Genomic DNA, 576716 nt, shown 5'->3' with positions numbered 1-576716 from the left:
AAAGAAGATATACAGACTGCTGACAACACATGAAAGAATGCTCAACATCATTAATCATTAGAGAAATGCAAATCAAAACTACAATGAGATATCATCTCACGCCAGTCAGAATGTCCATCATCAAAAATCTAGAAACAATTACTGTTGGAGAGGGTGTGGAGAAAAGGGAACACTCTTGCACTGCTGGTGGGAATGTGAATTGGTACAGCCACTATGTAGAACAGTATGGAGGTTCCTTAAAAAACTACAAATGGAACTACCATATCACCCAGCAATTCCACTACTGGGCATATTCCCTGGGAGAACCATAATTCAAAAAGAGTCATGTACCAAAATGTTCATTGCAGCTCTATTTACAATAGCCCGGAGATGGAAACAACCTAAGTGTCCATCAATGGATGAATGGATAAAGAAGATGTGGCACATATATACAATGGAATATTACTCAGCCATAAAATGAAACAAAATTGAGTTATTTGTAGTGAGGTGGATGGACCTAGAGTCTGTCATACAGAGTGAAGTAAGTCAGAAAGAGAAAAACAAATATCATATGCTAACACATATATATGGAATTTAAGAAAAGAAATGTCATGAAGAACCTAGGGGTAAGACAGGAATAAAGACACAGACCTACTAGAGAATGGACTTGAGGATATGGGGAGCGGGAAGGGTAAGCTGTGACAGGGCGAGAGAGAGGCATGGACATATATACACTACCAAACGTAAAATAGATAGCTAGTGGGAAGCAGCCGCATAGCACAGGGAGATCAGCTTGGTGCTTTGTGATCACCTAGAGGGGTGGGATAGGGAGGGTGGAAGGGAGGGAGACGCAAGAGGGAAGAGATATGGGAACATATGTATATGTATAACTGATTCACTTTGTTATAAAGCAGAAACTAACACACCATTGTAAAGCAATTATACTCCAATAAAGATGTAAAAAAAAAATCCTTTTGTATATCCCCATAATTTTCACATTAGAGGTAAATTTCTTCGCTTGAACACAAACTCTTCATGACCAGGAACCTACCTACTGTAACTTCTCCTATCACTCCTTCCCATGCTTCTTCCCCTTAGTCCACATCTATGGATTTAAAATGCTTTAAACATATATACTGTTTCAGACCCTCCTCCATTCAAATGCCTTTTTTTCTTTCTGTTTTCAAGCTAATTCTTACTTACCCTTTCAAAACTCAACTCAAAGGCAGCCTACTTCTGAAATCATAGCATTTATCCCACAGGACTATAGTACAAGCACACACTTCATTATATTGCATTTCTCAGCTATTACAATTTTTTTTTATAAATTGAAGGTTTCTGGCAACCCTGCATCTAGCAAGTTTATCAGTACCATTTTTCCAACAACACATGCTCACTTCGCATCTCTGGGTCATATTTTGATAATTCTCACAATATTTCAAACTTTTTCATTTTTGTCATATTTGTTATGGTGATTTGTGATCAGTGATCTTTGATGTTACTTTGTCATTGCTTTGGAACACCATGAACCCTGCCCATATAAGATGGAGAGCTTAATCAATAAATACTGTATTTGTCCTGATTACTCCACTGACTAGATGTTCCCTTTAGTCTCTCCCTCTCCTCAGGCCTCTCTATTTCCTGAGACACAACAATATTGAAATTAGGCCAATTGACAACCCTACAATGGCTTCTAAATGTTCAGATGAAAGGCAGAGTCACATGTCTCTCACTTTAAATCAAGAGCTAAAAATTATTAACCTTAGTGAGGAAAGCACGTCCAAAGCCAAGTTAGGCCAAACGCTAGATCTCTTGCACCAAACAGCCAAATGTGAATGCAAAGGACATGTTCTTGAAAGAAATTTAAAATGCTACTTCAATGAACACACGAATGATAAGAGAGTGAAACAGCCTTATTGCTAATACAAAGAAAGTTTTAGTGGTCTAGATAGAAGATCAAACCAGCCTCAATGTGCCTGTGAGCCAAAGCCTAATCCAGAACAAGGCCCTAACTCTCTTCAATTCTATGAAGGCTGAGAGACGTGAGGAAGCTGCAGAAGAAAATTTTGAAGGTAGCAGAGGTTGGTTTATGAGGTTTAAGGAAAGAAGGTGCCTCCATAACATAAAAGTGCAAGATGAAGCAACAAGTGCTGATATAGAAGCTGCAGCAAGTTATGCAGAAGATACAACTAAAATAATGAATAAAGGTGGTTACACTAAACAATAGACTTTCAATGCAGACAACAGTTTCCTATTGGAGAAAGATGCCATTTAGGACTTTCATAGCTATAGAGGAGAAGTTAATGCCTGACAAAAGCTTCAAAGGACAGGCTGACTCTCTTGGTAGGGGCTAATGCAACTGGTGACTTTCAGTTGAAGCCAGTGCTCATTTACCATTCTGAAAACCCTATGGCCCTTAAGAATTATGCTAAATCTACCTGTGCTTTACAAATGGAACAAAGAAGCCTGGACGACAGCACATTTGTTTACAACATGGTTTTCTGAATATTTTATGCCTTCTGTTGAGACCTACTGCTCAGAAAAAAAAAAAAAGAGAGATTCCCTTCAAAATATTACTGCTCATTGACAATGCACCTAGTCAAACAAGAGCTCCAATGAAGATGTACAATGAGATTCATGTTTTCATGCCTGCTAACACAACATCCATTCTGCACCCCGTGGATCAAGGAATAATTTCCACTTTCAAGTTTTATTATTTAAGAAACCCATTTCATAAATGTGATTCCCTTGGGAATCTTGTTAAAATGCACATTTTGAATCAGTAGATCTGGGGTGGGGCATGAGATTTTGCATTTCTACCAGCAGCAGATGCTGCTGCTCTTTATCAGCAAGACCTTTGAGCTGCAAGACCTAGATACAACCAGATTATCTACTCTTAAATCCTTCTAAGTACTACATTTGAAGTCACAACAAAAAATAAAAGCAGAACTTCAAGGAATTATATGTTGCATATTGGACACTTCTAAATGACAATGACAGACAGGAGAATTATAATTTAGTCAATCATTATAGCAAAATAAATATTTACTGTTTTTATATGGAAATCACCAAAGTATAAAAATAGATTATTCTTGTCTTCAATAGATTTTCTTATTAAAATAAACACATTTCATAAGGTTATAGCTCCCATAAATAGTGATTCCTCTGATGGATCTGGGCAAACTGAACTAAAAACCTCTAGAAAGGGTTTAAAATTCTAGATGCCATTAAGAACATTCATGATTCATGGAAAGAGGTCAAAATATCAACATTAACAGGAGTTTGGAAGAAGTTGATTACTACAAACTTCATGGATGACTCTGAGGGGTTCAAAACTTCAGTGGGGGAAGTAACTAGATATGGTAGAAATAGGAAGAGAACTAGAATTAGAAGTGGAGCCTGAAGACAGTAATTTACTGTTGCCATCTCATGATAAAACTTTCATGGATGAGAAGTTGGCTTTTATGGAGGAACAAAGAAAGTGGTTTCTTGAGATGGAATCTACTCCTGGTGAAGATGCTGTGAAGATTGTTAAAATAACAACAAAGGATGTAGAATATTACACAAACTTAGTTGACACAGCAGCAGCAGGGTTTGAGAGAACTGACTCCGATTTTGAAAGAACTTCTACTGAGCAGCGTAAAGTGCTATCAAACAGCCTTGCATGCTACAGAGAAATCCTTCATGAATGAAGAGACCATCGATGTGGCAAGACCTCCTTGCTGTCTATTCAAGAGACTGCCTCAGCCACCTATCTTCAGCAACCACCACCCTGATCAGTCAGCAGCATCAACATTGAGGCAAAAACTTTCACCAGCAAAAAGATTATGATTTGTTGAAGGCTCAGATGATGGTTAGCATGTTTTAGTAATACAGTATTTTTTAAATTAAGGTATGTATTTTGTTTTTTAGACAAAATACTATTTCACACTTAATAGACTACAGTATAGTGTGAACATAACTTTTATAGGCACTAGGAAACCAAAATATTTGTGTGACTTTCTTTACTGTAATATTCACCTAATTGCAGTGGTCTGGGACCAAACTCACAACATCTCCAACATATGCCTGTAGCTGACTCACAAATCTGTCTCCCCCATTAGACTGTAAATTCCTTCAGGCCTCAACCATATCTGTCTCACTTATCTTACCAGTGTCTAGAACAGTGCCTGGAAAATGTATTCTTCAATACAGAGCTGGTGAATGAATTGTTGAAAGAAGGGATATAATACATGTGTCACCTTTGGCAAAATTCTTAGACTTTGCAAGGCATTCTCCACACCAGGCAAACATTCATGAAAAATGTATGTGACAGTTTAGGCCAAGTTTCTTCCTCCTAAGAAGATAACATTTAAGGGATACGAGAAGAATCTTTATGAAGATTTTAGAAAGGGTAGAGAAAGAAAGAAAATTTTAATTTATACATATGAAGTCCAGAAATTTTAATATAACAGCTCAAAAGGGGAACATGAGCACAAAAAGATAATAAGGCAGAATATTTTTTAAAATAATCTTTATGTATATTCCTTCCCTCGGTCACAGAAACACAATATAACACTCAAGAGAATCAGAAGCTTCAAGGAGAAAAGTATGAAAAATGCAAATCACTACTTTATTAGATTAAAAAAACTGTTCCCTAGAGAAAACTCATCATCCCATGCATGAAAAAATGGTGGAGTGGAAGTTTCTGAGCTCTCAGAGCAAGTTTTAGAACTCACCAAGGAGCACTGGCCATAACATTTACTTCCTAGTGATAAGTGGAACCTCTAGAACATCTTCAGAAAAATCATCAGCCCAAGTACATTTTACAGTAGCAGAGCTGGTTCTCTATCTACCTTTATTTAGGTAGATAAAGCAGTATCAAGACTATAGTCACTACTTCAAGAGTGGTTCAGGAAACAGGTACCTTCCACAACAGCAAAGTCATAGTATTCCCTTTCATTAAATACCTGATTATTTTAATTGATGTGTAACAATGTAAAGACAACTAAATTACTTTCACTTTAAAATATTCACTCACCAAATGGATAAAGGGACTGCATATGAATGAAGCCATTTCTATGTAAATTATAAGTGCATCATTTCAATCCAAAAACAGCATTTTTTTTACATCTTTATTGGAGTATAATTGCTTTACAATGGTGTGTTAGTTTCTGCTTTATAACAAAGTGAATCAGTTATACATATACATATGTTCCCATATCTCTTCCCCCTTGCATCTCCCTCCCTCCCACCCTCCCTATCCCACCCCCCCAGGCGGTCACGAAGCACTGGTCACGAAGCACCGAGCTGATCTCCCTGTGCTATGCGGCTGCTTCCCACTAGCTATCTACCTTACGATTGGTAGTGTATATGTGTCCATGCCTCTCCCTCACCTTGTCACAGCCCACCCTTCCCGCTCCCCATATCCTCAAGTCCATTCTCTAGTAGGTCTGTGTCTTTATTCCTGTCTTACCCCTAGGTTCTTCATGACATTTTTTTTCCTTAAATTCCATATATATGTGCTAGCATATGGTATTTGTCTTTCTCTTTCTGACTTACTTCACTCTGTATGACAGACTCTAGGTCTATCCACTTCATTACAAATAGTTCAATTTCATTTCTTTTTATGGCTGAGTAATATTCCATTGTATATATGTGCCACATCTTCTTTATCCATTTATCCGTTGATGGACACTTAGGTTGTTTCCATCTCCAGGCTATTATAAATAGAGCTGCAATGAACATTTTGCAACAAAAAGAATAAAATATCTAGGCACAAACCTACCTAAGGAGACAAAAGACCTGTATGTAGAAAATTATAAGACACTGACGAATGAAATTAAAGATGATACAAAAACAGCATTTTAAGTTATCAAATAATAAACATTGAACAGAAAGAGAATACTGTTATGCTGAAGTCATTCTATGTCCTAGAAGTTAATGATTATCCCCAGTGATCACTAGTAAGTTAAGTTCAATAGTACTAAAATCCAACAGAGAAGTGAATTTCACTATAATTAGGTGGCAGGAACAGGAATCAATACTTCACATTCAATGTTAACCATACAGGGGTATATAGGAAGTCTGTACCTTCTGCTCAGTTTTGCTTTGAACTTAAAACTGGTCTAAAATATAAAGCCTATTTAAGAAAAGTTAACTATCAAGTTTTATTTTATCAAGATGTTATTTTGTGGTGTGAATAAAATGTTATTCAACAATGCAAACAAATCCATAGGATGGTTAAACTATTTATAATAATTCAATCCTATCTCTCCCATTTGAGGTCTTCAGATGCTTACATTCTACTTTAAACTACAAAACCTTCCAAAACTGCCTTTTCTGAGAATATTTCCTATCTATAGATCAGTACACCTTCATTTTCAAACAAGCATGCCACAAAATCAACAAAACAAACAAATGGCTGGGCCACAGAGCTGGCACATACATAGATTTCTTCCAGTGCTGCTCACTATTTAAAACATATGGCAACTCTATATCAGAATGAAAAATGGACACATGGTCCACAGTGGTAAAGTTCCCCAAAGCCTTTCTCAGTGAATCCTGTTGTGGCATGAAAATATCAGGTAATTTGCTTACCATCTTATGGGTAGACTCATATTGTTCCTCTTTGATAGAGAGATGTGTATATATGCATATGTGTCTGTATGTGTGTGAGTGTGTGTCTGGAAGAAAGGGTACAAGTACCTACTACATAATCAAAATAAATTCACACTAGTGGGGAAACTTGAAGTATCTACTCTGGATTATTTTGTGGGACTTGGAATGTAATGGGTGACTATGAACTCTCCTGGGTGTTATCCTTTTCCAAGTAACTGAGACAAGGAGAAATAAACTGCTGGGGGAATCAGGGTAGGACTAGGTTCTGGTGTGAAATCAGTCCCTATGGTTAGGAGAGGAGGTTACTTCAAAGGTGTTCAGAGAAAAGGCACTCTCACTTAGAAAGAACTTAATACACAGGAGCAACAGAGAAGGGCATCCTCTGAAAGACTGAATGGCTGTGATGGTCCTCTCTTGACTATGGAAAAGTCCTGTCTATAAAATAGTTTCCATTGCCCACCATCTACACTGGAATTCAACATAGTTCCCCAAATCTTTGATTAAAGTATTATAAGCTCATAGAGCTTTATGTGATGCTGATGTGGAGCATCAAGAGCTTGTCTTTCTAAGGGACCCTTCACTGAGGCAGCAGCAACTACTGAAGGGACTGTGCCTAGATGTGCCAGAATGGGACGAGTAGGGAAGGAAGAGGTGGCCAACCTAGGAATCGGAAGCAGCATGGAAGGGCACCTGACACAAATGAGCAACAGTCTGCTGCCACTTCAGGTCACAATGAGACCCTCCACTTACTCATCCTTTGGCCACAGGAAGTATTAAAATACTGCAAAGCCAAGGTGCAATTTTCAGCTCAGATTCTGACAAGAAAGAGATTATTTGAATGGAAAGAGAGCAGAATAAAGTCCTGCTGTTGTCCCTGCCCTCCAGGAAGAACACAGCTGGCTCTGAGAACACAGATATAAGACAGAGCATTGAGGTTAGAAAGAGAGCAGCAGGGCCAGGTAGGCCAACCAAAGCTACTCCTCTGAGAACAAGCAAAGCAGTCAGCCAGGATTTTCAGAGCAGATTAGAGAGAAATGTGGCATTTTGTGGAAATCAGTAAGTAAAGATTTTGTATTTAAGGAGACATGGAGTAAAATAAGGGATAAAGTAGTAAACAGTAAACCTGATACAAGCATACAGCCATGGTAGAGACTGTATTTTCCAGTTGCCACCAATCTCCATTTTTGTATAGAATAGAACCCCAGTTCAAGCTAAAAGACAGCATTTCCTAGCCTCTGTTAGAGCAAGCAGTTGCCATGTGACTACTTCTGAAAAATAAGATGTAAACAGAAATGTTGAGTGGGACTCCAGGAAAGCCTGACTAAGTGTAGCTGCCTCCTTTGGAAGGAAATTCCTGGTTATCATTCCTTTTCTCCCACCTTCTTCCTGTGGTCTGTAACTGGGACACAATGACTAGAGCATCAAAAACCTTCTTAGACTATGAGGTGGCCTTGAGGTTGGAGACACATGCTAGACACACGGAGAAGCAGAAATTAAGAAAAAAGCCTGAGTCCCTAGTGACTATGGGAACATCAAATCCACCCTGTACTATCTACCTCTGGATTCATTTTCATTAAAAAAAATAATAATAAACAATTATGTTATTTAAGTAACTGTTAGTTTAGGTGTTCTGTACTATTCAACTACACCTAATCCTGAACTATATCACAACAATCCCAGCACAGAACCTGTATGACATTAATGCCAGAAGTGAACACCATTGGAAATAGTTGAGGAAAAGAAGAGCACAGACCAGAAAAAAGATGTTAACTTGAGTATATATTGTTGTTGGTGAGAAATACCTAAATATAGAATTCAGAGGCATCGTAATTTATACATAAGATAAATGTATACAGTTTTATTTCAGAACATTGGTTCAGTCATTCTCAACAAATCTTTTTGTCATCTTCATAAAGTTTAGAGAGAAACTCCCCAGTATTTAAAGGAACTGGGACACTGCCTGTCTAACACTATCAAGTGTGTAGTACCCATTACAAGAAAAACAGACCAGCAGCCTTCCTTACACTACACTAATGCTGACAGACTTATTCCTAAGTGTGATACAAGTTACTCAAGTGCCATAGGAAACAATACAACATATAAAGCATGATCTCTTCCCTTAACCTGCTTGCTTACGTTTCATAATGATATATTGGGCATATACTATTCAGGATCCTATATTAGACACAAGAGATGGAGAGGGTAATAAGACAGGTGCCCTGCCCTCAAGGAACTTACAGTTTAGAATGGGACAAAGAACAAGGAAACAGTGTCATAAAGGGAAGGGTCTTAGCTTTCACAGGAGGGAAATGGATTCAACCAGAAGAATAGGAAAACACTTCCCATAAAGCATTAGAAAAGTGCACTTTAGAAAAATGTACTTTAGCTCTCCGGGCAAAGATAAGTAAAGGTATTGTGGAGAATACCCAGGCAGGGGAAGTCATGTGTAAATGTGGGAAGATTTGAGAGAGCAAGGTACATTGAGGATGTAACGGGTTTGTTGAATGTGCTGCTTTTGATGGAACACAAACAGGAAACTTTTATCGTTCTTCTATCACTGAGTTTAATGCACTTCTTTGGATTTTTTCTCAAATGCCAGCCCCTTAATACCACCCTGGGCCAACCTGATAGCTTTCCAGTCACTTTCAGCTCTAAAAATAGTTTTAATTTCAGGTATTAAAAATTCCAGAGCCATATAAATCAAAACTTCAGTCCCACCTAAATGATATCCACACACTGACTGTGTCAACATTTCTCTCTCTAACACCAACTTCTCCCTTGCAACTGCCTGCCATGATATCTGCACTTGGATGTCTCAAAGCAGCCTGCTCCCAACCTGTTCCTCCTATAGCAGAACACTTCCCAGTTAATAAGAGTTTCATCCTTTAGTTGCTCACGCCAAAGATCACACTAGTCTGCCCTGCCTCTCATACCCCATATCTAATCCTCAGCAAATGTGGTTGTCTTGGTTGGTTAGCAAACATTTCTCATCTCTTCCACTCTTAACCCTCTCCCCCTCCCAATATGTCCTTTTTCTGTAGCACATATTACCTTCTATACATTTAACTTATTTTTATCGTTTTAATTTGATCATTTCTCTTCCTCTATTAGGTTATAAGGTCCATAAAGACAAAGATCATTCTTTTTTTGTTCACTGTTGTATTCCCTGTGCCTAGAAAAGTGGCAGGTACACAATAAATTCTCAATAAATATTTATTGAAGGAATGAGTTAAGCATACTTTCTCTCCTCTCCCCAGCTTAAGCCCCCAGACCTGTGGTGGGTAGGGAGCTTGGTCTATTTCTTCACTCTTCCTGCTCTATCTCCTCTCCATCCCTCCAAGCTTCCCCAACATAGGGAATAAGGGGAGAAAGGATTAGAAGACAGATGGCAGAGGTTTTCATATTTGGCAGGCATGCTTGTAGTTCTCTCTTGGCTGACCCCAGCTGGATATCAGGCCCTGCATTATGGAGAGCGTTCAAATGCTGGTTGCTTCATGAGATGCTTGGAAGTTCTCTAGAGACCATCCCTGGCCTCTGCAGGGTCCTGTGCACTGCATTTGTTCCAAACAGACACATACTCCACAGATCTTTGGCAAACCCTCCAAACTCCTGCTGCTGGAGGTACACTTTCATGCAGAACATATAGCAGGCTTCTCTTCACCCCTGCAGGAGTTCAGTGCTCCCTCTATAACATCCACTTGGCATATGGGAAACTCCCATATTCTTGCTCTGACAAATGCTTCTTCTACCAGTTGTTGCCTTGTCTTCTTCACATTAGTACTCCAGTCAGCTTCCTGACTTCAAATTCACCAGGGGAAGGCAATCACAAGGCTCCGTGTTCATATGTTTCAAATCCCTAGGGGAGAATTCTTCCAAGAATTCTCTCAACTCTCTGCTCCAGTATATACCAGAGTCCAAGCTAGCAATACACAGTACAGTAAACATACAACAAGAGATATGAATTCCCCTCTTTCAGACAACTCCAGCATCTGTAAGTGATACTTTTGATGACTCCTCATGCGTTTTGGGGAAGTGGATGAAATCCCTCGGATTTCCATGGTGAGAGGAAGGGAAATACCATAGCACCATCACCACTAGTAATTCTCCTACTTTCCAATAAACTGTCTTTTGCATTTCTAATTTTCTTTTGTATAGGTTGGATGTGGGTGACAGAAAATGATAAGTCACAAACTTACATTATTATGTTTTAGGCTGTTCTATAGAAATGTCTAGCAGCTCTCTTTAGAAGTTGTAAATACCTATTGCCTACTGCCCTTAACTTTGAGGCTTTAGCAGAAATTCTAAGACAAAAGGAAAAGTCCCATTCCACATTCATCAACATAGTCAATATCTGTGTTCATCTCAGTATGGGAGGAAATTAGAGTGGACAGTGGAAAGAGTTCCCAGATATAAAGCTAGATAACTAAGTAGGTGTTAGATCATAAAATATTTCGTATGCCATGGTAGGAAATTTGGACTTGAAAAGTATTTCAGAACCAATGAAAAATTTTAAGCAGGAAAGTGATAAGGTCATATTTGTATTTTAGCAAATATATTTTTGGCTGCATGAGGGAGAATGGATTAAATGTGAACAATGCTGGAATCCAACCAGCTGTGGAAAGTTGTAGCAGTAATCCAGGCAAGAGGTGATCGAACCTTGAGCTAAGGAAAGACGTCAAAAAGTGGCAGAGAACAGAGATATTGAGATGGCACAGAACTTCACATTTACTGTTGAGGAATCAGATGAAAGAGTCACACATGGTGTCCAGTTTGTGCTTAAACACCTCTTTGTATGGTGTTCTATCACTCACCATGATAGAAATCCCGGATGAGGAACAGATTTGGTGTGAAACATGATGAATTCAAACTATTAATTCTAAGAACATTAGCAATACGAGGTAGTAAATGACATAGCAAAGAAATGGCACAGTCCCCAGTGCCACAGAAGTTCAGAGGAAAGGAGAACTGGTTCAGTGTCAGGGGGAAAGGGTTGGTGATAAATGGGCATCTCTCTCTCTCTCTTTTTTTTCTTTTCTTTTTAGAATTGAGCACCTTTTGTGTTCCAGGTGATTAACATATATTCATTTAATTTAGTCCATTTAAGAACTCTATGGAAGGTAAGTTGTTATCTGCCACTAGTGTGATGAGAAATCTGAATGTTGAAGACCAGGAGAAAACCTCTGGCTGAATCTGGGTAGGATCATATTGACTTTATATATCAAATAGAACTTTTAGGGAAAAGTAATATTTAAAAATCATTTGTAGGGCTTCCCTGGTGGCGCAGTGGTTGAGGGTCCGCCTGCTGATGCAGGGCACGCGGGTTCGTGCCCCAGTCCGGGAAGATCCCACATGCTGCGGAGCAGCTGGGCCCGTGAGCCATGGCCGCTGAGCCTGTGCTCCGCAACGGGAGAGGCCACAGCAGTGAGAGGCCCGCGTACCGCAAAAAAAAAAAAAAAAAAATCATTTGTAAATCTGAAATTATGACCTATAAAATCTCTGAAATGTTTTTACCAGAGAATGGTACAAAGAAGGCAATATTACTTCTTCTCCAAAACCAGTCATTCTTTTTGACTTCTATATAAAGCACACTAACCTATAAAGCATTAACTTTTTAAAAATACAACCAATATAAAAATCAGAATATGGCACTAACTATGAGCAGAGATATTTTATTCCCTTTTCCCTGTGAAGTTTTCATAAATTCAACTAATAATAAAAATTAAAAGGACTCCTGTTGGCTATATCCAGCGCCTTATAATGAATGCTTTTTCACATTGCTGAACAATGCTTTCAATGGCAATCCAGATTATCCCATGGAAATGGAATAATGAGGAAGGCAGCGGAAGTCTATTACTTGTATCCAAAAAAAAAAAGAAGTATCAGATACGATACTGATACAGTAACCCCGGTAAATCCAACTGTTTGAGACAATCAATTTCTAAATTGGCTACCAGACTCAGCTAGGATTAAGAATTTGTTGACAATACAAGTTTTTAATGTTTTTTATCTAAAGTTCCCTGCAGGGTATTCTTGCTAATGGAGCTAATCAAACTTGTTAGGCCACAATGACAACTACGTTTAGACAGCACTGTGTTTTGCTTGCAGCCTCCATTTTATGTAAGCTGAGTGAAAATATAAAGTTAGGGGAAGACCAGTTGGACAAATACCACAATATATTCAGTATATCTGCTTTCATTTTTTTATATATTGATTTTCTTGCTAAATAAACTTAGCCAATGCACTCACTTCACCACATCTTTCCAATTGGAAAAATATAGGTAATTAATGCTAGTATGTGATATTTCACAAGAATTAAAAATTCTGTTTAAAATATTCCAAAATTTCTAGAAGGAACTTTTATCAAGAGAGCATGTATCAGTAGAAAGAAAGAAAGTTACGTCTTCCAATTGTTGTTAAAGACAATTGCTGTTAAAGAACAGGTCTTATATGACAGTTCAAAATGTACTCAAATCCAAATATAATAAAAACAACAACAAAGTAATAAAAACAATGGGAAGTGATTATTCTATTTCAGAAGGTAAATAAGTATATTAGATAGAGCTTCATCTTCCTTGTTTTTGTGCCTTACAGAAAGGTCTCTCCTAAGCTAAGGTACTTTCAAGGAATAAGGCTATCATCCAAAGTCTAAAGTTGGTATATAAAAAAACTTGTAGTTCCGAGAAGAGAATTATTTACACAGTCGAGCATCCAAAAAGAAGTTATATCCAGCCTCTCTGCTCTGTATTTCTTCTCTCTGAGCTAATGTACATGTACAGATGTATATTCTCCTTCTTTTTACTTTTCTGATGCTGTTTACATAAAGCCATCTATTGTTTTAAATGAGTTTATACATTATATCCCTTGTTATTTTCTGGGATGTCAAAAAGTGGACTTGGGACTCACCCTATATGGAAAGTGAGAGAAGGAGAAGAAACAAGTTTTTTATCTAAGCAAGTCCCCTGACTGAAATGGGGAAAACCAAGGGAGGAACAGTTTTGTTGGTGACATGAGAAATCTATTGATGGAGATTTATATTATTTTGATTTCCCACTGTTAATGACAATATTCAATTAAGATGCATATGTGCATATATTATACATGTGTGTAGGGGCTTTTCTGGTTATATAGAATACATTTCTATAACTAAATTGTAGGTTCACAGTGCATTAGAAATATATTAAGGCTTTTGAGACATGATGCCAAGTTGACTTCTAGAAATAATATAATTACAGTTCTACCAAAAATGTATAAGAATGTCCATTTTCTTGTATCAGAACTCCTGGAATAAATCACAGGTATTGAGATATTCTTTCTTCAATGAAATTTTTTAAAAAAGAACATCCATTTTCTAAAACCATGCACCCCTACCTATTATGATTTTAAATCTTTATCAATTCATGGATTCAAAATGAAATTTTATTGTTTACTTGGTGTTTCTTTGATCACTATAGAGACTGAATATTTTACCCATGTTTTTAATCAAATTGTAATTTTTTTGTGTTTGTACATACATGAATTATTAGTTCATATCTTTAGCATTTTTATAGTGATATGGTATTGTTCTGTTAAATTATATGCTATCTTCATATACTTAAGATAATAATGAGTTATTCACCTCTGCCCCCCCCACAAAAAAAAAAGGTGAGATGATTATATGTGGGTATACCCATGTCTGAAAAATATATATATTAAGTTCTTCTTTCCATATATTCATCTTTTATGTAAGTATCTTCTAAACTACTTCTAATCAATAAAAATATTTTCCAAGGAACAAATTCCATGTAAAGAATTTCTTAAAGTGCTGAAGAGGTAACCTCATAGATATTGACACAAATATTTACAAATGAGGAAACGTGAAAAGCTATTAATATCTTTAAAATCACACAGCTAGTGAGTAACAGAGCCTATGCTTTTATCATTATTGGAAACAAGGACGAAATCCTTGGAAATTATAATTCATCTAAAGAGAGTTAACATTCCCAATTTTCCTACAGAACTGAAATAATTTATTCACTCTAATGTCTCACCTAGAGAAGTTCACATTGTTTAAGTCTGACATCCACACTTGTTAAAAGCAGCCCCTAAAGAGGTCTTAATTTGTGAGTTTTTAGAACAAGAGGCTACATGTGTAAATGATTTAAATATGGGAACGATTTTCAACCTGGCATCCATTTTTGAAATTACAGTATAAAGAAGCATATGTGCCAACTGTTCCTGTTAAAACAAGAGAACATAAAATAGGAATATATCCTTTAAATGCTGAGAAATCTGGCAAAGATTCTAGTGAGTCATAGACAATTGGGTGTGAATATTGCCAGTGATTCATAAATTGTAAAGGCTTGGGAGTATACTGCCAGATGGACAAAATAAGTAAAAAGAAGCAAAACTGGCAAGACTATAAGTGATAACCACATTCAGGAGATGGAATCCTGCCCCAGAATTAAGGATTGCTATATAGTACTCATAAATTTTGGAGGAATCATCTGTCGAGATATATACCATAGGAGAAATTACATCAGCTAGAATTTGGGAGGAGGCACTAAAACACATGGAATAACTAAAGGTTAAAAAGAAAATTCTCACGAAACAAAGACTGTGTAAGAATATCTCTCAAGAAAATATTTTTCACTGTACAAGTCAATGGTGCCCAAGCACTTTCTTTAAAAAGAAACAAGCAACTGAAAAAAAAGGATTCATAAGCTACTGCTGTTTTAGAAGCACAACATAAACATAAGAGCGCTGGGTTTATTTTAATGAGCTACTTTTATGTACTGGGCAATTGAGTTAAATGGATACCAGTGGAAAAACTTGAAACTTCCAAATTTCAATATAACAACTTGTAGTGGTTCTAAGTAAGATCAAACATAACTTACTAAAAGAAGCCAAGAAATGCAAAAGGTTTTTCAAGGACAATATCTAACGCCATAAATGGTTCTCAATCTAAAGAATACATCACAGAAATCAACAATAATGAAATAGTAAATTTTTTAAACTTTGGGGAAGAAATTATTATTCTCAATATTATCCTGAGGGACAAAATTAATTTATGGAATAATAAGTTTTCTTATTTTTGTATATACTATCACAAACTGCTAGATTTAAGGGCATTTTCGTAACAAACAAAATGTCCAGTTAAAAAAACCATATGCTCTCACTTCTTTACATTAGAAAATTAGTTCCTTGAAGGCAGAGGTTCTTTTCGCCTCTGCATTCCCATGTAGCTAGGACAGTTTCTTACACAGGTGGCACTCACTTACTGTTTATTAAATAGGTAATTGAATCCTTTCCAATAAAGGGAATGATTTTATACCATCTAGAAAGATATTCTGATAGCTACACTAGCTCAATTTCATAAAGCATTTTCATAAACACAGTTCAGTTTTCACTAAAATATGGCATATCACTCAAAATTCATCTCTAATACAGGATTTTATTTACTGGTAACATCTAGTAAGGACTTCCTTGTACCAAGCATTCTTGTAGGTTCTGGGAAATTAGAAATGAAAATGAAATTAGAAATAAAAAACTTAGAGGGAGTTTAGGCAACTCCTGCTTCCCAAGCTCACATTACAGTGTGGACAACAAAAATAGTTATAACAAGAAGAAAAAAAAGAAGAAAGACAAGATGGAGGAGGAGGAAGAAGAGAAACATTTACTGTTCCAAACAGTGCTCTCAATGTGTTAACTCATTTAACCTTTGAAATAATCCCATGAGATAGGTTACCACGATAATTCCATTTTACAGATGAACAAGCTGAGCAGCAGAGTTTAAGCAACTCACCCAAAAGTTAATATAGTAAAATTAAATCCAAAGTTGTCTACTTCCAGAGGCCAAGTGCTTAACTATTCTGCTATGTTGCTTCACAAACACCTAAACAGAGAATTATAAGAGTATAGTAAGTGCAAAGAGGAACTGGATACTAAAAGCATGAAAAAAGTACCCTAACCTTAACAGAAGCATCAAGGAAGGTCTCCTAGGGAACAGGATATTTGTGCTTAGCTTTGAAAAGTGCATCAGGTTTGCCAGACAGAGGATGGGGAAAGAGGGATGCAGGTTGTGACACATAATAGAAAAGGCAAGGCTTCAGCCAGTTTATTAAAGAGAAAATGAAGACAACTTCTCTCTTTTTCCTTACCATCCACAAATACATACAAATATCATATTCCCTCTAATTCAGGCACTATCAGTTGTAAAGTGCATCTAGATTTTTCACTATAAAATGTAGAAAAGATGTGCATCTTTGCATCAATGACACACACACAACATGAAGGCCTCAGCTGACAATGAAACTTCACAGAAATATTGGAGCCTCCTGCCCTTGCAATCTAGCTGTTGGGTTCCAGCTTCATGGACACCAAGAAATATTTTAGTGGAAAGCTTATTGTGTTTCATTTGCATGTTTTGCTTACTTAACTGTACTCACCCTTGCTTAAAACTGATGTAAATTTATAAAAGTATCTGCCATATAAGATTTTTTAATAGAAATAAAGATAGAATGAAGAATTGTTAAAGGTAGAAAACAAATTTGGATCTGAGATTGTTAACGCTTGATCCAGTAAGGGAAACCCAATTTGTTACTCAAAAGACAGTTTTCCTTACATGAAAACAAACAGTAACTGTGAAGAAGCAAAATTATTTCTCCCCTACTAGGCCCTGGGAAGAGTTTCTCCCCTGAATTCTTATAAAGAATACATTTCAATAGAAAGAAAATTCTGAATGTTATTTCTCAAAACATCTTTCAGGGCAGACTAATGGTATACTACCAACTGCAATTTAGTTAAAGCAATTCAAGAAAGGGATAAAACAATTCACTCTAAAATACAGATCTCTCTGAAATCTAATTCAAGGATAAACTTTTATATTTTTAATTTTTTTACTGAAGTATAGTTGACTTACAATGTTGTGTTAGTCTGAGGTGTACAGCAAAGTGATTCAGTTATACAAACATATATATTTCTCTTCAGATTCTTTTCCTTTATAGATTATTACAAAATACTGAGTATAGTTCACTGTGCTATAAAGTAGGTCCTCGTTGGTTATCTATTTTATATATAGTAGTGTGTGTATGCTAATCCCAAACTCCCAATTTATTCCTCCTCCTCACCTTTCCCCTTTGGTAACCATACATTTGTTTTCTATGTCCATGGGTCTATTTCTGTTTTGTATATAAGTTCATTTGTATCATTTTTTTTAGTTTCCACATAAAAACAATACCATGTATTTGTCTTTCTCTGTCTGGTTTACTTCACTTAGTATGATAATTTCTAGGGATAAATTTTCATGTCTAAAATAGGGAATGGATGGATTGCATATCACTCATGTAATCCTTAGGCTAAGAAGATGGCTAATATCAACTTCCAAAAAGCATTGCATGGCATTAAAATCAAGATAATACTCTCTGACAAATACTTGGACTACAGCTATTATATTTTTCCAATCAGCTCACCCAGCTGAAAGCTTAATACAATTCCATGAATATGGCGAAGCTTAATCACAATGTATATATAAGTAAGGGTGCTCTTAGAAATATTTAACCACTAATAGTATAGCATAAGACACCAATAGTGTGGAATATGTCACAGTAGTCCCCCTACTAAGCCAAATCTTTTTTTTAATTGAAGTATAATTGACTTATTATATTAGTTTCAGGTGTACAGCATACTAATTTGATATTCGTATAGATTATACACCATACAAAGTTTATTCCCTGTGCTGCACATTACATCTTTGTAACTTATTTATTTTATACCTGGTAATTTGTACCTCTTAATCCCCTTCACCTATCTTGACCCTCCCTCAATCCCTCTCCCCTTTGGTAACCACTAGTTTGTTCTCTGTACCTGTGTCTATTTGTTTTTTTAATATTTATTCATGTTTTATTTTTAGATCTTGCATATAAGTGAAAGCATACAGTATTTATCTTTCTCTGCCTGACTTATTTCACTGAGCATAATAGTTTCCAAGTCCATCCATGTTGTAGCAAATGGCAAATTTTCATTTTTTATGGTTGAGTAATATTCCATTGCATATATACCATATTTTCTTTAGTCATCTCTTGGTGTACACATAGGTTGTTTTCATATCTTGGCTATTTCAAATAATGTTGCTATGAACATTGGGTGTATATATCTTTTTAAGATAGCATTTTTGTATTCTTCTGGTAAATACCCAGGAGTGGAATGGCTGGAACGAATGGTAGTTCTGTTTTTCATTTTTTGAAGAACCTCCACAGTGTTTTCTATAGTGGCTGTACCAATTTATATTCCCACCAACAGTGCACAAGTGTTCTCTTTTCTCTACGTCCTTGACAACACCTGTTGTTTCTTTGTTGTTGTTGTTAATAGCCATTCTGACTGGTATGAGGTGGTACCTCATTGTGGTTTTGATTTTCATTTACCTGATGATTAGTGATGTTCAGAATCTTTTCACATGCCTATTGGCCATCTGTATGTCTTCTTTGGAGAAATGCCTATTCTGCCCATTTTTAAATTGTGTTGCTTGTTTTATTTATATTAAGTATGAGATCTTTATATATTTTCGATATCAACCCTTATCAGACCTATAATTTACAAACATTTTCTCTCATTCAGTAGGTTGCCTTTTCATCTTGTTGATGGTTTCCTTCACTGTGCAAAAGCTTTTTAGTTTGATGTAGTCCCATTTCTTTATCTTTGCTTTTGTTTCCCTTGCCTAAGGAGACAGATTCAAAAAAATATTACTAAGACCAATGTCAAAAGTGTACTACCTATGTTTTCTTCTAGGAGTTTTGTGATTTCAGGTCTTACATTTAAGTCTTTAATCCATTTTGAGTTTATTTTTGTATATGGTGTGAGAAAATGTTCTAGTTTTATTCTTTTACAAGTAGCATTCCAATTTCCCAACACCATTTATTGAAGAGACTGTCATTTCCCCATTGTATATCCTTGCTTTCTTTGTTGTAGATTAATTGACCATAAGTGTGTGGGTTTATTTCTGGACTGTCCATTCTGTTCCATTGATCTGTGTGTGTCTGTTTTTGTGCCAGTACCATGCTGTTTTGATTACTGTAACTTTGTACTATAGTCTGAAATCAGGGAGCAGGACACCTCCAGCTTTGTTATTTTTTCTCAAGATTGCTTTGAATATTCAGAGTCTTTTGTGATTACACACAAATTTTAGGGTTTTTTTTTCATTCTGTGAAAAATGTTTAAATCTTAACCCTTAAATTCATAGATTATGGGTAGTTATAGAGACTCCTGAGATGAGGGGCTGTGGTGACTGGGGCAGCTGGGGCAGCAGCAGGCATTCAGAGGGCTTGGAGGCAGCAGCTATATTCTGTCATATACAGAAGCTACCAGTATTTTAACAACTACCACAGCTGTACCAGCATATGCTGCTGAATTTCAGTAACTAGTATTAGTAAATTCCACTTTTGAAGGAATTGAGTTCAGATAACAAAAAATTATAACAATCACAAACAATGGATTAAAATTGTTTTTTTTTTCGCTGCAGTATTTCCTGCAGCAATTCCAATCATTTTGTGACTCCTCTGCTTCTCCCTATTTATGTAAAATTATTCTGATACTCCTTATTCTATCTCTTGCTTACCCTTAAAATAATATTTTAAAGGATATTAAAAAGAAATCATTTAAGACTATGTTGTATCCAGAAAAGGAGATACAGGCAAGAGCATAGTCATCTTGAGATTTAGCTGTGTTTTAAGCTATGGATAGGCAGGTTTAGCAGAGGCTCAGAAGAGAAGTGCTAGTGAGGTGTTTCAAGCTCAATTGATAATCTGGAAGACACACAGAAGTGGAAGGTATTAGAAAACCAAGGAAAAAAAGTTAAAAAATTAAACATTGACTCAGTGATCTGTGGAAAGATATCAAGCAGATTAATATACATGTAATTTTACTTTCAGAAAGAAAAAATAGGTCAAAATAAATAAATGATGATGCATTTGATTGATATGGTTGGGTTTAAGTCCATTATCTCGATATTCCTTTTCCATTTGTTCTTTCTGTTTTGTTTCTTTTTCCTCCCTTTCCTGTTTTCTTTTGGATGAAGAAAGTATAGTTTGCTATTCCATTTTATCTCCTCTCTTGGTTTTTTTAGCTTTACTTTTTTGTTATTTAATTGATTGCTTTAGAGATTACAATATTAATTTTTAACTTATTAGAACCTTGTACCTCTTCCTGTGAAATGAAAGAAAATTTCAATGATAAATTTCCATTTACCCCAGTTAAATATGAGCAAAAGATTTGTACAGTCACCTCACAAAAGAATTTATATTAATAGACAATAGAGACATGAGTATATGTTCAGCAGTATTAATTATAGAGAAATGCAAATTAAAAGCACAGTGAGACATAACCACACACCCACTAGAATGGGGAGAAAAATTAAAAATTGACAGTGTCAAATGTTGACCAGGATGTGGAGCACCCAGAGCTCTCATACATTGCTTGTGGATATATAAATATAAAATGGACAATAATTTTGGAAAACAGTTTAGCAGTTTCTTGTAAAGTTAAATATATTCCCAAGCTATGACCCAGTAATTCCATTTCTAAGTATTTACCAATAGAATAAAAACGTATGTCCACAAAAAGACTTGTACAAGACTGCTTTCAGCAGTTTTATTTATAATTGTACAAACCTAAAATGGTCTTTATCTTGACAAAAGTGTTGTTACAGTGGAGTATGCATTTATCAGATTCATTGAATTTATAATGTGCATTTCAATGAAAGTAAACATATTTTATTTTAAAAATAAAAATATTAACTGATAAAAAGAACAATAACTTTAAAAGTTCAGTACATTTATTCCTCCCACTTAGAAGTGAGTCATGCTGAACTCCAGAACAAATATTTATTAAATGCTATAATTACATCATTTTTTGATATGGAGATTCTCTGTGTATCCCAGAGTTCAACTACATTTACTTTCTCTGATCCAAATCACTAAGTGGTATCTCTGTTCTGAATTATATAAATGAATTCAAACGTAGTCAAAACTCTCAAGTCAATTTGTAACTACACCAAAAAACTACAGCATGAGAAACTATATAACTGAACATGAACTGAATATTAAACTAGAGAAGTGGCCTTCACAATTCATTGCAAATAAAAATAATACTCAATCCTGAATTCCTATGAGGAAATAAAGTGTCTCTTAGTCATTGTTTATTTAATTTGCAATGTGAAAAAATAAAATCATGACAGCAATCTTAACAATGTTTTTACACTTGAGCAATAATTAAATAATAACCTTTGATGTCCACTAAGATAATGTGTCACCTTGCATATTCTCTAATTACAAAACCCTGTATAAGGCAAGAGGCATTAATAGTCTCCTCTGCCATTGCTGCCAATTCTCCCAGCACCACCAGGGCTCTGGGATTCTGTTGTGAGCATCTTGGCAAATGTGATTTGTAAGAACAGTAACATAATCTTTCTACTTTGATAGTGCAATCATGATCAGGAGCAGTGGTTTCCTGCTAATAGTGATACTTTCCTAGCCTGGACATCTTGCTAGCACATTTATTTGTCCTGGCTTGTTGATATTTCTACCACATCTTTAACATAAAGTAGTGATGAAAGATGTCTTTTCTTTTAATAAGCAGAGGAATAACAAATAGGCTCTATTACAACTTTTTAAATCCTTAAGCTATTTATGTTGTAGAAAGTAGTCTCGAGTCACCTCTTCATGGTCCTGTTGCAAGAGCATAATTGATTCCACTTAGGAAATGCTTTATGTCTGATGAACACAAAACGAAAATATTCCTTGTAATCATAAAGCCTATGTCTTTAAATAATAACAAAAGGTCTCCAAAAAGCTAATATTAATAGAAAGTATCGCACATTCTCAGAAGATGTCAGTGAAATGGAATGTCACCTAAGAAGACCAGCAACTCCCAGAAAAGACTCCCAAGGTGGTTGTTATCCACTGTAAGTTCATTGTAGGCATAAACTGTGCAGGAGAGATACCTAAATTTGTGAACACAAATGAGAATAATAGAGTTCTCAGGAGTAGACAACATTAACTAAACTCTCAGATACTAGAATGACAATTTGACCAAATCAGAAGCTTTTTCCCTATAAACAAGCTACATAAGAATACAAATTATCATAAATTTGCATAGATTCAGAACAAGGCGAGTTAGTTGATAAGATACAGCACTCAATGAAAGGACAGGCTTGCCACCATTATTTCTTCACAACTTCATTTAACATGTATTTATTGGGTGACTACTGTGTGCCAGTAAACAAGAAATGCAGTGTTCCTGTTCTCATGGAGTTTATCTTGAGAGACACATATCTACTTGGCCAAGAAATTCTCACCACTGGATAGTGTTTATATGGACACTGTCAACATTGGCTCTTCTGAGTATTCCCCATCAGTGCCTCCAAGGCCCATCACTGTCACACATTCTCCAAACTGACCATGAAATAATTGGTGATGTTTCCTCTCCCCAAATGTAATCTCATTCCCCTACTTTCTCCTATAAATGACTCCGTCCAGTTCACCTTTGCTGGTGTTTTAGTTGTTCCCTTACTCGTTGGCCACATATTTACTCTTACAGATAATAACATCTATTATATTTGGACGTGATTAGTTTAACTCTTAGTAGACAATCGAAATTTTCGAGTTCTTGGAAGATACTTCATTGGGTTCCCCTAACCTGACACCAGGAATAAAGTTCAGTTTTCTACACTATATAAATTAACCATATACTTGTGCTTTGTCATCATCTCTATCAATGTTCACAAATATTAGACTACAGTTTCCATTTTATTAAAAACAAAAGAGCAGGGATTGTCTTTTCAGGGATTAAACTACATACCACTTGCCACAGTTTGGTGACAAAACTACATACCACCTTCATTTCTTGGATGATAACTGCATTCTGAATTTTTTCTCTGTGTGCCTGCGAGTTCGCAGCAGGAGGCTGAATATCACTGAATCTAAAAACGGTTTCCATGTAAGGGGCCTATAGCATGCATGGAGAGTCTTGAAGTCATCTCTTCTTGAATAATATTACTTGGTTATAGCTGGAAACTTCCATGTGCTACTTACAAAATTGTGTTCATATGGGCAGGCATTTATATTGTGCACCCTAATCACTATGGCTGGTTTGATGGCTCAGCTGACAGAGGTAATATACCTATAATCAAAGTCTGATTGAACTACCCCTCACTGCCTTCACAGCAGCTCTCTGCACTGATTCTTCATTTCCCCTTCAAAAGAGGGTATTTGCCACTTGTTTTGATATGATCTTGAAAGTCTGGCTATTTTCTAAGAGATCAGGAGTAGAGATTTGAATTATCCTTTTGATAGTAAATGACAGAACCAGTCTTAACAATATGAAAGAGCTTTTCTGCTGAAAGAAATTGTCCTTTATCTCCATGTTTGAAAAATTAATGTTTCTTACTCCAAGTCTGGTTCTTAAGCAAGTTCAAGGAATTGACACTGGAAAGTAAGATGGTACAGGGCAGTTGTTTTCATCTGTGATCGGAAATACTTTAGGGGGGCTCTTAGAGTCTTCCTAGCAGTGGGAAGGGAGGAATTAGTGGATTTCACGGGGTCTGGCTCCAGCCCCCAATCCCACCTATGTCCCCACTCTAACCAGAGCAGCATTGCCTTCAGTAGCACGTTTATCTTGAACAGAATGAAGTTAAGCTTCAAGGACCCTCACTTGCACAGACCTTTCCAAGTCCCCTAGCGATGTGTTCACATGGTTGAATGTTCTGTAAAACTTGCAAAAGTAAAAAACAAACAGACACAATTAGTTAAGGCCACTAACTCTTTTCATTCTAATTTCCCTTGATATTATATGGCACTGGAGTGGTCACAGGCATTTTGGGGGATGAAGTTAAAGAGAAATTTGAAGACAGATTTTGTTGGGGGTGGCGCGGGATATATTATGAGCATCACAGTCATGCCTGTGTATGGCTGAGTTATTGCTAGCTACCCCAGTGCAGGGATGGCTTCCAGGATCCTCCCATCATTCACTGTGCCAACTCACCTAGCATCGTGACACAAAGGTGTAGGGCCAGAGGTAGTATAGTGATGTGGACATGTCTTATGGAAGGCACCAAGGTTTGAAATGTAAGAAGCAGGAAATTAGTTTGTATAAAATTTCTTCAATCATCAGACATATAAAAGCATAAGTAAACTTTTCAGTTCTCATGTATGTTTAGTCTGTAGTACAAGCTTTACACTTGTAGAGACAGGGAGGAGAAAGACAATAGATAGATAGATAGATAGATAGATAGATAGATAGATAGATAGATAGATAGATAGATAGATATAGATAGATAGATAGAAAATCAGATATGGATACTTCTCTATAAAATAAAGCATGAAAGGACAATAGGGTTGAACTTTTAAATAGGATGGTCGGGAAAATGAGGTACCATTCAATCCACTATTTCAAAAAAATAATATGGAGTACGCCAAGTGTCAGTATTTACTAAGCGCCTACTATGGGTTAGGCAGTTGACACAGTTGTGAACTACATACAAATAATCCCTGCTCTAATGAAGCTTCCAGAATAGAGGATAATACAGCCAGGAAATAAGCAATTGCAACATGGTGTGCACTATGCACTATGATGGGGGGACAATTTAAGGAGCCCCTTACCTGACTTAGAGGGTGGTGAAATTCTTCCTCATAAAAAAAAAACTTTTATGCCAAAATCTAAAAGATAAGTAGGAGTTCAAAAGTGAGGTGAAGGGGAGGGAGGAGACTGCTCCAAGTATGAAGAACAAGATGCAAATGGCCAGAGGCTGGAGAGTATATATCTTGTGCAGGGAATTTAAAACGGTTTAGTAAAAAGCATAAGACAGGGGCTTCCCTGGTGGTGCAGTGGTTGAGAGTCCACCTGCCGATACAGGGGACGTGGTTTCATGCCCCGGTCCGGGAAGATCCCACAGGCCGCAGAGCGGCTGGGCCAGTGAGCCATGGCCGCTGAGCCCGCACGTCGGAGCCTGTGCTCCACAACGGGAGAGGCCACAACAACAACAAAAAAAGCATAAGACAAAAAATGTTTCTAAACACATAGAAAGAAATGTAGACTCCATTCATCAAAGATTCCTTAACCACAGAAAAGATTTTGGACTTCCAAAGAATTTTCAGCAGGGATAGACAAAGCTATAATCATAAGTATTTCCTTTTTTTAAAAAAAACTATTCTATCATCATGTGTAAGAAAGAGTATAAGAATGCAATATTGGGGGGAAAGAAATCAGCAAATAACTTATGGCTATTATCCTGGGGAAAAAATAATTATGGCCAAAAGTTGGGAAGTGGCAGTGAAATTCTTAGAATTGGATAAATTTGTAAGATATTTAGGAAATAGAATCAATGGTGACTACTTGAAGCAAGAGGGTAAATAGGGAGTAGTAAAGCACAATGTCCAGATTTCTAGCTTGAGTAACTGGTTGATACCTGCTGTGTCCGGAATTCTGTTCCCCTCCCCAAAAATTTATATGTTGAAGTTCTAACCCCTAGTACTCAGAAAGTGCTGTATTTAGAGATAAGGCCTTCAAAGAGGCAATTAAGTCAAAATGAGGTCATTAGTGTGAGCCCTAATCCAGTATGACAGGTGTCCTCATAAGAAGAAGAGATTAGGACACAGTCACACAGAAGGAAGACTATGTGAAGACAAAGGGAGAAGGTGGCCACCTACAAGCCAATGTGAGGCCTCAGACGAATCAACCCTGCTGACACCTTGATCTCCAACTTCTAGTCTCCACAACTGTAAGAAAATAAACTTTTGTGGCTTAATACACCCTGTCTGTGATGCTTTGTTATGAGCAGCCCTACCAAACTAATACAGTCCCCTTCATTGAGAAAGGGAATACACAACAGGAGAAGCAAGTTTGGGGTAGAGGAAATGATGTAGTCTTTGTGGAGAAATTGAATTTTAAGAATCTGTGAGACATCAGGGTGAACTTGTCTACAATGCTATTGGCACCTCTACAGAGACAAAATTGAAACAACTGATGACATACTTCCATTGTGCAGAATACTCTTGATTCTCATGAAAAACAGCTTCTTGTGAAGACTAGCTCACAAGATTACAAACCACACAAGAAAATAAGTCTCTTTGAAGTAGTCGCCTAAAGCAATGGTGGAATGTGCACTCAAAAACTGAATATAGTAATCTATAAAAGAGAAAAGTAGAAGCCATGAGGTAACAACAGAAAGGTAGGAAAAAAAACAGATTTGAAAAACACTTTTTATGCTAGAAGCAAAAGTTAGAGTCATCAAACTAAAAAATTCAATGGATAGGTTGAAGAGTTGACTAGAAATAGCTGGAAAAAAATTAATGAATTGGAATGGATTGAAAGTAATTACCCAAAATACAAAACAGAGGTAAAACAGATGGCAAATATGACAGACTATTTAAGTGGCATGGATGATAGAATGAGTAGCTCCAAGATATGTATGACAGAAATTTCCACTGAAATGAGGATAAAGAATATACATATAACAGAATCACTTTGCTGTATACCTGAAACATTGTACATCAACTACACTTCAATAAAAATGAAAATAAAAAATAGAGGATAAAGAATGGCAAAAAATTATATTTAAAAAAACTGAAAATTGTCCTGAATTAAATAAAGACATGAGTTATTCTCAGACTGAAGAAGCACAACAAGTTCCAAACAGGATAAACAAATATAGATCTCCATCTAATGGAATGCAAGCTATCAAAACAAAGAGAACATTTTACAAAATATCTGAGAGAAAATACAAATTATCTACAAAAGCACAACTATATTGATAGCAAACCATAAGCACTAATACTTGCCAGAAGACAATTTCAAAGTGCTGAGGAAAAATTACTGTCTACCTCTATTCAGCTAAACGATCATTCACAGGTAACAGTGAAATTAAAACATTTTCCTGCACAATAAGTCTTAAATATTTGTCACTCACAGACCTTTGCTGAAATAACTACCAAGTAAGTAACTCAGCAATAAGAAAACTGAATCAAGAAGGCAGGCTTGGGATGCAAGAACCAAGACTAAATAAAGATATTACTTAATCTGATGGAAATTTAAATAAATATTAATTGTTAAAATAATAATAATTATCACTGATTATGGTGGGTCAGAGAACAAGATGCAACTAAAATACACAACAACAATAGCACTGAAGCTGAAAGATGGAAGTTCAGAGTTAAAGCAATTAATTTCTTTATATTGTTTGGAAGAAGGATAGAGCTCTTGACTCAATTTTAATTTGTTACATGTAAATGTTATAAAGTAATAATCACTAAAATAAAATAACTTGAATGTATAAATTTCCAAACCAGTTAAGTCAGGAAAAAGGTTTCATCTGTAGAAGATGTAAGTAGCCTCTAACCTGGGTTCTACAACTAACTTAGGCCAGTTCCCTCTGATATTGCCCATTGTACAGCCCCAAGAAACAGCCCTAGACTGTTGCATTCAACCAACAACCTCAAATCTTATTTTAATCAATGCTTTTTGATAACCTACACAAAAACAGGTAAAGATAAAATGAGAAAAAATGTTTTTACTTTCTTTTCATTAATGAAAGCCCTGAAGCCCTGAAGTTTCTCACTAGAAGTTTACATTCATAAAATATTTACAGAATACCTAACCTATCAAAATACTTATTCATAACTAAATTATATTCTGTTGATAAAAATTTTAATCAAAAGTATACATGAGGGCTTCCCTGGTGGCGCAGTGGTTGAGAATCTGCCTGCCAATGCAGTGGACACGGGTTCGAGCCCTGGTCTGGGAAGATCCCACATGCCGCGGAGCAACTAAGCCCGTGTGCCACAGCTACTGAGCCTGCGCGTCTGGAGCCTGTGCTCCGCAACAAGAGAAGGCTGCAACAGTGACAGGCCCGCGCACCGCGATGAAGAGTGGCCCCCCACTCGCCGCAACTAGATAAAGCCCTCGCACAGAAACGAAGACCCAACACAGCCAAAAATAAATTAATTTATTAATTTTTTAAAAAGTATACATGAAATTATTAAAGAAAAACTGTCAAAGGTATAATTATCATGAATTTATTTCAAATATATAATATATTAATCATAAATTGTGTACATCAGAGTTGGTGGTGGTTAGACTTATGCTGTTACATTATACATGTCCCACCACCATTGTTACTTAAATATCTGAAGAATATTGTGATTAATCATTTTCTCTGATAATCACAAAAATATACAGTAGAGATTAAACCATAAGGCAAGGAACTTATCTTTAGTTTTCTTCAAAATGTTGCAAAAGCCTTTCTTTAAAATTCAATGGTGTCTATATGTCCCACAATGTCTTATTTGCTATAATTTTCCCAAGCAGCCTAGTGGGGTCTCATGCAAACACAGCTCATATAGTTTATAATTTACTGATGTGCATGTGTCTGTGTGTGTATCTGTGGTGTGTGTCTATCCAGACATTCCTGCAGTAGATGTACTAAGCTCTTTTCACATTAAACTAATAGAAAAAAGTGATGAACATAAGCAAAGATTAATTATAGACCAAACAGCATGATAAAAATCAGAATTTTCCATTAAAAATAAAAATTATTCAGTAGATATTGTTGGAAAAACTAGATATCCACATGCAAAAAAAAAATAAAGTTGAATGCTAACCTTACACCCTATACAAAAATTAACTCAAAATGAATCAAAGACCCAAAAATAATAAATAAAATTATAAAACTCTAAGAGGAAAATCATGGGGAAAACCTTCATAGCGTTACATATAACAATGCTTTCTTGCAGATAACATCAAAGGCACAGGTAACAAAAGAAAAAATAGATAAATGGACTACATCAAAATTATAAACTTGGGACTTTCCTGGTGATGCAGTGGTTAAGGATCCGCCTGCCAATGCAGGGGACACTGGTTCAATCCCTGGTCCAGGAACATCCCACATGCCGCAGAGCAACTAAGCCCATGCACCACAACTACTGAGCCTGCACTCTAGAGCTCACAAGCCACAACTACTGAGCCCGCATGCCACAACTACTGATTCTCGTGCGCCTAGAGCCCTGCTCCACCACAAGAGAAGCCACCGCAATAAGAAGGCTGTGTGCAGCAACAAAGACCCAATGCAGCCAAAAATAAATAAGTTAATTTTAAATATATATATATTAAAAAGTTACCATTAAAAAAATAATTATAAACTTTTGTGCACCAAAAGACACTATCAACAGAGTAAACAGGCAGCCAACAGAATTGCAGAAAATATTTGCAAATCAGATAGCTGATAAGAGATTAGTATCCAAAATATATGAAGAATTCCTACAACTTAACAACAAAAGACAAACGATTCAAAAATAGGCAAAGGACTTAAATATTTTTCCAAAGAAGATATGCAAATGGACAATAAGTATATGAAAAAAATGTTTAATATCACTAATTTTTAGGGAAATGCAAATCAAAACCAAAATGAGGTATCATACCCATTTGGATAGCCATTATCCAAAAAACAAGAAAAGTGGGGGGAAGAAAAAGAAATAAAAGCAAGTGTTGGCAAGGATGTGCAGAAATTGGAAACTTTTGCATTTCTGGTAGGAATGTAAAATGGTGCAGCTGCTGTGGCAAATGATATGGTTATTCCTCAAAAAGTTGAAAATAGAATTATGATATGATCCAGCAATTCACTTCTGGGTATATACCAAAAGAACTGAAAGCAGAGACTCAAATAGATATTTGTACACCCATGTTCATAGCAGAATTATTCAGAATAGCCAAAATATGGAAGCAATCCTAGTGTTCATGGAAAGATAAATGGATAAACAAAATGTGGTATATACATACAATAGAATACTACTCAGCCTTAAGAAGGAAGGAAATTCTGACACATGCTATAATATGGATGGACCTTGAGGACGTTAACGCTAAATTAAATAAGCCACTCATAAAAGAACAAATATTATGTGATTCCACTTATATGAGGTACCTAAAATAGTCAAATCCATAAAGACAGAAAGTAAAATGGTGGTTGTCAGGAGCTGAGGGGAGGCAGAAATAGGGAGTTAGTGTATAACGGGTACAGAGTTTCAGTTGGGAAAGACGAAAAAGTTCGGAAAATGGATGGTGGCAATTGTTGCACAACTATGTGAATGTACTTAATGCCACAGAATTGTACACTTAAACATGGTTAAAATGGTAAATTTCATGTTACATATAATTGAGTCACAATTTTAAAAATAAAAAATAAATTTTAACCTATACCAAAAACATAACTGTATCATTCATAACATTAAGTTACAGATGCTCATTTTTGCTTTCATATTGATAATACTAGGGCTATAGCAATGGACAAATCTATTCCTCCATTCCCCTGGACTTAAACTCTGTGAATTATGAAATAGTCCTAATCTGAAAAGCTGTTTGAAATAAGGGAGGCTTAAATTTGCAATCCCAGGATGCATTCTCCCAATGGAAGTTTGCATTGGTCCTTCGAAGTTTTAAAATCCTGCATACTATTCACCACCTCATTATATATATATATTCTATTGGTCTCTTTTTCCCAAAATTGAACAATCTCATCTCTATTGGATAAAGAATTCTCCTTCTTCTAAAAAATTACCTTATCAGCAGTTGCAGCCTCTCTCTTCACTTTGATGTTGTGCAGATCCAAATGGGCCTGGAACCTATAGAACTAGCCATAGCTTTCAGCAATAATCTCATTACCCTCATTTTCACCATGCTTGGATTTTAGTTCTTCCAAAAAACTCCTAGACATCTTCTGAATGCACATTATGCTAGTAAACATTCAACTTTGATCCTCTAGCTTCTCAATCAAAGATTTTCAATTTTGTCAATCAGTTTTCCTATTATCATTGCACAGGCCCACCCAACATTTTTCTCAAAAACAGATGACCAATTCTTATTCTTTCTGTTTCTGCTGTGAAATAATTCATCCTATATGGTATATTTATATGCAATGTTTACCTTTTATTTTTGCCACTTTCAATTTTACCATTTATCCCTCGTCTTATAAGCACATACACAGCCAATATGACAAACTTAAATGCCAGCTAAGTACAGGCATTTAAAATAAATAGGCTACATATAAAAGGGTTTACTGGGGTTTACAGCAAAATTGAAAAGTGCCTGTTCACCTAAAAGAACACAAACTGAACAAAAAATAAAAATAAAAGCACTGAGTTGGCAAAATAAAATGGTTTGCTGTCCAAGGGACACCAATTTATGACTAACGCCTTACAGTAACCAACAACACATAGCCAACACTAAAAAGACTATAGAACGCTATTAAATACTGTGTGTTGATGGAGAGCAGAACTAAAATAATTTGCTCTGGAAAACAGCTCTGTACATATCTGTGAAAGTTCTAAACTGACTATAAGTAAAGGATCATTGGAATAGCATTAATACCACAACGAAAACAAAATTTAAAACTATATTGTTTGGACTTTCCTGGTGGCGCAGTGGTTGAGAGTCCGCCTGCCAATGCAGGGGACAAGGGTTCGTGCCCCAGTCCATGAAGATCCCACATGCCGTGGAGCGGCTGGGCCCGTGAGCCATGGCCGCTGAGCCTGCGCGTCCGGAGCCTGTGCTCCGCAACAGGAGAAGCCACAACAGTGAGAGGCCCGCGTACCGAAAAAAAAAAAAAAAAACATATATATATATAGTTGGTAACTGCAGGAAGGTGGTGAAGATTTTGTAGACTCAGCAATATTTTTATATTTCTTAGCCTAACTTTATTCTAAATTAGATAACATATTTGTCTAGACATGTATTTTCTCATGGTCTTTGACTTTAGAGAAGAAAACAAATTTGGCTCATTTAAGGGCTAGAAGTCCTTGGAGATTTACGTTTTATAAAACATTACAAGGAAAATAAGAAATTTATATATTGCAGTTGCAAGCAACCACTAAGTTGAAATCCTTCACAATGTTCCAGGTTAAAATTACAAAATCTACTTCTAAAGGGAAAATAATTAAAAGTGGGTTAATACTTCATTGTAGTTAAGAGGTTCTCCATGCTGTTTCACTAATAAAATGAAACCATTGACTTGATACCAAAAAAAAACTGCTTTCCAGAGTGTAGTTAAATGCAAATTTGCCATCTGCCTTGCAGAGTTGGTGAGCAATAGGTTGAACACGTTGAGAAAACCTTGTTTTAAAAGGTACATAAGGTGATCTTGTAAATGAGGAAGCAGTGAAGCAGAGGTAGGCATCTGTAAGAGGATCGGCTTGGGATTTGGAGTTTGGAAAACTGATGACTATACACTCTGAGTTAAATTTTTCCTGATGCTTGTTTTGTTTTTGTTGTGTGTGTGGGTGCTTGTTTTTTTCCATTTTTTCATTTCAATAACACGTAAGTTGCATAAGATTTCTATAATGCCTAGTTACCACTCATACATCCCAAACGATCAGTGTGCTTTTTCTCTTCATGAAAATGTTTATGTTCCCTAGACTAACTCAGAGTTTGCAACACAATATGAATTCAAGGAATGTGCCTGAATTTATAAATAAATGAATGTTTAAAAACCCAAGAACATGTACAAATAATAACTGTCTATTCCAAATATTTAAGTGATTCAGATTATTCAAAAATTGCCAGTGTACTAATGAATATTACACAAAACTGAGAGTCTAATTGTAAAGCATAACCTATCTTACATGCATTTCTAGTTGTAATACATTTACCACACTTATATTAGAACTGCAAAAAAAAAAACGAACATGTCATCAATTTAACACTTTTCATTATGTTTTAATCTCAGGATTGTGCACTTAATTGTTGCAATAAAAATCTAGTATAACAAACATGTTCGTCTATCATGTATAGACTGAATCCTATGAAAATGTAGGCAGCTATTCAGAGTATGATGTCAGGAAAGCCACATGGAATCACCAACCTGTATATCTTCCACAACACTTGAAATTCCTATGTTACCATTACTCCCTGAGTTTTAGTTTTGCTTCCCAAAGATGACTTGTAAAATACATATAATACAGAAGAATCATAGGAAGGCTTGTGTATACATACCCTTTGATCACATAGTTGGCTGCCATTTTGGATAATGAGGAAAGCGACCAGTTGAGATAGGGCATGGGACAGGTAGTTTTTGATGATGAGAGTGTGGGTGCAAGAACTGAAACCACCCAGAGCTTGGGCACACCAGGAGACCAAGCGTCCAGGTAACCAAGAGATAACACAGTAAGATAGGACCATAGACAAAGCTTTAACACATCACAACTTTTCTTCTCCTGCACATAGCTATCAGGAGAGGGCAGCTGTAACACACAGCCCCCTCTCCCCACCACCAATAAGCACCGTTTTTAACTCAAGACAGGCACTCAATAAAAATGTGTGGGTGTTTTTACTAAAGGCTTAATATGTACAAAATGAATCACTATATTGACTCACTCACTTTGCATTTTAAAAAACCCAAACACCCTTCAGTCAAATCTAAGCTGACCAGAAAAGTCACTATGTTAATATAAGAAATTTAAAGCCAAATTAACTTTACCTTTTTTCTAAACTGAAGTATAGTTGATTTACAATGTTGTGTTAGTTTTAAACATACAGCAGTGATTCCGTTATTCATATATATGTATATATCTATATTCTTTTTTATTCGTTTCCACTATAGTATACTATAAGATATTGAATATAGTTACCTGTGCTATACAGTAAATCCTTGTTGTTTAACTATTTTATATATGGTAATGTAATGTGGTAATGTGCATCTGTTAATCCCATACTCCCAATTTACCCCTCCCCCCTTCCCCTTTGGTAACCATAAGTTTATTTTCTATGTCTGTGAGTCTGTTTCTATTTTGTAAATAAGTTCATCTCTATCATTTTTTTAGATTTCACATATAAGTGATATCATATGATATCTGTCTTTGTCTGACTTCACTTAGTATGAAAATCTCTAGGTCCATTCATGTTGCTGCAAATGGCATTATTTCATTTGTTTTTATGGTTAATATTAACTTCACCTTTAAGAATCGGGTTTTTCCACTTGTTAAAAATTACTTTATACTATAAATTGTTAATTTAGTAGTATAAATTACAGGGTATCCAAAGACACATTTCTCTCTCCCTACTATGCAACTTTAGGGGAAATAAAACTAAGCATTGATTTTGGGAACATAGAAGATAATTATTTGTTTTATGAGATGTGACACTACTGTCCCACATGACTATTACATATTCATTTTCAGTTCATTTCTTTTTCTGACAGTGTTAACAAATTTGTGTACAGTTATCTGTACACTCTCAGCTGGACTCTCTTTTAGCCAATAGTTTATATCTACGCCAGCCAAGTAATTTAAAATAAGAGAAGCAGTCTGTGATTATGCACCCTGGGAAATAAAATTAATACCATTTGATTTATTTACTAGTGTCTGTCAGCACTCAGAGAAGCTGTGGCTATTTGTGTGGTCTTTTCTAACTGCAATAGTTGAGACAAAAAATACTGATATCTATCAGAGATGGACAAGACTAAGAAGTGAAGGCTTCTAAACTTACTAAGAAAGATTGAGAGGATGAATTAATGATAAACTGAAAGGGGATGTTATGCTACTTTTTAAGACTTTCTCTTCTTTCCAAATGGATTGGTTTTTATTAAAGGACATAAAGCAGATTGTATTATTAGATTTGTTTCTTTTTTTTTTTGTGGTATGCGGGCCTCTCACTGTTGTGGCCTCTCCCGTTGTGGAACACAGGCTCCGGACGCGCAGGCTCAGCGGCCATGGCTCACAGGCCCAGCCGCTCCGCGGTATGTGGGATCTTCCCAGACCGGGGCACGAACCCGCGTCCCCTTCATCAGCAGGCAGACTCTCAACCACTGCGCCACCAGGGAAGCCCTAGATTTGTTTCTTTTTAAATACAGTAGCTGTCGTATATATCTCCTTGTCAGGTAGACATGTAAAATGGACCTAGGTACAAATGAGTGTCATCTGTCTGCCTGTCTATCTAGAAAGAGAGAGTGAGAGAGAGTAATCCACATGACTCCTGTTCCTTGTGTGGGCATTTACCACAAGGGAAAACAATAACACACTAGCAAACATTAGGAGGCAGGGTGTGAAATTCCTTGGCTGAAAGGTAATTTAATTTGTAGATACCAAAGGTAAAAATGAATCCCTCGTAAATTTTTACGTCATCTATCAATCCAATCCAAACATGTTTTCCATCTTGCCTACTTACAAAATGGCTTAAGCCTTTTAAAGAAAAACATTAGAAAATAGTTCTTAAAAAAAACTGGTTTCAAAAAATATTGACCAGGCTCTGCTGGTGGCACAGTGGTTGAGAGTCCGCCTGCTGATGCAGGGGACACGGGTTCGTGCCCCAGTCCGGGAAGATCCCACATGCCACGGGGCAGCTGGGCCCGTGAGCCATGGCCACAGCCTGTGCGTCCGGAGCCTGTGTTCCACAATGGGAGAGGCCACAACAGTGAGAGACCCACGTACCACAAAAAAAAAGAAAAAAAATTTGACTAAGTTCCTGGAAAAGAAAAGAGTCATTCTTTAGCAAAGAGATGAAAAAGATCTGAATTGAAGGCAGGGCTCCAGAATGCTTTCACACATAGAATATTATCCTTGTACATTCATTGAGCATAGTTCAGATAGTGATCCCACCGAATAAGATGAGAGTTGAACGTACCAGGGGAACTTCAGGCCTCTGGCTTCAGATAGAGGGTGAAATATCTTTAGTGCCTCTCCTTCTCTCTGGAGGTCACCTGATTTATGGTTCATGAGGATTAACTATTCTAACCCATCAGAGGCCTCTCTAGAAAGAGTGATGGGCTGGTTGATGTCTAACAACCATATGACCAACATTCAAAGCTTATTATAGGACTGGCATTCTGTATTAAAAAAGGAGAAAAGGGTCCCCTGTATCTACAGGCATTTTACATAAGACATAGAAGGGGGGGCAGAAAACAATGCCTAGAAAATAAATCACCTATTTTTTCCAAAGCTATATATTATCCTTTACAATCTTTTGTATTTATCTTTATAACCATTACTATCTGTAAGAGGTTAATTTAATTCCCGCATAACGAGTATTAAGGAAATATCAGAAGAGAACTGAGGGTCAAAGAACAGAGACCCAAAAATAGACACATGTAAATATACCCAATTGATTTTTGACAAAGGTGAGAATGAAACTCAAAGGAGAACATACTGCCATTTTAATAAATGATACTACTGCATTTAGATGTTTATAAACAGACTACAGTTCCTTGTTCCTTCAAGGATTTCTGCTCTTATTTTTTTCTGCTTGTTTTGCGGTTATTTTGCTCTTATTTTTCTAGGTTCTCAAGAGGAGATCTTAAAATTATTGACTTTAGAATTTTCCCCTTGTCTAATGCATGCATTTATTGCTATAAATTTCCCTTTTAGCACTGCTTTAGCTGTGTCCCACAATTTTTGATATACTATATTTTCGATGTCATTCACTTCAATGTATTTTTTATCTCCCTTGAGACTTCCTCTTTGACCCATGGATTACTTAGAAGTGTATTGTTTAGTTTCCGAGTGTTTGGAGATTTTCCTGCCATCTTTCTGTTACTGATTTCTAGTTTGGCTTCATCATAGTTAGAGAACACAATCTCCATGATTTCAATTGTTTTAAATTTGTTAAAGTTTATTTTATGGTCCAAGATATGGTCTATCTTAGTATATGTTCCATAAGCACTTGAAAAGAATGTGTATTCTGCTGTTGTTGAATGGAATGTTCTATAGATCCTGTTAGGTGATGGTGTTGTTGAGTTCTTCTATACCTTTGCTGATTTTGTCTTGTCTTATCTATCAATTAATGAGAGGTGTCTTGAAGTCACCAGCTATAATAGTGATGTTGTCTATCTCTCAGTTCTATGAGTTTTTGTTCCACCTAATATGCAGCTCTACTGTTTGGTACATTTACATTTTGCATTTCTGGGTCTTTTAGTGGATTGACCCTCTGTTTCTAATAGTTTTCTTTCTCTCAAGTCTATTTGAACTTATATTAATGCAGTCACTCCAACTTTACTTTGCCTAATGTTTCCAAGATGTATCTTTTTCCATCCTTTTACTTTCAACTTTCCTATATCATATATTTGGAGTGAGTTTCTTATTGATAGCATATAGTTTTGTCATTTTTTAACCCATTCTACCAATCTCTGTCTTTTAATTGGTTTATTTAGCATATTTGCATTTAATATAATTATTGGTATCTTAAGGATTAGCTCTACTGTTTTATTTTTTGTTGACTGTTCTCCCTGTTTTTCATTTGTATCCTTTTTCATAGATTTCTGTTGGTTATTTCAACATTTTTTTAGAATTCTATTCTGATTTATTCATAGTGTTTTTAAGTGTATCTTTTTATATAGCTTTTGTACTGGTTGCTCTAGATATTATGTTACTTATGCATAACTTTTCACAGTCTGTTGGTGTTGTCATTTTATAATTCCAAGTACAGAGACCTTATGTACCTTTACATTCATTTCTTCCCCCTTCTTATACTATAATTATTTTAAATATTTCCTCTACATACATTTAAAATCACATCAGACATACATATTAGAGTTTTTGCTTCAATCATAAAATTTAGAAAACTCAAGAGGAGAAGGAAAGGCTATTTTACTTAGCAATATTCTTGATTATCATGTTCTTTATTCCTTTATGATCTTCCATATCTCCTTTTATTGTTATCACCTTTTATTGTTTCCTTTCTCTTTAGAGAACTTCCTTAAGCCAAGATAGGTCTGCTGGTGATGAATTCTCTTTATTCAGGTTTTTTTGTTGTTGTTGTTGTTTGTCTGGGTATAAAATGCTGGGTTGAAATTTCTTTTCTTTCACAACTTGAAAAATATTATGCCTTGTCCATTTGGCCTCCATGGTTTGTGATAAAAAATCTACTATCATTTTTGTTTGCTTGTTTTCCTATAGATAGAAATCATTTTACTTTGGCTACTTTCAGGACTTTTTATTGCCTTGGTTTTCAGAATTTTAACTATGATGTGTCTAGCTTATTGTTTGTTTGTTTGTTTTATCCTTCTGGGGATTCACTCAACTTCTTGAATCCATAGGTTTATGTCTCTTGCCAAATTTGGAAAGTTTTAGCTATTATTTCTTAGAGTACTCTTTCAACCCCATCCTCTTCCTTCTCTCCTTTGGGGATTCTAAAGATATGAATGTCAGAACTCTTGTTAGAGTCTCACAGATACCTAGGCTTTGTTAGTTGGTTGTTTATTTGGTTTTTCCCAGTCTATTTTCTCTCTGTCATTCAGATTAGGTTTGTTTCTATTCTTCTATTAATATCTTGTAGTTCACTGATTCTTTTCCCTTTTCCTTCCATTCTGATATTAAGCCCAGTGAGTTTTCTTTTCAGATATTGTGCTTTTAAGTTCTAAAATTTCCACCTGCTTCTTTATTATACCTTCTCTTTCTTTGCTGATGTCTTCTGTTTTTTCATTTGTTTCAAGTGTATTTATAATTGCTTGCTGAAGCATTCTTATTAGAGTGGCTTTTTCAGATAATTCTAACATCACTGCCATATTGATATTATAGCTTTTGATTGCCTCCTTTAATTTAGTTTGAGATCTTCTTGGTTCTTAATATTATGAGTATTTTTCTTACTTGAAAGCTGCATATTTTCATAATATGTGTGAAACTCTAGATCTTATTTAAACCTTCTGTTTTAGTTAGTTTAGTTTCTATAACACCACTCTATTGGGAGGAGAGGGGAGGCACTGCCTTGTTATTGCTAGGTAGTGGCAGAAGTCCAGGTTATCACTTAGCCTTCGTTGACATTAAAGGAGAGGAGGACAGCTCTTCATTATTGCTAGGCAGGATGGGAGTTACAGCACCCCATATGGTCTACACTGACACTGCAATGGAAGTGGCCTCATTACCACTGGGCAATGGTGAAAGTCTTGACTCTTCACTAGGCCTTCCCTGATACCACCCCAGAAAGGAGGGGGTGGCACCTCTTTGCTGTCACATGGGATATTATTTTTAAAAATCATTGTTGCATTCATTGTTACTCAAGTTCACTGTTTTTTAGGATAATATTTACTGTTTAAAAGTTGAAGCAAGAATGCAAAGAATCAGTTTAAACCAATATCATAATTAAGTCCCCCAAATTTGTATAAATCTGTCATGTTATTTTCCTTCATGAAACCCTTTAATAGCTTCCAATCTCTTATGGAATTTACAACTTCAGCAATGACATGCAGCCACTCCAATGATCTGGCCCCCACCTACCACTATGGTCTCATACCCTACCATTTTTCTGCATATTCTCCACACAGTCTCAAGGGCATTTATCAGAATTATTCCCAGAGTTTTGTTTTTCACTAGATCTCAGATGTCCTCAATTATAAGGTACTGCATTATTTTCTGCAAACAACTAAGAAAGAAAAATGCTTCAATTTTAAGATGCATCTCAGTTTAAGAAATATTAAAACATGAAAAAATATTGGCTTAAAAATTTATGGGGCTTCCCTGGTGGTGCAGTGGTTGAGAATCTGCCTGCCAATGCAGGGGACACGAGTTCGAGCCCTGTTCTGGGAAGATCCCACATGCCGCGGAGCAACTAGCCCCGTGAGCCACAATTACTGAGCCTGCATGCCTGGAGCCTGTGCTCCACAACAAGAGAGGCCACGATAGTGAGAGGCCCACACACCGCGATGAGGAGTGGCCCCCACTTGCCGCAACTAGAGAAAGCCCTCGCACAGAAACAAAGAGCCAACACAGCCATAAATAAATTAATTAAATTTTTTTTAAAAAGGCAAAATTCCTTTAAAATTCCTATAAATTTTTTTAAAGGTGATCATTGAGTAGATACAAAACAATATTTATAATATGGTGATCAATGAGTAGATACAAAACAATATTTATAAAATATGTATAAGATATGAAGAATAACAACACGGTGAATTGAACTTTACTGTGACATCTACCTATACACTTTTATCATATTTTATTCCTCTGTTCTCCCTTTAGAAGAAACATTATTTTGACTTTTTTAAAGAATCATCCCTTGCTTTTATATATTTTACTACATATCTTTTATCTCTAACCAGTATGTTATTTTAGCATATTTTGAACTTTATACAAATGTGTGCTTTACGTATTCTGAAATGTGCAATTTTTACCTAGTATAATCTTCCTGATGTTCATCCATTTTGGCACTATAACTCATTGATTTTTACTGCCAGTAGTGTTCCATTATGTACATTTACCACAATGTTTCTATCTACTCTGCTGTTACTGATGATGTGCTGATGATGAACCTTTGGGTGCTTGCTTTTTGTGTGTGTGCCATTACAAACATGCTGCCATGAACACTCGTTCTACTTGTCTCCTGCAGCACATATTCAAGAGCTTCTCTAAGGAATATATCCAGGAGTGAAATTTTTGTGTTTAAACTAGGATTGAACCAAAGCAATTTTACAAAACAATAGCAAAATCTTTTCCAAAGTGTTTACAACAATTTACCCTCCCAGAAGCAGCATACACATAATCCAGCTATGCCCCCAGATTCCTATTTCCACTTAGTTTTAAGGTATTTAACCTCCCATATGGTCAAAACCATCACTTCAAGAAAGTATATATAACATGGAAGTTAAAGGTGAAGATTTTGGAGACAGACTATTCTAAATTGCTATGAAGATTAGATTAGTTAATACACATAACATGTTTAGACTTGTACTTTGGACATAATATGCACAAAATAATTGTTAGGTATCATTATTGTTGTTGTTGTGTTGAATTGCTTACAGAACCCTGAAAAACAGATAGTAGTGTATTGTATCTTGGTATACTAACATATATTGCTTTCTTATGTGCAAATGTTCTTCCCTCCATCTGAATTACGTTCCTCAGTACACATGCAAAAGTTGAATCATGCTTACTTAGGGATACCACTGCCCCTAATATATGACCCATCACATTGCATTCAATCATTTGATTACTTCCTGTCTGCCTCACTACAGTCTCAGTTATTTTGCAGACATTACTTTTTGAATTTATTCCTTATTTTCTGGTAGCACCTGAGTAGATGTTTGATAAATGAATGGACGAACAGATGAATTAATAATTATGAACAATTGCAACATCAGCAGTACCCAACCACAAACAATTATTTATTTAGATTTGCAAATTCAACTGGAATACAAAGACTTAAAATGTAATATACCATTTTGTTCCCCTAACAGACTCTTCTTAAAGGAATTCCCATGTTTTTTTAACATCCTGGGACAGAAGAATCTTTAAATGTGACCTTTTTATCTGTATGCAACCATAACAGCATCTTCTCCAATCAATCTTGTAAATTAAGATTCTTTTTATTTTCCTCTTCTATGATAATGTCACCTCACAGAACAACTGACAAAAAAATGCCCAGAGAATTGGATCACAAAGTCATTTTATAGATCTACTTCCTCCTGTTTTAGTCTTTAGGTTGATTTTTTAAAATATTGAACACTTTTGTTTCTTTTTCTTTAGATTTAGCGTAGATAGTGGGCTGCTAAGCTGTTAATGCATAGCTTTAAACTTCATGCAACAATAAATAAAGTCTACTGCCTGTTAGCAGCAGTGCCTTCTACTACTTCTCCTTCATCCATCTGTGGTGTGAACAGCTCTCATTCACACCAGATAACTCCAGGTATTAGACTGTTACATCTGATAATGTGTCAAATCTTCCTGCCTAGCATTTCTACCTAAATGGCCTCAGTTTTGACATTGACATTGGGTAGACAAGCCAAACACTGCAAAGCAATTTTTCTCTTAGTTCTGATTAGGTCCTTTAATGCCCCTTCACATAACAGAAATAAGCTCATCTCGCTGACTAGTCCTTAAAATGCAGCACCTGGAGTTGAACGCAATACCCTAGATGTGATCTGAGAAGTTCACAATGGATTATCACTTATACATCTTTTATTTTACAAGCATGTACTATACCCCTTGTTTTATTGTACATTTGTATTAATATAGCTTAAGAATATATTTGATTTTGGAGGGTAGCCATTTCATACTACTAACAGACACCAAGTTTTCTTCACACAAAAATTACTTTTATTAAGTTTCATCTCTTTAATTTTGTACCATCATTGCCAATTCATAATATGAATTTTAAATTCATATTATTTCTTCTAGCAGAATTGTTATTCCACCTGTATTTGAGTCACTTGAAAATCTGTTGACCAACAGTTCTTTAATGAGATTCCTGACAGACAATATTATTTCTGTGCTCAGAGCTTACAACAATGTGTGGTAATAATAGGTATTCAATATAAATGGAATGTATTAATTACTGAAATAATGGACATTCCTTAATAATCAAGCTTAAAAATCAAGCTCATCTACTTTCCTTAAACATCTTTCTTTATTCCTATTTCTCTGACTCATAAAATAACATAATCATTCTTTCATACTCTCAATATTCTAAACCTTGGGATCATTTTCTATTGTAGCTATTTTTCTCCCTCAACATCCAAACATTCACCAACTCTCCACCCACGATGTTGATTGCATTACTCTTACCCTTTCTATTCTAATGAAGGATGCTCTTTTAATTCTTCATTAAGAACAGTGGCTTTAATAGCTTTCATTGCTAATGAGACACTTATGATATTATAGAATCCTCATTATAAGTTTTGTCTGGGAGTATGCTGTTTGTAGAGTATTCCCTTTTCCAGGTAAACTATCACATCAGTGAGTACATTTGCTCCAACAGCTACACATAGCAGCAGGAATCACACATGCCATCCCCACAGTGAACTCCCAACAATCTATTGATAGTTTTCTATGTTCAGAGAAGAAATCAAGAGAGAAGCAATTAAATACCCAAATGTTTATGCCTGCTTACGTATGTACACACCAAATGTCAGGTCTGTTTGACTACCATTAACGGAGAAGTCAACTGGGCCAACCACTGTGCTGTTCACAAAGACGAATGAGATATAATTCCTGCCTTCAAGTTCACAGTCTTGAGAAAAAGACATATATTTTTTTTAAAAAATCCAACATGAGGTATCTATTGTAGTGCAAACAATTACAAAGCATAGGAAATGTTGTCCAAGTTCTGGGACCTTTTGGGAATAACATTTTAGAAAAAGGTACAGGAATGGAATTAATATTCATCCTGTTCCTTGTCTACGTTAGGCTCTCTGCTAAAAAGTTTGTTCATATTGCTTTATATGTAACAGGAAAAGTATGAATAACTGATGCTGAAGATTCCTTGGTAACTATAAAAGTAATGTTGATTGTCTTTCAGTAAGAAAAACTGCAAAGAGAAGTGTGGCAAAGATGGCAGAGTAATAAGACCTGAGCTCATCTACTCCCACAGACACACCAAAATTACACCTATTTACAGAGCCACTATTGATGAGAATAACTTGAAGGACTAACAGAAAAGATTTTCCACAACTAAAGATACAAAAAGGAACCACAAACAGAAAGGGTAGGACAGGAGGGAACACAGTGTAATCAAGACTCACACCCCTAAGGAGGCAACCCACAAAAAAAGAGGATGATCCCAATTGCAGAAGTTCTCCTCAAGGAGCAAGGAGTCTGAGCTCCACATCAGGATCCCCAGCCTGGGGGTCCTGCCCTGAGAAGATGAATCTTCAGAATATCTGGCATTGAAGTCCACCAGGTCTTATGTACTAGAAAGCCAGAAGACTATAGGAAACAGAGACTTCACTCTTAAAGGACACATGCAAAATCTCACATGCTCCAAGACCCAGAACAGAGGCAATAATCTGAAAGTAGCCTGAGTCAGACCCACCTGCTGACCTTGGAGCATCTTCTGGGGAAGTAAGAGGCAAATGGGACTCCCCCTGGAGACACAGACACTGGCAGCAGCCATTTGTGGCAGCTCATTCTAACATGAGAACACTGTTGCTGGCAAGCTCCATTTTGGAGTCCTCCCCTTAGCCTATTAGTACAACAGGCTTATCCATACAACTTCAGGCCAGCACCGGTCCAGGATGCCCCAGTCACCAGAGCCAGCTACCCCAGGACCAGGCCCCACCCACCATCAGGCAGCACCTGCCCAGACCCCCATAAACCAGCTGGGCCAGGCTAGTGACCACCACAACACAGTGCAGGGTCTGGATCCAATCAGGCCAGGGACCAGCATGCCCACAGTAGTTGGCCTGCCAAAATAGAAGGGTGCATGCATCACAATAGGGGGCACCACAAAGCATACAGCTCTCATGACCAGAGGGGAGTCTGATGCTGGAATCCCATAGGATATCTCCTCATTAGGCCACTTCTCCAAGATCAAGAAACATAACTGATCTACCTACTACATAGAAATAAACACAGAGAATTAGGCAAAATAGGAGGCAGAAGAATATGTCCAAAACATAGAAACAGTACAAAACCCCAAAAGAAGAACTAAGCAAAGTGAAGATAAGCAGTCTACCAGATAAAGAATTCAGGTAATGATCACAAATATGCTTAATGAACTTGGGAGAAGAATGGAGGAACACACTGAGGAGTTTAACAGAGAGTTAGAAAATATAAAGAAGAACCAAACACAGCTGAAGAATACAAGAACTGAAATTTTAAAAAATACACTAGAAGGAAACAAGAGTAGATTAGATGACACAGAGGAACAGATAAGCAAACTGGAAGACACAGCAGTTGAAAATCACCCAAGATGAACAGAAAAAAGAAAAAAGAATTTTTAAAAATGAAGACAGTTTAAGAGACCTCTGGGACAACATCAAACATGGTAATATTTGCATTATAGGGATCCCAGAAGGAGGACAGAGAGAGAAAGGGACAGAAAACTTATTAAGAAATAATAGCTGAAAACTTCCCTAACCTGGGGAAGGAAACAGACATCTAGTTCCAGGAAACACAGAGAGTCTTAAACAAGATCAACCCAAAAGAGGTCCACTCCAAGACACATATAATTAAAATGGCAAAATTAAAGATAAAGAAAGAATATGAAAAACACCAAGAGAAAAGCAACCAGTTACATACAAGGAAACTTGCATAAGACAATCAGCTTCAGCAGAAACGTTGCAGGTCAGAATGGAGTGACACAATATATTCAAAATGATAAAAGGAAAAAACCTACAACCAAGAATACTCTATCTGGAAAGGCTATCATTCAGATTTGAAGAAGAGATCAAGAGTTTTACAACAAGCAAAGCTAAAAGGGTTCAGCACCACTAAACCAGCTCTACAAGAGATGTTAAAGGGCTTCTCTAAGTGGAAAAGAAAAGGCCACAACTAGACATATGTAAATTACAAAAGGAAAATCTCATTGGTAAAGGCAAATACATGGTAAAAGCATGATCAATCATATCAACCACTTATAAAGCTAGTAGGTAGTTAAGGAATATACAAAATAAAAAAGATGCAAAATATGATGTCAAAAACAGTAAATACAGGGGGTACAGTAAAAAGCAAAGTTGTTAGAATGCATTCAAATTTAAGAAATCATCAACTTAAAATAATGATATATATCATATATGTTGTTATATATGAACCTCATGGTAACCACTAACCAAAAATCTATAACAGATACACACAGAAAAGAGAAAGAAATCTAAACATAAACACTAATGATAGTCATCAAATCACAAAAGAGAGCAAAAAATAAGGAAACAAAAATATCTACAAAAAGAACTCCAAACATTAACAAATGGCAATAAGTACATACCTATCAATAATTACTTTAGAATATTACTCACCCATAAAAAGAAATGAAATTGAGGTATTTGTAATAAGGTGGATGGACCTAGAGTCTGTCATACAGAGTGAAGTAAGTCAGAAAGAGAAAACAAATACCATATGCTAACATGTATATATGGAATATAAAAAGAAAAAAATGGTTCTGAAGAACCTAGGGCAGGACAGGAATAAAGACACAGATGTAGAGAATGGATTTGAGGACATGGGGAGGGGAAGGGTAAGATGGGATGAAGTGGGAGAGTGGCATGGACACATATAAACTACCAAATGTAAATAGATAGTTAGTGGGAAGTAGCCGCATAGCACAGGGACTCAGCTCCGTGCTTGTGACCACCTAGAGGGAAGGGAGGGGAGGGGGGAAGGAGATGCAAGAGGAAGGGAATAGGGGATATATGTTTATGTATAGCTGATTCACTTTGTTATACAGCGAAACTAACACACCATTGTAAAGCAATTATACTCCAATAAACTGTTAAAAATAATAATTATTTTAAATGTAAATGTTCCAATCAAAAGACATAGAGTGGCTCAATAGATTTTTTTTAAAAGACCCATCTATATGCTGCCTACAAGACTCACTTCACCTAAAGGCATACAGAAACTGAAAGTGAAAAAGGTATTCCATGAAAATGGAAATCAAAAGAAAGCCAGGGTAGCAATACTTATCAGCAAAATAGACTTTAACAAGACTCTAACAAAGACAAAGAAGGACATTACATAATGTTCCAGGGATCAATCCAAGAAGAAGATATAACAATCATAAATATATATGCACCCAACATAGGAACACTTAAATATTTAAAGAAAATTTTAGCAGACATAAAGGGAAAAACTGACAATAATACAATAATAGTAGGGGACTTTAACAACCCACTTACATCAATGGAGAAATCATCCAGATAGAAAATCAATAAGGACACTGGCCTTAAATGATACATTAGAACAGATGGACTTATAGGTGTATTTAGAAAATTCCATCCAAAAACACCAGAATACACATTCTTTTCAAGTGCACATGTAACATTCTCCGGCTGGATCACATGCTAGGCCACAAAACAAGTCAGTAAATTTAAGAAAATTGAAATCATATCAAGCATCTTTTCCAACCCAGTGCTATGAGACTAGAAATCAACTGCACTTTAAAAAACTGCAAAAGCACACAAACATGTGAGGCTAAAATAATATGCTACTAAACACCAATCGATCACTAGTGAAAAAAAGAGGAATAAAAAAAAATCCCATGGAAAAATAAGCAAAAAACAAATGATCCAAAATCTATGGGATGCAACAAAAGCAGTTATAAGAAGGAAGATTATAGTGCTACAAGCCTACCACAGAAAACAAGAAAAATATCAAACAAACAACCTAATCTTACACCTAAAGGAACTAGAAAAAAATGAACAAAGCCCAAAATCAGTAGAAGGAAAGAAATCATAAAATTTAGAGAAAAAATAAATGAAGTATAGGCTTGAAAAAATAGAAAAGATCAATGAAACTGAGAGCTACTTTTCTGCAAAGACAAACAAAATTTATAAACCTTTAGCCAGACTCATCAAGAAAAACAGAGAGAAGGCCCAAATCAATAAAGTTGGAAATGAAAGAGAAGTTACAACCAACACCACAGAAATACAAAGGATCCTAAGAGATTACTATGAATAAATAAAACTCAAATAAAATGGACAACATTGAAGAAATTGATAAATTACTAGAAACATGCAATCTCCCAAGACTTAATCAGGATGAAATGGAAAATATGATCAAGCAGATTACCAGTAATGAAATTGAATTGGTAATCAAAAAGCTCCCAGCAAACAAAAGTCCAGAACCTCACAGGTGAATTCTACAAAACATTTAAAGAAAAATTAACACTTATCTTCTCAAACTATTCCAAAAATTGCAGAGGAAGGAATGCTTCTGAATTCACTCTGTGAAGCCAGCCTCACCCTGATATCAAAACCAGACAAAGACACTACAAAAAAAGAAAATTACAAGCCAATATCACTGATAAACATAGATGCAAAAATCCTCAACAACATATTAGCAAAACAAATTCAACAATACATATACACCATGGGATTTATTCTGAGGATGCATGAATAGTTCAACATCCACAAATCAATCAGTGTGATACACCACACTGATCATTTATTTTTTGGCCACTCCTCATGGCTTGCAGGATCTTAGTTCCCCAACCAAGGCTTGAACCCAGGCCCCCAATAGTGAAAGCACCAAGTCCCAACCACTGGACTTCCAGGGAAGTCCCCACATTAATAAATTGAAGAATAAAAATCATATGATTGTCTCAATAGATGTAGAAAAAGCATTTGACAAAATTCAACATCGATTTATGATAAAAACTCTCAACAAAGTGGGTACAGAGGGAACATACCTCAACATAATAAAGGTCATCTTTGACAAACCTACAGCCAACATTATACTCAATGGTGAAAAGCTAAAAAAATTGTTTTAAGATCAGGAACAAGACAAGGATGCCTGATCTTGCCACTTCTTTTCAATATAGTATTGGAAGGCCCAGACACAGTAATCAAACCAGAAAGAGAAAGAAAAAGAATCAAAGTTGGAAAGGAAAAAATTAAAATGTCACTGTTTTCAGATAATGTGATACTATATATAGAAAATCCTAGAGATGCCACCAAAAAACTGTTAGAATAAATGAACTCAGTAGTTTCAGGATACAAAACTAATATACAGAAGTCTATTACATTTCTATACACTAATAATGAACTAGCAGGAAGATAAATTAAAAAAACAATCCAGTTTACAATTAAATCAAAAAGAATAAAATATCTAGGAATAAACCTAACCATGGAGGTAAAAGACCTGTACTCAGAAAACTATAAGATGTTGAGGAAAGCAACTGAAGACAACACATACAGCAGAGATTGGCACAACATAGTAAATCAACTGTACTTCAACTTAAAAAACTTCAACTTAAATAAATAAATAGAAGACAACACAAATAAATGGAAAGATATTCCATATTCATGGATTGTAAGGATTAATATTGTTAAAATGATCATACTACCCAAGGCAACCTACAGATTCAATATAATCTCTATCAAAATACCCATGACATTCTAAACAAAACTAGAACAAACAATCCTAAAATTTGTATGGAACCACCAAAGACTCCAAATAGTCAAAGCAAACTTAAGAAAGAAGAACAAAGCTGGTGGTATCACACTACCTGATTTCAAACTACACTACAAAGCAATAGTAATCTAAACAGTATTGTACTGGCCCCAAAACACATATATCCACAAAACAGAATAGAGAGCCCAGAAAAAAAACCCACACTTATATAATCAATTAGTCTTCTTTGGAGAAGCCAAAAACCTTCAAACATATGCAAGTAAAAAGCACTCACTGTGCACACTCTTATCTCCTCCCCCGCTAATCCTCATTGATAACAAGCAGGTGATGCTATGGTCCCAAGCATGTACGACAGAGAATTATGTGTGTGAGAGTGGTGGATGGGAAAGAGTTAAACACCTGTGTAGTAAAGCTTTAACCAACGGGAGATGGAAGCCTACAGATAAATTCTTCCTTTTTTTTCCATGGATTGGGAAGTTGTTAATATAGCCTCTCAGAAGACAGTTTTATGAGATGGTCTATCAGTCATGCTAAATACCTTGAACTGGTTTTTCCTTCTTCTGTGTCTCATTCCTCTTTCCCTTAATTTTTTTCCATGGGATTTTACTACCTAATAGTTAGCCTTTGCCCAAGGCTATGCATTCTTGGGAGTCAAAATAGAGATGGATTGGATTACTTTTAATCGTGTCTTAAAGATTGACTTGAGCTATAAAAGTACTACAAAAAAGTATACTGTTTCCTTTAATGTTTGTCAACAAGAAATAATTCTTGAAATCACACTGAATTTTTACAAAAATAAACTAGAGGGGAATATCTTCAACTAAAACATATGACTTTAGGACTCAAATACCTATAACACATTCCTGTATCATTAACATTATCAGTATCACTTTGATAATCATATCTATTTTAATTTATTGAATTTTATGTATTAAGCTATTCTTCAAACATACAAAAAGTTAAGAGAATAATATAGCAAATACTCATGTACCCAATGCTCAATTTTACACAAGTGTAATATTTTGCCATTTTCCCCTCAGAGCTCTTTTGAAGAGATAAAGAATGATGGCTACTGTTGAATCCCGGTTTACTTCTTCCTGATCCTGTTTCCTCTCCCTTTTTCCCTAGGAGTAAACACCAGCCTGGATTTTGCGATTATCATTGTCATATGTGATGGAGGTCACTGTCTGCTTCCAAATCTAAGCCTAGTAGACAGTGGCTTTAGCTCTGCTCCCTGCTTTGCATCTCAAGTCCATAGAAATTACATCAGACACCTGTTAGGCATTTCAGACAATTCAGATCCTCTTGGCATAACTTGCCTTTGGGGGCTTTGGCCACTCATTTTAGCCACACACACTCCTGCACCTCGTTCTGTTTGGAACCAGGAGTACAGGCGAAATAACTCTGCCAATCTTATACTTCTTTTACTTCCATACTTTAATAGCCTAAATCTATGGAGACCCTTTTTTTCCTTTCACCCTCAAAATGCACCTCAAAAGGAGGTTGTCAGCTTTGCTTACCCACTAAAGAGCAATTAAATGTTTGAACATTTCTGCTGAACAGAACTCGTAGTATATAGTGACCATTTAATCTGAGCAATCTCCTTTGGACCGCCCAAATTAGATTACTTTTCTCAATAGAATACTCATCACACTTCCCTTAGGGTTGGACAATCAATCTCATTGATTTCTTCTGGCTTTCTCAGCTAAACTTTGACCAGGTCTGTGACAGGATTACTTTAACCCTCTTTGACAATACAGGAAAGCCAGAACTGTAAATATAATTAATGACTTCTTTCTACTTTTCTAGGAGATATTTCCTGTCCTAGGAGATTGGCTGTTAAGAGCAAGCAAAGGACATAGGAATGGAGAAAAGGGGAAAACTGACACTATGAAGGAAAAAATACAAGGCCCATTAAGTGACTTTCAAGCTCTTTGAAAAAGCAGTTGAGCAGTGCCATACCTGGATTATTTGGCACTGAGAGCGGAGCATTTCTCAGTGCTATCCTACTCTATACAGCAAAATTATTTTCAGTAATAATATGAAATAGAATGAGTAATAGCCAGAAGAGATATGAAGATAGTGACTTTTTCCTTTTATTAAATTCTGTGCATATATAATCATGCCAGTTTTTTAAGTGAATTTTAATAAAACCAAAATGGCTAAACCTACTAAATCATACTGATGCAATGTTTTACTCCCTTGTAGTTCTTTAGTTTTAAAGCAATTAACATATATAAACAGAAGAATTCAGTAAAATAGTTCATGTAAGCACTAAAATTTGCACTTACCAAACAAAAATATTACATCTCTCAGTCTGCATTATTTCACTGTTTAAACTTTAAATGCATATGAAAATTCCAACTAGTCACAAATAAAGACAAAATTGAAGTAACTCAAGTTCTAGTTCATCATTTTTACACATTCTGTGTCACTATTGTTATTTTTAATCTATTGTTTAAATGCTGGACTATATGTTGTCAAAAGGTTGGAGACAAGCTATGCCTTAAGCAAGCCAGAAGTAGGCCAAACCTTTACAAATAAGCTCTGGAAGCAAGGTATGAAATGATTTCACATGTCAGAGGTCAATAATATAAATGGGAATATTCCATGGAGAATACAATGCAGAATACAGTGTTTATTTTAAAATAAGCTTTTAAAAAGTGTTGATTTGAAATTTAGAACTTAGACCAAGAAAATATATATTTTTTAGGGGGAGTACTTTTATCACTGACGTCATTTTAGAGTTGCCAATGCATGATGATAATTTTAAAAATCAATTTTAAGTTAGTTTTATTACTGTTTTTAACTTTTCTACAGACCATGCCTCCCCTTATTGCCTGTTTCTGGTAATTTCCACTGCTCCAACTCTACTCTTGATCTGCCACTGGAGACGAATAGACATACGGTGGGGTGGTTTGTTTGTTTGCTTTTTGTTTTTTCTTGATAACAGAGAAAAATTAATCCCACAGTGGAGGTCAGGTACCAACAGCTACACCTTGATCAATTCATCCTAATCTAACAAGTAGAGCTCACTGGAGGCAAATATATTGACCAACTTGGATTTCTGAACAAATAACTAATATTAGTATTAAACATATTACTTTCATCTGTCTACATTGTCTTTTTCCAGAGTTTTACAATGAACATATTACTTTCACTGATATTCATTTAACATAAAAATAAGAGTATAAATAAAACACACCCAATCTGAACTCTCTATTTGGTTCAGTCCACACTCTTAACTCTCTTCCTGTTTTCCTTTCAAATTTTGAGAAAATGTGGCAATGTCTTTCCCGTGTTAAGACAAAAAGGCTTCTCTCTACCTCTACCTCCGGAATTCCTTAGAGTTCTGAGCACTTTCGAAAGCTACACTGCTAAGTGTAGCCAGAGAACCAGGATTCCTTCTTGTTATGATTTGTATCATATTTTTGTATAAAAATATACAGATATGCTCAAGTTATAGTATGGTGAAAACAGAAATGAGAATGCAAGTATAACTTAAGGATAGGAAAATTTTGTATAGGATTACTGTCACAAAGACTAAAAAAATTTTGAGCTTAATGGCCTCTAGTAACATTCTTGAACTAATTAGGTAAATCCCTGGGGTGGATATGAGTGGAACTGGTAGAGAGACTGAGTATTTAGAAGAATGTTCAAAGATACAGCTATTCTTCTACCTCAGGCAGATATTCTTTACAACAGTAACTCTCAACCTTGAATACACACTGAAATCACCTGCAAACCTTTAAAAAATACTGATCCCTAGACTCTACCCTGAGAGATTCGATTTAATTGGCTGGAGGTGCAGATTGGCCATAGGAAAGGTTAATCATCCCCTCACCCTGATTCTAATGTGCTGCCAACATTAGAACCTTTGCTCTAGAAAACTGCTTCTCTGTTCTTGGCTCTTCAGTGGCAGCTACAAAATTTTAGGAGGGACTTGGATGAAACAAGCTGTTAAAAGCTAGGAGACTGAGAAACATATCCTGAAGCTGTGTCTGCTCATCAAACTGACAAATTTTACTTAGGTTATATTATTTAAAGGTGAGTGAGGGTGTTATTTTGCTTGGCGGGAAACGACCCCTGCCACTAACCCTGTGTGCTACCCATGTAGAGAAGAACTTTGTACTCAGGCATGTCTCTCCTTGAGTTATGACTGTGGGTGGCCATAGAGGTGCACTGCTCAGATCTTTCAGGAGAATCTGCACATGGGATCAGAGCTGACTGGCAGCCTCTTGCTGTCCACACCTTTGGACCCAACATAGAGCTTAGAGAGTCCATGCTTCCCTTGGGCTGCTCCCAACCAATGACTGATATGGCAGGAGTACTAGAAATGGGCCACTTCTCCCCAGTGCAGGACTCCTCTAATGGACATCTTTTGTTCAGGGATTCCCTGAGGCACTGGCCTGGCTGAGACTTTCTCAGAACTCCATTCAATTTGTGGCTTTTCCTTTCTTTTCTCTCCTTTCCTGGGTTTCAGACCTGCATCATTGTCTGAAGACTCTCCTGCTCCCTCCTTTATCTTTCACAGGCAGTTCCCTCAATAAATCTCTTACAAATCTAATCCCATCTTTGTGTTCACTTATCAGGGGACCCAAAAGGACACATGACTCTAACACCACTTGATATTAGGATAACTAATGACCTTGCATGATCTTTAGTTTCTTCATCAGTTAAAATGGAGAGTAAAAACTATATGGGATATTGTGAAGATTGAATGAGATATATCATCAGTGAACAAGGTAGCCAATTTCCTGAAATATAGAAGGAAGTTAATAAATATTAATATCTCTTTTCAGCTTTTATGAACAAGTACATTTCCTTCACATCATTGAACTTCTGGTCTAAAACTTATGTTTTATGCACTGTGGCTGTGCATAGGGTACATCACATGATGAATGGGAAAGGGAGTATAGAAAAGCAAAGGAGTTTCTAAAAAAAAAAGATAAATATGTGATGTGATTGATGTGTTAATTAACTAGATGGGAAGAAGCCTTTTATAATGTATACATATATCAAATTATCGCGATGTACACTTTAAATATGTTACAATTTTACTTGTCAATTATACCTTGATAAAGTTTAAAAAAGAAAAGAAAAAGGGGCTTCTAAAGACAAATACAACAATAAATATCAGAGTAGAGTAGATGCATACACCATATATGTGATAGTACTCATGTGGCATGAGACAGATGCACAAAATAAAAATAAAATGCTGCCAAAGTGTTTTTTCTTATGTATATTTCATACACATATTTATTAAATATCATATATGGAAGTTTTTGACAGCCAAAGTTTGTCTCAATTTCAGAGCATGAAAAAACAAGAATGCATGTTGTCAATATCTCTGAGCCTAAAGTTTCAAAGGTGTATATTTGCACAAAATTGTTCACAGTTCATGCAAATGAAGACATGCTTGCTTTCCACAGAAACTAGCCTGCAGACACTTTGCAGGGATCTTTCAATAAACTAACAGCACTACCAAAAAAGTTGGGGGGAGAGAAGAAGAGAAATAGATAATTGTATTACTTGTTGTTCCAAAATATAAATAAAAGTGAAAAACTGAATTTAAAATCCAGTCAGTTCTGCTAGAACATGACATCTGCATTCCTCAAAATTACCATGCTTTGCAAAATCACACAATAAAAACCACAGGGCTTACGAGAAAATGGGTTTGGGGACACAAGACTTAGAAATCTCATCAGTGACATTTTTTTTAAAGGTAGGAACCTAATAAAAATGGTAGCACAGTTTTACACATGTGAAATAGTTACAAAATACATAAATATTACAATAAGCGTGCACTTTACCTTGAAAAAGACCTGAAGTTTACAGAAGGGTTGCACCTTGTAAGTCATTGTAAAATGATGAAAGGAGGGTTACCTGAAATGGGTCTGAAAGTTCTAACACCAGATGTGGGTGGGCGAGGCTTATAATACATGGGGTGAAAGGAGATACCTGGTAGAATTTGAGATGCATGCATGTGTGTTATGCAAATTCCTCTGCAGCTGGGTTCAGCTGGCTGCAGGTCACTGCATTCACCTAGAGTTTCTTATAAACAAAACTGTGCAGAGGCAAAGACAAAATTTGTGTCATGCTCAAAGTTCCCTAAAATATCAGTTGTGTTGGAACAATTTCACGTTTTCAAAACATGCATTATAGCAGAATTTACTGTACGTTGTAAGATCCATAAGGATTTTTTGTTAATTGAAAGGGAATATTTCATTAAGACATAAAAGAATACATCATTGAACTGATCATTTAAATAAAATGCAAAATAACAAGTCCTCTGGATAAAATCTTTATGTACATTAAACTTATATAGAAGTAGGGCATAGATTGGGGTCTTTGTAATACTGTTTTACTACTTTTTAAAGAAACTACTACTGATCACGTAATTTCCTGACATTATAAAAAAAGGAAAACAAAGGGAATTAATTCCTGTTAGGTTCCAAAATATACATATCTCTTTTCCTTCATATCTAGAGTTGATGTTACCAACATTATTTATGGTCAAGTTTTCATCTTTGTTGGCATCTCACGCCCTGGCAGCTTGCATTTCACACTAATCTTGGCAAACACTAGCTCTGGCGCCAATCATTAAGAGAACCAAATGGTCTTCTGGTCCCATTGGGCCACTCATTAAATGGGTGACCATGACCACAGACTCTAAGGCTTAGAGAAATTGACCACTTCAAGGCCTCTGTTTCTTTAAGAGAGAGTGGAACTTGATTTTAAAGTTCCTACCAAAATTCTTACCATAGGAACTGTGGACTTCAAATTGCAATCCATTTGCACAGAATGTAACAGCTAAGATTTTACCTTCATATGGTATTTTACAAGTTTGCCAAGTGCTTTCACAACTATTACCTCATTTAACTTAATGTAATTACATCTCCCTGTATCAATGGGCACTGTGAATCATTTTCCTATTCATTCCATTTCTTTTCCCATTTGTGTTATTTGAAATCTTTCCAACCTACTTTTGGAAAACCAGACTTAACCAAGCATTTCCAGAAATGTGTTACATTGAGTGTTTGAAGAGATCAGTTACAGCTAACATATGTAAAACACATGGGAAAACCTGCAGCAGAATTGAAATTGATGATGCATCAGTTGAGCCATTCAGCTGTTGAGCTGCTCAATTACTTAGAAGACCTAAGTCTTTTGTACTTATTTGTTCGGTTTGGGTTTTTTATTCTGGAGAGTGGAACTGGTTTTAAGAACAAGCTATCAAAGGAGGCCACAGGGGGAACATCCAATCAAATTCAGTTAAGGGGGGAAGAACTTCTCTAGTCCTCTGCTTTCTATGAGGCGAAATACCCTAAATGTTCTAAATACCACCAGCTACTTGTGCACAAAGAACAGTGAGTTACCTGACTGGTGAATTTTAGAAAAGAACTGGACAAGAGTAGCCCAGCTCCTTCTGCCTTCCCCTCACTTGTGATCCAGCTAACTACGGAGTGTAGGCATTCAGTTCTGTTATTCCAAATCCCATGTTTTACAGGGCAGATTCTGCCTCTGCCCAAGATCTGGAAGTTCAATTCAAGGGATTGTTAGGATATGGCGCCTTGAGCCAGGAATATTGAGAAACAGACATGCAGTGGAATTTGGAGAGCAAAAATAATATTGAATCATGAGGCACTGGATGAAGTCAGGCTCTGCCTGTGGTTGACTTTGGTGGTTTGCAGGGGCTTATATTGTATCTTGCAACTGGCTTTCACAGTTTTGTGGTGTGCTTACAATCACTGCAGCCTAAGTAGCATCTTTAGATCTTGTACTTTAAAGGAATAGGTCACTATGGGATTTTGCATTTGGTGGAGGACTGCAGCTTACAGTGGCTTGTCCACAGATGTGTGTCTATTTTTATAGAGCGAGAGGCTGTTTTTACACAAGCAGGGCTTCCCACACCTTAAATAATGTCATATGGGGCACAGAGACCTTCAGAACTAGGCTGCTACAACATAACCTTAAACTATCTATTGTGTGTGGACAATAGGTGAATCAACTTTTATTTGACTGTTTCTCAACCATGTATGTAGGCATTGTCTTTAATTGCATGCCTAAGTTCTATGAGTGCTTTCAGAGCACACGTGGGTGAGGTCCTAGTTTAAAATTTTTGTGCCAGGTAACATTTTCTTGAAGGACACAGGGAGATACCTGTTCTCACTAAACCCTTCTAAGGCTACAAGCTTTAAGAAATATCAATGACATTGTGAGTTCAGGAATCTGCTGAAGATATTTCCCCAGCTAGAGGAAGGATGAAGAGGAGAAAGAAAGTTTCTGTAGGATAGTTCATTTCATTTCTAGCAATTTTATAGCCAGAGTAATGGAACCAACCACCACGGAAAAAGAGTAGGGGACTTGTCACTAGACAGAATCCACACTAAATCACCATCAGGATGCCTCCCAAAAAGGCCCAAAAGCATGCCAAATAAGAATGTAGAAACCTTGACCAAGTCCTAAGCTTGCCCAGCACATCTCAAATGTTCCTTTCTTGGAGAAGAGATTGTGTTCATAAATTCATTTTCTCTCAAGATCTGGTAATTCCCCAGGGCCAAAGGTAATGTATTTACAGGTGATTTCTTCCAGTTGAATTCAAGTTCCCAAATCATTGATTCTCTAAGTCTGGCATCCCGGTCAGGCTAAAATCTAGACTGTCCACCCTGTTCTCAGATCTCAATAAGTCTCTTCTAGGATCTTTAACATCACTGAAAACTGAGTTTGGGGAACATAAAAACTACTCTAGGAACTAAATATTAATTATTGTTTTTCTAAATTTGGTGAGAATGGGGCCAGTGCTATAATAATCTTGTGAACACTTTTCTAAAAAATTAGGTACATCAGAAACTTGGCAATGAATTAATGCTATTTCTGAAAGTTGTGAAGGAATTACACCTATTTCCATGAGAAAAAAGCTATGCTGCAGCTGCTGAGGGAAACTCATCCTCTCCAGCCACTAAGAAGTCTCTGTTGAGGCTGATTAGACTAAGAAATTGGCAAGGATGATTTTTTTTTCACTAATTTCTTTGAAATCACAAAGGTAAGATAATTTGATTCTGGGCTCTAATTCATTTGAACTGTAAAATTCAAGGGAGTTTAAATTTGCGCTTTAATTTTTGTTGCGGAATTTAATAGTGGACAGAGATTTATATTTATATTTGGGACATCTAGTTTTTTGACATATTATTATTGGAATAGCTCCATGTGGTCACTGGATATTATTGCAAAACCTCTAATAAACTTGGACAATGTAGCTAGATAGTAATTTGGGTTGGGAACAGAAAGAGGAGTTTTCAGCTCTAGTACAGACTAGTACAGACACTTCTAGGGGAAGAAGGTGTCTCTCTCACCGGTTTCCCAGGCAGATCCACAACAAGTCAGAGATCAGTGGTTGGACAACAGCCTCACGGTGGTAGGGGCAGGCTGTCTTGACAGACCGCAGAGTTTCTCCACTAAGACAACAGCAGTAATCTTGCTTTTCATCAGCTTAATGGTTAAGCTCCATAAAGTAAGAAAACAAAGCCCTGGAGAATATTTTGAGGGGTAGTGGGGTTGGGACATTCTTTCCTCCCCTCAGGTTTCTGTAATGAGGCATTTCCAAGGTTTCTCACCTCAGAAAGTCAGGGAGCTGATTGATGAGTTTTTGGGAGAAGAACTAGGTAGACCCAGCTCAGTCTCTGTTCCCTACATCCTGGAGGGAGCTAGCTGCCCTGAGAGAGTATACACACTCTACCTGCCTTTAGGTGGAACAAGGGCAGACTTCCACCCAGTATCTTCCCAGCTGCCTGCCTCTGGCTGAGCTTGGAGTTTGGCATTAAGATGTCATTATTGCCACTTCTCCAAATCACAGTCTCCAATATTAGTTTTATCAATCATAAAGGATAAAGGTGATATTTTGATCTCTTTGATCTCCATCTGTCTTACCCAATCCTTATGGGTAAGATTGACATATATACATATAAGTATGTGTGTTACTAACTTAAGCAGGGAAACCAAGACTTTCACTTATTTTTTACTTAAACAAGGTTTGTTTAGGGATGTACAAAGCAAAAGAAGAGGACTCCCTCACAAAATTCAGTCCAGTGAGGGACTGAAGGGAAGCCTCAATCTAGGGTTTGAGAATCATGGAGCTATACCAAAGAAAGCTACTGAAAAAACTTGCTCCCCTCAAGTTTCCAAATGAGAAAATCGAGCAAAAAAAAAAAAAACTTTGAAGTACAGTATTTCAAATTTCACATCCACTCAGGTTTTAAGTCAGTAAAGGGGATTCCATAGAATTATTTGAACATCTACACTTAAAAGGACAAGCGTACAATATGCCTTAAAGCAGGAACTGGGTCATAGAAAAGTTATAATAAAATCAAAAGCAAAAGCACAGCTGTTGGCAGTGACACTGTGTATTACATGAGAAGATAAACTACCTTTTCTACTTCCCTCATCATTACACCTTTAACTTCTGCTCTCAGGCTGAACCATTCAATATAGTCATTTGCAAGATAGCAGTATACAGAATGAGAAATTGGAATGCTAAAGAAAATCAAGGAATGGGAAAGCAAACAGGGTATTTTCTTAATAGTGTTCAATTAATCTAGTAAAGCCTAATTTTGACCATATTGTCACAGACCATGACAACACTTCTATTGGCCTCTATAGTTTGAGGGCACTTTTCTGTCGCAAACCAAATAGACAATATTCTTTCTTACCAAAAAACAAGATTTTAATTTAAAAACTAAACTAAAGCTTTGTCATGTTCATGGTTTAAGATAAACCCACTTGCCACAACTAAGAATAGCAGATCAGAAGCAGAGGGCTTAAAACAGACATCTCCCTTCTAGTTCCATATTATTTTCTGTAATCCATGCTTTCACACAGCTGGCAAATTAAAGCAGAGGTATACTTCTCAGTAAAAATTCAGCCCTTTCTGATCAGAGAAGGGTGAATTAGAGTTTCCTTACACCACTAACATGGACAGTGGGATAACCCCATTCCATTTCATCACTATTCTCCAGTGCACTTACAAAAAAGAAACACATGATCGACACTAATGAAAAAGAGAGATGAAAAATAGTTTTTTCATATTCTAGTGCCATCCATGTGTTCCCAGTCTCAAATTCTCTGGAAAAGATTTGAAGGTGGATTTAAAACATCTCAACAGTGAATAATAATCAGAGCCTCCTGACCCCTCCCAGCTCCCACCACGGGGAGGGGTCAGCCGTTCCAAAAGAGAAACAAGCTATAGAAGCTGGATTAACATTAAAAATTAGAGTAGGGTAAGACTGAGCTCTTGACTGACATGACCTCTTAGAGTTGTGATAAAGTGTATGTGTGTGTATGGAGTACGTACACACACACACACACACACACACACACACACACACACACACACCATGAGCCAGTAACCTGAATATATTCTGTGTAATCATCAAGTCCAATCCGGACTAATGAGCAGTTACTTTGGCTCTGGGGAATCTCGGAAGACTTGAGGAGCTAGACTCTTCCAGATAATTTTCTCTGAGACTTTTTGGTTGTTCCTTTTATTAATGCAAGTCAAACCAAAACCCTTTCCCCCCACTCATATTTCATAAGTAATATGTAGTAGGAAAAAATCCCTCAGGAAGTTAACTCCTCTATCAGGGATCAAAAATGTGCAAACTGAGAACACCCAGTTTTTGTGCAGTTCACTCCTACTGGAGAATTAGGATTTTTTTAGGTTTCCCCATTTATTTCTTCCTCTCCTCCAACTACTGACAATCTTTCTCCATCTCTATCATTACTTCATGGTTGGCTGAAAAGACAAAAGTTAAATTGCAGAAATCTTTTTACTAACATGTTGACTGTGTTTCATCCTTAGGTAATTGGCTTCACAAAGATGCTTTTGCCACTGAATAAGAACTACAGACTAAAGGCTGTTATTCATTATTGAGGCCGACACTTCATACAATCTCTCATCAGCATAACATTCACTTTAAACTCAGAGTTACGAAAACGAAGGTCATATACTTAGTTTATCTGCAGCTCACCCACCTGAACATATCTGTGACCTCTGGATCACTGAAATGTTATTTTTCAGAGGGCAAAAATAATACAGGATCTTCATTTTCACCAATCTTTATGATAAAAACTACCAAAGACAGAAGAAAATCGTTACACCAAACTTAGAGCAACAGATATCTAGTCAAAACCCAACACACATAATTAAAGCCAGCTTATCTCCCATAAGAAAGTCATATAGCCTCAGAATTTTGTTTGGTAAGAAATATTCACAGCTTTTGCATAACAGAACTGGTATAAATATTTACTGAAAGAAAAGACTAGGATTTTATCTGTATCAACTTTTGTGGCTTGCCTAAACTATTGCTATTTACTTCCGACATAAACGATAATAAATTGTATCCGGATACTCACAGCAGAGAGCTCAGTTCTGGCCCCTAACATCAGACGTCCCCGCTGCAGACTGAACACTACTGTTGGGAGGTGCTTTTATTTTCCTAACAAAGTAGCACCCTCTAGTGGCTTTTCAAAATTATTAAGAAGTACATGCCAAGCATGTGACATATTGTTTACTATGCAATTACGCAATGTCAAAATACTCAGGTGAGAACAAAAGCTTGGTCTGGGCATTATAGGACGTATATTCCAACCTCATTCCATGTTTTCTCTAGGAATGATGGCTTTTAAAGGAAAATATTTTTAAACATCATTCTTATTTCACATATATAGTGTACTTCTGAGAAAGATATACCTTTCCATGGTAATAGTTTGTTATTATTCTATTATTTTTATTTATGATATTACTAATATCATCACTGCTATTAATATTAATAGAAAAGTTGCCATTTACTGAGTATTTACTATATTACAGAAAATGTATTCATTGTTTTATATGTCTTACACCTCATTTAAAACTCACTATAAATATATAACCTAGATTTATCTTCATCCTGTTGCTTTGGATGAAAATATTGAGGCCCATATATGTAATGTAAGTTGCCCAAAGTCAAGTACCTAAGAAGAGGTAAAGAAAAATTGAGGGGCAAGCCCATCTTCATATGTCTGCAAAGACTTACAAAACTGATTTCGACTAGCAGAAATTACCAGTAGCTTTCACATGTATCCAGAATCATGAAAGTGTAAACCCAAAGGAATTATTCAATAACATAATAAAAAACTGAAAATTTGTGTAAAGTCTTTTAATTTTATGTTAGAAATACAAGCATTTTCCATAGTAAATAAAAGTCAGATACCAATTCTCCGTTGGCAAAGTCCCTGGAGAGCCAGTTTAGTTCTCATATTTTACCATATGCCTTACAGAAGGGTATAACACTTGTTCAGTCATGATATTTTATTAAATCAAAAGAGGCATATTTACTCAGTTAGTAAATGTTCAACAAACATTTACTGAATGCCTCTAGCTTCACCTCTAGTTCTGACAGGCAATGAACCAAGATACTTTCACTAAGCATGTTGCTTTATGAATATCAAGAATTATCAGGCAAATAAAAAGAAACAAAATTGAGTTATTTGTAGTGATGTGGATGGACCTAGAGTCTGTCATACAGAGTGAAGTAAGTCAGAAAGAGAAAAACAAATACCATATGGTAACACATATATATGGAATCTAAAAAAAAAGAATGAAGGTTCTGAAGAACCTAGGGGTAGGACAGGAGTAAAGATGCAGATGTAGAGAATGGACTTGAGGACACGGGGAGGGGGAAGGATAAGCTGGGGTGAAGTGAGAGAGTGGCATGGACTTATATATACTACCAAATGTAAAATAGATAGGTAGTGGGAAGCAGCCCGCATAGCACAGGGAGATCAGCTCGGTGCTTTGTGACCATCTGGAGGGGTGAGATAGGGAGGGTGGGAGAGAGACGCAAGAGGGAGGAGATATGGGGATATATGTATAAGTATAGCTGATTCACTTTGTTATAAAACAGAAACTAACACACCACTGTAAAGCAATTATACTCCAATAAAGATGTTTAAAAAAAAAGAATTATCAGGCAAGAAAAACTCCTGAACTAATCATTTTTTCATGGCTGCAAGATTTATATATTCCATCTTAAAGCCGTGTGTTTGATGCCCATAGATAAAAAGTTTTTGATAGTTACATAAAGCTTGAAGAAACCTAGAGAAAGCAAACAGGAAAGAATGTTTATTAAGCATCTACTAGGTTCTTGTAGGTAGTCTTGCCCTTAACATATATCACTGTGGCAGAGACTGCTAACTGTTCATCGAACCTATTTCCTTTTCTTCTTAAGCACATAGCTGACTACATTTCCAGCTTACATTGTACTTGGGTGTGACCATGTAACTGGGTTCTAACCATTGGAAAATGAGCAGAAGCAATGTGTTAGCACTTCCACACCTAGTCTATGAAAACCTCCCTCTTGAGATCCTCCATGTTCCTTTGCCATTTCTGGATGACAGGAATGGAAATAGTTCCCAAGCAACCTTGGTCACCGTGTTTTGCAGACAGCAGAGCCACAAAGTGGAAGGAAGGAGCCAAGTCCCTGAATCATTGCTTGGAGAGAAAACATTGGATAATCAGGATCACGAATTTTGCAGTTTAAGTGAGTTAGAAACAAACTTCTATACACGCTGAGTCATTATGCAGTTTTGCACTCGATTGTTAGTTACAGCAGTAAGCATTACCTTAAATGCAGTTATTTAATCTTCACAGCAAAGTTGTAAGTTTATGTGGGTTGATCCCATTTTAGAAGTGAAAATACTGAAGTTCAAATAGTTTAATAACTATTCCAAGTAGTCACAACTAATTATATTCAAACCTGGGTCAAACCCATAACTCTCAAACTCCAAAACATATGTTCAGTCCTCTGTGTTACACTAACAGTTCATCCCCCTACTTCTTAATAGTAATAAAACTACCATGTTCCTTTGTGTTAATCAGCTTAGTATATACTGCAGTAACAAATGACCCTGAAAATCTGAGCTTTTTAATAATAACATCATTTATGTCTGTGTCAGCCTCAGTTCCTGCTGAATGACTTCTTCATCCTGGGGCCCAAGCTGAAGGAGCAGCCCTTATTTTGATGTCATAGCAGAAGGAAAAGAATACAGGTATACCTCAGAGATATTGTGGATTCAGTTCCAGACCACCATGATAAAGCAAATATCTCAATAAAGCGAGTCACACAAATTTTCTCATTTCCCAGTGCATATAAAAGTTATGTTTATACTATCCTGTAGCCTATTAAGTGTGAAACAGCATTATGTCTAAAAAACAATGTACATACTTTAATTTTAAAATGCTTTATTGCTAAAAAATGCTAACCATCATCTGAGACTTCAGTGAGTCATAATAGTAAACATCAAACATTACTGATCACAGATCACCAAAACAAATGTAATAATAATGAAAAAGTTTGAAATATTGCAAGGATTACCAAAATGTGACACAGAGATACAAAATGAGCAAATGCTGTTAGAAAAATGGTGCTGATAGCCTTGCTCAACACAGGGTTGCCACAATCTTCAATTTGTAAGAAGCGCAATAAAGTGAAGCACAATAAACTGAAGTATGACTATAATGGTAGAACTACATGATGGCTCTTAAATGTTACTTCCACTTGCATCCCATTGGCCCAGCAAGTCAACTGAACAAATCTGATATCAGTGGGGTCAGAAAGTATAATGTTCAAACAGAAAAGGGGAAAAAATAATTGAGAAAAATAATATATTTGAATACCTCACTCTTGGAAACTAAATGTTAAGAGAATATTATGAGAAAGTTATGACAAATTTAAAAGGAAATAAATTGTAGCCAAATCATGGAAAAGAGTAAAAGAACCAAAATATCGATGAGATTATATACTCTCCTTAATCACCACCAAAAAATGTAATAAAGCTAAGAATTCAATGAAAAGATATGACCTGAATCACATTAGCACACATGAATAGAAATTAGATTTCTGAATCATCTCAATGAATATCTTAAACACACATACACACATGCACACACACATTTAGATATTTTAAACTACAGGTTGTAGAATAAATCATATCAACAGAGAATATATTACTGAGTGCACAGAACAAGCTAGCCAAAGATATGTTTGTGAATTAATAAAAATTTTTAAAATGGAAATAGGGGTGAGGGTGGGGACAATGAGAAAAAGACTGAACAACTTTGCTTATAAAGGGACAGACAGGAAGTCATGGTTCAGTTCTGGCAGGTGACATTCCCTATTCATTTCTTTATCTCATAGTCCTACCTATATTTTAAAGGAAATTATTTTTTAAAGTATGGTCAATCTATGTCAAGTTATTAGTGCCTTACTAGTGTATTAAATCAGACATATTGATCCAAATCTTTCATCTCAAATATTTGATTCAATTTGCAGGCAGTAATGGCCAGTCAAACACAGAAGAGACATTGTCTAATTCTGATTAACTCATTTCTGTTGCCTTATAAAACAATTTGGTCTGAGCATCTCTATCTTCTCTGAAATCATTCTGCATATTTTAGTCTAACTGAATATTTGATAAATGGATGAATGCATGAATGAAACAGAAATTCCCTGCTTCCCTACATAATATTTACATATTTAATACTTAGGAAGTTCTACAGTAAGACTTAGTAGTATACTAATCTTTGGAACCCAGTAAAGAAAACCAAGATGACATCTGCACAGTGAAAATAGCAGTGAACCAGAACTAAACATCAACTTCTAATAATTGGGAATACATAGAAGTAAATCACCAATAGAATAGACAAAATAGTCAAATTCAGCAATCATTTGCAGAACATCTATGGAATAAATGCAATTATATTTTGATGTTGGTATTCCAACGTCATAGAACCATTAGTTGGAGTTCTATGAGAGCAAGACCCATATCTGCTTTAGGTGGCATATCCTTGGAACTTAGCACAGTGGCTACTACAAAAAGAGCTCACCAAGTACTCATCAGATCAGAATGTAAGAATGGTCCTTTGATTGATAATTTCTTATAAATTATCTTTGTTAATCTTCAGAACACCCCTGGAGTTGGATTTCTTGATCTCAATTTTACTAATGAGGAAACTTAGTCTAGAGGAATGAGTTGCCCAATTTCTCATAACTAATAAGAAGCAGAATCAAACTGAAAAACATAGTAGGTAAATACATAAGTATTCTGTCAGAAATAAGTGCTTGATAACTCAATAAAAGTAGTATCACTGGATGGATTAAGTTGAAAAGTGAGATAAAAAACACAAAATAGGAAATTTATTTCTATAAAATGGAGCCAGATATTCAATGGATGCTTCTATAATAAACAACAGAAGATGACAGGAAACAGAATGAGCAACAAGAGGGATTACAAATATATTTATCAGAACTAAGAATGCATGTATCAATAAAGGCAGCAGACAGAGGTCCTGATAATGCTGGAAATTATGAGAATGAAAGAATTAAATTTCTTTGTAGAAACATGAACTTCATAATTAAAGATATTTCTTTAGCCTACAGAGGAACTGCATATATCAGAAATGTCACACGTACAAACCAACCTCAACACACCATACGATAGCAAGATAAGGGTCCTTAGTTCTCATGTGTCTATACCCCTGGTTTTCCCATTGTATTATGCCACTTCTCTGGTTTGTGTGTACCTTCTTATAATGTATTAGGATGAGGGCTTAATAATTTCCTCAAAGTTATAATGAGGTAAATAAATAAAATGAAAACAGAAAGAAGATAAAAATCAAATAGTTGCCTTGCCTTTGCTATACAAACTTTTCTAGATTTTAGAATGTTTTTATGGATAAATTCTAGGTAATAAATACAGATAGGATGATAGGATTAGAGTATAACCCTTTTGGAACTCTAATGAAATAATGAATCTAGGCAATAATCATCAGTGGCTACTGAAACAATTAGATGAAGGGCTATCTTGGAAATTATAATGGTAGATCAGCTGACAACATCTGAACCCACCGATGGATCTTATCACAAGAGATAACCAAGTATGAGTTTTCTGATATGATTCAATAAGAAATACATAGTACCAGTAATGAAGTGTTCTTGCTACAAAAGCAAATGTGAATCTGATCAAGATTCTAGACCTACCCACTCTTTCATGGAAAGTCCAGGGGATGAGAGGAACATGGTAAATGACACATACTGGAATTCAATCAACTAAAACCAGGATGTAGGAAATTCTAAACAAGAGTGACCTGTTTGGGCTTCCCTGGTGGCGCAGTGGTTGAGAGTCCGCCTGCCAATGCAGGGGACACGGGTTCGTGCCCCGGTCTGGGGGGATCCCACATGCCGCGGAGCGGCTGGGCCCGTGAGCCATGGCCGCTGAGCCTGCGCGTCAGGAGCCTGTGCGACACAACGGGAGAGGCCTGCGTACCGCAAAAAAAAAAAAAAAAAAAAAAAAAAAAAAAGAGTGACCTGTTTTATTCAATAAGTAAATGGCAAAATAAACAGGAAGAACTGTTATTAAAGAGTCTTAATTTGCACTTCATATGCTTTATATGTGCTCTTAATATGGACCTTGTTTGGGACCCAATTCAAATAATACCAATCATAAACAGAAATTTATGAGATAATCAGGGAAATTTGGATACTGAATGAATATTTAGTGACATTAAGAAATATTTAGTGACATTAAGAAATGTTGGGCTTCCCTGGTGGCTCAGTAGTTAAGAATCTGCCTACCAATGCAGGGGACACAGGTTCAAGCCCTGGTCGGGGAAGATGCCACGGAGCAGCTAAGCCCATGTGCCACAACTACTGAGCCTGCGCTCTAGAGCCCACAAGCTGCAACTACTGAGCCGGTGTGCTGCAACTACTGAACGCCACGCACCTAGAGCCTGTGCTCCACAAGAGAAGCCACAGAATGAGAAGCCCACGCACCACAATGAAGAGTAGCCCCCACTCGCTGCAACTAGAGAAAGCCCGCGTGCAGCAAGTCCGCACACAGCAACAAAGACCAATGTAGCCAAAAATAAATAAATAAAATAAATAAATTTATTTTTTAAAAAAAGAAATGCCTGTTAATTATGATGGGTGTGATGATGTTATAAACAGTCCTTAGTTTCTTACAGTACGCACTGAATTTTAGCAGGTAAGATAATAGGCTAGCTGAGGTTTGCTTCAACATAATCCATGGGGAAAGGGGAGCAAGTTGGAGAATATAAAGATTATAGTTGAAATAAAGTTGGCCATATGTTGGCAATTGTTGAAGCTGCTTGATAGTTCTTTATATTCTCTCTTCTGTTTTTATTGTAAATTTTCCACAATGAATGATAAAGCAGATTACCTAATAAAGTTTATAGAAAATGATATCTCTGTAACATAAAATGAATTTTCTAGGCCTTGTGAGGAGTGAGGAGTAGCATTGCAGTAACCAGTTGCGTTAAATCTAGATAGGCTCTAGAAATCTAGATTTCTAGAAATCTAGATAGGCTCATGCATGATATGGCTGGAAGAGCAAAACAGAGTTCTTTCTGGGGTAATGCTTTATAACACTATTAAAGTTCCTCTTGTCTCTGATACACTGGCTGATTCTGTTCACATGAAAATCTTCTTCACTTTAATTTGTTAAGTCTCACTTTGTCCTCCACCTTTCATATACTTCTATCTCTTGGCTATCATACTGGTCTCCCTTTTGGCAAGAATATTTGGAATATCTATGTCACAGAATCTGTGCCTCAGGTCACATTGCCACATTGGGATAATCATTGTCTAGACCTACCTAACCTGCCTAAATATTGCTTATCATGGAGACCCTCCAAATTTAACCTGCCTACCTAGAGTCAGGATTGCTTACAGTTTTTTTTTTCTTCCTCCTGTTATTTGCCTAACTCTGTAATCTTGCCTGCTAGTCTTTATCCCTAATGATTTTTAGAGGTCACCTTTTTTCTCAGGTCTATTAACTACACATTCTCTCACCTAAATGACCTTTTTGAAATATTGAGTATAACCACAGACAACTTCTACCTTTTAGAACAAAAAGCAAATAAAAAGGCAAGACTTTATGATCACCTTTCTTACTTGCCTCACAGCTGAAAACCTGGTACTTGTGCTGAGGTTAGGAGTGGAGAGGCAGCCACTCTTCCTGCCACAAACCCGTGACCTGCTGTCACCCATAACCCTGCATAACAGTATGAAACTAAAACATAATTCCCATAGCAACCACCCTGGTGCCATCCAGACTTGTGGAAAGCTCTAGGAAACATGTGTTGGTGGTGGTTATGATAACTCACTACAAACTTGGCAGCGTTTCACCACTGCCCACCCTCGCTCAATTCTTCTGCACATAGTTTCCAGTGACTTCGAGGGGATCAATACAAAGAAAAAGATACTCCCCGATAATTTGGCTTTTGTTTTTTCAAGAATGTTTATTTTAGTGTAACCAGCGATGTACTTTAGTTGAAAAGTCTTTTTTTTTTTCTTTGGGGAAAGGCAACCGTGCACATTCTTCATCTGCAGTAGAAAGTATCAGGGAGAAATGGTCAGCTGGTTTGGCAGCTATGGCTAAGCAGGGCTTCCTTTTGTGCAATCCTCAGACGGAAACACTTTTTTTACTTGGCAAATACTTGGATGCTGTATATAGCTCCAACAGCCTTTGGGAGACTAGTAACCCAGATATCAGAGGTTAGGTCATATGGTATGCAGTACCATTAAAAAGGAAATTATAGAAAATTGGTTGTTTTGAATAGAGCATTATGAAAATCTGGAGAACATCTGCCACTTTTAAGAATTCTTAGTCTGAGAATCAAATGGAGAGGAAGCTGAAGAGGTTACAAAGAAAAAACCTAAAACATATTCCAATGGTTATATACCGAGTGGTGTTTTTTCTGGGTAGGAACACTTATAAAATAGGATTCACGAGTTATTTTAGGAGAAATGTTATGTGACATTCTATATATTACAATTATAAGCACATATTACATTTAGGTTTTTCAAAGTCAAAATCATAAAAATACAATTAGAAATCTAAATATATTTCTACTTGCTCTTATTATATACCTTTAAAAAGATATTAAACCACATTAGGAACTGCCTTTTAAAATTTAAAAATGTCTTCTAAGACCCACTTAGAAATTGAGATTTGCTGTTAAACCTTAAAATCTCCAATTGGCTTGATTCTGGAAGAATAATATCTCATGAGAGCTTGGCCAGAAAATTAGAAAGCAACCTGAGATGAGTTCTATACTGATAGTCAAGGGACTGGGTCTCTAGTCCTTGTTCAACTGTAAATTAACAGTAGACTAGACCAGCCAATTAGCATTTCTGAACCTCAGTTTTGTTGCTATAAGATGAGGGATTTGTGCTTTCTGCTTCTGAAATGATTTGCATGACTTCATAAATTTAAAATATTGTAAAACTTGAGAATTCTAGCTTAAAAAAATTCAAAGTCAAAGGTTGACCATCTAAAAAGATAAATGGGATTAGCTGTTACAGGATTTCTGAAAGAAACTAATTGCTAGATTGGGATACTGTATTTGATAAAAAGTTTCATGGTGAGAATGTTTATTTTGAAAGAAAAAAGAATTCATCAGCAAAAACAAACTTATTCCTGGAAATAAATAGGAACTAATTCATCTCTGTACTATAATAGTCTGGCTAACATTGTAAAAATGTGTCATTTAATCAATTACAGCTTTATAAATGGCATAGAAATGACACTCACATGCAGGTTTCAATTATAAACCCTCTCAATAAAGACATAGCAAAACTTAAAAGGATACTAGGATGAGATACTGTGGCCTAGAAATGCTGTTGCTTGATGATTTCACCAAAGAATGGAATGAACTCTTTCTCAAACATCAGATGTCTTAAGGGAACTTTATGCAAAGCAGCTTTCTGGTCAGTATAAGTTGCTTTCTCTAACTGCATTTGTATTGTATCTAGGCTGTAATGTCAGCTGAGGTTCAAAATATGTGCTTTAGATATCAGAGATAAAGTTGGTAAACTATTCATTATGTTGTGAAAAATGTACCAGCATGCCTGGTGTTTTGCCTAGACAGGAAGCTAACCTGCTCTGTATGTAGAGAGATAGACACCTCCTCCCCAAACTGAGCTAATTAAACAAGGACTTGAAAACTTTCTAAGCATTCGTACATGTTAATTGTATAGTGCATAAGAGCACTTGCACATGTAACAATTTATAGGAATCTTTTTATATTGGGGATATAACCCTTGATCTGTTATTTCCATTATTGTTTTTTCACACTACCATTTGTGTTTTTGACTTCATTTCTGTTGTCTTTTGTCATATTAACTTATATTTATTTTTCTATGATGAATTACATTTGCCTTTCCCTTTATGCGCTTAAGTTTCCTATCTTGTTTTCTGCCATGTTTCCTGTTTTCTTTAATATTTCCTTTTTAAAAAATTTTGGTCCATCTGGAATTTGATACACGTTGTGAGGAAGGGATCTAACTTTGTTTTCTTCCACACAGATTGCCAATTAGGACAGCATCTTTATTAAATAAACTTGGACTGGGATTTTATTTTAACTGTCAAGAAGGACATACACTATTGGAAATTTTTAAATTTTCATGTAATTGGTGTTTTTCTCCCTAGGAGAATTACTGGCTGATAGATCTAGGTGCTTCTTGAAACTTATTCTACTTACAAAATAAAATTATGTCACAGGCTTAAATGATGATAATTATCTTTAAGCTTATTATAATCTAAGATACTTAAAGACAGAAATCATACTTTATTCATTCTATATCCCACTATAATTCATGGATTACTTTTCATATATTAGGTATTCATTAATACTTACTTAAATTAACACTATGGAAGTAGAGCATGTATCTAACTTATACAAGAGAATTGAGACTATTTTGAAAAGAAGCTCAAACACAACTGTATATATTCCCATAGAAGACTCATTTTGCATGTGTGGTAACATGGCTTACTTACAGTTGAACACACTGTAACTGCTATACACCGTGCAATGAACAAGAGCACAGATTTTGAATCAAATCCTAGCTTTACCATGTACTACTTTTTATATTGATATTCAAATAAACTTCTAGCTAGTTTCTTCTAACTGGTTTTGTTCTATGCAATTAAAACTAATCCCAACTGAGTCCATTAATCAATGAAACAGATAATTACAAGCAAAAAAAAAAAGGATGCAGAGATATATTAAACATTGTATACTTGTTTAGAAATAGAATTGTACAATTTTTCACCAATCTGTGAAATGAGGACCAAAGGACTTTTCCTTGATTATGAAATCACTTACTGGAGTTCAAATCAATATTGTGTGTGACCATATTATGTATCATCCAAATTAGGACTCTTGAGAGTGAAAGAGGTCACTAAAGTAATTAAAGTTGTATAATTTTTTGAAATATTTACTTATTGACAAACAGCTTTTTAAAAAATTTTATTTCTTGCTAAAAAATAATGTATGTATACAAGTATTAAAACAAATGTTTAAAAATCTTCATATTAATTATCTGAATATTTTAAAATACAATAAGCAGAATAATTAAGTAGTCTTGATATGCATTCACATGCTTTAATCAGTTTCTTAGCCATATCTGTCTAATACTAGGTCACTGGTATTTTTCTAACTGATGTAATTTTTCTAATATGCTTTTAATGATTTGTTTGTTTTCTTGTTTCTTTTTCCCACAAAACTGCCTACAATCATTTTCAAGATTGCATTTTATAGCCAATAAATTTTAAAATATTGACACTTTCAATGAACTTTTCTGTGAAGGCATAATGTTTTTTAAATTAAAAAATATTTACTCCCTACACACAGTAATTTTTCACTTAGAAATCTGTAAATACTTCAACACAGTATTTTCAGAGTATTGCTTTTTTACCTACGTTCAGGGTGCCTTTCTTCAGTAAGTATTTATATAAGACAATACTTGTTCAACAAGTCATCTCTGTTTACTGCACATGCATCTCACACACCAGTAAAAAGGCCATGGCAGAAGCTTCCAATACAAAACAGAGGTCTAACCCAACCTGGCTTACTTCAATGCAAATATTAATGATAATACTTAGTTTCAGTAAAAATGCTGAATTAAATAGGATGCTGGATCACCAACCATAAAACAAACGGTTCCAGACAAGACAGGATGTATAGTCATCCTATCTATAATATGATGTCTGTGATTTTCAATTTGAGGGTTTTTTAAACAGAGTAAAAAGTTAAATACTTGCTAAGTAATCTGAATTCATAATTTTTTCACAATTCATGAATTATAAATTCATTTGACAGTTTTCTTCTCAGTCTTTCATGCAGCTTAATCTTTTACCTAATTCAGCAAATTACATTTAACAAGTCTTTCCACAGTATTAAGTTCAGTTTTCATAAGAACAACTACTGTTTCAATACACTCAGATAGATTTTTATAATATTTAATTAAAGTATAGAATTTAAAAGCACAAGTTTAACCAGCATAAACAGATTTGGGAACAGATACAATTACTCTTGGTCATCATCATGGAATCAGAGTAGCATAAGCCACCTAATTGAGATAGAAAATATGAAATCAGGAGAGGAACCAAGATGGCAGAGAAGAAGGATGTGCTCTCACTCACTCTTGCGAGAACACCAGAATCACAACTAGCTGCTGGACAATCATCGACAGGAAGACACTGGAACTCACCAAAAAAGATACCCCACAGCCAAAGACAAAGGAGAAGCCACAATGAGATGGTGGCAAGGGTGCAGTCACAGTAAAATCAAATCCCATAACTGCTGGGTGGGTGACTCACAGACTGGAGAACACTTAAATCACAGAAGTCCACCCACTGGAGTGAAGGTTCTGAGCCCCACGTCAGGCTTCCCAACCTGGTGGTCCAGCAACGGGAGGAGGAATTCTAGAGAATCAGATTTTGAGGCCTAGTGGGAATTGATTGCAGGACTTCGACAGGACTGGGGGAAACAGAAACACCACTCTTGGAGGGCACACACAAAGTAGTGTGTGCATTGGGACCCAGGGGAAGGAGCAGTGACCCCAGGGAAGACTGAACCAGACCTATCTGCTAGTGTTGGAAGGTCTCCTGCAGAGAAGGGGGGTGGCTCTGTTTCAGCGAGGGGACAAGGACACTGGCAGCAGAAGTTCTAGGAAGTACTCCTTGGTGTGAGCCCTCTCAGAGTCTGTCATTAGCCCTACCAAAGAGCCCAGGTAGGCTCCAGTGTTGGGTTGCCTCGGGCCAAACAACCAACAGGAAGGGAACCCACCCCACCCATCAACAGTCAAGTGGATTAAAGTTTCACTGAGCTCTGCCCACCAGAGCAACAGTCAGCTCTACCCACCATCAGTCCCTCCCATCAAGCCCCTTAGATAGCCTCATCCACCAGAGGGTAGAGAGCAGAAGCAAGAACTACAATCCTGCAGCCTGTGGAACAAAAACGACATTCACAGAAAGATAGACAAGATGAAAAGGCAGAGGGCTATGTACCAGATGAAGGAACAAGATAAAACCCCAGAAAAACAACTAAATGAAGTGGAGATAGGCAACCTTCCAGAAAAAGAATTCAGAATAATGATAGTGAAGATGATCCAGGACCTCAGAAAAAGAATGGAGGCAATGATCGAGAATATGCAAGAAATGTTTTAAGACCTAGAAGAATTAAAAAACAAACAAACAGAGATGAATAATACAATAACTGAAATGGAAACTACACTAGAAGGAATCAATAGCAGAATAACTGAGGCAGAAGAACAGATAAGTGACCTGGAAGACAGAATGGTGGAATTCACTGCTGTGGAACAGAATAAAGAAAAAAGAATGAAAAGAAATGAAGACAGTCGAAGAGACCTCTGGGACAACATTAAACACAACAACATTCACATTATAGGGGTCCCAGAAGGAGAAGAGAGAGAGACAGGACAAGAGAAAATATTTGAAGAGATTATAGTCGACAACTTCCCTAACATGGGAAAGGAAAGAGCCACCCAAGTCCAGGAAGTGCAGCGAGTCCCATACAGGATAAATCCAAGGAGAAACACACCGAGAAACATAGTAATCAAACTGGCAAAAATTAAAGACAAAGAAAAATTATTGAAAGCAGCAAGGGAAAAACGACAAATAACATACAAAGGAACTCCCATAAGGTTAACAGCTGATTTCTCAGCAGAAGCTATACAAGCCAGAAGGAAGTGGCATGATATACTTAAAGTGATGAAAGGGAAGAACCTACAACCAAGATTACTCTACCCAGCAAGGATCTCATTCAGATTCGATGGAGAAATCAAAAGCTTTACAGAAAACCAAAAGCTAAAAGAATTCAGCACCACCAAACCAGCTCTACAACAAATGCTAAAGGAACTTCTCTAAGTGGGAAACACAAGAGAAGAAAAGGACATAAAAAAAAAACCCAAAAAAATTAAGAAAATGGTCATAGGAACATACATATCGACAATTACCTTAAATGTGAATGGATTAAATGCTCCAACCAAAAGACACAGGCTGGCTGAATGGATACAAAAACAAGACCCAACTATATGCTGTCTACAAGAGACCCACTTCAGACCTAGGGACACATACAGACTGAAAGTGAGGGGATGGAAAAAGATATTCCATGCAAATGGAAATCAAAAGAAAGCTGGAGTAGCTATACTCATATCAGATAAAATAGACTTTAAAATAATGTTACAAGAAACAAGGAAGGACACTACATAATGATCAAGGGATCAATCCAAGAAAAAGATATAACCATTATAAATATATATGCACCCAACATAGGAGCACCTCAATACATAAGGCAACTGCTAACAGCTATAAAAGAGGAAATCGACAGTAACACAATAATAGTGGGGGCCTTTAACACCTCACTTACACCAATGGACAGATCATCTGAAATGAAAATAAATAAGGAAACAGTAGCTTTAAATGACACAATAGACCAGATAGATTTAATTGATATTTACAGGACACTTCATCCAAAAACAGCAAATTACACTTTCTTCTCAAGTGCACATGGAACATTCTCCAAGACAGATCACACCTTGGGTCACAAATCAAGCCTCAGTAAATTTAAGAAAATTGAAATCATATCAAGCATCTTTTCTGACCACAATGTTATGAGATTAGAAATGAATTACAGGGAAAAACAACCTAAAAAACACAAACACCTGGAGGCTAAACAATACATTACTAAATAACCAAGTGATCACTGAAGAAATAAAAGAGGAAATCAAAAAATACCTAGAGACAAATGACAATGAAAACACAATGATCCAAAACCTATGGGATGCAGCAAAAGCAGTACTAAGAGGGAAGTTTATAGCAATACAAGCCTACCTCAACAAACAAGAAAAATCTCAAGTAAACAATCTAACCTTACACCTGAAGGAACTAGAGAAAGAAGAAAAAACAAAACCCAAAGTTACCAGAAGGAAAGAAATCATAAAGATCAGAGCAGAAATAAATGAAACAGAAACAAAGAAAACAAGAGCAAAGATCAATAAAACTAAAAGCTGGTTCTTTGAGAAGATAAACAAAATGGATAAACCTTTAGCCCGACTCATCAAGAAAAGGAGGGACAGGACTCAAGTCAATAAAATTAGAAATGAAAAAGAAGTTACAACAGACACCGCAGAAATACAAAGCATCTAAGAGACTGCTACAAGCAACTCTATGGCAATAAAATGGACAACCTGGAAGAAATGGACAAATTCTTAGAAAAGTATAACCTTCCAAGATTGAACCAGAAAGAAACAGAAAATATGAACAGACCTATCACAAGTAATGAAATTGAAACTGTGATTAAATATCTTCCAACAAACAAAAGTCCAGGACCAGATGGCTTCACAGGTGAATTCTATCAAACATTTAGAGAAGAGCTAACACCCATCCTTTTCAAACTCTTCCAAAAAATTGCAGAGGAAGGAACACTCCCAAACTCATTCTATGAGGCCACCATCACCCTGATACCAAAACCAGACAAAGATACTAAAAACAAAGAAAATTATAGACCAATATCACTGATTAATATAGAGGCAAAAATCCTCAACAAAATACTAGCAAACAGAATCCAACAACACATTAAAAGGATCATACACGACAATCAAGTGGGATTTGTCCCACAGAGGCAGGGATTCTTCAATATACGCAAATCAATCAATGTGATACACCATATTAACAAATTGAAGAATAAAAACCATATGATCATCTCAATAGATGCAGAAAAAGCTTCTGACAAAATTCAACACCCATTTATGATAAAAACTCTCCAGAAAGTGGGCATAGAGGGAACCTACCTCTACATAATAAAGGCCATATATGACAAACCCACAGCAAACATCATTCTCAATGGTGAAAAACTGAAAGCATTTCCTCTAAGATCAGGAATGAGACAACGATGTCCACTCTCACCACTATTATTCAACATAGTTTTGGAAGTCCTAGCCACAGCAATCAGAAAAGAAAAAGAAATAAAAGGAATATAAATTGGAAAAGAAGTAAAACTGTCACTGTTTGCAGATGACATGATACTATACATAGAGAATCCTAAAAATGCCACCAGAAAATTACTAGAGCTAATCAATGAATTTGGTAAAGTTGCAGGATACAAAGTTAATGCACAGAAATCTCTTGCATTCCTATACACTAATGATGAAAAAATCTGAAAGAGAAATTATGGAAACACTCCCATTTACCATTGCAACAAAAAGAATAAAATACCTAGGAATAAACCTACCTAGGGAGACAAAAGACTTGTATGCAGAAAACTATAAGACACTGATGAAAGAAATTAAAGATGATACCAACAGATGGAGAGATATCATGTTCTTGTATTGGAAGAATCAATATTGTGAAAATGACTGTACTACCCAAAGCAATCTACAGATTCAATGCAATTGCTCTCAAATTACCAATAGCATATTTTATGGAGCTAGAACAAATCATCTTAAAATTTGTATGAAGACACAAAAGACCTCGAATAGCCAATGCAATCTTGAGGGGTAAAAACGGAGCTGGAGGAATCAGACTCCCTGACTTCAGACTATACTACAAAGCTACAGTAATCAAGACAATATGGTACTGGCACAAGAACAGAAACATAGATCAATGCAACAAGATAGAAATCCCAGAGATAAACCCATGCACCTATGATCAATCTATGACAAAGGAGGCAAAGATATACAATGGAGAAAAGACACTCTCTTCAATAAGTGGTGCTGGGAAAACTGGACAGCTCCATGTAAAAGAATGAAATTAAAACACTCCCTAACACCATACACAAAAATAAACTCAAAATGTATTCAAGACATAAATGTAAGACCAGACAGTATAAAACTCTTAGAGGAAAACATAGGAAGATCACTCTTTGACATAAATCACAGCAAGATCTTTTTTGATCCACCTCCTACAGTAATGGAAATAAAAACAAAAATAAACAAATGGGTCCTAGTGAAACTTCAATGCTTTTGCACAGCAAAGGAAACCATAAAAAAGACAAAAAGACAACCCTCAGAATGGGAGAAAATATTTACAAACGAATCAATGGACAAAGGATTAATCTCCAAAATATATAAACAGCTCATGCAGCTCAATATTAAAGAAACAAACAACCCAATCCAAAAATGGGCAGAAGACCTAAATAGACATTTCTCCAAAGAAGACATACCAATGGCCAGGAAGCACATGAAAAGCTGCTCAAAATCACTAATTATTAGAGTAATGCAAATCAAAACTACAATGAGGTATCACCTCACACCAGTTAGAATGGGCATCATCAGAAAATCTCCAAACAACAAATGCTGGAGAGGGTGTGGAGGAAAGGGAACCCTCTTGCACTGTTGGTGGGAATGTAAATTGATACAGCCACTATGGAGAACAGTATGGAGGTTCCTTAAGAAACTAAAACTAGAATTACCATATGGTCCAGAAATCCCACTACTGGGCATATACCCAGAGAATACCATAATTCAAAAAGATACATGCACCCCAATGTTCACTGCAGCACTATTTACAATAGCCAGGTCATGGAAGCAACCTAAATGCCCATCAACAGACGAATGGATAAAGAAGATTTGGTACATATATACAATGGAATATTACTCAGCCATAAAAAGGAATGGAATAGAGTCATTTGTTGAGATGTGGATGGATCTAGAGACTATCATACGAGTGAAGTAAGTCAGAAAGAGAAAAACAAATATCGTATATTAACGCATGTATGTGGAACCTAGAAAAATGGTACAGATGAACCAGTTTTCAGGGCAGAAATTGAGACACAGATGTAGAGAACAAATGTATGGACACCAAGGGAGGAAAACCGCGGTGGGGTGGGGATGGTGGTGTGCTGAATTGGGCGATTGGGATTGACATGTATCCACTGATGTGTATAAAATTGATGACTAATAAGAACCTGCAATATAAACAAACAAAAAAGCAACCAATACTAAACTTTCTTTGGGTTATTTGTATGGAAATATGTTAATATAAATGTTTCAGACATTACATGAAATTTCTAAAACTCTTATATGTTCTGGTATAATGTTATAAGTCATAATTCTAGTTATTTAAAATGTATATCTCAGAAATAACTAAATTTCCTTGTCAATTGCATTATTATGAACTTTCATCAAATCTTTAACCATGGTCATTTTAAAGTCTTGTCATTTACAGACAGTTCTGGGTGTACTCTGATGCTTTTGTAAAAATGTTCCTATAAAAGGGTTTCATCTTCAAGGAATTCATGGAAAAGACTCTGACAAGTACAGGTTTCTGGTAACTGACTATACTGCTGAATGGAATGAATAAGCATTTTCAGAACTCTAATGGGAAACTGATGAATTCACAAAAGTGCTAACAAAAGATCAAGATAAAAAAAAATTAATTACATGGGACTGAGTGAACTGATGAGGATGATTATAATTTGGGGGACTTTCTGTTTGAATAAAAAAAACTCCCACAAGGACTCAAGAGGCAAAAAATATACAAATCAATTTTCACTGCAAAGTAAAGGAGCTGTTACAGTGGAGGATTCCTGGACTGAATGTCAATATTATGATATAGTATGAGTGTGTTTCGTGTTTGGTAATTGCAATCATTGCTTTTGTTGTGGCCATCCATTTACAATGCTTGGTGTCAGTTTATTTATCTCTTGTAAAAATAAAATACAGTGTGCATGTGTGAAAAAAAATATGAAATCAGAACTATAAGTCTCCCCTTTGAGAATTAACTTGAAAGGGAAATTATGAAGCAATTACTAGATTTTTGTTTCAGGAGTAGTGAAGCAAATTGCCCTTGCTTTGAAATGTCTACTGTACCTGGTGATATACAAAACTTCTTACGATCTTTGTTAAGATAACATCAAAGATTCTGACACAAATTAAATTTGTTATATTCTGTTGTCTTATGCTCCCAATATTTTCTGACAGTGAATGTCTAAGGAGATGAGTCCTCAGAAGTATTTTATTTTAAAACACAAATCCTAGCTCCCTACATATACTTTAAGTTTTGTAGAGTGAAAATTACCTACACACATCTGCCTGACTGGTAGAGAAAAAAGAGAATATTTCTGAACTTTTGCTCATTAGTACTTAAAGTGAGAATAAACTTGCAGTGAGACTACTAGGTATTTCTTAATTTCATCTTTCCTGCTTTACCCTGGGTCTTCTATTTCACAATAATGTAAAAATTCAATATAATATGCATGAGTACCAGTATGAATATGACTGAAACGACTGAATAAATAAATGAATGGGGGAAGTTAGATACATCTCCCACACAGAAAAACTCCAAATAATGTACATAGATACTCTGCCCTCAAGGCAATGGAGGCTAACTGTCCATTCCTCAAGTGTGGGATGGACATAGTGATTTTCTTCAAAGAGTACCATATGGAAAGGGGGATGAAGAAAGAGCAACTTTACAGGGTAGAAACCTGACAAATACTACCTTAGACATGTAGTCAAGGCCGATGTCAACAGTAATAAGTCGTGCTGATAGGAGGTACTCCTGATATTATGTGATGAAAATGACACATCACCTCTGTGGTCTTCCTCCAAAATACCCATCACCCCAATCTAATCTTCCTGTGTAAAGTAGTTTGGAAAAGTTTCAATTTTCAAAGAGAACAAAATTAGCTTAATAATGATAAATCTGCTCAAAGGTTTGCATGAACATTCAACAAAAAGATCATTTATAATTTAGGACACACAGATGTATGATTTAGACCATCTTTTCTGAACTATAAGGTTTTTTTCTCCAGGATTGGAGCCAATTATTCAGGACAGTTTCTAAACATTGTCTGTAGCAGGACAGCTTCTCAGGGGCACAAGTTCAACTTGAAATGACAGAACAAGAAGATTGTAGGGGTGTGTGTATGTGTGTGTGTGTGTGTGTGTGTGTGTGTGTGTGTGGTGAATATCTTCTACTAGCTTTTAGATAGGAAGGTCCTTGAGATAAATAAAATAAGGAGAGACAATTCTAGTAAAGATATCTACTTCTATTAACCTTCTCAGTCCATGTTACAAGAGTACCCAAAAGCTGAGCCTAAAGCTTTTTTGGGGATCTGTTATAAACCACTTGGGGTTTTCCTATGGTGTTAGGTTTTTCCTTGGGGAAGAATGGTAAAGATGAACAGTGCTTTCCCAGGCAGGGGTAGTAGTTGTGGTGGTGGTGATAAGGATGCATGATGATGATAGTAGACCACAACATCAAGCCAGTAGTAATACAGTTTAGTAAAAAGACTACTCTGTCCCAAGCACTACACTAGGAACTTTACATTTAGTATCCCGTTTAACACACAAAACTTGTGAGAACATTTTCCCATCTTAAATATGTAAAAACTGAAGTACAAGGTAATTGTTAAAAACCATACTAACAATAAGTGAGTTGAATGCCTGGGCCTTTTCTACTGTATGGTACTGCCTCTGAAAAATATCAGCTTATTTCTGACATATGAGTGATCCATGTCAATAAATAGTATACATGCATTAAAATGCATTGACCTTACTGGTACTTGGAGCAAAATTGGGGGAAATGTACTCTTTTTATACAGGTCAGGTGGCACAGTTGCTAACTCTTGGATAATAACTAAAAATATAATTGCTAAGCCACTCTCACGTCCTCAAAAGTTTTTACTGGAAGTCATGGAGAAAACGTGAACTGAAATCCCAAGCATGAGAAGTCTTCTTGTGTCAACTATATTGCAAAAGTCAGACAAGAACATTGATGATCAGGATCTTTGTCTGTGTTCCCCAATCCTGGAGATGTTATTACAGACACTGTCAGACTTCAGCAGGATACTGTCACTTAAATTTCACAGTTACCAAAGAATAAGCATGGCTAGAATTAGTTAAATCTAGGACTGTAGTCACTGCAGCAACAGTGATAAGATCTTTATTTCAAGAGAGCTAAAGAGATTACTAGAATCAATGATTGAGTACAATCAAGTGATATAAAATGAGGGTCAGCCTGAGAAAAAAGTACCACAAACTAAAAGAAAAAAAAAAACTTGAAAGAAAATTATACAAATACAGATAGACAAGATTCCAAATTACACGTATGTTCATACAGCATTGGGCTAAGAGATATAATAACTGGAAACAGTGGGTGTCAAGTATCATCAAAGTTGTGCGTGGGGGCTTCCCTGGTGGCGCAGTGGTTGAGAGTCCGCCTGCCGATGCAGGGTACACGGGTTCGTGCCCTGGTCCGGGAAGATCCCACATGCCGCGGAGCGGCTGGGCCCGTGAGCCATGGCCACTGAGCCTGCACGTCCGGAGCCTGTGCTCCACAATGGATGAGGCCACAGCAGTGAGAGGCCCGCGTACCTCAAAAAATAAAAAATAATAATAAACTCTGGGGCACTCTAACATTTAGAGATGTGCTAAAGAAATGGAGATGACAAACCTAAGAACAATTTGAGAAAGCAAACTGATCAAGAATACAAGCCAAGAGCAATAGAGGAGGAAGGCAGAGTATGTGGATATAAAGACAGGCAGGTAGTAGAAAAAATAGGTAATTCTTGTTGATCGCATCTATTTTCTCTAGGAAAGATAAGGCCAAGTCATCAATTGAGAGTAAGAAAGAATAAGCAACATTTTGAGGTTGGAGGGGAGAAGAGAAGGTGTCAAATAGTCACCTAAGGAGGATGAAGGTGAATTTACTAGAAAAGGAAAACGGATTTTCTGACAGTGTTCAATGTTTTGAGATGTGGGGTCATAAATTTGCAGCGAGGCCAACCAGCATTGTAGTGTGATTGTTAGCCAGCACTGTTCAGCTGCTCCAGTATAGGGCCAGGATGCACAGATAACCAGGCTTAAGGAGGGCTGAAGTTTGGTCAGGTGCATACAATGGAAGGATTAGGGAAGTCAGGAGAATTAAAAGATTTTAGTAGAATGGTTATGGTGTCAAAATATGGAATCTAAGTTGGGTAAAAAGGGGAAGGAGGACATTAAGGGGTTATGAATAACAAAAATGTGGAGGGTCAGTTGATAAGGAATCTTTAAGGGGTAGAATTACCAAAGTGGAAGTACAGGAGTTGGGAGTTGGTAGGCTGGGAGGCAAAGTCAGAGGGGAAAATGGGATGTTGGAGGTGATACAGTCAGTAGTGATACCCGGTGTGCATATAACTGTATGCATGAGTCAGGAAGTTGGAGAGGAAGGAGAGATTCCTGGAGCTAAGAAAGTCAAAAGCAACTGAGCATAGCCACAAGGGAAGTGGAAGACATAAAGGAGTGAGCCATGGTTATGTTCATCCAGGAGCGAGAGGAAGCAGCTGCAAGGAGGGCTATGGTAAAATCTGAAGCCATGAGCTAAAAAGGAAATGAGAAAGAGAGGAAGGTTTGCAGGCAGTGACGAAGAATAAGAGGCCATCTACTCACTGCCAGACCCTGAAGTTCACACTGAGTATGAGAGAAAACACAGTTGCCCCTGAAGTGATTGCAGAGGAAGTACAAGCTATTGTCACTTGAACAAGAATGTGATAGGAACAATCAGACAAGGGCTGGAGGATGTTGAGCAGTTTCCAGATGATAGACCCTGGGTTCCTGAGGGAAGAGTGGGAGGGTTTGGATGGACAGGGAAAGGCAGGAGATGGCATCAGACCAGGGTATGTCCTGAGGAAGAAGAGGAGAATTGTTTTGAAATGATGGATAATCTGGGAGGCCTCATCTTTTAATGGTAAAGCTGAAGGTAAGCAGGGATGTAAGGCTTGTTGGAACTAGTCCTGGCACTCCTGGAGCCTTCAGCTCAGGCCCATGGCTTCCAGGAGCTCTCAGTGGTTCCCGCCCACAGCTGGAGAGGTCGAAATAATGCCTTCAGGCCTGGCTGTCCTTTTATAGATAAATGCTATCTTCCCCTCATCAAAACAGCCAAGGACTAGGCTGAAAACTAAACAAGGCAACAACCTAGGGCCTGAGAGGCTAAAATAGAAGTAAGGAAATACTAAGGAACCAGTTCTAGGACACTATTGCTTTCTAAATGTACAAATTGATGTAATTTGCAATTTAAAGAAAAAAGAAGAAGAAAAGAACAAGACCCCCTAAAGCCCAAGACTGTGCTTCTTGATAGTAAGTCTGGGAGGAACTTGGGCTAGAAGGTGAATAAATCATGTTCTCTCTCCAACCTATACCCATTATAACCCATTTGCTGCTAATTTCCTGGACATTATTACTGCTTATATCTGGAATCTTTAAAATCTCAAATGCAAAAATAAGTATCGAAAACATATTAAACTTGGGAAGGAGGAGGCAAAAAAATAGAATGAGTGACTGAAAGAAAACAGAGAAAGATATGTTATGCATATTTTGACTAAGTAAACAATTTCCTTTTATAAGAGACTAGAGACTGTCATACAAGGTGAAGTAAGTCAGAAAGAGAAAAACAAATATCGTATATTAACGCATATATGTGGAACCTAGAAAAATGGTACAGGTGAACCAGTTTGCAGGGCAGAAATTGAGGCACAGATGTAGAGAACAAACCTATGGACATCAACGGGGGAAGGCGGTGGCGGGGGGGTGGTGTGATGAGTTGGGAGATTGGGATTGACATGTATACACTGATGTGTATAAAATGGATAACTAATAATAGCCTGTTGTATAAAATAATAAATAAAATTCAAAAAGTATTTTAACAGCAGTCTCAGAATACTCAGGGGAATTGATTGATTAAAATTTAGTCATTACAAACCAAAAAATAAAAATTAAACTGACCATTAATTCTATGTATTTTAAGTGGCATGATGAGAGTTCCTATATTTATGTCGAACAAATTACTTTTCCAAATGTAAAGGTCGCTTATTTCAATAGCTGAATTTTCTGACTTTTTCCACTTATAAGAGCAATGTATGTGGAAAATAAATAATAAAGTCCCATTATGATAATGTTATAACGTATTACAGGAAAAGCCAGAAAAAAGTCTCCTGGGAAAGTCAATAGGCAGCCTAATTAAATGATATTACACTTGTGTTACTGTCTAGGCAATTTTTTTTAATTTGGAAATGCGAAAACTAGCTCTAAAGACAGTTTATTTTCTAAATATGATTTTACTCAACAATTGCCAAATAATTATATCTACAGTGATACATACTTACCCAAATGTTCTTTAAGCTGGAGAAGCCCACCATCTGCCATACACACCATCTGGAATCAGAATGGCTCTTTGGGAACCATAATGACCAAAGGCTTCTGGCTATACACTGCCAGGCTCACCTCCTCACTCCTGCTGTTGAAAGGCAGGCTGATGACCTCAGAACTGATTCCTCCTTGAGTCACAAAGGACCTGATATCCTTAATACAGTCAATAGTTTGGGTCAGAGGATGTTCACATTGTAAGACACACACACACACACACACACACACCCTTAGTTTTTCCTATAAATAAAACTTTAAAGGGGATTTATTGAAAACATGCCAATAGTTAGTGCTAGGAATATTGTTCCCTTATGAGAAAGCAGGTTCTCATAAGCTAAGTTTACTACAGTTCGGCAATGCCCAATTTCAAAAAGTAATTACCCCCCTATTATATGAAGCAATTCAAGAACTTCACAATCATCCAAATGAGACATAAAACCCAAGTAATTATGAAATTGTGTGATTGCAATTAACTGGGCATTCTCTAAACATATATTAACTGGTCTGCAGGTGAGTCAGCCTTATTTCTGGGATAGAAAAATTGAATGGAATAATGAATGTGAATTGACTGTTGAAAGGACAGATCCCACTCAAGCTATGGGGATTGGAGGGTATTTTAAGTTTACATCCTCAAAGTATCTAAGTAGGTCAGGATTCCTATGAATAAGAACTGGACTTGAAAAGCCAGTCACTATCACACACTCCATCAGGCAGCAGTCACACAAGCATTAGCTTAGTCTTTCCTTCTTTCTTCTGCTCCCTCCCTCTCCATGACTACATGTGGCCAACAAGACAACAAGTCCCAAGTTTACATGATCTCCTGGGTCCAGTGCCTACCACTGTCTATTTGAATCAAGCTCTGCTTCTCAACTCCAAATTCCAGGCTCAGTCTGGGTCAGAGGTCCATCTATGGTTCAATCAGCCACAGCATAGAGAATTAAGTCATGTGGTACAGAAGGCTACCCTTTCCACGGATTAAAGGAAGCCAGATTCCCTAAGGAAGGGGTGTGTGTAGGGAAAGGACGATTGGCATCGCCACCATAAAGGCATTCATTCTTCATGTCCCACATGTTCCAGTCTTTGCACTTGGACAGGTCTCAGCACACCAAGCATATGCCAATGATTAACTCAGGGGTGAACACACAGTGGTAACAATCAGCCTTGGCATGGCCTTGGAATTGTAAGTAATAAAACACCTCCATCATACAACTGTGTGTTAATTAACGTGTGTGAGGTCACAGAAGACTCTCTTTTGGACTCTTGGTAAAATTCTTGCCACATCCTCTATAATTATCTCAATGGGAAGCAAATATCCCACATTCATAAGTCAGGCTTCCTAAAAGCACACAAGGGAAAATAAATAACTTTACTACAAAAAGAAAGAATCATACACAGTTACCTGTATGCAGAATAAAAACAAATGGGTGTGTGTTGGTTAATGAGTGATTTCCTATATTCTTTGATTCTGCTCAGCCACCTGAGGTCAGTTTCACTTCCTAACATTCTGAAGTCCACAGTCTCTCAAAACCCAAAATATTTCTACATCTGATCCAGGTTGACTTTCCCTTTCCTTGTCCCTCTTGGACAACTCTAGCTAATGTTTTTTTTGATTTCCAGATCCTCATACAGATTCCCAAGTTCTCTCTGAGCCATTCCTCAGGGTCCAGAACCATCTGTCTCTACTATATAAACCAATCAGTTTATTCCCTTATTCACTACCAGCTCCTATTCTTATTGGTTATATATATTCCTATTGGTATATATACCAATATATACCAACAATAATGCTGGGAGTAATTAAACACCTGATTTTCCTGGTCTGGATAGTAATTACAATGGCAAAAATTCATATTTTGTCCTTAATTTATTGGTACTAGCTGTTCTCAGGTCAAGATCATCATAAACGGCTCTGAAAGTATTTCATTATAACAAATATGAGCATCATATTCTACTCCTCCTCCTGAAGAGTCAAGCAAAAAAATCCTTTAAGCTATTGGACCAAATGAGAGAATAAAAAAACAAAAGATCTTTTTTTTCCTAAACAGAGATAAAAAAATCTGAGAATAAATAATAGATATGATATCAACAATGGCAACTAAGGAAATAAGTTACTTTCATACATTTCAAAGCAATGCTATTTATTCAGCACTTCAAAAAAATATGACTTAAAGTAGAGCAGAGTCCATGTATTCATAAACACCATTCATAAATGCCTACCTTACACAGACGTTATGCAGGGCAAATTAAAAATTAAAATTCTATGCCTTGGGAACCGTAGAGTCTAATTGAGGCTGGGAATGCATACTAAAGAGAAATGATTACTCTCAACTTTCAGGGATCCTGAACACATTCTATCACATTTTAACCAGCTAAAAGCACTATGCCTTTTTTCTACCCACTTGATTCATAGCTTAGCTGAACATAGAATTCCAAATTGGAAATCATTTCAGTCAGAATTTTGAATGCCACTCCATTACCTCTTAGCATCTAAGTGTTGCTCATGAGAAGTGTGCAATTTTGAATCCTGGTCAATTTTTTTTCCTCCATGTAAGCTTTTGGGAGTTTCTCTTTATTCCTGGTTTTCTGAAATTTCATGATGATGTACCATAATGTGGATCTTTGCCTCAACCTTTGTTCTGTGGTCTCTTGGTGGTCCCTCTCAATCTGGCAATTCATATCCTTCAGATATATTTTCCTGATCTATTTCCCCAATTGTTTATTCCCCTCTGTCTTCTCTGTTCTGTTTTTTCTATTACCTAGATAGGGAACACCTTGGACTTACTTTTTAATTTTCTTATACTTTCTCAACTATTTCTCACCTCTTTGTTTTACTCATAAAATTTCCTCAAATATACTTTTCAATCATTCTATTGAATTTTTTTTTTTTTCCGGTATGTGGGCCTCTCACTGTTGTGGCCTCTCCCGTTGCGGAGCACAGGCTCCGGACACGCAGGCTCAGCGGTCATGGCTCACAGGCCCAGCCGCTCCGCGGCATGTGGGATCCTCCCAGACCGGGGTACGAACCCGTGTCCCGTGTATCAGCAGGCGGACCCCCAACCACTGTGCCACCAGGGAAGCCCTCTATTGAATTTTTAATTTCTAATTCCATAGTTTTTATTTCTAAGAATTCTAGTTTGTCTGCTCAATGTCCCTCTTTGTTTCATGTATAGAATATATTTTGTCATGTATTTAAAGAATTTTTAAATTTATTTGGCAGTGTTGGGTCTTAGTTGAGGCATGTGGGATCTAGTTCCCTGACCAGGGATCAAACCCGGGCTCCCTGTATTGGGAGCACAGAGTCTCAGCCACTGGACCACCAGGGAAGACCCCTACTTTGGGATATTAATTACAGTTTTCTTATCTTTCTTCTTTACATTTTTTTTTTAACATCTTTATTGGGGTATAATTGCTTTACAATGGTGTGTTAGTTTCTGCTTTATAACAAAGTGAATCAGCTATACATATACATATGCTCCCATGTGTCTTCCCTCTTGCGTCTCCCTCCCTCCCACTCTCCCCATCCCACCCTTCCAGGCTGTCCCAAAGCACCGAGCTAATATCCCTGTGCCTTGCGGCTGCTTCCCCCTAGCTATCTACCTTACTACGTTTGTTAGTGTGTATATGTCCATGACTCTCTCTCGCCCTGTCAAAACTCACCCTTCCCCCTCCCCATATCCTCAAGTCCGTTCTCCAGTAGGTCTGCGCCTCTATTCCTGTCTTATCCCTAGGTTCTTCATGACATTTTTTTTCCTTAAATTCCATATATATGTGTTAGCATACGGTATTTGTCTTTTTCTTTCTGACTTACTTCACTCTGTATGACAGACTCTAGGTCTATCCATCTCATTACAAATAACTCAATTTCATTTCTTTTAAGGCTGAGTAATATTCCATTGTGTATATGTGCCACATCTTCTTTATCCATTCGTCCGATGATGGGCGCTTAGGTTCTTTCCATCTCCGGGCTATTGTAAATAGAGCTGCAATGAACATTTTGGTACATGACTCTTTTTGAATTTTGGTTTTCTCAGGGTATATGCCCAGTAGTGGGATTGCTGGGTCATATGGTAATTCTATTTGTAGTTTTTTAAGGAACCTCCATACTGTTCACCATAGTGGCTGAACCAATTCACATTCCCACCAGCAGTGCAAGAGTGTCCCCTTTTCTCCACACCCTCTCCAGCATTTATTGTTTCTAGATTTTTTGATGATGGCCATTCTGACTGGTGTGAGATGATATCTCATTGTAGTTTTGATTTGCATTTCTCTAATGATTAATGATGTTGAGCATTCTTTCATGTGTTTGTTGGCATTCTTTATATCTTCTTTGGAGAAATGTCTGTTTAGGTCTTCTGCCCTAAAGATGGGGTTGTTTGTTTTTTTGTTATTGAGCTGCATGAGCTGCTTGTAAATTTTGGAGATTAATCCTTTGTCAGTTGCTTCATTTGCAAATGTTTTCTCCCATTCTGAGGGTTGTCTTTTGGTCTTGATTATGGTTTCCTTTGCTGTGCAAAAGCTTTGAAGTTTCATTAGGTCCCATTTGTTTATTTTTGTTTTTATTTCCATTACTCTAGGAGGTGGGTCAGAAAGGATCTTGCTGTGATTTATGTCATAGAGTGTTTTTAATTTACCCTATGTTCTTTATTTCTGCTTATTTGGTTTGGCCTCTGCATGTTAAGAGCTGCCTCAAATGTCTATCAATCCTTGATTGCCTACTCATTTTAAGAGTGAGGCACTAAAAGCTGATAGACACTCTGTGTGTAGATGGGACATGGGACTTGTTGACTGCTTCATTGATGTGGATCTGATGGTGCCATTTCACTGGGCCTCCAACCGTCAACATCTGTAGACATTTTCTCTTGGACTGGTAAATTTCAGCAGAGAGGAACTTCCAGTTCACCTAAGAGTCTGGCACTATTATCAGAGCTAATTTAAGAAATGAGAGGAAGGGAATGTCATGGCACAATATGTAGATTTTAATTCAATGTATTTGTTTTCTGTATGCTTCCTCTGCTTTAAGTTGTGCCCAAGTCAAGAGTCTGTTTGGTTCAACCTCTCTGGAAATTAAACCTCTAGTCTTCTACCAGCATGGAGAAGGGGCTCAGCAAACTGTGAGAGGGGATCAGGGGATCCAACTGTTTTTATATGGACTTTCAACCAATCCTTATATTTTCGACCCTATTTGTACCCCTTTCCTCTTTTCAGAAGTATGTGAAATACCTAAACCTTTCTAGGGCTCTGTGGCAGACTCAGCTGACCCTGTGTTTCCATCACTGCTACCTTGGGTTTCAGATTCCTCTTGTCTCCTAAGTCTGTTATTATTCATATATCTAGGTAATAGATTAAAGATGGTCATAAAGTTTGCCTCATTGTTCTATTGAGACTACTACTTCGACTAAGAAAACATGGCAGAAGTGGAGCTGTGCCACTTGTCAAACACAGGCCTTAACAGTGTGACACCTCCATATCCTATCTCTTGGAAACTTATTGTAGGTGCCCTGAGCTGCCAGCTGAACAATCCAACCACCGGGCAGGAGGGGCAATGTGCAAGGCCCTGACTGAGACTTCACGGAGAGGGAAAGAGATCCAGCTGAGCCCAGCCTCCCAGCTGCCTCTGCTAAGGTGCATGAGTAAAGTATCTTGGATAGTCCAGATCAGCCCTGCTGCCAGATAAATAGCCCTGAGGTATCACAGTCATGCTGTATGAAATGGAAGAATCACCCAACTTAACTCTGCCCAAGTTTTTGACCATAGAAAATTGTGAAGTACGAGATAGTTTTTGTTTTAATCCATTAACTTTTGAGATAGTTAATTTTGCAGCCATAGATAACCAGAACCATCTGCTTCTCGCTTCCAAACTATGTTGTACTTGTCCCTTCTCTTAGTCTTTTTGTCCTTAGGATTACAACTTTTTTTTTTTTAATCTCTACAAAGTTTTCAGTGGAGGTGGTAGTGAATGCATATATGCTATCTAACATGCTTAATGATAAGTTACCTCATTTATTCTTCAATCTCTTTTATATTCTGAAGTACGATTTATTTTTGGCATATTTCATTGTTAGGTTTTTGTTAGATTTTTAAAACCTAAATGGGAAATTCTGACGGTATAAACTATCCCTTCCATTAATTATATTTCCACAAACCAAAGTTATTCTGATAAAACAATTACATTCCTTCTGGTCTATCAACACATTTGTGATATTAAGATTGAGCTATATTTCTAATAAAGTTTAGCATTCATTATTCTTCTCAGAAAACCCAATGACAGATAACAGCCATGAATTTAATGTCACATGTCAACTCATTTTACAGAATTAAAGAGAGTGTCCTTTTTTTAAAATCTAGTTAAAGAAATGTCTAATCTCATCTTTTAGCCCTATTCCTGACAGTGATCCATCAGCACGTGGTAAAAACTGGATCAAATTCATGCTTTCTGGCGTTCATTAGCAGCCAGCAAGGTCATTCACTAGTGTTGTGAAATACCCGAAGCATTTCAAATAGACAGAGGTGCCACTTGAGAAGGGAACACACTACTGCTTCATCCCAATCACTCCTGCACCCCAACCCAAGTTGTAACACATGATCCTCTTCAGGAGTATGTCATTCGGTGGGAGGATAACCAATAACAGGTATTCCAACTGCTATTTCCCTGGAAGTAGGCATGCCACAGACATATGGCTAAACAGCAATTATAGTGATCTGGGGTTTACTTGAGTCAGTGACTCCTGCTACCATAAGCCTGATTATAATAGAGAATCAGCCTGTGGGGAAAGAGAAAAGAAGGATAACTCTAGATATATTTGTATTTCTAGATCAGTACTCAATAGACATTAGTTCCTCCTGCCCCATTCTTTTGTGGCCTGTGGAACTCTCTGATGAACATCATATATGGAGCCAATTCAGAAGAAGGGAAACAATGATGATTCTGGAGAGTGTGCTGTAGTCCAGAGCTTCTCAAATATAATGTGCACACAAATCACCTAGGACCTGGTTAAAATGCAGATTGTTTCAGTAGGTCTCATTGGTGCTGAGATTCTCCATTTCTAATGGATCCAAAGTTATGCCAAGGCTGCAGGTCCACAGAACATACTTTGAGAAATAAAACCATAATCAGTTGTTTATGTATCTCTCTTCCCTCGTTAAATTTCACAATTTATCCTCCCAATGTACCAATAAAATTCAAAAAAGGTTTTGCTGAAGGTTTAGGGCAAAATACCACAGCATAGCAACTTAAAAACTAAACATGTATGTATCCCTGAATATCTCATTATTTTTGTTATACTTTTTGAGCTTTATAAAAAATATTATCTAGTATATAATCTTCTGAGACTTGCTTTTTTAGTTCATGTTTCTAAATGTATCCATACAGTTGCGCTTCAACAATAATGATAATGTTCTGATTCTTAGGCAGGGGTGATAGGTCCACAAGTGTTCCTTTTATTATTATCCTTCAAAAATTAAACTATATATCACTGTATGTATACTCTTTTATATGTATCAAGTATTACTTTCTAAAAACGTTTTAACTAAATATTTGGCACCTCCATTCTTAAAGTTCCTACAGACATTAACACCTCCAACAATATATTATTTCTTTTATTTATTTATTTATTTATTTATTTGGCTGTGCCGGGTCTTAGTTGCAGCACATGGGATCTACGTTGCCGACTGCAGGATCTTTTAGTTGCAGCATGCATGCGGGATCTAGCTCCTTGATCAGGGATCGAACCTGGGCCCCCTGCATTGGGAGTGCAGAGTCTCAACCACTGGACCACCAGGGAAGTCCCTGCAATGTCTTATTTCTGATCATCCCTTCCATGGAGCCCAATTGAAGACCACCTTATTTGGTTCCATTCTCCCTCCCTCCCTCCTCTCATTTGCTTTCCTCTAATTCCAGCTCTTTTTTTGTTTTAATCTTTTGGCCACACTGCACGGCATGTGGGATCTTAGTTGCCTGACCAGGGATCAAACCCTGGCACCCTGCATTGGAAGCATGGAGTCTTAACCACTGGACTGCCAGGGAAGTCCTTAATTTCAGCCCTTAACCTTTCAATCTCTATCACTGATTTTTCTACTGTATTATTCAACATTAACCCCAGTGTCTCAGCAGCTTTATACAACAATACAATATTCTTGCTCTTATAAAATCCAGAGCTGAAGTTCCTCGCCAGGAGATCTCCTGGGCGGCTTCTTTAAGCAGTCAACTCAGGATTCAGGATATTTCTATTGTGTGTTCCACCATCTCAAAAGCCTCCTTTTCCTACTATATGGTTGGGGGGAAAATCAAGGCAGATTGCATAGGGACTTTTTATGTCCAGGCCTGGAAGTGGCACATCATTTCCACTCACCCTCCATTGGAAGAGCTCGGTGACACAGTCCCTAGAGTCAAGAAAATAAAGGGAAATATGTCTTCCTGTATGCCCAGTGTAAATATAAAATAATTTCATGAACTAAAAGAAAAATTACCCATGCTACCTGCCACTATGCATAACTGTGCTTAAAAGCTAAATTCTCAGCAATATTCGTGAAATGAATTGGCATGGGTAGTTATCCATGAACAGGAAAATAATCTGACTTCATACACCTGGCTACTAAGTAATTGCAAAATATTTAGAAACTCCGTTTTGTTTTATTGGTTTAAAAAATGTGCTATATATCAATACATACCTCTTAGCTATTGCAGGTTCAGTTCCAGATTACTGTAATAAAACAGATGTCGCAATAAAATGAGTCACATAAATGCTTCGGTTTCTGAGTGCATATATGTTACACTATAATGTAGTTAATTAAGTGTGCAAATAGTATCATGTCTAAAAAAAATATATAGGTACCTTAATTTAAACATACTTTATTGCTAACAAATGTTAATCATCATCTGAGCCTTCAGCAAGTCATAATCTTTTTCCTGGTGGAGGGTTTGAAATATTGCAAGAATTACTAATATGTGACACAGAGACATGAAGTGAGCAAATGCTGTTGGAAAAATGGCACCGATAGACTTGCTCAATGCAAGGTTTGTTGGCACAAACCTTCTATTTGTAAAGCACGCAGTATCTGTGAAGTACAATAAAGCAAAGCACAATAAAATGAGGTATGCCTATAACTGAAACTCAATAAAATATTCACTGAGCACTACATTAGCACCTTTGGGTAATACAAAAAGGAAATCATAGTCCCTGGTCTCTGAAGGCTTATGATCCAGTTAGGAAGAAAATATACTAGCTGTGCAACAATATCAATACATAATCTAAATATCAATTTTAAAATAACATAAGACCAATTGCCGAATAATTGTTGCAGATTTATGGAATATGAGTTTTGATAAGGAAGTAGTAAATTATGGCTGGGGAAATCTCAAAGAGTTTGAAAAGATAGATAGATAGATAGATAGATAGATGTAGATACATAGGTAGATAGATAGATGATAGATACATAGGTAGGTAGACAGAAAGAAAGAAATAAGATAATCTTTTCTCCAAGAAGTACAAGGCACTCTTGTACAGAAGAGTACAAATAGACAGAACTTAACATCTTTTTATTTTATTAGCTTGACCTATGCTGCAATAGACCCATTTACCCTGTAGCTCATCTCGAAGTATAGTTTATGCCCCAGTACAAATAATATACTACAATGTTCTTCTCTAACTGTTATGCTTCCATTTTATATTTAAAATTCCCTTGGTAATAAGAAAACAAGCAGGTTCATTTATTCTGCAGGGCCTCTAAATTCAGTAGACAACATCCTGTTTTCCCCTTAAAATTTCAGGCACATCTCAGAGTGCCTCAAAATGAACTTTAGCAAATAGTGCAACTGTGATAAAATTTTCATATCAGATTTTACAGTGTATTCAAAGCTTCTATTTCCCCCATCTCAGCACTTCTCTCCTAAATGAGATTGTACATATATGGTAAGAGCAAAGGTAAAGTGCACAGCAAGGAATGTCAGCCTTAATAAAAGGAACATATATGTGACTTTCCGTCATCCTCTGGGATCACAGTAACAGTGTTTAAGCAGATGGTGAAGCTGCAATTAGATTCACAGTTGCTGTTTGGGGCAGGACGCACAGGTTATCTAGCAAGATTTTCTCTTACTGGCAGTATCTTCAACAGGATGATGGAGCATTTAGAACTACTGAAGGGAAAAGTTGTGACTAATATTAATCAAAATCAATATCCCAATTCTAAGACATCGGGACTAGGTTAAGAAAAAACCCAAAGGGAATCCACCCTAACCTTTCAATGACCTCTCCCACCCCCATGACAAACTCTTCTCTCCTGCCCCTCATTACAAGCACCTAATGGCCTCCAGCTCTCTTTCTCTATCAAAATGTTCTCTTAGAAAGAGATCTGCTACCAGCAAGTTGTCTATCTGTACTTTTCAACGAAGAACATGGAGCAGCTGCTGGGGAACAATGTAGCTATGGGTAGAGAAAGTCTCAGAGTAAAACTCATGCCATGCATTGAGAAAGTCAACTTGATTCAAAGTAGAAGACTTTGCTTTTAAAATAAACACAAAAGCAGAGTATCTACTTTAAAATTAATTATAGAGGTAAACTCTCAGTTCAGGGCAGATTGGCTTCCTGATCCATACCACCTCCAGGTCAGGTCCAGATGCATAAATATATATATATATATATATATATTTTTTTTTTTTTTTTGCAGTACATGGGCCTCTCACTGTTGTGGCCTCTCCCGTTGCGGAGCGCAGGCTCCGGATGCGCAGGCTCAGCGGCCATGGCTCAAGGGCCCAGCCACTCCGCGGCATGTGGGATCTTTCCCGACCGGGGCACAAACCTGCGTCCCCTGCATCGGCAGGCGGACTCTCAACCACTGCGCCACCAGGGAAGTGCCAGATGTATATATTTACCTTCCTCTACCCTGATGGATGCTTAGGAGGAAAACTTTGAGAAGTACTATCTCCATACTTGTACTATTTGGGGATGAATTTAATTTTCAAGCCCGTCCTATTACTTTCCAATGAGTCAAGAAACAGATTTATATAGGAAGCTCTCATTTCCATAGGGCAATGGTTCTTACCTTTTTTCTGCATGAATACACCTGGGGATAAGACACTCTTCCATAAGTAACACTTATAGAGAGTGATTCTCAGCAGGATGTCAGAATCTTGGCAAAAAGCTGACTGATCATTCCCTCAGGAGGGGGGAGGGAGTGTCTCTATTATCTCATTCCATTCTTCTACCTATTCATTTAGCCAATCAACATGTATTTTTTAATTGAAGTATAATTGATTTACAATGTATTAATTTCTGGTGTATAGCAAAGTGATTCACTTATACATACATATACATATTCTTTTCCATTATGGTTTACTATAGGATATTGAATATAGTTTTTTGTGCTGTACAGTAGGACCTTGTTGTTTATCTATTTTATATATAGTAGTGTGTTCTGCTAATCCCAAACTCCTGATTTATTCCTCCGCCACCCCCTTTCCCTTTTGGTAACCATAGTTTGTTTTCTATGTCTGTGAGTCTGTTTCTGTTTCGTAAATAAGTTCATTTGTGTCATATTTTAGATTCCACATATAAGTGAAATCATGTGGTATTTGTCTTTCTCTTTCTGATTTACTTCACTTAGTATGATAATCTCTAGGTCCAACCATGTTGTTGCAAATAGCATTATTTCATTCTTTTTTTATGGCTGAGTAGTATTCCATTGTATATATGTACCACATCTGCTTTATCTATTCATCTATCAATGGACATTTAGGTTGCTTCCATGTCTCAGCCAATTAACATTTAAAGTCTGTTCTCTATAAGTGAAGTGCTGTGCAATCATTAAGAAACATACTTTTTAGGTTGGGGATAAAGAAGACAGTGAATAGTCCATTGTAACATAATGCAACAATAAAAATTTATAGATCTTTGGAAAAAAATAAAATGTGTCTGAAAACCAAGAGAATAAAAAACACAATCAGAGCAGACCCAGGGATGATTCAGATACTGGAATTAGCAGAAATGTTCCCTTATAGTCTTCAGCCATCACCTCCCCTTGTCTCAACCCAGCCATAAATGAGTCCTATGGGAGACTAGAAAACAGCCTATAGGGTTCAGACCCCAGCTTACAACACAGACCAGGTATGAACGAGAAGGAATCTGAGGACAGATAGTCCCTGGACCAGCACAGGAATTATACAGAAAAGGACTATAGAGAGAACATTAGGTTTGGCAAGTATGAAGTCAATGATGACTAATCTTGAGACAACTAAGAAGTACTTAGAGTTTGTGGGGAAGAAGGCAGAGAGTAAAGCATACAGTCCTGGAGCAGATAGAGAAAGTGGATTTAGGAATACAAATTAAAGGATTAACCTTGGGTGATAAGGGTCAAAATTTGCACCCTCCCACTCAATTGCACGAAAAAATTTAATGTAAATTTATTTTTATAACTAACTTTATTCTGTTTTGATCCCCCATTCCTATACAGTAGCCAAACAAAACAAAACAAAAACTTTCATTTGACCACTTAAGTTATCTCAGTCTTTAGAATAATTCAGGCTCTTTCAGATTAGTCTTCAGGGGTGTCATCTCAGGGATCACTTGTTTAGGTCCTCCCTTTTCTGCTTGATCTAAATCTTGGGACCTTACTTATTATTGTGGCACCAGTACAGGGATGTCTGATATACTCTTGTCTCTGCTTTTCAGATCTTCCTCACCTCCTCGAAAAATGTCCTTCATTTCACATGATATGCTACATCTGCTGGACTGGTATCTGATAAAATATGACTTTTTCTATAGCATCTCTAGGCTCCACACTGCATCCTCTTTGCCTCAACCACAGGGCTCTTCTAGGCTACAGGTGACTTCCTTATCCCCCATATGAAGCCTGATAACATCAGGCTTCTCTCTTAGTATCACACTGAGTATGTTCCATCCTTAGCCCCCAACACCCTCCTCAACCAGCTCTAATCTCCCACTATGACAGTGCCATGTCATTTTGGTACCACGCAGAATGCGAGAAGGGGCTTGAGAGTTTCCTAATATAAACCCTGAAAAGGAAGAAACAAGACACTCTTGGTTTTACCCCTTGCTCTCTCTTCCTCTCCCTCTCAACCCATAACAGAGGGTTTTCAACTTTCCTTTTTTATCTGACAGGAACTGTAGACAAGTTCAAAAGTGAACAGATCCTCTTTCCCTTATCGGTAAATAAAGGAGGAAAGTTACAACATAGACTCAATTACTAAAAACTAAATGAGACTGTGAAATGGAAATTTTATTAAATATTATTCTTTAACACTTGGAAATCTTATGTGGCAGGTCATGTCCAGGTCTGCTAGAGGCCCAAAACACAACAAAAATTAAAACACAGACATATGTAAAAAAAAAAAAAAAAAAAAAAAAACACATACACAGACATATGTGACTGAGGTACAGGTAGGACTGTCTTTAGCAGCAGTAAGTGGACCACTTATGTTTCGTGTCCCCACACCCAGACTAAGTGTTTAAAAGTCAGAGAAAGGCCTGAGGTTTCTCATCTCCTCTAACTGGTGGCTTTTAAATTCCCCATAGGCAGCACTGATCACAGGATCTAGGTGGCAGATCCTTAAGTAACAAGGGAGGCATCAGGTGATTGCATACATTCATTTGTGTACTTTTCTGGTGGACATAATTTACATAGTTCATCTAGGCAATCAAAGTGAAAGTAACCTTGAGCCATTTCCTTCATGATTCTGGTGGGTCTTTAACTAACACCAACTTTCATAACCTTGCCTAGCTCCACTTTTCCCTCCACTGATCCTGTTAGTCTTTTTTTGTGTTTCTCTTCCATCTTCACCTTGCCCTTTAGGTTTCTTCCTCAAGACTTTGACTTGTCATAAAGAACTCTTCACCTGAACTGCATCTTGAAAGTTCCTTCTTGGCTTGTCCTGATCCCTGCCATGCCAACTTTTCCCTTGGATAGCATCCCATAGGCTCTCCTCTCACTGGTTTTCCTGGACTCAGAGGTGGAGCAGACCACCTTTTTAAAGATATCTGTATCAAAAGGGAAATAAGAGTGCAATCAACCAACCACCTTAAGCTAAATTTCAGGAATTTCTGGCTTTGACATGCTTCAAATCAGACTATGCTTGCAATATTCCATCACTCTACCTGTGTGTAAGATGATTATAGTTTTCTATGGTTGCTGTAACCATAAACTTGATAACTTAAAACAACATAAATTTATTCTCTGACAGTGTTGGAGACCAGAAGTCTGAAAGCAGTTTCACATGGCTAAAGTTAAGGTGTTGGCAGGGCTGATTCCTTCTGGAGGCCCTGGAGAGAATTCATTTTCTTGTTTTTTCCTAGCTCCTAGAGGCCATCTACATTCCTTGGCTCATGACTTGTCCCTTGAATCACTTCAATCTCTTGCTTCCATCATTGCATTTACTTCTTCACAAAACCCTCTCCACCTTCTTTTTATGAGGTCTCTTGTGATTACATTTAGGGCCTACCCACATAACCCAGAATAATCTTCCCATCTGGAGATCCTTGACTTAATCACATCTACAGAGTCCCTTTTGCCATACAGGGTGACAGTCACAGGGTCCAGGGATTATGACATGGATATCTTTGGTCGGGAATTATTTGGCCTACCACAGCCCCAGTATATAATAACAGAAAAATGCCATATGTCAATACCACCATGAAAGTGAAAGAAACTACTATAGTCACAATAAAAAGGTAACAAAAACAGTCATTAAAAGAGTTATTTTTTAAGAAAATAACAATATTTTCATAATATTGACAATACAATTCATTGACTACATTTAAAGAGTTTCATAAATTTTTCTTTAAATACCCAAGTGGGGAGGGCTCCATGAAAAGTCACTTTTCTTTTCACTATAAAAAAAAAAATCTGGGCTTCCCTGGTGGCGCAGTGGTTGAGAGTCCGCCTGCCGATGTAGGAGACATGGGTTCGTGCCCCGGTCCAGGAAGATCCCACATGCCGCGGAGCGGCTGGGCCCTGAGCCATGGCCGCTGAGCCTGCGCGTCCAGAGCCTGTGCTCCGCAACGGGAAAAGCCACAACAGTGAGAGGCCTGCGTACCACAAAAAAAAAAAAAAAAATCTAACCTCACTTACAAAAAGATTAATGTAACAATTTCTACGTATACAAGGCGTAATTTAAATAAAGCCATGGAGTAATCACAGTAGGGCAATACACTGCCTAGAGTCCCAGAGATGATAACCTTTTTCTTCATGTCTTTTGATTATAATTAGTATAAATATGGGTGGATATTATCAAAGTAAAGGTCATCAAATAGCAAGGGAAAGTAAACAAAGTTTTTAAAACATCATTCAAAGGTGGCTTTCAGAAAATTATTCAGGTAGTCACATTTTGTTTTTAAACTATATCCTCATTCTTATGGTAGGTCAGCTTGTTAGCAAAATATAGGTGCAAATTTTCATAATGGCATTAAAAGATAGTTTTCATGAGAAATATCATCTGCGATCCTACGAGGTATAAATATGTACCCTCTGTAAGAACTTGTCAAACACTGTGAATAACCATCTTATCTCCAGAATCATAGGGCATATTCTGACTTAAGAGCAGTATAACCTCCTCTGTGCTTCAGTTTCTTCATCTATAAAATAAAGATAGTACCTACAGCTTAGCATTGTTGTGCAACTTAAATAATACAAAAACGAAAAAAATTACTTAGAGTAGTTCCTGGCAAATAATACACTCCCAGTAAATTTTAGTTATTTTCATTTTCTCAGCTTTTGGATTCACCAGTTTAGTTTTTAAAAACATGAAAAACCTGGAATGACCAGAGTGAATTCATTTAAAGTGCATGCACTCATCACTAAATTTGATGACAAAAATAGACTACTTTAGTAATAAACACATAGATCAATGAAACAAAATAGAGGACCCAAAAATGCTCCCACATAAATATGCTTAACTGATTTTTGACAAAGCTACAAAAGCAATTCAGTGGACTGCCTTTTCAACAAATGATTATGCAGCAATTGGACAACCACAGGCAAAGAAAAATAAACCTTGATTTAAATTTATACCTTATACAAAAATTAACTCAAAGTAGATCATAGTATACAAAAATTAACTCAAAGTAGATCATAGACTTAAATATAATACTTGAAACTGTAAAACATTTACGAAAAAATATACAGAAATTCTTTGGAATCTAGAGGTAGGCTTAAAATTGGTGCCAAAAGCACAATCCCTAAAAAGAAAAACTGATAAATAGGACCTCATCAAAATTTAAAATTTTTCTCTGTGAAAGCCCATGAGAAGAGAATAAGCAGACAGCAATGGCACATGAAAAGTTGTTCAACATCATCAGCTATTAGGAAAACACAAATTTAAATTAGGAGTTTGGGGTTAACAGATACACACTACTATATATAAAATAGATAAACAACAAGGACCTACTATATAGCACAAGGAACTATATTCAATATCTTGTAATAACCAATGACCTATAATAGTTAAAGAATATATACGTTCTTTTTCAGATTCTTTTTGCAATCACTTTTGCTGTACACCTGAAACTAACACAACATTGTAAATCAACTATTCTTCAATTTAAAAAACAGAAGCATCCAAAAACACAAAACAAAACTACAATGTAATTTCACTACACATCTGACACAATGGCTAAAATAAAAAAGTGACAACACCAAAGGCTAGCAAAGCTGTTTTCAGAAACTGGATCATTCATACATAGCTGGTGGTATTACAATCATACATTTTGGAAAACAATTTGGCAGTTTCTTGTAAAACTAAACACTAAACTATCATATAATCCAATAATTGTGCTCCTAGGCTTTTATCCCAGAGAAAGGAAAACACAGTCGCATAAAAACCTGTACACGAACATACCTAGCTGCCTTATTCATAACAGCCAAAAAACGGCATCAGCCCAGATGTCCTTCAGCGGATGAATGGTCAAATAAATTGTGGGATACTACCAGCAATTAAAAAAATAAAAGAGGGCTTCCCTGGTGGATCAGTGGTTGAGAGTCTGCCTGCCGATGCAGGGGACACGGGTTTGTGCCCCAGTCCAGGAAGATCCCACATGCCGCGGAGCAGCTAGGCCCGTGAGCCATGGCCGCTGAGCCTGCACGTCCGGAGTCTATGCTCCACAACGGGAGAGGCCACAGCAGTGAGAGGCCCGTGTATCGCTAAAAAAAAAAAAAAAAAAAAAGCACCAGAAACTATGCATACATGCAACAACCTGGATGACTCTCTTTCACTGTGTGAAAAAAAAAGCCAACTACAAAATCCAACTATGATATTATGATTCCAACTATATAACATTCTGGAAAAGGCAGAACTATAGAGACAGTAAAAAGATCCATGGTTGCAGGAACTGGGGAAAGGAAGGGATGAATAGGCAGAGCACAGAGGATTTTTAGGACAGTGAAACTATTTTGTGTGATTCTATAATAATAGACATATGTCGGTATACATTTGTCCAAATCCATAGAATATACACCACCAAAAGTGAATGCTATGTAAAATATAAAAACTATGGACTTATATATAAACCACAGACTTTGGGTGATAATATGTCAGTGTAGGTTCATCGACTGTAATATATGTGTCACTCTGGTGAGGGATGTTGGTAATGCGGGAGGCTCTGCATGTGGGAGAGCAGGGGGTATATGGAAGCTCTCTGTGTTTTCTGCTCCATTTTGCTGTGAACCTAAAACTGTTCTAAAAAATAAAGTCTATTTCTTTTAAAGGCTACCTAGTGTATGATTCCATTTGATTAACATTATTTAAATGACAAAATATAGAAATAAGGAAGAGATTAGTGGTTAAGGGGGACATGGGGGCAGGAGGGAGGTGGATGTGGTAATAAAAGGACAACACGAGGGATGTTTGTGGTGTTGGAACTGTTCAGTGTCTTGACTGTGGTGGTGGATACCAGATGATAAAACTACATAGGACTTAATATGCACGCATTCATTCAAGAGCATGCTGTGTGCAAGTATAAGTAAAACTGGGGAAATCTAAGATTGTCAAATTGTATCCATGTCAATGTCCTGGTTGTTATTCCACCATAGTTTTCCACTGGGGGAAAATAGGCAAAATGTGCAAGAGATCACTCTGTATTATTTACTACAACTGCATGTGAATTATAATTAACTCAATTTTAAAACCGGACTACCTTAAATTCTCCAACAGGTTTTACTAACGCCATAGAAACCTGCCATCACCCTCTTAATTTTGCTGTTTACAGTCAATGTTGACTCTGCAGCTAAAGTCATCAGCAAATGAACGGGACATGCTTCTACTCTTTGAGAACAGAAAGCTATTCTGGCCTTAGAAATTGCCTGTGTCCTAGTATTGGAGGCTTGCGTCACCTTGCCTGCAAGGTTGTGCAGCCCTACCTTCCAGAGATCAAAAGAATCAAAGTCCACACGGCATGCCCTGCCAGTGTTCCATGGCTCACAGCTTTATTGATGTCACTGAAACATCTGTGAAAAGGATCTGTTTGACTGGGTTGAAATGGTGACTTACATTCCAAGGAAAAAATATTTTATGCCATGGAAAATTAAAAAGATGCAGCCAGCCACCAACAAAAATATTCTGGCATAAAGCAGGGGGTAATGAGAATTGGAAAGAGCTGTAAAGAGAATTTCTCTTCAGTAACCAAAGGGGTGCACTTCTGGCATTCTCTCAGAAATAAAAAGAGAATCAAGCTAGATGCTGGTAAGGTAGCCAGTGCTTAAAACTGAATTTCGTCTGAACCATGAAATTGCATCTACTATCTAAAGTGTAAAATGTAAAGATTCTGGTGGGATCTAACTTATCCTATCTGACAAGAAATATCAGATTTTAATATCAATAGAAGGGAAATGTTGAATATTAAACTAAGGAACATCAGAGTCAGAGTATTAATGAAAGACCAAGTATGGAAAAATGGAGTATCTTCACCTTCTTATTTTTTTTCTTTTTCACACTTTTCTCCTTCTCCATCTACTTCTCCACCTCTTCTCCTCCTTATTGTTTCTTGTGTGTTTGTTTTTTGTTTTGAAGATTCCTCATTCAACCCCATCTCCCAGCTCTTACCTGAATGGTTCATTTCTAGGCTGCAGGCATTACTAAAGGTTCTGACAGACGGGGAAATGGGTGAAGGAGAGAAATATAGAAATCCATTTACATTCAGGACTGAGAAGCAAGCACCTGGGGTAGGAATATGTTCAAAAAACATAAATGATTTGGTCCAATAAGAAAACCTTAGTCACCAACAAAGAGAAAGCAAAGTGTATACCATAAGCCATCTGCCCTGACCCATTGACTCAGTCCCAGTTATGTTAACGTTAATATGTAATGTTTTCACTAAAACTTGTAAGGCACCTAGACCAAGGCAGCACCAGTTTGACATCCACATGACGAAACAAACCCAACATGGAAAAGAGACACCCTCTTACTTTGGCAGGGGGAAGCTGAGTGTGGATGAGGGCCCTATATTTCACTGAGGTCTCACATAGCACAGTGCTGCCTTAGGACATCCCAGGGCAGCAGTGGCACCTGGTGGTGGTGCCCAGTGGCAGTGCCGAGTAGGCCATGGGCACCAGAAACAACTAGCTAAATACCTTACATAAGTAGCACTGCTTAAAACAAATAATTGAAATAACTGTGAGGTCACAGGAGACACCTGTATGAAAGACCAAGTATGATGTTGATGTACCTATATACCCTAGATATGTATAGAAGAGATATGAGGGGTTATGTAAACAATGGAATACTAAATAGTAAAACATCCAGAAAAAAAGCATAATTTACTGCAATGAACATAAGTACATTTATACCCTTAAGCTGGATTAACTCAGGAAAAGATAAGATTCATGTACATACAGTATTACTGAATTAGAAAAATTGACCTCAGTCTCCTCCCATATCTACCTGAGTAGCCCTTATGTATGTCTTCCTATAATTATATTGTTAGTAAGCTAAAGCTTTCTCCACTGACAGGTTTATTTTTATACCAGCATATAAATATGCTTGTAAATAAAAACTTTAAAATGTAATTTCATATTACAATAATTGATTGCATTGAATTAAATGCAGCACGTAACATACAACCTGCTGCCCAATAGACATGATCTTTTACCTCTGAGCAAACTATAAGCTATACTCCAAAATATAAAATAAAAATTCTGAGAGACCTTCAAGATGGCGGAGGAGTAAGATGAGGAGATCACCTTCCTCCCCACAAATACATCAGAAATACATCTACATGTGGAACAACTCCTACAAAACACCTACTGAATGCTGGCCAAAGACCTCAGATTTCCCAAAAGGCAAGAAACTCCCCAGTACCTGGACAGGATCTTGGTGCTCCAGTGGGGTGTCAGGCCTGTGCCTCTGAGGTGAGAGAGTTAAGTTCAGGACATTGGTCCACCAGAGACCTCGCGGCACCAAGTAATATCAAATGGTGAAAGCTCTCCCAGAGATCTCCATCTCAACACTAAGACCCAGCTCTACTCAACGACCAGGAAGCTACAGTGCTGGACACCCTATGCCAAACAACTAGCAACATTGGAACACAACCACACCCATTAGCAGAGAGGCTGCCTAAAATCATAATAAGGTCACAGACACCATAAAACACACCACTGGACATGGTCCAGCCCACCACAAAGGCAAGATCCAGCCTCATCCACCAGAACAAAGGCACTAGTCCCCTCCACCAGGAAGCCTACACAACACACTGAATCAACCTTACCCACTGGGGGCAAACACCAAAACCAACGGGAGCTACGAACCTGCATCCTACAAAAAGGAGACCTCAAGCACAGTAAGTTAAGCAAAATGACAAGACAGAGAAACACACAGAAGATGAAGGAGCAAGGTAAAAACCCACCAGACCAAACAAATGAAGAGGAAATAGGCAATCTACCTGAAAAAGAATTCAGAGTAATGATAGTAAAGATGATCCAAAATCTTGGAAATAGAATGGAGAAAATACAAGAAACGTTTAACAAGGACCTAGAAGAACTAAAGAGCAAACAAACAATGATGAAAAACACAATAAATGAAATTAAAAATTCTCTAGAAAGAATCAATAGCAACATAACTAAGGCAGAAGAACAGATAAGTGAGCTGGAAGATAAAATAGTGGAAATAACTACTGCAGAGCAGAATAAAGAAAAAAGAATGAAAAGAATTGAGTACTGTTTTAGAGATCTCTGGGACAACATTAAACGCACCAACATACAAATTATAGGGGTCCCAGAAGAAGAAGAGAAAAAGAAAGGGACTGAAAAAATATTTGAAGAGATTATAGTTGAAAACTTCCCTAATATGGGAAAGGAAATAGTCAATCAAGTCCAGGAAGCACAGAGAGTCCATACAGGATAAATCCAAGGAGAAATATGCCAAGACACATATTAATCAAACTAGCAAAAATTAAATTCAAGAAAAAATATTAAAAGCAGCAAGGGAAAAACAACAAATAACATACAAGGGAATCTCCATAAGGTTAACAGCTGACCTTTCAGCAGAAAATCTGAGAGCCAGAAGGGAGTAGCAGGACATATTTAAAGTGATGAAAGGGAAAAACCTACAACGAAGATTACTCTACCCCACAAGGATCTCATTCAGATTCTATGGAGAAATTAAAATCTTTACAGACAAGCAAAAGCTAAGAGAATTCAGCACTACTACACCAGCTTTACAACAAATACTAAAGGAACTTCTCTATGCAGGAAACACAAGACGAGGAAAAGACCTACAATAACAAACCCAAAACAATTAAGAAAATGGTAACAGGAACATACACATTGATAATTACCTTAAATGTAAATGGATTTAATGCTCCCACCAAAAGACATAGACTGGCTGAATGGATATAAAAACAAGACCTGTATATGCTATCTACAAGAGACCAGCTTCAGACCTAGGAACACATACAGTCCGAAAGTGAGGGGATGGAAAAAGATATTCCATGCAAATGGAAATCAAAAGAAAGCTGGAGTAGCAATTCTCATATCAGAAAAAATAGACTTTAAAATAAAGACTACTACAAGGGACAAAGGAGGACACTATATAATGATCAAAGGATCAATCCAAGAAGAAGATATAACAATTGTAAATATTTATGCAACCAACATAGGAGCACCTCAAAACATAAGGCAAATGCTAACAGCCATTAAAGGGGAAATCAACAGTAACACAATCACAGTAGGGGACGTTAACACCCCACTTTCATCAATGAACAGATCATCCAAAATGAAAGTAAATAAGGAAACACAACCTTTAAAAGATACATTAAACAAGATGTACTTAATTGATATTTATAAGACATTCTACGTGAAAACAACAGAATACACTTTCTTCTCAAGTGCTCATGGAACATTCTCCAGGACAGATCATATCTTGGGTCACAAATCAAGTCTTGGTAAATTTAAGAAAATTGAAATCGTATCATGTATCTTTTCCGACCACAATGCTATGAGACTGGATATCAACTACAGGAAAAAATCTGTAAAAGATAAAAACACATGGAGGGTAAACAATATACTACTTAAAAACCAAGAGATCACTGAAGAAATCAAAGAGGAAATCAAAAAATACCTACAAAGAAATGACAATGAAAACACGACGACCCAAAACCTATGGGATTCAGCAAAAGCAGTCAAAGAGGGAAGTTTATAGCAATACAATCCTACCTCAAGAAACAAGAAATATCTCAAATAAACAACCTAACCTTACACCTAAAGCAATTAGAGAAAGAAGAACAAAAAAACCCCTAAAGTTAGCAGAAGGAAAGAAACCGTAAAAATCAGTTCAGAAATAAATGAAAAAGAAATGAAGGAAACAATAGCAAAGATCAATAAAACTAAAAGCTGGTTCTTTGAGAAGATAAACAAAATTGATAAACCATTAGCCAGACTCATCACAAAAAAAAGGGAGAAGACTCAAATCAATAGAATTAGTAATGAAAAGGGAGAAGTAACAACTGACACTGAAGAAATACAAAGGATCAAGACAGATTACTACAAACAACTATATGCCAATAAAATGGACAACCTGGAAGAAATGGACAAATTCTTAGACAAGCACAACCTTCTGAGACTGAACCAGGAAGAAATAGAAAATATAAACAGACCAATCACAAGCACTGAAATTGAGACTGTGATTAAAAATCTTCCAACAAAACCCCAGGACCAGTTGGCTTCACATGTGAATTCTACCAAACATTTAGAGAAGAGCTACCACCTATCCTTCTCAAACTCTTCCAAAATATAGCAGAGGGAGGAACACTCCCAAACTCATTCTACGAGGCCACCATCACCCTGATATCAAAACCAGACAAAGATGTCACAAAGAAAGAAAACTACAGGCCAATATCACTGATGAACATAGATGCAAAAATCCTCAACAAGATACTAGCAAACAGAATCCAACAGCACATTAAAAGGATCATACAGCTTCACTGGTGGCGCAGTGGTTGAGAGTCCACCTGCCGATGCAGGGGACGCAGGTTCGTGCCCCAGTCCGGGAAGATCCCACATGCCGTGGAGCGGCTGGACCCGTGAGTCATGGCCGCTGAGCCTGCGCATCCAGAGCCTGTGCTCCGTAACGGGAGAGGGCACAACAGTGAGAGGCCCGTGTACGGCAAAAAAACAAACAAAAAAAAAAAAGGATCATACACCATGAACAAGTGGGGTTTATCCCAGGAATGCAAGGATTCTTCAATATGTGTAAATCAATCAATGTGATACACCATATTGAAAAATTGAAGGAGAAAAACCATATGATCATCTCAATAGATGCAGAAAAAGCTTTTGACAAAATTCAACACCCATTTATGATCAAAACCCTGCAGAAAGTAGGCATAGAGGGAACTTACCTCAACATAATAAAGGCCATATATGACAAACCCACAGCCAACATCGTTCTCAAGGGTGAAAAACTGAAAGCATTTCCACTAAGATGAGGAACAAGACAAGATTGCCTACTCTCACCATTATTATTCAACATAGTTTGGAAGTTTTAGCCACAGCAATCAGAGAAGAGAAATAAATAAAAGGAATCCAAATCGGAAAAGAAGGAAAGCTGTCACTGTTTGCAGATGACATGATACTCAGAGAATCCTAAAGATGCCACCAGAAAACTACTAGAGCTAATCAATGAATTTGGTAAAGTAGCAGGATACAAAATTAACGCACAGAAATCTCTTACATCCCTATACACTAATGATGAAAAATCTGAAAGTGAAATTAAGGAAACACTCACATTTACCATTGCAACAAGAAGAATAAAATACCTAGGAATAAACCTACCTAAGGAGACAAAAGACCTGTATGCAGAAAACTATGACATTGATGAAAGAAATTAAAGATGATACAAACAGATGGAGAGATATACCATGTTCTTGGATTGGCAGAATCAACACTGTGAAAATGACTACACTACTGAAAGCAATATACAGATTCAATGCAATCCCTATCTTACTACCAATGACATTTTTCACAGAACTAGAACAAAAAATTTCACAATTTGTATGGAAACACAAAAGACCCCGAGTAGCCAATGCAATCTTGAGAAAGAAAAACAGAGCTGGAGGAATCAGGCTCCCAGACTTCAGACTATACTACAAAGCTACAGTAATCAAGACAGTCTGATACTGTCACATAAAGAGAAATATAGATCAATGGAACAGGATAGAAAGCCCAGAGTTAAACCCACGCACATATGGTCACTTTAGTTTTGATAAAGGAGGCAAGAAAATACAATGGACAAAAGACAGCCTCTTCAATAAGTGGTGCTGGGAAAACTGGACAGCTACATGGAAAAGAATGAAATTAGAGCACTCCCTAACACCATACACAAAAATAAACTCAAAATGGATTAAAGACCTAAATGGAAGGCAGACACTATCAAGCTCTTAGAGGAAAACATAGAACACTCTATGACATAAATCACAGCAAGATCCTTTTTGACCCACCTCCTAGAGAAATGGAAATAAAAAAAAAAATAAACAAATGGGACCTAATGAAACTTAAAAGCTTTTGCACAGCAAAGGAAGCCATAAGCAAGATGAAAAGACAAGCCTCAGAATGGAAGAAAATAGTTGCAAATGAAGCAACCGACAAAGGATTAATCTCCAAAATTTACATGCAGCTCAATATCAAAAAATCAAACAACCCAATCCAAAAATGGGCAGAAGACCTAAATAGACATTGCTCCAAAGGAGATATACAGATTGCCAACAAACACATGAAAGGATGCTCAACATCACTAATCATTAGAGAAATGCAAATCAAAACTACGAGGTATCACCTCACACCAGTCAGAATGGCCATCATCAAAACATCTACAAACAATAAATGCTGGAGAGGGTGTGGAGAAAAGGGAGCCCTCTTGCACTGTTGGTGGGAATGTAAATTGATACAGCCACTATGGAGAACAGTATGGAGGTTCCTTAAAAAACTAAAAATAGAACTACCATATGACCCAACAATCCCACTACTGGGCATACACCCTGAGAAAACCATTAATTCAAAAAGAGTCATGTACCACAATCACTGAAGCTCTATTTACAATACCCAGGACATGGAAGCAACCTAAGTGTCCATCAACAGGTGAATGGATAAAGAAGATGTGGCACATGTATACAATGGAATATTACTCAGCCATAAAAGGAAATGAAATTGAGTTATTTGTAGTGAGGTGGATGGACCTAGAGTCTGTCATACGGAGTGAAGTAAGTCAGAAAGAGAAAAACAAATACCATATGGTAACACATATATATGGAATCTAAAAAAAAAAAAAATGGTTCTGAAGAACCTAGGGGCAGGACAGGAATAAAGACGCAGACATAGAGAATGGACTTGAGGACACGGGGAGAGGGAAGGGTAAGCTGGGACGAAGTGAGAGATTGGCATGGACTTATATATACTAACAAATGTAAAATAGATAGCTAGTGGGAAACAGCTGCATAGCACAGGGAGATCAGGTTGGTGCTTTGTAACCACTTAGAGGGGTGGGATAGGGAGTGTGGGAGGGAGACACAAGAGGGAGGAGATATGGGGATATATGTATATGTATAGCTGATTCACTTTGTTATAAAGCAGAAACCAATACACCATTGTAAAACAATTATACTCCAGTAAAGAGGTTAAAAAAATAAAAATTCTTCATGAAAGAACATCCAGGTCATACTTGCAACACCCTCCAATTTGTTTCATGATATTACCTATCTAATAAGTTCCTTCTCCCTAAATGGTAAACGCCATGGTCCTTTGGCCATTATTTCCACATATGAACTGCACTGTCTTAATAACATTCTTTAAACATCAGTCCCTTGTATTCTATTTCATGCCCTCTTGCTTCTGAACTATTATATCCTTGAAGAGTTTCCTTTTATATACCTTTTTTATACATGAAACTTTTTTTTTTTGCCGTACACGGGCCTCTCACTGTTGTGGCCTCTCCCGTTGCGGAGCACAGGCTCCGGACACGCAGGCTCAGTGGTCATGGCTCACAGGCCTAGCCACTCCGCGGCATGTGGGATCTTCCCAGACTGGGGCACGAACCCATATCCCCTGCATAGGCAGGTGGTCTCAACCACTGCGCCACCAGGGAAGCCCTATACACGAAACTTAATCTGCATTAGTCATGTTCACCTTTCATTTCCTTCTCAAAAATGAACACTGATCTCATTTTTTTAGTCTCCACAAGGACATATGACCTAAAGATCCTTTATCATCATGGTGGTCTTTATTGATGCTTCGTTACCATACCTATCATATAAGGTTCGGAATCATGCACAAAGCTCCAAGTGGGATAGCTTCCCAGCCCTTTAAAAGGCTTTTATAATGATGTGTACCTGAGTTCCATTCACTGTCCTGATTATTAAGATGCTACTGATCTCTTTTTGTTTCATCTCACCTATAAATCCTCTTACTAATATCCCCTAAAGAATTGCTATTTTAATATATATTTCTTTGAAAGCCTTGGCCTAATTCTTCATTTTTCTAGAAGTTTTCTACATGATTTCTAATATGACATGTAACAAACACAATGATAAAAACATTTTCTTTAGTACAAAAATCAATAAAGTAATGATGTTCTAATTAAATCAATTTACATAAATGCTTTATCTCACCAGAATACCACGTAAATGGTCTTCTACATGGTATTTGTCACAAAGGGGAAGGGAGCCAGGAGAAAGGAAACAATGGAAAGAGTAATATAGAACTATCCCCTGCTTGAAGAGGAACCCAAGAAACTATATTACCAATCATGGACTAGTAGAGCTAGCTCTATATAAAGAGTATATTGTGTGGATTTTTCTGCAAGTATTTACATGACTTGAAAGTGTTCACAAAGCAGTATAAAAATACAAAATTTGCAACTAAACAATAACTTAAAAACTTAGAGAAACTGTACTTAATTATCAACTTTGGTTTTTGATACTTTGATTGAATTCCATTTTGGTGTTGCTTTTATTTTACAGTTCTGAGAATTAGGTAGTGAAAAATCCCCAAGCACAAATTGTTCAAGGTCACATACAAGTTGATTACTCAACTGGAATGAGAAGTCTTAGCAGCCACAATCACATTGCAGATAATCTTTTGCCTTAGTACCTTATAACACTTTGCAATTTTGCTTTCCCTGTTTCACATTCCAGGAAAAATGACAATTAGTGAACTCTGAGATGTGTCATCTTTTTCCTTCCTCACTAAGATGGAAGGAAACTAACATGTTCAAAATTACGTATCACATCCATATCTTATCTGCAATGTTCAAAGCAGAGGAAAAAAATCTTTGGGTACTGTCTCAGAAACCTAGAAATAGGCCACTAGTATAGGTAAAATAGGAACAAGTCAGTCAGTGGTCATCAATCCATCTTCTTGCTTGCTTCTTTTTATTTATTTGTTTCTTTTATATATATTTACCTTTTTCTCTTACACTTCCCACCCCAAACTGTACTTATCTAAGAAAGTTCCTACAGAGATGTACCTCTGTTCACTGAAACCCATTTCTGCCATTCTGGAGAAATTGCTGCTAGATTCTAGAAGTGAGAATTGAAAGAGGAAGGGCATATCTTATTCATATTTTTAACCCCATTATGTAGCAAAATGCTTGCCACATAATTGGTACTCAAAAACGTTGATGAGTAAAATATAATGTGGGGCTTCCCTGATGCCAGTGGTTAAGAATCCACCTGCCAAGGCAGGGGACACAGGTTCAAGCCCTGGTCCGGGAAGATCCCACATGCCACAGAGCAACTAAGCCCGTGCCACAACTACTGAGCCTGTGCTCTAGAGCCCGTGAGCCATAACTACTGAGCCCATGTGCTGCAACTACTGAAGCCCACACGGCTACAGTCCGTGCTCTGCAACAAGAGAAGCCACCAGAATGAGAAGCCCGCTCACCACAACGAAGAGTAGCCCCCGCTCGCCGCAACTAGAGAAAGCCCGCACACAGCAACAAAGACCCAACGCAGCCAAAAAATAAATAAATACATTTATTTAAAAAATAAAATAAAATATAATGTGGGTATGCTATGGTCCACTTCCAAATCATGCTTACATTTGACATCTCACTGCCAAATTATTGTAAATCATGTCAAATATAGGTAGTGAAATAACTTTAGATGATTTTTTATTTCTCTCTTCAGAGTTTACTGTCATGTTTTATCATTAAAACTTCTATCACCTGTGAGAGACAACAAACTCCATAGAAACATGAGCTGAATTTTGCATAGTATTGTGGTTAAAAGTGCTGACTCTGGAGCCAGACTGTCTGGATTCAAATCCCTGCTCCACCACTTGCCAGGTGTTGATGTGAGGCAACCTAACTAATTACTCCATATCTTAGTTAATTCGTTTGTTATAACACTACCTACTTCACCAAGTTGTATGAGTATTAAATGAGCTAATATTTGTAAACCATTTAAAATAGTGTCTGGCACATGCTAAGGATTATATGCTTTTTTTAAGTTGTTTTCTGAGATACTACCATCAGTCAACCAAGAAGAATTTACTAAGTATTTGTTATAGAAAAAAAAAAGTCATGGTAGGCTACTAAGGCTACTAAATATTTCTATGAAAATATTTAATGCTAGATGTAATATTTTAATTTATAGAGCCTATAGAGACCTAAGAATAACTGATTGCATTATGATGGGGATAAGTCATAAAATTAAACTTCTCTTTTCCATCCTCCTCTCCCTGTTCATATTCACACAAAAATTTTTGAGCAATACTTCCTCTTAAAATCTGGAAATGCTCTTTAAAGCAGGTTTTGTTTCTCCTTGCCAAATGAAGGAGGCTTTGGCCTCTGGCAATATGGAGAACAAGATATCCTGAGAAATCCTTCCAGACGAAACATCAATGCAAGATGACTTGCAGTAAAGATTCTTTTAAATACATAGCTAAAAATCCAAAAAGTAAGCAGAAATACAGTGTGATAAATTAGTACTCAAATGATTTCGGTCCTGAGGATACGTGCTGACCCCTGGAACCTAGAGCCTTACGTGTTACGGCTACATTGGATGGATTAGAAAGAAATTTGCCACAAGACAGCAACTTTTATTATACAGCTAGATAAATATGACTGTTTAGTAATGCTGCAGGTATAGATAAATAGATTATCAATAGAACAGAAAAGAGTGTCCAAAAATTACACACATATATAAATGACAGAGGCATTATTACAAATTGAGGGAGAGGTTATTACCAATTGAGGGAAATGGGTCATATGACAGAGGTGTTTTACAAATTATAAATAAAGGGTCTGGGTACTGGTAACTGGGTACCTTCATTTAAAAAAGCTCTGCATCCTGCCACAGACTAATGTCACCTCACAGTAAGTTAGAGACCTATGAGGAAAACAAACTAGAAAGCTTTCAGAAGATAATATAGGAAAATATCCTCAAGATTTCAGGAGAGGGAAAGACATCTAAAGATACAAAAATTACTAACTATAAAAAAAAGAATGATACATTTAATGACATTAACACTAAAAACTCTTCATTAAAAGACACCACAGAAAGAGGAGATGAGCAAAAAAGTGGAAAACGACATTTGCAACACATATAATTGACAAAGGACTAGTATAAAGAAGACATATAGAACTGCTACTAATCTATGTGAAAGAAACAAACTACCTAATAGAAAAAATGGGCTAAAGATATAAGCACTTTAGAAAAGAAGGATCTTAATTGTCACTAAATATATGAAAAGATAATCTGCCTCACTAGCAATCAGATAAATGCAAATTAAAGCACCTTGAAATACCACTGCATACCTCCCAGATTACCAAAAATAAAGGAAGCCGAACAATATCAAGTGCTGATGAGAATGGAAAGCAAAGAAAATTCTCATGTGCTGCTGGTGGGAATATAATTGGTAAACTCATTTTGGAAAACAGTTTGGCATCAGCTAGGAAAGTAATGATGCACATACTCTGGTTGAAAGGAAAGTGGAATTTTTAAAATCTTGATCTATTCAAAAGAAGGTAGGAAAAGAGAAAAGAATCATATAAAAGGGACAAATAGAAACTATAAAATAGGGCTTCCCGGGTGGCGCAGTGGTTGAGAGTCCGCCTGCCGATGCAGGGGACGCAGGTTCGTGCTCCGGTCTGGGAAGATCCCACATGCCGCGGAGCGGCTGGGCCCGTGAGCCATGAGCCGTGGCCGCTGGGCCTGCGTGTCCGGAGCCTGTGCTCCGCGACGGGAGAGGCCACAACAGTGACAGGCCCGCATACCGCAAAAAAAAAAAAAACTCTAAAATAACATGGAAGAATTAAATCCAAATATGTCATAAATTACATTAAGTATAAAATTCAAATATAAATATTTAAGTTTACCAACAAAGATTGTCATGTTAGGTTTATAAAAATTGTTCAGCTAGATGTTGTTTACAAGACATAGATATATGATCAACATAAAGATATAGCTTTTTTAATAATAAAGAACATGTTACAGATAAAAATCACTCAAAGGAAATCTAGTAAGGCTATATTAATATCAGACAAAGAGAGATCTTAAGGTAAAAAGAACAATCAGGATTCACTACATAGTAAGTTTTTTATTATAAAGGAGCATCCAATATTTCCAAATATGTATCCTCCCAATAACACTGTTCCTATGGCAGACAAGCCAGCTATTCACCAAATGTTGGACTACAGTTGGACTATATTTTCCAGCCCTCCCCTATGTTAAGTGAGGCCATTTGACTAGATCTCACCAATAGAATATAGTGTTTCATTTCCATGACAAGGGGATGGTTCTATACCACATATAATCATTTATTTAGTAATTCACATTTATTGAATGCTGATTATGATTAGAGATACTTAGATATTAAGACAAAGTCCTAACTCTCAAAGAGTGTCAGGATTTTGAGAAGACATATATAGAAATAAGCAAGTATAGTGCAATAGTAGTTGCTATAACATATTGGAAATATGTACAGAGCACTATAAGAACCAAGAGAAAGAAACTAATTCAGTCATGGCCTCATATCACAGAGGAACTGACACTTATCACAGAAGAATTGAGCTAATTAATGAAAGCAGATAAAATAAGAAGATTGAGAGGCCAACACAAAGGCATGAGAGACTATTAGTGGCTAGTCTGGAGAACAGCAAGTAATTCAGAATGACCAGAGCACAGGACCCATGTGGGGAAATGATGATCTGACCTACGGGCAGTGGCAAAGAGTAGAGAGAGGAAAGACTGTTCCAGCAGTACTGAAGAAGTCAAGGGAAATTAGTGACTTACTGAGAAGCAAGGAAGGAGGTGGCATGCAGGATTACTCACAGGTAGATTGTAGTGGCATTATCTGAAAAGGAGATTAGAAAGTAGGTTATGAAGCAGCTGTGTTTGAATCTGAGGAGAATGTTTTAGCTAAGGATCATTTGTGTATATTTGGTAGCTGGGGCAATGGGCTTACATAAATTTGCCTGGAGAATGTTTAAAGTAAAAGAATAAGAGTGCCAAGGATGACCTAGTTTTACCTCAGATGCTTAGCAACCTGGAGCGAAGTACCAGGAGAATCTAAGGGTCTAAGTCAGAGGGTGACCAAAATCCTAATCATTTGTACAATTTCTCCTCAGTAAACTAGCAAGCAGTCTGAGGTGGTACAGCATTTCTAAATCTTTGCTACCAGATTCTCTAGGGGCATTCTAATCTTTTCTCATAGAAAAGCAATCTGGGCCAGGGAAAAAAGAACAAGAAAATTCACTTTGTGTTTTAATTACTTTTATTTAAGACCCAGCAGAGCAGAACTGCCTGTTGTATGCAGAATATTGAACTGTGTTTGGGCTCAATCCTTTATGGAATCTTCCAAATCAATCCTGGGTGATGTCCCAGGCAAATTCCTCCCTGCTTCAGTCCCTCTCATGGCCGTGTTATTTCCTCACTGTAAAAGTGCCAGGACTATTTTGCATGGGGAGAAAAAAGAATTAACCTATCAGGGGGCTCAAACTACAACTCAGCCACCTGAGCAAGCTTGAGTTAGCACAGTAGAAATTGCCTGTATTGATATATATATACATATATAAATAAAACATATTCTGGCCTAAAGGTTTCTTACTTTAGAAAAAGTTGGGGGCATATTGTATAAAAACTGGAACTGTAAAATCTTTGTGGTACAAAATACATGCTTATATTCGTATTCTCAAGACTATTTTTTAGAAGATGGGAGTATATGGCACTATGTTCTTTGATATACTAAGAAACACTAATGAAGGTGGAAGAAAGCACTTCCAAAAATATCTCTTTGGGGAATCAAATATCCTGATAAATTATCTAGTTGTTTGTTGATGTACAAAGACAATCATGAATAAATAGATATTAGCTATGTGACATTTAGCAAGTATAGTTCATGACTAAAAAAAGGTATATTTGTGGAACTTGAGTAATACATTGAGGCCCCATTTGCCAACAAGCTGATTAGTTGAAATTCCCAACCTGGAGACCCTGTCTAGAAAAAGAAGTACTGTTTTCAGAAGTCCCCTGTGCTGAATGCTTTCATTTGCCCCTCTACAATCAATTTCCAATTTCTCTGCCCCATTCTGCAACCTGAGATGTTGACCTCTATGTACCACATTCACAGGCTCCCTTGACTTCTGGCTTCTGGTTAAGATCTCCCCAGTGGGAAGCAACATCAGGAAACTAGACTATGAAAGGAAAGAAAAACCCGAATATTTAATCCTGGCCCTCCCTCTACACACACCAGCAGCAGCAGCCTGGAGCCTCGAGTTTATCGTGACTGTCTTATTTATGTCCACAGCTCCTTTGTGGGATGCCCCTAGTCCATGGCAAAGGGAATAGTAATAGTTTTATCACTGTCAGTAGTCCCAGAGTGGGTCCCTACCACTACTTGATGTTCTCTCCACTTACCCCATTGAGTATGCCTTCTGTTTCCTGTTCAAATCTTGACCACTAGAACCTCTATGAAAATACACTTTATCTAAGAGAGGAGAATGAAATAAAGCTGAGCCAGCTCTCCCATTAAAACCTAATTCCCATTCATACATGGGCATAGGTTTGTTTCTTGATTAGCAAATATATGGAAAGAACTCAAAGTTCTGACTCTAAGAGGATGAGACATAGAATAGGCATGTTTTGATAAATGTACGAGTAAAATGAGTTTGCTGAGTGCCCACAGTGGTGAACATAGAGCAGCTGGGACAGCAAGAAGAGCAACAGCTGGGAGAAGGGACTTTCCAAAAGCGAATGGGGAAAAAAGAGAACTATCTATTTTGGTCCTACAGGATACAGAGAGAGGGATTAATCCACCACTCTGCAGTTTTGCCTGGGGATAACTTTACTTACCCTATGGTGCCCCCTCATTTTTTAACTCAGTAGTGAATGACTTTGATTAATAAAAACTATAGCTCTTGTATTCTTTAATTGTTCTTAAACTAAGAGCTTAATGCCTGTTTTCTATTTTATTATATGTAGTTCATAAGTGAAGATCCAAACAAAATGTATATTCTCCCTGGTGAGAATTTCCAAGATTAATATACCTACACACAAAGATAAGCTAGGGTGCAGGTAAATATCAGCTATTATACTTCATATCTGGTAACACTACAGCTTTTCAATTTGCAACTCATGCCACCTAGTGATATAATTTGGTCTTACAGCTTGACAATACCAAGAATAATGATTTCAGCTCTGAAAAAGACAACTTGAAATTCTTAGTTTCCTACCTAAATTAATGATTCTGAGGAAATTTCTCACTTTATGCCATCATATGGTAAAAGTCTTCCACAGAATGGTACTGGATAAAGGCCTTATTTTTTAGAATTAAAGCTAATTGAAAATAAATATTAAAACAAAAACATTTTGTTTTATGAATCTAACTACCTCCTTTCTTCCCTTAAGGTAAGTCCAAGAGCTATTCAAATAAATTGAAAGCAAACCTGTCTGAAAATCAACATTAAGAATTGACCTGTCTCTATCACAGTTTTCTTTTCTTTTCTTTTTTTTTTTTTTAAGCTGTACTTGGGCCTCTCACTGTTGTAGCCTCTTCCGTTGCGGAGCACAGGCTCCGGACGCGCAGGCTCAGCGGCCATGGCTCACGGGCCCAGCCGCTCAGCGGCATGTGGGATCTTCCCGGACCGGGGCACGAACCCGTGTCCCCTGCATCGGCAGGCGGACTCTCAACCACTGCACCGCCAGGGAAGCCCCACAGTTTTCTTATAATAGTGATGAATTCTCCATGTTTCCAGTCAAATTGTTAGCATCTCCCTTTCACATCACATACTGCAAAAAAAAATTTTTTTTAATATTCTTCAATTCCAAGATACAGAGTGAAAGAAGTAGGCTACATTTTATTTTTCCATGTACAACATTCTTTCAAATTCAATAAATATTTATCATTTTTTGCAAGGTACTGTTCTAGGTTAATGAATTAATGGGGAAAAAAACAGACAAAATCTCTGCCTTTACTTAAATTATTAATTATATTCTTGAATACTCCTAGAATAATAGACTTGTATAGTTGGGAAGATATCAATACTTGTATAGTTGGGAAGATAGAGATTAGTTCATTCAACCTAGTTGTTTCATTTGTAATTTATTATTTACAAAGAGGAAAATACAAATGCAAATGGTAGGAACAGAAGTACTCAAAAACCTATCTTTGGGCTTCCCTGGTGGCGCAGTGGTTGGAAGTCCGCCTGCCGATGCAGAGTACGCGAGTTCGTGCCCTGGTCCGGGAGGCTCCAACATGCCGCGGAGCGGCTGGGCCCGAGAGCCATGGCCGCTGAGCCTGCGCGTCCGGAGCCTGTGCTCCGCAACGGGAGAGGCCACAGCAGTGAGAGGCCCGCGTACCGCAAAAACAAAACAAAAAAAAAACAACCTATCTTTGAGCATTCATAATATTTTGGGTTGAAAGCAAAGTTTTATTTCCAACCACACCTGGTACTTGTTATACAAGAATAAGACCTGGGTGTAGACGCCAAGCCACTGCTTTCCCAATTCCCCTCCCCGCCTTGTACGGGTCCCATCCATATTAGACTGCTGCTTGCCACCATCCTATGCTCTTCCCAGTGACTCTATATACTTTGCTAGTCTGCCTCAGCACTAGGGTCTAATACTGAAAACCAACCTGCTTGAGTAGGGCCCTGAAGCCCCATCTGGTTACTGCCAGTCTTCCCTCAGCTGCAGGGTCAGATCCTGCTTCATACCTGCCTTGGGTGGGCTTCCTGATGAGACTGGAAAGAAGTCCTCCAAGTCTACCTGGATTTGAGTAATACCTACCTACTCAGTTATTTAATTCATTTGCCAGATCCAGGTAGCAATACTTTACAAACCAGGCATGAACGTGGCATTCACTTTGGACACTGTGCCTTTAGTTTTCCTCATCAGGACCAGCCATTGCATTTAGAGCAGTAACTCCAGCTTCATTTAATTTTCCAATGGCTTTACAGGAAAGGCTTATTTGTATTATGAGATTTGCAAGGTATCAGCATAAAGATAGCAGAATTTGTAACAGTGGACATGATAGCACAGGGACACAATGTAAAGAATAGGAAGAGAAGATGCTCAGTATTTCTCTCTCCCATTCTTACACCATGTGCTTCAGGCAGGAATATGACAAAAATCCCAATTATAGGCGTTTGTGATCTAGGCCTAGTAATTCCAGTCCTTCCTTTCCTTGACTGTAGCGATTGATTCAGGGGTAATCCCAGAATCAATGCTGGGCCAGTAAGTATCATATCTTAGATATATAAAAAGTTATCAGAAAAGGGACATTCTCTTTACACCATAATTGTTAACTATAAGAATACTGTAAGCTAGAGCTGTCAGTGGTCAACTTTGCCACCACGTGGAGCCCACAGAATGGAGGAATATAGAGAGATTCTAACGACAATATTAGAGCCCGTAGTCAGGCGCACATCTACACAATCTGTTATTGCTTAGACTGGTCTGAGTTGGGTTTTTATCACTAATATCTGAGTATATAACCTCAGGTAGCACCCATTTTTTGTTGAATATGAAAAACAAGAACCAGTGAAATAAATTACATATGATAGCCAAATATGTGTGAAGAGAAACAATGAAGCTAAAGAAAGTTACGAAATGAGATGGGATTGTGAGATATAGGATGGATCAAAAAAGTCAAATGTCAAAGAAAGGTCATATGACATGAAGATGAAGAAGAAATGATTAAAGTTGATAATTAGAAGATAACAGTTGACTTTGAGATAACAGTCGTGGATATAAAAAAACAGTATAAACGTCACACTAAGTGAAGTAAGTCAGAAAGAGAAAGACAAATACCATATGATATCACTTATATGTGGAATCTAAAATATGACACAAATGAACCTATCTATGAAACAGAATCAGGGACATAAGAACAGACTGGTGGTTGCCAAGGGGGAGGCAGGTGGGAGAGGATTGGATTGGGAGTTTGGATTAGCGGATGCAAACTGGTATATATAGAATGGATAAACGAAAAGGTCCTACTGTACAGCACAGGGAATTATATTCAATATCCTATGATAAAATAATATGGGTATGAGGAAGGTAAGCTATGGCAGTGGCTTAAAAGAAAACAGACAAGAGTTGATACAAAGAAGTTTAGTAAACATATTTGAGCTCAAGGGAAAGAGCAGTGGAGATGAGATGGCAAGAAAGAGAGTTAAAAGAAGGATTAAGAGGGCTTCCCTGGTGGCGCAGTGGTTGAGAGTCCGCCTGCCGATGCAGGGGACACGGGTTCGTGCCCCGGTCCTGGAGGATCCCACATGCCGCGGAGCGGCTGGGCCCGTGAGCCATGGCCGCTGGGCCTGCACGTCCGGAGCCTGTGCTCTGCAACGGGAGAGGCCACAACAGTGAGAGGCCTGTGTACAAAAACAAACAAACAAACAAGAAGGATTAAGAAAGCTTAAACTTCGAAAAAGGCTTGGAGCCCTCTTTCTCTGCTATAAGAGGAAAAGAAGAAAGTTTAAATAAGGAGTAAATACAATTTGAGGTTTAAAAGAAGAACATAAGGGAATTCATACATAAGAGCACCTATAGTCTCATTGGATACGTGAGAAAATATTCTAAGAAGTGTGTTGGATGGGTTAAGGAATCCACAAATATAAAGGTAGGAAGTATTGATCATGGGTAGTGAAAGCGGGAATGAAATAGCAAGTCATTAGAGATAACTATAAGAATATCAAAATTGCATGCCGTTAAATTACAAAGAAATATTCCAATGAACTAAAACCCATTGCTGCAAAATCTAACTACTTGTTATAAGAATAAAAAGGGAGAGCAGAAGACAGAACAGTTGAGCATAAAAACATGGAACTAATCAACATTCAAACAATAGCACAAAATTTATCCATATTCATTCATTCAACCAGTTGGTATAAAGAGCCTTCTACATGCTAAGCACTGTTTTCGGCAACTGAGGATTCAGTTGAAAACAAACTGGAAACGTCTCTGCTCTCATGTAGCTTACATTCTACTGGGGGAGTCAGATAAACACAAAGTAACATATAATATAATGTCAGGTAGTGAGGGGAAGAGGATAGAAAGTGACAGGGGTTGCTCTTTTAGAGAAGATTGCCAAGGAATGACAAATGAGCAACGTGACAAATGAGCTGATACCTGAATAAGTGAGGTAGGGGGCCATGTACAATTCTGGCAAATGAGCAGTCCAAACGAAACAAACAGCAAATAAAAAGTCCAGGAACAGGCATGGACTTAGTGTGTTTGAGAAATAGCTAGTCATGTGGCTGGAGTAGCTCGAGAGTAAGGAAAAATGACAAGAAAGGAAGTTGAAAAGGTAGCCAGGGTTCAGGTCATGAAGAGCCATGTAGGTGAGAAGTGTGGCTTTTAATCTATATATGATATGGGGGATTCCAAACAGGAAAATAAATATATGGAAAAATCTCTGTACCTTCCGCTCGATTTTGCTATGATCCTAAAACTTCTTTAATAAATAAAGTCTATTTTAAAAAAAACTAAAAAAGGATTGAACTGGCAACAGTTTGGAGCAAGGACACCAGTTAGGAGGTTGCTACAGAAATTGAGGTAGAGATTTAATACATATCAGTTCAAGGGAGAGGCAGGAATAGGATATATAAGTTATTACCATATGTATGATATTTAAAACCATGGGACTGGATGAGAAAGTGAAGATGGAAAAGAGGTGCAAAGACTGGGTCTGTATACATAGCTAGTCGGAAGCAGCCACATAGCACAGGGAGATCTGCTCGGTGCTTTGTGACCAGCTAGAGGGGTGGGATAGGGAGGGTGGGAGGGAGACGCGAGAAAGGAGGGGATATGGGGATATATGTATACGTATAGCTGATTCACTTTGTTATGCAGCAGAAACTAACACAACATTGTAAAGCAATTATACTCCAATAAAGATGAAAAAAAAAAAAAGACTGGGTCTGGAGTATTCCATCATGTCAAAAGGACCCCTATAAGAAAAATGTACTTGAGTATAATACAGGATAAAACAAAGATGAGAGAGAGACAGAGAGAGAGAGAAGCAAAAGAATGCAAATAACTGAGTCTTTCATTTCCAATTAATGTCTCCAAAGAAAACTAGCAGAAAAGAACTATGATTACTATCATGTATAAATGACTTTATACATGATAGTAATCATATTATCATTGACAGAAAAACATTGGGAGCTTGTCTACGACAACAGTTACAAAAGTTCAAATGAATTATATGACAAGAACTGATGTATAATTGATTTATGTCAATTATGCCAATAAATACAATCTTTGCAGTTTCTTCTCTATATTTGTTTTTAAAGTCCTCTTTCACACCTCCAACTATTTAGTCATCATAGTATTGACAGGCATTTATTATACATCATTATTACTGACATGAAAACTTAAAATAATCTACTGCCCTTAGAAATAGCATACTCTCCAAAATCATCTCATGGAATAAAGAGATAAATAATCCCCTTTGCATTCAGCATTATTCACAATAGCCAAAAGGTGGAAGCAACCCAAATGTCCTTTGAGAGATGAATGGATAAAGAAAATGTGGTGTACACATGTAATGGAATATTATGCAGCCTTTAAAGATAAAGAAATCCTATCACATACTACAATGTGGATAAACCTTGAGAACATTATGTTAAAAAAAATAAGACAGTCACAAAAGGACAAATGTTGTATGATTCCACTCTTATGAAATACCTAAAGTAGTCAAAATCATAGGAACAGAAAATAGAAAGATGGTTTTCAAGGGCTTGGGGGGGAGGAAAAATTAGTGTTTAATAGGTATAGAGTTTCAGTTTTGCAATATGAAAAAATTATAGAGATTTTTTGCACAGCAGTATGAACATACTTAACACTGCTAAACTGTACACTTAAAAATGGTTAAGTTGGGCTTCCCTGGTGGTGCAGTGGTTGAGAGTCCGCCTGCCGATGCAGGGGACATGGGTTCGTGCCCCGGTCCAGGAAGATCCCACATGCTACAGAGAGGCTGGGCCAGTGAGCCATGGCCGCCGAGCCTGCGCCTCTGGAGCCTGTGCTCCGCAATGGGAGAGGCCACAACAGTGAGAGGCCCGCGTACCACAAAAAAAAAAAAAAAGGTTAAGTTGGTAATTTTAATACTATGTGTTTTTTACCACAATAAAAATAATAATAATCCCTTTTAAACTGGCATTGGCTCTTAGAATAAACAAGATTATAGATTTCCTTGTTTTCAACCTTCACAGGTAAATATTTCATCTATTTGGCCCCTGTATTAGTCAGATAGGGCTGCTATAATCAAACACCACAAACTGGGTGACTTAAACAGCAAAAATTTATTTCTCACAATTCTGGAGGCTAGGAAGTCAGAGATCAAGGTAGCTGGGGATTTGGTTACCAGTGAGAGCTCTCTTCCTGGTGCTGGTTTGCAAAGCACCTTCTTACTGTGTCCTCACGTGTCAAAAGAGAAAGAGTGATCTCTCTCATGTCTCCTCATATAAGGACACTAATCCAATTGAATCAGGGCCCCACCTTTAAAACCTCATTTCACCTTAATTACTTCTTTATTCCAAATACAATCACATTGGAGGTTAGGACTGCAACATATGAATCTGGGAGGACAAAATGCAGTCCATAGCATTCAGCCCTGGCCCTCAAAAATCCATGTCCCTGTCAAATGCAAAATACGTTCATTTTATCCCAACAACCCTAAAGGGCTTAACTCATTCCTGCATTAACTCTATGAAGTCTAAAGTCCAAAGCCTTATCAAATATCATCTAAATCAGGTATGAAAGAGACTTGAGATACTTATTCATCCTGAGGCAAAATTCATCTCCAGCTATGAACTTGTGAAACCAGACAAGCTACATGCTTCCAAATACCATGGTGGGACAGGCATAGGATAGACATCTCCAAACTAAAAGAGAAAAATAGGAGAGAAAGAAGGGATGACAGGTCCCAAGTAAGTTCAAAACCTAGCAAATCACATTCAATTAAATCTTAAGGCTTGAGAATAATCCTATTTGGCTCAAAGCCCTGCCTTCCAGTCCTGCTGGGTGACAGCATCACCTCTACACTTACTGGGGTGCCCCAACCCCTTTGACTCGGAAGGGCCCCCCCACCTATACAGCTTTGCCAGGGCCTTGTCTTCTGAAACTGAAGAGGAAAGCCTCCCCTGGGCCTGTGATGGGAGTGGTAGCCCTGATGACTTCCAAATTGTCTTCAGAATCATTTTTCCCTTTTTTTGAAGCATAGTGCACATTCACACCCAAATAGCTCTATAATCTTGTCCTGTATAATTCAAGAAGTTTGACAGCCTTCCTTCACTGTACCCCTCTCTGTCTCCTTCTCAAACCGGCAGTGTTTCTATTTGCATAATCCTATGAGCTCTTCATTGAGTGATAATCCAGCTACAACTTTGTTGTTCTTTAGAACATACTTTCTCATTTTTTGTAATACAGACAGGCTGAGAATTTTCCAAATCGTTAACTTCTGCTCCCTTTTTGTTAGCACATGTTTCTTCAATTCACCTCTCTCCTCTCACATTTTACTACAAGCAGGCAGGAGGAATCAAGCCCCTCTTTCAACACTTTTCTTAGAAATCTACTCAGCTAAATATCCATTTTCATCAGTTGCAGGTTCTACCTTCCACAAAACACTACAGCAGAGTTCAGCCAAGTTCTTTGCCACTATATAAGAATCACCTTTCCTCCAGTTTCCAATACGTTCCTCATTTCCATCTGATATTTCACCAGAATGATCTTTACCATGCATATTGCTACCAACATTCTGTTCATGATTATTTACATATTCTCTAAAAAGATGGAGGATTTCTCTGAAGTTCTCTTCTTTCTGCACCCTCACCAGAATGCCTTTCACATCCATATTCCTACCAGCAGTCCCTTCACAGCAATCCAGTTTTTTTCTAGCATGCACCTCAAAACTTCTCCAAACTCTACCCATTACCCTGTTCCAGAGTTGCTTCCACATCCCTGGTATTTGTTACAGCAGCACCTCCACTTCTCACTATCAAAATCTGTATTAGCCAGCTAGGGCTGCCATAACATAATACAATAGACTGAGTGGCTTAAACAACAGAAATTTATTCTCACAGTGCTAGAGGTTAGTAAGTGCAAGATCAAGATGTTAGCAGATTTAATTTCTGGTGAGATCTCTCCTCCTGGTTTACAAACAGCCATCTTCTCACTGTGTCCTCACATGGCAGAGAGAGAAAAAGCAAGCTCTCTGGTGTCTCCTCTTACAAAGACACTAATTCTGTTGGATCCAGTCCCCACCCCATGACCTCATTTAACTTTAATTGCTTCCTTATTCCAAATACAGTCTCACTGGAGATTAAGGTTGCAACATAAGAACTTTGCGAGGACACGAGTCAGTCCATAGCAGCCCCATGGATAAAATTTTCTTACAGATGTGCACCCATATAGTTGTAGAAGGAATATAATTCATACAGCTTGAGTTTTAAGTTTACTGGTACAAACACCAACAGAATTTATCATGCTATCATAGATGCACTAACTCATGACAGTAATTTTAATGTAATAAAAAGTAGAAAATGCACCTGTTTGACTCTTTAAAAGAATGAAGTTCAGATCAGCTGCAACAGGAGACAAGAAAAGCACAGATAAGTAACATAATAAAGGAGCAAAAAAATTATTTCATTCAATAATTTTGTATTGTCTCCCCTATGGATTTCTATATTGCTTTAATGAAAATGGCTAATCTTTCCACGTGTAAAAAAAAAAAGTTATAAGGAATCTTACTTTAGTCACACTTTGAGAGTCCTCTGGTCCACCTACTAAACTTTCAATAAACAACAAAATCAACAGTGTTTAAAGAAAAAAGAAATGACATGACACAGACACAGACACGACACCATAAATCTCCTAGAACATAGGCAAAACATTCTCTAACATAAATCATAGCAGTGTTTTCTTAGGTCAGTCTCCCAAGGCAATAGAAATAAAAGCAAAAATAAACAAATGGAGGCTAATCAAACGTATAAGTTTTTGCACAGCAAAGGAAACCATAAACAAAATGGAAAGAAAACCTAGAGACTGGGAGAAAATATTTGCAAATGTTGAGACTGACAAGGGCTTAATTTTCAAAATACACAAACATCTCATACAGCCTAATATCAAACAAACAAACAACCCAATCAAAAAATGGGCAGAAGACCTAAATAGACATTTCTCTAAAGATATACAGATGGCCAATAGGCACATGAGAAGATGCTCAAAATCGTTAATTATTAGAGAAATGCAAATCAAAACTACAATGAGGTGTCACCTCACAATGGTCAGAATGGCCATCATTACAAAGTCTACAAATAATAAATGCTGGAGAGGGTATGAAGAAAAGGGAACCCTCCTGCATTGTTGGTAGGAATGTAAATCGGTGCAGCCACTGTGAAAAACAGTACGGAGGTTACTTAAAAACCTAAAAATAGAGTTGCCATATGACCCAGCAATCCCACTCCTGAACATATATCCAGAGAAAACTGTAATTCGAAAAGATACATGCACCTCAATGTTCATAGCAGCATAATTGACAATAGCCAAGACATGGAAGCAACCTAAATGTCCACTGACCGATGAATGGATAAAGAAGATGTGGTATATATATATACAGTGGAATATTACTCAGCAATAAAAAAGGATAAAATAATGCCATTTGCAGCAACATGGATGGACCTAGAAATTATCATACTAAGTGAAGTAAGTCAGAAAGAAAAAGACAAATACCACATGATCTCACTTATATGTGGAATGTAAAATATGATACAAATGAACTTTTTTACAAAACAGAAACAAAGATATAGAAAACAAACTTATGGTTTCCAAAGGGGAAATGGGGTGGGGGAGGGGTAAATTAGGGGTTTGGGATTAGCAGATACAAACAACAAGGTTCTACTGTATAGCACAGGGAACTATATTCAATATTCTGTAATAAACCAGAATGTAAAAGAATATGAAAAAGAATATATATATGTGTATGTATAACTGAATCACTTTGCTGTACACCAGAAACTATTACAACATTGTAAATTAACTATACTTAAATTTTAAAAATTTTTAATTAAAAAAGAAAAGGAAATCCACTAAACTTTACTGTACAGTCCTTGAGAGAAAGATAAGTTTTCATTACTAATGTGATGTTTCCATGTCTAGCACCATACCTGGACTCTATCGCTCTATATACACACATACATACATACAAACATGTATGTATGCATTACATCAATTGAGGATTGAAAGAATGAAGACACTGATAATTGATTCATACTGATAACTCACTAATTAGATAAAGCACCTCTGACTATTCAAAATTCACAGTTGTAGTAACATATTTTATGAAGGTTATATCAGTTGACTCTCATTTATTTCTATATTATTATTGACTGTTCTAAAATTTGCACATGACATACCAAAGATGAACAGGGTAGTTTGGAGTTGAGAAACTTCAGGGGATGGGAGGTTATTTACAAACTCTGGCAGTTTCCCAGTGGTTCCAAGTGTTGAAATGTCCTATGTTCCTAGGAAACTGATAGCATCACAAGAATTAAAGCACTGATTCTGTGACATTTGGCCCTTAATGACTAGTTCATCAATGCCAAGATGTGTCATAATGCTTTATTGAGCCCAGAATGTTCAGAGAAAACAATAGACTCTTCCCGGCCCAGGTGCTCCATGGAAAATAAGTAATCTGGAGAAAAAAGCTCTGTGTCAAATATGTTTGGAAAACCTAAGCTAATCTCCTTTGGAGTTTTACAGTGCCTATTAGCATAGTTAAGACTTTAAGAAATCCCAAATTAATTATTTTAATTGTGTTTAATTTTGTTAACCCTTGTGCTTCATATTATCTGTTAGCAACCCAGCACCATTTCCCCACTCTCCTACACAACAGGGTCTGAAGGCCAGGGAACAATATTTCGCAGAATCCCTTGCTGGCATGGTTCTGGGTTATAATACACCAGGGAGAGATGCTCTCATGAGATTTAGAAGGCAAAAGAAAAACAGAAGCAACTGTTTCACTCTATTATTTATGTGGGCAGATACATGACCATTGAAAGACATGAATCCCTTAGAGTTTGTCTGCAAATTACCCATTTCTTAAGGAGCTGATCAAGTAGTAAAAAGAGACATAATAATAATTCAAAACATTTATGAAGTCTTTACTCTGCACTATCATTTTCTTAAGGTTTCACATATATTAACTCATTTAACCCTTATAATAACTCTTTGGGGTAGGTCCTCCTATTTAGGTGATAGCTATTGATATTTATTATATAGGAAATTAAAACTGAGAATTGTATAAAATTTTCATTTAAAAAAATTTAATTCATTTTAAAAATAATAGATCTATTATATATAAACACAAATTATACTTCTATGAAAATACTTTTTCCAAGCAAAAAAAATGTCTTAAGTGCTATTGTTTTATATTTTTGCCAATCTCTATAGCGAATGACTTAGCAAAAGAGAGTTTACACTTCCGTCTGCTTCTGCATTCAATCTGTTGCAATATGCTGTTGTGGTTGAATATATGAAGAAAATCCATCCTCACACAGATAAGCAGTTGAAAAAAGGAGGCAATTGTGGATACTACCTTAATACTACCAGCAAAATTCAAAAAGTGGTAGTTTCCTGAAGGTTAGTTGCAATGTGGAATCTGAAATCATATCAATTTTTTTAACTTGAATACACTAAATTTCATTGGTTTGTCTTGAACTTTAAATGGATTTTTTTTACCCATGCATTATTTTGTAACAACATGCACTAGCCACTGAAAGTATTACTTCAGTGAGTTATAAAGGTCTTCCAAATATTGACAATTTTCATTCTACATAATATAAATCACACTAGTTAATATTGATACTGATCTCAACAGAAATGTGTCTAAGTATTGGGAAGCTGCCGATCTCAGTGTGGCAGACAAAAGTTTTCCAAAGTCTAATTTTCACCTGAAAGGTCAAATTCTGTAATTGGCAACAAATGTTGTCAGTTGTCTTCTTTGAGATGACAGGCTCACTCTGTTTGTCTGTTTGTTTTGACTAACCAAGTTTACTTTATTTTTTCCAGCTTTACTGAGGTATGATTTACAAACAAACGTGATATGTAACGTGATGTTTTGAACTACATATACATTGTGAAATGATTCTGCCAATCAAGCTAACTAACCTACCCATCCATTTTGTCTCTGAGAACATGCCTACCAAGTACCTCCTCTGAATGACCACAGGTTGCCTTTATCTCAATGAAAATGATGTTTTATTTTTTTTTTAAAGTGGCTAGGTCAGCTTACCTCAAAGCAAGTGCATTTTCTTAAGAATACCATCATATTTCAGTATGCAGCAGTGCTTTATGCATACTTTCCATTTTGTCACAAAGAACATAAAGATGCATACTCAAGAGTGAGACAATAAAATTAATCATTTTTACAGCTTCGTCAGGGACATTCTTAAGCAAAATTCACACTGCAAGTGTGTGGTGACAAAGAATCTACTGACTATTAGCACTATTTGTGTCACAGCTTTGAATCATGCAAAGATGCCACCCACCACTGTCTTACCCATCACTGCTTTGTAATATTAGTGCAAACGTCAACATAGTGAAAGAGGTAAACAAGATTTTAGTATTATCATGAACATTAGATTTCACTTCACAGATCCCTAAAAAAATCTGGGGAATGTCCAGGGGTCTGTGGACCATACTTTGAAAATTGTTGCTTTAGTCTTCCTGTATCTTGCAAATAGGTTTTCCTAAATGATTGCTTGTTGATTGTTCTCCATCACCTATATTACAGAGTTCCAACTACTGAGCCAGCTTTTAAAGAAGATATCATTCTCTGACATCAATCTATCTTTCCAATGTTGTCTGTCAGAAACCATCTACAGTAACCAAACCCTATTCTATAAGTGGGTCTAATCTATTTCCTAGAATTCTACTTGCCCTCACTTTAATATTACACAAACTATTTGTTTGTATGAAACGTCGCACCCCTTCCTCAATGGCCACAAAATCACAAGCAGCTGAAGTTCACCTTCCTCAATAATGCCTTCCTGATTTCTCCTACCCACAGTAATTTGTCCATCCTGTACATTCAGGATTTATTGTCTAAATCATTCTTTTAGCACTTCCTACACTATCTTTGTTGAAGATATCCTTTGTAGTTTTCTTTTTAACAAACTAGTCACACTTTTATGAACTGATACCTTGTCTTCCCATTTCCCTAAGGGCTGAGACCATGTGTTACAAATCTTTGTACACAATGCAATAGGGGATACATAGGCTCAAAATAATTTTTGAATAAAAGTTGTGGTTGTCCCTGCTGGTCTGCTAAAAGCCAACTCCCGACAGTTTTTAAGGAAAAGTTTGCTATCTAATCATTGATGAATATCTTTTATGAAATGTCAAAATGGAAAAAAATGGGCCATAAATTTCAGCAACTATTATTTGTACTCCTCTAATGTGGTCCCTAGGACTACATTAAGACAAACATTTCTTAAAAATTATAAGCTTGACAAAGAACATGCACATGTTAATACAATATCTGATGGCCATTCTTGTTGATGATAATTCCTGTTGTCCCAGTGCAATGAAAAAAAAGACTAATTAGTGCTGGTTCTGGTTTGTGTGTTCATGATTAGAGATATTCTTACTCACCAGACGTCTAAAAACTGCGCTGCTTCTGGACATATTCTGACAGCTTCAACTTGCTGCAGGTTTATCATAGAAGAAACAAACAAAAGGATGCTCCAGCCATTATAAATGCTGAAAATGTCTTTTCTCTCCTTCTCTAGGCAACAAGATTGCATCGTGTATTCAGCAAATTCTATCAGGAGACCTTGAATTTTACAATACTTTGAGGTTCTCATCAAGGCTATAACACTGCAAAATGGAAGTGTATTTTTTAGTCATCCAAAAATGTTTTTAAAAGTCTAATCTTTTAAGTGAGCAATTATGAGAGATAAACATTCTCCAGCCTGATTTTAGTTTTACAGAAGTTAGCATTAGAAAATCACCATGTCGGTAGTTTGTCATCTCCACCTCAGGTCTATCCTGAAGAATCAAGTGAGTGAGGAGGATAAAGTGCGTGAAAGGTAGACAGGATATAGGGGAAGTGGGCAGAAAGGTACTGAGACAAATCTGGAGATGAAAACTTTACATTTGTGTGAATATAATTTAATTTTCTTGATAGCATATGTACACATACCTATATCCTCCTCTGTATAGCTACTGTGAAAAAGAAAGGAGGAGGGGGTATCACCAACAGTTTATCTGCACTTTCAGTCTCATGTGTAAGAAACATCTTACACAAAATTGAGTCTGGCCCATTTCTTAATGTCAGAATCAATTCTTGAGGATGGATTTTCCAACTTTAAAAAATATCCCATTTAGATATTTGCATTTATCTGTTCTTTTAAAGCCATACTTAAAGAGAATTTATACATATAAATCTTAAGGAAATTATAATAATCTGCAAATAAGCCTTAAAAGAGGCCAGAGATTATTTACTCAAAGCCATGTGATTTCATGGAGGCAAAAACAGAGGTTCAAAGAGGTTGCAATTTCTCCAGAGTCATAAGGTGATTATTATGACTATATAATCAGAATGACCACATGGTTGTGATCTAATTCCAAATGCAGCTTTCATGTCATTAAAATAAATAGAGCTAGGACTAAATCCCATGCTCTTGACTCTTGGTCCAGGACTCCACTTCAGCGTACTGCCTGTTTCATATCATATTTGCATAATCAAGTATTCCCAGGCATGATGGTTATTAAAATTGCTAATATTTATTATCCACATTCTCAGTATTTCCTAAATGAATACAAATTTCAAAAATATGATTACTGCAAAATGAATAAACAAGCTTTTCTCTTTAGCAGAGTGATACATAAATTAAACTAAATTGAAAGAAATACTTGTCTGTATTAATAAAAGTCTGAATTACAAAGTGTCTTGCTTATAATATATCTCATTTATCACAGAGTATTTGGGGGTCCTTATGGAGTGTAATTGCTAAATATGAATAAACATTTATCATCAGAACCACTGAGAAGAGTTGGAAAAGACAATTAGAAACTGGTGGCATTAAGGGAGGGTGATGTGGAGAAATCAGAATACCTATGATGATCAAATTTATGACTATTTTTCAGTTATCAATTTAATACAAAGCTACCTGAATGCCAAAATGGAAAAGGAAGCATGGTAAGTTACACATTTAACATTATCCACTATGATAAAATAATTCTCCAGGGAAAATAAACATTTCCTACATCTCATGCTAAAATTAATTTCTCACATGGGTCATATATCTCATCTACACCAATGAACAGCTAAGGTTGTCTATAAGTTTGTAATGTTAGTAGTAATTAATAAAATTAGATTAAGTTTATAATATTAGTAAATGCCACATATATAAAATCTAAATACAAGTGTTTCTCAAAATATGATCGTGGTACCACCATCATCACAACCACCTACTGCTTGTTAAAAATGCAGATTCTTAAGCACCTCTCTAAGTCTAAAGAAACTGAATTTCTCCAGGTGAGGTCTGAATTTGACAAGTTCCAAAGTTGTTTCATATGTATTCTAAAGTTTAAGAACCACTGATGTAGACCATCTAGAGCTCTGATGAGAAACTCATTCCATAGGGATCCATGGAGCCTCTCCATCATGACCACAGGGTTGCGATCTAATTCCAAATGCAACTTTCATGTCATTAAAAATGCAGCAATTTGAAATCAGCCATTGGTCAGAGTTTCCCCTTGGGAAAACAGCTGATCATTAGAGTAGTTTAAACAACCTTTCCATCAGTTGGAGTTTTGGCAAGTGTTAGACAGTAAACCATTTAGCTATAGAACAGAAGCTCATAAAAGCACCCACTTTGCTTCGTTTACTACTACAGCCTCCATGCCTAGAGCAGGGTTGGACCCAGAGAAGACATTCAGTTATTATTTACTCCCTCATGATTTGTCAAGGACCGGGAAAATAAGTATTCAATGTTATTGAATGTATATTTTAGCAATCAATTTCCTTTCAGAAAATTTTTGCTTTCCTGTTAGGAAATTCTATCACAATCATATGGAGACAGAATAGAATCCCTTAAAGTGACAGTTGTTTTCATTTAAGAACATGAAGTGGAAAAATTTAGGTTAAATCCTAGAATTAATCGGCAGCTAACAATAATTAATGATGTTTGTAATTAGCATTTGAAGTCATCACCATAACAAGGAGATTTTTCTTATTTTATTATTATAATGTATACATTAAAACTGATTCTAAAATTATGTGTTGCCTTAGGTAAATATTCTTAGTATGATCTTATTTTACTCTAATATTTTATAGTTACCACAGAGGTCAAATTACAAGAGACCTCAGAGGTGAATAGTAAAACAAATCTATTGCATATAAATTATTGAGATTTTTTTTCCTCATAGTTTCTCTTTTATGTTACAACAAAATGTGCTAAATTAGATGGCTAGGGTTGGCCATTAAACTTTTACAAAAACAATGATGACTGTTGATACTAATGCTACTAATATTATCATTTTCTTGAAAAACCTTTTGTTTTCCTGTGGAGATAACATTAAAACCTCTCAGTTAAAGCAATGAAGTTAAAGGAATACATAAACCATGATACTATTTTACTACATTCTAAAAGTTTCAAGCAAATCCTAAAAGGTACTGAGGCTGTGTAAAAATGGCAACATTTCCTCTGCAACATCTAAACCTAACAACTAAAATACTCTGCATATCACATAATAAAGTAAAAAAAGAATTGTTCACATGAGCCATTCATATGGCTGTCAAGTATAAACCTGGGTGATTACTACCTCTATAAACTGATCACTGGACATAAGTACAGTTTACATCCTAAAATGCACTGGTTATAGCCTGACAGCAACACAAGCAATTGCATGAGGCTAACAGACATATGTATGGCAGCAATCAAGAACACTAAAATCAGGACTTCCCTGGCAGTCCAGTGGTTAAAACTCCATGCTTCCACTGCAGGGGGTGAGGGTTTAATCCCTGTTCGGGGAATTAAGATCCCACATGCTGCACAGCATGGCCCAAAAAAACGCACATAAAACAAACAAAAAAAAAAAAACCCCACTAAAATCACAACCAGAAAGAAAACATCAGCTACTCATGAAATCAAATGAGATACAGTAACTGGTAAGGACCCAGGTAAACGTGTAACATAAGGAAAAGCTCCATCTCAGTAACTGTGGACTATACCAACCTTCATTATTACGTTAAGATTACAAATCAGAAATTAACCCTTATGTATGATGATAAACAATTAACATAATTCTCTGAGAATTTAGGACTATCTTGAAAATAGCTGTTACAAGATGTATTCAATACTAACGACTATAGAACTGACAAATGAATCTTGGCCAACATACTAAGAGTCCTGAGATTCAATAAAATAAATATGAAAAGCACTGTTCTTGGGCTTCTCTGGTGGCGAAGTGGTTGAGAGTCCGCCTGTCGATGCAAGGGACACAGGTTCGTGCCCTGGTCCGGGAGGATACCGTATGCCTAGGAGCGGCTGGGCCCTTGAGCCATGGCCGCTGAGCCAGGGCGTCTGGAGCCTGTGCTCCGCAACGGGAGAGGCAATGACAGTGAGAGGCCCACGTACCGCAAAAAAAAAAGAAAGAAAAGCACTGTTCTAGTTCTACCACATAGCATAACATTACCAAATGAAAAAGAATAATCTCTAAACTAGGTATGGAATTGAGTACTTATCATCTTTAAGGAAATAGTCAAAACTTTTAGACACCTGCATTTTCATCCAGAAATTTCTATCCCAAGAGATTATTGATGTGTTAAGTTATTAAGAATTAAAATAGGAGGGCTTCCGGGAAGATGGTGGAAGAGCAAGACGTGGAGATCACCTTCTTCCCCACAGATACACCAGAAATACATCTACACATGGAACAACTCCTACAGAACACCTACTCAATGCTGGCAGAAGACCTCAGACCTCCCAAAAGGCAAGAAACCCCCAACGTACCTGGGTAGGGCAAAAGAAAAAAGAATAAACAGAGACAAAAGAATAGGGACAGGACCTGCACCAGTGGGAGGGAGCTGTGAAGGAGGAAATGTTTCCACACACTAGCAAGTTCCTTCGCGGGCGGAGACTGCAGGTGGCGGAGAGGGAAAGCTTCGGAGCCGCGAAGGAGAGCACAGCAACAGGGGTGCGGGGGGCAAAGCGGCGAGACTCCCGCACAGAGAGTCGGGGCCAACCGGCACTCACCAGCCCTAGAGGCTTGTCTGCTCACCCGCCAGGGCGGGCGGGGCTGGGAGCTGAGGCTCGGGCTTCGGTCGGAGGGCAGAGAGAGGACTGGGGTTGGTGGCGAGAACACAGCCTGCAGAGGGTTAGTGCGCCACGGCTAGCCAGGAGGGAGTCCGGGGAAAAGTCTGGACCTGCCAAAGAGGCAAGAGATTTTTTCTTACCTCTTTGTTTCCTGGTGCGCGAGGAGAGGGGATTAAGAGCGCTGCTTAAAGGAGCTCCAGAGAAGGGCGCGAGCCGCGGCTAAAAGCGCGGACCCCAGAGGCGGACATGAGACGCTAAGGCTGCTGCTGCCGCCACCAAGAAGCCTGTGTGCGAGCACACGTCACCATCCAAACCCCCTTTCCGGGGAGCCTGTGCAGCCCGCCACTGTCACGGTCCCGGAAACCAGGGTCAACTCCTCCGGGAGAACGCAAGGCACGCCTCAGGCGGGTGCAACGTCACGCCGGCCTCTGCAGCCGCAGGCCCGCCCCGCACGCAGTGCTCCTCCCTCCCCCGCGGCCTGAGTGAGCCAGAGCCCCCGAATCAGCGGCTCCTTTAACCCCGTCCTGTCTGAGCGAAGAACAGACGCCCTCCGGCGACCTACACGCAGAGGCGGGGCAAAATCCAAAGCTGAGCCCCTGGGAGCTGTGAGAACAAAGAAGAGAAAGGGAAATCTCTCCCAGCAGCCTCAGGAGCAGTGGATTAAAGCTCCACAATCAACTTGGTGTACCCTGCATCTGTGGAATATATGAATAGACAACCAATCATCCCAAATTAAGGAGGTGGACTTTGAGAGCAAGATTTGTTATTTTATTCCCCTTTTCCTCTTTTTGTGAGTGTGTATCTGTATGCTTCTGTGTGAGATTTTGTCTGTATAGCTTTGCTTCCACCATTTGTCCTAGGATTCTATCCGTCCTTTTTTTTTTTTAATTTTTTTCTTAATAATTATATTTTATTTTAATAAGTTTATTTTATTTCATCTTCTTTCTTTCTTTCTTTCGTTCCTTCCTTCCTTCCTTCTCTCCTTTAGGCAACGAATCATCCCAAATTGAGGAGGTGGACTTTGAGAGCAAGATTTATGATTTTTTTCCCCTTTTCCTCTTTTTGTGACTGTGTATGTGTATGCTTCTGTGTGATATTTTGTCTGTATAGCTTTGCTTCCACCATTTGTCCTAGGGTTCTATCCGTCCATTTTATTTTTGTTTTTTTAAATTTTTTTCTTTTTTTATCTCTTAATAATTATTTTTTTATTTAATAACTTTATTATATTTTATCTTACTTTATTTTACTTTATCTCCTTTTTTTCCTTCCTTCCCTCCTTCCTTCCTTCCTCCCTCCCTCCCTTCCTCCTCTCTTTCCTTCTTTCTTTCTTTCTCTCTTTCTACTTCTACTAATTCTTTCTTTCTGCTTTTTCTCCCTTTTATTCTGAGCCGTGTGGATGAAAGGCTCTTGGTGCAGCAGCCAGGAGTCAGTGCTGTGCCTCTGAGGAGGGAGAGCCAACTTCAGGACACTGGTCCACAAGAGACCTCCCAGCTCCACATAATATCAAATGGTGAAAATCTCCCAGAGATCTCCATCTCAACACCAGCACCCAGCTTCACTCAACGACCAGCAAGCTACAGTGCTGGACATCCTATGCCAAACAACTAGCAAGACAGGAACACAACCCCACCCATTAGCAGAGAGGCTGCCTAAAATCATAATAAGGCCACAGACACCCCAAAACACACCACCAGACATGGACCTGCCCAACAGAAAGACAAGATCCAGCCTCATCCACCAGAATACATGCACTAGTTCCCTCCACCAGGAAGCCTACACAACCCACTGAACCAACCTTAGCCACTGGGGACCCACACCAAAAACAACGGGAACTACAAACCTGCATCCTACAAAAAGGAGACCCTAAACACAGTAAGATAAGCAAAATGGGAAGACAGAAAAACACACAGCAGATGAAGGAGCAAGATAAAAACCCACCAGACCTAACAAATGAAGAGGAAATAGGCAGTCTACCTGAAAAAGAATTCAGAATAATGATAGTAAACATGATCCAAAATCTTGGAAATAGAATAGACAAAATGCAAGAAACATTTAACAAGGACCTAGAAGAACTAAAGATGAGACAAGCAACGATGAACAACACAATGAATGAAATTAAAAATACCCTACATGGGATCAAGAGCAGAATAACTGAGGCAGAAGAACGGATAAGTGACCTGGAAGATAAAATAGTGGAAATAACTACTGCAGAGCAGGATAAAGAAAAAAGAATGAAAAGAACTGAGGACAGTCTCAGAGACCTCTGGGACAACATCAAATGCACCAACAATCAAATTATAGGGGTTCCAGAAGAAGAAGAGAAAAAGAAAGGGGCTGAGAAAATATTTGAAGAGATTATAGTTGAAAACTTCCCTAATATGGGAAAGGAAATAGTCAATCAAGTCCAGGAAGCACAGAGAGTCCCATACAGGATAAATCCAAGGAGAAATACGCCAAGACACATATTAATCAAACTGTCAAAAATTAAATACAAGGAAAGCATATTAAAAGCAGCAAGGGAAAAACAACAAATAGTGCACAAGGGAATCCCCATAAGGTTAACAGCTGATCTTTCAGCAGAAGCTCTGCAAGCCAGAAGGGACTGCCAGGACATATTTAAAGTGATGAAGGAGAAAAACCTGCAACCAAGATTACTCTACCCAGCAAGGATCTCATTCAGATTTGATGGAGAAATTAAAATTTTTACAGACAAGCAAAAGCTGAGAGAGTTCAGCACCACCAAACCAGCTTTACAACAAATGCTAATGGAACTTCTCTAGGCAAGAAACACAAGAGAAGGAAAAGACCTACAATAACGAACCCAAAACAATTAAGAAAATGGGAATAGGAATATACATATCAATAATTACCTTAAATGTAAATGGACTAAATGCTCCCACCAAAAGACACAGATTGGCTGAATGGATACAAAAACAAGACCCATATATTTGCTGTCTACAAGAGACCCACTTCAGACATAGAGACACATACACACTGAAAGTGAGGGGATGGAAAAAGATATTCCATGCAAAGGGAAACCAAAAGAAAGCTGGAGTAGCAATTCTCAGATGAGACAAAATAGACTTTAAAATAAAGACTATTACAAGAGACAAAGAAGGACACTATATAATGATCAAGGGATCGATCCAAGAAGAAGATATAACCATTGTAAATATTTATGCACCCAACATAGGAGCACCTCAGTACATAAGGCAAATACTAACAGCCATAAAAGGGGAAATCGACAGTAGCACATTCATAGTAGGGGACTTTAACACCCCACTTTCACCCATGGACACATCATCCAAAATGAAAATAAATAAGGAAACACAAGCTTTAAATGATACATTAAACAAGATGGACTTAATTGATATTTATAGGACATTTCATCCAAAAACAACAGAATACACATTTATCTCAAGTGCTCATGGAACATTCTCCAGGATAGATCGTATCTTGGGTCACAAATCAAGCCTTGGTAAATTTAAGAAAATTGAACTTGTATCAAGTATCTTTTCCGACCACAATGCTATGAGACTAGATATCAATTACAGGAAAAGATCTGTAAAAAATACAAACACATGGAGGCTAAACAATACACTACTTAATAATGAAGTGATCACTGAAGAAATCAAAGAGGAAATCAAAAAATACCTAGAAACAAATGACAATGGAGACACGATGGCCCAAAATCTATGGGATGCAGCAAAAGCAGTTCTAAGAGGGAAGTTTATAGCAATACAATCCTACCGTAAGAAACAGGAAACATCTCGAATAAACAACCTAACCTTGCACCTAAAGCAATTAGAGAAAGAAGAACAAAAAAACGCCAAAGTTAGCAGAAGGAAAGAAATCATAAATATCAGATCAGAAATAAATGAAAAAGAAATGAAGGAAATGATAGCAAAGATCAATGAAACTAAAAGCTGGTTCTTTGAGAAGATACACAAAATTGATAAAACATTAGCCAGACTCATCAAGAAAAAAAGAGAGAAGACTCAAATCAATAGAATTTGAAATGAAAAAGGAGAAGTAACAACTGACACTGCAGAAATACAAAAGATCATGAGAGATTACTACAAGCAACTCTATGCCAATAAGATGGACAACCTGGAAGAAATGGACTAATTCTTAGAAATTCACAACCAGCCGAGACTGAATCAGAAAGAAAAAGAAAATGTGAACAGACCAATCACAAGCACTGAAATTGAAACTGTGATTAAAAATCTTCCAACAAACAAAAGCCCAGGACCAGATGGCTTCACAGGCGAATTCTATCAAACATTTAGTGAAGAGCTAACACCTATCCTTCTCAAACTCTTCCAAAATATAGCAGAGGGAGGAACACTCCCAAACTCATTCTACGAGGCCACCATCACCCTGATACCAAAACCAGACAAGGATGTCACAAAGAAAGAAAACTACAGACCCATATCACTGATGAACATAGATGCAAAAATCCTCAACAAAATACTAGCAAACAGAATCCAACACCACATTAAACGGGTCATACACCATGATCAAGTGGGGTTTATTCCAGGAATGCAAGGATTCTTCAATATACGCAGATGAATCAACGTGATACACCATTTTAACAAATTGAAGGAGAAAAACCATATGATCATCTCAATAGATGCAGAGAAAGCTTTCAACAAAATTCAACACCCATTTATGATAAAAACCCTGCAGAAAGTAGGCATAGAGGGAACTTTCCTCAACATAATAAAGGCCATATATGACAAACCCACAGCCAACATCATCCTCAATGGTGAAAAACTTAAAGCATTTCCACTAAGATCAGGAACAAGACAAGGTTGCCCACTCTCACCACTCTTATTCAACATAGTTTTGGAAGTTTTAGCCACAGCAATCAGAGAAGAAAAGGAAATAAAAGGAATCCAAATCGGAAAAGAAGAAGTAAAGCTGTCACTGTTTGCAGATGACATGATACTATACATAGAGAATCCTAAAGATGCTACCAGAAAACTACTAGAGCTAATCAATGAATTTGGTAAAGTAGCAGGATACAAAATTAATGCACAGAAATCTCTGGCATTGCTATACACTAATTATGAAAAATCTGAAAGTGAAATCAAGAAAACACTCCCATTTACCATTGCAACATATAGAACAAAATACCTAGGAATAAACCTACCTAAGGAGACAAAAGACCTGTATGCAGAAAATTATAAGACACTGATGAAAGAAATTAAAGATGATACAAATAGATGGAGAGATATACCATGTTCTTGGATTGGAAGAATCAACATTGTGAAAATGACTCTACTACCCAAAGCAATCTACAGATTCAATGCAATCCCTAACAAACTGCCACTGGCATTTTTCACAGAACTAGAACAAAAACTTTCACAATTTGTATGGAAACACAAAAGACTCCGAATAGCCAAAACAATCTTGAGAATGAAAAACGGAGCTGGAGGAATCAGGCTCCCTGACTTCAGACTATACTACAAAGCTACAGTAATCAAAACAGTATGGTACTGGCACAAAAATGGAAAGATAGATCGATGGAACAGGATAGAAAGCCCAGAGATAAACCCACGCACATATGGTCACCTTATCTTTGATAAAGGAGGCAGGAATGTACAGTGGAGAAAGGACAGCCTCTTCAATAAGTGGTGCTGGGATAACTGGACAGGTATGTGTAAAAGTATGAGATTCGATCACTCCCTAACACCATACACAAAAATAAGCTCAAAATGGATTAAAAACCTAAATGTAAGGCCAGAAACTATCAAACTCTTAGAGGAAAACATTGGCAGAACACTCTATGACATAAATCACAGCAAGATCCTTTTTGACCCACCTCCTAGAGAAATGGAAATAAAAACAAAAATAAACAAATGGGACCTAATGAAATTTCAAAGCTTTTGCACAGCAAGGAAACCATAAACAAGACCAAAAGACACCCTCAGGATGGGAGAAAATATTTGCAAATGAAGCAACTGACAAAGGATTAATCTCCAAAATTTATAAGCAGCTTATGCAGCTCAATAACAAAAAACAAACAACCCAATCCAAAAATGGGCAGAAGACCTAAATAGACATTTCTCCTAAGAAGATATACAGACAGCCAACAAACACATGAAAGAATGCTCAACATCATTAATCATTAAAGAAATGCAAATCAAAACTGCAATGAGATATCATGTCACACCAGTCAGAATGGCCATCATCAAAAAATCTAGAAACAATAAATGCTGGAGAGGGTGTGGAGAAAAGGGAACCCTCTTGCACTGCTGGTGGAAATGTAAATTGATACAACCACTGTGGAGAACAGTATGGCGGTTCCTTAAAAAACTACAAATAGAACTACCATATGACCCAGCAATCCCACTACTGGGCATATACCCTGAGAAAACCATAATTCAAAAAGAGTCATGTACCAAAATATTCATTGCAGCTCTATTTACAATAGCCCAGAGATGGAAACAACCTAAGTGTCCATCATCGGATGAATGGATAAAGAGGATGTGGCACACATATACAGTGGAATATTAGCCATAAAAACAAACGAAATTGAGCTATTTGTAATGAGGTGGATAGACCTAGAGTCTGTCATACAGAGTGAAGTAAGTCAGAAAGAGAAAGACAAATACCGTATGCTAACACATATATATAGAATTTAAGGGGGAAAAAATGTCATGAAGAACCTAGGGGTAAGACAGGAATAAAGACACAGACCTACTAGAGAATGGACTTGAGGATATGGGGAGGGGGAATGGTAAGCTGTGACAAAGCGAGAAAAAGGCATGGACATATATACACTACCAAACGTAAGGTAGATAGATAGTGGGAAGCAGCCGCATAGCACAGGGAGATCAGCTCAGTGCTTTGTGACCGTCTGGAGGGGTGGGATAGGGAGGGTGGGAGGGAGGGAGACGCAAGGGGGAAGAGATATGGGAACATATGTATATGTATAACTGATTCACTTTGTTATAAAAAGCAGAAACTAACACAACATTGTAAAGCAATTATACGCCAATAAAGATGTAAAAAAAATATTAAAAATAATGAGAAAAAAATCTTTGGTAAGACTAATCTGAAAAAGGAGAAGATCCAGATAAACTATAGAACGAATGAAAAGGAAATAATAATCACGAGAGATACTAAAATAAAATAAAATAAATTAAAATAACCCACATTTACCTAATGAAAGATTTTGTAAGGTATTTTTATTATTACTTTGTATGGATCTCTTCAAATCACTTTTGCATACATTATTAAATGTATCCTTTAAAGATTTCCATAGGAACTAGCTCAGAAATATATTATTTCTACTTCTTGACAAAAAGGCTAGGAGAAAGAAATTTTGCCAAAACTTTGAGTGAGTTTAAATCCAGTTCGCATCTGAATGATAGATCTAACTCAGCCTAAAGATCCAAATCCTCTAATTTCCAGATTCTGTACTCATGTTTCTATAATCAAAGAAATTTGGAAGGTTATTAAAATTTACAGACAATACAAGCCATAGGTCATATTTCCAAAACAGACAAAGAAACAAAAAGATTCAGTTAGGGGGTTTGTTCACTTACAAAAACAGTTCTTGGAGGATTCCTAGAAATAGCATTTTAAGAGGGAAAGGAAAGTACCCAAGCTAACTATGAACCAAGTAGGTTTTTAGGCACTTTTCATGTTTTTCCTAATTTTGTTTTCCCATTAGTCTGAGAGGCAGGTATTATTACACCATTTTACATAAAGTAGCTCAGAAAGCTTCAGCAATGATGAAGTTCAGTGCTTTTTCCATTGGCCTGCTGTTTCTTAACCTCCACAGTGCCTCAGAGGGCAGAGGTAGACAGAGGGTCCCAACCTACCTTTCCAGCCTTGTCTCTTGCTGCTCCACTGACATTAACACCTTGTTGTATCCACACACAATTTGTTCATACACATACAAGAGCACTGATGACTCTCACTGTGGTTTATTTACTTCCCATCTACCACGTCACTAGCCTTTGAGCTCTCCAAAGGTGGCGACCTCTCTGATTCGTTCTGATATCTCTAGCGCTTAGCACAGTTCCTGGAACAAGATAGATTTTCAGTACGTAGTTGGTGAATGGAAGTATCACTCATTTGTAGGTAAAGTAGAAAGCCTATAACCACTGGATTGTTTGAATGCAAATATGCTTCCAAATTATTTCTGGGTAGAGAATGAGTGAATAGATAAAAAACAGTGTTGAAACATGACTTCTATGATCTTCTTTTCTCAACTTATTTACTCCACCATTGATTTAAGACCTGGCTAGAAAAATTTCATCCAGCCTGAACTATGACAAATTGCTAGTGAATGTCATCCAAATTAATGAGGTATGAGTGTTTCTAAGGGGAAAAGAGATACTAAGAACTGGGGTGCCACAAAATACATAAGTAGATGTTTTCTTTTAATAATCAGATTTAACTAATCTATTCCACATTTTTTATCCTGTTACCATGTAAATACATTTGAATAGTCTCGCACAAAAACCCTAATCCATGTAACTAATTTTTATAAACAGTTTAAAAAGTAGATGTTTTTAAAATTCCAAACATCAGTGTATATATTTTACAAAGTTTTAAAAAAGCATACCAAGTAAAACTTCTATTAAAAGAAGTAGGTATCATTGTCCTCTTGTTACTCATTCATCTCCTGCTAGCCTTAAGGAAATATGCATTTTCTTGGAAATTACACACACTTTCAAAAACTACAAAGCAATGATAAGATAACAAGATAAAAAACCTTTTCTCCTTTACTGAAATCAAAAGACAGTTGATTTCCTATACTTCAATGATTTTTTCTAGCTAAGATTGTTGCTCTAATAATTTCAAAAGTAACAACATTAATAATATGTTACAAGAGGTGATATTCTTTATGGAGATTTGTTTCATTATAGGGTTCCTCTACCCCAAGAGCAGCAAATGATCCCCCGACCACCCGAAAACAATGGCACTTTTTGAAACAGGCAACAAGTACCACAGAGGGCTCGAGTAGAATTGTCAGCCTTCCTTTGGCCCTCAGAGTCACTTTTATGACAGTAGATGTTGAAACATGAAGGAAAGAACAACCACCAAAACAATGAAGCCCACAGGAAAAGAAATACACTAGTCTGAGAAATACTTACTGACTTCTGAGTGCATGTGGCTGGAAGCTATAGCCACCAGCCCTGGCAGAAGGGCTTCTTTGAGGCAGAGTGAAGGGTTAACCTTTTGGGTATTAACTAGCAAAATCCAAAGAAGGGAAGAAAGCGAAAAAGCAGCCCCCTGAGGTTTACTGCAGTAGAAATAGCATCCAGTCTCCAGCTTATGAAACTGTTCCTGTAAACCCACCTGCTGATGCCCCTTCCTTCTCCTTTCATAGGATGTGAAAGCAGCCAATCAGATGCAGTTGTAGGTGCCACCCATCCCACCACTGATGCCTTGTAGGTTGGCAATAGAAAGTGAACAGGAGCTAAGTGCCACCCCCTCTCCTGCCTTTGCAGACAGGGTTAATACTGATAATCATTTGGTCACTAGCAAATTGCATTGCAATTGCCTTTGTGGTAACACCGAAATAGCTCAAAGCTTTGTTTTGCCTGACCTTGTATAGATGACATGCACTTCTTCATAATCAGTCACTACCTACCATCCGTGTCATCCTTGAAGGGTGCCTGGGTAATATCCTTTTCTCCCAACAGATGTTCTAAAAATAATCAGGGTAGTGTTTTGTTTTATAAACATGAGCATTTATAATATATACATGCAAAATATGTACGTATGCGTATGTGTGTATACATATATGCATGCAAATTGATTATATGTGCCTGTCTTTCTTTTTTTTTTTTTTTTGCGGTACGCGGGCCTCTCACTGTTGTGGCCTCTCCCGTTGCGGAGCACAGACTCCGGACGCGCAGGCTCAGCGGTCACGGCTCACGGGCCTAGCCGCTCCGCAGCATGTGGGATCTTCCCGGACCAAGGCACGAACCCGTGTACCCTGCATCGGCAGGCGGACTCTCAACCACTGCGCCACCAGGGAAGCCCTTGTGCCTTTCTTTATGAACTGTTTGGTTGCTGATCATTCGGCTTTAAATGTTTTTATAAACAGCATATTTTCATGTTGACTAAAGATGAGACTTTTAGCTCCATCTGTAAAGGAAGCACTCTTTTTTTTTTTTAAACATCTTTATTGGAGTAAAATTGCTTTACATTGTTGTGTTAGTTTCTGCTGTAAAACAAAGTGAATCAGCTATGCTATTCGTATACATATATCCCCATATCCCCTCCCTCTTGCGTCTCCCTCCCACCCTCCCTATCCCACCCCTCTAGGTGGTCACAAATAGATAGCTAGTGCAAAGCAGCCGCATAGCACAGGGAGACCATCTGTAAAGGAAGCTCTTAAATTGCAGCATCTTTATGTGGTGAGGCTCAGTAGCTGGGAAAGTCAAAGTGCGAGCTTCACTAACAAATGTGATTTGCCAAGTACTTTCATAATATTTGAGACACTAAATTAGGCACTTCCTGCAGCCAGAAAAAATGGCAGTCTTTTCCCTATTTGGTTTATATTCTAACAGATATCACCATCTGCTATTTATTCTCCTTATTTCGAACATGGCATCAAAGAGACACAATAAATTTAAATATATTTGTAAGGTTTCATAGTTAGCTTATTCCAGCCAGGGAACTGGAAAATTTTTAGAGGAAGGAAATGACATGCTTTATTTTATTTTTTAAAAAAACTCCAAGCGTTTTATTTTTTTATTTTTTTAATTATTTATTGATTTATTTATTGGCTGTGTTGGGTCTTCAGTGCTGCATATGGGCTTTCTCTAGTTGCGGAAAGCGGGTGCTACTCTTCGTTGCGGTGCGTAGGCTTCTCAGAGCACAGTCTCAGTAGTTGTGGCACACGGGCTTAGTTACTCCGCAGCATGTGGGATCCTCCGGGACCAGGGCTCAAACCCGTGCTCCCTGCATTGGCAGGCGGATTCTTAACCACTGTGCCACCAGGGAAGTCCCAGAAATGAGGTCTTTTAAATACAGTTTTATTGGAAGACATTCTCTCACTTACACTGGTGATTAAGAGCACAGACCATGAAAGCAGATTGTCTAAGTTTAAATGTTACCTAGTTCTACCATTTGATGATTGTGGTAGCATCCTACTTAACTCTCAGTTTTTCTCAACCACAAAGTGAAAATGATACCCGTAGCTACTTCTCAGAGTTGTGGTTAAGGATTAAATGAGTGATTATATATCAGGATCCAGGTTCACAGTAAATACCGTGTCAGCGTTAATCATTACCCATGAGCTGGGAAGCTACCCAAAAGATACGTCCTATAAATTCAATGTTCAAGTCTACATATCCATCATTTCTATATATTTTAATACATTTTCAATTACAATCACAAGTCTAATTTAAACGTGAGTACAACACATTTCCTGAGTGCCTACTGTGTGAGTCTTTACCTGTTCCAATACGGTTAGTTGCCTATCCAATATCCAATCTCCACTTTTTCCTTACCAACATGACCCTTTTATTTTAAGACTAGCAATATGCCCAGCTAAAAGACAAAAAACACATTTCCCAGACTCCTTGCCAGATGGGCAAACGTGTGACACAGTTCCGGCCAATGAGTTATAAATGAAAGTTTTTGGTTGAGTCTTCTCAGAATCTCTTTAAAGGGAGGAGACTCAGTGTCATGTGGAGTTTGCTTTTGTTCATCTCCTTTTTCCTGCCTAGAAAGCAGATGCAATAGCTGGAGCTCCAGCAACCACCACATGACCATTGTAAAAGGCACACACTAAGGCTGGCTAAAAGAAAAGGTAGAAAGAGCTTGGGTCCTGATTTCATAGTAGACCTGCCATACAGCCCTGGACTACCTTTCTTCCAATTGACATTATTAGGTAATAAAAGATAAACCGTTATCCTATTTGAACTACTCTTATTTGGGTTTTCTATACATGCAGCCAAACTCCGATATCCTGACATAACCACTGATATAAGTGGGTATCATTGTGCCCATTCACAGGAAAGGTTAAGAAACATCCTGTAATGACACAGCTTGGAGATAACAAAACTGGATTTGGAAACTAGACAGCCTGGTTCTTAATTATATGCTATATATCTCCTTAAAGATTACCAGTAGGATTAGATTCAGAAAACAAAAGTTTACTTCTTCTCCTGTCTGTACGCTGCCTTTACTTGATCCACCATTCACTCCTTTGGACAACCAACAACCATCAAATGTATTAAGTGCCAAGTACAATGTGCTAGGCACTGGAGATACCACACTGAACAAGCCAGAGAAGACCCCTGCCCTCGGAGAGCCTTCAGCTGTGCAGAGATAGAAATGAGAAAATAGACAATCACAATATTGTAAGAGCAGTTATGTGGAGGATACAAAGCACCTTGGGGAAACAATGGAAGGGGCTTACCCTGGCCAGTTTTCTCTCCCTCCTCCAAAATATTCAGTTACTAATTGTCCTGAAGTGCAGGAAAAATTCCACAATAGTCAACTGGTATACATGAGTATCTCATAGATGATTTTTCTCCCCAAGGAAAGGAAAGCAGGCTGGACAATTTTCCCTTGCACCTCTTGGCTTGATGTGGGATTCCCAAGGCTTTTTCCACATGTACACTGCATTCACTCTTTCTCCTACTGATAAGTATTTTTCCTCTTGATGTGCAGAGGTGAGAAATGGTTCCCCATGCTGTTACTCTATTATAGGTTGGTCCTGCCCGTGTCTGTCTACAAGCTGTGTTACTCTCCACACTTAGAAGCCACCCTTAAGTCTATTTTGTTTAGAGCTGTCACCACTCAACTTGCCCTTGCTTATGCCTATCACTCCTGGATGGGATGGCAATTGATATGGAATGATAAGGACATTCCTTTTAAATCTTCAGCATCAGATCTGAGTAAAATAATTCACTTCTCCGGCTCATAAAGCTGGACCTTTTCTTTTGACCCCACCTCAGGCTTCATCTATGATTAACATACTTAATATGTAAAGACTTCCTTTTGTTAATCACTACATCAAGAAATTGAGGGCTTCCCTGGTGGCGCAGTGGTTGAGAGTCCGCCTACCGACGCAGGGGGCACAGGGTCGTGCCCCGGTCCGGGAAGATCCCACATGCCGCTGAGCGGCTGGGCCCGTGAGCCGTGGCCGCTGAGCCTGCACGTCCGGAGCCTGTGCTCCGCAACGGGAGAGGCCACAACAGTGAGAGGGCCGCATACCAAAAAAAAAAAAAAATAGAAATTGAGTACAACGATAGACCATTCTCTTTTGTTCTCACCCTCAACATCCTTCTCTCTCAGCAGAGCAATATATCTCATAAGATTCTAAAAAGGAAAGGCAGAATGAGATTGTCAAAACCTCTACTGGATTTTGATCTTATTTTATATTGCACTCACCATTTGCCCTTTGAGTAGGAAACATGGAAACATCGAACTTCATGGAAACATCAAGCTCTCTTCTATGGTTTCTACCAGTGACAAGAGCCACAGTAGAGTCATTCGACAAACCTAAAAGCAAGGACAGTATTCAGGGAATAGAGACAGCACAAATAGCAACAACAATGAAAAAAAAGCAAATATATAACTTTATTTTACTTCTCCTTAGTGGCTTAAAAGCATGGCACAGACTATGTTTCTTGCATGAAAAATGGCACCTTTTGCCTTCTAGCTTTTTGCATCAATGGACTTCTATGCTTGTCTCACTTAACATTTTATCTCTGGTCACTCCATTTGTCACTGTAATTATGTGACTCAAAGGACAATAATCTGGTGAAACAGGACTGTGAGTTCCATCCTAAGCAAATAACTTCTCTTATGACCTTGTAGGAGTCATCCAAGCTCCACATTCTCATCTTTAGAATGGCAGTGATGATAACCTACCTCATAGCTTTACGTGAAAACAAGTAGAATTTTTAAATTATGATAAAAACACTTCATAAACAAAGGACTTTGAAACTGCATTAACATTCTCAGGCTTATGCTGCATTTCCAGTTACAGAGTAAGTCAGTTACTGATTAATCATGACTAGAGCAGTAGTCCTTTCCCATGAAGTGCAGCCATGGGGCAGAAGAGCGTCAAGATGAAATATGCATTGAAATAGTGCTCTCACAACTTTAGATATCAAAAGATGCCATCAGCTCTTTTCATTGTCACAAAAAACACCTGAGATCTTTGCATTCTCACAGAAAACTGAACATGGGGAAGCTTGATAGAGAGGAGTCAAGGATGAGAACACTGATTTCCATCGTTTATCCTTGCCACGTTGGAGGAGAATCAGTAATAAACATGAAATTGGGGTTGCTATCTTCCAGTATACTCACCTGTGCTCAGTGGCTGACAGTAGCAAAGCTTAGCAGGTTGGGCAGCAAATGCAGATTCAGATGGCAAAATTGTGCTCATCTCAAGACCCTATTTTGCTGACCCTTTTCACCTTCCTTTCAGCGCTCTTTGTTCATTCGGGAGTCTCTGACTAGATTTTTGTACACTCTGTTGTTCAGCTCCAGGGTTCTGGACCTTCTCCCTATTTCCAGAATTTCAGGGGAAATTGCCACTTGTGAAAGCTTTATTTGTGGTGAACATTTACATTTATTAGAGACAAAAGATGGTAACAGCCATTAAACTTAATCCTGCTGGAACCCTCTGAAATTTTCTGTGGTTTCTGCCTCAACGTTTCCTGCTTCTCCTGGCCCTCACCACATCTGTTAGCACCTTTCCCTTTGCCCTTGATCCATAATCCTTTCAGATTCTCAAGTGAGAGCTTCGGGTAACATGAAAACATTAGGAGCGTGGAGGACAGTTGCCAAGCCCATGTGTCCTTGCTTCCAGGCTTGCCCCTCATCCCCCTTTCATGTTTTTCTCCACAAAGCCACCAGGGGAAGCTTTTGAAAATGTGAATCAGATCATCTCACTCGTTTACTTAAAACCCTTAAATGGCTCCCCATAACAGAATGAAATGCAAAGTCCATTTCATGACCTATAAATATCACCAGCAAAGCCCACAGGGCTTCCCCGGAAAAATAAGATAATATCTAGAAAAAATAAGATAAAGTCTAAGCTCTCCTTTTGTGCTTAGTCTGGTTTCACTTGCCTATAGGGAGCCCGTGTGCAGAAGCCTTGCACCTAACACATTGGATTAGAGTTCCCAATGCAGAACTGCTGCTGCAACATACCAAATCTGCTGGCTGAGTGCAGAAGTGCTGAGTGTGACACCTCAATTCAAGATGGCAGCAGCAGGTCGTGTGCAGAGACTCTGCTCCAATCCTGTGAGAACACCCCCCACTGCCCCACCCTCACAAGATCCCTATAAAGCAGCCCCGCCCATGGCCTGTGGTGGGGAGTGAGTGCTCTAGACCGGGAGCCTGCACCTCTCCATTCTCTGACCAAAGAATAAGAATAAAGCGTTCCTTTGCTTCTGAAAAAAATGTGAAGTAGTTGTCTACGAAAATGAGAGACTGAATGGGCCAGAACAATTGCCTGGTAGCATTATGGTTTGTATATTTCACTTAAAGTGACACTATCATTATAGTTGCAAGTTTTCCTCCAGCAATACTCAGCTGCATGGCCCAGACAAGGAAGGATTTAACCCAAATGTAGTTTTATGAAGCAGTACAAAGAAGGGAGAAATGGGACAAGGAAGACAAGAGCAAGTGTGAAGGAGATTATTATGATTGCCTACAGATGAATCCAGGTAAGAGGGTAATGAAGATGTCACAAGGAGAGGGACAATTTAGGTTAATGAACTGTAGGTCCCAGTGGAGGTCAAGTATGGCTGGATGTGAGCTGAGAGAGGTACTGGTTAGAGAGTGGGGTATAAGAATATTGAGATTGGACATATACACACTACCAAACGTAAAATAGATAGCTAGTGGGAAGCAGCCACACAGCACAGGGAGATCAACTCAGTGCTTTGTGACCACCTAGAGGGGTGGGAAAGGGAGGATGGGAGGGAGGGAGACACAAGAGGGAAGAGATATCGGGGACATATGTATATGTATAACTGATTCACTTTGTTATAAAGCAGAAACTAACACACCATTGTAAAGCAATTATACTCCAATAAAGATGTTAAAAAATATATATATTGAGATTATGTAGGGTTTGTATTTATGGTAATCTCAAGGTCTAAGATATAACCAAGAGAGTGAGGGCCTGCACTAAACTGGAGACAAGTTCTTTGAAGAAGAGTCCAAGGAAATAACAGATCAGATTGTTGCAATGATTCCTTTAGTCTACATTAAATTAGGAAGAATTGTGAGTGTATTAGAGATAGCAAGAATGAGCCAGGAGAAAAACTGTAGAAGGTAAGAGGAAAAGGCTAGAGAATCAGTAGATAATGGCAACAATAAGGGGTAATGAATGACATAATATGATGGCATGAGATTCAATGTTTAAAAGTTTTAGGGAGGAAAAAGAGAGAATGGTGTGAAGCAGCAATGAGGTACAAGGAGAACTTCTTCACTCTCAGGCCCAGAGGTGGGAGAGAGGAATAAAAAAAAACCCATCACTTGAGACAGCTCTCAGGGAAGCAGAAACTTCAGAAGAGTTCCAGGTTTCTTTTTCTTTTTCTTATTTTTTAATTAATTTATTTATTTATTTATTAGCTGCATTGGGTCTTTGTTGCTGCGCGTGGGCTTTCTCTAGTTGCGGTGGGGGGGGGTTACTCTTCATTGTGGTGTGCGGGCTTCTCATTGCGGTAGCTTCTCTTGTTGTGGAGCACAGGCTCTAGGTGTGTGGGCTTCAGTAGTTTTGGCACACAGGCTCAGTAGTTGTGGCTCGCAGGCTCTAGAGCACAGGCTTAGCAGTCGTGGCACACAGGCTTAGTCACTCCACGGCATGTGGGATCTTCCCGGACCAGGGCTCAAACCTGTGTCTCCTGCAGGCAGATTCTTAACCACTGAGCCATCAGGGAAGCCCCCAGGTTTCTTTTACAGCAAGAAGATGAAAGGACTACTCAGAGAATAGGTTGAGGATACAGGAGATTTTAATTCTAATGGAACTGGGATTCCTGAGGGCATCATGGAAGAATTTTAGGGTAGGGAAAGAGATCAGAATGGAAGTATAAGGAACTCAATGGGGATTAGAGTGTGGGAGAGAAGAGGTAACCTGGATGTCTAGGGACTCCTTTGGTGGCTGATATAAATGGAATATTAGAGTACTCCCAGTAGCCATGATGCGGATGCTGATAGGTTATGAGTATTGATGGGTAGGGAAAGATGGATTTCTAGGTCTTCCTAACAATAAGAATAGAAGGCTAGAGGTAAAATGATCACAATCTAATGTACCATTTCTCTCTTAGCCTCTGTTGGGGAAAGGGCAATTTTATTTTAAACCTATATCATCATCTTCACCCCTATGGATGGACTTAAGGGTTTTTGGAGTAGTCAGTTACCACACCAAGCTATGCTTGTTCTCCCTTTTCCCCTCCCTAACTTCATTAGCTCACCAAAGTAATGACTCAGATAAAGAGAATTTTGAGAAAATTAGAATGGAAAATGATGTCATGGCAGACAAGCAAGGATAAAAGTTTAGATCAAAGAGAGTTGCCTTGTGTACCCCTCAATCTATTGTGACTGTGCACTTAACTTTCCAGTAGAATGAACCCTGACTTATCCTGCTCTATGAAGTCTCTGGGATCTCTTGCATTTTTCTCCATACATATAAATTCCATGCTTCCTAATCTCTTCTTAAAATAACCATAGGAATGCAATTCTGAAATGTATCTAGCCCTTTAGAACATATGTATATTGTTAATTACAGCAGAAGCAATAATAAAAACTTCCAGTTAAAATTTTCAATGTAAGCAAAATTATTTTCTACTTTATGCATTGTAACAACAAACACTGAAGGTACAAACGGCTGATAGGAAATAACCTAAAATCTCCAAAAATAGAATTCACCTACTTATGAATGAAAAGTCTAAATTAATGAATTACAGTCGACCGTCCATATCCACAGGTTCTGCATCTGTAGATACGGAGGACCGACTGTACTACACCATTTTATATATGAGACATCAGCAACTGCAGATACCGAGGAACGACTGATTTTATCTAATTTTAAACAAGGCTAATAAGTTACTAAAAAAATATTTCCTATAATACTCAGTTTGAGCTAAACTAAATGTGCTGACATTCAGTTGATTAACTTTTTAAAGTTAATTACTAATATAGGCACTGACAAGATAGGTGAAAATGCAACATGTGCTACAAAGCATAATCTTGGGTAACCTTATCCAAGCCTCAACTATTACCTATGTTCTGATTCTGATTCACTTATATTCTCAAATAACAGGAGATTAGGCAGAAGTATGATCTCTTCTCAATGCATATATTCACCTACCAAGAAAACAACTTGGGGATCTGTATCAGTTAGATTCTTCATAAACATCAAATAGCACCCCCAAAATGGATACTGAAGAGAGCTTAATACATACCTAACTTACAAAAGTGTGGTCAGTGATAAGGGGAATCCAGTACAGACTAATGAGTCTAGCAAAAGTGAGAGGCAGCTACTATCCCTCTGTCTGAAGGGGCAAGAAGAATGAGCAGTTCCAAGAACCTACTTGTTAAGCCTCGCAAGAGCTAAGACACTCTGTAAAGAAATTCAACCACTGCCCTTACATGGCTCAGCAGGGAGGTTTCCATAGGAATAAATACATCAACTGTACCTTCTTCCTACATTCCAATAACCTGCTGATGCCTCCCATTGTTCAAACCCAACTTCTGGAAGCCAGGAAGCTTGTGCTGTCATCTGTAAAAACCACCCTCCTGGGGCATGCAGCAGGAAGAAGAAGAGTGGAAAGTGAATCTGCAGAGACAAATGGAGAATATCTAGCACAGGGGCCAACACATGATAGAGTTCAACAAAGTTATAGGAGACAGAAAATAGATGAGGGGTAGTGACTGATGAAGTAGCGAGGAATAAAAGGGCCAATTGAGTTTCAAGAAGAATGAGTGAAAAAGTACCCACACACAGTTATATCACCTCCCCCCTGCTTCATCAGAAATACATCATTATGAATGTTCATGAGACCAAGAATAAAAGGAAAATCCTAAAAGTTTATAGAAGTAGGCTTCTCATGAGCAGTGCTGGGTGTCAGAACATAATGGTGCAATGTCTTCAAAGTTCTCAAGAAAAAAAATATTTTAACCTGGTGTACTCAACCTAACCAAATAAAATGTGGAGACAAAATATGGGCATTTTTAAACATGTGAGAACTCAAAATTTATACACACTAAACTTTTTTTAGGAAGTTGTCTGAGGATATGGTCCAACAAAACAGGAAAATAAACCATGACAAAAGAAGAAATTGAACTATTAGGAAAAAACAACAGTTAAGAGAATTTTCAAGTTGTTCAGCAGGCATAGAAAATAAAGAACTTAAGCTGGAAAAGAAGAGTGGAAAACTCTACCAGGAGATCTTTAAGGGAAAAAGGGATGGGGGAGAATTCAACATAATTGATAGTATGGATGAGGGCTTGAAAAAGCACAAGTGCAAGTAAATAAAGAATGAGAGATAAATCAACAAACAGGAAGAAAAAAAAAGCTATAAAAGAAAGGCAGCTTAAGTTTAAAGGAAACTAAAACACAGCATAAGTTTGAAGAAATGATAAAAAGAAATCTTTTGAACTTGATATTAGTTTTATTCTCTGGTAGGTAACACTGGATCCTGACTTTGTAAACTTAGAGAAGGAAGTATCATCAGAGTGCATTACTTGCCTAACAGAGCAATATTTTTTTTAACAGCTGAAAGACTCTGAATGTTGTGTGTTGGCCTTCAATGTTAAGAATTTACCTATAATATGATGTCTTTCATTTTTAATTTTTCCAAATTAAATTTTATCCATTTTTTTTTAATTTTAAGAAAATAAAAGCAGAGCTGATACATATATGGAGGTGAAAGGGAGACAAAGGTGGAGCAAAGGGAAAGAATGACAATGTTCTCACATTACAAGATTAGTAGCAAAAAACATATACTTTCCTTAGGTAATAGAATAAGAAATGAGAATTAGGTACATAGTTTGACATTTTGCAGAGTGACCAGTGGAGGAACTGAGAAAGGTGATATTCATATCCAGGGGAGGAGGAAGGGGCATGGGAGAAAGGGAAAAAGTGATGGAAGTGACAGAGGTGGGGGGTGATATGGAAATACACTAAATCCTCATTATCTTAGAATAGCCCATAAAACCATCAGGAAAGCTAAAATGAGAAATAGTAAAAAAAAAAAAAAATAGTAAAAAGTTACTGCCTCTGGAGGGTGGCATTAGTTTTGTGAGAAGTAGGAAAGATGTATATCAGTCAGGGTTCAATCAGAAGAGAGAAACATCACAGTAATCTGAAGATGGAAAGTTAAATACAAAATGCTACTAACTATAACAGAATTGAAGTAACAAAAGATTGACTAGTAAGAACTGAAGAGGACTCTGAAGAATATAGGAATAACGTATAAAAAAAAGAGCAGCCCCTCCACCTAGGGCTAAGCTAGAGTGCTTAAGGAAAGTCTCTTCCTCAGAGCTGATATCCAGACCTTCCAGGAGAGGGCAAAGCTGTGGCTCACTGGATGACAGAGGAGTTGCCATGGTGCCATGCCAGCAGAATTTTCTGGAAATCTGTCACCTGGAGCTGGCTGGAAATCCACCCTCCGAGGTGCCAGAGGAGGGCATTCATAGGTAAGCCCTTTACAGGGAGGTGCTACACCTAGGAACTTGCCACAAAGCTGCCAGAGGAGGTGTCTGAGAAAGCTGCTGACCACTGTGTGCTGGAGAAGCTGTGCACGCTGCCAGGCCTAGATCTGCAGAAGGCCACTCAGGCTTTTGGTGCTGTATCCTGCAGAAGCCACCCATGCTGCAGGAGCTGATTGAAGCAACATCAGGAATCAGTAAGAGAAATCCCTTCCTCTTCCAGTGTCCTTCCAGTGCCCTCTGCTGTGAAAGCGTAACACTGTGCTTGTTGCAAAAGGGAAATGCTTCGAGGGTCCAGAGCTGACAATGGCAGATGGATTTGGAGCCGAGAGGCTCCAATCCATAACTGCCACACTGTAATTAATCATGGTTTTTCTTTCTAAGCCATTACTGATAAATTGATGCTTTTAACCACATGTATGTTTTACTTTGATAAAATTTTAAGTAGAATTTTATTTTCTAAAATCCTGTTTATCTGTAATGTAATTCCCAGATTTTCAGGCCTACCTATTGAGTATTTCCTCTTATATTTCATACATAAATTAAATTTATGAATGAGCCATCCTCCTCCATCGCTCCCCTCAAGAAATCCTGTTCCTGATTCTCCTACTGTCTTTCTTATCTCACCTGGTAGCCCTAAGACATAAAGATAGCCATTAAACTCCCTCTACACAGTTGCAAGTATTGCCACACACACACACACACACCACACACACATGTATACACACCTCTACATCAAGTTTGTCACCAAGTAAAATCATTCAGTGTTTCTTATCTGTCTAAATTAGTCCCTCCTTTTCTTTCCTACTGCCTTACTTTAGGTCCTCATTATCCTAATAAATAGTCTCTCTCACCAACATCCAACACACAATCTATATTTTACACTGCTGCCAGGGAGCTTTTTCTAAATTCGAATCTTAGGCTCTCTCTCAACCCTCCCTGTAATTCATTAATCAATCTCCCGTATTGCTTTCAGAATAAAATCCAAATTCCTTAGCATGGCACACAAAGGCCTCCAGGATCTAGGTACTTCTCCAGGCTCACTTTTGAAGGTAACTACCCCCAGTTACATTTTGTGCTCCAGTCACACCAAACTTCAGGCATATCTCCAACAGAACAAGCTTTTATAATGGGAATTAGATATAATACAACCAAGTAATTATGAAACCTACTTTGCATTGTGTAAACTACTATTGATTATAAGTCAGTTTCTATTAGGAATTAATAGCTCACTAGTAGAGGGGGGGAAATTCATGCAGACAATGCATGGAAACACATGACTGCTTTGACTGCATGGCCAGATGCTCTGCCAACATCTTTCCATGGACTTCTGTTCTTGGGCTGTTTTCTTTACCTTTGGCAGCTGCGATAAGCCTAGCAAGCACAATTGTGAGGTCAGGACTCAGCAAAAAAGGAACTGAGGCTTCGTGGACCAAAGAGTAAATGAGAAACTGTTTAGTTTTGATTTTGCCCATTTTGATTTTTTTGTTGTTGCTGTTTATAATATTAAAATACCCTTATAACAGTAGAGGTATCTTTACTACTGAAATTTCTGCAGGAGAAAAAACCTTACTATTACAATTTTGAAGTTCTCTAGCATCTTACCTTTTTTCATTGAAGAAGTTATAATGTGACTTTTAATAACAAGAGGTTTCTTAGGAATGCAACCAAACTCTACTTCCTCTAATTTGCCTAATTTCTGCTCCTCCTTGAGGTAACAAAAATATCACCTTTAGAAAGTTTTTCTCTGATTCTCTTGACCTAAATCCAGTGTTCTTTATCCCTGCTACCATGGCACTCTGGACACATTTCTAAGTGTACTTAGCACTCTACGTTATAATTGTTAATTTAATGTTCTCTTTCTCCTGCCTGTTTAAAGTGGGAACTCGAGAGCAGAAGCCCTCCTTTGTTTGTGTATCGCCATGGCCTTAAGTGGTATTTCATATACAATACATTCATGACACGTTTGTCAAAATGAAGTGATAGATTAATTGTACAATGGTTATTGATTGATTATATGACGGCTATTCTTGTTTATTTTGTGAATTTTAAAATGGTTCAGGTGCCCCTTCCTTCAAAAATTTCTCAGGAGCTCCAAATTTCTAAATTACAAGAATTTGCTCCCAGCAATTGTTACTGTAACTCACATGCAAATTGGGATACCACACTGTGGGAAGTCATCCTATTCATTCACTTTCAAGAAGCTGGATTACATTCAAACCATTATCCATCCTACCTGATAAAAAAAGATTAGCTGGCATGGTCCTCTAAGATCTGATTCTCTTGCTAAACTGGGAAGAAGACATTTAGAAATCAATAACTCATAAAACATGCTAATAGCGTCAATTAGTGGAAGTCGCTGGATAACATGTTCTCTATCCATCCTCTCCCACACACAAGCATTAAATCACCAACTGTGTATATTTATTTATTCATTTGTTTATTTAAGATTTATACTCTACCTTCCTTAACATAATTTTATAGGAGTGATTAGCTAGGAATACCATTAATGTCGATATTTCAGGGACCTTATGATGCATATGTGTGTTGCAGTAGTAACAGCTTGGTTCTAAATCAGTAGCTTAGTTTTATGTCTGCTTTCACTGGCCTTTGTATCAGCAATTTTTCAAGAATAGTTTTTGGATCAAGAATACTGTGATATCACACAGTTTGTGTGCAGAAAGTATGGAGGTACTCTGTGTGAGTCTGTGTGTATAGAAAACAAAGAGAACTTATTTAATGCGTTCCTATATAACCAAATGATTGGTAAGTTTGTTTTTTTAATTAATAACTACAGCTGAAAATTCAAGAGAAAAACATATAGAGAGAGTAATTTTACTTTCTGAAAATCAATAGCTATAGCAAACTGCACACTTAAAATGAATGCATTATCTTGTATGTAAATTATGCCTCAGTAATTTGCAAAAATCAATATCTGTAGTGACAGAAAGTAGATTGCTGTTTTCATAGGGCTGGGGAAGTGAGGATGATATAAAGCATCATAAAGGAGTTTTGGGGGGTTATAGAAATGTTTTATATCTTGATTGTGGCTGATGATTATTTGGGTGGGTATATTTGTCAAAATTTATCACACTTGAAAGAGGGTTTATTTAATTTTATGTAAATTATACCTCAGTGAAATTGAGTAAAAATAAGTCAGTAGCTAAGCAATGCAAAATTCTTATTTTGTTCAAGCCCCATTAAATTGTTTTGAATATTTATAATAAATTAATGGTAAGTTCTATATCTTATGGTGACTTTTCTTTGCCAGATATGTCACAAACAAAAATAATGCACATAGATCTCATTAAATGAATAACATAATAAAATGTCTTTCTCTATGAAGAGAAATTATTAATGTTCAATAATGTAAGGTCACTGAGTTGCTCATGTATATTAAAATGTGTATAACATTCCATGTGTATAACAACTTACCATCCAGTTCTGAGGCCTGCTCTAAAAGAAAAGCAAATAGCTGATAAACCTGTGAATTCACAAATATAGTTCATCTAAATATGTTATATTTAGATGGAGAAATTGTCACTTCTAAATGGAGGACATTTAACAGTAACCTTTATTTTATGATTTTTTTAATAAATGTATTTATTTTATTTATTTATTTTTGGCTGCATTGGGTCTTTGTTGCTGCATACGGGCTTTCTCTAGTTGCGGTGAGCAGGGGCTACTCTTGGTTGCAGTGCACAGGCTTCTCATTGTGGTGGCTTCTCTTGTGGCAGAGCACAGGCTCTAAGTGCGCGGGCTTCAGTAGTTGTGGCGCACGGGCTTATCTGCTCCGCGGCATGTGGGATCTTCCCAGACCAGGGCTCGAACCTGTGTCCCCTGCATTGGCAGGCAGGTTCTTAACCACTGTGCCACCAGGGAAGTCCTACAGTAATCTTTATCAATTACATGATATCTGGATAAGAAACTCTCACAGGTATTTAGTGAAATGTTGTAATTGGTAAGTGTGCATGGCCCATTATAGTGAAGACTTCTCACACATGGCCTCCCATCATCTTTTCAATAATATCCTCTATATTTTATGTTTCTTCATTGTTAGTTTTGCCCTCCCAAGATAAAACTCGGAAAATCTATTTTCCCACCATCCTAGGCATCTAGGATGCAAATAGATGACCTTGGTTCCACCAATCAGGGTCACCCACATGAGGTTTCAGTTCACAACAAGAGGATACAGGCTAAATGTTGGACCTCTACTTTCCTAATGCCAGTGGCAGTTGAGTAGCTTCTTTAAAGGGTAAAGTAGAACCTGCAGTAAAGTTGACTACCTGGCATCTAAAGCAATTTTAGAGATAGGTATAGCAATTTGAGGGAAGTTGAGTTCCTGGCATCTAAAGTATGGGTTGTGGTAGCAATGACAGTGGCAGTTCCCACACTAGGCAAGTTCTGCACCGTGCTTCTGGGGCCAGAGGCAGCTGCAACAATATGCTTATCTGGCCAGTATGTCGTTGGTTCTGGATGTGGTTGCTGGTATTTGACCTAGTGCCTACTTCTTCAGCCCTGCTGAGGATTCTGTGAGCTACCTGATGTTCTCTACTAAGTTCTTTGTTAGCTTAAACAAGCTGGAATGGATTCCATTTGCTTCTTTGACCAGTATGGACATCCTATACAGGGATTTGATCAGCTTCTTAGGAGGTTAAGAACATGTGGAGAAAATTCTAATCCAGTTTATTTAGAAAACTCAATTTGACTATAGCAGCCACAGAGTGGAAACTATTTCACAAACTCTTCCAGGGGGATATCTGCTTACCCCTAACTGGGCAGTCTTAGTGTTTACTCAGTAACTTAGCTTCTCTTTATTGGTAGCTTACCCCAGAACTCCAGGCACACACTGAACCCCATGCTATGTATAACGGAAATTGTATCTTTCAAGACTTGTCTACTTCTGCTCTCTCTTTCTCTCTAAGTGATTTCATAGAGTCCCAGGGTTTTAAATATTGGGTTAGTTAAAAAGTTCATTTTTGGTGTTACAGAAAAACCTAAATGAACTTTTTGGCCAACCCAATACTATCTGTACACTGATTGCTCCCCAATTTCTATCCAACTGATCTCTCCTCTAAAGTCCAGACTCACTTTCAACTGCCTATCTCCATTTGGTGTCTAATATGTTACTAAAGTTTAACGTAGCCATTTCTTAGATATGACACTGAGAGCAAAAATGACAAAAGAAAAAATATAAATTGGACTCGATTAAAATTTAAAACTTTTGTGCTGCAAACAATACCATCATAAAGTTGAAAATCCAACCCAAAGAAGGGGAGAAAGTATTTGCAAATCATATGTCTGACAAGGGGCTGGTATCCAGAATATATAATGAACTTGTACAACTCAACAAAAAAAAAACAACCCAATTTTAAAATGCACAAAGGATTTCAATACATATTTCTCCAAAGAAGATTTACAGATGGCCAATACACACATGCAAACATGCTCAACATCATTAGTAATTAGGGAAATGCAAATCAAAATCACCATGACATACCACTTCACACCCACTAGGGTGGTTACAATAAAAAAATACAGACAATGACAAGTGTTGGCAAGAATCCGGAGGAATTAAAACTTTTATTTCATTGTTGAGGGGCATAAAAAATGGTGCAGCCACTTTAGAAAATAGTTTGGCAGTTTCCCAAAATATTAATCAGAGTTACTACATAACCTAGCAATTCCACTCTTGATTATTTACTGAAGAGAAATGAAAACATATATCCAAACAAAAACTTGTACACAAACATTCATAGCAGCATTATTCATAGCAGCCCAAAGGTAGAAACAACACAAATGTCCAACAGCTGAATGGATAAATAACAGGTAGTATATCTCTATGATAGAATATTATTCAGCAATAAAAGGATTAAAGTACTGATTGATTGATACATGGATGAGCCTTGAAAACATTAAGTTAAATGAAAGAATCCAGTTACTGAAGGCTCACATATTGTAGCATTTCTTAATATGAAATGCCAAAATTGGAGAAATTTATAGAGACAGAAAGGTTAATGATTGCCTAGGGACAGGGGAATAGGTAAAGGGTTTTTTTTTTTTTTGAAGTGATAAAATATTCTAAACTTAGATTGTGATGATGATTCCATGACTCTGTGAATACACTGAAAGTCCTTGAATTTCTTCAAATGTGTGAATTATATGGTATGTGAATTATATCTCAATACAGATATTTTTTAAAAAGACCTTAACGAGGTTAAAACTGAACCCTTAACTGCTTACTCCCTCAAACCCAAAGCTGGTTCTCTCCCAGTTTTCCCCTAGGTGTCCAGGCCAATAGCATAGAAGTCATCCTTGATTCTTCTTTATACATTCCCACATCCAATCCATCCACAAATCCAATTGTCATTGCCTCAAAATACGTCCCAATTCTGACATCCTCACTCCTTCTCAGCTCTAGTCCAAGTCACCATCACCTATATTTAGATGTAAATGCATTCTAACTGGTGTTTCAGCTTCTGTATTTACCTCTATGGGTCTGTTTCCACATTACAGCTTGCTGAGTTTTTAAAACCTGTAAATCAGACCATATCATCCACTGCTTAAAACTCTTCAATGAATTTCTATTGCACTTAAATGCAATTCACTCTCCTTTCTGCAGCCCACCAGTCCCTACAGAATCTAGGGTCTGCCTTCCTCAACAAATTCACTGCATGTACTCTGTACGCTGCCTTCCACCTTTTCCTTGAATAGGCCAAATCTGTTTGGGCCTCATGACCTTTGCATTTACCATTCCTTCTGATGCTCAAGGCTGACACATGCCATCATTCAGGCCTCGGCTCAAAGTCATTCTCTCATAGGGGCTTTCTAAAGTAGCATTTCCTCTCAAGAGCTCTCCTCTTATCCTGCTTTATTGTCTTGATAGTACTTATGATTAGCTGAGATTATCTCAATTATTTCTCTTTTTTATTGTGTTAAGAAATACAAAGCATAAAATTTACCATCTTAACCATTTTTAAGTACTCAGTACAGTTGTGTTAACTACACGAATATTGTACAAGACATTGACATTTCCACCTTGCAAAACTGAGACTCTAAATCCACTGAACAACAACTTCCTTTTTCCCCACCCCCTGCCCCTAGAAACCACCATTCTACTTTTTGTTTCTATGAATTTGACTCCTCCACATAGCTCATATTAAGTGGAATCAGACAGTATTTATCTTTTTGTGATTAACATAATATCCTCAAGGTTCATCCACATTGTAACATATTGCAGAATCTCTTTACTTGTTAAGGCTGAATGATACTTCATTGTATGTATGGGCCACATTTTGTTAATTTCTCGGTCAATCTGGCTATCTGTTCCCCTGCTAGTCTGTAAGCTTCCTGAGAACAGAGACATTTTCTACTTTGTTCATTGCTGTATCCCTTATACCTAGAACAATTAAAGGAAGTTCCATAGATATGGCAAAACTGGAGTTGATACTAGGAGCATATGATTAAATAGAGGAATTAGTATTCCCCACCAACAAAGAACAGGAATGTTGGCATAGATGTTGAAATGGATATGGCCTGTTTGTGGCATAAAGAGATTTGTGCAATTAAATAACAATTAGATATTAGTGGGAAATAATTTGATATAGGTAGTTAGAGCCAAACTTTTATGATCTTGACTATCAGTCTGAATTTCTAGATTTTATCCTGGAGGCAACAAAATAATGAAAAGTTTTTAACAGGAAAACATATTATTAAATATCGTTTCTAAGAATCTACTCTATGCTACATACTCTTGCATACATTATTTCATTTAAAACTTACAACAGCCCTGTTGCTACCTTCATTTTCCTGAAGAATATTTTGGACAAGCAATTAATTAGTGAGGATAATTCAGTCTACAGCAATAAGAGTAGATGTATTTAAATATCAAATTTTAATTTTTAAATATTTAATTTTTCAAAGAGAAAATTAGACAAGGTAATAAGTTGTGAACAGAGAAGGAAAGATAAGGAAAAATTATTCCAAAATTCACTAACGGCGTGTTGATTGGGACAGTTCAAAGTTGGTTGGAGGAAAAGTATAAAGTTTTAGCAGAACACCTAAATAGAAAAGTACAGGCTTCCCTGGTGGCGCAGTGGTTAAGAATCCGCCTGCCAGTGCAGGGGACAGTGGTTCGAGCCCCGGTCCGGGAAGATCCCACATGCCACGGAGCAACTAAGCCCGTGCGACACAACTACTGAGCCTGCACTCTAGGGCCCGCAAGCCACAACTACTGAGCCCACACACCTAGAGCCGTTGCTCCACAACAGGAGAAGCCACCGCAATGAGAAGCCCACGCACCGCAACAGAGAGTAGCCCCTGCTCGCCATGACTAGGGAAAAGTCAGCACACAACAACGAAGACCCAATGCAGCCAAAAATAAATAAATTAGTTAAAAGAAAAAGAAGAAAAGTCCTATAGAGATGCAAAAGAAGTGGCTCTGGAATATTCACAAAAGAGATAAAGAATTTCAGTATCCTCCCCACCAAAGATGGTGTTATTTTAAAACTGAATTAATAACTTGGCAAAATTAAAATGTTGCCCTCTTTGTGTTTGATATTTCTAACAAAAGCAAACTCTAACATACTCCTAATGATTCTACAAAATTCTACCCACTTGAGGTTTAACTTTAGACTCAGCCTCTAAAGTTGACTGGCTTGAGGCACTCACATAGGAGGGAATTCATATGGAATGAGATCATATAAACATGGAGGAAGGAGGAAAAGGATGGTATGGTTTAAAATTATTGTTTTACAAAGCCACACTTGCTCTGTAGGCCCAAGATTACTTTTAAGTTTCCCAAAACCAAACAAATAAAGCAGGAGTGTTCAGGTGTCCCACAGCCACTCTCTGTTACTGAAACCTTCAATGGTATTTCAAAGATGTTACAACCTGAAGTCTAAAAAGCATTTTCTTTTGTTGTTTTGATAATCATTACTTTCTTCTTCTTCAAGTCTTTTTCCTATCTGCTACCCCTGGGACATTGTTTCATGATTGTATTCACAGCCAGTTAAATGCTAATTACTCTTCAACACCATCTTTCAGATTTTCTTTTCTAATAGTATTGCATTGGGGAACTTGAGATTTTAAGGAAGCTGTAAAAAGGCTTAACAACAGTGGATAAAGATTAAAAAATAAGCTTTGTTAAGTGCGTGCTCCCATTAGGTTTTTCCAAAGTTGAAATTTGAGTTTTATGTGAATATATTTGAATACACTAAACTTTCATTTTTAAAGTCCAGTTACCATTTACTGGTATGATCTGTGAGCATGTGCACACACACAACACACACTGTACACTTTTAAATCATTCTTCATTAATTTATTCAACATTTCTTGAGCCTCTCCCTGTGCAGTAGGCGTTGCATTCAATGTTATTCCAGAAACCTTGTTCTTCCTCATAGTATTATCTAATTTAAAGTTAATCCTTCTCTAATATTCCTTTATGTTTTCTTCCCAAAACTAGTTTTGCTACTAAAAATAAGAATATTAAACGTTAATCCAGCTGTGACTCTTAATGATGTTCTATTAAAATTTTGTTGTATTGCCAGAGTTGGTTTTCCTTCAAGGGTTAATGAGCACCTACTATATGCCAGGCACTGTGCCTAGTGCAGACTAATTCCAAAGAGTGCGGTAGTCCAACAGCTAAAAGCAACACTATTCCAACAACGCTTGCATGTGGGCCATATACAACTGGGCCCCATTCTGCCTTTTTGACCACATCTTTATTTCTCTGCACACTCATGGACTCTCTATTCCAGCCATACAGAACTATTTTCCAAATTGAGTACATGAAAGACTTTAAGCTTTAGATCTTGTAATCAAGCTCTTAAGATACAAGACCTTATATTCAAGATTGGCTCTATTTCTGATTCAAATTAAATGAAATGTTAATATCTAAGAACTATCACGTACTCCAGAAAAAAATACAGAAAAATCACAGAATAATTGCTTTGTACAGACATTTAAGCAGGAAAACTGTAGAGATTTCTTCTCAGTAGGGGGAAAAAAGAATTTTAATTATTTTTCACAATAGTTTAGCATCCAAACAGTACCACACTTACAAAGAGCCCTAGTGAATAGCGTATAATTGGAATGCCAATATTTCAGAGGACATTGGCCCAGCATAGCAATAGTTTCATAACAGAACCAAATATTTAAACTAGAAAAATTAAGCTATACTGATAGATGTATATAATAGAGATAGTATAGCATAGCAAATAGGAAGGCTGGCTCTTGAGTACACAGTACAGAGAAAGAATCAGGGGCTATCACTTAACTACTTGTTTGACCTCTGAAATATTAACATCTCAAAGCCCCACTTTCCTAATCTGTAAAGTTTAGCTAGTCACACAGTGGTGATGACAGTTAAACAAGGATGTAATAGAATAAATAGAACATAGAAAGTACTCAATAAATGTTATCAAATGTTTTGTTTCTATATCTTCTCTGAGCGTATTTAAATTTAACTGTTATATATCCTTATCACCTCTACCCTTATCTATCCCCAGAGATTAGAGTCCGGGTTTACTGCTTGGTCCATTACTCTAAGCTTCTACTAAATACATAATGCTTCCCCATTCCCTCTTTTTTGTCTGAAGAAGGCAAGTATGACTTTTCATTGAATTGAGACAGTGAGATTCAAGACTCTGGTTTGAGTTTGGGGGTGGAAATGGACCATGTGAGCTTAATTTGAGGCTCTGTTATTATACCAGGTATGATAGTCCATTAAAATGCTAGATTAAAGTATTAATTGATTGGATGCCATTAAGATAAAATTCAGATCCATTATGGTGGTCTTTGCTAACACACACAAATACCCAAACCTTCCTTAACCTACCTCTCCCCACAATGTTGTAAAGGAGGTATATGAACATATGATAAAACAAAGTCACTTTATTACTGCCTGGGTCCTGTCACAGACTCCAAAGTTAAACCCAATTTTCTAGATTAGACCAAGTACAAACCCCTTTTCTTCACTAGATAGGCCTAAGGAGCCCTGAATCAGAAGGTCTGCTTCATTTATTTCCACTCCAAAATCAAGTCCAAGTCTCAGAGCTTATTTTGTCAATTTTATACAGAAAGCTGAGAAGGGAGGACAAGAGCGTGCTGTCTTATTCATACCCTCCTGATTAAACTTCACTCTAAAAATGTGGCCTGGATAATGTCTTGATGAATCCCATTCAGCTGGGGGATATAGAAAATATTCCCCAGAAGGTCAGAAAGAGGTTTTCTCATTAACTTTAAAGTGTTTAATAAAATAAAACTATGAGGATCTACAAGCCTTCAGCTCATATGAATTAATTTTAATGTGTTTATGATCACTGCATTTGCAGAAAAATATGGAAAGATAGATATCTCTATATAATCCTAAAATAGATAGTTACGCTCAGGGCTCCAGGAACACTGATGTTAAGTATCAATAAAAATGAAGTCAACCTACTAGATTAAAGAACTAACTGAAACCTTGCTATGTCCACAGTCATAATGATCTCATGACTTGTTAACGTACAATCCATAGTCCAGCATATTGGAAATGATTTGGCAGTTAATTGACAGCCTTTTCCAAAGCAAAGCATAGTATGGTTAGTGAGAAATGGTGAATATAATATTTATCGTTAAAGAGGAGAGGGAAATCCAGTTCAGAAAGGGGCCTTATACCTGTCGTAGACATTTCTAGCTACTGTTATTTTTGCGACATAAAGGGCCTAGGCTCGGCAAGCATTGGCTGATTATATTTGAATTCCTTTTCCAAATACTATCATGTGCCTTTACAATATGATCCTCTCATGTCCAACCCTTCATTTATATACAAATATAAAACATAATAAGGTTTTTCTTCTCATTCTATAACATTTTCTCAAAAATAATGTTCCAAAAATCTGATACTCTGATCGTTGATACATTTTGAAGGAAATGACAGGAACCAATATACTTTGATTCGTTCAACTAAAGAATTACAGATGGTAAAAACTAATCTCACTGATTGAAATGGGAGGATCAAGCAGGAAGATGTCAGTGAAAGCCATACATTTTGGACATCAGCAGTTATAAACTTGTCTCTGAAGGGAGACTGGATCTTCAGCTTCATCAGTAAAATTGTATTAAAACAAAATTAACTTTTGAAAAGGAGTGGGAACATGACAAAAATAATAAGTGCCTAGGGAAAAGAACTAATACTCTCCACTTTAGAACAGGGGCAAGAATAATGAGCTGTGTGTAAAGCTGCTTTATAAAGGTCTAAATAGGTGTTAGCCACCAGTCACATGAGAAACACTTAATAAAAGTTTTTTGAAGGAATAATTGTCAGTTAACTAAATAATTAGTTAAAATTAATGCAAAGTGAACCAGGGACATGAAAGATATTGTACTGAAAGATAATTTGTGTGACTCAGCTAATTTTCTCCATTCTTATGAAGGGTAAAACTATGATTCCCATTCTAACAGATTTTCAGCACAGCTCTACTAACAACATTACTTTTATGCTCATAATATGACCTATGCAATTCAGTCAGAAGAGCCAAGAAGCAATATTGATATTTTACATTGATCAGAGGAAATGAAGTTAATTGACTCAATTATTTAACTCAGCATGGCAACACGTCCCCTTGAAGTATTTCTCACTTGAGGATCTTAAGGCACTTTATAAACCCTTAGTGATAAGTATCTCCTCTCCATTTTAATAGGAAGAAGCGAAGGCATACTTAATTTTAATAAAAAATTTCCAGTGGAAAGTGATAGGTCTTCACTGTGAATTTAACACATTAGAATGCTGTTGCCTACAGTATTTCAAGTTAGTATTAAATAAAACATTGCAAATAATGAAAAATTCTCCTCTGTAAGGTCAACAAAATGTTTTTCCCCCCTTAAGAGTATACTTCAGAGGAGAGCAGAAAGGAAACTTCCAAAAACATCTTTGTGGAGCTTTGTGGTAGTTAAGGGCAAGGGCTATGAGCCAGGCAGACCTGGGTTTAAATTGTAGAACCAAGGCTTACAAACCGTGGCTTGGACAAGTTATTTAACTGTTAACAAGTCTCAATTGCCTTGTCTATACAATGATAATAGTAGCAGTAATTCCCTCGTAGGGTTGATGTGAGGATTAAAAGGTGTACACTGAGTAGCACAGTGTCTGGCACATGCTAAGCATACAATATATTGTACGCATCGTCATCATCATCATCATCACTGGCTCTAAGCACCTGTGATGGATAATTTTATGTGTTTCCTAGGAGGGTGTTTTTGGATGGTACTAGCATTTAAATCAGTGAACTTTAAACAGATTGCCCTCCAATTAGACTACATCCAATCAGCTGAAGGCCTGCCTCCCCAGGCAACAGGGAATTCTCCAGATGATTGCCTTTGGACTTCATCTGCACTAACAGCTCTCCTGGGTCTCCATCCTGCCAGCCTTTGGACTGGAACCGGAACTTCAGTTCTCCTGGGTCTCTGCCTGCTGGTCCATGCTGTAGATTTGGACTTGCCAGTTTCCGTAATCCTGTGCACAAATACCTTATAAGTCTCTTTCTCTATATATACACATCCTGTTGGTTCTGTTTCCTTGGAGAACCTTGGTTAATACAGCACCATATACAAGTTTGAGAACCTAAATCATAAAATAGATTTGATGGTATAAAATAGGGTACTAACATCACTTGGAATATAAGATTCTTGAGGGCAAGAATCAACCTTTAAGTATTGACCATGAAACACATATTCAGTAAATTCTTCAAGAATAAATTAATCAATCAGTATATTTTAGCATAACATGAAAATATAGTGTCATTTTTTAAAGCATATGTGAACTGATATCATACATTAGGCAGAGCCTTAGGATTATAAAGTTAAAAAGACATAGATGAAGAAAAGCTCAAATCACCAGCTATGCCAGAAGGCTGTAAGAGTGTATGAGCTGCCCCAAATGTCATCTGAGGGAACAGAATGTCCTAAAGGAAACAGAAAGCTAAGGAATGGATGAATCACATCTGCCATTGTCACGGATACTGTTCATCTTATCTATGTGAACTTGAAAACTGAAAGCCCTATAAAATAGAGTGACTGACTATCTAATTGAAGCCTCATCTGTTTACTAAATGACCTAGCCCTATAGAGAAACCCTTAATGTTTAATAAGCACTCAAAGTGTAGTTGGCCTTGGGCAAAATGTACAAAATGTACAAACATAGTTTCTTTCCTATTGTCCAGTTGTTCTCTACTCTGGGTGCTCATTAGAATCATCTGGAGAACTTTTTTTTTTTGACAGTTTCAGATGATTATTTAATTTGTAAATATTGCACAAATTTTAATAGCTTAAATTGTATATACAGCCAAGTAAACACTTGCATTAATGACTTGTGGAACTGGTGTGATATGATCAGTGTGCCACACTCCTTTTTCTTAATTCAGGCCATAGACTCGAGAGTGGCCTGGAATCTCCAGGAGTGAGGGTTTACTTATACAAGCCAGCACTGTTCTTGGTCACAGTATTGAATATTAAGGTATTAGGAAGATATACTCATTTTACATATGAAGAAACTGAACCCCAGAAAGGTTAAGTACCCTGCCTTAGGTCAGAGCAAGTAGGGGAGCCAGGCTCTGAACCCTGTCTTAAGCCAGCTTGTTGCTGAGTGGGGTGCGAACTCAGGCCTTTGGCCCTTGTGACTCCCAAGGATGGGGCAAGTGTGAAGGTTCCTTAGCTGGGGTGGGATAGGATGGCAGGGACAAAAGGTCAGCATCTTCCTGCCTGCAAAACCCCTGTGCAGCCTTGATACTAGGTCAGCATCCTGGGAAGGATGGCTCTGTGCTGGGCTGCTAGGAGCTCTCAAGGAGCCCCTTGTGGGCAGAACAGCTAAAGCTAACCATTTAATTCCCTGGAGCTGGAAACCCAGTCAGGCCCAACTCTAATATGGAATGGAATAGAGGTGACTGGCCTTTTTACCTCTCCATGGGTAAAAGGAATGAGCCGAGGGGCTGACGTGTACTACATTTGGAACTGAAGATTTCCAGGACCCACGTCTGAGTCATGTTGTGTTCTCTGTAGCCTCTACCAAGTCGGGTCTGACCTAGAGCAAGGGCTCAGTGATGTTTTGCAGCAGTGAGGGTCTGCAGGCCAAGGAAGGAATGTGCCCACAGGGTCTGCCCTGTGTTACCCTCCTGTAAACTGGGCTGGGCTATTGCTTCCAACAGAGGGGCAGTCAACAACCTCTACAGTTTGAATACCTGAGTCCAAGGAGCTCCAATGAAGGGAAAGCAGGAACATGCCAAAGTTGGGGGGGGGTGACTAACGCTCCCCCCTAGCTTGGCTGTTCCTGGTGGGTCTCCAATATTAGACAGCCCTCCCCCAGTGCTGGCACCTATACAGAGTCCCATTTCCTCCTTTATGCAAACAAGGCCTGCTCCAACGCCCTCAGCCCCGGTCTCTGTACCCCTTTCTCCTAGCTGTTCCAACAGCCACTTCCCTCCTCCTGAGATCCCCGGGACTCCAGTCTCAGGGGGACGCTGGGCATGCAGGCTGCTCAGCTGGGCTTCAGAAGCCCTTCTCCAGGAGCCAGGCTTTGAGCTGCTGGTCAAAGTAGCCCTTGACCCGAAGGGTACCTGTCACCTCATTGACCTGGGTGATAGGTGTTTTCCCCAGCAGTGGGCTCAGAAAATCTTCCACCTTCTTCTGCAGGGCCCAAATGTCCCCCTCCACCTTCCGGATCACAGTCATCTGACGGTTTCTATGCATGATGTCCTTGTAGACCGGATGTTGTGCATACAAGAGCACTGCACAAAGTAGGGCAAGTTGGGTGGGAGGCCTCTAGGAGTGGGATAATGTTCATGCTTTGGGGGCTTTGGGATGCTGGTGGGGGGTAACAGGCACTCCACAAAACGGTATTCATCCACAGACTCCATGAAGCTGGGGTAATCAGGAGGCCCCAGGGTCTGGCTCAGTTGCCGTAGCCTGCAGCCCGGTGGGACACCGGCTCTCATCTGAAGATCTTTTAATGAATTTGATGAAATCCCATCCCCAGATATTCTGACATGGTACTATGGGGTAGGATCCGAGCCTGGGTATTTTTAAAACCTCCCCAGGGACTTCCTTGGTGGCCCAGTGGTTAAGAATCTGCCTGCCAGTGCAGGGGACACGGGTTCAAGCCCTTGTCCGGGAAGATCCCACATGCCACAGAGCAACTAAGCCTGTGCACCACAGCTACTGAGCCTGCGCTCTAGGGCCCGCGAGCCACAACTACTGAAGCCCGCGTGCCTAGAGCCCGTGCTGCACAGCAAGAGAAGCCACCACAATGAGAAGCCCGCGCACCACAACAAAGAGTAACCCCCGCTCACTGCAACTAGAGAAAGCCTGTGCGCAGCAATGAAGACTCAATGCTGCCAAAAATAAATTAATTAATTAATGAAAAAAAAAAAGTTCCCCAGGTGATGCTAATATTTGGCAGCTGGGGTCAAGATTTCTCTGAGCTCTGACAGTCTAAGTGATGCACAAAAACACGTGTAACATACACACACATTAAACCCCTTCACATATCAACACTCTTCATGATCGTTCACACTTCTAACTCAAATATTCAGGAAATGGTTAGCTATGACAATTTTCTGTCTTAATGGTTGAGATCCTTGCTATCTTCCAGTTATTTCAATGCTCTTAATTTCCCCTTTCAGAGAGTTTATGAAGGTAGTAATATAGGCACATGGGAGGTAGAGATTTTACTATTGATGAGACGTTAGATAAAATAGGAGCTTGAAGCTAATGGTTAAAATCAATGGCTCTGTTAACCTGTGAATCTTAGGACAATCACAAAAAAATCCAAAGACTAATACAAGTCAGAGACAAAATAAAATGTGTCTTTTTAAGTGAAAAATTATCTAAAAATAAACTCATTTGTGAAAATATATTTATAATATTATAAAGCTCTGGAACATCTGTACTTATAGGAATTCATAAACTTTTGAATGGCTTTGGAAAAAGTTGTCTTGTTTTGACCATACCTGTTGACTAAGAACTTTAATTTGTAGAACAAGGCACCATAATATCCCGTAAAAACATTTAATTTGCCATACCTTGTCAAATTTTTTATCTAGAAAATTTATATTTGTATGTTTAATGATTTGTTTGCTGTGTATTCTATACTAAAGGAATTTCTTTCTTTTGACCAGTTTGGTTCACTCATAACAAGTAGAATGGTACTCCTTAGTTTAATTTATTTTCACTTTTCAGAAACAAATGGCAGTAAGCAATTCCACTTCTGAATGTATATCCAAAGTAACTGAAAACAGAGGCGCAAACAGATATTTATACATTCATGTTCATAGCAGCATTATTCACGATAACCAAAAGGTGAAAGCAATCCAAGTGTCTATCAACAGAAGAATGAATAAACAAAATGTGATATACATATATAATGGAATTTAATACAGCCTTGAAAACAAACGAAATTCTGACACATGCTACAACATGGATGAACCTTGAGGACATTATGCTAAGTGAAATACGCCAGTCACAAAAAGACAAATACTGTGTTATTGCACTTATATGAGGTTCCTAGAAGAGTCAAATTAATAGAGACAGAAAGTAGAATGGTGGTTGTCAGCGCTGAGGGAAAAGAATGGGGAGTTGTTGTTCACTGGGTATAGAGTTTCAGTTTTGTACAATGAAAAGAGTTCTGGAGATGAATGGTGATTATGGCTGCACAACAACATGAATACATGTAACAACGTTGAGCTGTATACTTAAAAATGGTTAAGATGATAACTTTCATGTTATGTGTATTTCACCACAATTAAAAATAATAAGTAAAAATACCAACATCAGTCATTTATTCTACTCATGAACCCACAATCTGGGCAGAGCTGGTCATGGATAGCTCTCTCCTGGTCCACATGGTATCAGTAGGGGCAGCTCAACTACACCTGGAGGATCCACTTCCATCATGGCTTACTCACATGCCTGGCAAACTGGTGCTGCTGTTGGCTGGGAGCTCACCCCAGGCTATTGATCAGGGACCTTAGTTCTCTACATAGGCCTCTCCATGAGCCTTTTGGTGGCATAGCATGTTGCTTATTTCCCAGAGTAAGTATTCGAAGAAATGGGAATTGGAAGCTAACAATCTCTTGAGATTCCAAAGTGGCACAGGATCACTCCCACTGTATTTTAAGCAGTGGTCAAGTGTTCAAAAAAAAAAAGTCTACCTCACCTTTGACAAAGTGTCAAAGAATCTGCAACCATCTTTAATCTACTATACCAACTAGCCCAGTTCTTTTCTCCCTTTATTCTGGAACTTTTCTCCACCTGAAGCTTCTGCTTATAACTCAGATTGTCCTGACTTTTCATAGACCTAAATCTAATCCCTCATATATAGCCCCAAATCTATCTCAAGAGCTTCTCTCTATGCATCTTTGGCTTCAAACTCACTATTAGCTGTCTGATTCTCTCTTTTCTCAGTCATATATGTGGGAGTAAGAATATGATTGGCCCAGATCATCATTTCATGCTAAGTCATGCATGTCCTAGATTACAGACATATCTATGCACTGGCTGCCATTAGATCAAGTGCTCCTAATCCAATACCTGTAGCCAAGGGTGCTATTTTATATGACTGTTTTGGCTTATCTTTTTTGTATATGCTGTGAGTATGGGGGTGAGGGAGATGGGTAGAGTTGTGCAAGGGTTGTGAATGCAGCAAGCACCATAATTCATTTTCCTAGAATAAAGTGGAGCCTTTACTGGTTCTGAAAATACTTATCCACTCCTTCCTCGGTGATTAAGGTATTGAAGATATAACTGGTTTATTGTTTCTCCTTTTTATACCTCCTTCAAAAAAAATGCATGTGGATTTCCTATAACATTTTCTTTTCCCCTCAAGATTGCCTTTAAGATCCACTTAATGCTAATGTCTCTGAATAAAATCATAGTGTGATTTTCTCTGGACCCTGCATTCTACACAAGATTAATATTTCCTATTCAGGTTAGCAGTAAAAAGGTAGCAGTACATATGTGATCACTTCTTCCTGTTGGACAAAAACTCTCTATTTGGCCAAACTTTAGTCAGGCTCTTCTAAGCCCCCTTCTCAATTAGGCTTTGACCTTGGGCTTCAGTGTCCATCCTGGCTGGGCCTGCACACCCAGTTCAGCAAGAATCCATTAAGTCAGTTTAGACAGAATCCTCCACCCTCCGTATCTGATCAAATTCCTCATTTCTCACCATCCTCCAGGTGATATCTGATCACCCTAGCCTGTCTTCAGCAAGAATCCTGTCAAGTCAGTTTAACCAGAATCCTTCCTTACTCCTGATGTTTCTTCTTAATAATTTTCCATACACTGACCCCCACCTTGCTCCTTGGCTATAAAGCCCCTCTTTTCCCTGTAGTTTTCTTCAAATCATTCCTGGCACCACTTTTGTTAGTTTGGGTCCTCCACAAAGAAAATGCCAAGATGGGATTAGATGTACAAAAGATTTATTGGGGGAAAACCCTGTGAAGGAGCAGGAGCTGGTGGAGGTAGGAAAAGCCTTCAAATCATGATGCACATCTGCCCTGTGAGAGAGAGGATGGAGAAGGATTGTATAGGCAGGGTCTCAGATGTGGCACAGTTCTAAGTCTCCACCAAGCAGAACTCAGGGGAGTCCTCTGGCCAAAGTCACCTATTCAAGGACTCCTGTAACTATAAGAATGGGTACACATTAGAACAAATCCCCGTGCTACTCAGACTTTGGCTGAGAGAAGGCTTTGGGAAACATGGCCTTTACATGAACACAAGAGTGAATCCAGAAGGACAGCAGCTGGGGCCATCAGTCAATTATGCTTCCTGAGGAAGGAAACATGAGTGCTGTATTTTTATGACCACAAATGAGCAGTAGCTACAAATGAGGCCACAAAGTAGGTAGGCAAGGGTCAGATGATAAAGTGCCTTGTATTCAAAGTTTATAATTTATCCTGCAGTCCTATAGTATAAGAAAGGGGTTGGGGAAAAGAAAACAGAGTCAAGAGATAACAGTGAAGTGGGATTAACTAGGCATGATGGCAAATTAGACTGGACAAGAAAAGAGCCTTGACTCCCAGGTTTCTGTCTTGGGAGGTGAACTGAAATTCATCACATGCTACTAGGAGGAAAACTGCACCCAGGTTTAAAGCATTGGTATTATTGCTGACCCAATCCAACACTATTAAATACCAACATAAATAATCCATCACCTCTGTGTTCCTTTAACACAATAATAATTGCACACTATTAAAAATAATAACATACTATAGTTAAAAGATAAACTAAGGTAAATTAAACTCTTGAAAAGTTTCTTTGAGCATACAGTGATTCAAATCAGGCAGCACCAAACTGAAAATGATTAGGTGCCCTCCCCAACAGGAGCCAGGAAAAGGCTTTTAGAGAGCAGATGAAGAAACAATGCAAGAAAATTATTTGATTGGCTGTAGCTTAAACCCTGCCTTATCTGGGAAAGCCTAGTTGGCTCTTTGTGATTGGTTGTTCTCAGGTTTCCATTTCTTGACCTTGAGGCATCTGCAGAAATTGACTCTGGCTTAGGTTTTGGTTTGTTTACATAGGCAGCCCAGGCATTAGAGACACCTTGGTCTAATGGCTTCCTTGTTAATTACTTGAACACTACAACTTTATGAAGCTTAACATGAGTGTTGTATTAATGGGTGTGTATTAGTGTTGTATTTATATTCTTCACATTAGGAATAGATTGGTTTTTGGAAGAAAACTAAGGTATGCAAAGTATATTTGTACTTAGGTAAATTCTGGAAGAAAAGAGCCTCAGTTATTGTTGGTGGAGAGCCTGAAACAAAGTCAGACATCCCCCAACTCACTGCAGCTCTGCAGAGCAGCCTCCCTCCTACTCCTTCAGACCAGGAGTCTCAAAGCAGAAGTAAGGCCCTTGGAAGCTGAAATCTGCTACAGGGGAGCTGATAAGAGGCCTGAAAAGCTCTGGGGCCAAGACCCCCTTAAGATTCTCCGGGCACATGGAGAGAGTTGGAGTCTCTCCAGGGAGTACTTGATGAGGGGACTGAAGGCAGGGGACAGTGAGAGGACAGCAACTTGGGAATGAGGATGAGAATGGGTCAGAAAAAGGTTTCACCACTCTTCCATGGACCATAGGAGAACAAACATTTAAAGTTAAAACTCCCACCTTCCAATTTTATACTCTTAAAAAATGAAACAAAATAGAACAAAACTGTCTTACCATATGTTGGTTCACAAGCTCAGGACTTCTCCCGGATGAAATTCGAAACTGGCCCAGAACACATAGGGCAAGAAGAGACAGAAGAATGAGACAGGGCTTCCCTGGTGGCACAGTGGTTGAGAATCTGCCTGCCAATGCAGGGGACACGGGTTCGAGCCCTGGTCAGGGAAGATCACACATAACGCAGAGCAACTGGGCCCGTGAGCCACAACTACTGAGCCTGCGCGTCTGGAGCCTGTGCTCCTCAACAAGAGAGGCCGCGATAGTAAGAGGCCCGTGCACCGCGATGAAGAGTGGCCCCCGCTCGCCGCAACTAGAGAAAGCCCTTGCACAGAAACGAAGACCCAACACAGCAAAAAAATAAATTAATTAATAAACTCCTACCCCCAACAACAACAACAAAAAAGAATGAGACAGACCCTTCCGTTGTTGGTTGGCACCCTCAGGAGCTTCGCAGGTGAAATCTGAAACTGGCCCCTGTTCACGGAGGTAGGGGAGAAACCGAAGAAAGCCGCAGCCGTGCCAGGTAGGTGGCGAGCTTAATAAGCTAGGGAATTACATACGAGGCTTATCTTGGGCGGCTGCTAGACCAGTACATCTTCGCACCTGCCCACCAGAATCTTGAGTTTTTATAGAGGCCTTAACGGGGTTCAGTCACATATTCTGTCCAGAAGATCTTGGCAACACATTGCTCTCTCAAGGCTGCATCCTTGAAAACGGCTCCCACTGTGGGAACGGTAGGCAGAAGTTCATCCCAAGGACGGGGAGGGGGCGAGGAGCCTTCCACTGCCCAGGTCCAGTTCACAGGTCAACCGGCAGTTATGTCCTCCCGCTGACCTCCTCCCACACCATGGAACACAATACAATAGTCAGAAGAGAGGTAGCATTCAAAAAGAAGGCAGCCTGACTCCCTGCTACCTGCTGTCTGGTCATCAACAGCCTTGCCCTTTCGCATTAGTAGGGTCATAGTTTCTGCAGAAGGTATTGAGGAATAGTCTCTTTACTTATACTACTGTGTGACATGAGAGAATGACTGTCAATTTTGAATATTAAAGTGCAACGGTTATTGTAGAGGCTCGATTGAAATAACCAATCAAACGAGTTAGTGTTTTCCAAAGTTCATTTGAATTATAATTTTGATTTAATTTTAAAAGTTAATAAACTTTTTTTATTCAACTGTCACACACTTTGTCTTAAAATATAATAAATAATTTGTGATACTTTTTCTATAGATAAAAGAACATGCTTTTACATTATGATGAGAATAAATTCTAAACATTTACATTAAAATTACAGATCTAATAAACTAGAAAAATGTTGATGGATTATTTCTAAATTATTAGTCACTTACATTATTTCTAAAAGTACTACTTACATTTTAGCAATTTTTCTGTATTTATGTTACAAATGTAGAAAAATAGCTTATCTTCTTATCCCTTCCTTTTCCTATCCAGCGCCTAGCAAATTGTAGACATTTAATAACACTGGAACAAATCAGAGATAATACTGTGTTAAGACTAAATAATAGAATAAGGAAAATGAAATTGACAAAAGGAAATATTAAAGAAAGATGATTTTAGACAAATTGGACTATCCAAAATTGAAAGCCTGCAAATTATTGTTTGTCAATTATAAGTAACTATTCCTTAACAAAATATATTTTATACCTTAATAATGTCTCCTATTAAACAACGTTGCTAATTTGTTCTGGTGATTCTCTAAATCTGCTTTTACAGAACTACAGTTGTGAGAGCTGAACCAAGGTATGCTGGTTAACACGGATAATGGTGCTGATATTTTTATATGTTCTAAATTTGTAGTGCCGATAAAGAATTTATTGAGGAGGCTGAAAGTCTAATACATGATTTATATTGCCTCAGAGGCAGAATTGCTACTGAAATTGCAAAGTGTTAACAGCTATTTTTTCAAATGACTTTTCTATATCTTAATTCGTATTCTAATTGCTTTGTTTGTTTTTTTTTTGTCTTGCTGTTTCCTTGCCAAAAATATAACATGCTATTTCAGTTGAGAGGCTCATATTATTACCACTGTGGGAGGTTTCATGCAGATTAGGCAAAACAATGGGTTGTTTTGTGCATATGGTAATCAAGTTTGAAGCCTTCTCATGACAAGTCTCATTCTTTGAGAATTTTCCCCTCTGTATGTTAGAAAAATCAAAGCACAAATGCCACACTGATATCTTTTCTTTTTAATGCTGAATATGTTTTTAAAGATTTTTTATTTATTTATTTATTTAATTTATTTTTGGCTGCATCAGGCCTTAGTTGTGGCACGCCAGATCTTTGTTGAGGCATGCAGGATCTTTTGTTGTGGCACATGGGCTTTTCGTTGAGGCACAGGCTTCTCTCTTATTGTGGTGTGCAGGTTTTCTCTCTCTGGTTGTGGCGCACAGGCTCCAGGGCGCGTGGGCTCTGTAGTTGTGGTGAGCGGGTTCCAGAGCACATGGACTCTGTAGTTTGCAGCACTCAAGCTCTCTAGTTGAGGCACGCGAGCTCAGTAGTTGTGGCATGCAGGCTTAATTGCCCCACAGCATGTGGGATCTTAGTTCCCTGACAAGGGATTGAACCTGTGTCCGCTGCATTGTAAGGTGGACTCTTTACCACTGGACCACCAGGAAAGTCCTGCTACATGGATATCTGATTTCAATACCCATCATATCTTCCTCCAAATCTCCTTATCCTTTAATCTCACATTAAGAATTACAAAAGCAAATTAGATTAAAATGTATAAATGGTAAATATGTTAATGTTTTCAATAAATCCATAAAATACAGAGCCTATAATTTTCCATATGGTAATTTATCTTCCTTTCTTTTTTTGAAGTATAGTTGATGTACAATATTATGTTACTTTCAGGTATACAACATAGTGATTAAACATTTAAATACATTGCAAATTGATCACCATAATGTCTAATAACCATCTGTCATCATACAAAATTATTACAGTATTATTGACTATATTCCTTATGCTATGTATTGCATCCCTGTGACTTATTTATTTTACAACTGTAAGTTTGTACCTCTTAATCCCTTTCACCCAAACCTGCACCACCCCTCCCCTCTGGCAACCACCAGTTTGCTCTCTGTAACTCTGTTTCTGTTTTGTTTTGTTTGTTCATTTGCTTTATTGTTTAGATTCCATATATAAGTGAAACCATATGGTATTTGTCTTTCTCTGTCTGACTTATTTCACTTAGCATAATACCTTCTAGGTCCATCCATGTTGTCCCAAATGGCAAGATTTCATTCTTTTTTACAGTTGAGTAATATTCCATTGTGTGTACATAAATATACCATATCTGTTGATGGACACTTAGGTTACTCCCATATCTTGGCTATTGTAAGCAGTGCTGCACTGAATATAAAGGTGCATATATCTTTTCAAACTAGTATTCTTGTTTTCTTTGGGTAACTACGCAGAACTGGAATTGCTAGATCATATGGTAGTTCTATTTTTAAATTTTTGAGGACTCTCCCACAATTTTCCATAGGGGTTGCTCCAATTTACATTCCCACCAACAGTGCATGACGGTTGCCTTTTCTCCACATTCTCACCAACACTTGTTATTTGTTGTCTCTTTGATGATAGCCATTCTGACAGGTATGCAGCAATATCTCATTGTGGTTTTGAGTTGCATTTCCTTGATGATTAGTGATGTTGAACATCTTTTCATGTGTCTGCAGGGCATTTGAATGTCTTCTTTGGAGAAATATCTATTCAGATTCTTGGACCATTTTTTAACCAGATTGTTTGGGGTTTTTGATATTGAGTTGTATGAGTTATTCATATAATTTGGATATTAATCCTTTATTGTCTATACCATTTGCCAATATCTTCTCCCATTCAGTAGGTTGCCTTTTCATTTTGTTGATGGTTTCCTTCACTGTGCAAAAGCTTTTTAGTTTGATGTAGTCCTATTTGTTTATTTTTGATTTCCATTTGTGGTTCCTCAGTTATGGAGTTCTACTTCTTGTCCCTTGCTCATTTTTCTATCATAGATGTTCAAGGGCTTTTTATAGAAAGTGTTGGAACTAGATAAAACCAAGTGAGCAAAATATTGATATCTGCTGAAGCTGGATGATGGCACAAGAGGGATTTCTTATGCTACTCTCTGACTTTTAGGTATGTTTAAATTTATCTATGATAAGAAGTTAGCTCTGTCTACTGAAAAGGTCTAAAATCAGTGACCACACCTAGTGTCAGGTTGTGAGCTCTAAATATCATTCACCAATAAGAAAAAAAACTAGGGGTCCTTACAGAAATGTCCAGATTCAGGTTCAGTTCAGGAAATTTATAAGATGAGCCTTAGATATCTTGTGCCAAAAGTCAAAGAAACCACCAAACTGTAATAGGGTTATGTCAAAAGGACATAAGAGCCAGCTTGGCCAAAGATGGAATAATCTGAGCATAAAAATAATCATTTCAATTCACTGAAAATAATTGTATAAAAATGTATGAGTTATAATGATATTCCAAAAGAGAACGAGAGAGCAAAAACAAAAAGTTAACAAGAACTCATCAGAAATCATTAGAGGTAGTTAGAGCACTGACTTTTTATTTTGAAAATGACAATTATAGAGAAAGAAATAAGCTTTTATCTCATCAATCCTGTGTAATTTATTTAAAATAGCCCTAGTTGATGAAGGAAAGTTACTTAGAGAAAAATTGCAGAAAGTAAATGTAAAAGAAATGGTAGAATGGGAAAAAAAACATTAAGAGAAAAAACTATCAGTTTTTTCTGACAGACCTTAACAATGGGACAATCAACTTGCCACCACCAAAACCAATGATCCAACTTAAGCATCACTAAAAGGTGGTCAGCCACTTACTATGAGCCTTTAAGTATGATGCAATATGGAGTAAACAGCATAAGTAGTCTTGTCAACAAATTCAGTCTAAATCTAATCAAAGCTTTCAAACCAACTTCTAATTTAAGAAATATAGGAGATAGAGACAAGTTAAACAATACCATAAGGAAGCAATACCACAGGAAATAAGCAGACAAATGCAGAATATTAATCATTCCTCAAGACCTGAGACAAATGACCCAGTTTCTCCAATAAATCAATGGCAAGGGGAAAAATGGAGGTGAAACTGTTCTAGATTAAAATAGAGCAAATAATATAATAAATGTGAAAATAACTGTGAACCTTGTGTGCTTCCTGAATCAAATAAATCATCCATGAAAAAAAGACATTTTTTATGCAATTGGAGAAACTTAAATGTGGACTACATGTTAAATGATATGAAGAAAAGATGTTAATTGAACTTAATGTGACGTTAACAGTGTCTTTATGTCAGAAACAAATCCTTATTTTTTGGTGGTACATATTAAAGGATTTATGGATAAAGTTACCTGGTGGCTTACACAAAAAGTAGAACTTTTTTGTAGATTTAATTATTGAAATAGAACCTAGCAAATGCCACAAGCTTAAACTTTGGAGAAATATTGGTATTTTACTATATATCATGTCCTCCTTTACTGTGTAATTTGTTGTAACTTTTTTCATATCTTCAGCAATGTTCACTCTACATCTCCTGATAATTCTTTATGTAAAAGGAGTGCCTGTTGGTTTGGTGGATTCTTTCAGGCATTTTACTGTAACAGCGTGAACAACTGCTTGTTGCCTTTGCAATTAAATAAGAAATGTTAAAGGAGGCTCTCAATGCTTTTATTAATTTTTAGCAAAGTTTTATAAAGTTCTGGATTGAGTATAACTTCAAACATTGATGAAGAGTTATAGAATTTGTCTTCATGTTCTAGATACTTAGTGTTAAAATGGCTTGCTGATCATTAACCAGTGTATCAAGGGAAAATATACACCTCATGTGATGTTCATGAATAATGACAGTGGATGTAAATCTCTATTTTAAATATTATTCTCGATTGTTAAAAAAACTTTTTGGGAGCCTGCGGAAGGTGGTGGAGGCGGCGGCACCTACGAGCGTAGGCCCTGTGAGAGCGAAGCTGCCACGGGGCCCGCCATGCGCCGGCGGCCCTGACATGGGCACCCGCGGCTCCAAAGCTCGGGGCCTGCGGCCCTTCGCCTTGGCGGCGGGGGGCGGTGGCCCGGAGGCTCTGTTGCTGAGCAAGCTTTGGTGCAACCGCGAGGCTGAGTCGTGCCCCGCTTCGTATTCTATCATGTAGTGCTGTGGCTCCATGTTCTAGGACGAGGATGGGGATCTGGCTCACGAGCTCTATGAGGAGACAGTCGTCACCAAGAACGGGCAGAAGCGGGCCAAGCAGAGGCAGGTGCATGAGAACCTGATTCCTCAGGGCATCGTGAAGCTGGATCCACCAACCCCCCGCCCCGCCCCGCATCCACGTGGATTTCCCTGTGGTCCTCTTTGAGGTGTGAGCCTGGGGGGTGGCAGGCATAAACACCCCCTGCCCCAGCAAGAAACCCCCAGGCTCCAGGTGTGGCTTCCATTGAGGAACCTAGGCTGGGGCCATAACATCAATAAACTCCCGTGGCCCGGAACCTTCAGCTGTGAGCAGGGCCATCCCGCAGTGCTGGTTGGGTGTTGCTTTGTATGTGGACAAGAGGTGACCGGTGGCTGATGGCGGAGTTACCAGTCCCCCTTTCCCAGCTGTCCCTCCGAGGAGCATGGCAGGGCATGTGCTGGTCAGGAATGCTTAGCTCCTGTGCCCTTGCCTGGCCTGCATTCTTGCAAGCTTGCCCAGGGCCCAGCCCTGCTGGAGGCTACAGCACTTTACAACCAAGGTCTGCCTTCTTCCAGCCCCAGGGTGTAGGAGCTGTGCACAGGTGGGAACTTCCTTTCCCTCACTTCCTTTACCCTCTCATTGGAGCATTTCAGCCGTTTGCCACCTCAATTCCCCCTGTGTTGGACAGAAGCTGGGAGCAGACTCGCCAACCTGGGACACAGCAAAAAAAAACAAAAAAACAAAACAAAAAACGAGCAGTTAAAAGGGCACCTAGAAATGCAGGAAGGAAATGCATTTACTAACCCTAAGTTTTCTGCCAAATGGGCAGGGAACTGCTGGAGCTCTCTCCAGGGTAAAAGGTGCCAGTGAGCACCATTGTTTGACTTCCCACCAGGACTGTTTCAGGCCCATGCCAGCACCAGCCATCCTGCCAATGTTGCCTCAGTGTGGCACTCCCCAGGGACTGCCCCCAAACCACACCTCTAGCTCCAATCAATCTGCCAAAGCAGTCAACATAGGGGACTCTCCCACACAAGGCCACTTTTTCAAGACCAGTAGAAGTAATTTTTTCACCTAATTCATGGAAACTAAATCCAAAGAAAAGGTCATAAGGATGTTTAACAAACTCAGGAGAAGAATGGAGGAACTCAGTGAGAATGTCAACAAAGACTTAGAAAATGTAAGAGAGAACCAATCAGCATTGAAAAATACTGTGACTTAATTAAAAAATACACTACAGAGAATCAACAGCATTTTAGATCATACAGAAGAATGGACAAGCAATCTGGAAGATAGAATAGTGGAAATCACCCAATCAGAATAGCAAAAAGAAATAATTTTTGTAAGTGAGGAGAGCTTAAGGGACCTCTGAGATGACATCAAGTATACTAACATTCATATTGTAAGGGTTCCAGTAGGAGAAGAGAAAGAGAAAAAGTCACAGAACTTATATGAAGAAATAAAACCTTCCCTCATTTGGAGGAAAGAATAACCAGACATCCAGGTCTAGGAAGTGCAGAGAGTACCAAACAAGATGGACCCAAAGATATCCACACCAAGACATATTATAATTACAATGGCAAAAGTTAAAGATAAAGAGAGACTCTTAGAGGCAGCAAGACAAAAACAACTAATTGTATACAAGGGAAACCCCATAAGACTATCAGCTGATATCTCAGCAGAAACTTTACAGGCCAGAATGGAGTGGCATGATATATTTAATGTGCTGAAAGGAAAAAACTTACAACCTATAATACTCCATCTAGCAAGGTTACCATTCAGAATTGAAGGAGAGGTAAAGAGTTTCCCAGATAAGCAAAAACTAAAGGAGTTAATCACCACTAAACGAGCCTTACAAGAAATGTTAGAGTATTTTTTTTTTTTTTTTTGGCTGCCTTGGGTCTTCATTGCTGCATGGGGGCTTTCTCTAGTTGCAGTGATCAGGGGCTACTCTTTGTTGCAGTGTGCAGGCTTCTCATTGCAGTGGCTTCTCTTGTTGCAGAGCACGGGCTCTAGGTGTGCGGGCTTCGGTAGCTGTGGCACGTGGGCTCAGTAGTTGCGGCTCGTGGGCTCTAGAGCACAGGCTCAGTAGTTGTGGCACACAGGCTTAGTTGCTCCACGGCATGTGGGATATTCCAAGACCAGGGCTCAAACCCATGTCCCCTGCATTGGCAGGTGGCTTCTTAGAGAGTCTTCTTTAAGCAGAAAAGGAAAGGCCACAACTAGGAATAAAAAAACATATGAAACAAAAGAATCTCACTGGCAAAGGCAAATATAAGGTCAGGCAGTGAATCAATCACTTAGAAAGCTAGTATGAAAGTTAAAAGACGAAAGCAGTACCACAATCAATTATAACTACAATAAGTATTTAAGGTATACACAAAATGAAAATATGTAAAATATGACTACAAAAACATAAAATTGGGTAGAAGGACTGAAAATGTAGTGCTTTTAGAATGTATTTGAAATTACATGACTATCAGCTTAAAATAGATGGCTATATTTGCAGGTCGGTATATATGAACCTCATGATAACCAAAAAACTCCAATGGACACACAAAAAATAAAAAGAATCTAAATGAAGCACTAAAGGAACACATCAGAACACAAGAGAAAAAAACAAGAGAAGACAGAAACAGAGAAGTACAAAAAGAATCAGAAAACAATTAACAAAATCAACTATATGCCAATAAAAATTTTAATAAATAAATAAAATTAAAAAAAAAACCAAAATGGCAATAGTACATACCTATCAATAATTACTTTAAATGTATCAATAAATGGACTGAATACTTCAATCAAAAGACATAAGATAGGGCTTCCCTGGTGGCGTAGTGGTTGAGAGTCCTCCTGCCGATGCAGGGGATGTGGGTTCGTGCCCCGGTCCAGGAGGATCCCACGTGCGGTGGAGCAGCTGGGCCCTGGCCGCTGGGCCTGCGAGTCTGGAGCCTGTGCTCCGCAACGGGAGAGGCCACAACAGTGAGAGGCCCGTGTACGACACACACACAAAAAAAGACATAGGATAATTGAATGGATTAAAAAAAAAATAAGACCCATCTATACGTCGCATACAAGAGACTCACCTCAGATCTAAAGACACATATAGACTGAAAGTGAAAGGATGGAACAATATATTCCACGCACATGGAAAAGAAAAGAAAGCTGAGTAGCAACATGCAGATCCCACAAAATAGACCTTAAAACAAAGAATGTAACAAAAGACAAAGAAGGACATTACATAATGATAAAGGGGTCAGTCCAACAAAAGGATATAACAATTGTAAACATTTATGCACCCAACATAGGAGCACCCAAATGTGCAAAGCAAATAGTAACAGAAATAGGGGACTACAACACAATAATGGTAGGGGATTTTTGTTTAATATTTAAAACTTCGTATATATTGGTTCCTTTTTTAAAATATTTATTTATTTATTTTGGTTGAGCTGGGTCTTAGTTGCAACATGTGAGCTCTTTGGTTGCAGGAGACAGTCTCCTTAGTTGTGGCATCTGAACTCAGTTGCGGCATGCATGTGGGATCTAGTTCCCTGACCAGGGATCAAACCCAGGCCCCCTGCATTGGGAGGCAGAGTCCTATCCACTGCACCACCAGGTAAGTCCCAATAGTAGGGGATTTTAATACCCCATTTACATCAATGGATAGATTACCCAGATAGAAAATCAATATGGAAACACTGGCTTTAAACAACACATTAGAGCTGGATAGATTTAATAGATATATACAGAACTCTCCACCTAAAAACAGCAGAATACACGTTCTTCTCAAGTGCACATGGAACATTCTCTAGGACAGATTACATGTTAGACTACAAAACTAGTCTCCATAAATTTAAAAAGACTGAAATCATATCAAGCATCTTTTCCAACCACAATGGTATTAACCAGAAATCGACTACAAGAAGAAAACTGGAAAAAACACAGACACGTGGAGACTAAGCAACATGCTACTAATCAATCAATGTATTGTTATTGAGTTGATGAAGATATCAAAGAGTAAATTTAAAAGTACCTTGAGACTAATGAAAATGGAAACACAACTGTCCAAAATCTGTGGGAGGCAGCAAAAGTAGCTCTAAGAAGGAAATTCATAACAATAGAGGCCTACCTCAAGAAATAAGAAAAATCTAAAATAAACAATTACATATGCATTTAAAGGAATATGAAAAAGAACAAACAAAGCTTCAGGTCTGGTTGTACCTGAAAGACACTAAGCACAAAAGAGTTCCTCAGCCCTACATAGTATGAGATAGCTAGGTAAGACCTCTCCCCAATGTCTAGGAGGCCCGAAATGAGACAGACTCACTTAACATCCTAAGAAGATGCCCTTTACATCCTAAGAGAGCCCTTTACATCCTAAGAAGGAATGAGAGAGCAGCCAAATGTTTTTCTTCCTTGGTAGTTTGAATGCTGTGAAGACTGGAGAGGTCTCACGGGTGAGAGAGGGAATTGAGCCGAAGACAGTACTAGAATTACGTGACAGGAAACCAGATAAGGCCAACCAGGACCCAGCAGATGACAATGAGAGACTGCTATAACTGGGAATTGAATCACCCGGCAGAGGCCAAGCCAAGACCTGGAGGCTGCTCACACCACCGTATTATGACTATACTTAAGCCCTTTGAAGGTAAATGCTGTGCCAAGGAGGGGAGAGGAAGGGGGAAAAGAACGAAGGGAATTATGTTTACCTGACAATGGTGACTTTTCCTCTGTAATAGCGGCCCTGAAATAATGTGCTTATTTTCATTGTGGTTAAGTTAAACTACAGGTAAACAATGTGACATTTTCATTATACCTGATAATGTAGCTCAGAAATTTTATAAAAGGCATGATATAGAATTCTCTGTTCCTTGAGGATTTTACAGTAGCAGTTTATTAAACTCAGTCTTATACTTTTTTGGGGAGTGGCTGTTTTTCACCATGGCTATTGATACAATCAGGTTTCCAAATTCATTTTTGCATCCGTTTTGGACTATTATAATTTCTCAGAAATATCTATTTCATTAAGATTGACAAATTTAATACCATCAAGGTACGTACCATTGGTACCATGATGGAGCATTTGTCATCTCCTTTGCTCGGTGGTAGAATCACTAATTGCTAATGGTATACATTCAGTTTCCTAGTTTTTTTTCTCTATTAACTTTGATGAAAATTCTAAATTTTTATTCATCTTTATAAAAGAAACAGAAAACAAGTGTTGTATGTCACAGTTCGGAGTACAACTTCTAGAGTCAGAGATTAACTGTATTTTTATCCTGACTCAGCCCTTTACCATAAGACTTGGAGTAAGTTACTTGATCTCTATATGCATTGTTCTTGCCTGTAAACTAGAGGTTAATAGTTGTACCAAACTTATAGGGATATTGTGTAGATTATATCAATTAAGACATGTACAATGCCTAAAACAGTGCCTGATGTTGCTGCTCAGGAAATATTAGCTACTGTGGTAGTTATATGTAACTGGTATGCAGCATCCATTCCAGCCTGTTCCAAACGTTGCATTCTACACTGTAGCATCTGAAAACCACATTTTCTAGATCTATTTGAGTCAGGGTTCTGGGTAAAAATTAGGTCCCATCTAATCTAGCTGCAGCTGCAGCCTGTCCCAATCATAGAGACATTGAGTTTTTCTTCAAGAACAAAGCCCAGTGGTGAAGAGCAAAGAAGAAACAGCAATGGTAGCAGGGGTAGCTTATGAACCGAGATTCCTGATTCCTGTATAAAGTCTGCTATTGTCTTCTTGAATTCAATCACTGCAGTTGTAGCCTCCTAAACCTCCATCTTCTTGAGATGCAAAGTTGACACTGGCAGTGCAGTTCAGCAATCTTTTTTCATTAATCCCTGAATACCTGGACAAAAGACTGATTCTCCTGCCCTACCAATTATGTTGTAAGTACCAAATTTACTGTATTAAATTTCTATTGAAAGTAGAATGGTTTCTGTTTCCTAAACCTAATTATTTCTAATAGTCTTACTATTTTCTAACTTACTAATTTCTGATTATCTTTATTCATTCCATTTCCCTATACAGTTGTCTATTGTTACTTTTATTGGTTCTTAGATATATTTCATTTTCTTCCTTCTTTCCTTTTTTTCTTTCTCTCCTTTCTTCCTTCCTTCACTCCTTCCCTCTTTCCTTATTATCTTTCTTCCTTCCTTTATTTCTTTTCTTGTTTAAGAGTAAATACATCAAACACTATGCATTTTTCTCTGAGAACAGCTTTGGTTTCAACCCATATTTTGATATGGGTAGTGTTGTTGTTACTATCTAACTAGTATATAATTGCAAGTTTCATTTCCTCTTTTAACCCATGATTCTTTACAAAATATTATTTACATGTGTATTATAGTATTTTAGGTAAAAGCTATTTGAATAAAAGAAGAAGTTGGCAGAAATATAAATGAGAAGATTTAATTTAGAGTAGACAAAAAAAGAATTTAAAATATACAAAATATTAGAAGATTGATTTGTACCCTACAAACATATATTGTCGTTTTTCAGTGCTGAAGAACATCTATAAAATTGGACTGTACATTAAGTGAAAAGAAATTTCTGAAAGACAGAGGACCGTATTCTCTGATCATAGTGCAATAAATCTAGACAAATAAAAAGTAACAAAAAAAGAAAGAAAGAGGAACTATTAAATCCTTGTAAATATTATCTAATTCTTTTTTCTTATTTATTTAACTTCATTTGTTCTATTTTCTTTCTCAATTTCTATTTCTTCCTCAAATCTATTTTCTTCTTTATGCCTATATGGTATTTTCTTTTCTTCATACCAAATCTAATTGTTATTATATTGCTATACTTTTTCATTTTGCATTATGTGATTTCTTGAGATTGTATATTCAGTCAAGTTTTATTCTTTTCTTTACTGTATTTTTCTTTTCTTTTCTTTATTTTAACCTCCTTAAGTAGGTTTATTATTAGGTATGTTCTTCTTTTTGTTGCAATGGTGAATGAGATTTCTTCCTTAATTTCTCTTTCTGATCTTTCATTGTTAGTGTATAGGAATGCAAGAGATTTCTGTACATTAATTTTGTATCCTTTAACTTTACCAGATTCATTGATTAGCTCTAGTAGTTTTCTGGTGGCATCTTTAGGAACCTCTATGTATAGTATCATGTCATCTGCAAACAGGGACAGTTTTACTTCTTCTTTTCCAATTTGTATTCTTTTTATTTCTTTTTCTTCTCTGATTGCCATGGCTAGGACTTCCAAAACTATGTTGAATAAGAGTGGTGAGAATGGACATCCTTGTCTTGTTCCTGATCTTAGAGGAAATGCTTTCAGTTTTTCACCATTGAGAATGATGTTTGCTGTGGGTTTGTCATATATGGCCTTTATTATGTTGAGGTAGGTTCTCTCTATGCCTGCTTTCTGGAGAGTTTTGTTTTTTTTTTTTCTCGGTACACGGGCTTCTCACTGTTGTGGCCTCTCCCATTGTGGAGCACAGGCTCCGGACGTGCAGCCTCAGTGGTCATGGCTCATGGGCCCAGCCGCTCCGCGGCATGTGGGATCTTCCCGGACCGGGGCACGAACCCATGTCCCCTGCATCAGCAGGTGGACTGTCAACCGCTGTGCCACCAGGGAAGACCTTCTGGAGAGTTTTTACCATAAATGGGTGTTGAATTTTGTCAAAAGCTTTTTCTGCATCTATTGAGATGATCATATGGTTTTTATTCTTCAATTTGTTAATATGGTGTATCGCATTGATTGATTTGCATATATTCAAGAATCCTTGCATCACTGGGATAAATCCCACATGATCCTTTTAATGTGTTGTCGGATTCTGTTTGCTAGTATTTTGTTCAGGATTTTTGCATCTATATTCATCAGGGATATTGGTCTGTAATTTTCTTTTTTTGTAGTATCTTTGTCTGGTTTTGGTATCAGGGTGATGGTGGCCTCGTAGAATGAGTTTGGGAGTCTTCCTTCCTCTGCAATTTTTTGGAAGAGTTTGAGAAGGATGGGTGTTAGCTCTGCTCTAAATGTTTGATAGAACGTCTGTGAAGCCATCTGGTCCTGGGCTTTTGTTTGTTGGAAGATTTTTAATCACAGTTTCAATTTCATTACTTGTGACTGGTCTGTTCATATATTCTATTTCTTCCTGGTTCAGTCTTGGAAGGTTATACCTTTCTGAGAATTTGTCAGTTTCTTCCAGGTTGTCCATTTTATTGGCATAGTGTCACTTTGTAGTAGTCTCTTATGATACTTTGTATTTCTGCAGTGTCCATTGTAACGTCTCCTTTTTCATTTCTAATTTTACTGATTTGTGTTCTCTCCCTCTTTTTCTTGATGAGTCTGGCTAAAGGTTTATCAGTTTTGTTTATCTTCTCAAAGAACCAGCTTTTAGTTTTATTGATCTTTGCTATTGTTTTCTTTGCTTCTATTTCATTCATTTCTGCTCTGATCTTTATGATTTCTTTCCTTCTACTAACTTTGGGTTTTGTTTGTTCTTCTTTCTCTAGTTCTTTTAGGTGTAAGGTTAGATTGTTTATTTGAGATTTTTCTTGTTTCTTGAGGTAGGATTGTATTGCTATAAACTTCCCTCTTAGAACTGCTTTTGCTGTATCCCATAGGTTTCAGAGATTTTTTGTTTTTTTTAAAAAAAAATAAATTTGCTTATTTATTTATTCTTTTCTTTTTTCTTTTGGCTGCGTTGGGTCTCCATTGCTGCATGGTCTTTCTCTAGTTGCAGCAAGCGGACGCTACTCTTTGCTGTGGTGCACAGGCTTCTCATTACGGTGGCTTCTCTTGTTTCGGAGCACAGGCTCTAGGCATGCAGGCTTCAGTAGTTGTGGCACATGGGCTCAGTAGTTGTGGTACATGGGCTTAGCTGCTCCGCGGCATGTGGGATCTTCCCAGACCAGGGCTCGAACCCGTGTCCCCTGCATTGGCAGGCAGATTCTTAACCACTGCGCCACCAGGGAAGTCCCTCCCATAGGTTTTGGATCATCATGTTTTTGTCGTCATTTGTCTCTAGGTATTTTTTGATGTCCTCTTTGATCTCTTCAGTGATCTTTTGGTTGTTTAGTAACGTATTGTTTAGCCTCCATGTGTTTGTGTTTTTTCCCTGTAATTTATTTGTAATCTCATAGCATTGTGGTCGGAAAAGATGCTTGATATGATTTCAATTTTCTTAAATTTACTGATGCTTGATTTGTGACCCAAGATGTGATCTATCCTGGAGAATGTTCTGTGTGCACTTGAGAAGAAAGTGTAATCTGCAGTTTTTGGATGGAATGTCCTATAAATATCAATTAAATCTATCTGGTCTATTTTGTCATTTAAAGCTTGTGTTTCCTTATTAATTTTCTGTCTGGATGATCTGTCCATTGGTGTAAGTGAGGTGTTAAAGTCTCCCACTATTAGTGTGCTACTGTCGATTTCCTCTTTTATAAGCTGTTAGCAGTTGTCTTATGTATTGAGGCGCTCCTATGTTGGGTGCATATATATTTATAGTTGTTATATCTCCTTCTTGGATTGATCCCTTGATCATTATGTAGTGTCCTTCCTTGTCTCTTGTAACATTCTTTATTTTAAAGTCTATTTTATCTGATATGAGTATTGCTACTCCAGCTTTCTTTTGATTTCCATTTGCATGGAATATCTTTATCCATCCCCTCATTTTCAGTCTGTATGTGTCCCTAGGTCTGAAGTGGGTCTCTTGTAGACAGCATATATATGGGTCTTGTTTTTGTATCTATTCAGCAAGCCTGTGTCTTTTGGTTGAAGCATTTAATCCATTCACATTTAAGGTAATTATCGATACGTATGTTCCTATGACAATTTTCTTAATTTTTCTGGGTTTGTTTTTGTAGGTCCTTTTCTTCTCTTGTTTTTCCCACTTAGAGAAGTTCCTTTAGCATTTGTTGTAAAGCTGGTTTGGTGGTGCTGGATTCTCTTAGCTTTTGCTTGTCTGTTAAGCTTTTTATTTCTCTGTCATATCTGAATGAGATCCTTGCCAGGTAGAGTAATCTTGGTTGTAATTTCTTCCCTTTTATCACTTTAAATATATCATGTTACTCCCTTCTGGCTTGTAGAGCTTCTGCTGAGAAATCAGCTGTTAACCTTATGGGAGTTCCCTTGTTTGTTATTTGTCATTTTTCCCTTGTTGCTTTTAATAATTTTTCTTTGTCTTTAGTTTTTGTCAATTTGATTACTATGTGTCTTGGTGTGTTTCTCCTTGGTTTTATCCTGCCTGGGACTCTGCGCTTCCTAGACTTGGGTGGCTATTTCTTTTCCCATGTTAGGGAAGTTTTCAACTATATTCTTTTCAAATATTTTCTTGGGTCCTTTGTCTCTTCTCCTTCTGGGATCCTTATAATGCAAATGTTGGTGTGTTTACTGTTGTCCCAGAGGTCTCCTAGGCTGTCTTCATTTCTTTTCGTTCTTTTCTCTTTATTCTGTTCCCCGGTAGTGAATTCCACCATTCTGTCTTCCAGGTCACTTACCCGTTCTTCTGCCTTGGTTATTCTGCTATTGATTCCTTCTAGTGTAGTTTTCATTTCAGTTATTGTATTGTTTTCATCTATGTTTGTTTGTTCTTTAATTCTTGTAAGTCTTTGTTAAACATTTCTTGCATCTTCTTGATCTTTGCCTCCATCCTTTTTCCAAGGTCTTGGATCATCTTCACTATCATTATTCTGAATTCTTTTTCTGGAAGGTTGCCTATCTCCACTTCATTTCATTGTTTTTCTGGGGTTTTGTCTTGTTCCTTCATCTGGTACATAGCCCTCTGCCTTTTCATTTTGTCTATCTTTCTGTGAATGTGGTTTTCATTCCACAGGCTGCAGGATTATAGTTCTTCTTGCTTCTGCTGTCTGCCCTCTGGTCTGTATTTGTCTAATGTAGTTTTTACCTATTTAGTTTATTTTCTGAGATCTTCCATCTCAATATTTCCTCCTCTCATGCATTAAATTATTATTTTGAACTATTGATTCTCCAAGTTCTACAGAGTGTTGTACTAGTTATCTATTGCTGTATAACAATATTACCAAAAACTTAGTGGCTTAAAGCATCACATACTTGTTATCTCACAGTCTCTGTGCAGCACGTGTCTGAGCACAGCTTAGTTGGGTCCTATGCTTGAAAGTCTCACAAGGCTGCAATCATTTTGTCAGTTGGGGCTGCTGTCTCATCTGAGGCTTGACTGGAGATGGATCTGCTTTCCAACTCAATTTGGTTGTTTACAAAATTTAGTTCCTTGCAGGCTGCCAGACTGAGGGCCCCATTTTCTTGCTGTTGTACCCTTACCTCCTTGCTTTGTGGCTCTCTCCATATGGCATGGAGCTCACAGCATGGTAGCTTACTTCTTCAAAGCCAGCAAGACAGAGTCTCCTAACAGGTTGGATTACAATGTGATGTAATGTAATCACATATAATAATCATATACATCCTATCCATTTACTGAATTCAATTGGTTAGAAGCATCATAGGTCCTACCTTCACTCAGTGAGAGGAACTAACACAAGGGTATAAACACCAAGAGGCAGAAATCATGAAGGCCACCCTAGAGTCTGTCTACCACACTCATGCTGTATGTAATTTCTTAGAGACTGTATTAGTTTCCTGGAGCTTCCATAACAAAGTCACAAACTGGATGGCTTGAAAAAACAGGAATTTATTGATTCATAGTTCAGAGGCTAAAAAGCTGAAAACAAGGTGGCAGCAGGGCTATGCTCTTTCTGAAGGATCTAGAAAAGGATCCTTCCTAGCCTCCTCCTACCTTTCGGTGGCTCCCTGAAATTCTTGGTATTCTTTGGTTTGTAGATAATCACTCCAGTCTCTGCCTCCACTAATATATGACCTTCTTTCCTATGTGTGTCTCTGCTTGTCCTCTTCCCTTATTATAAGGATATCAGCCATTTGATTTAGGGCCCACTCTAATCCAGCATGACCTTGTCTTAACTAATCACATCTGCAGAGACTTATTCCCTAATAAGATCACATTCTGAAGTTCTGTGTAGACATGAATTTGGGGGTGACACTATTCAGCCCACTACAGAGACTATGAGGAAATGCATATTTTAACTCTCAGTCTATTTATTAGGTAATTTATCTTGCACTGTATTCTCTCTCTCTCATAGTTCATTTATCTTCTCTTTCTCTTTTCGTTTTTTTTTTTTTCTAGTTGCCATCCTGATTTTTTTTTTTTTTGTAGTGGCAAAAATTGCAGACTCACTTACCTTCTCCATTGCCTGTCTGTACCACAGACACTGTAATAGTTGTGTGTTTTCCCTGCCTTCCTTAGAGCTAGTGGCTGCCATGACACAGAGTACTCATCAATGAGTTATTGGCAAAAATCTGTTTAGGGGTGGGGAGTGATATGAAATTTCTGGCTCCTTTCTTCCTTTCCTCATTCTGCTTTAGCTCTAGCAATCGCCAACAGGCTGGAGGCTGTAAAGATGGCATGCCAGCCTGGTGTCTTCTCTAGTTCCATTCTCCCATCAAACTAGACATTCCACTTTTCCCGAGGCTCCTCCAGGCCCAGCTCTTGCTATTCAGATCACAGTTTTTCAGGATTGTTCCTCTTTTTTGGTGAGAAATCTGTGTCCTGCTCAAGGCTAGAGAAGGCATGCTTTGGTTCTCAGCACTCAGCCTCTTCCCGCATTTCACTTCATTGCTTGGTAAACCTGCTTCCTGTTTTGTAATTTAGGGTTGTATCATTTCCTTATTTCATTGAAAATGAGAGATTTTTTTTTCCCCTTCTGCATTTTTTTTCAATTTATTTTTTAATAATTAGTAGGTATCAAGGAGGGGTATGAAATAAAAATATTTTTATTTTTCCATCTTTAACTATAAGCTTCTACTAAACTATCTTTAAGAATTTTAACATAATTATTTAACCTTACTTAATATTCAAAGTTCAGAGTAAAATGTTATATTTCTAATTCTATTTGATACAGTGAAGTTTGTAAATTTTTCTCTTTTCCTTATCAGTTTTGCTAATACAATATGGAATTTAGATCCAAAGTGTTACTATATGAATATTTTATATCTCCTTTTTAAGAATTATTTATGATATTTGCATTCAGTTTGTAAGCAGATTTGCAACCCTTTTTTTCAGATATCACTCTTTTACCTAGTTTCATTGGTTTCAGACAGTCATTTCAAACCCTCATTTCTCATTGGCTCTCATATTGCAGTTGTTGGAGAAATATTTAAGGTATTCATTCTTAAAAACCATATAAAGATGTCTGATAGGACTTGCATATCTGAGAACATATTTCTGTTGCCTTTGTACATTATTAATTACATGGATAACTGTAAAATTATTTGGTTAAAACTTCTCCAGTCCTAGATCAGTCAGTATAGGCTAGAATTTATTATGTTAACAAATGACCCCCAAATTTCAGTGACTGTAATCTTCAGGTGTTATTTTCAGTCATGCGACTATGGCGTCACCTTCATGTCAGCACCTGAGCTGATGAAGCATCTAGAATATTGTTGATTGTCCTGGTATAGGGCAAAAAGAGCACGGCAAAGTGTGTTCTGGCTCTTAAGTATCTGCTGGGAAGTGACACAGTCATTATGCTTGCATTTTACTGGCCAGAGCAAGTCTCATGGTCAAATCTGCTCTCATTAAGGCAGGAAAGTACAACTGTCCCCCAGGGATCAACAGCAAAAGAGTAAACAATAATGCAATTTACTACACCCTCCATATGTCACAGAGATTGCCCCACTATGCTGGCATTTTCATTCATTCAAAAAAAAAAAAAGGTCAAATGAAGACTACTGGGCTTCCCTGGTGGCGCAGTGATTGAGAGTCCGCCTGCCAAAGCAGGGGACATGGTGTTGTGCCCCAGTCCGGGAAGATCCCGCATGCCGCGGAGCAGCTGGGCCCGTGAGCCATGGCCGCTGAGCCTGCGCGTCTGGAGCCTGTGCTCCGCAACGGGAAAGGCCACAACAGTGAGAGGCCCGTGTACCGCAAAAAACAAAACAAACAAACAAACGAAGACTACTACAACTGAAATATAGGAAATAGGAATAGAAACAGGTTTAAGGGAAGATAATAATTTCAGTTTTAGAGATTGAGTACAAAGTATCTAACAAGTAATTGGATATGAGACTAAAAGTATGGGGAATGGTCTAGGTTGGGGATATCAAGTTATGTTATCAGTGTATAGAACTGAATTCAGAAGAATTATTGACAGGACAAGTGGAATGACAGTGTCAACTTGGAAAGCAATAACTGTAAGGATCAGGCAGAAGAAATAGATTTGGTAAAGGAAACAGAAAGAATGGGTAGAGAATTTGAGAGGAATCCAGAAGCAGTGTCACATAAACTAAAGAAAGTATCAGGGAGAGAAAGTATTGGGTTGGTCAAAGGGTTCATTTGTTTTTTTTCCATAAGATGGCTCTAATAGCATCTAGTTGTCTTTAACTTCACTTGAAACAATTTTGTTAGATTGTACGTGACAGCTGTCATAACAGGTGGCATTTAAAAAGAGACATCAAAATTCGTGAATTTTTGTGTAGCCATTTTAATATTGAAGATGGAAGAAAAAAGCAACATTTCTGGCATATTATGCTTTATTTCAAGAAAGGTAAAAACGCAACTGAAACGCAAAAAAAGATTTGTACAGTGTGTGGAGAAGGTGCTGTGACTGATCGAATGTGTCAAAAGTGGTTTGCAAAATTTTGTGTTGGAGATTTCTCACTGGACAATGCTCCACAGTCGGGTACACCAGTTGAAGCTGATAGCGATCAAATCGAGACATTAATTGAGAACAATCAACGTTATACCACTCGGGAGAGAGCCAACATACTCAAAATAGCCAAATCAAGCATTGAAAATCATTTGCACCAGCTTGGTTATGTTAATCGCTTTGATGTTTGGGTTCCACATAGTTAAGCAAGAAAAACCTTCTTGACCATATTTCCTCATGTGATTCTATACTTAAACATAATGAAAACGTTCAGTTTTTATAACAAATTGTGACGGGTGATGAAAAGTGGATACTGTACAATTATGTGGAATGGAAGAGGTCGTGGGGCAAGTAAATGAACCACCACCAACCACACCAAAGGCCGGTCTTCATCCAAAGAAGCTGATGCCATGTATATGGTGGGATTGGAAGGGAGTCCTCTATTATGAGCTCCTTCCAGAAAACCAAATGATTAATTCCAACAGGTACTGCTCCCAGTTAGCCCAACTGAAAGCAGCACTTGACAAAAAGCATCCAGAATTAGTCAACAGAAAACACATAATCTTCCATCAGGTTAACGCAAGACCACATGTTTCTTTGATGACCAGGTAAAAACTGTTACAGCTTGGCTGGGAAGTTCTGATTCAACCACCATATTCACCAGATATTGCACCTTCGGATTTCCATTTATTTAGGTCTTTACAAAATTCTCTTAATGGAAAAAATTTCAATTCCCTGGAAGACTGTAAAAGGCACCTGGAACAGTTCTTTGCTCAAAAGATAAAACGTTTTGGGAAGATGGAATTATGAAGTTGCCTGAAAAATGGTAGAAGGTAGTGGAACAAAATGGTGAATACGTTGTTCAATAAAGCTCTTGGTAAAAATGAAAAGTGTGTCTTTTATTTTTACTTAAAAATCGAAGGCACTTTTTGGCCAAACCAATATCAGCATTTCCAAAATAAGGATAGAGAACCTCTAGTTTAAAATGGAAATCATTTGATGTTGCACTAGGAGATCATTAGTGATTTTGGTGAGAGTAGTTTCAACAGAGTGTTAAAGTCAGGCAATTGATGACTATTAGGGATTTGAGTGGAGAAATTGCGTATAAATAGGCCACCGCTTTGCAAAATTTGGAGGGAAAAGAAAAGAGGTTGGGAGATATTCCCCCACATTTGAACAATGAAGAGACTTGGAATTAAAGGACCAAGGATTGTGTGTGTGTGTGTGTGTGTGTGTGTGTGTGTGTGTGTATTCAATCTTATTTTATAAACTGATGGATATGCAAGATGAAATTGAATGGAATTTAAAACCAAAATCAATCAACATAACAATGTTTAAATAGTGTAAAATCCAGGTACCTATAGTCATTCTTTAATGTCATGGTACGTGATTAGTCTGTGTCCTCCAGACCAATACAAACAAAACCAGTAGGAGATATATATATAATATATATATTATATATATTATATAATATATATATATATAATATATAGATAAAATGAAGAGATCCAATATAAGGGATTGATTCACACAGTTATGGAGGCTCAGAAGTCCCAAGAGCTTTAGTCAGCAAGCTGGAGATCCAGGAGAGTCAATGGTATAAGTTCCAGTCCAAAGGAGGAGAAGACCAATGTCCCAGTTTGAAGACAGTCACACAGAGAGCAAATTCTCCCTTACTCTGCCTTTTTATTTTATTAAGGTCTTCTACAGATTGGATGAGGCCCACCTACATTGGTGAGGGCAATCTGCTTTACTCAGTCTACCAATTCAGATGTTAACCTCATCCAGAAACACTCTCACAGAAACATCAAACATGTTTACCCAAATATCTGGGTACCTCATGGTTCAGTCGATACATAAAATTAGCCATCAGTATATTATTAAATTAAATTTTGTTTATTTAAAGAAAAACTAATATTTGTTATTGCATCGATTGATGCCATATAACCTCAACTGATTTTATATAACCTCAATTTAAATTCAGAATGATTTAATTTCTTGACAAGGTAAGAAAATAGAAATCTATTTATTAGTGATTGGTTCTATCTGAAAACCCAAGCTACTGAGAAAATTTTAAAAATAAAACAAAGAAGCTGTAGGTTGTGTTTTGGTTGATTTGTTTGTTGTTGTGTCCCTCTATTCCCATCCCACTTGCTGGAAATTTCAAAAGTACAGTAAAAAAGGAACTTGATTTTTAAAGGCACATAATGATAGCAGAAATGTCAGGAGATAAGAAAGAACAAAAGAGGAAGCACAAAACATTTCAATGATGGAGAAGATCTAGAAAATATTAGGTCCATGTTTAACTTAATTTGTAGTTCCTTCCCCAATATAATAATGTCTTGAAGATAGTGCACTCCCAAATTAGCAAGCATTCTGATTAAGATAACTAGACTCAGTAGGCAAATCTTAAAGAAAACAAATATGTTTTCTAGTCTTATTGTGACATATAGGAAAGAAGCAGGAAAAAATAATAAACTAAATTAGTGTTTCAATAAAAGAAAATAGTGTACACTTGGAATCATCAATAATCCAGCTTATTTTATTCATCCTTTTTATTAGTATACTTTATTGAGTTATGATAGTTCTTAATTGCTTGATTCAAAACTTTTTATATGAATTGGAAAATTTTTGTAATGAAAAATGATGTTGATAAGTTTGGAACAATAAAGACCCAAAACAGACACAGTCATTGTCCTCATTGAATTTACAGACATAAGTCACTTAATAACATATAAAACTACAAAGCTGCATCTGTGATGAGTGGTATGAAGGAAGCTGAGTGGTTCTATGAAATTGTTTAATGGTGGAATTTTGTGACTTAGGTAGTTCAGTGAAGGCTTATTTAAGGTAGTAAAGAGCAGAGTGACAGGGAATAGCTGTGGCAGAGGGAGCATGCCAAGACATAGGAACTGAAAGCAGGCCAGGGTGACAGCAGCAGAGAAATTGCAAGAAATCATGGTGTGACCTGGTGAACCAACCATGCCAGGTCCTGAGAGGCACTGAAATTTTTAAGTGGGAGCAATGGATTGGAAGGGATCCAAGTGAATGTGGGTAGATCAGATAAGAGGTTATTGCAGTTGTGATAGTGAGCCTAGGATAGTGCCAGAGAAAATAGAAAGAAGGTTAATGTTTAAGAGATACTTAGGGAGTAAAATTGTATCTGGCAGTAGACTTGATGCAAGAAACGAGAGAAATTGAAGTGTTAAGGATGTGTTAGCCTTTTGAGGTTTCGGAGTAAAGCAATAGAACAAAAACACCATGCGGGGAGAAAGTTTTAAAATAAAGTTCTTGCACAAGTCAGAGGATTAGTTATAGCAGTTGACGACAAGAACAAATGCTTATTATATTTCAGTTTATATGAATTGTTGATAATGATTTGTGTGTCTCACTAGCGTAGAATGAGGTATTTCTGTACCATCCTGTATATGCTCTGCTATAGTTCTTAAGACATTATAATTTCAGGTTTACATCTGTCTCCTTCACTAGATGGCGAACTAAATGAGGGCATATACTAGATCTTATTTATATCTCCTGCAGGCAATCAAGCTTATGGCCTAGCAGTCCCTCACATATTTGCAAAGTGAAATACTTAGGTCAAGAATCAAACTTTAAATTTTTCTATTTTCCAAATTATTTTTAGAGTGATTATACATTTAGAAACAAAAATCTTTATATAAAATTTATCAAATTCAAAATTACAGGTTAATAACTTCATGTACTCATTTGCATTTTATCCATAAAACTAAATGTGCTTTTAGCCAAATGGCCACATTTACTGATATGATCAGATTTAACTGTTGGCTGGATTTTGAATAATACTAACAATCACAAGCTAGTACAGAATATAATCTGAAATTTCCGTATAGGAGGCTGATTAATTTTACATCACCAGCATAGTACTTTTTAGCATGATTCAAAGACGTGTGGAGGGACTTCCCTGGTGGTGCAGTGGTTAAGAATCTGCCTGCCAATGCAGGGGACATGGGTTTGATCCCTGGTCCTGGAAGATCCCACATGCCGCGGAGCAACTAAGCCCACACGCCACAACTACTGAAGCCCAGGAGCCCTAGAGCCCACGCGCTGCAACTACTGAAACCCGCACGTTCTAGGGCCCACGTGCCGCAACTACTGAGCCCACCTGCTGTAACTACTGAAGCCTGTAAGCCTGGAACCCATGCTCCTCAAAGTGAAGCCCGCACACTGCAAGGAAGGGTAGCACCTTCTCACTGCAACTAGAGAAATCCCGCATGCAGCAACAAAGACCCAATGCAGCCAAAAAAAAAAATTAAGAAAAAAGAAAAGACGTAGAATAAATTAATATCTATTGCTTGAACTCCTTTATTTTCTCATAGATGTGTCGAAGACCAACTACTTTTTTCATTCTGGTCAGCAGATGGCACTGTTTTACTTTATTTAGGTAATAGAGGTGTTTTTGTTGTTTTCTTTCTCTCTTTTGAGTCCTTTAGACTCTTACAATTTAGACTCAACCTATTAAATTACACAGTATTTTTGAGAGTTAACTTTACACTTTTTTTTTTTTTTTTTTTTTTTTTTGCGGTACGCGGGCCTCTCACTGTTGTGGCCTCTCCCGTTGCGGAGAACAGGCCCCGGACGCCAGGCTCAGCGGCCATGGCTCACGGGCCCAGCTGCTCCGCAGCATGTGGGATCTTCCCGGACCGGGGCACGAACCTGTGTCCCCTGCATCGGCAGGCGGACTTTCAACCACTGCGCCACCAGGGAAGCCCTACACTTTTTGATATAAAAATAAATATTATAGAATGGGGCTGCTCCAGATTAAAAAATAATTCACACTTTTTTTTCAGTCAACTTGAACTTTTTAAAATTCTTTTTATTTTTAAAAAATTGTTCTCAGTTTTGTAAACAACAGGAAAACCCAGTTTATTTTACTTTGTTCCTTGGCTTTATTTCTGAGAAAGGTCAATGTTGAACAGTACTTCTGGAAATAAAGTTTAAATTATATTTAAACTAATGTGGCATAGTTAAAAGTTTCATTGGGCTTCAGTTTCTCACCTGTAGGATTAATCCATTCAACTCTGAAGTTTTTGAACTTGAGAGTGAGCCGGGAGATCTTGGTTTTATTCAGAGTACCCCCAAATATACACTAAGTGACCTATAATAAGCCATTTGAATTTTTTGCCAAATTTTTAAAATGAGTTTAATAAATCTAGTCTGCATACTACTATATTTAACTTGTAAAAACATTGTCAAGGTACTCTTTTAAAAGTCTGAACTCTCTATAAAGAAATATTGATATAAGGAATTGAAAGTTAAGAGAACCTTCAAACTTTAAGTAGAAATACAAATCATTAATAATGAATTGTTCAAAAATCCGTTTCTATTATAATCATGATCATTATGATGAGCAAAAGCAAAATTGTTAGTATTCAGTTTCCTCATGTGGTCATTTACTCTTCAAAATCTGAAGAAGCTTTACCTTGTATCACTTACTTAAGTAAAAATACAAAAACAATACACCAAGCTACAACCTAACCTCCCCCCACCCCCACCCCGACAAAACCCCCACAAAACAGTACCTCTTTTGAATGTATGTATAAGAAGAACAAAAAAAGTCTCTAATTAGAACTTTCTAAAAGCATTTCTCCCCAATTAGAGTGCAGTAATGACTCTAAATGGCACTGTCTGGAGGACAGCTCATCAGTTAATTATATGGAGTTCTCTAAATTGAGGAGTGAAGAATGATACTAAATTTCAACCAGTGCAGATAAATATGGCTTGTCATTATTCACTTGATATTTTAGACAGTCCATCTAAAGAGGAAGAGGTGGAGCAGAAATATTATTAACTGTCTTTTCTAAAAGAACAGAGATTATGAGAATAAAACTGAATATTTATCCAAGACTATATTCTTGTCTGGAGTATGTTTTTTATAGTCATTCAATTCCCATGATCCCCAGAGACTTTCATTTGCTTGCCCTGTTTATTTTCCATTTGGCTCTGTCAAGCAAGGGAAAACAATATGGCATTTCTATTGTTGTACCTAATAGCCTGGGAAAATGGACACATATTTCAAAAATAATAGTTATGTAATTTAAAAATATGTTGATTGAAGTTTCAATTCCTTTTAATCTTTGTGTTCCAGCATAATTTAGCATCCTGTATCCTGGTGATAAATATCTTAAAAATTCTATAACTTACTTATGCTTATCTGTGAGATAATTCTACCTGTTTAACTTTAAATTGTTAGTGTTAAATGCAAATGTAAAGAAAATAATTGTTTAAATAACAAATTGTCAATACATATTATTTATCCTAACAATTTTCCAAATTTGTTATTTTCTACTATTTTTTATTTTCTTCCGCTTACATTTCAATATTCTTCATGAGCCAAAGTTATGCTTTGCTTATTCATGTTCATAGAATTCTCAATCATGTTAAAAACAAATATGGGTTTTGTTTATTGTCACAGATATTCTCTTGATCGTTATTCTCCACAGTCATTTTATTCATGAATTGTAATTTGGGGACCAGACTCTGCTTAGAAATAGCCCTTCGTGTTTGCTCCTCTATTCCCAGAGGAGTTTGTTGCACATGTCTTGATCCTTTTCCATCTGGCCTCTGCACAAAGGGTTTACCCGAGTTTAACACAATTCTTTGTTTTATAGAGGACCTTGAGTTTATCTGAGAGTGAATACATATGAAACAATAACCATGCTGCTGGAGAACCTGATCTGACCTTTATTTTTATCCCCGAACCCTAAGATGACAGAGAAACTACACTTAGCCAGCAACAAAGACTAAAGAAGGTAAGGGCTGTAATGATGACAGATCTGAAGCAGAGCTGCAAAAAAATGAATATGAAGGGTCTGATTTTTCTGGGTACTGTCCATTATTACAGTGATTATGTTTACATGGCTTCAGTAAAAACAGAAAAAGCTTGCTACATTTTTATCACTTTTTTTATCAATATTTTATCTTTTTGTCAATATTTATTGTTTATTTTTACACAACTTTTTTGGAGTATAATTGCTTTACAATGTTGTTACTTTCTGCTGTACAACAAAGTGAATCAGCTATATGCATACATATATCCCCATATACTCTCCCTATCACACCCCTGTCAATATTTATATCACTGAAGAAACTATGTGAGATTTTTAGTTTGTAAGACATTAACAAGAAAGGGCTGCATTTGCATACTGATCTATCCATGCACTTCATTGCAGTGTATTTTCTTCAAAAGAAAAACGTTTCTAATTAAAGTGTTAATGACTTTAAAAATGTAGAACTCTTCTTTCTTCGGTGTAAATAAAATCATAATAAGTTTCCTGAAACCTCATATTTAACTGAAAATCCTTTTAAAACGCATGCTGCCCACAGTGTTTAAGTCAACTGATTTTCTTACTCTGTGTTCATGTTATCCATTTTATTTTCTCTGAAAATATTCACTTTTATAAGGAAATACTTAAGAATCAAGAATTTTGTGGTAATTTTGTCTAGTAATAAACTGGAGAAACACAAAATCTAAATAAAGAATAAACACCTAAAGGCCAGAAAGAAAACACACATGTAGACACACACACACACACACACACACACACACACACACACACAGCCTTACATCATGTAGGTGCTTTGTTTTTACTTTACTTTTTAAATTTTTTTGCGGCACGCGGGCCTCTCACCGCTGCGTCCCCCCCCACCCCCCCACCCCCACGCAGACCCAGCCGCTCCGCGGCACGCAGGATCCCCCCCCAGACCGGGCCATGAACCCGCGCCCCCCGCATCGGAAGGCGGACCGCCAACCACTGCGCCACCAGGGAAGCCCAGGTGCCTTGTTTTTAATAATTTATTCTAAAATGTATTATACAAAGCCGTCTCAAAGACTTTATTTGGGTTTTAAAGAGTTTTAGATGTTGATACAGGTTGTTGATTTCAAATAGAAGAATTACTGGTATTGAAAGATGGCGACTGAAATCTGGAACCGAACTAGGTACAGGTTACTTTGTGAGGATCAAAGAAAAAGATTAGAACCCCACCTCCCTGCCTCCCACAGTATACCAATGTTTTTTATTAAAACATATTTTTAGGTTTGTTTTGACATATCCTTTTCAAACAGCTTGAAACATATTTATAACAAAATTTTACATTTGAACTTAAAAAAATTACTCACTTTGAAGTAGAATATAAAACTGCATTTTAAAACATTTCTCTCTATAATTGGCCTATGGAAGGTAATAACGTTTGAACACGTCTACTCATCTTATTCTTCAAGGGCAAGGTGCTTTTTTTTGATAGCCACTCTGACCCTTCCCAAAGTGCTCACATACAATATCCCCTGTATTTGTCAGCAATGCTGGATCTTGAAGTAATCTGTGAGTGAATCCTTACAAATGGGTCCAACTTGCCAAAGGCCAAGTGGCTGAAAAGAAGCAAACAGCAAGTCCAGCTTGCTTCATCTTTAGTAGAGGAAATTCACAAGCTTCTGTAGATTGCTGTGTTAGGAAAAACAAGTTTGTCATTAGAACGATGATATTACCACTTCCCCACTCTAAGCCTGCTTAAGGGAGTCCACTCACAATTGCTGGCTCAGCTTGCCTCCATTGCCAGGGCTACAGTATGCCCCAAACTGTCCACTGGGTTGATTAGCAACAAACAACAGAGGGGCAAACTGATGATCACTAGCATCTCTAGCTTTACCAAAGCGTGCTAATTGGGTCTAAACACTTGTTTGTTAGGACTGCAAAGGTAATAAGTAATGCCCTTTACAGGAAAGGGGGAAAAAAAACCCCCAAAATCTTAAGGTGACCAGCTCAAGGTCACTGAGAGAAGGCAACCGAGACCGGGCTCTTCAATGCCTCGGTCCTTTATTGGGCCGGAGCCAAACACGACACCATCCAGGAGTTTCAAAGCTGCGTAGTAGAACAGCTAGCGTGGGCAGTCCTTTGTACTCCAGCTTGTGTAAAATTAACCCAGCCTCCCGTTCTTCCATCGCTGCCTGACAGCATCCAGCAAATGGGTGTAGGGTTAAGGAGAGCAGAACCCAGCTGTCCTTTCTTAGCTGAGTCTTTGGACTAATTGGGACCGAGGAGGGTGAGAACCGCGGGAGAGGGGCTGGGGTTGGAAGAGGGAAACGGGAGCAGCTGAGAGCAGGACGGGGGAAAGGAAGGAAGCTGGGGTGTGTACCTCTTGGAAGGGAAGGGAGAGAGGGACAAGAGTGAAAAGGGGGGCCAAACTCAGGCTAAGAGAATCGGAGCCCGCTGCCTGCAAGAGGGGGCGAAGCCAGCTAGTAAGAGAAGGGTAAAAGCGGGAAGCAGAGGGAAGGGAAGTAAGGAAAGAGGAAGGAAAGAAGGGTTAAGAGGAAGAGCGTCTGCAATTTCTGCGGCCGGCTCAGTAGGAGGGGCAGGAAGGGAAAGAGGAGGATCCAGAGTCAGTCAGTCAGGCAGCCAGCGGGAGGTGGAGAAAGCCGGAGGAGGAGGAGGAGGAGGAGGATTAAAGATGGCCACCAACAGCTGCGGGAAACGGCAACAGCCCCTCACTTTCCGGGATGGTCCCTGCGGGGAGGCCCGGCCTTGATGGAGAAGAGAAGCCCGAGAAGCGCCGAGGCTGAGGCGGCGGCGGCGGCGGGGACCCAGCGAGGAGGAGGACGCAGGGGAGCAGGGAGAGGGGCAGGAGAAGGGAGAGGCGGCGGCGTCGCTACCCTGGCCGCCTAGCGCCGCTGCACGCCTCGGCCGACCGGCTCCCGCACCCCGCGGCCGCAGCATCGATCCCGGCCCGAAGCCCCGTCCCCCTCAGCGGGGCTCCCGGGCCCCACCGTGGACGCCGCGCCCGCCGCCCCCTCCCCGTCGCCAGCGCGCCTCCGGCGCGGAGCCCGGCCCGCCCCGGTCCCGCTCCGGGTCAGGCCAGCCTGCGCCCACCCGCCCTCCGGTGAGTGCCCCCTGCCCGCCGCCTCCCACCCCCAGCCCTGCGCCCGGCGCGCCGCGGCCGCTTTGTTCGTAAGGGGCGGAGGCGCTGCCCACTCGCGGCCCTGCGCCTGCTACCCCTGGGGACAGGCCGCGGCCCAGCTGCCGTCCTCCCCGGGACCGCGCTGCCCCAGAGCCACCGCCGCCGTCTCTAGGGCTGGCGGCCTGGCCTGTGTCCTCCACCGCAGCCTGAAGAGGGCGCCGTAGCGGACGGGTCGGGGTTAGGGTCAAGGGCTGCGGTCGGTGGGGAGCAATGCTGGGGTAGTTCGGGGGGTGGGGGAGGAGGGGGCTGGACGCTACCTCCTGTAAGCAGTGGGGGCGTAACTTGGCGATACAGGAATCGGGGTCCGGTCCAGGTCCCTCAGCCAGACCCCGCGGGGTCTCGGGTTCCGGAGCCCCCCGCCCCCGGGCGCCGTCGAGCGAGGCCTCCATCCCTCGGGCGCTGTCTCCGCCGACTGCGGGCCTCTCCTGGCTTATTCCCGAGCCCTGCTCTTCCCCCCACCCCCACGCCCTGTGCTGGAAACCTTCGTTTGTGGAAGCAACCAGAGATGCTCTCGCGGAGTGTGTTTGCCCTTTTTTTCTCTTGTACGGGGGATGTGGTGGCATCGCGAACATTCACGGTTACTGTGGGATTTAAACAGCAGATGTGACCTTTCCGACCAAAAGCCATTCGGCAGACCTGGCCAGTGTGTGATCCTCAGGTGCAGCGTTTCATTGATTTTTACCATTGAATTCCGAGATCTACGGTATTAGGTTTTCCTTTCACTGAAATAATCAGATAAAACCGATTGAAAGGATGTTTACTATGTATGTGAACCCTTGCCTCGACTTCCAGTGCCTTAAAAATCGTTGTTTCCTGTGGGAAGATGGTGCTACTGCATGCGAAAAACTATTTTTTGTACAGTGATGGGCATGAGTTGGTCAGTGCCAAGTGGTTATTGTAGTATGAAAACGAAACAGTTAAAGAAAAACAAAACCTTTTGCTTTGAGATAGCAGCATATTTCCAGGTTGGAATTATTTGATAGCAGGTTTGGAACAGTTTCCACCATCAGACGGGGTAACAAATAAACAACATAAAACAACCAAAAATGTGTTTGATTAAAAAAATAAACTAGATGTGCTAGTAGTGCGTATGTCTAGGAAAATATAAATCTTGCTTGAAAAGAAAAATAAAACTTTAATATGGGACGCTAAGCATAGGAATCAGTTTTTTTTTGATATTTAAAAATACATACTGCATTAGACTGACTTGGGAACCCTTCCTATGATATTTGAGCATCAGTGGTGCATGTTACACTATGAACCATTCATTCTCTGTCTGGGTTTCTACTAATAGTGTCTTTTTGTGAGTTGAAATTGATTCATGTAAAAAATGTTATGCTTCTAATTTAAAATTTCTGCAGAAAGGAGATATGAATTAGAAACATGATGTTCTGGTCTTACTTGGAAAAGAAAAGTTTTTTTAAAAAAGTAAATGACAGTGTGCTGTTTCAATATTAGTTGGATTCTCTACTTTGACAATTCTTAAAATCCACTGCTCAACTTTGTAATTTTAAGAGTTTACATCAGGCATTTTTAATTTCATGCATGAGCTTCAGAGGGTCCTTGAATCCTTGGGAATCATATGAATGTAGCATATATTTGCATTTTCTTCTGGGGAAAGGGTCCATGGAGTCAACACATTCTCAAAAAGATCTGGCTATGCAAAGAATTATGAACCACTGGATGTATAATTAAAGAATAAATCTCCTATGTTAGGAAAATTAAAATTCTTAGGATTAGATTTGATAATTTATACCTTTCACTTCCAATTATGCATAAGAAATGTTTGTTATTGATAGTTTAGCACGTAGAAGTCATTTTTCGTGCATTCTTATTGAAACCTCAGGAAAATGTTAATCCCATTTTACAGATGGGGAAATAGATATCGAGAGAAGCTTGTTCAAAGTCATAGCCACTGGCGGGCCAGCATTTGAGCCCAGACTGTCTAAAGTCAGAGCCAGCACTCCTAACAACAAGGCTGCACTTGGCTCTAAGTCAATGACAGCATTTGCTTGATGTTAAAATGAGTAATTGATGTTTCGTTGTAGTTGAAAAGTGGATCTGACATTGTCATAACGCAAAATATCACGGGATTTTTTTTTTTTTTTTTTTTTTTTTTTTTATGCGTTATGCGGGCCTCTCACTGTTGTGGCCTCTCCCGTTGCGGAGGACAGGCTCCGGACGCGCAGGCTCAGCGGCCATGGCTCACGGGCCCAGCCGCTCCGCGGCATGTGGGATCTTCCCAGACCGGGGCACGAACCCGTGTCCCCTGCATCGGCAGGCGGACTCCCAACCACTGCGCCACCAGGGAAGCCCTCACGGGATTTTTGAGCCACTGACTCTGAGTAGGAAGAGACCTTAGTGATACTAACCTCTCTTAATGATACTAGTCTGGAATGACACTCAAAGTAGGGCCATTTCTACATTATTCTTGGCAGGATTATCCCGACCCTGTTTTTTTACTTCCTGTGATTACAAGTTCACTTTTTTTTTTTTGTTTTACCATTTTAATCTCTTTCTCTTTATGTGAGTTATCTATTTCCACTAAGTTCCAGTTCCCTCTTTGTATGTGTGATGCATTTGTCATCCATAAAAGAATTAAGAGATAAATGATTTCTACTCTATAATTTTTTTGTAGTCAGGTTTACTGGGTATAATTTACATGTGGTAAAAGTTTTGGCAGATGTATACAATTGGCTGATCACCACCACAATCAACATATGAAACATTTCTATCACTCCAAAAAGTTCTCTCATGCCCCTCTGTAGCGAATCTGTTCCCTCTACCTCCAGGCCTTGGCAACTGTTAATCAAATTAATGTCCCTGTTGTCTTTCTAGAATATCACATAAATGAAATCGTACAGTATGTAGTCTTTGGTGTCTTCTCTCATTTATCATAATCCTTTTTTTTTTTCCCAACATCTTTATGGGAGTATAATTGCTCTACAGTTGTGTGTTAGCTTCTGCTATATATAACAAAGTGAATCAGCCATACATATACACATATCCCCATATCCCGTCCCTCTTGCGTCTCCCTCTCACCCTCTCTCTCCCACCCCTCTAGGTGGTCACAAAGCACCGAGCTGATCTCTCTGTGCTATGTGGCTGCTTCCCACTAGCTATCTATTTTATATTTGATAGTGTATATATGTCCATGCCACTCTCGTCCCAGCTTACCCTTCCCCCTCCCCGTATCCTCAAGTCCACTCTCCACGTCTGTGTCTTTATTCCTGTCTGGCCCCTAGTTTCTTCAGAACCATTTTTTCTTTTAGATTCCATATATATATCATAATACTTTTGATATTCATTAAGTTGTTGCATGTATCAGTAGTTTTTTAAATGGTATGCTGATAAACATTGTAACAGCCTGCTCTCCAAAAAAGAAAAAACAATCCCTGATTGATAGCATCTGCTAATTATTGCAGTGTGTATACTCTCATCATGGCCCGTGTTAAGCTACCTAAATCAGCTTGCAAAACTCCTGAAAATTAACAGTGGGCTTTCATAAGCTGTACCAGTCAGCCCTAGCACGCCACTAAATTTGTTCCTTTGTATTGTTGAGTAGCATTCCATTATATTGAGGTACCACGATTTGTTCATCCGTTCATGAGTTGGACATTTGAGTTCTCCGTTTTGGGCGATTATAAATAAAGCTGCTGTAAACAGTTATGTACAGGTCTGTGTGGACAAATGTTTTCAGTTTTCTTGAGTTGTACCTAGGAGTGGGGTTACTGGGTCCTATGAAAAGTGTGTATTTGTCAATATTGGTATTGAACTGCCAAACTGTTTTCCAAAGTGACTACTGTTTTGCATTCTTATCTGAAGCAACGTAAGAAAATTTCAGTTGCTCTGCACCCTTGTTGACACTTAGTATTGTCAGTTATTAAAACTTTAGCTGTTTGTTATATGTCTAGTGGTCTCCTTTAATGTTTTTGACTTCTTAATTCTTACTTTCAATAGTATTTGAACCAGTGTAGGAAGTTTATGACAGACATTGCTAAATAATTTTTGGCCTGGTCATTGGTCATGATCTCAATATGAAGGCAATAGCACTTAAAGGATGTTTCTTTGAGTTTCTTATTGTACAGTTGGCTTTCATTTATTAAAATTGCTTTTATAAAAGAAAGCATCATTAGAGAATTCTGATACTTAGCTGTTAACATTTTTTAATGTGGTTTTAGAAAAAGCTAGGTAAAGTTTTGTTTCTTTAAGAAAAATTTAGAATTAAAAAATTCTCAAATGATAAAGCATTTCTTCGATTTTTACTTGGACTTAAAGGGAAAACAATAGACTGAAATAATTCAGTCAAGTAGTCGTTGAAGTCATCCCAGATCTTGTAAGGAGCATTAATCCATGAATAATTGCAGCATTACTTTTCAATATTTAGAAAGCTAATTTTCATGTAATATTACAATGTGTGTTCCCCTCTGTTAAGGTGACTTTTGAGCAGAGGTTTATTAACGCATTTAAGGGAGTGAGAGAGTTTTAGATCTGGGAGAAAAGCAGGTGCTGAGGCCCTGAAGCAGGAGGGTGTTGAAGTGTTTAGAGAACAGTAGGGGGTTGGCTGTAGGGAGGTGAGAGCTGAGGTCAGGGTAGTGGAGGCCCACGGACCCTGTAGGCACTGTAAGGACTTCTGATCTCAGTTTGAGCCTAGAGCGTGTCCTCTGCATGGACAGAGAAGTGTTCTGTTTCCTGCTTGAAGTTTCTGAAGTGTGCTACCCTCTCCTTCCTGGAAGCTGGTCCTTTTACCAGTAGTACTTGGTTGTCCCTCCCCTGTGTGTTCCCTTAGCACCTTTTGTCGTACCTTTACTTAATAGCTGCTTTATTTATCTGTCTCCTCCCCCTAGATGGAGGTCCTAGATTTTTCTTTTAAACTTCTGAATTCCTGTTTCATTGGATGAATGCTTGTGGAATTATGTTGCTGAAAATGGTGTTAATCATTAAAAACTGGGTAGGAGATACCCAAGGGTATTGCTCATGTGGACGTGGATTCTGTCTGTTTTGCTGACCGCTGTACATTTAGTGCTGGGGCAATGAGCTGTGCATAATAGGTGCTCAATAAATACTTGATGAATGACTGAGTGGACATCCATGTGCCAGCCTCTGCTCACTCTTTCCTCTGCTTCCCTTGGGCAAATCCCTTAACATGTTTACCATGGGCAAATCCCTTAACATGTTTCCCTATGGCCTTCCTTCCTCTAACTGCATGCTCAAGAAATGCCAAATACTTAGGAAATTCACTCATTCATTCATTCTAAACAAATGTAATAATAAAGAAATGTAGATAATTTCTCTCCAAGCTAAATAGGATTCATTGCGCAATGTTTTTGTTCATTCACACTTCTGTTTTCCTTTCTTTAATGGGAATTTTTGAGGTTACTTTATTACTGGGCCCCTGAATCTTTAATAAACAAGACACTGATTATTTAATAAACAAGACACAAGGTCTAGAATATCACTTCTGTAAACAACTGAAGCAGAAGCCCTGCAGAGTGAGAAAAGTCTAGTATAGCAATAAAGCTGATATTTTGTAATGTTTCATTTGGTTGAACAGTCATAGCTGCTGTATTATTCGACTGTACGGATGCAGTTTTGGGGTTTTGTGCTCACCACTGAGTTTGTAGAAATGTCAGGCTCCAGCACAGACACGCTCAACACTGGAACATCTAGTTTATCATCTTAAGCCTAGAATTGTTAACGGTAACTGCGAATCCCTCCGTCCTTACATCTCAGCCTTCCTCGTTCTGTCTGATTCCCCAGTACCTGCATGAGTTTGAACCTGCAGGAGAAGGACATTGGGAGATGCTAAGTATTGCATCTGCAGAAGCTGTAAGACTTGACGAAGAATATTTAAAGTAATGTTTTTTAGTGATATGAGTCATTTTCCCTCCATTTTTTTTTTTTTTGCGGTACACGGGCCTCTCACTGCTGTGGCCTCTCCCGTTGCGGAGCACAGGCTCCGGATGCGCAGGCTCAGCGGCCGTGGCTCACGGGCCCAGGCGCTCCGTGGCATGTGGGATCTTCCCGGACCGGGGCACGAACCCGCATCCCCTGCATCGGCAGGCGGACTCTCAACCACTGCGCCACCAGGGAAGCCCTTTGACATACCTTTGATAGGTATATCTTTAACACTTGATGAATCTGCCAGGCCCAGCTTCCTCTTCCTGTATAATGTTTCTTCCTAGTTGTGTCCCTCTATTCTCTAGCCAGTATGGACTTCAGGGAGGCCAATTAATTTAATATTAGCCTAAGAAAAGTAGGAATCTGATACACAGTCATTATCGAATATTAGAAAGTCATACCAAAATTATTTTGTATTTGTTATTTTTTCTTTAGGGGGGACAACTAGTTTATCTGCACAGAATCTTTTAGGTTTATTGCCTTCCCCTAAGTAAAGCATCCACTAAAAAACAGCATGTAAGTAAAATTTTGCTTTATAAATTATATAACTTAGGAGGTGATTAATTATTGTAAATATATAGGACTCAACACTTTAAAAAGAATCCCACAAGTATCTTCTCAAAATATCCAGATTTCTTAGTACATTTTGAATGTTTGAGTTTAGAGAAGCAGCTTACTTGTTTTAATTTCCCTAACATTTGTTCAAACTGCATTACCTTACTGATACATTTTTTAAATTTTGAAGAAATTATAAACTCACAGTAAGTTGCGAAAATAGTAGAGTCCCATGTACCCTTCACCTATCACTCTTGACCAGTGGTAATATCTTACATGACTATAGTACAATACTGATTTATATACTTTATTACTAAAAGCACAGTGATCTTGCTAGCCTTGAAAAATGTTGACAAATACAAGAATGCTGATATTTTTGTTCTCCCCAGAGAGTGAAGAGGTTAGATTCTATACTTTGTTTCCATGGGCCAGCAGACCAAGGGTCTGTTCCTTCCCTTAATTTTCTGTGAAAAAGGCAACAGGTAACTACGCAAATGGCTGTAAGTCTTAAGAAAATAAATGTTTACTGTCACTCCTAGGAATTCTAAGACTTCATTATCAAGTGAAAGAATGATAATATGTTTTTTTAAGTTTCCTTATTCTCTTTGTCCTAGAAATCCCTCAGTAAATTCATAATCAGATCTTCTTGATTAAAGCCTGGGTTTCTCTGACTCTAAAGCCCAAGTTCTTTTCCTGTGGCACACTGCTCATTAAAACACAGTGATTTAGATGATAAATGCCACAGTTAAGTAAACAAGTATGAAATAAAAATAAACTCAGTTATTTTTAGAAATATCATTGTCGATTGATTGCCTAATAATTTTATTATATTCAACTTGCTCTGGGAACCTACTTCTTATTTCCCAAAATGATAATACACTGTAAGTAGATTCTCAAATGATGCTATAATGTATATTAATAATTCTATACTCTTTTCCTAATTATTTATTAAATGTTTTATTGTATGCTGTCCTGAGTACTCTGGTAGATACATGGATGTTTTAAGACATGCATAGTCCTGCTCTCAATAACTTTATAATATAATGGAGATAAGATGGATGCATAAATAATTGAACAGTATGTGATTAGTCTGTCTGAGGGGTACAGAAGTTCTATGGATACTTAGAGAGTAGAAAGATTACTTTTAGTTGAAATGCTTAGGGTAACCCTAAGATGAGGTTTGATCTGAATATCAGGTGGATTGGTAGAAATTCCTTGGTGAAAACTGTGAGATTTACTTATATCAGAATTACAGAAAATTATAAAATCAATCGATTTCACCATCAATGAATCAGATGAGGTCTCTTGGGAAAAAATTAGTCTGAGTTTATTATTTAAGTAATGAAGAAAAGGAATAAGGATAAAGTAAAACATTTAGAAGAAAACATATTTTTAACATGAAAACCTTAGCTTTGCTCCTGAAGCATTTTACAACTAGGTCACCATGAAAATTGTACTAAATATGACTTCCCTAGCATGTATTCTTTTTAAAGGTAACTTGATCTGTTGGATTGATGACAGACATGCTTTATGTATTTCATTTCATTTGCTAAGTCCAGAAATAAATTAGATGAGTTACCTCTTTGGTCAAGATGAAAACTGATTTGTTGCTGTTTTATTATTTCTGAAGTCTGACCAGTGTTTAAAGTATTTTTATTATCTCGGAGTGAAGTAGCATTGAAAAATTTATCTTGACATTGTGAACTTCAGCATTGCTAAGAGATAGCTGTTGGTGGTGGGCTTAAAGCAAAGGCTGGAGAAGGAAGGGAAAGGACAGTGTGGGTGAGTGGAAACACCATGAGGGGGGAACAGGGAGAGAGAGAGAAAATAAAGAGTTCCCTGTAAAAGGGACTTGTTCTGCCCAGGTCATTCAGTCTAGCAGATGCTGACCTATACCTAGTCAAACCTGGAGCATTTCCGAAAGCTCGTTTCTTCGTCAGACTTATAAAAGAGCAGAAAATGTTGAGTTTGCTTCAGTTATACAATAAATATTAATGAAAAATGGTGTCATAACATGCATTTGTAGTCTCTGCCTCCTTTTCCACAGAGACCTAGATTTAAATCTGAATCACCAGAGTAAATAAGTTCAGTGATTCCCAGCTTGAGTTAGGTTACATAACCACTACATGCGTTGGCATAGGTGTTTATACTTTAAGGAGGATATGCGGAACCCTGACACGACATGGCAGCTGCGGAAAAGGCATTAAGGCCACCATAGCACCAACATGCACTTGTGTAGTTGGGAGAGGGCAGGGGGAAAATGTGCTGAATAGCCTTTCTGAGATGGTAATACCAGTGATGTCTATTCATAGCTAGGGGTATTGTGTCTTTCTTAGAAAGCTTATTCTTTCTTCTCTTTATGGATTTTCATGAACTCTGATTTTTCTCAGCCTAATGCATTGATCAGAAATGAGCCATTTTTGACTGCTGTTTGCCAGCATTAAGAGATCTTTAAAAGGATCCCCATATTCTAACCTTTCTTCTTGCTACTCTGCTTGTTGACACCCACTTTAGTGCAGAATTTAATAGTTGCTTTGCATATCCTAATGTCATCCAACAAAGCATCATTCCAGTCCAGTGAAGTTCTGTTCAGTGAGTGCTTTTTTTTTTTTTTTTTTTTTTGCGGTACGTGGGCCTCTCACTGTTGTGGCCTCTCCCTTTGCGGAGCACAGGCTCCGGACGCACAAGGCTCAGCGGCCGTGGCTCACGGGCCCAGGCGCTCTGCGGCATGTGGGATCTTCCCGGACCGGGCACGAACCCGTGTCCCCTGCATCGGCAGGCGGACTCTCAACCACTGTGCCACCAGGGAAGCCAGTGAGTGCTATTTTAATGGAAGAAGACTGGTTGCACTTCAGGACCTAATTGTTAATTTGGTCTTGTTAGTTAACATTAAGCAAGCATACATTATAGACAGTAATCACACCTGGATGTGCTTTCTTGTGTTTTGTTAAAGTTTAGACATGCTCTTACATGATTAATGTAGTGGTGGCACTGATTTGTAGTAAATTTTTTTATCTCATTTTTCTAAGTAGCAGAGTTAAGTACTACGCACAGGTTTTGAGTTAGACTTGCATTTTGTCATCAATTATCATTAAGAGATCAATAAAAAAAGTCCTGTTTTTATTTAAAAAAAAGTTTAAAGATGGCAGAGTGACTAGTAAAAAATGCTATAGCTTATTGGAGTTACAATTAAAACTAAATTTCATTATTATTTTCCTCTTGGGACTTCAAATCACTAGAAAATGTCTATGAACAGCAATTTAGAAGATAAATTGGCCAGATGACTGAAATAGAGAAGTCCTACCAATGTAAACAAGTAGTAAGGTGAATTTTTAAAAGATAAATATTAAACATAGTGTTTGAGGAAAGTGTTATAGTAATATTAAGTTAGAATAGAGGGAAATAATTACCTGGTGAATAGTTAAAAGCAGATGAAATTAATCCATCATGTGAGCTGCATTTTGCCTTGTGTTTATCGACTAGTATGGAGTGTTTTGGGGAAATGGGACTTAAGACTCACATTATACTTGGTTTTCTTCGAGTAAGGTCCTGCCTGGCAGTTGTCATTCCACAGTGGCTTTATTACACTGTAAGATGAGTACATTTGACACTGTTTTACTAGCCATCTGAATCCTTGATTTGTTTTGTTTGTTTTTTTTTCATTCAACAAGAGAATATTAACTGTCTACTTTGGGTTCTGAAAATAATAAGATGATAAGATACTATTTCTCCATTCAAAGAGCTAGTAATCTAGTTTAGTTTATGAACAGATAATTATTAAATAATGTGGTAATGACATCTGCTTTGAGGTTTTATTGGCTTTCCTTTCTAGCCACAGTATTTGGAGTTCCTTATTATCCATTGTACTTGTTCTTACTGCAGCCCTCTTGGCTTATAAGAGGCCTGAGGTAAATACACACAGCTTTTTCCTTGAATCTTGGGCTATTTTGCAGTTTTTTGTTATGTCCATAATGATCCCATTTGTAACTTGATCTTTAGTTAGGAATCAAGGTAGAGAAAGCCAGGAGGGGAAACACCTTTAATGAGGATCTACTATTAATAACAAAGCTAGACTTTGGAGAAAATAATGGAAATCCCATTTTTTGGCAATAGATGGAATTAGAAATTTAATCATGTTTCATAAAGAAGAATTTAGCATTGATCAAAAGAGATACTAATTTATATGATTAGATGTATATACTTTATTACTTTGATGTACCTTATTGTTTTGTGTCAAGAAATTTCTGCTTGAACTCTTGGGAATGAAATGGTCATTTCTGTATGCTATAATAGAATATAGTTATAAAATGTGATTTTTTTTCTCTAGTTTTAGAAATTATAATCTGATGATGTAAAAAAAATTTTGGCATGTAAATGTCCAGGATTCATATGATGTTATTTTAATATCACTGTATTACAAAGTTTCCAGTTCATACCATTTAGAAAAAATTTCTCATTTGTTTATTTGTTTCTAAATTATGTTAAGTTTGTATACTTTTACCATATCTCAAGATTTGATAGAGTTTTATTGTGTTTGTGATATGACAGAGCATGGCCAAGTTTTAGAGTAGGGCCGAGCTTACTGTTATACAGGACAGACTAGAATGAGTCCACATTTGAAAGATTGCTGCATGTTAGAGCCAATCTCACCTAAACTACAGGTGTTTGAGAAAAAGTTCTCTTTGGTAGCCCATGTCAGGGATTGAACAGGCAGAGAACAATCTGTACAATCTATTGCTAATGGGAATTCAAGGTGAAGAAGCACATAGAATTGAGAGAGAGAGAGAGAGAAATTAATGAGTGAGTTCATAAATTTATACATATATTTATATGATTGGCTGCCAGAGAATTTTGTCTGGGTACTGGACTCTAGATAATGGCCTGATACCAGTCCTTGGGATTGGGACTGATAATCGAAAGTAGGCGTCCCAGTACTAGGAAGACACCAGGCAGGGACCAGACTAGGAATCTCCAGAAGTGTTAGAACAGAGGCCTAATTACAATAACTGAGGTATAAACAGGGCTAGAACAGCAGAGAGGGTAAGAGTAGAACGCAGTGGGTATCAGAACAAGCTAGGAACCCTAGTAATCTAATCTGGGATGTAAAGGCTGGGTGAATTAATGTTAATAGTGACTTGATCCAGAATTGAAGATTAGGGCTGAAACTGCTTAAGCATCCCTTGTCAGAAGTCTATATCTAGGATATAAGTGACTGGAGAAGCAAGGCACATGGAGAGCACAGACAGACTAGGCTTGAAATTTTTTTTATATACTATTGTCTTTTAAGGACAGAATTCATTTCCATTGTTAATCAGTAATCATTCACTTTGCTTTGTTGGCACTAGTATGGGATCACGAGATGCAGAGAACTGCTGACATTTCAGAGTAATGTCTTAACACGGAACTGGTGCTAAAATGAACAGACTGAAGCTTTGGGGTAAATGTGCTTTCTTGCAAAGTAGGAGGATATGAAAAAGCACGTTAGGCATGAGAGTTCTAATGTCACAATTCTGAAGGCAAAAGTACACTATGTTAGTTTAGTTTTTGAGCGGGCTAAGAGGAAGCAAGGAAAATGTACGATTATGATAATTTGACGTTAAAATGAGAACCTTGCATACCTTTTTACTTCCTAGAAGAAGTCAGTAGCATTTTGGGGTTTCAGTCAGCTGATACTCACCAACTTAAGGGGGACCAAAAGGCAGTTTTGGAACCCATACTGGAAATTGATGAATGGAATGAGTGGGGCTTGAACAGAAGAAACCAGAGCAGCTCTTGGGAGCTCATCAGCAGGAGTTTTTATACCTTCTTTCCAGACCCCTGCCATTAATGTGACTTCACTGTAAAGATTTATTCTCTGCCTTGCCTTTTCAATTTTTATATTCCAACAAGAAATTATTAGATTAGCCCTTTTCAGCTCAGGGATCTGTCTCCTAGATCCAGAGGACCCACGGTTATGATGTACAGTCATAACCCCAGGAGTCTGCCCCTGTGTGGTGGGGACCATCCCCACAGAAAGAGAAATGGAAAGCCAGGCAGCCCTCCTAGGGGGTGTTTAGAAGATCTCACCCATTAGTAGTTTAACTACCCCTTTTCCTTCCCTTCTCTTCTTTCCACTCACTTCCCTCCCCACTTGTATAAATGTTGAGATAACCCTGCTATATCCCATCCATGGAGGCAACTTTTCTAGTGGGAGAAAATCTAAATGCAAGCTGAAGTGCCATACTCAGAGGCAGTACCATAGGGCTACTGATTCGGGATGATATCATACTGCCCCTGGTTCCACTGTGATTCTATCTTGATATTTTACAACGTAAATTTAATTCCTGCTAACTTGCCATCTTCATGATTGAGAGAAAGGAAATAAAAAGAAAATGTATTTAAAGGGAAAGATGGGGGTACTTACCATCTACCAGTGACTAGTATGGAAACTAATGGTGACTACAATCCTTAATATTGTATCAGTGCACACACCCTGACCTGTTTCACTTCAGATTTCATACCTTCTGTTAGCATCTCGGCTTATCAGGGTTCTTTTCCTCACAACCTGACCCAGTCCTTCATTCTTGAAAGCGTCTGAGCTCCTTGTAGCTCTGACTGTATGGTATTGTGATAGGCTTCCACTAACCTTAACACTGCATAGTACTACCAGAACTTACTCCAGTGGATTCCCCTGAGTTCGTCTCATGGTCTTCCTAGCCCCCAAAGGTAGAGTAGCAACCTCTCTTCCCCTTGATAGTCATGGACAGTCATTCTTAACCCATCCTGTAGCCTTCATTTTTGCTTGTTTTTCTACTGTCATGAAGAAATCAAACTGAACATGATAAGCTCAGCTTTCAGTGGAGTAAAACAGTTATTCTGTCTCCTGGTAGAAGTATTTTTTTTTTTTTTTTGGTACTAAAACTTCTAGGTCAGCAGATTCCAGAGTTCATAAGATAAAAAGCAAAACTTTGAGAGCAGAAAAGACACCACTCCACTATTACTGTTTGGTTCCCACATCCAATATATTCTGGAGATGGGAGACAGCATATTTTGGTAGATGGTTCTGAGCCCATTTTGTATCCTGCAGGACAGCACCCAAAATTCAGAAGTTTTTAGCTCTGGCAATAACTCTTACATCAAGCTTCTATAATCATTGCTTCCTACTGTGGGGACACCTGTGTCTGAATAAGAGTATTTGATAAGATTAATCAGGCCATGTGCATCTGCCCATTGCCATTTGAAGTGAATTCCTGGATCAGACGCCATGTGATTTATAGGAAGCATTCAGTTAATCCTGCATAGTGGTGCTGGCAGAGGCAAATTCAGAATTGGTGACTCTCACAGCAAGGATCGCCGTCACCATTTCTGTAATCCAAGGGGCTTGATGCCTGCTAAGAGGTAGTGCCTGTGGGGGACTCAGGCAATTGGCTTCTCAATAGTAGAGGCAGTGAGGTCAGTCTTAGTGAGTCAATGTAATTGATCCCTTGCATAACTGCTTCTCCTGCCAGCTGCTTGTGGTTATTTTCATGAAACCACTGAGCAAGGACTAGGCTGGCTAGAGAGGGAGTATGACTTGATCTATGATGAGGGTCATCTTGTCCACTCGATTATTAACAGGCTTTATATTTTGATTTGTTTGCATTGATTGGCAATGGCAGGGTTCTGGTGAGGAATTTTTTTACTGCGGTTCTGTTGTGAGAGGTTCATTCAAATAGCCATTCCCTAAATCTCCCTATTAGTTTTATCTCTGATCTTTTTCTTTAAGGCCATTGATCATGGCACAGAAAAGGGAAGGATTGTAGGCACTCTAGCTACTCTTAAGAAGTGTCTACAACAGAAATAATAATATATTCTGTAAGTTCCCAAAACTTAAGATTTCAAGTCACATCCAATGGCTGTGTTAAATTTTATCCTATTTTTGTCTTATTTGACTCAAATCTTTTCCCCTTTTGATTTCATGTTTTACAGTTCCTCAATCATAAAAGCCTCATTTAAAAACTTTAAAAAATTTTGGTTAATAGAATTTTAAAATGTCATATATCCTGTATTTGTGATGGCGTGTGTGTGTATGTGTGTGTAGCTATATGTACTCATTTGAGCAGAGAAAATGTCTAAAGACTGTTAAAGACTATCTTTGGGGCATGGGTTAGGGCAAAAGAAGAGTTGGTGTTGTGGTGGAGAGCAGTATTATTGTTTCGCTTCAAAAAATGTGTTCTACTTGACATTTCATACTCTACTAAGCGTGTATTTTTATTAATATGAAAAATGCCAACATATGATTTTTGTTTCTTATAATGTTAGGAGAGATAATTTTGGGATGATTAAGGACTAAAAATAGTACTTACATATAAAGCTATCTGTGCTGCCAACAAAAGCATATGAAATTTTTGTTTAAATTGAAGTACAGTTGATTTACAATATTGTGTTAGTTTCAGGTGTACAGCAAAGAGACTCATCTGTGTGTATGTGTGTGTGTATATATATATATATTTCAGGTTATTTTCAATTATATTTTATTATAAGATGTTGAATATAGTTCCCTGTGCTATACAGTAAATCTTTGTTGCTTATCTATTTTAAGTATACGTGATGTTTTAAATTTTTTTAGCATATGTATTTGACAATCAGATGCTTATTGAAAGGCATTGCATGAATTAGTTTTTTATGTAATTACACTAAAGTTGAATCTCTTTGCTTTTCTCATCAACATAAAGTTTCCACTTAAAACTGTAATTGACAAAAAGTATAATATATCCTAATCTGAAATGCCTAGAATTCAGAGGTCGAATTGCAATAAGGAATTGCAGAAGAGAGGCCTTCAACACATTATTTTCCTTTGCTAATTTTAGTTTTCATGCCTGGGCATCTGATAGGATTCGGATGCTATGAAGGGCTCTTAAAGTATATGGATATATTTTCTAGTTTTTAGTATTTGCAGACCATTTTGTATCATCTTCAGACTACTAGTTGATGATTTTGTCACCTTTCAAAGAACCATCCATTATCTAGCTCCCTCTTTCTCTTTTTAAATAAACCTATTCCTTTGAGTATATACATAAATAAAAATGAAGAAATTGTAGGTGTACAGCTCAATGAATTTTTTCTAAATGAACATTCTGTACCATTAAAAAAATGAAAAGGTTAGCCAAAGACTGGGAAAAATATTTGCAAAACATATATCCAGCAAAGCATTTGAACCACAATATCTTAAGAACTCTCATAATTTAATAATAAGACAAAGAACCGTGTCAAAAAATGGGCCAAGGATTTCAACAGACATTTCACTGTGGGTATATGAATGGCCAATACATACCACATAGAAAGATATAAGTACATAGAAGGATGCTTAACATCACTAATCATCAAGGAAATGGAAAACTTCCCTAACATGGGAAAGGAAATAGTCACCCAAGTCAGGAAGCACAGAGAGTCCCATACAGGATAAACCCTAGGAGAAACACACCAAGACACATATTAATCAAACTAACAAAAATTAAATTCGAAGAAAAAATACTAAAAGTAGCAAGCAAAAAACAACAAATAACATACAAAGGAATTCCCATAAGGTTATCAGCTGATTTTTCAGTGGAAACTCTGCAGGCTAGAAGGGAGTGGCAGGATATACTTAAAGTGATGAAAGAGAAAAACCTACAACCAAGATTACTCTACTCAGCAAGGATCTCATTCAGATTTGATGGAGAAATCAAGAGCTTTTCAGACAAGTAAAAGCTAAGAGAATTCAGCACCACCAAACCAGCTTTACAACAAATGCTAAAGAAACTTCTCTGGGTGGGAAACACAAGAGAAGGAAAAGACCCACAAAAACAAACCCCAAACAATTAAGAAAATGGTAATAGGGACATACATATCAATAATTACCTTAAATATAAATGGAGTAAATGCTCCAACCAAAAGACACAGACTGGCTGAATGGATACAAAACCAAGACCTGTATATATGCTGTCTACAAGAGACCCACTTCAGACCTAGGGACACATACAGACTGAAAGTGAGGGGATGGAAAAAGATATTCCATGCAAATGGAAATCAAAAGAAAGCTGGGGGCTTCCCTGGTGGCGCAGTGGTTGAGAGTCCGCCTGCCGATGCAGGGGACACAGGTTCGTGCCCAGATCTGGGAAGATCCCACATGCTGCGGAGCGGCTGGGCCCATGAGCCATGGCCGCTGAGCCTGCATGTCCGGAGCAGCTGTAGTAGCAATACTCATATCAGATAAAATAGACTTTAAAATAAAGACTGTAACAAGAGATAAGGAAGGACACTACATAACAATCAAGGGATCAATCCAAGAAGAAGATATAACAATTATAAATGTTTATGCATGCAACATAGGAGCATCTAAATAAATAAGGCAGATGCTAACAGTCATGAAAGGAGAAATCAACAGTGACGCAATAATAGTAGAGGACTTTAACACTTCACTTACACCAATGAACAGATCATCCAAACAGAAAACAAATGAGGAAAGACAAGCTTTAAATGATACGATAGATCAGATAGATTTAATGGATATTTATAGAACATTCCACCCGAAAGTGGCAGAATACACTTTCTTCTCAAGTGCACATGGAACATTCTCCAGGATAGATCACATCTTGGGTCACAAATCAAGCCTCAGAAAATTTGAGAAAATTGAAATCACATTAAGCATCTTTTCTGACCACAACGCTATGATATCGGAAGCCAATACCAGGAAAAAAAACAGTAAAAAACACAAACACATGGAGGCTAATCAGTGCACTACTAAATAACCAAGAGATCACTAAAGAAATCAAAGAAGAAATAAAAAAAATACATAGAAACGAATGACAACAAAAACACGAGGACCCAAAACCTATGGGATGAAGCAAAAGCAGTTCTAAGAGGGAAGTTTATAGCAATTCAATTTCACCTCAAGAAACAAAAATCTCAAATAAATGATCTAACCCTACACCTAAAGCAACTAGAGAAAGAATAAAGAAAACCCAAAGTGAGTAGAAGGAAGGAAATCATAAAGATCAGAACAAAAATAAGTGAAATAGAAGCAAAGAAAACAATAGCAAAGATGAATAAAACTAAAAGCTGGTTCTTTGAGAAGGTAAACAAAATTGATAAACCCTTAGCCAGCCTCATCAAGAAAAGAAGGGAGAGGATGCAAATCAATAAAATTAGAAAAGAAAAAGGAGAAATCACAACTGGCACTGCAGAAATACAAAGGATTATAGGAAACTACTACAAACAACTATATGCCAATAAAACGGACAACCATGAAGAAATGGGCAAATTCTTGGAAAGGTACAATTTTCTAAGACTGAACCAGGAAGAATTAGAAAATATAAACAGACGTATCACAAGTAATGCAATTGAAACTGTAAATAAAAATCCTTCAACAAACAAAAGTCCAGGACCAGGTGGCTTCACAGGTGAATTCTATCAAACATCTAGAGAAGAGCTAACACCCATCCTTCTCAAACTCTTCCAAAAAATTACAGAGGGAGGAACACTCCCAAATTCATCCTCAAAGCCACCATCACCCTGATATCAAAACCAGAAAAAGATATCACAAAAAAAGAAAATTATAGACCAGCATCACTGGTAAACTAGATGCAAAAATCCTGAACAAAATACTAGCAAACAGAATCCAACAACATATTAAAAGGATCATATATCATGATCAAGTGGGATTTATCCCAGGGTTGCAAGGATTCTTCAATATATGCAAATCAATCAGTGTGATACACCATATTAACAAGTTAAGGAATAAAAACTATATGATCATCTCAATAGATGCAGAAAAAGCTTTTGACAAAATTCAACACCCATTTATGATAAAAACTCTCCAGAAAATGGGCATAGAGGGAACCTACCTCAACATAATAAAGGCCATATATGACAAACACACAGCAGACATCATACTCAGTGGTAAAAAACAAAGCATTTCCGCTAAGATCAGGAACAAGACGAATGTCCATTCTTGCCACTCTTATTCAACATAGTTTTGGAAGACCTAGCCACGGCAATCAGAGAAAAAAAAGGAATAAAAGTTGGAAAAGAAGTAAAACTGTCAGTGTTTGCAATTGTCATGATACTATACATAGAAAATCCTAAGGATGCCACCAGAAAACTACTAGAACTAATCAGTGAATTTGGTAGGGTTGCAGGGTACAAAATTAATGTACAGAAATCTCTGGCATTCCTATACACTAACAACGAAAAATTGGAAAGAGAAATTAAGGAAACAATCCCATTTACCATTGCAGCAAAAGGAATGAAATACCTAGGAATAAACCTGCCTAAGGAGGCAAAAGACTTGTACTCAGAAAACTATGGAACACTGATGAAAGGAATCAAGGATGACATAAACAGATGGAGAAGTATACCATGTTCTTGGATTGGAAGAATCAGTATTGTGAAAATGACTGTACTACCCAAAGCAATCTACAGATTCAGTGCAATCCCTATCAAACTAGTAATGGCATTCTTCACAGAATTGGAACAAAAAATTTTACAGTTCACATGGACACACAAAAGACCCCGAATAGCCAAAGCAATCTTGAGAAAGAAAAACGGAGCTGGAGGAATCGGGCTCCCTGACTTCAAACTATACTACAAAGCTACAGTAATCACGACAGTATGATACTGGCATAAAAAAGAGAATTATAGATCAATGATACAGGATAGAAAGCCCGGAGATAACCCACACACATATAGTCACCTAATTTACGACAAAGGAGGCAAGAATATACAATGGAGAAAAGAAAGCCTCTTCAATAAGTGGTGCTGGGAAAACTGGACAGCTACATGTAAAAGAATGAAACTACAACACTCCCTAACACCATACACAAAAATAAACTCAAAATGGATTAAAGACCTAAATGTAAGACCATACAGTATAAAACTCTTGGAGGAAAACATAGGGAAAACACTCTTTGACATAAACCACAGCAAGATCTTTTTTGACCTACTTCCTAGGGTAATGAAAATAAAAACAAAAATAAACAAATGGGACCTGATTAAACGTAAAAGCTTTTGCACAGCAAAGGAAACCATAAACAAGAAGAAAAGACAGCCCTCAGAATGGGAGAAAATATTTGTAAATGAAACAGTGGACAAAGGATTAATGTCCAAAATATACAAACAGCTCATGGAGCTCAATATCAAAAAAACAACCCAATCAAAAAATGGGTAGAAGACCTAAATAGACATTTCACCAAAGAAGACATACAGATGGCCAAGTGGCACATGAAAAGTTGCTCAACATCACTAATTAGAGAAATGCAAATCAAAACTACAATGAGGTATCACCTCACACTGGTCAGAATGGCCATTATCAAAAAATCTAGAAACAGTGCTGGATAGGGTGTGGTGAAAAGGGAATCCTGCACTGTTGGTGGGAATGTAAATTGATACAACCACTATGGAGAACAGTATGGAGGTTCCTTAAAAAACTAAAACTAGAACTACCATATGACCCAGCAATCCCACTACTGGGCATATACCCTGAGAAAACCATAATTCACAAAGAGTCATGTACCACAATGTTCATTGCAGCCCTATTTACAATAGCCGGGACATGGAAGCAACCTAAATGTCCATCGACAGATGAATGGATAAAGAAGATGTGGCACATATACACAATGGAATATTACTCGCCATAAAAAGAAACGAAATTGAGTTATTTGTAGTGAGGTGGATGGACATAGAGACTGTCATACAGAGTGAAGTAAGTCATAAAGAGAAAAACAAATACTGTATGCTAACACATATATACAGAATCTAAAAAAAAATGGTACTGATGAACCTAGTGGCAGGGCAGGAAAAAGACGTAGATGTAGAGAATGGACTTGAGGACATGGTGAGGGGAGGGGAAAGCTAGGGTGAAGTGAGAGTAACATCGACATATATACACTACCAAATGTAAAATAGATAGCTAGTGTGAAGCAGCAGTATAGCACAGGGAGATCAGCTTGGTGATTTGCGACAACCTAGAGGGGTGGGATTGGGAGGGTGGGAGGGAGGCTCAAGAGGGAGGGGATATGGGGATATATGTAAGCATATGGCTGATTCAGTTTGTTGTACAACAGAAACTAACGTAGTATTGTGAAGCAATTATACTCCAATGAAGATATATTAAAAAAAAACAAACAAACATGAAGATACTACTGTACACCCACTAGCATGTCCAAGAATCGAGTCTCACAGTCTTAAGATTGATGAGGATGTGGAGCAACTAGAAGTTTCCTCTCATACATTGCTGGTAAAATGGTATAGCCACTTTAGCAAATAGTTGGTTAGCTTCTTACACAGTTAAACTTATTCCTTATGAGCTGTAAATTCCATTCCTAGGTATATATCCAAGAGAACTGAAAGGATATGTCTGCAAAAAAGCTGATTTTCATAGCAGCATTATTAAAAATGGTTTTAATTTGCTTTTCATGAGTAAATAATATTTACATCCTTTCATCTGCTTGTTTACCATCTACATCTGGTTTATTTTAGAAGTATTGACATCTTTTGCTCTTTTGAAAATTAGGCTTCTTGGGGAAATCCCTGGTGGTCCAGTGGTTAGGACTCTGCACTTTCACTGCCGAGGGCGTGGGTTCAATCCATGGTTGGGGAACTAAGATCCCACAAGCCACAAGATGTGGCCAAAAAATAAATAAATAAATAAAATTAGGCTGCTTATTTTATTATTATTGAGTTATAAGAGTTCTTTCTGTATTTTGGAAATACCGGTCTTTTAGCTGATACTTGTTTTACAAATACTTTCTCCCATTTTTAAAATAGTGGCTTCATTTTTAGAACAGTGTCTTTTGAAGAACAGAAGTTAATTTTTTTTTTTTTGCGGTACGCGGACCTCTCACTGTTGTGGCCTCTCCCATTGCGGAGCACAGGCTCCGGACGTGCAGGCTCAGCAGCCATGGCTCATGGGCCCAGCCGCTCCACGGCATGTGGGATCTTCCTGGACCGGGGCACGAACCCGTGTCCCCTGCATCAGCAGGCAGACTCTCAACCACTGCGCCACCAGGGAAGCCCCAGCAGAAGTTAATTTTGATGAAATCCAGTTTCTCAGTTTTTTCTTTTATGGTTTGTGCTTTATATCCCATAGAACTTTTTGCCTAACCCAAAGTCACTGATTTAGCACCGTTTTTGTTTTTTTTTTTGCAGTACATGGGCCTCTCACTGCTGTGGCCTCTCCTGCTGTGGAGCACAGGCTCCGGATGCGCAGGCCCAGTGGCCATGGCTCACGGGCCCAGCCGCTCCGCGGCATGTGGGATCCCCCTGGACCGGGGCACGAACCCGTGTCCCCTGCATCAGCAGGCGGGCTCTCAACCACTGCGCCACCAGGGAAGCCCTAGCACCGTTTTATTCTAGAAGTTTGATAAGTTTAAGGTTTTACATTTAGGTCTGTGATCCATTTTGAGTTAAAGGTTGGATGTAATGTGATATATGGGTTGATTGAGTTTTTTTTGTTTTGTTTTGGATTTTTGTACGTGGATGTCCAGTTGTTCCAGCACTGTTTGGTGAAAAGCTTTTCTGTTCTGCATTCAGTTGCTTGACGTCTTTGTCAAAAGTCATTTGACCGTGTATGTCTATCTCTGTTTCTGAAATCATTCTTTTCCATTGATTTAGGTTTCTGTCCTTTCACCCGTACTGCACTGTCTTGATTACTGTGGCTTTATAATAATAAATCTTGGTATCATGTAACATGAGTACTCCAGTTTTGTTTTGTTTTGAAATTGTTTTGGCTATTCTAGTTTCCTGGCTTTTCTATGTAAATTTTAGAATCATTCTGATGGTTTCCAAAAACAAACAAACAAAAAAATCTACCTGAGTTTTGATTGGGGTTGCATTGAATCTGTAGACAAATTTTGGAGAGGAGTGATAATTTAACTATGTTGAGTCTCCCAGTCCATGAATATGGTATATCTCTTCATTTACTCACATCATCTTTGATTTATCTCATCAGTGTTTTATGGTTTTCAAAATACAAATCTTGCATATAGTTTGTTAGATTTATCCTTAAGAATTTCATGGTTTGGTGGTGGTATTATAAATGGCAATGTAGTGGATTGGCCAAAAAGTTCATTCAGGTTCTTCCATAACATCTTAATGGAGAAACCCAAACATTTTGGCCAACTCAATATAAATATGTAATTTCCAAGTGTTTCATTGTTGATATGTGGAAACATGATTGATCTTTATATATTGGACTTTGTATACTACAACCTTGTTAAATTCCCTTATTATATCTAGTAGGCTTTTTGTTGTTGTTTTTGTTTTTTGTAGATTCTTTGGGATTTTCTGTCTATATAGACAGTCATGTTGCCTGGAATAACGACAGTCTTATTTCCTCCATAGTAATGTATGCCTTTTATTTCTTTTTCATACCATATAGCACTGGCTAGTACTTCCAGTATAATGTTAAAGACAGAAAACATTCAGTCTTTCGCCATTATGTATGATGTTAGCTGTATTTGTTTTATTTATTTATTTATTTTTATTTTTGGCTGTGTTGGGTCTTTGCTGCACGTGGCTTTCTCTAGTTGTGGTGAGTGGGGGCTACTCTTTGTGGCGGGGCATGGGCTCCTCATTGCAGTGGCTTCTCTTGTGGTGGAGCACAGGCTCTAGGTGCGTGGGCTTCAGTAGTTGGAGCGAGTGGGTTCAGTAGTTGTGACATGCAGGCCCTAGAGTGTAGGCTCAGTAGTTGTGTCGCACGGGCTTAGTTGCTCTGTGGCATGTGGGATCTTCCCAGACCAGGGCTCGAACCTGTGTCCCCTGTATTGGCAGGCAGATTCTTAACCAGTGTGCCACCGGAAGTCCCTGTATTTGTTTTAAAGATGCCATTTATCAGCTTAAGTTCCGTTGTATTCCTTGTTTACTAAGAGTTTTTTAAATCATGAATGAATGTTGAATTTTGTCAAATGCTATTTTTGCATCTATTGAAATCATCGTATGGGCTTTTCTTTATTCTGTTGATATGGTGAATTATATTGATTAATTTTTGAATGTTGAACCAGCCTTATATTTCCAGGGTAAACTTCAGTTGGTCATGATGTAATATCCCTTTTATATATTGCTAATATTCTGTTAAAATTTTTTGCATCTGTGTTCAGAAAGGATATTGGATTTCTGGTCTTCTTTTCTCTTAATGTTTCTGTCTGGTTTTGGTATTAAGGTGTTGCTAGTCTTATAAATTAATTTGGGAAGAGCTTCCTCCAGTCTCGATTGAGCTGGTTAGTGTAAACACACATATTAGTTTGCTATCTTTTGTGAAAAAATGGCAGGGGTGGGGAGTGGTAAAACGCACTCATATCTGCTTAACTTTACAAAAAGAAGGGGCAGTAGAGAACAAAGATTTATGGGAGGGAATGACACTTCTTAAGGCTATATACCTTTTTATATAGTTTTGACTTTTCAAAGCATATTATCTTCCATATTGAAAATAAAGATGGGAATGGGGAAAGTCCTAAACCACCAGAACAAATGAACCTGATTGTACTATAAATTAGTACTATACTTACATTGAAGGGGAAGAAAGAGTGACTCTAAGTAATTTTTTAACATAATATTTGACTGTTTACCCTCATCCTGGGTAGCGGTAAGAGAGAGGGATTGCAAACAAATCCTGAACTGTTTCCTCTAGAGTTTATTTTTTGTAGTGATATGGACAAAGCAACTCTGGGTCATTTTTAGGTGTATTATGGATTGAGTAAATGTTTTCAGGTTGTTGAAGCTAGGACCCGAGGAAGGAGGGACATACAAATATGCATTGGGAGAAGGGAAAAATGAATCCTATGGGGATGGATTGGAATTGAAGGTATCAGCTTAAATTTATTATTTTTGAAACCAGTATGTATGCGCATATGCACATGCATATGTATGTATGAACATATATGTATATTTATATGCATATGTGTATATGCATGCATGTATTTCCTAGTAGTTCTGTCCAAGAAAAAGGCAAAGAGCAGTGGGCACACCTAACCCCCCAATCTCGATCTCTAATAGTATTCCCAACACAAAGGAACTGGAGTTCCTCAGAGGAATGGCTGATTGCAAGGGTATATACCAGGTGAATCTGTACCTTTTTTTTTAATGCTAGAAAATAAAATGTTTTTGAAAAATATGGGAGCATGTCACAAGCCTGTTGGAGGTCCTACTGGTCTAGTCATCAGATTAGTAATGAATTATGAACCATTAAAAATAGGAATCCATTACCCATAATGATAATAAACTAGTAAATAAATGGACAAATAAAGAAGAGAGCTCTCATGCTTACAGTAGAATTCTGAATTCTAGAGTTGGAAAATCATCATTTTGCAGCTCTTATTAGGCAGGGCAAGAGTCATAACAGAATCTAGGGGGGAAATATTGATGAGGAGCAGGGTATTTCCATAGAGTTAAAGTGTCTCCCCACCACCTGTGTATTATTTGCAAGGTATAAAATAGGGATTAAGCGTTGGTGAAATCCAACAACAACATGGGTACTACGTGAATCTAGATATGATGCCCTGAGGGGATATATCGTCATCTGTGTAGTATTCTGGCCAAGACTACATAAACTGAATCTGGAGGAAACAATAGACAAACCCCACATGAGGAACATTCTACTTAATAAAAAGGGGAGGAGGCTGTACTCTTAAAACAAAACAAAACAGAAAACAATGTCATAAAAGATAAAGGCTGTGGAAGTGTTTCAAATTATGGGAGGCTTAAGAAAGATAAGCCTAGGTATTGAATGAACTGCAATACCTGACCCTGGACTGGATCCTATACTGGGTGGGGAGAAAAATACTATAAAATGATTATCATTGGATTAATTGAAATTTCAGTTGGAGTACTGATCCTAAATACAAATATTGTAGCAATGTTCAAATTACTGACAATAACTGTACTGCGGTTATGAAAGAGAATATCTCTAAGGAAATACACATTGAAGCAAAGGCTCAGAGAACCATGATATACATAATTTATCCTCAGTTGCTTTAGGGAAAAAAAAGACAGCTCAAGTGTGTCTGTGTGAAGGGAAAGAAAGTTTATGAGCACAAATGACAAAATAAAGAAGGTAACGTTAACAATTGGTGACTTTGAGTATAAGGGTGATTCTTGTATTCTTATATTTGCAACTTTTCTGTAAGTTTGAAACTATTTCCAAACAAAATAGTTAAAACACTTAAAAATATCTGTCCTTTATTTTTAGACTTTCTTTATTTATAAAGAGCTCAGTTATTTATCTGGAACAAGTTTGGAATGAACATTTTAATAATATTTTCCTATGTGTGTTGCGGCTCTGCAAACTAACCATTGTTGAATATGATAACAGATGGGAAATAAATGTCACCCTGTGGACAGCCAGAGACTAAAACCTAATCTGGCAGGGGGTTGGGGGGGCGGGGAACCATTTATTATAGTGGTTACTTAAAGTTTATGGAAGTATTGGCTACAACATCTACTGAAGTCTTTGAGTTATTGTTGTTATCACTTAACTATTGAAGAAATATTAGAATGATTCTTTTACATCAATAATCTAGCTATTGTCTCCTGATTATTTATTTTCTTTTGTAAACTCAGAAAGATTGTCATGTTTAGCCCTAAGAGTGTAACTATTCATTTCTTCATTCAAAAAATGTTTATTGAATGCCTACTATGTGCTGGACCCCTTCCTAAGCATTGAAGATGTAGCACGAAACAAAACAAAGCTCTTGCCCTTGTGGATTTTATGTGTTTGGGGGAGGAAATACACAAACAGGAGTAGAAGTGAAATAAATGAATATTAGTAACATTGGAGATAAATAAATCAGGGAAGTGTGTTAGGGATGCTTGGAGCAGAATAGTTACAGTTTAAAATAGACCGAGTAGGAAAGAGTTAACTCAGACATTTGAGCAAAGATCTGAAGATAGCAAGGGAGTGAGGCAGGTGGAGATAATCATCTCAGAATAGCTTTGAGGCAGAGAGGACAGTGAAGTGTAAAGGCTCTGAGGCAGGAGTATGCCTAGCCTGTATAAGGAATAGCAAGGAGGTCAGTAGGAAATGAGGTCAGAGCTAATGGGGGCTAAATTATGTAGGTTTTATTTTGCCGTTTTAAAGATTTTGGCGTTTATGAGATGAGAAGCCATTGGGAGATTTTGGGCACAGATGTTACATTGTATGATTTATGTAAGATTATCAGGATCACTGTGGCTGCTTTGATGAAAAAGGGCTGAAATAGGGCAAGGTTAGAAGTTGGGAGGCCAGTTACTAAACTATGGAAAAAAATCCTAGTGAGAGATGATAGTTACTACTACAGTTTCTACGTAGATGATGAGAAGTAGTGACGATTCTGGATATATTTTGTATATAGAGCCAGTAGTATTTGCTGATGGGTTAGAAAGAAGAGTCGGAACTTGAACTCAGCGATCATGGAGAAAAGGAGACATAAGCAAAGGGAGCTGAGGAGTGGCCAGTGAGATAGGATGAAACCAGGAGAAACTAGGAGTCTTTGTTCTGGAAGCCAGGTAAAGAAAGTGTATCAGGGCTTGATGAGTCATGCCGATTGCTGCAGATAGGGCAAGAAAGATGAGATCTGACTGGCTTTTGGATTTTACAATATATATGTAAGTAACTGGTGACTTTGGAGTTTCAGTGCTGTGTTCAGGATCAAAAGTCTAATTGGAGTATATTCAGTTTGAACTGAAGAATACTTGAAGACAGTAAGGACAACTCTTTTCTGACTTCTCACTGAAGAGGGAATCAAAGAAATTGGCCATAATCTAGAGGGGTGTGTGGGGTCAAAAGCTTTGCTGCTGATGTTGTTTATTTTCTAATGATTGGAAATACACACACACACACACACACACACACACACACACACACACACACACACCAATGGTTCTGCTTTTATTGGGAAGGCAAAATTAAGAAATTGATGACAAAGGAAAGAGAAGTGGGACTTACTAGAGCGATTTCCTTGAATAGTAGGGACATAACATCTAGTATTAAAGTGAAAGAGTTAGACTTTGATGTGGTTTCAGAAAGTTTAAGCACAGTAGAAGGGTACAGATTCAGGTAAGTGGGTGAGTGTGGTTCTGGAAGTTCTTTTCTGATTGCGTACATAGGAGTCAACGCCATCATTGTAGAGTGATCTCGGATTTTATGTGGCTTCCAATTTTTTTTTTCTGTGTGATGCTGTTCATCAGGTGATCTGCCAAGAGTCCTGAGAAGCCATAGGAGGGCTATAGCCCTGCTTGTTAACTTTTGTTTTTCAGATATTTAGCTTTTTGTTACTCTCTCCAGTTTACTTAACACTTGGGAAGAGATTCCTAAAACCCTTTTGGGGATATCTGGAAAAAAATTTTTTTCTCATTGATCTTCAAAGAGTATGATTCAAAGGTCCTTAGAATTTACCAGCACAATTTTCATGTTAGGTATAAGAAAACCAACTTAAAGACATAGTTAGGCCAAGGAGGTACAGCTAATTGTCTAGCCAAGCCTGGAATGCAGGTCTCTGTTGTTCTTGTTTATATAATTTAGTTTTGAAATTCAGTTTTTATACCTATGTACATATACATTCATACTCAACGTTTTGACAATAAAGCTAACTTATTCTAAATTGGAGCAAACCAAAGCATGAAATAAAAACACTTAAAATGTCAGGGTCAAAATGTAAGTCTGTCTAAAATGTGATTTAAATTTTGATTTGTATAAAATGGATACCTGAAATTATATTGCATATTGTAATTAGAATGCACTGAAATCATATCAAAGCATTTGCCCTTGGCTAAATTTATACTAAAAGATTACAAAAGAGGATCAGTAATACACCATTTAAAATTTCTGGTACTTTAAGACATCTGTAGATTGTAATAAAATACAAAAATGGGTTGAGAAAAGCATTGGTATTCTAGCTTGCTGTTTCCAGTTCTGTCTGGCTTTCTGCTCTTTCTGCTTCTTTATCTCAATACTTGGCTATACCTGGTAATTCAAAATGGATAAAACCAAATAATCAGCATCCAAAATACATATATAATTTCTATGAAATAATAAGTAAAGGGCAAAAAACTAAGGAGGAAGTGGCTAATAGAAATAAAGAGGCATTTCATAAAAGAGGAAACATGAGTTAGCCAGTAAACCTGAAGAAATGCTCAGTATCATTAATCAACAGAAAAATGCAAATTAAGACTACAGTTAGATGGTTTTACACCCCCAAATTAAGAAGTTGGCATTACTGAATGTTGGAGAGCATGTAGATCAATATGAACTACCTGGTGCTGATGAGATTGTACATTGCTAAACACACTTTGGGAAAAAGAAAAATTGGCGACCTCACGAAAAAATTGAAAACACATATATTCCTCAACTCCTAGGCAAGTACTTAAGAGAAACGTTGGCACATGTGGAACAGATGTGTATGAGAACTTTTATAACAGTAATGTTCATAATAGCAAAACGAAACAAAACCTTGGGAGAAAATAAGGTGCTATCATAAAGAGAATGAATAATTCAGTCATGGTGTATTTACACAATGTAGAATTATTCTGCCCTGAAATGAATGAACTACAACTATATGCAACATTTAGTTGCATATGTATCATGAATACATCTTGAAAACATAATATTGAATGAAAAACAATGAAAGTGTTGTTGAAGGATATGTACACATGTGATATGCTTTCTAAAAATCAGAGGAATGATAAACACAAAACATAGGATAGCAATTACAGAGGACTGAAGAGATGAGAGAGGTGGCGTATAGGACAGGGAAGAGCAAATCAGTAAAACATTACCAGCAACTTATATTTAGGTTCTCGTGTTGGGTGACAACCAACATGTTTTACGTAAGTTGGTAGTTAATATATTAAAAAAACAGTGCAGGTATATTCTGATGTTACGATTTAGGAGACATGTCATCACTTCTGCCTACTTTCTCACTGCCAGTTGAATCCCAAACATCACTCAGAATTTCACTAGAGGGATCTTGTTTTAAAATCTTATATCTCATTAAGCATGTGTCTGCCATCTGACAAGCCACTCAATAACAACTTGGATGAATAACTGAATGAATGATTTGGGAAAATAGTTTAGAATTTTTCTTAGAAACCACCTAAGAGGTAGATTTCTTTTTAAAATAAATTTATTTATTTATCGTTTTGGCTGCATTTGATCTTCGTTGCTGTGCATGGGCTTTCTTTAGTTGTGGCGAGCTAAGACTACTCTTAGTACTAAGAGTACTCTTAGTATGAAGCCATTGGCAAGAAATAAGGAGGTAAAGAGAGAATTAGTAGGAAATGAACAGCTCATAAAAAACATTCTGAAAATAAACTGGGCTTTCTTTTTTTTTTCTTTCATCACAGGTATAATACTTCTCCACGTCTGCTTCAGGAAGAAAGTGCCTGCCACTACTATTGTATCTACGCAGGTTCATGCTAGCCCAGAACATAGAATCAGGTCAGTTTTAGGATTGTTTTGTCTGTTGAACAAGAAGCCAGGAACAGAATCATGATAATCTTTGCTGCCTCGTTGCATTGTAACTGAACTGTGACTCGGAAAGGCTGGGTTTTAATCCTTCTTTACCACTGATGGCTGGGTAAACTAGACAAACCTCCTTTCCTGGATGGCTTTTAGTTTTTTGCACCAAAAAAAAAAAAAAAAAAGATATATTGGAATATATTTCAGTTTTAATTTTGGCTTTAAAGCATCATACTTTTATTGTAGACACCTACATAGAATAAAATCATGTTATTAAAGTTTTTCCTTTTTTTCCTGGAAAAATCTAGTTGTAAACACAGGCTTTGGAACTCTTTATTGTATTATAGTAACTTTGAGTGACTAGTTTGAATAATGAACTATGTTGTGAGGCACTTGAGAGTACTATGGCTACTTAGTTGCCTGAGTTTTAGTGTTTTACTTTGCTCTATTGTTACTGAAAAGTTTCTTTTTCTTTTTTTTTTTTTTTTTTTTTGCGGTACGTGGGCCTCTCACTGTTGTGGCCTCTCCCGTTGCGGAGCACAGGCTCCGGACGCTCAGGCTCAGTGGACCATGGCTCACGGGCCTAGCCGCTCCGCGGCATGTGGGATCTTCCCAGACCGGGGCACGAACCCATGTCCCCTGCATCGGCAGGCAGACTCTCAACCACTGCGCCACCAGGGAAGCCCCGAAAAGTTTATTTATTTTTAAACAACAGAAATTTATTTTCTCAACAATTCTAGAGGCTGGAAGTCCAAGATCAGGGTGTCAGTGTGGTTGGATTCTGGTGCAAGCTCTCTTCTGACCTGTAGATGGTCACCGTCTAGCTTTGTCCTCACAAGGCAAAGAAAAGGAGAAAGAGAGGGAGATCTCCCTTTACCTCTTCTTATCATATCAGTTTAGGGCCCCACTCCTATGACCTCATTTAACCTTAATAGCCTGCTAAAGACCCTATCTCCAGATACAGTCATGTTGAGGGTTAAGGCTTCAACATATGAATTTTGGGGGAACACAGTTCTGTCCATAGTAGCCACCTAGTAGTAAGATTGCTGGGTTGTATGAAATCTGCACTTTCAACTTTTCTAGATATTTCCAAATTGATCTCTAAAGTGGTTGTAATAATTTACACACCCCTAGCAAGTATATAGATGATGGGATTTTTTTAACTAGAAGAACTAAAAAATCCCAAATGGAAGATAGAGGGTATATAGTCTTTTCAAATTGCAACTTCTTTTTCCTATTCCACCAACGTCTGGAAAGTCTTCCAAATAGCTGTTTAAACCTTGGCTTCTGTTAATCAGTTCTTTTGTTTGTAGCCATGGTACTACATGGAGTGCTCTGTTCTCCTCTTTTTTTTTTTTGAATTACTAGTCATTCGATAATGTTCTTGAGCTGTAGAGAGGGTATATTTTTGACCATGTTAGTTCTTTATTGATTGCATGTGACTCAGTTCAAATTAGCTTAAGCAGAAAGGGGAAGTTATCAGCCTTTTGGGCACACCAAAGGATCCAGGGCAGAAATGCAGCTGGGCTGTGCAAGGAGAACCCAGGAATCAAATGTAGTCAGGTCTCTCTCAAGCTCTCAGCAGCATGCCTCTCCTGTGCATGTCTCACTCTCTTTGGCTTTCTCCATGTTTCCATTCTTTGTTATGGGAAGCGTGGTCGCCACCACTGCCCATGATTTATATCTTGTAATTCAGACTCCCAGAGAAAGGCTTACTCTTAAGTACCTAATCCCAGATATTCCAGAAAAAAACTCTGATTCCCTGGACAAGTTTGCAGTGGCTGTCTTGCCATCTTTGTTTCAAAGCCTGTTCTCTGAAAAGGAACTGACTTACTCCTAGTAAAATGCAGATGACCAATAATACAGTATTACTCCTTCCAGGTATATTTGTTAAGCTAAAGGTGTTTTTCTAAATGTTAAGCTAAAGCTGTTTTTCCAAACTGTGTGGAAGTGAAATCTTGTGTTCTAGTATATAAAAATGATTAACCCAGATGCAAGAAAAGTATTAGGAATTGAAAGGTAGTGTTTTAGGTTTCAGGGAGTGGAAGAAAATGAGTAACTATGTAGGTAGAGGAGGAGGGCAGGTAGATAGTCAAATATATACTTCTAAGGTAGCAGTGTTACAAAGATTGAATATAGCAAGTAAAAAAAAGCCTTCCTATTTGCCTTTTTCGAGAAAAGATTTGAAGGTAGAAGAAAGGACCATTAGGCTTAGTCCCACCTCAACTACTAACTATGATTTTGGATAAATCACTTATTCTCTGTGTAGCTCGGTTTACTAAATCCTGGCTCCTTATCAGCTGTGTCCTTAACTCCTGGACACCAGTTTCTTCATCTTAAAAATGGAATTGATGATAGTGGTGCCTCAGAGGGTTCTTGTGAGGAATTAATATATGTTAAGTGTTCAAAATAATTCCTGGCGCATCAGCAGCAGCAGCGTCAATTTTTGAAATAAGTCAATTACATTATATGATCGCAGGAGTCCCAGCTAACTTAAAAAAAAAAAATCTGTGGTCTAAGATTTTCTGATACAACCTTATGTCTTTTTTCAGAATAAAGATTTAGAAGCTTTGGCCATCTACTTGAGTCCTGCATTGAGGCTAATTTTGGTATTGCCAATAAAAGTCATTTTGAATTCAGTGTATGTATTAGTTCTTTTTGCTACATGTATTAATTTGTTAAGGTTGTCACAACAAATTACCACAAACTGAATGGCTTAAACAGCAGAAATTTATTGTCTCACAGTCTGGAGGCTAGAAGTCTGAAATCAAAGTGTCAGCAGGATTGGTTGCTTCTGAGATCTATGAGGGGAGGATCTGTTCCAGGCCTCTTTCCTTGACCTATATTGATGGCCACCTTTTCTCCATAGCTCTTCACATTGTCTTCCCTTTATGTGTGTCTGTCTCTTTGTTCAAATTTCTCCTTTTTATAAGGATACCAGTCATATTGGATTAGGGCCCACCCTAATGAGCTCAGTTTAACTTGATTACCCCTGTAAAGGTCATGTCTCCAAATAAGGTCACATTCTGAGGTGCTGGGGGTTAGGACTTAAACATATGAATTTTGAGCAGGACACAGTTCAAGCCATAGCACTACATAACAGATTACCCCAAAAGTTAGTGACTTAAAACAACAAACATTATCTCACAGTTCTTGTGGTCAAGAATCTGGGTGCCATTTGCTGGGTCCTCTGGCTCAGGGTCTCTTGCAAAGCTACATTTGACACGTCCACCAAATCTGATCTCATCTGAAAATCCTAGAGGAGGATCTGCCTGCAGTTCACTCACATGCTTGCCGGCAGTACTTAGTTCCTCACTGGTTGTCGGGCCGAAGGCCCCAGTTCCTCATGTTGGCTGTTTGCCAGCAACCTACTAGTCCTTGCCGTGTAAGCCTTTGGTTTTTGTAGTGTAGTCTTGGAAGTGGCAACCCATCACTTTTTCCCTATTCCATTCACTAGGAGTGAGTCATTAGGTCCAGTCCACACTTAAGGAGAGGTCCAGTACACACTTACACAGGGATGTGTATCCCAGGAGGGGAGGTTATTGGAAGCCATTTTGAAGCTCCCTATGTAGACTATAAGAATGAAGAAAGAAGAAAATGTGCTAAGTGGAAAAATATATAAATTATTTAATATTCAGGAAGCTTTAGTCTTAAACTCTAAGCAGAAGTTTATCACTTTTGTGCCATATAGCTTTGTAATCAGAAAGTACCCCCTCACCCTTAAAAAAGGAAAAATCTAACTCTTACCATTTCCTTTTTTTTTAAAGCAAAGAGGAGTTAATTTTGTTCCATTTCATCAAATTTGTTATTTTTTTAATCCTATGTAGAATTCTTCAAGTGGTACCTGAATTTTTCACTTTGCTGAGTAAAACCTGGTATTTCTCATAAAATATCCAAAGGCCTACCCTCATTTCCCTAAAATAGTTAAGAGCAAGGGTCGTAGGTTATTGAGTACTTTAATTTTATCAGCTTTTCTGTGGTCACTTTCTACAACTAAGTTATAAAGTGTGAGAAATTATCAGACATTTGTGAAGATATTTAGTATACCAAATTGGCTAAGGGAAATGCCCAATTACAGTTACTTTTACAGAATATAGTGGCACAATCATGTATACTTCATTTACCAGCTAGTAGTTCTCAATATTTATATTGATGGAAAGATAATTGGAAAGTGTTATGGATTCATTTTTGTAATCTTTGTTTTGGAAGGCGGTATAGTTGTGTTTCTGGAAGCAAGATTTGACCTAGTTGGCATTATCTGTATAAATTAATCTAACGTGTGTGTGTGTGTGTATGTGTGTGTGTGTGTGTGTGTGTGTGTGTGTGTGTTTAGCACATGGAATAACAGTGTTTTAGTAAATTTAGTCTAAGAAAATCTCAAATTCATTGAGAAAAGATTGTCTTAACTCCTTTAGGGTAGATTGAGCATGTACTTCTAAAGCATCTGATTACATGACTGAATTTTATAAGGAGTTTTAAAATTATAATTATTTGTGAATTACTATAAATATAGATCATACATGTTAGTTTAGTTATTATTAGAAATGATGAGACTTATTTTTAAATCTCAGTAGGTTTGGAAGTCAAAATTCTCTCATACTGTACAGAAATTAAATGAGTATGAATTCAATAGAATTTCTATGTGATATCCCTTTTTACTTGTTAGGGGAATGTAGTTTAATAGAAACCATACAAAATTTTTGATTTAAAGCTTCCTTTTGACACACATAGAGTGGACTGGGGAATTCATTCTTATAGTTGAACAAATGGTAATGGTTTTTCGTATATAAAAAGCACTGTTGCATTGATATGGCAAAGAGGAAGTTTTAAACTTTTAGTATTTTGCATTACAAGGATATTGAGCTAAGAGTTTTGTTTATAATTTACTCCCTTGTTTGAAAACTTCTGGGAATAGATTTATGACTAGATTTTGGGCTTTAGACTCTATATGAGAAAAATAGTATAGCATTTTTTGTGGTTTAGAAAACTATTACCCACAAATGAAAGTCTGTAGAATGTATTCTTTCTAGAAACATATATTAAGAGAGTTTAAAAAGTTCAAAGAAGGGAACTCAGTGCAGTATAAAAAGTACAGATGTACTTAATGTGAAGCTTAAATTACAAGATTTAAAAGGTTTTTATAATCAGAAAAAATAAGTTGAAAAGTAAAGTAGCACTACAAATTGGAGAATTGAGATTTAAAAATTTAATGCAATTTTTCTTTAAGAAATAATACTTAAAGCTTGCGACTTAAAAATATGAATCATTTTAATCATACTTTAACCCATGTTGTGAAACTTTTTTTTTTTCCTTAGACTTTTGGTTTATTGTCTAGAGCTTACCGTTTCTATGACTATATCATTGAGTTGATTTTAATCCTGAATATCACTTATTTGGCTCTTGTTTTGAGGTCAAATTATGCATCAGTCTTTATTGACAATATGTTAAAAAATTGTATAAAATATTAAAAGTAGATATAAGAGGGGATAACTGCGGTGTGTAATATGTATTAAGGTTCAGTTTCCAAACTTAGTCGTACTTCCTGGTTTAGATCTTGGTGTCATTGCGTACAGGTGTTTGCCCTAGTATAAATTTCTTAATTTCTTATGTCCTCATCTGTTAGATGGGTTTATTGATATGGACGTTCATAAGGGTTAAATGAGATAATGCTTGTAAAGTGCTTAATATTGTGTCTGGCACATAGTAAGTAAAAGCTAAATTCATGTTAGCTGCCATTTCTTGTTACAAGCATCGGCCTTAAGTCATTTTTACTTATGTTTTTGAAGGATAGAATATAAGCAAAATGATGTCCTGTTAATGATAATATATAACCCTTAGTATTCAGTTGACTGATTACATATTTTATTAGCATATAGACTTTATTTTTGAAAAGTAGAATAGAGTTTACATAAAAGGTTATGAGTTTAGAGGCATCACTAAAATTATTGACTTAAAAGGGGGGAGAAAAAGGGAATGGAGGAGGTAAGTGTGCTGTTTTTGCTGTAGGTCTGAGGAGAGAGTTTGTAGTCACTAACAACAGTTTTTTAAAAAAATTGGAAACATTAGGATGTCAGCTTTTCATTTTCTTTTTAAACTTTAACTGTTAGCCACTCTGTTCCGGTTTTTGTTTTGTTTTGTTTTGTTTTGACCTGGGGAAAAAGAGTGGGAGAAGGTGTGCCTGTTTTTTTCCTAGTCTTACAAAGGATATATCCTTTGGGTCTTGTGTTCCCAGTGGTAGGAATGTCCCTTGCACCTCAGTTTTATGAAGACCTCTACTAAAAGGTATCTTTAAGTATATTAATCTGGTTGTGAGATGACTGTGGCTGCTTCGTAGCATCCTAAGAAAGCTAAACTCCTCCGTTTAGAAATAAGATCTATGCCTAAGTTGGGGGAAATAGGGAATTTAGGAGGAAGTTTCTGGCTCAGGTACATTTGCTCCTAATTTGGTCAAACATCAGCTCTATCTTCGCCTGAGGACATTTTAGTTGTGTGTGTGCTTTATATAAATGAAAACAAGACCGCTGCTCTCCTAAGAGCTTGTAAATGGAAAGTGTTATACAACATACATGATATAGAAGGAAAGGGAATGGGGGAGGGGGATTCTGAAATATAAGCTCTAAAGCTGTTTTATTATCTTCTTTGTGTGTAGTCGGGGAGGAGCTTTAAAAAGCCTAACCTGGAATCATATTTTGAAAGTAAAGATTCAGTATCTCTTGACTGAATGAAGGATTGTCGTGAATATGTCTATATGCTGAAGCAGAAGGTGAGTTAAAGAATTATTTGATTTCAAAATGTGTAGGGAAGGAAGTACAGGTCCTTTTAATTTAAGTTGATTTAATTGTTTGCTTTTTAGTTTTTTACATAATCATTTTGGGTCTTTAAGTACAGATTAGGATATTTTGGTTCTTTCCTCTTCCAGATAACTGAAATTATTTGTAATAGTCTGTTCTCTCTTCCTTCCACCTTCCTTCCCTTCCTTTCCTTGTTTCCTTCCACATAGTTTTTGACCTTTCAGTTGGTTCTTTTATATTTGGTCTTAACCACATGTTTTGTAGGAAGCTGTTTTTCTCCTTATGGTATCCCTAGCTGTTTCTTAACTGTATCATTGCCTAGTCCAAAAAACCCCATAGGAGTGAATTTTTGTAGTTACCTCTGAACCAATCAGAATTCATACTTTCTGAGGGCAGTTACTATTTGTTTTATTTTTTTAATCTTTTATAATTAAAAAAAAAATCTTTTAAAGATTTTTACCTTCCTCTGACATCAGTAGATTATCCTGTGCTTTGCTGTATCTAAGTGGGCGTTCTGGAAAAAGGGCTTCCTTTTTCGGCCAGAGTTGGTTGAAGGAAAGCTTTTTTTGTTTTTTTGCGGTACGCGAGCCTCTCACTGTTGTGGCCTCTCCCGTTGCGGAGCACAGGCTCTGGACGCGCAGGCTCAGCGGCCATGGCTCACGGGCCCAGCCGCTCCGCGGCATGTGGGATCTTCCCGGACCGGGGCACGAACCCGTGTCCCCAGCATTGGCAGGTGGACTCTCAACCACTGCACCACCAGGGAGGCCCCAACTGTCATTTAATTCTTTAAGCAATATGTATGGAGAGTTAATTAAACAACTTTGTGGCATATAAAAGTTTTTACTGTACTATTGGACAGTATATTTACATGCTTAGACCTATAGAAATCCAAGCAAAAGAGACCATCTGTCAACTGAATTGACCTTTGGTATTACTTCTCTGTCTCTCTCTCTCTCCCCCCACCATCCCACCCCCTCCACATGCATGCACGCAAGTGCACGCACAGTTAAGATTTTTATTTAAAAATTTTATTATTATTATTTTTTTCACCGCACCACACGGCCTGTGGGATCATAGTTCCCCGACCAGGGATCGAACCCACGCCCTCTGCATCGGAAGCTCGGATTCTTTTTTTTTTTTTTTTTCCCCAGTACGCGGTCCTCTCACTGTTGTGGCCTCTCCCGTTGCGGAGCACAGGCTCCGGACGTGCAGGCTCAGCGGCCATGGCTCATGGGACCAGCCGCTCCGCGGCATGTGGGATCTTCCCGGACCGGGGCACAAACCCGTGTCCCCTGTACCGGCAGGCGGACTTGCAACCACTGCGCCACCAAGGAAGTCCGGAAACGCGGATTCTTAACCACTGGATCTCCAGGGAAGTCCCAAGATTTTTAAATTAAAGTTTGAAGGACAAATGTTACTTGTTATTGAAAGAGTAAATGTGGTGATGAAAACAAAATTTTTGTGAGGAGAGCAGACCACGCCAAGACTTATTTAATCTTCAGTACTTCTATTTAGTTTGTTTTCTTCCTTCTTGATTTTGTTTTCACTGCCTAAAAGTACAGTTTCATAAAAATGTTCCAGTTCTAGGAAAAGAGGATAATTTCTATAAACTGGAAAAAAGCTATAAGAAGTAAGATTTTTGCCCTGAGGAAGTAAATTGTTTAGTGAACTCTTTAATATATATTTGCCATCTTTTTTTTATATTCTTAGTACAAAATATAAAGAAATTTTATATTTATAAAATAAAATGTTTTATTTATCTTTATTGTGAGGCTTAAAGTGCCACATGAAAATTATTTGAATCTATTACTGATATCTAAAATCTACAATATGGGTATAAAAGTGGGATCCTAGAATTGAGATATAAATATATATTTTATAGCTTTTGTATATAATATATACATGTATATTATATATGTATATAGTTTTATATAGTATATGGGTCTATATTGATTCCTTGAACTGCTTATACTTTTCAGTGCTTATAGAATATACTTTGATTATGAATAATACTGCTCTCAAGTAACTTCTGATAAAATGTCAACTGTTCATAAAGAACGTAGAATTTCATAAAGAAATTGTTCCATTAGGAACAATTAAGAGGGCTAGTTAATTCTCAAAAGGTTGACATCTTACCATGAGACAGATCTATGTTTTATCCTGAAATCCTAGAGAATAGATTTCTTTTTCTTTTCCCTTTCTTTCTGTTACCTTCTCTATTTTGCCCTCCTCACTTTTCAATACTTGACCCTTCCTCCCTTCTATTCCCTACCTTTTCTTTCCATTCTTTCCTTTTAATGACCTCTTTTTCCAGAGGTCCCATCTCATGTTATTTGTGTAAAACGGGCACTGAATATATTGCTCAATAGCGATTGCTTTAGGATTGGGTCCAAGATGGCTCTTGCAGTTGTTTCATGACTAAGTTTACAATTATGTTAGACTAGCTCTTAAGGCTCTGGGCAATCATTTTTGCTTATTTGGATCTCAAGATCCAAAGCAGTGTATTTTATCAATATTGGGATTTTTAAGTTGACCCAGTGCATTCTTTCCTGCCGATGTTCAGTACCAGTTGAGAAATATAGAGACTGACATGATCAGGTTTCATGTGGGGAAAGGGCAGTCTGTAGCAGTGGTTAGAGAGATTTAGAGCCAAGGCTGGAGAAAGGGTGATCATTAGTAGATTGTAACAGTAAATCAGAGGAGAAATGCTAAATGATTAGGACCTGAACCAGTTTGGTATGATTGGAGAAAACAGGACAGATATACAAGATAGTCCCTTAGGATATGTCCCTTTGGGTTTCGGAGTTGAAAGAAAGGAAGGAAATGAATTGAAACCCTTGGGTAATCTAGGTTAACTGCCAAGTTTCTAGCTGGATGACTGGTTGACAGTGGTCCTGTTCCGCTATGTAGAAATTATAGAAGAAAAATAGAATTTAGTGGACTTCCCTGGTGGCGCAGTGGTTGAGAATCGGCCTGCCAATTCAGGGGACACAGGTTCGATCCCTGGTCTGGGAAGATCCCACGTAACGCCGAGCAGCTAAGCCCGTGCGCCACAACTACTGAGCCTGCGCTCTAGAGCCCACGTGCCACAACTGCTGAAACCCGTGCGCCTAGAGCCTGTGCTCTGCAACAAGAGAAGCCACCAAAATGAGAAGCCCGTGCACCGCAACAAGAGTAGCCCCCGCTCACGGCAACTAGAGAAAGACGGCGCCCAGCAACAAAGACCCAACTCAGCCAAAACTAAATAAAGTTTAATTTAAAAAAATAGAATCTAGGGAGAAAAATAATATGTTAGACTTTGAACATAATGATTTTAGGGGGAAATAATTTCAAACTTACAGAAAAGTTACAAAAATAATATAAAGAACATCGCTGTACCCTCACTCCAGATTCACCTATTGCTAACCATTTGTCCTCAAATGCTTTATTATTCACTTTGTAAATGAATGTTTCTGTGTATATATTTATAAATACATATGCATATATGTGTATTCTTTCAATGTCCATCTGCTGTTTATTTGTGATATAAAATTTGACCACCTGTTTCATTGTCTGATTTCTCCACTGTGTTACTCTCCTCCCTTACAACTAATAAGCAATCCCTGAGCAGATACTTTAAGACAATTAAAATACCCCACTCTTCATCAAAATGTCATGTAGGATCCATTGATGATAGCTTGCTTGAACCATGGTTCTAAAATGATGGTTTTTTCTAACTCCAGAACTCCTACTTTTACCAGTCATTACTCAGCATCCTACTGTAATAAGAGCCCTTTTATTTATCTATATATATTATTAGTTATTAAACTCATGGATTCCTATTTTTTCCCTGATGATTAATAATTCATTACTGTCCTTAACTATTTTGGCCTTCAAATTTTCTCAGATCTCACCAGTGGGACCCTCTTCTTTTCATGCTGCCTCCTTTCGTTTTTCATGCCCGCATCACTTTTTCTTAATCACTTCATTATTTTCATCATTTATAAGACAACTCATTGTTTATCTTCTCTGCCCAGCCTAGAGTCAGTCATTTCTCCTAGAAGGCCTGGCCCCTTTGAGTGGGGAATGGGGAATGACAGTAGGAACCAAGATCTGGACACACAGTATGTACGTTGCTACTTGATGTATTTACTTCTGAGCCCTGTGAGGGGACAGAGCTAGAAAATATGTCTTTATATGTACACACGTACATATGTATATACACATTTGCATGCATATGCTCATGGATGTATGTTTGAACCTGGATGTATATTTTAGAATATGAATTCACACTGATTTCTCCAATTCTCCCTTGTTCTGTAGTGAGAACATGGGCTCCTAACAGTACCAACATTCTTACGCATTTGCTCTAAATGAGTATCACCTAAAATAGTTTCAGAATTGTTTCATCTATACCACTACAAAAATAAAACAAAAGCAACACTCCATTTTTGTAGGTAAAACATTCATTGGTTTCTTGTTTATCCTTCTGATTTTTCTTTTGGTAATGATGAGCAGATATGGTTTTTTCTTTAATAAATTTATTTTACTTATTTATTTTTGGCTGCATTGGGTCTTTGTTGCTGCACGCGGGCTTTCTCTAGTTGTGGCGAGCGGGGGCTACTCTTCGTTGTGGAGCACGGGCTCTAGGCATGCAGGCTCAGTAGTTGGGGCACACGGGCTTTGTTGCTCCACAGCATGTGGGATCTTCCCGGACCAGGGCTCGAACCCATGTCCTCTGCATTGGCAGGCAGATTCTTAACCACTGCACCACCAGGGAAGCTCTATGTTTTCTTATTTCACTTTTTTCTAACACAAAAGGTAGCATACTGTCTATATAAGTACTTGGGCACGTAGTGATTTTCACTGAAAAATGTACCCTGGAAATCACTCCATATCAATTCATAGAGATTGCCATCGTTCTTCTGTGTATGTTTGCCAGTTTATTCATCCTGTCTTCTGTGTTTGGCTATCCAGGTAATATTTTGCAACTTTAGAGTGCTGCAGTGAATAACCTTGTGCATATGTCTTTTTCTGTTGTTGGAGGTGTATCTTCAGGATTAATATAGGAGCGGGTTTATTGGGTCAAAGGGTAAAATGGATATGTATATAGTTTTACTAGATGTCACCAAATTCCCTTTCACTGCTGTTGTACTGTTTTGCATTCTCACCAGCAATGTATATGAGACTGCCTATTTTTCCACAGCCTTACCAAGAGAGTATATTGTCAAGCCCTTGAGTTTTGCCAATCTGAAGGGCAGAGAAATAGTATCTCAGTATAGTTTTAATGTGTATTTTTCCTGTGAGTTGAGTTTATATCTTTCAGATCTGCAAGAGCCATATATAGATATATGGGGACATTTATACATGTCTTTTTCCATTTTTTGCTAAGATTTTTGGTCTTTTTTCCTTCAGTTATTAAGGTCTTCGTATATTAGGGATATTAGTTCTTTACCTGTAATGTATATTTGGAAATATATCTCCCAATGTTTTCATTTGTCTTTCGACTTTGCTTATGGTGTTTTTTTGCCATTCAAAGATTAAAAACAAATTTTATATAGTCAAATTTATAATTGATTTCTTCTATTGCCCTGGCATTTTTGAGTTTTAGTTAGAAAACAATGAATTTGGTGTATTTCACAGTGAAGGAATGAGGTAGTAATCTATACCAGAGAAACAGAGATAATTCTCTGTGCCCTGTTTCTCACTGACTCACAATTTTACATTTTAAAGCCCGAACCATAATAATAATAATCTGGTATTTCATACATAGAATATGCCAATATATTTATTTTACTTTTTATTACAGAAGATTTTAAACATCCATATAATGAACACTTATATATACCTATCATATAGCTTCAGTATAGCTTTTAAAGCTACTGGGCCAAATGATCTAGATTTATAGGTTTTCAGTTATTGTGAATTATCTTTGTAAAGAGGAAAGTTTGGACTAGCTTAGTAGGCTTTGGCCAACTGGCCTCCCAAGCTCTCTGGCCTCTTTTCAATGATCTTGACACCAGACCTGACCTCTTTCAGGCTTCTGTACCTCCACCATCTCCACAAATCTGAATTGTATAGAAAAAAGTTGAGAAAGATAATAAATCAGAGAGTAGTAATGTTGCCATGGATCAGTGGAGTAACTCAAGAGAGGTCCGCTTGATTGATGCATTAAAAGTTATATCTCTTATTTCAGGTCAAAGTAGACTGTTTACTGTGTACATATATATTTACATATATAGTGTATTTATGTTTTTCGTGGTTCAATGTTATTAGAGTAGAACCAGCAAATATCTTTTATCAGTGCATCTAAGAAGATAACCTACAGAAATTTGCTACTAGAATCTAAACATAACACAGAAAACACTCAAAAATTCTAACTTGCTTAATCGAATTTTCTTTGTACTGCAGTTATTTTAAACTGAAATTATATTGTTTTCATTTGATAGCCTCCATGGAAATTGTTTTATTAATTCAGTATATTCATTTTCAGTTTATCGAGAGGCAATGATTAGTGTCAGAGAATGCCTGGAGATCACAAAAGCTCTGGGATTCTTCATTTCATTTTAGTTTAAGGGCCTGTATCCTATTTGGAACAACATTCTTGATACATCAAAACCCAGTTGAATTACAGCTTTAGAGTTTTAGAATAGCTTTATCTTCTCCTCAGATAGAAGCCAAATAGTCACTTGCAAGTACTCATATTCTGAGAATATCACTGTTCTTTTAAAAATACTTTAACAGAGGCAGGAAGGAAAATCAGTAAATTCTTCATCTAATGACTGTAAATAATTTGCATAAGTAAAGTCCACATTTGGTTTCTTTTTTTCACTGAGGATAACAATGGTAGTGAGCATGGCAAGACAGAAGGCTTTCTGGCAAGAAGTGGATGAAGAGGACTGATAATAATCACAGGGGAATGTTGCTGCATATGTCTGTATTCACTGTTTTTCCTCTGCCCATTTCTGTGAACTTGCCTCGATGGACTAAATGTTATCTTTTGCTTGTATTTTGCATTTCTTGACTTGTCCTTTTTGTCTTTCTGTTTTGCATTAGTTTATGATGTTTTTCATCCCTCTTCTAAAATTATAGCTTGTCCACAAAAAGGTGGTCTTTTTATCCTATCCAACATGATATTAAAACATTTTTATGATTAGTATCTACCCCTAAATATATGGCAGGCTCTACTTTTGTGAATTAGGAACATCAAATGGAATTTCAAGATTTACTTTATTATGAAACAAATTCTTTATTAGTTTCTGGAAAATGGTAGCATTCCTTACTAGAAAATAGCATGTTAAGTGATTGCTTTCGTGCTGCTTGCCAAAAGCATGTAAGACCTTTTCTCCTAGTTTCTGTTAATTGAGGTTTGCACACTTAAAGTTTCTACTGCTGGACTTCCCTGGTGGTGCAGTGGTTAAGAATCCGCCTGAGTGCAGGGGACATGGGTCCAAGCCCTGGTCCAGGAAGATCCCACATGCCGCGGAGCATCTAAGTCCGTGCGCCACAACTGCTGAGCCTGCGTGCCACAACTACTGAAGCCCGCACACCTAGAGCCTGTGCTCTGCAATAAGAGAAGCCACCACAATGAGAAACCTGCGCACCTCAATGCAGAGTAGCCCCCCCCTCGCCACAACTAGAGAAAGCCCACATGGAGCAACAAAGACCCAACGCAGCCAAAAATAAGTAAAATTAAATCTTAAAAAACAAAAAGTTTCTACTACCAAGAAATTATATAGTTTTGATTATTAAAAATTTACATGCATATATTTTTTCTTGGGAGTCCCATTTTTAACCAAGTTTAAAGAGAGAGTTGTCCATGTGGAAATAGAAACAAAGTGAAAAGAGACAACTGAAGACTTCAAGCCTGCAATGAACTTAGCTTTTATTTCCATGCAGTATTTCTGAGTTTAGCTTGTCTTGAATGCCAAGTTCTTTCTATAAAAACAAAAATGCGTTTCTTTGGGTTAATTTATAAGCTGCTTTTTTAGTATGGCCAGTGGAGTTGGATGCTTGCTATTAATGTTGGCTATATATCTTGAAGGTAGTACTGCATCAGTTTTTCTTGATCTGAAATTTTTGTTGTAATAGGCTTAGGTGTAATTAAATTTTGTGTTTCACGGATAATATTGAATCTTAAATGCTTTAATTTAAAAAAATTCTGGTTAAATAAATAACCTAAAATTTACCATTTTAACCACTTTTAAGTGTACAATTTAGTGATATTATGTATATTCCAAATGTTGTCTAACCATCACCACTATCTATTTCCAGAGCTTTTTCATCATCCCAAACAGAAACTCTGTATCTATTAGGTAATAATTCCCCATTCTCCTTTCTCTTGGCCCCTGGTAACCTCTATTTCTGTCTCTATGAATGTCCATATTCTAGATATTTTATATAAGTGTGATCATACAAAATTTGTCCTTCTTTTTGTGTCTGACTTATTTCACTTAGTATGTTTTCAAGGTTCAATCCATGTTGTAGCATATATCAGAACCGTATTCCTTTTTATGACTCAGTAATCTTCCACTGTATATATATACCACATTTTGTTTGTTCATTAATCTGTTGACAGCACTTTGGTTATTCCCACCTTTTGCTATTGTGAAATCTGCTGCTATGAACGTTGGCTCACAAGTACCTGTTAGAGTCTCTGCTTTCAGCTCTTCTGTACACACACACACACACACACACACACACACACACACATACACACACTAGGAGTGGGATTGTTGGGTCATGTGGTAACTCTGTGGTTAATTTTTTGAGGAACTGCCATACTGTTTTCCATGGTGGCTGCACCATTTTACATTATCACCAGCACTACACAAGGATTCTAATTTCTCCACATCTTTGCCAAAACTTGTTATTTTTTTACAATAGCCATCCTAGTGGATGTGAAGTAGTATCTCATTGTGGGTTTGATGGGCATTTTCTTGCTAACTAATGATTTTGAGCATTTTTTTCATGTGCTAATTGACTGTATACCTTCTTTGGTAAAATGCCTGTTTAAGTCCTATTTTTTAATTGGGTTGCCTTTTTTTTGTCTTTTTCCGGTACATGGGCCTCTCACTGTTGTGGCCTCTCCCGTTGTGGAGCACAGGCTCCGGACACGCAGGCTCAGCGGCCATGGCTCACGGGCCCAGCCTCTCTGTGGCATGTGGGATCTTCCCGGACCGGGGCCCGAAGCCGTGTCCCCTGCATTAGCAGGCGGACTCTCAACCACTGCGCCACCAGGGAAGCCCTAGGCTTTTTTTTTTTTATATGTTACAAATATCCAACTTAATTTTGGTCCTTTCAGACTGCAACAAAGTTTAGAAAACTTGAACATCAGCTGTTATTTTCCTTCTCTGTTGATATACAAATCTTATTTTCATCAGTTTTTTCAGAGTAGGTTTGTATCCCCTTCCCTTAAAAGAATATTCCCCCCAATATTTTAACTATAGTTCTTAAATAAATTATTTGGGATTTAGAACCATGAAGTAAAAATATTTTGTAACAAGAATACTGGGCTATAAATTAAAAGCAAAAGCCTCTAAGAAAGTAAATTTAACCTCTTTAAAGTTTGTTATAAAGTAATTAATTCTGTCCCATACATTAAAAAGATACCCCTCCTCAATAACTCAATTGATTACTTTCACTTTTTTCTAATAGGTCTCACAATTTTTTAGAAGTTGTATAATGGCCAGTCTTGTTCTATCTGTATCCTCATACACTTATTCTACCCCTGAATTATTTTGAAACAAATCCCAAACATCATTTCATCAGTAAATATTTTAGTAGTTGTGTGCATGTGTGTGTGTGTGTGTGTGTGTGTGTGTGTGTGTGTACAAACAGACTGCTAGTATACAGTTTAGGGCAAATCCATTCAATAAATAAATTTTTGAATTTCTACTATGGTCCAGATGCAGTGGGGGATAGAAAAATTTTGAAGTCATCATCTCTGTCCTAGAGGAGCTTACTTTATAGCTTTGAGCCAGTTCCTAAGTTGAAAATTTGTCGGCACTGAAGTCCTGAAGAATTTGAGTCCAGCCTTAGAAAAACTAAATAGAACTCTTGAGCCAAATAAGAGCAGTGAGCTGTATTCTGACGTACCTGACTCACATACTCAAGGAGAGGTAATGCCATATCCTTTTAGTCCTTTTATCTTAAAAGGGGAAAAAATAAAACTGTACTTGATATCAGCAATAAAAAAATGTTAGAAATATATAGAGTTGGGCTTATCAGTTATAAATGACTTAAAATTTTAGGTCACGTGAATTAGAATGATGCAGAACCACTTACACTTTCATCATATTGACTTTATAGCTCCTTTTTTTTGGACAGTCATAATTTTAAAATTCATTTCCATTTTCAGAATGTACTGGTGATTTTTATTAATTTAGAAGGTATACAATATATACCAATTAAGATTTTTCTTTTATTTGTTCAAAATATTTTTTATAGTAGTGTAATTTTCCTTTTTTAGAGCTTTGAGATGTTGATGACATTTACTTTCAGATATAATCCCAAAGTTCTGTTTTTGTACCTTTTAATGTCTATTGATTTCACCTACTACTTTTTCTTGTTGCTAACATTTTTCAGTGCCATCATCCTGCCTAAACTGAATGGCTGCAATCTCCTCTTTTTTAAATAATTTAAAAAATATTTATTTATTTATTTGGCTGCGCCGGGTCTTAGCTGCGGCACACGGGATCTTTAGTTGCGACATGCACGTGGGATCTAGTTCCCTGACCAGGGATCGAGCCCGGGCCCCGTTCATTGGGAGCGTGGAGTCTCAGCCATGGGACCACCAGGGAAGTCCCTGCAATTTCCTCTTAACTGTCTTCACTAGAAAGAGCTCCTTTGGAGCCCTTTTCCATACTGCAGCCGGAGTCCTCTTTGTAGAATGCAAATCTAATTTTCTTACTCTCCTTTTAGAAATTCTCAATGCCTCCCTAACTGCCTTTAGATAAAGCCCGGAGTATGGTATATCACACATTTCTTTACCCAGTTGGAGCTTTTATGTCCAGTCCCTTCAGGTGTTGTCTCTTGTGCTTTCCTCACCCCTTACGTGTAGATATTTATACCCATAACCATTCTTGCCTCCTGCAACAATTTCTCCTCATCTTCCTCTCTCTTCTTTTGAAATCTGGTATTATGTGCTGGGTATACAGGTAGGGTCTTGTTAGTTACCTTTTAATTAAAAGCACTTTTACCTTATTACCAGCCTTTTTAATTTCATCCCCTCTGTGATACATATAGTGTCTTATTTGTTCTCTGTATCTTTGGGGCCTGGTGACTGGGACATAATAGGCACAGATTGATATTTATTGAATAAATGAATGAATGAATGAATGTTACCTATCGCTATGATATGTTACCCTAAAGCTTAAAAAAAATAAACAAGCATTCATTATCTTATAGTTTCTGTAGGTCAGCCATTCAGGAGTGGTTTAGCTGGGTCGTTCTGGGTTGGAATCTCTCATGAGGCTGTAGTCATCAAGATGTTGGTCAGGCCCTCTCCATAGGGCTGCTTGGGTATCCTCATGACACGGAAGTCAGCTTCCTTCAATGCAGGTGATCCAAGAGAGATAACAAGGAGGAAGCCACAGTGCCTTTTATAACATGATCACACAGTCACTGCCATTACATTCTGTTCTGTCACTAAATTTAACTCACAATTAAGAAGAGACTCAACTTTTTTTTTTTTTTTTTTTGAGACTCAACCTTTGAAAGGAGGAGTATCAGAATTTGTGGCTATATTTTACAACTAACCACCACAGAGTGGAACAGTAATCTATGATTCTCCCTTGGACGTGACCAAAATAGGTCATTTTCCCTCCTTTTGAAATGCATTTGTTCAAATGGAAATAAATTTTAAATGTATGCCTTTAAAATATTTTATTTTTTTAAACTTTTTATTTTATATTGGAGTATAGTTGATTAACAATGTTGTGTTAGTTTCAGATGTACAGCAGAGTGATTCAGATATACATATACATGTATCTATTCTTTTTCAAATTCTTTTCCCATTTAATATTTTACTTATTTTTGATAACTAGATTGCACATAAATACAGTTATTTAAATGAGCTAATTTTCTAAATATTCATAATTTTATTGTAGCTTTTTCACTTAGATTCTGGAAATAAAATAAGAAAGTCATCTAAGTTTTATATTGTCTAAAATGAATGTGACACAGTATTCACTGCTTTAAGGCTTATTGTAGGTCTTCAAAAAATCAAACACATCTATCTGTGAGCCATATTTACATACTTTTAAGAGAAAATGATAATATTTTAAACTTGTAGCTTAAAACAGTTTAAGTTAATTGTACAAAAATTAGTCTTTTTAGACTAATATATATAACTTGCTCATTCAAGAAAAATTGGAGTCCCTAATATGTGCCAGGCATTTTACTAGGTGCTGGGTATGTACTGGTGAATAGAATAGACATATTTTTTCCACTTGGAGTTCGTCTGTTGGAGAGCAGGTAATAGATAAATAGATATCTATGGAGGAAATAAAGCAAAGTGACAGAGGACTGTGGGAAGACAGATACTTCCACATTGTTAGAAAAAGATTGTCAGGGGAAGTGACCTTGAAGCTGAAAACTGAAGGAGTTATCCTTGCCAGGAGCTTTAACGCCCTGCAGTGTGAACAGTTGGTATATGAGGAGTTGAAAGGATGCCTGGAGATGTCCACGGGGGGGAAAGTGGAATGATGTTTGAAAGGTAGAAAGGGATCATATTATCTAGCTTAAGAGTCCATGATAAGCAATATGGATTCTATTCAGCGTATTGAAAACCATTGAAGGATTTTGAAGTTATGATTTGTGCTAACCCCCTCACCCCCCAAAGAAAGCTTTTTTGCCTGCAAAAAAAGAGAAGAGAGGGGAAATGGGAAAATGGTAAGGAGGTCATTATATTGATAGTAGTCCACATGAACAATGATGGAGGTTTGTTCTAGAGTGATGGGAGAGAAGAGGATGGGTTTGAGGTCTAGTTTGTAGGTAGAACCAATGGGACTTAACATGGAGTGTGAGGGAGAAGGAAAGTATGGACAATACTCAGGTTTTTGGCTTGAGCAGACCAGTGAATGGTAATATTCTTAAATGAGATTGGAGCTCAGTGAGAAGGAAAATGGGGTTTATTTTTGACAATGTTAATTTTGTGATGTCTGCAAGTCATTTGGTGGACATGTCAGGTGGCAGACAGTTATGCAGTCCTGGAGCTCAGAGGTTTGAGAGGAGATATACAGATGGTATTTAAAGTTGTGGAATGGTTGAGATCCTTTCTAGGGAGGGAATGCCCTAGGAACTCCGGCTTTTAGAATTTGCATGTGTGGGCAACATTCTTGCTTTATTTTGTGAAACAACAAAAGACAAAACTACAGCACAGAAAATTTGGTTTATTTCTAATATATATTGAAGATACGTATACTTTCTTTCCTTCAATTTGACAGTAGTGTAGTATATGAGAAAAAAGTTTAAAGCTCCACCCAGCCACTTCTTGAATGAATAACTAAGCCACTTACTAGCTGTATGACTTTGGAATTTTACCTCTCTGAGCCTCTGTTTCCTTATCTGCTAAAGGAAGTAAGAGGAGAGTTATTTTGAAGATTAAATGAATTAATTTATCCAAAGCGCCTAGGACAGTGTCTGGTATATAGTAAATACTCAATATTCTTTATTTTCCCTTTCCTTGCTTTTAATTTGTTTATATGTGTGTTGTGAGCAGGCGAGCCACTCTGAAACAGGTGTTATATTTAATGCCATTCCCCCTGTTCTCATGCAGTGTTAGAGAGAAAGGTAGATATAGACATGTAACACATAAATATATGGGTGTGTAGCATAGTTTCTTAAATATCTGAAAACTATTCTTTGCTAAATGTTCATACACTGTTTTTGTCCTGCTTTTCTTAGACTGTCATAACTCTGCTGCCTTCAAAGAAGGTTATCTCTTAAATAATGAGATACTAAGATAAAGGGTTGTTTTTTTTTTTTGCGGTACGCGGGCCTCTCACTGTTGTGGCCTCTTCCGTTGCGGAGCACAGGCTCTGGACGTGCAGGCTCAGTGGCCATGGCTCACGGGCCCAGCCGCTCCGCGGCATGTGGGATCTTCCCAGACCTGGGCACTAACCCGTGTCCCCTGCATCGGCAGGCGGACTCTCAACCACTGCATCACCAGGGAAGCCCTAAAGGTTTGTTTTGAAATATGAAATCTAATGAGTATGAGAATGAATTTAAACAGTATTATAAAAATTTTCACTCTTATGTATTGAAGCTTTGTAATTATTAACATAGAGTTCTCAATTGCATATTAAATTGTTCGTTGTCAGATATAAAATTGGATAATCTAATACTTTGAAGGCAAAAATAAAGTGTTAAATTTGAATCTATGAGGTCTGCTTCTAATTCATCCTTTCCCTCCCTCCCTCCTTCCTGCTCTCTTTGTCTCTTCCCTTTCTCTCCCTCCCTCCTTCCAAGTAAAAGCAGTGACTCAAATTCTCTTCATGTATGCTCTGCTATGGAAAATTCTCTAGAGGTGTCCCTTTGCTTTGAAATAAGTGATCATGTGTTTAATATCAAAAGGAAAACATGTATTCCTTATGTGTTATTTCAGTTTTCTGTCACCTAAATGTACCCAATACAGCTACCAATGTTTTGGAAAGACCAACGTGCATTGTACAGTGGGGCTTACAGTAGACCTCCTTGCCTAGTGCCCTACACGTGGGACAGCCTGCAAAACCTTAGTCCTTTGTTCTTTATTAATATTTCTCGGTACCTATAGGTATTGGCACAGTATTACAGAGAAACTCCTTGTGTCTTCAAATACCCTGTGATAAGAAATCCCGTTTAGTAGATTTATTACAACCTTATTACCTTTCGTTTACGAATTTAAATCATTGTAGAATGATGTACTGTATTTCATCAATTCTAAGATGCACTTTTATCTCATTTGCAGAATTTTGAAACTAGAATCATCTTACAGTAGATATAATAGGAAGTTATGTTTTTTTTTTAATTGGCAGTGTTTTTTCTTGGTGGTACATAAAATAACAGTAGTCTTATAATTGATGGTAACTTGGGTTTGATGAAATTTGGTAGCCCTTCAATGGCAAGTCTCTAGCCATAGAATGCATTTGATATTAATTAATGCTTATGTAAAGTAAGAATCAGTTTTTTAAGAACTGATCATGTTTTTTACATTTGTTTTCTACTTGATTTGTTGAGTATAACACAAGAGGTCAGCAAACTTTTTCTGTAAAGTTTTGGCTTTGTGGGCCATACAGTCCCTGTTGCAGCTGTTCAACTCTGCTGTTCCAACAAAAGCAGCTTTAGACAATACATCTGAAAATAGTTCTGTTGCAATAAAACTTTATTTACAAAAACAGGCTGTGGGCCAAATTTGGCCCATGAGCTGTAGTTTGCCAGTCCATAGCAGAACATGTAATGATCAAAGAACTTCTCGAACGTTCACTCCCCAAAATAGGACTTCTGGATCATCTTTGAGCCTTTGTGCATGTATTCTATACCTAAAATTTTCTTTTTGTTTCTTTTGGTTGTTTGATCTATTCCATCTGTCTGTGTCTAAATCAGGGTCATCATACTTAGGTTCATGAACCAGTAGATATTTTGTCTTTGTCCATGTGAGTGATCTTTGGTTCAGATTTGTTACCCACTCTAACAAATAATTTGCCAGTTTGTGCAGTGAAAAGCTATTAACAGATTAATGAGTCAGAGATTTTTAAATACTGTGCCTGAGAATAATAGTTTATTTTAATTCAGTCCTCTGCCTTGCTTGTCAGAGTTGGTATCAGAAAGTCAGCTGCCTTTGGATCCATGCTAATAAAGTTGAATCTGAGCGGTAACCTAATGAATTTGAATATGAGAGGTAGCATAATAAAGTCATTAAGAGTACTAACTCTGGAGCCAGACAGCCTGATTAAATCTAGGCTCTACCATTTACTGGTCTTGTGACCTTGGGCTGCTTGCTTAACCTCTCTATGCCTCAGTTTACTCTTTGTTAAAATGAGGATAATAACAGTACTTATAGGGTTGTTTTGAATATTAAATGAGTGCCTAGAACATAACTGTCATAAATAAATTGGATTTTAAGCATAAGATATATGATCTTTAGAAATAATTCCATTACTATTGAATTTAATTGTCAGAATATTTGCAATTTAAAATGATAAATTAAAAGGAGCTCATAATGAGCAGTATTTTCTCCTTTTTTCCATGAACATATTTTAACTATCAGTGTTTTCTCTGTGTTTACCTCCATGGCAACATCCAGCATCTGGCTCTCAGTGAATGTTAATTAAATGAATGGGAATTTGTGTTTTTGTTTCAAGGTGCTGTTTTTCCAATTATTTTCTGAACTTTTATAAGACCCATCTTTTGTCTGATTTGGAGAGAGTAGTCTCTTGCTTGTTGAAAAACATGTTTTATATTTCACTATAATCTAAAAGTCTTTGAATTAATTGTTCTTAAGGCATTTCTGTAAGCCATTATTTCCCTCACTTTCAATGCCTCCTAGTGATATTTCTGATAGAGACTGCTATAACTATATACAAATATAGTTAACTTTTGTTTGATCTCAGAATAGGCTGGGTTAACAACTGACATATTAAAATGGCTGTGAAAAAAAGACTGACTAGTTCATTATATAGCAATCTTGGCTTCAGTTTTTCTTATGCCATAACTTGTGAGATATAAATTTATTTCAGTTTTTGGTAATAAGAAAATGCCTCTTCCATAATATTTCTATGCCTACATGTATTTTCTTTGTATAGCTACCATTAGGTTTAACCATATAAAATTGCTGGTAGTCTACTGTTTCTGACCTAACAAAAATCTCATTTTACATAACCCAACCTAATAGAAAGCAAGATTTTTTTTCTAAAGTCTTATGCTGTTTGTAGTTTCATTTGATTTCAGCAATTTGTGACTTTCATTCATTTAACAACATAATAAACATTTTTCATCTTTAACTTTTGATAATACACACCTTCCAGGAGCCTTTGAGAACTATATGTAAGTGGTTGTTAGAAGCTATATGTTAAGCTTTGAATGTTCTGGCATCACGTAAACAGCTTAACGCACATTATCTCTGATCCTGACAATAGACCTGAAAGAGGAATTAATGTAAATAGCAGAGCTAGGATTTGAATTCATTCTAATGACCTAGTCTTGGAAGTTACATAGTGTTAACTCCCAGCATCCTGTTTGTTAGGAGTCCCCATTCAGGAGGAAGGGAGATAAGCTCCTCTTTTTGAAGGTATCTAAGAATTTGTTGACATTTTAAAGTCACCGCAAAAAGCTAGAGACTTTTGGATGTGTTTTCTGTCATGATGAAAAATTTTTCTTCTCTTTGATGTCGATGTAAATGATTTACAATTAGTGGTCATTCCTGAGTCCTTTGTCTTCCAGATTTTAACTTGAGACATGGTCTGTTAATTATACACAATGGAAGCAATCAATTTGAGTGTTCTTACTGGTACAGGGATCTTAATCTTCTAGTTTTTCATGTTTGATTTTTTTTAACCTATTTTATTGGATTTACAAAATATATAACTAATTTAAAAGTTGTTTTTATTATTGAGTCTGTGAAAGAACTAATTCCCATACCTCTGTTTTCCCTGAAAATTATTTTGTATTTGCCACATTTATCTTTTGATTAAATGTGGTTGGCAGTTAGTTTACACACTGCCCATGGGCAGTCTGCAGGTCTGGCTGCCGAAAAGAAAGTTAGAGACCTTGTACAGAACTAAAACATATATGGTAGAATCTTTCGATGTGTGTATGGAATAAGATGTCAGATTTTCTAGACAGCTTGGAGATGATGAGTGTGGAAAAAGGGCTGACAACTATGATATAAAACATACCTGTATATTTATGGCTAATCTGGAGAGCACAGTGGAGGTATTCTGAGATAACTTGATTGCAGTATTTCTTCATGTGATATGTCATATTTGACAGGGGAAGTATTGCATTGAGGGTTTTATGTTCACCCTCAGATATCACCTGTCAAACTGTGTGTACAAAAATCACGGAGAGTATTTCTCTGTGATGTAATGCTTTATAGTGATTCAATGATAAAACCAGGAATAAAACCCAAGAGTATAGCGACCTAGACCACACTTGCTGATCTGATCTTTCTTGGTAAACTCTCATTCTTTGGCCTGAATTTTTGGAGTCTGTTTCCTTATTAGTTTATTGTTTTTCTTTAACCTAACATACTGTTATATAAAATTTTTATTTTTCTAATTATTACACAGTGAAATTTATCTTTCTTTGGAGTACAGCTCTATGAACTTTGATACACAGATTAGTGTAACCTCTACCACAATACAGACATAGAACACTTTTACCACCCCTAAAACTTCCTTGTCCCATCTGTTTATACACTTTCTCTCCACCTCTAGCCCCTGGCAACCACTAATATGTCTTCATCAATAAAGTTTTCTCTTTTTAAAAATATCATATAAATGGAATCATGCAGCGTGTAACCTTTTGAGACTGTTTTCTTTCAGTCAGCATAATGCCTTTGAGAATCATTCAAGTTATTGTGTGTATCAAGTTTATTCACTTTTACTGTTGAGTTACGTGTGTGCCACAGTTTGTATATCCATTAACTGGTTGAAGGACATTTGGGTTGTTTCCATTTTTCTGGTCATAATGAATAGAGTTGCTGTAAACATTTGTGTATAAATTTTATATGATCATAAGTTATACAGATCAGCAAACTTTTTCTGTAAGGGACTAGATAGGCTGTATTTTAGGCCATATGATCTCTGTTGCAGCTGCTATGCTCTTGTAGGATGAAAACCGCCATACACAATACAAAAAAGAATGGATGTGGCTGTGTTCCAATAATACTTGATTTACAAAACAGGTATGGCACATGGCCATAATTTTCCAACCCCTGTTCTATGGTAAATTTCTAAGAACAGGATTGCCAGCTACATGATCAATATATTTAACTTGATAAGAACCTGCTGGTTTATTGATTTTTTTAAGTACTTAGTTTAATAATATTTGAATTATGGAATTTTAATGAACGCAGACCTTATAGTTCACACATCAGGCCTATATAATTTATGGTAAGACAGACTTTGGTCTTGTCTTACACTGTGACTCTTTTTTGCCTTCTACTTTTATTCATGTTCATGTGAGGTCTTTTTTTTTTTTTTTGCGGTACGCGGGCCTCTCACTGTTGTGGCCTCTCCCATTGCGGAGCACAGGCTCCGGACGCGCAGGTTCAGCGGCCATGGCTCACAGGCCCAGCTGCTCCGCGGCATGTGGGATCTTCCCAGACCCGGGCACGAACCCGTGTCCCCTGCATCGGCAGGCGGATTCTCAATCACTGCGCCACCAGGGAAGCCCCATGTGAGGTCTTTTGCTTAGAGGAATCTTGTCTTCCCAGATAAAGTACATACCCAAATTTCAGTAATTTTTATTTGACTTACTTAAGATATGATGAGATATTGCAGGGAGGTTGTTTTTTTCAGGAATGTATTAAGAACAGAGAATCAGAGTCAGAGCTGCTAGATTTCAAAATCAAACAGTTGACTTTTTTCCTATAAATTGAGTGTGACTGAATAGACTGCCATCACACCATGACATACAGTCTCTTTATGTGTGTTTGTTCATTTTTTCAGTTTCAAACCCAGATTGTTTATCCATAATGGGAGTCCATCTGGGAGATCATTGTCTTTATTTTGTGAAGTTCCTGATGACAAATTAGGTATTAAATCTTAGGTTTATGCTCATGCCTTGGAGTTCTTCTAAGGAACAGCATTCTACAGTTGCTATTGGAAAGCTGTTGTTTCTGTTTGTTTTTTCTGTGGGATGCAGAATTAGCTTTCCATTAGTAGTATTTTGTTGTGATTCCCATTGCCACAAAGCAGGGGTGTGGGGTTAAAAGGAAGGCAAAGAATCTTGGATGTACCACCAGCTAATGAAATTGGAGATGGTGAATAAAGCAAAGGAGGTGTATCTTTCTGGTTATGGTTTATGGTTAGTTATGCTCTTCTGAAAAAGCAGTGAAGCCCCAGGACCATGACAGCATCAAAGAGGTAGGAGAACATTTGGTACTAATCATAGTCCTACTTGTTTTGATGTGATGGTTGAAAGGTTATGTCCGTGGGTGGGAAGTGCTACTGTTTATATATGCTTTTTTTATAGGAGGTACCTGTTATAAAGTATGGCTAGTGACCGCCATATTGGACATCACAGGCTTAAGCTCTTCCGTGTCCCCTAGGTTAGAATCCCTATAAAAGAGATGTTGAGTATGCAACTTCTTGGGGGTCTAATTTGTTCACTTCACTTCTGAATTTTTGCAGTCAAGCAGTAATCATTGTCTCTGGCTGTTTGGTTGTTAAATTTTAATATAAGTTAGGTTGTCTCTAAGTGTGAAACTTCTTTGTAAATCAGGGAGATTTAAAAGCATTTCCACCATTTGATCCTGTTTCTTCCATAATGCAGTTACTCGGAGCAGGTTTGTACTGGGCTGTTAGGCTTGTCCAGAGAATGTGAGGTGATGCTCTACTGAGTGCTGCACTGTGAGATTTCCCATGTCACTTTGTCCAATGTGAGGAACACTGATGATTTAGAACCACCTTTGCCCAAGAGTTTTTTTTTTCTAATTTTTTACATTTTTATTATTTATTTATTGGTTGAGTTGGGTCTCTGTTGCTGTGCGCGGGCTTTCTCTAGTTGCGGTGAGCGGGGGCTACTCTTCGTTGTGGTGCGTGGGCTTCTCATCGCGGTGGCTTCTCTTGCCGTGGAGCACGGGCTCTAGGTGCGCGGGCTTCAGTAGTTGTGGCACGTGGGCTTCAGTAGTTGTGGCTCGCGGGCTCTAGAGCACAGGCTCAGTAGTTGTGGTGCACGGGCTTAGTTGCTCCGCGGCATGTGGGATCTTCCCGGACCAGGGCTTGAACCCGTGTCCCCTGCATTAGCAGGCAGATTCTTAACCACTGCGCCACCAGGGAAGCCCTGCCCAAGAGTTTTAAAAGTACATTTCCCATACTAGAACATTATTTAGTAACAAGATAAAAAGGTTAAGGGTGCCTTCCATAAAATCTGATCTTACGTTTCTATTCTCAACCCTGGGTGCATGTTAGAATCAACTGGGGAAGCTGTGAAAGCAATGCCTGGGCTCCAGCCCCAGAGATTTTGATTTGAATGGGGTGGGTCCTGGGCATCAGAATCTTTTTTCAGGGCCCTTACTTGATTCTGATTGAATCAGGTTGAATCAGATTTGAATCAGATTTTCAACCAGGTTGAAAATCCCTCATGTATAAGATAATTAGTGGACCTGGGCTAGCCATGTCGAGTAAAATGTTCTGAATTAGAGACTAATTCATAATCTTTCCCTGCCCCTCTTTCCAGTTGGAGCCCAGATTTCAAGTCTTGAGTTAAAAATACCGTCAGGGAAATGGGCCTTATTGTGCTCACACATTCAGAACCTGTTATCCAAGGAATCCCCTAAAGATCAGTGTATGGGAAGAGAATTTAGTGGGGTTTTGTTTTTAATCTTTACTACCATTAAGTTTATTGGCAAATTAAGATTGCACATTTCTTGTGAGTAGAAATGCCTTTTTTAATTGACTAGATTTTTAGTGCTATCATTATAAATTTGCTTGATATAATACCATGTTTAGGAAATACAAATGTATCTTCACATATTGTTTATTTTTAATAGGCTATTTAAATAAGCATACATATAATATCTATCTATCTATCTTTATGCTTATACACATGTGACATAGCTTTGCAAAGATATTCAAGAAATGAAAACCAGTAATCAATTCTGGGAAGGCCAACTAGGGCCCAGTGGTGGGATACTTACTTTTACTGTATCGTCTTCTTTGCAGTATTTATTTTAACCCCAGACATAATATTAAGTTTCAGAAAATCTTTTTCAATAGATAGAAATGCTTTTTTATAAAAAAGTTTTACAAATATGCTTATAGTTTTTTCTATTTGTAAAATAGAAAATAACATCACAGTCATTTAAATTGAAGATCTCTGCTTATTATTTGGTATATTACCTCTTGTTTTGGATGTGTTATTTAGGTATATATCTGCTTTTTTCTCTCCTGAGTCCACGTCCTGGGGTTTTATTTTGCTTTACATTTTCTCATGGCTCTTTTATTTCACCATAGCTAAATTTGTCTCTATTTTTATCTGTCCTATTAGTTCTTTTTTTTTGGGGGGGGGAGGGGTGGGTACGCGGGCCTCTCACTGTTGTGGAGTGCAGGCCCAGCGGCCCTGGCTCACGGGCCCAGCCGCTCCACGGCATGTGGGATCTTCTCGGACCAGGTCACGAACCCGTGTCCCCTGCACCGGCAGGCGGACTCTCAACCACTGCGCCACCAGGGAAGCCCTCCTATTAGTTCTTATTCCTTTACTCTGTTTCCTTACTTAGTCGATGACTACCATTCTTCCAGTACCTCAGGCTAGAAATCTTATTCTTCTTTGTCTGTTCTGTTTGATCCCGAAAGACATCTCATTCCCAGATTGTTAATCCTGTATTGGTGACATTTTCCCATACCATTGCTCCTCACCCCTACCTCCACTGCCACTGATTTGATCACTGAGGGATAATTAAAATATTCATCTCACACTTCACACTATGCTTAGAAATATATTGCTCTCCTGCTTAATGGGCATTTATTGTTATCCTAGTATGAAAGGCTTTTTATGATCTGCCCATGTCTACCTATTCTATGCAAACCTTATCTCCAGCTTTTGCCCACGTTCACCCTGTGTTCCAGCTCTGCTAACATACTAGAAAGACACAGCAGCATGTCTTGTGCCTTCTCTTCAGTATACATATGGTCTGTTTGCCAGAAATAAGGTCGGGCCTATTTGTCAGCTGAATGAACGCCTATTCAGTTTCCAAAACAAAGTTCAAATGTCATTTTCTCTGTTGACCGTCAAATGCTTGTTCCTTTGTGTTCTCATAGCATCTTGTTTACTTATTGTTTGTTATAGTAGTTATCACATTACTTCTGTATCTTTAACTTAACTGTGAGACCCTAGAGGGTAGAACATGGTCTGTTTATTTTTCTGTTACTAACACTTAGCAGAGTACCTGGATGTAAAAAGTGTTAGAAATGAATAAGGAAATAAAAGTTAACACATACAAAATTTTGTACTGTTTATAATCACTTGAACTCACTAATTCAATGTTTTTAATAACTTAGTAAGAGCTAACCTAAACTTTGCATTTATGAAGAAAGGATTTGTCTGTTAAGTCGAATAACTGAGATTGAGGAAGATGTTTACCCGTTTAAAAGAGCTGACATTTTTAAAGTACCTTTAGATGATTCAGAAGAATACTTTTTATACAAATCGATTTATGGTAAGTACAAGACATTTTGATGATTATTTAAATCAGAAACCAAAGTAAGCTTTTATTAACATAACCGGAGCTTATGTTCTTGAAAGTAATAATGCTATATTTACTTAACTTATATTCTGTTGTTTCAACATTTACTTATTCTCTTTTCACTGCCTATTCATTTGGATATTGATACCCATTTATTTGCCTTTTATCATTTCTTAGCTTGAATATAAGTATCATAGCAGAAATTTACTATAGTTCACAATTTTATATTCCATTTAGATACTTTAGTATATATTTAAAATTGATTTTGTGCTAATTTTTTTTGAACAAGAGTTATCAGTTTATAGATCTCAGTGGTTTATAATTTCTCAGATTTTCAGATAGGAACATCTGTTGACTGAGATAGAAAATGTAGGAATTGAGAAATTTAAGTTCTGCCCATCTATAGATGTACTACTCTCAATGGATGTTTAAATTTATCAATGGTAGATAAGATAAAGGATTTCCACTTAAAGATAAATGAGTGAAAGCATTTGTATTCTGTTCTCCTTCCTGATGCTAACTGGACATAACTAAAAGGATGAAGACTAGGGAAGAAATCTTTTAACTTTAGTGAAATGAGTAGAAAGCCACAATCCCAATCCTCAGACTGCAAGAAGACCTGTAAACTTTAGAGCAAATTGAGGAAGTGTGCAAACATCTTAAACGTGGCACAGAGCTCTCCCAAAGTAGGTGGCATAGGGGCTACAGAGTGGCATGCTTGGTGAGGCTGCAAGAAAAGACACAGATGTACTTTTTATGCAGAAAACAGTGGGAAGACACAGCAGAGTGGAGGAGACAGTGTACAGAGCTGTTGCCTTGGTATCAGTTGATTCAAAGTGGCTGAAGAGAAGTAAACACTGAATCACAGTGCAGACAATCAACAGCTTAACACTTTCCCCCTCTCTCTCTGCTTTAGCCTTACTGGCTTCATTACAGTTATCCAACCATGCTAAGCACATTCTTCCATCCAGCCTTTGATTTTGCTTGTCCCTCAGCCTGGAAAATTCTTCCCCTAGAAATCCTTATGGATTACTCTCTCATTCATTCAACTTTCTGTTCTGGTGTTAACTCCTTAGAAAAGCATTCCTTGACTGTGCAGACTCAAACAAGCAACATGGGAATGTTCTATTTTCAAAGCTTACTTAGTTTTTCTTCGTAGCCATTACCATCAGACTTATATATTGGTTTATTTTTTTCCCTCCTTCACTAGAATCTGAGCTCCCAAGGGACACATACTTATTACTATGCCTATATTTCCCCTCTGTATTCTGAGGACCTAGAACACTGCCTGGAACATGATGGTTGCTTAATAAATGAACACACAGGTCTTCCCATAGGCAGCAGTATGTACCCTGTACAAACTGGGGAATCCCACAGTGAGAGGCTTAAAGGACATCATCACCCAATAGCAATAATTGGTCCCTATTTTGATCCTGATTCATATAAAATAACTATAAAAAATGACATTTATAAAGTAATTGAACATTGAAACACTGGATACTTGATATTAAAGAATATATAGTAGCAGTATGAATCATTCAGGATTTAGTTGCAGAGAACAGAATCCATTCTAGCCTGTTTAAGCAGAAAGATGCTTATTACAGGATATTTGTGGTTTATGAAGGGATAGAAAAGGCTGAAGAAACAGATTTTAGGCTCATGGTTGACCTTTTATAAACATCTCCTAGTGCTATACCACAGAGCTGGGCCTTCAGGGGAGCTGCTACTTTCTCTATGGATCAGGATACAGTTGCAGGGGTTAGCAAACTATGGCCAACAGGCAAAATCTGGCTTCAACAATATATGTGTGTCCCTCCAGTTAAGAATGACTTTGTATTTTTAAATGGTTGAAAAAATCAAAAGAATAATAGGGTTTAAAAAAATTATTATTGGGTTTCCCTGGTGGCGCAGTGGTTGAGAGTCCGCCTGCCAATGCAGGGGACACGGGTTCGTGCCCCGGTCTGGGAAGGTCCCACATGCCGCGGAGCGGCTGGGCCCATGAGCCATGGCCGCTGAGCCTGCGTGTCTGGAGCCTGTACTCCACGACGGGAGAGGCCCCAATAGTGAGAGGCCTGCGTACCGCAGGAAAAAAAAAAAAATTATTATTGAGGTATAATTGACATCCAACATTTTATTAGTTTTAGGTTACAGAATGATTCAGTATTTGTATATATTACCATTACAAAAAGTCTAGTTAACATCTATCACCATGCATAGTTGTATTTTTTTTTTTATGATGAGAACTTTAAAGATTTACTTTCTTAGCAACTTTCAAATACATAATACAGTATTATTAACTATAGTTGCCATGCTGTTCATTACATCCTCATGACTTAATCTTTTTATAACTGGAAGTTTGTATCTTTTGACTCCCTTTACCCATTTGCCCATTCCCTCCCCCACCGGCCCACCTCTGGCAGCCACCAATCTGTTCTCTGTACCCATGAGCTTGGTTTTTTTTTTTTAGATTCCACATATAAGTGAGATCATATGGCATTTGTCTTTCTCTGTCTGACTTATTTCACTTAGCATATGCCCTTAAGGCCCACCCATGTTGTCACAAATGGCAAGATTTCCTTCTTTTTTTTTAATGGCTGAATAATATTTCATTGTGTATATATACACATTTTCTTCATCCCTTCATTTGTCAGTGGACATTTTGGTTGTTTCCATATCTTGGTTGTTGTATATAATGCTGCAGTGAACATGGGGGTACATATATCTTTAGTTAGTGTTAGCTGGTGTTAGTGTTTAGTTAGTGTTAGCGTTTAGTTAGTGTTTTAATTTTCTTCAGATAAATACCCAGGAATGGAATTGCTGGATCGTATGGTAGCTTTATTTTAAATTTTTTGAGGAACCGCCATACTGTTTCCATAGTGGCTATACCAACTTACCTTCCCACCAACAGTACACAAGGGTTGAATGTTTTGTGGCACCTAAAAATTTTATGAAATTCAAATTTCAGTATCCATACATAAAGTTTTATTAGAACACAGCCATAGTTTTTAATTTACCTGTTGTCTATGGTTGCTTTCACACTATGATGGCAACAGAAAACACATGGCAAAATATTATCTAGCCCTTAAAAAAAAAGTTTGCTAACCCCTGCTCTAGAATACACACATTATTGTGGGCAGCCAAATGTATGTGTCACACCCTGCCTCTCAGCAAACAGGAGGGTAATTACTACTGAAATCTCTGTAGCTTAAAAATGTAAATGTCATCCACAGTCCTTCACTTCTGCCTTTCAGAATTTGGGCAAGTGGGTTTGATTGGCTGAACCTAAGTGGCAGCAAGAACCTATTTGCACATGAGTCTGTGGAAACCCTGCTCTTTGCTTTACAGTTTCTATAATGTAAACATTCTGCCTAATTCAGTTCTCAATGCCTTTACAGAAGTTATAACCTCTTGCTTCATTTCTTCAGTAAAAGACTAATAGACTTTATCCTCTTCTTTTTGGTTTAATATGGATTCATACTTAATGCAAAAGGCCTGTGATGTTCAACACTGTATAATTTATTACTTTCTTGGACAAAAAACTGTAGAAATTTTAGTATTGATATTATATACATTTATGTTTTATGAGGAACATATGCATAAGCTTCAAGCATAATATTTATATCAGAATAAAAATTTAGTCTTAGCAACCTCACAAGGAATAGACTTTGCCTTTAAAGTAGCAGAGTATGCTAAATCAGGTCAATCAGATAAGGATTCAGGGAAACATTTCCTATGAGAGTATTTTGGTGAAATAATATTTTTAATTTAGATCCTTAGTCATAATCTTGTAACTCTCTGAGGTTAAGTCTAAATGTTTTCAACGGTAGGCTTTGGAAAAAAATTAAATAGAAGGGCAGAGTCAGAGCTTAAAGAGAAAAAGAAGAGACATAATGAAGTAAATAAAATATAAGCTTTTAAAGTGCTAGTGAGGCCTAAGCACAGTAGTGTGCTGATAAATGTTTAACAACCGGCTATTCAGGAAAAGACCCCAAGGAACCCCCATTTTTAGTGTTTGTTGATTTCTTTGTTATAAATGTTCTCCCCATGGCTAGTTTCAGGCTATTAAGGTTTGACAACTGGCTCTCAACAATTTCTGAAAATTTGGCCATCAGCTTTCACGAGCTAGTATGAGCTGGATCCACCACACCACTTAGCTTAGCCTAAGACCAAGGTAAGGAACAGTAGAGGCTGAAATAGTTGACATTTACATTTATAGTGAATATGCAGGGAAAATATTCCATGAAACCTGAATTTCTCTTTACATCAAAAGCAATCATTTTATAAGGATAATATAAAAGTATATTATTTTATTCATAGAAGAATAAGATGACTAGTTTCTGTCGATGTTGGAGTAAATTTTTTCTAAGGTTATTATCTCATATTATTTTTCTTTAATGGAAAAAATTGCTCAGAACATGTTAAAGTACATACATAATACATTGTTATATTTAATGGCTGGTAATATATTTTTATTTGTAATTTTACTTCAATGAATTCTGCCAAGAAATTATTTCCTTACTGTTTCTGAATATTGTTCTATATTTGGGGCTATGTGTTTGAGTGCATGGTGTGAGGATTGGGAAAGACTTGAACCAAAGAGAACAGGGGGGACTTTGCTAGTGGTCCAAGTGGTAAAGAATCCTTCTGCGATGCATGGGATGTGGGTTCCATCCCTGGTTGGGGAACTAAAATCCCACATGCCACAGGGCGACTAAGCCTGTGCACCACAACTGCTGAGCCTGCGCACCTCCACTAGAGAGCCCGCATGCTGCAAACTACAGAGCCCACATGCTGTGGAGCCCAGACGCCACAATTACAGAGCCCATGCGACCTGGAACCTGTGCGGCACAACTAGAGAGAAGCCCATGCTCCGCAACAGAGATTCTGTATGCCGGAATGAAGACCCGACGCAGCCAATAAATAAATAAGTAAAATAAATATTTAAAAAAAGAGAGAGAACAGAAAATTCAAAGGAAAAGAAAATATAGTTAGGTGTATATAATATTCCCTTGATCTGTCAGATGTGTGTCGAGATACTAAGAACTCTCAGCCAAGATACTACTCATGAATCATTTCTTGTTGCCAGTCTGGTTACACCCTTGGTGGGAGATACACAGAGTAAACATGGGTTTTGTGTGTTTTTTTTTGTTAACTTCTTGGGGACAAAAATACTTGGGTTAATTTTGTCCAAATGTTTTTAGAGAAGAGCAAATAGTACTATCATTGCTAGGAATAGTTAGAAAATAAAATCACAGTTGCTTTCCTAAATAAAATTATTTCATAAAGACAAAGAGACAGCTTCCAGTTAATAGGAAGAGCACTGGTCTTCAGCTTACCTGTCTTGAATTCAAATTTCACGTAATGCTAGTTACTGGATTTTTTGGTAAGTTGCTTTCACCTCTCTGAACTTGTTTCTTAATCTAATAAAGTCGGCATTGTACCACTTGTGGTAGGGAATAAATGAATACATTTCTGTAAATATAACTAGCATTGTACTTAGGTATGGATCTTAACTCTGTATTTCCTAGACAAAAACTGACACAGAAGCAGGAAACAAGAGTTCCTTAGTGATTAACTCCAGCCCTGGCTGCTAATTGCTGATGCTGTCCCTGTAGACTCTTCAAATGATTCAAGGGCAGAACGGCTGGTGTTTTCCATTTGGAAAAACTAATTACAAATCATGTATAGAAAAGTTTGTGCGTGAAGCGTTAACATACAGAAAACAAAGCTGCAAAAACCTGATTGTCTAGAATAGCCTGTGGATGGGCAGTGAAGTCTATTTGTTTTCTTCTGCTGTTGAAAATCTTCAAAAAATGTGCTTAATCTTCCCTGATACTCTTCCTCCCCACAGCCCGGCTACTCTGCAGCTAGATTAGGTTTCCCTGCTGTGCTTTCTTTATCCTAGTGTCTTATACTTCCATGGTATAACATGCAACACCTATATCACACCATGGACTCTAAGCTCCATGAAATCAGATATCCTAAAAGAGTTGTCATTTCATAACAAATGGTAAATGTTACATTTGCTAGTTGTTGGTATTCACCACTGTATCCCAAGGATCCACCTAGAGCAATAGTGGCTGACATTTTACGCTTTACTCTTGATTCAGAATATTATAGTGCAGAAGTCATCATCCTCAACCATAATTCCATAGAAAGAATGGCAGATTATGCCAAAGTTGTAATGACTCCAAAATACTAATTGAAAATTGCTTTCTTTTATTAAAACCATATCTAAGTTACTGAATACTACAGTACCATCTTGGTATTCCCAATGTGATTCCCTGTTGACGAAAACCATGGGTAGGCTTCTCTGAGGATTGGAAGAAGCTCAGATTTATTTTGTTTTGAAAAACTGCACAATTTATTTTGACATAATAAAGAAACCAGTTTTATTTCCCCTTTTTTTCTCCGATAGTGGAAATCTTTCTGGATCTGAGGGAAGTTGACTGATTTGGCTCTTCCGTCTGAATCAGGTCCTGTTTCCTTATAGCTTATGATAGGTGGCAAGTTATCATCACTGGCCAACCAAGAGAGTTATTCCCTCCTCCCCAAGTGGATGGACGAGTCGATCCAGACTTTATTTTGTTTATACCATTCTAACAATCACGAATGTTAAAACAAAACAAAAAAAAAACAAAAAACAGGAAACTTTTAGCCAAATATTCCTACAGATACCAGTTTTTTTCTTGTTGCTTATGGAGCAGATAAAATTTCCTTTAAGGAATTTTTTTTTTTTTTTTTTTTTTTTTTTTGCGGTACGTGGGCCTCTCACTGTTGTGGCCTCTCCCGTCGTGGAGCACAGGCTCCGGACGTGCAGGCTCAGCAGCCATGGCTCACGGGCCCAGCCGCTCCGCGGCACGTGGGATCCTCCTGGACCAGGGCACAAACCCGTGTCCCCTGCATCGTTAGGTGGACTCTCAACCACTGCGCCACCAGGGAAGCCCAAAGGAAATTTTTTAATGTCAGAGGAATAAAAAGGCTATATTGAGGAAATCGCTTTAGAAAAAAACCCTACTTGTATCTGATTTAAATATGGTTTCATTGAGAGTCATTCAAGAAATGAAAAAGTTGTTATTTAAGTAATTTTAGTTGTCTAATATAAATACATAGTTCTTATATAAAACAGTGATTTGTTGGGCTTAGTTTAACTAAATTCAAAAGTACTGGAAGGTAATTATTTCCTTTAAAGAGCCGCACATTTAGTGAGGGACAGGCACAACCCTTCTGAAGCATTTGGTGTTGTTCATTCATATGTGTTCTTGAAAAATACTTGTTTTGTGTGTATGTATATTTAATATTCAAGAACTGGTATGTAATATATATGTCATCCTATTTCTTAGTTCCTTTCACTCATCATTATGTTTTTAAGATGCATTCATGTGAAATATATACTTTTAAATGAATATGAATGATTGTACATCAACCCGGTTTTACTTACTCTGTTAGTGATGGCAGGGATATGGACCTCCAAATAGCCTACAAGTCCCCAGTCACCACAAATAACAGTTCAGTATACATACATTTACAAGTTCTCACCCTTAAGAATTTCTTTGGGATATATGCTGAGGAGCAGAATGCAATACTGAGTAATACACACTGCCCTTTAGATCCTCTGTCTGTTTTCCGTCAGTCATATATGTGGGTCCTGTCCACATCTCCAAGAACACAGGGCATTTTCCAGCTTTCTGCTTGTTGCTAATCTAGTAGGTATAAAGCGGCCTTTCCTTATTTTAGTCTGCATTTCTTTGATTACCGAGTCAATTAAAATATCTCTTGTTACATTTGATAGCCTTCCATTTTGCTTGTTCATATCCTTTTAAATTGGGATTGCCATATTTTTCTTGTTGATTTGGGAATTCCTTGTAAATTCTAAGTTATAATCCCTTCAGTTTTAGACATTTCAAATATCTTCTCCCATTGTGTTATCTCTCTTTTTGCTTGGTTCACAATGTTCTTTACTGAGCCAAAGTATTTAATTTTGATGTAATCACATTCATTTTATTTTTGCTTATGACATGCAGCTCTGAACTTATGCTTAAGAAATTTTTACATGATTCATAAAGATATCCTTATATATTTTCTTCTCTTAACTTTGTAGTTTTACCCACCTTTGTGTGTGGCTGTAGGTGTGAGTCTAATATATTTTATTCTAAGAGTTTGTCACTTTCCCAATACCATCTACATAACAATCACACCCTTTTCCTGTGACTTTTACCATGTATTAGGTTCCCAATACATATAAGGATCTGTTTCTGAGCTCTCTCATCTGTACTTTGGTTTGTTTATTCTTATGTCAGTCAGCCACTGGTTTTATTACCATGGTTTGGTAGAGGACTGTCTTTTTAAATTTAAAATTATATGATTTAATTTTCAAGCTTCATGAAGTTTCAGCAAGTTTCACTGTTACCTCTTATCTTCCTTAAAGACATATATGTTATGTTTAACAATCTAACTAGTAACTGTTATGATCCTTGAAACATGTATTGGAAATTCTTGATCAATTTCTTTAAATATTATTGTATTCCAATTCAAAATCCACTTAAAAATATAATTAAATATAATTGTTTCATGGGTCTCTTTTTTTCTCATTTTGTTTAAAGTGTTAAATTTTGCTTTTTAGGAACAATCGATTTGAAATTAAATGAGTTGTTATCTGAAGTTCAAGAGTATATTAAATGGTATAAAAAATTTTTAATCATTCAAAAATTAAAAATAAGTGAAGTTTTTTTAAAACCTGGATATATAATAGCAAGTTTCATTTTAGGAATAGTTACTTTGAAAAACCAGTCCAAATATTTCAAGTAATCAAAGTTGGTGTAGCTCTCAGTACTTCTGAATGAATTAATATATATTCTACTAGGAACATAAATGTATGCATAAACGAAAATGTCTTGGGATGACTCAGTTTTGACCACAGGATAACTTTCCTGAATGTAATTTCAAAAAGAAAAATAAATATGAAAAATAATCTATCTTTTCTTGAATCTCAAGTCTTTGCCTGCTGCTGTTCCCTACCTAGTAAATTTTGCTTAAAACCAATTGTAATTTTTAGAATGTTGTATGTGCTTTGTAGGTGGAAGGTGGTTAGAAACATGAAACTCTGTACCCTTTATTTATTGAAAATTTTATTTCTTATAGCTTATATTTTCTGTTTAAGCAACTCTTCTGTTTAGGCTTTTGGTTTCAAAAGCCCAGACATTTGAGATAAGATAACTAGGTGATGTATTTAATTTTAACCTCCAGTGCTAAACCTGCTAGCAAATATCAAAACTAGGAGATTTTAGTTGTAAGGTCTTTACCCTTGTCCCTCAGCTCTAGTTGAGATGTTAATTGTGAAATATAAAAGGAGCAGAATGAGAAGAATAGCTAGTGTGCTTGATCCTTCAGTCCTGAAAGAAAAATCAGGGCTTTTTAAAATTTTTCCCCCAAATAATGAGAGTTTGGCTTTATTATAGAATGTTTAAAATAAATAAACAAACCTAGGAAATAGCCATCTCCCCAGTGTCAGGGGGTCAGTTCATTCAAGGTAGTATTTTATGTATTTTATTACATGGCATTCCTTCTAAGAGGAAGATGAGACTACTATAAGAAAAATATGGTAAACTGGGTTGTACTATGCAAGATTATTCACTTTAGTAACTTCCCAAGAATAACAGACAGTATATTTTAAATATTATTGTTAATATTTCAAATGGATTTATAAAATCTATTAAATAACAAACTGATAAGAATAGCATTTTTCCTCTTATTCTTCCCCAAAGGCATTTTTTAAAATAGGCTACATGTGAACAACACTGAAATGATATAATTGGGACATGGCTATTTGTGGTAATCATTCTTATGTTTTGCTCCGGTGGAAGAATAGAGAAACATAGCTTTCTTATTCTTTTCTCCCCTCCTTTCTTTTCAGCCTCTTCAGTCTTCAACCCCCATCCTTCAACCCCTTTAGTGAGAATGCACCTGTACCCCTTAGCCATGAGACATTTTTGTGTTTCATTTGTAGAAGATCTAATGCCAAAATTATAAGGAAGCAATAACACTGATTAGCAAAGGGTTATATCTGGTAGCACATAATTTTTTTGTCCTTAAGATTTATATCAGTACCACCTTTGATATTTTAAAGTATGTTCTTTAAAGATTCCATAAGTTTCCTAATTGTTTTCATTCATATACCTCTATTAAGTGAATAAAGAGTATTTAAAATAATTATGATAGAGGAGTTTCTGGAAAAGTTAACAAATAAGGTGTCAGTAGGAAGATTTCCTGCCTCACTCCATCCATCCAACTATTCACCCAGCCATCCATAATACATTTATTAATTATCTAAAGTGTTTCAGGTACTGTGGCAAATACCAAAAAGTTGATTATAAAAAACACACGTCACTGACCTCACACTAGGTTCATTTTCAAGGAATGATGGAAAAGCTTTCTCTTCGCTGGAAATACCCTCCATAAACCCTAGGATGTTTTTACTGTACCTGGGGTAGGTTGAGAAATACCCTTATACAGGGTCAGACTAGGTTATTGGCTGTTGACTGTTAGCATAACCCTTGTGGAGAGGCTTGATGTAGATATTAAGTGCATGTTTTTCTAGGGGATGAGAATGAGTATTTGTGGATTTGGGGTGCATCAGACATACAGGGTAAATGAACAAACATCCGTACAACAAGGAGCAAAGAGCAGACAGAAAATTGTGTATTGATTTCCATTTCCTTTATTTACTGATGAGGTTATGCAGCCTTTGATAAATTTGTGGTCATTCATTTTCCTTTTTTTGTGAAATGCTTGTCTTTTGTCCATTATTGTATTGGATGGTTTGCCTTTCTCTCATTGATTTGTAGCTGTTCTTTACATATTTTGGATCTAATGCTTTTTTGTTATTTATAGGTATTGCAAATATTTCATTCCCAATTTGTGGCTTGTGTTTTCTGTTAGTTTTTCATGTACAGAAGTTTTTAGTTTTGATAAGGTTGTGTGTGTGTAGTTCTTTTTTTTAAGACATTCTTCCTTACCCTGAGATTATAAAGATATTTTCCAACATTTTCTTCTAAATATTTTAAAAGTTTTGCTTTTCAAATTAATGTCTTAATTGCTTTGGTGGCAAGGACATGGTGAATATAAGCTACTGAAAGCAGAGCTACGTGGCTGGAGCAGAGAGAGATGCAGGTGGGATGGGGAGTGCCTTGATAAATATTTCTTTGAATCAGTGATCAAGTTGCTACTACAGAGTTAGGTTTAAATTGTTTTGGAATTAAATAAGGTCCTGAACTATTCATGATAGATTGCCAGGCAGTAAAAAAATCTGAGTAGGCCATTTCCGGAAGAGGAAAGACCATGTGGGAAAAGCAACAAGGGTTTGAAATTGCATGGCCTGTTCTGGGAACAGAACTTAGGTGATGTGGTGTGAGCCGAAGCTGAGAGGAGGGATATTGCAGAAGATAGAGCTTCAAAATTAGATGGACAACAGATTTTGAGGAGCCTTTTATACCTTGCAAAGGGTTTTGACTCTACCTCATTGTAGGCGATTGTGTCTTTTTTCTTTTTTAATAAATTTATTTATTTTTGGCTGCTTTGGGTCTTCGTTGCTGTGCGCGGGCTTTCTCTAGTTGCAACTCTTCTTTGCGGTGCGCGGGCTTCTCACCGTGGTGGCTTCTCTTGCTGCGGGCTCTAGGCATGCGGGCTTCAGTAGTTGTGGCGCACGGGCATAGTACTTGTGGCTTGCGGGCTCTAGAGCGCAGGCTTAGTAGTTGTGGCGCACGGGCTTAGTTGCTCCGTGGCATGTGGGATATTCCCGGACTAGGGCTCAAACCCGTGTCCCCTGCATTGGCAGGCGGATTCTTAATGACTGCGCCACCAGGGAAGCCCCCGATTGTGTCATTTTTAAGGAAAGTTATATACTGATCTGTTTGGAATTTTAGAAAAAATACAGCCACACCATGGAGGTGGTTAAAAACTGGAGTTGGTACTCCCACAGCAACTTGCATATAGTAAGCAGACACTTAAGAAATTTCAACAATGGCATTGCTCAGAAACTATTTAGAATTTTTTCCCCATAATCAGCTTCAGAGTCTGCAATGCATTCTTTTGATTATTAGTGGTGAATTTTCAGTCTTTTTGAAAGGATTTGATATTTAGTAATCTGCAGAAGTTACTTGGGGGAAGTTTGGAAGCTAAGGCGCAAATGAGCAAGCTGGGTAATTCCACTTTTGGTAAAACATGATACATGATGACATTAAGTTTTAGATATAGCTTATAAAATGCCTTGAAAGCAATCTTTAAGAGGAATTTTTTAAAGTATTTTGAACCATGTCAGCATCATTATGTGAATATAACCTTCTAAGATAACTAATGGGTAGGGCAAAATTTATCTGAATGTATAAATGTTGATGTTTTTATAAGAATAAAAGTATAGGAACTCACAGTTTTAAACCCTCATTACCATTATTATTTTTGTTGATATCATTATTTTATTACTTTTTTCTTTCATTTGTGAGGTTTTACTAATATAATTCTGCATAATCTTTTGCATTTGTCATTTTCCTTTCATTGCTTTCAGACCGCAGCATATATTCCAGCTCATTCCATGATGATTTGTTATCAAAACTGGGGAGCTGACCTCTTCTTTTTGATATTCCTTTGTTGTTGATGCACCAATTCCCTGTGGAGGATTCCACTTATTGCCTTTTGTTTTGTCATCTTCTGCTTACCAACCAACCCTAACTATTAATAGTGATTTTATTTTTCTGCTTCTGCCCCTGCATTCACATTCATAGTTCGTACTTTACAAATTTATACCAGTTTTCCCTGAATACGTTTATTCCTATGGAGTACTTAACACCTCCCAATAAAAACAGTCATATGGTAATGGTTTATTACTTTTTCAAGTAATAAAACTGAATTTAAACAAACCATAAAGAACAAAGTAGTCATCTAAGCCTTCTTTGTTTTAAAATAAACAGATAAGGAATTTAGAGAAAATTCTTTCTCTTTGGCCTGCTTTAAATTAACCTTAACTTATTTTTGGCTTGAGCTGCCTCTCATTCATTCATTGTCTAAACTTTTATTGATCACTTTTTACTCATTTGTTAATCATGTATTGCTTGTATCTTTTTTGCCAGGTACTGTGTTAGACACTGAGGGAAGAAGTTGCATAGGACATGATCTTTGCCTTCCATAATCTTATTTGTCTAGTGTTGGAAAAAGATAAACAAAATAACAGTTACATAACAAGGTGAGAAATGCTATAATAAAAATATGCCCAGGATTGTATGGGAAAAGAAGGGAGCATCTTTATTAAACTGAGAGATTAGGGAATGCTTTCTAGAAGAGGGGACAGTTGAGCTGAGATTTGCAGGATGATTAGTAATTAGCTAAATGTAGAATTGCAGGGGGAAGGCCTACCACTCCCACCCCAGGAAGGGTATATGAAGGCACAGAACTGTGAAGGCACATCAGGGAGACATGCAGGAGACAAAGCATGGGTGGAATAAAGAGGAGGGGTTAGATCCAGGGGCCAGGTAATGAAGAGCCTTGAAAGTTGTACTTTCCCTTAAAGCTATGGGAATTGTTGCTACATTCATCTGTTCATTTCTACTCTGTACTAAATCCTCAGCTAGTTGTTAAGGATTTGGAGAGCATAGCCTGCTTTTAGGGAATTCGTAATTTAATGAGAGATACTGATAATTAAGCAGAAAGAAATGATCTTTATTTAAGCAACTTGGTAACTTTTCAACTAAAAACAAATGGTTGTCAATGTACTTTTTTCCTGGAGATGTTTAAGAACTTCGACGTTTATGAACTGTGAAGACTTTCTTTTTTTTTTTTTTTTTTTTTTTTTGCGGTACGCGGGCCTCTCACTGATGTGGCCTCTCCCGTCGCGGAGCACAGGCTCCACATGCGCAGGCTCAGCAGCCATGGCTCACGGGTCCAGCCGCTCTGCGGCATGTGGGATCTTCCCGAACCGGGGCACGAACCCGTGTCCCCTGCATCGGCAGGCGGGCTCTCAACCACTGCGCCACCAGGGAAGCCCCTGTGAAGACTTTCTATACGCCGAAAACTAAGACATAACTTTAAAAAATTTTTATGTGTAATATGTAATTTTTTGTGAGGAATAGTAAAAGTAGCACATCCGGAATTCAGAATGTGTGCACATAAAATATGGTACTATATGCTACCATATAGTAGGTGTATGACCATATGTAAGCCTTTTAACATTTATTTACCCACCACCTACTATGAACTAGGGATACAAAGTTAAATAATATTTGTTTCCCACCACTGAAGGCATGATAAGTTAGTGGGAGTAAATAACCACTAATTGGTATATGTTTGTTACAGTAGAATAGCAGTAAGAATAGCTGTCGCTTACTGAGCACCAGTGCCAGGCATTACCCTAAAGCGTTTTCTGTGTAGTATCGCATTCGGTGAATTACACTACACCGCCACTCTGGCCTAGGTTCTGATAGTTACTCTCTTCTTACACTTGAGGAATCTGATACACAAGGATGGTGACTGACCTGCTGAAGTTACGCAGCTGGTAAATGGTGCAGCTAGGATTTGAATCCAGGCAATTAGTTGCAAAGCCTCTGTAACCACTATACTATACTGTCTCTCTTAATGAATATTTTATGCCAGACTATTAAAGTACCATGGTAGGATAAAACAACAAATTCTGCCTGGAGGTTTGGGAAAGACTTCTCTGAGAAGGCGGACTGAGAGCTTAGCTGCTAGGAAAAGTGGAAGAGGGGCCTTCCTTGGCAGAGAGAACACCATACACAAACACACAGAGGGCTAAAGAAACCAACAAGGCTGGGAGATACTTTCAGTGGAGCAGAATTTAGAGCAAAGCAGGTGGCTTAGTGAGAGAGGGGGCTAGAAATATAAATGGGGCCAGAATGACTAAGAATTTAGATATTAGATTAAGGTGCTTCAGTTTATTCTTAGGCAATAGGGAATCAGCAGAGGTTTTCAATCAGAGAAATGGTATATCTGCTTTGTTTTTCAGAAGAAAACTGAGGAGCTGTAGGGAAGATGCACTCAAGACAGGGGCACCGGTCATATGGTAGTGAGACTGAGACTAATTTTATCCATCTTTTCAAAGAACCAGGCTTTGGTTTTTTTGATTTTCTCTGTTTTGCTCGTTTTCAATTTCATTGATTTGTTGCCCTCATTTATTTCTGTTCTTTTGCTTCCTTTAAGCTTAAATTGCTCATATTTTTCTAGTTTCCTAAGGTGGAAGGTTAGGCTATTTTTTATATCTTTTGTAGTATATGTTTTTAGTGCTACAAATTTTCCTCTAAGAACAGCTTTCACTGCATTTTATGCATTTTGATAAGTTATATTTTTATGCAGTTTAAAATGTTTAAAAATTTCTTTTGACACTTCTTTGTCTCATGTTATTTAGATGCATATTGTTTAATTTCCAAATATTTGGGGGTTTTCCAGCTATCTTTTGTTACTGATTTTCTGTTTAATTCCACTGTAATCTGATAGCATATTTGGTATGATTTCTATTCTTTTGAATTTGTTAAGGTGTGTTTACAGCTCAGTATGTGATCTGTCTTTTTTTAAATTTATTTTTGGCTGCATTGGGTCTTCATTACTGTGCTCAGGCTTTCTCTAGTTGCGGCGAGTGGGGATTACTCTTCATCGCGGTGCATGGGCTTCTCATTGCGGTGGTTGGCTTCTCTTGTCGCGGAGCACGGGCTTTAGGCATGTGGGCTTTAGTAGTTGTGGCTCATGGGCTCTAGAGCGCAGGCTCCGTAGTTGTGGCACACGGGCTTAGTTGCTCCACTGCATGTGGGGTCTTCCCGGACCAGGGATGGAACCCGTGTACCCTGCATTGGCAGGCAGAATCTTAACCACCATGCCACCAGGGAAGTCCCTGTGATCTGTCTTGGTGGATGTTCCATGTGAGTTTGAGAAGAATGTGAGTTCTGCTGTTGTTGGATGGATTGTTCTGAAAATATCAACTATAGTTCTAGTTGGTTGATAGTACTGTTCAGTAAACTGTATTGATTTCCTGCACACTTGATCTATCAGTTATTGTATGAGGGCTGTTGAAGTCCCCAACTCCAAAGTGGATTTGTTTTTTTCTTCCTTCAGTTCTATCAGTGCTTGCCACATGTGGGATTTTCATGTAGGCTTATACATGTTAAGGATTGTTAAGTCTTCTTAGAGAATTGACCCTTTTGTCAGTATGTAATACCTCTAACTATCCCCGATAGTTTTCCTTGTTGTAAAGACTGTTGTCTAAAATTAATATAGTTACTCCAGCTTTCTTTTGACTGGAGTTAGCATGGTTTACCTTTCTCCATCTCTTTACTTTCAGTCTATCTGATTATTTATATTTAAAGCGGCTTTCTTATAGACACTATGTAGTTGAGATGTATTTTTTAATTCACTCTGACCTTCTGTCTTTTAATTGGTGCATTTAGTCCAGTCACATTTAAAGTGAGTTTTGATATAGTTGGATTAATATCTGTCTTGTTTAAAACTTTCGTAGTTGTTGCATTTGTTATTTGGTTCTTCCTACTCCCCTTCTGTCTTCTCTGGTTTTAACTGAGCATTTTACATGTTTTCCTTTTATCTCCTCTCGCTGTGTATCAGTTAAACTTTTTAAAAAAAAAATTTAGTGGTTGCCCTAGAGTGAACATTTTTTTTTACTAATATTCATCTACCTTCAAATAACACTTTATTACTGAGGTATAGTATGGGTATCTTATAAAAGTATTCCCAGTTCCTTATGACATTGCTGTTATTCATCTTACTAATTCAGAAACTTTAAGCACCCAATGCATTATCACTATTATTACTTTAAAAACAATCTTTTAGATCAGTTAAGGATAATAAAACAATTTTATTTTACCTTCATTTATTCCTTCTCTGACACCCTTCTCTTTATTATGTAGATAGAGACATACCCTGGAGATATTCCAGACCACCTCAATAAAGCAAGTCCCACCAATTTTTTGGTTCCCCAATGCATATAATATTTATGTTTACACTATACTGTAGTATATTGAGTGTGCAATAACATTCTGTCTAAAAAAGTATACATACCTTAATTTAAAAATACTTTACTCCTAAAAGACCATCATCTAACAACACAGGGTTGCCACAAACCTTCAATTGGTAAAAACAAAACAAAACAAACCTCAATTTGTGAAGCGTAATAAAACACAGTATGCCTCTGCAATTTTCTGACCTATATCATTTTTTTCTCCCCAAGCAGCTATTAATATTTCTGGTATGGCATGTCACCTCACAATACTTTCACATTTTTTGAGTGTCTGAGAAATTCTTTCTTCACCTTTTTTTTTTTTTTTTTTTTAAGATTTATGTATTATTTATTTATTTTAGGCTGCATCAAGTCTTAGTTGTGGCACGTGAGATCTTTGTTGAGGCATGCGGGATCTTTCGTTGGGGCACACAGCCTTCTCTCTAGTTGTGGCACGCAGGCTCCAGGGCATGTGGGCTCACTAGTTGAGGTGCGTGAGCTCAATAGTTGTGGCGTGTGGGCTGAGGTTGCCCCGTGGCACGTGGGATCCCAGTTCCCCGACAAGGGATCGAACCCGCGTCCCCTGCATTGTAAGGCAGATTTTTTTTTACCACTGGACCACCAGGGAGGTCCCTCTTCCTTCACTTTTGAAGGATAATTTCATTGGATACAGAATTCTAAGCTGGCGGATTTTTCTTCCAACATTTTAAATATTCAATATTTCCTTTCATTCTCTTCTTGCTTGAACGTTTTGGATGAGAAGTCCACTATAATGTTCGTCCTTGTCCTTTTATAGGTAAGGTTTTCCTCCTCCTCCCACCCCCTCACCCCAGTCCCTTTCAAGAGTCTCTCCTTATCTTTGACCTTCTATAGTTTGAATATGATATGCTTAAATGTACTCTTTTAGGTATTTAATCTTGATATTCTCTGAGCTTTCTGTATCGGTGGTTTGGTTAATTTTGCAAAGTACTTAGACATTATTACTTCAAATATGCCACTCCTCCCTTTTCTCTTCTCCTTCTGGAAGCTGATTTATCTTCGGGCTCACTGATTCTTTCCTTGGCCATATCCAGTCTACTACTGAGCTCATCAAAGCATTCTTCATAATTGTTACAGTGCTTTTGATTTCTTGCATTTCCTTTTGATTCTTTCTTAGAGCAAGAATTCTTTCTTAGAGCACTTTGGTTGTAAAGTGTGGAAGAGGAGAACTGTTTTATAATCCTGTGATTAAATCTCATCGTTTTAGTGGGCCTGTAACTCTTGGCCTGTGACCTTCACAAGTATTTCTCCAGGGCTCTTTCTTCCCTCAGCCCCCGTAGGTGAGACTGGAAGGTTGGTGGGGAGTGGGGGAGGAAGAGGTGGGGTGGGAGAGATGCCCTTCCCTCAGGTGAGACAAGGCTAAGATAGTCTTTTACTCTGGAAAGCCAGCCTTTGTTATAGAGTATCCTCTGGGAACATTTCAAAGTGATTGTGCTTCCCTTCCCTCTTGCCAGAGCCAGGAGGAGGGGGTCTTTCCCACATCTCTGTGAGAAAGAATCTGGTGGGGTTTCTAGAAGTGCAACCCAGGAAAGTTGTGGTGAGAGCCTGAAGGCTGTGGCCCCCAGGAGTTTCTCCCTCTCATGCTAGCCTACTGTTAATAGATAAGCATATTTCATCTGTGAATTTCTGGATTTGCTTGTCTCTCCAGATTTCAGGGATTAGTTTGCCCTGCAACCTCAGTTCCCTGAGGGTTCCAGAAAAATCCTTGGTTTCCAGTTTATTCAGCTGTTTCTTGTGTAAGTACAGGAGTGATGACTTCTAATCTCCTTACATTTTGGTGCTGAAATCCTGATTTTTAAAAATTTAACTTCTCTTTTCTTCCTAACTTTTAAGAATTGTACTATTCCATAATACAGGTGTACCATGAGTTGCCTATTCATCTATTAAAGGACTAGGCTATTTCTGATTTTTTGTTATTGTAAACAATTATAATATATAATGCAGTAAACTGTCTTGTACTATGAGTATTGCTCTAGGACAGCTTCCTGGAAGAGGTATCACTAGATGAAAGAGTAGGTATGTTGATACTATGAGATTGCCCTTAAAAAGGCTGCTAATTCAACAAGGTGTGTACATTTCAATTTTTTCTATTATTACTATGTATATATTTTGTAAATCCTATCAATTTTTTGCCAAACTGAGCAAATAGTTGTACTTGTTTTTATTTGCATTTCTCTGATTATTAGAGATTTTTAAGTGCCTTTTTATATGTGCATTGTGTTGCATTTCATGTGTATAGTATTTTTACGGGGGATAGTCTATTTCTATTAAATTTTTATTTTGTTATCGTGTTGTTGATTTTAAGAGTTCCATGGATAATCTCGTTATTAATGCTTTGTTATAAGGTTGCCTATTACTTTTGTGTTTTTTGTTGCTTGTCTTTTAACTTTGGGGTATTTTTAGCTATAAATCTGTCTTTTTTTCCTTTTAAGAGGAATTTACCCTAAATTATAAGTATTTCCTTTTATATTTGCTTCCAATGTTTTACTGTTTGTTTACATTTAGATCTTTAATCCATTTGGAATTATTTTTATTTATGAAAATAATAATTTTAGAAAAATCAAACTTTATGTTGTAAGAGGTCTGCAGAATTGTAGAATTTTCTCCACAGTATCCAGCAACCCAAAATTAGACGTGGAGAAATTGTGTGGTTGAATTCATCCAGGCATGGGTACTAGTTGGAAATATGTATAGGCAGGAGTACAGGAGAACTGAAGGTACAGTTGTTAATGTCTTGAAGAGATTGAACATCATCTGAGGAGTAGAACTGGGAAAGGTTAAGAGGAATAAGCGATTCCAGTGAAGACCACAGATTTAGGAAGTGGAAAAGGCAGGTGGATTGAAAATTAAGATCTCAGAGTAAGAGTTCAAAACTTGAAATTTCAGAAATAGAGAAATTCCTAGTGCTGATAGGTCTAGGATATGGCCCTGAAAGTTCTAGGCCTACTTATATGCACTTCACTCCTGAGGTTAGTCTCCCTGCTCTGTGCCATCCATCCACTGAGGATACTGATGCATTCACAGAGCTGAATGACTTGAGCTAGAGGTTAGTGGAGATACAGGTATAACGCAAAATGTGTCAGTAGAAAGCAGTCACAACTTAACAGAAGCATCATGCTACAAAAATTCTTTTACAGGTCTTGCATACAAAATTTTGAACACATTTTCTTATTAAAGATACACTTTCAGAGAATGCTGGAGAATTTCTGGTCAGCCTACAAGTTTATCCCATAATATAATTTAATTGTACTATTTTAATCATATCAAATAACTGTCATGTAACTATTGGGGTAAATGTGCCTTTGGGGCTCCCAAAACAGCAGCAAGGGCCCTAGAAGGAGGGGTTTGAGAAAGGTGTCAGAGAGATGTCAGTAGTGGCTACCCATGATTGGAAATCATATCTAAATGAAGTGTCCTTAAATGGAAGCAATATCCTTTCATCTGTGAGGAGAGAAAATTAAGCACAATGAAAAAGATGTTTTGAGAAATTGTCCAGTTCAGTATATGTGTAGGATGATGAGTTCACCGATGAGGTCAGAAGGGTGAAGGATGTTGGGAATAGGTCTTAAGTAATTGTATTTTGCCATAGAAATGAGATGGCTGATCTTGTCATATCTCATAGGTGGGGCTAAAATCTGATATGACTGTTCTTGAAAGGCAAAAACAATGTTTCAGCAGGTAGAAATTTTAAATTCTAATTCAGGACTGTATTAGTAGTTCTTTTTCAATGTATGGGTTAGATTGCTGGGTTATATACACAGTTTTTTGGGAGACTCTCAGAGTTCTGCTTTCATTCTTCAAAAGTGTAAGAAGGGCTTCCCTGGTGGCGCAGTGGTTGAGAGTACGCCTGCCGATGCAGGGGACACGGGTTCGTGCCCCGGTCCGGCAAGATTCCACATGCCGCGGACAGGCTGGGCCCATGAGCCATGGCCACTGAGCCTGCGCGTCCAGAGCCTGTGCTCCGCAACGGGAGAGGCCACAACAGTGAAAGGCCCGTGTACCCAAAAAAAAAAAAAAAAAAAAAAAGTGTAAGAAGTTCTGCCTTTGCTCTTCACAATGTAAGAAAATAAATAGGACCTTTTTCCCCAGAAAGTTTAAGAAAAAATTAAAAACCTGAGGAATTATGTATAATTATGTGATGAAACTATAAGATTTTCCCTGAGTCCTGTGAGCTATTTATTTCTTCTTGTGGAATTAAGGAGTTACTTAAAAAAGCTATTTTGAGTTTTTAGCTGAGCTACTCAAAGGCCATTAGTTACTTGGCAAATATATTTTTACAAATTTAGGGTATTTACTTGTTCTATAATTTAAATAATGGCAGACTGTTTAAAGGACTTAAACAGTTTTTCAGGCATTTCCAGAGGATTTTTAAGCTTTAACACAAGAGATTAGAATAAGAACTGTCTGGGCTCATTGCAATAATTATCTCATTGCTATTTAAATAATCCCCTGTTGGCAGTACAAACACTTTTCTCTTGTGAAACAAAATAGAGTTTGCATTAGAAAACTAGTTCTTAGGCACAATAATCTTTGTAAATATTTTGAAAATCCCTGATAACATTACCCCCCAAAATAATCCTTCTATGATTTGTCCTCAGTATTATTAAATTTTGCCTGTCTCTTCTGTATTGCTTTAGAAACCTCTTATTGAGCATCTAAGAAATAAATTTTCCCTTAATTTTTTATTTATCATTTTGTAATGATATAGTACATAGTACTGTAAGGGCCCACACTCTTTCCTTTGCCTTACTTGCTTAAATAACGAAAAATGTAAACGAAAAGAAATTAAATGTTTCATGATCAAGCTGAAGGAAGAAGTATAAAAACTGTTGAACATAATTAATGTGTTTGGCACTTTATAGAAATGATGTTATTTTTTGTATGCATTACAAAAAGCCTATGAGGAAAGATTTTACGGGTGAGAAAAACCCAAGATTCAAGGGAATTAAGAGCCTTTCACCTGAAGTTACCTATCTTACATGGACGTGTTGGTACAGATTTCACCAAGAAGTACCCATTCTTTTCTGCTCTTTCACTGCTGAAGGGTACTTTAAACATGATAGTTCTTGGTCTGTATACTTTAAGTTACAGACATTGATGTGCAGACAAAGCAATGAGTCAGCAATCTGATATGCTTAAGTGTTTCTTGGTAAATTAGGAGAAAAGGAGGAATCTGAATTTTTTTCCCCATTACTGGGATTATCTGAGTAATCGAGAAATACCAGTAAATCCATTTAGCTGATTGATATATTGGGTTGGCCAAAAAGTTCGTTCAGGTTTTTCCATACCGCCTTACGGAAAAACCCAAACGAACTTTTTGGTGAACCCCATATATCCCTTTGTATCTGACAAATATAAAATAATGGTGGTACGATAGCTTGATTTACATCTAGCGAATGTCTTTGTGTGATTATGTGTGTGTGTTTACTGATAATTGATTAGTGTATCTTCAGAAAAGTCAAACAGATTTCTTTTGCATTCTAACTGCAACTTGATGCTAGCTAAATAAATATTCTAGAGTCACAGTTGCCAAAAATTTTGTAATTTAAAATAGGCACATGAATGTAAGTAAGCAGGAAGGGCTGAACCAGTAGGTGGGAGTCCTGGATTCTCATTCAGTTCTTTTTCATTGTGAGATTTTGAGCAAATTGTTCTTGTCTTGAGGCCTCACAAAAAGGTAGAATTAATCCCCTCCTCAGTCCCCTTGCTTAAGTTGGAATGAGGACCAAAGGGAATGGTCTGAAAGTGCTTTGACGCTCTATAAATAAGGATTGATGCTTGGCTTTTTAATGACATAGACCCCTTTGAAAGCTGGAGATCTCTTTAAAATGTTTTTTGAAGTGTTAGGGGATCATGAATCCTGTAAATCCTATCCACACGCTTTAGATTATGAACTGAAGCTATGGGTTAAGGAAAAAGAGCAGATCTATGTATAATCTAAAGTGTTAGCTAATTTATGCAAGGTTTATAGTTAACTTCAAATTTTATATTTGTTCTGGGGGTTTCCAGGACAAAAAATACCAGCATATAGTAGGCTGTTTGAATGTATTTGTTGAAATCTTTATAATTTGTACTTGGGGAACTTAACACATTTTTCTGAGAATGAAATATGTTGAACAAGTTTGAACCGGACGTTCACTTGTCATTTTGTAGTTCAGAGGGTCTCCTCGGCCCTGTGCCTGTGGTCTGAGCACTCTTCCCCACTACTGGACATTTTAGCAGTATTGAGTGCTCTTTGCACAGAGGTCCCTTGGCGCAGACCATCCTTTGGCAGGGTGTTTTCCTGCTTCTCACCTGTGATGAGTCGCAGGTGGCCTCCTGTTGTAGTCAAGCTAGAATGCATAAACATGAGCCCGCAGGCAAACACGGAATCCACTCAAAATTCTCAAGGGCAAGCATATTTAAGATGCTAGTTCTTCTTAATTGTTTAAAAAAATCAATAGATGTTTAGTAAATAAACGTCTAGCTTTGCAGTGGTCTCTCATTTCTTAAGAAATGCCATGCTGGCTTATGTGGCAAAATTAAAAATTAATCTTCAGATTATTCCTGCTTTTCTACAGGTTAGAAAGCAAAGTTGCCTTTTACTCAAGTTCAGTATATCCACAGTGTCCTCCCAGCCTTCCTGGTTCTTTTTGTAAGATATCCTGTTTTTGTGTCTGAAATTAGCTAATTGCTGGCAGGCACAGTTCATGGTGGTTGAAAAGGGCTGATGATGCTTTCTGAAAGCTTAGCGTTATTGATTCTGGTGTATGTTCTAACCCAGTGATTGGTTTAGTTATTTCTTAACTGCAGTTCTAGCCAGGGATACATACATTTTACATTGTGATTCAATACACATGAATACACCCTTACCTAAAATAACTTTCATGAAATAATAATTACCCTTACTACATGTATTCCAATATCTTCTATTTCATTAAAAATATTTTTATTGCGGTATAGTTGATTTACAATATTATATTTTACTTCTTTTTTTTAATTGCTTGTCATGATCTATTAAATGAATTAACATGACCTGCCAAAGGGTTTCAAACTGTAGTTTGAAAAAACATTCTTAAGTTATATGACAATTTTCACTTTTTTCTTATGATTTATAATATATTTGAGGGTATCCATTTAATTTGCATTTTTCAAACTACAAGTCTTCAATGAGGACTATCCCAAGTGTAATCCTTCATCTACAAAAAAAGTTAAATAATTAAAAACAGAAAACTTTGTGGGGATTTTTGTTTTTTTCACTTGTTTGGATGTTTTGAAGTGAGGGTGAATTTTCTGTTCTTTTATTCTTTTTCCATATAGTCAGCTATTAAGCAACATATTAATTATAAGATTTATGATCCCTTTATTTGTTGAACTTTGTTATGACTAACTTGGAAATGTTTGTTGCTCGTCCAGCAACAATTAATTTTTTACATTTAATGTTTTACATTTTATACAAATTGTGGCAAAGCTGGTAAGGAACACTGAGTGGCATAATTTGTAACTTGTCATTTAGGGAGATTTATCAAAATTAGCTTTGCCTCTCTACCTTTTCTGTTCAAAAAAGTAGAAAAAATATTTTAGGCAGAATTTTTTTGTTTTTCTGGCTTTTAATGAGCTCCGTGCATGCTTGACCTGGTCAAGATAATGACATTTTGACTGTATAAACATCTTCCTACAGAATTAGAAGTGTTTATCGCCAACCAGCCAAGATGAATATGGTGAAGAGGATCATGGGGCGGCCGAGGCAGGAGGAGTGCAGCCCGCAAGACAATGCCTTAGGACTGATGCACCTCCGCCGACTCTTCACGGAGTTGTGCCATCCTCCCCGGCACATGACTCAGAAGGAACAAGAAGAGAAACTGTACATGATGCTGCCAGTGTTTAACAGGGTGAGTCCAGGTTGCCAAGCACATGCCTTTTGTGATGGGGTGGTACTGCAGGAGTCTTGAGGTTATAATAAATCACAGATGGGAAAAAAAAAATGATTGAATGAATTTTTAAGAAGCCTGATTCCTTCCTTTCAATTTGCTATAAGGTGATTTGATGTGAGATCTGGTCAGAATGAACTCCTCTTAGTTCTAGCAGATAAAAAGGAAGATTGCGAGCATTTTGTAAAATGTTCCTCTAACGGTTGATACTTGGAAGAGGGATAGGTTGTAAATTACCACTTATGTTATTTCCATTACCTTTTGAAGTGATGATATATGGCATCAAATGGTGCAGTCGCCCAAGTCCTTTTTACACTTTGAAGAATCATCTCAGTTTATTTTGTTGTTTGGTGGATTTTCTGTAGAAGAATTTGTAAGAGGATAGTTATAGGCTCTAGAGAGTCAAAATAGAGCTAATGTTTTAATGTATTTTGTCAAGTTGATCACATGTAGCAATCTTAGTGGGGATTTTTAAAATTTATATCAAAAATGTATATGTACATAGTTTAAAAAGTCAAGTACTTCCACAGGCTTATAGGGCCCTGCTGCTCTCCACTGATGATTGTTGCTGCCACTTTTAGCTATTTCAGCTTTTACATAACAAACAATACTTTTACTGTTGTCATGATTGTTCAGTTTTAATTGACTTCTTACTGAGAAACAGGAGAATTAGCTTTTTTTTTAAACTCCCCATCCCTCCAAAGCATGCACACACATACATTCACTCATACATGCTACCCTCCTCTTGTCCTTTCCATACAATAATGCCATTTGTTTAAATAAGATTCAGTGCTTACAGTCTACTGACCCTGCTGTAAATATTATTCATAGATGAACCTTATAGCAAACCACCACTATTTTGCCACTCTTATAGAACTTGTTTTCCCCAGACTTTGTAACATAACTGTCTCAATTTCTGTCTTTCCTCATGTCTCTTTCTTTTTCTCCCCCATCTCTCTTTTTCTCTCCTTAGACCTATCTCTGTCCTTCCCCTGTCTTTCTCTCCTTCCCTTCCTGTTTCTGTCTCTTTCTCCCCATCTCTGCCTGTCTTTTCCTGTGTCTCTTTTCCCCATCTCTCTCTCCTCTCTCTATTCCCCTCTCTTGGTCTCTGTCTCTCCCCCCACCCCCGACCCCCCAGTTCTCTTTCCTTCTTTCTCCCCTCCCATGTCTTTCTCTTTCCCCTGCATCTGTGACTCATTGTCTCCCTCCCAAAGTCTCACTTGATCTCTTTATTGTTTGTTCTCTGTGTCTGTTAGTCTTTCTGTCTGAAATTTTCTAGGTTCTTCTTCTCAATATTTTGAAATTTTGTTGAGGCTTCATGATGAACCTTCTTAATCTGCAAACTTGTACTTTTTAATTCTGGGAAAATATTTTGAAATATTTCTTTGTTAATATTCTTCCCCTTTTCTGCAGCTCTGTCAATCAAATATTAACTCTTTTGGATTAACCTTATGCTGTCATATTTTTAACGTCCTTGAATTCTTCTTTATTAATTTAAAATTCTGTAATATCTCCTCATCCCTCTGAAAATATTAAAGCTTTTTCAAATTTTCTTATGCTTCTTTCATTGTTATTTGCTCCAGATTACTGTTTTTTTCTTTGCTTATATTATTTTCTTTCATATTAGGGTAGTCTCCAGATGTCTGGTGATAATTGTCTATACACTGATATTTAGGAATGAGGTATTGAAACACTAATTGGAAAGTACGTGTGCAGAGGTTAGACTTTTCCAGTGGTAAGATGATCTGGCTGGATAAAATGCGGAGATTCGTTAACCTAGGATATGTTGATATTCCAGGAAGGAGTGTTTTCCAGTCTCCTGCCTGGAGCATATATACTTGCTAGTGTTTTCTTAAAGCTAAGTTGAGGAACAAGACTGATGTTTCATATTCAGTAGATTGACTTTCACTTAATCTCCAGTTTGCACCTATCAGTGTTCTCGGTTGTTCCTCTCTAAGGGTTAGACCTCCAGGTGTGTACTGCACTTGGGAGGAGCAGTCACCTTCAGTTTCTGGGCTGTTAAATAAGAATATCTACCTTGTGGGGTTGGTATGAAGATTAAGTAAGTTAATGTACTTAAAGCACTTAACAAATGCTTGTCCTAGGGAACTTGTGTCTATTATTGTTACTGTTGTTATGGCATTAAAAATAAAGACATTACAAGGTGAAGCAAAGATTATAAACTATTTATGCTGAAATAATTTCATATTGAATATATGCTGAAATACATCTAGTTTATGTGTTACTCACACCAAGCCAAAGGCTAATTAGACAACAGAGAGGAGGGATAGACTCTACATATTCTATGTTTATTTGTTTGCTTATCTCTTCATTTATTCTGTTATTGTGCATTACTGATTCATTCAGTAAATATGTGTCAAACAAATCGACATTGTGCTATACATTGGAGTTCTGAGATAAGATAGTCTAGTTTTATAAATCAGAAGTGTCATGAGGAAGATAAACATGTATTTCTGTTGGAGAAGAGATAAACACATAAACAGATAATGGAATAACAAAGAAATGTAGTATTAGAGACACAGCAGAGTATTATGGCACCCCTGAGAAGAAAGTTATCGGAAAGTCTGTGGGGATCAGGGAAGGGGCATCTCCCTTGAGAATGTGATGTGATTAAAAGATATGCATTAGCCAGCTTGGAACTAACTGGGCTAAATTAACCAAGAAGGTAATTAGAGTAAGAAGTTAAAGCATAAATCAAGGTAAAGGCTACAAACATTTTGATGTGTGCTAGCATCTATAAGTGGTCCAAGAAGTTGACATTATGTCGAGGAAGGGTACTGTTCAGTTTGATAGGCACATCACGACAGATTTTATATCATATTAAGTGCTAATACTTTTTCTTCGAGGTGTGCAGAGCCAATGAAGTATTCTAAGCAATAGAATAAGAAAGGAGAAGGGACCAAAGCAAGGCTGTCTCTTAGGTTTCTTATTTGGGAAACTGGGTGGATATTTTTCCTAGTAGCTGAGAAGGAGAGGTATAGGGGACAGATTCAGTTTGGGGCATTGAGTCCAAACTGTTGATATTTGTGAACTTCCCAGGTTCCTCCAAGTGGAGGTATTCAGTAGGCAATTAGAAAGCTCAGGTGAGGGACTCTGGGGACTACTGCAGAGATGTGGTAGTTGGAACCCTGGAAGGGGATAAGATATTACTCGTGCCTCCTACTGCCCCATGAGTAGTATGCTAAGGATGAACCATGGAGAATATGAATGTTTAGTGAAAGAAGGGGAACCCATAAAGGATACAGAGCAGGAATGGGTCAGTAGCAGTACAAAAAGAATCAGGAGAGGCTGGTTATGGAACTCAAGAGATAAAAGTGGCAAGAAGGAGGAGAGCAGTCAACACCATCCTGTACATTAGAGAGACCCAGTAAGATGGAGACTGAAAAATGTACATGAGATTTGCCAGTTTGAAAGTTACTAGAATGGCAGCACGAGAAAGCAGTGAGTTGAGCAGTGAATGGGAGATGAGAAGAGACAGTATGGACTCAGCTTTTAGAAATATGAAAGAAGAGGGGACAAAAGAGATTGATGGAGGTGAATTTGGCAATAGGGGGTTTGTGTTTGTATATTTCTGGTGTTTTTAAAAATGGGAGAGATCCAGGCATGCTCATGAAGAGAAGGAAAGAAACCAGCAGAGGGGGAAATTGGAAATTTTTAAGACAGTGAAATTGAGCATAGAGTCGAATTACAGGTGGGTGAGTGAGCCTTGAACAAGAGACACCACACGCTGCAGGAGAGCATGTCTTGTTGGGTGTGAGCACAGATTTGTAGTGAAAGTAGTGGACAGTTGAATAAGATCTTGCTTGATGACCTCAGTTTCTTATAGTTATCAACAGAAGATGTGGTCTGTTAAGAGTCTGGAGTAAGTAGGTCGAGTAGGAGACTTTAGGGAATGGTGATGGTTTGGAATATTAATGAAAGGGAATCAAGAAGGATAGTTGAAAGGGACAATAAAAGGCTTAAAGAGTTTTGAGGGCTCAGTGAAGGTTGGAGATAGTAAATTTGTACTGGATCTTATCCATGCAGGCATGTGTGATTTTTCTCATTCAGTTACAAAGCAGCGTGTGTGTAGAAGTAGAAAAGACGGATAGATGCGTTATATTGGGACTGAGGTTTTGCTGGGCTGGTAAAGCAAGAAGGGCAGGAGTAGAGGGACAGAGCATAGTTAGAGAGACTAATTCACATATCACTCGTGGAATTGGGTGGGATACCATAGGAACAGAGCAGAGGATGTTCATTTTTTAATCTATGAGATAAAAGGCTGAGAGTGAGGGAGGGGAGGGGATGATAGAGTAGGAATATGAGGAGAGGTAGGGAAAGGTTTAAGACAGCTGTTTTGAAATTGGGAGAGAACTGATTATGGACAAGCTATTTTTTCAAGCCCTGTTGAGGTAACAGTCATTAATTTTTATTGCAACCTGTCCTAGGAAGTTGGTTGTTTTTTATTTTAATGTTTTTGTTTTACTTCAATGTCACAATGTACTGTTAGCTATTAAGTAGTTTGAGATAATTTCCTTCTCTCAGATTCATAAACACTGACAAGGTGATGATAATGTTAAGAGTGGTTAGGACAATTGTTATTCTCAGCTATTAATATAGATTAATAACTAATATCCTGCATATGTGTCCCATGTATTTCATCAGTTAAGCTTCCACAGTCAATTCAAGTGAGTCTTAGACTAGGAGACTCAAACAAATACTTGAGGTTTTGGGGGTTGTTTTTTTTAGAAGATTTAAGTTGCTTTAGTGATTATTCTCTATTGCTTAGACTGTCTTAGTTCTGTTGTGTTCTGTGTTGCCATGAGTCTCTATTCTTTCAAGTCAGAAGTTTTTAGTTGGCTGATTAAAAGCATGTACATATGCATTGCCTAAACCTAATACAATGAGTGATTTAAATATCATAAAGGTTCATTCAACTTTTTTTTTTCTGTTTTATTGTGCTTCACTTTATTGCAGTTTTTACAAATTAAAGGTTTGTGGCAACCCTGCATTGTCAGATGATGGTTAGCGTTTTTTTTAATTAATTAATTTTTTTATTGAAGTATAGTTGATTTACAATGTTGTGTTAGTTTCAGGTGTACAGCAAAGTGATTCAGTTACATATATATATTTTTATACATATATACATATATTTATTCTTTTTCAGGTTCTTTTTATCAACTTTTAACTAATGAAAAGAAAGTTATTTCTGTACTATTGTGACCAATTTAAACAATATATAAATTATATTCATTGGCCTATCATTAACAAACTAAAATTATCCTTAGATAAGACATCACATCCATTAAATTTTGATATAGATAACCATATTTATTTAATGTTTGACAATTTATACTTGAACATTCTCCACTAGTAAGAAATAGCTTAGATGAATGAATAGCTCAGTGTGGCTCCAGACATCCTGCCACGATTGCCAAAAATGAACTGTACTGTTGATTTTTGAGACTTTGTTTGACTCATGCCAAATGGCAGATAAACCATATTACAGTTAGACATGGATATCCATCTACAGAATCGTTTTTAAAGTGTGCTCCATACTGTTATTTCAGTGTGTGATTTTGGCCTTTAAGAGACACGAGGTTGAGAAATGGCATGTGTTAAGCCCCTTTTTCTGGGCCAGGACTCATGCTGGGTTCTTCAGCTGCCTCCTGTGCTCTTCATCACAGTCCTGCAAGGGCACTGCTGGTATCCTCCTTCTCACCAATTCTCTCAAACTGAAAGATTATGGTGAGGTCTGAGAATAGCTGGATAATATTTAATCAGCATTCTTAAAAATAATTAACCTTTAGTCCCAAGAACAAAAGCTTACAGAAAAAAATACTTCATTTAAACATATTAAAAAATGAATAGCATTTTAGTCATCTAAAAGTTAACTGCCATTGTTAATTACCTTGGTGTATGTTATCATACTAAATTGTGTATGTTAAAATATAATCTTTACTAACTGGATCTTCTTTTAGAGACTCCTCTTGTTTTTGAATTTGCTTCTAATTTATATTCAAGAAACATCTAAGTTGAATCCAATGTCTCTTTTTTTTTTTTTTTTTTTCTGCGGTATGCAGGCCTCTCACTGTTGTGGCCTCTCCTGTTGCGGAGCACAGGCTCCGGACGCGCAGGCTCAGCGGCCATGGCTCATGGGCCCAGCAGCTCCACGGCATGTGGGATTTTCCCAGACTGGGGCACGAACCCGTGTCCCCTGCATCGGCAGGCGGACTCCCAACCACTGCGTCACCAGGGAAGCCCCCAATGTCTCTTTTTTTATCCCTCACAAGTAACCTTTACTTTTTAAATTGTTGGCTTTAGAGGAAGGATACTCAAGTTCAGAACCAAATGTGAGATAGATCAAGAGTCAGACAAATGAACTATTAGCATATATGAGGCTTATGTTTACAAATATACAGCTTTGTTACTTATTGCATAGTACCAATATTGGAGAATGGAGCTTAGGTCTGTGCAACAAAGGACTTCCTAGTTTCACCCTTGATATGGTTAAGCTTACTTACCCAGTCATTGGCAAAAGTGGGCAAGCCACACTCAGAGCAGATGAGAGTACATGTTCTCTTGAGGCAGGCGTACCCTAGAAGGAGAGAGAGGGACTGAGATATACCTTCTCATTTTCTTCTCCTGCAAGTTCGTGGTCCTTAGGAACAAGAAGACTAAGTGTTAATGTAATGATTTATATTAATTGGTAAATGCAATTACATCTTCACTGTCAATTTTCAAAATCTGTTAGATATATCAAATTATTCATATACTCTGTAACTTAATTTTAGATATTACATATATTTAGGGGGAAAAAGACACCATTTTAGAAAACTTTGTAAAAATTCCTACCTCTCTTTTACTAATATTTAATAAAATTTTACTGAATAGCTTCATTTGGTAACAAATATATATTGAGCCTCTGCTTCCTGCATGCCATTATACAACACCATTCATTTGTTCCCCCTGAGTATACCAAAAATATTTTAGTTGAGGAGCAGCCAGGAAATTTTCTGGAATTTATTTAGGTGGATATTTAAAATGACCCTTCTAAAAACAAGTTGAGCTGTGCTAATTCCCTCGCAAGGTGAACACTGTGCAAAGGTATAGTGATAGGGTTCCTGCAAAGTTTAATTCCGGCAGTATATTACTGGGTGACTAAGAGCACAGCTTGGAATCAGACAGACCTAGTTTTGAATTCTGTCTCCACCACCTCCTGGCATCCACCTTCTCTAACCCTTAATTTCTTTTTCTGAAAAATGGGAGTAATGTGTAGGATTTCATGAGATTCGAATGACATTACATGTCAAGTATTTGAATAGTGCTAGGCACACTGTAAAGGCTCATTATATGATAATTGTTGTTATTTTCATTAAGTTTGCTAAAAGGCTTTTTGTTCCTCAGTACTGTTTTTTTCATCTGGGTAATGAATGTCACATGTCTATTATAGAATCATCCCTCTGAGTTGAGTGTATTACCGACCAGTTCTCTTGCTCAACTCTCCCCTTTAACAGATGAGGGAACTAAGAACCAGAAAATTTTGACCAGAGTCCCTGTGGGTGGGAAGGTAAATCCCAGCTCTGTGCTCCATCCTCTGTGGTGCACGTTTACATGCATGATTGAAGCACTATTTCCCACTATTTGTGGAAGGTGGTGAATACATACCTAATATTTTTAGATTTAATTGTTGAAGTCAGTCACCAAAAAATCTCTTCTCTTTACTGCCTTACACATTCAGTATTATCTAAAATGCCAGATACATGTTTTAGTCCCTGTACTTCTCCAGCCTTTTCTTGCTGCATTTCCCCCCTCATTGGAAACACTCCAGCTTCACCCACGCCTTTTGATCTCTCAAGCTCCCAATCTCTTGCCCACGGTCTTAGCACAGTTCTTCTCGCTGCCCGGAACCCTCGTTCCTTGGCTGTTTGAATTGTGACCTTTTTTCATTATTCAGTATCATCCTTCTGGGTCAGTGTCATCTCAGAGAGCGTTTCTGATAACCTTTCCTCACTCCAGGCATTCCCTTTCAGTTACCCTGTTTACTTCCTTTATAATGCATCACTATCCAACATAATTTTCATTTTTAAAATAGCTTAACTTTTGTCTCCTGTGCTAAAATGTACATTCCGTGAAAACTGGAATTATATTTGCTTTATTTGCCTTTGTATTCACAGTTCTTTACTTTTGTATTCAAGGTTCCAAATATTGCCTGGCATATATAGTAGACCAGTAAATATTTATGAGTGAATAAATGAAAGAGTGAATCAATCAGTAGTGTTGGATCACTAGATTAAAGATTGTTTACGTTAAAGAAGCAGTAGTTCATTTCAGATTAGCAAGTAGGACATGGTCCTTTTTCTGTAACATTTGGCTTGGTCAATTCAAGCAACACAGCTTTTGAAAAAAATTTCCTTATGAAAATAAAGCTATAAATATCAGGATTTGTATGAAAAGTTAGTTGCATTTTTAACAGTGTATTTTCCACCCAGCATGAAGACTGCTTGAATAACCAACCATATGTTTATGCTAAGAAAAGAGCTATTTCTTTTTTGAAGTTGTCTTACTCTTAGGATAACATAGTGCTTAATAATTCTTAGGAGCAAAATATACATCAGTATATTCTGAATAATAGGAATACTTATCTACTTTAAATCAGTTTGTCAAAAGGCTTAATAATTGCCTGAGCAAAATATACAATTGCTTTGTAAACACCTTCATTAGGCAGTTACATACTCATTTCTGGGTGGAAGCAGAATGGCTATTCAAGCATGTGTCCTTCCTCACTAGAAACCAAATGGTGTAGATATTTTATTTGATAAAGATAGCTGATGGTTTATTTTAAAAGATGCACTTTGAGTTGCAATATGTTATTTTTATATGGACCAAATAATTAAAAAAGGAGGAAAGAAAGGAATGAATAAACTTTGTCGTAATCAACTGTGAACTTCAAGCGAGGTTGATTTTAGTAACCAAATTGCTTTGGTTTGATATTAATGTAGTCTTACAGGGCTGTGCTTACTGGGCATACTTTTTAAGTCTGTGAGATAAATTTGGTCAATAAATTGGCCATTCTTTTTATTTTTCTAAGACACAGAAATTATTTAATAAAAACTTCAAGAGAGAGTGACGGGTAGAATCTCCTCCTTGAAAGTATGCTCAAATTTAAAATTGAGGCTTCTCAATTTCTAATCTATCTCCAATTTGTTTATTAAAAACTATGGTATTTAGCAGGTGACATAGGTTAACTGTAAGCACATAACATTTATCAAAATCTCAGCAGAAAAACAATTTATTGAGGAGTTCCTGAAAAGAACAGTTTGTTTGTTCTTTGAGATAATTTAAAATTGTGTGTCAAGTTAAAGAACAGACTACCTGGCTAAAAGTATAACCTGTAGAACTGATTTATCATTTGTTTGGTACTTTCAGCTCAATTTGAGGGTGATTGTAAGAAACATGGTGTCTATTGTAAGAATGTAAGAAACATTCCTATTACAAGGATATTATAAGTTGTATCCTTTTAATAGGATCCTTGGAAGAAAATCTTTACATTATGGTATGAAGAATAGAGATACTTTGTTAAATATATGTTTTCCTTACCTAAGGACATTGAGAACCATGTAATTCATGAGGTTTTCTCTCCTGTATGTTTGGGCCAAAATTCATGACTAAATATGGCAAATATAGACGTTTTTCCCCCAGTCTACCTCCCTGGCCTTGGTTTTATTATTTGATTGGTTTTGTTCTTACTTTTTGTTTATATTCTCATATTATAATTTGTGTCCTTGCATGCTACCTAAACATTTTCTAGAATTTGGTTGTGGGAGCAGGCATACAAACAAACAACCACATTCAAGGAACATCCCTGTAAAAGGCAGGGTGCTAGCTTGGCAAGGAACACAATGACGGGTAAGATACGTTTCCTCCCTTTGCAGTGACATTTGAACAGATAATAAGAATACAAAATATTGTTTAGTTAATATTACAGTAGAGGGCTATCATAATAGTTTTAGGAGACACAGAATTCTCTTTTAGCTATAAAGAACATTTAAAAAAAATATTTATTTGGTTGTGCTGGGTCTTAGTTGCAGCATGTGGGCTCCTTAGTTGCGGCTCACCGGCTCCTTAGTTGTGGCAGGCAGACTCCTTAAGTGCGGCTTGCTGGCTCCTTAGTTGCCCCATGTGAACTCTTAGTTGCGGCATGTATGTGGGATCTAGTTCCCTGACCAGGGATCGAGCCCAGGCCACCTGCATTGGGAGCATGGAGTCTTATCCACTGTGCCACCAGGGATGTCCCACTATAAAAAACATTTTTTAAAACAATATTCCAGGATGCATCCAGTTATATAGCTATTATAATACTATTTCTTTTCCTATGACAGTCCAGGTTTTATTTTTTTCATTCTCTTTGCTGAATCTATGCCAGTTTTAGAATGATTTATTCTAAAGTTCATCTAGTGTAGATTTTTGTAAAGACAAGTGTATTTCATGACCCTCTCATTCATTTTTATTCTAGTCTTTTCATTAACAGTCTTGTTTTGGGAATTATTATGGTTAGAATTCAGAAATTCTGAGGTATAAGATGAGTTTAGTAAATTCTGTATTCAGCCCAGGACTTAGCATTAGATAAGTCCCTGCTTTTACCATTATATTTTCTAAATATAAACTTTAGAAGTTTATATTTTTTATAACTTTATATTTATTTATAAATCTGAAAAGAAAGTTTATATAAAGTTTATATTTATTTATAAACTTTAGAATTTTATATTTATTTTCTAAATATAAACTTTAGAAAATATATTTACATTATATTTTCTAAAGTTTATTAGTAAGATTGATTTAAATTTTATAGATAACTGGTCTTTGGCTTTTAGATTTTGTTTATTTAATTATTCATTCAACAGATTATTTTACATGTATAAGAAAATGTGGTTAGATGGCATTTATTGAAAGAGATATGTTTTAAACTTATTCAGGTCGAAGTAACTATGCAAGCATACTTTCTTTTATTTGATTTTCAAGTCATATCACACTTTGAAAAGCACATAATGAAAGAAAGAAGTTGACAATGCTGTATTAAAATTGTTTTTCTCATCACAGGTTTTTGGAAATGCTCCGCCAAATACAATGACAGAAAAATTTTCTGATCTTCTGCAGTTCACAACACAAGTCTCACGACTGATGGTGACAGAAATTCGAAGGAGAGCATCAAACAAATCCACAGGTATTTTTACAGAAACCAGCAAAAACTAATTTATTTGACTGGACAGTTTGGTAAAAGTGTTGTCGAAATCTAACAAAAAATTGACCTGATTTTAAGCACATGGATTTCAGTACCAGTCCCCATTCCCATTCTTACTGTCATATTCTTACTGTCAGCACCTTTTACTCTCAAGTGGTGTAGTTCTACCCAAGGCTACTTTCCTTGGACCACTACCACCCCTGACCTAACCCTTTTAACAGCACTCTGTTTCCTTCTGAACAAAATCCAAATTCCTAGCATGACATTCAACACAAACTCAGGAAATACATATATATACCCACCATTTTTGCATACCCTTTTTTATTTCTTGTTTCCTTTTTCTATATTTCAACCAAATCATGAGTTACTTATAGTCCCAGACATTTCTGTGCTCTTTTTTCTATCCTTGTGATGCTTCATTCAGGAAGGAGCATCTCCCCCCATGTTAGTACATCTAAATCTTCTCAGCTTGGATTAAGTCACCCTTCCTAGATAGAATGTTTCTTGATTTCCTTAATCAAAGGAAAAGTTTTCTCTTCTTAACTACTCAGCTTCACGAGTGGTGTTTATATATGTATCTTTATCTTTCTATTAGACCATAAACTATTTATTAGTCTTTGTATAACCTACAGTCTTTAACCACAGTGCTTTACACAGTAGGCCTTTTATAAATGCTGCCTGAATAACTTCTTATTCATAATTAGGTAATTTTAAACTTCATAAAGTATCATCCCATTTAATCAAGATTAAAATAAGATTTTTTGATTTTAATTACCATTACTCATTTTCTAAATTAGCAATATGTTTGAAGGATTTTATCTTAATTTTTATCTTGTTGCTTTGGTTTTTAGTGGTTGTTTGAGTGATAGCTTTCCTACTGAAGCATTAGACCAAGAAATCAATAATTTAAGTTTTGTTTCTAGTGTCTCTTTGAAAAATCACTTATCGTTTCCACCCATTGAATTATTATCTTTCCAATTGTAACGGTAATGCCTTTGTTATATAATACTATTTTTATTTTATTTATTTATTTATTTTTGTGATACGTGGGCCTCTCACTGTTGTGGCCTCTCCCGTTGCGGAGCACAGGCTCCGGACGCGCAGGCTCAGCGGCCATGGCTCACAGGCCCAGCCGCTCCGCGGCATGTGGGATTTTCCCAGACCTGGGCACGAACCCGTGTCCCCTGCATCGGCAGGCAGACTCTCAACCCCTGTGCCACCAGGGAAGCCCTATAATCCTATTTTTTAATTTAGTTTTTACTTTTAGTTTTAAAAGTATATAGGTGCATGGTTTTAAGGGTCAAATGGTTTATAGGTTTATTAAAAACAGTATCTCCCTTCCATCATCCCGGTTCATCCTCATTTTGCACTCCTAAGATACACTGACTTTTTACGTCTCTTAACTTTTTTTGATATTTACCTCTGTGTCTCTAACTAATGTGCTTATACTGTGTGCCCTTGATTTTTCATATTTAGATACCATCTCCAGGCTTACCACAAGAGAAGTGAGACTTTTAAGCTCACCACTATCCCACAGATTCTCACTTCTATATCCCCATATCATTCTATCATAATTTGATTAGATCAGTATTCATTGTATTATTGTGACTGAAAACATTATACAAAGGTGAGCCATATGATATACTCTGATTACTCTTTCTTTTTTGAAAACTTCTCCACCTCTATCAATCAGAGTTAATAATTGCCTTTTTTTAAAAAAACTAGTTTTCTACATTTTCATTATGCATTCTTCCCCTACTCCTCTGTTTTTCTGAATTTCACCCAATATCATTGAAGACATCAGATATTCTGTCAGTTTCATCTTCTTGCAAATAGCTCTTCCAGAACCTTCTGGTCTGCTTTAATCTGTAGTAGTTGCTCTCTAGGCCAGCTGGACAGCTGTCACTTTTTCATCTTCACTCAGTTCATCCTGGGATGTTTTTCCACCTCTTTGGGATAGAGTCTCTGTTTCCAAAATCTCATGTCATCGTTTTTCTCAAATTAACTTCCTCATTTTTGGTAAAATATTTTTTCCAGCAGCCTCCTGAAAAAGGATGCAGGGCAGTTATTATTTTGGTTTTTGGATTTTGTATTTGTTTTTAGAAATCTGTGAGTGAGGGCTTCCCTGGTGGCGCAGTGGTTGAGAGTCCGTCTGCCGATGCAGGGGACATGGGTTCGTGCCCCGGGCCGGGAAGATCCCACATGCCGCGGAGCGGCTGGGTCTGTGAGCCATGGCCACTGAGCCTGCGCGTCTGGAGCCTGTGCTCTGCAACGGGAGAGACCACAACAGGGAGAGGCCTGCGTATCACCAAAAAAAAAAAAAAAAAAAAGAAATCTGTGAGTGAAAATTCCTTTGACTCTTGCTATATAAAATGAGCTCCTTCCCCTTAACCATGGAAGGTGACAAGCTTTCAGGTACGGGGCTTAGAACAAACTTATCACATCATACAGGATGGCTTTATTGCAGAAAGGGGAACTTGTAGAACCAGGCTTCAACAAGAGAAAAGAAGGCACAGATCCATCACCCTCGTTATCTCACAGAAGTGTGCTTGGGATATTCCCCACCCAGAGCATGAATGCAATCATAATGGTGAAGAAACACCGTTTGTGATCTAAGCTGTTTGAGTACTGAATCTGAGTTCTTATTAGATGTTTCTAGGAGTTGTTTGAGAATGCTAGCTGTTTAGTTCCAGGAGACTTGGGGGCTCAGGGGAAGCTACAGGCCCTCCCACAGGGAGTGGAAGCTACGAGTGTCATAGAAAATTAAGCTTGGGTGCAGCACCTCTGGGAACATGGTCAGTGGGTCCTTCTCCAGGCAGCCTAGGTTGAACTCCCAAGGTTGTTTTGGAAAATCTCTCAGCTCGCATTACATTTATCCTCCTTTCAGTGGATATAAGGTCCTAGATTGGAAATCATTTTATCTCAGAATTTAAAAATAATTTCTCCATCATATTTTAGATTCCTATACTCCTAGTAAGAAATCTGAAGCTACCTAAATTCTCCATTCTTTCTCTGTGGCCTGTATTGTGTGTGTGTTTTATAAAAGCATTTAGAATCCTCTCGTTGGCCCTCCTCTTCTAAAATTTCATGATAACATGCCTTGGAGTGGACCTATTTTTATACATTATGCTGAGTACTCACTGGACCTGTTTAGTCTGGAAATTCATAGCCTTTAATTTTGAGAAAGGTTTGTGAATTGTTTATATAATAATATCCTCCCCTCTGTTTTCTCTTTCTTATCACATGTACCCCTAAGACTGTCCCTCTCATTTTCTTATCTTTCCTCTCTTATTTTCTGTCTTTGCTTTTTTACTCTCTTTGCTAGGAGAGCTTTTTGGTTTTACCATATATTCCTTCCGTGGGTTTTTTTTTTTCCCCATTTGTGACACGATACTTTTAATTTCTAAGAGATTTTTTTTTTCTTTTTTATTGGTGTCTTTTGCTTTCCTTTCATGGCTTCTCTTAACTCTCTGAGGTTTCTTTTTCTTTTCTTTTTTTAAAATTTCTTTTCAGATTTTTATCTTCCTCCACAGTCTGTTTCTTTCAGGTAGTCTTTTTTGTTACTTTATTTTTGTCTCTTTTATATTAGAGAATGTCCTCCCGTGTCTCATCCTTGGCCCTCTACTGCTGTGTAAGAATGGAATCTTGGAAAGTTGCTGGGTAGCTTTGTAATTGTGGCTGGAGCTTGCCTGGGCCTCAGCCTAGGGTCATTTTGCTAAGCCATTCTGTTGACCATCTTTCCCTTGAGCTAGACAGAGTCCCCAGAGAAGAATGTCCAGTGTTTACTTAGACAGTATATGTCTGACTCTGAACATTTTAGAAGCCAGTGTTTGAGGACCCTCAACATTTAGTATCAATACATAAGCTTCTATTTTATCTTCATGATGAGCCCACAACTGTGCCTGGTGTAATGTCATTGTCCCCCCCCACCCCAATCCAAACATCCTCTGTTTTTCTTTTTAGTGAATAAATCTCTAGTCTACTACCCACACAGTAGTGGGGATCTGGGGGTCTAGCTGCTCTTACACAGACTTCACCAGTCCTTCTGTGTACAGTCCCACATTTACTTCTGTTTCTAAAGGTACTTAGTGCCACCAATTCCTGAGCCTCTTGGAGGTTGTGTTGTAGTTAGCTGCTTTTTTGTATTTTCCTTGTACTTGCTTTAAGATTCTAGAGTCTGCTAAATCAGTTCCCACTAATTTCTCTGCTGTTTTAGTATCCAAAACATTGTTGTTTTCACCTTTCCTATTTTCTTTGTACTTATGGGTTTATGATTTTTTTTAAAAAATCCTTAAACAACAATTTTAGTGGGCGTATTAGTCTGCTTGGACTGCCATAACAAAATATCATAGACCAGTATAAAACAGGAATTTTTTTTCACAATTCTAGAGGCTGAAATTCTAAGAGCATGGTGCCAGCATGATTGGTTTCTGGTGAGATCTCTCTTCCTGGCTTGCAAATGGCACCTTCTCAATGTGGCCTCACCTCCAGGAGAGAGAGCTCTCTGGTGTCTCTTCTTATAAGGGTATTAATCCCATTATGAGGGACACACCCTCATGACCTCATCTAAACCCAATTACCTCCCAAAGGCTCCATCTCCAAATACCATCACATTAGGAACTAAGTCTTCAAATATGAATTCTGGAGGGGGGGGCACAATTCAGTTTATAGCAGTGAGGTTTCAGGACAGAGAAGAGATAAATGCATGTGCTCAACCTTCCATCTTTAATGGGGGACCCATTATGGAGTCTTTGGAGCAACAGCCATTAAAGTATTTTTAGATTGAGGACAAAATCTCTTAATCAGAAGCTGTACATTATATGAATTGATGTATGGATTTTAAAATGAGGCAGTTTTAATTATATTTGTAGTCCTTGAAGCAAGTCTGGTGAGAGGTGATCAAGATAGTTTAAGGTAAACTTCCTGTCTTTTCCCTTCTCCACCAGAATGGGATTGCATCCTTTTTTTATCTTTATTGATTTCAGTTGTTCCTATACAAGTGAAAAGTTTGTCTTAAATATAAGATTTCTGTGTTTTATGCCTTTTTAGCTATTTTAAATGGGTAGTATGAAGGGAAATTTCTTTGTCACATGTTGACTCCTGTCATTGCATTTTCTTTTTTGAGTGACAGCCCTAGATTAGAAAAAAAAAGTCCAAAGCTTATTTATACTCTGTTCACTGTTGCTGTCTTTATGAATACCTAATCTGCATGTTTGTAGAAAAACATTTTTCCACATTGGAGATTTGTTTTCCTAAATCTCTTTACAGTTTTATATCCATAGGGAAATAATGAAGAGTATCTTAAATGGAGGAGATGTCTCATTGTTAATTACAATAATAGTTACATAAGTTTTTTTTTTTTAAAACTTTCTATTTTGAAATAATTATGGACTCACAGGAAGTTGCAAACATAGAGAGAGCCCCTTGTGCCCTTCCTTCTTCCATTGGTGACATATTGTTTGCCAGGTATTTTAAGATACATTTTTTCATATCATGTAATTCCATGTAAGTTTTAGTTTTAAACTTTTGAAATTCGTTAACTTCAGAATCCAGTGAGATTCAATTCAATTTTGTGTAAGTTTTACCTCCACAAGAGAAACCTTTCCAAATCACCCTATCTCAAATATAGATCTTTTATCCTGTATCTCCACACCAGTGAGTATTTATTCAGTCACCTTAAATACTTCCTTTAGAGGTTTGGTGTCATCTGAAAGTACCTTGTTTATTTACTTATTTAATGTTATTGTCTCTTGTGTTCACCCCTGTAAAAGAATGCTTGTCACAGATTAGGTGCTCAAAAAAGTTTTACTGATTTTGACATAGGATTTCTCTGTGCTCCCCCCTACCCCATTATGCTTTAAGAGTTAGAAGAGTGTTAGAAAAGCCAGCTTACTGATGTTTAAGAGAGAAAAGCATAGTTTTGGAGTGTCTCCTCTGTCAGCCTTGAAGAACTCTGGCTTTTGGAATCCTTGTTCTCTTCTTTCATTTTTAGTTTTGAACATTGGAAATTTCTTTTGATCAGTGCTGTTATCAAAAGTACTTTCATGGAGATTTTTTGATGTTTTGATTTTTCTAGTAAAAAATTCTAGATGTTGAGGATCTAGGTACATCCTGAATCATCTTTCTTCTTGCATATCCCATTCTGGTTTTCCGATTGATCAATTGATTTCTATTGTGGTAAAAACACTAACATTAGATCTGCCCTCTTAACAAACTTTTACATGTACAGTACAGTAAATTGTAAGTACAGTGTTGTACAGTAGATCTCTAGAACTTTTTCATATTACACAACTGTAACTTTATACACATTTATCAGCAACTTTCCATTTCTTCCTCCTCTCAGCCTTTGGCAACCACCGTTCCACTTTCTGCTTCTATGAGTTTGGCTGCTTTCAATACCTCACATAACCTTTTATAGGAAGTTATCATTGAAAGTAATTTTTGTTATGATTTACATGCACATAATTTTTCTCCAAAAAGAAGCAGGTGGAATGAGTCCTCTGTTATTCTTTTGAAAATTGGCTCTATCTGTTGTGCATCAGAGAAAGATTATTTTTCCAGAGCTCCTCTGAATTTGGTGTGAAATACTTACTTTGTTACCTAATCACCATTCACATATCAAGTCTTTTTACCAGATCACTTCTAACATTCATTGTAGATATCTCAGTAGGAACCATGCTTATTGGCAATTCTATTGTTTAAATCTATCCATCAGAAGTTAGTAAAAATGGAAAATTTTAGGTAGGTCAACGTGCAAAGTGGGTACATGGGCTGATTTGTAATACAGTAGTCCTCTTCTCTCTGTCTCTCTTAATTCTCTTGGTTATAGCCTCCCTGTGGTTTTGTTAAAAATCTATAGTGACTTTCAACTAATTTGAAAAATATATAATTTTGTAGCCATATTGTGTACAGGACATGGCTTAAGACTTTTCCCTATCTCTTCTAGTTATTTGTTAAGTTCAGCCATGCAGTCTGTTTAATTCTAAGGTCAGTCACATGTCGATTTTACATCATTGAAAGAGAAAATTCCCACCTGTGTAAAAATAGTATCTTCAGTTTATTGTTAATGACTTTGCTGCATGCTAGGTGCCACTGTTAAGCCCAGTGCTATAATGCTCACTGGGCAGTGGCCCAGTGATAGAGAAGCCAAATGATGCTGACCACAGTTGGCACCTGGTGCATCTTGTGGTGGGATTAGTATAATGTAGTGAATCCCCAATTAGACAACCCAGCCTTTTTTTTTAAACAGAAAAACAGTGTGCCCCGCTGTCCTCCAAGGATTTCAAAGCCACAACACCTTCAGGTAATTTCATTCCCAAGGTGTGATGATGTATTATCAAATTGAAAGAAGCATGGAAGCTATGAGTCCTAATACTATTTTTCTCACTAACGTGGAAATGGTTTTTTTTGGAAGGGAGGGGTGGGAATGGGCGTTTAGGGCTTGGTTTCTTCATTAATGAAAAAAGTGTAATAGTACTATTGATGTGTCTCACGTTATCATCCTGAAGCATAAGTTTGAAAATGACTATGCTTTAAATGGACTTTGCAAAAGGAAAAAATATTGTATTACACTTATTAACACGTTTTGTGTTCTGGTTGTTCTGAATGCAGTCTAATTGAATTTACTTACACTCTCTCAGTGTAGACTGGGAACTTAACATTTCCTTTAAAACTGTCTACATATTCTTATTTAATCTAATAATGAGCTCTACTAACTTCATTTCTGTATTTTTTGGCCTAACTATGTGTACTGTAATGCAGCATGAAAGCTAAAGGTTAAATCAAAATGATTGGCAACTCTCAAGATGGGCTGACATTAATATGTTCTTTTTATTATAATCTTATAATCTTAAGTTAAATCAGTGTTTAAATTTGTATTTGTTAAAAATTGGTGAAAATAAAAGATCATAATGCTATATTTTTTGACTAGGAGCGTTTTTCAAAGTTTTAAGAAATTCTGTGGTTTATGGAGGTTTAATATGTTGTCTACATAACTTTTTAAAGATACCACTAAATGTTACATACTTTTACAATGAGCTTCTTGATTTATTTAAAATGAAAACTCGGAGATCCCATCAAGTTGTTTTGCATGGCAAAGTAAAATAGTTCTTCTGAATATGTTTGTTATGTAAAGATAGTCTATTTTATCAATGAGAGTTTCCAGTCTCTCCTGTATTATTCAGCCACAACTATTGTCAAGACTTCTTTGTATGCACCTGTAATTCAAAGCCAGATAACATAATTATACATTATTGCTGATGTAACTGAAGTCTCTATCTTCTTCTCAAAAAGAGCAGTTGTTATTATTAAGTTGGTAAAATTGTTAAAGGGACACCATTAATAATTATACTATCTTGATCCTTTTCAAGGTTTATTTTCATACGTATTATCTCATTTAATCAGCTCAGCAATCTACTGAACTGTTGTAATGTTTAATAACAAATAGGACATTTTTGAAAATACATTGTCTTTTCTTATCTTGAGGAATATCTTAATGTTCATTGTCAACCAAAACGAAAGAAACCACACACTTTTGTAAATGCCATTGATCAGATAGATATATGGAACTGTTTCAAACCAAGAGTACATTTTTGGTGTTTTGGTTCTCAAAATAACCATTGGCATTCATTGTTCATAATTGGCAACTTGTTGAATAGCAGTGAAAAAACATATTTGTCCAAACTTCTTTTAATATTAATAGTGTTAAGTACTATGGGTGGAATCTGGAGTCACTCAAAATGTGTCTTATCTGTAGGTTTCTAGATTCTCTACCAGGGAGATAAATTTGTTTATCTTTTAAAGTATGCTTAGTTCTTCAAAATATTTTTTTCCCTCTGTGAGAGACTTAGGTGGTATTGATCAGTTGATTTACCAATCAATGTTTCTTTTTTTAATGAAATAGAATTTCATTACATTTGTGTAATTGTAAAATAAAGCAATTTGAAGACTGCAGGTATTTTTTTTTAAGATGTTGAGTTACGAAATTGGAAATGCACAATTTAAAACCAAAGTCGCCTGGTTACGAAGAAGCCTAGGAAATGAAAGCATAGCATGTCAGCCTTTGATTAAGAATTTTAGCCAACTGGTAAGGAGCTGTTTTCCTTACATGAGCATTTAATTACTATCAAGGAAAGACTGCTCGTGTTATATAGCAAATGGCTGGGGTCCATTGTAGGCTTGCAGGAAAAATTTGCAGGTTAGTTTTTACCAATGATCTTAAACCATGATTGCTAAAGATGGTTTCTCAATGGTATTCTTTTATTTGTTTTCTTCTTTCTCTATTTAATCAGCCTTGAACATTGCTTTCTTTGTATTACTCCCCTTTCAAAACTTTCAGGAATCTCTGTTACCCATAATAAATGCAAACCTCCTGATGTTCTTGAGAAGTTGAATTCAATGTGTCCTTTGATCTCCCTGGGTTGATTTATTCACTCATTTAACAGGTGTTTATTGAGTGCCCACTTAGTGCCAGGGATGTGCTCCATACTGGGGATCAGCTCTGAACGAGGCTGACAAAGTCTGCTCCCATGGTGTTTGTTTTCTAGAGAGGGGCAAGAGACTATAAAATCAGTGATCATGAATACAGTAATTTCAACATTTACCAGATACTGAATACCCAACGTAAGCCAGGGTTCTGTTGACTTCTCTTTTCCAGTAAAATTTTTTTATCAATATCTTTATCTTTTACAGGCTAAGCAGCCTGGATTTGAATATAAGTTCTGTCCCTGACTCTAGGCAAATTACTTATCCTCTTCATTTCTCAATTTATAATAAGGGGTCTAAGAATAGAAAATAACTTACAGGGTTCTACATAAAGATTAAATGAGTTGAATCTGCAAGCACTTAAAACAGTGCTTGTTGGGCTTCCCTGATAGCGCAGTGGGTTGAGAGTCCACCTGCCAATGCAGGGGACGCGGGATCGTGCCCCGGTCCGGGAAGATCCCACATGCTGCGGAGCGGCTAGGCCCGTGAGCCATGGCTGCTGAGCCTGCGCGTCCGGAGCCTGTGCTCCGCAACGGGAGAGGCCACAACAGTGAGAGGCCCGCGTACGGCAAAAACCCCACAAAAAACAGTGCGTGTTGTACAGTTAAGACTCAGTAAAAATAAGGTATCTTAAAAAATTTTCCTTTAACATGTTCTTTCAAATGGAAGTATATAAAGATGAAATATGTCCAGCATAGTATCATGTGTAAGTTTTGTATCATTCAATTATTGAATAAAACACTTTTATCTTGATTGTCTTAAATGTCTTAAAGGAAAGAATACCTCTAAAGTAACCTAAATTCTATTCTACATCCTGTGTCTTTATGACGTGTGTTAAGTATACGTTAGTAAATTAACATGTTGGTTTGCAGTGAACAGATTGGACTTATTTTCTGACTTTAATTCATCTACTATTACAATGTAAAAATTGATGAACTCTGTGCTGATAAAATTAAATGCATGGTTAAGGATTTATCCATTTTCCCTTATCCTTAAAAACATAATCAACTAAGTTGACTTTCAAAGATTCTTCCAACACTACAGTTCTATGAATGACTCCCTCACTGTTTATCTTTTCCTAATGTCAGCTGTTCAGGTCACCCCTTGTGTGTATCACTGAGCCAACCTCCTAATTTGTTTCCCCCATCAATCTCTTTGCCCTTAAAGTTTGTCATACACATCACTCTAAATTAATAGTCTTAAAATAATCCTTTCATCATCTACTTTGCTCAAGAAACTACATTTGCTCCCTCTTGCCCGAAGAGTCAAATACAGACAGCCCTTAGCTTACCTTCCTTCGTAAGTAGGCATTTTCTGTCACTACTATTGATATTAGACTCTAATTCTCAGCATATGCTCTTCTAGAATGTGAACCCTATGTTATTACAGTTGTTCCTCTTGATCATTCCTCTAGCCACACTTTTGTTTTAATACAGTGTGCCTAATCTCTCTGTTTCCATCCCTCCCTCCCAGTTTCTAGAGAGACTTGTTTTACAGGCAGGTTTAACTCAAATTTCCCCTGTTCCGTGACTCTTTTTGACTAGTTTGTGACGTACCTTTTCCTAAAATATATAGGTTGACTTTTACATTTCTGTATTGATATGATGACATCTACATATACCATTAAAACATTGCTCTCTTTAACATATTTTGTATGTGATTTCTCTCTACCTAATGACTTTCCTTTGGTTTTATAGAGGCTGCAAGTCGGGCCATAGTCCAATTCTTGGAAATCAATCAGAGTGAAGAAGCCAGTAGAGGTTGGATGCTTCTGACAACAATTAATTTGTTAGCATCCTCTGGTCAGGTAAATCCTTGGCTTTCATGTTTGAAGCGTCTTTTTAATCCTCTTGGGATTTTGTGAAATTAAATTTATCATCATATCCAAATAAGATTTTATGATAATCTGTGTATTCTTCTAATTCTTCTTACACATTATTTCATGCTTCTCACAACATCTCTATAAGGAGGTTAATGTTTCCATTTTACACATGAGGAAATACTTAAATTAGAACAGTGTTTTCCATCTTTGTCACATCATAGCACACATAGAGCATGGTACCATTTGTACAGCACACTGGGCAAAAAGATGGGCTACCTGTGGCTGGAGGGAAGTAGCCCAGGAACTGCATTTCTGTAACCCATGTTAGGGAAACTTTGACTCAGAAGAGTCATCTAAGATTCATCTAAGGTCACTTAGCTAATAAGGAATAAGTGACATGGAAAATACTTTAAAATTTTTCTAACTTTTATGCAAAATAAGGAAATATTGTCATTTTCAGGATAATACATATTTCCTTCCTACTTGATTTTTTTCTGGAGATTGCTTTTTTTCCCTTTAAATCAGCTTTAAGCATCTGTCATGATACATATGGCATGTAGTCATTTATGTACTGTTTGAATACCCGATTTGTGACCTGTGATGTCTTGGGGATGAAGGAAGTTTATTCAGCCTTCTAAAATCCAGAGTATAATTACCTTCAAAGTCCACACGAATCTTGAGAATGACTATTGTCTAAATTACTATGGGCTTTCAAATACCTCATGGAATTTACAAAAGTAAATGTGACACCGATCATACTACCGTGACAGGCCACAGGAGAAACAGTGCACATTTCTTAGTAACCATATCCTGAAACCAGTTACTAGCCTAAAGTAAGCAGCACTAGAATTTTTTTTCTTTGGAATGGCCTGTTTCCTTTTTAATTTGCTGGGTTTTTGTTTTGTTTTGTTTTTTATTTATTTTATTATATTTTAAATTTTTATTGGAGTATAGTTGATTTGCAATATTGTGTTATGTTTTGTTTTTTAAATCAGAAAACGAACAAGACCAACTTGTACTGATTTACCTGGGACTATCTGAGTTTTGGCATAGAAGGCCCACATCCCAGGAAACCCCTCAGTCCTGGGCAAATGGAGATGTTTATTCACCCTAAGTACTAAGTAACCTTCAGATAGTCCTAAAGTAGACCATTGTTTTCATGTATCTATGGCCATATCAAGTGACTATCAAAATACCAATTCTCCTTGCTATCGATGGTAGCTATAAATGCCTCTACGTTACTGTACCAAAGTTTGGTTTGGCTTAGAATAATACATAAAATAATAGTGTTTAATTGGAATATTTCTAAGTTTTATTCATGTTTTCTGTAGTTGCACTATTTTTCTTTCTCTCTTGTGAGCATAGACTGTGTCATACCATAACACCTAGAACATGGTAGAAAATCAGTAAATGTGTATTAACTTAAATGTGCACAAATGGATAGACCAACTTAAAAGCATAAGAAAAGAATCAGGAGAAAAGAATCACTTAAAAAAATTACAAATGTTGCCGATTACCGGTTTGGATACCCAGTTGTACTTTTAATCTATCCGTTATAAGATGAAAATGAAAAATCATATCATTTTGCTTAATATGAAGGGATAGCTAGTAATAGTCTAACTGGAAAAAGACATTTTAAAAAGAAAATTCAGTGTTATGTTTTTTGTGTTTTTTTTGCGGTACGCGGGCCTCTCACTGTTGTGGCCTCTCCCGTTGCGGAGCACAGGCCCCGGATGTGCAGGCTCAGCGGCCATGGCTTACGGGCCCAGCTGCTCCACAGCATGTGGGATCTTCCTGGACCAGGGCACGAACCTGTGTCCCCTGCATTGGCAGGCAGACTCTCAACCACTGCACCACCAGGGAAGCCCCAGTGTTATGTTTTGAGCTGACTTTCTTGTTTGCATGCTATCTTCTGTTGGCAGCAGTGAGATAGAAATGACAAAAACATGGTCCTGAATCAACATGTAGATGACAGAGATGAAGTGGATGAAGATAATACCATAAAATGCAATAATGGGCTATATGTAGTACTATGAAAATAGAAATGGAGTTGTAAATTTTGTAGGTGAGGATAGGAAGAAAGATGAGGAATTAAAGAAAGTTTCAGGCATGAACAGACGTTTAAATTGAGAGTCAGATGGAGATGTGGGGTGTCTAGAAACAATAAATGGTAGATGAGAACTGCAGAGAGCTTTTGAGTATTAGAAGAGGGAAATGATAGTGGATATGTAGAAAGGGGCCAGATCTTGGAAAGGATTGTTCCTTAGGCGCTCTCTCCTCCCCGTCACCCGGCTACTGCATTAGTTCAAGCCCGGCCGTTCTTACGGTTTTCGGTACTAGTTTCCTAATTGCTCTCGCCTTCCTGCACTTTAATCTATGGTCTATACTATCACCAGCTAATTTTCTAAAATCTGATTCTATAACGCCTTTGTAACACTTCATTGGTTCTCCAATCCCAGCAAAATAAAAGTAAAAGTAAAATGGGAGACCACACGCATAGGTCATTGAGCATGTATAAACCAAGGGCCACTTAACCCGCTCTCTAACCCCAGACAGGGTATATAAGTGATGAGCCTCAGTTGCTCCCTTTGTAAAGTAAGGAGTGTATAGTAATAAAATCTACCTTGTAGGGATGACTTGAGAAATAGGTGAGAGCATGTATTTAAAGTGCTTAGCTTTATGCCTGTTATATAATAAACACTCATTAAAGATTAGACATTATTATTGTGGCTTTTCAGGAGTCAGCAGTTTTGGACTCAGGTTCCTGAAACATTCTGTACCATATGGCCTAAGCTCCTGTGTATCTTCCAGGTGATCTTTCCCCTCTTGTTTTAATTCCGACACTTTTCCATTCTACTCCTGCCAGTGGTGATCATTCCCTTTTATATTAGCCTGAATGTACTACCATTGTTACACATAAGAGATTAAATCATAGTTATTAACAAACCTGCTTCTGCTCTAGACTACAGTCTTCTGAAGGGCAGGGATCCTTCATCATTGCATGCCGAGCTCCCAACACACTGACTGACATACCCTAGGCATTCAGGAAATGTTTAATGTCAAAATTGATAAACAGATCAACAGATGATGCTAACCTGTTGATCTCCAGCATAGAAAAACTTTCTATTCCAAACTGTACCATGGAAAGATTTTTATAATTATTATATCATATTTCTTAACAGTGCTGAAATGTTCACCATAAGAATGTCTAAAATTTCTTCCTTTAGTAATCTTTGAAAATAATGTAGAAATTTTTTTGTGTCAATGATGGCTATATCCTTCAAGTGCCCTTCCAACCCTAAGAATCTACAATAAAAATAAAAGTGATAGTAAAGCAACTACTAATATATAATTTAGTACTCAGTGTATCTTTGCATTTGTTATATAACCCTCATATTAACCCTAAGCGATATGTACTATTATATCCATTTTATAGGAGAGAAAGGTGAGGTCTAACAAAATTAGCTTGCCTAATAAGTTCATGGTTAAAATCTTTTCTAAATCCTAAAGTTTATGTTCTTTGTAACATGCTGCCTCTTAATAGTCAACCTAATAAATACCTTACTAAATAACAAACTTCTCAATATTTGGTTACAGCAAATTTGTCCAAATAGGAAATACGTATTTGTCAGCATGGAGTCATTTTAATTTTTTTTCAGGCATTTAAAAAGTTATTTTGATATATAATTTTCTGGCTTAAAATTTGAGCTTACTTAGCTACACCAAGTACAGTTATGTCTATCTGTCTATCTGTCTATTCACTTATTTATCGGTTTGTTTTCCAGAAAACCGTGGACTGCATGACAACGATGTCAGTGCCTTCCACCCTGGTTAAATGTTTATATCTGTTTTTTGACCTTCCACATGTGCCTGAGGCAGTTGGAGGTGCACAGAATGAGCTACCTCTAGCAGAACGTCGTGGACTACTCCAGAAAGTTTTTGTACAGGTATGGAAGGTGCTATTTGCCTGGCCATCTATACCACTCTATTTAAAGTGTAACAGGTACACTCCTTAAATAGATGTCCTGCCTATTCCATTTTCTATAGTATTTCATGCTGTTTATTATAAGTTCACTTTATCTCATCTGTCACATTTCTTGAATCTGCACATTTCTTTTGAAGAATATTTAGATGAGGGATTAACAAATTTGTTTCTCTGAACAGAGGTTACCTTTGATATAGCAAAGACATCTCTAAAATGAACTAAGCAAGGAAAACTTTTATTGACAATATAATTAAGTTTTGCATAATATTTCTTCTAATGTCAAGAAATTCTGTTTTGTTGCTGTCTAAATATAGGAAGTCCTTAGCCTCTATAAATATTTAGCTTAGAAAAGACAGTTTATTTTAGTGGCTGCTGCCACCTCCTCTGCTCCCTGCCTATAAAGCCCTTCTTTCCCACTGTTGCCACTCTTCTTTTAATAGCATTAGCAGATTAAGTATACCTTTGTTAGCTAGCCTGGAAATATTATCATCATTTTGATATCCTTTCTTGGGAGAAAATTTTCAAAACAAACAAACTACAAACATTTAGAATATAATCTGTCCATGTAAAAATACATGTTTGACACAAGACGATAAATACTGCATGGTTCCATTTATAAGTAAAGTGGTCAAACTTTTAAAAGTCGAGTGTTGGTTGCCAGGGGCTGGGAGGTGGGGAAAAGAAAGTTGTTGTTCCGTGTTACAGAGTTTCAGTTTTGCAAGAGGAAAATGCTCTAGAGATGTGTTGCACAATAATGTGCATGTAGTTAACACTACTGTACTCTATATTTGCGTATGATTTAAGATGGTTAAATTTTGTTATGTGTTTTTATGCCTCAATTTAAAAAACCAACACCTGTTTGAGTCCCGTTTTCTGAAATAAGATGCCAAGGATTTTGGGAAAGATTAAATGAATAATAACCAAAGCTATGGTTCTCTGCTTCAGACATAGTAGACATGAAATAAAAATATTTATTTTTTAATAAATAAATGTGATTCCTGCTGTTGCCACCACCAGCGCCATAATCTGTGAGAGTAGGAAGAGAGAACAGAGACGACAGTGGATCTGCAGTAGGTGCGGTAGAGTTGGGGACCCATGTTGATGACACCTGGTGTAACTGGGGTCGTTGCTCCAGGAATGCTCCAGGCTTTGTTGAGGTCTAGCAATGAAGATCGGGAAGAGGGAGACCAAGATGGTTTAGAAAGGAAAAGACAAGATTATCAATAAAATACTAATTCAAAAAATATTTATTCAACACTTGATTTATTAGATACTTTTGTGCTGGTGTTTAGCATCCCTTATCTCGTGTGAATTTACAAGACAATCCATGACTTCAGAGCTTCTGTTTTCCTCAAAAATGGTGATGTGAGTGGATGGCAGAAATGGGATTAAACTTGAGGTTTATCTAACCCCTCAATTAGATTGGATGAGAAGAGCAGTGGGAATAAATAAAAGAGTAAATCACATAGGAATTAAAGCTATTTTAAGACATTGATGAATGGAGTGGGTTAGTCTTTGGTAATCAGACTAGAGCCCTGTTTCAATAAAGCCCTTCTGTAGAACTAATTAATACCTTAGGCAATAAATGGAAGCTGAATGTTTTTTTCTTCCACTTTTATTGAGCTATAATTGACTTACAGCACTGTTGAAGTTTAAGGTGTGCAGCATGGTGATTAGACTTACATACATCATGAAATGAGGACCACAGTGTTTAGTGAACATCCATCATCTCACTTAGACACAACGCGAGGAAGCTGAATTTTATATATTTAACACTAAATAAGTAGCAGAGATTTTTTTCCCTAAAACTTAATTTTTTCTATATCTGAAAACACTGGGTGCTGACTTTGAACTAAACGTGGGATTCATTTTAGCATATTGGAATCATTGAATGTTAAAGGCCAAAAGGAACTCAAAAGAAAATTTAAATGAAACGCTTCATTTACAGTTATGGAAACCGATCCACAGCAGGTGCGTGGCAGTGATTAGAGCCTAGCTCTCCCACCACCTAGTCCAGTACTCCTTTAGTGTCTCACTTACCTTTTTTAGTTCCTCATTGCAGGCTGGACATTGTTTTCATCATTTTGTCTAGAAAAACAATGGGCACAACTTATTAAATGTTTTCAGAACACATAGTGTTTATGATAGATGAAATCCCTATGTTTATATTTTGTGACAGATGGTTTCCTGGGACCTTAGCAGTTGGTACTGCTTCATGTAGGTTTTTTTGGTTTTTTTTGCTTTGCATTTGCATTGATGTGGCCAATTACTGCTCTGCCACAGTTGGCTGGACTTTATAACAGAGTCCCTACAAATAGAAGTGGTTAGTGTAGGGGCCGAAGAGGAATGAGTAGACTCTTCAGTTTTCTCTTCTGTAAAATGAAAGGATTATACTAGATTATTTTAAGAAGTCTTTTGCCTTTGAAGATTAAGAACTAGTTATCTTAAGAGTCAACATCAAGGAATTATATCTAGCTTATTTTTGAGGACAAAGATTTGATTTGGAAAAAAGTATTTTATTTTCAGGTTTGTTTTTATGTTACAGATTAGAGAAATGACATCTGTCCCTCTAATCACATAAGGGTAGTGTGAAAACCAACAAAAAGTATAATCAACAATACACTCTTCTGAGCTTTTTTTTGCTGCAATTGATTATCTTTTTTTCATATATCTTTTTTGTTTCATTTAACACATATGGAAAAAGATACACGTTACATGTATGAATGGAAATTCGGTATCCAACAGTGTTTCCAGACATTTTTTTGGTGGGGGGGATTGCCTGCACTTACAGATTTTATAAATATTTTGTTGTTTCTCTGAATTCTTAATTTTTTTCCCTGGTATTTGGCGGCTATGAATTAGAAATTCTTGTATTTAAGTAAAATTTTGCATTGAAGGAAATAGGAAGACCTAGCTTTCTCGGACAAAACATACTTCAAATACTTTTTTCTGTTTAGTAGTTTCCCCACAAATATTAAAATACTCCAATTTTATTTTATTTATTTTATAAAGTTTAAAAAATATTTAGATGAGAAAATTTAGCACAGAGAAGAAAAATTAACTTTTTCTGACACCAAATCGAGATTAGAAGAAAAAGGTCCATTGAGGGCAGAAACCATAGCTGCATTCTCCAAGTAGCAGTCCCTTAGGGCTGTAAACACTTGTGCAGTGTGTATTTTGCAAACCATAGGTAAGGAATAAGTTCTCATTCCAGGGTTTAAGAAGTGTTGAATCATGCTTTAGAAGATTTTTGACTACTAGACATAACTGATACTTCTGAATTAAGATGATTTTTTAGTTCTCATATCCCCTTCTACTTGTATAGAAGTTGGAACAATTTGAGAATACTTTTACTTTTAAAAAACCTATTTCTACTTTCTTGTCTCCCTACAACTGTTCCTTTTAGAGAAGAAAATTACATTTCACCTATGACAAACTAAGAGTTAAGGAACCAAATTATCGATAGAAAACTAGAGTGCTGATCTTGAAAGTTAACCTTTGATTTATTCCGTTTCATGGTAGGGTAAAGCAATGCAAAAAAAAAAAAATACCATGGTAAAGAGAGGATGGTAAACATAGAACATTTTTTAAAAAAAAATAAGCTGATAAAAGTAGAGGTGATTAACTGTTTTACCATAACACACTTCTAAATTGTAGGTCTTTTTTAATGTTGCCTAAGTTAGAGCACTCATCATTGTGGCTTTAATGATGTCGCTCAGTACTAACCCTGAACTTTCAGAGTTTTTAATAATCAGATCTAGTCCTTTTCTAGCTCCTCCCTTTCCCCAACCATTCATTTATTTATGTACATATTTTGTTTGTTCTTTAGATCTTAGTGAAACTCTGCAGTTTTGTTTCTCCGGCCGAGGAGCTGGCTCAAAAAGACGATCTCCAGCTTTTATTCAGTGCAATAACCTCTTGGTGCCCTCCCTATAACCTGCCTTGGAGGAAGAGTGCCGGAGAAGTCCTTATGACCATATCCCGACATGGTCTCAGTGTCAATGTTGTGAAGTATATTCACGGTGAATATCTCGTAATGTATTCATTTTAGGTGCTCTGAATTTCCTCCACTTTTCTCTCCTCATATGATGGGAAATTTGTTTTTATCTCTCAATTCTTCAAAGATTCTATTTTAAATTAAAAGTATATTGGCCAGGAGAAAAAAATTTATTTTTTATTTGTGAGGCATTTCAGGTATAAGAAATTCTCATGTTCCAAATGATGGATATCTACAAGAGTTAAAATAACTGCTTTGTTATGTAAATGGTCAATTGTAATATAATGTAAGTTCTATGTCATAGCCTATTCTTCCCTCCTTTTTTGCTGAATAAAAAGAGTTTTTTTGAGAAGCTATAGTTAAAGTCTTTCTGAAGATATTTCATGAGTAGACAACCTGTCCAATGCAGCATAAATAAAATTAGGTAGATTGTTTATCAGCACTGAGGAGAAATTGTCCATTCTGTTTAACTCATAAATATGTGTCAGCTATCCCTTAAAATGTCTAATTAGGAGAAATAGGAGACAGTTGTAGCATCTCAAATAGTCCATTTACGTATATATATAGATGTATATATATCTCTCTCTCTATATATATAGATACAGATATAGATACACATAAACTGAAAAATCTTTCAAAATAATTTTTAGTACAACTATTCACTTACCTGAGGTCAGTGAGTCATTCAATGTTTCTTGCCTCCGTTGTTATGTTAAATCTTGTTAGTTTTTGTTACATGACACTGGGTTTCTTAAGACAAATAAATTTAATTAAAGGTAAGAGAGGAATGTCTTCTTTGAAACACCTCCAATCCCAAAAGTTATTATGGGGTATAACTGTGTTTTAAACTAGTAAATATATAGTACAAACATAATTTTTAAAATTTTATTTCCTTAAGTATTTTTGTATGTCAGTAGTCTATATTCACTCTAATTATAACTTTTAACTAATTAGTAGATTTTTCTTCTTAAACTTAGAAGCTAGTTTTTTTTATTTTTTCCACTTTTTACTATATTCATAAAAATCAAAAATATCATATGTCAGCAGGCATTTTGTTGAATAGTAAAACATCTAAATATGATGTAAAAACTGTAATAAATGTCAACTAATTTTTAACACTTCCTGTATTACTCTTTGTTTACTACTTAGAGGTAGAGCTTCCTCAGTCAATTTGAATCTTACATTGGCTTTTAGAATGTGTAACATTTATCTTACAATATTTTATAGATACACTAAAATTTAATGTTTTATTAAACACCAGTTAAGAATGAAGGAAATTTTCTTAAGCAGTTGACAAATTATACATATATATACTTATTCAGTTCTTTATTTTTACAGAAAAAGAATGTTTATCTACGTGTGTTCAGAATATGCAGCAATCAGATGACCTGTCTCCCCTAGAAATTGTTGAAATGTTTGCTGGACTTTCTTGTTTCCTCAAAGATTCCAGTGATGTTTCCCAAACTCTTTTGGATGATTTTCGGATATGGCAAGGATACAGTTTCCTTTGTGATCTCTTGCTTAGGTAAAACCCCATAATTTAAGAATATATTTTAAATTTCTACTTAGTCTTTTCATCAAAGGAAACAATGTAGTTTGGGCTTATAGGGAAGAAGAAATCAACCAATCACTTATTTAATGTATACTTTATCCTCTTAGCTTTAATCACTTCTTTTTATTCCTGTTCTGTCAAGAGAGTTCAAAGTATGAATTTAGAGTTAATTTGGAAAATGTAGGCTGCAAACGTGGAGTCAGTAGTTAGATGTGAAGAAGAAATCTGCTCTTCTTTAGTAGCTGAGGGAGAAGAGTTTGAATGAACTAATTAACATCTTCCTGAAGTGTAAACTCTTCTTGCTTAATTATATTTTTGATTTTCCTTACCAGTAACTCCAGTGTTACTATTAATGTAGTTAATAACAAGAGTAATTTTGTAGATTGAATGAGACATTACAAATATATATATAAAACAAATGTCAGTCTAAAAATGTTTCACTAGCCTTCTTTTTCATCCCAAATGTTCCATGTACATACTGGGAAAATGGCTGGTTACAAGTTTATTAGGAAGAAGATACTCTTGTCTTGATAGTTGTTCCTGAGCCATTAATTATTTTTAAATCATTTGATTTACTGTAAACCAGCACTATTTTGTAAACTTTTTATTTCTAACACCAGTTTGACCTCATTGCCATTACTTAATACTAGGCAACCCCCAAGAATATAATCTTGCATATATATCCTAATTTCCAAACGAGGACATATGAAAGTTTATGAAATAACTAATTCACATTACTAATTGATGCAGTCCTTTGAGAATTCAAGAGCCTTAAAAATGTTGACACTCGTTTACAAAATAATTTCACTTATGTTTATTGATCCTAAAGATATAATTCTAAGGCACACAAAGTTTTATGCATGTTAGTGCTCCTGAATTCTGGTATCTACTAGCTGTCCCACCCTCCACTCCCCAAATCAACGGTTGGCTCTCTATAGCCATTAAAAGCATATCTATTGCGAGTTTATACTAACACGGAGAGGCATGTGCATAACACTAGTTAATGAAAGAAACAGGTTACAACATTCTGTGTATGGTATGAAAATATTATTAAAACTTTTCACATTAAAAAAAGACAACTTTAAAGGAATTAAGACTTTTCAAAAATTGTTAGAGACTCTCAGAAGTTTATTTAAGTGTATTCTAATGCGAGTATTTGAATTAATTAATGAAATACAGGTAAAATCTTACAAATCTTCCCAAGGAATTCGCTTTTTAAAATTAACAGAGGAAAGCAATTATACTCCAGTAAAGATGTTAAAAAAAAATTAACAGAGAAAATTTCTTAGGAAAGAAATGGTAGATAAGGTTTTTGGTTATAAACAGTGAAACTTTTATAACCTTAGAGCCTTAAGGAACTTAAGAGATATTTAATTGAATCCTTTTATATTATAGAGACTTTCTATACCAAAGATTAGTGATTTACCTAAAATAATACTGTTAGTGGCAAAATCAGCATTTATCAGGTGTCCTGACTATTGGTATAATTTCTTTCAAATGCACCATCATATCTTATAATAAAATTTGTGGATTTATAAAAATAGTATGTTTTCATATAGGAAAAAATGTAAGAAGAAACTTCTTGTAGTACTCTATACATTTATGTATTGCATATAAAATTGAAATTTTCTTTCTGTATTAAATTTGAAAATACAACACAAGAGAAAATATATTTGCTAAATCATACTTTTCCTAGATTGGAACAAGCAAAAGAGGCAGAATCCAAAGATGCCTTGAAAGATCTGGTTAATCTGATAACTTCCCTAACAACATATGGTGTCAGTGAACTAAAACCAGCTGGTATTACCACAGGGGCACCCTTTTTATTGCCTGGATTTGCAGTACCTCAGCCTGCAGGCAAAGGTGAGTCTTTTTTTTTCCCCTCATTCTGAGCCACTCAAAGAAATAGAGAAAGAATGAATTAGTCAGATTTTGATTGCTCTTCATTTATGTTATTTATAGAAAAGTAATATGCTGTTTTTCTTTAAAGTTGGTGCTTTCTGTGGTATAATTTCTTGAGTGACAGTCTTTAGCAGATCAAATACTTGAATATAATATGAAAATATTTTATAAAGCAGTAAGATTTATATTTTAGTATTTCATTTTAATGTTCAAACGGTTTAATAATCCAAACATGCCTCTGTCGAATGTTGACACTCCACACATTTCCAATTTATGTGGATGGAACTTGATTCACACTCTGATCTCTATACCTGTCTCTATGTAAGAGGTATATAGAAAACACAGGTGTACATGCTTATATTTTATTTAAGCAAACCTAGGTACAGAGAAGTTACATTACATATTTTCGGGTCAGAGAATAATTTTTATAGTTCAGATTTCCTAACTTTGGTTCTTCATCTAGTGATCTTTTACTAAGAAAATTTATTGTATAATTAATAACATTTAATTATGTAAGAGTGCAAGCTAGTTTTATTGTTTTTTTTCACTTTTTAAATGCATAATAACCATTCTGAAAGAATCTGAGCCCACAGGCCTCTAATAGTTCCTTTCACATTATCGTTACGTACTAAGTATTCAATACAATTATGATATTTGCATGTAAAACTTAACTAGCCGAAAAGTATCAGTATGTCTGGTTATTTAAATTTCACAGTACATTATCTGTGTATTTTATGACATAGAAGCTAGCAGTTATAAATTTTTAAGTCAGAATAAATAGATATACTAGAAAATCCTAAATTTAATTTACTGGAGAAAATTATATTGAAAAGTCACAACTTAGATTGAAGTTGTCAAACTTCCATAAGATGTACCGTCAGTGTATAGGTTATACAGAACTTTTTAAATAAGCAAAATCTAGGAATATCTTACTGAGCAGTTCAAGGCTTCATTTTATTTAATATTAAGGAACAATATTAAATTAACTCTTCTAATTCGTTGACTCTAGCTTGAGTATTCTACAATTAACTCTATGAGTTCAAACTAAAAATAGCTCAGCAATATACATCCTATTTTAGATTTCATTGTTTCATTTGGTTACTCAATCTGCTTGTAACACTGACATAATATTTAGTTACAGAGTATAATTTTGAAATTACACTACTATAATGAGATAATTAATGCATCTAAATTAACCTTCTTCATATGTCTGCCTGATCCATAACAAGGATGATACGTAGATAACCTAGCACCTCTGGGGATTATTTTGAGAATTCAGTGACATGTTTATGAAAACAAGGTTAGCTAGAAAGGACGTTGCCCTAAGAGTCAGAATTGAGGTAATCATGAGTGACCTAACCTTTCTAGATATCAATTTCTTCTTCAGAAACATTGATGTAATATTCTATAAAATGGGTCAAGCTAGATCATTTTAAGTTTCATTTATAACTTAAAATTATCTCTTTCCCATGACCTACTTTGTAGAGTTATTATACAGGCTAAAGTAGATAGTTCTATTCCACATAAAGGGAATGTGGAATATATTTTATTTTTTGTCAGCAGTATTGAGATATAATTTGTATATATTAAAATGTATACACTTTAAGTGTTGAGTTTGATGAGTTTAGGTAAATATATGTGGTTGTGCTGTCACCACCATAATCATGATATGGAATATTCCCATCCTTCTAAACGTTCCCTTGTTCCTTTTTGTATTCAGTGCCCCCCCCTCATTATCCCCTTGCCCTGGTAACCACGGATCTGCTTTGGTTTTGCCCTTTCTAGAATTTCATAAACTAGACTCATAAATTATGTAGTTTCTTGTATCTGGCTTTGTTCATTTTCAACATTTATCCATGTTATTGCATATGTCTGAAGTTCCTTTTTAATTCTGGATAGTATTTCATTGTTTAGATATCCTGCAATTTGTTTATCCGTTCAGCAGTTGATGGTGTTTATTTAACTGTCATGAATAAATGTACCAGAAACTTTCGTATAAAACAAGTCTTTGTGTGGACATATGTTTTCATTTCTTTGGGGTGATACCAAGCAGTGGAATTACTGATTCATATGGTAGATGTATGTTTAACTTTATGAGAAACTGCCAAACTGTTTTCTAAAGTGGCTGTCCCATTTTGCATTCACATCAGCTATGTATGAAAGTTTGCTTTACATCCTCAGAAACATTTGGTGTTATTAGTCTTAATTTTAGATATTCAAGTATGTAATAGTATCTTTTTTAAAATATAATTTGCCTTTTTCTAAAATATTTCAAGCATCTTTTTATGTTCTTATTTGCTGTCTGTGTCTCTACTTTGGTTCAGATCTCTGTGTCTAATTTTTGATAGGATTGTTTGTTTTACTAGAATTTTAAGAGTTCTTCAGATATTCTGGATAAGTCCTTTATAAGATACATACATTTTGTAAGTATGTTCTCTTAGTCTTGTTGTGCCTTTTCTTGGTAATATCTTTGAAGATCACAAGTTTTTAATTTTGATGAAGTCCAATTTATCACTTTTAAAATATTTTGTGGGTTTTGCCTCATACTGAAGAAATCTTAACCCAAATTCACTGAGATCTCCTGATTTCTTCTAGGAGTTTCATATTTTAACTCTTACACTAAGGTCTATGATACCTTTCAAGTTAATTTTTGTATATGGTAGGAAGTAAGGTTTGTTTGTTTATTTTCCCGATACGGATATGCACACATGCTAGGACTGTTTATTGAAAAAGATTATATAATGATACATTTGGAACTCTGTCTCAGTTCTGCTCCATTAATGTGTCTATCCTTAAGCCAATACTTTATGGTCTTGATTGCTATATCTTTAAAGTCTTGAAATAGAGTCATTTAAGTTGTCCAGTTTTGTTCTTCCTTTTCAAAATTATCTTGGCTATTCTAGGTCCTTTGAACTTCCATATGAATTTAATAATTTGTCAATTATTGAAAACAAGAAAAAAAGCCTGCTGAGATATTCATTGGGAGTACATTGAATCTATAGATCAGTTTGGAGAGACTTGACAGCTTAACAGTATTGAGTCCTTCAATTCATGAGCAGACAACTATCCCTTATTTGGGTCCTAGTATTTTCTCTCAGCAATGTTATATAGTGTCCATTGTATAGAACTTTCAATTCTTTTGTTAAATTTATTCTTAAATATTTTATTCTTTTTGATACTGTTGTGAATAAAATTGTTTTTGTAATTTCATTTTGGATTGCTTGTTGTAGTTTATAGAAGAGATAATGGACTATTGCACAGGAATGGAGATGAGGAAATCCAGCTGTGATGAGGCCATGTTTATTAAACATTGATAGAATGAGGCAGTGATAGTCCTTTACAGATTTTAACTCTTTGGTCTGGATTATTTATAAGTTGGAGCTGTGTATATTCTGATATATTTGACACTATCATACTTTTTGTCAGTTATTTCTTAGCGGTACTTTGGGGAATATTTTCCTTGACGTCACTGGTTTCCCTTTCATTATCTATGAAAAGAAAATTCCTGTTACCAAGGAATTTTTACCCATTCATTGATAATTACATTTAAAAGAGAAAACATGAATATATCTGCCTTATATTGCTCTGTACATAGATACAGTTTACCTACCTTATTTTTACTGCTGATTTTAGGTCAAGTGAAACAGTATAGAAATATAAAATTTAAAAGAAAAAGTAGACTGAGTTATTAGTGAAGCTGGTAGATGTATCTGTGTGTGTATGTTAAAGCTTGAAAATGACTCCCGTTTCTATATTATATAGCAAATGCTTTTTATAAAACTTTGTATCCTCACCAGCAGATAGATTTTTCTAAAGAAGGAAATTAAAGAAAAATGTAGCAGTCCTTCTGTTTAATAACAACTCCATGGTGGTTTTTTACCTTAACTATGCTAGAAACATCTTTGCAAGGTTGTGCTCTGTAATTCATAGCTCTCCAGAGCTTCCAAATTTGTTCCCTAAACACAGCGAGTGCTTTTAATACATGTTTAATAGAGAATATATCTCTTCATAAAAAAAGACCATACCTGTCTTTTTCAGAACTTTTCTGTGGCTTCACCTTTACAAACATTGTCTTGTAACACATTAATTCTCATAACACATTAACCAATATAAAAGGATAATGTATTTTTTCCTTTCTCATATTTTTGTTCATGCTAGTAACCAAAGTGCCTTGCATTGTTCATCATGGGTTTACTTTTTTTTTTTTTTTTTTTGCGGTACGCGGGCCTCTCACTGTTGTGGCCTCTCCCGTTGCGGAGCACAGGCTCCGGACGCGCAGACTCAGCGGCCATGGCTCACGGGCCTAGCCGCTCCGCGGCATGTGGGATCTTCCCGGACCGGGGAACGAACCCGTGTCCCCTGTATCGGCAGACGGACTCTCAACCACTGCGCCACCAGGGAAGCCCCATGGGTTTACTTTTGAGAGCTTTTTATCTATTCTGGTTCACTTTATATTGGATGCCAATGTGGCCAGGGCTGATGTTCAGCTGGCTTGCGGGAGTATAACCCTGAGGATTGTCTATAGCCAGCTGTCATTCTGATTGGTCACTCACATGTGTAATTCATTCGTTACTTTCTGTCTTATACTTCCTAAACGTTTATTAATTTCCTCCCTTCTGGTAACAGCCCTACTGCCACTACCTTAGTTGAGGCTGTACAGATCACTCACCTGGATTACCATAGGTGTCTTTGTAACTGTTCACCTTTCTATTCATCTCTACTCCTCAGAGCCGTCCTCTGCAGTGTTGCATGGAATCAAACTCTGGTGACTTGGAATCTGAAAAATAATATTCAGTGTCTGTTTACTGAATGAATGCTTGCATTTCTTTATTTAGACCTTTATTCTTATTTCATTTTACATTTTGCTTATGCTTGTGTCATATAAGCTCTTTTTTCAAGCGTTCACTTTTACATTAGATTCTGAAAATAGGAAAGCTCTATTCTTTGTTGTATATACACTTGTTCTTCTAAACCTTAGAATAATTAGTTTCTTTTGTTTCTGCTTATATAGACTTGAGAGTAATGACATGGTGATTGTCATCTGTTAGAATGATTTCCTTACTTTACTCTTATTTTAGTTATTTGTGTGCTAAACAGATTTTAGTCAGTTAATGCAAATTTTGAAACTTATACAGGATATATCTGTTTAGTTAAAATATTAGAGTATTTATGTGTCAATATTTAGGGGATATTCCTGTCTCATATAGAGCAATCTTTTTTTTTTTTTTTTTTTTTTTTTTTTTTTTTTTTTTTTTGCGGTACGCGGGCCTCTCACTGTTGTGGCCTCTCCTGTTGCGGAGCACAGGCTCCGGACGCGCAGGCTCAGCAGCCATGGCTCACGGGCCCAGCCGCTCCGCGGCATGTGGGATCTTCCCGGACCGGGGCACGAACCCGTGTCCCCTGCATTGGCAGGCGGACTCTCAACCACTGCGCCACCAGGGAAGCCCAGAGCAATCTTTTAATTATCTTTTAGATTTAATTATGCTCCCTTCCCAATTAAATATTGTAGGAATTTAATGGCTATGACAGTCCTGAATAATTACTCCTGATACCATCAACACTTCAAATGTGTATGCCACTAATTTTGGAATTAGAGTTCTGACATTCCTTTAGATCATTTTTCCTGATAGAAAGCCAAATTATTAGATTCTGTTTAGTTTCATTGTATATAAGGTGTACTAAATTTGGAAATAATATTACAAAATCTTTTTCTGGATTAGTCACAGGAATGATTGAATTTTACATGTTAGTATAAGACTGATTGCATTGGTTAAAATGCTCTGCTCTTGAAGCTGGTCTTGGAGACCAGTTAGTCTTGATGTTCCTTGGTCATTTACTCTGATCAACCTACTTTAACTACTTGCTAATGGCCCCTAGATGAATTGGATAACAAGGGGGATTAAAGAGTAAGTAATGAATCAGAGCAGGTTCATTACTTACTTACTGTAAGTAAAAAGCAATTACAAAGAGCCAAAATTCCTCTGACCACTGCATTTCTACTGTTATCTTTATATGCGAGGATTACCACATTTTACATTTGACTTTTAATTGTGTGTATTTTTACACATTGTGTTCAGTTCAGCTCTTTGGGGTTGGTGGTTAATATGCCTTATCTTTTGTCAGTGACATCACTTAAAACCAGATCATGAAAATTAAACTCGGAAAAATCTAAATTTTCCCACATTACCCTAAGTTCAGCTCTTTCTAACCCCTTTCTTTATGGTGAGAAGTGATATTGTCATATAGCCCAAACATGCAAAATATTGATTAGAGTTATTCTTTAACCTTATTAATCACACGTAGTCAGACTTGTACATTTGTATGTTCATCAGTCTATCAAAGCTTGGTTTTTGACTACCTGCAGGTAATAAAAAGTAAAGATGTACTCAAAAAGAGCAAGCATCACGTTAATAAGGAACTGGAAGTAAGGATTTGACATTTGGCACACATGGAATAAGTTTGTATGTTATAAACAAACAGAAATTTAAAGTCACGTATAGACTGAAGATTTTTTTAAATCTTTGCATTTTTCAGATAATGTCCAAACCAGAATTTCTGAGCAGTCTTTCTAACCCATTTTATATTTTTCCTCGTTCTGTGTTTATCCTATTTCTAAAATGCAGCTGATTCTGTAAGGCTCTGTGTTAACTGTTTGGTCACTCTTGCAAATGCTTTATATTCCTAATGGTTGTGAACCTGGGGACAGTTTTTATCGACAAACGCTTGTTTTCATTTGCCTCACATATTTCCTATGTTAATTTCTTTATAATGATTGTCACTAATTTGCCTCACAAGAGCTATTATATACAGATTTTTGTTTTTTCTAGTTGGTGTGTTTGAAAATCAGATATTTATAAATATAGCTAGTAGCTGGCCATAAATTGCTTTAACAAATGTGTATGTAAACAAATTGCACTTCCAGCTTGAAAACAAAATAAATTTCCGAATTAAAATTTCATGAAAGTTCTAATGTTATAATTAAAAATGTAAAACTGGAACTTAGAGAATTTTTTTCCCCTCCTGTTTTCCTGCTGCCATTTTTGCTGTTCTTATGCCTGTTACCTCTTCAGCCTGAAAGTCTTTTCACACTGAGAGGTAACTGTTCTTATAGTCAAGGTCAATCTTACAGATAATAAAAAGTAACACTCCTGCACATTTCCAAACTCTGAAGCCTAGACCTGTATAATTTGCTTTATTTTTTCTAAAACAGTCTGATGTTTCAATATATACTATTCTGGAATCAGAATATTCATAATGCTGCATTAAAAGCTTAATTAGTGTTATTTATTTTTAATTAAATGACTGAACCTGTTGAAGACAAAGAAGACCTTTTGTGAAAACAGGATGTATTCTTAGTAAATAGTTGATAGATGTTACAATTCATAATCTGTTTAAATAGACTTGTTTTGGGACTTCCCTGGTGGCACAGTGGTTAAGAATCTGCCTGCCAGGGAGATCAGCTTGGTGCTTTGTGACCACCTAGAGCGGTGGGATAGGGAGGGTAGGAGGGAGGGAGATGCAAGAGGGAAGAGATATGGGGACATATGTATATGTATAACTGATTCACGTTGTTATAAAGCAGAAACTAACACACCATTGTAAAGCTATTATACTCCAATAAAGGTGTTAAAAAATTAAATTAATAAAGATATTATTTTGATTACCAAAAAAAGAAAAAAGAAAAAAAGAATCTGCCTGCCAATGCAGGGGACAGGGGTTCAAGCCCTGGTCCAGGAAGATCCCACATGCCTCAGAGCAGCTGAGCCCATGCGCCACAACTACTGAGCTTGTGCTCTAGAGCCCGCGAGCCACAACTGCTGAGCCCGTGTGCCACAACTACTGAAGCCCGCGCGCCTAGAGCCCCTGCTCCACAACAAGAGAAGCCACCACAATGAGAAGGCAGCACATCGCAACGAAGAGTAGCCCCCACTCGCCGCAGCTGGAGAAAGCCTGCGTGTAGCAACAAAGACCCAACGCAGCCAAAAATAAATAAATTTATTAAATTCCATATTTTAAAAATAAATAAATAGACTTGTTTGCCATGTTGAAAATATCACATAGCACTGACTTTTGTGTTCTTGTTTTCTATTTTAGGTCACAGTGTGAGAAACATCCAGGCCTTTGCAGTTCTTCAGAATGCATTTTTAAAAGCAAAAACCAACTTCCTTGCCCACATCATTCTTGATGCCATCACAAATATTTACATGGCTGACAATGCCAATTATTTCATCCTAGAGTCACAGCACACACTGTCACAGTTTGCAGAAAAGATTTCTAAACTCCCAGAAGTACAAAACAAATACTTCGAGATGCTGGAGTTTGTCGTTTTTAGCTTAAATTATATCCCTTGTAAAGAACTTATTAGTGTTAGCATCCTCTTAAAATCTAGCTCTTCTTACCACTGTAGCATTGTTGCAATGAAAACACTTCTTAAGTTTACACGACATGACTACATATTTAAAGACGTGTTCAGGGAGGTGGGCCTTCTGGAGGTCATGGTAAACCTTTTGCACAAATATGCTGCCCTCTTGAAGGATCCAACTCAGGCACTACATGAACAAGGTAAAGCACTTTCCATAATTTTATTTTTATTTGACAAAGGGGTTTGAGCAGGGTGTTTTGTTCATGTTTTGCCTGTCATTTTGTTATTGATTTGAATTACTTAATAATGTGCTTTATTATGAGATCCTTGTGAATGTTTCCCACAAGTTAACTTGTTCATTCAACCTCTGTTAGGGAATTGGGGAAAGGCAGGGGGTTGGGGGGTACTACAGAAGTATGTTGTGGTGGAAGAGAATTTAAGGTAAAAACTGAGGAAAACATTTATGATCCACGTGACCAATGTCTACTACTTTGTTTCTAAGAGGGAATAAAAACAGCTTCTAGAAACAGTTGGGATGTTTAGGTGCCTTGAAATGTTTTTATTAATTATAGAGAGCAAATATATCTTTTTAGTGATATTATATATACACATATGTATTATCATTAGGTACCTTAAATTTGATGTTTTTCGTCCTTCCTGATAAATCTGTTTAAAGCATAGTAGTATCTGGCACTTAGTATTAAACATGTTGAATGAATTAATGCAAGTTGAATAGACAGCACTATTCATAAACTCTTCATTCTCTTTGGTGCATTAAAATCTAGCATTCTTCTGTTGACCTCCTTGATTAGGAAAGCACCTGTGAGAAGGATACATTTTACTTTGATTGGCATTTTCCTTTTTAATATTTGTTAGGTAGCTCTAGCTTTCTAGCCACACCAAAATGAAATCTATGAACATTGATTTTGACTTCACTTTTGGTAGCTGGTAGACATGTGTATCATTTTTAAAGGCTGTATTAGTAAGTTGTGTTGATGGTAAAAGTGATAGGAATTATTTTTTAAGTTATTTAAAAAATGCTAAATCCAGAAAAAAAGTAAGCTTATAACTTCTGTGATTTGGACCTTTAATTCTTTTTTCCTAGGGGACTCAAGAAATAATAGTTCATTTGAAGACCAAAAACACCTGGCTTTGTTGGTCATGGAGACCTTGACAGTGCTTCTTCAAGGATCAAACACAAATGCAGGTAATTAGAAAATTTTCTAGCAAATGCTTTGGGAGGATATTACCTCTGGTCTGTCTTCTGTAATGATTCTTGCTTCTGAAATGCTCCTGTCTCTTAGAGGAAAAACTACTGATTCAGTGATGGCACTATCATATCTCTAGAAATGCAATACTTTTGACTTTCCTAAGTTTATGAATGGCAAAATATATAACATTATTATTACTTCAAAATATATTCTTATGTTTTATTGTATGCCTTGTGTTTGAAGTATTCTTTTTCTGTTTTTTTACTTATATAGTACAGACTCTTCATCAAATAACTTTGCTTATTTAAATATTTGCCAAAACATGGTGATTCTCTTAATTATTTAGTAATTCAAGTCAGAGTATTATAATGTTACAACCTTAGGGAAATACTGAAAAGAATAAAACTTGCCTCTCCCAGGTAAAAATGGATTCAGTAAATCTTTTGTTTATCTTTAATCTCAACTTTTCTTCAGTCTTTTTCTACCTGTCATTAATAAACGGTCCAACTGTATTTATAAAATATCACACTTGCTTTTGAAAAAGTTTACTTAAAATTTCAGCCAATGTCAGAAACCTCCCAGGCACCAATGTCAATACAACTTGAAAGGAATAAGTGATGAGGAGGTGAGTTCAGATGAGTAGGCTGAGCCCAGATCATATAGAGCTTTTTTAGGCCATGCTGAGGAACTTGAATTGTATTTTAAGTGTTATGGCAAGCTAGAAATGAATGAGTTAATGAACAAATAAATGAACTAGCAAACACACAAATGCATGCCTATTTGCCTGAACGCGGAGGAGCCCAACATGCAACATATAAAATATGTCATGTGTCCTAGACACCATGCTAGGCGTTCAAAATGCAGAGATAATTCTTGGACTTCCCTGGTGGTACAGTGGTTAAGAATCCGCCTGCCAATGCAGGGGACACGGGTTCGATCCCTGGTCTGGGAAGATCCCACATGCCATGGAGCAACTAAGCCCGCACGCCACAACCACCGAGCCTGTGTTCTAGAGCCTGCGCACTGCAACTACTGAGCCCACATACCACAACTACTGAAGCCTGTGCGCTCTAGGGCCTGAGTTCTGCAACTACTGAGCCCACGTGCTGCAACTACTGAAGCCCACGCGCCCAGAGCCCATGCTCCACAACAAGAGAAGCCACCGCAATGAGAAGCCTGCGCACCACAACGAAGAGTAGCCCCCACTCACCGCAACTAGAGAAAGCCTGCGCGCAGCAACGAAGACCCAACGCAGCCCCACAAAAAAGGATAATTCTTGCCCCAAAGGAATTACAACCTGATGAAGAAAGATGTAAACACATAATTGTATAAGTAATTATTTAAGTACAGTTTTGGTAAATGCCAGTACAGAGTTGAATGAATTTAGAAGGTAATACAAACAATAAGTGTGATAAAATTTAATGGGTATGATACTAACATTTTGTCTGTGGTATCATAATCTCCTTTTTTCCACTAACTAAATTTAGTTAGCTGAAATAGAAATGTAATGAGGATGTACTAACAATTTATTTCGCAAATCAGCTTTTTATGACATGATCTAGAGTTACATAGGAAGAGACTGAACAATTCCACTGAAGAGTTGACCCTATAAGAGCAAATGTCACTTAATCCATCTCCCAGCATGCCAGACATTTTCACAAAGTTCTTTTCTTATTGACTGTCTTTTCCTTGTTAAGAAAGATGTTATTAGCTGTGTGATCTCAAGCACTTAAAACAGTATTTCACTCATAGTAAGTATTCAAAAACTATTAGCTATTATGATTGTCTAATGGGCACTACTTGACCACCAGGAAGTAAGTAAACCTTCCATGTGCTAAATCTCAGGCACATGACTTACACTCACTTCAAGGTTATAGAATTCTTATGAAGTTAGCAAATAGAAAGTCACTAAATAGAGAGAACAGTGGCCACTTCCACAAAATATACTTGACATTTATTCCTTCAGGAAACACTTTTTGAAACACAGGCCAGAAGGAAATAAAGCAGAAACTAACATACCATTGTAAAGCAATTATACTCCAATAAAGATATAAAAAAAAAAGGAAATCAAATTAATGGGGGACCAAATATATAAGCAAATAATATTAAGACGGTTTGATACAAACTATTACAATAGTGGCATATACAAGGTACTCTGAAAGCATAAAGGGTAGAACAGTTACTTTGGAGGAAATACTAATTGATGATTTAGATCACTTGGTCCATTTTTTTTACATACTCAAAAGATGGTATTTGACATAAGAATAGTATCATTCATGGTCAAAAGCACAGGCTATAGAACGCGCCTATATAGGCATAAATCCTGCTGGCTGTTTGCTAGCTGTATGGCTGACCTTGGCCACTCAACTTCTTGAGAAGTTACTCAACTTCTGCATGTCTCATATGTTCATCTGTGTAGTAGGGGGTGAGGATTAAATAAATCAATCTACGTAAAGCCTTTGGGACAGAGCAGTGCCTAATGCTTTCTGTTATAGCGTTTGTCTTTTTGTTTGTGTGCTCTACTAACTAATAAAGTTTGGTTCCTTGTTATTTTTCTCATTGCAGAATAATGTATTCCATTGTTTTCTTGCTACTGTTTTAGAAGCCTTGTTCAGTTTAAACCTCATTTATTTGGAATATTGTTCATCTAAAAGGCTTTTTTTTTTACCTTTGCGGTACGCGGGCCTCTCACTGTTGTGGCCTTTCCCGTTGCGGCGCAGAGGCTCAGCGGCCATGGCTCACGGGCCCAGCCACTCCGCGGCATGCGGGATCCTCCCGGACCGGGGCACGAACTCATGTCCCCTGCATCGGCAGGCGGACTCTCAACCACTGCACCACCAGGGGAGCCCCTAAAAGCCTTTTACTAAACTGATTTCAAGTATTGTTCAGTAAAGCCTCTACATAAAAATACTGGCCTCTTTGGTATCTACCTATGAAATTTCCGAATAGCTAGATTTGGAGAAATTGGACCTGTTGATCATACCAGGACATGCTTTTTTTCTTTTTTTCCTTTTTTTACAGTTGCTCCCTCTCTCTCCTTTTCTTTTACTTTCAAATTTATTTATTTTATTTTTGGCTGCGTTGGGTCTTCGTTGCTGCGCTCTGGCTTTTCTCTGGTTTCAGTGAGCGGGGGCTACTCTTCGTTGAGGTGTGTGGGCTTCTCTTGTTGCAGAGCACAGGCTCTAGGCACACGGGCTTCAGTAGCTGTGGCGCGTGGGCTTAGTTGAAGATTCTTAACCACTGCGCTACCAGGGAAGCCCCAGGGTATTCTTGCATAAAGGAAATCTACAGAAAATTTGTATATGCCTTTGCTGACAACCCACAGTTTTGTATTGTATTGTAATTGTAAATTTAAAAGGAGATTTTTCTATTGTAATTTGAAAAGTGAAATAGCTGAGTGGATTTTATGTGCATTCTTTAGAGTTATTCTTTCTACAAAAAGATCAGGTTTTAATTCATTCGGCTTAGAATGTTTTAAGTTAGCCCATATTGTTCTTTTTTCTCCTTCCTCCAAGGAATTTTTCGAGAATTTGGAGGCGCAAGATGTGCACATAATATAGTAAGGTACCCACAATGTCGGCAGCATGCCCTGATGATGATCCAGCAGTTGGTGCTTTCTCCAAATGGGGATGATGACATGGGCACGCTCCTGGGGTTGATGCACTCAGCCCCACCAACAGAACTGCAGCTGAAGACTGACATCCTAAGAGTAAGTTTGATAAGTGTGTTGGTATGATTTTTACTACTAAAATCTGTGGCTGTTTTTAAATGACTTAAAACTATTATGAACTATTCTTGCAATTTTTCGTCAAGTCTAAAATTATGTCAAAATAATAATTGAAGAAAAGCCAGTGTCTCTAACCTGACCTCCAAGGGCCCTGGGGATGACAGCCATCTCTTTTCCCTCTGACTTCCTCTCCTGGGACCCTCACCCTGTTCCTGGCACACACATGACAGGAAGTATAGCTCCCTTCTAGAATCATGTATTTCTTTTATTAAACTTTTGCTTTATTCAGTTAATTTCTCATCAATAATGAGAAATTTGTGTGTTTTTCTTTATGCTGTTGTATGTTTCACCCTGTTTTGAGCATAATGACAATTTTTTTTTTTTCTGGCCTGGCTGCATGGCTTGTGGGATCTTAGTTCCCCGACCAGGGATTCAACCCAGGCCCTGACAGTGAAAGCCAGGAGTCCTAACCACTGGACCGCCAGGGAATTCCCATAGTGACAATTTTGAGTGTGCATTTTAACTTAAAAGCAAGAATAATCTGACCACAGTTTATCTCTTAGACAAGGAAGACATCCACATGCATATCAATATTGAGGAACATTTGTATATTTGAGGGGATTATGGGGCAAAAACAGGTGCCTTCAAAAGTCATTAAGGTTGCCAGCTTTTTAAACATACATTTTCCTCCTTTCTTGGTAGCTTTGTAATTGGATTTGTAAAATATTGGTAGATAAAGCCAACAAGAGGCAATTAACTGACCTGTAATTTTGAAACAGTGTTGTTCTGGTAAATGGTGATAACTGACTCTGAGACAGGAGGGGGTCCTGATATTGCTGCATTTACTGATTTCCATTGTGTCAATACTCCCACTGTGACCTGTTTCAGGCAGCTAATGTGTTACTGAATGTGGCTTGGGAAGAGGTATACAGTAGCACCCCATTTATAATATCTCAAGGGCACAAATAATAAAATATAGAAAATAACTAAGAAGTACAGTTTTGAGTATTTACTACTTTTGTTTTTGCAATAATTAATTTAGTTTTAAATTTATAGAACTTAATTTTTAATTATGGTTATGTTTTTAACAACTGGTATGCAGAATTCCAAAAATAAAACTGTTGGCTCTCCAGACCAGTGTGAGCTGGCTCCAGCATTCCACTGTTTTGAGGGCATGAAGTAGTGTTGGAAGGCAGCGAGGAGGATTTGGGATTCCAGTTTCAGTTTCCATTTTTGCTTCATTCAGAATTGCTTTTCACTGTCTCCATTCAGTTGAGACAGCCACAGACCTATGTAGTTTAATTTGTAATATGTAGTATTTTATAATTCTGCCAATGTACAAATTTGAATTGTAAGCATTAGATTTATGCAAATGGAGTGAATATGTAGCTGATGATTTTGCCTAATTAACCACCTCGCATCTGTATCTCCTTGTAACTTTGGCATTTGCTACATTATCATTAATTATTGATTTAAGCAGGATATTAAGTTATTCATGGTATTTGAAATTTTCAGATACCGAGATTATGCTGTGATAATGTCACAGTGCCAACAGAGTAACCAGTTTTGAGGCAGTAGGAGGTGAACTTATCCAGAAACACACAACATAGAGTACTTTTGGACTAAGGATTAATAAGCACTGTTTTTCTGACCCCTATCATAATTCTGACCAGCGATACGATTTTGTACATATTACTTTGACTCCTAACTCGTGCTTCCTCATATATAAAATAATACATGTCCAGTTTTTCCCCAGTGTGTTTTTGAAGATGATGATGGTTATGGGTTTTTATGCCAGGCACTTTGCTAAGGGTTTTACATTTATTTCCTGTAAAGTAAGTTCTTATTATTGTCTAGATTTTACATAAGAGGAAACTCTGGCACAGAAAGGTTAAGTAACTGACCACAGTGAAATGATTTTTAATGTTGGGGTCAAAATTTCCGCCCAAGCGTTCTAACTCTAGCCCTTGCATTTAACCTTCAGGCTAGGTTATAAGACGCTTAAAAATAACAAAAAGTTATGAAGTCTTGTTGTAAATAGGAGTTGATATTACAAGTACAGTTTATTAAATTTGAGAAGATACGGAAACAAAACTAACTGCAGAATAATGGAAGAAATACACTGTATTTCTAAATTTTATTTACATATACAGATTGTACAATTTCTGTCTTTTAAAATAATAAGGTATAGGTATGTACAGTGGAATCTCATAATTTCTAAAGTATCAATAGTATATTTGAAAAAGGTAATTATATATATGAATATTTAGCTTTTCCCTTTTGCAAATACTATTAGAAATGTGTGAGATATTTTAATAAAATGGCCTTTTCAAATGTAATGACTGGGAAGATTGTAAATTGTGTCTTAAGCAAAATTAAGTTCTCATGGTGTTTCAGTTGCTGAAACAGGAAAAAGGAGCCTGTGTATCTGCAAACAGATTTCGAATTGCTCTTTGGGGCAGTATAGCTTCATGGTTAAGTGCATGAGTAGGGGAATCAGACTGCCTGGATTTAAATCCTATCTTTGCCATTGTATAAGCCTTTGGCAAATTATTTAACCACGCGGGGCCTCAATTTTTCATCTCGAAAGTGCAGATAATAGTAGTTCCAATGCATAGGATTATTGAGAGAGTTAAATAAGCTAATGTATTAAAGCACTTAAAGAAATACCTAATACATAGTAAGTGCCCCATAAAATGTTAAGTAATTTTATAATGTGTTATTTTTAATAATAAACTATGTTAAAAGTATGACACTTCAGAAAATAACTGATAGTTATAAAAGATTGTTTTACCTGTTTGGCCTTAACAGCTATTCTGGGAAAGAGCATGCTTTCAGCCCTCAGGCCGCAGTTCACTTTGCAAGAGAGAATGTCTAATAACTCCTCTGAAGTGACTGCTCTTTCCAAAGCATCGGGATATGGTCATTTTATATGAATCGGAATACTTCAGCTCTTGGCTTCCCTGATCATCTCTCTAATCCTTTCTAGAATAAATCATTTTGTATACACACAGTCATAAGTTTTCATGATTGTGTAAAATTATACTCGAATATGTATTTTACTTATTTAATAAAATTACTTTGTAAAAATCACTGAATTCATTGATGTCATTATTCATCAAATATATAGGAAAAGTTTTTCGGTCAGGATTTGGATATATCCATTATTCTGTCAAAAGCAATATGCGATAGTGTTTTCTAAAACGATCTTCTGCTTTTAATATGGCACTTTTTAATTAGCAAAATATTTGGCATGCTTCATAAGACTGCTTATTCGGTAAATGACAAAAATACTCATATCAGATGTTCACAGAATGGCATTCCCCTTTGACATTCATGTACAGTTATTTTCCTTTAATTTGAATTATAAGTTTGTGTTTGTTTGTGTTGTTTCTTTGTCCCCTGTAGGCCCTCCTGTCAGTCCTTCGAGAAAGCCATCGTTCAAGAACAGTTTTTAGGAAAGTTGGAGGATTTGTGTACATTACGTCCTTGCTTGTTGCTATGGAAAGATCTTTGAGCTCACCACCCAAGAATGGCTGGGAGAAAGTGAACCAGAATCAAGTGTTTGAACTTCTCCACACTGTGTTCTGCACATTGACTGCAGCAATGCGCTATGAGCCGGCCAACTCTCATTTCTTCAAAACAGAGATTCAGTATGAGAAGTTGGCAGATGCTGTTCGATTTCTTGGCTGTTTCTCAGACCTAAGAAAAATAAGCCCCATGAATGTCTTCCCCTCAAATACACAGCCATTTCAGAGACTTTTAGAGGAAGACGTTATCTTGATGGATTCAGTGTCACCCACTCTACGGCACTGCAGTAAACTCTTTATTTATCTCTACAAAGTAGCCACAGATTCTTTTGACAGGTATGGCTCTGCTCTGTGCTCTGAATTAAAGGGTATACTATGTATGACTTCAACATTAAGGCTTAAATTATAATTTAATCTGAAAGAAAATGAAAACAAATGAATCTTCTCTCTCATTTACTTATCACTTTATTTGTGAATATTACTATTGCTCTGATCTTAAGGTTTTCAGCATGGACATCTGTGTATTATTTGTAAAACCAGGTTAGAGTTAAGCTCTCAATGCACTTAACGGAGCAGTTTCAATGAAGTTTCCTTTTTTTTCCCCCCATGTTGGGTCTCAGTTGCTACGCGTGGGCTTTCTCTAGTTGCGGCGAGCGGGGGCTACTCTTCGTTGCGGTGCGTGGGCTTCTCATTGTGGTGGCTTCTCTTCTTGTGAAGCACCGGCTCTAGGCACACGGGCTTCAGTAGTTGCAGCACGCAGGCTCAGTAGTTGCAGCACACGGGCTCTAGGGTGCGCAGGCTTCGTAGTTGTGGTGCGTGGGCTCTAGAGCACAGGCTCAGTAGTTGTGACGTATGGGCTTAGTTGTTCCACAGCATATGGGATCTTCCCAGACCAGGGATCAAACCCATATCCTCTGCATTGGCAGGCAGATTCTTAACCACTGCGCCACCAGGGAAGTCCCTGAAGTTTACTTTTCATGGTGGTGTTTCCTATGTTTTCTTTTTCCTCTTTATTCTCAAGAACGTTAGGTACATCCAGACTTATTGATATTAGTTATCAATAGAACATAGTTATGATTACATGTATTTTCAGACAGATGATATAGTCTCAACATTCATAATCATTCCTAACATTTTATAATCCTCAAAAAATGATATATCTCCCTGGGAGACATTTATAGTTCAAGAGTCCATCAGATTAATTTACTCATTCCTTCATTAAATAAGTACTTAACAAACACCTATTGCATGCCATCATGCTAGGCGTTGAGGGTGCAACTCAGCACAAGGCTACTTTGGTTATATCCATCCTTTACCTTAAATACAAACACATAAATAAACGATAACATATTGTGATAAAATCTATGATATGGAAAATCCAGGGTTCTAAGATCATAAGGCTGCTTTACCTAAATCACTTATTTTCAGTTCTTAAAGTGTGTTTTCAATTAAGCTCTCACTTTGAAAATAATGTGAGAGTGATCATGCTGATCATGCTGCTAATTTGCCCTAAGCATTATCACTTTTAACCATTACCATAGTTTTACTTCATAAAACAAGTGAATTTTTTCTATAATGGCCCCATAAATAAAGTAACTCTATTGGGTAGAGCTAAAAGCTTTTATATCCTTAACTATAAAATTATCTACTTTGAAATACCTACTGAGATGTTTCTTGTTTCTTATTATTTCTTTGGCCGTAGTATTTAGATAGAAAACACAGGTAATATAAAAAAGGTTTTCAGATTTTCCCTGCCTTGAAAATAAAAATGGATATATATTGTTAACTTATAGAAACCATGGGAGAGTGTAGTGTTGAGGGAATAAGGTGTTTTTTAAAATTAAATTTTGTGTATTTAGATTCAACCTCTTTTCCCTTGTTTTCTAACTTATCCTAGTTAGTATACCTTATTTTTAGTTTGCTTCCTCAAAAAACAAGGCCTATAGTACTCTGTTTTCGAATATGTTACATGTTAACATTAATGAATAAGCATCTGCCTTAAGCATGCTTTTCTGTTTCCCTCAGTGCATGTGTTGTAGTCTTGTTCCTTGTTCCCACTGAGTATGGAGGATGTTCCCTATTAAACTTTTACTGGTATTTCTTGTGAAACTAACCAACTGCCAACCTGGTGTCCTGTTCTAACGTTTCTAAACCACCCTGTTTTGTTGTCTGTAGTCGTGCAGAACAGATCCCTCCTTGCCTGACAAGTGAGTCTTCTCTCCCCTCTCCTTGGGGTACACCAGCTTTGTCCAGGAAAAGGTACTGATCTAATAACAGAAGTCAATCTTTACTTGTATGGGTTTTTTTCTTCTGTGCTCAGTTATATATTAATGTGGATTTTGTGCTTTGTAACTTTAATTATTTTCTTTCTATTTGATATCTTTGTTTTTGTTTTTTAAAACTGTCAGCTTCTGCTGAGTATATTTATGAGAGTAAAATGTGTTGATGCTATGAAGATATGAAGGACATGTAGCATTTTGTCATCCAACTCTATTATTTGGACTAAAATATGCATTTTAGAGGCAGCATGTATTTTGTTAAAATTAATTTAGAAATGAGGATGTAATGCCTCTACTCTTTAACTAGAATACTTTTCTCCCTTTTCTTTTCACTTTAAATGTGCTTGGGATCATTCTTTGGCTTTTAGTATTACTTCAAAATGAACATCCCAGCACTGGCTGAGGAAATGTGTATTTTCTCAATCGGGTTCAACCAGTTGAAATGTGATGCAGGCTAACCTTTGAAAAAGTGAATAAAAAAAAATCTTCCCTAGCTCCTGTTTTCATCAGTTGTGTGTAAATCTCTTTCTAAACTGATGTAGTCTACCTCATATATAAAGCTTATGACTATAAAGAACCAGCAGTTGATTGACAAGAGTACAATTAAGATCCATTTGAGATTCCATTTGCGACCTGTACTTAAAATGATCATAGTCTGTGCACTTGGCACCAAATACTCTTCCTGCCCCTGTTTTCCTCATAAGCAAGTGCAAGTCCTTAAGTCTTGTATTAATTCTCTCCCACTATGGCTTTTTAAAAATGAATCCTGAGGTTCTGCTATGTTGTTTAATTTTATTTCTGTTGTTCAGATTTTGCAACTTGAACACAGTTGTGGTTAATTTAGTACTAAATTTGAAGTATTTGTTATAAATTTGGTATTTCACTATATTTTAAGAGTAATATTCATTAGGTATATGGACTTATATTTTCCTTTTCTTTTAAATTTACACTGGGGCTTACAGCTCATTTTCTTCTAGTAAATCATGGCATAGTTAAATGAATTTAGTATTGTTCAATGTATTTGTATTTTAAAACTACTGTTTCTTTTTTGTTTTTGTAAGAGCAGTTCTTGACTCAAGATATTATGAAATCAATTTGAGTTGACCTAGTGTATTTTTCTGTTGCTAAAATGAATAAGGTAAAAGGTATACTTTGTGTTGCAAGATCCATGTGTGCTTACTATCCCAGAGAACTACTGGATGTTAGAAAAATAGTTTCAATTACTAAATAGTTTTAATCATTAAAAAAAATCATATTTATGATTCTATCATACATGGTAAAAGCTTAAAAATTGCTGTGTTTAAATTCATTAAGTATTAACCAAAATTTACAATACTTTCAATAGGGATTCACAGATTAAAGGGACAAATATTTAAAAATCTATTAGAACCTATTATTTATTTAAATAGTAGTTTGACAAAGAGAAAACAGCATTTTATTCTATATGGTAGTTATTTAAGGCCTTCAATCAAAAACATTTTTTCATCTTTTGCAACATAGCTACGTATAAGGATGTCCTGTCTTTGACCTAAGGGGAAACTGTCACTGAATCAGCAATTGTAGATGAGTGTATCTTATCCATGGGAATTCTAATCAGGCTTACAAGTTGATGTTACCCCAAGGAAGCTCCCAGTGCTGTTCATGCTAATAATAAGATCAGTGTAGCTTGCCATTCTGGTCAGGTTACATACATTTTGCTCAGTGATAAGAATCATAAGCTAATAAAAACTTTTTTTACTTCACAGTATAGTAGTTTTTGAAGTTAGAATATCTCAAGAACATTTCAAATTACATCAGCTTATGGGCATCTTTTTTCTTGTGGCAAAACATGTTTTGTCTTGTTTTGTTTGCAAAAGGAAAAGCCAACATTGTGTTAGTTTTACGGCTTGTGGAGATTAAGGTACTAAGGAAATTTCAACTTGTGATACTTGTCTGGCAAGTAAAATCTTGGAGATTCTTCTCTATTTGAAGAATCGGAGGAAAAAGAACTAGGAAACCTTATTTTGGAAAACTAAAATTCAAAATTTTTTTCATTATTCAGAAGGAATAATGGAACAGAATTATGCTGAACAATATTCAATCACAGTCAGAGGAGGTGAAAACAAAATACAAAATAGTAATCAAGACTCTCAGAACATATCTGCAATTGCAAAATAGGTGGCGAGTACTAGTTCTCTTTCGAACATGGTGTCCATTACTTAGTGCCTATACACGCTTGATAATTAAGGCAAAGCAAATTCAGAATTTAAATATTTCAGTATATATTCCCAAAAGAGGTAGATAAGTCTTAAGTATATATGAGAATTTAGATTGAAATATTAAGTAGCAATTTCTTTAAGCCTTAAAAGTAACTGCAACATAAAAATTAACTAAATTTTGCAATGTCATTTTATCCTATCTTTGCAAATGGTTAGGTCTTGGTTGGTAGTTACCAATTTAATAAGCTTACCACAGTCTCTAAATGTAAAAAGTGGTAATACCTGTGGTAATACCTAAGTGACTTAGTAAGAATTAATGTTATATAATGGCTGTTAAAATAGACCTAATTTTACTTAATAAATACCATACTTTAGATTTCTACAATGTTTGCAGTATTTTACTAGTTTGAGAAGAATAATGTAATTCCTACCTTAGAATATTTTTCTATATAAGATTTAAAAGTTTACTACTATAATAGTTACATATTAGTAGAGTTCAGTTTCCAAAGACATAAAGGACTTCTTCCTAGCTATACATATCAGTAATTTAAGTTCAAATGTATATTAAATCAGGCAACTAAGAAATAATTTCGGAAGGCCTGTAACTACAATATACAATTAGAATTGATGTTTTTTTCTCAAAATTGCATTAGTTTTTATGTGTAATGAAAACAATTTTTATGAAATTTCTTAATGGTTTGGAGTTCCTATTACACAATAGAGGAATTAGGAATCTTTTTTTTTTTCTAGTTAGGTCAAAATATTTTAAAGAATAAAGGGAGAAACATGGGAAGAGGATACCTGTTGTTAATAAACATTTAGAAAACTATTGTAGTAAGTTTAGAAATTAAATCTTTCTGAACAAAAACAGAAAAAAAAAACCAGGGAGTGAAAAAAATGAGTAGGTGGAGGATATGCTGACTTTAAACAGTAGCGCACATGTGTTTTTTTTTTTTCTTTTTTTTAAGTGAAGCTGAATACTTTCCTAGAATCTCTGTTAAAAAGAGAATGGTACTTAAAAAAAAAAAAAAAAGGCAGTGCCAATTCTTTGCTACTAAATCAGTGACTTAAAGCATCTGTTTCCCAAGCTGCTCTTGTGCCAGAGAGCTGAAACTGCGCTGCTGTCAGTGACAGAGCTCAGCATTAGACAAATTATGCTGAAACCAATTCATTGGAACAAAGAGCTCCCATAGGCTGAACCCACAAGCATCTGTTTCCTTGTGCCAAGATACAAAATGTGCAAAACTCATGAATTGCAGAAGAAGAGTATGAAATAGACGGTGGAGATCATTGATGAGAAGAAATGTTGTGCATTCAGGGCATGGCTAGGCTTTCTAACTCATGGAAGCTTGTTACATAAAATATCCCAAGTTTTTAAAAATTGTGAATATTCTCAGTGGTAGGGAGGATAATGCAAAAGAGCGTGAATGTAGTTCCAAATAAGCTAAAGGAGAACTCCCTTGATTCTTAATACATTTATTGACATGTGGCCAGCATTCTGAGCCAACTCTGACTCAGTTGAACCAGTTATAGAGTAGGCCGCTTTGATCTTGTTTGTTCTTGATTATATTACCCATGGTTTAAGGAAAGGTTAAAAACACATAGGAAATTTCAAAGAAAACACTCTCACTGAGGCACTTAATATAACTTGTACTCTCATCACAAATTATCAGAAATATCATCTTTCTTAGAGCTTTGACTCACTGTAATTTCACCTATTCTTTATATCTGCTGTCATGTATGTTATTCTTTTTGTTTTTCTTTTTTTCAGTTTTACTGAGATATAATTGATATACTGCACTGTATAACGTTTAAGGTGTACATCGTAATGACTTGGCTTACATGTGTTGCAAAATGATTACTACAGTAGGTTTAGTTAACATCCATCACCTTACATAGATTCAAGGAAAAAATGGGTTCTTCCTTGTGATGAGAACTTCTAGGATCTACTCTTTTAGCAACTTTCAAATACACCATAGAGTAATGTTAACTAGTCATCATGTGCCATTCTTTAATGAAACAATCCAAATAGTAAGTGGTAAAAACATATAAGAGCCTAAAAGACTTGATAAGTTGTCTATATGTGACTCAAGAATTGATAATGTATTGTTTTTTAATTTCCCAACGTTAAGGTGTTTGTTACCCAACCCTTAATTATAAGGCTTTTTTTTACTCAGTGGAGAAAGGTAGTAGAAGATGAAGAAAATGAACAGAGAATGTGATTGAAATTAAATACCCAATTACCCTTCTTTCTTTTAATAGGCATGCATATCATTCTGTTTCAACTCCCCCTGTCTACCCTCCTAAAAATGTTGCTGACCTGAAACTACATGTGGCAACTTCATCTCTCCAGAGTTCTGATGCTGTCATCATCCATCCTGGAGCCATGCTTTCTATGCTGGACCTCCTGGCCTCTGTTGGGTCAGTGACACAACCAGAAGTAAGCTTGGATAGATTGGTTCCTTCCTGTCTTTAATGAGTAGAAGGTGTGACTGCATGAGCAAGGGAGTGGGACCAAGAAGGTGACATGGAACCTTTCTGTGTCATATACTGAAGTAGGTAAAGGAAAAAAACAGGATTTTCGTGTTTGAGTCTTAACTTTCCTAATGAGTAGTAGATACGTATGTTTTAGAATACAACTCATTTGTTAAAATGCAGTTACTTCTGGTACTAAAATAATTCTCTTTCTCCTTGTAAATCCTGCTCAGCAGTGGAAATTGTTAATAAATAATACAGGAAGAAAAATGACTGAAGGTACCATTTTGAGGCTATTTATGTATTTTCATTTGTAACATTCAGGAGTTTGGGTGAACTGGAGTTTGGGTGACTAGTTTTGTTTAAACTGTTGTATGGTTTCGAAGGCCTAAAGTGTCACAAATGTTAACAATAGGTCATTCTTTAAACTGGTTATTTACTTACCATGAAAAATATTTACTTTATACCCACTATTTCTATAAAAATAAAAATATTATTAGTTACATATAGTCATGTAATATGAAAGACTTGAAAGAAAATGGAGTTGAGCTAGGTATGCTTCTAACAGATTGAAGACCAGAAATATTTCCCTGGCCCTGTTCTGGAGTTGCTGTGTCCCTCTAAGTCAGCTACTTAATTCATCTGAATGTAATTTGAAGCATGTAGAGACCTCATATTAAAATAAAAGGTGTGCTTCAACTCTTAAAAGGAGAGAACTATCACCTATCTTATTAAGAATGCCCTGGTGGCATGAATTTCTTTGTTAACTCCAGCATGCTTTGGACCTTCAACTTGCCGTGGCAAATATTTTACAATCACTGGTGCACACAGAAAGAAACCAGCAAGTCATGTGTGAAGCTGGTCTCCATGCGCGACTGCTGCAGCGGTGCAGTGCTGCGCTGGCTGATGAGGACCACTCACTGCACCCGCCCCTCCAGCGGATGTTTGAACGATTAGCCTCTCAGGCTCTGGAGCCCATGGTGCTGAGGTCAGTATGTTCTCTTCTTCACATTCAAATAAGCCACCATTAGTAATGGCCGTTTCTAGAGCCTTTATAGTCAAGAGTCTTGCTTTAATAAACATATATTCAGTTATCTGTGGGCAAAACCAAAACACCACAAAAATGGGCAAAATGCCCAAAATATTGCACTTAGAAACAGATCAATCTAGTTATTAGTAAACAGGATGTTTTTGTCCATTGGTCATTTCTTCTGCTTGAATCCAGCAAACTCTCACTTCCCTTTAAAAATGGAGTCATGTTATATTTGTATGACTTGCATCTACTTCATAGATAAGAACATTTTATGTGGACGAACTCTTTTAAGAAACACTTTTTAAATTTTAAAATAATTAGAGATTCAGAGGAAGTTGTAAAGGTAGATCAGAGAGATTCTGTGTCCTCGTCATCCAGTTTCCCCCAGTGGTTACATCTTATGTAACTACAGGACAGTATCAAAGCCAAGAAACGGACATTGGTACAATGTATCCACGTATGCTACAGTTCCCCTGTTATTTATCACTTGTGTCAGATTGATGTGCCATCACACAATTAAGATGCCACAAAGATCTCCCCAGTGCTCCCTCTTTATTATCATAGCCACTTCCCTAACCCCCGCCATCTCTAACCCCTAGAAACAACTCTGTTCTCCATCTCCGTAATTTTGTCACTTTGAAAATGTTATGTAAATTGAATCATACAGTATATGACCTTTTGTGATTTGCTTTTTTCACTCGTTATAGTGCCTTTGAGATGCATCTAGATTGTTATGTATCAAGAGTTTGTTTCTTTCTATTGCTGAGTTGTAGTCCATGGTGTGGATATACCTTGCACAGTTTAGCCATTCGAGAAATAGGTATATTTGAATAACCTTTTTTAATATAAGAGAAACAGTGCTCTGTGTTTTAGGGATAAAACAACATTAAAAAAAAAACTTTCCTTGAAATTACCTAGCCAAACAGATTTAATGTTTAAATCATCTTGTCCCTCCTTAAAAAAATACTCTCATATATCTTGTTACTTTCAGCTGCAACTGAGGAGCCCGCCTACCGCAAATAAGGCCCAGTGTAAATAAATAAATAAATAAATATATTTTTAAATAAATAAAATAATTCTTTTCTGCTGTTAAAGTACTCCTTTTTCATAAAACTTTTGGAACTTTCTTAAGAATGGTTGGACTCTATTTGTAATTTATATTTTTTAACTGACTCCAAGCTAAGAAAAACCTCTGTGGTTAACATTTGTTAAACAGTATTGTACAGGGCAGTGTGCCAGGCCTTAGTAATACCAAGATGAATGACACAGTCTCTGCTCACTTTGTCACATTATGAATATATTCAGAGACCTAAAGTTTTGAAAACAGCATGGAGATTTTCCCATGATCCTTTTTGATGATCTGCTACTTTAAAAGTAGAGAGACTGAATGAGAAAAAGAGACTATCTCATACCTCATGCTTGTATTTTACTAAATAACTTGTACTGCCTATTTAGGTAAACAGAGGAAGCAATGGAAACCAACCATTTGGACATGCTCAGTTTTCACAGTGAATGAATTAGGTGAATGCAAAGGTCACATGATGGTATAGGCACCTAGCTGCTGGCAAGCCATAGATTATGAGCTAATTGTGTATCACACTCTATGTGAAAAACTGGCAAAGGGTACCTGACCTTTAAATATTTGTTTTTTCTGCTGTAGGTAATTGAAAATTCAGAGAAGTATTCTTTCTTTCATTTTTTTCCTTTTACATGATGCTGTAAATGACTGGATATAAAGGGCTTCTATTTTTGTAACCCCTTGACAATTCACTATATTTCTGCCCATCACATTCCAGGAGAACATGCTCCTCAGGTTTCCTTTGTAACTTTTCACAATACTTGGTGCTCTTTTCACTGCTTGATGAATTAAAACATAAAATTAGCATTGTATGTTATAGTAACTGTTCAGATTGCTTTAGTATTTTTAATTAGTCTGTTATAATTCATTAAGTCACATTTTTTGTGTGTTTAGTTTATGAATTATATAATGTTCCCAATCAAGGAATAACTTTGCTTTGTCTCTTCTTTAGGGAGTTTTTACGTTTGGCAAGTCCATTAAATTGTGGTGCCTGGGACAAAAAATTGCTAAAACAATATAGGGTACACAAACCAAGTTCACTGAGTTATGAGCCAGAGATGAGAAGTAAGTTGACCTTTGAAGTTCCCTTTTTTGGTTTATCTTATATATGAAAATCATGTAAGGGAAGAAAATTATTTCAAGAGGTTCGACTGTAAAAGAAAAGAAAGGGAAGGGTTTGTTGTTGTTTTTCATTTGTTGTTATTTAAAGAGAAAAACGTAAGATCTCATTGTTTGACTGGAGAAGCGGGCAGATAGGGGTGGCAAAGGAATCAGTGATACAAGCAAGATCCAGAGGAGGTGAGAATTATGTGCAGAATAACCCTTGGCTTGGAAGGGGGAATACCTCTTTCTCAGAAGATCTGTAATTTCTTTACCTTTCTCAGTTAGCCTTTGCTGCCTGAACTAGAGTGGTTGACTGGGCTATTCACAGGCTGTGGCTTTGCAGGACAGCTGGTGCAGGAGGACATGGAGGACAGGAAATTTAAAATACTAATAAAAGTAGTCAAAGAGAAACACCAAGGAGTATAGGATAGATAGGGGAAGAAGTAAAGTCAAGCAGCTAGTGATAGGCTGGGAGAAAAGAGATAGATCACTGGGCTGGAGAAGAATGGCTAGGCTAAAAAGCAAATGTAGTGAGAGAAAAAGAATGGGTGAACTGGAGGAATGAGGTAGGGTAATGGCAATCAAAATTGGAGCGGTGAGAAAAGCAAAGAAAAGGACTGTGCCCAAAATTTGTCTCTGGAGTAAAGTAGAGGTAAAGCTTATTGGAGGAAAGGTGATCATAGAAGGGAGGTGTTAGATAGGTTGTTCATGTGGACCTTGAGATCCCCCAGTGCACTGGTAACAATTAGTACAAGGAAGAGGTGAGAATGAAATGCCAGCATTAGTAGGTGGCAGTTTCATAGAGAGGTGTGTGATAGGATTGCTAATGCAGAACCTCCAAGGAAGAGAAGTTTTTGCATTAGGCTGATGCAAGGATGATGGAGAGGGGTGTGTTAGAATGTAGGCACTGCCTACCCATCCAGCATAGACCATGGAGGAGCGTCAGATTCCATCCACTCAAGAGCTGTGGGGAAAGAGTACTCTCAGTAGAGAGCTCAGATGCCCTGGATTTCCTCCCAGTGTTAATTCTATAGTTTGGTGGGTTTTAACTTTACAATTTATTTTGTCTTGTTGTTAGCCATAGTTAAGGTATTTGTGTTAATGGATTGAAATAACCGTTACTAGTGAAGCAGGAAAGAATGGAACCTAGAAGAGTAGAATGCCTGTTCTTCAAGCATATAGTAATCATTTAGTTCAACCCCTTTTTTTTTCAGGTGAGAATCAAAGAGATTAAACAACCTTCAACCATTATTTCAACCTCAATACTTCCTCCTACAATTTATTATCAGTGATAAGTGAATACTGTGTTTTGGAAACACTAATACCTTTTGAGTTCCAACACAGTTTTATTGGAAAACAGTATTTCAATATTTCTTATCAATTAATATACATCCCCTGCATGTATATATTTTTGTTGTTGTTGTTGTTTTTGTACTTTACGCAGTTCCTTAGAATTGACAAAAAATAGTTCATTTCTCTAAGAATATTGAAATATTTTTATGGTTGCCTGACTGCTTAGCACACTTAAGAGGGAAATAATTAAATTCATGTGGTTTATCTTGAGAGGGAATATTTTCTCCATTACATTTATAATGTATTCCTGAAAGAATAGAATAGCTTGTTTAAATTTTATTTTTTTGTTCTTAAAAGTGTTACCATTTGCATGCATATAGGAATTTTAAAATTCAAGTATTTTTGTGATCACGTGTTTAATTTTAATAGCTATATGGAAAGGATTAAAAATGGGGAGAGGGCATCCCTGGTGGCGCAGTGGTTGAGAGTCTGCCTGCCGATGCAGGCGACACGGGTTCCTGCCCTGGTCTGGGAGGATCCCACATGCCGCGGAGCGGCTGGGCCTGTGAACCGTGGCCACTGAGGCTGTGTGTCCGGAGCCTGTGCTCCACAATGGGAGAGGCCACAACAGTGAGAGGCCCGCGTACTGCAAAAAAAAAAACTGGATAATAGCTTTGGAGTTTAAAAATAAAATTATTGTATATATTGAAACTGAAGAGTATATTTAAAATTAATCAGCCTTGTTAAAGTCACTATTTTAGAAATCTATATGATATTTTTCTCAAGAGATTTTCTTTGACTTATAGGTAGTATGATCACATCTATGGAAGGTCTGGGTTCTGATAGTGTCTTCAGCTTACATGAAGATAACCATTACCGCATAAGCAAGAGCCTAGTGAAATCTGCAGAAGGAAGTACTGTACCCCTGACCAGGGTGAAGTGCTTGGTCTCCATGACAACCCCACATGACATCAGACTTCATGGGTCATCAGTTACTCCGACTTTTGTTGAATTTGACACATCCCTTGAAGGGTTTGGGTAAGAAATTTGCCAGGTAGCCAAGCTATATTATATTTCATGCCTCAGTCTTGCCTTTGAGGAATAGATCTTTGGTTTTAAATCTACTTGATTAAAATTTAGTATATGCTATATATTTTCAAATGATTGAGTTCCTTGAGCATGTTAAGATTTTTGGATTTAATTGTTCTTAATTATTTATTATACTAAATAAATTGATATGGTATAGGAGTCAGCAATCTAAGGTGCACAGTCCAAATCTGTTTTTGTAAATTCTCTTTTTTTCTCTTTTTGTAAAGTTTCATGGTAACACAGCCACATTCATTTATGTATATGTGTTATCTATGGCTGCTTTCATGCTAGACTGCAAAGTCATGATGGAGGCTATCTGGCCTGCAAAGCATAAAATATTTATGCTCTGGCCCACTCTAGAAAATGTTTGTCAACCTCTGATTTAGTATAATAAAGTTACAGATAATATGCAAATTAAAATTAGATTAAAAGCTCTTTGGCTAGGTTTTGTCCTTTTTTCTCTCAAATTACCTAACTTAGTATCTTATACATTATAAATATTAGTATTTTATACATTATAAGTATTCAGTTACTATCACATTAAATGAATAAATACTTTGAAGTGGCAGAAAAACTTAAACAGCAGAAGTAACAAAGAATCTAGGGAGTTCCCTGGTGGCCTAGTGGTTAAGATTCTGGGCTTTCACTGCCTTCGCCCGGGTTCAATCCATGGTTGGGGAACTGAGATCCCATAAGCCGCATGGCGAAAAACAAAAAGAGAGAGAGATTCTCCTCTGCTTATAAAAAAATAAGTTTAAAAAAGCTCTATAATAAAGTATATTAACCATTTAAAAAAAAGAATCTATAGCGAATCTAGAAGAGTATATTTATAAAGTCTATCTATAATAAAGTATATTAATCATTAAAAAAATATCTATAGTGAATCTAGAAGAGTATATTTATAAAGTCTGTCGTCCTCAAAATGGACATAAACACTAAGAGAGAAGACCTATGTCTATACCGGTTGTTTGTGGGATTCTTCTACATTGATCTAAAGCTATAAATTGTATTTTAAGAACATTGTTGTGGGGTAGTATCGAACAATGAATTAAAACATATTTGGGACTGGGCAAAACTAATCAGGACAGTGTAACAGAGGAGAGTGACTCACTAGAAAGGGGCACAGGGGAATTTTTCTGTGGTGATGAAAAATTTCCAGTGTCTTGAACAAGGTTATACTTTGGTGCATTTTACATGTGCAAATTATACTATGATCTTTTTTAATTTAAATTTTTTAAAATGGAGATTTTTTAAATATATCTTTTGGTACTCACAATTGAAAGAAGGGAAGGACTTTGTTAGGCATCCAGACTTATTCCATGATCTCTTATCTCTGGTTACCCTTAAATAATGGTAGTTTTTTCCACTGTGGTAAGTACATAGTAATAAGAGAAGAAAACAGTTGCTCTCTAATATGTGCGTTTTCTTTAACAGCTGCCTGTTTCTGCCCAGTTTGGCGCCTCATAATGCCCCTACAAACAATGCCGTCACAACAGGTCTTACTGATGGGGCCGTGGTCAGTGGCATTGGTTCCGGTAAATATTACTTTATCTGCTTATGAGATTTTTTTTTACCCCAGTAGATTATATTTTATTTAGAGATTTTGCTTTTCTTGGCATCTTTTTAAAATATAAATATGAGTCAACACAAACTCTTTCATTGTTACTTTTCTATTTTCACTTTAGGTGAAAGATTCTTCCCTCCTCCATCTGGCTTAAGCTACTCCAGCTGGTTTTGCATTGAACATTTCAGTTCTCCTCCAAATAACCACCCTGTCAGACTTCTTACTATTGTTCGCCGAGCGAATTCTTCCGAGCAGCATTATGTGTGCCTTGCCATAGTTCTATCAGCAAAAGACCGATCGCTGATTGTCTCCACCAAAGAGGAACTACTCCAAAACTATGGTCAGTATCTGTCTTTTTCTTTTTGCTTCTTGTGACTATTAAAAGTAGCAAACTTCATTTTATTTATTTTTTTAATTTTGTTTTATACATCTTTATTGGAGTATAATTGCTTTACAATGGTGTGTTAGTTTCTGCTTTATAATGAAGTGAATCAGTTATACATATACATATGTTCCCATATCTCTTCCCTCTTGCTTCTCCCTCCCTCCAACCCTCCCTATCCCACCCCACTAGGTGGCCACAAAGCACTGAGCTGATCTCCCTGTGCTATGCGGCTGCTTCCCACTAGCTATCTACCTTACGTTTGGTAGTGTATATATGTCCATGCCTCTCTTTCGCTTTGTCACAGCTTACCCTTCCCCCTCCCCGTATCCTCAAGTCCATTCTCTAGTAGGTCTGTGTCTTTATTCCTGTCTTACCCCTAGGCTCTTCATGACTTTTTTTTTTCTTAAATTCCATATATATGTGTTAGCATACGGTATTTGTCTTTCTCTTTCTGACTTCTTCACTCTGTATGACAGACTCTAGGTCGATCCACCTCATTACAAAGAGCTTAATTTCGTTTCTTTTTATGACTGAGCAAACTTCATTTTAAAGGTTGGTTTTAAGGTCCAGCTGGTAATTCTTTTCTAATTTAAATTATTACAGAATAGAACAGGTTGTATAAAATCTTGAATATTGTTTACCAGTGAAATTTTAAGGCACCTTCACTTTCAAAAGAGACTTAGAAAACAGTGGAGAGAGTTCCTAAAATAAGGATTCATCTCTACTTGCCAGGAAATCACAGCTTTTGCTAGGAATGCAGGATGCTTGTTTAATATATTTTAGTAGGGTTTTTCATTGGCTGTGAATTCTGCTTAACTAATGAATATTCATTGAGCACCTGCCTACCATATGTGCCACTCTGTGCTAGACACAATAACATTTTAATTACTTTATTCATCACTTACCTTCAAGACTTAATACAGTCCATTTAATAATCCTAATTCACTAATTCCCTCCAATATGCCATAATGTTACGTTACTATGCAATAGAACTTCAAACTCAAGGCATTCATGAATACCTTCCTAAATGATATAAGTAACATAAAATAGAAATCTCAGTTCACTGAATTTTCTTTGCTCTGAATATAAGCATTTGTGTATGTGTGTGTATATATATATATATATATATATATATACCTCTTTTTTATCATCTGATTTTTGTCTTTTAACTGACTAAATAAAATAATAGCACATATTGCTTCCCCTGTGGTTGGTATTCACATATTAATTGAATATGAATGTTACCTCCTCAGTTTGATTGCAAGGCTTTTTGTCTTACTTAGGATTCTTCATCACAATCAGCACAGAGTTAGGCATCAATACAGTAAGTGCTTTAAAATCCTAGTGGATACTTCATTTGCCCCTTTTGTGGCATTTGATCCTATTGATGTTTTCTTCCTAATTAAAACTATCTGCAGGGCTTCCCTGGTGGCGCAGTGGTTGAGAGTCCGCCTGCCGATGCAGGGGACGGGGGTTCGTGCCCCGGTCTGGGAAGATCCCACATGCCGCAGAGCGGCTGGGCCCGTGAGCCATGGCTGCTGAGCCTGCGCGTCCGGAGCCTGTGCTCCGCAATGGGAGAGGCCACAACAGTGAGAGGCCCGTGTACAAAAAAAAAAAAAAAAAAAAAAAAAAAAAAAAAAAAAAAAAACTATCTGCAGTCTTCAATTTGAGATACCCATTCCTTGTTCTTTCACTATTTCTCTGACCTCTCTTGCAATTTCTTTCAACAGCTTTCTCTTCCATCTTCCCCTTAAAATTAGTATTCTTCAAGCTCTTATGTTTAGTCTTTGTACTCAACCTGTTCTTCATGAGAAAACATCAGTTTCTTTTAGCATTAGGTCTTTTTACCCTCAGGGACTCTGAAGTTAAAGAATTTTAATATGTCTGTGTCCCAGGCTTTGTCCTCATATTTTCAACTGCATATTAAATATCTTAATATGAATAGTCCTCCTGAAAAACTTAAAACTGTAATATTTGTTCATAAAATCTGTATCTCCTTCATTTTCCTGTCTTGGTAACTGACACCCTCACTAGCTGTTATCCCATCTAGAAACCTCAAGTCATCCTTGAAAATACCACCCCTTCTACTAAGTCTTACTTTATTATGCCTCCTTAACATTTCTTGAATCTTCCTTTCCTCCCTATGTCCACTGTCATAGCCTTTGTTTAATATTCTTTATCACTTATCTGGATTTCATAGATTTTAATTCTTTGTTTTGTTTTTGTCTGTCTACCTTACTAGAACTCTTAAGTGCCCATACACAATGTTACTATCTTTGTAATCTAGGCCCTGCCACCGAAAATAGTGCCTAGCAAATATTAGGCCCACAAATATTATATAAAAGTATAAATGAATGAGAAGAAGGAAAAATAAAGGAAGAAAAACACAGATGACTTGAAAGGGAAATAATGAGAAAAGTGAATAATAATGGAGAATTTGGAAAGAAGATAGAATTTAATGGAAAAGTTAAGATTAGATCTAGGGATATTTCAATAAAAAATGTTTTCTAACTATATCATTTTCACTAAATGTAATTTTCAAGACTACGATAGTCTATATATAACTAGAAATTATAGTAACATATACCTTAGTAATACAAACGATGCTACTATTACAAGCATCCGTCCTCTGAACAGCTGTAGTCCATTAAGATGCCTAGGTAACTAAAAGCTGTCAGTTGGCTTACCAAATATCCTGACACACCACTGAATGCTGGGTATATCTTAGTTTAAGCCTGAGTCAGAATGTGAAGCCCTCAGAAAATTTTCATAAGTAATATCTTCTACAGTTCTCAAGAAGATTAAGTCTAATAACCAGGGAAGGGAGAGGGAACAGTTCTTGGTTTCACCCATAACCTTTTATCTTTTCATTCACGTCCCTTGGTCCATAACACTAGACCTTTCAAAGCTATTTGACCCTGCTTTTTGCCTAGTTTATTCAAGTCTCTTCCTAATTAGGTCACCTATGGATAAGATGCTGTCTTTGTAGTGGTCGTAACTCATCAGTAGATGTATCTTCTGAATTGTCATTTAAAAATATAATCTTGGGGGACTTCCCTGGTGGCACAGTGGTTAAGAATCCACCTGCCAATTCAGGGGACATGGGTTCAATCCCTGATCCAGGAAGATCCCACATGCCGTGGAACAACTAAGCCCATGCGCCACACTACTGAGCCTGTGCTCTAGAGCCCATGAGCCACAACTACTGAGCCCGTGTGCCACAACTACTGAAGCCCATGTGCCTAGAGCCCGTGCTTTGCAACAAGAGAAGCCACTGCAATGAGAAGCCCACACACCGCAATGAAGAGCAGCCCCCGCTCACCACTACTAGAGGAAGCCCGAGCACAGCAACGAAGACCCAACACAGCCAAAAATTAATTAACAAATAATAATAATCTTGATATTTCAGTATATGCAAATATTTTAAGATTCCAGAAGTAGAATATCTTATTTGTGATTCGTTCTTCAAATAATTTAAACTTTTAACTTTCAGTATATTATATGTGCTTGTACTGAAAACTGGTGGGTCTGCTTTAAGATACATGGTTAAGATTAGCTCTTTTTAAAAAATTTTTCTTGGGATGAGGGAAGGAATTAATTTTTAACATCTGGATTTCTGCTGCTGTTCCACCTTCTCTTGAATTCTTATTAAAGATAAATTAATTTTTAACTATCTTAACATTAAGTTAATACTTAACCCATTATTTCCTGGCATGATTTGGCAACATACAGGGTAGCAGAGACAAGCCAGATTAGAGTCAATAGTGATTGCAAATGTTAGCAAATCACCAGAGTTGTCAGGTAAAGCAGGAAACTTGGACCAAAAAAATACCTTTTCGCTCCATAAATCACCTCCTTACTACCAGCTATTGTTAGACAAGGGTCAGGGTGGTACAACCACAAACTAAAATCAGATAGTTGCCCCCTTGTATCATTGAGAGCATAAAGTAAGAATAAAATTTTTAATTTTCTTGGTTGTTTGTCTAACCAGTTCTATAATCAAATGCATCTCAAACTAGGATTTTAAAAGACCTTTTATAACAGACCATGACAGGTAATAATCAACTAATCTCTTTTTGTTGTTGTCTATTGTAACTTTATTTTACTGTCTATTTTATTTATTTTTTATTTCATTAGTTATTATAACTTTATTTGATTATAATTATATGTATCTTGAACAGAACAAAGCACAATATATCCCAGGTTTTAGGTAGTTATTGAATGAATAGGGTATTTTCATTTACATCATCATCATATTATTTTAACATAGAGTCAAAGTCTAGATGTGAATAATTGTTAGGATGAGGATGATGTTAAGTTTTTAATTTCTTTCTCCTCTTCATTTTAGTTGATGATTTTAGTGAAGAATCCTCTTTTTATGAGATTCTGCCATGCTGCGCTCGCTTCCGCTGTGGAGAACTGATCATTGAGGGACAGTGGCATCATCTGGTTCTGGTGATGAGCAGAGGGATGCTGAAGAACAGCACTGCAGCCCTCTACATTGATGGACAGCTTGTCAGCACCGTGAAGGTGAGCGTAGTTGTGCTTATAAATCTCAACCTGCTTTTGTAAGACAGTTTAGGGGTGGGTGTGTTTGCCTGTATGTGTGTTTGCAGGGGTATTGTTTTAAATTGCTGTCTTAATTTTAAGTTGACCTTCAGTACCCATTTAAACAATATGTGAGAGTCATGTGGCTGGTTAATTCAAGTCACTTGATTAGAAAAGACTCAAAAGGAGGGGTTACAGGGTACTAAAGATGTTAGTGAATATGTCAGTGCTTGAGCCAGATTGTTAAGTGCTTTTTCACCAGAGAGAAACCAGTTGGATGGTTGGAAACCAGATGGATACCTAAATTAAATAAATGATGAACACAGTATTTTGTCACTTCATTGTTATTACTGTATGCAGTCCAGTAGATTCTGTGCTCCTTTAGAGCTGGAACTGTTTGTATTCATCCTTGTTTTCAGATCACCCAGATTAGTCCCTGATAATAATAGTAATAAGGTGTTCCCTTATTGTTTGTTGAATAAATGAATGTATAAATATTACTCTAGATAGCTGTACTACAGTATTCAGAGGAGAGGCAAGAGAATTAAAGCAACCAGTAAAGAATCAGAAGTTCCTTTTGTGAATCAGGATGAATGCTACTAGTTACTTTCTACCGAATTGAACTAGCAAGCTCTTAAAATTCTTTAGCTTCTAAAAGATGGTATCCATTTTTATAGTGATATCACTTAAAAGAAGCAGCAAAGGTCTACCTTTTGTGTGAATTGAAGTTTTAAAAGCAGTGAAATGGGCAGCCTTTTTGAATACATTTCCTTCCTTAATGATATTTTATTGTGACATTGTGTTTCAGTATGATAAACCCTAAAATGAACTCTGGGAATAGTCATTTATTTTCTTTGTATACAGGATTGTGTTTGAAATGGGCTTGTAGATTTTTTAATAGGTTGCTCCTTCATTATTTTTAGTATCATTGAAAATAAAAATGTCCTCAACTTCTAGAATTGAGACGTAGGAGATTTATTATTAATATATTTACATCATCATCATTACTGTGGCTGTGAGAAGTCACAGTTCTGTGAAACCAACTTTACGTCAAACGTTGGTCTTCATACTCATACTATTAACATCACAAAGGAGTTATATATGGAATAATAAATATGATCTGAAGCTAGGACAGTGTTATGACAAAACAATCTATGGGAATGTTACTCATTCTGTCAAGCGATGAAGGCTGCCTGTACCACAAGAAGCAACTTGATTTCCTAACCTCTTACACTCTAATTATGTATTTATTGTAATGAATTGAATGATAATTTAAGCATCTTGTCAGTGTAATTTCAAATCTGAGAATATATTTTTCACTGAGATTAAACCGTGTGTGTATAAATTATAACATAGACTATTTTTCTAATACTTTTATAACCCTTTACCCATTATAAAACACTTTGCATGAATAATTTTATTTAACAGGCTCATACTGAAGATATCATAACTAATTTCAAGACTGCCTGAATATCATAGTTGGAAAGCTGTTTTTATATCAACCTGAAAATTTCATAGCAGCATCGTTAATTTGGTATGCAAACCAACCAGTTAGTAACAGAATCCCTATATTTGACTGTTGCCCTTTCTAGCGTCAGATAGTTTATCTGTATTAATCTGTATTACAGAGTTGGATTACAAATTTCCAACTTGCTGTTCGGGTTCTAGAATCTTGGCCTGCCCTTATGTTTCTCTGCTCAACAGCTTTTGTACATTCATAAAGTTGTATGGCTTAGGATAATGAAAATATACACAAAAAGTGGTTATTTTCCTGGTGAAAGTGTTTTGGGTTGAATTTCACACATTTGCTTTCATTTTCTTTACAGCTGCATTATGTCCACAGTACTCCCGGGGGCTCAGGCTCTGCCAATCCGCCGGTGGTTAGCACAGTCTATGCATACATTGGTACTCCACCCGCCCAACGCCAAATCGCTTCGTTGGTTTGGCGCTTGGGACCCACGCACTTTCTAGAAGAAGTTTTACCTCCTTCAAATGTTACTACCATTTATGAACTAGGACCAAATTATGTTGGAAGTTTTCAGGCCGTATGTATGCCATGTGAGTAACATATTCTTTGTTCATATAGTTGTATAAAACTTACCTCCTGTGGTATAGATGCATGAATAAGTGCATATGTGTAGATTAGGTTATACATTACATTTATCAAAAAAAAGGGCCTTCTCCTCCACTTTTCTTCAGCATGATGCTATTGACCACTCACTCCTATTCAAAATGCTCTCCTCCACTGGTCATCCTATGCTTTCTTGTTTCTTGTCTTCATGCCTAGTCACTAGTTTTCCAGTTTCTCTTGTTGGCTTCAAGATGTGGGTATATACTTTCTAACAGTCTAACCCCAGCCTTCTTCTCTCTGTCATTTCTCCTATTACATGAAGCAGTTTAAAGTATATCTACTCTGGTTAAAGGAAAGAAAGATGGGTCTAGAAAATACACACGTGTATTCTTTAGGTTAGACCAGTTAACATCAATTTTCCTCGTGTCTTTATTCCTGCAGTCCACTCCTGTTATCCATTCTCCCAAAAGGAATTTAGAATCAGAGAGTTGATGTTAAGCTACAGTTCCTTTGTAGTACTCTTTCCAAATGATGTCTTCCATTGCTTTGTACTCATTCTGCCAAAGTTCTCAGAAGAGTTGGGACAAATATGTTGTAAATGGTAATAATCTTATGGCTAAGTAATTTCTCTTTCACCCAGGTTCTTGATTCAGAGTGTCTGATAATAGCTAACACTGACTGAGCACTTAATGTGTGCTGAATAAGTTAATATGCATGAAGGACATAGCTACTCTGAGCCCTTCACAAGTATTTATTCATCACCTCAAAACACTGGGACTTAGGGGCTGTTGTTTGCATCCCCATTTTACAGATGAGGAAACTGAGGTGCAACGATGTACAGGTCACACAGCTTTTAAGTGATAAAGCAGAGGTTCAAACTTAAAACCATCTCGCTTTAAAACTACTTTGCCATGTTGTCTGGAAGAATAAAGAGAGGCATATATGAGGGCTCTCATTGGGAAGGAGGCCTAGTGCTACAAAGCTCATAGACATTCCACTCATTTTCATTCCCTTGTTCCTTGGAACCAAGGGGAAGTGTTTTGTGATTTGTTTGGTAACAGTTAAAACTCTTCCTCTTCCTTTACATTATGCTGTATATTAAGTATATTTGAAGAGTAAAACTTAGGATGTAAAGCTTTATGACTGGATGCTTTTCCTTATTTTCTAATTAAAGAAATAAGAGCTGGAAATTAAATAGTTTTTAAATTTAGCTCCCTTGTTCCACTTTAAAAGATTTTCAAGGCTACCCATTTAAAAACGATAATAAGAATTAAAAAGTTGTGTTAGGATCAGGAGACAAACTGACGATTTTGAAAAGGATTATTCTTCTTTTGAAGGTAAAGATGCAAAATCCGAAGGTGTGGTCCCGTCTCCTGTGTCATTAGTACCAGAGGAAAAGGTGTCATTTGGCCTTTATGCACTGTCTGTGTCCGCCCTAACAGTGGCAAGAATCCGGAAAGTGTACAACAAGTTGGACAGCAAAGCCATCGCTAAACAGGTAAGCAGATTGATTCCCCAGTGGGCTGCTGCTGATTCTCACTGGAAAGATGTTCCAGAGCTTCCTTCTGGGCACCACACAAGTATGAGTGGTTGCTAAAAACAATGCCTTTCATACATTGTTTTGGTTTATTTGCCTTTGAATTTAAGCCAAAACATATTTAGATATATAGTTTAATTTGGAAGAGTGAGAATTCAAGTGCATAGTTTATATTAATTCTTATATTTTTATTGGCAATTAAGAAATCGAACTTTAGGAAACTAAAGGCAACAATTGCTATTTTTAAGGCTGTAATTTTTTTCTGGATAACCTACTAAATGCCGGGCACCATTTTGTTCATGACATAGCAGTAGATAAAGAGAAAATCCCTGCCTTTACTAAGGTTCTTACATTCTAGTGGAAGAGGCATACAATAATAGCTAAAGAAATAACCTGATCATAGAGTATGTTAGAAGATGAAGAGTGCTATGTGGAAAAATAAAGCAGGAAAGGTGAGAGAAAGAAGCTTACAGTTTTAAGTAGGATGGTCAGAGGAAGCCTCACTGAGAAGGTGAAATTGGAGCAGCCTTTGAAACAGATGAGGCAGCAAAGCATGAGAATATGGAGAATAAGATGCATGTATGGGCAGGTGGGGTTTGCATTCCAGAAATACAAGTGCTAAGGCCCTGAGGAAAGTGCATGCCTGCCACAGAGGCAGGTGTGGCTAAACAAAACAAGAGAAAGCCTGTGGGGTAGGTGAGGCAAAAGTAGAGTCACTTTTTCTGATATGGAGAAGACGATAGGAAGAGTAGTTGGGGGGTGGAGGAGGTACTGAGAATTAAGTTTTGCAAAAGTTTGAGAAACGTATTAGACATCTTAGGGGGGGACATCATTGGAAATATGGATCTGAGTTCAGGGGAGAGGTTTGAATGCCACGGGTGTTCATTAGTTGGTGGTAAGGCCACAAGACTAGGTACACTTACCAAAGAGGAGATGGAGATGGAGATGAGGGAAGGTTTACAGATGGAGACCTGGGATATTCCAGTGTGACAGCGTTGGGAAGATGATGAAGAACCAGCAGAAAAGACTATGGAGCCGGCAAGAATGGAGAAAAACTAGGAGAATCTGGTGTTGTAGAAGTCTTATTCACTGTGGCAGATGTGTTAGAACAGTCAGAAAGATGAAGGCTGGCCATCAGGTTTAGGAAGGTAGAAGTCATCAGTGAGCTTGACAAGACGTTTTGGCTGATTAGAGGAGGCAAAGCTAAGGGGAAGGAAATCAAGAGGCTGGAAGGGAAAGGATTTGGGACTAGTAAGTATTAACAAGCTCTTTTGCAGAGGTTTGCCTGTGAATATATATATATATATATATATATATATATATATATATATATATATAAAATCTTCTAAGGAGTATTACCTACATAAATTTATTCTACCGGTAACAACAGAATTAAGTCTATGCCTTATATTTGCTTTAAAAGCACATTGTGTATGTATGTGCAAAATTTAACATTTATTTTGTGTACAGGGCATGTTTTATCCATAAACTTTTGGATAATCTATGTGACATTTACTTGGCTATGGAGTAAGGCAAGTATTATATTCACTAATCAGAAATACTGTGAGGCAGTGAGTGATAAGAACCTTTAAACCACAACAGAGTCTCATTCAGAAGGACCCCTGAGGCTGTTTCCCAAGACCCCCTCACCATCTTTCTCTCAGTAGACTGTATTTAATTGAGTCTACTCAGGTACCTCTGAGTTTCCACACCTTTGGAAGTATTTGCACATTTTTAAAAAAATGAATACTCATGTTTTTAATCTGTTATGGAGAGAGAGAAAAGATATGTTCCCCATCATGTTCTTTTTTCTTTCCCAGTCAAAATGTTCAGACTGTTCCTGTATAGTTACATTTTTCCCTTTCCTATTCTTCAGTTAGGCATTTCCTCCCATGAGAATGCCACTCCTGTGAAGTTGATACACAACTCAGCAGGGCATCTTAATGGACCAGCACGGACAGTTGGGGCTACTCTGATTGGATACTTGGGTGAGTCAGATTGCCTTTGTCTTTCAGACTTATTTGCCTTCAAATCTGCATTCACTTTCTTCACTTGAGTGTGGTGTTTTAAGTTCATATTCGATAGTGCTGACCTGTAATGTTCTTATAATATTTAGAGATTAATGTCAATCCCAAACTCCAGTCAGCTTTAAAAATTATAATCTTTTATAAAATTCCATTAACTTTTCCCCTCTTTTGTCGACACTGATGAGCACTGACTGTATACGTCTACATAATTTCAAGGTAAAGATCACACTACACTTAGGGACAGATGTAAAGACTTGGAAATAACTGATGATTGCTATTGTTACATGGTTTGGTGCTGCAATGGTGACACTCATGGTGCTTTTTATTTGGAAATGAGCTAGAAATAAGAGCTTCAGAGTATGAGCACTGTGGATCCAACTATAATAAAAGTCAGAGCTGCAGAGCCTCTTACCCAATGTCTGCATAGAAAGAATTGATTGTTTTGGTTAGATAGAATTTTGAGGCATAACCCAATAATGCCATCTAAAATTCAGAACTAGCAATTATGTATTTTAATATACAAATCAGTACAGAATATTGGTTCCTTTTAAAATAAAAAGTGTTGTGCTGGTCAGCATCCTACATGTTTATCAGGCGATTATTATTGTCCCAGCAATGTGCACATCTCTTAACTTTGTTTTTCTTTTTTGGCTATGTTGCATTGATAAAAGTTTCCTTTATGCTAAGGCACATGGTAGTTTTTCTTTTTTGATTCAGCAAATATTTAATGAGTACTGCTCTATGTCCTTTGCAAAAATACAGCAGCACTGTGGTATAGTAGAAAGAGCAATGAATGAAGAGTTCAGAGATTTAGGTTCTAACCCCTGTTCTGTCACTGTGTGGATTTAAGCCAGACATTGAGCTCCATGGATGTCAATTTTCTTATCTACAAACTAGTATTACTGGCCCTAATTACCTTAGAAGGTAGCTTTCAAAATCCAGTGCCATAATATATGAAAGTACTGTGGATACTAGAGAGCACACAGAAATATAAAATGCATATTAGCTTTATTTTTTAAAAACTCAATCTTGATTTTTAGGCAAATGACATTCAATGTCTTTTTTAAAAAACAAGGTTAGGGGGCTCCCCTGGTGGCGCAGCGGTTGAGAGTCCGCCTGCCGATGCAGGGGACGTGGGTTCGTGACCCGGTCCGGGAAGATCCCACATGCCGTGGAGCGGCTAGGCCCGTGAGCCATGGCCGCTGAGCCTGCGCTCCGCAATGAGAGAGGCCACAGCAGTAAGAGGTCTGCGTACCGCAAAAAAAAAAAAAAAAAAAAAAAAACAAGGTTAGGAATGTAGATGTGAATTTTTTTTTAAATTGACAAAGTTAGTTCCAGTACTGTGTTTCCACATACTTATGCTCTTCAGGGTCACTGATGTACTGTTACTCAGATTACATAACTAAGAGAAGCTTTGAGCAGTGGTCAGGAATGCGCTCTGTTTGGCTTTTCTATAGGGAATACTTCATCCTTGCCAGGGTGGCTTCTCCATCCCATTCCCCAATTCACAGAGATGAAGTGCTTTTGCTCTCCCCAAGTTTATTCTCCAGCAGTACCTAGTAAGGCATCCTCCCTTACTTCAGAAATATATTCCCAAGGCCTCTGTACTTCTGAGTCTTTACATGCCCGAAGCTATAGAGTAGAAACACTTGTGCTTGCTCTCAAACCCGCTCTTCTCTACTCGCTCCTTTATTCCCAACTCTTCTCTGAAAGTATATATATCAGCATTTATTGCCTTCTCCCAAATTCTACCTTGAATTTTTTTTTTTTTTTTTTTTTTTTGTGGTACGCGGTCTCTCACTGTTGTGGCCTCTCCTGTTGCGGAGCACAGGCTCCAGGCGCGCAGGCTCAGCGGCCATGGCTCACGGGCCCAGCTGTTCCGCGGCATGTGGGATCTTCCCGGACCGGGGCACAAACCCGTGTCTCCTGCATCGGCAGGCGGACTCTCAACCGCTGCGCCACCAGGGAAGCCCTGAATTTTTTTTTTTTAGAATTTTTTTCTTTTGATGTTGGGGGTAGGTGTTTATTAATTAATTTATTTATTTGGCTGTGTTGGGTCTTCGTATCTGTGCGAGGGCGTTCTCTAGTTGCAGCAAGCGGGGGCCACTCTTCATCACGGTGCGCAGGCCTCTCACTATCGCGGCCTCTCTTGTTGCGGAGCACAGGCTCCAGACGCACAGGCTCAGTAGTTGTGGTTCACGGGCCTAGTTGCTCCACGGCATGTGGGATCCTCCCAGACCAGGGCTCAAACCCATGTCCCCTGCATTAGCAGACAAACTCTCAACCACTGCGCCACCAGGGAAGCCCTAGAATTTTTATTTTAGGGTAGAAGGGTATTTTGGTTTTAGGTATAATTTATAATAAATTAAATATTTCTTAAGATGATTTATTCAGTTCTTGTTTACAGTTGGGAATTTATTTTAATTATTTTTCACTGTCTTTTAATCAGGAGTAAGAACATTTGTTCCTAAGCCTGTTGCCACTACTTTGCAGTACATTGGTGGAGCTGCAGCCATCCTGGGCCTGGTGGCCATGGCTTCTGATGTGGAAGGGCTATATGCAGCAGTCAAGGCCCTGGTTTGTGTGGTCAAGAGTAACCCACTAGCCAGCAAAGAGATGGAAAGAATCAAGGGCTACCAGGTTTGTAACCATAAAGCTTGGTCTTCACTTTACTTTGCATTAAAAATCTTCTAATTTTCATTGTAGTTCATGTAGTTTCAAACTCTGGAAGAATAGTATTGTCCAAGTAAACTTTAGAAGTTGGTAGTGTTTATTAAAACTAACATATTTCGAGTGAGAATATAAGTTGTTAGTTTCGAGTTATTTTTTTCTGTGGAAACAGGAATTAAATGAAATAGGGTCATATTACCACCTGCTCTAGAGACTGCCAAGTTGGTAATAGATCCAGAGTTCTCCTCGTTACCCTCGTCTCTCCCCTCCACACCCAGTCATCTTTTACTCGCCCTGCCCCCTTACTTACCTAGGGCATGTGAGAGCCACTGTGTGCCATTACTAGTCCTGAAAACGCATGTGGGATTAAAAAATATGTTGTGTTCATGTATTTACCATCTCTACTAGGTTTAGGCAGAAAGTTACTTATAAGAAGAGGAACAAATATTTGGAGCAAGATTAAATTCCTCTAGTGTAGATGAAGTACAAATGCCTTCTTCTCTAACTTTAGCCAGTAGTTCATTGGTAGTAGGTAAGCTGTTTACTGTAGTGTTTTCTGTAGACTTAATTACCTAATTTGATGTTTTGTTTTGTAAAACTTTCAAAATGATAATTGCAGCATTGTTTATCATGAAAATATAGGAGTAATCTAAACGTTCCAGTAGTATGAGAATGACTAATAATACTATAACCATCTCACATATCATTCAACCTTTTAAAATTATAATTATGGAAACTAGGTTGCAAAAGAAAAAAAATCCTTTGGATAAAATGTTATGTAGAGAACAAGAGTAGAAAATTGTATACACATGATGGCAACAATTTAAATATTTCTGTGTGAATAGTTTATGTAAAAGTGGATATTTTAATAAGAGGATGATGGGATTACCCTGCTTTTCAGATTTTCTCTGATGTTGTGTTGTCATAGTAAAAATTTAGAAATCAGCATAGAAGTCTCAGGAATTGCTTTACTTAGTGTTCTCCAGTGTGTTTGTGTGTGTGTATGTGTGTGTACGTATATGTGTATATGATGACTGACCAACAGGCATTTGGTGTTGCTTTCTTTTAGTTGCTGGCAATGCTGCTTAAGAAGAAACGTTCCCTTCTTAATAGCCACATTCTCCATTTAACTTTTTCCTTGGTGGGAACTGTTGACAGTGGACACGAGACCTCCATTATTCCAAATTCAACTGCTTTCCAGGATCTACTTTGTGATTTTGAAGTATGTATATAAACACTAACTGGTAATATATAATCAAGGAACTGATTTCTTATTCTGTATATTGATAGAGTTAACTATTGAACAGTTTTGTCTCTAAGATGTGTTTATGTTCTAAAATTTTATGATGCTCATGTTAATGTCATTAGTAAAATATACAAAGTAAGGTAGTGATTGGGTTCCTTCTTCCCAAAGATATTCCATTTTACAAGTAGTATAGAAGTGAAATGGTGCAATGCATATGCCTAACTATAGCCAGTTTGCTGTTGCCACTGGCATTACAATAGAGGCAAACATATTTTCATCAAAAAATTTTGATAGTAACTTTTCCTCAAATAGGAGCTAGACCTGAAATTTTGGTTACTAGTAGCTGTATAGGAAAATATTCTTTTCGCCAAAATAGCAAAATTTTTATTTCTACTGTCTTATTACCATAACAGCTTCCACTCTGTCCTCTCAAGGCATCACTTAGTCTTGCATATCCTTTCTCCATTTCATTTCTTGTTCACAGCACTTTGCATACTCATCACTGTATAAAATCTCCCCCTGTGAGGCTGAAGGCTTTATGAATGCAGAGATCATGTCTATCTTCATCTTTGTATCCCTACCACCCAGAATGGTGCCTAGCACTTGGTGTTTGCTGTGATGTCTGGCCCTCACTCTTCTTTGTAACTCTTATAAGCTCGATCTTGTCAGTTATTTTAATCCCCAACAAACAGACTATGTGCCTGAATTGCTTTTCTGAAACTTTATTTGAAAGCTTATTAGCAGCCTGCTTCTAAATAAAAATCCATGGCATCTACTCAGTTCTCAGTACCCCTAGCTCTCAGCAGCATCTGATGCAGTCCATTTCCCTCTTCTTGCATCTCCTAGTTCTTTCACTAGCTTTTAGGCATCACTCTCCTGGTTCATATATCTTGCTCACTACTTTCCCCATAATTTTCTGGTTATAGAATTTTCATTACTTTGTATAAAAGTGTCCACCTTTGCTGCTTTATCCTTTCCTTTATTTGTTGTTTTCTTTCCTTTACATTCTCACCCAGTCCCACAGCCTCATTTCTACAGAGGTGACTCACAAACCTAAATCTTTAGCTTGATATCTGAACTCCAGGCTTATTTCTAACTTCTTCCTCAACATTTCCATTTTTATATCCCAACGACACCTACGCCGAACTTAACATCCTTCCCCAAGTTAGAGCTTCCTTTTAACTTCTGTTTCTATTAATAGCACCACCATTCCCCCATTCACTGAGGCTTGAAATTGAAGAATCAGCTTCCTCCTTCCTCACTGTTTATAAACAGCCCATATTAAGTCATATAGATTCTGCTTCCACATTTCATGTAGTCTGTGTTTTCTCTTTCTCCTGCTGCATCCTAATCCAAGCCCTAATCAATTCTATTCTTACTAAAATAATGATCACTTCTTTCTCCCTTTCCTCAATCTACCTTATATCTTTTTAACCTCATTCTTTCTGAGATATAATCATATAACTTATTAAAAAACTTGCAGTGCTTTTTCTTTCCTACACAATAAAATATACATTTCTCAGCCTGATATGCAAAGTTCTGATACACAGACCTCTCATTCTGTTAGAAAATAATTATTGAATATGTTTGAGCCAAGCACTGTATTAGGTGCTAAGGATGTGAAAATAAAAGATAGAGTCCATGCCTCAAGACATTTAGTGCATTAGAAGAGAAAAGCAAATAGACAATAAAAATTTTGTGAAAGCACAGAGGTAAAGGTATGCAGAGAGGATTATGAGAGTACTAAGGGACCTACTTAATAAGCCTAGCTTTGTATACATGTGGTAATTGACACATTATCTTTAGTTTCAGATTTCTGACTGAAATTCAGTATATAAACATCAGAAATTTAGTTGCTTGACAAATTTTGGCTTCATTTTATAGTACTCTGCTCCCTTTGTGGCTTCATTTGGCATTCCTAATAACCCCAAACTGTAGTGGTCAATAAATACTTAATTTACCCTATTTTTAGAACAGCTATTTAACAATATAAGTAAAATAATTGTAATAGTATCCAAGCATTTTCTTTTTCAATGGTTGTTCTAGAATTTGCAATATACATGTGTAACAATTCAGTCTGTCTTCAAAGTACATTATACCACTTCACCTATAGTGTAAAAACCTTGCGATGGTACCCTTCCATTTCTCCCTTCCTGTCCTTTGTGCCATTGTTGTCATACATTTTACTTCTATATGTTTATAATCCCCACAATATTTGTATTATTTTTGCTTTAAATAGTCGATTATCTTTTAAAGGCATTAAAAAATTTTTATAGTCGCCCACATAGTATATGCAGCAAACAGTATTTATGGCATTTTTTATTCCTTTGTGTAGATCCAGACTTCCATCTTGTAATGGAATGATATGTCTGTCTGAAAAACTTGCTGTAACACTTCTTGTAGTGCATGTTTACTGGTGATAAATTGTCCCATCTGAATAAGTATTTTTCCTTCTTTTTTGAAGGATATTTTTGCATAGAATAGAATTCTAGTTGATGATTTTTATTCTTTTCATACTTTAAAATTGTCAGTTATTCCCTTGTCTTTATGTTTCTTCTGCCTGAGCTTTGTTGACTTTTTTAAGTTGGTGAGTTTGTCATTTTTGTCAAATGGGAAATTTTTTAGCCATCATTTCTTCAGCTGTTTTCCCTGGTCGACACCCGCACCCCTCCAGCGCCACCACTCACACACACCTTTTTTGGACTGCAGTTAACATGTATCTTAGGTTCCTGGCTGTTGTCCCACAAGTCACTAATACTCTGTCTAGTCATTTATTTTCAGTATTTTTTTCTCATGCTTCATTTTGAATAGTTTCTGTTGTTATGTCTTTAAGTTTACCGAACATTTTTCCTGCAGTGTCTAATCCTCTGTTAGTCCCATCCAGTATGTTTTTCATTTTTTTTTTTTTTTTTTTTTTTTTTTTTTGCGGTATGCGGGCCTCTCACTGTTGTGGCCTCTCCTGTTGCGGAGCACAGGCTCTGGATGCGCAGGCTCAGCGGCCATGGCTCACAGGCCTAGCCGCTCCACGGCATGTGGGATCTTCCTGGACCGGGTCACAAACCCGTGTCCCCTGCATCAGCAGGCGGACTCTCAACCACTGTGCCACCAGGGAAGCCCCTGTTTTTCATTTTGAATATTTTATTTCTCATCTGTAGAAGTTCATTTTGGATGTCGGTTATCTTCTATTTCTCTCCTCATCATTTTCATATTTTTTGTTACATTCTTTAGCTTATGGAGCATATTTAATAGCTTTTTAAAGGTCTCAATAATTCTATCATCTCTGTCATTTCTGGGCCTATTTATAATGATTGGGTTTTTTCTCCTACTTATGGCTCATATTTTCCCTTTTTTTTTGCATTCTTGGGAACTTGATTGGATGCTAAATTTTACATTGTTGAATGCTAAATTTTGTTTTATTATTTTAAAGAGTATTAAACTTTGCTCTAGTATTGCAGTTATCTTGATTCTTTTGAGGCATGCTTTTAAGCTTTGTTAGGGTGGACTTTGATTAATCTTTAGTGGTAATTTAGCCCCCCTACTAAGGTATTACACTTCTGAGACCTCTACCCAACCTTCCCATGTATTTTGAAGTCTCTATACTGGTTGGTGGGAGTGCAAAGTAGTTTCAGCCCTTTGTGAGTTTTAGGAATTGTTTGCTGTGCCAGTTTGCAGTGGTTATTTCCAGTTTTGGACCCACACAAGATTCCTGTCATTCAGTTTTTGTATTCCGTATTCATTCTATTCAGTATATTGTATTCAGTATTCACTAATAGTATTCAGTCATTGATTCCAGAGAAATTTTCTATAGATCTTGCCTTTCTAGTTGTTTACTCTAGGAGGGTAATTTCCACAGCAATTATCTCTTTATGAACAGAACCAGAAGTCCTATATACAGGCAGTTTTAAAGGGCTACAATAAATAAAAACTAATAAAGTGGTTATATTCAATTAATTAAGTGAAATAAGTTATATGTGCTGCATTTGCGCTTATTGGATTGGGACTTGGGGTATTTTTAACCGTAAATATACCACTGGTCTTTATTTTGTTATAGGTCTGGCTCCATGCACCGTATGAACTTCATCTTTCCTTATTTGAACACTTCATTGAATTGCTCACAGAGTCCAGGTATTAGTTGATACCTAAATTGTTAGCTGTTCAGTTATAGAAGAGATACTAGTACAATGTATAAAATCTTCTTTCTCTTATAGTGAAGCTTCAAAGAATGCCAAGTTAATGAGGGAATTCCAGCTAATCCCAAAGCTACTACTGACTCTTCGAGATATGTCTTTATCCCAGCCTACAATTGCTGCTATTAGTAATGTGCTGAGCTTCTTACTGCAAGGTTTTCCCAACAGCAATGATCTGCTCAGGTAGTGAAAACTTCTGTATTTGTTTGTTTGTTAACTAAAAGTACCAACGAGGTTAAGATGATTGAGATGAACATAATTGGTTCCTATGCCTAGGTAACACGTGTAAAATTAATACTATTCAAGATATTTGTAAGGCGTGGAAAACATGAATGTATCTTGCAAAGCCAGTTGTTGTCACTAGCGAATAATAGAATTCTGGTGAGAAAAGTTAAAATTAGCCCAGTGAGGCTGATTGTCCTGGACATAAAAATGTTCAGTGTAGGAATTCTTGATCCACAGCCCTCTTCCCCAAGCCTTGCTACTTCTCAAATGTACGTGCAGAAGCACATAAACACATGCACGTACACCCGAAGCGGACATGCCATGTCTTTTGTATTTGTTCTCTATCACCCAAACTGATGGTGGTATTTTATTGTTGTATATTCAGACCTTTTATATGAGTATTATTTTGCTGCCAGTGTGAAATATGGCTTAAGACATATTTATGGAGTATATGTAGAACTGTTCTAATAGGCACATGAAAATTCTCATCTTGACTGAAAATGGAAGGAAAAAAACTACCTAAGATATTTTCCAAGTAGATAACTGCTTAAATTAGACTTAATCACTGCTTGTCATGTAATTGCTCAGGTATTGCAGGTGAAATCACACATTATCGCTAGAGTATTCCCAGTAAACTAATCTCTAATTGGTGTAGCACATAAATCACTCATTTTATATACAGTTATCTTGAAAGCATTTTTTTTAAACTTGGTGACAGATTTAAAATTGGAGTTTAAAAATTATTTTGGAGCTTGTCATTATTATTAACAATATTTATTTAGGTCTTATCCTGGTGTTATCATGATCACTTTGCTGAAATTATCACTGAAACCTATCAAGGCTTTTATTTTTCTCTGCATTACAAATTAAGAAATTAAAGCCCAGAGAGGTTAAGCTACTTGCCCCAAGTAACATGATTAAAAACTGATAGAGCTAGGATTTTAATCTTACCTGTGTTTCCAAAACCCAAGTACTTAACTACTAGGCTACAGTAGATCCATATAGATAATGTTAGGACATTTTAATTTGGATCATACCATTTGGTTTTTGAAATTTAGATTAGTGCATTAAAGGACTCATATTTCTGATGAAGTGTATTTTTCCCTATACGTATTTTAAAACATTATAACATATAATGTTAATTGCAACAGTTCGAGGGGAAGCAAATGAAATACAATCATGTGAGGTCTGTAAAAGATTAGTTAAAATAAGAAGTACTGTTTTGGTTTCCATTTCTTTGCTTTTTGCTTCTTAGTATTGTTTGTTTCGGAGAGAGAAAAAATAAAATCTATAACCTCTTTTTTCTTGTATTTAAAGGTTTGGCCAGTTTATTTCTTCTACTTTACCAACCTTTGCAGTTTGTGAGAAATTTGTAGTTATGGAAATAAACCATGAAGAGAAGCCTGACACTGGTGAGTCAATTCTGGAGCTTGGAATGTAATTACTATACCCTGTTTTCTTCTGACACAAGTTGGACCTGAATTATATGTGACACTGTTATATTACTTTTCTCCTTACATTACTTTTTTTGGTCTTTCACAGATTTATTTGTCTTAGACCAAGGCTCTACACTATGCAGAAGTACAGAATTACCTACAAATTGAATAGGGTGTGAATTTACTTTAAAAATAAAATCTTTCTTATTTTTACAGGATTTATAGCAATGTTCCTTTAAATAATAAACTCTTCCAGTTAATTTTTGAACATTATTTTTTTTTAATTTATATAAAACTCTTCAGAAACATTGATTCTTGCTAAAGTGAATTGTATCTATATTGCGGTTATTTTTATTTCCCTGTTAAATATTTAATAGTCATTGAGGGAAAGAACATTTTACTAGAATCACTTTATGTAAGTGTAGAATAAAATTTTCTTAAGTTGTAGTTCCTGGGCCCATGACAACCACTTTTTTTTTTGAAAAAATATCTTTCCTCCCTTGAAGCGTATTTTTCTCTTGTTAGAATGTATTTTTCCAGTTGTGTATTCAAGAGCAGGAGATTTGCTTGGAAAACATCAAAAGAACCTTTAGATTAACCTGTAATTAAATTCACAATATTTTATATTTGTTCAGCATTATTTACATTATTATCCTGTTACATTATTCCCAAATTATGTCACATAAATGATTTCCTTTAAAACTCTTATGACCCTATCCATCTGGGAGTTCTCTTCCATTTTGGCTGTATCAGTCAGAGCACAGCCTCTCTGGTGCTTCATGAATAAGAAGAGAAAGTGGTGTAATTATGTTTTTCAAAGGTGAAACAGAGATTTGAGAGACTGACTTCTACTAATCATAGAGCAGAATATAAGGCCAGTAACCACTTACTTCCTACCATTTGGAAGAATGTTGATATTTCTTTGGTGAAGCAAATTAGCAGTGGGTGAGAAGCATATAGATCAAATCAATGGATAACACTTATTTAGTGCTTAATATTTGCCAGGCACTGTTAAGTGCTCTATATAATCTTATAACAGTCCTATGAAATTGGTCCTGTTGTTATCACAGTTTTACAAAAAGTGAGGACACTGAGGCCCAGAAGGTTTAAGAGAAACTTACCTGAGATCATACTACTGCATTTGAACTCAGGTAGTCCAACATTCTAAGCCATCCTGAATACTAACATTCTAAACCACTGCACTATTCTACCTTATACAAAGATTATTTCTAAGTTCTGAATTAATATAAGCCAAGTAAATAGGAATTAAAAAGGGAAGTCCTGGGACTTTCCTAGCAGTCCAGTGGTTAAGACTCCACACTTCCACTGCATTGGGATCGGGTTCGATCCCTGGTCGGGGAACTAAGATCCTACATGCCGTGCCATGCGGCCAAAAAAAAAAGGAAAGTCCTTTTAAAATCTTTGGAACTGTATAACATGTTTATTTCAAGTATAAAAAAAAAAGATATGGGAAAAATATTTCTCTAGTCTCCATATTTCTTGCTGGCCATTGAATTCAATAACTACAACTAGTGCTGTAAACTTTTTTTGACAAGAGCGCGGTAGCAGGGATGTATAAATTAGGAAAATTTTCTCTTGATCTGCCAAGTTGATTAGACTAGTCTTCTCCTCATCAGTTTATTGCCATTTGAAAGAATAGAGAAAGTCAGAAGCATATTGCTGGTCTTGTTAGTATATGACCTTGATTGTTTAATTGTGTGGACTGGACCGTCTTAAGTATAACAGGATGTTCCAAAAAATTAAAACCATAGTTTTTTCTTTCATGTAGCTTACATAGTATTCAGGATACACCTGCCAAAAAAATGGCTTGAATAATGCTGAACGGTGATATAATAATTAATGCAAAATAAAATAAATTGCATGAAAGCACAGTGCAATGTGGAGTAAAGCATCAGTTCGAATGGAAAGAAGTTAACCTGGAAATTTCTTTCAGAGTTAATTGTTTTAAACTGTATTTGAAAATTAACGGGACATAACTGACAGTGAAAAAAATAGGCATAAAAACTAAGGAGAATTCTTAATTTCTATGTGGATTGTCATTTTATTGAAAGGAAGTAATTCATTTGTCAATTAGGTTGTCCATTCCATTTGTCAACGAGGCAATCTGTAAATTACCAGTCCTATGCCTGTTAGCCTGGGAGGGAATCTTGAGTTCCCCTTGGTAAGCTTAAAGCACCCATCTCAATGATTAAGGCACTAAGTTAGCATTTTAAAAGATACTATTTAAAAGTAAAAATAGTCCCTTGCCCAAACAAGTAAAAGCATATAACCATGGTCATTAAACTTTAGCCTGAGCTTCAATTATAGAGTAAAGGAAAGAAAGCATATGGATTGTGACTTACTAACCCCGAGCTCTTAGTGGCAGAGCTGGGCCTGCAACACTAGGCCATTGATCCCAGTCCCTTGTGCTTCCAGTACTATCCATTGAGAACCGTAAACTTTCTGTCTTCCTTCCTTTCTTCCCCAAGTTCTCCTGTGCATTTGTGTGCCTTTCCCTCTTGTCTGTGCTATTTAATTCTCACTTTACTTTATGTATTATAATTATTGAATAATTTATGCTTCCTCTTTTCATTTTTTTTTTTTTTTTTTTTGCGGTACGTGGGCCTCTCACTGCTGTGGCCTCTCCCGTTGCGGAGCACAGACTCCGGACGCGCAGGCCCAGCAGCCATGGCTCACGGGCCCAGCCGCTCCGGGGCATGTGGGATCTTCCCGGACCGGGGCACGAACCTGTGTCCCCTGCGTCGGCAGGCGGACTCTCAACCACTGCGCCACCAGGGAAGCCCCTCTTTTCATTTTTAAATCTGGAAATTTTAACCATTTCAGTCCTTCAAAAAGACTAGAAATTAAGGGTTTGCATTGTTATTTTTGTTCATGTGATCCTCGTTTGATTACTTTACCCCTGTTGGTAGGAGAAGGGAATATTAATATAAAAAAGGGGTTCACAGTCTTTATTATCACTTGTTTAGATAATGTCTTAAGTAAATGAACAGTTTTCAGGATTCTAAAGAGAAATGTTGGACCCTTTTTCTTGTTCACTTGAGTGGAAAGTACTCCTAGAGAAAATGTTTTCTGAAAGGTGTGTTTCAGTGAGATTTCCTAGAACAGTGTTGGATATTTTATCCTAGTTTATCGACTAGGGCAATTTAATGTATTTATTTTCATTGTAGGAACTGAAGAAGAGTTTGGAGGTCTTGTATCTGCCAATCTTATACTTTTGAGGAACAGACTTCTAGATATCTTACTAAAACTGGTTTACACATCTAAAGAAAAGACAAGCATTAATTTGCAGTAAGTAAAATCTTTTGAGCATTGATGGTAATAGTTGCTACTACTAGTTAATTCATGGTAGACAAAAGAAAGATTTGCCACTGACTTTTAATAGATTTTTTTTAAACCCTGAAATTTATCGTATCTCAAGAATGAAACTAGTCTTATTTTTTTAAATTTGAAATCATAATCCTTTAAATTAATGTTTGTTTTGTTTAATCCATCTGTCTTTGAATAGAGCTTGCGAAGAGCTGGTCAGGACGCTGGGTTTTGACTGGATTATGATGTTTATGGAAGAACACTTGCATTCCACCACAGTTACGGCAGCCATGAGGATTCTTGTCGTCCTACTGAGTAATCAGTCTATTCTCATCAAGTTCAAGGAAGGACTCAGTGGTGGAGGGTGGCTGGAACAGACAGATTCCGTCTTAACCAATAAGATCGGGACTGTATTAGGTATGGGACTTTTACAGTCAGCTGCTTTGAAATAAGCTGTTTTGTGTTTTGTGTTTAAATCTTATATAAGCTTATACTCTTCAGTTTGTCTAACAACCATTGAGTCATGAATTTTGATTAATGGTAGAGTAAAAAGAATAAAAAGTTTCAAATTTGGCTTTTTTAATTGCAAATCAAACTGAAGTCAGAGACAGGATATTAAGATGTGAAAACTCAAGTAAATTTCTTATGATTTCTTTTTGTTGTATAGTCCCCTTTCTGATCTATAAATAATTTGCAAATTATCAGAACTGACTTAATAATAATATTTTGAGCGTCTATTCTGTACCAGTTACAAACACTTTTCAGTTTCACAATAACTTATTTCATTTTCACAGTAGCACTATGATATATAAATACCCATTTTACAGATGAGAAAGTCAAGGCATAGGGGTGAAGTCACTTGTCAGGTAAGAAGTGTCAAAATCTGAATCCAGGGCTTCCCTGGTGGCACAGTGGTTGAGAGTCCGCCTGCCGATGCAGGGGACACGGGTTCGTTCCCCAGTCCGGGAAGATCCCACATGCTCCAGAGCGGCTGGACCCATGAGCCATGGCCGCTGAGCCTGCGCGTCCGGAGCCTATGCTCCGCAACAGGAGAGGCCACAACAGTGAGAGGCCCGCTTACTTCAAAAAAAAAAAAAAAAAAAATCTGAATCCAGGTCGCTCAATCCAAAACCCATGCTTTTAATAGTTACGTTATATTGCCACACAAATATTTAAGCTCATTGAAGTTTCAGCCAAAGCTCTTTATTCTCTGCTTATTGGTTCTATGCTGTTTTCAACACAGAACTGAGCATTTAAACAATATTAGAAAATTACAGTTTCCTGTGTTAGATTTATTTGAACTGGTATATATTTCTGTTCATATTAATGATCTTATTTTGGAAAATATATATTTAAGATAATGTTTTTATTGAAAATTATAGTCATTCAGTTCTTAAAGTATTTAAAAAATATATTTGTCTTTATAACATTACAGTTTAAAATCATATATAATTGTATTCTGCAATAAGCATTAAGAATAACTATTTACCCTGTCAGGTGGAAAAATTAGGTATCAGAATTTAATATGTAATTTATCTGTTAAAAAAAAAAAGTTCAAGTATCAATACCTAGGTGCAACCTGCACTACTTTGTCAAATGTTAAAGCAAATGGTAGGAAGATAGAGCTTACACCATAGGATTATTTTATTGTTATTTCACATGTGAAAAACGTCTCAAGGAACTTTGTGATGAAGAAAGAAATTCACTGTGAAATGATTTCTCAAGAAAATTGTCTGCTTTAAAATATGCATTTTAGGGCTTCCCTGGTGGCGCAGTGGTTGAAAGTCTGCCTGCCAATGCAGGGGACACGGGTTCGTGCCCCGGTCTGGGAAGATCCCACATGCCGCGGAGCGGCTGGGCCCGTGAGCCATGGCCGCTGAGCCTGCGCATCCGGAGCCTGTGCTCTGCAACGGGAGAGGCCACAACAGTGAGAGGCCCACGTACCGCAAAAAAAAAAAAAAGCATTTTAAATTATTATCATTATAGAGACTTTATGATCTGAAAAATAGATTGCTGTTTTGCCTTGACTCTGGGAGAAAGATATAGCCAACAAGTGTCATAAACAGTTTCGTAGCAAGAAATTTAGCTTTTTGACCTTAATAGTAGCTAGTAGCTACTAAGAGAATAAATAGTGAAAGGCACAATTCAGTGTGAGTTCGGAGAATGTAAGAGTTTTAAATGCTAATTGACAGCACTGCTTCTTACTGAAGGCCAAAATAATACCTGAGTTTCACCTAGGACTTTGCAGTTTGCAAAATTATTTAACATATGTCATCGCACTTGCCTTCAGGATTCCAGACACGGGTGTATGTATTTTATGGTATATAAGTTATGTATTATAGGAAATAAACCTAATGAGTATACATTAAGAATTAATTTCTCTCTAATTAGGAAAATAATACTGTTAAATGCATAAGCTTCCTGTGTCAGACAGTAATATGTCTGAGTATCTGTCTTCTGACAGTCAGTTCTGTCCTTTTTTCTGTCCTACATCACTTCAGTAATAGCAGGAAAAGGTGCTTTTAACTTTTCTGACCTACCTGACTTCATGTTTTAGAATTTATTTGTGCTTCATTGATACCTGCTTGTATATTGCATATGCTGCTTTGGTTCTAAAAGAGAAATCTAGGTATTTAAGTTTAATTTAAATTTGATTAAATTTAACTTTCCCTGAATATCTATCTGATACATACATACTTGTGTATATATACGGATGTATATCTATATCTACATATATATAGATATATCATCTCATTTGATTCTGTTTCTCTTTGATATGATGAACAACCTAAAGTTTTTGAATGTTTTATTCATATTTCTTAGTTTTTTGTCAGATTTTTCTTTATAAAAATACCTTCCATGTAGCTGTAACTTGAATCTAAATTAATGCTTAACTGCTAATAACATATTAGATATTCCTTAATATCAATTATGGGGTGGAAATAGAGTGTGAAAATTTGGAAAGGAAAATAAATGCTAGTATTGGTTTTCATTTAGGACATATAATTTGATCAAAATTTCTTTTCCTACTCAATGTATAAAATACCACTTTATGTTTTTTGATTTCTTAAGGCTCAGACTTTTTTATATTCATGATTTCATTTAGAATTTACTACAAACAAAAATCACCCAGCATCCTAATGCAGCCAGTTTTTCAGAAATGTGACAGTGTCATTAAGAAGGCCAACAGAGACAGTTTAGCTTTACAGGCTTCAAGTCCTGGTGCCACCACTCATTAACTTTATGACTTTGAACAAATTGCATATTTTCTACATTATAAAAAGGATAATAGCAGTTTCTTACATGCCCATTGTCTAAGAAATGAGATGATACATGAAAGAGGTTGGTAATTTGCTGTCCAATTTTTTGTTAATTAGAAGAGCATGCTTTAGAAGATTAATTCATATCACACTGAGCAATTGATTTAGATGAACTGTTTAAAAAGCCACCTAGATACAAATTTCTCTTTCATTATTTTAAGTAGTAACAAGTATGTGCTTACTTCATCATAGAAAAAAGAACTTGGAAAAAAATGTGAATATTCATTTGAAATAAAAATTGTTTCAGAGTAAAAGTCAATCTTTCATCTTGCTGTTTGCAGAAGTTTTCCATTGAATCTCTAGCCAACATTTCTTCTGTACTGAGCACTGTACTAGGTTTGGGGTGGCAAAAGAACTAGATGTTTGAGGGCTTCCCTGGTGGCGCACTGGTTGAGAGTCCGCCTGCCGATGCAGGGGACACGGGTTCGTGCCCCGGTCCAGGAAGATCCCACATGCCGCGGAGCAACTGGGCCTGTGAGCCATGGCCGCTGAGCCTGCGCGTCCAGAGCCTGTGCTCAGCAATGGGAGAGGCCTGAGTACCGCAGAAAAAAAAACAAAAAAAACAAAAACAACTAGATGTTTGAGTTGTTTCCCAAAGTTAGTTAGTTAGTTATATAAAGGAGGAAACAGGATTGATAGAAAGGCTGGTGCTGTAAGCCACATTAATAAGCAGTGATCATCTCCTGGTAGAGCCGTGGTTCTAGACAGATTTTGGATGTTCAGATAACCACAGTGACAGTGGGTTCAGACTTGCTATCCCACTGCCAGACAGCTTTCCAGCAGAGTTACAGATCATGTTGTGAGGAAAGATTATTTTGCATATTCATTTTGTCTTGTCTCTTGATTCATAGATCATTTAAGGTAATTAGTTTATCACGATTTTCAGGACAAATGAAATATATTAACTATATTTTGGTGCATTTTTAAGTTACATTTTTTTGTAGCATCTTAAATTCTGGCTGTTTTGAATATTACTTTCTTCTTAGGGAAATGTTAGAGCTCTTTGGAGGTCATTCTTTTAATGAGTAGAATTTATACTACCTCTTGTATCTGACTGCCTCAGCTATGTTTTGAGACCTGTATCCTAATAGACAGGCTTGCCAAAGTCAAAGAGATAGTAAAGTAAAACTTTTGACTGAAAGATTAATTCAACAGTTGAATAGTTAATTACTTATATTAATGTGAATGTTCTGGATGGAAATGTCACATATGCTGAATTACTCCTTTCTTTGTTAACGTAGCATGGTAATCGATTATTAATTTTGTCCTTATCGTTGTTTCCTCTTCTCTTAGGATTCAACGTGGGCAGGAGTGCTGGTGGGAGATCGACTGTCAGGGAGATTAACCGGGATGCTTGTCATTTTCCTGGTTTTCCAGTTCTTCAGTCATTCCTTCCTAAACACACTAATGTCCCTGCCCTCTATTTTCTCCTCATGGCATTGTTTCTGCAGCAGCCAGTTAGTGAGCTGCCTGAGAACCTGCAGGTCAGTGTGCCTGTCATCAGCAGCCGATGTAAGCAGGGTTGCCAGGTAGGAATTATCTAGTAGGGTGTAAGTGTAATTACATTTGTCAGAAAGTCACCGCAGGGTGATGGGTTAATCACACTAAAATCAAGTGGTTCCATCCCTTTCTCACGTTTGGGATTTGATTTGGAACATAAAAATCGGAAAGTACCATAGAAAATTTCCCCAAAAAGAAATCCTTTTTACCTATTTGGTCTTTTTCTCTTTATGGTTACTCTATATGATTATATATGCGTGAAGACTTTGGATGATATTTTAATGGTGATCAAAAGAATTCTTTTGAGTAACATGATTTTATCTAGAAATATAATTTCTGTAGAATTAAAAATGGAGTAGTGTACATACCATAAATTGGGTGGGTATGAAAGGATTCTTAGTACAAGTCTGATTAGAAAAATGTTTTTAAATTCTCAATGATAGATAATGTCCACGTTAGGAAAACAGTAAGGCTTTACCTGATTTCTAATCTGAGACTATCATGGATATTTCTATATAGTTCATGTTTGTGGCACTGCAAAGACATAGGAATTTAGTTTTAAACTCAGTTATACTTCCATAATAATGCCAAAATGCTATTCAAATCAACTCTAGTCATTGACAAAACCTTTTAAATGAAAACGCTGAGTCTGTACCCATACATTAAGTCACAGTACAGATTCATGCTTAGCAGAGTTTGGTTGGTTATGTAATTTTCAAAATAAGCATGACACCATAGTCATAAAGTGTTATATAAAACTACTATGAATAAATCTCCTCAGACTGATTTTTATTTCATCAAATCTTCATCTGTATGTAACCTAAAAGTGAATTAGAACATTGCTGAGAGTGGGGGAAAGAGTAAGTTCAATGTGCTTTTTAAAAAGATCCTGCTTATTTAAGACCATCAGTTCTTTAATTTCATCGCCTAATTAGCAAGTATTTTATTTTTGTTTGTTTTCCTTAGGAAAAAAAAGAAAATGATGTTTTTAACATAGGTCTAAGACGGGATGATACATAATATTCACTTTGTCTTGTAAATGTAAAAATGAGTTTTAAAATATAGGAGGGAGGAGTGCTAGGTCTCTATCTCTTTGTCATTGCTCACTTCGGAAAAAACTAATTAATTTCAAAGAAATTTTAGAATATTAGAACTTTTGAGGGTCTCTACTGAAAAAAATTGGCAATGGCTAATCTTTATTCACTTTCACCTCTGCAGTTTGATTTAGATTCCATTTGGACATTTATCTTTGGAGTGCCTGCCTCCAGTGGAACTGTGGTCTCTTCTATCCATAACGTATGCACAGAAGCTGCTTTTTTATTATTGGGGATGCTCCGCAGCATGCTGAATTCAGTAAGTTCCTGAGATACTGATACCTGTCGGTAGTTCTTCCTGCCTGTGATATTTTTTAAAATAGAAGAATCCTTTGCTGTCATAACTCTTTATTTACTATGTGGTTTCTGGAACCTCAGCCTCTGTGTTTTGTTATCTTTAGTGTAAGAAAAGACCATGCAGTTGTTAAGATCCTGAGCTCGGGAGCTAGGTTCAGAATCCCTACTCTGGTACTTCAGACATACTAACCTCATGTGCGTCAGTTTCCTTATGTATAAAATGCTGGTAATAATAGAATTTATCTCTTAGGACTCTTGTGAGGATGTATGAGTTTGTGTATACACAAAGCACTTACAAGAGTGCCTGGTGTAGAGTAAGCACTTCATAAGTGTTAACTGATGCTGTTAGCGCTATAAAATACATATTTCAATGTATAAGTGTATATAACGAATATATATTGTATTGAATGTCATTGCAATATGTTGTTTGAACTTTTAAAATCACTCTCATTTAGAGATTTAAAATGTTATCAGTGCAAGTTTTATTTTGTATTTGTTTTTATGTTTTCTATTCTAATTATTTCTATTCTAATTGAAAGAGTAAATGACAAAATGTATGTTCCTACCTTTCTTACAGGAATACCGTGAATAATGATTTAATTTGTTTACACGATTTGGGGTCACATTGTAAGAGGAATTATTAACCAGACTCTTTGGATTACAAGTACCTGATAAATCTGATTTTAGTCAAAACTATTCTTATGCCATCTAAGAAAAGAACGTTACTATTAAATGTGTTAATTTAGAATGCTTTGGGATTTTTGTTTTGGTTTTTATTCATAAACAATTATAAAAATCTAAGCTGAAAAAGAAGCCACTCTCTGGGGAAGTATCAGAAGATAAGCGTTGTTGAAATATATTCTTTTTTTGTTACTCTTTTATCATCATCATCACTGTTATTGTTGTAAGGCTTTTAAGGAAAAACAACTCCTATGTGTCTACTTTATTCAATATTCTACTACAACGCTACTTTACTTCTGACACTTCTGGTCACCAAGTATGTGGAAGGTTTCACCACACCAGCTGGGTGTTCAACAGTTCAATTCAGTTCTGACACTATCTACTGGGAGGTAGCATCAGGTACCACAGGTTAAGGGCTCAGTCTCACAAGATACCCCTCCCCCCCACCAACCCTGCCCCACTTCAAATGCCAGTCACAAGTCCAGGTTGTTACCTGTGTTTCTGACTCACCAGTTATAAATTTCAGGTTCCCGTGACTGAGGAAAACATTTTACCTCCTAGATTACCAGTTTATTATAAAAGGACGTATCTCAGGAACAACCAGATGGAAGAGGTGCATAGGGCAAGGTGGGGAGGGACACGGAGCCTCCATGCCCTCTCCGTCCTGCTACTCTCCCAGCACCTCAACGTGTTCATCAGTCCAGAAGCTTTCTGAACCCTGTGTTTTTTATTTTTATGGCACCTTGATTACACAGGCATGATTAATTAAATCATTGGTCACTGGTGATTGAGCCTGGTCTCCAGCCCCTCTTCGTCCCTGGGGGCTGTGGGGAACAGGTTCAGTTAACTTCCAGCCCTCTAGTGCCATGGTTGGTTCCCCCGGCAAGACAGCCCATCAACATAAACTCAAGTGTGGTGGAAAGCAGCTTGTTATGATTAACAAAAAGACACGTTTATGGCTCTTTTATCACTTAGGAAATGCCAAGGGTTTTAGGATCTCTGTGCCTGAAATGGAACAAAGACTAAATATATATTTCTTATTATGAATCACAATATCACAGTTGCATAATGGTTAAGAGCACTGTTCTGATTTTTTATATGACAGTAGGAGGCTCAGAAAGGTCAAGTAACTTCCTCATTTTTTTTTTTTTTTTTTCGGTACGTGGGCTTCTCACTGTTGTGGCCTCTCCCGTTGCGGAGCACAGGCTCCGGACGCGCAGGCTCAGCGGCCATGGCTCACAGGCCCAGCTGCTCTGCGGCATGTGGGATCTTCCCGGACCGGGGCACAAACCTGTGTCCCCTGCATCGGCAGGCGGACTCTTAACCACTGCGCCACCAGGGAAGCCCAACTTCCCCATTTTTATCTTAATCCTAACTCTCTGGCGTGATGGAGGATGGGGCAACTTTGATGGGAATAGAGCCACTACTGGCTCCAGCCATACTCATGTTGATAATGATGAATAATCAAAACCATTGACTCTAGTTACTGAGCTGTGAGTACTCAAATGAATAGAAAAACATTCTGTCAGTTTCTAGGGCTATCACCTTTGTTTTAGCTTTCTAGATTTGTTGGCCTGTGTGTTTGCTCCTGTGTGTGGTTTACAAGAGTTCTGGACCATCAATTTATCCGGTTTTAGAAGAGTAGTGAGTAACTTTTAGTAGTGTCAGTTTTTCTAACATGTTGTTTCCTCTCTTGTCCCCATGACAGCCTTGGCAGTCAGAAGAAGAGGGATCTTGGCTCCGGGAATATCCTGTGACCCTGATGCAGTTCTTTAGATACTTGTATCACAATGTCCCAGACCTGGCCTCCATGTGGATGAGCCCTGACTTCCTGTGTGCATTAGCAGCCACGGTCTTCCCCTTCAACATTCGCCCTTACTCAGAGATGGTAGGAAAGGGGGAGGAAAATATCAAAACTGGAATTAGTCTGCTCCAATGGTTAGCAGATTTTTTTGGCCAATTTTTTAAGCTTCTCACCAAGTTACAGTTTCATAACTTTCTGCTTCATCATTATCTGGTATCTGGCTCCCCACACGCTCCTTCTGCTTTCCCTTGAAATAACAGTGAATTCTACTTCCTGTTTTCATTTACCATATTCTTGTAAGTCCCTCATTAGTGAATTCCATCTTCATGTAGTTGTTGATCCATTTCTTCTTATATTTAATGATAGCTGTATAGTTGTGAAATCAGGTTACAGAACTCTAGTCAGACCAAATTTATTTCCACTTCATTTATATCAGGAATTAGGCATCTCCTGCATTTAGTCTTTACAAATTAATTACAGGATTGATTGTCTTTATAAGAAATGACATGTGTGTTTGTCCTTTCTGTTCAACTTTTTCTATTTTGTTCAACGGTTATTTTTCATATTTTGCACTAAAGAGAAAGTTATTAGACTGTAATCATACGTAGTATAAATACTTCTTTTGTCCTTTAAAACGAACCCAAAAGACGGTTGTTCTTCCATAGAACTTCAGAATTTCATGATGTTTTGTCTTACTTCTACCACTTACTCGAGAGGCTGGAATAAGGTATCTTCTTCATACTAATTTTTCTTCATGTATAATGGTGAAATACTCGTTCTAAAATTATGGCGATTTTTAGGAAAAAAGCAAATATAGCACATGACCTTAACACCATGGCTTGTTTATAATTTTAGAATCCACATTTTAGGTAAAAAAAGATTTTAGTAATATTTTGATGTTTTTTCCTTGTCAGCGTCTTGTAATCTGTCTTCTAATCCTTCTTTTTCTGTTGGCTCAAACTTGGTACTAGTTTCGTATTGCTTACTTATTTGGGTTTTTTTTTTTTTTTTTACCTACAAAAATGGGTCAGCCCTTGGGTACAATCATTATGCCAGATTTTTATCTGAAAGTCTATAACACTTGACTTCTCAGTAGGTATGTTTTAAATAAGCAAATATAGTCATTCTCATTTTATTATTTCATTTATTTCAAGTTCAGTTATCCACAATAGAGATAAAATTCAACATAAAGCAGTTATATGGTTAGTGGCCAGTGAGTAGTTTAATATTAGAAAGAGCATGTGTTGAGTAATCGTGACATATGGTGCCCGATTACCACCCTGAAAAGAGAAAATAAGTAAAGCAAAGTGAACGATGTAATGCACTGAATAGCTTAATAGGAGGTAAACACTGAACAAAAATACTGTTGCTGCTACAATTTGGTGGAAGTAAAAACATCAAATGAAATCTAATGTGACTAGGATATATTTCCACTTGATTTTATTAGGTGACTGATCTTGATGATGAAGTTGGATCTCCAGCGGAAGAGTTTAAAGCCTTTGCAGCAGACACAGGGATGAACAGAAGCCAATCAGAGTACTGCAACGTGGGTGTCAAGACATACCTGACCAATCACCCTGCTAAAAAGTTCGTTTTTGACTTCATGCGGGTCTTAATAATAGACAACCTCTGTCTTACCCCTGCCAGCAAGCAGACTCCACTAATTGATCTTTTGTTGGAGGTAAAGACAAAGAAATGCATTTACATCTCTTTCAAATTGTTTTTATAATGAGAGCGTTAATAACCAAGCAAGTTTTATGCCACATACCTTTCAGATTTCTAATTCTTTTGGGTTGTAAAGGCAGAACATATCATGAGCTATGGGAATTTTTTATCACAAATGTGCTAATATACACCCTATCAATTTGTTTCTCTTCTTTCTATTCCTTTTGGCATGTCCTTAATTTAGTCCTTTATCACCCTTACCCTGGATAGACCAGGAATTGACAAACGTTTTCTGTAAAGGGCCAAATAGTAAATATTTTCAGCTTTGTGGGCTGTACAGTCTCTCACAACTACTTCACTCTGCCATTGCAATGAGAAAGCAGCCACAGACAACACATAAATGAGTGAGCGTGGCTGTGTTCCAGTACAACTTTATGTACAGTAACAACTATAGGCTGAATTTGGCCCATGGACCTTAGTGTTCCAGCTCCTTCCCTAGTTATTTACAGCAGCATTGTCTCCTTAGCTTATAACTTCCTACTTCAGTCCCTCTTATTTATCACTTCCGGTATTATTGCTTTTAGTGTCCTGTGGGGCTTAAGGCGTGGTGCATTGCACATAATAGGTGCTCAATATGCACTCACTGAATTTTCCCCAAGGCAGCAAACTTGTAGGTTGTTTGGTATCTGAGCTCAGGCTCCTATAACAAAATACCATAGACTGGGTGGCTTCAGTAGCAGACAGTCATTTCTCACAGTTCTGGAGACTGAGAAGTCTGACGTCAGGATGCCAGCTTGGTCAGGTTGTGGTGAGGGCCCTCTTCCTGGCTTGCAGATGGCTGCCTTGCTCTCACATGGCAGAGAAAGACCTCAGGTGGTTATTCCTCTTCTTATAAGGGCATGAATCCCCTCATGTGGACTCCCCATGACCTCATCTAAACCTAATTACCTCCAGAAAGCTCCATCTCTCTAATATCACATTGAGGGTTAGGGCTTAATTTTTGAATTTTGCGGGGGGACACAAACATTTAGTCCATTGCACTTGATAATTCTCCTGATAAGTGATAAGAACTAGCTGATGCATCAGAAAACAAACCCTAAAGTGGTCACCCTGCTGGCTCTAGAAATTGACCATCCCTGAAAACCAAATGTTCACCTAGAAAAATCTCAAGAAAAAATAAAAGATCATTGAAGGGGATCTAATATATAATTAGTTGCCTATACATTCATTCTTTTGGCCAATTCATATAAATAGGGTCAAGCAGTATATGCCAGAGCTCTGAAAATAATGTTTTATGAAAGATTCAATCAGTGTAAAAGACCAACTGCTTCTCTCTGTGAGGAGCTTCCCACATGCCGCCCTCAGCAGTTTGACAACTGAACCTGCACTTTCTCTGCTCCCTCTAGTGGCGAAAACAGTTAACTTTTTATTTGAAACCTTAAAATCCCAGCAAATGTTTTATCTTATTCATGTGAAAATATCTGTTTGATCAATTAAAAGAAATCAGTGTAATTTAGGTATCAGTCATGCTAAGCACTTTAAAGCATTTTTTAATTTATTATTTATTTATATATCTTTGGCCGCTTTGGGTCTTCGTTGCTGCGCGCGGGCTTTCTCTAGTTGCGGCGAGCGGGGGCTATTCTTCGTTGTGGTGAGCGGGCTTCTCATTGCAGTGGCCTCTCTTGCTGCAGAGCACGGGCTCTAGGCGCGTGGGCTTCAGTAGTTGCAGCACTCGGGCTCAGTAGTTGTGGCTCACGGGCTCTAGATAGAGCGCAGGCTCAGTAGTTGTGGCGCACAGGCTTAGCTGCTCTGCGGCATGTGGGATCTTCCCGGACCAGGGCCCAAACCCGTGTCCCCTGCATCGGCAGGCGGATTCTTAACCACTGCGCCACCAGGGAAGTCCTATGCAAAGCATGTTAACCGGGACCACAGTGTTCAATATTGGCAGAAAAATAATTGATTTCATCAAGAATTCATCTGGTAGAATTTAAAAGCCTGCCTGGTGGAGCTTGTCCTCTTAGGAAACTTTAAGAAGAGAGATGGCTAGTGTTTTAGTGCATGGGGTAAGAATTTGAAGCATTCTATGCAAAATAAAATGGTTTTCAGAAAATAACAGGATAAAGTTAAGAATAGGTGTGTGTAAGAAAGCATAACTGAGCCAAAAAATAAAATACACATATGTAGAGGAAATGGGATAAGTGTATGTATTCAGTAATAACAGTCTTGTAGGAATCCTAATAGCTAATTAACTAGCAACGGGTAAATTGTATAATTGTCTTTTATTTTGGTTTTCTGTATTTTTCAGTAAGGAAAGTTTGATATGACATGTATTAACCTTGAGATAACGTTCTCATTATTGTGGACACTAACTTGCCCTGAAGTGGAATTGTATCTGATTGCATTAGGGAGTCAGGGGTGGTAGTATTTTAGGAAGAACCAGGGAGTGTCAAGATTGAATTTCCCAAATAGATTATCAACTCTCTAAAGTTAGGGACCAACTTTCATGTGTCCTTTTGTCTCTCACAAAGTTAGCTCAGTGCCTTGGTGTGTTCTTTAAGTTTTTTTGAATTATTTAACTATAACTATATCCCTGGCAGTTCCCAAACAGGAAGATATGATACCATCTAATAAGAGAGAGATAAATTTGCTTTTAAAAATCAGTGCTTTGAGGAACTTCAAATCTAATACACAAACACAGAATACACATACAAAAGATATTTAGTGGAAATGCTGTTGTATTCCATGTCTTCCCATGGTGTAAAATAATAAATTACAAGCATATGATTCTGAATGTTACAATTATGAAGTCTATCTCTGAAGAAAGTCAACAAAAGAACTATCCTATATATTTACCATTTACCTATGTGAAGGAAGGTGTTTGAACCAACTGATTTTTGGGCTGATATGCTCAAGCCAGGCCATTTTCAGTCTTAGGATTGTTGGGATGTCATCGTAAGAGTGTCTACTTACTTGATTGTATCTATAAAAGAATGTGTGAAGTTATCTTTATTAGCAGTCTATAAAAATAAAAGCTTCGCATTCACATAGACTGGCTTGAGTGTGAGTCAGGCCAAATACAAGGGAAGCAGTGTGGTGTCATAGAAGGACCTGGTTTGAATTCTAGCCCTGTGGTTTATTATGTAAACATTTTACTCTCACTGAGCTAAATTCATCCTCTAGAGAATGATATTATATACTATCTCCCCTGCATGATTTTTGTGACAGTTAAATATATATAAATCACCCAGCAAAACTATTTTGAGAAATTAAACATGTGCTGCTTATAGCTGTGTAACCTTGGCCCAGCTCAGTTCTCTTCACCCCTTACAGTTTGCCCATCTTTAAGATAGCATAAAAATAGAACCTGCCTCTGAGGACTGTTGTGAGAATTAAGTAAGATAATACATATAAGATTCATAACACAGTGCCTGGCACCTAAGACCTGCTCAAAAATCAAGTGGCCTGTGGTGGCTTATACAATCACCAGCATCCTCTGCTGTCACCAGCAGGCATCTAATGAAAGGCCAAATGAATTTGCTGCATGTGGCCACGGAAGGAAAGTACCTGAGAACAGACCAAAAAAGTACTTGTATATACCTGAAGGAAAGAAATATGATGAAACAAAGGAGGCTGATTTGGAGTGTGTGCCTGTCTGAGGAGTTCGCTGCTTTCTGCTCCCGCCATCTTCTAAACGACCTCCCCGTTCCCATCAGAGTGCAGCACCCCCTGCAGAGCAATAAACAAACCAAAAAAAGTGGCAAAAATGGGCAAAGAGAGTGCTATGAAATAACTGAGAGAAGAGAAGCCAGTCAGGCTTCTGCAGTCAGAAGGACAGAGCACAAACCCCTTTTCCTTGAAGGCTTTTCCTGTTACGGAGCACTAAAGGCCTCCCCCGCAGAGCCAGAGGGCTCTCAGCCATGGGCAGCACATGTACCCACGACGACTCTGCATGGTGTTCCCAGGCCTCAAAAAGGACGCTTTGAGTCTTTGAAGACTCGTGTTGTTGACTGGCTTCACTGTCTTCTCTGGGAAGACAGATCTCACAGGCAGAGCAGAGCATACGGCTCACCCTCTCTTCCTTCGGCCCTGAATTCATCCTGGTTGTCTGGTGGGCCAACCAGGTTTATCTAAAAAAATGGAGAGATTGTGGCTGAATTGCTCTTGTTGTGCATTTGTTAACTTCAGTATGGAGATTTTTAGTAGGGCTGGAAGAGTATGGAATGGCAGGTGAAGTGCTGAACTTTGGCGTCAAAGAAACTGACGTTTGAAACCTAGTTGTGACTTGACCAAGTGACTTGACCTCTCAAAGCCTCAATTACCTTATCTCTAAAGTGGAGATGATAGTATCTACCTCAAAAGGATATTGTGCACAATGAGATAAGGTACATAAAAACTAAGCACTGTGTAGTTACATAATTGTAGTCCAGTGAATTGTTTTAAAAAAAGAAAAAAACACCCAAGAAAACTATGCATGCACTCATAAAGTCTTAAGTCCGTTAAAAGTTAGGCTACTATGAGTATCAGCAAGAACATTTGAACTTGGCAGTTAGAGCCAATAACAGAGTTAATTCTGCGTCATGATCATTCATGAAACAGCTTCAGTGAGAGGAATCAGAGGATTAAATACGCCTGTTGGTGACTGAGCCAGCCTTAAATCCTTATAGAATACAAAAGAATACTTTCTAATTAAGTAAAAATAACTATTGTTGACAGATCAAACTACTTCTCTATGTTCTATGTTCCCTGTTTTACATACTCCAAAACTTTGTCTAATTAAGATTTTGTAAACTCTACTCATTATTACTTATCCCATTAGCCACATTGAGTTGATTATAATCCTGAATGAGTATTGCCATCCTCGGGTATTTAAATCCTCCTGTGAGTGGAGAGCCTTACTCCTTCGTAAATTTTGATCACTCAAGCTGTTTGAAAATGGTCTCTGATCTGATTGCAGGGTAGTCCTCATAGACCTATCAATCTGTCTTGTCACTTAACCACCTGAAGGTCCTCGCTTTCCTTCCGTTAACAGGGGTGGGGTCTTGATGTACTGTCAGCATGAGGAATAGGCAGGCCTTGGCCCCAACTCTTCTACTGACCATTGTATTAGTCTGTTCATCTACACAGGAAAATGTATTAAGATTATAAACAGGGACTTCCTTGATGTCTCAGTCATTAGGAATCCGTCTGCCAATGCAGGTGACACGGGTTCGAGCCCTGGTCAGGGAAGATCCCACATGCCATGGAGCAGCTAAGCCTGTGCACCACAACTACTGAGCCTGCGCTCTAGAGCCTGCTAGCCACAACTACTGAGTCTGTGCTCTAGGGCCCACAAGCCACAACTACTGAGCCTGCTCTCTAGAGCCCACAGGCCACAACTACTGAGCCTGTGTGCCATAACTACTGAGCCTGTGTGCCACAACCACTGAAGCGTGCACACCTAGAGCCCGTGCTCCGCAACAAGAGAAGCCACTGCAATTAGAAGCCCGCACACCATAATTAGAGAAAGCCCACGCGCAGCAATGAAGACCCAACGCAGTCAAAAATAAATCAATAAATAAATTTTCTAAAAAAAGATTATAAACAACATGTCATGACCTTCACTTTTTCCCAAATTATTCTAATGCCAAACCAAACTCCTAAGAACTAATATTCTTTTAACTGTTGCTAGGCCCATGTTTTTCATTTTAAAACAAAATATGTTTTATCAGAAAAACAGAGAAACGTTCATTACAACTTTGGTTGGTTTTTGAATCCTTAGAATAATATCTTTGATCTGAATATAGGATTCCAATTTTAACTGCTTTTTTAAAATCTTCACCAGCACCACTTTGAAAATCAGAATAGAAAGAAGTGGGTTTTTCCCCAGTGGAACAGATTTTAACTTTAAATGCATAAAGCAGAAGACTGTTCTATAGCCCACTTTTGCGGCATTGGTCATAAACATAGTCCTGGACCTGTCTGTGCGAGAAGAAATAGATTCTTTAACTTCACTTGCAAAGCATCAGTACTCTGCTTGTAACTACAACATCCAGATCTCTTTTTAAGAAACAAATTTATGTCAGTTTATTGAATCGTTCAATATCCAGCTCCTATCCAAAGCCAGCTAACATGACTGGCATTTGAGAAGAATGACAAAAGGATCTTTCCTACCTTTCATCCCTGTGTTCCCAGTGCTTTACCACCTCTCAGGCTAGAGACTTGAAAGTTACGCACCTGGACCATACCACCCTAATTACCAAAAGAACTGCCATCAGAGAACTATAGTTTAACTTTGTGCCCTAAACTTTTATTCAAGATAATTTTAAAAATCGTCTTTGTACTGTATAAAACCATTATCAAAGGTGCAACCTACAGGGCTGTTCATTGTCCTCTTTATAAAAACCCACAGGGAACATTCTTCTCAGAACAATCTTAGGAAAACATCCTTGCTGACTATATAGTATGCTTCCTTTTTTATAGATAATTAAAGGCTTTGTAAGTCATGTTATTATTTTTTCTCCTTCTTGACCCTAGGAAGCTCAAAGCAAAATTGTGTGCTTAATTGATTTTTTTGATATAAATACTTGCCTCCCCATTGACTTTACCTTCTTGGTTACTAGACTCCTGAGCTTTTGTGTTTGTTTAAATGGCTTTATGACTTATTTTATCTGTATCGCATTAGAAACTGCCAGATCTCTTTTGGAAGTCAGGTAGATAGATAATAGATATCAAATATTTATTAAATACTTAAAATGTTTAGAATACTGCTTTCGGAGGAATGGATTCAAAAGAAGGTATTGTTTCACCTTTGCTTCAATTTGTTTTTTAATCTATGGTCAGAAAAATAAGAGAGTATAAGCATATATACCATCTCTTGTGACATATTCTACTACTTACCAGTAGTTTTTTTTAATATAACTATGGTTGATGAGCCTTACCTTTGTTTACTGGGTTCTGTTTCTAATTCTAAATTTTATTGATTAGGCTTCGCCTGAAAGATCGACAAGAACTCAGCAAAAAGAATTTCAGACTTATATTTTGGATAGTGTGATGGACCATTTGCTTGCAGCTGATGTTTTATTGGGTAATATCATGTTTTATTTTCACTCTGTTAAAAGTACCTATAATCACTTCCCTTCTCTATCTAAAGCCCAAGTATACCACTTTTTTAACTTCATCTTTTTCCTTCTTTTCTGTGCATTTTCCCCTTATTGGTATTTTCCTATAATGAGGAAAAGGCCCATCTAGCTCCTTCCTTTGAACCTGGGATAAAGGATCAACAACAGGGAGTACTTAAGCTGCTTGTCCACGTTCATATGCTCAGAGGTGGCAGGAAGAGGACAAGGAAAGAGAAAAAATGTTTTTAAAACCATATTATGTGAACAGTATATTTTTATGAATTATCTAATACTTTTAAAAATTACTGTGATATACTTACAAATAAGTTACAAATGTAGCACTCTGAATTACCACCCAGGCAACATGCCTATATAAGAGCACTCAGAAATGCATTACCAGCACCCTCAGAAACTATACCTGTTAGTGGAATTATTCAGTTATAGGTATCTATGTTATTCTTTAGAATGGCTTTCAGGATGTAAATTCAAAGCACATTAAAATGTTTTTCCTGTATGTCTCTAGTTACAATAAAACTACAAAACTTGATACATTTACAGTGGAGCTAACATTTATATGTAAAACAATGACAAAATTTAAAGAAGGAAAAGTAATGATTTAGCATATTTGCTACTTGAATTTCTGATAATTATATAAATCATAGAACCTCCATGCTATTACATTATCATTTTTTTTAACAAAGTAAGTTTGCCAAGAAAATCTTAAGTGTTGTCATAACATGCAACTTTCAAACTGTGGTGTCAAGTCAGACTTTTGTATTTGTTATCACTTGAGAATCTTAAGTAATATCAGTCTTACTACATAAAGACACAAAACGAAGAGTTTTGCATTGTGTAGTGATTTAGAGTTAGGTGGGAATAATAATTACAGTCAGTTAAGGCTCCTAATTTCTAGAAAGGAGGGAGGGGCTTAAAGGGGGCATTCTGTTGGAGGAGGAGCCAGGAGGATTAGTGTTGAGGCAGTATGTACACAGCGAGCACACTGAAGCCACCGGGGCAGCTTGTAGAAGAGAAACAGTGCTGATGGGAATCATGGAAGGGGTGAGAGGTTACCCCATGGCACCACCACCACTGATGGTACTCTGTGTTTTACAGTTCTTTTGGACCTCTCTTCTGCCTCCATTACTTCATTGTGCTTAAAGTTTTGTTTGATGATTTGTTTTGCCCTTTAGTAGTTAGACAGAATCAATTTACAACTAATAAACTGACTTAATTTTTCTCTCAAAGGGAGGCTATGTGTCACTGACAGTTGACGAACTGTTTGCTTATCACAGACTGTCTTAAGGCAGTAAGAAACTTCACAGTCTCCATCCATAACACTTTTATCCTGCAGAAATTATTTCTTCCAACATTTATCATGACTTCTGGCCATGAACATCATTTTACTTAAAGTAGTACATAAGAGCTAATGGTCTTATTTCTAACGGTAGTAGATGTACTCATCTTGCCTTAGCCTGATTTGTTGGAGGGTCTGGTCTTAGGCTGGTGGACATCAATTTTCTTAAGACATTTTTTTCCTGCTGGAATTTAGGGGAAGATGCATCTCTGCCTATTACCAGTGGAGGGAGCTACCAAGTATTGGTGAACAATGTGTTTTATTTCACACAACGTGTGGTGGACAAGCTTTGGCAAGGCATGTTCAACAAAGAATCTAAACTTCTTATAGATTTTATAATTCAACTAATTGCACAGGTAATCCATTGTCACATTAGTTGTAGAGTACATGTTTTCCTATTGAAAAACTTTGCCTCAGGTGTCAAAATTGTTGGAAATAAGTATAACTAGTAAGATAATGAATGTTGACATTTTAATATAAAGCTCAGCTTATTAGAAGTGAATAAAACGTAGGTCTGTAGCCATTCCCCCCCTTACCCGTGGCCCGGTGCCAGTTTGTCCAGTATGTAAAGCTTCCTCATTCTCTCAGGCTGTGGGCTCCCACTACCTTCCCCACTGACATTGCTGTTTGCTAACCACATAGCTGGACAGCTTCCTGTTGGTTTAAAGACCTTAAGTTAATACAATTTGATAGATTTTCATAGTATGATGCATCAGTGTGTCAAGATTTAACAGAGCATGAAGAGTTGTTATTAGAGTATTCTCTTCTTGTAATTGAATCTTTACAAAGTTCACTGTAGTCCTTGTTCCTTTGAAGATGTCATATTAGTGTGTGTTTGTGGTACCTTTTCCGGTTTGGCACAAGTGATAAATCTTATTCAACACACGATGTAGAAAGTAGGAAATACTGTTGTCATGTTATTAGACACACACATGTCACCCAAGAATTTTTTAAGAATAAATTTGTATTTAAGCCAAAGAGAAAAGTTCTCATGTGAGATGAAACAACGTCAGAAGTTCTTTACTAACATTTTAGGTAATTTTTTTTTTTTTAGTAATTTTGAGTAGCGATTGATCACCCTTACAAAACTTGTGGGGTAGGAGTCTCTACCCAGATGGCACTTGCCCGTGTTCTGAGGGAGGCTGCTCTGCACACAGATGTATATACACACAGCACTCATCTCATTACATTTATGTGTCTTGTGGGTTCTGAACCTCATAATAGCAAGAGCTTTGTATTTTTTATCTTAGCACCCCAGTACTTAGCATGGTGTCTGATACATAATAAACCTAATAAATGTTCATGTGTGAATGATAAGCAGACTTTTTTTGTCCATTTTATTAAAGTATCTCTCATATCTTTAGTCAAAAAGAAGATCCCAGGGATTGTCACTGGATGCGGTTTATCACTGCCTCAATAGGACCATATTGTACCAGTTCTCCCGGGCACACAAAACTGTCCCGCAGCAAGTAGCTCTCCTTGATTCACTCAGGGTCCTGACTGTAAACAGGAACTTGATCCTGGGCCCTGGGAACCATGACCAAGAATTCATTAGCTGTCTGGCTCACTGCCTCATTAACCTGCATGTTGGAAGGTAACTCTTTTAGGTTCAGTTTGAATTTGTCTTTGATATTTTTCTACCAGAACTCTTTGTTCTACTTTTCTGATTATAACATTTCTTTTTTCTTTAATCTCGGTTTTACTTAAAACTTCATGAGAAGGTAAAAGACAAGGGTTGAATTTCTGCAGTGAAATAATGAGTATATTTTTGCTTTAATTTTCTGTATCTTTAAATTTTTTGTTAATCACATGTCACATATATAATTTTTAAATAAGAGTTTGCTTTTCAAGTAAATTAGATACACACTGTTGGAGGTTAAGAGGGGTAAAAAGATAAGAATGCAATAAATAAATGCAATATGTTAAATGGGTAAAATTAGTGTTTTGCCACTGGTTGCTTTGCAAGATATTTCTTTGGTGTCTGCTGGGGGCCAGGCATTGGATTAGGGACTGGGATGAAATGTGAATGAGACAGACCCTGTGGCAGGTCTTGGAGCATGCAATCTAGGAGGGAGGATCCATAACTAAGCAATGTGCTCTGCTACAAGCACGGTGCTTTGGGAACACATAACAGGTGCCCCTAGCCTGGGAGAGACACCTGCTGAGTTACAGCTTGAACCTGGTTGAGAAGGAAGTTAATCCTCCAATGAGAATGGGGAAGAGTGATGTGGGAAGAAAGAGTCATCTATGCGATTGCCCAGAGGGCAAAAAGAATATGGCACATGTAGGAAACTGCAGGTATTTCACTGCTGCTGGAGCAAAGAGTGGTGAGATAAGATATGGGAAAGGGGGCACAGTCATAGGAGGAGAATGTTCTTAAATGAACTTTTCGTAATTTTTAGGTAAAAATGTTAATAGTGATAAAAAAGTGTCTTAAATAGTAAGATGCTCCTTTTAATGCTGTAATTTAGTTTAATTACATTCAGTCGAGTGGATTTGTGACATCATCGCTTAAAAATGGCATTTTCATGATAAACTATAAGTTCTGTTCTGTGCATCTGCCAAATGTCTGTCTGCCACTTATGGAGCTCTGTGACAGAGCCAGCGTTTACTTGTGTCTGCAGAGTAGTACTTAGTCATCACAGTTTACAGCTGCAGTAATTTCCTTCATATAGTTTAAACTGACTGGAATTTTTCAGCAATGTGGATGGGTTTGGACTGGAAGCAGAAGCCCGCATGACTACATGGCACATTATGATCCCCTCGGACATTGAACCAGATGGTGGTTACAGCCAAGATATTAGTGAAGGTAGTTATCTCAATTTTTCCCCCTTTTCTCTCCACTCATTTCTAAGATATAACCAAAAAATCCGACTTCAGAAACCGCCAACATCGACAACCAATCTCTCCATAGGGCGTACCTGAACATATACCAATATGCCCGCCAGCATATACCAACGTGCTAGCTGTACATCTCCTTATGCCAGGATGAGTAAACCCCTGATATTGCTCGCCCTCCACATTTTATAGTAACACCAGGAAACTTGGTGATACTTACATTTGCACAAGCAGTAGTGCAAATATGATACTAACTTGGCGCTTACTATTAAGAGAGCTGGCTATTGATAGTATTAGGCCAGTCACAGTAGAGGCAAATATTGCTTGAGACAGATTGTCAGTACTACCATTTTTATTCTTTCTCCCTTTTTTAAATCTAGTTTTCCCACTGATTTTTGTAATTATCGTGCATATGAGAGTCTTTGGGTGGATTGATTTCTAATTTCCAACGTTGTTCAGTTGAAAAGATTAGATAATTACAAAAGTGTTTGTCTCTCCAGCAATATTTAGTGTGGTAGTTTTGCATATGATTTTATCCTTTGTAGGTCCAGCACTCATTCTTTCATTCATTTAAGTATTAATTTGTTCTCTGTTCTTTCACTAAAATTTCTTGAACCCCAGACACTAAGGACACAGTGATTGTTTTCACCCCCCAAGGAACTAACAGTCTAGAACACTGGTTCTCAAAGTGAGGTGCTCAGACTAGTAACATTGACATCATTTGGGAACTAGTTAGAAAAGCAGATTCTCTGGCCCCATTCAGATCTACTGAGTACTCAGTACTCAGATACTCTGGGGGATGAAGACCAGCAATCTGTTTGAACAACCTCCCAGGTGATTCTGATGCTTGCTAAAGATGGACTGGCCTAGAGCAGGAGTCGGACAAATTAGCAAGGAGTCCATAGCAAGACGGAATTTAATAGTAAAAGCTCTAAAAATATTTGTTTACTATTTCTTTCCTTTTGCAAAATCATCAAGAACAATTAACTTATTTGTGAATTTACCTTAAATATTTAGATCTAAAATTTACTTTTAAGTGGAGAATAAGTTCTTTTCTTTTATAGAAGAAGCTAGACAATGAAATATATATGTAATTTCCAGTTTTATAAATATGTAGTCTTTTTGCTTGATATAAAGTTTTTTGTTTTTTTAAGTTTTCCAAGTAGCCAATCGCATTTTTGGTTATCTGAATAATCCTTTTTTTGTTGTTTTGTTTTTTTTTTTTTGTTTGTTTGTTTTTGCGGTACACGGGCCTCTCACGTTGCGAAGCACAGGCTCCGGACGCGCAGGCTCAGCAGCCATGGCTCACGGGCCCAGCCGCTCCGCGGCATGTGGGATCTTCCCGGACCGGGGCACGAACCCATGTCCCCTGCATCGGCAGGCGGACTCTCAACCACTGCACCACCAGGGAAGCCCTGAATAATCCTTTTTTACTGAACTGGCTATGATATGAAGCATTTTTTGGACAATTAAGTACTATACATCTAAGTTGAAATTCTTCGATAAAAAAGAAAAAAAATACTAACTACCTTTATATTCTTTTTGATCAGTTGCTGTTTTTTATTTCCTAGGACGTCAGCTTCTCATAAAAGCTGTCAACAGAGTTTGGACTGAATTGATTCATAGTAAGAAACAGACCTTGGAGGAGCTTTTCAAAGTCACTCTACCAGTGAATGAAAGAGGCCATGTGGACATAGCTATAGCAAAGCCGCTCATTGAAGAAGCCGGTTTGAAATGTTGGCAGAATCATCTAGGTAAGACAGTTTACAGATATCATGTGACAAAGGGACTTACATACAACTATCATATATGGGTGCACTTTGGATATGAAATTAAACTTTCCCCAAAAGATATTATGATGACAGTAGAAATGAAAATCAATACAGTATAGCCCATTCTAGAATGATTATGCTGAGATTAGGCTTTTCTTCTTAGATTTTTCTTTTAATTTAATTTTGTTTTTGTTTGTTTTTTTTTTTTTTGCGGTACGTGGGCTTCTCACTGTTGTGGCCTCTCCCGTTGCGGAGCACAGGCTCTGGACGCGCATGCTCAGCAGCCATGGCTCATGGGCCCAGCCACTCCGCGGTATGTGGGATCTTCCCGGACCGGGGCACAAACCCATGTCCCCCACATCGGCAGGTGGACTCTCAACCACTGCGCCACCAGGGAAGCCCTCTTTTAATTTAAAAAAAAAATTTTTTTTTTTAAATGTGTTATACATCAGGCATCTATGAGCTTGGTAAATAATACATTGCTCACAACTTTAGTATGGTCACCATCTTGGTTATGAGTCTACATCCCTTATCTATAATTCTGAAATTCAAAAAGCCCTGAAAACCCAAGGTGTTATTATTAATTTGATGCCAAAACTCACTTGGTAGCAAAACCTAACCTATCTTTGTTTATCCTACTAGGCATTAATATTAATACATTTTGCTGCAGAAATATTATTATATTATTAATTATTGTTTATTACCTTAGACCTTCTGGTGGTCTAGGGTGATACAGTACATATAATATACAGTATATGTACTGTATCACCTTCTTTTTTTTTTTTTGTGGTATGCGGGCCTCTCACCATTGTGGCCTCTCCCGTTGCGGAGCACAGGCTCCGGACGTGCAGGCTCAGTGGCCATGGCTCACGGGCCCAGCCACTCCGCAGCATGTGGGATCTTCCCGGACCAGGGCACAAACCCGTGTCCCCTGCATCGGCAGGCGGACTCTCAACCACTGCACCACCAGGGAAGCCAGTGTATCACTTTCTTAAAATTCTAAATTCCAAAGTATACACAACACCAAAGATTTTAGGTAGGGAACTGTGAATTGTTATTAACATAGAAACTGATTACAGTTAAAATAAATATGCATATTACTGCAGAGCTATGAGGTTTCAAGCAAATGTGAGTTCAACTAGTACAATAATTGTCAAGCAGCTATCCTTATACAAGATAAGTAGATATAATATCTGAGAGTGTCTGCATCTGTAACATAAGCTGCTTTTGATAACTACAGAATTGTGGTTTGTAACCATTATGTAAAAGTATTAAAAGTAAGGCTAATAAATACATGGAGAAACTGTAAAATACTCTAATTTTAATTTTGTAGCCCATGAAAAGAAATGCATAAGTCGAGGAGAAGCTTTAGTGCCCACCACACAATCCAAATTGTCCCGTGTCAGCAGTGGCTTTGGTCTTTCCAAGTTAACGGGATCGAGAAGGAATCGAAAGGAAAGTGGGCTTCATAAACACAGTCTTTCCACCCAGGTACATTGTTTAGTTTTATTAATGATATGATTAGAAATTTGTAATTCAAGGTTTAGTTGTAGTGTTTTATATAAGACACTTAATACATGCAAGCATATGATTTGAAATGGAACTTTTCTGCATTTTTGCTTTAGACAGAAGAGAGAAATAACTCAGGTTGTGAAGCCTTCTCCCATTTTATTATGATAAAATTGCACTATGAGTGTTGTGTATTTACATCCATTGCATAACTGGACATAAGATGAGATTCAGATATTGATATATGATAGACTATGGATAATTTTTTCTCAGCTCTTCCAAACCTTCAATTTTATTAATAGTTATATAAATTTTAAAGCAACAGCAGACAAAATAGCTTTTTATTTTTTATAATTTTGTTGTACATGCCTGAGATTGATTTTTTTTTTTTTAACTCATCTACCTCCAGCATTAATTTCTTCCTCATCATACTGTCTTTGCCATCGCAGAATATTAGTGGCAGCTGTGAAAAGGGCCTGGGAGAAACCATGTGTATGAGTCATTCCATGTGTCAGGTTGGGTTCCCCAGGAAGCACACTCTGAGAGGGGGTTTAGTGTGCAGGATGTTTATTAGGGGTGCCCTTGATATTTGTGGATGGGAGAAGAAGGAAGCAGGATTGGTCACAGGGAAATGTCAGGCTACAATGCAGGTCTAGCGACAGACCCAGCTGTGACCCAGGTGGAGCTTTGGTACCAAAATGACCTGTCAGAGTTGACCTTTACTGAGCTGAAATGGCTGAGCCTGCTTGCCTCCAAATCAGCCAGTGATTGTGGGGTGCCCACAGCTCTCTGCAGCTGAGGTGATCCCTGAAATACTGACAGCGCTTCCAGAAGTTGTGGCAGTGAGCCCTTCCTTGAAAGGGGCACTGGGGGATGGGGGGTATATGGATCTGTGTCCATCACATAAGCCTCTATCAGATTCATTATATAATTAATCTTTCAGAGTTTTCTGTGGGGTTTTTTGGGTGTTGTTGTGATGCCTTTAATAGAATTTTAACTAACTTGGGGGGCATTATTTCAAGGCTAGTTAACATTTTTTTCCAGGAAATCATGAAATATTAAGACTTTTTCCACTCATTGTTAGGAGATTTCTCAGTGGATGTTTACACACATCGCGGTTGTTCGTGACTTAGTAGACACACAATATAAGGAATATCAGGAGGTAAGAATCATAATCATAATAATGGTTTGTTTTGCATTCTTTGAGTGAGAAAAGATTGTTTCCCTTGATATCTTCCTCCTGCTTTTAAGAATAAGTTGCTGAACTGAATTTATCATGAGATAATGTTTTGTTTTGTTTTTTTTGCGGTACGCGTGCCTCTCATGTTGTGGCCTCTCCTGTTGCGGAGCACAGGCTCTGGACGTGCAGGCTCAATGGCCATGGCTCACGGGCGTAGCCGCTCCGCAGCATGTGGGATCTTCCCGGACCGGGGCACGAACCCGTGTCCCCTGCATCGGCAGGCGGACTCTCAACCACTGCGCCACAGGGAAGCCCAGATAATGTTTTTGATTATCCCTGCTAGCAGCTACTTTGGCCATTGGTTTTAACATAGAAAGACTGGAACTTCGTACAGGCAAACTGCATTAAAAAGTGACAGACTGGAGATCAGCACAGCTGAATCCTAATGATATTCACTACCAACATATTGCATGTGTCTGTTCTTAATAAAAATTAAAATATTGGAAAGATCCCTTTCTTTCATACTTAACAAGGAGACCATGAAAATGTGCATCAAAATCTCTGAGAAGTCTCTTAAAATTTTTAAAAATTAAAAGATAAAGTTATTTTTTATTACAAGTGCTTGGTGATTTTGTCAGTAAGAAATATTTTCAGTGAAATCCTCTTGATGAATTCATAGTTACTCAACAACTTATTCGAAATATTTTATTTCCATGGCAGCTGAGTTATATCTTATTAAAGATTTCTGAATGATAAGCTGCTAATATTTTATGGGCATGATACTAGATACTTAGTTGTTACAGGGGATTTCCTCCTGCCAGGAACACATAAGTACTATGATGGTATCATTATAATATCAAGATTACTCCTTCAGTAATCATTAGTGTTAGTTGTACAGTATAAAGGGATCTGTATTCTTAAATTGTATACTTATATTCCATGAATTATTAGATAAGCATCTAATCATTAGGTGCTTAGTTTTAAGCATCTACTGTTGAAATGTTACACATTTTGACATTTGACAAATAGAAAGAAGTTATTCCAAGTCATAAATTTCCATTTAAGTAAGGTGGTTTGGATCTATACCAGGGCCAAGTAACAATGGTTTTCCTTTAATTTTTATATGAATGTTAAGTTCCCTATCAGAGATGCATGTGTATATTCTTTACCTAAAATTATTGGAAATGTTACGGTGATTACCAGGAATCTAGTGTGTTGGCAATATTTCTTGATGTGGCTTTCTAGATTTTCTTTTATTCATGTTCTAGTAACTGTTTTACAATTGGGGGTGGGGAAGGGGTTTCATCCTTAAATTACTGTCTTTATTAACTCACACTGGACAGACCATTTCCATGTATTTTCATAAGTAATATTACCATCGTCCCTGTCCCTGAGCTACAAGTTGCTTCAGCACTCTGGTCAGGTGTACTGCACATGCTACCCTATAGGGATCTTCCATGTATTATATACTTGGTGCTAAAATAATCGGGCCATCACTAAAACCCCACCTTCTCACAAGATCGGCAGCTTACTTTAACCATAAATAAATGTAACTTTACTTTTATAATATTGCTTGAAATTACCTGGATTGGTTTTTGTTTCCAAAGAATAACTTGGTTTCAAGGTACTTGTAGACTGTTCATTGTTGCTCGTGCTTTTGCTTGAAAAACAACCTGGACTCCCTCTTGTTAGCGTCAGCAAAATGCCCTGAAGTACGTGACGGAGGAGTGGTGCCAAATCGAGTACGAGCTGCTGCGGGAGCGGGGGCTCTGGGGCCCCCCTATCGGTTCCCATCTCGACAAATGGATGTTGGAGATGACGGAAGGGCCCTGCAGAATGAGGAAGAAAATGGTGCGGAATGATATGTTTTACACCCATTACCCTTACGTGCCGGAAACGGAACAAGAGACAAATGTGGCGGTGAGTGCGCAGAATTCAGCGTTTGTAGTGACGCTTCCATGTCTGTCTTCTTTTTTGTAAGCGTTTTTCCTTATTTGGTCAATTACGAAAAACACCTAATTTAGAAGATTTGATGAACTATAATAAGTTGATAATGCCAGGGTGCTGGCGGTGGAATGAAAAGGTGCAGCAGGGAGCCTTCACAGTGAAGTGGTTTGGATCTGAGACCCTGGAGCCAGCTGCCAGGTTTGAAACCTGCCTCTGCCCCTTCACTAGCTGGTGACCTTGTACCGGCCACGTTAACCTCTTCAGCTTCTGCTTTCTTTATGCCTAAAATGGAGAAAATAACAGTTCCATCTTAGAAGCTATTGGGAGGATTAAATTAATTAAAATTAATGAAGTACTTAGAATAGTGTCTGGCACAGAATAAGCACTATATAAGTGAGTGTTAATAAAATAAACATTGCCACTAAGCAATATTCTTTGAAGAAATACAGAGCGCAGTTAAAGAATAATGGTAGCCTGAGTGTATAGATCTTCCCATTTATATTGAGAAGCTTCATCACTGGCTCCACGGGTATAAAACGAACAACATTTGCCCCTCAAGTTCCTTTTTATTCAGACAGGTTACCCTTCCTAAAGCCTTCATTCAGATTTTTGCACTGACCATAAAAATTTTGTCTAAAATAATCATGGTCTAGGAATCATGTTTTTGCGTTCGGGAAAATACAGTCTTCCCCAATAAAGTCACTGCAGATTTGGAAGAGAAACCCTTCATGGTTTAAGTACTTTCACATACTTGACTTTAATATGATTCTCTCAACAATTGAAGAAACTAAGATTTATAAAGAAGACTTGACACATGTGTCTTCTAGTAAGTAGTTCAGAGCATATAACATGAGACAACTTGCATTGTTCCAGTGTCTCTTTTTTTCCCAACTAAAACCCTGGCTCCATTTATCTTGTGCTAATTGACTATACATTTGTCCTGATGCTACTTAGAATATAGGCCATAGACCTGCTAATATAAGATAGCTCCCTAAAGTTTACTTTTCTCAAAACTTTTCCATTCTGTCAAGAATGCCGTACTTGGGGGACTTCCCTGGTTAAGACTTCGCTTTCCAATGCAGGGGGCGTGGGCTGGCTCCCTGGTCAAAGAGCTAAGATCACACATGCCTTGTGGCCAAAAACCCAAAACATATCGGGACTTCCCTGATGGCACAGTGGTTAAGAATCTGCCTGCCAATGCAGGGGACATGTGTTCGATCCTTGGTCCGGAAAGATCCCACATGCCGCAGAGCAGCTAAGCCCATGTGCCACAACTACTGAGCCTGGGCCCTAGAGCTCGGGAGCCACAACTACTGAAGCCTGTGTGCCTAGAGCCCGTGCTCCTCAGCAAGGGAAGCCACCGCAATGAGAAGCCCATGCACCACAACGAAGAGTAGCCCCCGCTCGCCACAACTAGAGAAAGCCCGTGTGCAGCAACAAAGACCCAATGCAACCAAAAATAAATAAATAAAAAATAAAGTAAATTTTTAAAAAAACACAAAACAGAAGAACAAATTCAATAAAGACTTTTAAAAAATAATAAAAATAAAAAAAGAATGCCATACTTGATAAATTTTAATTTAAAGCACTGTAAGTTCTAATACTAGCACACTATGTAGAAAAAAAAATCCACCCATATTTTTGTAGCCTTTTAATAGCACCTACATTTGTCAGATCAGACTAGCAATATAATCTCTATTCTTCATCCATTTTCCCCAAATAAATAATTGAATAAGAGTTTAAGCCTGTAGCAATTTGATAAAATATTTCTTGCTGAGTCAACGCTCATTCAAATTGAATCCATTCAGGGATAGGAAAATAGAAGATGTGCTCTCCTAAATATGTGACCATTCACTATCTCTATATAACTGAGGCATATACTTTTTGAGTTACATAACCATAGTATTTTTTTTTATTGTGTCTACACCTTTCCTTCTTTATAACAGTGTCATTTGTTTTACAAAAGTATATTTGAAGTTCTGTATCAGATAAAAACAAAATAACCTATTCAGAGTCCACACTTACAACCTTAGTATCATTAGCATTTTACCTAAGCCAAGGAGTTCACCAGTCTGTGAAATCTAAACAGACAGTCTCAGAAATAAGTATGAACCATACGGAACTTTTTTTTTTTATTTATTTAAACCAGATGGGTTACATATTGGGAAATACAAGGCAGTCAAGAAATGTTAGAGATACGTTTACAAAAAAGGAAAAAGCAGGTGGGAAGGGGAGATGATTACAGATTGTAGAATTCATGCTGCTGCTTAAGTTCATGCACAAGTCAAGGTTAATCTGCTATGATGAAGTTTTCTGAATGAATAATGATTTTGGTGTTGCTCGTTCAAAATCTTTTGTAAATTTGAAACCCCATTAAATGTCCACTTTTTTTCTTATGGAATATGCAGTCTGGCAATATCAATAGCAAAGAAAATTCCAAAAAGTAGAGCAGCTGCTATCCCACTAACTTCTGTTGTGAAATCAAAAAAGGAGAGCAGATATTTAACGAAGCACAGTGAGCTTGATAGTCTGCAGAGCAGTCACTTGCAGTTTCCTGTATGTCTCATGACAGCCCTCTGAAGTATAATTATATTATTATCCCAATTTCACAGATGATAAATAGAAGCCTAGAAAATTAAGGAACACCTTCTAGGTCATGCTAAGTACTGGAGCAAGATATAATGACTATAGATTGACAGTTCCTCAGAAGTTCCTCACTCTTGAAAAAGGATTCCAATCTTTGGTGGTTTTGAGAAGTTGTCAGTGGACAGTGAATTTCTTCCAGACAGAACCACATATTGGGTTGGCCAAAAAGCTCGTGTGGGTTTTTCCATAATGTCTTATGGAAAAACCCACACGAGCTTTTTGGCCAACCCAATACTAGGTTTTGTCTCTCTAATGCTAAAGAACTTAATAAATGTTGAGTGAATGGACTTACCAGCACTCTTTCTTCCTAAGTTAGAGTTTATCCATTGCTTCCCATTCAGCATGATTATAGAATTTTCCTAATTATTTTTCCACTAAAAAGGGCTAGAGTCAAATTTTATGGGGTGTGAAGTTTATATAACTTGAGGAGGCACTATAAGAAAAAGAGTACAAAATTGTGAATACAAAATTACTAGGGCCCCACTTCCAGGACTTTGAAAGGAGCCCATGGGAAGTGACGGCTGTTGAGGTATATGCTTCATTAATTTCACCATAAATCCTCCTGTGGTCTGAGCTGTATTAAATATTGCCTCCCAGAGTTAGAGATCAGTCACGTCTTCCCTTTCAGCTCCCATAAACGTGTTGCCCTCCTTGCACCCATGTTTATAAAGTATATAGGCAGTACTTTTTGCGACGTTACAGGTATTTCAGGTATAACAGGTACAAACTGAAAATTGCTTTTAAGGCCTCTTGATAGGTAAAACAGGCTTTGCCAGGAGTAAGGACAAATGATTTGATCTTTGCCTTATTTATGAAGAACAATTATTGTTTTAAGTAACATTTAAATCTTTAGGCCTCTTAATTGAACTAAGAAATACAGTGATTTAAAAGTTATTTCTTGTTTTAAAATCTTTGATGTGTTAGAATCAAGTGATTATTTCTTTAATTATTAAAGTTTTATTTCTTAAACCTGGATAATGCTACATACTGTATTAAAAAATAGCTTACCCTTTATTATAAGTTTTGAATTTTATTTTTAAATTAGGTGTTTATTTATAGAATGTAGAACATATGTGAGTGTTTCATTTGCCACCGACTTAAAAGCCTTGAAAGTTTATCAACTAAAATTGTTTTAATGAGAACAACAATATTTTTTTTGTCCTGAGAAAAGTTATGTACATGTGGAAAATTCTCTTATCTCACAAAAAAATAATTTATCCCCTTTGCACAGGGACTTTCCTTAGGGGACCATTTTCAAAACTAAAATAGCTATACTGAATTGCACTGTAATTCTGTATTTTAAGTGGTAGTATTAGTTATAAATATTAAGATGTGAGCCTGGGATATGATGAAAATACAAAATATGGTTGTTTTTAAGCAGTTGTCTAATTACTCTGAATCCTAAAGAATGAGACTAAAATTCCATATCTTGCCATTTAAGAAGTTATATTTAAGTACTAAAACCAGGTTTTAATTCTGTAATCCCCTTATTTTCACAGAATAATAATCACAGAATAATAATCTCAAACAAATTGACTATTCTTTGCAAATATCATTGGGGCAAAGACCTCACCGTTTCCTGTTAATGTTGGGTTGGACTGCTTGGGGCAGAAGGGTAAATGACTTACCTGAAGTTCCTTTTCTAATTAAGGGAGTCTCATGTGGGTGCCTCCACATATATTTTTATATAATATTTATCACAGGACTCATAGGAACTAAGCAACTCATTCAAGAAATTCCATTGCCAGCAATATAGAAAAATTGGAAGTAAAGGGAGTATAAAATTATTTTCTACAAATTCTGACTTTGAAAAATTTAGGTTTCTATATAAACATAATTATAATAATAATTCAGTTATAAAAGTTTAAAGAGTGCTATGATAATACTAAAATTATTAGTATAACATATATCTTCGCTAATGAATGTTGTACCTTTTAGTAAAATAAGATCCTCAGTCAGTAAGTGGTTCAGTGAGCAAATATGTATTAAACTAGCACTGTGCCCTATGCTGCAGGGAAAATACAATTGTGTACATGTCAGACCCTGCCCACATTCTGGTTGAGGATATATAGTGGACATCAGAATTGGGTTTGACAATAGTAATTGGTCATTTTGCTATATTGGTTTATCACATATCTATCCAGTGATCCACCTTGTTTTTTTATTAATTTCAAAATGAGTTGCAGAGTCAGTACCTTTCACCCCTAAATACTTCCCCATGCATATCAATAGAGTTCAACATTTGTTCATAATTCTTTTTTATTGACATAAATTTTACATATATTGAAATATATAAATCCTAAGTGTACTGTTCAGTGAGTTTTAACAAATGTGTAGTAATACTCATGTAACCCAAATCTTTACCAAGATTGAGAACATAGATGTATATTTTCAAGATTATCCTTCAACATAAGGTATGCTTTTAAAAGTTTGCTTTTAAGGAGAGAGGTTTATTAAAACCATATTAAGTATTTGAAAGTATGCCCAGTAGTTCAATGTTTGTTTTATCAAGGGAAGCAAACATCTGTAAAAGCATTTTGCTTGCTCATATTTACTCTAGGGAAAGGTACTAGAAGTCATCTCCAGGTACAAACTGTGAAAAGGAAGATAAATTGGAATGATTCTTGGATGTGTTACTGTCTGTCTGTAGCTGTCTGTGTGTTTACACGCACAAGTCACACACTCCAGCTCAACAGATACTGCCTTCTTGTTAGTCGAGATTTTATTGAGAATAAAATATAGAGTAACTACCTAATTCTTTAGAAAGTAATTTTTACAAAAACTTTTGGTTTGGAGGCTGATGATCCAGGCTCCCTTCTGCTTTCAGCCTTTCTGAGGTTATAGCTGTGAAGGTAGCAAAGGAAATAGGTCCTTGGGCTTTTAGGGGAAGGTGTTTTTTCACTAACAAGCACTTAGTGATTTCTGTGGTATGGGATATTGCAGATAATAGTTTAAACCAGTTGCTTCTGTTACAAAACAGATCTAGGGATAAACACAGTAAAAGGTAGGTGGAAGGTGATAGCTAGCACTAGGTTCTATTATCTGGTTTTCTGTTTTTTCCTTTGAAGCCATATAAAGAGTTGCCTGTAAATCATCCATGACACTGGCAGCCTGTGGTGAAGTTTTGTCTCTGTGATTTTTAAGTTTGTCCTGTTCAGTAGCCTTGAGAATTTTAGTGTAGTTTCTTTTACTTTAAAACTACTTTGGATAAGTGAGAAAATAATCACAAGATGCTAAGTGATTATTTCAAGCAGCTTAGGATATCATATTAATTTTGTGTGAGTGTATCTTCCATATTCCATACAGTCCTCAAGAATATTTTATTTTTGTGTTGTTGTTTGTTATTTTTTTCTGATGTGTCTATACTTAATACCCTGTTTTCAGTCTGAGATCCCAAGTAAACAGCCTGAGACACCCGATGATATCATTCCTCAAAAGGTAAAACACAAAATACCATAAAAGAATGCAAAATACTTGCAGTTTTGTTTTTTTTTCCTTTGTGTTATTTTGTTTTGTTTTATTTTGTTTTATTTTAGTGCATGGTAGACTAGACTAACCTAAAGGGTTGACTTTCAATTTGTTGTTTCTATAAGTTCCTTAGAGTTGAAAAGTGAATTTCATTCATGCTGAGAGGTGTCCTCGTCTCTCTTGCTTTGTTCTGATTAGCTTTGTAGGGTCTGTATGTTGCTCACTAACAGGCTGAGTATTCACTGCTCTCACCGTGAAATGTGTACTGCTTCACACTTAAACTAACAAGTCCCAAGGCATGTTAGTAATGGGCAGCCTGACACTACCAACTTTTGTTTTCAATTACTCATTTAATTCTTCTAGATATTAAACAGTATATATTTTGAGAATGCAAGTGTATTCTCTTTTAAAATTACTTTTTCAATCAGAAGGAACTAAATGGAAACTAAGCATATATGACCACTTTTTAAAATACAATTTTAATTTATTTTAATTAATTTAAATTTATATAATTGTTTTCTTTTTCCAGAAGGATTCAGTACATAATAAAGTTAAAAAAAAAATGCAGTTCAGAAATGTCACAGAAATATACCTCAAAATATTTAAGGGAAAATGCTTATAGTTCCAAGTTTAAGTCAGGTATGAAGTCAGTAACCAAGATGTTGTCCCACATCTGTTAATTCATTGTCTTGCCCATCACTAACTATGCTTTCATCTTTTTAAAAATGAACAGTTATGAGTTGAAGATAATTGTTAGATCTCATGTAGAGAATTGTTACAGTACAAAATTTACTACCCTGCTTTCATTTCAAAAATATTACAGTATTATTAGTTGGTTCATCAGATCCTTCCTTCCATAACTGTAATTTTTTAAAATATCATTTCAGTACTTTCCTATGTTATGTGTTTCAGTTTCCATTTGCTGCATATCATTCATCAAGGTAGCTTGCAGCTCTCTTCATTCTCTAACTTTATACCTGAAGTTAAAAGAAGGGTAATGGTGGCTTGAGTTAGGCATCTTTTCATCTCAAAATTGGTTCAGTATTTTAGTCTAAATATTCCTGTTGGACACTTGTTTTCTACTTTAGTTGAAAATCATTTTTTTAAAAAGGTCTTGCTTAAAATAAGCATTATTGTAGACAATACATATAACTACCTGAGTCGAAGAGTTAGGCTGATAGAATACTTTCAATTAGACATTCATAGGAAAAGAAAGGTAAGATAATGTTTAGAAAGGGAAGGTCTTTAAGCATGTTTCAAACCCTGTCTTTTTCTTAATTGTTAATTTAAAGTCTGGGTCTCATTATGATCAACGTGTATACATATAAAATTTTCCCTATGGTTTTACATTTTTGTAGGAAATTTTAGACCTTAATTTTTCATTAACTATTGTTTTAAGAAAAAAAAAACTTTGGGTCAATCGGAGAACCTGTTTTTAGGATAAAAATTATTCTGAAAAGGAAATGCTCTTGTATCATACACCAAAAAGGTAAATCTTTTCTAATGTTTCTACATAATTAATTTCTTCTTCAAAATGGACTTATATGTTCTTGATATACTCATTTAGTTAGTAAGTTTATGGATCACATTCTTTTACACAACAAACAACAGGATGTTTTAGCAAATTAGACATACCAGCTCAGAGTGGCAGGCCAACCAGTGTCATCTGGCCTGAAGTCGGTCGATTCCATGTTGGGTCAGGACTCTCTGAAGGTTTGGGCCATTTCCAGAGTTCCAGAGAGACATGGCAATATAGGAACAGGGCAGTTCTGGGTCCCTACCTCCAAATATCTGAAGTAAACACTCACACAGGTAATTCCAACTGAAGGGATGGCCCTTTAGGCCTATTTACTTGGGGCGGAAGCAAGGTTTCAGGCTCCTCAGAAACTAGACATCCCCTTGCAACTTGATACTCTCCGACACTGGGCATTCTCTCTACTGTACTGATGCATCAGTAAGGCTGTACTATACTAACATGGAAACATTTGGCTAAAGATGATGTGTTTCTTTTTTCGGGAGGAACAAAACTTCTAATGTTGTTTTATATATGTTTTTTTTAAATCAGTACAATTTAAAAATAGAGAAACTTAACCCAAAAGACTGTGGATTTACCCTGTATAAATACAGTCTATTAATTCTTGAAGATAAATTATCTGAGTCCTTTCCTTTTTTTGTTTCTTAGAAACCTGCTCGATACAGAAGAGCTGTAAGTTATGACAGTAAAGAATACTACATGCGACTAGCCTCTGGCAACCCAGCCATTGTCCAAGATGCCATCGTAGAGAGTTCGGAAGGTGAAGCTACTCAACAAGAACCAGAGCATGGTGAAGACACTATTGCTAAAGTCAAAGGTCAGCCTTCCTCTCTGATTGTAATTAAAAACCATTTGGGAGCATTCCTTTTACTTGAATCTATATGAAAATATTAGCAACTATAAACAGTAGGGCCAACCTAAAAGTATCCGTACATATTTTACTATCACACCCTTAAAGATTGATTTCTATATCAGAACTAAAGAGACTGGCTCTTCTTTATTGCCTACAGATGAATGTAATGTGCCTGTTGGCTTGATAATTTTTTTTCACTGTATCTGGCAGAATTCTCAGTGGTACCTGATATTTAGGTTAAGGCCCTGAAAACTAAATAAATATATATAAAACTAAAACAACCACTAAATGTGTCATTAGTGCATGTTGGCTAACAGTAAGAAATAATGGTCTTTCTTCTAATGAGCTAAGACAGATTATTCCAAAGCTATAGTTTATGAGCCTAGAAAGACATGCATATGGTGATGAATTGGACTAAAATGGCCATGGACTTTTTGATTTGTACTTCTGCATATGTGTGCCCTCTGCCCTCTTGCTACAGCTTCTCTGTGATCTGGACCTACCCAGTCTTGAAGATACTGGTCAAACTGTCCTCCTCTGAAGGCTTTTCCAACTCCGCTGTCCTCCAGTAGCACTTTGCTCATATCTTTTATAGCAATTTCAGTGATTTCTTTCACTGATTTATGTTTTCCTAAATTATAAGTTTCTCAGAAGCAGAGATTATTTCTCCTCTTACTCTATAGATTTTGGCACATGCCTGGCACAAAATGGGAATTCAGTCAATATTGAATAAGTAAATCAGTCCATTGTTTTAATTTTTTAAGCCTCTGATTTATCATAAATTCAAAAGTCTTGGCGTAGTCTATAGATAAAACCCTAGAATATAAATTAAGAAATCTAAATTAAAAATTATTTTCAGATCTCATTGATAAAGAACTAACAGTATATGACCATGTCAACAAAAAATTTATCTGCAGTTGTGATCGGTTTCTCCTATTACATTATACCTGTTCTCTCTTGTGATAACTATGAATTACTAAAGATTTCATAATCCATCTAACATTTTCATAGAATCACTGAAACTTTTATTAGTTGAACAAAGTTTTCAGCCTTATCATTTCTTGACACTGCATCAGCAAAGTTATTGAGATGGATCCAAAGTTGTATTTCCTGGCTATAACCAAGGTGTATAATTCACAGAGTTTGTGATGTCTTGTGTTTGGGTCATTGGCATTTAACTTCTCTTGGCCTCATTTTCCTAATGTCTGATTGAGCTAAAACCACAAATTTTGGTGTCACTACTATGATATGCAAGATGCTATGCTAGACATAGAGTTGGAGGTTTTGATTCGTCAAACTAAAAATAAAGCAGCTGGAAGCTTTTCGCCTTGTGGATATTCTCAGCAAGACTTGATCTTTCTTGTTTATTTATTATACTCTTTCACATGTGAAAATGAGGTTCTTCCCAAGGCAGAGCAGAACCTCTGATAACTTGTGTTCAAAGGCTAGGATTCTAACAGGCTGATTTACGTTTATCCAAAATTCTTAGTGTAACTATTGTTGGTAGATACAACATTACTTTTTTTGGTACAGAACTAAAGAATATTAAATTAAATGTGAGATTTAGAGTTTATTTTGAATGCTTCCCATACTCTGGGTTATCAGTGGTTACTTTCATCAGCTGATTTTAATTTCATCTGTGATTATCAATAAAATTATCAAAATGTAGGCAGTAAACTGATAACTTATGTGGCACATTAAATTGTCTGGCCCTATATTTTTAAAAGAATTGTTTTCTTATTCTTTATGACCTGATGATTTAATCAAATTCATTCATGTATGAATGACCATACTGCCACTTGTAATATGAGTCTTGAAGTAGTCCTCATGGGCCCTCCAAGTAGGTGGAATCTCTTATAATCAGTTTATAACTTGCTGTCCTTATTTTTGTTTCTGATAGTGACTGATCATTTATTGAGGATATCCCCTCAATGACACCTGCCCATTAGCACCACCACTTTTACCATTAATTATGATAAGACCTCTGTTTATCATCATCATCTGACACTGAGAATTTACTATTTATTATGCATGATACTAAACACTTTACATGAATTACCTCATTTAGTCCTCCAACAATCCTCCTGGTATCCATGATAGATAGTATTCTTGTCCCGGTTTTATAGATGAGAAACTGAGGTTCAGAGGGGACAAATAATACTCCAGGGTCATGCAGCTGTTTAACTCCAGAGGCTGTGCTGTTGACCACTGAACTGTGCTGCCTTCCCATACCTTTCAGAACTATCTCAAATTGGAAATGTAGAGGAGGGACTACATGAGACTAAACGGCTCTCAAATGACCCCAGCAAGACCACATGACCCTCTTGGCTCTTACCCTGCAGGACTGGTCAAGCCGCCTCTAAAACGGTCTCGATCTGCACCTGATGGAGGAGATGAGGAGACCCAGGAGCAGCTACAAGACCAGATTGCTGAGGGTAGCTCTATAGAAGAGGAGGAGAAGACGGACAACGCCACCCTGCTGCGCCTATTAGAAGAGGGAGAAAAGGTACCTTACTTCTGAAAAGGAGGGATTGTATTAAGTGGTTTGTTTCCATTTTACAAGACTAGTTGAAGGGTATTTATCTGGCAGCCAAAGGAAGTATTTTAGCCTCTGCAGTGAAATCAGTATTAGGTGCCCTTTTGGGTTCAACACTCTGCGTCTTTCATCTGTAGGGTTTTCTGACCTCTCTGAACACGCTGAACAGCAAGAAGTTGCATCAGATATAGTATTAACAGTTGACACCTAGTTCACTGTCTTCCTCTAAACCCTTTATTAGGCTGCAACTCTTGCCATAATTCTCGTTTCAAACCCATGTACACAACCCATTCGGTAATTTGGCCCTGTATTTTTTCCTATACCTCTGTAATTCCAGTAACAACACAAGCAACTTCAACTAGCCCATCATCCGCAGCCTTGTACTTAACCCCTGCTTTGCTTCATTCACAAAAGACTGCTTTGCCTTCCTGTTTCTCTCAGCCTCTTATACCCTGCGACCCCTCCAGGCTCACTTTACTGACTCTACCATGTAGCCTGAGCCCCCTGCATTTTGTCCCTTGCAGTTCAGTACATCCATGATATTTCTTTACTCTGTGCTTTACTCATTGTGTTCTCTGCCTAAATGCCCCTCTTTCCATCACTTGCATAACCTCTGTCCTAGTAACTCCCATTTGATGCAACATCATTTATCTGGATGTCTTTAATGCTCACACAGAGGAAGCTTTCCTCCACTGTCTTGCCTGCTCAGGCTTAGTTAGACACCCTCCTCTATGCTTTTATAGCACCTTATATATATCACTCATTTTATCATGTTATTGTTATTTGTTCCTGTGTCTGTCTCTTCACCTAGATAGTGAGCTCTTTTGAGGCAGGCACTGTTTCTTATTTCTGTCCCAGTGCTTTACACAGTTTCACTCACCTGATAGAAACTCAGTAAACCTTGAATGAAGGAGTGATTGGTTGAATAAATAAAGGGATAAATGAGTAAAGGAATGAATGAATTGAATGTATAGTGAGTATCACATTTTTAAAGGTTGTTTTGCCTATTATATTAGATCTTGGTATAACACTTGAAATCTTATCCACTAAGAAATAGTAACTAGAAATTAGGGTTTAATTTTTTAAATTCTGTTCAAATATATGGCCTGATTAATCTTAAATGAAAACATAAAAAGAAAAAAGTATGTAACTATAAAAGTCCATTAGATCTGAAGGAAGTACAAGAGAGACTTCTAGGGTCTTGGGAATGTTCTGTTTCTTGATCTGGATGCTGGTTGCATCATATTTTAAGCATTTGAAAATTCATCAAGCTATGCACTTATGAAATAAACATTTTTTTCTGTGTGTATATTATTACAATAGAGTTATTTTAAAAGTATGTCAGTTTTTCTCCTGTAACATTCTAAGTTTTTATTATTGAAGTAGTTTAGATGTGGTGATGAAAATTAACTTATATTTGCATATTTTAGAAAATCTATTTTCTGATGCTGTCATTTTTTTAACTTTTTAAACTCATGAGTACAGTTTTTGCTCTAATTGCTTTAAGTTTGAATAGTGAAGGAGGTGTATTTAGACTGACATTTATTTGACATTTGTTTGACTCTGATTTAATTGCTGATTTTTTTTCCTTGATTCGTGTTGAACTGAGTGCAAGAAAGAATTTTTACTAAGGACTAGATCCTGCCTGTTGGAAAGAAAACACTGCTAACATTGAGAGATTTAGCAAGTCCTTCCTTCTATGAGGAAAATGCAACTTCTGCCAAGTTTGGCTTTTTACAATGGCACAAAAGGCTGCCAGGCAGGCAGACTCCAGTGGAGAGCAAATAGAGACAAATTCCACAACTCCAGTTCCAGGGGTTGTTATGGAAAAAGAGGAAAGTAAGCTATGTGGAAGAGAAGACAGCCAACAATTCCTAACATGATTATGTACATGGTCTCACTAACTCTCATGACAAGCCAATGAAGTATATTTGAAACTTATATGAAGACACAGAAGCCCAGAAACATTAAGAAATTTGACCAAATCTATAGTTAAACAACAGAACTGGGAATTCACTCAGGATTGTCAGGCTCTGCATACCTTTTTCACTCTGTATCATCCTGCCTGGCCCAGGGCACAATCCTAATCTCCTCGCATGTATGCCTCCATTCTGTTTCCTGCAAAGTTTGTGTCTGTCTCCTTCCTTTTCTAACTTGTTCATTGACTGTAGAGCCTAGTACACATGTGCCTGGCACGGAGTTAGTACTCAGTGAATATTAGGATAAGTGGATTGGGTGGATGGATATGAGTAACAGTTGTTTCCTTTTACTAAAGTCAACTGCAACTCAGACTGCAATCTTAGCTATTCTTTTTAATATGCTTAAACTCTGGTTAATATGCTTAGCTCAGGGGATGCCATCAGAGTGACATCTTCATAAAATCTTGTTTGCCCATTAAATCCATGTTTAAAGACATTTTGCTTCATTTATATCAAAAATAGAAATTACCTGATTTTTAAAAACTATTAATGAATGTTTATGGTTTTCTTTATAGATCCAACACATGTACCGCTGTGCTCGAGTCCAGGGCCTAGATACCAGTGAAGGACTACTTCTTTTTGGTAAAGAGCATTTTTATGTGATTGATGGATTTACAATGACGGCAACCAGGGAAATAAGAGATATTGAAACCTTACCTCCAAAGTAAGTGAACGAAGAGACACAAAGTACAGCTATCTTTAGAAAGCAATACATCTACATGGGTTTGTTTGCTTTTTTCTTTTTTTTTTGGCTGCATTGGGTCTTCATTGCTGTGCGCAGGCTTTCTCTAGTTGCGGCGAGCCGGGGCTACTCTTCGTTGTGGTGCGCAGGCTTCTCACTGCGGTGACTTCTCTTGTTGCAGAGCATGGGCTCTAGGTGCGTAGGCTTCAGTAGTTGTGGCACGCAGGCTCAGTAGTTGTGGCTCACAGGCTCTAGAGCGCAGGCTCAGTAGTTGTAGCACACGGTCTTAGTTGCTCTTCAGCATGTGGGATCTTCCCAGACCAGGGCTCAAACCTGCGTCCCCTGCTTGGCACACGGATTCTTAACCACTGTGCCACCAGGAAAGTCCTACATAGTTTTTTTTAATGCAAAAATTGTGTTTCAAGTAATGTTATCTCTCAGTTTTTGTGCATCCATCATTAAATATTCACCAGAGTAATAGTTATTTCAAGGCTATAAGAGACAAATTTACCTTATTTATCAAAACGAAAACTAAATAAAATTTATTGCTATGCATTAATAGCACTAGATATAATACAAGTTCCTTGTATTATAATCTATATATTTATAAAGTTATTATGAATTTGTAAATTGTTCTTTTTTTCAATTTTCAGTGCGAACACAGTTGTAGAGAACATACAGGCAGTTATATAATACTCTAACAAATGTAAGAGTATCCATGTCCTCTGAGTACCCTAGAAGCAGTGTGACTGAAGCACAGGCAGGAATTAAATATCTTTTTTTTTTTTTTTTTTTTTTTTTTTTTGTGGTACGCGGGCCTCTCACTGCCGTGGCCTCTCCCGTTGCGGAGCACAAGCTCCGGACGCGCAGGCTCAGCAGCCATGGCTCACAGGCCTTTCCACTCCGCGGCATGTGGGATCTTCCCGGACCGGGGCACGAACCTGTGTCCCCTGCATCGGCAGGCAGACTCTCAACCACTGCACCACCAGGGAAGCCCCACAGGCAGGAATTAACTGACTGAGTTTATCCATCTTCCTTTTCTTCTGCCAGCCCTATGATGGACGTGATAGTGGGTAATGGAAAACCCCAGAGACAGACAAAGCCCAAAGGAAGATGAAAAAGCTTAAAGCTTAGAAAATCAACATGCTCTTCTCTTCCTTTAACATTTTGAACACCTAACATGCACTGTGAATGTGGACATGGTCATCTTCATTGCTAGGAGATATTTCAAATAATTACTTTCAGTAGCAGTCAGGGCCACATTATGACTTTTACGGGCCTCTACCTACATATAAAGATACCTAAAATGATGCTTTTCTGACTGTGTTGGTTTAAAGATGAATATATTCATATTATATATTTAAACATTTTCTTCTACCTAAAAATTCAGTTTTTTGGGCTTCCCTGGTGGCGCAGTGGTTGAGAGTCCACCTGCCAATTCAGGGGACGCAGGTTCGTGCCCCGGTCCGGGAGGATCCCACGTGCCGCGGAGCAGCTGCGCCCGTGAGCCATGGCCGCTGAGCCTGCGTGTCCGGAGCCTGTTGCTCCGCAGCGGGAGAGGCCACAGCAGTGAGAGGCCCGCGTACCACAACAACAACAACAAAAAGTTCAGTTTTTTCTCTTGATTTTAAAAGAAATTAAAACATTTTCTTGGCCCCCCTAAAAGAATATAGGCCTTGGCACTTGCCAGCTGTGCCTGAAAAATAAGCCCTGACAGCATGAATAGGATTTTTTTTTAAGTTATATTCATCAAAGGGGGTTTCTGGTATACTGAATAGCTACCAAATTATTCTCTTAAAGGTATGTCTTTTTTGAACTAAATATTCAGATATATCGATTCCTGCTTCTCTTCACATGTTGAAAATAACACACTCTTTATTGAACAGTGAATTTATCTCTTGCTGTGTTTTTATTATCTCCTTTCTCTGGGCTGCCTATAGTATGCATGAGCCAATTATCCCTAGAGGAGCCAGGCAAGGCCCCAGTCAACTCAAGAGAACATGCAGCATTTTTGCCTATGAAGATATCAAGGAAGTTCATAAAAGGAGGTATCTCCTACAGGTGGGTTGATTTAGTAGTAATAAATGTTTTGTCAGGTTCCTTTACTTAGAGGATGTATACATGATAGGATCCACATTATTCCTTAGAGTATTAGATTTGGTTGTATGATAGACAAGCTCATGTCACATGGGTGCATAACATTATAATACATCCCCCTTCTTAATAAAAAAAAAACCTAAAACTTTGAATGATATTTTGTTATCCATCTTTCCCTATAGCTATCCATATTATATTATAATTTTCTTTGTATATAAAAATTGCATTCTCACTATAAATTTACAAAATTTTATAATTATTTTACCATTATTTTGTTAAAGTTTTTAGAAACAAACTAAGCAGAATAAACTGGCACTGTTTATTGTGTAATTTAATTTGCTGGGAATTCATGACTCTAAAAATGTTCTTCAGTCAACAAGTTAATTTCTTCAGCATTATAGAAATTCTTAGTGGAAAAGTTAATATATAACCCTATTTGTGTTTTTTCTTAATGTTTTTCTCTCTGATCATTTCAGCCTATTGCTGTGGAAGTTTTCTCTGGAGATGGACGGAATTACCTCCTTGCTTTTCAAAAAGGAATTAGAAACAAAGTCTATCAAAGGTATTGTTTATTAGAAATACTTCATAATGCTGTCATGGGAAGAAATGGGAGGTAAAGCATTGCCAGTTCAGCTAGTTTTTTAAAAATCTGTTAAATCCATGAATTAACTTCTTTGAAGAAAATGTTTGTTTCATTTTTGCCAGCCTCTTGAAATGTGATTCTTCTGATGCTATTCTATTTTGAAATCACATTTTTCTTTCTGGTAACTTGTAGTAGATATCATCAAAAGCCACCTTAGTGATAAAGTCCCATGTCTCTCAGTGTAAAAGGATGATGAAACTGGAGCTTAAAAAAATAATACTTCAGATTCAAAATAGGCTTCTTTCATATTTACCAAAAAGAAGACAGTGTCATACCTTGCTATTGAATGCAGAGCCTGAGTTTCCTTAGAATTTGTATTCATATGAAACTTTGCTGACTTTGGAAGAGAAGTGGGATACCTTCATCTTTGAAAAAGTAGCATAGCCAAGTAAAGCAGTTGATGTGATCTAACCATATTTCATTTTTGGTAAACTGTGTTTAAATTTTATCTTATAAAAGAAAAATAGTATATTTCCATGTGCTTCAAAATACTTCTGTTGGCATGTGAATAGTAAGGCTTTTATGAACTTATCATAATATAATAGGAGAGCCCTCTTATTCTTTGAAGAGTGGTGTAGATCCTGGCAATCCCTCTATTAGAGAAGTTTTGTATTTCAAGTGAGGAATAACTAATACCAAGCAACATTGCTTATCATTGCAGTACAGTAATACTACCTGTGAGCACGAGGGAAATGAGGGAGTTTCTTAAAATAAAGTGCCTGTGGATGTCGATTGGGAAGAGCTAAGTAAATGACTGAAATTTTAGTTACCTATCTTATGAATTTCTAAAGGTGATATTGCGTTCAGTGTTAGTAAATTATCTGCTCTTCCCAACTAGAACCTGTGGCAAGGAGATGAGATTGTCTTTATATGAGAAATGTCTGTGTATATGCCAAGTTCAAGGTCCACATTCATTCCAAGAATTTTCCCACAATTCTTTTTTGCTCTTAAAAAATGTATGTTGACATTATGAACAACTCTGAAAATAATTATAGTAGTGTCACATAAAGGTTCTTATCATGTATATATTTTCATTTGTTAGAGATGTCTCTGTCCTATCATTTGTTTAGCTGTTAGCACTACTGACTGTCATGTGAATATTTAGCTTTTAATCACTCTTTAGGACATCATTAAGTTAATTCCTGTGATTCAGTGTGTCAGGGCTTTTCTTCAAGTAATGTGGCAGCATATGTAAAAATCCAAAATGACAGATTTTGCTATGGATCTTTATATTTGGCTTTGGAATCCATCATCCTACCCTTTTTTGTTAAATAATGTTCTAATTATTGTATATTCCCTTTGCCTGCCATTTACTGAGTAGTGGTGGGGTAAATGCAGCAATTAAGATCTAAATGAATCATTCTTTTGTAAGTTCCCATTAGATCCTGACTGAAACATCATTTCCAATTTTATACTGTTTTTAAATTTTCCAGGTTTTTGGCTGTAGTGCCATCTCTAACTGACAGTTCAGAGTCTGTGTCTGGGCAACGACCAAACACAAGCGTGGAGCAGGGGTAGGTTGCTTGCTTCTTGTACATTATAGTTTAATACTGCAGTTGGATCATTTCTATCTGGACAGTATTATTTAATATTTTTAATGAGTGTTCTGCCACCCCACCCCAACCCCCAGGGGTTTGCAAAAAAATTTTAACTACTGAAAACTAGAAAAAAAAAAAAAGAAAATGTATGCATGATTGCTCATGTCAGATCAGTGTCAAATTGATCACATTTTAATCAATTCCCTTTAACCTTTTAAGCATGCATATATTCCTATGTGCACAATTGAGTCCATACTAAAAACACAGATTTTTATTCTCCGTCTTTCATTCAGTCTTATATGTAAATATTGCCTCCTGGTTTTAAAAAATTCTTTAGAAACTTTGCCTTTATTTACTAGCCCTTCATCATATGTATAAAGCATTCTCTTGTTCTTGGATATTTCATCTTTATCAGATTTCCCTGTTATAATAATGGAAATGTGATACCTCATTATTTTTTTAGGATAAAATTCCCGTAGTAAAATAGTATGAATTTTAAGACTCTTAATATGCAAAACCAACTAGATTTCTATAAAAATTATACACATCTATATTCCACCGATAGTGGATAAGTTTGCTTATCTCAATAGATACCAGCTTTTTATATTTACTTTTTCACCTTTACCAATATTTAAAGATGCTTTGTTTTTAAATGTGCATTTCTTTTCATATTAGAAATCTTGAGCTCTGCATATATTTGTTAGCCATTTAAAATGATCATTTATGAGTTATCTGTAACTTTTGCCCATTGTTTTCCACTGAGTTTTTTATTGGTGGTGGTGGCGGTTTGGTTTTTTTTGTAGTTTTTTTTTTTTTTCCAGATATAATTGACATTACATTAGTTTTAGGTGAACAATATAATAATTCAATTTTGTATATGTTGTGAAATGACCACCTCAGTAAGTCTAGTTAACATTTCCTCTGAATCCTTATTGTCAATGTGCATGAGATTTTTTGGTAATAGCATATTTTCCCTTTGCTTGTCATATTTGTTACAAATTGCCAAGTTTTCTCTTAATTTTTTTTTTCTTACATTTAAAAATAAACTTCTGTTTTTGTGTGTTCAAACCTATCAGTGGCTCCTTTGTGCTCTTTTCAGCTGCTTTTAATCTTAGGAAATCTTTTGGATGATAAAGCCATTTCAAGAATCTGTATACCTAGCTTCATTTTCAGGTACTCAGGAACTGGTAGCCCTTTATAATCCATTAGAAAAGAAGCAGTAGACAGCAGAAGCAAGAAGAACTACAATCCTGCAGCCTGTGGAAAGAAAACCACATTCACAGAAACATAGACAAAATGAAAAGGCAAAGGACTATGTGCCACATGAAGGAACAAGACAAAACCCCAGAAAAACAACTAAATGAAGTGGACCTAGGCAACCTTCCAGAAAAAGAATTCAGAATAATGATAGTGAAGATGATTCCAGGACCTCGGAAAAAGAATGGCAGCAAAGATCGAGAAGATGCCAGAAATGTTTAACAAAGACCTGGAAGAATTGAAGAACAAACACCTAAAAGAATTAAAGAACAGACAAACAGAGATGAACAATACAATAACTGAAATGAAAAATATACTAGAAGGAATCAATAGCAGAATAACTGAGGCAGAAGAATGGGTAAGTGACCTGGAAGACAGAATGGTGGAATTCACTGCCGGGGAACAGAATAAAGTGAAAAGAATGAAAAGAAATAAAGACAGCCTAAGAGACCTCTGGGACAACATTAAATGCATCAACATTTGCATTATAGGTGTCTCAGAAGAAGAGAGAGAGAAAGGAACCAAGAAAATATTTGAAGAGGTTATAGTCAAAAACTTCCCGAACTTGGGCAAGAAAATAGCCACCCAAATCTAGGAAGCACAGAGAGTCCCAGGCAGGATAAACCCAAGGAGAAACACCAAGACACATAGTAATCAAACTGACAAAAATTAAAGACAAAGAAAAATTATTAAAAGCAACAAGGGAAAAATGACAAGTAACATACAAGGGAACTCCCATAAGGTTAACAGCTGATTTCTCAGCAGAAACTCTACAAGCCACAAGGGAGTGGCACGATACATTTAAAGTGATGAAAGGGAAGAACCTACAACCAAGATTACTCTACCCAGCAAGGATCTCATTCTGATTCAACGGAGAAATCAAAAGCTTTACAGACAAGCAAAAGCTAAGAGAATTCACCACCAAACCAGCTCTACAACAAATGCTAAAGGGACTTTTCTAAGTGGGAAAAACAAGAGAAGAAAAGGACCTACAAACAAACCCAAAACAATTAAGAAAATGATAATAGGAACATACATATTGATAATAACCTTAAATGTGAATGGATTAAATGCTCCAACCAAAAGACACAGGCTCGCTGAATGGATACAAAAGCAAGACCCATATATATGCTGTGTACAAGAGACCCACTTCAGACCTAGGGACACATACAGACTGAAAGCGAGGGAATGGAAAAAGATATTCCATGCAAATGGAAATCAAAAGAAAGCTGGAGTAGCAATACTCATATCAGATAAAATACACTTTAAAATAATGTTATAAGAGACAAGGAAGGATACTACATAATGATCAAGGAATAAATCCACGAAGAAGATGTAACAATTATAAATATATATGCACCCAACATAGGAGTACCTCAATACATAAGGCAAATGCTAAAAGCTATAAAAGAGGAAATTGACAGTAACACAGTAATAGTGGGGGACTTTAATACCTCAACTACACCAATGGACAGATCATCCAGACAGAAGATTAATAAGGAAACACAAGCTTTAAAAGACACAAGAGACCAGATGGATTTAATTGATATTTATAGGACATTCCATCCGAAAACAGCAGATTACACTTTCTTCTCAAGTGCACATGGAACATTCTCCAGGATAGATCACATCTTGGGTCACAAATCAAGCCTTGGTAAATGTAAGAAAATTGAAATCATATCAAGCATTTTTTCCGACTACAATGCTATGAGATTAGAAATAAATTACAGGGAAAAAACATAACACAGACACATGGAGGCTAAACAATACATTACTAAATAACCAAGAGATCACTGAAGAAATCAAAGAGGAAATCAAAAAATACCTGGAGTCCACTGACAACAAAAACACGATGATCCAAAACCTATGGGATGCAGCAAAAGCAGTTCTAAGACAGAAGTTTATAGCAATACAGTCCTACCTCAAGAAACAAGAAATATCTCAAATAAAAAATCTAACCTTATACCTGAAGCAACTAGAGAAAGAAGAACAAATTAAACCCAAAGTTAGGAGAAGGAAAGAAATCATAAAGATCAGAGCAGAAATAAATGAAATAGGGCTTCCCTGGTGGCGCAGTGGTTGAGAGTCCGCCTGCCAATGCAGGGGACGCGGGTTCGTGCCCCGGTCCGGGAAGATCCCACGTGCTGCGGAGCGGCTGGGCCCGTGAGCCATGGCCGCTGGGCCTGCGCGTCCGGAGCCTGTGCTCGGCAACGGGAGAGGCCACGACAGTGAGAGGCCCACGTACCAGAAAAAAAAAAAAAAAAAAAAAAAAAAAAAAGAAATAAATGAAATAGAAACAAAGAAAACAGTAGCAAAGATCAATAAAACTAAAAGCTGGTCCTTTGAGAAGATAAACAAAATTGATAAACCTTTAGCCAGACTCATCAGGAAAAAGAGGGAGAGGACTCAAATCAATAAACTTAGAAATGAAAAAGGAAAAGTTACAATGGATATCGCAGAAATACAAAGAATCATAAGAGACTACTGCAAGCAGCTCTATGCCAATAAAATGGACAACCTGGAAGAAATGGACAAATTCTTAGAAAGGTATAACCTTCCGAGACTGAACCAGGAAGAAATAGAAAATATGAACAGACCAATCACAAGTAATGAAATTGAAACTGTGATTTAAAATCTTCCAACAAACAAAAGTCCAGGACAAGATGGCTTCACAGGTGAATTCTGTCAAATATTTAGAGAAGAGCTAACACCCATCCTTCTTAAACTCTTCAAAAAAATTGCAGAGGAGGGAACACTCCCAAACTCATTCTACAAGGCCACCATCACCCTGATACCAAAACCAGACAAAGATACTACAAAAAAAAAAAAATTATAGACCAATATCCCTGATGAATATAGATGCAAAAATCCTTAACAGAATTCTAGCAAACAGAATCCATCAGCACATTAAAAGGATCATACACCATGATCAAGTGGGATTTATCCCAGGGATGTGAGAATTCTTCAATATATGCAAATCAATCAATGTGATACACTGTATTAACAAATTGAAAAATAAAAACCATATAATCATCTCAATAGACATAGAAAAAGCTTTTGACAAAATTCAACACTCATTTATGATAAAAACTCTCCAGAAAGTGGGCATAGAGGGAACCTACCTCAACATAACAAAGGCCATATACGACAAACCCACAGCAAACATCATTCTCAATGGTGAAAAACTGAAAGCATTTCCTCTAAGATCAGGAACAAGACAAGGATGTCCACTCTCACCACTGTTATTCAACATCATTTTGGAAGTCCTAGCCATGGCAATAAGAGAAGAAAAAGAAATTAAAGGAATACAAATTGGAAAAGAAGAAGTAAAACTGTCACTGTTTGCAGATGACATGAGAATACATACATACATAGAGAATCCTAAAGATGCCACCAGAAAATTGCTAGAGCTAATCAATGAATTCGGTAAAAGTTGCAGGATACAAAATTAATGCACAGAAATCTCTTGCATTCCTATACACTTAACAACAAAAGATCAGAAGGGGAAATTAAGGAAACAATCCCATTCACCACTGCAACAAAAAGAATAAAATACCTAGGAATAAACCTACCTAAGGAGGTAAAAGACCTGTACTCAGAAAACTGTAAGACACTGATGAAAGAAATCAAAGATGACACCAACAGATGAGAGATATACCATGTTCTTGGATTGGAAGAATCAACATTGTGAAAATAGGTATACTACCCAAAGCAATCTGCAAATACAATGCAATCCCTATCAAGCTACCAATGGCATTTTTCACAGAACTAGAACAAAAAAATTCACAATTTGTATGGAAACACAAAGGCCCCGAATAGCCAAAGCAATCTTGAGAAAGCAAAATGGAGCTGGAGGAATCAGGCTCCCTGATCTCAGAGGATACTACAAAGCCACAGTAATCAAGACAGTATGGTACTGGCACAAAAACAGAAATGTAGATCAATGGAACAGGATAGAAAGCCCAGAGATAAAACCATGCATATACAGTCACCTTATCTTTGATAAAAGAGGCAAGAATATATAATGGAGAAAAGACAACCTCTTCAATAAGTGGTGCTGGGGAAACTGGACTACATGTAAAAGAATGAAATTAGAACACTCCCTAGCACCATACACAAAAATAAACTCAAAGTGGATTAAAGACCTAAATGTAAGACCAGACACTAGTAAACTCATAGAGGAAAGCATAGGAATAACAACACTCTTTGACATAAATCACAGCAAGATCTTTTTTGACCCACCTCCTAGAGTAATGGAAATAAAAATAAAAATAAACAAATGGGACCTAGTGAAACTTAAAAGCTTTTGTACAGCAACGGAAACTGTAAACAAGATGAAAAGACAATGCTTAGAATGGGAGAAAATATTTGCAAACAAATCAGCAGACAAAGGATTAATCTCCAAAATATATAAGCCACTCATGCAGCTCAATATTAAAAAAACAAACAGCCTAATCAAAAAATTGGGCAGAAGACCTAAATAGACATTTCTCCAAAGAAGACATACAGATGGCTAACAGACAAATGAAAAGCTGCTCAACATCACTAATTATTAAAGAAATGCAAATGAAAACTACAGTGAGGTATCACCTCACACCAGTTAGAATGGGCATCATCAGAAAATCTACAAACAAGAAAAGCTGCAGAGGGTGTGGAGAAAAGGGAACCCTCTTGCACTCTTGGTGGGAATGTAAATTGATACAGCCACTATGGAGGTTCCTGAAAATAGAACTACCATATGACCCAGCAATCCCACTACTGGGCATATACCTAGAGGAAACCTTAATTCAAAAAGACACATGCACCCAGTGTTCATTGCCACACTATTTTCAATAGCCAAGACATGGAAGCAAACTAAATGCCCATCGACAGACAAATGGATAAAGAAAATGTGGTACGTATATACAATGGAATATTACTCAGCCATAAAAAGAAATGAAATTGGGTCATTTGTAGAGACGTGGATGGACCTAGAGACTGTCATACAGAGTGAAGTAAGTCAGAAAGTGAAAAACAAATATTGTATATTAACGCATATATGTAGAATCTAGAAAAATGGTACAGATGAACCAGTGTGCAAAGCAGAAATAGAGACACAGATGTAGAGAACAAATGTATGGACACCAAGAGGGCAGAGCCGGGGTGGGTGGGATGAATTGGGAGATTGGGATGGACATATATACTCTAATATGTATAAAATAGATAACTAATAAGAACCTGCTGTATAAAAAAATAAATAAAATTCAAAAGAAAAAGAAGCAGTGCTTTGGGGTTACAAATTAATTATCACAACATGCAAGAAAATACCTTAAAACTTCTGGGGATTCTGTAATTTGTAAATAAAATTTTATTTCAATCTATGTGTCTAAATATATTAATTTGTGTATTTCTCTTTAACTTACTGCTTTTATTTTTCTTTAGCTGAGATTTACAAATGCTGCTTATATGCTTTTGTTAAGCTTAGAAACCTGTTCTATTCCTAATCGTTTGTGTTGCTGTTAAGATAAATATAGGAAGTGAAAGGCTCCCTTAAGCCTTTTTTCTAGTTGTAAGCAAATTGCTAGTACTTTTGCTTGCCTAGATAATCTTCAGCTTGCTATTTCATTGTTCTTACTACTGTCTGTGCTGAGTTGGCAGTTCTTGAAGAACTATTGAAAACTCAAAGACAAGAAGCAGAAATTCTTTCCCAACTTTAATCTTCTTTTCAATTGTTCCCTTTCCTATAATGTTGAGGAATGATCATAGCTCTTTTTCCAGGGAGAGTACCGTATGCATTCAATTTGCCTGAAGGGAAGAATTTATCTGGAAGTGAAAAGTGGTATCTGTACCTTTGACCTAGATATGTTTATGAACTAAGGTTTACAAATCTCTTAATTTCCTTTCAGACAATAAAATATATAGTTAAGTGCTTTCCTACTTGTTCAGTGATCAACTCACAATCTTCAGATTAATAATTATCAATATTATAACCTTAAGGTTTTATAGCATTCTAGAAAATCTGCTATAGAAAATGTTCTATAATTTTCTGAACAGCAGTGACTTTCCTGTCATAAAATATTTATATTTTCATTCACTTTTTCAACACCTCTTTTAGGAAATGTACTATGCACCTACTGTGTACAAAATATTATATACTCTTATCAGTTATTCCAATTTAATGTCTTTAGATCAGTTTATATAGAAATTATTGTAAAGGTTAGAAAGTTGAACTAGATCAATGTTTTTCAAACTCATTTTCTGTAACCCACGGTAAAAAATACTACATTGTGGGCTTCCCTGGTGGCGCAGTTGGTGAGAGTCCGCCTGCCAATGCAGGGGACATAGGTTCGTGCCCCAGTCCGGGAGGATCCCACGTGCCGCGGAGCAGCTGGGCCCGTGGGCCATGGCCGCTGGGCCTGCACGTCCAGAGCCTGTGCTCTGCAATGGGAGGGGCCACAACAGTGAGAGGCCCGCGTAACGCAAAAAAAAAAAAAAATACTACATTGCATCCCAACACACACAAACTTAGTTACAAATAGTACAATAAAATTCACAGAAAAGGTTTTTCCTTCCTGTATGTAGTGCCTTCCAATGTTTTCTATTTTCTTCAATTTGATTCTGTTATTTCATAATTCAAAATGCTGTTCACAACCCCCTAAACTGATTTCATGACCCACTAATAGGTTGTCCTCCATAGTTTGAAAAATTCGTGGACCATTGACTTAAAATTTTCAGCTTTGTAATTACACATATTTTTAAAGTTATGTTGCCTACAATTTATTATTTATCATTTTTAGATCTGGGTTGCTTAGCACTCTGGTTGGAGAGAAGTCTGTGACTCAGAGATGGGAGGTAAGTTCAATGAAAATGTAAGCTTCCTTCGTAATTTGTAGCTAGAAAGTATAAGTCATACAGTTAAAAGTACTTTAATAATTTATAAAATATATACCATAGAAAAAAAGTTTTGTTTTTGTTTTTAAGGGAAAAAAATGCCTTATTCTGAAAACTGCAAGAAATTATCCTTTACCTCATTTTGCATATAAATTTTTAAAATTGAATGTAGCAGAAATATTTGATTGCTTTAAAATGAATCTATTTATCTTTCCCAAGAGAGGCGAAATCAGCAACTTTCAGTATTTGATGCACTTGAACACTTTGGCTGGCAGATCATATAATGACCTCATGCAGTATCCTGTCTTCCCCTGGATCCTTGCAGATTATGACTCAGAGGTAAATTTCAAATCATTTTGTGAAAGTGGAACACATTCTGGAAAGTAATTAAAAGATAATGCAGTGGCTGAAATGATTTATATGCTTTATAGTTTAAGTTCTCAAAGGGGACTTACTCCCAAGAAGATGAGAAGAGCTTTAGCTTAGACTTGTACAAAGTTTGGATACTTGATGAACTTCTTGGATTCATGATATCTATTGAATTTCCTAAAGTGCTAATAAATTTGTATCCACTGGAGGAAGTCACTGTCCTCTACACTGCAGCCAGCAGGAACAAATCTAATTGAGTCATTCCTCAGTTTTAAATTATTGCATAAATCATCATCACAATTTGGAGAGAATTTTAAAACCTCGGTATAGCACCCTTCACAAAGTAGCTGATACGTAGATCTCCCTCCTGTGCTTCGAGGACCGCTGTCCTGGGCTACCCCGTTCTCTCTCAGCAGCTCTGCCTGTGCTGCTCTCCCTGCCTGCACTTCTCCCCATGGCCGTGCCCATCTTCTCTCCCGCTGATAGGTTCCTCTGGCTAGCTGTATTTCATCCTGCAGGACACGCTCCAGTATACCTCCGGGGAGCCTTCTGTCATCTTCCTTCTTCCTCTGTTCCCACACTGCCTTGTAGCTGTATCATGCTGCTTTCTTTTACAGCATGTTGTAGTCATGATTTTTGTCTGACCGTACTCAACTGTGAGGTCCTTAAAAACAAAGACTGTCTTACATAGCTCTTATGTTCCAACCTCTAGAGAAGGGGTCCCCAGCCCCCAGGATCTGATGCCTGATGATCTGAGGTGGAGCTGATGTAATAATAATAGAAGTAAAGTGCACAATAAATGTAATGCGCTTGAATCATCCCCAAACCATCCTCCCCCGCCCCCCGGGCCTTGGAAAAATTGTCTTCCATGAAAACGGTCCCTGGTGCTAAAAAAGTTGGGGACCGCTGCTCTAGAGCAATGCCCGGTTCTTAGTAAATACTTTAATCTTTGTTGAAATAACCAAAAAAAGTATGAATGAGGTATTTTACATGTAGATTTTCAGAAGACAAATACTAACTTGACTTTTATATTGGTAATGTGGATCAGTTTCTCCTGTTCAAGACTTTTAAAATACAAGTGGCAAAATTGGTGGGCCATGATGCCCTATAGAAATGACACAAATTATGTATCCCATGGGTATGTACTTCAAATTTCTACTTTTAAAACCCTGAGGAGGTAAATTTTGGTTTCCTTTTAAATACATGAATTAGGTCAGCTAGAAATGAGCTTTTAAAATAATCTCTGGTAGACTGAAAGAATCCATCTCATTTGGAGTCACTTGATCTGGTATGATGTTGTCTTTTGGAGGTGAACAAATTACTGAGTGCTCTAGTTTATTTCACTTCCCTTTCACCTCTAGGAAGAAAATGCTCAGAAGTGAAGTTGGAGTGAAATGGGGGAGAGGGGAAGAGAACAAAAAGGAGATTTGACCCAGTTATGTGGGTGACAGAGGATAAAGATGAATTGGAGCTTTTGTGTCCACAGTCTCCTGCTGTGCCCTTGCCAAGACTGGGAACGGTTTTCCCTCTTATTCCTCATCTCCAAACCTGGATCCTGAGTGCCTTCCTCTGTGAACACTTAATTTCCAAAACAATTGTCTTCAAGCCAAACCAATTAACAAACTGCCATGTGCCTGTCCATAAAATATGGATAACCAGTAGGTGCATGGCATTGTCTTGGAGTCCAGTTCTGCTGGTGTGACCCCATAGATACTAGCACATTTACAGATCATCATTGCTATAGCCACTGTGTCTACATTGGTGAGAATAGAGGATGTATAGTAATTTGGAATTGGGTTTCGTTTTGTATTTTAGGAGGTAGATCTTACTAATCCCAAGACATTTAGAAACCTGGCTAAGCCAATGGGAGCACAGACAGATGAACGATTAGCTCAGTATAAGAAGCGATATAAAGACTGGGAAGATCCTAATGGTAAGTAACTTTTCCTGTCATGGGACTTTGTACCCAAGTTTCAAAAGTAAGCCATTATTTAGTGTTCTGACGCCCTTCCATCTTTCCCCAGATTGCTTATATATCATTATATCTATATATGTTGCATATGCACACTTAATACACAACTATCAGAGTAGAAGAATGAGGTTTTGCATGCCAACTGATGGCCATGCTTAGAAGGCATTTTTTAGGTAGCTTGTCAGGTACTGGCAGAAAGCAAAGTATGTCTGCTTTGTCTAGGGTAGAAATTTCCCATCATAATATGCCATTATCTCTAATTGTATTTAGGCCAGAAACTAAACTTTCCTTTATTGACTCTTTTAATTTTTTTTATTGAAGTATAGTTGATTTACAGTGTTTCAGGTGTACAGCAAAGTGATTCAGTCATTCAGTTTTTTCAGATTGTTTTCCATTATAGGTTCTTTTAATTTTATTGAGGCACTTTTTAGAAACCTTTTGCATTAAAAAATTATAGTTGATTACCTTCTAAAATACTACAGTTTACCTACTTATGTTTTTTTATGTTTAATGTTTATCATGTATCCCCTTCAAACAGTCAAAACAAACAAAAGGGAAAAAAACTAAGCCTAACTATATTCCCTGTGTGGAATCCTTTCTTTTTCCTGCAAGGAGACTATGTAATAAAAATTGCATAATATTCGAAGACAACAATTTAGAGAAATTTATACTGTTGCAAAGCTAGAACCTAATAAAAAGTCGCTCATTAGCTTGCTTTAGTCAAAGATGGTTTGCTATTAAGGATTACCTGTTACAATTAGCCTCAAAATATGAATTGCTAGATGTACTCAGTTTGGGGGAAAGGCACAGAATTATACTAAACTGGATAACTGCCAAATATATAAGTGAGAGGTTGCAGTGTCATCATAAAGTTTTCATGCTGCAAATGCCAGTGCTAATTGCACTTAGTGTCACAGTTATCACATACGTTAGCATTTTCAAGTCTTGATGAATGCCAATTTTATTTTTCATATTACTCTTTCATTTTCAATTATGCTTTAATTTTCTTGGCAAGGAGAAACTCCAGCCTACCACTATGGGACACACTATTCATCTGCAATGATTGTGGCTTCGTACCTAGTAAGGATGGAGCCCTTCACACAGATATTCCTAAGGCTACAGGTAAAACTCTTAAGTTTAGAATTTTTGCATTTTATTCAAGCCTTTTACTTAAGATTGTTGCTTTTTTCTTTAATGTTGTTACCTTGCCTGACAAGAAGCCCTGTGAAGTTTTTAGTCACAAAAGTAGTCAAAACATAGTGAAAGTGGAATTTCACTGGACCAAAATTGGTAAATAAACTAGAATTTGTTTACACTAAACAAGTGCCAGGATCCTTTAGTCAAATAAGCAAGTAACATATGCTTTCCAGCCAGGTATATGGAATTCAGCCTTAACTGGTTGAATTCAACAAACATTTTAAAAAAGAGTAATACTGTCTAGCTCATTTGCTGTCTTCCGTATTATAATTGCCTTTCTCCACATTCTCTTTCATTTATTCAGCAAATATTTATTGAATACTTACTGTATTCCAGGCACTGATCTAGGTGCTTAGAGATATCAGTGAATAAAGACAAAAGTCCTGCCTTATGGAATTTATATATTTTAGTTGAGGGAGACAGACAAACAAAATAAGTATATTGTAAAATGTTTTAGAATGTGATAAGTGCTATCAGAAAAATGTAGGTCAGGGAAACGGAATGGAAAGTACAGGAATGGGAGGTGGAGGAGGACATGATGGTCAGAGTAGGTCTCCTTGAAAAGGTGGTATCTGAACAGAAACTTGAAGGAGGTGAGGGAGTTACTGGTGCAGATATCTGGAGAAAGTATGTTCCAGGCAGAGAGAACGGCCTGTGAGGGGCCCTGAGTCAGGCATATCCCTGAGATGCCTGAGGAACAGCAAGGAAGCCGGTATGTCTGGAGCAGAGTGACTGCAGAGGAAAGCAATAGGGGATGAGGTCAGAGAGGTAGCAGGGGCCAGATGGTGGTAGACCTTGGTGGCCATTGTGTGGACTTCAGCATTTTTACACAGTGAACTTCATTGTAAAGACAAACACACTGTATTCACTCAAACACAGCATAGGGAGTTGGATTGAGGAAGGGAGTGGTGTTATCTGTGAGGCTGTGTAAGCAAAAGAAATTCCTTTTCTATTTAAATTGGTTTTATCAATCTATAACTTTATGATCACCTTCCGAGTGCTCCACTTAATTCTCATTGGTGTGAGAACCTGAATGTCATGTTAATTTATAAAATTAGTCAAATACATATATAAACTGAATATTTCCAACTGTAGATGGCTACATTGGAATCTTTTTTTTAGGAGAGCATTATCAAACAATGGAGGAACTCCTCAATTTCCTTATAGTCTTGCCCTCTCTAAAAACTGATCTTTTTTTTTAATGACTTTTTAAAGTCTTTGTACCTGGATTTCACTTTGATACAGAGCAAGAGCACCCTTGGTAAGGAGTACCCCGAAAAGAATTAGATTAATTTTCTTTCTGTGATTATTTAAAATTTTGTGTATTTAACGTAGGATGATGGGAAATTGAGTTGTCACCAAACATATTTACTTGGGTTTCAAGCCCTTGAACTTGGAAGCTGTGAGGTGGGAGTGGTTCTCTAACAGAAAGGTGCCTTCTCGTTCTGCCCACAGGGAGGCCATTTTGACCTGGCTGACCGGATGTTTCACAGTGTACGCGAGGCCTGGTATTCAGCATCAAAGCACAACATGGCAGATGTAAAGGAACTTATCCCAGAATTTTTTTACTTACCAGAATTCCTGTTCAATTCCAACAACTTTGATCTAGGTATGTAGCACTATGGCACTATCTTAGGATCGTTAGCCAGGAAAAGACCAACAGAAATAAGGCAGTTTTCTGACGATTGTCTGTAGTACACACTGACAAGAAAAGATTTTGTTTCCAGACCAAACTTGGATCCACTCACCCAACATGCAGCAAAGCCAATCTACTGACACTGGGTTGGTCATGGTGAAGGGAAAGGACAGCATTTATTGCAGGGCCAAGCAAGGAGAATGGGCAGCTCATGCTAAAAAGGCCTGAACTCCCCAGTGATGGCTTTCAGAGGGGGGTTTTTAAAAAGTGTGAGGGAGAGGATCACATGATATGCATTCAGCTTGTGCACAAGTCTACGATTGGTTGACAGTGAGGGTAACAGGGTGATGTTTCGGGAATATCAGTCATCAACCTTCTGGTTCCAGCTGGTCTGGGGTCTGTGTGCTGGTGTAGTTAACTTTGTCCACCTGGTGGGAGTTTTAGTATCTGCAAAACAGCTCAAGGACATGGCTCAGGATATTGTCTGTAGCCCTTGAGGAGGAACTAAAGATCCTTGACTTTGCTCTATGGCTAAACTAATATTATTTTGTCTTGCTTGAGTGTTTTCCTTTGTTTCTGCATTTTCTTACTTCTCTGATTAAATTTACTCTTTGGAACTTGGAGTAGGCCTAGGAGGCTAAAGCTTTTCTGCAAACGAGGGAGGGGACATGTTGGGGGGCATGGGAGTATTGTTCTTGGGAAGGCCTTGCAGGTTCCTGCTTGGTTTCTATTTCCTTGTGAGTTTAGCTGCTGCTAATTACAACTGGGTGTATGAGAGTAAATAAAACAAAGGAAAATAGATTTATGCCCCCAAATAAGCTGTTTCAAACCTATAGTTTTGGGAAAAATTAAGAATTAACAAACTACATCTAATGGTCAGAATATCATCATTTATTTCAGTGTAAACAAAGGTGAGGTGAAATTTTGTTTGAAAATTAATATGATTGAAACTCACAGCCAAGAGTGGCATATCCATATTTTTCATGTATTGTTTAAATCTTTTGTATTGCCTGAAGCATTCTCAGCTTACATGCTAATAAAATTTAAAGTTAGAATTTCAGAATAACTTTAGGTAAATCCCTTTCTTCGTCCTGTTAGGGTACTATTTTCTAGAAAAACAGAACCAAATCAACACTTATAAAAAGGAGAGAAGGGCTTCCCTGGTGGCGCAGTGGTTGAGAGTCCGCCTGCCGATGCAGGGGACGCGGGTTCGTGCCCCGGTCTGGGAAGATCCCACATGCCGCGGAGCGGCTGGGCCCGTGAGCCATGGCCGCTGAGCCTGCGCGTCCGGAGCCTGTCCTCCGCAACGGGAGAGGCCACAGCCGTGAGAGGCCCGCGTAACGCATAAAAAAAAAAAAAAAAAAAAAGGAGAGAAATTTCCTCGGTACTCTTCTCTCTTTATATTGTCCAGCAGTTTCAGGAAGTAGATTTGACCTTGGCTACAGTTTCTTGGAAGACAGTTTGCTGATCTATGTTTCTGAATATTTATTTTTAGGACATATCAAAATTCCGTTGTTTCACTTTAGAATATTAGTGCCAGATATTGTTGTTTTCATACTTTTTTCATGCTCTGTATCATACTGTATTTAAGAGTTCAACATATAAACCATTACTATACTACCTCATAAAATTCATTAATGGAAAATTCAAGGAATATTCATATCCAATATATTTGAGTGTTTTTTCTTTGTAATATAATTTTTATTTATTTAATTGTTCATCAGCAGCTTGAACCTTGTGAAATTGTAGGTCTGGGTGCAATAAGAAAGGCAGTAAGACTCTCAATAGCCCCAGCAAAAGGCCTGAAACTGAGTCTCATTACCTCTGATTGGGCCTGGAGCTCACCCTTGAGCAGCTAAAGACATCAAGTTCTAACACTTAGAGTCGAAGGGAGTGGCAGTTCCTCAAAGAAATAGAGTAGATGGTGAACAGGGAAAAACAACAAATGTGTGCACAGCATTTGAATATGAATTCACGTTAGTGTTTTATTATGTTCACTTATAATTCACCTTTGGAGAATGCTACTTTCTTCCCTAAGGACACCGCTTTCAAAGAGACAGATAACGGAGAGGTGCAGAAAGAAAGAGATACCCCCAATATTCCAGAAACACTCAGTCCGTTATAATAGTCTATGTCGCAGAAATGTTCTAGCCAGACTACTTACAAACCCAACCAAATCATCTATTTTTAAATAAGTAAATAAAAGAAAGGTCATGTATGTTTGTCATGCTCACCTTCATAACAGATCATCTTTCCTCCTTGAAATCACACACGTTAAAAAACACTATTTGCATGTAAGAGCTAAAGCTATAAAACTCAAAAGAAAACATAGGGGTAAATCCTCATGATCTTGGATTTGGATCAACAGCATAAACAAAAGCAACAAAAAAAGATAAATTGGACTTTAATCAAAATTTAAAACTTCTGCATCCAAGGGCATTATGAAGAAAACCTACAGAATGCGAGAAAGTATTTGCAAATGATGTATCTTATAAGGGTCTAGTATTCAGAATATAAAGAACTCTTACAACTTAACAGCAATAGGTTAAGCAACCCAGTTAAAAGGGCAAAAGACCTGAATAGCCATTTCTCCAAAGAAGTTATACAAATGGCCAATAAGCATACGAAAAGATCATTAGTCATTAAGGAAATGCATGTCAAAACCACAGTGAGGTACCACTTCACATTCACTAGGGTGGCTGTGATGAAAGAAAAGCACACTAACAGAAGATGACAAGGGCTAGTGAGGATATGGAGAAAGTAGAACCTTTGTATGTTTCTTGTCAGAATGTAAAATGGTTTGGCACTGTGGGAAGCAGTTTGGTAGGAAATGTTGAATTGCCATATGACCAAGCAAATCCACTCCAAGAACTGTCCAGAAGAACTGAAAACAGGGACTTAAACAAAGACCTGTACATGCACATTCATTGCAGCATTATTCACAATAGCCAGATGGTAGAAACAGCCCACATACCTATCAATGGATAAACAAATTGTGGAATATACATATAATGGAATATTATTCAGCCATAAAATGGTATGAAATAATGATAAATTCTACAACATGGATGAACCTCAAAAACATTGCACCAAGTAAAAGAAGCCAGACACAAAAGGTCACATAATGTATGATTTCTACTTACATGGAATGTGCAGAATAGGTAAATCTAGAGAGACAGAACACAGATTGGTGGTTACCAGGGAATGGGAGCAGGGGTGGGGAGGAATGGGGAACAACTGTTTGATTCTTTTAAGATTTCTTTTTTTTTTTTTTTTTTTTTTTGTGGTACGTGGGCCTCTCACTGTTGTGGCCTCTCCCGTTGCGGAGCACAGGTTCCGAATGCACAGGCCCAGCGGCCATGGCTCACGGGCCCAGCTGCTCCGCGGCATGTGGGATCTTCCCGGACCGGGGCACAAACCCCTCTCCCCTGCATCGGCAGGCGGACCCTCAACCAATGCGCCACCAGGGAAGCCCTAAGATTTCTTTTTGATGTGATGAAAATGTTTTAGGACTAGATAGAAATGGTAGTTGCACAATATTGTGAACGTACGAAATGCCACTGAATTGTTCACTTTAAAATGGTTGATTTGGGGCTTCCCTGGTGGCGCAGTGGTTGAGAGTCCACCTGCCGATGCAGGGGACACAGGTTCGTGCCCTGGTCCGGGAAGATCCCACATGCCGCGGAGCGGCTGGACCCGTGAGCCATGGCCGCTGAGCTTGCGCGTCCAGAGCCTGTGCTCTGCAACGGGAGAGGCCACAACAGTGAGAGGCCCGCATACAGGAAAAAAAAAAAAGCTTGATTTTATGTTATGTGAACTTTACCTCAATATAAAGAAAATCAAACAAAACACTGTTGGTCTCTCCACCCAGAAAAGATGGTAAATGATATAAAAGAAAGAGCACTTAGGTTTTTTCCCCTGGCTCTGGAGCAATTAGGTTTTTTTGTCTGGTCTTCTTATCTTTGTACCCTTGGATATACATGAGGGGAACTGCAGAGTAGCAGAATCAGACCAAGACTTTCCTACAGACTGTTCCCTTTAAATGGCATTTTAAAATTATAGATAGTGCTGGTAAAATAAACTTATATCACATAGTATTTAGGGATTATGAGCAAAATTTTGAAAAGTAGATTATATCTCAGGTAGCCTGGGGATTATTACTTGCTTCTTTTTATCAAAAAAAATTATTACTTCTTATTAGGCCTAGAGGGCATTTCAAGGAAGGTGGGGTAAGGGCCTGAGAGAGAGGGGAGGGACTGTAATAACTTGATTGTTTTATTTTTTTTTTAATTTATGTGGTAATTTTTCCAACTAAGTCAAGACATTCCTTTAAACAATAAACTGATTTTTGTATCTCTCACTTACATCACATTGTAAAGAAGCCATCAAATTGCAATAATGAAAACAAGATTATTTCTAAAGGAAATATTTTTACTGGCCCTTACTTGGAAACTGCCTTTGGTGTTCTAAAATGTGAACAATTATACTTCCCTATGAAAATTTATAATTCAGCTTTTTATCTAACCAACTGCCATTAAGCTAATGAGTCAACATTATTTATAGAGTCATTTTTTTACAGTGACCGTCTGATTTGTGCCTAGGAAAACTCTAAGCTAAAATTAACTTTTTGATGTTATTTCGAAAAGAAGAAAAAAACCTATTTCCTCAGATGCCAGTCCCATTTAATGTGTTTTGTTGTCAATAGATTTCATAGCAAACGGTTTCTTTAATATTTTAGAGATTATCTGGCTATGACTTAAAATAACAGTTTACGTGGAATAAATATTACTTTGTTATAAATTATTAAAACTCCCCCCGTAGCCACATAGTCTTCCCAAAATTTTTTTGTTAAATGATATAACAGCCAAAAGTTATATTGTTTCAGATTTTATTTTATTTTATTAATGAGAATCCTTACAGCAAAATACATGTGGGCTCTACAGAGCTCTCTCAAGAATTTAAGAATCAGAAATATGAGTGAACACATGTATTGCAAATATTTCTAGGAGACTGTGGTACTTTTATTTTCCCTTAAGCCAAGAGAGCATTCAGACTGAAAATGGCTGAGGAGTTAGATATCCTTTCAATAACCTCTTCCATGTGAATGGCAGACCAGACAAGAAATTCAGTACTAGGTAACTGCTTTTGACTCACCAAGCTTGAAGCATTCTGGAAAAGCCTAAATGAACAGTTTTTGAGAAATTGCTAATGGTCTTACAAATGAGTGGTCTTAAGGGGCTTAAAAATTGATTGGAGCAGTTTTTCCAAACTCAAAACAGTAGACCCATAAAATGTTTCATTCCTGTCCTCAATTAAGTTTCAGAAATGTTGTATCTAATGTCCTTCCTAGAGAAGAGCAGTGCCTCCAAGGAGTCTTGCAGGAAAGAAACGTGTTTAAGCTTGCATAGCTCAGCATTCCCTGAAGTCATTTGACAGTGGGAGCCCCTCAGTTTTGCTGACACTCAGTAAATTTCTCTGAGGGAGTGCTCGGAGGAGTTGTCTTGGGGAAATACCAGAGTAGATATCTCTGAGGGTCCTTTCTGTGGTAAAATTTTATAGTCCTGGTAATGAAACTAACCCACTATTTCTCTGTTACTTTACTATTTTTCTCATTCTTTTATTTTCTTTTTAATGTATCCAATTACACAGGTTGTAAACAAAATGGCACCAAGCTTGGAGATGTTATCCTTCCACCCTGGGCAAAAGGGGACCCACGAGAATTCATCCGAGTGCACCGTGAGGTAATGGCAGTACGCTCTACAGTTGAACTGAGATCTCACTGGGTCACTGACCACAGTACAAAGAGAGGACCTTGAGCAATGTATCCCCCATGTGTTTAAGTTACTAATGTTGTTCATATGAATTTTAGTTATTCTGGTTCCTATAGACCACTGGTGAATTCTTTTACTTTCTAAGGAAGTAATAAAAGCCAGCCAGCGACTGAACCTGTGTTTTGAAATTACAGGCTTTGGAATGTGACTATGTGAGTGCCCATCTGCATGAGTGGATTGACTTAATCTTCGGCTATAAACAGCAAGGTCCTGCTGCAGTAGAAGCTGTAAATGTCTTCCATCATCTTTTTTACGAGGGTCAAGTGGATATCTACAACATAAATGACCCACTAAAGGAGACAGCCACCATAGGGTTCATTAATAACTTTGGTCAGATCCCTAAACAGGTATGGATGTTTTTTCCTTATCACTGATATTTTCTGTTACATTTTTTTAAGCTCTGTAATATTTCTATAGATGGTAGATGACCATATAATAATTAAGTTTAGACAGAGTTTTTAATTAAGAACCATAAATATCACCCAATAGTTTCAGTAGGTCCCTAGATTATTACTTTCTCCTCCCTTTTACAGTCCAGATAAACAGAAACTTTGCTGGTCAAAGAGCAGTTTTCCTCGCAGGCTAGTGCTTACCCACACAATTCCTGGCAGGAAGACGGGAAGAGCATGGTCAGGGAAGCAGATGTGGCCTTGGAGGCCACAGGATACACAGAGATGGGGTTTCATCCCACGGCCAGTAAAAAACCAATGCTGACTTTAAGCATTGTCATATAAAGTCGTATTTAGACTTTAGAGATCCCTCTGGTCACAATCTTACACATGCACATGCTGTAGGGGAGCCAAATGAGGAGCAGGAAGCTCTCACAGTGGTTCAGGGAACAGACAGATAGGAGCGGTTTGGATTTGATTATTGGTGTAGGTCTGACAGGTGCTAGGGTGTGAGAGTGCACACCATGGTAACGCCTAGGCCCGGCCCTGCACCAGCTGCTCCAACCACTATCTGGAACCTGGCGAGGAAGACCCAGACCCTCTCAGCACCCAGATGCTGTAGATCTCTCACCTTGGGCAATGAGAGAACCTCTGTTAAGGGAGTTCGTCCCTTCCTCCATCCTCATTGTCTCAGGCACACCAGGAGGGCAGGGTGCACCAGAAGAAACTGCAGCACAGTGGAGAAGGCTAGCTCTGCCGCCCGTTCAGACCACCACCTTTTCCCTAGTGCCCTGGCCTCTGCATTTTGGCCCTGGCTACCCTTCTTTGTTCCTGCTTCAGACATCTCTCCTGGAATCCCTTTTCTTAGGTTAACCAACTTTGAGGTTTCCGGGGTTGACAGTTGGGAACACAGAACAATGGCAAGTCTTTGTTCATGGAAAAGCCGTGATAGACAGCGGGACACCCTGTAACTGCACCACTTACAGTGTAATCTGATTCCCCAATGCAGGAACCATGTTTACTTTTAAAGTGAAATGCTTGTTGATAAACTCTAATCATAGCAGAAGAACCTTAGCCAATTTTTGAGGGTTACAAGTGCGGGAACTGTGTTTCATACCTTCTGGGAAACAAATACTCTGAACAAAAAAATCTAGACACATGCACTGTTGCAGGATTTTTGTTCCACTTTTGAGTTTAAGAGGCAGATAGTCTGGGAGATAGAAGAGTTTGGATACTAACATATTTGTAGGACATTGCAGGAACTAATAGAGAGTACTTCCAAGTGTAACCATCCTAGAAACAGCTAAGCTTTGTGATCACCATATTGATATATCCTTATATACGCTAGCCTGGCCTGCTCTGTCCTCAGGTCCTTGTAAAGTTCTTCGGTAAATGTTCTTTCATGAACATGCTTTAAAGTATGTGAGTCTTTTTATAGAACTTCAGAGTCTTATCTCATTATTAACATTTATGAGAAATAGCAGAACCCTGATCCTAAGCCCTGTATGTAGTTAAAATGGGAATTATATGTTTAAAGTTTTGAGAGCCTAAAATGTATATCTTTCTCTATACAAAGCATTTTTTTCTATTACTTCTCCTGGAAATCCAGAATGTCAAATTCACAGAGTGTGATGGTGTTGTAGTCATCTTAAATCTCACTTCATCTAAGGTTTTACAGATAACTTCTTCAAGTATCAGTTGTCCATCAAAAAAGAGTCTGCCTATTTTGATGATCTATGGTATTTTTTTTTCTTTTCTTTTTTTCTTTTTTTTTTTTTTGGCGGTACGCGGGCCTCTCACTGCTGCGGCCTCTCCCGTTGCAGAGCACAGGCTCCAGGCACGCAGGCCCAGCAGCCATGGCTCATGGGCCTAGCCGCTCCGCGGCATGTGGGATCTTCCCAGACCGGGGCACGAACCCCTGTCCCCTGAATCAGCAGGCGGACTCTAAACCACTGCGCCACCAGGGAAGCCTGATCTATGGTATTTTAAGAACAGTCATCTTAAATGTATATTAAGACTTTTCAGTTCTTTAGAAATACTGAACAGAAATGCCAAAGATCTTCTTTTCTTTTTTTCCTTTACAACATTGCAAAGTAAAAAGAAGACAACAATGCTCACACTGTCAGCAAATTAGTAGCACCTAAACGATACAGAAATGATGTCACATACAGAAAGCCCATGTTGGAGCCAGAAGTAACCCAGTTAGAGGGAATGGCTGCCTGCCCTCAGTGGCACAGAATGGTATCGCGTTCTAAGAAATCGGTTCATTTTTGAACATCGCTGGAAAATAGTTGTCAGCCTACTATCATTTGAGGAGATTAATTCCTTTTGAAAAATTCTTATGAGCTCAGTGTAGCATAGAGAATGCTGGTAACCCAAGGTTTTGTGTAGGAGTCCTGTCCCCACTGACTGCGGCATGGGGTCTCTGGCAACCTTCTGAGCCTTTTTAAATTTCTTTCCTCAAGTGTCAAATGTGATAATGTGATACCTAATGGTTGTTGTGAAGCTTAAGTGAAATAACAACAAAATACCTGGCATATAAAAGGGCTTAATAAATGTTAGCTTCGGTATAAAATATGTCATTATCTCTCATACCAGTTATTTAAAAAACCTCATCCACCGAAGCGCGTCAGGAGTCGACTCAACGGAGACAATGCAGGGATCTTGGTCCCACCAGGATCTACCAGTGACAAGATCTTTTTTCATCATCTAGACAACTTGAGGCCTTCTCTAACACCTGTAAAAGGTAAAATGGCAGGAAATAAGCTTTTAATTCATGATTCTGTGGGAATATTTAATAATCCTAGTTTAGGAATAATAAATTTGCTTCTCAACAGTAGCATAATTTGTAATAAGTGGTAAATCACCAAATACTTGTTTGATTCTCCTTTTCTTTTTCTGTTTTCTTCTTTGGGCCTATTGGATTTTGCATCAAAAAGAACCCAACAAGTTTCTCCTCTCTGGTAGGATAGTGAAAACTCTAATATACCAAACCTTATAGTTCAACTTTATATTCTACATGTAGAAAAACTTCTGTCATCTTCATTTACACACGTTCCACCAATTTAGAGCAGTAAGAAGACTGCGCTTTTAATATGCCAACTAAAAGCCTCTGTCTTTTATCTAATGTTATCTTAAGTTATCTTAAATTACTTTTCCAAGTAGATTTTTTTCCCTTATGTAACCGAAAGTGGGGTCCAGCTGCTTGCCTCTCAAAAGCCAATAAAGAGGCAAGGTTGGTGGAAAGGGAAGTTTACTTTATTTTGGATGCCAGCAACTGTGGGGACCCGGGGGGGACTCCTGTCCAAAGGCAACCCCCCAACCCCGGCACTGACAACCAGTGGGCAAGAGCTTTTGTAGATGGAGGGAGCGGGCTACATGCAGAAACAGCACAGTCAGCTCTGACAGTCATCTTGAAATTGCTTGTGCAGTGGTCTGACCAGCATCATCTTGATTGTTTTAAGTACAGTTAATCAGTTCAGTTCCAAGGTTGGTTTGTTCCCATTTCCTTGGGGCCAGTTCTCAGAATTTTGGCAGCTTACGTCATGGCTATAGTCTGGTCATCGTGTAGTTAACTTCTTCCACCGGGTGTGGGTTTCAGTATCTACAAGACAGCTCACAGGACACGGCTCAGAACATTATCTAGAGCCCTTGAGGAGGAACTAAAGGTCCTTGACTATGCTTAATGACTAGACTATTATTATTTGGTTTCCTTTGACTGTTTTCCTTTGCTTCTGTATTTTCTCACTTCTCTGATTAAACTTATTCTTTGGCTAAAGTTTTTCCACAGACAAAAGGCAGGCAGAGGACATGGGGGGCAAGGACCACAGGGTTCTGCTCCGTTTCACTTAGAATGAAAAACTGGTTTACAGAGTCTTGAAGTTGTCACTTAAATCCAAAACTTGGAGCATCAAAGTCTGGTTAATTGGATTGGCTACCAGCTCTCTGCCATTTGTCTCATTCCAGAGACTCTGCCCCATGCCAGCTCCAGCCACTGCCCAGAGATGGTTGTGGAACACTGGTGTGGTCAGTCGGCAGAGTCCTCGGGCAGAGTCGGGCTTCTCGGGGAACGTCACAGCCTTCCTTCAAGAAGCCTCAGGCTGGGAGGTCCTGAAGGCCTAGGTTGATTGACGATCTGTACAGCATTCTGGGGAGCATCCCACATCACTCTGGCAGTCCTGAAGATCAAGAAGGTGGGCCTGATGGCTGGGAACCAAACCCAAGCAAATGTTCAGAAACAGGCAGGCTGGAGACACCAGTCAGGGTCGATGTCCGCCCAGCAGGTCTGCAGAAGACTCAAAAGCCAAGCCCTACTTACTTCTAAGGTCATTTTTTTATTAATGTAGGTGTCAAGATGCTTCATTTGTATGAATATTTGAGATCCCTTTACCATCCCCTATGGGATAATGAAGTTAGTTTTCCCTGTCCTTGTTCTAACGTGTTGATTGTTTTTTATAGAACTCAAAGAGCCTGTGGGACAAATCGTCTGCACAGACAAAGGCATTCTTGCAGTAGAACAGAATAAGGTTCTCATCCCACCAACCTGGAACAAAACTTTTGCATGGGGCTATGCAGACCTCAGCTGCAGGCTGGGAACCTATGAGTCAGACAAGGTTTGCATTGTTTCTTGGCTCGCTCATTTAATGTTGCTCTTCCATGGTCTGGATATCCTGCTTAAATGGGGATGGGGAGGGCTCAGGCCAAGGGCTTCTCAGCTGTTCCTCCACAGCCCAGAGGAAAGGAGAGCTTCACTGCATCAGATCAGGATAAAGGAGCTAGTGGACAAGTCATGTTTCCTGCAGAAAAGCCTCTCTTGGAAGGTTGTGTACTAGGGGCTAGCAATTTCCCCCCACTCAAAGAATTCCTCCAGGAGGTCCTAGCCAACCAGGTATTTAATATTTCTGCCAACCAGAAGAGCTTCCTTTTGAGTCACCATCCGGCCCTCTAATCATTTCACTACTCTTAAATGGCTGGCAGAATACCTGCCCCCCTTCCCCCAAGAAGCAGCAGCTACTGTTTTGAGTCCCATAAGCATCTCTTGGAGAGGCAGCATGTAGTGATCCTTTGGTGCCCTCTGTTTGCCCTTGACAGTCCTCTCCTGAACGCACGAGGGGCATAGTCTGTGCAAGTCAGTAACAGTTCTATTTAGTCACGTTCTCATGAACAGCAGCACTCATGCTTTCCTTTTACATTCTATCTGGCTCCAGCAGACGCATCCTTTCACCAGATCACCCCCTGCATCTCACAGAGCATCACACAATCTGAACGTCATTTTCCCAGACTGGAGAAACTGGAGACCCCCATTATGAGCAAAGTTCTTATTATGGTTTTTAACAGCAACTATAGTTGGGAGGCTGTAGGGAGGAGTTCAGAGTAGAGTTTCAGTAAAGTGTTGCTAAGCTGAAGCCAGCCCAGCACATGTGCAGCTATTTGCCTGGGGGGGACCTACATAGAGGTTCTCCTTCGCTTGGTATGCTCGCTGTGTCCCAGGAGTTTGTAGTGCTTAATGGCATGCGTGTCTCACATCTGTTCTATTTCACAGGTAGTGACAGTTTATGAATGTTTGTCAGAGTGGGCCCAGATTCTCTGTGCAATCTGCCCCAACCCCAAGCTGGTCATCACAGGTGGAACAAGCACGGTCGTGTGTGTGTGGGAGATGGGTGCCTCAAAAGAAAAGGCTAAGACCCTCACTCTCAAACAGGTAACAGTCCATCCCAGCTGCCCACACTCTAGAGAAACTGAAAACTGTCGTTAATTCCAAGGTGATTTAGACATAAATGGACAAAAGCAAACAATGTATGTTCTTTTGCTAGAAGTGGGTCTTAAAAAAAGGAAATGGGGCTTCCCTGGTGGTGCAGTAATTGAGTCTGCCTGCCGATGCAGGGGACACGGGTTCGTGCCCTGGTCCGGGAGGATCCCGCATGCCGCGGAGAGACTGGGCCCGTGAGCCATGGCCACTGAGCCTGCGCGTCCGGAGCCTGTGCTCCACAACGGGAGAGGCCACAATGGTGAGAGGCCCGCGTACTGCAAAAATAAATAAATAATTAATTAATTAAAAAAGGAAATGAAATCAGAAGATACTATTTCTGAAAATGATCCAAGCTGTCCTTTTTAAAAATCTGAAGTAAGTTGTCTTTAGGTAATATTTTTTTAATATATTTAAGTAATATAAATGTTTCTCAGAAGTTATATGTAGGTTAAATTTTTGCAAACCAAGTTATATTTGCTATTGATTCATAATAACTTCTTTTGGATGATTTTCATTCATCTAGACCATTCAATCTTTGATTCTTTTGTTTTTCTGTTTCTTCATTTATCGTAATGCTTAAGAACCTGACAAACTCATGAATGTATTCAGAAGAAACACTGATGATATTATTAACAAGTATATTTGATCACTTGTTATGTACTATTATAAATTTTTAATCAAAGCAAGAATCCTTTTATAATTAAGCCATCATCTTTTAATATTTGATATGTGAATTTACCATAAAGGTTTCTACTTATATGTATGTATGTATGGCTGCATTGGGTCTTTGCCACTGCACTCAGGCTTTCTCTAGTTGCATTGAGCGGGGGCTACTCTTTGTTGCGGTGTGTGGGCCTTTCACTGCGGTGGCCTCTCTTGTTGTGTAGCACGGGCCCTAGGTGCATGGGCCTCAGTAGTTGTGGTGCGCAGGCCTCAGTAGTTGTGGTGCGAGGGCTCAGTAGTTGTGGCACGTGGGCTCAGTAGTTGTGGCACGTGGGCTCAGTAGTTGTGGCTCATGGGCTCTAGAGCGCAGGCTCAGTAGTTGTGGCGCACGGGCTTAGCAGCTCTGCGGCATGTGGGATCTTCCCAGGCCAGGGCCTGAACCCGTGTGCCCTGCGTTGACAGGCGGATTCCCAACCACTCTGCCACCAGGGAAGGCTAAAGCTTTCTTTTTTTTTTTTGCGGTACGTGGGCCTGTGCGTCTGGAGCCTGTGCTCCGCAGCGGGAGAGGCCACAACAGTGAGAGGCCCGCGTACCGCAAAAAAAGATTTTTTTTTAAAAAAAAGGGGGAAGCCCATAAGAGACACGGTCCCGACGTGAACAGGTAAAAGGCTGACAGTGCAGTTTGCTGATCCAAACGCTCCTGCTTCCAGTGTTTTCAATTTAGAAAATGGACTTCGAAGCTAGTGTGCCTGTAACCCCTCAATAGAAAGTACTTCTTACTTAAAACAGCCTTCTGGCGTTTGCTAAGTATACAGTAAGGGTGTCTGCGTCACCAAAATTTTAAGGCAGCTCATTAAGTAAATAGTAAATACTCAGGAATTCGTAACAGTAATCTGAATCTTTTCCTTCAAAATGTTTATTTTCCCACGTTGCCATTTCCCTGGATCCTGTTTCTCTTCATATTCCAGCAAAAGAGAAGTTTTTATTCTAGTTTGAAGAAGGGGTCCCTCTCAGGCACAGGAGATGTCCAGGTGTCTCCAGTTCAGTAACAGACGCTTAACAGACACATCAGGACTGCATTTTCCTGTATCTTTCTGGGACTACATACTACACCCATGCACTAGGATTTTTAAAAATCCATCCAATTGTAGTTCCTTAGAATGGACTTAGAGGAGTTGATGGCACAAAAGAATAGATTCTGAGTTTAAATTCTGAATTTGAGGGCCATAATCGATACATCTCCATGTGTAAAAGGTATGAAGAAACCCCAGCTGGGTTGCAGTTGCCATTCTCCTTTCCTTCTAAGGTACTGGTCCGAGTCCAGGAGAGAAGTAATATAAAAATGGAGATTAGAGCCTCCAGAGTCCTCCAGACTTCTCCCTTCCCCCTGGTGGGATGAGGCAGGGACAGTGGCAAGAAGAGAATGAAGACCTTCCAGATACTGCTATGCAAGGCACCCCCTCCCAGTACGTGCACCTGTCAGCTCCCTGCGCGTCCGGCTCTCCTGGAGTCCCATGAGGAGCACTGCCACTGTGGTCAGCCTGGTTTTGTCTGTTCTCCTTTTAGGCCTTACTTGGCCACACTGATACTGTCACCTGTGCCACCGCATCATTAGCCTATCACATCATTGTCAGCGGGTCCCGTGACCGAACCTGCATCATTTGGGATCTGAACAAACTGTCGTTCCTAACGCAGCTCCGAGGCCATCGGGCTCCCGTTTCTGCTCTCTGTATCAATGAATTAACAGTAAGTAGTAAATTGTCCACTTGGTTTATATGTAGGAAGACAAATAGCTCTGGCCTACATAAATAAAAAATGACTCTGTTTTCTAAGTTGATAGGCATGCATTTTATAAAAGCCACTTGTTTTAGATGTTGTTTGCAAAAGCGAATGGATATTAAAGTTTGTACCCCAGAGAGCAATTTTGTCTTCAAATCCAGTCACTGCAGCATACTTTAAAGAGCAAGATTTATTACAAGATTAAACATTCTAGAATACGCTTTTTTTTAAGGTGAGGAATTTGTGGGATTTGTCAAAATTGTTGAAGTTTTATGAAGTATACTCAAAGTAATTATTATATAAAGTGAAAAGAGTAACATTTGGGTACCCAAACAAGAGAAAAATTCTTGTAAAACTGTTTTCTAAACAAATTCCAAAGTTATCAAAGAAATTATCTTTTTTCAAAAATACAGTGAATCAGAAGAAAATAAATGCAGTGGTGTAGAAACCCCCCATGCAGACTGAGCAGGGAGGGGAGGATAGTCATTGCAAGTCGTATTGGTAAACAGGGGATGCTAACGGTAGGTTTTAAGAGACTGAGGTCTCTGTGTCCAAGGGACAGATGATCACATAGGCAGATCAGTCTTGCAAATCAACCAGCTCCCCCACAGCCTCATCACTTCTTAGCTCTAAATATCCATTCCAACTCTTCCCCTTAGCCCTGCCTGGGATCATCCTACATGACGCAGAGTAGTTCTAGCCATGTCGTATCATCACCCACAGGCAGCTTTCCTTTTGAGGGAGGTTACATCTTTAATTTCTACCTGAAGATGCTAAGTACTATGCTTTTAGTCAGATACCTTGTAGTCACTCAAAGGAAAAGGGAAGTTAACTCAGTTCTAGTTAATGGCACTTAGGATGTCTCATAATAATAAGAGTAATCAGAATTGGGAATGAGTGGGAGTGTGTGGGGAAAAAGAGTCAAACTTGCTTCTTGTATATTTGAAAGGCTTAAAATGTCTTTAGAACAGCACCTTGGGTTGGTCCTACGAGTGCACGTAAGAGGTTTATGGAAATGTCAGTGCAACGGAACCACTCTGATCCCCGCTGTGTTGCTCTGAGTCAAATGCTTAATTGTACTATTTCAAGCACTCTGTTTTGGGGTTGTTCTTAACTCAAATGCTGACAATTTTATTTATCGTTAGTTGTTATTTGAGCCAGCATACACCCATTGGATTGCAGTAGTTGCTGCGGACACTATGGATGTGTTTGATTTTTCCCTTTTAAGATGCTTTTGTAATCTCTTCATAACTCATGAAAAGACTTCTGTTTGTTATGTTTTTTCAGCCATTGTCAAGCCTACTTTACTTCATTCTACACTTTGGGCATAAGCTACATTGCAGCTGCCCTTGATACTTCTTCTTACTCTCAGCCCTCATAAGCACAGGGTTTGCTCTAATGGAGGCACCCTGGAGTAATTGCAGAAGGTCTTGCATAGTGCACCGTGGAGTGGCTCTCTCCTGTCTCCTGCAGAGACTGAGGCCATTAATTAAAATTCAGATGCTGACACGCATTGTCAGAGGTGGTTCAGGGCTGATACAGAGGTAGACACAGCAGTGCTTTGCTAAGTATTATTTTTGTTTGGGTTTTGGTTTGCTTCTTGCCACCTTGGTAGACTAAGGGCAGAGGGAGGAGGGGGGGTGGGGTGGGGGCGGGGGGAGAAAACAGTAGCAAGACCAGCACAGACAGTGGTTTGGAAAAGCCCCAGGCCGCCTTATCATGCCACCCCTGCCTCCCCTTTACCTTCTTTCTTGTGTTAGCACTGCTGTTCAGTGTCTAAATTCCCTCTGCCTTTGATGACCATCTGCCAATTTCTGTAGGTTCTCATGTGCCTACTACATGTACTGAAACTCACCGAATCATTTCTGAAGTCACTACCTAGCATCAAGCCAGTCAGGCTGTCTCAGGGGTAAGGGAGGCCGCATGAGATGGTGAATAAGTTTTGGGATGTCTAAAGGGTCCACCACACTAACTGACACAGAGTAGATGCTTCAGGAAGTGTCTTATTTCCTTTAACAGTAGTGGATTGTATTCTCACCAGGTTGTATTCCCCCCAACCTGGTAGAATTTGAAGGAAAAGGTTAGTTTTTTCCCATCTTTAGAACTCATGAAAACCTGAGCTATCAGCTGAGAGAGTTCTTAGGGTTTATTCAGTTTGCCAAGAAATGACCTATATACTAGTTTTCTTCTTTTTTTCCTTATTCCCCCACTCTTATTGTGAATAACAAATTTTTTAATAGGGTGTTACAGTGTTACCAGGATTTCATCTTTGCACTTATAGGAGAGAGTTACAGCTGTACATGGACTGACAGATTTCTCTTCTACCCTATGGTTTTGGTGATTTGGCTCATTTGATAAAACTAAGTGGATTCCTACCTCTCAGTGGAAGGTATAAATAGATTTTGTAAATACCGGGAGGAAAAAGAGCAGTTCATCACCCCTCAGATTACAGATAGCTTTGACTTGGAATGAAGCGGGGCTCAGCACTGCGTCGGGGCATAGGCTGGGAGCGTGGAAGGGCTCCTGCCCCATCTCCATGCGAGATCACCTCGGCCGCAGCCTCCATGCAACCTCAGATTCTTAAGGAGGCCTCTGTTTTTTAAGTCAGCAAGCACTGGATTCCAGGCTACCTCAGAAATTCCCCAGTCACTAGTCAGAGGACTGAGAGGGTTCCAAAGAGCGAAGCCAAGGATTCAGTTTGCTTCTGAAATTAGAATGTAATCTGGAGTGAGTGAAGTTTCTCTTCACCTTCTCAGGGGGACATTGTGTCCTGCGCTGGCACGTACATCCATGTGTGGAGCATCAATGGGAACCCTGTCGTGAGTGTGAACACATTCACAGGCAGGAGCCAGCAGATCATCTGCTGCTGCGTGTCGGAGATGAACGAGTGGGACACACAGAATGTCATAGTCACAGGACACTCAGACGGTGTGGTCCGGGTAAGTCGGCCGTGAGGAAACGCATTAGAGTATTTGCTGCCGTGGTTCACCTGAAACTTCTGAAGCTGTCCACAGTTGAAGGACACCTGGAGGTTGTCGTATTGTTCAGCAAACTCTCACTCACATGCAAAGAAACATTGTCCATTGGGTTATCAGACGCGGAGAACATCAGTGACTCAGCTTTTCTTCCCATTAAGTAGATCTATTAGTGCCGCTAACCACTTGACAGCTTGACACAAGCAGATCACTTAAACACGATTTCCATGTCACCTCGGGATTGCTAAAAATGTCACTTGCATAAGTATTTGCTTTTTAGCTTGTCAAACGGCTTCTTAGGGAAAACGGGGACTGTGTCTCCTCTACAGAGAATCACTGAGCTAGGAAATGCTTCCAGGGGCCTCAGGTCATCCATTCATTCCCTGTCTAGGATCCTGTATGATTTCACCTGAATCCTAGATACTTTATCCTTTTCTTAGTTTTCATGCCTTGGGCCTCTACCGAAAATGAAATCCACAGAGTATTTACCTTTGTAGTCTGTTCTAATATTTGGGTTTTTCTCTCGGGAGATTTTTCTTTGTGTCTTTCTTCATTAATTGCACTCTATAAAAGCAGAGAGCAGCTGGCTGCTGCCCTTGTAATCACAGTCACATGCTGAGCAACGATGAGGCCATCGGCCAATCCCACGCCACACCCTGCACCTCAGACAGCAGGCACACCCTAAAGTCTGCAGAGCAGCATTCCACATTACCCCATCTGTGGGACATCGTGAAGAGCTCCGTAGCCAAATATGTCTGGGGATCCTGCTTCCTGTATGCCTTCTTGGAGATCTAGAGTATATGTTAGTATATGGAAGGTTCTTTGTCAGAACCAAAGACGTGTACTTAGTTGAACTATGTTTTTGAAATCTCTTTGACCCCAGTCCTTTTCTATCGACCATGAAACACCCACTCATATCTCATGGAACACGGTTTGGGGAGAACGGTTTATTTGTAAGCAGTCCCTGCCACATTTTTCAAGATACAGGGAAATTAACTATACACAATAATAGGAATTAAGTTATCTGTTTAACCCTGCAAACCAATCTTCATCCAGTAACTGGTAAATTGTTTCTGTAATCAGTTCAACTGTTTTTCATTTCCATACTTACTTAAATTCAGTTTTGGAGAATGGAATTTTTGCAAGTTCCTGAAACACCAGCTCCTGAGACTGTTGAAGTCCTAGAAATGCAGGAAGACTGTCCAGAAGCACAAATAGGTATTTAATACTTTCTAAAAAGTTTTTCAATAGTTTTCATGTTTCTTTTTTTTTAAGTCATTATGCGTAAACTTACATCAACCAAGATAAGCAAGAGCCTAAGGCTGGGCGTTGCTGTCAGAAGCAGGATCACCGCCTAGTGTGTAAGCCAGCTGAGCAGGCATGCAAAGTTCTGTGTGGTTCACCAGGCAGCAACCCTTATGGTAGTGTCTTTGTGGTCGGCTTCCACATCCCATAATAAATACAGTTACAAGCTTCCTGGAATACCGGAGGCTTGGGCTTTCAGTTCTGAAAAATACAAAGCAGATCCAGAGGGCGCAGTGTTGGATGGGTCAGAGGGCCACGCCTCAGTCCCACATCTGTCTCACCCTTCACTTGAACAGCTCCCTATGAGTGACAGGGCAGTATCGTGTTTGTAAACTATTCACAGAGGCAGACCAGGTTCCACGCCCTGGACCTGCTCAAGAAGAACATTCATCAAACAGAAGCTTGGTGATCTATATTCTGCTGTCTGTTATTTGTGAAGCACTTTAAAATTTTCCAGTGAAATATAAAGATAGATTATATTTATGCAGAATGTTTGGAAACAATGCCAGAGAATCAGGCTAAGACGTGCTTTGGGTTACTGAATTCCAGAGAAGTTACCCCTCATCAGTTTAGAACAGTTGGTGTAAGACACTTCATGGAAAGGAACAGGGTTTTTTTTTTTAAGTTCAACCTCTAAATCGTCTCTCCATGGTTAATTTTTATACACTGAGAATTCAGCGTGAATTTGATGATGTGAGGGAGTTGTTAAGGAAAAAGGCTCATTATCAGAAAGACACAAATCCCCTGCCCTTGTAAGCTGAAAGTAGTCTTTACTTTCTTTGCCAGAACCGGTGGACAGAACATTTTAAAGCTTGTATTACTTTAATGCATGTAAATTTCCATAGTCACATGTAGCTCCACTGAGAAAGTCATCTGGGCATTTGGGGACCTAAAAATTCAGTTCAATTCAGTTAGTATTTGGGGGTTAATAGTTATTGTGTCAGACGTTGGATTGTGTGGTCCAGTGAGAAGTGGGTCCCTTCCCTTCCTTTTAACAAAGCGTGTTAAGTAGATAACAGCGAAAGATGAATAAGAGAGATAGAAGAAGGGGTTGGATTTGGGGAGGAGAGACATTTGTATGTCTTCGTCTTCCTTATGTTGCACACTGTGGACGAAGTTTGGCAGAAGCGGCAGAGGGGAGAGCAGCCCACAGGAAGGAATGACTTGGGACGGTGTCGAAGTGGTGGGACTTGAGGACAGTGGCCTGGGTGAAAGGGAAGATAAGCTAATGGTTCTCTGGAAATCAAAGCTGCTTCAAAGACTGCTGTTTGAAGACTTTCATGATCATAAGCCAAATTGTTTGTCTTGCTAAAAAATATTTGTAGTGGGCTGGTGCTTGCTCACTTGTTCTTGCTCTCCTTTTTTCCAGTTACATATATTTATTTCCCATAAATTTTCCCTGCAGTAGACTTTATTGCAAGGGAATTGAGATGAAGAAATGCACAGTAACAATGGAAAGAGGAGGAAGAACAAAACTCTAAATTAAAGCTTTCATCCACAGTTCGTTCATCTATGTTATCATTTATATTGACTGCTGTATGGAAGGCACTGTGCTTGGGACCCCTTCTCTCCAACTGACCACTGTGTTGTAGAAAGAATGACGGAAAGTAATAGTTTGGGGTGAAAATTTTAAATATGTGAGAGCTATACAGCTGTTAAAGGAGTCCAGAAGAGAGAGTTACTTTCTGTTGCAGGAACCAGGTAAGATTTTAGAGAAAGAAGTATTTAAGCTGTGCTTTCAAAGATAGGTAACATCGGAACACATAGAGATTGGGAAGGTGAGTCTAGGTAGGGCCAACCCGAGTGTGCAAAATTAGCTCTACAGAGGAGCAGCCAGGCTGCGTGGAGAGCAGAGTTGGCACCATCCAGCTGAACTGTGGTAGAAATGTGAGGCAGGTAGTGAGAATCCATAAAGGCAGGTTTGGGCCAGATTGTGAAAGAATGAATGCCAAGCTAAGGATTTTGGCCAGAAGCATTCTGTGAACTCCGGAATTCTACCGTTTTGATAGCTGTACCTAGCTGGAAATTCTGGCAATTTATTTTCTCTTACTGTAATATTGAGCTTAAAATAGTATGTCTCTTGTATCTTAACTAGTAGAGGAAAAATACCAGCGAGACAACGCTGGGTCTAACTCTAATGTGTGTGTGTTCTCTAATTCTCCCACCACAATACCCAGGGCCAGAAGCCCAGGAAGAGGACAGCAGCGACTCTGAAGCAGATGAGCAGAGCGTCATCCAGGACCCCGGGGACACTCCCAGCCAGCCCAGCAGCACCAGCCACAGGCCCCGGGCGGCCTCCTGCCGAGCCACAGCCACCTGGTGTAATGACAGTGGCTCCGATGACTCCAGGCGCTGGTCCGACCAGCTCAGCCTCGATGAGAAAGACGGCTTCGTATTTGTGAACTATTCAGAGGGCCAGACCAGACCTCACCTGCAGGCTCCCCTTAACCACCCCCACCCCAATCCCGCTGAAGCGCGGAATTTCAGCAGATTGAAGCCCGGTAACTTGAAGCCTGGTGTCTGTTTCTCACCTCTTGTGGGTGGCGTGAGGGTTGGTGGACGGAGGCAGTGAGCTGTAGCTCTCCCTTGCCCCATTCCTGTGACAAAGACCCCCCACAAAGAGGGCCTCAAGTTTCTTCTTGTGTAAGGCAGACTTAAAGGCCCTTGGGCATTCTCTCCTACCATGGTGTTTGCAATACGTTGGGCATTTTTTAAAGAATAACACCTCAGACCAAAACTTCGTTCATTCACAGATTATGAAAGCCTTTGAAAATGGGCAAGCTGTTGATTATAGATAAATAGATAAACTTGTATTCACGGGTAACTTTGCCTATGATAGAGTTGGGGCAGGGTCCTCAACCAGAGAAATTGTGTCTTCTTGCACTGAGGATTTCCCCTTCTCCATGTGTGTCTTTGTGAAGGCCTGACCTGGTCCATGGTCAGTGTCAGGCCAGACTTCTGTGCCTCTAACTGAGGCAGCAGCTGCCAAGAACAGAGAGGCTGCCGGAGCTGTGTGTTGCAGCACCCTGACGTTTGAGGGCAGCGGGTTAGGGTGCACCTAACAAACGCTGGCTCCCCTCACTTTGTCAGTCACACGTCGCACTTTTCCACCCCAGGGTACCGGTGGGAACGGCAGCTGGTGTTCAGGAGTAAGCTGACTATGCACACGGCCTTTGACCGGAAGGACAACGCACACCCGGCCGAGATCACTGCCCTGGGCGTCTCCAAGTAAGTGTCCAAGCTCTTCCGGCCACTGTTCCCCACGGGGCCGTTTGCTCAGCCTCGGCGCACACACTCAGGCAGTCTCTGGGAGCACAGGTTTCATCTGCATCATCATGTGTGGCTCCAACAGACGAATCAGAAGAAGAAACCTGCCGGTGTGTGGATTTCACTTCCGAATGTCAAAAACCAAAAAGCTTTGCCTTCAAAAAAAAAGTAAAACAAAAACGAAAACTTCACCTTCTGTGTTCTTCAAAGGTACGGCACGGTTCGATTCCAGGGGAGCTGAAACAGAAGCGTACATTCGGGCTCAGTCCCATTTTCGTTCCTTTGCACGCACGACCCCCTCCCCAGCGCACACGCCCCCTGGGAACTGGCTCACCTGAAGCTCTCCGGCCGCATGGCGGGGCCGGGGGCCAGGGCCTTCCATGCGGTGACTCTGTGTCGTGTCTCCTGCAGGGACCACAGTAGGATCCTCGTGGGCGATAGTCGAGGCCGGGTTTTCAGCTGGTCTGTGAGTGACCAGCCGGGCCGTTCCGCCGCTGACCACTGGGTGAAGGACGAAGGAGGGGACAGCTGTTCGGGCTGCTCCGTGCGGTTTTCTCTCACGGAAAGACGGCACCATTGCAGGAACTGCGGTCAGCTCTTCTGCCAGAAGTAAGATGAGATACAAGCTTCCTCAGTGTCTGTGGGTTAAGCTCTGAGGGTGTGCATTATGCCCATACGCTGTGTCTGTCTAAACCAGCCTTCACTTCCTCCTTGTTCTTTTTTACTGCCATTGTGAAATATTTGTCACATTGGAAAATAGAGAGGTAGTCATCACAAACACATGGCCACCCGTGACTCAGGCTGGGAAGGTGCTAACATTTGATTACATTTGCATATAAAACAGTACAGATTCATTTTAGGTCCTCTCTTCACCCTCACCCATCACACCCTCTTCTCCATGTGTTTTTACTTTGAGTGCATACGTTGTGTTCATAGATAACACTATATTATTGTTTATTGTGTTTTCAGTTTTACATAAATATAGCATACTATCTGTACCCCTCTGTAACTTATTTTTTTTACTCAACATTGTTTTTGAAATTCATTCACATAAATAACTATTATTCTAATAATTTCATCTTAACTGCTGTCATATTTTTTTGTATGAATATTATCAGTATTTATCTCCTTCCCTTTTGATGGACTGTTAAGGGATTTTCTTTCATTTTATCAGTACTACAAACAATGCTGCAATGCACACCCGTATAAATGCCCTCTTAATACACAAGCTAGAGTTTCCCTAGAGGAGATACCACAGAACGGACTTGAAGATGGTAGACATACTCGTGAGCTTAACTAGTTATTCAAAATACTCTCCCGAACAGTAGTGCTAGTTTACTCCACCGCCAGCAGGATATGCAAATTCTCCCTGTTCTTATTCACACCTGGTATTGCCAAACATTTCCACTTTTGCCAGTCTGATAGCCAGTAGTGCTTCGTTGTTTTAACTTGCAGTGCTTCTGAGGTTGAACATCCTTTCATATGCTTATTGCCAGTTTGAGTTTCCTCTTGGGTAACTTGGCACAGTTTCCTTTTGCTTTTGCTTTTCGATTTTTTCCCCCTACTTGAGGAGTTGTTTTATGTATTCTGGGCTCTAATCCTTTGTCTTTCATATATCTTGCAGATACCTTCTGCCAGTCTGTGGCTTGTGTTTTAACTTTATGTATGTTTTTTCTGTCACACAAGTTTTTAATTTTGATGTAGTAGCATGTATTGCTTTTTATGACTTTTGCTGTTTTTTGGTCTTAAAAAATCTTTCCCTGTCCTGTGGTCATAAAGATAGCCTTATTTATTTTCTTTTAAAAGTTTCAAAGTTTTGTTTTTCTTTTGCTAATATGTGCAAAGCACCTGGTATTTATTTTTATTATTATTTTTTTAATTTATTCTTGGCTGCATTGGGTCTTCGTTGCTATGCACGGGCTTTCTGTAGTTGTGGCAAGCTGGGGCTACTCTTTGTTGCGGTTCGTGGGCTTCTAATTGCGGTGGCTTCTTTTGTTGCAGAGCACCGGCTCTAGGCACGCAGGCTTCAGTAGTTGTGGCACTCGGGCTGCTCAGTAGTTGTGGCTCTCGGGCGCTAGAGCACAGGCTCAGTAGTTGTGGCACACTGCCTTAGTTGCCCTACAGCATGTGGGATCTTCCCGGACCAGGGCTCGAACCCATGTCCCCCGCATTGGCAGGCAGATTCTTAACCACTGTGCCACCAGGGAAGTCCTCAAAGTTTTGTTTTTCATGTTGAGGTCTTTAGGTCCAAATCCATTTGGAATTTATTTGAGAGTATGACATGGGGTGCGGATCACTTATATTTCCCCAGTATGAAGAGTCAGCTGTCCCATCACCATTGATTTGGATGCCTTCTCTGTTATACCCTGGGGTCCCACATATGCATGTACAGTCCTTTCCATGGCAGACAACAGAAAAGATCCCATGGGCAGTACCCTCTAATGCTTATATTGCCTTACTAGAAAGATGCTTTCACAGAAAATGCAAATTATATAATTGCTTCTGAGTTAGTTATTGAGGGGCATTGGCTTATTGGAAAGGGGGTGGCCTTGGGTTTACACTGACAAATGCTCCCTAGGCTGCTGTCCATTGTGCCATCTCAGGCACGTTACTAACCTCTCTGAGCTTCAGTTTCTTCATCTGTAAAATGTGGATAATTACACCTGCCCAATAGAGGTGTTGAGAGAATTAAATGAAATCGTGTATGAGTTTTGTAAAGCACCAGGTGCAAAGTCTGGTGATATAGGTGTTCAGTAAGAAGTGTTATTATAATTATTAATTTTTTTCAGACTAATGTCTTCCTTTTCTCCTGGGAAGTCTTATTCAAGATGAAGCAGCAGAATGTTGCTGCCAGCCGTTTCTTATAGGAATTTCTGTGAGGCTGGCAGAGGATTCTGTCTTGCGGTCCTGTGCTTTGAGACACCCACTCTGTGAAGCCTAGTGATCTGATAATTTCTTTTTTTTTTAATGTTTATTTAGTTAGTTATTTGATTGTGCCGGGTCTTAATTGTGGCAGGCAGGCTCCTTAGTTGCAGCACGTGGGCTCCTTAGTTGCAGCTCACCAGCTCCTTAGTTGTGGCATGCAAGCTCTTAGTTGCAGCATGCATATGGGATCTAGTTCCCTGACCAGGGATTGAACCAGGGCCCCCTGCTTTGGGAGCACAGAGTCTTAACCACTGTGCCACCAGCGAAGTCCCCAATCTAATAATTTCTGATAGCACCTCCATTTGCATGCTGGCACACATCTGTTCTTTATAGAGTTTAATTTTTAAAGTACTATTTAAATGTAGGTAATTCTTTAAATTAGCTATTGCTCTCAAATGTGGGAGGGAGGCTTTATTTGAAAAACAAACCAAACAAGTGATTGATTATGACAGAGCAGGCACAGAAGGAATGCTGTCCAGGAGGGCGTAGCTCTACCGTGATCTTTGTGCCCTTCTGTTGCTGAGGGAGCTTGCCAGCCTTCATTCCTGAGGGTCTCCTCAAAGTCCAGTTCTTTAAACCCCCTAGGCTGCTTGCACTTCATGTATTCTCTGGATACTTTTACTGGTCTAATGGAAGAAATAAAACTCTGTTTCAGTCTTATGAAGAGCCAAGGTCAAAGTGATGAAGTGCCACACCCAAGGTCATACCCTGCCTTAGGCTGGGAATAGGAATGCTTTCTATGAAGGACTCGGACATCGCTAAGTATAGTCCACTTCAGGGAATTCTGTCAAGATAAACAGAAAATGAGAAAATTTGGACCAGACAGAAAAGCCAAACTACCTGTTTAAGAAATGACTGAGGAGTGAACCAAAGTGTTTAAAAGCCCAAAGGAAGTTGATAGTGACCAAAGTGTCTTTTAAAATGGGTGCCAAGAGAAAAAAGTCAGGCTCCAAGTAAAGACATTAGCATACTGCCCAAGTTTATAGGGCATGAGGAAGAATGCATTTCCATCCTGCACAGGAAGAGTAGCCTCATAGATGTTCACTTCCTTGGCTTCATCCTGTAGAAAAATCTTTTTTTTTTTTTTTTTTTAATTCTCTGCAATCAAATAAATGGCTTGCCTTGGTTTAATGTTACTTTTTTTCATAGAATGACACAAATAATACAGCACTCATTTTGGTCCTTGGTCAAACCACATGACCCAAACCAGTATGGCTCTGGGCATTCTTCTGGCCCCGTACAGTCTTGGGCGTTATACCGCAAGCTGTCCATTCAGATTTTAAATTCGTGTTTCTGAGCCCAGTGATCAAACATGGAGAAGACCCATAACTACCTCATTTTGCCTTTCCTTTAGGTGCAGCCGATTTCAGTCAGAAATCAAACGCTTGAAAATCTCATCCCCGGTACGTGTTTGTCAGAACTGTTATTACAATTTACAGCATGAGAGGGGTTCAGAAGATGGGCCTCGAAATTGTTGAAGATTCAACAAGCCAATTGGAGACCACGGTCTGTAGACCCCCTTCCCTATTCCCCTGTCACAACTCGCAGCTCGGAAGGCATCAAAACAGTCTCCGTTTACACATCTCTTCATACCGCGTGTTTGAAGTGTAGGATTCAAAGGGAACATTGAATAAACGGGTGTAGAGTACAGTCATGGGGCAGACACTGTTCAGGTGAACAGCACAAGAAGAATACAAGGTGGTTCCTAGGAGCAACATTTCAATATCCGATTCTCCCTTAACAATAGCTGTCTCCAAGAGAAAATCCTCATGTATTAACTGTCCTTTTCTTGCGTCTCATTTTTGTAGAGCTCCTCATCCTTATTTGGGAAAACCAACGACTACAAAAAAAAAAAAAAAAAAAAAAGGCTTTTACAAAATAGTTGTAAATCTGACTTCTTTGCAAGTAACTGTGTATATTGTAAATAGGTACAAAGGCCTTTTTTCTAAATAAGGACTTAACTGCCTGTAACATGAGACTTCAAACTAAACCACTAACTCAATGAAATACTTATGGTTTGTCTGACATTGCTCACCAATTAATTATAAATATGTTTTATTTTTTAATCCTCAAAGACGTCATCTGTGGTCTTCCCCCCGCCCCCTTTCAAACCCAGCCCATGTGCCTGATGTCATTTCTTTCAAGTTGCCCGCAGTATCTCCACTTAACCTAAGCTAGTAACCAAAACAGTGTCATGTGGACCTTCTTTAGGAAACAGTGTGGGAGAATAAGAGTCTGGTCATGAGATACCCTGGAAATCTTTGGGCATGTCATACGTGGCTACATCTCACACGTGGCTACGCACCACCTCAGTGTTGTTCTAATGTCATAAGGCCCCTTGTAAACTTCTCTTTGGACTGCCCTTTGGTCATAGCGTCCCCTCTTAGCACTACATAGCGGTGGTCGGGCAATCGACGCAGTGCAGGAAACAGCCCTGCCTCAGCTAATGGAAACGTATTTGCATGTAACCCACTTTAACTTCTCCTGCATAGAACATAAGAAGTATGTGTCTTTGGTGACACTAATGTTCTACTATAGCTTATTTTCAAAAAAGGGTTAAAAAAAGAAAAAAGTGTACAGAATTAACATATAAACCTTGTTGTAAAACTGAATCATGTCAGAACTGCTTATAATTAACCTTTACCATTTAATGCCATCTACCTGAAAACAGTGAGATTTATACTGTATCAATGTCTATTTTTTTGTTTTTGCTATGAATATAATTACAGTATTTTAATATTTAGTTATTTAATTTGTTCTAGTTGGATACAGAACACACAAATCCAGGGAGACTAAAGCTGGTGGGGGCTAAGAGATAAGTTTAGTTTACAGAAAAAAAGCTTTGGTGGTGGGATTTTTTTAAATGTGTGTTATGTACATATATAAATATATATATATAAAACAAATGAAACAATTAATCTAGATTTTAACATTTTCAGATATTTAGTGATAATATTATGAACAATTCTAAAAGCCCTGTGATTTGAAAAATGTAGAAGCATTTATGGCCCAAGAAAGGAAGGAGAGGCCTTCACACCTCATGGAGTTATCATACGAAGGACAGCGGCTTTGGCTTTCCCGATTTTTCATCTTTAGGCCCTGGTGACAGGCACACTTATGCACTAAAATGCACATATATGCATATGCATTCAACAATAGGCATTGGTACAATAGTAATCTTGTACCTAATGGGCTGAAACCAGCTTAAGAACAAATTTGTTCTTCCTGATAACTAGGTCTCCAAGAGAAAATATAAAGGCTGCTTTAGTGCCTTATGCTTACTAAATTTAAACCTTTATTTACCTAGGTTTGAGCCTACAGTCTATTTATGATTACATATCAAAATTGATTAAAACACTTCCATTTCTAAAAGTTCAAATATACTTGTTAATAAAAGGATTATTGGCATTAATACTTTAACTTGAAGAAAAGTTGTGTTCTGTTTTCCTTTCTGTGTCTCACTCCTCCCCACCTTCCTCTTCCCCCCTCACCTTCTTTCTTCAATTCTAATAAATAATGCTGGATGTTCAACAGTTGCAGGACTTGTGCTCTCACATAATCATGGGCTTTGACCCTGTCCGGCCCTAGAGATGAGTTGTAGCAGTGTTATTCTACACTTTTTAAAAGAGGCGTCCTCCTTGTGTCCACAAACCATGTTTACCCCAAACCCAATGGCAGAGATGTTCTTTAAAGACTTGAATATATGAATGTCTGTATGTAGCTACTTAAAGGTTATTCCTCTATGTAATATGAAGTTATATGGGATGAACACTTTTAAACTTTCCAACACAACTTCCATAACTAGAAGGTGGAAACCAAAACCCTCATGATAGTATTTCCTCTGGCAGCTGGTGCTGTGGGCAACTGTTTTGTTCAGTGGGTTTCTTTTCTTTTTGCTTTTAATGTAGAAATCACAAATCACTCACACATACAAGTACACTCACGTAAACTAATCGTTCCTCTGAATGTCCTTCTTTGTTCCATGTAAATTTGTTTACCAACATATATTCTCAGCATGTACATCCACCTTTGTGTGGTCCATATTCTTTCTCTGAGAGTACCTCACAGGGCTTCTGCCTGATCTTTGTAGTTTGTCCATCCATCCATCCATCCATGTCCTCTAACATTCGTGTGTATTGTGCAACTGTAATGTCATGCTTTTGAAGAGAAGAATAGCTGCCCCTAGCAGCCATCCATCTGAATGATAGGAAAACACTCTAGATAAGTTATTTTGCACTTTCTTATGTATAAAGTTGGTAGAAACTTATTTTTCCTTTGTATCATTTAAATACATTTTGTTTTGGTAAATGAACTGTGTATAAAATATTTATGCCATTAAAACTGTTTTTAGAAAGTATTTTTAATTTCAGCAAGTTTGGTTACTTGTTGCATGACTATTAACACAGCTGACTTTTTGTGTCAGTGCAATGTATATTTTTTTGTCCTGTTATTAACTTGTAAGCCCTAGTAATGGCCAATTATTTGTACAGCAACAGAAGTAAATTGAAGATACTGGCTAAGACTGGATTGATTGTGGACTTTTGTACTATATTGCAGAATCCAATATCTGTTCTTTGGTGGTTATGTAAAAGGCCTGAAGAATTACTATCTAGTGTGCAATCTGTGATAACTGAATGTTCATTGTATATCTGTCTCTGATGCAAAAAGGTAGAGTAACACAATTACAATACATGATTAAATGCAATAGTCCAGATACTTTTTTTTTTCGTTTCAAATAAATACCTACTATCTACCACCACCCCTTCTCACCCCCCTCCCAAAAAAAAAAAGAAAAAGGAAAGTTTTTAAGCCAGCTCTTCAGGGGAGGAAAAACAAACAAAACAAAACAGAGGTCTAATAAAACTTTGTGTAGTTATTTTCTAGTTGTGAATATATCTTTCAGAAGTGCCTGCTTAAAGTCCCTGCTTGCAGAGTTGTTGGCTGCTAGGGTCTGGTTCCAGTTCTAGTGCGATCCATCTTTAAAAACCAGGCTTTCTGCATCCTGAGCTTCCCAGTTGTGCTGGACTCCTGGGGCTGTGTGCACAGCCACAGGGAGAGGCAAGTGGCTTCTGGGAGACACGACCCTCAGACTTGAATGGACCTGTGGAAAAGGACTGCATCGCATGGTTTGGGCTCCTTTTCCCTGAGCCTATTCTCTACCCATCATATTGTGGAAAGTAAGCAGTAATAAATTATACATCTAACTGTCTATTTCCCACCCCTGCCATATTCACATCAGGAATACTCTGGTGTCCTGCCCCCCCTTTCTGGAAGCACAGTGCCCCACTGTCATTAGCTAGATAATTTGCCATTTCAGTCTTTGAGAGTGTTAGCAACTTATATCCGTTTTTATAGTTACTCACTTATTTGGTTTGAAAATTGACTTCCCAGAACAGGAGAATGTAGAAAACACTTTTTAAGTTTATTTAGGGTGCTTTAGTGACTTTTCTTCTTTCTAAAGATACTAACAAAATTCCCAGTTCATTTTAAGTATGATCAGCAGAGTTCCACATTTGAGGATATTGTGCTTATTACAAATTCCACCCCAGTGCAACTCCACTTTAGAGGCAGAAGATAGAGAATGCTAACAACTTCTATGACAGTAGATATTTCTTCAAAAATAACTCAGTGGTAAGAGAGAAAACCTAGGGCAGTTCTCATTGTTTTAATGCAATACTACTCATAATTCTAATGACCTCAAGAAGAGTTGCTATCAAATACGGGCTTGCAAAAATTCTTTTCAGGGTTTAAATGTGCAAATGATCTTCAGTGAGTCCCTTTTCTGCCATTTGCTTCCCATCTTTAATAAAATTTCCTCTTCGGCCCTCATTTTGGCCCTTTTGGAGTGTTGAAGAAGCAGTCCAATGGAATTGGCTTAGCACTAGCTTAGTCTTTTTTGCCTTATCAATATTCTCATTTTCTCCCACCCATTGCAAAGCTCCTTTTTATTTATTTATTGTTCCTGTTGACTTTTGCTAGAAATGGCACCAAACCAAGCTACCACACTCAGAGATAGCATGGTGTTGGGAGAGCCCTGGCACAGTAATTCAGAGATGGAGCCTGCAGCTCTCCCCAGCTTGTGGACTTCCGAAGCCCCTCATGTAATCCCTCTTGGTGCACCAGGTTTCCTGTGTCAACACTGACCCTGAGAATGGGATGAGACTAAAGTAATGCTTTTTCAACTTTCTGGTCTTAAGACCTTTTGATCCTTAAAAACTTGAGGCCTCCATCCATTTTTGTTTATAGGGGCTGCATCTATAAGTAGTCATTGTATTAGAGATCAAAACTGAGATTTTAAAAATATATTAATTTATTTAGAAGTAGCAATGATGAAACTTATGCAATAACATCAATTACGTGTTTATATGAAAAAAAACTTTTCCAAATAAACAAAAAATATTAGTGAAGAGAGTGGAATGGTGTTACGATTTTGCAAATCTCTTTTATGTCTGGCTTAATTGAACACAGGTGGATTCTCATATCTGCTCCTACATTCAGTCTCTTGTGATTCTTCGTTTTGGTTGAAGCATATGAGGAAAATCCAGTCTCATACAGGTATGTGGTTAAAAAGGGGCGGGGAGAAGGATATTTTAATACCTTATGCAGGTCATTGTTTCAGAATAGCTTTCAGTTTCTTAAAGATTGATTACAATGTGGCATTTGAAACTACATCAGTGAACTTTTTATACTCTACTACTTTAAACTCCATTAGTCTGTCTTGTACATTGAATCTATCTTTTACCAATATGTAATTTTATAGCACCCATTGGCCGTTTAGCACTACATCATTACTACTACTACAGTGTGTGTACATCTTCCAAGACGTTTTATTCTGTAATACATCAAAAAAAATCACATCATACGTAATATCAGAGTATCTCCAGCAGTCTCAGAAAATTCTAAGTCAAACAGTTGTGGATATCACAGGTTTTTCAAAATTAGAATTTTTGCTTAAAACCTAACATTTTTTTCATTGGCACCAGTCACTGTTTGCTGTTTTCTTTGAAGCAATAGGCTCACTCTGTTAATATCAAGAATATTTCTGTCAAAGAACCGTGGTTTGTCAGCTGTTCTTTCAGGGCGAAAAGATGTGCTGTGAGAAAAGCAGCAGGCCAGCCGCAACTCAATTGCACAAGTACTTCAAGACAAACATTGTACTTAAGGATGCAGACGCCTTGTGGGTACCTCTCATTTTGTGTCACATAACTTAAGGTTCAAAGTTTAATAAAAGTAGTAATTTTACTGCTTCTCCAAGGACGTGCTTAAGTGAAACAGCCTTCTTTCTACTGGGAGTGCTTGATAATGACTAGTAGTAGTTTGGTGCCACTGCCTGATTTCATGCTTGGATTCCAGCAGTTTTACTCACTGTTGCTGTTGCACCTGAGTTCTGTACAAATATCAATGCAGTGAAAAAGGCAAACAACATTTCAGTATTATTATGAAAATAGTCTTCATCTTGTAGACCCCATGAAAGGGTCTTCAGGACTCCCAGGGGTCTGGGACTCCCAGACTTTGAGAAGCAGTGGTCCAAGGAGAAGATACGTGAGATGATCCCTAAATTGTAAAGCAGCAGGTCTGAATCTCATCTGGGAACAGTTTTCCTAATCATAGACCCAGGGCTTTCAGCGGGGCTCCTGTTGAAACCTGCCAAGTGCAAGACCAGGCCCTGCCTCACTGGGCTCGCCACTGGGGCCATGGCCATCTGCTGGAATACTGCCTCCCCAGCCCAAAGCACAGAGGGACCAAGAGTGCATCTCTGAAGTGCTGGAGTTTCTAAGAAGGTCTTTTTATAGTAACATTCTTCTAGTCAAGACTCCAAATTTTTGATAATGTAAAAAAAAAACTGTAATCCTTTGATATTGGATACTGTTCTACCTAATATGGTGCACTGATCAGGAGATTGATGACCAAGAGTCAGTCTGGGATTTAAGTTCTCGTTCTACCACTTACTGTGTGATATTAGGCCACTTCTCCACATCTGAGCTTCCTCATAAGTAAATTTTGTATTATGATACCTGCCCCCAGACAATTGTTACAAAGATTAAATCAGGTAATATATGTTAGGACATGTAGTGCTTGACCAGATGTTCTCAATATATTGTAGCATTAATTTAGAAATATGAACATGAAGTGGTGCACTAGAACATTTCCTAAAGCCTAAATATTTAAATCCACTGATGGGGAGTTTGTCTTCAGTCAGGTACACAGCAGGCAGAAAGTTAGCCTGGAAAGAGCCCTGGGAAATCATGCCGCCCAAACCCTCATTTAGCACAAGAGGAAAGGGACTCAGAGATGTTTGAAATTCCCAAAGCCCTGTTGCTTGTTAAGTTTAACTCCCTGCTCTACCCTTAAACTTCCGACTCTCAGGCCAATGATCTTTAGAAACAGCTTCCAGGTCTTTTTTTTTTTTTTTTTTTTTGTAGGAGTGGGGACTACAATGAAAATGTACTTAGGATATCATTTCCCTACCATCCTGCCCTGCTTTATCATGAAGATAAAGGGTTGGAACTTCAACCTTGGCCTTCAACTGCAGTATTACACTTCCTGCTCAACAAAGACAAAGGAAAGTTGCAAGCTGCATTCCAGAGCAGAGGACCATTAAAGGAAAACAAATCCTTCTTGATCTTGCTCTGAAGCACTGCTGTCCATTTCAAACAAAAGTTATATCCTAAAAACACTTTCTGTTCATAAAAGCCAAACACTCCTTTGCAAACTGATTTAGACAGAAATAAACCAGGGAGCAAAGGTCAACCTAAGGAGCCTGGCTGTAAACTTAAGGATCATTACAGTCTGGCCCTTCGGGCTGATTCTGCTGAGAGGAAGGAACACAGACCTACTCCGGCAATGTTATCGAGTATGCTTGTGGCGCAAGTTTGGATCCACCCACATAGATTTATTTTCCCTTCTCTTAAGGTAGCAATTTACATGTCCTTGATGATACATATTACACTGAGCCTTGAGGATAATATAAAAATGACATAACTACCCTGTTCAAGAACTTTCTAGCCTATAAACCAGGGGCTTGCCTTCATGTAGGTATAGTATCTGTAACTGAATTTTCAGCAAGTCTATTACATTTCTCACCGTGTCTAATTCAGTAAGAAGGACACTGTCATCACAACTGGTTTTCTTAGCTCTGTGATCTTCATTTTCATATCATTGTATTTTTCTATCATCTCATCTTTGATCCTTTATTAAATTCATATATGTTTTCAGTAAGTTACATAATACAAAGGCTTTCCAGAAAATTCTCTTCTTTTAGGGTTGTTTTCCCCCCAGACTGGGTTCTTGGTCATGTGTGAATACTTTCCTGCCTTCTTACCTGGCTGCCTTTGTTTTGTGTTGGTGTCATAGCATTAATTTGCATCTTCCTCCTTTTAAATGTGGATACTCCAACCCAGACTTTGCATTTGCTGACATAAAGTGTGAGTGAATTCATCCTTAGTTTGGGGCTGGCTGTGGGCTTCTTTTTTTTATTAGTCTTCATTGGAGTATGGTTGATTGACAACGTTGTGTTAGTTTCTGCTGTACAGCAAAGTGAATATTTTTCTACCTCTGCCTTTGCCGCTATGGTCCATTCTCAGCTCAGCAGCCAGGCAAGCCCACTAAGTTACCTGATCCTGTCAGTCCCTGCATAAAACCCTGCAGGTCTCCTCACCTCCTCCCCTTTTTCACTCTGCTAGTCTGCTCAAATACTTGCCACGCCTGCGCCCACACCCGCCGCCACCCCCCCACCGTAACCTCTGCCTTGTGGCTCCTAACCCAGCTGTGCTCTGCTCCCCCAACCCCTCACCCGTTTCAGTCATGTCTCAATGGTCACCTTCTAAGGGAAGCCTTCCCTGACCACCCTGCAGTATTGAGCCACCTACCCCTCAGCGCTGCCCATCAGATAGCAAGGATGGGAGACTGAACAAGCTGTGGGGTCCCCAGTGGCAGAGTCAACTGGCATCCCTTTCCCGCCCCTCCCCAGACCCGAAACACCTTCCTCTGTAGATCCTACCATTACAGATTCTCTAGTCAGATTTTTAAACAACTTTATTGAAATATAATTAACATACTGTAAAATTCATCAAAGTATGCAACTTAATGGGTTTAGTATCTTTACAGTTGTGCAACTACCACCATCGTCTAATTTCAGAACATTTTCATCACACCAAAAGAAACCTCACACCTTTAGCCGTCACTCCCCATTCTCTCTTTCCCCACCCCCTGGCAGCCACTAATCTACCCTCTGTCTATAGATTTGCCTATTCTGGACATTTTGTATAATGGAATTGTGTAATATGTGGTCTTTAGGAAGTATCTCATTTCAGTGAACATAGTATTTTGGAGATTCATTCATATTGTAGCATGTATCAGAACTTCCTTCCTTTGTATTGCCAAGTACTTCAGTCCATTGTGTGGATATACCACATTTTATTTATCCATTTCCCACTTGATGGACATTTAGTTTGCTTCTACTTTCTTACTATTGTAGGTAATGCTGTTGTAAACATTCATGTACAGGTTTTTGTGTGGATGGGCATTTTCATTTCTCGTGGGTATATACCAAAGACTGGAATTGCTGGATCATATGGTAAATCTTCAGCATGTTGAGGAACTGTAAAACTGTTTTACATTCACTCCAGCAATGTGTCCAACTGGTTTTTATTCTCAGGGAACAGCACCAACCAACCCTCACTCCTTTCTCGGTCACCTACAAGCCCTCTTTAAAATGTTTCTTTGATTTAGAGACAGGCCACTTTTGAATATACTCTCAAGAAGGTATCTGTTAAGAAAGTAGCTGACAGCAACAGCCTGCACTAGCACCCCGGGAATGATGAGATAGAACTTCAAGGAGAAACAGATGGATACACTATCATAGTTGGAGACCTCAACACCTCACTATCAGAAATGGACAGATGCAGCAGACAGAAATTCAGTACAGACATAGTTGAACTCAACAGCACCGTCAATCAACTGGATAAAATTAACAGCCATATACACCCAACAACAGCAGAATACACATTCTTCTCAAGCTCCCATGCAATTCACCAAAATAGACCACATTCTGGGCCATAAAATACATCTTAATTTAAAAGGAATGAAATCATATAATGTCCGCTTTCAGACCACAAAGGAATTAAACTAGAAATCCCCAAATATATGGAGATTAAACACCACACTTCTAAATAACACATCAGCCAAAGAAGAAATCTCAAAAGAAATTTTAAAATATTTTGAGCTAAATGAAAATGCAACTTACCAAAATTTGTAAGTGAAAGTAGTGCGTTGAGGGAGATTTATACCATTGAATGCATGTATTAGAAAAGACAAAAGATCAAAAATCAATAACCTAAGGTTTCACCTTAGGAAACCAGGAAAAGGAGAGCAAATTAAATCCAAAGTAAGCAGAAGAAGAGAAATGATATGAATTAGAGCAGAAATTAGTGAAATTGAAAATAGGAAATCAATACCAAAAAAATCAGTGAAACCAAAATCCGGTTCTTTGAAAATACCAATAAAAATCAATAAGCCTCTAGCCAGTCTACCTTAAAAGAAAAAAAGGAGAAAGAGAGGAAGAAGGAGGGAAGACACCAATTACTGATATTAGAAAAGAAATACAGGCCATCACTGCAGATCCTGTGAAATTAAAAGGATAATAAAGCAACACTGTGAACAACTCTATGCCCACAAATTTGATAACCTAGTTGAAATGGACCAATTCCTTGAAAGGCACAAATTGCCAAAGCTCACACAAGAAGAAATTGTCTGAATAGGCGTATATCTATCAAAGAAATAATAACCTTCTAAAACAGAAAACAACAGGCCCAGGTGGCTTCACTGGTGAATTCTACCAAACAGGGAGAAATTATACCAATTCTCTACAATCTTATTCAGAGGACAGAAGCAGAGGGAATACTTCCTAACTCATTCTATGAGGCTAGCATTACCCTAGTACCAAAACCAGCCAAAGACATTATAAGAAAACTACAGACCAATCTCTCATGAACATAGGTGCAAAATCCTCAACAAAATATTAGCAAATTAAATCCAACAATGTATAAAAAGAATTGTGTACCATAACCAAGTGAGATTTATTTCAAGTGTTAAAGGCTGGTTCACCATTTGAAAATCAATTAATGTAATCCATCACATCATTTAGCTGAAAAAGAAAAATCACATGATCATATCATATGCAAAAATAAAAAAGCATTTGACAAAATCCAACTCATTCATGATAAAAAAAAAAAACTCAGTAAAATAGGAATAGAAGGAGAACCACATCAACTTGATAAAGGCTGTCTTTAAAAATACTACAGCTAACATTGTACTCAATGGTGAGAAACTCAAAGCTTTATCACTAAAATCAGCTACAAAGCAAGGATGTCTCCTTTCACTGCTCCTCAACATCATACTGGAAGTTCTACCTAATGCAATAAGACACAAAAAAGAAATAAGTATACAGCAGGGAAGAAAGACATGACTGTTTTTGTTGGCAGATGACAGGATCGTATGTAGAAAACCCCCCAAAAAATTGACCAAAAACTAGAACTAATAAGCAATTATAGGAAGTTTGCAGATTATAAGCGTAGTATAAAAAAGTCAATCACTTTCCTATATACCAGCAATGAACAAGTGAAATTTGAAATTAAAAACACAATTCCATTTACATTAGCAACCCCCAAAATAAAATACTTAGGTATAGGGACTTCTCTGGCAGTCCAGTGGTTAAGACTGCACTTCCACCACAAGGGGTGTGGGTTTGATCCCTGTTTGGGGAACTAAGATCCTGCATGCTGTGCGGCCAAAAGAAAACTAGTTTATTGCTAAAAATGCTAACCATCACCTGAGCCTTCAGTGAGCTGCAATCTTTTTGCTGCTGGAGGATCTTGCCTCAGTGTTGATGCTGCTGACTGATCAGGGTGGTGGTTGCTGAGGTTGGGGTGGCTGAGGCAATTTCTTAAAATAATGATGAATTTTGCCCCATCAATTGACTTTTCCTTTCATAAGCGATTTCTCTGTAGTATGCAATGCTGTTTGATAGCACTTTACCCTTAGTAGAATTTCTTTCAAAATTAGAGTCAGTCCTCTCAAACCCTGCTGCTGCTTTATGAATCGCTTTATGTAACATTCTAAATCCTTTGTGTCATTTCAACAATCTTCACATCTTCACCAGGAGTAGATTCTATCTCAAGGAACCACTTCCTTTTGCTCATCCATAAGAAGCAACTCCTCATCCATTAGTTTGATATTTATAACAAATATAATAATGAAAAAGTTTAAAATATCACGAGAATTACCAATTTGTGATACAGAGACTCCAAGTGAACAAATGCTGTTGGAAAAATAGCTCCAATAGCTCCAACCCTTGCTCAATGCAGGGCTGTCACTAAACCTCAATCTGTAAAAAAAAAAAAACAAAATCTGCAAAGTGCAATAAAACGAGGTGTGTCTGTATGTGAAATCAAAGAATAAATAAATGGAGAGAGATATTCCATGTTCATGGATAGGAAAACTCAATATTGTCAAGATATCACTTCTTCCCTACTTGATCTGTAGATTCAATGCAATCCCAATCAAAATCCCAAGTTATTTTGTGGCTATCAGTGAACTGATTCTAAAGTTCATATGGAGAGGCAAAAGACCTAGAATACCAGGACAATACTGTAGGAAAACTAACTTAGAGGACCGACACTACCTGACCTCAAGACTTACCATAAAGCTACAATCATCAAGACAGTGTGTTATTGGTGAAAGAACAGAGAAATAGATCAATGGAACAGAATACAGAGCCCAGAAATGGAAGCACATAAATACAGTCAACTGATCTTTGACAAAGGAACAAAGCCTACACAATGGAGCAAAGATAGTCTTTTAACAAATGGTACCGGAACAACTGGTCATCCACATGCAAAAAAATGAATCTAGTCACAGACCTTACACCTTTTAGAAAAATTAACTCAAGGTGGTTCATAAACCTAAATGTAAAATGCAAAATTATAAAACTAGAATTTAACAGAAAACCTAGATAACCTTGGGTATGGCAGTGATTTACAACATTAAAGTTGTTGGTACGTCATGGTTACAACATCAAAGGCACAATCCATGAAAGAAAGAATTGGTAAAGCAGACTTCATTAAAATTAAAAACTTTTGTCCTGCAAAACATACTGTCAAGAGAAGGAGAAGACAAGCCACAGATTAGGAGAAAATATTTGCAAAAGACAAATGTGATGAAGGACTGTTATCTAAAATATACCATGAACACTTAAAACTCAACAGTAAGAAAATAACCTGATTTTAAAATGGGCCGAAGACATTAACAGACACCTCACCAAAGAAGATATATGGATAGCAAATAAGCATATGAAAAGATGCTCCACACCATATGTCATCAGGGAAATGCAAGTTAAAACATTACATTATCTATAAAATGACCAAAATCCAGAACACTGACAGAACCAAATGCTGACAAGGGTGTGGAACAATAGGAACCCTCATTCATTGATGGTGAGAATGCAAAATGGTACAGCCACTTTGGAAGACAGTTTGGTGGTTTCTGACAAAACTGAACATATTCTTACCATTCTTACCGTGACAAAACTGAACATATTCTTACCATCAAGCAACCACAATTCTTGGTATTTACCCAAAGGAGTTGAAAATTTATGTCCGTCAAAAAACCTGCACACTGGTCTTCCCTGGTGGCGCAGTGGTTAAGAGTCTGCCTGCCGATGCAGGGGACACGGGTTCGTGCCCCGGTCCAGGAAGATCCCACATGCCGCAGAGCGGCTGGGCCCATGAGCCATGGCCGCTGAGCCTGCGCGTCCGGAGCCTGTGCTCCACAACGGGAGAGGCCAAAACAGTGAGAAACACGCGTACCAAAAAAAAAAAAAAAAAACCTGCACACTGATGTTGACAGCAGCTTTATTCATTTTTGCCAAAACTTGGAAGCAAGCAAGATTCCTTCAGTAGGTGAATGGGTAAATAACTATGGTACATCCAGACAATGGAATATCATTTAGCACTAAAAAGAAATGAGTTAAAGCCATGAAAAGACATGGAAGAATCTTAAATGCATATTACTAAGTGAAAGAAGCCAATCTGAAAAGGCTGCATACTGTATGATTCTAACTGTATGACATTCTGGAAAAGGCAAAATAATGGAGACGGTAAAAAGATCAGGGGTTGGGGGTGTGTAGGAGGAATGAATAGGGGAAGCACAGAGGATTTTTAGGGCAGTGAAAATCCTCTGTATGGAACGATAGTGATGGGTACATGTCATACATTTCTCCAAGTCCAAAGAATGTACACTACCAAGAATGAGCCATAATGTGAACTATGCACTTTGGTTGACTTTGATGTGTCACTGTAGGTTTATCAGTTGTAACAAACGTACCATTCTTGTTGGGGATACTGACAGTGGGAGAGGCTCTGCATGTGGTAGGCAGGGCTGGAGGGTGGGGCAGAGCAGAGGGTATATGGACAATCTCTGTACCTTCCCCCCAGTTTCCCCATGAACCTTAAACTGCTCTAAATTGTCTTAAGAATGAAGGAAAAAAGAAAAAAGCCACAGCCTTGGAGAGAATATTTGTTGTCCTATATCTGATAAGGAATTTATATCCAGGATATATAACAATGTCTTACAACTTAAGAAAAAACATCAAATGTAAAAATGTGCAAAGATATGAACAGACATTTTATCAAAGAAGGTATACAAGTGGCACGTGAAAAGATGCTCAACACCAATAGCCATTGGGGAAATGCAAACTAAAACCACCTTGGACACCAGCTAGAAAGGCTATCTTTAAAAAGACAAAGGTGAGTTTTGGTGAGGATGTAAGGAAACTGGAACCTTGTACACTGCAGTAGGAATGTAAGATTGTATAGCCACTTTGGACAGTTTGGCCATTTCTTTAAAAGTTAAACATAACTTACTATATGACCCAGGAATTCCACCCTAGAAATCTGACAGAAATGCAGACATGCCCACACGACATGTCCACAAGTATTTACAGCAGCATTTCTCATAAGAACCAAAAATTGGAAATAACCCAAATAATCAACAGGTAAATGGTCATCAAAATACGGTATTAATAAAAAAGAACAAAGTACTGATACATGCAAAAATATTATGCCAGACACAGAACACTACATAGTGTATGATTCTATTTACACGCAATGTCCAGAAAAGGCAAATTTATAGAGACAGAAAGCAAATCAGTGGTTGCCTAAAGCTGGGGGTTGGAGTGACGATTAACTGCAAATGGGCATCAGGGAATTTTTTGGAGTGATGGAAATATTCTCAAATCAGAGGTGGTAATAGTTGCACAGTGTTATGGTACATAAACTATATCTCAATAAAGCTATTGGAAAAAAAAAACAGAATTGCTAATGATTCAAATGTGTCTATCTTACCTGTACTAGCTGAAGCTTCTGGTTCCTTCACAAAGTTTTGAGATGTATTAAAACTGATCAAAAATATAGTTATTAAAAAAATATATATATATATAGTTATTACTCAAGAATGTTCTCCAAACTTATCACTTTTCTAGGTCCTGTCTGAAGTTTGACAATGAACCTTCTTGAAAACCAACTGGATCCATTAAACTCAAGCTGGACACACAGTGGACAAGGAGGGTATAAGAGCTTAAACCCCAAATCCATAACCTGTCGTCCTATAAGTTTGACAGAGCAGTTTGACATTTCATTCTCTCCCCAAGAGGACACCTTTGGGCAGGCTGTCCCTCAGTGATTTTCTCTCTCTGGGCAACAAGGCTGCTTTACCGCCCATGTCCGTTGTACACATTAGAGGACCAGACTGTATTCTCTCAGCTCATTTTGGAAACTCAATTTGCCATCAACAGATGATAACATTCCATTTATCGGCCCTTACTAAATGACTCTCCTTGTTATCTGATGATTCTAAAACGTTCTCCCCTTCTGTGCAGGAAAAGGAAGACAATGGAATTAAGGTAGGACAGGCTTTTGATTTTGGTTAAATTGTCTAGATCTGCTTTTATTTGCAGCCACTACACGCAGATTCCCAAATAGAGCCCCCCCCCCGCCCACCCACCCAAGGAGTGAATTTTAAGCTAAGTTTCAGGAGCCAGTGGCAAGATCTGGCTGCGGACTTTCTGCAGGACAGACAGCTCCTCCATGGAGGTCAGAATGATGGTGTCCATTCAAGGAACACTTACATTAACACTACCTAAATCAGATGTGACCAGAGACGTGGTTACCTTTCTGTTCGGTCCTATCAAACTGTCTCTTCCCAGTGGAGACGGACAACAGGAGAGGAGCAGATAGGAAGAAGGAAGGAACTCAGGATCAACTCCTCTATGTTGAACACAAAGGCACATTCATATGAGTTTTCACTTAACCCTTAACCCTAGGAACTAAGAATAATGAAGCCCGTCTTAGAACCGCACAAAATTGAAAACTGGGATGAGTGTGGAGGGGCTGTCCAAGAGACACAAATGGGAATGTACACAGTTGGGTCTTCAGACCCCAAACCTTTCATTTGTTCAGAAGCTTGAGGGCCTAGGGAGTTGCCGGCATTAAGCCAGAACACAGTGGCCATCAAAACAGACGCCTCTCACTGTCCAAGTAGCTTAAAACTCTAGTGGTGACTGGATCAAAGATTCACAAAAATAAATACGTAATTATAAACTAAAAAGTACCCTAGAAATTCGGTGCTCTTTCAATTAAGAGGACATCACCTCTAGACAAACACACATGTTCAGTGATCACCAGAACTTATTTATTCCCAGCCCTGAAGATGTCACTGTAGGTATCAGTGATGAAATATACACAGCATACAGTATTTCTGTATTTGTCATTTTGTAAACACTAGTTGAATGAATGTTTCCTCTCCAAAGAGAAAATGGCACAACAGAGTCAAAATGTGATTTGTTTCAGTTTTTATTTTCCTATCTCAGTTTCAGTAAAAGGTTCAGCGAACTGATTGACACATATCAAAAGCTATCTCCCACCCATATACAGTATACACTGTTTCCACTTTTTCTTTTCCCCTGAACAAGGTGGTACTATCTTTGTTCAAACCAAATTACAAATGAAGAGATACTATAAAAAAGAATAAAACGGTGGTGTGTGCGTGTGTGTGGGTGTGGTCTTTTTATTCTCAGACAGTAAAATGTATACCCACCACCACAAGGGGAAAAGCACTGAGGAAACATTTGTACTAAGCAGTTAGTACCATTAGAGTACCTCTCCAAATAGCAAATTTGGAACAATTAACCATTACTGTAAAGGAAGTTCCTAGTCTTTCATTTTTCTGCCATCACATTGCTACACTGGAATTTAAACCCTCTTCAGAGTGCAAATATAAAAATGATCAAAGTCAGGGTTTTATGGCAATCTTTGCTAACGTATATTCTTTTTTTTTCTTTTTTTCTTTTTTTTTTTTGCGGTACATGGGCCTCTCACTGTTGTGGCCTCTCCCGTTGCGGAGCACAGGCTCCAGATGCAAAGGCTCAGCGGCCATGGCTCACGGGCCCAGCTGCTCCGCGGCATGTGGGATCTTCCCGGACCGGGGCACGAACCCGTGTCCCCTGCATCGGCAGGTGGACTCTCAACCACTGCGCCACCAGGGAAGCCCTAAAGTATATTCTTGATAAAATATATTCTATTTTAATATACATGCTATAAAAGTACACTAAAAACGTCAACCTTTAGAGTGTTGTTTAAGAATTTACTTTTTTACATATAGAATAATATACATCCAACTCTAAGTGTATTTGAGGATAGCTATTACTGTGACCCCAAATATTTCTAGCTTCATATTTTGTTTACCATAATATTGATTTTATAATACGTATTCAGTAATGTGCTCATAATTCTGTTTTGCAGTGCCTCACTCATCAAAGAAAAATGCAGAGGGAACTGCATATCTCCAAGTTCTTATGGTGCAATTCACATTTGCACATGGTGCAATTCACATTTCAACATAAGTTCCTATTACAAATTTTTAATTTTATTTTTTAAATTTTTAAGTAAATTCTTTTATGATCTACATTTGGAGCTTTTAATGCAGCAAGTAAAAATAAGCAATGTTGAAAATTAACTTAAAGGTAGCCTGATTTTAAAAATAATCACTTCCTTCTGTAATAATACCTCCAATGCCAATTCTAAATTTTTATGGAATAGTGTGAAATAATGCTGACTGCACACATCCAGTGACGATGAATTGACTGAGTGCATGCCACGCCAAGAAATGAGACTCTTGGGACTGACTTTAACTATATCCACCATAATCCTGTAGTACACATAATGAGGCTGCTAGTTATAGATGACATCTGTGGAACCCAGGCATATCTGCAATTTTTTTTTTTGAGTAATAGAACAGAAATATAAAAGAATTAAAATTTGTTTCTGATTTAAACAAAAATATTTACTCTTTTCATTAGCAAAACATTCTTTAAAATATATCTATTTTTCCTCTGAACATTTAGCCAAGGAGCACTAGGCAATTTTTGAAGGTTTCAGTGCTGACTGTACAATACAATAAATACAGCTGTAGAGAGCACACAGCAACAATAGCTTATTTACATCCACTGAGAAGAAATTTATTCTCATCTGGTTACAGTGTCCAGTCCCCCAAAGGAAAGGTTTGGCATTCATGTGCTTTTTGTTCTTGGTGGGAATCACTTCTGCTTGATTTTCATTGTTGAAAGAAAAAAAAAAAAATCAGCTGATGGCCTCAGATTTTCTGACATGATGTGAAAGAAGAATGTGACAAAAATTATCTGCTACCATGGAGTTAGTCTGAGAATTGGTTTCCAGGCAGATCTCGCTTCTTCCCAGGTGAGGGTCCAGTGGGCTTCACGGGAACCAAGAGGTAGGTGCCTAGGACCCAGGTGTGCTGAGCCGCATCCAGGGACAGGTCACTCTCGCTCAGCTGAGCACCCCCTGCTCTGCCTCATTCACCACCCCTACTCACTACCCTATGTACTGATGCTCGTGGCTGCAGAACTTATGGAAACCAGTTCACAGGGAAACAAAAGTGGAGAACTCAACCAAGAGGTGGGCTATGCATGTGTCATCATCCAGTGCTGCCTCCTGAGCTACTGTCTGTTGTGATCATGGGTGGAGGATGGGAACATATGTTCTTCATAGCAGAATTCTCCTGTGTTTCTCTTGAAAGTTTTTGAGAAGGTTATGTTTTTCCAGACAATTCGATCAAAGTAGAGTCTGATGTCTGCTCTTTCTGGCAAACCAATAATGGTAGAAATTTCAGCCTCTCTCTTGAATTTCAAACTTACCTAAAAGTGGAATGTTTTTCCCTGGCAAATGATTACTTACTTCTTTGAAAGTGGACAGTCTTTCTTTTTTGGATCCAACTTAGCCCTTCAGAAAATACTTCAGACTGAAAGAGGAGGAAGTAGAGGAAAACTAACTTCCTATCATGCCTTACATAAAACATTTTGCTGAAATGAAGAGCCACTCAGACTACAAAAGTAAATATTTGTGCAAAGGGCACTCTGCCAGGTGCAATCTCAAGACATCCTCAATTTACTCATAGTGTTGTGACTCTTTAAAACACAAGTCTTTTAAGTGATGAAACCTAACAAGTAATGGGAAGGAAGTTAACATCAGAAAATACACTTAGAAAAAGTACAGGATATTTTGCCTGGCATTTGCTACTTATTTCATAACTTAGATCAAGTAAGTGTTAAATATTCACAGTAATTTCAGAGAAGAAACATTCATGTCTGTAAAACTTCAATCTATTGCATTTTCGACATTTTTCTGTACAATTACAAAATGTCATCTGTCGGTGCTTTCCTGTAGAATTCTTTACTGTCAGTCCTTCCCTCTCCAGATCCAGTTATACCTTCAAGGTGGGCTGTAGGATTCCCTTCTCAATGAGATGAGTCTTCAGCGTTTTGTATATATTTAACTGTTGTTCTGGTTGAAGCACCAACAACTGCTGTAGCACTTTGCTGGGATTTGGACCCCTGATAACAGAGCAGAAAAGACAAAGTTCACACTATTATTTTAAGAGAGCTAAAGGAAGCATATACTTGTAATTTAAAATAAACCATACATTTAAGTGCAGAGGATCAATCTTTACAGAATTGGAACAGCTCTTGATCAGAGCCCACTTTAATGCCCAATGTTAGTGTCAAAGGGAGAAAAAAAAACCCCTAGAACTATCTGCATTGAGAGGCATACAGTCTAGATGTGGGAAGAATGTGCAAACACAGAAGACAGGAACACGAGGCAATTTAGGGAGTGCAGATCTAAGTTCCACAAAAATCCGCAAAAAGGCAAATCCTGAGATTGGACAAGACACGGAAATCATTCTGTAAAAAAAAGGACCATTCCTGATGAGGATAAACCAAAAGAGAACATGAAGACATAATTTAAGTCTTTAGCTTCAAAGAAACGTCAGACAGGGAAGGTACCCTGTTGAAGAAATACCATCGGGAACACTTCCTGAGCCCAGCCCTGAAGCCCCCACCTGGGATCTACAATGGGAACAACAGCTTTTTTTCAAAGAAGGTCTTAGGTAAACCCCAATATAGGAAACAAAATAAAAGCGGATCTCCTTTAGCAGGTGGAGAGCCCTGCCCGTCTTGCCCAGCATCCCCACTGGGGAGGAAATAAGCCCAGGCAGTGTTAAGTAAAGTATCCACTGGGCAGTGACACTGCTCTCCAACAGGTATCATACCAGCCTGTGCAGGGGCCTCTCCCTGGGCGGCTCCTTCTGGGGAAGCTCCTCCAACATCCCCATGCCAGCCCTTCTCTCTGCACCTTCTGATGGTGCACTCTGGGTCAGAAAAGACCACAACCAGGATTCCCACCCTCCAGAGACACCATGACAGTAAGGGGATTGCAATTTCCTACCTTTGCACACTAGAACTCAACCCATTTATTTATAAGCTGGAGATCACTTGTGTTTCTGCACTTACACTGCTAAAGTGCTATTTTGTTAAATTCGGGATGAACCTAATTCAGACTGTGATGTAGATGTATTGTTCTTTGCAATTTCTACAATCCACTTGAATAGGAAAAGCAGAGTGGGCTTACTTTTTGTGGAGAGGGATTAGGGAAATCCAATGAGAAAAAGCAAGATGGAGAATGGCACAGAATTCTGAGAAAGACATGTACATGGGTAATTAAATTTATGACTTATTGCACAATAGCATGGATTAGCTGTCCCATGGGTCACCTTTGTACACGTGGCTCAACACATTTGCCAGAAACCTGAAGCCATATGTCTCTCACAGCTACAGTCTACTCAAGTCAGGACACAGCTTGCCTTACATTTCTTCAAAAGATTCAGCAACTTCCTAACATAAACCCAGAGTAGGGCCCACAGAGAAAAGGAAGGCTATTCTAGCAACTTCAGCTAAATGCAAAATTGTCAGTAGGGGCTTCCAGCTAGTTGCACACTGGCTCTAGCACTGTATTTCTAATCGTCTAAATGTGTACTTTCAAATGGAGGACAACATGGCTCAGCACAACTTTTCCCTACTGAGAGAACAGCAGATCAAAATAAATAAATAAATAAATAAAGAGTTCTAAGGATTTAAAGCCACTAATTACTAATACTCAAATATATCAGTAAATAAATCATATGCAAATGGATTAAATACTCCAATTAAAAAGACAAAGATTGTCAGCTGGGTTATAAAAACAAAGAAAATCCTTGTGAGAAGAAAAAAGTGAAACACACTTTAAATATAAGGAAAAAGGCACACAAAGAATAAAAGGATAGACAGAAATATTATGCAAACACTAATAAGAAGGCGGCTGATGTAGCTATACTTATATTCAACAAAATAAGCTTTAAACAAGTATATAAAGATGGGCATTATAGAATGATACTAAGAGTGATTCAACAGTGAGACACGAGTTCTAAATGTGTGGACACCTAATAAAACCTCAACGTATATAAAGCAAAAACTGGGAGATTCTGACAAAGCTCTCTTCGTAACTGATACAGAACAAGCAGATGGAAAAACAAACCAAAAAATTCAGTACAGAAGATTTAGCTAAACTTCACCCAGTTGAGTTACAACACTAATCCCGAAACTGCACAATGCATATTTGATTCATGTGCACATACAATGTATATCTGAGTAGACAATGTGCCTGGGCACAAAGGAAGTCATGACAAATATTAATACTGAAGTAATAAAGAGTATGTTTTCTGACCACAGTAGAATTAAAGCAAAAATCAAAAAAGGAAGGAGAATGAGAAAATCTCCATTTCTTTGGAAGCAAATCAATATACTTCTAAATAATCCCATGTCAAAGAAGATATAGAACTGGAAATCAGAAAATATTTGTATCTGAAAAATGAAACTATACATATAACATGTGGGATGAGAATACTTCAAAGTACTTAAAAGAGCACTCAAAAAGCAGTAGTTAAGAGGAAATATATAATGTTAGATAAATATATTAGACAAGAAAGCTGAAAATCAGTAATCTAAGCTTTATCTCAAGAAGCTTGAGAAGGAGCAGAAAATTGAACCTAAAGAAAGATAAAGGATGCAAAACCAGAAATATAGATCAATGGAACAGGATAGAAAGCCCAGAAGTAAACCCACACACCTATGGTCAATTAATCTGTGACAAAGGAGGCAAGAATATACAATGGAGAAAAGACAGTCTCTTCAATAAGTGGTGCTGGGAAAACTGGATAGCTACATGTAAAAGAATGAAATTAGAACATTCTCTAACACTATACATACACAAAAATAAACTCAAAATGGATCAAAGACCTAAATATAAGGCCGAACACTATAAAACTCTGAGCGGAAAACATAGGGAGAACACTCTGACATAAATTGCAGCAATATCTTTTGGGATCCACCTCCTAGAGTAATGAAAATAAAAACAAAAATAAATAAACAAATGGGACCTAATTAAACTTAAAAGCTTTTCCACAGCAAAGGAAACCACAAACAAAACGAAAAGACATCCCACAGAATGGGAGAAAATATTTGCAAATGAAGCGACTAACAAGGGATTAATCTCCAAAATATACAAACAACTCATGCAGCTCTATGTCAAAAAAACACAACCCAGTCAAAAAATGGGCAGAAGATCTAAATAGACATTTCTCCAAAGAAGACATACAGATGGCCAAGAAACACATGGAAAGATGCTCAACATCATTAATTATCAGAGAAATGCAAATCAAAACTACAATGAGGTACAGCCAGAAAAAGGAACAAAACTGGGTCATTTGTAGAGACATGGATGGATCTAGAGACTGTCATACAGAGTGAAGTAAGTCAGAAAGAGAAAAGCAAATACCGTATATTAATGCATATATGTGGAACCTAGAAAAATGGTACAGATGAACCGGTTTGCAGGGCAGAAACAGAGACACAGAGGTAGAGAACAAACGTATGGACACCAAGGGGGGAAAGTGGCGGGGTGGTGGTGGTGGTGGTGTGATGAATGGAGAGATTGGGATTGACATGTATACACTAATATGTATAAAATGGGTAACTAATAAGAACCTACTGTATAAAAAAATAAAATTAAAAAATTAAAAAACTACAACGAAGTATCACCTCACACCAGTCAGAATGCCCATCATCAAGAAGTCCACAAACAATAAATGCTAAAGAGGGTGTGGAGAAAAGGGAACCCTCCTACACTATTGGTGGGAATGTAAATTGGTAAACCCACTGTGGAGAACACTACAGAGGTTCCTTAAAAAATTAAAAATAGAACTACCATATGATCCAGCAATCCAACTCCTGGGCATATATTCAGAGAAAACCATAATTCAAAAAGATACATGCAACCCCAATATTCACTGCAGCACTTTGGTACAATAGCCAAGACATGGAAGTAACCTACATGTTCATTGACAGAGGAGTAGATAAAGAAGATGTACATATATACAATGGAATATTACTCAGCCATAAAAAAGAACAAAATAATGCCATTTGCAGCAACACGGATGGACCTAGAGATTATCATACTAAGTAAAGTAAGTGAAGTAAGTCAGACAAGGACAAATACCATATGATATCACTCATATGTGGAATCTAATTTTTACAAATGAACTTATTTACAAAACAGAAACAGACTCACAGATTTCGAAAACAAACTTATGGTTACCAAAGGCGAAACATGGTGGGGGGGCCCGATAAATTAGGAGCTTGTGATTAACATACACACACTACTATATATAAAATAGATAACCAACAAGGACCTACTGTATAGCACAGGGAACTCTACTCAATATTCTATAATAACCTATATGGGTAAATAGTCTGAAAAAGAATGAATATTTGTAAAACTGAATCACTTTGCTGTACACCTGAAACTAGCACAGCATTGTAAATCAGCTATACGGCAATACAGTTTTTAAAAAAGATAAAGGAATGAAAGATGAGAGTAGACATCAATGAAATAGAAAACAAATACACAACAGAGAAAGGTGAAGTCAGAATTTGATTCTTTGAAAAGATTAATGAAATAGATAAACTAACAAGATGGCTCAAGGAAAATGAAAGTTAATACAAAAACGCTCACACTACTATGGGTATATATTTAAAATGCATATTTAGAGACCTATAAATATGAGTTTCAATCCACATAACTCTAAAGGAAATACAGGTTTTCTAGGCTCAGACACCAGTAGAAGCCATGGCATATAAAGTAAACATGTGGTTGATGTGGTTAGCTTTCACACCTCAAACTGGCATTTCAGGGCAGATCCAAAACATTAAAGTTTAGTAATGAGAATAAAGCACCCCATATAAAACAGCAACACCCTCCACCTACCCCTCCCCGCCTCTCCACCCCCCACCCCCACCACATACACACCCATAATCCTGCGGACTGCTCTGTTTTTCTCCGTGGCTCTTATAACCACCAGACAAGCTACATTTGTTTGTTCTCCACTTCTGCCCCTTCTCCCTCCAACTCCCCAGGAAGAAAATAAGCCCTGAGGACAGGAACCTGGTTTGTTTTGTTCTCTGCTACATCCGTGCCCAGAACATTGCCCAACACATAACAGGCACTCAAGCAATAACTGGTGGACTGGATGAATCATTATGTCCTCCTCCTTTTTAAGTAACTCTTAGGGTTCGCTGTCACCACAATGTCCACAGTTGAGAAATTAAATCTCCTGCTGTTCCAAATCTAGTACCATTCACCCACTCTAACTGAATCTTAACTCAGCCCTATTAGACTATGACATATACTATTTTTTTAACTTGTTCAAATGTAAGGGAAATAATTTTAATCATACTGCCCAAGGCTACAGTGTGACACAGTTCCAGGAGCCACCGTTCCCTTCGCTATTATAGATTACCAATGACAAAAAAAGTAACTAATTCAAACTAATGCCTATCGAAATGAGAACTCCAAGAAATCATCTAATAAAACATTTTTTAAAAATCTAGAAGTACCTTATAAAACTTGTGATGTACACATGCACAAAAGTTGCCATCAAATACTGACAATCAAATCTGTCCATTATCCCGCCATGTCCAGGAATGGTGTTTGCAAAATCCTTCAGAAAAAAACAAACATATTAGTAACTTTTCAAAAAAATCACCTGCTCTAAAATTCCTACCTGCAAATGTCTCCTTGATATCATGGACTTGAAGGAAAATACTTTACTATTGGATTTTCCCACTAAATACAAACTTATTAGAACATGTCCAACAGATTAAAACTGCATCTTTGGAATATGTGCCCATGTTAGAATGACTATTGAATTGACCCACAGCTTTCAAATAACACTAATTAAATGTTAATTAAATCTAGCACTAACTTTTTTTAGTTAATAAAACTTTTTCTAAATCAAAAATGCTATCAGCTATTACTAATCTAATCTTATAGCTGGCTCTTCTGTTTAATCAGAAACTATTTGGGGAGCTATTTTAGTGTTGTTGACAGATATACAACTGGTTCTAGCTCATGTTTATCCTAATGGTTCTTACTCTGAGATAAATATTTTACTACTGTGATAAATATTTCTTTTTTTTATGTGTTGGGGTAAAAAGGAAATCAAAATAGATAGTTCATTTGGGACATGTTAGTCCATTAAATGGCCAAATTAAGGGAATGGTTAGTAAGCCTCTGCAGATTGACCCTGTATAGATCCATCCACACGTGTCAGGGCCCAGGAAATGGAAATGACTAATTGTCCTTCTCGTTTACTCAAGCAGCCTAAAAACCTCTAAAATGCAACAGCGATTCTACCTTCATTTCAGACATGAAAAGAAACCTCACCATTCACCAAGAAACCTTGGATCGGAGACCATTAAAGACCATTCTAAACATAACATTTCTCTGTTTAAAACAACTATTGAAAAACTCTTTGGTTAATTTTTGCCAACACATTTCCTTCCTTCTCTTCCCTACTAACCCAAGCACAATAGAGCCGTGGTAACTCCATCCCACTTTGCTGTTTGCAGCCTTTACAGGCTTCTCGTCTTGCATAGCTATCGCTACGATTCTTTGTGGATGTGTATTATCTCCCCTAGTCGGTGGTGAGCATCATGAGAACAGGGACATCTTGTACACTTTTGCATATTGCATTCCACCTAAGGTAGTGTCTTCCCCATTGCAAGTGCTCGCTGAGTTCGCGTATTTATTTCCCTGGCCTCTGGGATCTGGCCACCACTCTCTGTAGTCTGACCACCTACTCCCTACCATGGCCACAGTGTTCCTCTTCCCCTTCCAGCAGCTGATCTCCTCTACTCCTTTGCACTTGCTGGAACTCCCTTCCTTCAATTTCTCTGCAGGACTCATTCTCTTCCTTTCCTGGTATCCCTGCTCAAACGCCACCTCCTCAGAGAAGCTTGCCCTGAGCACCCCACCTTCAGTAGACACTCTCTAACTCCCAATGGCACACATTCAGTCTTAACTTAGTGAAGCCATGTGAGGAGAGTTGAGATAATAGGCCAAATATATCTCACTTTACGAGAATTTAAGTTAAACAAAACATAGGGCTAATTTTAAGTATCTGGAATAGGGATCAGCAAACTATGTCCCACAGACCAATTCCAGCCTGCTGCCTGTTTCTTGTAAGTAAAGTTTTATTAGAACCCAGCCACACCCATTCATTGATGTATTGTCCATAGGGCTCTCACACTACAGTGGAAGACTTCAGAACTGAGTAGTTTACAATATTGCTGCTATTAGCGTATGATTTGGCCCTTTACAGAAAGAGTTTGCTGACCCCTGGTCCAGCAGAATGGAGAGTTACATAACCAAAGGCACTCTTGCACTTCCCTTCACTTGAGACTGTGACAGGACACTAAACTTAAGACAATTCATAGCTGGATTCTTGGATGAACACTTGAAGGACCAAGATTCTGTGTCTGTCCCAGCATCAAGTGACACATGCCATTTCTAGAAAAAAGGGTGATATACCACTTTAAAATGTATTAACACGGCATGACCAAAACCTAACAAGAAAGAATATATACTCTGTGAGGCTGACACAAATAGGGTGGAAAAGTTTTTGCCCAGGGGCTTAATGCGGGAGACCAAAAGAGAACCAAATTCCAACTATATTACATTCTCTAATTATATTCTGTAACACTGTAACAAAGAATCTAAAACACACACCTTGATTTTGAAAGCTCTTTTGAATCCGCTGGCAAAGAATCCTCCGAATGGGCCAATCAAAGATGCAAATGTGGAAAGAGCAATGCTGTGTATCTGGAAAGGATACAAGCTTATTGTTTCCTAAAGAGGGAAGAAAAAGGAGAGGGGTTGGGGCTAACTGCATGAAAAATGTATTCGAGCACGCCACCTAAACTCAGAGCCATTATATATAAACACTAAGTCAAAGCACATGCCATATTTTTGTTAATTTCACAAACTTTCAAGATCATAGGAAAAAATAAATGTGTAAGCTCTCGTTACCACTCTGCTTATTCAGCCAGCACTCCCTATTCCCTGTGTAAGCGTACTGAAAGTGCCTGGTGTGCTAAAATCTGATAGGCTACTTTTCTAATTTGTCTAGAAACTTCTACATCACTTGGGTCATAGGCTTACCAAGAATCAGTTAATTTCTGACATTGTTTTTTACCAGTAGCACTTTGTTTTTGTAATTATATAATGTATTTTGTATTTTATTTCACTTTAATTTTATATGACAAATGACGGGAAAGTTGGTCTTTCTCTTAAAATTAAGTTAAATGCTGTGGAAACACCTGAAAATAAAATGCTTTATTTTCTACCAAAATTAACATCAGCAAGACAATTATGAAAAGTTGAGAAGAATTCTGCAGCCAAATTATTTTGTAAATTCTCCACTTTAAATAAACTGAAACTACAAATTGTAGAGAGTGCATAATGGGTGTGGTTTAAGAAAGATCACTAAGAACTCCAATCTTTGGACCTGTTTGCAAAGGAACGGCCTTGCCCCAATCAAAGATTAGCAGTATCAAAGAGTTTTACAGCAGATAATAGATGGCTTGGACACTGAAAAAATTCTTGGAATCAATGTATTGAGCCCTCAAGTAGAGAAATAATTTGTTGGTTAACCTTCTTCTTAAAAAGTAACTTTAGTTAAAAGTTAAATATTTCAGGGAATTCCCTGGAGGTCCAGTGATTAGGACTTGGTGCTTTCACTGCCAGAGCCCAGGGTTCAATTCCTGGTCAGGGAACTAAGATCCCGCAAGCTGTGTAGCACGGCCAAATAAATAAATAATAAACGTTTCAGATGCATTCATGTGTACACACACACAATTATTTGATTCCCCACTTTAACCAACCACCCACTAGTCCTGGTAGCATAGATCAGCAGGGATCTACTGGACAGCGATGTCAACATCCTTCAAGGTTGCCTTTAAATGGCAGCAGTGTTTTTGGAAGGGAAACTGATTTTTAGAAACAGCAGCTTTCTGTACTAGTAAAAGTCCCCTAAAAATCAAGTAATTTTTGAGCTGGTGAATTTTAATTAAGTTTTAAATTGAGTCAATTTTATACCAGTTACACATGAAACTCATTATAACTCGTTTGATTTGTAGAAATCTAAGAGACATTTAAAAATGTTTTCAAGATAAATTACCACCAGTATTCAAACCATTAGGCAAGTAAGTTTCTAACAGACAACTGGTTTGTGACAGTAATATTCACTTTATATACAAAAACGGGAAATCACAAGGGGATAGAATATATGATTGATGTCAAGCAGACAGTGATCTGTATTACAGAGTTTTAAATTCTGCAGAAATTGATCTCTTGCAATAAATGAAGCTTAATCTTTGGGTGGGAGGATCCCCACCATGTTTATCTTACCCGTCTCAACAATGCCTTCAAAAAGGGAGGAAGTGAATAACTCTGAAGCTGGAAAAGTTCTGAGGGTTCACATTCTGTAACGAAGGAGTTTACATCACTTCGGTATTCCACTGGGCAGACAAAGTACTGGTATTTGGATAACACGTAAGCGGCCTAAATAACAAAGCAAGCGTTTGTAAAACATTGCATGAAAATACATGTGTGTGTGTGTGTGTGTGTGTGTGTGTGCGTGTGTGTATATATATAAAATTTTTTAAACGTATATATGTTATGTGTCAGAAAGGCCAGAAACAGAATGCCAAATTTTCCTCGCATTCACATCCTGCCATGTATTTTCAAAGTTAACTGACCATAACTGATGGAATAAAAAACTTTAAAAAGCCATTAGAAAACAAAACTTTTTGGAAATCAGTATGATTATAATCTCAGTATAGGGAAAGAGGGAAGGGGAAAGTGAGAAAAAGAAGCCGATTTGAACATTTAGACACGAATTATAGCAAGGTTTTACTTTTTTTAAGAACACATTTAATGTCAGCAGAAGCTAACAATTATAAAGGTATGGGAGAGTACAGGACTAAAGTTTCTTGCATAAAGGTTATATTGATTTCATCAATTAAAAAAATAAACAGTGATTTAAAATTACTAAGAAAACAGCACAGGTGAAAAACACCATTGTTCTTAACCAACCCAGACAATGTTGACTAAATTATTCTTTCCCTGGACACATCACTGCAATTTTTAAAACTAGCTGTCCTCAGCCATGGAAGAAGATACATAAAAACAAAATATCTTATTACAAATTTAAATTGCTATACAATAGTTCATTTTCTTTCTTTTACAGACATTCACACCATTATACTGCTCAAAAATGGTTGATAGAAGTGCAAATAGGACACTAGAAATGGATATAAGTTGATTTTGCTTCCAAACAACCAGTTTCCTCAAAATTACTTATTAAAAAATATATAAGCTCCCTCCTCCTTATTTCATCATGCATTACATTCTTATAGGATAGCTCTTTATTTTCTTCCAATGATATGGCTGTTCTTGTAGTATTTCTAAATTGTCTTTAATGATACCAGATTCTTGTAGTAGTATTTAACTTAATAATCCCTTCTTCGTAATGTATAATCATTGGACAGGACGAGATCCCTTTTCATTATTCTGTTCATCAGTTATTACCTCATTGATATTCTAACAAATAAACACTGGAATAATTTTTTTAATTCTATTGCAATTTTCATTGAGAATGAACTACACTGATAAACAGGAATTATGGTGGTTTTCCCCTCCAGCCTGGCCCATTTCCATTTATTTGTATATTTGCTCCCTCTCAAAGCTCCATGTTGTTATTAGTCACTCTATATTTGGCTATAGAATATATTCTAGAACTGTTAGGGACAAGACTCTTAAAAAATTAAACTTCCTGACAGTAATTTTTTTTGGTATATTTATCTTATATCCAGCCATTTTTCTGTACCTTTTTTGATTTCTCACAAGACACCTTTGAATAAAAACATAAATTCCATAACTGTACTCTAATTTTTAAAACATTAACAATATCCATTATTCATAGCTAAAAGTAAACATCAATTATTTTTAACAAGCTTTTTCTGTAAACTGGACTCACAGCAGTAAGCACCCACTAGGCCAAGCAGCTGGCACGTGTTAAAGAAACAGAACTCTTCAATATTATTTGCATTATCTGCTTTTATTCAAAGCCACCACCCGTCCCAGCACCTGTGCACCCACAGGCAGAACAACTGTTAGAAACTACCAAAACACAACAGCAGGTCTCAAGCCTAGCTTTATATGAGAATCAGCTGAGGGAGTTAATTGACCTGGAAGAGGGCTGGGATATAGGTGTTGTGTAAGCTCCCCAGGTGGTTCTGTTATGAGGCCAGGATGAGAGTTACTGGGCTATAGAATGCAGGCATACCTCATTTTATTGCACTCACTTTATTGTGCTTCACAGGTACTGTGTTTTTCACAAATTGAAGGTCTATGGCAACCCTGCCTCAAACAAGTCTAATGGCACCATTCTTCCAACTGCAAGACTTTAGTGGAGGAAGTAACTACAGATGTGGTAAAATAGCAAGAGAATTAGAAGTGGAGCCTGAAGAGGGGAATGAATTGCTGCAATCTCATTATAAAATGTTCACGGATGAGGAATTACTTCTTATGAATGAGTAAACAAAGTGGTTTCTTGAGATGAACTCTATTCCTGGTGAAGATGCTGTGAAGACTGTTGAAATGACAACAAAGGATTTAGAATACTACATAAACGTAGTTGGTAAAGCAGTTGCAGAGTTTGAGAGGGTTGACTCCAATTCTGAAAGAAGTTCTACTGAGCAGGGTAAAGTGCTATCAAACAGCCTTGCATGCTACAGAGAAATCCTTCATGAAAGAAGAGACGATCGATGTGGCAGACCTCCTTGCTGTCTTATTCAAGAGACTGCCTCAGCCACCCACCTTCAGCAACCACCACCCTGATCAGTCAGCAGCATCAACATCCGGGCAAGACCCCCCGCCAGCAAAAAGATTATGACTCAACGAAGGCTCAGATGATGCTTAGCATTTTTTAGCCATAAAGTATTTAAAATTAGGCATATACACTGTTTTTTTTTAGACTTAATCTAGTACACACTTAATAGACTACAGTATAATGTAACTGTAACTTTTATATGCATTGGGAAACCAAAACATTCACGTGACTTGCGTTATAGCAATACTCGCTTTATTGTGGTGGCCTGGAAGTGAAGCTGCAATATCTCTGAGGTATGCCTGTGGATTCTGTCTAGTAGCCTTCAGTTAATACATTATTAGCATTTTCTGATTTAATTCTTTTAGGTTCAGAATAGACTAATAAACTTGCTACCACTTTTCAAAATATAAATAAAATAAAAATCCTAGTGAAACTCACAATGAATCCAAAGATGACTGTGGAAAAGAAACCGCCAATGAATCCTTCCCAAGTCTTTTTAGGGGACAACTGAAAAAGGCCAAATAGAATTAGAAAGAGTTACTGCACTCACAAAACACACAAATACATATGTTCAATAAATTCCCATAATACCTTGTACCTCTCTCCTTTTTTTCATATTGGAAAGGCTTTGCAACCCTTTTTCCTTCAGTCCATGATGGTGATTTATTTGTGCAAATCTCTCTAGTAGAGTCGAACACATATTAGGCCTTCAGACATCCTACATACTGTGAATATGTTTGTTTCTGTAAATAGCCTCAATTTGCTTTTTTCACTCAAAGGACTATAAACTCTATGCTGAAATAATTGTCCCATAATGTTCATGCTTATATAAACCCCCAGAATAATGTAATAAGGATAAGACATATTCATTCATTCTAAGTATACATGGTCTGTGTTGACCTACTACTGATCAAAAATAGAATGAGTATAACAAAACATGGATTCTGCAGCACCCCAGATTTTCATATATTCCCAAATGCCAAGCTTACAACAGTCCTCTTTCTGAAATGGCAAAAAGTTCCATAGCCCTAGGTACAGTATTTGCCTCACAAGTATGCACATATCCTCCCTCCTTTAGTCACTATATATGTCTTTCTCCATGAAGAAACATATTGGGCTTCTGAGAATACTGTTTGTTTCAGATTCCGGCTATTGTTTATTAGTCCATGGAGCCTTCAGGGAGAGAAATCTGGACGAAAGTCTAGAACTTGGTGAAGCAGGGGCAGGAGAAAAAGATTTAGGAGTAGACAGTGCTAACTGGCTGAGGCGCTCTGTAAGATAAGGACTCAGTACGGGGCTATGATCGCCAGGAGATCACTGACGGCCTCTGTGATGTTCCTTTCAGTGGATCAATGGGAACAGAAGCCAAATAAATATCGGAGGGAAGTTTCTGAGATAGAAATGGGTGATATGCTAAACTACATGAGCTCTTGTCCTGAAGTTTATAAAGCACCAAGGCTTTCTTGACCAATCTGACAACAATTCCGCCATAGAGAAGTGACTGATATACAATGTCTCCTAGGATAATTCAATATTATTGTCATGAAGTAGGAGTTGACTCAAATTCAGAAGTGCCTGCTGATTATTTTAAAGATAGCTCATCGAATTAAATTGACCCATATCATATATATTTTTTTTTTATTTTAATTTTTTTTTTTTTTTTTTGCAGTACGTGGGCCTCTCACTGTTGTGGCCTCTCCCGTTGCGGAGCACAGGCTCCGGACGCACAGGCTCAGCGGCCATGGCTCATGCGCCTAGCCGCTCCGCGGCATGTGGGATCTTCCCAGACCGGGGCACAAACCCGTGTCCCCTGCAGGCGGACTCTCAACCACTGCGCCACCAGGGAAGCCCCCCCATATCATACTGATTTAGGGGTTAACTTGCTTAATTACATCTGTGTATATTATACAACTAATCCAGCCTGGTAATTCACTAGAAATTGATGTTCAAAATCAGACAGTGAGATTCTTCTACAGCCTCTGAGGGCTCCTAAGCCAACAACTTCTCAGCTGGTATAAAATCCTTGACTACTTCACCACTTGCTCTTGTGCTGAAATAAGCTTTAGAGACTTTAAAAATGTATATAGCTTGCTGGCCAGTATCCCCACAGCTCAGCTTAATGCTGTGTGCTGGACTCCTATGTGGGGAAGATTTTAAGGAAGGTGTTTTTGAGGGACAGGCCGTCCACGCACTCCTCTAGGAATGATAAACTATCCTTACATCACTCTGAACAAAACAGGTTTTCTATCTCAACAATTGTCTCAGTCCCTCCATAAATGCCTTCATGTGATAACATCAAAATAGCCAATTAATGCATTTGTCAGAATGTTATAAAAGACTTTGCCCAATATCTGAACTGAGTGAATCCTCTATGTAGCCCCAACGTGAAAAGCTTTTTTATTTTTATTTTTAAAAGAAATCAGTTCTAGAAAAAGGTCTGTTTTTCCATGAGGAGTTGGTTTCTTTCTTTCTTTCCCAAGATGGGAACTGTATAAATTACTTCATTTTCTTCTTTGCCTCCACTGACTGTAAACAGAACCAAATCTAAGGCAAAACTACATGGTCTCCTCATGTGTACTTTCCTGTCCCTTATCTTCACTTTTCCTTATCACTTGCATCATTCATCAGTGTTTTATTGTAGGACCTCAAATTTTTTCTTAAAACAAATTTGGGTATAAAAGTCTTTCAAATGGACATGAGTATGTGACAATGGTATAATATACACTTTCAAACAATCTGGTGAAGGAGGAGACAAATGAGATGGCTTGAGAGGAAAGCAGAGTCAAGGACAGGCCTGTTTAGAGGGTTGTTGGGAAGCAGAATAAAGAACCGCACCACAGCCAAGGGAAAGAAACCAGCAAAAAGATGACATGAGCCTTCACGGGAGAGGGGAAATGACCAAGGAGCCAAGAGAGTATCTGATGAAGAACCAGACGGAATCATTGGGAAATACAGATCACTGCCTCTGCACTGTGGCTGCTGAGGGCAACTAAGGAAAATCAAAGCACCTCAGAAATCAAAAATGTGCAACAGCACCAAATGGTTGGGAATTTCTCCAGTGGCTAATCTTTTAAGTTATGGTCAAGGTTTGCTTGTGGTATTTTTCCATTACCTTAATTAATGGAGTTCTTCCAAAAAAAAATCCAAAAAGGTAAGCAGTTATGTCATTGCAAATAACACTTGATATTGGAACAAGGAACCTTAAAAAAAAAAAAAAGTACATATGATTAAGTGGCAACTATTTCTACAGCTTATGACTCATAATGAACCAATGCAATAATCCTTTGGATTACATTGCAGCCTAGCCAGAACACAGCACGTACTAAAAGATTAATTAACAGACACAATAAATACCAACCAAATTTGCCCATTTAGCAATTAAGCAGAGCAAAATCTATAAACATACGAGAATATTGCTAAGAAAATATTAAATAATCAACTTAACTTTAAAATTAAACAATCAATTTCTATAGCTATGGACTTTCAAATTTCAGTTTTATGAGGAATGCCAACTAAAAACTGTCACTCGCCATCTGGCTCTACAAGGATTAGGTCACTAGCCACTGCGGTCGCTGACCTCCAACACAGCCTGAAAGGAGTTCAGCATTGAGATCAGGAATGAGGCACTTGTGTGCTCTGGGAAACACTGGCAGAACAGTCCTTCAGAGAGTTAGATATTTTTTAGGAGAAGATTTTATAAGCCCCATTTCTTACATCTTCTCATATCTAGAAAAGCACTGAAGTCATTAACGGAGGCATCTGCTCCCCATGACCAGCAGCAACCTTCTGCCAAAATGTGTGCTTGCTGGCACGTGCCCCCTTCACTAAAACCATGTATTACTGACCTCCCCTCCGACCTCTTCGCAGCAGTTCCTCAGAGCTATCTGAGAGGCTGTTCTCCCAGGCTATAGTCCTCATTTGGCTCCAAATAAAACTTAACTCACAACGTTCACGTTGTGTATTTTTTTCAGCTGACAGGAACAAGTAACAATGGTATAATTTTTTAAAAACAGCCTTTCAAAAGAGAAACGAGTCAATTGTTCAGACAGTATAATCTGATAAACTTACACCAAGCTCTTAATACAAACTCCTTCAGGAAAAATTATTTTAATACTATCTTAGCCTGTAGTTGCATTAAAACCCTACTAACTGTACAGAACCTACTAATTTCAGTAACTGCCTCCCATCAACTAAAAGTTTGTATATGGAAGACAATCTTAAAATGATTCCAATTGTTTACACACACATACATATCTTGGTTAAAAAAACACAAACCTGTCAAGGGAACAAATTTATCTTGAATAAACCCAACAATTATAGAAGATTTTAATTACTGTATTTTAAAAGAATGTGGAGAAAATATAGTCAGATTTCTTAAAATCTTAAGTTTTTCTCCACTCTTATTTTTAATTTATAATAATTGTTATAATTTAAGCTAATTTTTAACTGATAAAAATGCTTTCTGAATCTGCAACCCACTGCTTATATAGCAAGTAACTCCAAATACCCGAAATCTGGACACCAACTCCTATTATAAAGGCAGAGTAGAACTTACCCAACTTTCACATTGTTTGCCGAAAAGCAAACTTTCCCTTTTTTCTTTTTTTTTTGCATCCCACATAAACAATACACTCTTTTTAAACACAATTCTTTGTTTTTTTTAAAAAAGTCATATTAAGGTGTAGTAACACCTGAAAATGTAATTAATTGTTTGGTGCTTTTATGAGGACTTCCTGCATTTTATTTGAAACCTGAATAAGGAAGTTTTCCAGTTGTTAACAAAGCATTTGTCTTCAGTTGTCAAACAGTAAGCAAAACTCAGTAAGCTATTTTAATGGAATAGAGCAACAACAAATAGTACATTTTAGTAGAAATCTGTAAGACATTGTCGAATGTAAAAGAGCTTTAAAAGTGCTATGACTTAAATATAAAGCAGCATAATACTGTCCCCTTACCATATCATGCCTTCAAACAGATTTTGGATGACAAGATGTGACTGAGTAACTGTTATCAGTAAAGTGACATGAGTCCATGCAAACTGTTAATAGCACAAGAATACAACAATTAGTGAACACAACGGATCAGTGCAGCCCACGAAGCAATTTTGAAACACAAATTTCTAGCATGACTGTTGGTCACATTTCATAAGATAAGGTCATACAAAATAAATGCCGTTAGTAAATTATATTAATTTTAGTGCCTACTGAGATCTGAAAACCATGAACACATTTAAGAGTAACCTTAATTTATACACAAATCAAATGCTAATAATATTGAGATACACTACTAAGTTTAAAAAAGATATATTAAAAAAACATAATCTTGAATCATGAGATTAAAATGATAATGAGAAGTTTATGCTGTTGCTATGGCATTTAGATAGGAGCTAAAACTCTACTCTGGCTGCATTCTTTAGTTATTAGAAATGCTAAAAACGATTTTTCTCTGAGTTCACTATGGTACCATTTTCCAATAAAGAGTTATTTCTAACTTCAAATGATTCAAACTAGCAGGGATCAATTGCCCTTAAACTCAATCTTTTCATACTTGAAAGTTGATCTTCACAGCTCTGTGCAATGACAGTACTCCATTTCAAATTTTCAAAGTCCTCTGTGTTTCATCAATTCCATCTAGCCTGAGAGATGGCCACTTTAACCACTTTTAGCATCATTAGTATGAGCAAATTGTGAACAAAAAGCGCTAACATTTCTATGTACTAGTCTCATAATTTTTATTGGAAGTTATGACTTTTCAAAATTCTTAGGATTTTGATTTATTCAAAATAAACCTATTTCCCATTTCAGCAAAAAATATATTATATTGGTTGGGTTTATTTTTTAATTTTCATCTGCTTATACAATCCAATTCTCTTCTACCCTGATTGCTTCCAAATGCATAAATGAGTTTTTGCAATAGGAACCATTTATATTTTCATAGCAGATTCTAGTATTTCTAATTGTCTTGATGGTTTCTAGATTTTCACTCTTTCCTCTCAAGACCCCCAGAAATTAGAAATGTAAGAAATACTACAATTTCCCAGCTATGGTGCTCAGCAGGATGTCTTAATGGGAAAAAGCACAGCATGAAAAATAGGAAATATACCCCAAATCCAAAACAAGCCTTACTAATACATGAATTCACAGATCTAAATACTACATTTTGCATTTTACAGTCTTATAATTAGCTACCTTTTAAGGAAATAAGAGGTCATCATGTACAATGATAAACTTCATAAAACACTGAACACTGTTCAGTGATACACTGAATGAAGTATCTTTGGCCACGAAGAATCATGTGACTGTATAACTAACTATAGCTGCTAAGAAAATGTAAGCTCTGTTCCCCTTATGCCCAGGCTAAGAGCAAGTAAACATAGCTACTTTCCATACAAAAAGATGGTAGATGTTTCCAAGACTTACTAACTGTCCAGGAGACTGTGGAAATACCTCAAATTTCTACAAATTTAGGGAACCCAAATACTTGAATTTAATTTTATAGCCTTTGAAAATATTCAAAGAAAAAGTTTTTAGGAAAACAGGAAACAGTTAAAATTTTTAAATCCTCAAAAAATTTTCAACTTCAACTTTTTATATATAATAGTAATCCAAAATTCAAATATCTCTCACATTTAGGCAACTAGAAGATTAGATTATATCTTCTCACCACAGAAAAAAATAAAGGTAAAGGTTTTTATTACATACAGTGACTACAGAATAATGGTTAATACACACCATATAAAACTGCAGACGATAATGTTTCTTCACCAAGCTCAGCACAAACATGCAGAAACCTGTTCAAGAATAAAAAACATGGCTTATTGTATAATTTGTTACAAAGTTTAAGATTCACTGAGCTCATATAAGCCAAATTTCTATAGCACATCTAGCTATGCTTTAGCTACTCACTCATACGCTCTCCTGCTCTTCTATTAAGCATTTTAAGTAAAAGTTTCTCGAGGGAAATGACCCTGTATTCTTCAAAATGCCTAATACAGTCCATGGCATAAATTCAATAAACATCTTCTACATTAATTAAGTGAATTAGTCCCTTGCTAATGTGTGGACATGGAAAAACAGATCCTGAATTTCAGTTCACTAAAATTTATTTGCTAGTCAATCCATCAAATGTCTGTGTAGAATGTTTCAATCTCTATATAATATAAAAATTAATAATAATTATTATGGCAGCTGACATCTACTGAACACTTACTATGTTCCAGGCTCTTGTATAAGCATTTGATAAGCATTAACTCATTTAACCCTTCCAACCTTCCTATGATGTAAGTACCCATTATCATCTCCAATTTACAGATGAAGAAAAATACACAAAGGACTTTATTAATTTACTGGGGATCACGGCGCTAGAAAAGAGTTAAACCCTTAGATCCTAATGACTCTCAAGAGTCTTGTGGTTCCATAAACTATCATCAGCAAGATTCAGGTTAAGAGCGATTTGAAATTTCTCAGACCCATGTTATAATAATTACAGTAAAACATAATACTCTTAATAATTTCATGATGTACAAACAGTATTTGTGTTTCTGTTTATATCCTACAAATTTATTACCATAAAATTTTACTAAATAAAAATTCTACCTAATGAAATGAAATCTAATAATTATATACTAAATAATGGGAGGCAATATGAAGCACTTTTTGCCCAATATATCAGTGAAGTTCTAAAGATAATTATTTTTTTTACAGAAGTAGATACTGGAAATGCATAAGCCAAGTTTAATTTCAGCTAAACAGCTACTCATGAATTCTATTCTGCAATATCTTTAGAGAGTTCTCTAAGATAGAAAACGAACTGTCACCTAATCTATCCCATATGAAATAAGTACTAGACTTTGTATATCTAAGTTATACTTACCAAGGCAATTCTTCCCACTAGAGTAAGCAAGGTTGATACTACTCTGACCAGAGCAAAGAATCAAACAGCAGCTGCTGGCAGCTATTTTTTGATGACCGATTTGTAATGTCAGTGTAAAGGATGATGATAAAGGAAGAGAATGCACACTGGCTCCCAGATCCTACCTCACCTCCTATTTGTCACCTATAGAATCTAACTGATTGAACTGCAAAAGAATTATGGAAACATTCTCTGAGTAGAGGCAAATTGACAGCCATATGTCACTTTCTTGAGAAAAAGAAAGCAAGCAAGGTGGGGCAGGGGGAGATTAAAACATAGAATTCATGGCACTGAAATCACCAGTAGCATAAAAGACCTCTTTAAAAATCATTGCTTTTAAATCTCTCTTCAATAGCAGGTAGATTTATTTTTTTGCTTAAGGAATAATGAAATTTCTATGCTGCTTTATGCCATTGGTCCATGGTTAAAGGTGAATGTAGATTGGACTTGGTTCAGAGGCTAATAGGGTAAAAGCAAAGCAGAGGCAAGACAGATGCCTCTGGAACCTCCCCTTCTGTCCAAACGGACCTCTCTGGCTCTCCCTGCACAGCCTCGGGAACCTCTCAACATCATTAACTATGAATTACCTCTTCACAAATACTAGTACAACACGTTTGGTTGGTCTCTTTCTTGAAATTATATAATACCATTCACCCTTAAGCACTTCTTCAAATAAAATTACCAGCAGACTTATTCAGTACTTTCCTAATGATGATTTTTATCCAGGACAGTCTTGGCAACTCACTTTTACCTGATCCAATTTCACTGTTAAATCAACCAGTAGCAATGCAGCTGTTTAGGGTGCTCTAATAAAGGATATAATTATCTGACTCCTAGATACATTAAAATAATACAGTTCTCTGAATGTGGAAGAGGAGGATGTAAAGTGTTTTCCTAGCATATCTAAGGTTAAATATTATTTTCAAAGAAAAAGAATCCAAAAAAGAAACATAAGTTTACTTTTTCATTCACAACCATCTAGCTATGTGTATATTTTATGTTTAACCGTGTAAAAATACATACATGCTATATTTCAATAAATCTATGGAAAGGATAACTTTATACATTTAGATCCATAGTTTTACTTTTTCCCCAATTAACAAAGAACATTTGTACAGTTATATTTCCAATTAAAATCATAGGATTTGTTACAGTATTGTAAACAAAAGTATTCATTGAAAAAGTTTCCTAACATACAGTTCTTGATATATAATTATGTTTAGTTACACCTACTGATCACCATTTATATAAACAGCACTGTGCTGTCCATGCAAAGATGTGTATATCCTGTTGCCCAGTATCAAGGAGTTCCCAGGTGGTTAGGGAGAGCCAGTTACCCAATAGATTACAGACAATTATATTCAAAAAGAACAAAAAAGAATGAGATTTCTAAAGCAGTCAGGAGAAGTGAAGGGGAAAAAAAAGACATTGAAAAGTCCAAAAGATGGGATAGAGGAAATTTCCGAAAAAATGAACAATCAAAAAATATTTATGGAGCACTTTAGATGCACCAGACACAAGATACAAAAAAATGGATAAGATAGTCATTCCACTCAAGGAGCTCATAATCTAGTTGAAGAGACAAGAAAATATAAAGAAGTAATCAAGTTATTTTTAAAATTTCTTATTGGTGATTAACCAATTCAGTAAACACATGCAGTCCTTAACTCAAAAAACAAACAAAGATGGACCCAGGATTAAATACTGGAGCTTACTGACTCATCCTTTACTTTCACATGGCTGTAGTTTTCATTACACTTCCCTAACTAATCCAACTCCAAAACATTTCAAACATCATGTTCAACAAATTCAGAAGCACACTGCATTATGTGTGCCCATATTCAGCCACTAGAATACAACTGAGCTGTTTTTAAAAAGTTTGAACGTGCACTGTAGAAATTCACACAAACCAACCATTATATTGGCTAAGATAGAGAAAAGTTTTCTCTTAATCTGCACGGTGAGTTTAAGGTATAGAACAAGACTGATATGTGTATAGATTCTAATCATCTTAATTTAAAAACTGTAAGTGGTTTTGAAGATACAGTCCTTTATGAACAGTTGTTTGTGGCATCTTTCAAAGATTTCATCACCATCCTTTGAGATAAAACATATTCAGGATATTTGGAAAAACATTCTTAATCATGCATTAATTTTAGCTATAATTTAATCTTATAAGTCCATTGATTTTCTTGAATTCAAAGTATTATATTCAAGTTATAACTTACCTTAAGGGTTTTTAAAAAGAAGTCAAAACAGTCAGCCATGCACAAATACAAGCAAAAACAAAACAAAACAAAAAAACCAAACCACTAAACTTAATACGCCTTTAATATGCCTATCACTGGTTAGATAAAGAGATCTTAAGGTGATGATATTAAGGGTCCAACATCTTAAGCTTATTCACCCATCATTACTAGACATGTAATCACATAGTTGCTCTGGTTTCTAAAGAGCCCCAAATCCAGGCCCCAAGATCTTTTTAAAATATATCCAGACTCTAGAGAAAATGTTGTTCCTATAATTTTCTTTTTGCTATCACTCAAATTCATTTTACAACAAAATTATCTAAGTGTCAGGATGATTTCCAGGTCCTAGTCAGTGAGTCATCTGGTATAATATTAAACACGTTATTTAATGTGGTGGGCCTTGGTGAGTGGGTCAGACCTGGATATACATACATTTTATTTTAATAAAATTCAACGTCAGTGAAAGAGCTTGTGTTGTCTCTGGTTTTTAAATCTGCTAAGACCTATAAAAGTCATTTGACCACTGCAGAACTAAAACTTGGGCAGGACCCTTGGAATGCTGTTTAACGAGAAGAATTCCAGAGATTTTTATCAGCATAATTTGAGAGAAAGGTACAAATATCTCAACAGAGCACACTTTCTATTTCCTTACTCCTGTTTTAAAGTCTACCTTCGTTTGCTAGACTAAGCTCATGAATGTTGCTAATCACTTCAAGAATCACCAGTAAGGCCTCAAGACCCAGCAACCAAAACACTGATGCTGAAAAAAAATCTCTCTAAAAAGCACTGTGTGTGGATGTGCATGTTCTCAGCTTCCTGATCATTCATCTAGTAAATGTGTATTGGGAACCTAAATGCCAGACCCTGTGCTAGGCACTGAAAATTAAAAAAACAAGAGAAACACAAAGTGAGTGCTTATGGTCATTTAATAGGGCCATATTTAGGACACGTGTAAAATGATAACAGATATAGAATACTATGAATAATTTATATTGGAAGTTTCATCTCTTATCCCAGTAGCTCCTAGCTTACTACAAAGTTGTGTTTTACAGAAACAGACTCACAGACATAAAAAAACAAACTTACAGTTACCAAAGAGGAAAAGGGGTGGGGAAGGGATAAATTAGGATTTGGAGGTTAGCAGATGCAATCTATAAAATATATATAAAATAGATAAACAACAAGGGCCAACTGTATAACACAGGGAACTATATTCAATACCCTATAACAAACCAAAATGGAAAAGAACATGAAAAAGAATTTATATATGAATCACTTTGATGTACACCAGAAACTAACACAACATTATAAATCAACTATACTTTAAAAAAAAAAAGTTTTGCTTTAAAAATACTTCTGTAAGACTGTAATAATGTCAATATCCTGGTGTTATCTTACAGTGTAATTTTTCAAAATATTACCATTAGTGGAAACTAGGCAAAGTGCATAAGGGACTCTCTATTATTTCTTAAAACTACATGGAAATACATAATTATCTCAACAAAAAGTACATTTCAAGCCAATAATTTGGGATACAAAAGCAATTTTTCATAGACTATCATAAATAGCAGTTGGTTTCTAAGATCAGCCCACAGTATTTTAGTTTTTTTTTTTTTAATTTTTTGGCTGTGCCACACAGCATGTGGGATCTTAGTTCCCCAACCAGGGATTGAACACCCGCGCCCTGCAGTGGGAGCTCGGAGTCTTAACCACTAGACCGCCAGGGAAGTCCCATAATTTTTTAAAATTTATAACCCTCTTAGTATTAAATATAAACCTCAGGCCAAGCCTACATTATATTTAGTATGAATTAGAGCAACAGGCTCCTATCTTGTCACTCTATTAACATTATCCAACTCATCCTTCATTTAATTACAGATCTGGTTATATCATCTCTTAGCTTAAAATCCTCCAGTAGTTTTCCTGGGATAAAGCCCAAACTCTTCCCAGAATACACAAAGCTTCTCAAGACGGGGCTCCTGCTTACCTCTGCAACCTTCACTGCCTCTCACTGGTCCTGAACATGCCACCCTCTCTTGTTCTCAAGACTGTACAGCTGTTACCTCCTCCTGGAATGCCCTTTCCTTCTGTCCACCTGGCAAACACCTGATTGTTCTTTGCTTCTCATGACACCTGTCATCTCTTCTTCAAGGTGTTCTATGGCCTTCCCACCCCAGCAAAGAAAGGCCCTCCTTCCCCTTCTTTATGCTCTTAGAGGTCCTTGTTCACATTCCAGCAATGAACTAGGGGACATGTGTCTCAGCAGTTGCAATACCCTGGAAGGCACGCTACCAGCCTATTTCTCTTGGTATCCTCAACACCATGTACAGTACTGGCACTTGGAAGGCACTCAAATGTTTGTTGAAGGAACAACACTGATGATTTTCAATAAGCTTCCATGATTCTATAAAAGAGCAAGTGGTAAGCTATGTCCATGGTGGAAATCAGTTAGAAAAAAGAAGAAATACTGATTTTGTTTTATAAAAGTAGAGTCAGAAATTTCAGGGAATGAAGAAACAATGACTGAAAAGGGTTGGTTGGGAGGCTATCATGTATACAATGTTATAAAAAGAAACAAGAAAGAAAATAAATTACATTGTCTTTACCCTCTCAATTGAGAAGTTATTTTCAAGTATAAGTTAGAGCAAATGCAAAGCAAGGAAATAGTAGTTGCCTTATTTTCTGACATGCTACCCATCAGATTTTGCTGTATGCACATCAGATGTAACTGCAGATACGGAAAAAGTGAGATAAGTTTAGATGTGCCAATATAAAACCACAAATACGCTACATTAAGTGGGAAAAAACAGGTACAGGATGGTCTGCTCTCATTTGTGTACAAAAATGAGGGAAGGAGGATATAAACATATAAGCTTGAATACTCAGATAATGTCTGAATAGTGGTAGGAAGCCCCTGGAAAGAGTAAGTAAGGCTCTGAGCGGGGAGGGAGATATCACGGAATACTCCTTTTCAGCCCGAATTTTTACTGTGGGAACGTATTATGTTTTCATTTTTAAAAACTAGTTTTAAAAAACCATCGTAGGGGGCTTCCCTGGTGGTGCAGTGGTTGAGAGTCCGCCTGCCGATGCAGGGGACACAGATTCGTGCCCCGGTCCGGGAAGATCCCACATGCCGTGGAGCGGCTGGGCCCATAAGCCATGGCCGCTGAGCCTGCGCGTCCGGAGCCTGTGCTCCGCAACGGGAGAGGCCACAACAGTGAGAGGCCCGTGTACAGCAAAAACAAAACAAAACAAAACAAAACATCCTAGGTAAGGACTCTTGAGATGCTTGGCTTTTGGTGCCCTCCCTATTCAGAACTCAGGCGTGGTGCTGAGAGAGCCAAGCCCCATGGAGAGCCCACACTCGGGTGCCCGGGTCACCAGCCAGCACTATGGGTCACCAGCCAGCACTACGGGTCACCAGCCAGCACTAACCGTGCCCGTGAGAGTGAGCCACCTTGGACGTCTAGCCCACTTAGGACACACATGACCAGCACTACCGCCATCTGACTGCAACTGTAGGGGAGGCCTTAAGTTAGAACTGCCCAGTGAAGCCCAGTCAATCCACAGGACCAGGAGAAAAAAATTAGTTGTTGTTTTAAGCCAAGGGAAAAATAAAATACTAATCAAGGATTTCTGTTTTTAAATGGTCAATTGTTCATGTATTACATTTCTTTCTCTTCCGTCCTGGTAGCCCACTAAATCATGTTAAAAGAAATTAAGGCAAAAACCTACAGAGCAAAGAGAATTGAAGAAATGTCAAGGAAAAAAGAAGAAAAATGGCTACAAAATTTGGAAGCTGGAAAACCGACTGGATGACTTTCAGCAGATCTGAGAAATCAGGGACAAGTAGAAGTATTTTCTAGAGAAAACTGAACAGGAAAGGCTCACTGGAAGGCAAGGTTAAGGCTTGGGCTTCTAAACTAGAGGACTAAGTACAAGTCTACTACTAGTAAGTGGAACCCTAGCCAAAGCAGTCAATTGTGAGAACGGAACAAAGATATTATTAGAAATGTATGAACATAAAATATTTACCTTCTAAGCACATTTCATAGGAAACTATTAGAGGCTACGCTGCAGCAGAATGAGGGTGTTATCCTAGAAATTGGAAGACACAGGAAAAGCCAAATCATGAGGGGACAGCTGACAGCAGGCCTACAAGCAGCCAGTCCAAACAGGAACAGGAGCCCAGACGTCCCTGGGATAAAGGTCACCAGGAAAAACGGGAACTAATCAACTCTCTGATTTCTGTGAACATCTGAAAAAATGACCAACAGACATGGGACAGACTCAAAAGGAAAATTAAGGATTCCTACACAGAAATTTATGAAGGTGGAAAAGAAAAGGTAAAGAGCAGCTATTAAGGGCAGGAAAAGCAAAATGTTGTAAAAGAATGGAAATGTAATCAAAGATACTATTTGGCTCTATAGAAAGTGATATTTTAGGTACCTATTTAATAATATTAATAATGACAATAAAAAACTGAGTATGGAGAAGAGACAGAGGTTATTACAGGAAGTCAATAGATAATGCCTAAATAAATTAAGAAATAGGCATATTACTTAGAAAAATGAAAACAACCTGCAAGTGTTGGGGTGCAGGGTTATTGTTTACATTAACAATAACATTATCAGATTCTTTTGACATATCAGACTTTTTAACTAATGCACATATGTTAATGATTTATATTTTAATTAATCACAATTTTACTATTAAGTAATTATAAGAATTATATATGAAATAAAGTTATTGTTATTACAGACACTTTTCTTGCTAATAAGTCTTGCCTGTAAAAATATAGACTAAGAAGGTACAGTATGCTTCTCTCCTGTAATAGTAAAGAATCCATCCCAGAATTTACCTTATATTCAACAAAATGAATCAAACGTGTTTGTTTGATAAGAGAAACTATGCAATATTTCTTCTACCATGAAAAAAAATGTCACAGATGAGGTTTAATGAACGTAAAATCAGAGTCAAGCATATTATTCTCCAAAATTTTAGCTGTTAGCAGTCATAATTAATCTCTCTAATAATCATGATTCTTCTAAACTGATTAGAATTTAAAATGAAATAGCTACCTTAGAATGAATAACTTCTTTTGCCCTTGAAAGAACAAAAATACTTTTCAATATCTATTTCCAAGAATGAAGACATCTACATTCAATATCTATTTCCAAGAATGTATGTTAGACATATCATTTATAATTTTTAAAAATTAAGTAATAGACTGAGAAAACTGGACTTAACAAAAAACCTGAATGTAAAACAGGCAATTTCTTTGGAAAATGTAGGTTCCCCTGCCCCAAAAATGATTCTCTGAAAATTACCATTATCATTTCAGATTGTATTTCATTCTCTGGCTTCCTAGAATCAGAAATAAAATAGAGACCAAGATCTGCAGGGATGTTTATTAAAATTGAACACCATGAAAAAGATCATAATTACTGAATATAAATGACATACTTTTAAAGGACTGGACATTCTTCCCCACATATTCTGTATATTTTTTGTTTAATGAGAAATGGAAGTCATCCATATTGTATTCAGTTTCCAGAATTGTATTAACTGGAGAAGAATTTATTTATGAGAAACTCCTAAGAGCTAAAACAGTAACTATTAAAAGCTAAAGTGAAAACTCACAAATAAATTTCATTTCCTCCTTTAAAAGTGGAAATAATGATAATGATAAATACTTAAATAGTACCAGGTACTGTTCTAAGTGCTTGACAAAGAAACTGAGGCACAGGTAAACTAATTAAATTTCCCAAAGTTTATTCAGCTAGTAAAGGGTGGAACCAGGATTCATACTGGCAATCTGGTTTTTAAACGGTACATATCTAAATCAATTTCTTAGAAATTTCTTTTATGATTGGTAAACTTTAATGGAAAACAAATCTATTAATTCTAATGTTATCCTAACTATCTGATTCTTAATCTAAAATCATAAAAACATGTGGCATAGCCTACTGTAAACAAATATGTATATTTTATATATATATATATATATGAATATATAATAAACCATGTCAGGAAAACTAAGTACCCCGAATAATTCTATATGAAAACTCTATTTCCTAGGAACAAATAAAGCAATACATATGTGAAAGTTTCTTTATAAATTATACTTGGTAAATAACCCATATATTTAAAAGTGCCTTTACTATAATTTGTGAAGAAAATTTTCAAATATATGGAGTGACTATTAAGCAAGTACTTTTTTTTAAACCACCATTAGGGAGTGACTACTGCTTAAGACTGTGATGAAAGAAATAGCTTTATATATGAGACTTTTTACAAAGAGAAGCTGGATTAAAATGTAACAAATAAAGGATGTTATAAATTTAAATAACAAATAAAAATAAGCATGTAACATATATTGGCTACATATCAATAAAGACTTTTCCTTAACTTACCTGCCAGATAGAGGGCAAATGATATAAATCTGTGGTAGCGAATGAGGAACTGAAGTTGCTCTTCTCTTTGAACAAATGTAGCAAAATAATCAGCTACAGTCTCTCCATAGAAAAAGTAGTTTACACACAGTAGAAAGTACCTATAATTTTAAAACAATTAGCTTCTTTAGATTTGAATTCTTTTCTCCCTCAAACTCAACAAAACTATTTTCTACAGTTTGATGATGACAAAAAGTTCAGAACCAAGTTGAGAAGACCAGTTCATGATATATTCCACCAAAATGCTTTTTTTCCTGTTTTAAACTTAATTTCAAACTTATCAGTCAATAAAAATTTACTGAATAGTTCATGCCTTTATTTAGCTCAATATCTAAATACCAGAAACAGATAATTAGGAAACATTGTAGAAAATACTAGACATACACTCACTCTCATACACTCTCAGACACACACACACACACACACACACACACACACAGCATTAAGTTTATAATGAAAATTCACTCCCAGCTACTCACAGGTCTAATGCTTTGTAAAGATCCTAAGCCAAATTCCCACCTGCCCTAGGGAAGATCAACAGGAAAAGAAGGTAGAGGTAATTTGACCTCTAACCTCACCCTCCTGCCCTGCACATACTGGGGTCTTGCCCCCTCTTCTCAATGCTCTAGATGCACTCTAGTTGAGCAGTGACTCAAAAAGGGTAGCTGTGGGGAACGGAGCTAGCAGCGGGTAAAAATCTCTGGGAAAAACTTTAAAAACTTGATAAATGACCTATCTCTTCTCCCAGTTCTGGTATATCTTTGTCCCCGGGGAGAAGTTGAACCCATGAGATTTTGCTGATGGGAGCATGTGTGAGCCAGAAAAAAAGGCTGAGAAACACTGCCTTAGGGTTCCTCCCAGACTCCTCCTTAGAAGGGCAGAGTCCTAGGCAGCCAGGAGGGCAGTAGAAGATGAAAGGGGTGGTTTCCCTCTGGTTCTCATGAATGGAATTATACCCCACTGTTCCCAAAGGGAAGTATTTTAATTTTTATCAGCTATATTGCCATTTTTCTCTCTCCTACAATGGAAACTGTCTGTGTCGCCTCTGTAAGGCTGTCAAAGCCTACTCCAGCCACCAATCCAACTTTCTGGCCACTACTTCCTAATAAATATACACCTTCTGCTCAGGAGGGCCAGGAAGATCTCACCATCTGTGGCACATGCCTCTTCTGTCCCACATCTGAAACCTGATGGGTGCTGCTTCCCCAACCCAGAACACTCTTCTCTAGCCAAAGCCTGTCTTTATTTCAAGTAACAGTTTCTCTCTCACCTTCTCCAAGAAGCCTCTACAATCATTGGAGCCCATCTTGACCTACCTTTTTCTTCCCCCTACACTTAAAATCAATCCTGCACGGTTTAGCTTTTAATTACTCTCCGACTACTTAATCTACCTAACACTCCCTGTACACATTGCCACTCATGAAGAAACTTTCCAGAAGGAAAAATTAAGTGTTAACAAAACGAAGAAACTGTTTTCGACTACTGTAAACCCAAAAAGTGATACGTTTGTTATAATAAGACACTGGCCCCTCTGGCTGATACTAATCAAACAACTATATTCAAAGACATGGCCTGTTAGGTTAATTATGAACTATCATATTATCATGTTTCATGGTCAAGGTCCTGATAACTAAGAAACCTAGAAAGTTTAAAAAATATATAAAGCTTTAAACATTAAAATTATTTGGTGATTTTTATTTACTAATTTTACATGCATCTGTACATATACAATATTTCAGAGGCTGGTAACTGCCCTGAAATATTTAGCAGGGTGCCTTACGCACTGACCCCAGAGTCTTCCTCATCCCTCTGACTACCCTCCTTGTTGCATGTCACAGGGCCCAGGGCCTGGAGGAGACCAAACCAGAAGCAGCAAAGGTGAGGTCATCCCTCCTCTCACTGCCCTGCCCCCCACCCCCCACCGGCATCCTGGGGCCTATGGGGGCTTTGGAAGAATGAAAAGCTCATGTGGGCCAGCCTGCAGGGGTGGATGGGAGGGGAGGGAGACAGACATTCAGCTTCGGCTTTCCCGTCCTGAATAAACCACTGATCACTCAAAAAAAAAAAAAAAAAAAGACCAAAAAAGACAAAACAAAACAAAAAAACCCCAAACTATTTTCATATCTCATCTTCAAGTCCTTGTAGAAATATCAAATTTTGTGTGTGGTCTCATATCAACTGAGGGGAAATAAGGCAAAAGATTACACATATTCATAACATTTTACAAAATGAAACTTTCTGTTAAAATTGTAATTATAAAGGATACAAAAATGTGTCGAATATAATGCTGAGGTTTTTAAAAAGAGCACAAGAATAGTGTTTATATTCAATTTAAATCAGGTATCTCTACAAAGAGTGAAAGATGAGACATGAAAATAGTTGTGTTGAAATGGGAGCGTTAAAGGTAATTTCCTTCTTTCAAAATTCAATTTCATTCTTTTAATTTATATTTCTTTAAAATCAATCTATAAGGTCAACCATGTAGATACTGATTGATCAGGATGCTTCCTTACAAACTTCAGAAAAGAATCAGATTTTCATATCTGAAACAGTTTTAAGTCACTTACCAGCTTAGTGTTCTAAACCAAGGTAGGTCATAAGAACGATAGACTCTGTAACCTATAGTGATAATTTCATGGAAGCATTTCACTTGGATGCCTAGAACCTGAAACCAAGAGAAAACATTAACATACATTTCTCAATATTTACATTTATGGTGAGTTATTTAATAAGTAGCTTGTTGTCACATGTATTTTAAAAATCTTCAGCCTACCCACTTTTAGTTAGTCTAAATATCAGCAGCAAAAATTCAATATTCAAATTCTCTATAATCAAGTGATATCCCAAAGAGGCAAGAAAAACAATGTTTTATTCAAAAAGTTTGAGAGATCCTTCCCGGGGTAGGAGGTGGCATTGTAGTTTAGAGTTTGAGGGGTATAGTCTGATTGGGATCACAGCTGACTAGGCTTTATCCCTAATTACTGCTTCATTTCTTGTGGTTGTCCATCTCAAGATGGATGCTCTTTCTGTCCATTTGTTTCTTGAGTTATCCTAGGAAAATGATCATAAGTGAAAGTTTGCTTGTATATATTTTTAATCGTACAACCTGGTATTCTTGCCAAGGATAAAGATACTATCGGGACAAATGGCTAAAATATCTTTACCCAGTCACCCAGGGGTTTGGACATGAGCTTTTCATTCTTCCCTCCATGCCAACTCTCCCACAGCCAGCTACACACATCTCTGATCAACCCAAGCAGTGCTTCCTTGACAAATTATAAGCAGCCTTCTACATCTGCAGCCCCACTGGCCAGTCGAGTGAGTCCATGCGGTTCTGTCTGAATAGTGTCCAATACACATGCCTAGTAAATGGGTTTATATTCAAGAATCCCTTTTTGATGGTCTATGTAGCTGTCCTTCAAACTGCTAAATCCACCAATCTGGGTAAAGGTAATTTCTGAGACTGTAGCATCATATCCAGTGTTTGGCTTAAGACAATTCCAAGACTCAAAGAGCAAATGGCAAGCTGAACACTCATCACCGTAAACTAACAGCTTTGTGAATATAGCAGACTTTTTCAACCTCTAGAGAATATACCCAAGGGCTTGTTTTTGTACAACCCTGGAGTTAAGAATGGATTTTATATATATATATATATATATATTTTTTTTTTTTTTTTTTTTTTTGCGGTACGCGGGCCTCTCACTGTTGTGGCCTCTTCTGTTGCGGAGCACAGGCTCCAGACGCACAGGCTCAACGGCCATGGCTCACGGGCCCAGCCACTCTGCGGCATGTGGGATCTTCCTGGACCGGGGCACGAACCCGTGTCCCCTGCATCGGCAGGCGGACTCTCAACCACTGCGCCACCAGGGAAGACCCTGGATTTTATATTTTTAAAGAGTTAAAAATAAAAAACAAAGATTATATGACAGACACATATGTGGCTCCTTAAAGCCTAAAATACAACAATCTGGTCCTTTACAGAAAGAGCTAACCAAAGTCTGCCAAAGAATATACTTTGGGATTTCTTTTTGAGATCGCCACAAACCAGCTTTCCCAATCCTACTGCCCAGGATATTCTTAAGCTATTTTTCCCCACTATACCTAGTACATGTCCAATGACATACTTAAAAGAAGTAGTTATGTCCCCTCAGCCATACAGTAAGAAAATATTATGCCAAACTATTACAAATAGTTCTTTTAAGAAAAACTCGTAAATGTGTTATATTATAAACACAAGAGGAAATTTAAATACTGTCCTTCAAATAGCTTTTGTGTATAACATCAAGTCATTTTTTTAACAATAATAATCCGAGAATGGGGACAATGCTAGATGTTAAGATAAAATGGCAAAGTCATGTTATTTATAGAACCAAGGGCTTTTAGAATATCAAATGAACTGATGCTACTTCTATGAATACATTTGTTCAAGAGCAACCATTAGCACTATATATGGTGTTTCACTGAAAGAAGAAAAAAAGAATTTTTAATATCACACACATCCATGTATATGGTTGTCACTTATAGCTTACCAGCTACATGGAAACAGCCACATGGATATAAGCACAGGCAGACAAAAAACCTGTGGTAAGGGTGGGGATGGGCCCAGTTGGGGTGAAGGAGAAGGATGTACAGAGTCATGTACATAGGAGAGGAGGAGGATGTTAAGGGAACTATAAGTAGTCCAGAGCTGCTGGAACACAAAGCTGGGGTGAGAAGTAGAGAGAGATGAGTCTGGTCACAGCACCACAGGAAACAGCAGGAAAGGCTGCACAAAGGAGTTGGTGCTGATCATGAAAGGACGTGATCAGACATGAATGTCTGGGAATAACAGAGGTAGAAAGAACTGACTGAAGAAGCAGCAAGAGAAGAGACAGTAAGGCAGGCAAGATACCACCATCCACATGAGTATGGATAAGTGCCAGAAGAGGGTGGAGTATAAGGAATGAGAGACATCAAGGAGGTAGAACTGACTGGATTTGGTGCTTGAGGAAACTGGGGAGCTAAGGGAGAGAGGGAAATGCAGGACAACACCAGGGAAGGCTTGGAAAAGTAGATAGAGTTATGCAGAATGGCTGGCGATAGAACAGAAGTTCAGATTTAGATATGTTGAGCTGGAACTATGTGTTATCCAAATAAAAGTGCCTATTTTCACTCTGGGAATCTATTTGAAGAAAATAATCCTGCATATGAAAAAGTTTTATATTCTAATATGTTTAGGATAATGTTATTCACAATAAATAAAAACCAGACTATAACCTGAATGTCTAAAAATAACACGCTGCTCTAAATAACTTATGATGTACTACATTTCATTGAGTAGATGAAGGTATTAAAGCTGATGGCTATAAAGACCGTGGAGCAACACAAAACATTCAATATTTAGTTTAAAAAGGATACAAAATTTTAGTCACACTATAATTACAATCATGGTTTTTAAAAGGAAAAAAAAAGATGAAAGGAAATACATCAAATGGCAGTATTAATTGAGTTGTGGTGGTTGATGATAGGGTTGGGGTGATTTTTTTTTTAATTATCTCTTTTCCAAAGTAATTTCAATATACTTTTATAACTCTCACAATGGGAAAAAAACGAATGCACTATTTAAAAATAAGTTAAATAATGTGAATTAAAACAGCTATTATAGGAGTTCCAGGAAGGGGTGGGGGAACCTCTTATATCTTTTATATGTTCACATCTACCTTTAAATCAAAATATGCTTTAGCAACTCCATCACTTAGAAAGCGTGATTCCAAACTGTGACTGCAACAATTAAAGCACTATAAATAGAAGGTTGGAGGAAAAAAACTCCTTTTATTTTAAGGAATATGAGTTCCATCTTAAAATAGTAACTATCATTTGCTAGAAGTAAGTTTTTAATAAAACTCTCTTGAATTCGTCATTTTTGAGTGCTGATATTATAAGGCAAATGCAAGCTAGGTACAAAATGTACTTCTCAAAATATAAATGACCTAGTCAGGGTTGTGAATGTAAATAATACCTTAAAACACATAAAGGTAGTATCAATTGAGTACCAAGTGTGTGTATATCCATTCATGTTCCCTTAACATAAACATCATAAATGCAACTGCGATGGATGAAGACAAATAATAAAAAGGAGGGACACTGTACATATCCCTGAGAGCAGGCTCTCGCTGTTCACTGCTAAACCATGTTCAGCACCCAGGAAATGCGTGATGTTTGTCATGAATGTATTTCTACTTCTTACTTCTATCACTTTGGGCTTCAAGTGTTTCATACTTCTTTAGATATAAAGGCTTTTATACACAGGGAATCCTTTGCTGTGAAAATCCTTCCTCCAGGGGCTCCCCTGGTGGCGCAGTGGTTGAGAGTCCGCCTGCCAATGCAGGGGACATGGGTTCGTGCCCCGGTCCAGGAGGATCCCACATGCCGCGGAGGGGCTGGGCCCGTGAGCCATGGCCGCTGAGCCTGCGCATCCGGAGCCTGTGCTCCGCAACGGGAGAGGCCACAACAGTGAGAGGCCCGTGAACCGCAAAAAAAAAATCCTTCCTCCAAGGTCTCCCCTTCACCCCAGTGAATCCTACTCAACTTTCAAGACCGCAGTGCAGATGCTGGGCACTGGATAAAGTCTGGAAAGTCTCCTGGCTCCCCCCTTTGCTCTCATAGCATCCAATTCATGTTTTCAAATGCTTACTGCAGTTTATGATTACATATCTGATCAGTTCTTTAATATGTAGACAGTAAGCTCCATGAGGGCAGACACAGGTGCATTTTTCTCAGCATGACTGCATCATTCCCCAGCACTGCCTGGCATGTAGCAGGCATCCTGAAGCATGTGTTAAATGAAATGAATTAAAAAGCTGAAAAAATGTGTCTGACTTCATAACTTGTTGGGCTTCCCATATACAACAAAATCCAACTCCCAGAATGTCTTTTGCTTGCCTCTCTAGTCTCATCCCTAGACACTCTCCACATGTATAACTCACAAACCCCCCAACGGACCACAATCTCTCCTTACTACACCCCTGCCCCTGATATCCCCAACTTGGAATGCCCTCCCCCATCCAGTGCTTCTTTATGACTCAGCTTTCGCATCACCTCCTCTGGAAGTCTTCCCTCATCTCTCTCTCACACTGGATGAGGTCATTTTTTTGCTATGCTCTTCCAACAAGATCTATCATGGGGTTTATTCCACTCATTTACTACACCATTTATTCATATGGTTACTTACATGTCTCTGCCATTAGAATGAGTCCCCTGAAGTCAGGGATCTAGCTAACAGTCATATACGTTGAAGTCGTGTGTGGTGTGTGTGTTTCTGTTCTACCTAATGCTTGGTGCAATGTCTGACACAAAGTTGTGTATCTACTGAATATCACGTATACTTGATACACACTGAATGGCCAATTTGCAAATGGAAAAGATTAGTCCAGGTCATTTCATGAACCAGAAGATGCTTAAAGGAACTAAATTTGCTGCTGTCAAGCCTCGAACCACCTTCTTTTTCATGACATGCTCAAATTTACTTCAATATCAGTGCGAAAAACAAAGCAAGAGACACTTGGGCAAACACTTACAAGAAGCATCAGCATAAAGGATCCCATATAGATGATCAGGAAAAACAATGAAATCATAGTTAGAGTAAGAATTCCACGAATCCACCAGTTTTTCCACCTAAAAAGGAAATATTTGTAGAGTTAGCATTAACGTGTTCTTAAATTTCTGTGTGTTGTTACAGTAATGAGTTGCCAGACTTACAGGTTTCCCTTAACTATATTTTAGGAATCCCCTATACTTTACCTTATACAATAACAACAACGCAAACCAAACAAACAAACCAATAGCATTCGCTCACTCACTGAGAGCTAAAGGAAATGTAAAAATCCTGTTAGCCGAAGAAAAGAACTAGTTTTTGCTCCATGTGAACAGGATGAATCGCGAGGCTGGGAGGTGAGGTGGCCAACGCAGGTGTGCGCACGTGTCCGCCCAGGGCCACTCAGGTGGGAAGGAGGGGCCAGGTGCACAGCCCTCCCAAAGGGTGTCTGTCCTTCCGTGTGGTGGATAAAAAGAGTATGGATTTTAAGGTGGTGTAGAACAGAGAGCACGGCCTTGCAGTGAGAAAAAGTAAAGAAAGGAAAATGCGGAACTGAAACTGGAAAGCACCGCGATTTCAAGGAAATGAGGAAGGTGTGGGGAGGTCTGTCATTGAGGGCAAGGCCAGACTGAAGGTCAGTTCTTTCTGTTGCTCAGCGTGTGCTGCCTGGTTTCCTGTGGGGACAGAGCCTTTCATAGAAAAGTATTCTCTTCTCCTTGGGCCTCTGCTGGTGCTTAGAGCACAGCTTCCCTGAGGCACACCTGGCTGGTCCCCGGTAGACTGAGAATTGACCTCCTCGACCCTCTGCTGTCAGTAAGAGCCTGGGGAGCCCATCTGCCTGCCCTCCATCACCACAGGAGCCTCACACTTCACCCCCAGTGTACCTTACAAATATTTTCACTCTTTATGTGGCTACGTCATAAGAAATGTCAGCAGCCACTGTATGAAACACCTCAGATCGTTCTAACAACACCTATAGAAGCATGATGTTTTCTCAATCTAAAACTGCTGCCCTCTGAGTTTATTCATTCTACACTCATTTTACATTACACTCACAGTAAAGTTTTTAAATAATTTTCTGATTTCTATTAATTCAAATGCTAACATTTAAATTATATCACAAGAGATTTTGACCCAACGTATAGTAACATATATGCACTGTATTCTAAGCACAAGCCCTCGTTCTCCTCTCTGTAACAGAAATATTAGCTGATTTCATCCATTTATCAAATACTGATTACACTCCCTGCTTTCAATCACTCTCCTATATAGCCTAGATACCCCTAACTACTCTTTCTCAAATATCCCTTTGATCATGTCCACACAAGACCTAAAATGCCAACAGTAAGTCCAAACTCTTTTATATAGTTTCCAAGGTTTTTCACAAGGTGGTCAAATTGTACTTACCCAATTTTATTTCCCTCTACTGTTTAGTTAAGTATGTAGACTCATACATTTTTCATGAGACTGTAAGCTTTGGGGCTGAACTGAAATGAATGCAGAATCAAAAATGCTACAGCTGAAAGGTTCTATTTGACTTAATAGAACGAACTCTTTGAGGATGAATGAATGGATTAGGAAACTGGGCTAGGTCGCACAGCTAGTCAGAGGTAAATAAAAGACCATAAGCCAGTCTCCTGATAATAATCCTGTCTTCCTTGCACGAACCTCAGAAATGTACTTAGCCCTCCTTCATAACTGATTCTCAGACTCAGAATTACTGAGAACCTCTTCTAGAGAAGAGGACACTACCCAAGTGTCAGAAATCAGACCTTGGTGGGAGTTGAAAGGGCCAAGTGTACCTCTAATGTTAAAGGAGTGGCTCTGACCAGCAGAGAATGGTAGCTTCTGAGAACCAGAGATTTAAACAAATACCTACTCTCTTTTATTATACAGATGTTACTCCAGGCAGAAAAATTCCCCTCCCCAACAAGACTTAATTGCCTTATTTTAATTTAAATGACTCCCCAAATCTCCCAAGAATACCTAACACAAAGTTAAGCACATAAAAGCACATACTTAAACTTAATATATATATCCATTGATACAGTAACCCAAAGTTATCTCTTAGGGGAGAAGCACTGAGTTCAAAACAGAGCATTGATATGCAAAAGAATATGTACCATTGTAACTAAAATCCAGAGGAAAGTCTGGTTCCGAATTCAAAATTCTTGATTTCCTTTACCATGCCACCATGATCACATTAGAGTAAGCCTTAATTTTGAGTCCAAGTCATCACCTCACAGATTGTTTTAGGTAAAGGAACTCAGAATCAGTAGAGAAATCCATTCAAGTCTCATGTTTCCAGGACCTATATGAGCTAGAAATAAAATTTCTAAAAAGTATATAATTAATCAGCATCCTTTAAAGTGATTATCTAAAGTGGTTACACATTTATTGCTCAAATCAGTTATGTGATGCACAATGTCTTACTGTTACTACAACTCTTAAGGGGTTTTTATTTCAAAAGTAATAAAAATTTGGGCTTCCCTGGTGGCACAGTGGTTGAGAGTCCGTCTGCCGATTCAGGGGACACGGGTTCGTGCCCTGGTCCGGGAAGATCCCACATGCCGCGGAGAAGCTGGGCCCGTGAGCCCTGGCCGCTGAGCCTGCATGTCCGGAGCCTGTGCTCCACGACAGGAGAGGCCACAACAGTGAGAGGCCCGCGTACCGCAAAAAAAAAAAAGTAATAAAAATTTATTGGCTTTTTTTTTTTTTGGCCATGCCACACAGCATGTGGGATCCTAGTTCCTCGACCAGGGATCGAACCCATGCCCCTTGCAGTGGAAACGCGGAGTTTTAACCACTGGACCGCTGGGGAAGTCCCAAAAGTAATAAAATTTTAAAAAAAATTTTCCTAGTGGTACAAGCATAATGAGAAAGACCTAGGTTGGCAAGGCAGTTCACCTGAGCCAAGAATTAGGGCACAGAAGCACTCTTCAAGAACAAACAAGAACTTGGTGGGCCATCTAGCAAAGAGCAGGGGTTTTGAGAAAGTCTATCTACCAGCCTTAGAAGGAAGTTAACGGGATGTGTGCAGGTTCCCAGGGCCAAAGAAGATGGCATTATAGAGTACAAGAGCACCAGCAAGACTATGCCTGGGTATTTCCACGGTTTCTCAACCTTCACTAGTAACATTTGGGCCAGATCATTCTTTGTTGTGAAGAGTTGTTCTGTGTACTGTAGGATCTTCCCTGGCCTCTACCTACTAAGTGCCAGCAGCACCACCTCTTTTTTTTTTTTTTGCAGTATGCGGGCCTCTCACTGCTGTGGCCTCTCCCATTGCGGAGCACAGGCTCCGGACGCACAGGCTCAGCGGCCATGGCTCATGGGTCCAGCCGCTCCACGGCATGTGGGATTTTCCCAGACCGGGGCACAAACCCGTGCCCCCTGCATCGGCAGGCGGACTCTCAACCACTGCGCTACCAGGGAAGCCCCAGCAGCACCATCTCTTATGGTGACAACCTAAAATGCCTCCAGACACTGCCAAATGTTCACTGGTTGGGGGAAGGTACAAAATCCAAGGCACTGCCCCTTCCAGAGAGAACTACTAAGTTAGACTCATTGCTGAAGAAGCTCTTTACTAAAGGAGAGAGCCAGACTTCACTGGCTAATGAATATTCATTTCCACAGACCCATACACGGGTCAAGAAACAGACTGGGACAACTGCCAAGTGACTGAAGACCTTTCACGCTCTTTCCAATTTCAATGGCTTATGCTCTTTTTGGCATTATATATTAGAGCCTTAAAAAATGAACATAAATTTTGACCAAGGAATTTCACTTTTAAAGTTTTATACTAAGAAAATAATTATTGATTCTAAATAAAAGTTAGCTATAAAGAAATATATTTAAAGCAGAGTTGGTTTTGTGAAAATTTAGAAATTGGCTAAATGTCTAGCAATTGCTGTTAAAGTTAAGTAAGTTGAACTATAGCTCTACAAAGAAATATATCATACAGTCATTAAAATATTTACACATATTTCAGGATGTTGTTCCTAATACCATGGAATGAAAATGAAAATAACAAGGCAGAAAACAGTACAGTGCTATTTTTACATTACACACACAGGCACACACATGCACACAATGTAAAAAACAAAAAAGTTTCAAAGATAAACATCACAGTATTTTAAATATTAATGTCTTGGTAGGAGGATGATAGGGTTTTCTTCGACAAACCATGTACATTCCTTATATAATTAGTATTTTTAATCCTATGCATCTACAATTTCTAAATCTTTGTAAGGCAGACTATTTGGGGTATTAAAAAGAGGCTAAAATGTAGATTTTAAAACATTTATTTAATCTTTACAGAGAAGTTTCTCGAAAAGATTGAAACTAGTCATATATTATCTGCTGTTAAAACCAATTCTTTCATAAATAGAGCACAATGCCTAGGTTCAGAATGTGGCTCTATCACTTGCTAGCTACACGACCCTTGATATAAAACATTTCTGTGCTTCAGTTTCTCCATTTATACAGTTACAGGGTTGTTGTGAGAATAAATTAGTCAACACATATAAAGTGCTTGGAGCAGCACCTAGCAAATATACATGCTCAATAAATACCAGCTACTACTACTTGCCATTGTTGCTTTATGCCAGGAAAAAAAAAATTATTAAGGAAAATCTTGTTATGAGTGACACAAAGGAATCCAGCATTATTCTTACATAACATCAATATGAAAAAAAATCCAGATCTAAGAAAGACCAGGTGAGATTTTTAAAAAAAGGTACATCTGTGAACTAGGTCATGAAAACAACTGGGAACAAGAACTACTAAAATGATAACCATGCTTTTAATAATGGACAGCAAAAAATTATATATCTATTGGCTAAAAAATATGAAAACTTTGTTTTGAACCAATTTATTCTACTATGGTCATCCTCTAGGAAATTAAAAATCAGAAAAGCTCACATTATATTCACTAGATATGACTAAATCAGTATTTTTCAAACTCCAATTTATGACCCATGGGTAGTAAAATCAATTTAGTAATCCAGCGTATTTTTGTTCAATAACATAGAACAGCTATCAAAAATAAAAGAAATCAGAGAGCATCACACATAGCAATGGCAAGAATTGCTTTATAACATTTTTACAGCAGTTAAAATATACATTTGTGTGTCTCTTGGGGCATGGTGTAAAATGGACCTCTTACTGTGTGTAACAGTATTAAAAACTTGAAAAAAGAGTGTTCTGTACCAATATTTCAGGTTTCATATGTTAATCTGGATATTATATTTATTTTGCTTTTATAAATTTTATAATTCATATTACAAAGAATACAATGAAGGGCAATATAAAATTAGCTGAAATTGGGTGGTTATTAAACATTTAAAAGTATAGCACAAATATAAAATGGTAAAGGGTTGTAGAGTTTTGGACAATGATTTTAAACTCTGTTAAAAGGAAAAAAAATACCTATTTCCATTTGGCATTTGAAAAACAGGGAACAGAGAATATAGAATTTTCTTTTTTAGATGTTCCAATACCAGAAAAGGCAACCTGATTTGGTAAATGGGTCACTGGCTTCAGAAACCTGTCAGACAAGGGCAGAAATGCCAGGTCCACAACTTGCTAGCTCTGTAACCTTCACCAGTTAACCTCTCAGACTTGGTTTTCTCACACTTAACAAGATTTTAAGGATGAACGAAAGGATGTACATCAAGCCTCTAATACTGTGTTCATATATGGTGAAAAAGTGTAAAGCCTCCTCTCATAGCTCTAAAACTCACCAAAAGTGAAATTTATTACATTGGACATGGTCCAGGATAACCTCACAGTTTATTTTGTGTACCCATTAGATTCATCTTCAACCAACCATACCTTGAAGACAAACCAGATAGAGCTTTCTTGAGGATCTCAGGGGTTCTATCTGAGGATGGTGGAATTTCTGGAATATCAGAATCTGTTCTGGAATCCAAATCTCCATATCTGTCATCAATATCTGTTTCCTAAAATTAAAGAAAAAAGAAAATCACTTTGCAAAATAAAAGGAAGAAAAAGCACATGCTTGCCAATGCATTTATTTATTGCTCAGTGTGCCAACTCTCATTTACATAACTTAAAACAAAAAATTAACTTACCTTGAATATCCAAGCACTGTTGTACATCCTAGTTAGGAAAGTTTGATTATCTTTGCTAAAGTCTATCAATATAAAGGATTAATTTAAACAAAAGACACAAAAAGAAACTCCTATATTATCTAAATCAGAAATTTTCCACAGAATCAAACATTTATTGTTTTTCTACTTAACAAAGAATATGGTGTTAATGCCACATAGATTCTGATCAACTGTACATAGTCTCTTTTTTATTTGATTACAATCAAAGTATCAACAACAAGAGAACTGTCTTACACTGGCATAGCATTTTAGATAGATAGATAGATAGATAGAGAAGCCGAATCCAGCCTCTGTACCCCGACCCTGAGTTAAATCTCAGACAGCTTTGGGTGAAGTAGAAAAGAATAGCTTTATTGCTTTGCCAGGCAAAGGGGGCCACAGTGGGCTAATGCCCTCAAAACCCATGTGTCCCAACTTGGAGAGGGTAGTGAGAAGTTTTATAGTAATGGGGTGTGATCAGCTTGTGGACATTCTTCTGATTGGTTGGTTGATGAGGTAAGTAGAAGTCAGCATCATCAACCTTAAGATTCCACTGGTCTGGGGTCTACGTGCTTGTGGGAAGCATACCATCATTAATTGTTAACTCTTCCCACCTGGAGGGGGTTTCAGTATCTGCAAAACAGCTCAAGATATTGTTGTGTGTATCCATTGATGGGGAACCAGGACCCTGCCCCAAGGCTGCACTATTGTTTCTCTTGACTGTTTCTCCCTTGTCTCACATCCCCTCCATTCCCTAATTAACAACTGCTTGAATCTGCCCATTGGAACTCAGAGAAGGTCATGGAGGCTGAATGTAGGCTATTTTCTGCAATCAGAGAAATGGAGGGACATAGAAAGTCTTTGTACCCGAGAGCCCCACAGGGCCATGCTCAGTATCAATCTCCCCTTTTCTTTGATATTCCTCAATCTTGAGAACAGATGTTGGACAAGGAAGGGAATAACTGTTTTGGATAGAGACATTAATCATAAACTCAGCAGAGGAACTTGGTTTCAGGGGACTTGGTTTTTTTTTTGTTTTTTTTGTTTTTTATGGGTTTTTTTTGCGATACGCGGGCCTCTCACTGTTGTGGCCTCTCCCATTGCGGAGCACAGGCTGCAGACGCGCAGGCTCAGCGGCCATGGCTCATGGGCCTAGCCGCTCCACGGCATGTGGGATCTTCCCGGAACGGGGCACGAACCCGTGTCCTCTGCATCAGCAGGCGGACTCTCAACCACTGCGCCACCAGGGAAGCCCAGGGACTTGGTTTTAATCTCCCTTTTTTAACCTTCCCTGAATCTTTTAGGGAATAGGGTGACAACTGCTCTGGCTAATTCCAGCTGAAATGGGGCATAGTCCTGCCTCAATTTGGGACACCGAGTTGGAAATATTACTGAGTTCCAAGTCCTGGATCTGAGTTTAGTATGATTAAGGTCTCAATCCCCTGGGAATTTAAGCCTGAAACCCAGTCTGGACCTGGCTCTTTAAGGGAGACTTGTAGCCAGGTAGCCAGTTGTCTAATTTTATCTAACTAGGTTTTAACTTCTGATATGGTATTCAGATATATATAACAGGAGCCATTGGCCATTAAATATGTCTCCTCTTTTGTTGTTAATATCTGATCTAAAGCAATTTTATTGTCTAAAAAGTTTAATAGTTACAAGGGGATACCTTGAAACTATAAGTTTGCAGTTACCAGTGGACACTGTTTTGAGATTGGCTGGTGCCATCCCCTAGGTCTGACACAGCTCAGAAAATTCGAGCTCTCAGCAATATAGGAACATGTCTGAAATCACATCCATATGTCTGAACCAACAGCTCCTCCATTTTGACTTCCAATTGCATTTCTCTTCTTAATGGCCAAAGCAGATGTCACCGTTAATGATTTCGGTGCTTTTCTAGATATGAGAAGATGCAAGAATTTGGGCTCATAAAATCTTCTGAAAATATCTAACTATCTAAAGCCCTGTTCTGCCAGTTTTTCTCAGAGCAGAGTGACTCATTCCTGATCTCCACCCTGAATTCCTTTCAGGGGGTGTTGAAGGTCAGTGGCCACAGTGGCCATTGGCCTATTCCTTGCAGAGGCAGATGGCAATTTGCAGTTGGCAGAGCCCCTTCAGGATCATAAACTTGACCATGGTTTGCGGGCATTTCATGACCATTTTGTCCCACGGTGCTAGGAATGCTCATTCCCAGGTCTGGCAAAGATTTTGCTGATAGGCCACTCAATGTGCTATTACTTACTGGACTAGGCCTTACTAGTAACCAAAAGTCTCTGGGCCACCTGTCTTCCTAGTCTCTTATGGTCCAGGAAACTATTCCCTCTTGTTGCTTCTTCCCATATCTAGTTACACTATTACAATCATTGATCTCATATGGAACTATACATCATCATTTTATCAGAGGTTCAGTCACACATTTGATAATGCAAGAAACAACAATTTTGCAAAACAGGCAATATAAAAAACAATATAGCTAGCAGATTAGTAAGGTCATAATTCAGAATATAAGTTAAGAACTTCCATTAGGTGCAGCCCAGTATATCCCAGGTCTTCTGACTTAGTCTGTTCTGTACCAATCCTTATCTTTAAGGGAAATTATATATTGGCATTATCCATAAGGCACCCAGCCCAGTTTCCTAGTGTTACTAGTCTGGTTATCCCTAGTATGGGTTTAATTGTCCCCAACATAAGTGACCCTTTAAATTTGAATGAACATAACCTGGTGTTAATCTCCTGGTTGTAGATCATGGAGCATCTGATCTTTATCCAAAGACTGATTACAAAGTTAGGCTTCAGAAACAAACTTAGAGTGTTCTTCTGACAATTTAATTAAATTTTGGAACAAGATAACATAACCACAAGGAACTATCTGGGAAGCAAGTCTTGGTAAGCACAGACATTAATTAACAAAACTAGAATTTAATATTCAGTGAAACATAATTTTTTTCTAAAATTGCCCCCATGTTCATCAAGTATAGCCAAGACTAATTTGTTTCTAAAATAAGATTGGTCCATTGACCACATAGGTTCTTCCACATTGACTCTGGTGTAATTCCTCAGAAGAAGTCTCAGACTAAATTTCCAAAAGGCCTCTCAAGGCCAAGAAAGCCATATCAAAGGCCTGCCATCAGATTTTGCCTAGGTGGATTTCTCTCTTTTAGAGGTCCCCAAAATATCAAGATTTCTGCACATGCCAGGAGACAGTTTTTCTCATTCGCCTGATAAGGCTGCTCAGAATCCAAGAGTCTCCAGTTTTTGAAGGGAACAGGCAGAGGGAAAAGAAAAATATCTCAAATTTACTCACAGAGGTGTAATTTACCAAATTGTTGCAAATCATAACCAACTTGAGGGGAAGTTTTTTTCCTATATCTGGAAAACACAGATCAAAGCCAGTAACATTTCAGACAAAACCCATAAAAATTATAACCATGTTCACCAGTTCATTTAGTAACCAATCCTCTTGTTAACTTTTTATGAAACCATCAAGTTTTCCCTTAGGATTTTTTTTTTTTAATTTCTTACCCAGTTTCCCAGTACAACCTGAGATTTATCAAAATACAAAATAATAACTGTCTACAAATCATAGACTTAAAAAGTCATGGTTAAACATTTGATCACAATGGGATTGACAAAAAGAAATTTAGTTATTGCTGTAACGTGCAACATTTTTAAATAACTAGAATTACGACTGATAACATTTTACAAGGACATACTAGATTTTTAGGAATGCCATGTAATTTAACATACTAATTAAATATTTCTCTCTGAGATGCCTCGGCCTTCTAAAGCATCTTAACGTTAGTTGGAGGTTGAAAGAACTTTTAGAATCTGTCACACAATACTTATTTCATTTAACCAAAGTGAAGAGACTTCAAAAGCAAATATAGATCGCTTAAAGGCAAAGAAACTCACGAGCTGTCATCAAAAGCAGTATTCTAAGAAAACTTTGAAGGGAGAAACCGAATCTGAATCTGGTCTTGCTCTAGCCCACTCCCAACAAAATCCATCTACCTAACTAGATTTAATAATCCAATCTTAGAAAATCCTGACCATGCACAATTCTAAAAACATGTGCTTTCTTATGGAGAATATCCCAGGGTGGCACCAAATACCTTTAGATTCCTAAATACCTTTAGTCTCCTCTCTGCCAAGGGAAGCCAACATTCACTAATTAATGTTTCAGTATCTTAATATTTTATTTGGAAATGACCTACCTATTCAATAAACTTCCATCATTTAACTTAACTCTAAATTTTTAAGCTACCAAGCAGCTGAAAAGATTATTCTTAAGTACACATTCCTAAAACAATTATTCCTAAAGAGTTTTACCCAAAAGCTCTTATCTCACTTGCATTACTTAACATTGATAACTCTAAAGAAATGTCTATATTAATCAAACCAACAAGCTTAAGCCACCTTCAATAGCAAATATCAGTTCAGTACTGAATAATCCCCAGATCATGTGGTCCCAAAATTTATCTTGGCCATTTTCTACACATTTAGATTGAATTTGTAAGTGCTTGATTTTAAGTGAATTAAATAGAGCTCATTTACAAGTTAACTTTTACATAAAGACAACCAGAAATCTCAGTTTTTCCGCTTGATTTTAAAAAGGCTTCCCCCCTCTGCCCCCCACCTTTTTTTTTTTTTCTAGAGATAGTCTAGATAAGATAAGTATTCCTGAGGGTCTGGGCACAGTGGTCTCTCGCAGTTTTGTAACAATACCCTGGGGGGCGAGGGGCGGTTACAAGATGGAACAGAACTCTGGTTACCCATAACAAGGCTTGTCCCAAAGGGAAAATCCCAACCAGCATTCCGCCACAGGCAAAGCCTGACACAACAGGGAAGGATTCCCTGGTATTGTCTCATGTGATCCCTGTTATTTAGCAAAGACATCTCGACCAGTCAATATAAGTACTGACACACATACATACAAACAACAAACACGGTCCCACAAACAAAAGATCAGACAAGGTGTAGCCCAAAGATTCCATTTCCACTCCCAGGCTGAGAACTCAAAATGGCTTGCAATGATTGGGTAGAATTTTCCCATCCTGGGCAAGCCTGAGTGGCTTACCCCAAAACAATATCCACAAAAACACAAACAACAGATAAACTACGGCCACACAGACAGAATATCAGAGGAGGTATAGTTTAAAAATTCCACTTCCATTCCCAGAGAAAGGCTTGCAAATAGATTGGGTCAGTTCTTGAAAGAGAACAAACCCAGAGTTGGCTCTCAGGGAGCCCAGAGTGGCTAGCCCAGATGGAGTGGAGAGAATTCCCAGCCTTTCCATTCCTGTGACAAAACAATTCTACCTGAAGAATAGTATAATAATTTAGGCCACCATGCAAAGGCCACCTCTCCTCACTTTTAAGAATATACTTTGGCCAAACAGAATTACAATAGAACCTTATTCTTTTTAGTCATAGATTCATAGTTATAGGTCGACCAATCTGCCAAAATTTTCCCGGGGGGCTATCAGATGGAATACAAGAAGAAGCGCTTCCCATGTTGAGTCGAATTAAACAGCCTCACACACAAAATGGAAAGCAAAACCAGAATCCTCGCCAGCCAAACAGAAGCCACACACACACAAAAAGAAACAAACAGCCCAAGGCTCAAACTGGCTTCCAACTCCCTCTAACCCGGTGGCCTTGGATCTTCCTAATGGAAAAATCCCCAAACGGGAACCAGAGGTTCACCAAACAGACCAAACCAAGTGGCCTCAGCATGCAAGCTGAGGGGGCTTACCAAAACACTGGCAGAGGTGTCGTAACATCCCAAACGCTACTTTTCTGCTTCCCCAAAACAATTCCTTGGAGTAGGAAGTCCAGGGCAGTGAGGGGGGAGGAAGAGAGGAATGTCCTCAAGGCAGAGATGGCCTTGGCAGCTGCTAGGGTGGTCCCTCTTCTGCCCTACTCCCGCCTTGGAGTTCCAGCTGCCAGGATGGCGGACAGGATAAACTGGGGCTTGGCCTTTCCAGGCAAGAGTCCCAGGCGATCTGGCCTCTAAAGGAATTCTCCAACCTTCCGCTCTCTTGAAAGAGGCTGGCATGGAGAAAACCTCGGAGCGTCCGATCAAGCCAAGGGACCCCCCCACCCCGACCTGGGACTGTCCCTAAGTCAGTCCCGTGCTGTGCACCAAAACTGAAGCCAAATCTGGCCTCTGTACCCCGACACCAAGTTAAATCTTGGAGACAGAGTTTTGGGTGAAGTAGAAAAGAATAGGTTTATTGCTTTGCCAGGCAAAGGGGGCCACAGCAGGCTAATGCCCTCAAAACCGTGTGTCCCAACTTGGAGAGGGTAGTGAGAAGTTTTACAGTAATGGGGTGTGATCAGCTTGTGGACATTCTTCTGAGTGGTTCGTTGGCAGTGAGCTAAGTAGGTGTCAGCATCATCAACCTTCAGGTTCCAACTGGTCTGGGGTCTACATGCTTGTGGGAAGCATACCATCATTACTTGTTAGCACTTCCCACCTGGAGGGGATTTCAGTATCTGCAAAACAGCTCAAAGGTATGGTTGTGTGTATCCATTGATGGGGAACCAGGACCTTGCCCCAAGGCTGCACTATTGTGTCTCTTGACTGTTTCTCTCTTGACTCGCATCGCCTCCCTTCCCTAATTAACAACTGCTTGAATCTGCCCACTGGAACTCAGGGAAAGTCATGGAGGCTGAATGAAGGCTATTTCCTGTAATCAAAGAAATGGGGGACTCAGAAAGGCTTAGTGCCCAAGAGCCCCACAGGGCCCTGCTCTGTATCAATCGATAGATAGGTATAGATATGCAGGTATATAGATATACACACATATATATATGTATGAATATATATATTTATATATATATATATATATATATATATATATATATATACACACACACACATATATAGTTTTTTTAAGTGTTTAAACTTCCATCATTTTATTAGACCCTCAAGAGACAATCACGGCCAAGATGGTGGAGTACAAAAACCTTGAGCTCACCTCCTTTCATGGGCACACCAACTTTACAACTATTAACAGAACAACTACTGATGATAGTGATAGAATCTACCAGAAAAGATCTTCTACAACTAAAGATCCAAAGAAGGAACCACAGATGGGTAGGAGGGGCAGTGCTGTGGTATAGTCAAGAGCCATACCACTAGGTGGGCAACCCACAAACAGAAGAATAATTACAATTGCAGAGGTTCTCCCCCAGGAGTGAAGGGTCTGAGCCCCACACATTAGGCTCCCCAGCCTGGGGGTTTTACATGGGGAAAACGAGCCCTCAGAACACTTGGCTTTGAAGGCCGGTGGACTTACTTTTGGGAGACCCAGAGGCTGTGGGAAGTAGAAACTCCATTCTTAAAGAGTGCACAGAAAACTTCTCACACTCTGGGACCCAGGACAGAGGCAGTAATTTGAAGGGAGCCTGGATCAGATCCATCTGCTAATGTTGGCAAGTCTCAAGTAGAGGCAGGAGACAACTGCAGTTCGCCCCAGGGAAACAGACACTGGTGGCAGCCATCTTGGGGAGCTCCTTCTACCATGTAGAAGTGTCCATCTAGAATTCTGATGCTGTCGAGTGATGCTGGATGTTGGCAAATGTCCATCTGGAATTCTCCTTCTAGCTTACTAGCCTTGGGACCCCGTCTGCCACCCCACCCCACCCCCACCCACCAGACTACAGGCACCAGTACTGGGATACGTCAAGCCAAGTAAGTAGCTGAGCATGTTACTTGCAGCCCCACCCATCAGAAGGCAGGTTACCTTAAGAACCTCTGAGCCCACAGCCACCCCTGGACACATCCCTGTCCACCAGAGGGCCCAGGACCTGGCCCCATACACCAGTGCCCAGGCACTAGACTCAGAACCCCCATGGCCCTACAGCCAGAGACCCTGGAACCCAGCTCCACACACCAGTGAGCAGGCACTGGCCCCCAAATGCTATGGGTTTAGGCGCTGCCCACCAGTGAGCCACCTCTAGCCTCAGGACAAGCCAGCCACACCCACCAGCAGGACAACACCAGCTCTGAGACACCCCTCAGCCAGTCACTCCAGGATCTGGCCCCACTAACCAGGGGGCTGACACAAGCTTCTGGACACCCTGGGTTCCACACCAGCTATGTCAGGAACCAGTCCCACCCAATAGCAGTCTGACACCAGTTCTGATACCTAGGCCCCACAACCTCCCACCCCAGAATCTGGCTCTGCTCATCAGTGAGCCAGCACTAGCCCTGGGACCCCCTGGGGTTCTGCACCCAGTGACCTTGTGACCCAGCCCTGCCAAACAGCAGCTGGCAGCCTGTGCACATGGCAGGGTCCAGCAACCAATAGGACGAGGGGCCAGCCATGCCAACCAGACCACCCCCATTAGACAGCCCTCCATGAGAGAAGGTGCCATGCAGTCCACATAGGGGGCATGCTTATAGCATATAGCTCTGATGACCAGAGGGGAATGTGCTGATAGGACATCTCCTACAAAGAGCCACTTCTCCAAGGTCGAATGTAACCAGTCTACCAGATACATAGAAATAATAACAGCATTTTGGCAAAATGAGGCAACAGAGGAACATGTTCCAAATGAAGAAACAAGATAAAACCCTGGAAGAAGGCTAAGTGAAGTGGAGATAGGCAATCTACCCAAGAAAGAGTTCAGGGTAATGATCATAAGACTATCAAAGAACTTGGAAGAAGAATGGATGAGTGAGAAGTTAGAAGTTCATAACAAAGAGTTAGAAGATATAAAGGAGAACCAAAAAGAGATGAAGAACACAATAACTGTAATGAAAAATACACTAGAAGGAATCAACAGTAGATTAAATGATACAAGGGAACAGATCAGTGAACTGGAAGACAGAATAGTGGATATCACTGAAGCTGAACAGAAAAAAGAAAAACAAATAAAAAGAAATGAGAACAGTTTAAGAGAGCTCCACTTCAACATCAGGCATACTAATATTTGCATCACAGAGGTCCCAGAAGGAGAAGAGAAATAGAAAGGGGCAGAGAACATATTGGCAGACATAATAGCTGAAAAGTTCCCTAACCTGGAATAGGAAGCAAACATACAGGTCCAGGAAGCACAGGGCATCCCATACAGGATCAACCCAAAGAGGAATACACCAAGACACATCATAATTAAAATGGCAAAAATTAAAGATAAAGAGAGAATATTAAAAGCAGCAAGGTAAAAATCAACAAGTTATATAAAAAGGAACTCCCATAAGTTTATCAACTGACTTTTCAGCACAAACTCTGCAGGCCAGAAGGGAGTGGCACGATATACTTAAAGTGTTGAAAGCGGAAAACCTAGCACCAGGAATACTCTACCTGGGAAGGCTTTCATTCAGATTTGATGAAGAGACGAAAAGTTTTGCAGACAAGCAAAAGCTAGAAGAGTTCAACACCACCAAATCATCTTTACAAGAAATGTCACAAGGACTTCTCTAAGAGAAAAAGAAAAGGCCACAACTAGAAACATGAAAACTACAAAGGAAAAATCTCATTGGTAAAGGCAAATATATAGTAAAGGTAGTAAATCAACTACCTACAAAGCTAGTAGGAAGGCTAAAAGACAAAACTAGTAAAATCATCTATGTCTGTAATAAGGAGTTAAGGAATACACAAAACAAAAAGATGTAAAACATAATGTTGAAAACAGTCATTGTAAGGGTTGGCGAGAACAAATGCACAGTTGTTAAAATGTATTTGAAATTAAGAAATCCGCAACTTAAGACAATCATGTATGTATACAGATTGCTATGTATAAACTTGATGATACCTAGAAACCAAAAATCAAAAATAGACACACACACAAAAAAGAGGAAATAATCCAAACATAACACTGAAGATAATCATCAAATCATAAGAGACAACAAAAGAAGAAAGGAACAAAAAAGAACTGCAAAAACAATTTAAAAAATGGCACCAAGAACATACATATCAATAACTACTTTCAATGTAAATGGACCAAATGCTCCAATCAAAAGTCACAAAGTGACAGAATGCATATAAAAACAAGGCCTGTATATATGCTGCCTATAAGAGACTCACTTCAGATCTAAAGACACACACAGACTAAAAGTGAGGAGATGGAAAAAGGTATTCCATGCAAATGGAAATCGAAAGAAAGCCAGGGAAGTAATAATTATATCAGACAAAAATAGACTTTAAGACAAAGACTGTTATAAGAGACAAAGAATATTACATAATGATATTATCAAGTGATCAATTCAAGAAGAAGATATAACAATTGCAAATACATATGCACCCAACATAGGAACACCTAAATAAATAAGGCAAATATTAACAGACATAAAGGGAGAAATTGACAGTAACACAAAAATAGTAGGGGACCTTAACACCCCACTTATATTAATGGACAGATCATTCAGACAGAAAGTCAATAAGGAAACACTGGCCTTAAATGACACATTAGGCCAAATGAATTTAATAGATATATATAGAACATACCATCCAAAAGCCGCAGAATACACATTCTTTTCAAGTGCACGTAGAATACATTCTCCAGGATAGATCACAAGCTGCACGTGTTAGGGCACAAAACAAGCCTTGATAAATTTAAGGAAACTGAAATCATATCAAGCATCATTTCTGACTACAACACTATTTCAATTACAAGAAAAAAATGCAAAAAACCACAAACACGTGGCTAAACACAAAAGGCTAAACAATATGCTACTAAACAACCAATGGATCACTGAAGAAATCAATGCAGCCAAAAATAAATAAATAAATTTATTTTTTAAAAACTCCAACAAAAATGTCCAGGACCAGATGGCTTCACAAGTGAATTCTACCAAACATTTAGGGAAGAGTTACCATCTATTTTTCTCAAACTATTCCAAAAATTTGCAGAGGAAGGAATGCTTCCAAACTCATTCTATGGTACCAGCATCACCCTGATACCAAATCCAGAGAAAGATATCACAAAAAATGAAAATTACAGGTCAATATCACTGATAAACATAGATGCAGAAATCCTCAACAAAATATTAGCAAACTGAATCCAACAATATATTTAAAAGATCATACACCATGATCAAGTGGGATCTGTCCCAGATGCAAGGATTTTTCAATATCCACAAATCAATCAACATGATACAACAAATTAATAGACTGAATAATAAAAATCATATGATTGTCTCAATAGATGCAGAAAAAGGTTTTGACAAAAATTTTTATGTAAAACACCCGTTTATGACAAAAACTGTCAACAAAGTATACAGGGAGCATACCTCAACATAATACAGGACATATATGATAAGCCCACAGCTAACATCATACCTAACAGTGAAAAGCTGAAAGCATTTCCTCTAAGATCAGGAATAGGGTGAGGATGCCCACTCTTGCCACTTTTATTCAACACAGTATTGGAAGTCCTAGCCATAGCAATCAAACAAGAAAAAGAAATAAAAGGAATCCAAACTGGAAAGGAAGAAGTAAAACTGTTACTGTTTGCAGTTGACATATTATACACAGAAAACCCTAAGGATGCCACTAAAAAACTAGTAGGGCTCATCAATGATGATAAAGTTGGAGAATACAAAATTAATATACAAAAACCTACTGCATTTCTGTACACTAACAGTGAACTACCAGAAAGAGAAATTGAGGAAACTATCCCATTTACAATCACATCAAAAAGAATAAAATACCTAGGAATAAACTTTCCTAAGGAAATAAAAGACCTTTACTCAGGAAACCATAAGACACTGATGAAAGAAATTGAAGACGACACAAACAGATGGAAAGATATACCATGTTCATGAATTTGGAAGACTAATATTGTTAAAATGACCATACTACCCAAGGCAATCTACAGATTCAATGCAATCCCTAACAAAATACCAATGGCATTTTTCACAAAACTAGAACAAATAATTTTAAAATTTGTATGGAATCACAAAAGACCCCAAATAGTCAAAACAATCTTGAGAAAGAAGAATGGAGCTGGAAGCATCACATTCCCTGACTTCATACTATACTACAAAGCCACAGTCATCAAAACAGTATACTACTGGCACAAGAACAGACACATAGATCAATGGAACAGAATAGAGAGCCTAGAAGTAAACCTAGGCACTTATGGTCAATTAATCTATGACAAAGGAGGCAAGAATATACAATGGAGAAAAAACAGTCTCTTCAATAACTGGTGCTGGAAACTGGGCAGCTACATGTGAAAGAGTGTAATTATAACGTTTTCTCATACCATATACAAAAATAAACTCAAAATGGATTAAAGACCTAAATGTAAGACTGGAAATCATAAAAATCCTAGAAGAAAACACTGGCAGAACACTCTTTGACATAAATTGTAGCAGTATTTTTTTGGATCAGTTTCCTAAAGCAAGGAAATAAAAGCAAAAATAAATAAATGAGACCTAATTAAACTTAAAGACTTTTGCACAGCAGTGAAAACCATCAACAAAACAAAAAGACAACCTACTGAATGAGAGAAAATATATGCAAATGTTGTGACTGATAAGGGATTAATATCCAAAATATATAAACAGCTCATACAACTCAATATCAAAAAAATCTAAACAACTCAATCAAAAAATAGGCAGAAGACCTGTATAGACATTTTTCCAAAGAGATAGGAATGGCCAAAAGGCACATGAAAAGGTGCTCAACATTACTAATTATCATAGAAATGCAAATCAAAACCACAATGATATATCATCTCACACCTGTCAGAATGACTATCGTCAAAAAGACCACAAATAACAAATGTTGTCAAGGATGTGCAGAAAAAGGAACTCTGTGCACTGTTGGTGGGATTGTAAATCGGTGAAGGCACTGTGGAAACAGTACGAAGGTTCCTGAAAAAACTAAAACTAGAACTACCATATGATCCAGCAATTCCACTTCTGGGTATATATCTGAAAAAATCAAAAACACTAATTAAAAAAGATACATGCACCCCAATGTTCAAAGCAGCATTATTTACAATAGCCAACATATGGAAGCAAGCTAGGTGTCATCAACAAATGAATGGATAGGGGGACCTTGAAGATGGCGGAAGAGTAAGACGCGGAGATCGCCTTCCTCCCCACGGATACACCAGAAATACATCTACACGTGGAACAACTCCTACAGAACACCTACTGAAGGCTGGCAGAAGACCTCAGACCTCCCAAAAGGCAAGAAACTCCCCACGTACCTGGGTAGGGCAAAAGAAAAAACAGAGACAAAAGAATAAGGACGGCACCTGCACCAGTGGGAGGGAGCTGTGGAGGAAAAGTTTCTACACACTAGGAAGCCCCTCTGAGGGCGGAGACTGCGGCAGGCGGAGGGGGGAGCTTCGGGACCGCGGAGTAGTGCACAGCAACGGGTGCGGAGGGCAAAGCGGGAAGATTCCTGCACAGAAGATCGGTGCCGACCGGCACTCACCAGCCCGAGAGGCTTGTCTGCTCACCCGCCGGGGCGGGCGGGGCTGCGAGCTGAGGCTCGGGTTTCGGTTTTGGACGGAGCGCAGGGAGAGTACTGGGGTTGGCGGCTTGAACATAGCCTGAAGGGGTTAGTGCACCACGACTAGCCGGGAGGGAGTTCGGGGAAAAGCCTGCACCTGTCGAAGAGGCAAGAGACTTTTTCTCCCCTCTTTGTTTCCTGGTGCGCGAGGAGAGGGGTTTAAGAGCGCTGCTTAAAAGAACTCCAGAGACGGGCACGAGCCGCGGCTAAAAGCGCGAACCCCAGAGACGGGCGGGAGACGCTAAGGCTGCTGCTGCCGCCACCAAGGGGCCTGTGTGCGAGCACAGGTCACTCTCCACACCCCTCTTCCGCGGAGCCTGTGCAGCCCGCCACTGCCAGGTTCCCGGGATCCAGGGACAACTTCCCCGGGAGTACGCACGGCGGGCCTCAGGCTGGTGCAACATCACGCCGGCCTCTGCCGCAATGTCACGCCGCCTCTGCTGCCGCAGGCCCGCCCCGCACGCAGTGCCCCTCCTTCCCCCCCACCCCCCACCCCCCGGCCTGAGTGAGCCGGAGACCCCGAATCAGCGGCTCCTTTAACCCCGTCCTGTCTGAGCAAAAAACAGACGCCCTCCAGCGACCTACACGCAGAGGCAGGGCCAAATCCAAAGCTGAGCTCCTGTGAGCTGTGAGAACAAAGAAGAGAAAGGGAAATCTCTCCCAGCAGCCTCAGAAGCAACGGATTAAAACTCCACAATCAACTTGATATACCCTGCATCTGTGGAATACCTGAATAGACAAGGAATGATCCCAAGTTGAAGAGGTGGAATTTAGGAGCGAGATCTATGATTTTTTTTCCCTTTTCCTATTTTTGTGAATGTGTACGTGTATGCTTCTGTGTGAGATCTTGTCTGTATACTCTTGCTTCCACCATTTGTCCTAGGGCTCTATCCGTCCATGGTTTTTAAAAAAAATTTTTTTTCTTAATAATTAATTTTAATTGTAATAACTTTATTATACTTTACCTTCGTTCTTTCTTTCTTTCTTTCCTTCCTTCCTTCCCTCCTTTAGACAACGAATCACCCCAAATTGAGGAGGTGGTCTCTGAGAGCAAGATTTATGATTTTTCCCCCTTTACCTCTTTTTGTGAATGTGTATGTGTATGCTTCTGTGTAAGATTTTCTCTATATAGCTTTGCTTCCAACATTTGTCCTAAGGTTCTATCCGTCCCTTTTTTTATCTAAATATTTTTTAATTCAATAACTATATTATACTTTATTTTATTTTTACTGTATCTTCTTTCTTTCTGTCTTTTTTCCTTCTTTCCCTCCTTCCTTCCTTCCTTCCTCCCTCCCTCCCTCCTTTCTTTCCTTCTTTGCTTCTTTCTTCCTTCCTTCCTTTCCTCCTTTCCTTCTTTCTTTCCTCATACTTCTACTAATTCTCTCTACTTTTTCTCCCTTTTATTCTGAGCCGTGTGGATGAAAGGCTCTTGGTGCTCCAGCCCAGGAGTCAGGGCTCTGCCTCTGAGGTAGGAGAGCCAACTTCAGGACACTGGTCAACAAGAGACCTCCCAGCTCCACACAATATTAAACGGTGGAAATCTCCCAGAGACCTCCATCTTAACACCAGCACCCAGCTTCACTCAACGACCAGCAAGCCACAGTGCTGGACAACCTATGCCAAACAACTAGCAAAACAGGAACACAACCCCACCCATTAGCAGAGAGGCTGCCTAAAATCATAATAAGGCCACAGACACCCCAAAACACACCACCAGATGTGAATCTGCCCACTAGAGAGACAAGATCCAGCCTCATCCACCACAACACAGGCACTAGTCCCCTCCACCAGGAAGCCTACACAACCCACTGAAACAACCTTAGCCACTGGGGACCCACACCAAAAACAACGGGAACTACGAACGAGCAGCCTGCAAAAAGGAGACCCCAAACACAGTAAGATAAGCAAAATGAGAAGACAGAAAAACACACAGCAGATGAAGGAGCAAGATAAAAACCCACCAGACCTAACAAATGAAGAGGAAATAGGCAGTCTACCTGAAAAAGAATTCAGAATAATGATAGTAAGGATGATCCGAAATCTTGGAAGTAGAATGGACAAAATGCAAGAAACAGTTAACAAGGACCTAGAAGAAATAAAGATGAAACAAGCAACAATGAACAACACAATAAATGAAATTAAAAGTACCCTAGATGGGATCAATAGCAGAATAACTGAGGCAGAAGAACGGATAAGTGACCTGGAAGATAAAATAGTGGAAATAACTACTGCAGAGCAGAATAAAGAAAAAAGAATGAAAAGAACTGAGGACAGTCTCAGAGACCTCTGGGACAACAGTAAACACACCAACATTCGAATTATAGGGGTTCCAGAAGAAGAAGAGAAAAAGAAAGGGACTGAGAAAATATTTGAAGAGATTATAGTTGAAAACTTCCCTAATATGGGAAAGGAAATAGTTAATCAAGTCAAGGAAGCACAGAGAGTCCCATACAGGATAAATACAAGGAGAAATACGCCAAGACACATATTAATCAAACTGTCAAAAATTAAATACAAAGAAAGCATATTAAAAGCAGCAAGGGAAAAACAACAAATAACACACAAGGGAATCCCCATAAGGTTAACAGCTGATCTCTCAGCAGAAACCCTACAAGCCAGAAGGGAGTGGCAGGACATACTGAAAGTGATGAAGGACAAAAACCTGCAACCAAGACTACTCTACCCAGCAAAGATCTCATTCAGATTTGATGGAGAAATTAAAACCTTTACAGACAAGCAAAAGCTGAGAGAGTTCAGCACCACCAAACCAGCTTTACAACAAATGCTAAAGGAACTTCTCTAGACAAGAAACACAAGAGAAGGAAAAGACCTATAATAATGAACCCAAAACAATATAGAAAATGGGAATAGGAACATACATATCGATAATTGCCTTAAATGTAAATGGACTAAATGCTCCCACCAAAAGACACAGATTGGCTGAATGGATACAAAAACAAGACCCTTATATATGCTGTCTACAAGAGACCCACTTCAGACCTAGAGACACATACAGACTGAAAGTAAGGGGATGGAAAAAGATATTCCATGCAAATGGAAACCAAAAGAAAGCTGGAGTAGCAATTCTCATATCAGACAAAATAGACTTTAAAATAAGGACTATTAAAAGAGACAGGGCTTCCCTGGTGGCGCAGTGGTTGAGAGTCCGCCTGTCGATGCAGGGGACATGGGTTCATACCCTGGCCTGGGAAGATCCCACATGCCGCGGAGCAGCTGGGCCCGTGAGCCATGGCCGCTGAGCCTGTGCATCCAGAGCCTGTGCTCCGCAACAGGAGAGGCCACAACAGTGAGAGGCCCGTGTACCGCAAAAAAAAAAAAAAAGAGACAAAGAAGGACACTACATAATGATCAACGGATCGATCCAAGAAGAAGATATAACAATTGTAAATATTTATGCACCCAACATAGGAGCACCTCAATACATAAGGCAAATACTAACAGCCATAAAAGGGGAGATCGACAGTAACACATTCATAGTAGGGGACTTTAACACCCCACTTTCACCCATGGACAGATCATCCAAAATGAAAATAAATAAGGAAACACATGCTTTAAATGATACACTAAACAAGATCGACTTAATTGATATTTATAGGACACTCCATCCAAAAACAACAGAATACACATTTTTCTCAAGTGCTCATGGAACATTCTCCAGGATAGATCATATCTTGGGTCACAAATCAAGCCTTGGTAAATTTAAGAAAACTGAAATTGTATCAAGTATCTTTTCTGACCACAATGCCATGAGACTAGATATCAATTACAGGAAAAGATCTGTAAAAAATACAAACACATGGAGGCTAAACAATACACTACTTAATAATGAAGTGATCACTGAAGAAATCAAAGAGGAAATAAAAAAATACCTAGAAACAAATGACAATGGAGACACAACGACCCAAAACCTATGGGATGCAGCAAAAGCAGTTCTAAGGGGGAAGTTTATAGCAATACAAGCCCACCTTAAGAAGCAGGAAACATCTCGAATAAACAACCTAACTTTGCACCTCAAGCAATTAGAGAAAGAAGAACAAAAAAACCCCAAAGCTAGCAGAAGGAAAGAAATCATAAAAATCAGATCAGAAATAAATGAAAAAGAAATGAAGGAAATGATAGCAAAGATCAATAAAACTAAAAGCTGGTTCTTTGAGAAGATAAACAAAATAGATAAACCACTAGCCAGACTCATCAAGAAAAAAAGGGAGAAGACTCAAATCAATAGAATTAGAAATGAAAAAGGAGAAGTAACAACTGACACTGCAGAAATAAAAAAAATCATGAGAGATTACTATAAGCAACTCTATGCCAATAAAATGGACAATCTGGAAGAAATGGACAAATTCTTAGAAATGCACAACCTGCCAAGACTGAATCAGGAAGAAATAGAAACTATGAACAGACCAATCACAAGCACTGAAATTGAAACTGTGATTAAAAATCTTCCAACAAACAAAAGCCCAGGACCAGATGGCTTCACAGGTGAATTCTATCAAACGTTTAGAGAAGAGCTAACACCTATCCTTCTCAAACTCTTCCAAAATATAGCAGAGGGAGGAACACTCCCAAATTCCTTCTACGAGGCCACCATCACCTTGATACCAAAACCAGACAAGGATGTCACAAAGAAAGAAAACTACAGGCCAATATCACTGATGAACATAGATGCAAAAATCCTCAACAAAATACTAGCAAACAGAATCCAACAGCACATTAAAAGGATCATACACCATGATCAAGTGGGGTTTATTCCAGGAATGCAAGGATTCTTCAATATATGCAAATCTATCAATGTGATAAACCATATTAACAAATTGAAGGAGAAAAACCATATGATCATCTCAATAGATGCAGAGAAAGCTTTCGACAAAATTCAACACCCATTTATGATAAAAACCCTCCAGAAAGTAGGCATAGAGGGAACTTTCCTCAACATAATAAAGGCCATATATGACAAGCCCACAGCAAACATCATCCTCAATGGTGAAAAACTGAAAGCATTTCCACTAAGATCAGGAACAAGACAAGGTTGCCCACTCTCACCAGTCTTATTCAACATAGTTTTGGAAGTTTTAGCCACAGCAATCAGAGAAGAAAAGGAAATAAAAGGAATCCAAATCGGAAAAGAAGAAGTAAAGCTGTCACTGTTTGCAGATGACATGATACTATACATAGAGAATCCTAAAGATGCTACCAGAAAACTATTAGAGCTAATCAATGAATTTGGTAAAGTAGCAGGATACAAAATTAATGCACAGAAATCTCTGGCATTCCTATATACTAATGACGAAAAATCTGAAAGTGAAATCAAGAAAACACTCCCATTTACCACTGCAACAAAAAGAATAAAACATCTAGGAATAAACCTACCTAAGGAGACAAAAGACCTGTATGCAGAAAATTATAAGACACTGATGAAAGAAATTAAAGATGATACAAATAGATGTAGAGATATACCATGTTCTTGGATGAGAAGAATCAACATTGTGAAAATGACTCTACTACCCAAAGCAATCTACAGATTCAATGCAATCCCTATCAAACTACCACTGGCATTTTTCACAGAACTAGAACAAAAAATTTCGCAATTTGTATGGAAACACAAAAGACCTCGAATAGCCAAAGCAATCTTGAGAACGAAAAAAGGAGCTGGAGGAATCAGGCTCCCTGACTTCAGACTATACTACAAAGCTACAGTAATCAAGACAGTATGGTACTGGCACAAAAACAGAAAGATAGATCAATGGAACAGGATAGAAAGCCCAGAGATAAACCCACGCACATATGGACACCTTATCTTTGATAAAGGAGGCAGGAATGTACAGTGGAGAAAGGACAGCCTCTTCAATAAATGGTGCTGGGAAAACTGGACAGGTACATGTAAAAGTATGAGATTAGATCACTACCTCACACCATACACAAAAATAAGCTCAAAATGGATTAAAGACCTAAATGTAAGGCCAGACACTATCAAACTCTTAGAGGAAAACATAGGAAGAACACTCTATGACATAAATCACAGCAAGATCCTTTCTGACCCACCTCCTAGAGTAATGGAAATAAAAACAAAAATAAACAAATGGGACCTAATGAAACTTCAAAGCTTTTGCACAGCAAAGGAAACCATAATCAAGACCAAAAGACAGCCCTCAGAATGGGAGAAAATATTTGCAAATGAAGCAACTGACAAAGGATTAATCTCCAAAATTTACAAGCAGCTCATGCAGCTCAATATTTAAAAAGACAAACAACCTAATCCAAAAATGGGCAGAAGACCTAAATAGACATTTCTCCAAAGAAGATATACAGAATGCCAACAAACACATGAAAGAATGCTCAACATCATTAATCATTAGAGAAATGCAAATCAAAACTACAATGAGATATCATCTCACACCAGTCAGAATGGCCATCATCAAAAAATCTAGAAACAATAAATGCTGGAGAGGGTGTGGAGAAAAGGGAACACTCTTGCACTGCTGGTGGGAATGTGAATTGGTTCAGCCACTATGGAGAACAGTATGGAGGTTCCTTAAAAAACTATAAATAGAATTACCATATGACCCAGCAATCCCACTACTCGGCATATACCCTGAGAAAACCATAATTCAAAAAGAGTCATGTACCAAAATGTTCATTGCAGCTCTATTTACAATAGCCCGGAGATGGAAACAACCTAAGCGCCCATCATCGGATGAATGGATAAAGAAGATGTGGCACATATACACAATGGAATACTACTCAGCCTTAAAAAGAAATGAAATTGAGCTATTTGTAATGAGATGGATAGACCTAGAGTCTGTCATACAGAGTGAAGTAAGTCAGAAAGAAAAAGACAAATACCGTATGCTAACACATATATACGGAATTTAAGGGGAAAAAAATGTCATGAAGAACCTAGGGGTAAGACAGGAATAAAGACGCAGACCTATTGGAGAACGGACTTGAGGATATGGGGAGGGGGAAGGGTGAGCTTTGACAGGGCGAGAGAGAATCATGGACATATACACACTAACAAACGTAGTAAGGTAGATAGCTAGGGGGAAGCAGCCGCAAGGCACAGGGATATTAGCTCGGTGCTTTGTGACAGCCTGGAGGGGTGGGATAGGGAGAGTGGGAGGGAGGGAGACGCAAGAGGGAAGACATATGGGAACATATGTATATGTATAACTGATTCACTTTGTTATGGAGCAGAAACTAACACACCATTGTAAAGCAATTATACCACAATAAAGATGTTTAAAAAAAAAAAAACAAATGAATGGATAAAGAAGATGTGGTGTATATATATATATATATATATATATATATATATATATATACAGTGGAATGCTACTCAATCATAAAAAAGAATAAATTTTGCCATTTGTAACAACGTGGATGGACCTGGAGTGTATTATGCTTAGTGAAATAAGTCAAACAGAGAAAGACAAACAGTGCATTTTATCAATTACTTGCGGACTCTAAAACAAACAAAAACAAAACAAAACAAAGAACACAAAGCTAACAAAACAGAAACAGACTCACAGATACAGAGAACAGACTAATGGTTACCGGGGGGAGAGGGAAGGGGAGACAGGCGCGATAGGGGTAGGGGATAAAAGGTACCAATTACTTTGTATAAAGTAAATAACTACAACGATATAAGGTACAGAAAAAAAAATATGTTTTTTCAAAACAGGAGACAATCCTAATGAAACAGGTCAAACAGGCACTATCATTGCTGTTTTACTTATAGGTAAACTATGATCAAAAGCATTTGCTCTGGTGGTGTGATTTTTTATAAAGTTATTTAAAACCCAAACTGACTTCTAAGAGTGCATGGACAAGAACTATGTGTGTATGCTGGGGCCGTTACACACACATGGTCACTGTAGAACCTCCAGGGATTGAGTGGCTAAGGAATTTTAAGAAAAGAGTTGCCTCATGCTCAGTTTTGAAGTTGTTCATTCTGCTGTAAGGAACAGCCTCCACTCCTATGTCCTCCCGTCTCCTATACCCACCCCTAGCAGCAACCTTCATTAAAGAGTGCTACACACACAAATGCTTTGGGAGAGTGGTTTACTGAGGGGGGAATTGGGGGAAGGGGACTGAACTGGGTCAGAGGGAAGAGAATATTCACAGGAGGTGAATACAGGCAGGAGCATCGAGCAGAATCTTGGGCCAGAAGTGATACTAGGAATGAAAGCGCCTAGGGATTCAAAACGTTTAGGAATCTCAAACCAAACTCAGTCTTTATTAGCACCAAAGTTTTGGCAAATTTCATCACCCCTTCTAACTGATCCTTTATCCATAAAATGGAAACATTTAATATAATACCAAGGACTCAGTTAAGTCAATGAAATAGTAAGCTATTATTACTATCGAATCCAATTCCTCATTAAGTGGCTTAACAAATTAAATGTTAGCCTTGGGGGGGTATTATCAGTTTTCATAAAGCAATAATAAACTTTTGTTTACTAACTACAACTTTCTTACTAAACAATTATAAAATTAAATGTGACATTATACCAAAAATGACAAATGAAACAAATGTCACATTTCCACTGTGACAGAGTCAGTTGGCCCCACAGCAACTTAAACAAAGAGAGATGTTGACTAGTAAACCACCAGACAGGACATCTCCTGAAAACACCAGGGAATCTGCTGTTAGTCAGATGTGCCAGCAGGTTTTTGACATCTAGAATGATGGAACACATCACATTTTTTTCTTTGCTTTGCTCTCTTTTTTTTCACCTTCAGTAACCCAGAGCGTTGCAGACTTAGTGTGAGTGGTAGTCGAGATAGTGACTAATGGAAATGGCTCCATAAGGGCACATGACCAGGTTGCAGAAAGAGCACCAGACTAGGAGTCAGGAGTTGCAAGTACAGTGATCACTCAGTACCTGGTGGGAGTGGGGGAAGGGGGGTGGGGAATAGTTCCTGGACACCTTCAGATACAAAAATCAGAGAATATAACCTACACAATCCTCTCATACACTTTAAATCATCTCTAGATTACTTATAAAACCCAATACAATGTAAATAGTTGTAAGTACAATGTAAACAGTTGTGAGTATGCAGCAAATTCAAGTTTTGCTTGTTGGAACCTTCTAGGATTTTTTTTTTCAAATATCTTGATCCACAGTTGGTTGAATCCACAGATTTGCAAACCACAGATATGAGGGCTGACAGTACTGATTCCACCTCTAACTAGCACTATGACAAAAGGCAAAACACTTAACCCTAAAGAAACTCAGCCCTTGGTTTCCTTAAAAAATAAAACCATTGGACTTTCAGCACACCACCTCAAAGTCCACTTGGCAATAATGGTGATGTGCCACACCCTTCCCCAGTAGTTCATAAGCTTTGTGAGAAGAAGAAATACTATTGGCCTCACTTTTGACTCACAAGAGGCTGGCAGACGACCTTGCGCAGTGGCTGGCATTTATTAGGCACTATGTAAATATGTGTTGAATGAACTGAGTCTGTCAGCTCATGCTAACATTTAAGATTAAAATAGTTCTCAACTGTTCTTGCTAGGTGAGTAATTTTGGCCAAGTCACCTTGCTTGGGAGCTCAGTAGCACTTACATAAAATGAGGGCTTCTGACTATGAAAGATTACTCTTTTCCAAATGTAAAATGATAATGAAAGTATTTCTGGTAAATGGTGGATGAAAGTTGAAAAAATTAAATTTTCTTTATTACCGTGTAAATCTAATTCCTACAGTGAAATGTACTTAGAAAATAAAAGCAAAAGTACTTTACAAATATTGATTTATTTATACCTCACATTACCTTACAGATAAGTAATCACATCCTTTTTGTAACTGAAAAAATTTAGGCTCAGAAAGGTTGAGTAAAGTGCCCAAGTTTACACAGCTCTAAGCGATGTAGCCAGGATGCAGAAAGGAAATTAAAATGACAATTTTCCTCCAAAGTGATCTACAAATTCAATGCAATCCCAATCATCTCATTAGGCTTTTTTTGTGTGTGGAAATGTACAGACTGATTCTAAAATTTATATGAAAATGCAAAGGACCTAGAAGAGCCAAAACCACCTGGGGAAAAGAACTAAAACTGAAGGACTTACACTACCTGTTTTCAAAAGTTATTATAAAGTTGTTACTGCGGTACTGGCATAAAAGAAAAAAAATGTCAATGGAACAGAAGAGAGAGTCCAGAAATAAATCCACACTTCTATGGCCAACTGATTTCAACAAAGTTGAAAGGTAAATTCAATACCTGATGCTGGAATAATTAGATATCCATATGTGAAAGGAAGGAAGGAAGAAGAAAACACTTTGATCTGTACTTCACACCTATTACAAAAATTAATTCAAAACAAATCGTAGACATTTACATAAAGATATAAAAATTCCATAAAATCTTTGGGACCTAGGGTTAGGCAAAGATTTCTTAAATATGACAACAAAAGTATGATTTATATAAGAAAAACTGATAAATAAAAGTACTTCAAAATTAAAATTTTCAAAAGAAAGTGTTGGGCTTCCCTGGTGGCACAGTGGTTAAGAATCCACCTGCCAACAGGGGGGACACGGGTTCAAGCCCTGGTCCAGGAAGATCCCACATGCTGCAGACCAACTAGGCCCATGTGCCACAACTACTGAGCCTGTGCTCTAGAGCCCGCGAGCCACAACTACTGAAGCCTGCACGCCTAGAGCCCGTGCTCCACAACAAGAGAAGCCACCGCAATGAGAAGCCCGTGCACTGCAACGAAGAGTAGCCCCCCGCTCTCTGCAACTAGAGAAAGCCCGCATGCAGCAATGAAGACCCAACACAGCCAAAAATAAGTAAATAAAATAAATAAAATTTAAAAAATAAATAAATAGTAAATCCTAGAAGATTTCCAAAATCATTATTAAAAAAAAAAGACAGTGTTAAGAGAATGAAAAAACAGCTATAGACTGGGAAAAGATATTTGCAAATCACATGTCAAATAAAGGTCTTGTGCCCAGAACACATAAAGAATTCTCAAATTCAATAAGGAAACAATCAACTCAATTAAAATACATGGGCAAAATATTTGAACAGACATCTCACCAAAGGCAATACACAGATGGCAAATTAGCATATGAAGAAATGTTCAACATCTTAGTTACTAGGGAAATGCAAATCAAAACCGCAGTAAGATACTATGACACATCTTCTAGCATAGCTAAAATTTAAAACTGAACATACCAAGTCTCAGAGAAGATGTGTTGAAACTGGACCTCTCACACACTGCTGGTGGAAATGTGAAATGGTACAACCACTTTGGAAAGCAGTTTGGCAGTTTCTTAAAAAGTTAAGTAATACATCCACCCTATGACATAGTCATTTCATTCCTAGGTATCTGCCCCAAATAAATGAAAGTATATATCCACACAAAGACTGTACACAATGTTCATGGCAGCTATATTTGTAATAGCTCCAAACTGGAAACAACTCAAATGTTGAAAAAAACGAATTGGGCTACATCCATACAGTGGAATACTACTCAGCAACAAAAATGAACATTGAAGTATGCAACAATATGGATGAATTTCAAAATTATGCTCAGTAAAAAGAAGCCAGACATGGACTTACCTGGTGGGGCAGTGGTTAAGAATCCGCCTGCCAACACGGGGGACACAGGTTCGAGCCCTGGTCCAGGAAGATCCCACATGCCACGGAGCAGCAAAGCCCGTGCACCACAACTACTGAGCCTGTGCTCTAGAGCTCACGAGTCACAACTACTGAGCCCACAAGCCACAACTACTGAAGCCCATGCGCCTAGAGCTCATGTTCCGCAACAAAAGAAGCCACCGCAATGAGAAGCCCCCACACTGCAATGAAGAGTAGCCCCTGCTCACTGCAACTAGAGAAAGCCTGCGCACAGCAATGAAGACCCAACGCAGCCAAAAAATAAATTAAAAATAAACAAAAGAATCCAGACAAAATGTACATATAGTACGTATATGTATACATACATATGCATATGCATACACGTATGTTTAGAATTCCACTTATATAAAATTCTAGAAAATACATACTCATCTATAGTGCCAGAAAGCAGATCAGTGGTTATCAAGGTGTAGAAGGGGAATTACAGAAGGGCAGGAACAGACTTTTAGTGGTGACGGGGTTTGTTCATCATCTTTACTGCAGTGATGAACTCATCGGTGTTGCACATGTCCAACTGCACAGTGTAAGTATGGTCACTTTAGTGTATGTCACTTGTAGCTATGGTGACTCCTGAAGAGTGTGCAGGAGCCAGCGGACAGGGAAAGAGGACTGAGGTGCTTCTCAATACTGGAGACTGGAAAGCAGGAAGAACAAGGGCATGGGATTCCAGACCATTCAAGATGATGGCTCCAAAGTCTCTAAACTAATGAAGGTAAGCAGCAGTTTAGAATGAAACAAAGGATAACGTACTAAATCAATCACAATTTCCACCCCTTTTACACCTGGTCCCCTAAAGAATGAGTCAATCAGGGTCAGCTTCTCCACTATAGGTCCCTTGAGGTTCACACTGATCCCATGCTGTACCTAGTACAGCATTAAAATTGCAAACAAGCAAAAGGAAACCCTCAAATGACACAGAGCTCTGTGCCTAAAAGGAGGGGGCCTTTTAAAAATCTTGAAGCTAAACAGGTCTTACTTGAAAGAATGGTAGGTTATACTACTCATTTCAGCATTTTCTCTCAGTCTCTTCATTGTTTCCATGTATTTTAAAGATGTGAGAAAGAAACTACATGCCTTCACCCCACAAAGCTTACTGCCTCCATGAACATGACTTTAGAATCCAATCATCTTCATTACCATAGCTTTACTATTCCCAGATGCTTGCTCTGGAGCTAACTGTTCATCACAAGAACTTCTGAAAAACATCAATCCTTTAATAGGAAGCACCAACGAACAAGTTTCCTCCTAAAACTCTTTGATCCCTTGCCTCAAAATCCTTGCCTGGCAATTGCCGCCAATCCCAAACTGTTACATTGTGATCCTTACCCAGTCCTGATCAAGACCCTGCATTGAAAGACCTGCCTTAAACCAAACTTCCAATTCTCAATAAAATCCAACCTTGCCTTTCCCCCTCCAAGCTCTGCCAAAGCTTAGTATTGAGGTGGTGTTTTTCCTCACCACAGGAAGCAATAAACTCAACTTTGTCTTATCAGCTGGTGGGCTGGTGATATCTGGGGAGCCAACATTCAAAAACTGTTGTTAAATAAAATGAATATGCTGCAAATGACAACATGGAAACTTATTTTGGGTGATAACAGTGACTAACAATTGATGAACAATTGGGGAATACCAACTTACATTTTATTCTGGACATCTAGATCTACATATTCATATTTTATTAATGACCTATATTTAGGTGGAAAAATATAGAAAATGTTTAGTACACCTTCAAGTGACACCAAGACAACTCACAGTGAAGTGCACCAAAGTGAAGAATTTATGGAAATACAAGTTCCAAAATTAAAAATTTATTTTTTAAATATTAGAATATTTTTGAAAGAAACTACACCCATCTCAAATGAGGAAGGACAGAAGTTAACTGACCTCCAGACTGTTTCACCCTCAACTTTGCAAACCCAAATCTGTATCAGAGTAGCATCCCCACATACGAGTACATGGGGTCCTCGTCTGACCAGTGCACTATTCCACCTGTGCTCCCTGTACTGGCCACAGATTCCCTGTGCACCCCCTTCTCTCCCACTTCCGGTCCAGTCAGTTAGGTCTTAGCTTCACTTCAATTGCTCAATCTCTCTCAATCCATCCAGGGCTTCAACAGCCCTCTTTGAGCTTCCGTCCACTTTCTTGCCTACCCTAACTGTGTTCAATCCTGGCCCCCCTGGCTCACTCACTCCTCTCTGGCATCCTTGTCCTGGCATTCCCGACCACAATCACTCCCAGTGCCTTTCTTATTCTCAGCCATTAAATGGGAAATATTCCTAACCCATATAGCTGAGGAACAAAAAAAGAAAGATGTGAAATTACTGTTTTCTCTAAATCACTCTACAAGCATCAACTATTATGACTACTACTGCTACTGAGTTAAGAACCATGCTAATTCAATACATAACAAATTTGTGTTGTTTTAGTTCAACTGAAGCTTCACTGAGTTTGATAATTCTGCCAGTTGCCTCTTGGTCATCTTACATCACACTCTCTAAAATGACATTCCAAAGGTATCCCAGTCAGAGATGAGCTCTAGTTCCAGCTCTGCTACCCACTTAAGGTCATTTCGGGCAATAACAAACACAGTCTAGGGCAAGTTTATTATTTAAAAATACACACACACACACATATATATACACACTCACACACATATATATATATGGTTGAACTAAATTGTTTCTAAGATCTCTTGAAGCTCTGTGTTTCTCAGACCCTACTTTACTGGGAAAATTTAAAGCATCAAACACTGATCTCTCCTCTTCTGCTTTTCAAAATGTTTCTGTATCTAACCTCGATTCCTTCTTTCCTTTCCTTGAATACTCCAACCACCTGTACTCTCCACACCATGTCTACTTTCTTTTTCCTAGGGACTGCCCACCCTCATATCAGCATCTGCACTCCCACTTCTTTCCTCCTTCCTTCCTTCCTCCTTTCTTCCTCCCTCTCTCCCTCCTTTCCTCTCTTTCTTTCTCCCTCCCTCCCTCTCTCTCTTTCTTTCTTTCTTTATCTTTGGCTGCGTTGGGTCTTCTTTGCTGCACACGGGCCTTCTCTAGTTGAGGTGCACGAGCTTCTCATTGCGGTGGCTTGCCTATGTTGTGGGGCACAGGCTCTAGGCACGTGGGCTTCAGTAGTTGCAGCACGCAGGCTTCAGTAGTTGTGGCTTGCAGGCTCTAGAGCACAGGCTCAGTAGTTGTGGCGCACGGGCTTAGATGCTCTGGGGCATGTGGGTTCTTCCCAGACCAGGGCTTGAATCCGTATCCCCTGCATTGGCAGGTGGATTCTTAACCACCGCACCACCAGAAGTCCACTGACTTCTTTATATGAATACCTATCTTCCCTTCCTTGAAAAAGGAAATTTTCACTTGATCCTCCAAGTCCTCTCTAGCTGCTATCCTATACTCCCTTCCACCGGCACTTCCTACAATTACTACCAATATTTTACATCTCACATTCCTCGGCCTAAAACGTGGCCCACTTCTCTTAAGATCTTTTGCTGGGGGCTTCCCTGGTGGCGCAGTGATTGAGAGTCTGCCTGCTAATGCAGGGGACGTGGGTTCGTGCCCCGGTCCGGGAAGATCCCACATGCCGCGGAGCCGCTGGGCCCGTGAGCCATGGCCGCTGAGCCTGTGCGTCTGGAGAGACCACAGCAGTAAGAGGCCCGTGTACTGAAAAAAAAAAAAAAAAAAAAAAGATCTTTTGCTGGGACTTCCCTGATGGCACAGTGGTTAAGAATCCGTCTGCAAATGCAGGGGACACGGGTTCGAGCCCTGGTCCGGGAAGACCCCACATGCCACAGAGCAACTAAGCCCGTGTACCACAACTACTGAGCCCGTATGCTGCAACTACTGAAGCCCACGTGCCTAGAGCCCGTGCTCCGCAACAAAAGAAGCCACTGCAATGAGAACCTCGTGCACCACAACGAAGAGTAGCCCCCACTTGCCGCAACTAGAGAAAGCCTGTGCACAGCAACGAAGACCCAATGCAGCCATAAATAAAAAGAAAGAAAGAAATTGAGAGGGAAATTAAATGAATATTATAAAAATATAAAAGATCTTTTGCTAAATTCCATGTTCTCTGCCCCTTCCTCATTTCTAAATACTAGTGAGAATATCCTCTAAGCAATTCTCTGGACCACAGAACTTTCTCTCAGTATGTCTCCAGGTCCTAAACAATGAGAAGGTCATGTTAATAACGCCGTTATAAAAAAAGACTACAAAATGGCACAGGAGTATACCATAACAGCAGAATATAACACACTTCCTGCGCTTCTTTCATTAATTCCATAAGAGTTTTGCCTTTACTGCAACTTGAATGGAGAAGGCACTTAAAATAATTTCAATGGACCAAATATTAACCAGCCTCCGATGTGCAAACTGATTTTATAATGGTCCTTGACCTGGAAATACAGGTGCATTCAAATATACACCCTGATAAGAAAGGACATACAGAGGATAGAGTTCAGTGACACAAAGCTTGCCAAGTCAAAAGTTCCTTGCAATAAACTCTAAAAGTATGCAATATTTTAGATATGGTTTAGAAAATGCTCATCCTTGTCTAAGAAATGTTAACAGAACAAGTTACACATGGCAACACCTACTCTCAGAAAACAAAATCCCGCTGGGTATGTATTAATGAAAACCAATAGTGTGGCATTTATAAATAAATAAATAAATATGCAGTGAGGTAACCCACTCACAGATAGCTAGAGACAACAGTTCTAATGAGTCAAATCAAACCAGAGAAGTAGTTTCCATTTTAAATATATTAGGGTGTTAAGAAACTAATTAATTCAAAAGTTATTTTATGGATGGCTTCCTTGAACATGTTTTTTCTTATTAAAAGCTTGTTCCAGTTAAGGAAGTGAAAATGGGGAAGCTGGTATTTCCTTGATTCTAAACTGTATCAGTGCTAAAACAAAACAAACCCCAACCTAATTAATTCTATTTTTGGTCTAGTTTCCAAGGCAGTTTTCACAAAAACTATTCTTTGCCCACTCTTTTTAGCTTTGTAACATCAACCTTCAGAAGCTAGAAACTGTTACACTTTGTATAATTCCTTGATACATATGTTCTATCACAGACTCATTGTATTCCACCTGCCTATCAAGGGTAGGGGGGAAAAAAAGGATCTGTCTTCCCATTGATTCTAAAGTTTCATGCCTAAAATCACTGTTAAATTTATTATTTCATGATGTTGTGGGATATGTTCCTGCCAGAGCTTTATAAGGGGTGACCTCAAGTTCATCAACAGCAAGTTCCAGGTGGAACCTCCTCCAAATCAGAACTTCTGAGTTCTGATGAGTGAGTGAGTCTCAGCAACAGTGCAAACCAGAAAAAAGGGAATCAGGAAACAGTTTCTAGTTCCAAAAGGCCACTGACTTGACCTTGAGCAATCTACTTCACTTCTGTAATTCAAACTGCAATACCTGCTTCCAAAAAAGAATGCTTCTAGGAATAGCTTAAGTGCTTTGAGTTTCTAAGATAAAATGGAATTTTATAAACAGAAGATTTCATAAAACAATCTATTGCCTGGCCCAATTTCCTAAACTTATTACCAAATAAGCTGAACTTTGACTTTCTTCTACCTTTAAAAAGAACAGTGGCATTACATCTACTTACAAAGGCAATCTACAGAAATGGGAATTTTAAAAGTCCTCATGAATTAACGTGTCAGGTAAAATGAAATCTACTGCTGCACTGTCGGCCGTGGAGGGTCACAACTAGGTCACGTGTAGGAGCCTCTCAAACCTCCAAAATCTATTATACTGAAAAAGGATAGAGGAAACGAAAGTGCTGATGGGGGAGCGCGAGAAGCCAAGCCTCCAGCGTCAGGATCCAATGACATGTTAGAAGCGAAGGTGCATGACTTAAGTTTAGTTCTTACTAACTGTGTTCCTCTCCCGAGAAGAGGTGTGAGGTAGCAGCTACTAGAAAGCTGCAGCTCTCAGGGTGGCAGGCTCCATCCCGATTCTAGCGTTGGCCCCAGATCCCGGGAAGGGGGACTGGAATGGGCAGAAACTAAATTAGAGTCAAGTTGAATCATCCAGCTACCCTGGAAGCGGTCGCGGTCATCCTGGGAAACGCACCATCGCTGGGGGCCGGGTCCCACTTGAGGGAGAAGGAAACAAAGCGAGGCCGGGAGGGCGGCGCAGCCCGCAACTTCACCTGACATTCAGTGGGGCCCCACCCTCCCTCCCAGGTGTCCCGGCCCCAGCCAGGACCCAGCCGGGGCGCCGGCGTGCGCCTCTCGCGGCTCTACTTACTTTGTCACTGGTGCTCTCGGTTTCGTGGTCGCCGCCGGCCGCCTCTCTCTCGCGGGGTGGCGGCGCCACCGCTCCCCCGGGGCCGGGGCAGCCTCCCCGGTGCCTGAGCTCCCACATGTCCCGCTCCCGCGCGGCCGTGGCGCTCTCCTCCAGCGTCCCGAAACCCGAGCTGCACGCGCGGTCTCGCCGGCTGGCCGCCCTGCCACCCCGCAGCTACACACCCGACGTCCCGCAAAGCCGCGGCCACTAACACGCCCCCACCGTGGAGGCGCCGCCGCCGCCTCCCGCCGCGCCGGGTCACCCCCAAAACGGCATCAACGAGCGAGCGCTCGAGGCCGCCCCCTGCGAGCGCGGGGCCGGTAGAGAGAAGAGGGGCGGGAACCGGGGGCGAGCTCGGAGTGCGGGGCAGGCTCGGGGCGCCCGGCCCGAGCGGAGAAGGTGGGGGCGCGGCGGAGCGCGGCCGCTGGTTGCCAGGTGCACGTCCCCACGCAGAGGCCCAGGTGGGAGGAGAAGAAAGGACGGGGAGGGAAGGAGGAAGAGTGACCCGTTTTAGCGCTTCACCGGGCTCCGGCCGCCCGGGCCCTGCCACTCCCAGCCCCGCCCCCAGACTCAGGAGTCGGCAGGTCCCGGCCCCCCTACACCTTTCTCCGGGTTGCTGCCTCCCGCAGCCAGGTCACGAGCCGCAAGCCCCGCCCCGCCCCGCCCCGCCCCTCTGCGCTGCACTGCGGTTCCCACAGCCCCGCCCCCATCGCGGAGGGGTGACGTCATGGGTCCGGACCGAGGCTCCGCCCGGGTCTCTGCGAGCACACAGGTGGCGGCATTGAGAAAATGTTCGGGCTGGAACAAAGGTGAGGAGCAGGGAGGTGGAGGAGGGATGAGCAGCTTGCTTAGAAGTGAGGCGTGAGAACTTGTGGACTCGTCACGGAGCAACTGGGCTGAAAGAACTACTCGAAGACGCCTGGTCAATACTGAAAGCACTCAGCACTACCCCTTCGAACGGCTCCGCGGCCGCCGCAGCTTGATACACCGCGGAGTGTCGGAGGTTCAGAGGCGACCAGAAGCAGAAACTTGTCTGGCAGGAGGAACTTGATGACTTCGCGGCATTGTGACCCAGTGGCATCGCTTGCAAAACAGGAGATGCCTTTGCCTCACTGGGCGTCCTGGGTTGGCCAGTTTCAACCACATACCCAAACTCTGTCTCCAAGACACTCGAGTATTGAATCTCTCAAAATTCACTGCCTAGGGCCTGAAGAGAGAACCAAGACCCTGAGGTGCCAGGGGATGCAGTTGCCAACCAGCTAATCTCTAAGCAGTCATAGACCTTGGGCTGCTAAAGTTGGAACAGGAAGGGCACAAGATCCGCATTAATTCCGTTCCAAATCCTGTTTAGAAGGTGATTAGTTTTCTTGACATGTATGTACCACCTGGTCATTACTGACAAGCTGACAAATGGGGGGTGGGGGGGGAGACAGGCCGTCATACAAACAGGACAACGTTCAGGAAAGCACCCTTATAGAAATAAATCAACAATAGAAATTTCTTCAGGTCATTACTGACACCCTGAAAATAAGTAAGGTTGTTCCGAAAATTGAATAACAAGCAAAAACAGAAAGTCAAAGTAGGAGGCATTGAAAAGCAGAGCACAAAGACATTATTTTACTTCATCAAACAAATCTTTAAAGCTCTGAGCTCAGATTAGGTCACCATATTATCAAAGGGATAGAGAGAAGAATCAGTCAGTCTTATGGGAAGAGTAACAAAAATGACAAAAGATATGCAAATAAGTCCTTTGAGTCACAGTCATGGTGCAGTTTTCCTTAAGGAACAGAAGACTATGGGGTGACTAGTTTAATCAATTGTTCTTCATTTCTTTGGAGGACCAGAGATGAAACGCTGCCTGATGGTCAGGAACATAAGGTTGAAGAGACTGCTGAAGGCAGTGGTGGAGTTTCCCACCTGAGTCCTAGTTCCACCAATGCCACTAACTGTGTGTGGCCTTGGATAAGTCATTAAGCCTCAATGTCCCCAACTGTGAAGTGGATAGTAAGGAGGATGGCCTCTGTGGTCCCTTCCAGCTTACACATGATTCTGCAACTAAAGCCTCTCTTTATCAGAACCCAGACCTTCCTTTCTCCCATGCCTCAAGAAAAGGGGACCTAGCATTGCACCTGAATGGTTTCCTCCTTCCCCTTCCCCTAGTAAACCCAATAGCTCCTTTGACTTTCTCCGCCCTTTGCTGCAGGAGAAAAAATGGTAATGAGAAAAGTGGCAGGAGGGAACAACAGAGGACAGGAATGCACGCCACGAGAAATAGTATTCCCTGACCCAGGAAATGTGGGACCAGGGCAGAGACTGCCAGACTAGAGTGGTTTACTACTTTATCTCACCCTTCTTTAAGCTCTGTATTTCAGCAGAAATGGTCATTTCTTTCTGCCTTCATTATAGTTATTGCCACTCGTTGAGTGATTACACTGAACCCAGACAGAAGGAACCACTGTTTATTCATCTTCACAGCCCAATCCCTTGCCACAGGGCTGGCCCCCACTCTCATACAGCCAACACTTTTGTTGAAAAAATGAACGAAGAAATGAATGAATGGCAGAGGTATAGCATAAACCAGGGAAAGATATATAGTATTTGTATTTTTTTTAACTAAAAAGGTCTATATTAGTCTTAGAAAGGTACTCACGTGTCTTTGTTTTTCACTTTATGTGAAAAGGAGAAAGATTGATTTTAAGATGTATTAAAACGGGGTTACAGTAATGACTGGTGCAGTTTACTTAAGGTATATTATGATATAGTCAACCAGAACTGGCCTTACTGAGCCCTATAGTCTCAAACTTTTTTAACGTCTTCTTTTCTTTTTCATTTTTATCTTTCATTTTTCTTCATTCAGAGAGCTTACGTTCTCAAAGTTTATTACATTTATGTTCGATGACACAAAATCTGGCACGTACTGGTTTCTAAGGCCTCACCTGTTAGGTTTATAAGAATTTAATCTGCTAAAGGGCACCATGTAAACTCAAAGCACATGCATAGGCTAATCACAGGAGACACTCGGCCAACATTTCTTGGTTGATTTATAGATTTTCTACTTTAGTGATATTGAAACGATTTATAACTCTTAGCAAGGCATTTGCTAAAGAGGAAAGAGAGAGTCCTAACTATTTATATGATTTTTATTAGATTTTTTTTTTACCTCCGCTTTTGCCCAAAGATGGAGGCACCTTGCCCGAAGTAGTAAGCTTATGAGATGGAGAGACCCCTTATCACCCTCTTCCCTGAGTACCCTCAAAATGTTCCCAGAGTGATAAACATTCCCCTCTTGTGTGGGGATTTGAGCTGCTTTCCACATCAGAGGCTCAAAGGCGCTCAACTGGAATGTCCCCAGCCTACCAGGGAAAGAAGAAATCTTCCTCAGCCAAGCGTTTCTGGTTGCTTGGACACCCGCATTATTTTTGTCGCTTGACCTATCTTCCTCTGTTGCCCTCCGTCAGTTCCATCTGTAAGTCAGAGTTAGAAATTTATGATTTAGGCCAACCAGAGAAACATTTTGTGGTAAATTATTGAAGGACAATTTATGTTTACATTCTTATTTTCAATGAAACTGCACAGGAAAACAACAGTGTACCATCAATTACATCTGACTATCAGAGGAGCAAGTACAGTGATATAGTAAGAAGCACGGTTTTATATACGGGCGACCCTGGTTTCAAGTCATAGCTCCACCATCTTCTAGCTGTGACCCAATTAACTTTATAGAACATTTGATCACACACAGCTGAAGGTACATCCTAACTGATGTGCCCAAAGTTTAAGTAATAACTCTTTATGTAACACTTTAAAAAGCATTTTCACATGATTTTACTTATTCTAGTCAACAACCTATGAAGTAGGCAAGACAAATATTATTATTATTCTTTTTTTTTTTTTTTTGCAGTACGCGGGCCTCTCACTGCTGTGGCCTCTCCCATTGCAGAACACAGGCTCCGGACGCGCAGGCTCAGCGGCCATGGCTCACGGGCCCAGCCGCTCCACGGCATGTGGGATCCTCCCGGACCGGGGCACGAACCCGTGTCCCCTGCATCGGCAGGCGGACTCTCAACCACTGCGCCACCAGGGAAGCCCTATTCTTATTTTACATGGAAAAAAATATGAGGTTCAGCCTGTAAACTACCCAGGTTTGCCAAGGAAATTTGGAATTGAAACCTAGGTTTTTTGTATTTTAAATTCTGTCAGGTTCACTATGTACTGCAAGTAAGTAGTAGCAAAAACAAGTAAATTCTAAGAGAAGGCAACTTGTTATAACAATTAAGCACAGGAATTCATCAGCAAACCTGCCTGAATTCAAGTCCCAGCTCTGCCACCTACTGGCCCGTGTCACCAGTCAGGTAACTTAACCCCTCGGTGCCTCAGTGTCCTCATGCATAAAATGAGGATAAAGGTGGGCTTCCCTGGTGGCGCAGTGGTTGGGGGTCTGCCTGCCGATGCGGGGGAGGGATGTGTGTTCGTGCCCCGGTACGGGAGGGTCCCGCATGCCGCGGAGCGGCAGGAGGGGCCGTGGCAGTGGGAGACCCGCGTACCGCAAAAAAAAAAAAAAAGAAAATGAGGATAAGGGAGATACTATTTTCCTCCCAGAATTCTTATGAAGATTGAATTGGTTAATATACGTAAAGTACTTAGAACAATGCTTGGTCCTAGTGAAGCACTATACAGGTGTTACCTATTATTACCATTTATCAATATATTATTAAAAGCTGCATGTCTCAAGGAGAGCAATATTCAGCTTCTAAACTCACTAAAGCTGCAACACCCCAGAAGACTTTGAAGAAAAAGGGATATACTGACATTGCTTTGGTAAAGTGCATAGAAATTATGAAACAAGGTAGGGAAACTTTGCAAATAATTGCAAAGAAATCATCAGCCTATCAAATTAATTAATTTTTGCTTTATCCTTCAGCAGTAGTAAGAACTAGAATCAATTTACTACCATGTAGTTTGCATATTTATGATGACTGCAGAATTCCTTCCATTTCTAGCTTCTCCACTGAATCATAGTAAATCTGAGCAAATTATATTTTGGTGGTTTAATTCCTTTGTAAAATAGGTAGTATATTCCTTATTTATTTATTTTTGGCTGCATTGGGTTTTTGTTGCTGCGCGCGGGCTTTCTCTAGTTGCGGTGAGCGGGGGCTACTCTTCGTTGCAGTGTGTGGGCTTCTCATTGCGGTGGCTTCTCTTGTTGCAGAGCACAGTCTCTAGGCATGCAGGCTCAGTAGTTGTGGCTTCTGGGCTCTAGAGCACAGGCTCAGTAGTTGTGGACTTAGTTGGGCTTAGCTGCTCTGCGGCATGTGGGATCTTCCCAGACCAGGGCTTGAACCTGTGTCCCCTGCATTGGCAGGTGGTTTCTTAACCACTGCGCCACCAGGGAAGTCCCTATTCCTTCTAGGACTTTGTAAGTTATATTCTAAAAGAATGGGTGTATGTGTGCTTTTGATACTGCCTGATTCAACTATTTTTTAAATGTTGAATATGGCTGGATTTATATCTTTTTTGGAGATGGTCATTTAGAGAAGTGGAAGAGATTGGTAACTGTCCTTAGAAGAGTAAATCACTGATTTGCTTCAAATTATATAAATTATCTCTGTTCAACAAATGGCTGAAATCCAGAAGTATCAGTCAAGGTCCTTAGATGCAAGTCTGGCTGACTTAGGCAAAGGATTTATTGAAAGGTTAATAAGAAGCTCACAGAACTCTTTGGAAAGCTGGAGGACCCAGCATAGAAAACTGGCAGAAACAAAGGATGCCCAGCAGCAGCAAGGACCATAGTCAAAGCCATACCCATACCAGCCAACTAGGGCCCACATTGCTAGACCCACTGGCACAGACCACCACAGCTTGCACCATCACTGTGAGGGCGCCAGCCACTGGGTGCCACCGTTGCCATAGCTCACCTTTCCCACTTATGTTTTATTTTACAAACTCTTGTATACTTATACTTTTACAATGGAATCATTTCCTTATAAGACGCAATAATAGCCATAAGATCTCTTTGTGAAAAAAGCCTTACTGATCAGAGAAATAAAAGCTAAACGATTTATGTCTGTTGAAGCCATATCAAATACCATATCTCTTCTAAGACACCCTTTTTAATTTACATTTTAACCTCTCTGAAATCATAGTGTGTCTTACAGTTGATAAGAATAATAAGTAATAAGAAAACATTGTTTTATATTTCAATTGGCCATTTTATTTTTCTTAGCAGTACATAAAATAATGGTGAGTTTTTTAGATGGTGGTTTAATTGAGTCAATGAAGTACAGCACTTTAAAGATTGACTATTGTTGGTCAGGAAGATTACACATCTTGGATTTTTCCAGATCGTCCCAATTATATGTATTTTTTTCAGTAAGTGTATTTATTAAATATATAACCATGTATGACAATGGTTTTAAAAAATCTACAAAACTTTCCCATGTCTTTATATTCTCATAGCAAAAAACAAAAACAAAAGATACATTTTGCTAGACTTTATGAAGCCTAATTTTTGGTTTGGAAAATATCGTCAGCAAGCATGCTTAAAAGATTATTTCAGGGCTTCCCTTGTGGCGCAGTGGTTGAGAGTCTGCCTGCCGGTGCAGGGGACACGGGTTCGTGCCCCGGTCCGGGAAGATCCCACATGCCGCGGAGCGGCTAGGCCTGTGAGACACGGCTACTGAGCCTGCGCGTCCAGAGCCTGTGCTCTGCGACGAGAGAGGCCACAACAGTGAGAGGCCCGCGTACCCCACCCCCCCAAAAAAAAAAGATTATTTCAGTAGTGAATCTATTTTATTCCTGCATATTACAAAAGGCTTTTAAAATTAGATGTATTTCTAGTAATGCCTATTGTCTGTTGCTCCTCTTTTCTCACAGTTTGATTTAGAAAAAATATATTTATCATATATTAAGAGATTTAATTGATTTGCTCCCCGAATTAATATTAATATCCTAAATTATTATAGACATAAATCAATCTCATCCATCCTCTTAACAACAATAATTTGTGCCTTGATCATTTAGTATCTGATGCATTTTCTGCATTTAACTGGTATGGGTTGATGTATGGGAGTGGGAAGGGGCTGTGGCCTTCACTGTACCCCCCAGGAAGTTGGGAAGAGCCTAAAGCAGGAAATCGATTAGAGTATCTTTGGGTGGACCAGAAGAGGTTGTTAACCTAATATGCTTAAGAAGGACCTAATATTGCAGTGTGTGTTTTTTTCTCAACAAACCTGGCTTCAGCAACATACCACTCAGACGGTAAATACTGTACTGCTGTGTTCAGGGAACAAATGCCAAAATGACTTACTAACTGGTTCTGCCAAGTTATTTCCAGTATGTTTGAGGAGGAATTAGTGGTGCAATGAAAACATTTTATTGATTTAAAAATCCAGTGCAAGGACACTGAGTTTTTTATAAGGCAAGACTTTCAATTAGCTTACTTGCGGAGCAAATTTAGACAACCTTGTCATTTGGCAATCCAGTCAAGAGAATGCATGAATAGTATCACTCTGCATAAATATAGATTAAAGAAATTACTCAAAACTATGCAATCATTGACATATACTAGAAAAGAGGTTTATAAGTGTTTCAAAACACCAAGAAAATTGTTAATATAGCAATGTCAGGAAAAATTGACAAAGCTTCAGTAATGAGCAAAAGGGTCCCTGGCTGTCCTTGCAGTAGGCGTTAGGCATTACCTAGCAGTCCTGCTGAGGATTATCTGATACTAAAGAGGGATGCACCTTTGTTGTCTTAGTCAGATCAGGCCGCCATGACAAAAATACCATAGACCGGGTGACTTATAAACAACAGAAGTTTACTTCTTATAGTTTTGGAGGCTGGACATCCAAGATCAGGGTGCCAGCATGGTTGAGTTCTTGTGAGGGCCCTCTTTCATGTTGTAGACTGCTGACTTCTCCTTGTATTCTCACATAATAGAGAGCAGAGAGAGAAAACCAGCTCTCACATGACTCTTGTAATGTCACTAATCCAATTCATAAAGACTCCACCCTCATCTCATCCTAATTACCTCCCAAAGGCCCCACCACCTAATACCATCACATTGGAGGTAGGGGTTCAGTATTTGAATTTGTTGGGTGGCGGGGGGGGGACACAAACATTCAGTCTATAGCAACTGCCTTTGATCTAATTAGACTATTTTACAACTCTGTAGGGATGAAAGTTAATCTGTGGAAAACTGATAACCATGCATATGGTTCTTGTTCATGACAATGTAAGTGAATTTTGTCTGATAGAGAAGTCCTACTGTCTATTTGCTGTCTGCAAGCTGGAAGCTTAGGGAAGCTGGGTGATGTAGTTCCAGTACAAACCCAAAGGCCTGAGAACCAGGGAAGCCAATGGTGTAAATCCCCATCTGAGTCCGAAGGCCCAAGAACCAGGAGTGTGGATGTCCAAGGGTAGGAGAAGATGGATGCCCTAGCTCAAGCAAGAGAACAAATTCACTCGTCCTCCACTATTTCTTTCTATTAGGCCTTCAAAGGATTGAATGATGCTACCCACATTGGTGAGGGCAATCTTTACTCGGTCTACAGATTCAAATGCTAATCTCTTCTGGAAACACCCTCACAAACACACCAAGAAATAATGTTTTACCAGCTGTCTGGGCATTCCTTATCCCAGTCAAGCTGATACATAAAATTAACCATCACAGTGGTACAGCCGGGACCCAAGCCAGGTCCCACTCTTAATGGAAGAGTTTGTCAGCACTACTTCTGTTTTCTCCTGCAGCTCATCTTCAGCTACATGCTGCTGAAGTGGTCTCCTTAGCCTTCCCTTGCAGCGTCTCTACCTCCCCATCATCACCTTCTTGACCCCCTCATCTCTCCTCCTTTTCATACAATACAACTTAGCTCTGTCCCAGCTGTCTCAGTTGTCCTTCCTACTCCTACTATTTCAAATATGCAAAAGCCTTTATCCTGAAGATGACAAGCAAAAGATATTTCAATTACCAACCAATATTCATCCTCCTGGGCAGGGTGGTTGGAAGTGTGTGTATGGAGCAGGAGGGTAATTTTAAATAATAACTAATTTTGTTTTCCTATAAGATGTGTCTTTGTAAGTTAGTTTTGTTTTTGTTTTTCAAGGATTTTTACTTCTCTTTTCCTGGTATTTGGGAGGTTGCTTAGTGCTTTGGTGATTGACTGGATATGAAGGATGATAGGAATGGATGTGTCAAGGATGACTACAAGGTCTTGACATTGGGGACGACAAGAGAATGGTCATGTTCACCAAAAACAGGGAAATTGGAAAAAGCTGCTACTTCTTCCCTAATCCCAATGGAAATTAGTGGTGGGTGGGAACTGAGAATTTTATTTTGGACATGCACATTTTGAGATGATAGTAATACTCTGAAGTAAAACATTAGGGTAGTAGATATTGTATATGAGTGTGGTATAAGTGGAGGGAAAAAGATTGAAGATAAAAGACTTAAGAATTGACAGCATATAGGTGTGGGCTGGAGCAGAGAGACTGGAAAGACTCCCTCAGAGAATACATGCAAAATGTTGATTGAGTGAGGCAGGGCAAAGGGAAAGAATCCAAGACACAACAAGCAAAGAAAGGACGGAGAGGTAAGAAGAGAATCAGAATGTTACAGCAATATGGAAGCCAAACAAGAAAAACATTCAACAAAAACAGTAGCTAACATTTATGAGCTTTTAATAATAGCATGCATTATTTCAGTTGAAATTCTCAATAACTATATGATTGAAGTACTGTTATTATACCTCTTCTCACTAATGAGGAAACTGACTTAGGAAGCTTACATAATTTGTCTGAAGTTATAGAGCTGGTAGTCAAATCAAGACTACTAGGACCCTAAAAATCCAAGTTCCTACACACTACTCTACAGGATGCATTTGAGAATCCAGAGTTTCTGTGCAATTATTTAATCCTCATTGCATACCAGGCTCTGTTACGTGTCTTTTATATACTTACTGAATTTTCCACACTCTGAAGATCTACTATCCCCAAATAAAATATAGAGAAGTGTTATGTAACTCACCCAAAACTACATGGTTAAGTAATGGAGCTGAGATTTGAACTCTGTCAGTCTGTTCCAGAGTTTATATAAAAAAAGGTTAAGGGTGTGGGGGGAAGCCATTATTCCATTTCAGCAGTTAAGAAACATCAAGCCCTTTCTCACTCTGCAATATATTCCACGGGATGAAACTTTGAAAGCCAACGTCTTAACCTGTGTCAGCTGTCCCCTTACACTGTGTTCACCTTGCAGGCTCAGCCTCTCAGAAAATCCTAACATCTTATCCATTCCATGGTCTCCTGCTGCCTTTTCTCATTTTTGTTCTTCTCAACCATTGCAGGGAAGTTGAAGTTTCTGAAGGGCCCAATAGTCTTCGTTGAGCAGATTTTAGTTAATATTAGAAAATAGCTGACTGTCCTAATGTGGCAAAACTGTCAGTCATGTAGGTATTCTTTACTTTTTTCCTTCTCTATTTCTTTTCTCTCTGCTCAAAGTCAGGACAAATAGTAAATATTTTCCATCACCTCTTAAACTAGTATTCTCTCCTCCCCTCACCCATGAATGGATACGGGAGCAGTAGTTAAAGGGAAATTTTATGTTTTTATTATGAGCAGAAGGTAGGGTGGCCAGATTTAGCAAATAAAAATAAAGGATGCCCATTTGAATTTCAGTTAAAAAATAATTTTTTTTAGTGTAAGTATGTCCCATGCAGTATTTGGAACATACTTATACTAAAAATAAATATTCACTGTTTATCTGAAATTGAAATTTAACTAGACATCCTGTATTTTATCTAGCAACTATACCAGACTATGAATTCAGGTCATTTTTTTTGGAGTTGGCAATTCAAATTAATACAACCCAGTAATTCATGGTACAAAATGAGAGATGGTGCATCTGAGAGGCTGTTCCATTTGAACTCACCTGGAGATATTTATAAACCACATTTCCTGAGTACTCTGATGCTATGTGCAAGGACGGCCACATTCTCCAGGCAAAGGAGCATGGAGATGCAGCTAACATAGAATGAAATTTTATTTGTGCTGTAATTTAAATCTGGGTGACTTGCAGCTGTCTGGTTTCATAGTGAATTTGAGTATTCACTGGCTAAATCTATCTAATTGAAAATTAGAGTCATTTCTGACATTTTCAAATTTATTTAAATCAAGTAAATAACTATTTGAAGTCCCTCCAGAGCCTTTCCTTTTTAGTTTTAAGCATCTGGTTTAAGTCTTGAGGTAACCTAATTGTCTACTGGGTTACCCACTTTCTCACTCTCTATATACTATACTAATTTCAGACCTTTTTTCTTATCTATAAAACTATTGTAAAAATCTAATCAGAAAGAAATGTGATTGCATAGGATCAGCCAAGATGGCAGCATAGAAAGACCCTAAGTGCACCTCTTCTCATGGGCACAGCAAAATTACAACTATTCACAGAACAATCATCAGTGAAGAAGATTGGAACCTGCCAGAAAAGACTGTCTACAACTAAAGATATAAAGAAGGAACCCCAGGGCTTCCCTGGTGGTGCAGTGGTTGAGAGTCCGCCTGCCGATGCAGGGGACACGGGTTCGTGCCCCGGTCTGGGAAGATCTCACATGCCGCGAAGCGGCTGGGCCCGTGAGCCATGGCCGCTGAGCCTGCGCATCCGGAGCCTGTGCTCCACAACGGGAGAGGCCACAGCAGTGAGAGGCCCGCGTACTGCAAAAAAAAAAAAAAAAGGAACCCCAAGACAGGTGGGATGGGCAGAGTTGAGGTATAGTCAAGTCCCATACTGCCAGGTGGGTGACCCACAAACAGGAGAATGACTACAACTGCAGAGGTTCTCTCTAAGGAGTGATGGGTCTAACTCCACATCAGGTTACCAAGCCCAAGGGTCCTGCACCAAGAAGATGAACCTCAGAATGCTTGGCTTTGAAGGCCAGCGGGGCTTACTTTTGAAAGACCCAGAGGGCTGTGGGACATAGAAACTCCACTCTTAAGGGCACGCACAAAATCTCATATGCTCTGGGACCCAGGGCAGAAGCAGTAATTTGAAAACAGCCTGGGTCAGACCTACGTGCTAATCTTGGTGAGTCTCTAAGAGCAGCAGGAGGCAACTGGAGCTTAACCTGGGGACACAGACACTGGTAGAAGCCATTATTGGGAGTTTTTTCTACCACACGGACCCTGGGGCTGGCAAGCACCATTCTGGAATCCTCCCGTTAGCATACTGACCGTGGGACCCAGCCCCACTCCTCTGCCTACCACCTGTAGGCACCAGTACTGGGGCACCTCAGGCCAAGCAACTAACTGGGCAGGCACACAGCCCCATCCACCAGAAGAGAGCCTGCCTTAAAACTCCCTCAGCCCACAGCTTCCCCTGGGCACAGCCCTGCCCACCAGAGAGTCCAGGACCTGGTCCCACACACTAGTGTGCAGGCACTAGACTCCAGACCCCCTAGGGCCCTGCAGCCAGAGACCCTATGACCCAGCTCCATCCACCAGTGGGCAGGTATCAACCCCAAAATACCAAGCCCCAACCATCATAAAGTCTGCCTAGCCTTGGGACCAGCCTAACCCACCAGCAGGCAGATACCAACTCCAGGACAACAACAGCCCCACAGCCCACAGACCCAGCCCACCAGTCAGCAGGCCAACACCTGCCCCAGGACTGGCTGGGCCCTGACCCCACCTACAAGAAGGCCAAAATAAGTTTCAGGACACCCTGGACCCTACAGCCAGCTGCGTCAGGAACTGGCACCTCCCATCAGTGGTCCAACACCAGCTCTGGGACCCCTGGGCCCTGCAACCAGACCCCAGGACCTGGCTCTGTCAGTGGGCTGGCACTAGACGCAGGTCTGGTTTTACATTCTGATGGGCAGACACCAGCCCTGGGATCTCCTGGACCCAAAATTGGCACATCAGCCAGCAGCTGGAAGGCTCCACATGAGGCATGCCCTGGCAACCAACCAGACCAGGGGCCAACCAAGCCTACCAAACCAAACACAATTGTCAGTCCACCACAACAGAAGGATCCACACAGCCTAAAGAGGGGGCACCTATAACATATAACTCTGATGACCAGAGGGCAGTGCACTGCTGAGATGCACAGGACATCTCCTACAAAAGGCCACTTCTCCAAGGCAGGACAATGTAACCAACATACCACATATACAGAAAAGAAAAAAACAGTAAGTTAGGCAAAATGAGTCAACAAAGGAATATTCCAAATGAAGGGAACTAAGTGAAGTGGAGATAGGCAATCTACCCAAGAAAGAGTTCAGGGTAATGATCAAAAAATTATCAAAGAACTCCAGAGGATACACAGGGCAAGAAGTTAGAAGTTTTAAACAAATAGTTGGAAAATATAAAGAAGAACCAAACAGAGATGAAGAATACAGTAATTGAAATTAAAAATACACTAGAAGCAATCAACAGTAGATTAAATGATACAGAGGAATGGATCCACAAGCTGGAAGACAGTGGAAATCACTGAAGGTGAACAGAAAAACGAAAAAAGAATAAAAACAAATGAGGACAGTTTAAGAGACCTCTGTGACAACATCAAGCGTACTAACATTCACATTATAAGAGTCCCAGAA

General features: G+C 37.8%; 2 protein-coding genes and 2 pseudogenes across 10 annotated transcripts; 2 read left to right on the top strand and 2 right to left on the bottom strand.

Annotated features, from left to right (window-relative positions):
- Nucleotides 1–174326: 174326 nt before the first annotated feature.
- LOC116753986 lies at nucleotides 174327–174772 on the bottom strand (annotated as a pseudogene).
- An 11249-nt stretch (nucleotides 174773–186021) lies between these two features.
- LOC116753858 lies at nucleotides 186022–186376 on the top strand (annotated as a pseudogene).
- A 24220-nt stretch (nucleotides 186377–210596) lies between these two features.
- On the top strand, nucleotides 210597–473489 carry WDFY3 (WD repeat and FYVE domain containing 3). 9 transcript variants are annotated; one of them, XM_032631806.1, is made up of 68 exons: nucleotides 210656–210768; nucleotides 240613–240706; nucleotides 289576–289663; nucleotides 295588–295798; nucleotides 306938–307061; nucleotides 318260–318369; nucleotides 322170–322331; nucleotides 326199–326391; nucleotides 327705–327891; nucleotides 329615–329781; nucleotides 337915–338382; nucleotides 339288–339389; nucleotides 342909–343102; nucleotides 346529–346986; nucleotides 348826–348909; nucleotides 353390–353567; nucleotides 354376–354590; nucleotides 356666–356778; nucleotides 358917–359148; nucleotides 360634–360734; nucleotides 360885–361103; nucleotides 365497–365678; nucleotides 367523–367754; nucleotides 369105–369265; nucleotides 371181–371292; nucleotides 373781–373971; nucleotides 375071–375223; nucleotides 379299–379372; nucleotides 379456–379617; nucleotides 380977–381071; nucleotides 384284–384404; nucleotides 384622–384839; nucleotides 389036–389271; nucleotides 390461–390595; nucleotides 393023–393202; nucleotides 394566–394799; nucleotides 401747–401846; nucleotides 403430–403590; nucleotides 404599–404828; nucleotides 405934–406043; nucleotides 407644–407826; nucleotides 409178–409335; nucleotides 410438–410515; nucleotides 412226–412453; nucleotides 418511–418564; nucleotides 420777–420945; nucleotides 423324–423487; nucleotides 426012–426160; nucleotides 428119–428239; nucleotides 428752–428837; nucleotides 430352–430432; nucleotides 438490–438544; nucleotides 438803–438922; nucleotides 440768–440885; nucleotides 441940–442046; nucleotides 443577–443730; nucleotides 449407–449498; nucleotides 449723–449935; nucleotides 452576–452723; nucleotides 454436–454590; nucleotides 455520–455678; nucleotides 457956–458135; nucleotides 460925–461107; nucleotides 462265–462361; nucleotides 464626–464949; nucleotides 465565–465676; nucleotides 466127–466324; nucleotides 469995–473489. In XM_032631806.1, exons 4-68 carry the CDS (start codon nucleotides 295619–295621, stop codon nucleotides 470116–470118), a joined length of 10584 nt encoding a protein of 3527 aa, XP_032487697.1. In that variant the 5' UTR covers nucleotides 210656–210768; nucleotides 240613–240706; nucleotides 289576–289663; nucleotides 295588–295618; the 3' UTR covers nucleotides 470119–473489. The 9 variants fall into 9 exon arrangements, 7 of the variants coding, with proteins under 7 accessions (XP_032487704.1, XP_032487697.1, XP_032487701.1 ...); XM_032631813.1 differs by lacking the exon at nucleotides 289576–289663 and having other exon boundaries at nucleotides 210597–210768; XM_032631810.1 differs by lacking the exon at nucleotides 289576–289663 and having other exon boundaries at nucleotides 389036–389226.
- A 15864-nt stretch (nucleotides 473490–489353) lies between these two features.
- On the bottom strand, nucleotides 489354–564162 carry CDS1 (CDP-diacylglycerol synthase 1). The gene is made up of 13 exons (XM_032633716.1): nucleotides 563089–564162; nucleotides 531397–531524; nucleotides 525548–525644; nucleotides 520556–520653; nucleotides 517950–518089; nucleotides 508105–508163; nucleotides 506329–506411; nucleotides 504486–504573; nucleotides 501812–501880; nucleotides 498889–499041; nucleotides 497209–497328; nucleotides 495036–495139; nucleotides 489354–489602 (listed from the first exon to the last, which is right to left on the bottom strand). Exons 1-13 carry the CDS (start codon nucleotides 563203–563205, stop codon nucleotides 489473–489475), a joined length of 1386 nt encoding a protein of 461 aa, XP_032489607.1. The 5' UTR covers nucleotides 563206–564162; the 3' UTR covers nucleotides 489354–489472.
- Between the last annotated feature and the right edge of the window lie 12554 nt (nucleotides 564163–576716).

The sequence above is a fragment of the Phocoena sinus genome, chromosome 5 (assembly GCF_008692025.1).
Source record: "Phocoena sinus isolate mPhoSin1 chromosome 5, mPhoSin1.pri, whole genome shotgun sequence".
Taxonomy (NCBI): domain Eukaryota; kingdom Metazoa; phylum Chordata; class Mammalia; order Artiodactyla; family Phocoenidae; genus Phocoena; species Phocoena sinus.
The sequence above is the reverse complement of the archived record's forward strand: the minus strand, read 5'-3'. Positions and strand labels throughout refer to the sequence as shown.

Coding starts and splice junctions, on each gene's coding strand:
- CDS1 (XM_032633716.1), bottom strand. CDS start 563,205: ATGTGGGAGCTCAGGCACCGGGGAGGCTGCCCCGGCCCCGGGGGAGCG. Junction 504,574..506,328: donor CTGTTTGAAGGCATGATATG/GTAAGGGGACAG, acceptor TTTTTTTTTAAG/GTTCCTTGTTCCAATATCAA. Junction 489,603..495,035: donor TACATCACAAGTTTTATAAG/GTACTTCTAGAT, acceptor CTCTGTTATCAG/GGGTCCAAATCCCAGCAAAG.
- WDFY3 (XM_032631813.1), top strand. CDS start 295,619: ATGAATATGGTGAAGAGGATCATGGGGCGGCCGAGGCAGGAGGAGTGC. Junction 326,392..327,704: donor TGTTGTGAAGTATATTCACG/GTGAATATCTCG, acceptor TTATTTTTACAG/AAAAAGAATGTTTATCTACG. Junction 394,800..401,746: donor TAATTGATCTTTTGTTGGAG/GTAAAGACAAAG, acceptor TTTATTGATTAG/GCTTCGCCTGAAAGATCGAC.